At 41.1% G+C, this 471,999-nt stretch overlaps 2 protein-coding genes, 3 non-coding genes and 3 pseudogenes across 17 annotated transcripts; 3 read left to right on the top strand and 5 right to left on the bottom strand.

The window, feature by feature from the left end:
• Window positions 1-10,314: 10,314 nt before the first annotated feature.
• EIF4G3 (eukaryotic translation initiation factor 4 gamma 3) lies at window positions 10,315-331,533 on the bottom strand. 12 transcript variants are annotated; one of them, XM_045548492.1, is made up of 36 exons: window positions 330,937-331,533; window positions 330,420-330,582; window positions 247,503-247,578; window positions 215,485-215,613; window positions 184,253-184,348; window positions 182,734-182,847; window positions 179,265-179,297; window positions 165,863-166,042; window positions 165,194-165,308; window positions 155,626-155,723; window positions 151,887-152,009; window positions 133,487-133,595; window positions 126,775-127,614; window positions 91,491-91,579; window positions 87,267-87,513; window positions 83,410-83,543; window positions 81,669-81,788; window positions 72,460-72,630; window positions 71,177-71,374; window positions 57,795-57,941; window positions 57,122-57,358; window positions 56,017-56,121; window positions 54,384-54,516; window positions 51,353-51,447; window positions 46,155-46,248; window positions 45,052-45,169; window positions 43,361-43,581; window positions 39,950-40,068; window positions 35,595-35,767; window positions 26,838-26,963; window positions 25,574-25,655; window positions 23,651-23,749; window positions 16,501-16,647; window positions 15,770-15,851; window positions 13,814-13,960; window positions 10,315-11,349 (listed from the first exon to the last, which is right to left on the bottom strand). In XM_045548492.1, the coding sequence occupies exons 5-36, from the start codon at window positions 184,280-184,282 to the stop codon at window positions 11,168-11,170; spliced, it is 4,908 nt and encodes a 1,635-aa protein (XP_045404448.1). In that variant the 5' UTR covers window positions 184,283-184,348; window positions 215,485-215,613; window positions 247,503-247,578; window positions 330,420-330,582; window positions 330,937-331,533; the 3' UTR covers window positions 10,315-11,167. The 12 variants fall into 12 exon arrangements, with proteins under 12 accessions (XP_045404448.1, XP_045404453.1, XP_045404456.1 ...); XM_045548497.1 differs by having other exon boundaries at window positions 16,501-16,644; XM_045548500.1 differs by having other exon boundaries at window positions 45,052-45,112.
• Window positions 14,754-14,864, bottom strand: LOC123636212. Its single transcript, XR_006734411.1, has one exon. It is a non-coding gene; the product is annotated as a U6 spliceosomal RNA (small nuclear RNA).
• LOC123636223 lies at window positions 18,033-18,094 on the bottom strand. Its single transcript, XR_006734419.1, has one exon. It is a non-coding gene; the product is annotated as a U7 small nuclear RNA (small nuclear RNA).
• LOC123635884 lies at window positions 48,926-49,629 on the bottom strand (annotated as a pseudogene).
• LOC123634154 lies at window positions 103,591-105,122 on the top strand (annotated as a pseudogene).
• On the top strand, window positions 284,668-284,774 carry LOC123636133. The gene has a single exon (XR_006734344.1). It is a non-coding gene; the product is annotated as a U6 spliceosomal RNA (small nuclear RNA).
• On the top strand, window positions 289,076-289,135 carry LOC123636217 (annotated as a pseudogene).
• Window positions 331,534-357,218: 25,685 nt separating the features above from the next.
• On the bottom strand, window positions 357,219-459,963 carry ECE1 (endothelin converting enzyme 1). 2 transcript variants are annotated; one of them, XM_045548491.1, is made up of 19 exons: window positions 459,792-459,963; window positions 413,418-413,504; window positions 404,581-404,722; window positions 399,504-399,716; window positions 388,582-388,703; window positions 387,221-387,367; window positions 386,105-386,170; window positions 384,864-385,055; window positions 379,022-379,164; window positions 377,692-377,806; window positions 372,287-372,397; window positions 370,919-371,017; window positions 370,339-370,416; window positions 368,406-368,509; window positions 364,918-365,028; window positions 364,147-364,214; window positions 363,144-363,334; window positions 360,347-360,442; window positions 357,219-359,735 (listed from the first exon to the last, which is right to left on the bottom strand). In XM_045548491.1, exons 1-19 carry the CDS (start codon window positions 459,792-459,794, stop codon window positions 359,559-359,561), a joined length of 2,265 nt encoding a protein of 754 aa, XP_045404447.1. In that variant the 5' UTR covers window positions 459,795-459,963; the 3' UTR covers window positions 357,219-359,558. The 2 variants fall into 2 exon arrangements, with proteins under 2 accessions (XP_045404447.1, XP_045404446.1); XM_045548490.1 differs by lacking the exon at window positions 459,792-459,963 and having other exon boundaries at window positions 413,418-413,546.
• Window positions 459,964-471,999: the final 12,036 nt, after the last annotated feature.

The following is a 471,999-nucleotide window of genomic DNA, read 5'->3' as shown; positions in this document are numbered from 1 at the left end:
GGAAGCTTCATCTGTATTGTATTTACAGCTGCTCCCCATTGCTCCTATCGCTGCCTGAGCTCCGCCCCACCCTACCCCCATCCATGGAAAAATTGTCTTCCGGTGTTCTATTAAATGGGTCCCTGGTGCCAAAAAAGGTTAGAGACCGCTGTTCTAGACAGACTGAAGAGACCCCATTTGCCAGGTTCATTAAAAGCAGAATATACCCATTTTGTTTTGACTGGGTAAAATGAAGCAAAAGTGCCAACAGCACTGTTCTCTTTCCATTCCTACTTTGTGGCTTTACAGGCAAATCTTTGCAGGAAGATGCCTGCAGGGCAACCAGGTCTGTGATGATGGCCACAGATGAAAGTGCAGGTCAGCTTAGTGACAACCAAGTGACCACCTGTCCCAGTTTATCCACTGTGGGGAAGTTGGGGGGTTAGTGGGAGGTGGGACTTTCAGTTTTCAAACCAGTTAAGTCCCAGCAAACTGAGCTGGTCACCCTAAGAGACCTTTTCTTTGTAGATATGGGGAAGTTTGAGAAAGTTTAAGTGTAAAAGGGAAGACTTTTTTTCAATAAAACCCAGTTGGCCAGGCGCGGTGGCTCACGCCTGTAATCCTGGCACTCTGGGAGGTCAAGGTGGGAGGACTGCTTGAGGCCACGAGTTTGAGACCAGCCTGAGCAAGAGCGAGACCCCATCTCTACCAAAAAATAGAAAAATTAGCCAGGTGTGGTGGCAGTGCTTGTAGCCCCAGCTACTCGGGAGGCTGAGGCACGATGATGCCTTGAGCCCAGGAGTTTGAGGTTGCAGTGAGCTAAGATGAGGCCACTGTACTCTAGCCTGGGTAGCAGAGTGAGAATCTGTCTCAAAAAATAAAAACAAACAAAACCCCCAGTAATTTAAGGGAAAACATGAGTCAAAATCTGTGATTGGAAACAAGACAGAATTTTAAAAATCAGAATCATGAAATTGGATCCATTTATTTAAAAAGTAAAAGAAAGGAGAAAAAGTTCCAAAAAGAAGGTGATGGAAAGGATCCTTTCCTTTTATAAAACAAAGTGAAACTGCATTAGTAATGAGAAAATGGAATCTTTTTGAAAACCAGAAACATTGGTTCTGAGTGGTCTTAAAACATTTGCACAAGGCTGTAAAAGTTTCAACCATCCAAACTTTGCAAAGAGTAGCATAATTCTTGAGAACCATGTATGTCAAGACCCAAGATGGTTAGTTCAACTTTTAAAATTCACATTAGTGACATTGCTGCTCTTCCCAATAGATAAAACATTTTGACCCTACATGATGATGTCCAAATTTAACCTACTTTTTAATTTTTTTTGTCTCTGCTTTGTATTTCGCTGGTTCAGTCTGTGACACTTAGGAAAAAACCGGAGGTTAGTCTAACCAGCTAGCAAGTTGGTTTGGTATAGCTGTCTCTTTACTATTTTAGTTGGCGTCACCTACATTAGGAACAAGGCCAGAGCTGGATGTGACAGAACATGCATTTTTAAGTACTTGGTATTTTTAGGAGTTTATCATGGTTTTGTAGCAAAAACTAGTTGTTTTCTTTCTTTCTAGGTAAGGCAATGTGTAACTTGAAAAGGACACTAAGCACTAGTCCTTGTGCCCAAAAAAAAAAAAGAAAAGAAAAAAAAAAAAGGATTCTGCAATGTTTTATGGAATTCCAGAAAAAGTAAAAGGTAAAAGCCTCTGTTCCCCAGGTCTGTTATCAGCCAGAATAGAAGCCTGAGACTTCATCGTATGTGCTAGGGAAAATCAATTTAAAAAATTTGGACAATATGAAGAATATGAAGAAATGTGGGTAGGCAAACCATGATCTACAGTTCTGAAGATAGTGTAGTCTAATTGTATGTGGCTAAATATGACTGAGGTAGTGGAGTGTGGTAGAAAAAGAACACTGGACACAGGCAGGAAGTGCCCCAGGTATTCCAGGCAGAATCCCGGGCACTTTATCTGATCTCCCTTTAATTCCTCATGACAATCCTACGACATAGATGGTGTTATCCTTATGTTATAGATGATGAAGCTGAAGCTTAAACAACCCAGGCAGGGCTATACTAATGCCACAATTTTTCCAATTCCAGTGCTCCAAATGGTATATCTAAATGGTATATCCACTATACCATTTTCCCTAAAGTGTGGTGGTAAGAGAGAATATTTTTTGGAAAACACTGCCTCCCAGGAAACCAAGTCCAAGTCTTGGCTCTGACACTTGCTAGGTGCGTGACTTCTGTGGCACTCACTTCCCTACTTGCTAAAAGCAGTAACAACTTAAAATGTCACAAGCTTGGTATGAAAACCAAATGAGATGCCACCTGCATTGCTTAGCAAATTACAAAGTGTTTTAACATATATTATTCCATTGATACTGTGCTGTAGGAAGGGTTTATTGGTTCTGTACTATAGATAAGAAAACAAAAGCTTAAAGGTTCTAAAACCAGTACTTATTTTAGTTAGCTTTTTAAAGAGCATTATAAACTGTGGCAGGGATGTGTAATACTTCTAGGCAGTTGTTCTTAAACTTCAGCATGCCTAAGAATCATCTGAAGAGCTTGTTGAAAGTGATTTCTTGAGCTCCTTCCATCTCTCCAGATTCCGTTTTAGTAGGCTGGGGTCTGTGCAGTTGCATTCTAATGATCTCACAGGTGCTGCTGGTCCAAGACCTACTCTGGATAACCCTGATGTTAGATATAAATATAACTGGTCACTCCAAAGAGCCTGCAGTTATTCCAATACACAGTGTGGCTAAATTTGTGATTTGGAAATGATTAAAAGCACTGTCATTCCTTTTGCTGAGTGAGAACTTATTTAAAAAAAAAGACCAACTAAGTTTGGTCTCTAGTGAATTCTACTAAATGAGAAGTATAAGGGAACTTTCAAAAAGTTCTGTCCCATTTGTCCAGAAAAAGTTTGTCTGGATTAATTTGTCACTGGCCATGTTCAAATTCAACTTCTGCATTTGACAATGAACACTCACCATACTCTGCCATTTCTTCATTCTTCAAATACACCATGCATCCCCCTACCCCCCGCAGAGATTTTGCACACTTGATCTCCTCTACTTGAACCTACCTTCTTAACTACTCAATTCTTCAGATTTCTGTTTAAAATTCTCCTTCTAAGGGCAGCATTCTCTAATCTTCCAGTTTACGTAGGGTCCCCATTAGATGCTCTCTTAGCACTGTTTTCAAAATCAGTGCCATTTGTAATTCCTTATTTGTCCAACACCTTGCAGTTAAAGTATATTTCTGAATTACCTGAAAATACTATTCTCTCAACTGTTACTGTCACCACTCCAAAGTGGTCTCAACCCTGGGTTATATTAGGATCACCTAAGCAACTTTAAAAAAAAAAAAAAAGTGATGCCCAGGTGTCACCCCAGAGACTGTGAAATAATTAGTCTGGGGTGGGGTCCCAGAATTTTTTTTCTTTTCTATTTTCCTGGTGTCCTGGTGCTGGTGAATATGGATTTGTATTTTTAAAAGCTCTCCAGGTGATTCTCAAGTGCAGCAAATGCTGAATACCTTTTAATCTATGTTCTAGAAGTAGTTAAGGTAGGAAGGACGGCTATTTGAACTTCAGCAAAGATAGTCCTAGGACTTCAGGTCAGAGGACATATATTTATGAAGTAAATATGTTAGAAGGATCAGAAAGGGAATAGTGGTAGTATTACTACAAGTTCAACTGATGGTGGTTTGTTTTGAAATTTTCAGAAATTCATGATATTCTTATTTCTTCGAAAAGTTTAATATCCTATTATTACCCAAACCGTATTTCTTTGTTAAGCTTGGTCAACAGTATTTAAAGTGATCCTGGACATGCTCATATGGTTAGCAAGAGTGACCCCTTTCTACAGAAGGCAGGGAGGCCCATGCAAGTGGTGTTCAAATAGCCAGTGAACAGCAGATTTGTGCATGACAGCACTCATCTCCCGATTCTAGATCTCTTTCCACTATACCACACAGCTTCTTCCTGTATGAACTCTTGGTATCTACCTGGATAACATTTTCCCCCCAGTTGGTTCCCCTGATGGCCTAATTCATTTATTTTAAATCTTTTGTTTTCTAAATAAAGTCACTTAAGACTTTACATTTAACTAAAAGTACTACTTTCACTGAATCTCAAATTTTGACCTGCAGTACTTTCATTGTCAATTAACTTCTAGTTATTTCATGGTTCTATTATTTTACTGAGTTTGTCACCCAGGTAACTTTTTTTTTTTTTTTTTTTTTGAGGCAGGGTCTAGTTCTGTCACCCAGTCTAGAGTGCAGTGGCCTCATCATAGTTCACCTCAAACTCCTGGGCTCAAGACATACTCCTGCCTCAGTCTCCCAAATAGCTGGGACTACAGGTGCGCACCACCATGCCCAGATAATTTTTCTGTTTTTTGTGGAGATGGTGGTCTCACTCTTGCTCAGGCTAGCCTCGAACTCCTGGGTTCAAGCAATCCTTCCGCCTCGACCTCTCAAAAGTGCTAGGATTACAGGCATGAGTGCCCAGGCCTGGCCCCAGGTAACATTTTAACATTGCTCTGTATGGTACCTTAGTAGGCTCTGAATATTAATAGCTAAGAGAATGTTTAAAGAAATCATCATAATGGGGAAAAACAGAGGGAACAGTTCTCATCTTTCTCTCTTGTTATGTAAGATGAGCAAATACATGACTGGACTAACTATAGGCTTGAGTATAGTTGGGTACTGTAGAATCTAAAAGTCAGAGTATTCCATGTGACAGTGGCTTACTCACCTGGCAAGATCTTACCTTCAGTAAAAAATGGAGTTTAAAATGTTGGCAGACCAAGAAGCTGAGATACCCCAGTAGCAACAAGCTAACCCAATACCCAGATCTTGGTTTCTAAATATCATTCTTTAGAAACCAGGGCTCCTTGTAGAAATAGCTGATTTTAGGACTGGGGCAGGGAAACACCAGATATGTCTGTCGCATCTTGTAATGTCAGAAAGTAAGTGCTCTAAAAACAAAAGGATGCGGGATGTCAAGGGACACATCAGCCAACTTGAAAGAGCTCCCAAAAAAGCTGGAGCAATTTGAACAATAAAATAATGTAGCATTAGGCTATAATTCTAAGTATAAAATAAATATACATGATTACATACTTATATATGTGTACACACACACACACACACACACACACACGACTGAATAAAGAAACAAATGGAAAGAAGAGATAAATCTTCCTTTCAGGAGAATTCCAAATAATCTCAGTGGATATTTTTCACTCTAGGAAGGAAGTAGAGCTTAATTCTCTCTTACTCCCATCTCCATTGTGGGCTGGACTTAGGGAATGGCTTTCAAGTAGACCAGAGTAAGAAAGAGGGAAAAGAAAAGTAACCCAAGAATGGAGAAAACTGGCAAACACCATCTTAAGCAAGCAGTCAAGGTTTACATCACCAGTGATGTCATGTGGGTATCATGTACCTGCTGATATATGAGAAGGGCATTTCATTTACATGGTTTTCTTTTTACCCCAAATCCATAACCCCAGTTTAATCATGAGAAAAACACCAGACAAACCCAAATTTAGGGACATTCTACAAAATACCTCACCATTACTCCTCAAAATTGTCAAGGTCATGAAAAACAAGACCAAAAAACTGTCAAAGGCCAGAGGACACTGAGGAGACATGATGACTAAATGCAATGTGGCATCCTGGACTACATCCAGGACCAGAAAAAAGACTGGTGAAAATCCAAATAGTCTGGAGTTTTGATAACAGCAACATACCAATGCTGGTTTCTTCATTTTGACAAATGTCCTATGGTAATACGAGATGTTGGGGGATCTGGGTGAGGGATATATGGAACTCTGTGAAATCTGCAACTTTTCTGTAAGTCAAAAATTATTTCAAAATATTAAAACACATTTGGCACATGATTCTCTATGACTTATTTTTTTTAAATGCTTACTGGTTTATTATAAAGGATACTCCAAGGATAGAGATGAAGAGATGCATAGGGTGAGGTATGGGGGAAGGGGTGCAGAGCTTCCATGCCCTCCCCAGGTGCACCACCCTCCGGGAACCTCCACATGTTCAGCTATCCAGATATAGCTTATTTCTTTGATATGTAAATCATTTAATGACTCGTTGATAAGTAGTGATTTGTTTTTGTCCCCAAACTGACAGATTATCATTTCTCCCTTTGAGGGACATACGTGATATTTGATACCAGTGGGCATGTGGTGTTCTCTCTCCCTAAACCACTGAAGGATATGGAGACCTATAGCTTAAGTTTACTGAATAGAAAAGGCCATCTTATATAAATCCAATAAACTGGGACCAACCAGTGGTACAGGCTGTTTTAAGGCATTGTTATCCCTTCCTTATGGAACAATTTTTCTCTCATGACAAGCAAGCAGCCTCAAACTGTTGAATAAATAGACATTATGTCCAAATGTGCCTCAATGAAGAGGACAAATAAAATTTCAGACTCCCAGTGAAGCTACATGTTAACTTTTCTTTTCTAGGGTACATTGTAGTAGCCTCTAGTTCATACAGGAATTTCAATCCCAAGGAGAACCACTCAAGTAGCAAGAAATGAGAGGTCAAATGACCACACCCTAGTTGCCAGTGCTAGGATGTCAGGCATCCCAGGTCATATACATCAAGTTCACAGAATGACAAAAAGACATTCTCAGAAACTTGTTCAGAAGTAGCTAATGGTTGTAAAAATACTGCCACGTTATATCAAAAGAAATTACACTTAAAAAATAAAAACTTAAATCAAAGAGAAAAATCAGGGCCTAATCTCTGTCAGGTCTCTGAGGTTGCAAACACTGTGAAGTTGATCATTTGCCAAATGATGACTGGAGGTCAAAGCAAAAAGCAACACATGATTTCATTTATATGAAATATCTAGAATAGGCAAATCCATAGAAACAAAAAGTAGATTAGTGGTTCTCCAGGGCTGAGAAGAGTGGAAAGGAAGAGTGACTGCTAACAGGTATGGGATTGCATTTTGGGGTGATGAAAATGACATGAAATTAGACCGTGGTGATGTTTGCACAGTTGTGGATATACTAAAAACTATTGAATTGTACACTCTAAAAGGGTGAATTTTAGTGTGGAATTATATGTCAATAGGGACAAAATGCAAACTTAATGCAAAATGTTACTCTCTACAAAATGGAGAATATGGAAGTAAGCGCCAATGGCATGGTCACAATTGAAAAACTGGATCCTAGGCCGGGCGCGGTGGCTCACGCCTGTAATCCTAGCACTCTGGAGGCCCAGGCGGGAGGATTGCTTGAGCTCAGGAGTTCAAGACCAGCCTGAGCAAGAGTGAGACCCTATCTCTACTAAAAGTAGTAAAAATTAGCTGGGCATGGTGATGTGTGCCTGTAGTCCCAGCTACTCAGGAGGCTGAGGCAGGAGCATCTCTTGAGGCCAGGAGTTTGAGGTTGCTGTGAGCTAGGCTGATGTCATGGCACTCTAGCCCGGGCAATAGAGTGGATCCTTTTTTTTTAATTTTTAGAATGAAACTTGAGAAATGAAAACACAGAATTAGATACTAGTAGCCTAAGATCTTTTTTCCCCTCTAGATTAGAATCCTTTTGACTTGAATGATAAGTTGTTTGGAGAGTGGTTCTAAAGCTGTGGTTGAATTTAATTGTTCCAAATAGCCTAGAATACATTTTAAAACATAAAGGCAAAAATCAAATCAAAGATCTGCCAGACTAATGAGGGGCAGCACGTTATCTTCTGGCTTTTCGTTTTCTTTTTTTTTTTTTGAGACAGAGTCTCACTCTGTTGCCCAGGCTACAGTGCCGTGGCATCAGCCTAGCTCACAGCAACCTCAAACTCCTGGGCTCAAGCAATCCTTCTGCCTCAGCCTCCTGAGTAGCTGGGACTACAGGCATGCGCCACCATGCCCAGCTAATCTTTTTTTAATATATATATATTTTTAGTTGTTTGGCTAATTTCTTTCTATTTTTAGTAGAGACAGGGTCTCACTCTTGCTCAGGCTGGTCTCGAACTCCTGAGCTCAAGCAATCCTCCTGCCTCGGCCTCCCAGAGTGCTAGGATTACAGGCGTGAGCCACCGCACCCAGCCTGGCTTTTCATTTTAATGAAGAATACAAGCTTGGTCACTGCTATCCTCTCCTCATTTAGTGCACCGTAAATTTTCAGTTTCGGTGGGGGTGTGGAACCTGCAGCCTTCTGATTTCAAGACTGGTCTTTTTTAAGCACCAAAGGATGCAAGAAGAGCTTTACCTTTCTCAGCTGAACTCTTTAGTAAAAGGATTTGTTATGTAAAACTCAAATTCAGTCAAAAGGCCACACTTAAGGACCTAGAAGGCCTCATGTGGCCTTAAGGCCGCAGATTCCCTACCCCTGGAAGAATATGAGTTCATTTTGAAAATTGACTTCATGTTCCTTTACTAGACAAGACAAAATGTTCATTTAAATTACTGAATAGTCCTAAGTTAGAATACAGGCATAACCACCTTAATTAATGAACCAAAAGAGGCACTGGACCTGCTCTCAAATTTGAAATGGGTGAAAGAGCTTTTGCTACAGCTTGAAGGAATGCATACATACCAATGCTGGCAATGTTGCTTATTAGTTTAAAACAAAAATCACCAAACCCTGCTTTCCAGTAAGAAGACTGTGAAGAGGATAATAATCATGACAGTGTTTTGCAGCTGATATTAGTAGGATCGATTATCTCACTTTGCTCATATTTTTCCATTAACCAACTCTTCTAATGTTATCGAACATTCCATGTACACAGCAACAAGATACCCAAAGGTTATTGTGAAGTCTCTCATCAAACTTCATGTTATAGGTGAGATTTCAAACAGTATTTCTATTATCATACTACAGATGTTTTTATCTTAAGATTTTTTTTAACCCTGGTATTTTTCTTTTTTAATACTTCTCTCTCTCTTCTGTTCCTTATACTTGTCCCTATCTAAAGTATTGATGAACAGGTCATCTCTACTATCTGAAACTCTTTCTGGTTAGATCCCTGCAAAAAACAGTCACTGATTCCAAAGAGGCAGTCATCACCTGGCCTTCCCCAAACTCCCCATCCCTCACCCTCGTGAATGCTGCCAACACCTTCTAAAAACCTCTATCACTCAGAGATTCCTGGATCAGCATCCTCTGCACTTTGATTCTGGGGGCTGTTAAAACTCAGTTTATCACAGAACCAGGGTGCGTCTTCCAACTGAGGGTGCCCAGGCAAAGCCTGCAGCCAGACCCCAAAACAGCTTTTTAGGACCCATCTTTTATGACAGATGCTGTCACATGCCTGTCAAAAGACTTTCAGGACTTTGTTCTTCAAGAACAGCTTTCTACCGCTGAGAATGGAATCTGTGAGCTCATGTAGTGGGATTCCGTATTGTGTTCAACTACACTTGAGAAAAACTTTATTGCTATGGAAAATTTTGTTCTCGTGCTTCAAAAGTCTTGCCAAGTCTCTTAAAGTGGATATTTCTCCAGAGATGGAAGCCAGCAGAAATCTTTGGTTATCCAGATACAAAACACAAAGACTGTTTATTTGGGAGCAGCCTGGGTTTCTTCATAAATACATTCTGCAGGGTGACAGCCCACAAACAGTTGAAATGGAAAACCATCTGTAGAGACTGCAACTTCGTCAAACAGAAAAATAAAAAATAAAAAGCCCAGCACTCCAGTATCTATAGGAGAAACAAAGGACCAACAGAAGCCCACAGTTGGCTTTATACACACCAGAATGTCTTGAATGAAGCTGGAGTTGGGGAACAATGTGATTTTCACACATGGTATTGGTTTGGTTTTAAATCCCACCCGTACTTTTAAAAAAGCATAATATAGCTCTGCTTTTGTTCATTCTTTAGAAGACATCTTTGGGTTTCTTAAGCATTGTAGGCAATTGATGGAAGATTTTAAAACCAGTGGCAGTGGTAGTCTCAAAGCAGATTAGTGCCCTGAGTCCTGATACATACGTGGAACACTAAGTTATTTTAAAAAACTGCCCCTTAGGTTTGCTTTCACCTGAATGCATTTCTAGTTTGTGTTGGAAACAAGTTTCTTCTCCACTCCCAGAGGGACATTCCCACCCAAGCACAGTGCTCTCCTTACCTACAAAGTAGCTTGCCTCTTCCGACAGTAGAGACACAGACACACAAATGTGCATGCTCGCACACGCGCATGCACACACACATGCGTGCGCACACACCCCCCCCCACACACACACCCACACACACCCCTCCTCAGAAGGGATTTGGATTAGACAACAGATAGCCAGATAGCCTCCCAGGAATGGGCACACATACAGCAGCTATCAAAAGGAGAAGTCGCTTTACTTTCTTTTAAACTTGCAATGTTTGTCTTTATTTTGTTCTTTATATTTTGAATGTGAAAAGAAATAGTATCGAGTCAATTTCTTTTTCTTTTTGTTTTTTTTTAAATATTTGTTCTATGTATTTACAAGCCTTAAAGTTGCTCTAAAGATTTCAAAAGTATTAAGAGTACTTTTCCCAGGGTAGCACTTTTTTTTTTAAACAATTCTTGGAGTTCTCTGGTCCACAGCATTTCCTTCTGTTCCAAGGTTATGTATGTTTTGATTACTATTGTGATTTTTTAATTTTCTGAAGCAAGCTGAGAGGCAGGCAGAAAGATTTGATGCCCAAAAAAAAAATATATATATCTTTCTTACCTTGTTCACCCCAAACCTTCTCAAATCTGGACTAACTACTATGCCTTAAAACAAACGTGAGGTGCATCTGAAGGGGAGGGAAATTTATTTCTCTGCTTTTCTATTATACAAGTTGTTTACAGAAACTGCAAATTAAAAAATTACACTGGCATTTGCAGTCCTTAAAATAAATTAAAAGTTCTCAACTTTTTTTTGCTAAACATGTTTTTTTTTTAAAGTATGAGTCCTTGTTTAAAAAGAAAAGATTAAAACAGAAAATATTTTCTATAAATAATATATGTATTTTGGTTTTAGTGCTCCCGCCCTCAGGTTTGAAGTTTACTTTTTTCCAGTACCTTTTTCCTCCATGATCACCTTTTTTTCTCTTTCCCCTCTCCCACTCGTGCACACGTGGGGGTTTCTGCGAGAATTGGCCTTGCTGCACTGTGATTGGCGAAGACGTGAAACTTTTTAAAAAAATACTTATATTGTTTTTCTTTTGTTTCGTTTTGTGTATTTGAAGTTTTAGTTATCCTCAGACTCCTCTTCTGCTTCCCGCAGCCACGTGAAGAATGCTGTGACAGATTTCAGGGCCACCCCCTTCCCATTCTGCTCTGCAGGGTCCTTGCTGCTCTCCCACTTGTAGAAAGCATCCTCGGAGATCACCTCCTCATCATATAGGCAATCAAAAAACATCCGTAGCAAATCTGCAAAGGGGTGAAAGTAGACCATAAGTTTTAGGGCACGGTGGTTGTGAGGAAAACTATGTATTTCTAAGTAAGTAAGTAATCAATGAATACACATTAATTCTCCCAGAAAAAAGCAATAATGACAATTTATCATATTTGCTCTTGATAATAGTACAACTGTTTAAATAAGAGGAAAAGATTTAAGCAGTCTAAGTTATTTCTTACTCCTATTATTTTGTTAAATTTGAACTATTTTCTTATATTGGTGAAGCTGTTTCACATTATGTAGTTCTCAACCTAAACACTTCAAAAATTAAATACAGTAATTTTTTATTTTCTTCTTTATATATTTCTGTATTGCTTGAAAGTTTACAGTATTATTTTTACAAATTTTTTGAGTAAAGGCAGGATATGCTTTTCCTCCCTTCTAATGTTGTATTTTAAAAATGAAAAGAGTAATCATTCACATGGAAAACACGGGCAAAGCTATCTCATTTGCATTTTATCCAGTGAAACTGCAGTTGTTATTTATTGTTTTAAATGTCCAAGTTATCTGAGTAGTTTTAATTCTCTGCTTTACTCTCAACAATGGAAACCTTGCTTATATTCTTCAAAAAAGAGAGAAAATTTGTAGAGCTATTAAGTCTCAATAGATGGTTTTATTTATATATAAATATATCTTATATAAATAAATAATTCCTTCATTATAGGCTCTTAAATTCCTTTTTAGTCAGTTCTCTGCTCATTCATATTAAGGGAGGAAGGTAATAGAATAAACAATAGATGCTAATAAATACTAAGTTTAGAATGAGTCATACAATAACTTTTCTTTAGATTTATCTTTGTAATTATATTAGTCAAGCTAATATTGAAATCACTTTTCATTCTCTAAACCCCAGTTGGTCTATGGGGAAACAGAAGCAAGTGGCCAGGATTCTGCTGGTGGTAAATCTAGAAATGAATATTTCTCCAGTAATTACCGAAGCTGATCATTATGGGAGATACTTTAATCTGACTGGCTGAGCACACAACATTTCATCCGACCACTTAACCAGCTAATTAAAAAAGTTATGTGTCCTCTTCCTATACGAATAGAAAAAGGAAGCCATAATGTTAAATGACCTTTCAAAGATCTTGAGAGGAAGAAAACAAAATCAGATAAAATTCTCTGATTTAGACTTAGATTCTTCGGTTACACTCTGAGGAAAATCTGTTTCAATCTTTTTATTTTTTTTTTGGAGATAGAGTCTTGCTCTGTTGCCCAGGCTAGAGTGCCATGACATCAGCATAGCTCACAGCAACCTCAAACTCCTGGGCTCAAGAGATGCTCCTGCCTCAGCCTCCTGAGTAGCTGGGACTACAGGCACTCACCACCATGCCCAGCTAATTTTTACTATTTTTAGTAGAGAAGGGGTCTCACTCTTGCTCAGGCTGGTCTCGAACTCCTGAGCTCAAGGAATCTTCCCACCTCAGCCTCCCAGAGTGCTAGGATTACAGATGTGAGCCACCTTGCCTGGCCACAATCTTTTCCTTTATTCCCCAGAGGGATTCACCAGCAGTAGGAAAGAAGGAAAAGTTTGCAAAAGCCAAAACCTAAAGTAAGTATCAAAGAACTACTTTTAGTGCTAGCTCTAAAATAGCCATGTACTGTCCACTTTCACAAATTTCAACTGAATTTTCAAAATATAAGAGAATTCATTAATTAATAAGTATCACTAAGACTTGAGTGTACAGGTTACCTTATTTGTATGGTTAGCAAAGAATTAATCATAACCCTTAACTAAAAACTATTCCAAATTGCCTTAGTAAATAAATACACCATGATAAACACTATACGTAAGGTCTTTGATAGGTGTCTAAAGATCTTGAAGAGTATCATCCTCAAGACCACTTAACCATTTTCATGGCCTAGACCTGCACGGTACAATATGGCTACTTAAATTTAAATAAAATAAAATGAAAAAATTCAGTTCCTCAGTCACAATAGCCACATTTAAGTGCACAACTTGCTACACAGTTACCATACGGGACAGTATAGATATATTTCTGTCATTGCAGAAAGTTTTATTAGGCCTGCCCTAGATTGAGAATTAAATTTCTAATATAAACCAGTTTTCTTATTGTCATTTTTTCATACAACTATATACCAAATTCAGGGGTTTTTTTTTGTTTTTTTTTTGAGACATGGTCTCGCTTTATAGCCTGGGCATGAGGGCAGTGGCATTATCATAGCTTGCTGCAACCTCCAACTCTTGGGCTCAAGTGATCCTCCTGCTTCAGCCTCCCAAGTAGCTGGGACTACAGCCATGCCTCACCATGCCTGGCTAACAAATTCAGATTTATTAAAATTGTTGGTTATCTGAGTTTTTGTTACTAGTGATTCTTCCATTGTCCAATCTTCAAAGCCCAAACCATCTCTGAAGTCTTGGCTAGATAAATCTCACCCAGTGGGTAGGTTAACTGTAACATGAGATAAACTTACTGGCAGGTTGATCCAGTTTTACTATTGATGCTTGTAGTGCATAAAGTGCTTGCAGTTCCTTCTCTGTATCTGAGTCTAGGTACTTGAGTAAGATCGGCACTCTCTGCTTGATAACAGTAGTGTCCACTCTGAAGGTAGAACAGTCAGCTGGAGGCGAGCAAAAAATCAGGCATTACATTTAAAGAGTTAACACACAGTACCATTTTCAATTTTCTGAGCGCGTAAGACCCATTTGACTATGCAAGGGAAGAGGTGGCATGGGAGGCCAAGGCAAAGATTTTGAAATCCAAAATGCTCAGAAATTTTTAATGGCACATTCTCTCAGAAAGAATAAAATCATGCAGAGAGGATGCATTCTGAGTGCTGGTTTCTCTCAAGAGTAGTACACCCAATTATTTACTTTTAATTATAATGAAACAGTGACAGTGGTTTTATGACAAACTATAAGAACAACATTAATGAAATGTCACACCATAAAAAATGGGTGAGTGAGGTGGTGGCTATGTTAATTAGCTTGATTTAATCATTCCACATTGTATACATATATCAAAACATCACATTGTGTCCCCTAAATGCATACAATTATGATTGGTCATTCAAAAATAAGATAAATTGAAAAATAAAGCAGGAATTCGAGTACTTAAAAAAGCAACATTATAAAAGGAAATTAAAGTGATAGTTAATACAAATCTTTTCAGGAGGGTAAAAGAATTAGAACCATTTTATTTTTACTAGGAGGATAAGGACTAATTGTCACAGTGGCAAATAACATAACTAATCTTGGCCTTCTGAAGGAAAGGTATGATAAAAAGGGGCCAAAAGTATCCCCAGTGCCAAGAAGCATAAGGTTTTATATTCTAAGTTATCACTGGGACACATTTTGTTTTTAAAAGCAGCTTTAGTACTTTTCAGCTTTCATTTTATTATTTATGTATTTATTTAAAATACAAAATTCTTCACGAATTTGTCTGTCATCTCTGTGGCACGGGGGCCACACTCATCTTCTCTGTGTAGTTTCGATTCTCAGTATATGTGCTGCCGAAGCGAACACTCAACTTTGATTTTAGAACACCCAAGTCTTATGGTTCTACAGACACTGGAAATGATTTTTAAATTGTATGAGAACTTTTTACTTAGCTTGTTATTTACCTCATTAAGGACCTAACATTGAAAAAAAAATTCATTGAAAATCTTAAATTACAATTCTGAAGCCAAATTAAGTGGCAGGAAGCTATCTTCTAAAATGATAAAGGCAGACCTGAAATTCTGCAACAACTTTTGAGCTGATTTTTTTGCCCCTCATGTCAATAAGAGAAATGTGGATTTCTAACAGAGGGTAAGTAGATGTTCTCATTAGGTACTGTTAAATACTGTATGCTGCTTGGAATATTTAGGGTAGTTCTACTAATCCTATTCCTATCCACCTATGTACTTCATAAAAACATTCAATAAAATTGTCTTATCATATAAAATAAAGTCAAAAAAGTGAAAGAGAAAACTGTTCGTATTTTTTTCCTTCATAGTTTTATTTATATAAAATGACTTTTTATGAGACTGGCCCTCCACTGATATTAGTTTAAGAATATCAACTCATTCATTATAACTCATGAATGGAAGAAGGAGAAGGCCATGAATGCTGGAAGTGAAAAGGTAAAGAAAAAGCTACATGAAACATATTAAAAAACAACCCAAGGAGCATGCAATAACTTTCTGTCAAATAGAAGAACACAAGGCATGCAGCAGCTGCTCAGATCTGGGTTCTTTGCAGGCAGAGCACCTATTTGTCCCCATGCTTGAGACAGCTAGGCACCACAGGCAGAAATGGTACCCATTTACACAGAAAACTGAGCTATACAGGGCAAGTTCTGAAGACAATATAAATTCAGACCATATAATCAGTAGTTGACGTAATGGGGATTTCAGATGTTAACAGCTGCTTTCAGAAATGTCACTTACCTATAATAGCTGCTTTACAAACAGCTGTCATTAAAGCTCTAAGGAATGTAGGTGAACTCATCTGGCTTTCATCTAGATTAGCCTGAAGTAAAAAAGAAATGGAATAAAGATACCTTTGCATATCAGAGAAATTATTTCCCCCAAACCAGGGCTGACATGGCACTAAGGACAGATGGAGTTGGAGTTATATTTTTGCATATTCTTGCAAAAGTTCAACATCTGATTCACTGAAAAATAGCTTGACTACTGCCAGTTCTGTATGAAAATGTTCTAAGTAGCAGTATTTAGTTTTCAGGGAGCTTACCACTGCCTATCTTCTGCTCATTCGAAAGTGCTACCACTTAAAAACATATCTTTATTCCTCAATAAATAATCTATATTAAGATGATCTATCCAAGATGATAAATTTAAAAGAACTACAGCACAACTGCAATTTAAATACTATTTCCTCAGTAGTGTGCAAATGTTCTTACATATGCCAACACTGCTTTTTAATCTTAATTTTAATGAGAATTAGAGGTGAATCTCAAGCATTGCCTCAAATAAACCCTTCAGGTACTGAGAAAATTGTAACTCTTTTCTAAGGATGACAAGAAAAATGCATTTAAGAACTAACTTTGTTAAGGTTAAAAACTCACAAAGTGCAAGGACAGGTATGTGAATTAAAGAGGCTGCCATAAGAATCTTTCTTGTAGAGATAGATATCAGGGAAGGTGATATAGTCTTTATACCTCTACCCAGTCAAAGATCTGTTCATCATTCGCTTTGTCCTCAATAATGAGTTTCTCGAGTTGCTTATATAGCTCTTCAGCAGAGAGTTCTTTCTTTGAAAGTGCTTCGGAGGAACAGGAACTGTCAGACTCAATGAAGTCCAACTGCTGAAACATAAAATGTGAAACATGTTAGTATTATTCAGTATTATTTTTCCCTGAAGGAAAATAAAGTCATGGGTTATATTTTCTATTTTATATGGAATCAAAGTGATTAGCAGAAGCTATTTTAGGTTTATAGTTTTGAAAGGCTGTCACTCTATCATCCTTCTGAATATTTTTGGTTGGTTGTTTTCGTTCTTTTTTTTGGTTGAAACAGGGTCTCGCTCTGTTGCCCAGGTTAGAGTGCAAAGGTGTGAACATAGCTCACTGTAGCTTTAAACTCCTGGCCTCAAGCCATTCTCCTGCCTTAGCCTCCCAAGTAGCTGGGACTACAGGCATGCACCAGCACACCTAGCTAATTTTTTTTTTTTTTTGAGGAGAGACAAGGTCTTGCTAGGTTGCCTAGGCTAGTCTTGAACTCCTGGCCTCCAGTGATCCTCCTGCCTCAGCCTCCAGGGTTGCTGGGATTACAGGCTTGAGCCACTGCACCCAGCCTATCCTTCTAAATATTTTTCCAGCTTCTCAAACTGTATATCTTGCAAAACAAACAAACAAACAAACAAACCTCCTATGATTATCTCTCTGTTTATACTTACCCTCCAAATCATTTTGAGCTTCAATCTTGCTCTTAGCACTAACAAAACTCTTTTAGGTGGGGTAGGAGCCCTAGACAGGGTACAACTTAACTACCTTTCTGTAATATATGGTTTAATATTAGTATCAACACAGCAACTGTCAAAACTCTATAGTTTTGCCTTTGTTAAGTCCATCAAATACCTCCTGACCATTCTGAATGTAAGTGTAAGAAATGATGCTATAATTCTTAAAATTTAGGTAGTTTAAAAAATCTATAATCAAACTATTGGTAATTTATGCCTTGCTTTATGCAGTTCACCCTACAAACACCATAAAGACCATAATATTAAAGATTATTCATATAAGGTTTTTTTCAAAGACTCTGGTATAATCCTATACCCTACCCCCAATCTACAAAGTAAAAGCCACTATCTTGAATTCTGTGTTTTTCCTCTGATTGTTTAGTTTCTACCACTTATGCAGCATCTCTAAATATTTCCCCATAAGGTTTTAGAAACATGGTTTAATACTGCAAACAATTTTTCTGATTCAGTGTTGATAAATTATATATCCTTGATGCTCCAATATGCACAAAAAAGCACATGATGGCCATAAACTCTTTTAAGAATAAGCAATCAATTTTTCATAACCTTGAAACATTTTCCAAATTAATTCTAATATCCCAAAGTGTTAGAATACCTACATAGAATATTTGTTTAACCTATCCTAAACCTACAAAAATAATTTAAGGTCTGAAAGCAATTCACAATAATAACAAAATGAAGTGTGCTATTCATTTTATTTTTGGGGGGTGGGGGGGTCTTCCGGTGAGGACTGGAAAACCTGCTAGACAAATTCTAAAAGAGCTATAACACTGCTATTCATTAATAAAATAGAATATGACATAAAAATTTGAAAATGAAAGGCTCTACCACTGCCAAAGGAGTCAGTGGTGAGTTGTAAAGTTTACAATGATCAGTGGAGAGAAATATTTGTTTCCAAGAACGCCTATATTTCTGTACAAGTTTTATCTGATCTTCCTGGTACCCAGAAGGTTGGGCTTTGAATTTATGGACGAGTTCACTACTACCTCTGGCAGAATGCTCCAGTGTTCACAGAAAAAGGACATGAAAACAAATATTTTAGAAGAAAGTTGCAAGTCAGGATATAGAAGGCCAAGTGTTTTGGAACTTAATTTTTCCAACTGCCATTTCAACATTTTTATCAATAACAACATCTTTATTTATGGAGTACCTCTCTGAGCTCAGTACTTACTAAACATTATCTCATTTAACCCCAACAAAAATTCTACATGGTAGGTATCATTAGCATTTTATAGGTGAGGAATCTGAAGCTTAGAGAAGTTATTTGCTTAAAGTCACATATTAAGTAGCAGAAAACTGAAATCTGAATCCAGATTTATTTGACTTCAAACCAGGATGCCAGTTTTCATTTCTCTTGGATATATACCTAGAAGTGGAATTGCAAAGTCACAGTAATTATGTGAGGAACCACCTTTATACAGTTACTTTCATAAATAACATCTTTATACATTATTCAGCCTATTAATATAGATTTATAATTATTTTATGAATTTGTCTTTTAAATCATACAGGAAACAAAAAGAAAAGATACAAACAAGAACCATAATACCACTAGCTTTTATATGTACCCATGTACTTACCTTTACCAGAGATACTTGTGTGTATTGCTTCAAGCTACTGTCTAGTGTCCTTTCAATTCAGTCTGAAGGATTCCCTTTAGTATTTTTTGTAAGGTAGGTCTACTACTGGCAACAAACTCACTTAGCTTTTCTAAAATATGGGAATATCTTAATTTCTCCTTCCTTTCTGAAAGAAATTTAGCCAGCTACAGAATTATCGTTTGACAGTTACTTTCTTTCAGCACTTTAAATATATCATCCCATTGCCTTGTTACCTTCATAGTTTCTGATGAGAAGAGGCTGTAAATATTACTGAGAATCCCTTGTGCGGTGTCACTTTTCTCTTGCTGCTTTCAGGATTTTTTCTTTGTCTTTTGACAATTTCATTGTATGTGCCTCAGTGTGGATCTCTTTGAGTTTATTGAGATCCCCAGATTCATGTCTTTCATCAAATTTGGGAAGTTTTCAGCCATTATTTCTTCAAACATTTTTTTATGCCCCATTTTCTCTCTGAGATTTCATAATGTGCACATTGGTATGCTTGATGGTATCCCATAGGTTCTGTTCATTTTCTTTTCTTTTTTCTTGAGACAGGGTCTAACTTGGTTGCCCTGGCTAGAGTGTAGTGATGTCATCATAGCTCACTGCAACCTCAAACTCCTGGGCTCAAGCAATCCTCTTGCCTCAGCCTCCTCAGTAGCTGGGAATATAAGGCATGTGCCACCATGCCTGGCTAATTTTTCTATTTTTTTTTTTTTTTTTTAGAGATGGGGTCTTGTTCTTGCTCAGGTTGATCTTTAACTCCTCACCTCAAGCGATCTTGCCTCAGCCTTTGAAAATACTAGGATTATTGATGTGAGCCAAACACTTGGCCTTGATCCTTTTTTCTTTATGCTCCTCAAACTGAGCAATTTCAACTGCCCTACACTTACTTCTGCTGATCAGATCTGTTATCAAACCCCTCTAGTTTTTTATTTCACCTATTATAACTAGCTCCAGAATTTCTATTTTGTTCCTTTTTATAATTCTTATTTCTTTATGGGTATTTCCTATTTGTTCATACATCATTCTCCTGATTTCCTTTAGTTTTTTTTCCATGGTTTCCTTGAGCAATCTGAGCATATTTAGGACAGATAAAATCTTTTGTCTAGTGTGTCCAATGTTTGGGCTTGCTCAGGGACGTTTTCTGTTAGTTTCCCTTTTTTCCTGTAAATGAGCCATACTTTTCTGTTTCTTTGTATGCTTTATGATTTTCTGCTGAGAACTGGATATTTTGTAATGTGATAATTCTGGGACATCAGATTCTCTCCTTGCCCTAGGGATTGCTGATGTTGCTTATTAAAGGGTGCAGTCATTTGTTTGTTTAGTGTCTTTTCCAAACTATATTTCAAGAACTACAATCCTTGTCATATGTAATCTCTGGAGTCTATGTTCTATTATTTAATATTTCCATGGTCAGCCAGTGAACTGACTGAGATTTCATTGAATGCTTGGGTTCAATAAGAGAGACAGAAAGAGAGATACTAGGAGAGGGAGGGAAAGAGAAAGAAGAGGGGGACAAAGAAGAAGGAAAGGTGTGAGGAAGCAGGGACAAGGGAATAGAGGGAGAAGGGCGAGGGAAGGGGGAGGAGCAGAGGGAAGGAGAGAGAGAGGTATCTATTTCTCTGAATGTTTAGCTGGGGAAGCCATTTTAGCCTGAAGGGGGTGAAACAGCCAGCCTCTGCACTGGATTCGCAGTCAACTTCCAGGCAGATCAAAAGATACAACTCTAATTCTTGGAGGACAAGGTCCTTATGGCTCACTATGGTATGAGAAAGCTACACCAGAAACAGTGTTCTGCCATAGGGCTGGGGGCTGGTAGGTTCTATAATAATTGCCAAAATTTACTGATATTTTACCAGACTCTATTCATCAAGCATCCCCCTGGTGTTGACAGTGCATATGTTTGACTAGACTCCACAATTCCAAAATCATTGATTCTAAAAGATCTTGCTAGTTCAATAGATGTTTTAGTGGAGGGACCGATTCCTGGATCTTCCTATTCTACCATATGCCCATAGCACATATAAATTTTTAAATTTGAAAAATTTTTTAGTTTTTTTTTTTTTTTTTAAGACAGAGTCTTACTTTCCCTTTCATGCCAGAGTGCAGTGGTGTGATCATAGTTCAATGCACCCTTGAACTCCTGGGGCTGAAGTGATCCTCCTGCCTCAGACTCCGGAGTAGCTAGGGCTACAGGCATATGCCACCACGTCTAGCTAATTTAAAAAAAATTTTTTTTGTAGAGATGAAGTCTCACTATGTTGCCCAGGCTGGTCAATTTTAAAATATTAAACCAACTTTACATTCCTGGAATAAATTCTACTTTGTTATATTATCCTTTTTATATATTGTTGGATTTGATTTTCTAATATTTTGTTGAGAAATTTTTCTCTATGTTAATGAAGAATGTTGGTCCATAGTTTTTTTTGAAATTTGTCTGGTTTTGGTATCAGATTCATGCTGACTTCATAAACGAGGTAGGAAGCCTCTCTCCAGTTTTCTGGAAGAATTGTTGTAGCAGTCTTATTATTTCTCCTTTAAACATTTGGTAGAATTCACCAGTAAAACCACTGGGGCCTGGAAAGTTTTCCTTGTAGGAACATTTTTAACTACAAATTCAATTTCTTTAATAAGATATTCAGGTTATCTATCTCAATTCTTGAGTCAGCTGTAGTAGTTTGTATCTTTCAAGAAATTTGTTCCTGTCAACTAGGTTGATGTATTTACTGCCATAAAGATTATTTATAAAATTTCCTTATCCATTTTTATGTATAGAATCTATAGTGATGTCACCTCTTTCATTCCTGATAAAAGTAATATGTGCCTTTTCTTTTTAATTTTTTTCCAAATCAGTCTGGTAAGACGCTCATCAATTTTTTTTTTTTTTTTTAATTTTTCTTCTGGGACTCCAAGTAGACATACATAGGCTTCCTCATTCTTTCCTCAGAATTCTATCTAGTTTTTTTTTTTTTTTTTTATCTCTCCAGTCATTTTGACTAGTCTCTTATTTTTCCATTTTTGTGATTCCCTCTACCTCCCCACTTTGTTTTGAGACACGGTCCTGCTCTGTTGCCTGGGCTAGAGTGTAGTGGCATCATCATAACTCACTGCAGCTTCCAAGGCCTGGGCTCAAGTGATCCTTCTACCTCAGTCTCCCATGTAGCTGGGACTACAGACACATGCCACCACGGCTAGCTAATTTTTAAAAATTTTTGTAGAGATGAGGGTCTTGTTGTGTTGCTCAGGCTGGTCTTGAACTCCTGGCCTCAAGTGATTCCCCCCCCTCTGGCTTCTCAAAGTGATAGGATTAGTTGTTGAGTCACTGTACCCAGCCACCCTCTTTTTTTATATAGTGTAATTTTGTATTCTGAATGACCATCCCATTACCTCAAGTCCTTGGGGTATAAACCTACAACTTACTGTATGTTTACTCTTACTCATGTTCACTTTTTTCACTGAATGTTAAACGAACTCTTAAGTGTTAGCTTATATATATTTAGATAATGTATATTTGTAGAAAATAAGGGGACTTAAGCTGAGGATATTTTCTTCAAAGAGAATTTTAGTTTGCTGCTTCTGGGAGCCAGGGTAATACTGAACTGGGACCAATTCAACAACTTCCATGATATCTGGCAGCACCTGTAACACCATTTGCCCACTGGGCAACATGTCCTTCAGGCAATATGCCTTTCATGTATGCTTAACGCTCAGAGTTCAGGTTTCATCTCTGGCTTCCTTCCTCCTCTTAATTCTTTCTGTCCGTTGTAAGTGAATTTACTTCACACCCTGTGAGTCCCGCAATGCATCAGAAACTGTGCTTTATGTAGGTACTTACTGTAGTGGCAGGAGTGCTCTCCAGTGTCTCTAGACTACAGCCCAAAAGAAAGCCACTAGAGGCCACAGCAACCTAATACAATGTCTTTATCCAGAACAATATACTTACTTTAAAGTCATTTTCAGATGGCTTTCTTATTTTATTTTACCTATAGTGATTTTTTTTTCTCTTTACTGCTGATTTTGTTGGTTGTCTTAGCTTTACTTTTCCTCATGTGTTTTAGGATTTTGAATTGCAGGATTGTTTCGTGGGAGAGGTTTTATTTTCTGTCTTTGACAATTTTTTTTTTTTATTCTAATAGTTTTATGACTGCCTCTACCTGAACCTCCACAGTTCCTTGTTTAGGACCAGATTATATCAACCATGGGGTGTTCTGCTTTGTGCATTTCTGGATCCAGTTACAAACTTAGTAGGCTGGGTAGCTAAGGTTCTGGTTTTAAGACTGTATCTACTTCCTTACACTTACTTACCTGTGAAGTTTCAAGCTGTAAGCTTATCTCCAATCCTGTACCTTGTATGGGGCACTGTAGTCCCCATTACCCTATAGAATAACTGCTGGTTGCTTCTGTCTGCTTTTAGACTTAGCGATTAGAAGACTTGCAGCTTTAGCCCTATTACTCCAGCCTTATTTATTAATTTCATTTCTGCTTCATAGAGATATGTAGCTTGGTTTTATAAGGGTGGCTAAGTTTTTAAATTTTTGTTTTCTTTTTTATCAATCATCTAATGATTGCACCGTTGGAGTGGCCTTACATGGACTTAAAATGACATCTTGACCAAGATTCCTATTTTGGTCTAATTTTAATCACTGGAATACTAATGAAATTACCTTCATTTTCTCTATAAAATAGACCAACTATTGTCAAACAGTAAAATGTAAGTTGTGTTCTTACCTGCTCCAAGAGAAAATTATGTACATCTTCTCCTTCTGGTAAAATATCCTTCCAGCTGAGGTCAGCCTCCCTCCATAAGGACCCCACTTTCTTATGGCTCTAAAATAGAGATAAGTCTAATTCATTTACTTTCACGTTGGAAGAAGGAAAAAAATAAAGGCCTGAAGTCAAGAGTACAGAACTCTGGAAACTGTAAAATCAAAATTTTCCCTTGGTGCATGAAGTTAATCACTTAGGACTCTTGACTTTCAAACTGAGATGTCTGAATGTATATAAATGTAGTGGTGAATAACTGAAGTACAGCTGCTTAAGGTCAAATAATTTATTTACCAGGTGACTAATCTGGGGAACTACAAACTGATTTTTGGGATTTATGAATACAAACACTAAAAAAAGTACAATACATATAACATTTGTAAATTCAACACTGTTTCTTTTCCTAGACAGCTCTGTGTGTATCTGCTATTAAGGCCAGTCAATGAGCCTCACTAGAATCCCTCTTCACAGTAGATCACAATTATGCAGCCTGATATAAGAACTAAGGCAATTGTTGCTTCTGAAACAGAAATGAGAAGTGTTTCAAGGGCAAGAAATACAAGGTTGAGCCAAAGAGAAACAACAAGAAAGAGCTGTTGTCAGCTGTAAAAACAAGAGGAGGTGCAAGTCACTGAGTGAAGAAAGTCACAGTGATAAAGAAAAATACTAGGCTTTGAGGTTACAGCTACCTTCCAAGAGGCGTGTATTAATTATTTCACAGAGTAACTTGTCTAAAGCGTAGCTGATAACTTGGTATAACCAGAATCTGAACTTGGGCATATGGCTCCAGAGGTTATGCTCTATGAAAATTTGGTTTTATTCATAAGTGGGAATTTGCTTTCTGTTTCTAGAAATAAAAGTTATTAAGAAGTTGAGTTTTAAATAAGGACTAAGGCAAGTAGGTAGGCATGGAGAGAATTTTGGACATAAAAACTAGGGGTTCAGTAAAAATTTTAGTGCCATTAAGCAAAGAGTATTCAAATAATAATCAATGAGAACTAGAAACCAGGATATTTAGTGCATCTATCTATGAATAACTATTACATTACACAAATGGAATGCAGAAGGATTTCTGGAGGTTCAGAGGGATAATGTCTATAAAGCATGGAAATCTATCACCCCAGTATCTTTTGCTCAGGTTTAAGTCAGAAATCACTCCAAAATCTTCATTTTTGAGTTTTGTTTAGACATCACTCATCCTAGACATTTCATTTCCTTTGAGATGCCACAATATGTGCCCAAACCTCTTAGATGTCTAATAGAGCACTTCTATATTCTTTTGATATTATTGGGTTACATTTATCTGTCTCCCTTTCTAGTCTATAAATTCACTAAAGGATTAGTTATTTTTGTAGACTAAGAGCCTAGCATAGCTTTACTGAGAATGATTGTGCAGTAAATATTTATTAAGCTAAAATAAATTTAACTTCAGAAATTTACCATCCTGCACAATCGTTTTACCATCTACTTTTAATCAGATTACCAGCCCATAATCTAAAAATAACAAAATCAATCATTTTATGGATCTTATCTTTCTCTGAAAGCAAAGTAGTTTTCATTGAATCTATTAAAAAGTATAAATAATATAGCCATTTTGTTTCAAGAGAAAACAAAATTATCAACCACAAATAAAACATATCTTGAGATTCTTTAGAATAATGCCAAACTAGTATAGATTAGACAATTATTTCCCAAGATTAGTATACAGAAGGACAAATACACCTCAGAAAGAAACTAGTCTGAAGCAGAGACCACTCTTTTTTCAAAGAATAAAATAAAACAGAATTACTTGAACACTGAGACCTAAGCTATTCACAGATAACCCAAGGTCAAGATCACTCCCCTTCCTAATATGTTGCTGAGTCTGACGTTCAGTTTAACACTCACCATTTGTTTGCATAGAAGGTGCAATATTTCAGAAAGCAAGACCCCAGCTCTTCCAACAGGAAGCAAAGGTTTGCTAAATTCTCTGTAAAAGACAGGAGCAGTGATTAAGTATCTCTGAACAAATTCTCCCTTCTAGAACCACAGGCAAACAATGTGTGCCAAAAAAGATACCGTGAAACCTAAATAATACTGGCCAAGCAAAGCTCCAGGCCATGCTCTAAGTCATTTTCAGCAGTTCAGAGACTGTAGGTTCACCTTATGCTTCATGGAGAAGCTGAAAAAGGACTTTAGAAGTCCTGGTTTTTGCCTTTTTCTTTAACTACTTCGGTGATAGAAGCAATACAAAGATCAGTCTCGTTAGTAATCTGTTTATTTACATAAGCTCCACTGAAAGTCAAAAGAAGAGAAGCACCTTAGGTGATGGAGATGTGAAGCTTACCTGCAAAGTATTTTTAAGAAAGAAAGTTTTTCTTTAGAATATGGATGAAACAGAGAAGGGGCCAAGTTTTTCATAGTCTAAAAATCAGTATTTTCCAAACTGTGTTCCACAGGATATTAATAATATCAATAATTCCTCAAAAAGGATTCTATGGTCAATTAAGTGAGGCAATGTTGAATTAAACAAAGCTAGTTTTAACATTATTGTTTTGTTTTACTAGAGGATTTGCATAATCTTTAATGTGCTATAATATGCTTTGTGAATCTCAAAAAAGGGGACTTCATAATATGCGGAGTTTGAAGAGATAAATAATTTTGAGGAAATACTAGTGTTTTGAAGAATAGAGTTTGGGAACTACTGGTCTATACAATGTAGCATCAATTCCCCACTCACATCCAAATCTAGGAATGCTTGAGATTTCAGTTCCTTTTACTATAAACGTAAGCATATATTATGCAGGTACCACACTCTGACAGGCTACAATGGGAACATGTAACTTCTTATAGCATTGTAGCAATGATAGATACAAAAGGCAGATTAATATTAAGCTCCTAGAAGCAATCATCTTCCAGTTACATGATTCTGGAGCCATATCTACAATCACTGCTACACTCAACAGATCACAAGGGCTATCATATCCCCAACATGTCTCCAGTGCAGATCTAGTATAATGTAACATTTTTACACTAAGATTAGAGTGTTCAAGAGTCATAGCATCCAAGAGTCTTCAAAGGCAAAACAGGACAGCACTATGCCAGAGAGCCAGCTGATGAGTGCTGTGTCAGTTTATCTTGACACACCTCAAAAGAAACAGGCCTTACTTACATGGTAAGTTCTCTCATGGTGAGTCCACCTTCTTTTAACATGGGGGTTACCAGTTCAGCAAGGTACAACCAAATATGGGGAATATCGATGGCCATGTCATCTGCCAATTCCAAAGTTTCTGAAAAACTGAAAAAGAATAGGAAAAAAATTCACATGCAAATGTAATTGAAAAGGTAAGATTAAATAGAGAGACCAAAAATCAGTCAGTCAACAAAAACATATTAATCACCTGTCATGTCAGGCACTAGTCTAGGCATAAAGTGACTGGTAAACAAGTTACCATTCTCAAAGAGCTTATATTAGCGTCGGGGGAGGGCGGGCGGAATAGAATAGAACACACAAAAACATACGTGCAGACAAGGCTAATACTTTGAAGAACATGAACTATAGTACCAGAGGGAGGTCAGAAAATATCTCAGTATGGAAGTGACATTTGAAAGAACTGAATGATGAAAAGGAGACAGTCTGTAAAGTTCCGGGAGGATAGCTATCCCATTTAATCCCACACTATGGAGTCCACCACAGTTGAATAGTTGAATATCATATCCTCTGAGTCCATCAGAAGTACTCAACACAGACCAGACATAAATAGAAGAAAAGACAAAAATCCTTGGTCTCAAGGACCTTACAATGGGGAAAAAAACTGGAGGGATGTAGAAGAGTATGACAACATTATTAATACTATAATTATTACATGTTATAAACTGTTGAACCTCTAAAGAAAAGCTAATGGTTTCAGGCTTTTGTGCTATGAAATATAAATATTTCTTAATGTAAAGTAAAATAAATGGGAATTAAATATAAAACTTAGGAAAATCGAATATAAACTACCAGCAGAGTCATATTTGGGCTGCAAATCTTGGCTATTCTTAGAAGTATAAACAAACAATTCAAGACTTTGTTAATTATTCCATATATATTAAAAATTACAAAAATAGAAGTGAATTTAACTATAGCAGACACACACATAATTGTAAGACATAAGGAACTGTAAGTTGTAAGGAATAAATGAAGGGGCCAAGAGCAGGAGGTATCTGTATTCATGTCCTTTCAGATCTCTGCATCTATAAAATGTGTGCTTTTCCACTGTAGTTCTAGGTGCTAGCCAGAGTATGCCATTCTTTCTACCCACCTCAGAGGCCTACATGTCATTGAAATTTTCACTTAAAAAAAGCTGCTACTACAAGGCAGGGTAACCTTTCTGAAGCTGCCATTTCAAAACAGTTTACAGCCCAGCCACATTTTCTAACTCTGCGTTTCATAAATCCTTAATGCCAACTAACCTCACAGCTTGTAATTATTTGATATCTATTTGCAGATGTAACGGACACTTGACTGTTCTCTCATTATGTGCATACTTTCAGCTTAGTTAATGTGCCACTTATGGAACATAATCTGGCTGGACTCCAAGATTTCTGGGCTAATCACTCGATCCTGCCAATACATGTTCTGTGGGCTAGCTAAGCTGTTAATGAGCCCAAGGGACAATTGCAACCATGCTGGTGTTTCAGTAGCATATCTGCTGTTATTTTCATTTCATATTATAACTAAAATATACTGATATTCTTGCCCTGGTTTTTCACTTCTTGATCAGTCAGTTCATTGTAGCTAATATCATACTTAACGGTGGAGAGCTGAAGACTTTTCCTTTAAGATCAGGTAGAAGAAAAGAATGTCCACTCTGATCACTTCTTTTTAACAAAGTACTGGTAGTCCTATCCAGAATAATTAGGCAAGAGAAATAAATAAAAGGCATCCTAAATGGAAAGGAAGACATAGAATTGTCTCTATTTGGTGATCAAATGATCTCTTATGTAGAAAACCCTGAAGAGTCCACCAAAAAGTTGTTAAAACTGATAAATTAGTTCAGTAAAGTTGTAGGATACAAGAATCAACATACAAAAATCAGTAGCATTTCTAAATACTAATATTGAACTATTTGAAAAGGAAATTAAGAAAACCCCTCATTTGCAAGAACATGGATAAACCTGGAGGGCATTGTGCTAAGTGAAATAAGCCAGGCACAGAAAGTCATATATCTCATGATCTCATTTACAACAGCAACAAAAAATAAAATACTTAGGCATAAATTTAACCAAGGTGGTAAAAGATCTGCACACTGAAAACTATAAAACACTGATGAAAGAGACTGAAGAAAACACAAATAAATTGAAAGACACTCTGTGTTCACAAACTATTAAAATCTTCAAGGCCAGGCGCGGTGGTTCACGTCTATAATCCTAGCACTCTGGGAGGCCGAGGCGGGTGGATTGCTCGAGGTCAGGAGTTCGAGACCAGCCTGAGCAAGACCCCGTCTCTACTAAAAATAGAAAGAAATTATCTGGCCAACTAAAATATATACACAGAAAAAAATTAGCCGGGCATGGTGGCACATGCCTGTAGTCCCAGCTACTGGGGAGGCTGAGGCAGGAGGATTGCTTAAGCTCAGGAGTTTGGGGTTGCTGTGAGCTAGGCTGATGCCACGGCACTCACTCTAGCCCGGGCAACAGAGTGAGACTCTGTCTCAAAAAAAAAAAAAAAAAAAAAATCTTCATACTACTCAGTGATCTATAAGTTCAATGCAATCTTTATCAAAATTCCAACATCATTTTTCACAGAAATAGAAAAAACAACTCTTAAATTCACATGGAACCACAAAAAATCCTGAATGGCCAAAACAATATTGGCAAAAAGAACAAAGCTGGAAACATTTACAATCTCTGATTTCAAAATACATTATAAAGCAACTGTAATCAAAACAACATGGTACTGAGACAGCCTCACTTCTGACCAAGGGAGCAAACATGGGGCACCATGATCCAGCCTAATTAACTGCAAAAGAGCAAAAACCAAATGACCTAACAGCTGCTATTCAGCTCATACCCATATAAAGAAGGGGCCAAATTGTCTGTCTCCTGAGTAACACCTTCCATAACCACTGAAGTAAGAAGTTGACACCAACCTGGCTGCAAAGAAACCAGACCTATCCGGATCTAACCACCTCAAGCCAGAAAGAGACTCACACTGACTATATCCTGACTTTTCCCTCATCATCATCTCATTTTAATGCTAAAAATCACACCCAGGGGAGGAGATTTAAAATGCTAATGATATATGTAATGCTTAAAGAAGCGTGACCGCCAAGTGCACAGCTGCCAACAGAACTCTGCCTCTACATGTGATGACTTCAAAACTGACATGTACCTTCCTCTTTACAACCCCATAAAAGTTCCCCAGCCCTTTGTTTGGAGAGCCAGTCTGGTTGCCCCCTTAACTAGCACTGTCTCCCTTTTTGTTAGAACGAAAAGTCCTAGTAAAAGCCTTGCTTGCCTCAATCTAGTACCAATTTCTACTGACTTGGGGACCAATAACCCGAAGTCCAGTATCAGTACTGTAATGAAAACTGACACATCAACCCTTGGAACATGATAGAAAGCCCAGAAATAAATCCATGCATTTACAGTCAATTGATTTTCAACAAAAGTGCCAAGAACACACAATGGGGAAAGGACAGTCTCTTTAACAAATGGCGTTGGAAAAACTGGTTATCCACATGCATAAGAATGAAACTGGATCCTTATCTCATACCATATATAAAAATCAACTCAAAATGGATTAAAGTCCTAATTATAAGACCTGAAACTGTAAAACTACTAGAAGAAAACATAGGAAAAAGCTCTATGACTTTGGTTTGGGAAACAATTTTTTGGATGTGACTCCAAAAGCACAGACAATAAAAGCAAAAATAGACAAAATGGGATTACATTGCAAAGGAAACAACTAACAACATGAAAAGACAACCCCCAGAGTGGGAGAAAATATCTGCAAATCATACTTCTTTTTTTTTGAGACAGAGTCTCACTCTGTTGCCCGGGCTAGAGTGCCGTGGCATCAGCCTAGCTCACAGCAACCTCAAACTCCTGGGCTCAAGCGATCCTCCTGCCTCAGCCTCCCAAGTAGCTGGGACTACAGGCACACGCCACCATGCCCGGCTAATTTTTTCTATATATTTTTAGTTGTCCAGCTAATTTCTTTCTATTTTTAGTAGAGACGCGGTCTCGCTCTGGCTCAGGCTGGTCTCGAACTCCTGAGCTCAAACGATCCTCCCGCCTCAGCCTCCCAGAGTGCTAGGATTACAGGCATGAGCCACTGCGCCGGCCCAAATCATCCTTCTGATAAGGGGTTAATATCCAAAATACATAAGAAACTCAAACAACTCAATAGCAAGAAAACAACCTAATTAAAAAATGGGAAAAGGACCTGAACAGACATTTCTCAAAAGAAGACATACCAATGGCAAACAGGTACATGAAAAAAGTGCTCAGAATTACCAATAGGGAAATACACATTAAAACCACAATGAGATATCACCTCATACCTGTTAGAATGACTTTTATTATTAATAAAAAGATAAAAGATAACAAGCATTGGTGAGGAAGCAGTGAAAACAGAACTCTTGTACATTGTTGGTTGGAATGTAAATTAGTACAGCCATTATGAAAAATGGTATAGGTGTTCCTCACAAAACTAAAAATAGAACTATCATATGATCCAGCAATCCCACTTCTAGTTACATATCCAAAGGAATTGAAACCAATATGCAAAAGGTATATCTGCACTCCCATCATCATTGCAGCAATAGTCAAGATATAAAATGAATCTAAGCGTCCACCAGCAGATGACTGGAAAAAGAAAATGTGGTATATACACACAATGAAATATTACCTATTAAGCCTTCAAAAAGAAGAAAATTGTCTCATCTGCAACAACACAGATAAACCTGGAGGGCATTAAGTGAAATAAGCCAGGCACAGAAAGTCAAAATCATGATCTTACTTATATGTAGAATCTAAAAAGGCTGAACTCATAAAAATAGAGACTAGAATGACAGTTATCAGAGTTGGGTCTGGGTGGGCAAGGGGGAACTGGGGAGTTGCTCGTCAAACAGTACAAATTTTCAGATAGGAGGAATACGTTTTGAGATTTATTGCACAGCAGGGTGACTACAGTCAATAATAATGTGTATTTCAAAATAAATAAAAGTAAATGTCAAATGTCTCACTACAAAAAATAAGCAAGGTGATTATTTATAATAATCACATGGTGATCAGCCTGATTTAATCATTCCATATTGTATACATGTATCAAAACATCGTGCTATACCCCATAAATGTATACAATTATGATTTCTCAATTAAAATGTTAAAAAAAGAAAATGGTATTGTCAACAGCATCTTTTTAAATTTTCATTATGATTACTTAATAAAAATGTAAATCTTGCTATACATAAACAAGGAAGAGATGGTAAAGACATCAAAAAATCAGACTGGTCAAGTATTATGATGACTGATATAAGATAATCTAACTACAGGTTATAAAAAGAGATACATAAAATGTTGAAAAGCCTTCTTATACTCCAGTATCATCTTCACAGGGTTATCACAAAAAAGAATAAACTAGATCTTACCTGTGGGAACAAATAGAGAATTCAATGTTAATTAGTATTGTATTTCTGCAATTTTGCGTCTGAATCTAGTACATATGTCTTTCAACAAGGTAGAATTGCCATAAGAGGCAATACAAGTTACAGGAAAGTAGTCAAGGAGGAGATACGAATTTCCTCTCCAACAATTATCTCTCAGAGTGAAATACTATTGTACCTAGCTTCCTGTAGAGCTCATATTTTGTGTCTACTGTCAACTTCAATTTTTCAGTTGTTTATTACACTTTCAAAAGTATTCCAGTTCTGTGGCTGTTAACGAACTTCACTCATCATCTACTAGACAGTTTTTAAAAGAAGTTTCCGAAATCATGACATAAAATGACTGTATCAAAACTGCTTGAAATGCATGCACCTATACAATAATGCTTCTAACCTACCTACCTAATTTGTGTCATAAAATACTTAGATTCAAGTCCTGGAAATTCCAAGAGGATTGCTTGACGTTGTCTTTGTGGAGCTATGTTTCACATACAGCAAGTATTATGCTCACAGCTGATAAAACATTTGTAGGAAAAAATTTTAAAGGACCTAAGCTTTATTTATAAAGCCTATTTGAAACCTGCCTACTTTACTACTTGGTAGCAGTGTATATCCTGAAGGGAACTGCAAGGAGAAATGGCTGGCTTACCAGGGGCCACTACACCTGGAGGCCTTCTGCTTTCTATGCTTTCCAGAGCCATCGCGGGCTTGGGGAGCCAGGCAGAAACTGCTTCCCTGACTGCTTGCTCAGAAGTTGTATCTAAGCAGCAGCATCACCCAAGGAAGCTGATCTCAGATGCTCCTCCACAATATCATGGAAGGACAGAGATCTTTGGGGCTTAAGCATAAAAAAAAAAACCCAAAAGATTTAGGGCATTTCCATGGCTCCAATGAAATTGCCTCTCTGGAGAGTATGAACCATTTATAAGTAAGGCTTTAGAAGGGACTGTGAAATTCTGACCTACTTGCAAGAAGGCGCTTGGTGGATGACAACCTGGGGCTACCTCTATGCTTCCATCTTAGAAAAAGCCAGGCACTAAACTGTCAGTCCTCTCCATTTAGAAAGGAATAGCACAACTTCTACAGGTCTTGGTCTAAGGATGGTTTATGTGTAACTAAATATCAAAATCCAGTCCTGGAGCCACTGCATTGTGTCTAGCTATAGAAGGAAGCAGGGATGGAGAAAGATGAAGTAATTGCTGAGATGCAGAAGTATTAATCTCATTTTCTGTCTAAATAAGGGTCACAGTGTGGTAGTTACTGACAGTAACAGCAATACCACTACCACCAACCAAAGTGTAGCCACCATGTTTGGATATGACACTTTTTCTTCAAGGGATCCTATAAAAGGAAATGCAAGTGTCTGAGATATCCTAGAAACCAAGCTAGTATGTCACAAGTTCAATTACAGCCAAAAAAGGTAAACCACACTTCCTGGGAGATTTCTACATATGAATCAACTTTTAAAAAAAACATTTTTTTTTTTTGAGACAGTGTCTTACTCTGCTGCCTGGGCTAGAGTCATCACAGCTCACTATAACCTCAAACTCCTGGGCTCAAGTGATCCTCCTGCCTCAGCCTCCCGAGTAGCTGGGACTACAGGTGTGTGCCACCATATCTGGCTAATTTTTTTAATTTTTTGTAGAGATGGGGTCTCGCTCTTGCTCAGGGTGGTCTTGAATTCCTGGGCTCAAGTGATCCTCCTGCCTCAGCCTCCTAAAGTGTTGAGATTACAGGCGTGAGCTACTGCACCCGACCTGAATCAATTTCTGAATATAGTCTGAAGAGACAGAAAATGGTAAATAATTCAGAATTATCATTTCCAGAATTCTCTAGGGGAATATATCATATTAATAATAATGTCTGGGTAGTAAATAAATATTTATAAATTGATATAATAATCACCCTAACTGTAGTTTCTAGGGGCTTGAAACTGTAGTTTCAACTTGGCTAGGGGCAGACTTCAGTTTGTGAGAGTATATGTACCTTCCTTTCCTCTTACTATAGGCACTGGCTGATTACTTGAGTGAACCACAGATTTCTCTTTAAAACTGGGAAATTATCCTGGCTACTTAAAGGCAAAAAACCACAGCAACTTTTGCCAAAATTTCTTACTAAGTTAATTGGTTCAAAATGCCTTAATCTAAGCAGTCATTGAATTCAGAGAAATACAGCTTATTACTGAAATACAACTTTTTAATGATCCTATGGGCAAGTATAAATTTTCTAGGACCTGGAGGAAAATGTCATATTCCTCGAAAAATCAAATGAATAGTTGTTCCTAAGTACACTCAACTGTGGCATTTAATGGTTACATTAGTTTAAGAGATTTGCCACATGTGAAATGACTACAGAAAGATATACAGTGGCATTTCATTGTATGTGCATTTAGTTTATAATATGAGCTTGGCAAAAAAGATTTACAGAGAGCAAAAGAACGAGCAGTATAGAATTCTTACTGCCATCTGACTTTAACATATGCCAGGTGAGTATGAGATGACAAATGTGAATCCCATGTTGAGACCTGGACTATATTCCCTTAGACAGTGGGAATCTGTCAGTGTGGGGTGTGAGTCTATGTTTACATTTGATACAACATGGCTCCTAAAACAAAATTTTTTGCCATGTGCAATTTTCATCTTAAACACTGGTTATACAACATATACCTTGGTAAGATTCTGTGACTACACCACAAGGAATCTGATCTATGCACTTTTAATGATGGTGTATCACAAATATACCAGAACCCGATCAAATGAGGATATACCACCAATGATAGGCAGAACTCATCCAACCAGCCATTGACAAGATAAAATGAAACCAACCTGGAATAGATTAAAGCATTAAGAATGTGGAGTAAAATATCCTTCTATTGGGCTAGAGTGGACAGACAAGCATTTCCTGACCAAAAGAACCATGGTTTATTGAGAGTATAGGCTTTTATGCTTAAGTTAATTTTCCAATATTTTTCTCCCAAAAAAAGCTGTTTTCCTCAAAGAATATGCAGGGATTTAAATGTAAATGGGCTGGTGAAGGAGGCCTCAGAGTTTCCCTGAAGCTAAGGAGTCTCTGCTACCTTAGTTACATCATGATATGGGTCTAACAATAATATTTAGAAAATGAAAAGATAGCCATTATGCCCCAGCACAATCTACAAAATGCCATCATATCAGTACTCAATATATTATGAATATATTATTATATCGGCATATTATTGTGTACATGGAAAAAGCTAAATACTTTAACTTAATATGACTCTTGGGGATGATACCAACCCTTTGAAAAAGTCCTGTTTGCTCAGTTTTTCTGACTGTACCAGCTGATACAGTAGTTGGCCCATGTGATCCCTGGTGATCTGGCTCCTTTCCAGGGTGGACTCCACTCCCACTCTCACAAAAATGTGTAGCAGGCTCTGGGCATTCAGCTCTTCCACACACTGCATGGCTTCCTGTTCAAACAGCAAATAAAGGCTTACTCCAAAATTTGGATAGTGTTACCAGAGTGTTAAAACTTTTTACTTATAACAAAGTCAATAGAAAACTCCATGAATAAGACAGTTTTTATATTTGTTTAACATAATATATAGCTCAGTAAAAAAAAAAATGATGTGTTGTTATAAAGCTAACATGTTTAATAATTTTTTTGGAGACAGTCTTGCTCTGTTGCCCTGAGTAGAGTGCAGTGCTGTCATGGTAGCTCACTGCAACCTCAGACTCCTGGGCTCAAGTGATCCTCCTGCCCCAGCCTCTTGAGTAGCAGGAACTACAGGAGCACACCACCACGCCCAGCTAATTTTTCTATTTTTAGTAGAGAGAGGGTCTTGCTCTTGGTCAGCCTGGTCTCGAACACCTGAGCTCAAGTCATCCTTTTGCCTCGGCTTCCCAGGGGCATGGGCCACTGTGACCAGCCAAGTTAACAATTTTATTAAAGATCAAAGGACCAGACTCAAATGTCTTTTTCTACACAATGTTTATCTATTTAATGATCATTTAAAAAATGGAAAATGGTATATATTATAAAATAGAAATTCAATGTCATGATTCAAAGGCCTTAATGTGGCAACAGAAGTTACTCTGTCTGGGTATGTTAGTATTTGTACAACCTTCAATGAAAAAGGGTCTCCCCTTCATAGAAAAGCTAAATTTAAGTGATACAGTTAGGTTAAACATTAAAATTCTTTTGGAAGTTATGTGGTGTGGGGCTTGTCAAGTGGTCCTTTGTAGAGCGATCCAGCTAGGTCTTTGGTCTGGAGGGTAAAAGCCTGGCAGCCAGGGTCACTGAATCACCAGTAAAGCAGTATACTTCCCTGCTCTCAACTATTGCTCTGGAATCCAAAATCTTTTGGTTCAATCTCTGAAGGAAGTAGCTCTTCCAAGTGGGAAGATGCAAGTGAGAAGGGCAGTCACCCGACTGCAGAAGGGAGGAAGGCTCATCTAGGAGTCTCACTGCTGCTGCTGTTTCTCCTCCCCACTATTGTATCTAATGCCTCCCTCACATTAACTTTTTATCTAAAGGTATTTCAAATCTACAGAGAAACTAAAAAGTAGTACAATTTGAGCTTCAAGACACGGTAAAAAAAAAAAGTAGTATAATGTACAACTATATATCTTCACTTTTAGATTCAGTTTTCTTTCTCTGAATGTCCAAATTGAATATTTATACAATAATGTCAATAAAAATATTGTTTGATATATAGTACATATTCAAATTTCCACAATTGTCCCTAAATGTCCAATATAGTGTTTATTGTTGTTGAGTTCAATTGAGAACCTGACTTTACATGTCCTGATGTAATTTAAACTCCTTTAATCTAAAATAGTCCTGTTTCTCTTTTTTGTCTTTTCATAACATTGCCATTTTAAAAACAGGTTGGGGGGGTAAAAAAATAAAACTAAAAACAGGTCAGTTGTCATGTAAAACTATTTCTTATATATATTTTTAATCAACCAATTCCTTTCTATTTATTTCTAGCCACATCTGCATGTCACACACAGTCTTAGTATGCTAAATAAATTACCACTCCTCTTTCTAACTTCCAACTTCCAGAATGTTGCTGCTGTCTATTTTCTGGGCCCTTTATCCTTGTGAGATTTTACCTCTTTTTAAGGGCCATTAATATCATTATAATGCCTTTTCAGTAGGGAGTGTAAATGAATATGCAGGTATTCAATCCTCAACATTTAACTTGAAGTGAGTGTCTTCTAATAGGAATTCATTCACTGCGTCTGCAGAGGGGTCAACATCCCATCTTATGGTACTTCTGTCATAGCAGTTCATAACCTTGCACTTGCCCTTGATTTCCTTATGGTTTGCTTCTTCTTGTCTTTAAGCTCTCAGTTAAAGGACACCTCTTGTTGTCTTCTCTGACTTCCTATTATATCAATTAATTTTACTTTTCTACACTAAAACATTATTTTGCTTTTGGTAGTTGTTGTTTGTTACCTATTTTAAGGGCCAGGCTCGTCTGTATCTCTCCACTAGAATGTAAGCTCCATAAAACCAGACTATGTTGTTCACCACATATATTACGGTATACCGAGGCAGTAACCTCTCAAATATGGCAGGCATATTTCAGGTATTCAATAAATATATTGTACAGAGGCTAAAAACATACACGGTGGAGGTAGACAGAGATATGTTTGAATCCTGGCTCTGCCATTCACTACTGTATGAGTTTAGGAGTGTAACAATCTCTCAGGTGTCACTTCCCATCATAGGGTTTGCTGTGAGGAATATATATAAAAAAATATATAAAAGCAGTTGGCACACTGCCAAGCACAAAGAGTTCAATAAATATTAATTTGTATTACAGTTAGTAAAAATACCACCTACTAAGATGATGTTAGGGAAAAACTCTTCCTTACAATGAGCTCTGTAAGTCTTTAGCTTGACACACTAATACCTAAAGGTAATGAGATAAAGCAGTTTCTGCGCTGAAGCTAGAAGCCTGAATCCTGAATCTGATAACTCATTAGCAGTACGATCCTGAGCAAGGTACTTTACATCTTTGTACCTCAGTTTCCTTACCTGTAAAAATGGGTATTATAATCATATCAACTTCAGGAAGGTTACGTGTAAATAAATGTCCAACATTATCACCTGGTTCTTTTCATCACTCTGCAGGCACAGCTGCCTTGTCCATTGCACACTGAAATTCTAAAGTCTTAATGACCCTGCCCTTTCCACACTGCAGGCCTGGCCTATGGTTCATGATTGTCTAGAGTCTTCCTGCTGCACTTAGGTGTGATTAAAGTCTTTTTTTCCCTACACTTTCAGTTTATTACAGGGTCATATTTTCCCCTTTCAAACTGTTTGTCACTCACTGACTTTGTACATCCTTCAAATTATGTCTGCAGCCAATATTCACTTCTTTCCTCCTTACTATCTCTGCTTTTCACCTTTCTTAGCCTTTTAATTTTCATGTAATTCTTTTGCATCTCCCTACTTCCTTGCAAAAAAAATGCTACGCTGCCAGTTAACAAGAATACTCCTCATTTTCCAGGAAGTTGACTAATGAATCACAGTACATTAGGTATCTTCATTGGCTCTTTCCAGTTAATGTTCATTTATTTTGCTACGTTTCCAAGGGTTTCTGGAAAGCACTCCTCTCTACTTCAATCATGATCAAAAACTTCCCTGGCACTTTTTTTTCCTTTTGAGACAGAGTCTCGCTCTGTTGCCCGGGCTAGAGTGCTGTGGCATCGGCCTAGCTCACAGCAACCTTAAACTCTTGGCATCAAGTGATCCTCCTTCCTTGGCTTCCCAAAGTGCTGGGATTATAGGTGTGAGTCACTGAGCCCAGACTGAAAGAACTTTTAATAATATAATCCCAAAGCAAAAGTAGTAAATATATCTGACAAATATTTTGATAAGACAGTTCTAACAAATAAACCTTTCTTAACCTCAGATTACTTAACTAGATACTGTTATATGATCTTTCCCAATACCCTATAGGTGTACTAGCATTTATTGTAACTACAATTTAAGTAACTGTGGCGTTATTTGTTTACTGTCTCGTTCTGCCATTTGACTGTAGGGCTCATGAAGTCAGGTAGCATGCTATCCTACTTACTACCATGTTAAAATGAAGATAAAGGAGAATGGAAGGCTTAAGAAGGGCAAACTCAAAGCCATGTCTTAAAATGTTTGACTTAGGCTGTCTGACCTTGGCACATTGCTTATCACTTAGTGTCTCCATTTTCCACAGATGAAATAAAGAAAAAGTAATGCTGGGCATACATCAAGGATATGACAATAAAAATGACTGTAAAGAACCCTGACAGGTATATAGAGAGTGCCAGGAATGCCTCATGATGATAATGTATTGTTTTCGTTCATTAATATCAAAGTCAATTTGGTTTTCCCCTAGTGGGGATGGACTGGTACCCATTCTCTCTTCCCACCACTTGATCTTGTGAACTACAGTATCAATTTAAAGAGAGTACTAGGCAGAAATGCATCAGAGTTAAGCAAACAGAGTTGTGTAGGACTTGGATTACTCAATCTAAGTCTGACCAGTTCACCATGACACCTGATTTAGATCAGAACCAAGTAATTACATCTATCTGTCACAGGGTTTTCTGTGTTGTTGTTGCTTTCTTTCCTCCTTGTTTTTTAAAATCTCATTTACCTTAAAATCATTAATGTGTAGAAATTCATCAATGATAGATTTGGACTTTTTCTCCATCTCCTCTTCTGATAATGCAGGCTTGTCAGGGGCTGACACAGCTGAAATTTCTGGTTTCACTACTAGTGAGATGAAAAACAAAAGTGAAAAAGTAAAAATGATAAAAATTACTGTTAAAATGGTGGGATGACTGACAATATTTATGTGCTTTTACATTGTTTTTTCAGAAAAGGCATTTAATAGATATAAGTTTGACAAAATAAGATACCTCAAAGGAGAAAACAGAAAACTTTTAGTTTAGAATAGCTATGCACTAAGTAACTTCATAATCTACAACACTGAAGATTTAGGGACATGATACACTTTTCTAATTAGAGCTTTTTTGTCCCTTTCTGTACTTTGACTGCTCCCCATTGCTTAGACAATCAAGAACACAGGAGCCTTCATCGTCCTACACAGGTCAGGGCCTGGCTTACCACTGTGCTGAGCCACACTGGCTTTGGGCAGCTGCTTGAACATATTAGGTTATTAAGTACGGAATGTCAGATTTTCCTTAAGTACTAAGTTTGACAACTGATATCTCTGATATTTCACTTTGACACTTCTTTTTTATGTTTATTGTGAAGGTACATCCTCAGTTTTTCAAATGCACATCTTGGCTTGTGACTATCTTGCAAAATTTTTTTTTACAGCAATTTTTGTGAAACCAAAATTTTTGATAAAAATTCGTGTTATTTTTGAATGTGAGTTCTGTCATGGAACCAACGCAGTGCAGACAGCTTGAAATATCAATGAAGTGTGTGAGAAAGATGTGGCTAACAAACGCACAGTACACTGATGGTTTGAGAAGTTCCGTTCTGGTGATTTTAATCTTGAAAATGAGCCAATAGGCAACCTGACACCAAGGTGGATAATGATGAGCTGAAAGCTGTAGTGGAAGAGAATCCATCTCAACCTACGCGTGAAATAGCAACAAGGTTTGACGTTACTATTCCAATAATATTGGACCATTTGAAACAAACTGGCAAGGTAAAGAAGCTGGATAGATGGGTACTGCATGAATTAAATGAGCGTCAGATGAGAAATCGTCTTGAAGCTTGCCTTTCTTTGCTGTCATAACATAAAGGTGAACCATTTCTATACCATATTGTTACATGTGATGAAAAATTAATTCTTTTTGACAACTGCAAGCGTTCAGCAAAATGGCTGGACAAAGATGGAGTGTTGAAACATAGCCCAAAATCAAATCTTCATCAAAAAAAGCCAATGGTGTCTGTTTGGTGGTCCAGCACTGGTATTATCCATTACACCTTCATGAAACCTGGTCAGTTGATGACAGCAGATGTCTACTGCAACCAATTAGACGAAATGATGAGGATGCTTACAATTAAGCAGCCGAGACTGGGCAATAGAGACAGGCCAATCATCCTGCAAGACAAAGTTTGACCACATGTCGCACAAATAATGCTGCTCAAACTACAGAAGCTGTACTTGGAACCTCTCTGCGATCCACAGTATTCATCAGACCTTGCACCAACTGACCACCACATCTTCCAGGCTTCAGACCACTTCTTCCAAGGAAAAATATTCAATTCTCAACAAGCTGTAGAAAATGCCTTTCACAATTTCATCACCACTTGCACTCCAGGCTTCTTCGCTGGGGTATAAACATGCTGCAGTTAAGATGGCAAGACTGTGTAGATAGTTTAGGTGTATACTTTAATTGCGCTGTTTCTTTCTGAGATTTAATAAACTACACTTTTGACTCGAAATTGGACATTTCATATTTAATTATCTAATACCATGGCTCCTCCTCGTACAACTTTGCTTAGAGTACACCTACTGTCTGGAACGCACTTTCCCTCTGCTCCACACCCCACCCTCCCTGCAAACCCCTTTCATTCCTGCTGGTCCTTCAGATGAGTGAAGTTGCCCCTCTCACCCCCCTGCCTCAATTCTAGATAGTTCCTTTGTTAACTACATTCTTAGAACCAAATTCCTTTCCTTCATAGTGTTTTTCTCAGTTTGCATCTTTTATGGAATTACTTGATAAAGGTCTTTCTGATCCAGCAGACTGAAGGCCAAAAACAGGGATAAAGTGCTTCACATTCACTGTGCATTTGATGAATGAACAAATGACCCAGACAATAAACACACATAGGACAGCTGTGCTACATTATTCACTACACATCAGATATTTTCATGTCCTATCCTGTTATGTTCCAAAAATACTTAGCACTTATAAGAAAGCCACATATCTCTAAAGCTGTATTATCTGAAATCCATACCAATTGTGAGAAGACATTTCAATTTGCTTCTGAGATCCATTTAGAGACTTTAGTTATGAGAAACAATTTAAACGGTGAAACAAATTTGAAAGCTATATAAATGCTATGAGCAACTAGTATTTCTTCATGATTAAGGTTAAAAGACGCTGAAAATTATCTTTAATTAAAATTATTTTCCATCACTATCATTATCAACATGACATCTAAATACCTTTTTTTGTTTTTGAGACAGGGTCTCACTGTTACCCAGGCTGGAGTGCAGTGGCGTGAACATAACTCACTGTAGTCTCCAACTCCTGGGTCCGAGTGATTCTACTGCCTCTGTCTCCTGAGTAGCTAGGAGTATGGGCACACGCACCACCATACCCAGCTGTTTTTTCTGGTTTTTTTTTGGTAGAGATGAGGTCTTGCTATGTTACCCAGGGTCTTGGCCTCAGCTGATCCTCCTGCCTAGGCCTCACATCTAATACCTTTTGAAAACTTTGTATTTATCCAGTAATGTTCTAAGTATTTACATGCATTAACTTAATTTTCATAATAACCCTATAAGGTAGGTACAACTTATCTCCATTTAACAGATGAGGACACAAACATAGATAGGTTAAATACATGAGGCAATTTTTAGAGCATTATCTGAGCAGGTCCTCTAAGCATATACATGCTAAGTACATACCAAAAAATACAGGTTGCTAGGATAAAGGCAACAGAAGACAATCTACTATCTTCTCTTCGGTTTGTCTTGCAGTGGTTCAATAGTGTTAGAATTTTCCCACATTTGAGGGGCTCTATGCAGCATGTGCACTCTAACAGCGACGTACAGTGTGGGATGCTAATAGGACGTGTAAGAAATTCAGATTGCTTAATATACATGAAGAGGACCTCATCACCATAACATTTAATAAAGAAAAAAGAAAATTTACAAACTGCTGAGGAAAGGCATATATAGGGAATGAGAACTATGTTACAAATTTGAGGCTGCCCTTTAACTTCTGAGGTGCTGAGTGTATGTGTTGCTATCTTGCATTGATTCTGACATCTACCCATATACAAAGTCTCCTTTGTATTTTTCCTTCCACATTTAAGATCCCAAATCTTTGTTTCTATCTGCTCATCAAGAGCCTCTCACCCGACTCCCTTGTTTTGTTTCGCTCAGCCTCTGCGCTGTCCCGCTCCATGTCCACGCCTCCTGTGAGCTGTTTCACGGTCTCCAGCATCTCCCTCCGCTGTTCTTCTTGAGATTGATTGTCCAACAGGTCTTTACTGCTGCTGCCCCGCATGAAAGTGTTCGGACGAGCTGCTGCAGATGGAAGGGGCTTGTCATTCTTCTCCCTGCCCATGCTTCCACGACTTAAAAAACAAAACAACACTTTTCAAAAGAAAGACAACTCTATACCTCCTACATATTCAAATTATAAATAACATGAAGACTTTCTAAAAGTATACAGAATAACCTTTTACAGATAACATTAGATATGTGAGGCACCAATTATATTTCAAAGTGCAGTTAGTTATTCATATAAACAAGTAAAATCATCATAATATTTATTAAGATGCTTTAACTTTTTTCTCTAATATAAAAAGGATACTACTTAAAATTTGTAAATGTTAGTGGTAATTTCTTATTTTAGTTTTAAAAAATCTTTTAAGAAAAAAGAAGACAGTGATAAAGTATGAGCTAAATGAATGGAAGTATAACAAATACCATGAGAACGTGGTATTATTATCTTGGAAATTAAACAATGATACTTTATTTATTCAGAAACTCAAATGTATGGAAAATATTTGAGGATCAAGTAGAAGCAGTCTTTGACTAGACAAATTCATATACTTTACTCATTTTTAAGAGAGACTCTACATATCTCCCAATTTAGTCTTCTTTTAGACAATTCTAACCATTTGGGCAAATAGCTCCTTGGCACATGGCAGTTCAAAGCAACAAATTAAAAGAGAAAGAACAGAAAGACTCCAAGGCAGGACAATGGTCTAACCACTGTGAAAGAATACACACAAGTACTTAAAAAGTACAGCCATCAGGGAAATTTATGGCAGGGCAAAGAGCCACAAATATCTCCATTAGACAAATGTCAATCCAAGTCTTCATGAAAAGCTGACTTGTGCTAAGTATATTTTGATTCAGAAGCCAAGGGAATAAGTAACATAGTTTGAAAGTCTACCAGATCAAATTTATTGTGGTAATAAAAAAATAAAAGTTGGAAAGCTTAATGAAACTTCAGTTCTGAAAGTGCTTATATCAAAAATCTTATTCTCTGTCACTACAGATCCTCATTGATTCTATATAAACAAGCCAACAGAATACTTCACTGTATCAATCCTACAAAAGTGGAAGTAGGATGATGGTAGAATGTGGAGATTAGTGAAAACTGAAGAACCACCTCAAATATAACTTGAAGAACAGTGTGACAAAGAAATGTATGGATGCGTTATCATATTCTTTAATTCACACATTTGAGAGTGCTAGGTTATTCTAGAGCATCCTGGGGCATTAGCTTGGAGAGACCGAGACGTGACTCCAGTGCTGTTTTGGTAGGCCTGGCTTTCTTAAGGAGTCCCTCCCTTCCATCCTATCCCAAATCCACCAACAAGTTATGTTTCTATCTTAGAAATTATAGCATGTGAAGATTAAAGAAGGAAATCAATTTTAGGGAAGAAGGCAATGCATCTACGAAGACTATCATCATAACCCTTGTGGCTGTATATGGGGGGAGGGAGAGAGAGAGAGAGAGAGAGAGAGAGAGAGAGACATTCATACTGGCAAACAGGACGGCCTTGAGTAAACATAAAAAGCAGGCTTCTCACCTAGTTAAGGTCCTTCGGGAATCAAACTCTACCGGAGTGGATGACGGAGACCCTGAAGATGCTGGAGGTTGCAGAGCAGAGAATCTGTTTAAACTGGAAGCACTTGACCGTAAGGCATCTACAGGTGTTGAGATTTAGAAAAAATACAAATCACATGACTTAAATGCAGACAATTAGTCACCCACTTCCCTGGGTGGGGCCTGAGACCAGGCATTTTTTAATCAGCTTAGGTGATGCCAATCTCTTGGTTCATCTACCAACTTCTGAGAAGCAAAGTGTTAAATAGGAAATTTGTATGTAAAGGAAGGTTTAGAAATCTTTGTTCATTACAACCATTTGCTCCTTTAAAAACATAATTATCTTGGTCAGGGCGCAGGGGTAGGAGTGATAAACAGGAGGTAAGGGAGGAAAGCAAAAACAGAGAACACTGCACTTTAACAAAGCTAACCAGCGTAAATGCTACGACTTCATGCATGTGAAAATATGCATGTGGGTTTAAATGACTAATGAAATTTTTAAAAATTTAAGAAAAAAAAGGCTGAAATTACTTAGTAGAAGGGACATGTGGGAAGAAGGTTTTTTAATGCTGAAATTTTTCTTCTTTCCATGGGGCTTCTTCAGTCATTAAGATGTGTTCCTGATGTTCCAAACATTTTCAGTCCTAAGGTCAAACCTCTCAAAATCTGATTTTTTAATGAAGATTTTGAAAATGTTTCAATCCAGTTCTTTATTCTTTTACAACTCCTTGTGATTAAATATTTCTACATATTAAGATTCTATCAGCATAATTAGTTTTCCTTTTAATTTGGGGTCCAGTAATTTCTCTAACTATGCTGAATTTGTGAACAATAACAAGGGAACCTAAAAAATCAAGGTGTTAATTAAATAGCCTCACTGAACTAAAAGATTTTTTTAAATATTTAAAATTATCTAAAGATACTTACAGAGGAGGAAACTCTTGATGTACATTAGAAGGAGAGGGCCACCAATAAAAGTTTGGAAGATGTTTTCTTAAAATCATTGTTCGATGACTGTGGGAATGTGCTGTAAGGTAAACACTAGCAGACCACATCTAGGTTTGAGGAGGGACACTCAGTACTTACCAGTCTCACTTGCCTTTGCTCCACCACTGCTGCCTTTTCCCCAGCTGCCTAGCTGTGCTTTAGGTACCAGCTGAATTTTCTCATCAATTGTGGGCTATAACATAAGTGACCACAAGTCAATTATAGGAAATATTCTAGTAGAGTAGTTTTTCTTGTATTCTTCTTCAGTGCATTAGAACTAATTTTAGCAACAAAATTTTGTTTGGAATGCCAATTTAAGAAATATAAACTGGAGCCAGGCATGGTGGCTCACACCTATAATTCCGGCACTTTCGGAGGCCAAAGTGGGAGGATTGCTTGAGCCCAGGAATTCAAGACCAGCCTGGGCAACATAGTGAGACACTGTCTCTACGAAAAATAAAAAAATTAGCTGAGTGTGGTGGTGTGTGCCTGCAGTCCCAGCTACTTGGGAGGTTGTGGTAGGAGGACCCCTTGAGCCCAGAAGTGTGAGGCTGCAGTGAGCTATGATGACACCACTGCACTCCAGCCTGGGCAACAGAATGAGACCCTGTCTCAAAAATCAAAAACATCCATAAATTGGAGCTGTTTTCAGGACTAGGATCCCTGTGGTCCCTGATGCACTTCCTTGGATGCCAGTTTCCACAAAATAACAGTTTTGAAGGCACTGGTCTGAGAATGCATTCAGGACCTCCTATTTAAGATGGTTTATTAATTTGCTAAATATAATAAACAGTTTCTAACGATTCTTTTTATACAATAATGCCAAGTAATTAAAAAAAAAAAGGAATCCACAAATACTATAAAATCAACACATTAATCTCCTTACATGATTGTCAGAAAACAGGTCAACAGATACCCAAAAATTTCATGTTCGGGCTGGGGATGGGGAGGTGAAATGTGATTCAGTAAAGGAGAAGAAAAAAGAGAATGGACATTAGGCCGGGAGTTCAGGTGGCTGATATCTATCTCATTTAACCCGGCAAGCACTTGAGTAGAAGTGAAATGAATTACATTGTAATGCATATTAAAAAACACATGTATTAATAACATAAAAGCTGTAATGCAGCTCTTTGTAACAAAGGTATTTCTATGTTCTGACAGCTCATAATATGCTGCCTTTCTATTTAACATGCTGTCACACAAATCTCTCTCAGTTAACAATAAGTATGTTTAGTCTGTTTTGAACTTTTTCTAGGATACTCATGTAGAGTACCTACAGTCTAATTTTCTCAATACACAAAGGTTGACACTTTATATATTTTTCAAAATATTAAGGTAGTAATACTGAAGTAATATTAGATACCAGCATCATTCTTTTTTATAGTGTCCATGAATAGAAACTATAATATTTAAAAACACAAATGTTATTAAATATTGACATAATTTTCAAAGATGTTGGGGCTGATGTTGGAGGAATTCTTTTATGTGTATGTGTTTGATTAGTAATTTATTAAATCCACCTGTCAAGTGATCCATAAGCACTGAAAACAGATGGTTCTGTAAAACCTACAAGTAATTATACGCTTCTTAAACTCACAACATACATTATTTCAACATTTAAACAAAAGCCCATTTTCATAAAAAATAATTTTCTACTGCCTTCTCATAAAAATATAAAAAAAGACTTAACATTTATAGTTTTAAAAACTTACATATAACTCAAATTAAGATTTTTCTACCTCTTTCCAAAAAGTTTAAAAGACATCACAGAATAATGTGATGTTAAACCAATCTCACCACAATAAAAATATTTTATTTTTAAGAAATATTGTGCAGTCTTTCCTTTTAACCTTTCATTCTATATTTCAACTGAGTATATGCTATAATAAACAAATCTAATTAATCACCATCATTCACATTTATGCAGTAACTGTCATACATGACCAGTTATCATATCAACTGTAATACCAGAATTGCAAAAATGGCAAAAGTCAATCTTTATGAAAGCTTAATAAAAGGTGACAAATACCGCCCTAATTTTCTATAAAAATTACCTCTCTTCCTCCTACCTCTTTGAATAGTACCTTTTATAGCATGTTAATACACAAGATATTTATAGCAATTTTCCTTAAGTTAGCCTTATACATGTTGCTTTGTTTTCTAATACACAAATTTATCAGAAGGTACTGAGATTGGACTCCCAAGTAGTTTCAGATTTTTTGTCCCTTTTTAGGTTCCTCTAGAATGATTTTCCTCAGAAAAGGATAAAAGAATAACTTAAAAGAACTTAAGGAACCAGAAGAAAATGAATGATAAAACATAGCAACTTGAAACTTCTAGCATTTGAAAGGTATAAATAAATCAACAGGTTCTTAGAACTTACCATTTAGGACAAACAGAATAACATTCTGAATATAAACATAAAAGTGGACCACATTTATTAACAGTAGGAAAACTCTCAAGCTTACAGTAACAATGTATTAAATCTTATATAGCAACACACAGCCAAAAGTATTAGAAATTCATTGCCAGACATTCTGATATACTATCCTGAAAACAAGGGTGATACAAACCATTAACATGTAACAGAGTATGGCATTTATTTCAGAAGGAGAAAAGACAAGCTCCATCACAAAAACAGATTTACAGATTTCAGCTTTGAATACGTTCTAGAGATATATTTTAAAGATAAAAAAGAAAAACAAGACTTACCTTCAAAATAAAAGTATATATATATAAAAAGTATATATAATTCATTATAAATACTCTTTATGCTTTTACAATGTAAAACATTTAGAAACTTTTGAATTCTAGATATTTTTACCAGTTAACCTATTTGGCCATAACATATCCTAAATTCCCTTTTGAGAATGACATTAATGTTTTCAGTCCATCAGTACAATACAGATGGAGCAATTCTACTTCTTTTTCTTCTTCTTTTGTGGTTCTCTTCCCTAGAGGTGCTATCTGTTCTGGTGCTGCTGTTACTGGAAGAGCTGGAAGGGGAGTCTGAACCAGAGGAGGAGGAAGAAAGAGGTTGTGGAGGAGGCCAAAGATAATGAACTAGAGGAGTTTACATCAGTGTCACTGTCTTCTGAGGAGGGTGAGGTAGACATTTTTTCACTCTCTGATTAAGAATCACTGGCTGAACCATCACTGCTATTGCTACTGGAACTGGTTACACTCTTAGACCTTTTTTTCTTGGTCTTTCTACATTAGTTTCTCTAATGCTTTGTTGTAATAATTATCTTTTTTTTTTCTTTTAAAGTTTTTTTTAGTTCTGCTGTTCGTAAAGGCCTATGCAGATATTTTCTTTTTCCTATGCATCTATGCATTCATAAGCCCAATGTTCAAATTCCAAGCATTTCTGACATCTTACATGTTGCTTATTTGCTTCAACTTGTCTCTGGGCTATGAGCTGATACATGGGAGTCACCATCTTAGTGCAGCTGAGGCCTGCTGAGCTGGGTTCTGGGAAACTCCTTAGATGGAGCGGGGACTTCAAACACCCTGGAAGAATTCTTTAAACATAAGGTTTTGGTTAAAACTGTCTCTAGCTGGAAATGGAGATGGATGGGAATCAAGCTGTCTTCAGCAATGGAACTCCTGTTCTGAGACATAAGTAACTAAAAGAATGTGTAAGAATCTTGGAGACTAGGATCCTAGCTAATTACAACATTGAGAGATCCAGAGGAGAACAGAGGAGAAATGTTCTTTTATTTATTTATTTATTTTTGTGAGACAGGGTCTCGCTCTGTTGCCCGGGCTAGAGTGCAGTGGCATCATCACAGCTCACTGCAACCTCAAGCTTCTGGCTCAAGCAATCCTCCTGCCTCAGCTTCCCTAGTAGCCAGGGCTACAGGAGCATGCCACCACACCTGGCTAAGTTTTAAATTTTTTGTAGAGAAGGGGTTTCAGTATGTTGCTCAGGCTGGTCTTGAATTCCTGGCCTCAAGTGATCCTCCCGCCTTAGCCTCCCAAAGTGCTAGGATTATAAGCATGTGCCACAGTGGCTGGCCTGCAAAGCGGAATGTTCTAACATGAAGCAAAATTGTTTTTTTTTTTTTGTTTTTTTTTTTTTGAGACAGAGTCTCACTCTGTTGCCCAGGCTAGAGTGTCGTGGCATCAGCCTAGCTCACAGCAACCTCAAACTCCTGGGCTCAAGCAGTAATCCTTCTGGCTCAGCCTCCTGAGTAGCTGGGACTACAGGCATGTGCCACCATGCCCGGGTAATTTTTTCTATATATTTGTAGTTGTCCGGCTAATTTCTTTCTATTTTTAGTAGAGACGGGGTCTCGCTCTTGCTCAAGCTGGTCTCGAACTCCTGACTTCGAGCGATCCTCCTGCCTCGGCCTCCCAGAGTGCTAGGATTACAGGTGTGAACCACCGTGCCCGGCCCATGAAGCAAAGTTTTGAGAAAACTATGAAGATACAAGCAACAGCCCATTTTATTCTAATTTTCTCAAAGACTTTTACTTTTGGTCAGTTATCGTCTTTCATTTAATGTTTTCACATTAGCTTTAGACTGTCGTTAGTATTCTACTGGCAGGCTGCCAATTTTCAGAACTATGGTACATATACTACAAGTAAGGATCAAACTAGACTTGCAAACAGTTTGAAAAACCCATGGGACTGTAGAAGTTTCTACTTTCACCAAATTTAATTCCACTTTCTCCACATTCTCCAAAGTTCTTCATCCTACTTTTAGTGATTAATTTCTACTACTGAAAACATCTGCTAGGAGAAACTTCTTTCCTCTTATTGTTCATAGACTCTCAAGAGACAGGGAAGTAGAGTATATTAAATTTTTATTACAGAGTGATTTCTAATAGGTCCTCTGTGATTTCTTTAGGCCTTGGATATGGCAAACCATTAATTCCTTTCATGGTTAGATTTAAACAGGTACCTGCCTCTTCCCCAGAGGTAAGGATACACTGTATTAAAAAAAGCTTGCAGTTGACTAAGGCTTAGGAAGTATTTTTGTTGTCATCTCTCTTATATTAAGCATCTCATAACTCTAAGCATTAACCTAGTCATTTCCTCTTTAGGAAAACCTCATAGAAATAAGAAGACTAATGCCAAGACAAGTATGTAGAATACAGTGATCAATACTGACTTGTAGAAAAGTATCTGCATTAAAAAACAACCACCACACAAAATATGCAATATTGCAATTTTATAGGAGCAAGAAGTACTTTTGAGACTCAAGTTTTGGAACTGTTGTAAATTGTATTAAAATTTTTTGTATCAAAGGCATCAAAAGAGAATGTTGACTGTGTTTTAAACGACCCACTCACCTTAGTGATTTTCAGGAATTTTGAGGGGTCCAGTACCCGACTATTCTTGGCTCCTTGTACAGTGTTCCACCCACCTTCGTCCACTCTCTGGACGCCTACAGGGAGAATAAGAACAGAGTAAGCCAATCTTTCACTTGTTTCATGTCAGTTTGACAGGGAAAGAGTGAGCAGCATTTTCAACTCATTCACTTCAATCAAAACCAAGGAAAAAGACTAAAGAAGCTGTTAAAGCATTGCTGACAGATTCTTTAATACCCACAGCATGAAAATATAAGCAGAAGTGCTCTGCTTATATTGGATCTCCCATGAAACATTACTAACCCAGAAAAAAACCAGTTGACACAAATGAATATTCCTAGGCAGGGCCAAATCTAATGTTTATAGAGTTAATGACTAGAACACTTTGGGAGAAGTGAGATGGAAATTATTCTAAGGTTTATTGCACTTAATGGTATCAACTGACACATGTATGCTTTGATCTTCCCCCATCTGCTTCTCCAACATTTCAGCTGCTCAGGCAGAAAAGCTTGACTCCTCTTTCTCTCACACTTCACATTCAATTTGTCAGCAAATATTGTCAGTTCAACCTTTACAGTATGTTCAGAATCTAGTCCCTTCTAACGACTACCAACATTAGCAGTTTTGTTTAAGCCACCAACATCTCTTTCCTGGATTACTTTACAAACCTCCCCTTTGGCCTCCCTGCTTCCACCCTTAGCTGTTTTCATCATAGTAGACAGCATATTCCCAATAAAGTATAAGCCAGATTCTGTTACTTTTCTGTTCAAAACACTTCTAATGCCTTTCTATATCACTCAGAGAAAAAGACAAGATTCCATACAAATGGCCTTCTAAGCTCTAAATGATCTGGCCCCTATTGGCTCTCAGTCCCAATCTTCTACCCCACTTCCCCTTAATGCCCTTAGCTTCGACCACACTGGACTCCTTGCTGTTCCTTGAAAATACTGCTTCGGGGCCTTTATACTTACTATTCCCTTTGTCTAAAATTCTCTCTCCCCAGATAGCCATAATTTAACTCCCTCACCTGCTTCAGGTCTTTGCTCAAATAATACCAACCTTAATAGATTCTCCAACCTCCTGATTTAAAATTGCAACCCTAGTCACCAAGCCCTCCACTCCTCACTCCCTCTCCCTTCTTTTTCTATGGAACAAATTTATTTGACAAATTACATACATTATATCATATATATAAAATGTTTATTGACAAATTATATTTTTAAGTATTTGTTTATTGTCTTTCCCACCCCAGTAAGGTATAAACTGGATGACGGAAGGGATTTTGTGTCTCTCACTAAGTGACAGGCACTCAATAAATATTCGTTGAATGAATGAATGAAAAATCACCAAACTGTCTAACCAAGAGCTTTCCTGATTCTAACAGACTTCTTGATTTTCTATGAGCTTCCTGATCCTAATATACTTCCTGGTTTTCTATGAGCTACCTGGTTATTACTGATCTTAAAAAGACTTGCTTCTTCCTTGTTTCTGTGACTCATACATCCTAGTTCTTTCCTTCCACGTGCTCTTTATATGTCACTTTTCCAAAAGTTCTTTTCCTCCTTTAGTCATCTGTGGAGATCCTCCAAGAATTAGGTTTTGATATCTTCTCCTTTCCTCTCTCAATCTAGTTCAATAATAAATAAGTCATTACTTGAGATGTACTGTGATAGGTACTAAGTGTGTGGAAGGTGGGTCAGGTGTGGCATCTCATGAAACTTAAAAGTAATCTTTCTTCTCTGGAGAATTCATCTGTCCTAACAACTTTACTATGAACTCTACTCTGTGATAATAGCTAGCTGTTACTGAGTATTTACTATGAGCCAGATGTTACAATGAATACATATTACCTTATTTCATTCTCACAGAAATCCTAGGTACTACTATTAGTTCCATTTTACAGATAAAGTGATTTGTGGAAGGTCATACAGCTAGGAAGTAGGAGAGCTGAAATTCAAAGCCAGACAGGTAGGCTCCAGAGTCTATGCTTTCAACCATTATACTATATGACCCAGTTACTACCCTGATCACTTAGCTGCACAGTAGATTAATGAGTGTTCCCATTTGGTTGTCCTATGATCATCTCAAAATAAAGAGGCTCAAAAGAAAAATTATCATTTCCCTCTGAAAAAGTTTTCCTTTTCCAATGTTCCTAAACTTAGTCAATGGACTGTTTTCTCAGGTGTAAAATGCTTTCTATTTCATCTATTGTATTTTTTTTGCCTGTTTCTTCTTTTCTGTTCTTATTGTTACAAAGTCTCACCTCCTTACAAGCAGGATTTCAGCAACAGTAATGTTGCTGATTCAGAGTAGCCCCTGGATTCATTGTGCAAAGAATAGAGTGATTCTTATTAGATACCTCTAGCATGACATTACTCTTTGTTGAATGGCTCTTTAATGTCTACCAAATCAAGTCAAAAGTTCTCAATCTGGCCCCATTCTTCCAAACATTTTTCCATTCCTTCTGAATACTTAAATTTTGCTCCAGTCTTGTTGATTTCTTTTTACAACATGTTTATTTAAATTACATGACTAAAATTGTTCTCTTCCAAATATCAATAATCCTTCGAGATCTAGGTTCAAGTGCTCCTTCCTCAAATAAAGATTTCTGCCAGCTTTCTACCTCTCTTCTCTAAATTTTAACAACCTTAATGGAGTATACTTTTCATAATTGATAATACCTTCCATTTGCTTGACAAATGTTCCCTGTATTAGTTTTACCTTACCAGATAAATTGCAAGCTTTTAGAGAGAAGGAACTATATTTCCCACTTCTATCTCTGACCACTACTGAGTATACAGAAGATGCCTAATAAAGTCTTGTTGATTAATGGCTTTTAAGTCGTCAAAGAAATCATGTTCATGCAATCTCTGCTTTTACTCAATAACCAGTCTCCAGGTGCAACCGCTTCATTTTTCTTTCTGATCTCATATCACATCTAAAGACAGAATTCTTAATTATGTGTCCCCCAAACTTTCAAGTTCTCTAAAGTCAGGTAGACTCCATCCCTTACCTGGTCTTCTCTTCTCCTTGGTCATGAGCTGCTGGACCTTCCTTTGTTCTTCTTGTTCTTCTATTTTAGCCTCTTTGTGAATCTGTTCAATAGTTTTAGGCCCTTGATCTGCTCTTCGAGATACCCAATTACACTATAAAAGTAGAAAATAAGGTTATCAACCAGATAGCCAAAAATAAAAATAAAAAAATTTTCAAAAATCTTTATTTTTCACTCTGGAAAAGTATAAAATACCTACATAATCTGCTATTATGGCAGTTTCTCATCTGTCTCATAGATGGCACTATGAATAGTTTGAGAATTAAAGCTAACGAATTAAATTCTTCTCAATCAACCCTGGCCAACTGTATGTTGAACATTCCAATAGCCGATGGATAAAAAGAACAGAGTTAAAAACTGGCCCAAATATATGTATATATTTTTAGCATGGCATATCTTTCTCCATGGCCCAAATGTATTGTATCATTATTTTGTACAATTGAAAGGCAAAAAGAGAAGATGAATCAAAAAGGATGAGATTCCTTGGCCTTGCCTTACTTTAGGGTATCACTACACAGATCATATCACATTCCATAGGAGTTCTAAATTAAGCATGACTAACATTTTTCTTCCTCCAACATCATAGTTCTGTTCTGGTATCCTAAACAAAATGCCACACCACTTTGGCCTTTGGTTATCTCCTCTACTAAAGACAAAAACAAGTTGTCTCTTTATAATTATACTTCTCTTTTCCTTCCTAGCTATGGTCCTAACATCTGATATAAGTACAAGTGGTTGAAAGCTTGGGTGGAGAAGTTTTTTATATTTATTTATATTAGCTAGAGGCAAGGATGGCAAACAGGTTTAAACCAGCATGCAAATTCTGATCAACTGGTAGTGGCTTTGGTAATAAGAAGGATCCTAAGATCACATCTGGACTTAGCAGGATAAAGCCAATGTTATTTGGCTTGGGTGCAGGACAGGGGAGAGGAGGGGCCTTGTATTCACTTTCTCTAGTTTAGGGCAGGCTGCAGCATATTCCCTGTAGGAGTTAAACTAAGAAAAGAGAACAGAGGTGGTAGTGGTAAGAACTGTACCTGCTATGAGAAATGAGGAGGAAAAAAGGAGCAGAACAGGGGAGTCTACAGGAAAAACAATAGGGAAGAAACCACTAATATCTGTAAGCTGGGCAACTTACAAAATTATCTCATTAAATCTTTACAACAAATCTTCAAGGTAGGCAATATCCCCATTCTAGAAATTAAAAACATAAAGCTCAGGGAAGTTACATGTATTCATTGTGAATATGAGACTTTCTGATTTATTAAGCTTACAAAGACTAAATTTAATTGGTCACAGTTTGAATTCAAAACAGCCAATTTCAAAATTGCAATGTGGTTTGATAATCAGAGTAAGGAGAAGAAAACAAGTAACAGGCAACAGGCCTTCTGTCCTTTTGCGTAACTCTCACTGCAAGTTTGCCAATTCAAGTTCTGAGAGTCCTGAGGCTTTTGCTTTAGGCATTAAGTTCAGGCATAAAGCATTAAGCATTAAGCTTTTACACATGTAAAGTATAGGCCATCCTTCCCCAATCCAATTCTTTAAAAGAGACTGGACCATTAGGCTTATTCATTTATTTATTTTTCCTACTCACCAGCCTTAGGTCTATCACATCCTGAAGCATGAATCGAATCCTAGATGAGGTTTTTCTTTCTTTCACAATTTTCTCCATCTGATTAAAGTACTGGTCCATACGTGGCTGTAAGAGACAAAATCATCAGTATTCCTAGCTGTGGAATTCAAATGTAATTTTACCATGTAGAATTTTTAAATAGTCTAGGAATATCAATTTATAGCCAAAAGGTAATGTGGCAGAATTTTTAGTTGTGCATATGACAACTCAAAATAAAGACTACACTTTCCAGGTTCCCTGGCAGCTAGCTTTGGTCATGTGATTAATTACAGGCCAGAATATAAATGGAAATGTTATACTGCAGCTCCCTGGAATATTCCTTGAGGGAGCAGGGGCCATGTCCTTTGCCTCTTATCCTACCTTCTCTGGTGAGAACGATTAGGACATCGGTTACACCCGAGGAGTAGAACAACCTTAAGCTGGAAGGACTGACCTCTGAACATTGTTTACATTAAGTGAGAAAGAAACCTCAATCTTGTATAAACCACTGGGTTTTCTGTCACAGCCAAACATAATCCTAGCTGATTCTGATGTTATGGAGTATTTCTGACATTATTTCTTTGAAGCATTTCGAATTTCCACAACCCTTATTTGGACAGCACTATGTTATGTTTGAATTATAGTATTTTTAATGATTTCTTATATATGGTTAGATAGCTGAGTCATTAATTAGAGCATAAACTCAAGAAGGCTACTGTGTCTTCATTTCAGCATCACCCTTAGGTATCGCTCATAGTAACTTTTCTCTCCTTATTTTTCTTCACAATTTGCTATACATACAAATGACTTGTGAAATGGTTATAGAGGAAGAAAAAGAACAAGAGCCAAATAATCCGAACAATCTACAAGTTGGCTTTTATGTAATTTGGGACCCTCCTCACCTCTGACTAATGGAAATATGCTAAAAAGCATGATGGTCAAACACTGACAATGAGATAAGTACAAGAAGAAAAATGAGCAACCTAGACTTGTTGAGGCAAGATGGAACTCTTTTGTTGACAGTCTAAGTTCTTTTACAACTGACAAAGAGCCCGTCCTGAAGGTTTCTAAGTTACTGAAGTTTTACCTTTGCTTTCTCGAAGTCCAGGTCTTTGCCAATGGTGGTGAGCAGGCGACATAGGCACTCTAGGGATTCTTCGTCATGGTTCTTCAGCAGCTTCACCACACAGTCATGCATGATGGCTTCAGTCAGCATTTTGAGTTTAAAGAGTTCTCCAATAAACTTGATGTTGCCAATGGATCTCCGCCGGGCTTTGTCCTTGGCTTCTTCTAGTTCATCATGAAGTCTTGTCCTCTCCTCTGGCTGTTGTGTAAGGAGGAATAATAGCATCTTCATGATGAAAGTTGTATTGCACTATAGACACTAAGATTCACAGCCCTTACCCTTTCTGGGGATCAGGTTCCCTTTGAGAACCTGACAGCTAACTATGGACTTACTCCTCAGAAAACTGAACTATACCCCAAATTTTGCATCCATTTCAGGTTTCTGGAACAAAGCAACCTCTCGGAAGTCTAGGATTAGACTGAATCCCTGGCTTGGAGAGTTGAGCTGCTCTAACATTAGGCACTAAAGAAAAGGAATAAAGCATTCCCCAAAATATCAATATGGTATCTCTACATGAAAAAATGGCTACAGGCCCCTCTCAAGATAGTAGGGAGATGCTATATATGGCTTCATGCAAATTCTACTTGACAGCACTCAAAGTAGATAAGTGCTATCTTTCTGTGAAACAACTTACAGCACTGGCAGCCTCAAGTTCTTTTTGCTTCTTCTCAAAGACGTCATCATCTGCTTTATCTTTTTCAAATTCCTTCTGGCAACGGTTCAGTAGTAGCTTCCGGAAATTCACTGTGTTACCAGGCTTGTCTGCCATGGGTACTTTCAGCTGCATCCAGACAGGAAAATGCAAAAGAAGCAAGATTAAAGACATTAAAAATATCTATTTTCTTTATTGTGTAAAATAATGCTGACTGAACCACAGGTAAGCATTCTACAAGTGGTATACAATTTAGCTTCAAGCATTTCATGATTCAACAATAAGACATCTTGAATTTTATATAGAAAGACATGAATTCCTCACATAAAAATGTACTGTATCTTTTATAGCCATGCCTCTAGCTGACATGGAAATCCTTGTCATATCATTAAAACTATAACCCTGCACTTGTTTATTTTTTTTTTTAATTCTGTAGGGTTACTACTTTTTTTTTTAAACTACCATTGTAATATGTATGTTGGTTTAAAGGAACAAACACAAATGACATGAGGCAGGAAAAAATTTCATGGCCATAGGAAAACTGCTGTACTAGATAAGATCTTTTTTTTTTTTTTTAAATTAAGAGATGAGGACTTGCTCTGTCACCCAGGCTGGAGTGCAACAGCACAATCCTCCCACCTCAGCCTCCCAAGTCACTGGGATTATAGGCATGACCCACCGTACCCGGCTAGATGAGATCCTTATTCTAGAATAGAGGATGGAACATTTGAGAATTTTTGAAATATCTGTTCATTAGGGGAATGTCATAATATGGTAATGCTAGTACTTTGACTATCAATATAGCACATTTACTACTATTTCTGACATGCCAGAAGAATATACTAGTTTTCTACAAGTTTGGAGTCAAGATGCTTACAAGATTTCCATCTGAATCCAGTAATAATTATTTTCTAATAACTGCAACAGCTCAAGGTTACTTGAAACCAAACACAGAGATGTTCTTATTAAGGTGTTTAGAATATAAGAACAGCATACTGCAGCGATTCTAAAATATTCTATTTTACAGATGAAATCCCCTTGAACATCATTTTGAACAGCTATTTTATAACATGGCAAAACAGTTTTTCTGGAATCACAAAGTGGCTCCCAAAGTTCTCAAATGTATGCATGGTCTTTGCCCTAGGAGTCATGGGAGATCTTGGTGATAACAGGATACATTGTGTTTATGCTCACAAAATAGTTAATGATATTAACCAGAATGGACTCAGCTCCTGATCAAGACTGAACAGCTAGAGAAACTTCTTGAGAACTGAGGATGATACTGCTGTAGTATATTTGTGCTAGAATTGACAGCACATTCCTCAACATATTCCCTATGATGTATGAAAAATTATTTAAGAAGTCTAGTTTTAATTAACCAAGGGACCAAGTATTTCACTACACTTTTCTTTTCAGCAGAAAACATTAACTTAGAAATAGGGGAATATTATTAATATCAAGTAATTTTTTAGACAACCAGAGAAAAGCTAATGTATCCTTACTCCAAATTCAAGCCATACAAACCCAAGTGTCTTAAAATCAGTTCATAGTCAGGCCTATTCTAAAGTCAAACAAGAGGGTTTAGGAATTCATCAGCCTTCAAGAAAAGAAATGCTACATGAAAGCAAAGGTCTTCCAAAGAAAATCTAAAAATATACTCTCTCTCCTACCATAAAGGACTCAGAACACACAATATGCACTGATTTTATTAAGAAATACAAAAGAGAACCAATATCCGTGAGCAGGCTGGTATATAATAGAGCATCAACATGAAGTCAGGTTCTAGAACAAACAAGGTTCTAAAAAATGAGCAGTTATATCCAATTTGCTGCTTTATAGGAACATAAGTTAAACCAGCCAAAAAGTCCTATCCAGCTTCTTGGCATATTCACCTGAATCACCTATATTATCATTAAGTATATAACTGACTTGTAAGACAAAAATGGTCTAGGCCACAATCTATTATCTCTAAAGAGATGTTTCCTGCGTTACAGTATTAACTGCACACAAAATGGGAGAAATGTGGGCAACAATATGAAACTCCAAGCCACTGCCATATGGTGCGAGGTACTAGAGTTAAATTAAGCCCCATCCCCAAGTCAGAAAGATGAAATAAATACAGTTTGTGATGGTTTAGTTGACAAAAACATATAGAATGACCTAAGTAGGGGAAAAGGTATACAAGCTATTACTTTTATACCTGTAGTACAGGGAAGGCTGTGTTCAAAGAGGTGGGTTAGGGATCACTTGCTATAAACAAAAGCAATTCTTTTAACTCAAGTTTTAGTTTCATCATCTAAAACAAGTGAGGCATAGTACCTGGGTCCAACTGGGAGGCCAGCTTTTAGCATCCAGTGTGGAAGCACTTTAATAAGTCACAGATAAGTAAGCTGTAACTGAAATTGAAAGAGTGCTAGAATCTGAGTCACAAAATCACAATTTGAATCCCAACTCTCTAACTAATCAACTATGCGAATTTGAGCAAGTTAACTCATGGAGCCCCAGTCTCTTCATCTAAAAGACATCTCGATGATTATAGATTGAGGGACATTATAAAACAGCTGTTGAAAAAGAGATCTTTGAAAATAGCCATAATCCCAGCTCTGCCATGTGACTTTGGCCAAATTACTTAGCTTCAGCAAACCTGATTCTTTCAAAAGTGGGGATAACATGTATTTTTTTTTAATTTTTTCTTTTTTTCCCACCCATATCCTGGTGATGAGAGGGGATAATATGTATCTCTTAGGACTGTTGCGAGGATTAAATGAAATAGTCCAGGAAAAGCAAAAAATAGCAGTTGGCAAATAGTAAGAGCCCAATAAACAACTAATACAGCCATATTTAAACACTTGGAGCTCTATTTGCAATGCTTATGATTAAAAATTAAGGGTAACCTATATTGTAATAACATAGCTCTCAAAGAAAGTATATAAGCAAAGTTAGCTCACTAAGCAGCAGTAAGGAGAGAATCACAAAAAGCAAGAGAAATTAATACCTGCTATCCCAAAATGGTGGTCAAAGTAAATTTCACATGTACAGGAAATGAAGAATATGTGATCGCACATAAGGTTTTAGATATATTCACACAGATTAAAACCAAATAACCAGCAGAATGGCCACCAATTTGCAAGAACATATCTCTGAATGAAAGAATACCTAGCTGTAGAGCTCCCTAAAGACCTGTTTGGAACAAGGTCTTAATGCCCTCTGGGAATGGTTGACAAAGTTATGGAAATATGGGAATGGGCCAGTGAGAACATATCCTATGAAAATAGTGATGCATGGTAATTTTTTTTGTTCTTAAGAGACAATAAATTTTATAGGATTATTACATTAGTAAGTGAGCATTTGTTATCTGCTGGATACTGGCTGGGGAGGAGATCCACTGAAATTGGTTAGTTGGAGCAGAACATGAAGAGTGGATATCTTAATCTGGTTCGACTGCTATAACAAAATACCACAGACTGGGTGGCTTAAACAACAGACATTTATTTCTCACAGTTCTGGAGGCTGAGAAATCCAAAATCAAGGTGCTGGCAGATTTGGTCCTTGTGAGGACCCTCTTCCCAGATCGCAGACAGCCAACTTCTTGCTGTGTGTCCTTACACGGCAAGAAGCAGCTCTTGTGTCTCTTCGTCTTCTTATCAGGACACTAATTCCATTGTGGGGGCTCCACCTTCATGACTTATCTAAAACTAATTGCCTTCCATAGTCTCTCACCTCCTAATACAATCACATTGTGAGTCAGGGCTTCAACCTATGAATTTTTTGGGACACACACATTCAGTTCATAACAGTGGACAAGGTAGATGCTTGCATATGTTATCATGGATAATAGAAAGAATAAAAAGTTCTGTATGACAGTGAGAAAAGGAGCTATTTAGACAACTAAAATTTTCACTTAATAGTCCATGATCAAAATTAAGATGTATGTGTTTTAAAAGGGCTATTTGAGAGATGCTTTCTTTTCCTCAGGGAGCAAGGGAATCAGTTGGAATGTTTTAGTAATGCTGCATGGTAAGCTAGATTCACTGCAAAGCACCTGCCTTTTCATTTTTACACAGTAGTAAACTAACTGTTTACTGCGTGGTGAGACCTGTCCATATACAGGACACTCAGCAATCTTAGATACAAATATTGTCAGCATCGGGCAGTAATTTCCTTCAAGCAACAGGACCTGTACTGCTGGCACATTTATAAGTATTGAGGATAGATACTTCTTATCCCCAAAAGGATCAAATTCCAGAGAATCAACAAGGGCTGTCAGATGTATGGTAATCACCGTAGTCAAACAGGATAGAAAAGGAGATGATAAGCCCTGGCTTTGCTTAGCTCAGGATTTTCAATACTGTCTCAGAATAATGAGATACTAGTGGTAACCCATGGTCCAGTAGTCATTCTGCCCCAAAAGCATGTGCTGGTCTGAGGTAAAGTATTTGGAATGACTAGTATAATGTAGGAAAGTGGTACCTATGTGCTACCCCTAAAACTCTGGTTTCTTTTGTCTTTGTTTTTTTTTTGAGACACAGTCTCACTCTGTTGCCTGAGCTAGAGTGCCGTGGTGTCAGCCTAGCTCACAGCAACCTCAAACTCCTGGGCTCAAGCGATCCTACTGCCTCAGCCTCCCAAGTAGCTGGGACTACAGGTATGCACCACCATGCCTGGCTTTTTTCTATATATTTTTAGTTGTCCGGTTAATTTCTTTCTATTTTTTAGTAGAGACGGGGTCTCGCTCTTGTTCAGGCTAGTCTTGAACTCCTGACCTTGTGCAATCCTCCCGCCTCGGCCTCCCAAAGTGCTAGGATTACAGGCGTGAGCTACCGCGCCCGGCATAAAACTCTGGTTTCTTGAGGATATTTTACTTCTAAATGTGAAGTAAACAGTAATAAAACAAGTGTTCTTTAATCGTTTAATAAAGCAATATATTAATAATTCACAGGTCCATGGTAACATAACTATCTTTTATCAGTAGTTATGTCCTGACCTTAGTAAACCACTTGCTAAACCTGTACATAACATACTATGAACACATCTATCAACATTAATCTCTATTAAATATACCTGAAGAGGGGTGTAGTGTTGAGGGATGCCCACAAGATTTCAAACGGGGTGATCGGTTATGAAAGTGTAAGTTATTTCTGATCATTCTTTTCTTCAATGCATTTTTTTTGTCTTCCATCAGGAGAGCTGCACAACGCTCCTCCTCCAGTTGACTCCAGCCACTTGCTATTCCCCAAGGCTGACTTTTCCTGTCTGTAATTCTAGGCTTTATTTTTGATGAGATTTAACTGTTTCCCTTGCTCTCTCAGTGTCTCTTCCTATTCTCAGTCCTGTCATTCTTCTTCATGTTTTGCTTTTAAGTATTTAAAGTAGTAACACTACAAGTTCTGGATCTGGTAAACAGGACACAGAATGCTTAAAAATCTGCCTTTAGTGCCATTCTTTGTAGCTCAAGTATGCATGCCTGCCACAGCAGACATAAAAAGTAACAAAAGTATAGTCTCAGGGCATAAAACTCTTGCAAGTTGGTTATTCATTCATTCAGGCATTTACCCACTCACTCATAACATGCAGGTCTGAGGGTCTATTATGGGTCAGCAACTATTCTAGGCACTGGGAATTGAACAGTGAACAAAACAGAAAAAGTCCTCCCTTTAAGAGTTTATTTTCTAGAGGGGTTCTGACGGGGATTTTCATCTCAGTTATGATTAGAACAAAAGCACAGAAATTCAAAGTTCCCGTAATCCAATCTAAAATTATATTTAAGCACAGGTTCAGATACAGGACAAGATTTCTCCTATCTCTTCTTATCCATTTGCCATTCAATTCATATGTCCTCCTCCTAAAAGAAGTGCTAAATTCTAGTTTTAAATGCTTTGCTGTTTGTAAAGGGAGCCTGTGAGGGTGTTCTCACAGGCCTCTCTGGTCATTCCTAGTGGAACCAATAGAAGCAACAACATACTCCAGAGGCAGGGTTTACTATCTCTTATGACTGACCCTTAAAAGCCTTATGTGGTTTGTCCTGGTAGAGCTTTGTGGTGTCTATGGATATGTATGAATGTATGTGCATATATTCAGCACTGCAGAACAACTTGGGAAAGCCAAATCTATGACATCAATTTCCTCTGTAAATCTAACAAATCTTTCTTAAAAGTCTACCCTTTATGACCTCATGAAAAAACATACAAAATAATTTTATTCTCTAGGATGCCCCTAGATAATCACTGCTAAGAAACAAGTTTTATTTATTTTTTTGAGACAGAGACTCACTCTGTCACCCAGACTGGAGTGTAGTGATGTGATGATAGCTTACTGCAACCTCCAACTCTCAGGCTCAAGTGATCCTCCTGCCTCAGCCTCCTGAGTACCTAGGATTATAGGCGCATACCAGATGTCCAGCATATTAAAAAATTTTTTTTGTAGAGATGAGGTCTGGCTATTGTTGCCCAGGCTCATCTCAAACTCATGGCCTCAAAGCGATCCTCCCGCCTTGGCCTCTCAATGTGCAGGGATTACAGGACCTGCCAGAAGAGGTTTTAAATGGAGGTGTGTAATCCATGGAATGTCATGAGGGCAGAAAAGTGGTTTAACAACTGCTCTCAACAACCAAAATAAGTATTCTTCCACATCTTAAAATCTCAACAATCTAAGGCCAGGGTTTCTCAACTACAACAGTACTGGTATTTTGGGTTCTATAATTCTTTGTTATCGGGGGCTATTCTGTGCACTGTAGAATGCTTAGCAGCATCCCCAACGTATAGCTACTAAAATACTAGTAGCAATAACTAAAAATGTCTCCAGACACTGCCAAATGTCCCCTGAGGGGGCAAAAATCCACCTGGTTGAGATTTCTAATCTAGTTCATTGCTTGAGCTAAGGTTTTATCTTTTAACAAAGAATAACCATCAAAAAGCATATTTGAAACTTGTATTGTGTAAATACAAAATCTCTGTTTAGGCAATTTTCTAGTTTTCAGAGAAAGTTGTAAAATAGGGATGACAGAATGGTTGTGAGGATTAAATGAGCTAGACGTAACCAGTTTAGCACATATATAAAAAAAAAATTGCTCTGATTCCCAGTACTCCTTAGGACCATATTATATGACATACATGGTTAAGCAGAACTAGATTCCCTTATTTCAAATAACCAACACTGATAATCCATGAAAATTGGCACAGGCCTACACACTTTTAAGACTATAAATCAGGCCAAAGAACTTACAATTTAACCTGTGGCTGGCTCAAGTAAAATATACTGATAATAAATTTACTTGAATAAATTAATGAGTACAATAAATAAGAAAAGAGTACTTTCCCCAGTTTTAATTTTTTATTTACTGTCTTCAGTTTCTCATTCTGTCAGGAAGTATCATTTCTCAAACTAATAATTACCTCAAGGAAAATTTTAAAAGCACCCATGGTCTAATAGGTTTGGAAAATGTTGTACACAGTAGATCCTTCCTGTTTGATTTCACAAGAAACATTAGCATAGTAAATAGAAGCTTGAAGTAAAGAAATCTGCTTAAGCTGACATTAGTGAAATGTATAACAACATCTCAGTTTTGGGCAACACTGGTCTATGTACATGCCATCTTGAAAAAGTAATTGGCTAGATTTCTTTTCTAACAGAGTACAAAATAATATAGCACATAATTATGTATTCATCACCCATATTTGTCAAATCCTAACATTTAAACATTTTTGATTTAGATCTTTTTAAAATAAACTAAACATTAAAGCTTAAAAGCCCATAGTGCTTTTTAAACTCTTCACTCTATTGTTTAGTTTTTGTTTTTAAAAACTTTTTAACGTTCAGCTGAATGAATTATGACAAAGAAAACTCCCATAAACATCACCAAGTATAGCACCACGTCAAGATACAGAACACTGGAAACCTCTTAGAAGACCCACTTGAATTCTTCCAAAACATAACCACCACTCTGCCTCCAAAGTTACGAAAGCCTTCTAGACCGTTTAATCACTTCCTTGAAAATATGCAACCCCTAACACCATAGATGTGCATCCCCAAACATCAAAGTTTATTTTTGTTTCATTTTTGAACATTAAAATAAAAAATCACATAGTATCTTTCGGGATTGGCTTCTTTTGCTCATGTATTTTTTGTGAGATTCACCCATGTGCATGTAGTTGTAGTTTAGGTTAGTTGCTCTTGTATAAATATATAACAATTTATCTGTCTATACTACTGCTGGAAATTGTTTCATTTTTTTTTCCAGTACGAAAATACTACAAACATTTTTGTATGTTTCCTAGCATATAAGAAACGTATGTTTATTGGTTGGGTTTATACCGAGGAATGGAAATGCTGATTATAGCAGAAAAATAACTTCAGCTTTAGTATATAATACTAAACTCTTTTCCAAAGTGGTTGTTGCAATTGACATTCCCACCAGCAGTATGTGAGAGTCCTTGTTGCTTCAACTATTTGTAAATACCTAGGAAATTTAGAAATCTGGTGTTACTGCATGGTTTTGTTTTCCACCTAGTTTATTAATCTTTTCACATTTGTCAGTCATTTGGATATTTTGTGAAATGTCTGTGCAAAGCTCTTGTCCATTTAAAAAACTTTCTTCTTACTGATTTGTAGGGTTTTTAAAAATTATCTGACATAAATCCTTTATTGGATTTTTGTGTTACAATTATATTCTCCTACTACGAGGCTTGTATTTTTACTCTCTTTAACATCCTTTGATGAAAAAAATGTTCATAATTTTAACGTAGTTCAATTTACCAATCTTTTCCTTTCTATACAGTGATTTTTGCGTTCTGATTAAGAAACATTCAGGCAGATTATTGTTCATTTTAATATTATCTTTCCTTCCCCTGGCTATTTTTTACCTTTTATTGTTAGTAGCTTTACTATGACTAGCTTAAGAGTTTTCTTTCATTTTCATTTTTTTTTAAATTTGTGAGGTTTGTAAAAAAATCTTTTTAATCTGTAGCTTCCTTCCTTCCTTCCTTCCTTCCTTCCTTCCTTCCTTCCTTCCTTCCTTCCTTCTTTCTTTCTTTCTTTATTTATTTATTTCTTTTTAAGACAAGAGTCTCAATCTGTTGCCTGGGTTAGAGTGCCATGGGGTCAGCCTAGCTCACAGCAACCTCAAACTCCTGGGCTCAAGCAATCCTTCTGCCTCAGCCTCCCCAGTAGCTGGGACTACAGGCATGAGCCACCATGCCCAGCTCATTTTTTCTATTTATAATTTTAGTTGTCCAGCTAATTTCTTTCTATTTTTAGTAGAGACGAGGTCTTGCTCTTGCTCAGGCTGGTCTCGAACTCCTGAGCTCAAGCAATCCTCCCGCCTCAGCCTCCCAGAGTGCTAGGATTACAGGCGTGAGCCACCGCGCCTAGCCTGTAGCTTTAATACGTCAGAAATTGTGAAAAATTTCTCAGCCATTCTCTTTAGTTATTACTTTTTAAAATTCTATCATCTCTCTTCCTAAGACTCCAACTAGAACAAAGTTAGATCTCCTTACAGAATCCTCCCCACCGCTTACCGTCCTTTTGGTATTTTTCATCTCTTGATTTCTCTGTGCTTCATTCTGGACATTTTCTATGGACCTATCTTGTAGTTTATAATTGTTGTCTTTAGCTATGTCAGATATCCTGTTAAACCCATCCATCAAATTGTTAATTTTATTATAAAATTCAGTTCTAGAATTTCTACTTGGTTCTTTGATATACTTTCTAGTTCATTGCTGAAGTTTATAATCTCATCTTTATTACCTTGAACAAAATAAGTATAGTCATTTAAAAATCTATGCCTGATAAAGTATCTGGAGCCCTTGTGGGACACTGGTTTGTTTGTTGCTGGTTCTCATTCATGTCTTTTTTCCTTGTGTGCCTAATATTATTTCCAGTTGTGTGCTGAACATTTTATTAGAAAAACTGTTTACAGAAATGCTAAATAATTTAAAGACTATTATGTGAGTCTTTAAATTTTTGCTTGCTTCTTGCAGGCATCTATGGGGGCACTAACAATTTCAAATAAATATGATCCAAACTCAAGGACTGAGATGATTTGATGTAATGCTATAGTCCCTGTGACAGCAGGTCAATTTCTGGCTCACCTTTATTCTAAGGTGAGCATTCTAAGCATTCAGTCCTTTGGGATCTCAACCTAAAATATAGGAGGATATACTACAGCTGCTTCTGTCACTCCTTTAGGCAGGCCTTGGTCCCAAATTTTAACCTCCCTGGGCCAGCAAGTCTATGAAAAATGAGTTGTTCAAGACTATGAAAATGAGTTGTTCAAGACCTAAACATTGAAACAGGGATGTTCCATCTAATGTCTCACCCTCTTTGAATTTCTACTTTTTCTAGGATTTTAGACTTAGTAATTAATTCTTCAGTATTGTTTAGCTCTCTGATACCTTCAAGATTTCCCACCATCCCCTAAACCAAAAACCAGCTTAAGACACTGAAATTATAGGAAACATGCATAAAAGGCCAGTGGGTGGGGCTAAACGCAGCATTATGTGGCCCTTAAAGTATGCAGGTTGCCTGGTAGGCCACGCCTATGGAGACTGAGGGGAAGGAGAGAGATGCTGAGGGCTGGAGATAGGGGGAGACTGGAGCCCTTCTGCCTTTCCTGGGGCTGGGGTAGTTTATAGTGATGGGCTTACTGATTCTCTCCTCGCCTCTGGATAGATGCCTTCAAGATTTTAAAAAATGTTGTGACCAGTTTTCCTAACTGTTCTCCATGGAAGGGTGGCCTGAATTATCTAACTTGTCATTACCAGAAACCCTAATACTTACCCTTGTATACTTATGCTTAATTTCACTTCCTTCTCTTCCTTATGTTGAATTTGATGTTTATTATTTCCAATTGGTGTAATTTTATTATATATGTATTTAGTTAATAATAATTTTATCTCGCATATTTGAGGTTGACTCATGCCAATATAATTAGCACTACTTCATTAATTTTTTTTCCTTTGTTTAAAGAGACAGGGTCTTGCTCTGTTTTCCAGGCTGGAGTGCAGTGGTACAACCATAGCTCACTGCAGTCTTGAACTCCTGAGATCAAGCAATCCTCCTGCTTCAGCCTCCTGAGTGGCTAGGACTACAGGTGTGCGCTACCACACCTGGCTAATTTCTTTTTTTCTTTCTTTTAGAGATGGGGTCTCACTATGCTGCCCAGGCTGGTCTTGACTTCCTAGCCCCAACTGATCCTCCTGCCTCAGCTTCCCAACTAGCTTGGTTTACAGGTGTGAGCCACCACACCTCACTCCTACTCATTAATTTTAATTGTTGCTATACATTATTATTATTCAAATCCATTAATCAAAAAAGTATAGTATACTCTTATTGCCCTATTTAGGCAGCCTATTTGAATTGTTTGCTATTATTCACTATTAAAACCAATATAAAAATAAACATTCTTATATATGATTCCTTGTGCAAATCTGGGAATTTCTCTGAGGTATGAACCAAGATGTGAAATTGCTAGGGAATAGTATATAAGAATCTTCAACACTATCACCCATTTACTCTCCAAAGTAGTTGTATTCATATTTGCGAACATTTAAAATGGTTTTTTTTTTCAATCTGGAGTGAATTGTATAGGATTGTGATTGATCTTTTCTTGGTTTATCACTTTCTTAATAATGAATAAGGATGAATATCTTAAGTTTATTGGCCAATGGATTTTCACTCCTATGAACTGCCTATTTTTTAATTGGGCTAGTTTTCCCTATTATTGATTTGCTTCTTTTTCCTCAATTCTGGATTCTATTATAATATTTTATCAGTTATATGCACTCCAAACAGATTCTCCCAACATGTGGTTTCATCTTTATATTGATTTATTTATGGGTATCTTTTGCTGAACCAAAAATTGTAAATTTTAACAGTCAAATTTAATACTTTTTCCTTTATCTTTTGAATCTTGCTAAAGAAATCTTTCCCCATTCAGAAAGACAGTCTCCTCAATTTTCTTCTATAAGTTTAGCTCTTCATACTTAGAAGCATAATACTCCTACAACTGATGTTTGTATTTGGTTTGTATTAGGAACCTATGATTCTATTCTCACTGCTGCCATTTTATTTCAAGCTCTCAATATCTCAAAAGTAAATCAGCTATGGTATTAGAAGTCAGGAAAGTGGTTACCTTTAAGGAACAGTAAAGAGTACTGACCAGGGTATAAGGTGTGTTCACTCTGCTGATACACACTGAGCTGTAGATTAACAATTTCTACATTTTTCTGTAAGCATGCTGCAGTGGTGGGCTGAAGCTGGTTCATACTGGTTTGTGAGACTTGAACATACCTGGAAAATGTTTTTTCTTCTCTATGCTTGTACTCCCCATCATCCCAGGTCTAACTCAAACTCTACTTGCTTCATAAACGTTTTGTCATTCCCCCACCAACATAGTGATTGCTTTTTCTTCCAACATATTTTTTGGTCTAAACCATCCATTCAGGCATCACCATACTGCTACACCACAAAATACCTTATAAGTGATTTTTTTCTTAAAATGCTTTTTCAAGACGGATTTTGAGCTCCTTAAAGACAGAAGAACTTTTCCAAGCCCCCAAAGACTTACCTACCTTTGAAAGAGGTACTCAAAAATATAGGTAGAATGACAGAATTTTGCATTTTCATGGCTTGTTTCTAAAAAGTGAGGCACGATGACAATGAATTGTCATAATTAAGAAGAAACTCAAATGTTAAAGGGACACACATTTCTGACACAAGTACCTTGGTAACAGTAATAGGAAGAGAAAACACAGATGGTACATGGCAGTTTTATGATTGCAGAATAGAGCAGGACAATGAACACTAATCAGAAGTTCTTTGGTCTCCCACTCTGTCTTGCCCTAGATTTGACAGGCTGTGGAGATTAAATGGCTGCAGACAATGTAAAGAGAGAGAAATCTCATAGTTTCTATAGATGAAATTATTAGTTTTGAAACCTTTTGGACCACATGACAACTATCCTTTCATTTTCACAAAGGTTAGAATCATAACCAACACATTTTTTAATTTCACATTTAATTAAATGTGAAAATAAGCATTTGCTTTATTTCTATAGCATGACATCTTAGGAAAAATTGGTTGCCCACAATAATTTCAAATTACTAATTTAAACCTTACTCATTCTTCCTCTCGTTGGATGAGACTATTTCATGCCCATTTCAGTATAGTCTCCATATCCCCTTCCAGTGGTGAGTATATACTTTAATAAAACAAGATTCTCTTTATACAATGAGGATATTATATCAGTAAGTGCTAAAAATATATTCTCCCCTTTACGTTGCCCCAATAACAATTCTGGGAAGAATGTGTAGTGAGGGGAGAATATACCTCTTGAAGATTTCTGGTTTTACTCCTTCCTCTCTTCTTACCGTTACTAGACATCGACACATGTTTGCGTAAGCCACAGAGAAACTGGGTTCATCAATAGCCTTCTCAAAGACCAGGTCAATGACTCCTTTCAGCCTCTCCTCTGTGTCAACAGTAAGTCCTGACACTTGCTTCATCAGTTGGTTGAACATCTGTGGTGTCAATTTATTTAAGATACTTCGAACTTTTCTAAAAAGTTCCTAGAAGGGCCACAAAAAACAAAAGAGCATTGAAATAGCTGTGACAATATAGTGCTTTCTGTAAGAATTAATTTTTTTTTGTAATTTATAAGTTTAACTTTTCAAATTATTAACAAAAGCTGTGAACTAGTCAGAAATAATTAAACTCATCTATTTTAATAAACAGTCAAAAATTACAATACTTTCTTTTCACTACTGATGGAAATTCTAGGAACTAAGTATATTCACACTACTGGTGGGAATATCATCTGTACATTTCTCAGGACAATTTGACAATGTGTCTCAAAAGCTTCAAAACTGTGGATATGCTCTCTAAACCAGTAATTATTTACTTCTAGAAATTTATTTAGGGATAAGTAAAAAGGTTTTACCTATGATAAGTTCCATCGTAACACCTCATAGTAAATAACTTCAATGCAAAAAAATAGGAATTTGCCTGAATTATGGCATAATGTAAATTATGGTACGGAATACTAAGCAGAAGTCTTTTAAAATAGTGTTGTAAAAACACTGAACAAATTAGGAATAGAAAGGACCTTTCCCAATTAGAAAAAGGGCATCTACAACCTTACTTAATGGTGAAAGGCTAAATGCTTTCCTCTAAGATTCAGAACAAAGCAAAAACATTTATTCTCACTATTTCTATTTATCCCAAAAGATTCCAAAACAAAACGGATTTCTAAATTCTAGCTTATTAGAAATGAAGGCCCGACAAAGAGATATAAAGCAATGTATTTACTAATTAGATTAGCACAGGAGAAAGACTCAATCACTGAGGATCTAAAAATGCATTTTAAAGAAATAAAATATTAATTTGAGCCTGAATGATAAGTCTATGACATATGAACCCTCAAAACATGTGACTATTCTGAAAAGGCACACAGATGGCAATTTCAAGAGAATATGGTAGTAGGCTGTCTGGCAATTGTGATGGCTTTTGGAACACTGCTTTTAATAAGAAAAAATACATAAAAAGCCTTAAATTGATACCTTTACATATATTAATAAGGCAAAACAAGTTAAACCAAATTTTTAAAATATCACTATAATTCCAAAACAATGTTAGGATATCCTTCTGTTTTCACCTGGGTTTTAATGTTTTCAGGATCTTCAGCTTGGCTGTCTCGTTTTTGGCTAGGTTTCCAGGCATTCTCTGCCTTTTTCAGGTGTACATCTTCTTTTACAGAAACTGTGATGATCTTTCTGGGTTCTCTTCTTTGGCCAGGTTGAGATCTCCGTGGTCCAACATTCAACATCTAGGACAAGAACATTATATCTATTCAGAGTACTTACAATTTGTCTCTGCTGTGCTGTGCAAGTCAAGCTTGATGATCACACCAAACACTTCTAGATGCAAAGACTGGGTATTAGGCATTCAAGTTAAATGTGATCTTTTGGGGGTAGGTGGGATTAAGAAAAATAACCACAGAATACCATCAAGATAATATTCTCCACCACTACAATTTTTGATCCTGAGGTCCTAAATGAGACAGAAAATCACTTTGTTTGATAAAGCTGTTATTCCTAACAAGAAAGACTACACCTAACTGAAGTTCTACATTTTACTAGTTGTATGACTATGGACTGGTCACCTGAATAATTACAAAAATTCACAGAGAGTAATCATCAAAGTTACAAATCTGCTTCAAAATTGGATTTCTATACTTCCAGGATAAAAATGCAAATATAATCTCATCACTAAAATTCTTGGTAGCATCAACTGAATTCAGCCGGACTGCCTATCATAAAGAATCCCTCTCAAATTTCTGGGTCAGAAATACTAAAATAAGCCTATCAATATCATGAATTAGAGTCAAACTAAAATTACTCTCTGAAAAAATGTCTTCTTCTACTTGTCAGCTCTCTGTTCCTGCTGGATTCTAACTATACTCTTCAGTTAAAACCAATAAATGTTGGCATGTCATAGTGGCCACCAAATTAAGTATTGTTACTGCAAGAGATAATGGGGTAAGTTAAACGTTGCTTTTGTTTATCAAAATCCTCATAATACTTGTTACCTTAAATGCTTGGAAATCATTTTCTAAGATTAAACATCTGGGTTGATACTAAGTTCTGCTATCTCCTAGACCTGTTGCATGTTGACTACCATTACTTTTTCTGATACATCATTCTTTAAATGCTAAGCAAATCCTGGCCATTAGATTTTTCTTCCCCCCCCCCTCAGTTGTACTGAAGGACTAGCCATTAGATTCCAAGAGAGAAGAAAAAAAATCACACAATGCATACAGATGAGAATCACCTCTCACTTAATGCCTCAACAATGCCCTTCTGAATTCATATAAAGCTTCAGAGAAAGAAGTATAGACTCAAATGTCATGCATTATATAAAAAGACAGCTTCTAGGAGAGACATGGTCTGAGGCACAAGCTGATAAGCTTAAAAGCCTTTACACATCAATCATTGCAGAATTATTCCCTTAGCTTTAGCATTTGCCCCAATTAGAAATGGTAGTATCAAGAACACATCAGGAACAAAAGTCAGAATTTCTGGAAAACTCATACCAATCTTGTCAAATGTATCCAGCTAATGATACAGTAATGATAGTATGATCTCTGACTATTTGGAAAACATGGAAAAAAAGGTCAGATAAACCTAGAGGTATCAGGCATGGTATAACTGAAAGAAACTAAAGATCATCATCAGACCAGAAAAATACCACTAGGGAATAGCTGCTAAACCAGATAGTACTACTATAAGAACATTTATTTATAAGTGAAACTTTGATAAGGTAGCCCAGAAGAAACAATTCTGTTAAGAAAATGTGGTAAGTAAGGTCTGGTTTTTATAACTCAGGTTTTATTCTAGTGTAAACTTGTGTGGCTTAATAATAACTTTTTCAATGCTTGGATTAAGCTCAAGTAAACAATTATATCATAAAACATTTAATTTGATCCATGCATTGCACATAAAAGAACAAATATTTCTGGGTGTAATAAAAGGAAATTATATCAAAATCATGTAAGAGCCATAGTATGCATATTTGGAGATAAAGTCAGAAAAGGTTCATTTCTAAAAACTACTGCAAACAACAAGAATTATGCCTTGAGATCTGAATGTGGAATGTGGCAGATAAGATTTATGCTGTATTCCTCTACCTGTCCCAAAGCAACTATATGTGAATTTCAAATCAGTGATACAGAGATTTGAGAAATATTACTAAATAAATAACCACAATGCTTCAAAGCAAAAAAAAAAAATTTTTTTTTTTTTTCTTTTTTTGAGACAGAGTCTCACTTTATTGCCCGGGCTAGAGTGAGAGCCTAGCTCACAGCATCCTCAAATTCCTGGGCTTAAGCAATCCTTCTGCCTCAGTCTCCCAAGTAGCTGGGACTACAGGCATGCGCCACCATGCCCGGCTTATTTTTTCTATATATATATTTTTAGTTGTCCAGATAATTTATTTCTATTTTTAGTAGAGGGGGTCTCACTCTTGCTGATCTCGAACTCCTGACCTTGAGCAATCCACCCACCTCGGCCTCCCAGAGGGCTAGGATTACAGGCGTGAGTCACCACGCCCGGCCCAAAAAAATCTTTTGAAAGGCTAACAAATTGTTAGTCCAGGACAAAATAGTTAAAATAATAACCCATGTGTAAAGCTCCAAAGACAAATTTAAAAATTATATTTGTATATCTCTGGATATAACTAGGATGAACACTTTTCACAAACATTTGAGTATTTTGAGTCCTTAATAGATTTACTATACTTATAAATCCTTAACACGCTTAATTAATCAGTCTCTAACGTTCTCATATTTACATTCTGGGAATGAATTCATTCTCTGGAACAACAATGCCTGCCTGGACAGTGGTGCAGGTGCAATTAGTGAAGAAAAAAGGCATAGTAGAAGACAAAAGCAATGGACTCTAGAGTCCAAATCTGTTACTTACGAGTGAAGTTACTGTAAACCTTTTAACTTTGATGAGTTTAAGCTTTCTCATATTTCCATACCTGAAAAAGTTACTGAGAGGATCACAGGATACAAGCCATGTAATAGGACCTTAACAAATAGGTAAGGTATCATCAATACCAATAAACCAAAAAAACAACTTTAAAAAAAATTATATGAAGATTTAAACACATTTTGTTTCTTTTTGTATGTAAAAAAATTAATACAAATCATCAAATTCATAGTATCCTTCAAAAGGAGCACCATATGATGAATGGCTTATTTACTAAACACAAAATCTAGGAGCCTGTGCCAAGAGTAAAGGGGCATACAAGAAATGATGTCTGTTTTCTTTGCCTGAAAGACAGATGATCCTGATTAATGGCTAGAGGAGGAACTTTAAGATATACTGTGCTCAAAGTCCACAATGTCAGAAGTAAAATGAAGTGTCAAAGTTTGGGGTTGATTAGGGAATCATAGTTTTTTTTAGGTGAACCTGAAGTTTAAATATTTTACCTAAGCTAATTTTTCATAAATGTGTTAAATAAGAAATTATAGCCATCTCTGTTTTACAATTTAATATATATTGCTCCTTTCTCAATTTCCTGGTGTTTTGTTTTGTTTTGAGACAGAGCTTTACTCCGTTGCCGTGGGTAGAGTGCAGTGGCATCATCGTAGCTCACTGCAGCTTCAAACTTCTGGGCTCAAGTGATCCTCCTGCCTCAGCCTCCCGAGTAGGTGGGACTACAGGAGCATGCCACGATGCATAGCTAAATTTTTCTATTTTTAGTAGAGATGGTGGTCTCACTTTTGCTAAGGCTGGTCTTAAACTCCTCAGTTCAAGTGATCTGCCCGCCTCGGCCTACCAGAGGGTTAGGATTACAGGCATGAGCCACTGCGCCCGCCCACATTGCTCCTTTCTCATTCAGAGACTATAATTGCAAATTCTTCTGCTTACCTGGATAATCAAACAAAACGGAACCAATGTTCACTAGCAATTTTTAAAGACTAAAGACAACCAAGTGTTGCTGTGAAGAGAAAAGGGAGAAGCTCAGGTGGGAGGATTGCTTGAGGACAGGTGTTTGAGGCCAGCCTGGGCAACATAGCAAGATCCTGTCTCTAAAAAAAATTTAAAGATTAGCCTATAGTCCTAGCTACTCATAAGGCTGAGGCAGAAGGACTGAATGAGCCCAGGAGTTGGAGGTTACAGTGAGCTATGATATTACCACTTTACTCCAGCCTGAGTGAGAGAGCAAGATGCTGTCTCTTAAAAAGAGAGAGAGAGAGAGAGAGAAGGGAGAAATGGTACGAACTCATGAAACTTTTTTGCTCTTAGGATTTTTATAATAAATCAGCTAATCCTAAGAGTTAGTTAAAAAGAATATGAATAACAATTTACAAGTCCAGGTCCACAACCCCTCTTAAGATATATCTTTTGGAGTACTTTTTGTGATGTCTGCAAATAGATCACTATTAGAATATCACCACATAAAGATACTCCATGTTCATGGAGTGGAAGCATCAACATTGTTAAAATGTCCATATTACCCCAAAATATGTACAGATTCAATGCAATCCCCATCAAAATACCAATGACATTCTTCACAGAAATAGAAAAAATAATACTAAAATTTATATAGAACCACGAAAGACCCAGAATAGTCAAATCCATCCTGAGCAAAAAGAACAAAACTGGAGGAATCACATTACCTGACTTCAAACTATACTACAGAGCTTCAAACCAAAACAGCATGGTACTGGCATAAAAACAGACACGTAGAACAATGGAGAATAGAGAACCCAGAAATAAATCCACACATCTATAGTGAACTTATCTCCGACAAAGGTGCCAAGAACATACAGTGGGGAAAGGACGGTCTCTTCAATAAATGGTGCTGGGAAAACCGGATATCCATATGCAGAAGAATGAAACTAGACTCTGATCTCTCACCATACAAAAAACCAAATCAAAATGGATTAAAGACTTAAATCTAAGACCCAAAACTACAAAACTACTAAAAAGAAACACTGAGGAAATGCTTCAGGACACTGGTCTGGGCAAGGACTTCTTGAGCAATGGCCCCAAAGCACAGGCAACCAAAGCAAAATTGGACAAATGGGATCACATCGAGCTAAAAAGCACGGGAAAGGAAATGATCAACAAGGTGAAAAGACAGCCCACAGAATAGGAGAAAATATTTGCAAACTACCCATCTGACAAGGGATTAATAACTAGAATATATGAGAGGCTTCCAAAACTCAACAGGAAAAAAAATCAAATAATCTGATTTAAAAATGGGTAAAAAGGACCTGAATAGACATTTCTCAAAAGAAGACATACGAATGGTCAACAGGTATATGAAAAAATGCTCATTATTAGTCACCAGAGAAATACAAATTCAAACTGCAATGAGATATCTCGCCCTAGTTAAAATGGCTTTTTATCAAAAAGATAGGCAATAATGAATCCTGGTGAGGTTGTGGAGAAAGGGGAACCCCTCATGTGCTATTGGTGGGAATGCAAATTAGTGCAACCAGTGTGGAGAACAGTATGGAGGTTCCTTGAAAAACTAAAAAGACAACTACCACATGACCTAACAATCCTAGTGCTGGATATATACCAAAAGGAGGAAAAATCAGTATATCAAAAAGATATCTGTACTCCCATGTTTATTGCAGCATTATTCACAATAGCCAAGATTTAAGAAATTGTGGTACATACATACAATAGAATATCAGATAGCCACAAAAAAAATGAAATCTTGACATTTGCAACAACATCGATGGAACTGGAGAATATTATGTAAAATGAAATCAACGAAGCCCAGAAAGACAAATCTTACATGCTCTCACTCATATGTGGGAGCTAAATATGAAAAATAATTGATCACGTGGAGACAGACTGGCATGATGGTTACCAGAGGCTGGGATAGGTAGTGGGGAGGGAGGGATAAAGTGGGGATGGTTAATAGGTACAAAAATATAGTTAAATAGTTAGAATGAACAATATTGGATAGTACAACAAATCAACAATAAGTTGACTATAATCAATAATATGTTAGGGTATACTTTAAAATAATTAGAAGACTGTAACTGGAATGTTCTTAACACAAAGAAATGATAAACGCCTGTAGTGACAGATATCCCATTTACCCTGATTTGATTAATTCCTACTGTATGCCTGTATCAAAATATCATAGGTACCCTATCAAGATATACAACTATTATCTACCCATAATAATTAAAAATAAATAAATAAATAAAAATCACCAAAAAATTTAAATATCACCACACTTGCCATGTAATTTGATTTTTTTTGGAGACAGTCTCGCTCTTTTGCCTGGCTAGAGTGCCATGGTGTCAACCTAGTTCACAGCAACCTCAAACTCCTGGGCTCAAGCATATCTTCTGCCTCAGCCTCTCGAGTAGCTGGGACTACAGGCATGCGTGACTATGCCTGGCTAATTTTTTTCTATATATTTTTAGTTGTCCAGCTAATTTCTTTCTTTCTTTCTTTTTTTTTTTTTTTTTTTTTAGTAGAGACAGGGTCTCACTCTTGCTCAGGCTAGTCTCAAAATCCCGAGCTCAAACAATCAACCCGCCTCAGCTTCCCCGAGTGCTAGGATTACAGGCATGAGCCACCATGCCAGGCTGATTTTTTAAAATAACTAGAAAGATGTTATTTCCTGGGCATTTCCAATAGATATGTACTTTACCATCCACTGAAGGACATTTATATTTGAAAACTATATATATCTTCATGACAATTTAAAACAATAAGTATACATTAATAATATGTTGTAACAAGTCTACTGCAGAAAAGTTTATACCAGAAGTCATGGCTACTTGAGCCATACTATGGAGTATATCTCATAGATTTTCATATCATTAGGTGGTAATTAATTATAAGCCAATTTGGACAACTGGCAAAAGTGACTAGAATTATGGAACTAGAAACAAGGACGAGTAGGGCTGCTGCCTTTTTCCAAACAATATTAAGTTTTGTTCCCCTATATATGTTAGATATTTGTGTCTTATGACATTCCCATCTGTATCAACATCAATATGCCAAGGTAAACTGGGCAAATTAAGTGAAGAACGTTATCTAGGGGAGAGGCTAGAAGAGTAACTATTTGCATTAAAGGCTTAACATATCAATGTTACCCTGAGATATCACAATTTCAGTAGCTTTGGACACAAGACAAAGCCACGTAAAAAATGAAAATTAAATAATTAACCCTAACCTTCACAGAGACACTACAAAATCTAGATGATGTCTCATTTCCAGTCACTAGTTTAAATGTACCAGAATAATTCACTGACCAGATCAATATATGTAAGCATATAAATGAATGGACAAACACATATTGTGATAGTTACTTTTAAAATTCATTTTCTATTTTCAATATTTTAAAAGAGATATAAGCTTATTCCCAACTCACAATATTTCCTTTTTGTCATAATTGTTAGCAAACGAATAGCAAGCTGGAGGGAAAGTGACAACATATACTGGAAGAAGTTTCATACCTTCTGTGAGTGACATATAAACAGAATTTAGCAATATGATAATAACCACAGATGCTGTTATCCAGAGAATGATAAAAATGGCATCATTATTTCAAATGTTTGACAAAACAAAGATATAAACCAAAATGAATATAATTTATATGTTTATACAAATATGAATTTAAACCATCAAAAAGGGAGATAGTGCTAGGAAAAAAGTATAAAATGGTTTCTAGAAAACTGCTTTCTAAGACTTTCTGGTGAGGTAACTCAAGCTTTAGAAAAATTTTAATGTAGTATTTAGAGAAAATAGGTAAGTGTTAAATTTCAAACCTGTGTGAGAACAGAGTATGTCACACAAAGGTCTCTAAGATGGATGCTCAATAAACAATATGCTTCAAAAATTAAAGAGGTTTTCTGTTAGCTTTTTCAAAGCCTCCAATGCACCGTAGGCATTCAAATATTTTCAATCAGCATTTGACTGCACACAAATAATCAAATATTTAAATATCTACAAAGTGATACTTGTTTTCAGACAGTATAGTCTTATTTCAAAGCAGGTTTCACAAGTTGCCATTCCAGAAATAAAAAGCTGATGGAGAAATAAAAAGTGTCACCTTACATAAAAATATTTTTACAAGCATAAAATAGTCTTAACAGGGTGATTTGCAAATGTACATCAAACCCCAAGCTCCTCCAGAACTTTAAAGTGCTCTCTATGCCATTCTAACTTGGAGAAAAGAGGCATTCACATCACTGGCAACTTTCCCCCATGCTTTCTGTGAGTCTACAAAGCATGGAGTAGGCAGAGCCTGCCGAATCCTGCACAGTGCAGTGCCCCAACATAACTCCATTGGTGATGCCACTTCCACCGCTGAAGAGCCTGCCACTGGGGGTGTAATGGCAATTTGCAGTTTACCAATACTGCACTCTTTTGTACATGTCATTTTGACTTCACAACCTAGAGTAAATAAGAAGAGCAAAACAGAAAATATTATACACCGAAGACTACTGTTAAAAAAAAGGGTTCAGCGCACCCCTAGAGGCAGGCTCTTCAGGGGTGGGTGTGACATCGCCAGTGGAGTGCAAGGTGGGGCTTTGCTCTGATCCAGAATTGGCAATCTATGCTTGCTCTGCACTTTGCAAATCTGTAGGAACAAAGACAAAGACATGACCATTAGCTGACCGTCACTGGACACCTCCAGTATATCAGGACACCTCAAAACAAAACAGGAATCTTATCAAGGTTGGCTCTCTTTTTAAACCTATTTGCAAGTCACTGAAACGGAAAAAAAAAATATATGTATTTTTTTTGAGACAGAGTCTCACTTTGTTGCCTGGGCTTGAGTGAGTGCCGTGGCGTCAGCCTAGCTCACAGCAACCTCAAACTCCTGGGCTTAAGCGATCCTACTGCCTCAGCCTCCCCAGTAGCTGGGACCACAGGCATGCGCCACCATGCCCAGCTAATTTTTTCTATATATATTTTTAGTTGTCCAGATAATTTTTTTATTTCTATTTTTAGTAGAGACGGGGTCTCGCTCAGGCTGGTCTTGAACTCCTGACCTCGAGCGATCCACCCGCCTCAGCCTCCCAGAGGGCTAGGATTACAGGCGTGAGCCACCGTGCCCAGCCCGGAAAAAATATTTTAAAAAAAATGAGGACCAAATTAATGCAGATCAGCTTCTTTCAAGAAAAAAAAACAACTCAAGTGTATTCATTATTTGCTTTAATATTAGTGTAGAAAGGATAGTTTTCGCCTCTTCTGCTGCTTCTTGATTAGAGGAATCAACAAATAAAAGCTGCTCTGTTGCTAATAGACAAGATGTCATGGAGTCTATGACAGTTTCTAACTAATTGGGTTGTAGAGAACTTGCACTTACAGGTACACCTCTTCCACCAGGTGTCTGCCTTCCAAAATCTGCAAAGGCTGGAGTAAAGTCTGGTCCTCTAGGCAAAATCCGAGGATCCAGTGTTCTCATTGGTAATTTGGGTTGGTTGATCTGCATGGAAAAGCAAAGGAAGGCTTAACACCCATTCCAGAACATTCAGTGCTGCAAAGATAACAAAAACTTTGACTGAAAAGTTCTGTCAGCTGAAAGTAGGTATGTACTGGCTTCTGACCCAGTAGAGGTCCAATCTGATCCACGGGAGTTTCTCCTGGGCTACCCTTAGAAGCCATTAGGACAACAATCGTTTTCTAGTACCCTGGGACTGAATTCCCAAGGAGAGGCTATACACAATGAGTAGATTGGCTCAACAGATATTTAGGACCAGACCAATGGTAGGTACAAGACAAGCAATTTTGAGATACTCTGAACTAGAGCCAAATTTTAGGATTTTTAAAAAGTATATTCACCAGGATATTAGAGTACCTATTTACAGAAATCCTGCTACTGTTCATTTTAGTTTTGATTCTGTAGACTTACTTAGTAAAAGCATGTATTTTGAGTAGACAGTAAGTCTCAAAGGAGGTATGTTTCATATGTGATGACTCATTTAAATTTCACTTTGTCTGCCTTGTTAATCTGAGATTTCTGACTTTGTATAAACATATCAGCAAAATAAGTAGCTTGACAAAAAATCAACTAATGAATGGCCAGAGCCAGAAACACATAAGGTAGGCAAGATAGGCAGAATATTTTCTAAGAAGATAATCTAATTCAGTCGATATAACACTTGCCCCCTGAAGTACTGAAGTATCCTCAAATTGGCACCAGTAATTAATTATACAACTGTCCTCACATAAGTACCTAAGAGAGAAGACTTGGATATATCAATGGAAACAGAAATACCTATTGCTAGAAGAAAGTAAAATAATACAAATAAGTTCTGGGTAAGTAGATGCCAACCATTTCCATAAGAGGTGGACATGAATCTAAAAGATAGTTAATCTCCACATTTTTATTAGGTATAGTTCCTCTTTAAAACAAAAATTCTTCAACAAGCTTAGTCATCAGCACTGGTTCATCTTTGATTGACACAAAATTACTTCAGCAGATACACATCTGACTTTATTCCTTCTAATTTAATAAACAGACACACATTGACTATACTAATTTTCTGTGTGCATCACTAAGGTCAGATGCAAAGAGGAAGAATGCCTATCTATTTGTACAAGATTGGGGAATTTAATCACTGGAATTATCTATTAGGGAAATTTTGAGATATATATTATTTGAATTATGTTGACTCTCACATATTTGATCTGCCAAATACCTTCCTAGGTTTTTGACCTGCCCTCAATGCCACTAGAATAGCATAATGAAATTTTAGAATGGGAAAAGAGCTCCATATCAGTTTAGCCATGTTGCCCCCAACAAATACAGAATTTTGACATCACTAGGAAACAGCAATAAAAAACAAACTAATTAATAAACTTTAAAAAAAATCGCCACTCAAATATGAGTCAAAACCAAACATTACTGCAACCTGTAATATAACTTTTCAAAACCCAACAATGTTTAGAAAAACTCTAATTCTGAAATATTATATATTTTTTATTCAAATATCATTTGGTCTAACAATTCCTAAAAATTGTTCATATGTCACATATTTGCACTGATAGTTAAAATCAGTTCCTACTAAAAAAAACCCCTAGCTTTCTCTAAGCATGCCACTTACCTTGTCAAGAACCACGTCACTGATAGGAGGCAGGCCCTCTGGTTTCTGTATACATGCTGGCATGAACTGGAAGTCCAGCAGAAATTCCCTGTCATATTGCTTCTTACCTTCAGTATCAGCAGGCTTCCAGGATTCTAGAAAAAAAGGGACAGAGGCAGACAACTGTTTGTAGAGTACATATATACAGTCATGTGTTGCATAACAGTGTTTTGGTCAACAAACTGCATATGTGACAATGGTCCCATAAGGTTATATGGAGCTAAAAAAAAATTTCCATTGCCTAGTGATGTTGGAGCAAACCTAATTTTGTAGTGTACCACATAACTCACATGTTTGTGGTGATGCTGGTGTAAACAAACCTATTGTGCTGCCAGTTGTTTAAAAGGACAGCACAATTATATACAATACATAATACTTGATAATGATAAACAACTATGTTACTGGTTTATGTATTTACTATACTATATTTTTTATCACTATTTTAGAGTGTACTCCCTTTTCTCATTAAAAAAAAGTTAACTGTAAAACAGCCTCAGGCAAGCCCTTCAGTAGGTATTCCAGAAAAAGGCATTGTCATCATAGGAGATGACAGCTCCTTGCATGCCACTGCCCCGAAGATCTTCCAGTGGGACAAGATCTGGAGATGGAAGACAGTGATATCAATGATTCTGACCTTGTGTAGGCCTTAGTTAATGTACGTGTTTGTATCTTTGTCTCACAAAAAAGTTTAAAAAGTAAAAAAATAGAAAACTTTTAAAATAGAAAAAAATTTATACAGTAAGAATATAAAGAAGGAAAATATTTTAGTACAGTTTTACAGTGTGTTTTAAGTGTTATTATAAGAGCCCATAGTCAAACATTTTTCTAAAAATTAAAAAGTTTATAAATTAAAAAAGTTACAGTAAGCTAAAGTGAATTTATTAAGAAAATAAATTTTAAAAAATAAATTTAGTGTAGTTTATGTAGACAGTGCTACAAGGTAGACAGCAGTGTGCAGTAACGCAGGCCTTCACATTCAACTCACCACTCAGTCAGTCACTGACTCACTCAGAATAAGCTCCAGTTCTGCAGGCTTCACTTACGGTAAGTGTCCTATACAAGTGTACCATATTTTTTTAAATTAAAAAAGAATTATTTTTAGAGATGAGGTCTCACTCTGTTGCCCAGGCTGAAGTGCAGTGGCGCAATCAGCTCACTGCAGCCTTGAACTTCTGGTGAACTCAAGCAATCTGCTAGCCTCAGCCTCTCAAGTAGGTGAGCCATATTTTGTCTTTTATACCTTATTTTTACCATACACTTTCTGTGTTTAGATATATTTAGATACACAAATACTTACCATTGTGTTGCAATTGCTTATAGTGTCAGTACAGTAACATCCCAAATAGGTTTGTAGCCAAGGCGTAACAGGCTATACCATATGGCGTAGGTGTGTAATAGGCCATACCATCTAGGTTTGTGTTAAGTACACTCTATGATGTATGTGTAATGACAAAATCACCTAACAACACATTTCTTAAAACATATCACCATTAGTAAGTGACACATGACTGTACATCCATCCCCTAAGAGTACAAACCAGATTCCAGTATTTACTTTATCTCCTCATGAACAAACAAAGGAAACACTAAACTACAGCCAGAAAATATAATGTTATGATTTTAAATCATAATTTGTTCTTTCACCCCTTCTGGAGACCTTTGGATAGTAAAATAATCTGCAGCAAGTAGGAATCACTTCATATACATACTAAACAACCTTTGGTCAGGGACGTATAACACTCCTCATTACATAAACCACCAAACCTTTAACTAGCTCAGAAATAAGTAATTTGACAATATTTTTGGCTTCATGGAAAAGAAAGATACTTTGGCTGTTCATTCGGAAATGTGATTTTAGAGAAAAGAAAAAGGTAAAAGGATACAAAACATAAAAACAATTAACTTACTGAGGATAACAAAAAGTCTAAGCAGTTAGATACTGAATTTTCTTTCCTACCTACAGCTTAATCTAAAGAAAATAAGGTACTTGTTTGCTGAGTCAACTGAACTGGGAGTGCATGTATCTTTCTCTGGATATCCTTACTCTAATTGTACTCTAATATTTTAATATAAATATAAAAGTAGTTTTTTGCCATACCACTAACTTTGCTACTGTTATTATTGCTATAGCTATCATTACTCAATTCCACTCTCATTATATAAAGTTGGAGAATTTCTATATAAAATTTTATTGGATAATAAAAGCAAATCACAATTTTTTTCTTTTAATTGAAACAAAATTCTCATCAAAATTAGGCTCCACATTACTTCATGATAGCAGAATGGATTCTCCTTACATTAGAGGTGCTTGATGTGTGGGTTACAGATCCACTGATGGTCTTTGAGAATTTTGCAGACGTTTTCCACCAAAGCTTTATTACCTCATTATATTTATTAAAAAGTAAACAGCTTATTGGGATCTAAATTTTAAACTGCCTTTTTTCCAATTATTGCTGTTGAATATTACAGGAGCAAAAGACAGTTGGTCAATTACAGTTGGGGCCTATAATTGTGCACTTTATTCTTCCAAAACTGAAGGATAAAAATGTAATTTACACAGTTCTAAAAATAACAATAATATTTCAATTTCCTGAAGAAAGATCAGTGGTAGCTACAAGTACTTGGTGATCTGGGATAAACCTAGATTTTTTTTTTTTTTTTTTAACAGAGCAGACAAGTCTAGTTCTAAAAAAGCAATGTCAGTACATTGAGTCCTAAGGTTAATAAAAAAAGTTTCACAATAGCATAATGTTACAATTTCATAAAGTCCATCAACAGGAGTATACAGGTAGTGCAAACATCAGTATATTAAAGTGGTAAGTATTAGTCAGTGGTTTTCAAATATTTCTGACTACAACTCACAGTAAGAAATATAACTTCATGATCCAGGACAAATATAACCATATACATAACTAAAATAAAAGTTTCTCCAAATGTTGTAATGTACTGACTTTTTTTTTTTTTTACTATATTCTCCTTTTTAAAAAATGTTGGTTGTGAACCATTATATTAATTTCACAACCTATTCAATCTGTTAAAACCTAAAGTTTAAAAACACTGGTCTAGACTATTTCTGAGGTTTGGTATTTTATACTCAAACCCTACCTCATGTAAAATTTACTTTAGATTTTACAGACTTTCTTAAGAAAAACTTTTTACCTACCCCAAACTTATCATCAAAGGAACCACCTTTCCCCACATGTCCACAACAAATCTTTCCATAAATCTCAAAGTCAATCATGGTTTATACAGTATTAGGACAGAAGTTTAATGCATTTACTGGTATCTTAAAAGAAAAGACCCTCCAGGATTTATCATACATATCATAGGGCACCTCCCATACTGCACATACTCAATAACTCAGCCATACTGTTTGTTTCTGAGTTATTTGCATCAGAGTTCAGTTCTACAGAGTGATTTCTGTTAATAAACCGAGTTCATGGATTGTCAAATGATAAGCAACACGATCTCAAGGCACATGGTCATATCTGTAATACTCCCGTCAATTAAAATGAATAAAATTAAATTTCTCTTAATAAATTCCACCAGCCTGGCACTGACTGATTTCTTTGCCAGCTGCTCTTCCAATGCCAGTAAAAGGGGAATACAAGCATCAGATATCATTTCTGCCAACACAGAGCTCTCTGGATTTGCTACCCACTAACTTAGGCCTGATGATCTATTCTGTAAATACTACATTGTGATGAACCTCTTCCTTCCATCCAGTATCTCTGTATGAGGAGGCAACATTTCTCTAAGGGTGCAGCACAGTGAAAGGGAGAAGGAAAGAGGCACACAGGAAGGCAGGGACAAACTTACCTGGTTTAAATGGGAATGTGACCCCATCACCAGAACTATCGGTAGAGCCTGAATTAGCATCTATTCCTTCACCCTCAGAAACACTCTCAGCACCATTACGTATAGGCTCAGCTTCTTCTCCATTTTCTTCCACAGTTTTCACTTTATTTACATCAGAGGGGTCTCTTTCAGGATGAAGCCCTTGGCTCATTTTATCTTGCTCAGATTCGAGTACTCTGTCAACTGAAAGGTCCTCTTCAACTTTAGGCTAAATAATAAGTGAACAAAGAGGTTACTTTGTTTCACATGTGTAAATATACATAAAGATCTGCCCCTTCAAAAAGGATAGAAAAACATGTCATTCAAGATAGGAATGTCTGTGTTCAGCATATGGTACTAGAATGGTAGTTTTTTAAAAAATACTTTTCTCATTTCAGCACCCGGGATAAGACAGACAATTCAAATAGGTACTGAAGTACTTTAACATGAGACTAATAATATCCAAATACACCAAAGGTTACAATGGAAAGAACTGTTAATCCTTGGAACTTGATGGACACGAAAGAGTCCTAGTCAGAAATCTAAAACAAGCACTCCTACTGTTGCCACTAAAGCTCAGCAAATATAAAAAGAAACATCAGAGGGTTTTTTTTGTACTGTCCTCCGGCTGTGAAATGGAGAGTTCAGAGAATACCTTAAAGCATGTGTAAGACTTAAAAAGCTGATCATATCTCATTTTACAAGAAGGCCACTTATTAGTTAATATCTATTTTGTTTATTGGTTCTTAGACTTCTCTGAGGCTGTGACCTTACATATATAGAAAAATCTTATCATATACAAAAAAATGCTCAGAACATATCTCCCAAGGGAGAAATCTGGGTTTTGGGGTATCATGCCTATTTTTAAAAGGCAGAAAAGAATTGAACCTATTCCCCAGATTATTTTGGACCATCTCGGTATCAGATACCAAACAAAATGGCTTTCTAAGGGCCTAGTGAATCATCAAAAATCCTTGAGGCAAAGTTTTCCATGAACTCAGTCTTTTTCATTTTCACAAAGTGTAAGCACTCTGAAAACAATCCTCTGGAACAAGCACTCATAGGAAAGAGGCATTCCAATTGATAAATTCACACTATAAGAAGAACTAAAAATTGAGGCTGGTTCAACAAAGGATTCTGTAAAACAGTGCTGCATGTATCAGAAAGTGATTCACCCCAACTGACATATGCAATTATGTTTTAAAGAAAATTTGAGTGACAAATGCTACTTTGTTACTTAACAGAAGTATTATAACAGATATAATACTAGTAAATTTTCTTTTACCATACATTAGATCATGGAGAAAAGACATTAGATTTTAAAATGTTATCATAAAATGTTATCAATGGAAACAGATGGTTTTTAGGCCGTTTCTATAATGGAAATAAAGTTTTTGCAAATATATACACACACACACCCCCTGCCAGAGGGAAGAGACTATAGGGAAACCATAAAAAGAAAGACTGATGTAAAATTCCAAGAAAATAAGTCTGGAAATGATTTCTTTTTATAAAACATGGCAGAAAGTAGATATCTTTCAAACTTCGAGAAAAACAGATCTACCTCATATGAATCATCAATCAGCAGCCTCACTTTTTAAAATTTCATCTCTACTATAGTCTAAATTAATTCATAATGAACTTATAATACCATCACATAATTAAGTAAGGTCATCAAGAAGATCTTTAATAATTTAGAATGTATGTAAATGGTACTTAAACTTATTAAAGAGCAAGTACATTGTACAATGATATAGAATTCTTATTTCAGATCTTGTAAACTATGAAAAAAAATGCTATTAGAAGAAAATACATTGCATCTTCTCTGTACCTAAAACCAACAACTATCTATCATATATAAACAGAGGCTACATTACTTGGAAATTCAATTTCTAACTGGGAAAAAGAAATAAACTTGTTTCATGAAAAACAAACCATAATTCAAAGAACACAGAATGACTGAAGTATCTGAGGCACATTTTTATGCGGGATATTTCAAAGAAATCAACAAAAATAGCTGCATTAAATGTTAACCCTATTCAACTAGTCTGTAAGTACCTAACGGTCGCTAAATTGTTTACTTAGAAAATGAGATTGATGAAGGAAAGCACCCCACCTTTGCTGGACAGTCAAAGGTAAACCTTTTATAGGAAGCTGTTAAGAATTTATTGATAACACTCTGCTTAACACAATGAGTTTTTAAAAGGTGCTAGAAAATCAGACTGACAACTATATATGTAATAATTGAGGAAACATCCTGAAATTTAACAATTTTAAGATGTCTTGACCAATAATTTTAAGATGAAAACCATCCTTCACCCTTGATATTCTAGATTATAATTTAAAGCACTTGATAAAATATCTGTAATGATTTAACAACCCAGTATATAACCCCAAATAGGCTGATTCCTGAACAATTATTTCAAAGGCTGAGAAAATAATCAAGGAAAGGGAGAGCTTGATCAGTGGAAATGAAGAAAATGGCACCTAACATTTACTACTCTAAGAAATGCTCAATTTTAGGAAAGGCAGGGAGTAGGATTTTTAAAAGAAGTCCATGGGTAAATGACCAAATACTTTTTAATTTTAAACTACAGCGTTAAGGAAAAAGTGACTGGTTTGAAAGGATTCAAAACAGTTCTCATGTTTGAAGGAATAAGCTAAAGCAGGTTTATACCAAATTATGGCCCACAGGCCAATTCTGGCTCAACACCTGCTTTTCTATCGTATTTAAGGTAAGGATGATTTTTACATTTGTAAAGGCTGAAAAAAATTAAAAGTACATTTCACGTGAATTCAAATTACAGTGTCAATCAATAAAGTTTTACAGGAATATAGCCATACTTTATTCATTCACACTTGTTGATGGCTGCTTTTGGGCTACAATGGCAGATTTGAGGAATTGTGACATGGATCATACAGTCCACAAGGCTTAGAATATTTACTACGTGGACCTTTACAAAAGAGGTTTGCTTGTCCCCAAGCTAAAGAACAGGATAAATATTTGAAAGCATGGGAGTGGTAGCCTCTCTTATATCTAATAATGCTTAGAAATCTAGCCACAGGGCAAAAGAACATGAAGTATAACAAAAGAAAACTAATAGAAAACCAGTTGAATCTAAAAAGAAACCAGTTTTTGAAGCTTTTACAGCCATACCAGGAATGTATGTGATTCCCCTGCCTTTGGAAGGTATTTTACTTGTTGTAGGAGCAACATTTTCTTCTTCAGCACCAAGAAGAGTGCAGCAACTATTTGCATCTCAATAACTTACTGCCAAATTTTACCCCTACATAACCACAACGAAATCACACCCATGCAACATTTTAGTGGTTGCTATGGGACTAACTGTGACATCAACACAGCATCATGTAAGAGCAATGATAGGACGGGGAAGCAACAAAGGGGGACTGTTGGCTGCTTGAAGAGGGTAAGAATTATAACTAGCTAGAAAAGCCTTGAGGTAAATACATTTAAAGTTACCTTAAAATAATTTCTATATTTTAATATATCATTTTAAACTTTACTTCAATATAAATTATTTTAATAAAGTAGATATAAGAATAGTTAAAGAAAAAAGCCACATAAAGACTGTTTACTACTCTTCATTTATAAACTACAGCACACAACACTAAGGATGCTAAGACTACAGATTAAGAAATTGTTAGAGCAATTCTTAGGACTAAATTTCTTGTTTCTTCCTCACATCATCTCTTAGACTTGGTATGTTTTAAAGTACAGCAAAATCTGGCGTGGCTTATTTTAAGAAAGACAAACCATATGTTACGGGGATGCAGTTAACAGACAACAGATTCAAAATGAATTTCCCTAAAATGTACTAGATGATGTCTACCACCATTGCTAATGGGTGTTTTTTAAAAACTCTCCATTTTTGTTTACCAGTTTAGTCCTTCTATCAAGTTAATACAAAGAAAAATTCAATTACAAGGAGGGGGAGGATTAACCAAAAGTCTGCCATTTTAGAAGATGTAGTCTGAAAGAAAAACAAGAATTCAATGAAATTAAATATCCTATTAAAAATCTTTTAAAAATTCTAATGTAAATGGACTTGAAAATATTAGTCTCTGAATTTAATATATCAAGTTTTGCTTGAAAAACAGTATTTCAAGAAAGAGATATAAACCCACACCTATCTATGAAACAGTACCACTACTCTGAAGATGAGCCAGAGATCTGATGCCTCTTACCTCTGATTCTGCCTCTAACACCTCTTCAGTGGTTCGGGTCCGATCTTTGGGTTTCTTCCATGTCTTTGGTGCAGTTATAGATGTTTGAGCTGAAATAAAAGATGAGGCCCATTACTTGCCGCTGCAAAGTCATGCTAGGAAATAAACATTACGTATAGGTGATACTCATATTCAAATTCAAGGCCAGGCACAGTTGCTCACACCTGTAATCCCAGCACTTTGGGAAGCCAAGGCAGGAGGATTGCTTGTTGAGGCCAGGAGTTTGAGATCAGCCTGAGCACAAGTGAGACCCTTGTCTTTACAAAAAATAAAAAAATTTAGACAGGCATGGTGGCACGCACCTGTAGTCCCAGCTACTTGGGAGGCTGAGGCAGGAGGATTGCTTGAGCCCAGGAGTTTGAGGTTGCAGTGAGCTAAGATGATGCCACTGCACTCTAGCCAGGGTGACAGAGCAAGACTCTATCCCCCCTCAAAAAAAACACCTGGGAGGCTGAGGCAGGAGGATTGCTTGAACCCCAGGATTTTGAGACTGCAATGAGCTATAATCGTGCCACTATGCTCCAGCCTGAGCAAAGCAAAACCCCTGTTTCTAAAAAAAAAAAAAAAAAAAAAAAACAAACAAAAAAAACAAATCAAAACAAAAAAACTTTAGTAGAAAAGATGGCTTCACCTATACCAAGGAGATAACTGGCTAACCAAGTAAACAATTGTGTTGTTAAAGCTCAGAGACGGCAATGGTAAATGTCTTAGGCACAAATTCATAGCCTTCCAACCAGTAGCCCAGGTTCCTAGGTTCCTCTTCTCTCATGGTTAGGACATACCAAGGCATGTAATTCAGGATATGGTGAGTATTTACATAAGAAAACTGGCTTGTTAGCCACCTCTAGACTTGGGTCTACTTTTAACCAACTGTGTGGTCTTAAGCAAGTCAACACTTCTCAGGCCCCTATATTATATTCAACTATAAAGTGTAAGAATTAAACTAGATATCTAAGGTTCCTTTACGCTATAAAAAATAATACATTCAGAATTCAGCTTTTTTAAGGTTTTCTAGACAAGAAAAGGACACTTTGATTAGGGTTTCATTAGGCAGGCAGCACTTCTATAACATTCAGTTTTCATCTTAGATAAATACTGTTGTCCTAGCTTTTCATACTGCTGATGTGAAAAGGAAAAAAAGATAATTTTTACTGAATTATTCCATTGTACTAAAAATTCTAGATAGAGGAGTTAAGCTTACAAAGGACCTTTAAAAATTTATCTGGCTTGACCAGACATGGTGGCTCACCATGTAATTCTAGCACTCTGGGAGGCCGAGGCAGGTGGATTGCTTGAACTCAGGAGTTCAAGACCAGTCTGAGAAGAGTGAGACCTTGTCTCTACTAAAAAAAGAAAAATTAGCCAGTTGTCATGGCGTGCGCCTGTAGTCCTAGCTACTTGAGAGGCTGAGGCAGGAGGTTCGCTTGCGCCCAAGAGTTTCAGGTTGCAGTGAGCTATGATGACACCACTGCACTCTAACCAGGGTGACAGAATGAGACTATGTCTCAATTAAAAAGAAAAAATTCATTTGGCTTATAAATTCTGCAGAATCATTCAAAACCTAGATGTGCAAGTGAAATATAATTTACCCATCAGATAGTAAAGAGATAATATTAAAAGGATCCTGCAGAAGGCAATTTACGAGTCAACAGATAGGAGTAAGGTGCTACAGATGGATGGGTAGGGAGAAGAGTCAAAGAAAGGCCACTTAATAGAGACATTACCAACGACGAATAAACACGAAACGGAAGGGTTTCATCTAATCTGATTACCTATAGAAAGATAAGGATATAAGATCATTCATTGAGACTCTGAGATAGCCTCAAATCTCTTTTTGGTAGAACAGCAGAATGTGAACACAAACTGTTTCTGGGAACAGGAAAAGGAGACATTTAACAATTTTCTTCTCAAAATTACTGCACCATCATGAAATATACTCTGCAAATCTTTCTTACACACACCTCAAACCAATTATTCTTACTCTTCTTCTCAGGAACCATAATGAACAAGAAAACATTATTAGACCAGTTGTTATTCTTCCTTTGTGGCCTACTCAATCAAAGTACAGAAACGTGGGTGGGTTTAAATTTGCTCTTGCCGCAGAGCCTTCTACTGAATATGTATATTCTGTAGTTGTCTCTTCTTATTTTTTAATAGATCCTCTAATTTGAGATATATATATATATATTTTAAAAAGTCTGTTTTATATCTATTCTTCAAAACACTTGTGATTTTAATTCTGCTTTCATAGCATAATCTAACTTTTAGGAGTTACGGAGTTTGAGGAACCTAAACATTTTAAATTTTACTTTATTTCCCATTTGTATGAATTTAGCTCTAAATTCCATTCATAGAAAAGATGAAGAACACTTTCTGGGGGCTTCTTTGGGATGAATTATAAGCTCATGAGGAGTTTCCTCTAATCAACAAAAACCATAGTAAGATATAGATAAACTTTTCTTCCCATAAATGGAACTAACCCAAAAACATTAAACAAAACATTTCTTTCATTTAACTTTTTTTTAACAGCTACTTACCCAGAAAGAATTGTTACTCACCTTGTTCAAGTGGCTAATTAATGTCTTGATTTAAGTAGTAATTCAGAAAAAGAGGGACAGAAAGAGCATACACCTCTTTAGTAGATACTCAGTCCTTTTAAAAACTGAACACTGATATACACATACCTACTGCTTAGTGAGACTGTGAGATACATCCCCTCTACCACCATAACTGAAGGAGAAGTGCAGTAAAATTCAGGTGTGCAGGGTATAGGGAAGGGTCAGCAAAGGAGATGAAGAGGGAACCAGAGAGGAAGGGAAGGAGTGGGGGGGCGGGGAGAGTGAGAGAGAGATTCCTTGATTGACAGGACAATTAACACTGGAATTAGCTAGAATAGGGGAATTAAATTTAAGATATTGTCTCAGATTTGTTCTTTTCTCTCTAGTCCATTGCACAGAGTGGGCACTCAAATTTGTTGACTGAACTGAACAAATAATAGCTCCTCTATGCGAAAGTGGTATTACCGACATCCCCAAGGCAGACATAGATTGTTTCTCCCTTGTCTTGCATTAAAGCACCACAGGGCAAGTAATAATCTTTGAATGGGATTCATGATTACCTGGACTACCCCTCATGAGAACAAAATTCTTATAGGCATATTTAATATCTGCTACTTTGAAATATAAAATGATAATACAAACAAAAAAGTAACAGTGACTTCAAGATTTTTGCAAATTTTTACATTTTAGAAGAAAGACCGTTTGTTTTTCTTAATAACTCTTTTAATAAGTTATTAATGTAGAAATTCAAAAAATTATTACAAACAGACAAGTTTAATCATTTGGTTTTAGGAGGATTCTTTGTCTTCTCGCTGTAAAAGTTTTAGAATTTATATCAAGGATTGTTGCAAGTTAGGAATATTCGCATTTTCAACTCTCACTCCATGTATGGAATACAGACCCCAGAAAATGAAGCCATATTAAAACTGTTTTAACTGGTGATTACTTCCTCCTAAGATTTTAAAAAAGAAAGTAAAGTGAAGTTATATTTTTCTGATATCTGTAAGATGTCTGACAAGCAGTCTCCACAAGTGGAAGAGTCCCTTGCTTTTCATTTGCTTCTTATATGGGCTCTATTAGAGACAAATTGCTACTCCTACAAATTAAGAGCTAACAACTGTCTCTGTGCAACCGAAGAGATAACCACTGGACTTGGAGAAAAAGAGGGGGCTAGAGCTAAAACAGAAGATTCATAAATGTACTGGTTTTTATTAAACCCATGTGCATTTTTATAAATAGTTTTCCCTGAAGCCTGAGGTAGTTAGAATACTGAGAAAAACTGACAGGGATAGAGGAGTCGAGAGTAGTTAAGAGACATATAATGCATCCTGAGGAACCACTTTGTGTAAAAACATGATCTAGAACATATACTCTTTTTCATAGCAGGGATATCAGCTCTTGGAGAAACTCCAATAGTTAAGTCATGCTTTTTAGTCTAAAGTCCTGACTCTCAGAAATGTTGCATAGTAAATACAAGAATGACAAACATCACTGTTATCACTGGCATAATCTCCCATTATCTACATTATTATTTTCTTCTAATCATAAAAAGATATATCCATTGAAGAACACTTATAAAATATAGATGGATATAAAATTGAAAAAAACTATTTATCTCTGAGATACTATGAACATTTTGGTCTATTTTCTTTCGGGCATTTAAAAAAGCACAATTACATGCATATTACATAATCTTTTTTTTTTTTCACTGAACTTCAAACAAGAATCTAAACCTTTATAGTTTTGATCTTTCATTACAATTATTCTAACAAGTCAACTCTGTCAAAATCCCTATATATTCAATCTATTAAATTTTTACTAAGCTGCTAGAAGTTCATAATTAGTATTTTGCAAAAAGATAATTTATAATCAAACCAATCATAGGGAGATAATTAAAGTTAAAAAGATGTAACAATGGACAAATATAAAAGAACTAAAAATGTAAAATTTTAAAAATTAAGTTATTTTAATTAAGAGCAAACAAAAGACACTTCTGGACTAGTCTTTAGAAAGTCCACATTAAGAGGAGTTAAACTGGTTAAGTTTCACATCTACTAGCAAGGACCAAATCACAGTATAGATTTTTATGAACCACTTCTAGTAGCATAGATTCGGACTCAGGCTAACGAGATTCAATTAGGATGAGGTTACAGTTAAAAAATGGAAAAGGGCAAAAAGTGCAAAATTATACCTATATTACATTTATAACCATGTAAAACATTTATGTAAAGACTGGAAGGAAACAAGGAAAAGTTTAATGCTAATACTCAGTCTACATATTTGAACAAATGGGATTTTTCTCTGCCCTTCAATGTTCATAACAATTTAAAGATGGGACAAATAAAAAAGTAAAACTTTTAAATTTGATGTTCATTCAGTTTCAGATCCTGTTTTATCTTGTATGACTAAAGTAGAGGCCTTTCATTCTAGATTTTAGGACAGAAAATACTATTGGAATACCTTCTTAACTATATTAATTTTACTCAGAACACTATAATTTTACATATTATTTTAATCTCCAGAGGATCTGGATAACTCATGGAACCCTTAAAGAGTATTAGTTCTGTTTTACTCTATAAAAATTTTTAAATAGCACTCTTATCATCAAAATTCTTAAATTTTATTTTTACTTATTTTTATTGAAAGTATTAGTTTTGTATTAAAGAAAAAGAAACACCATCATTCCACAAAGATTAAAATAATTTAAAAGAGGTGATTACATAAGACAGGTAACCTTTTAATCTCAAGGTATCCAACTAGCTATACAATATAAATCTAAGGGCAACTTTTAATAAAGATACCATGTTGGTAAATTTAATATTGTTTCTCTTTACTAGGCCATTTCTTCTTTATTTCTTTACTAATCAGGTAGGTGCCCAACTAAGTTGTAAGAGTTTAAATTTTTTTTTCCAATTTTCCCTAGCGCCATAAAGGAAAAAGACTTTTCCTCTCCCCCTTTTCTTACATTTTTGGCTTGAAAAGACTTCTAATTGTAAATCTTACCTCTATCCCTCTGATATATAAGCAAATCTTTCTAAAGGCTAAAAAAGCTTCATGTCAGCATTATAACTCAGAAATGTTTTAAGTACCCGGGAGCCATCTCTTTGAAATGTAAGCAACAAGGAACATAAAGCCATGTCTTCCTGTCACTATGGAAGTTTCACCTGGGTACCTGGCTAACTACCTAATTGTCATAAGATAGGAGAAGTTTTATTTTTCATTTGGATAAAGGCAATTATGTAACATAGATGGGCACCTATATTACCAGAAGAATTTAGGATGAACTAGGTATAGCAAATGGTACTGTAAAGTCCTGTAACATGAGGACAAGTTATTGTTATATGAGAACACAAATGTACAGTAATGGATTATACATGCCTGGCCATATAAAAGAGTTAAGATTTCCTTCAGTCTGTAATCTCATTGGTGGGTTGTCTGTGATGCTCACTGTGCAGTTCTATTAATATTTATTCAATAATAAAGCTGTTTTCTTTCTTTTCTACATTTTTGGAGAGAATTTTCAGGGTTAGTAGAAGATTTTAATTTTTTTACACAACAATCTGATAAAAAGAATGGGATGGCCTGGAAGTACTTAAACTGAGCAGACTGGCTGAAGATCTTGTGGCCTCCTAATAGCCAGGTAAGAGACTCTGAATTATAAAAACTCCCCCTTCTAGTTCTCCCTTCTTAAGGAATACAACATAAATTCCCTAGCTCCTACACTTGAAATTAATGTGTCAAGAGTTTGGGTCTATAGATTGAAGTGACACAAAATTAAGATGAGGCTATGAGGACTTAAGTATAGATACTTCTCTACTAGTTAGGGAAGGGCCCAAGTGCATTGCCACAGGGTTATATACAGAAACAGTAGAATATTCCAATAATGGAACTTTCAGTTTTAATCACTTTTCATTTATTCCTGATATTTTTTCACATTTTAATAACTTATATTTTTTCCAGGTTTTGAGATCCTACAAGTTGGCACTAAAACATTCTCATTACATCATACTTAAAACTCTGTCCCTCTAATGAATAGTTTATTACGTAAGATTGCATTAGCTATTCAAGGTCTTTTCTGGTTCCACAGGAAGTGTAGAACCATTTTTTCAAGGTCTGAAAAAAAATAATGTTGGCATTTTAATAGGGATTGCATTGAATCTGTAAATCACTTTGGGTAGTGTAGACATTTTAACAATGTTGGTTCTGCTGATCCATGAGCATGATAATGTTTTTCCATCCGTTTACATCCCCTGCAATTTCTTTCCTTAGTGTTTCGTAGTTCTCCCTATAAAGGTCTTTCACCTCCTTAGTTAAATATATCCATAAGTTTTTTATTTTCTTTGTTGCTATCACGAAAGGTATTGTGTCTCTGATTCTCAGCTTGACCGATATTGGCATACATGAAAGCTACTAATTTGTATGCACTGATTTTGTAGCCTGAGATGTGCTGAATTCATTTATTAGTTCCAGGAGTCTCTTGGGTGAATCTTTGGGGTTTTCTAGATGTAAGATCATATTGTCAGCAAAGAGTGATAGTTTGACCTCTTCTTTCCCCATTTGGATACCCTTGATTTCCTTCTCTTGTCTGACTGCTCTGGCTAGGACTTCCAGTACTGTGTTGAATAGAAGTGGTGATAGTGAGCAATCTTGTCTGGTTCCAGTTCTAAGTGGGAACACTTTCAAAATTTTCCCCCTTCAGTATGATGTTGGCTGTGGGTTTGTTGTATATGGCTTTAATAATTTTGAGGTATGTCCCATCTATGCCTATTTTGTTAAAAGTTCTTAGCACAAAACGGTGCTGAATTTTCCCAAATGCTTTTTCTGTGTCTATTGAGAGGATATGGTCTTTGTTTTTGCTCCTACTTTTATGGTGAATTGCATTTATAGATTTGCGTATGTTGAATCAACCTTGCATCTCTGGGATCAAGCCCACTTGGTCACGGTGAATTATTTTTTTGATGTGCAGCTGAATTTGGTTTGCTAGGATTTTATTAAGAATTTTTGCAGAACAAATCAGGAGGAATTACTTTACCAAACTTCAAGCTATACTACAAGGTTACAGTAACCAAAACAGCATGGTACTGGCACAAAAACAGAGACGTACATCTATGGATCAGAACAGAGAACACAGATATGAATCCATCCTCACATTGCCATCTGATCTTTGGCAAAGCAGACAAAAACATACACTGGGGTAAAGAATCCCTATTTAATAAACGGTGCTGGGAAAATTGGATAGCCACATGTAGAAGGTTGAAACAGGATCTGCACCTTTCACCTCTCACAAAAATTAATTCATGATGGATAAGAGACTTATACCTAAGGCATGAAACTATAAGAATTCTAGAAGAAAATGTTGGAAAAACTCCTATAGATATTGGCCTAGGCAAAGAATTTATGAAGAAGACCCCAAAAGCAATCAAAACAACAGCAAAAATAAATAAATGAGACCCGATCAAATTAAAAAGCTTCTGCACAGCCAAGGATACAATCAATAAAGGAAACAGACAACTTACAGAATGGGAGAAAATATTTGGATGCTACACATCTGACAAAAGACGGATAACCAGAATCTACAAAGAACTTAAACAAATCAGCAAGAAAAAAATCAACCCCATTAAAACGTGGGCCAAAGACATGGACAGAAACTTTTCAAAAGACAGACTGACTAATGGCCAACAAACACATGAAAAAATGCTCAATGTCTCTAATCATCAAGGAAATGCAAATCAAAACCACAATGAGGTATCACCTAACTCCAGTGAGAATGGCCTCTGTCAAAAAGTCCCAAACCAACAGATGCTGGCAAGGATGTGGAGAGAAAGGTACACTTATACAATGTTGGTAGGACTGCAAACTAGTGCCACCTCTATGGAAAGTAGTATGGAGATACCACAAAGAACTAAAAGTAGACCTACCATTTGATCCAGTAATCACACTACTAAGTATTTACCCAAAGGAAAAAAAGACATTTTATAAAAAAGACACTTACAATCAAATGTTTATAGCAGCACAATTCACAATTGCAAAGATGTGGAATCAACCCAAATGCCCATAAATACATGACCCGATTAATAAAATGCGATACATATACACAACGGAGCACTACTCAGCCATAAAAAAAATGGTGATCTAGTATCTTTTGTAACAACCTGGATGGAACTGGAGGCCATTCTCAGTAAAGTATCACAACAATAGAAAAACAAACACCTCATGTACTCAATACTACATTGAAACTAATCAATCAACACTTATGTGCACATACGGAAGCAAAACTCAAGGGAAATCAAGTACGTGGAGGGAGGGGAGTGAGGATGGGTAAATTCACACCTAACAGGTACAATGCATATTAACTGGGTGAAGGGCACACTTATAACTTTGACTCAAACTGTACAAAAGCAAATTATGTAACCAAAATGTGTGTACCCCTCTAAAATTTTGGGGAGAAAAAAAGACTTTCTTCTATAGGGAGTGGATCCTATTCTGTCCCTCTCCCCTCTTTTCTTCCTTTCACAGATCCTCATGGGAATCTAGGAATATATGATTTATCTAAGAAACTGGGAAGGCACAAAGAAGAAACCCAGGTGAGAGAAAGATAAGTTTTATAATGAAGTTGTAAATGACCTGAAAAAGAATAATGATGGTGATAAAATATGTCAGACTCTTAGATCACTGAGAGATGTCAACCAAAAGAAACACCAGAGACTAAGTCTATCAGTGTTTTTCCAGCATCTTCTCAGGAGTTGCTATTTGAAATATATATTGGATTGTTATAATGCTTCCCATCATATGTTAAATCTTTTCCACTCTATTCTAGCTTCACAAGGAGCTTGAACAGTATGAGGGCCAACATAAAAGCATAAAAAAATGAGTATAGACTTAAACTCTATCAAAAACAAATATCTAGAACATAATTTTTTTTTACCTTTAGCTTTAGCATTAAGTATCAACAAATTAAGAATCAAATCTGTTTTTTTTAAAGTTACCTTTTATTGATACATATATTTTATATATTTGTGGGGTACATGTATTTGTTATATGCTTAGAATGTGTAATGATCAAGTCAGGGTATTTGAGGCATCCATAATCTCAAGTATTTACCATTTCTATGTGTTGTGAACATTTCAAGTACTCTTTTATAGCTACTTTGAAATATATAATACATCGTTGCTAACTACAATCACCCTACTCTATTGAACAACGGAACTTATTTCTTCTAATTGTATGTTTACAGCCATTTATCGATCTCTCTTCATTTTCCTCTTCTACCCACATACCCTTTCCAGCCTCTAGTATCTATCATTCTATTATCTCCATGAGATCAACTTTTTTAGCTACCACATATGAGTGAGAACATGCAATATCTGTCTTTCTGTGCCTGGTGATTTCACTTGACATAATGGCCTCCAGTTCCATCCATATTGCAGCAAGTGACATGATTTCATTCTTTTATATGGCCTCGTAGTATTCCATTGTGTATATATCCCACATTATCTTACTCAGTTCTTCCACTGATGGATGTTTAGGTTGATCCTATATTTTTGCAACTGTGTATAGTGCCGGGATAAATGTGAGTGCAGGATATCCCTTTGATATATTGATTTCTATTCCTTTGGATAAATACCTAGTAGTGGGATTGCTGGATTGTATACTAGTTCTATTTTTAGTTTTCTGAGAAATCTCCATACTGTTTTCCACAGTAGTTACAGTAATTTACATTCCTACCAACAGTATTCCCTCTTACGCATACTTGCCAGCATCAGTTATTTTTTATCTTTTAAAAAACAGCCATTTTAACTAGGTAAGATGCTATCTCATTGTGGTTTTGATTTGCATATCCCCGATGATTAGTGATGTTGAGCATTTTTTCATACACCTGTTGGCCATTTGTATGTCTTTTTTGTTTTTTGAGAAATGTCTATTCATGTCTTCTGCCTACTTTTTAATGGGATTTTTTTTGTTGAGTACATTTCAACAGATTGTTTCCTTCACTGTGCAGAAGCTTTAGTCCCATTTGTCTATTTTTGTTTTTGTTATCTGTGCTTTTGAGCTCTGAGCCATAAAATCTTTGCCTAAACCCTAGCCCAATATCCTGAAGTGTTTTCCCTAAGTTTTCTTCTAGCAATTTTACAGTTTTGGGTCTTATCTGTAAGTCTTTAATCCATCTTGAGTTTAGTTTTGCATATGGTCAGAGATAGGGGATCCAGTTTCATTCTTCTGCGTATCAATATTTCCAGCACCATTTATTGAAGAGACTGTCTTTCCCCCAATTTATGTTATTGATGCCTTCGTTGAAAATCAGTTGGCTGTAAATAAATGGATTTATTTCTACATTCTCTATTCTGTTCCATTGGTCTATGTGTCTGTATTTGTACACATACCAGGCTGTTTTGATTGCTATAGCCGTGTAATATATTTTGAAGTCAGATAGTGTGATGCCTCCAGCTTTGTTTTTTGCTCACGACTACTTTGGCTATTTGGTCTCTTATTTTGGTTCCGTACTAATTTTAGGATTGTATTTTCTAATTCTCTGAAAAGTGATGTTGGTATTTTGACAAGGATTGCATTGAATATGTAGAATGCTTTGGGGCAGTATGGTCATTTTAATGATATTCTTGTAGTTCATGAGCATGGGATCCATTTGTCTGTGTACTTTTCAATTTCTTTTATCAGCACTTTTCAGTTTTCCCAGTAGCGATCTTTCACATCCTTGTTTAAATTTATTCCTAGGTTTTTCTTTTTCTTTTTTGTAGCTGTTGTCAGTGAAATCGCCTTCTTGATTTCTTAGCTAGTTCATTACAGATATACAGAAATGCTGATGTTTGTATGCTGACTTTGTATACTACAACTTCACTGAATTTATCAGATCTAAGAGTTTTTAGGTGGAGTCTTTAGATTTTTCTACCTATAAGATTCTATTACCAGCACGAGGAACAATTTGACTTCCTCTTTTCCAACTTAAATGCCTTTTATTTCTTGTACTTGCCTGATTGTGACTGCTCTGGCGAGGATTTCTGGTACTACACTGGATACGAGTTGTTAGAGTGAGCATACTTGTCTTGTTCCAGTTCTTAGCAGGAAGGCTCACAGTGTTTCCCCATTCAGTACGATGTCAACTGTGGATTTTTCACATGGCCTTTATAATGTTGAGGTACATTCCTTCCATGCCTAATTTCTTGAAGTTTTTACCATGAAGGGATATTGAATTTTACCAAATTCAATTTCTGTGTCTATTGAGACGATCATATGGATTTCGTTCTTCATTCTGCTGATGTGATGTATCATGTTTATTGATTCGTCTATGTTGAACCATACTTGCATCCCCAGGATAAATCCCACTCGATCATGGTGTATTATTTTTTTGATGTGCTATTGGATTTGGTTTGCTGCTGTTTTGTTGAGGATTTTTGTATCTATATTCATCAGAGATACTGGTCTATGATTTTCTTTTTTTGTTGCATCTGTCTCTGGTTTTGGTACCAAGGTAATGCTGGCCTTGTAGAATGAGTGAGGGCAAGTTCCCTCCTCTTCAATTTTAGTGTTAGTTCTTTGAAAATTTGGTAGAATTCAGCAGCAAAGTCATCCAGTCCTGGACTTTTCTTTGTTGGTAGACTTTTTACTACTAATTCAATCTCATTACTTGCTATTGGTCTGTTTAGGCTTTCTATTTCTTCCTGATTCTATCTTGGAAGATTTTATGTATTCAGAAATGTATTCACTTCTTCTAGGTTTTCCAGTTTGTTGGTGTATAGTTGCTCATATTTTCTGATGATCTTTTGTATTTCTGTGATATCAGTTGTAATGTCTCCTTTTTCATTTCTGACTTTATTGGGGTCTCTTCTATTTTTTTCTTGGTCAGTCTGGAAAATAGTTTATTAATTTTGCATATCTTTTCAAAAAGCCAACTTTTCATTTTATTGATCCCTTTTTTTTTAAGTTTTTAGTCTCTATTTACTTTCGTTCTGCTCTGATTTTTATTACTTCTTTCTTTCTACCAGTTTTGGGTTTGGTTTGTCCTTGTTTTTCTAGTTCCTTAAAGTGCATCATTAAGATTGTTTATTTGAAATCTTTCTATGTTTTTGATTATAGGTGTTTGCTGCTATAAAAGTTTATTAATTTTATTGATATTCTCAGTAACCACTGATTAGTTTTATAGATTTTTCCCCTTTTCTGTTTCTGTATTCCATTTTATTTACTTCATATCTTATCTTTATTATTTCCTTTCTTCTGTTTCCTTTGGGTTTAATTTGCTCTTATTTTAATAGTTTCTTTAGGTGGAAGCTGAGGTTAATAATTTGAGATATTTCTTTCTTTCCTAATATATGCAGTTAGTAGTATAAATTTCCATCAAAGTATTGCTTTAGTGGAGTGGTAGGGAAAATAATGGACCATCAAAGATGTCTTAATGCCTGGACCCTGTGTGTGAATACGTAACTTTACATAGCAAAACTGACTTTGCAAAAGTGACAAAATGAAGGATCTCAAGGTGAAGTTGAGGATTGGTGTGGAGGGAGAAAACTGTGGGAAACAGCTCTGTGTCCAGTGCGAGCTAAGAGCAGATCACGGAGAAGGAAGAGAGCAGTCTCGCAGGAAGTTACAGGACACCCTGGGAAGAGCAGGATTCAGAAGTAACTGGCACACATCAGTTTACATCCTCCACCTAAACTGCAGTGCTGGTCCCAAAGGCGATAACATCTATGAATGGAGATCAACCATACTAGAGCCTCCAGGATCTGTGTATGAAGGTGGTGTATTCTTTTCTTTGATAATACTTTTACACCCGAATATCCCTTCAAGTCTCCAAAGGTTATATCTTGGACAAGACTCTATCATTGTAATATTAACAGTCAAGGTGTTATTTGCTTGGACATATTGAAAGATAACCATTTCTAAAGTCCTCCTTTCTATTTGCTCACTTCTTAGAGACTGTAATCCTGCTGACACCTTGTTGGGATGTATTGTCACTCAGCATATGACCAACAGAGCAGAACATGACAGGATGGCCAGACAGTGGACCACGACATATGCTATATAAATTGGGTTTTCACAATTCTTAGATTGTCTGTCACAGAAGACAGCTGTGATTCTGAAAGGGTGGGGGAGAGTGGGAGTTGGTAAAGAGTAAGGTATTTCTGTAACAGACATTATTCAGTCTTATTTCCTAAGATTTTGTTGTAACTTAAAGTATCTTGCTACAGTAGACAGAATTGGTAATAGTAACTTTTAAAAATGTCATTAGTGGCCAGGCGAGGTGGCTCACGCCTGTAATCCTAGTACTCTGGGAGGCCGAGGCAGGCAGATTGTTTGAGCTCAGGAGTTTGTGACTTGCCTGAGCAAGAGCGAGATCCTGTCTCTACTAAAAATAGAAAGAAATTATATGGACAGCTAAAAATGTATATAGAAAAATTAGCCAGCCGTGGTGGTGGTGCATGCCTGTAGTCCCAGCTACTCAGGAGGCTGAGGCAGGAGGATTGCTTGAGCCAAGGAGTCTGAGGTTGCTGTGAGCTAGGCTGACGCTACGGCACTCTAGCCGGGGCAACAGAGTGAGACTGTCTCAAAAAAAAAAAAAAAAAAAATTTCATTAGTTCTGCAATATTAGCTGAAATATAGTATAGAAAACAATGTACATTTAGACATTTGGGTTCAGTTGCTTGTAGTCTGTGAATTGGAAATAGTTTAATTTTGTACAGGTTACACACATGGCCATTTATATAAAGTCCCTCTAAGTCTACATACTTTCTTATTTAAAAAGAAAAGGAATTTGTTTTCCTTTCTTGAAAGGGAACATTGATATTTAACAGAATTTTTAGAGACTGTCATCTCATATATATGAAATGGACAAGTGGCTATAAGATACCATATAGAAAATGAGTAGTTAATGTATTGTATTATATATGGCAATCTACTTTATTGTTAAAAGACTAAAGGTTTGAATCAGGAGTTGTGGAAACCTGTAGTGAAATTCCTTAAGCTGGTAACTGTGAGGCATACAATAAGAGTTGTTCAGTGGGTTGGTTATATGTTGTGGACAACTTAAGTCTGCATATGTTACCGTGCTAACAAAAAATATTAAAAACAAAAATTAAGGATCTTGAGATGGGGAAACAATGAACTGGGATTAACCCAGTGGATCCAATATAATCAAAAGGTACTTACAAGTGAAAGAGGGAGGCAAGAGAACCAGAGAGAGATTTGAAGATATTATGCTGTTGGCACTGAACATGAAGGGGACCCGGACAAAGAATGCAGGTAGCCTTTAACAGATGGAAAAGACAAGGGAACAGATTCTCCCACCGAGTCTCCAGAAGAAACACAGACCTGTGGAAACCCATTTTAGACTGAGATCTCCAAAACTGTAAGAGAGTAAATTTGTATTAAGTCACTATGTTTGTGGTGATTTGTTACAATAGCAATAGAAAAGGAACATGAGAAATATCTCACAAAATTTGAAATGTTGGTTGGGTTTTCATTTTCATTCAGTTCGAAATACTTTATCATTTAGCTTTTGATTTCTTTTTTGATCTCTGAGGTATTTAGAGTGTGCTATTTAGTTTCCAAATACTTTGGGGATTTTCCAGAGATATTTTTCTCATTGACTTCCAATATAATTGCACTGTGGTCAGAAAACATTTCTGCTTTGACTCGAATCCTTTAAAATGTATAAACACTTGTTTTATGAACCATAATATGGTTTATCTTGGTAAATCTGCCATTTGTACTTTGAAAGAATGTATATCTATTGTTTGCATGTTTAATTGTCAATTAGGTCAAGTTGGTTGACTGTGCTGCTCAAGTCTTCTATATCCTTCCCAGTTTTATTTACTAGGTTCCATTAATTCTGTGTTTTCCGGTTATGTCAGTTCCTTGTCTCTACTTTTTGAATACATGAAATAGTTACAGTAACTGTACCTAATAAATAATGATTTTGTATGCTAATTATAACAACTGTGTCAGTTATGAATCAGTTTCTTTCTTTCTTTTTTTTTTTTTGGAGACAAGAGTCTCGCTCTGTTGCCTGGGCTAGAGTGCCATGGCATCAGCCTAGCTCACAGCAACCTCAACTCCTGGGCTCAAGCAATCCTTCTGCTTCAGCCTCCCAAGTAGTGTGCCCCTATAGTCATGTGCCACCATGCCTGGCTAATTTTTTTCTATATATTTTTAGCTGTCCATATAATTTCTTTCTATTTTTAGTAGAGATAGGGTCTTGCTCTTGCTCAGGCTGGTCTCGAACTCCTGACCTCGAGTGATCCTCCTGCCTCAGCCTCCCAGAGTGCTAGGATTTCAGGTGTGAGCCATCACGCCCAGCCATGAATCAGTTTCAATTGACTTATTTTCTCCTCATAGTATTTTTTTCAAGGCTTCACTGGTGAATTTTAACAAACATTTAAGGAAAAAACAGTATCAATGCTATACAAACTTTTCCAAAATACTGAAGAAAGGAATACTTACTAAATCATTCTGTGAAGTCCGAATTACCCAGATACACAAACATGACAACTACCAGAAAACTGTAAGCTATCATCCATTACAAATTTAAGTGCAAAAAAAAAAAAAAAAAACCTAAATAAAATTTTAGTAAGTAAAATCCAGTAAGATACAAAAAGAAATATATACCATAACTAAGTTTTACCCCAGGAAAGTAAAGTTGGTTTAATATTCAAATATCAAATAATATAAAAAATTAATAAAAAAGAAAACCACATCATTGTCTTAATATATGCAGGAAATTCTTAATAAGATCCAATATATATTTATGACTAAAAGAATCCCTTAGCAAACTAGGAATAAAAAGAAATTCCTCAGATAACATCATACTTAATGGTGAAAAACTGAATCCTTTCTCCCTCAAATCAGGAAAAAGACAAAAATGTTCACTTTCACCACTTTTATTCAACATTGTATTATAGGTTCTAACTGACATACAATAAGTCAAGAAAAAGAAATAAAGGATGCATTCAGTTAGAAATGAATGCATTTCTAAGTAATCATGTCTTTGTTCAGAGACATGATTACTTATGTAGAAAATCCAAAAGAATCTCTACAAAAATTCTAAAAAAGTAGTAATTAAATTTACCAAGGTTGGAGGATGAGACCAATATACAAAAATCTGTTATATATTGTATTTTCATATATAATGACAAGCATTGGAATTAAAAAATATCATTTACAGGAGCATCAAAAGATATAACTTTGACAAAAGATACAACAGACCTGTATACTAGAAAATTCGAAACATTTTTGAGAGAATTAAAGAACACAAATAGTGAAATACACAATGTTTATGGGCCAGAAGACTCAATCTTGCAAGTTGTAAATTCTGTCTATAGATTTAATACAAACCAAATCAAATTCCAGCGGCTTTTTTGTAGAAAAAACTGATTCTAAAATTAATCTAGAAAAGCAAAGGACCTAAAATATCCAGAGCAACTTCTTAAAAGAAGAATAAAGTTGGAGGATTTAATACTATCTGATTTCAAGACTTTGTGCAAAGCCTCACTATGACAGTGGGGTACTAGCATCAAGAAAGAAAACTAGATCAAAGAAAAAAAAAAAACCTAGAAATAGACACTCTTATGTATGCATAACATATTTATAGAAAAGGTGCAAAGGAAATTCACCAGAAAAAGGATAGCCTGAAATTCTCATGCATTGCTGGTGGGAATATAAAACGGCACAAGTACTTTGGGAAATCACTTGCAGTTTATTCCTATAAAATTAAATATATACCTACATATAACCCACCCATTCCACTCATATTTATTTACCCAAGAGAAATGATAGCCCATGTCCAAAGATTTATACGTGGATGTTCACAGCAACTTTATCTGTAATAGCCCTGAACTGGAAATAACCCAAATATCCATTAATACATGAACAAATAAATTGTGGTAAATCCATTCAGCAATTTTTTAAAATGAGCTACTAACATACCCAATAACATGGATGAACCTGCTGAATGAAAGAAGTCAGACAAAACAGTTTACATTTTACCCATATGTAAATGGATATATTTATATAACACTCTAAAATAATGCAAGCTAACCTATAGTGAAAGAAAACAGATCAGTGCTTGCCTGGGGTTGGTGATGAGGGTAGTACAGGAGGGGGGATTTATAAACAGTAATGAGGAAACTTTTGGAGTGATAAACATGTTCATTACTGTGATGGTTTATACAGAGTATATACATGTCAAAATTAATATAATACTTTAATATGTGTATGTTAACCTCACGTCTATCACATTTCACTAAAGGTGTTGAAGAGGTCTAGGTCGTTTCTAAAATAATTAAAACATAAGCATATCCATGTATCTATTATGTACCTACCAAGAATTCATAATGTATGTTTACTGACATAGAAGTATTTTTATGAAATACTGAGTGCTTTTAAGTCTTTAAAATGGCATATATAGTATTTTTCCATTTATGAAAATAAATATATATCTGTACATCCAGGTAGTTGGATTCCAAGGGCATTTTTTCTTCTGAATTTTTGCTGCTTTTTTTCTTTTAATTTTCTTCTTCTTGTTTTAAATGACAAAAGTATCAACTGAAACAAACAAAGGCAATATCCTTCTCTCCCAACTAGCCAATTCTACTTGCCTGAGGTGAACCTTGCCTCAGCAGGTTAACAGTCTTTGGTATATAATTTTCCATAGGGTCTTGTTTTCATTAACCTGTAAGCCTTGGTCTACAGCTGAAGACTCAAAGATAGAATAAGTATTTAGACTTTTTGGACTTTTAGCTCATTTTGGTCGCTCCCTGAAAAAACTGCTTTAGAATGAACAGTGGCCCAGGTTTACTGATAATAAATCCATGAATTATCCATTTATAGAAAAAAACTAAAGTTCTAACAGTCTGCCTCTTTCTTGTTCCTCCAAACATAATATCTGACCGATTTTAATAGGTATAATTATTTTATGTAGTAGATGTGTATAAAAAAATTTATATATAACTCATATTTGGCTATATCTGAAAATGTTAAGAACGAATTATGTGATCTAAACATTTATAGGAAAATTGGTAATGCCTATGAACCCCTAAATGTAACAAATATTTATTAATACACATAAAATAATTTCCTAATTTTTCCCTTGATCAAGTGCCTATTTGTGTATAGCACAAACTGTATGTTATTTTTTATAAGTGGAAATGCAAAGGCCAAGAAAAGCCAATATAATTTTGATGCAGAATAAAAAGTTAGTGGACTTGTAATATTGAGATATTATAAAACTACAGTAACCTAAGGTAATTACGCTATTGGTACAAGGTTAGATAAAGAGAATAGCAGTAGTTGAATGGAAACCATTAATCTCAATGGAAACCATTAAAGGTACAGTTTTTTTATTTTTTTGCACAGTAGAACTGGAAGCTAGGTACAGCGTTTAAGTCGTGTATCAGTTCAACAGTGTGCTTCATTACATAAGCTGACCTCAGTCCCTAATCGTGCCAGAAGAACAGCTGCTGGGCTTCAAATCACCACCCTAAGGTCAAGGATGATGCAACAGGATTGCCATGTCAGCCATCTGCAACTCACACGGGATACCAGTGTTCAAATTATACCAGGATATGAGCTGGTGATCCCGCAGCCATACATGCTTAGCTAGAAGAATACAGCTGGATTCAAATTTTTGTCATTATAGTCCAGCTTCTGTTATTGCGAGGTGAGGAGATAATGCTTCCTTAAGTATAAAGCCTAAAAGCCCCAACTTTGGCTAGATGTTTAGGCTCTGCTCCAGAACGGGATGGGTAATAGAAGAAAAGGTACACCTGCTTATGCTCCTCTCTCCATGCTTCAGCGGGCCTGTTGTGTATTTTGTCTGGCCGTTTGCCTGTGTTTTTGTTCCATTTCCTCTAGATATCCCCAGGATATCACCGTGCCATGGGCATTCTTGTAATTTTACCTTATTGATGTCACTTTCTTTCTCTAAATCTGTGGTGCTTGGATCTGTTCAGGTGACAAAATTTCTCTCAGACTAGCAAATGATAACTTTATCACAACTTCAATGGCCTTCTTATTCACCATCATACTCAATTTTTTGGTAGCATTTGGTATTGCCTGATACAAACTCTTCTTAAGCCTTCTCTTAACCCACATTAGTCACCAAGTCCTGCTGTTCCTGTTTCCAGATCCGATAAATATCTTCTTTCAGAAACTCAAGACTTCTATCCTGTTTCCAATATCAATTTCTCTTAACTGAACCCTATTTTTTGATAATATCTCAAATACTTATCAAAGTGCTACTTTGAAAGTCAAAGATTTTAAAGGGAATTCACTTGTATGAAAGTTAAAACACTACTAGTCCCACCTTCTACATCTTTAAGACCATGTGTTTCTCTGGTCTATGGGGCATATCAAAGCTAGGAATTTAGCTTCCACCTTTTGGTCAACATCAGGCCCACCTCCTGCTCTACAATGCTAACAATTTTACCACCAACCCACTTAATGTACACTTTCTTTTCTTTTCTTTTTTGTTTTTTGAGACAGACTCTCGCTCTGTTGCCCAACTAGAGTGAGTGCTGTGGCGTCAGCCTAGCTCACAGCAACCTCAAACTCCTGGGCTTAAGCGATCCTACTGCCTCAGCCTCCTGAGTAGCTGGGACTACAGGCATGTGCCACCATGCCCGGCTAATTTTTTCTATATATATTTTTAGTTGGCCAGATAATTTCTTTCTATTTTTAGTAGAGACGGGGTCTTGCTCTTGCTCAGGCTGGTCTCGAACTCCTGACCTCGAGCAATCCACCAGCCTCGGCCTCCCAGAGCGCTAGGGTTACAGGCATGAGCCACCGTGCCCGGCCTAATGTACACTTTCTACTCCACACAATCAAAGGCATGGATGCAAGCTGAGAATACATTATTAGAGCTTGAGCCCTTTCAGGATAAGGATTGTATCTTAGGAGTTTCCTCCATCTATCCAGCAACTAATTCAGAGAACCTGGCCCATAATGGATGCTCACTGAAGATCTATGAATGCATAAATGACCTGCAATCAAAATTAAGTCTAAGGCCATTCGTATTTCTTGGTTTTCCATGATAGTTCCCAACTTGAATATTCTTTGCCTGAAGAGGCAATCAAAAGATTCTAATTCATAATTCATGTAAAAATAAATACAATCTTAGAGAAAACCTAGAGTCTGTTATTGAAATCTGAAGAAGAAATGTCAGCATCTACTTATTACAACTTTATTTGCTCAAATGTTTGTTCAACTGAACAGTACTAAATCTTAAATCCAAAAAAGTAGAATTTCTCTGCATTCTTAATTTGATGAAAACATGATACAAATGGTATTGGAACTTTACCCCAAAAATAAATTTCTGAAGAATACTTGCATTCTTCCTATTCATATTACTAAAGAATGATAACTGATGTTAATAATAAAATGAGGCATTGGTCTTGAAGAATATTAGGAATCATTCAAAATAGACTGGTAGGTACATTTTGAAATTTGACAATCTATGTTTAATATATATAATTTATCATGAGGAAATTATTATTTAAATTAGATCCGATAAACTTAACTGCAAGATATGCAATTAAACTTGCTTCAGGTTATAATTATGACAAATATAATTCATACTTATGGACAAAAATATTTCACAACAAGGAAAAACTGAAAAAAATCTTCTCTTTCCCATTTTGTTCCTAGGTTTCTCTCCCCAGAGGAAATAACTATTAAGTATTTCTTACTTGTCTTCAGAAAATACTGGTGTGTATGCTATGTATGAACGTGCATACAGCTTTTTCCTTTTTTTGATATTATACACACTGCTTTATACCTTGGCATGACTTTATAATTAGAGTAGAATTCATTAGTAAGATGTATAGGAAACCATGTCATAGAGGTGATAACATGATTTGCAATGCAATTTATACAATTTATGGAACATCTATGTGCACTATCACATTTCGAAGGGAGTTTCATCCTGTATATTCAGATATACTGATTTGTATATCTCAAATGCCACTCAAACCTTAACTCTATAAAAAAATTAATAATTAAAATTATGACAATCTGGGACTCAATAAGTACCTGTTGAGTGAATGACAACTATTAATGATGGTATTATGTTACAAAAGCCATAATAGTTTTCAGATGTTATTGAGTATCTCATCAAATGCTGAATGTTGTCACACAAATAATGAGACTTTTATTTTTATTTTTTCAATGGTGCATTAGGTACAGAGGCGACGTGTAGGTTATATGCATGGATTCTCAAATCAGTAGAAACTTGAGGAGAGCTATTAACTAATGGACTGGAGATAATCGGTGATTTTTGCTGTACCTGTTAAGTTAATCAGGGTAAGTACATTTAACTTGCACACTGTCATCATCTACCTGTTTATCCAACTGTTATTAATACTTTTATTTAAATATTATATTCATCTCTAATATAAAAAGAATATCTTACTTTAGTAAGAATTATTTTAAATTTTGATTGCAGAAGTCTAAAATTTGTTTACAGGACATATAGTTTAATTTGAGGGACAATACAGATATGTGGTTATGAGCACAGCCTGCAGAGCTTAGTTTTAATTCTGGTTCTGCCACTTAATAACTATATAAACTTTAGCAAGTATCATCTCCTCTGTGCCTCAGTCTCCTCTTCTGCAAAAGCAGTTGTTATAAAGGTTAAATAAGTTAATATCACAGTGGCTGGTAAATAGCAAGCATTTCATCAATGATAGCTATTACTATTAAAACCAACAAATTTTTCCTACCAAGGCAATGATTTTTAAATATACTTGATTTATTACTACCAGATACCCTACAAAACAAAAAACCCTATGAAAACATCAACACAAAGCTACTCGTTTGCTTAAATGAGTAAATAAACATTTAATAAAAGCTCATTGGGGTTAATAAAAATAAAAGCTTTACTAACCTTGAAGAAGATATAAAAGATTTGGAGAGGTAAGATGCATACATATCAATATTCATAAAGTACTGTAAGTATTTTAAATTGACATAATTGTATTTAGGTGTTTAAGAGTCAAGGAATTATCAGAATGGAAAATCTTGTGAAGATACTCATATTGACAAAATTAAATTTTGAGCAAGATTTTTAATGTAGTCTAGGTTGAGAAGAGAGCATCGAGGCGAGAATGTAGGAATTAACACCTATAAATGGAAGGTTAGCAAAGTAATAATAATAAAGCTAAACTAGGATGAGATAATGACAGAGTTTTCAAGGCTAACCTGAGAGCCTGGATCTTGTACCCTTGAAAGAACTGTTTCTATAGGCCTGGGACAGATATCTGGCATCCAGAAACAATCTTTTCTCTGAAAGAGTTTTCTGGAAAATGTGCAATGAAAATGCTTTTTCAAGGGAAGTCTGAAAGCAGAGTTGTAGTAGCTGAGGTGTAAGGTAACAAGAGTCTGTGAAATGCACTAGAAAGGAAGGGGGACTGAACAGATGGATGGATAAAGGAATGAATGAATGGACAGCTGGAAAGACAAGAAAGACCCAGAATGGTCCTAGGTAGAAGGTGAAGGAGGACTTAGAATGGCTTAACTGAGGCAAAAACGTATAAAGACCAAGTTAGGCAAGAAGGCAATGCAGAATCATTACTTCTAAAACAAAGACCCCTTATGTGGTTTGACCACAAAGAACCACTCTGATTTCTGGCCCAGCTGGGCATTCCATATATTTGTGACATCAAACAATGCCTCTCTTCTAGAGGGTTCCATGGGTGGTACATTCAATACCAAGCTGAGAACACCCTCTTAATCTCAGGTAAGACATAATTACTAGTAAAATAAAAAGGGACAGGCCGGGCGCAGTGGCTCACGCCTGTAATCCTAGCACTCTGGGAGGCCGAGGCAGGTGGATTGCTCGAGGTCAGGAGTTCGAGACCAGCCTCAGCAAGAGCGAGATCCCGTCTCTACTAAAAATAGAAAGAAAATATCTGGCCAGCTAAAATATATATATAGAAAAAAAATTAGCCGGGCATGGTGGCACATGCCTGTAGTCCCAGCTACCCGGGAGGCTGAGGCAGTAGGATCGCTTAAGCCCAGGAGTTTGAGGTTGCTGTGAGCTAGGCTGACGCCACGGCACTCACTCCAGCCCCGGCAACACAGCGAGACTCTGTCTCAAAAAAAAAAAAAAAAAAAAAAAAGGGACAATAAAAACAGTACATAGTTCAGGCATAAAACTGATTTTGGCTGCATCCCAAAAATCTTGTACCTCTGGTACTGTTAATTATGGTGTTTCTATTGAAACTTCCTGAATTTCTAAGCTATAACTTCCCTAACCAGATCCTTATATAGATTCTGGTGGCATAATCATATCATTGGTTGCATGTATGTGTATATATACGTGTGTGTCTGTGTGTGTGTATATATACATATATAAAATATATATATATATCAGCTTTATTGAGACATAATTCATATACCATAAAATGCACCTTTAAAACTATACAATTCAGTGGCTCGTGGTATATACACTGAGTTGTTGTGCAACCATTACCAGTCTCATTTCAGAACATTTCATAGCCCCAGAAAGAAAGAAACCCTGTGACCATTACTACACCCTCCCCTCTTCACCTCTCCTCTCAATCTCTGGCAAACATTAATTTACGTTCTAACTCTATGAAATGTGCTTATTCTAGACATTTCTCATCAATGGAATTATATAATACGTGGTCTTTTGTGACTTAGCATAATTCTTTCAAGGTTTATCCATGTAGCATGGATCAGAACTTCATTCCTTTTCATGCCTGAAATATTCTCTGGTATGTATACACCACATTTTGTTTAACCATTAATCAGCTGATAAATGTTTAGACAGTTTCCACTTTTTAGCTGCCTTATCTATATTTTCTCCATTCTTTTACATTTTCTTTTTTTCCCAATTTTCCACTCCCGACATAATCCCCCTTCTTTTTTAGTCTATTTCATAGACTCTTGTTACCTTATACCTCAGCTACTACAACTCTGCTTTCAGACTTCCCTTGAAAAAGCATTTTCATTGAACATTTTCCAGAAAACTCTTTCAGAGGAAGACACTGTTTCTGGATGCCAGATATCTGTCCCAGGCCTACAGAAACAGTTCTTTCAAGGGTACAAGATCCAGGCTCTCAGGTTAGCCTTGAAAACTCTGTCATGATCACATCCTAGCTGAGCTTTGTTATCATTATTTTGCTAACCTTCCATTTATAGGTGTTAATTCCTACATTCTCGCCTCAATACTTTTCTTCTCAACCTAGACCACATTAAAAATCTTGCTCAAAATTTAATTTTGTCAATATGAGTACCTTCACCAGATTTTCTATTCTGATAATTAATTGACTCTTAAACACCTAAATAAGATGATATTTCTAGCTATTACTTTAATGGATGCCCTAAAGCTTTCAATTGCGGATTCTCCTTAAGATTCACTGTTCTAAGCAGACCTTCTCCCCACTTCCCAATCATTGCAGGTCACCTTGAGAAGCGTCTATTGTGAAGATTAAATGACATAATGGGTTCAAAAACCTTTAAGCGAAGTTATACATGTGTAAGGGCTATCTTAAGGGATTTGTGACCATCACATATCAAGGATATTATTAAGAATTTTTCAGAATGCGCCAGGCACGGTGTCTCATGCTTACAATCCTAGCACTCTGGAAGGCCAAGGCAGGAGAATTGCTTGAGCTCAGGAGTTTGAGACTAGCCTGAACAAGAGCGAGACTCCGTCTCTACTAACAGTAGAAAAAATTAGTCAGTGTGGTGGCACACATCTGTAGTCTCAGCTACTTGGGAGACTGAGGCAGGAGGATCACTGGAGCCCAGGAGTTTGAGAGTTTGAGGTTGCAGTGAGCTGTGATGATGCCACTGCACTCTATTCTGGGCGACAGAATGGGACTACGTCTGAAATATATACATACATACATACATATATATATATATATATTCCCCCCCCCCCGAAAGTATCAAACTCTTGAGCTTCTCTTCTTTGGAAGATAAATTCCTAATGACAGAGATCATAATATCTGTTCATTCTGTATAATATTAGTATAGCTCAAAGACAACATCTGGGTTCTTAATACTAGCCAAAAACAGAAGTATTAATATTACTTATTATGTGCCAGACATTGTGTTAAGTGCTTTCCATATATCACATTTTATCTTCACTACAATTTTATGAGGTAAATATTATTATCTTCATTTTCTGGATAAGAATCAAAGAAGTTAGGAAGTTCACCCAAGGTCACAGAGATAGACAAGAAGAAAGGCTAACATGGAGTGTCAAACTCTTGCTTTGATCTTGCCATTATACTTCACTGCTAGTGTTCACAGTAATCGAACACATAAAAAGTTACTTTCAGATCCTATGCATAAATACGAATACCTCTGAGATATTCTAGGTTTGGTTCCAGACCACTGCAATAAAGTGAATATCACAAGAAGGCAAGTCACACAAATTTTTTGGTTTTCCAGTGCATATAAAAGTAATGTTTCCACTATACTATAGTCTATTAAGTCTGCAATAACTTTAAGTCTATAAAAACAATGTATATACCTTAATTTAAAAATACTTTATAGCTAAAAAGTGCTAATGGTCATCTGAACCTTCTGCAAGTTGTAATCTTTTTGCTGGTGGAGGGTCTTGCCTTGATGTTGATGGCTGCTAACTAATCAGGGTGGTGACTGCTGAAGGTTGGGGTAGCTGCGGCAGTTTCTTAAAATAAGACAATAGTGAAGTTTGCCAAATCAATTGATTCTTACTTTCGCGAAAGATTTCTGTGCAGCATATACTGCTGTTTCATAAAATTTTAACCACAGAACTTCTTTCAAAATTGGAGTCAGTTACCTCAAATCCTGCCACTGCTTATCAACTAACTTTATATGCTATTCTAAATCCTGTGTTGTCATTTCACTGTTAACTGCATTTTCACAAGGAGTAGATTCTATCTCAAGAAACCCCTTTCTTTACTCATCCATAAGAAGCATATCCTCTTAATATGAGACTGCAGCAATTCATTCACATCTTCAGGCTCCACTTCTAATTCTCTTGCTATTTCTATGACATCTGCAGTTATTTCCTCCACTGAAGTCTTGAACCCTTCAAAGTTACCTGTGAGGGCTAGAAAGAACTTCTTCCAAATGCCTGTTAATGTTGATATTTTGACCTCCTCTCATGAATCAAGAATGTTCTTAATGGCATCTAGAATGGTGAATCCTTTCCAAACAGTTTTCAATTTATACTGACCAGATCCATCAAAGAAATCACTATCTATGGCATCTATAGACTTACAAAATATATATCTTAGATAATAAGACTTGAAAGTCATAATTACTCCTTGATCCACGTAGACTACAGAACAGATGTTTGGTTAGCAGGCATGAAAACAACATTAATCTCTTTGTACATATCCAGCAAAGCTTTTGGGTGACTAGGTGCATTGTCACGAGCAGTAATTTTTAAAAGAAGTTTTTTTATATGAGCAGTAGGTCTCAACAGTGGGCTTAAACTATTTTGTAAACCATGCTGTAAACAGATGTGATGTCGTCCAGGCATTTATAAAGCATAGGCAGAGTAGGTTTAGCATTAATTCTTACGGGCCCTAGGATTTTCAGAATGATAAAGGAACACTGGCTTCAACATAAAGTCACTAGCTGCGTTAGCCTATAACAGGAAAAGTCAGCCTGTCCTTTAGAAATTAATGCCAGGCATTAACTTCTCCTCTCTAGCTGTGAAAGTCCTAGATGGCATCTTCTTCCAACAGAAGGCTGTTTTTTCTACACTGAAAATCTGTTGTGTAGTGTAGCCATCTTCATCAGCTATCTTAGGTAGATCTTCTGTGTAAGTTACAGCTTCTACATCAGTACTTGCTGCTTTACCTTATACTTTTACATTACAGAGACACTTTCTTTCCTTTTTCTATCCCCTTGCCCCCCCCCCCCCAGACAGGGTCTCACTCTGTTCTTGGGCTAGAGTACAGCAGCATCATCACAGCTCACTTCAACTTCATACTCTTGGGCTCAAGCGATTCTCCTGCCTCAGCCTCTTGAGTAGCTGAGACTATAGGCATGTGCTATTGTGTCAGCTAATTTTTGTATTTTTTGTAGGGAAGGGATCTTGCTATGTTGCTCAGGCTGATCTCAAACTTCTGGACTCAAGCTACCCTCCTACCTTGGCCTCCCAAAGTGTTATGATTACAGGCATGAGTTATTGTGCCCAGTCTCACTGCAGGGTTGTTAATTGGTCTAATTTTGATACTGTTGTGTCACAGGGAAGAGGAAGGCCCAAGGAGAGGGAGAGAGAAGGGACAATGGCTAGTTGGTAGAGAGGTCAGAATAGACACAACATTTCTCAGTTAAGTCTGCTGTGGTTCATGGCACCCTCGAAACACTTAACAATAATATCAAAGATCACTGATCAAAGTCACTAAAATGATACAGTAACAATGAAAAAGTTTGAAATGTTATGAGAATTAACAAAATGTGACACAGAGACACAAAGTGAGCACATGCTGTTGAAAAAATGGCGCCAACAGACTTGCTGAACACAGGGTTGCTAAAAACCTTCAATTTGTAAAAAATGCATTTTCTGCAAAGCACAATGAAATGAAGCATAATAAAATGAGGTATGCCTATGTGCTCAGAAGATTGCTACTAGAACTAAATATGGGGTCTTTTAAATGATCTCCAGCCTTGTAGAACACTGATAAATTTCTGAAGATGACACTAGAAACGTATAAGAGGACTGGGATGCCAGATACTTTTACAGTAAAATTTGAGAAACTAAGAGTTTATCTTGGAGGAGAACGTCCCATACTCCCCCACTCGGCACCCTAAAGGGCTTAAGCAGAGACACGAAAAAGGAGTGACAAAGCCAAATCTGTATTTTAAAAAGACAACTTTGGCTGCTTGATGATGAACAATTTGAAGGAGGGCAAAACTGGAGTCAGGGAAATGAGAAGCATCCACACTTAAGGGCTAAAAAGGGGGTAGAAAGAAATGAAGAGGAGTGGACAAGTGCTACAAACATATCAGATAAAACCAGGGCACTTTGTAAAATGTGAATTTCCATATGAGGAAAAGGGACTCAAGGGGGAAGTCCATCAAAATAGCTTTGGGATTTTAGCTTCATTAAAGCCAGTGCTACCACCTGAGATAAAAGAAAAGGTTTAGAGAAATAAGTGATTACTTTGATATTGGATATATTGAATTTGAGGTGATTCTGAGATTTCCAAGTGGACATATTTGTCACCATTGGAAATATGATAGAAGTTTAGAGGAAAAGTCAAGATGGAGATAAAACCTGGAGATCATTAGTATATAACATTTGGAGCCATCTACTCTTAGAGTAGGTGAAATCATCTACGAAGAATATGTAGAATAACAATAATCAGACATGGCTCAGATATAAGGGAATTTATTGGAGAGATGGAACTGTTCTATATTTTGATCGTGGTGGTGATTACAAGACTTTATATGTGTTTGTCAAAATTCACAAAAATGATTGCTAACAATGAATTTTACTATATATAAATTATACTCAATAAACCTAAGTAAAAAAATAAAAAAAAGGAGAAAGTCACCAATAGCATTAAATGAAATAAAAAGACCGGTAAGATAAACTTATACCTATTGGTGACCCTGCTGAGGAAAGTTCAACTAGCATGTTAGGAGCATAGATCAGATTATTTTAGTTGAATAGTGAACAGAATAAGAGAAGAAATGGTACAATATTCTTGAGTACTTTGCATCACAAGAAAAAGATTAAATATCAGCTAAATGGATATGTGGAACTCAGGGAGTGTCTCTGGAATGAGAGGTATTTCAGCAGTTTATAGACAGTAAGTTTGTGGAGAGTCAATGACTATATATAAGACTGCAAAGGACAACTAAAAGACCTTGATGAAGGTTTTGACACAGACAGGTTTAACTAGGGATAGAAGGTTGAAAAACGCATACTCGTTATCTTCAAGGTTCTAAACAAAGAGACATGGTCATATGCTACATGTGAGGAGGGTTGGACAGTACACAGGGTTTTATAATAGGTAAGTCATAAATGAAATGACTGCAGGTAGACAGTGTGAATTGGCAGTGGTATTCACACCACTTATATTAGTGTGATTTTTCTCTAGTAGAGGAAGAGAGGCAGGGTATAGCACTGATTCAAGATAACAGTTTTGCTAGAAAGGTTTCTCAAAAGGGAAAAGAAAATCACAGATTTTGTAAAGAAGGTAGCCCAGATAATCATCCTCTTCCTCTTGGCTCAAATTTCACCTCTTACTGAATGCTGCCCTTCTAGCATTCCTTACCCTGCTTATTTTTATAGCACTTAAAACTTACTAGTACATCACTAGGGCACAGATCTTTGCATTGTTCATTGATGAATTTCAAGTGCACAGAAAAGTAACTGACATATAGTGGACCCTCAGTAACTGTGGTTCAAACAGGTAGGCTTTTACATTTCCCTTTGAATGTGGTCACAAGCATAAATGTATAATTGGCAAATCCTGAACATACTAAGGGAACTTTGTATCAACGTGGAAACCACGTCTGAAAGAATAATAGAAATGTGAAGTAAAGGAAGAGGTTGTAATTCTCCTGTGACCCTGAGAATGCTGATTTACCACTCCGTGGCTTATTTTTGTCATTAGTAAAATAGGAATAATTACATCCAAGGAACAATTGCTTAAATCACAAGAATGATGCTTGAGATGCCTGGGAAAGGGTTTTGTAAACAGAAAAACATAAGATGACTTTGTTATGATTGTAACTAAATGACCAAGTACTTTAATACAGCAATAAAAATGGAGAAAAGACATAACAAAAGAAATGCATTTTTGGCATGTTTTTACAACAGTAAGGAAAATTATCTTTTCAAAGGCATTGGCAACAGTTCTTAAGGCTACTGTGTGCAAGGTGAAGACAGATATTGGAGAAAGGGAAAGCTTTTAATAAGACTAGGTTTTCCTGAAGAAGGCTTTCTTCAGACTAAGAGGAGCATTCCCTTAGGCTGACTGAATTACCCTGTCTGGAAGCAGGTAAGTACAATAGTTCCTTGTGGTGGAAGAAGGTTAAAAACTGTGTCTGGGGAAAAGTGGGCTAAATTCTGAACAAGGAATCTATGTCCATTCATGGAGATGTATATCTAAGTTAATATCCAATGAATGAAACTTCACAGTTGATTTTGCAAAGACATGAACTACTGCAAATAATGGGGAGATGAATCCCATATGAAGAGGAAGGGAGGAGCTACACAAGGGGCTTACAAGGAGACCCAGCAAGCACCGAAGCCTGTCTGTTGGCTCCACCAACAGGTGTCTGGGCTCAGTCTGGGCTCAGTCTGTAGCATATAAAGGACAGAATTTGACCTAGCAACAATATCTTCCAGCGATTGTCTAAGATTTCACTGTAGAGGACAACAAGAAAGTAGAAATAGTATGGCAGGAATGTATTTTTCAGGTAGCTTTGTTAGAAATAGCTTACAAACAAGGTAGAGAAAATCTTTACTTATCCCTAAGGATCACTCAGACTCAAGCCTATGAAAAAGGTAGCCAGGCATCCTTCCTTTAAGGATTGTTCTGCTGGTTTTGGTAGCTGAGATGAAACCAAGAACGTATAAGCAGTCTTGTTCCCAAGTTTCTGGAATATATTTCTCTAGAGAAATATAGGAAGTTAAATTATATGGGTGCACAATAATGTAGGAATTAGGCTTGCAAGACACTCAAATCATTGGTGGTCTACTTTTGACCCCAGCAACTAAATCTTCAAGGGATATTTCAAACACCTCTTAGAATGTGTAAGTTGAGAAAAGGTAAGAATACGTTTCATGGTGCAAAAATTGAGACTTTTTCAGGTTAATCTACCCAAACTGATAGACTTTTATTTATCTGGTTTTATCCTTACTTTGTTTTATTTCCTTAAAAGTATTTTCAATACTAGCCCAGTTGAGAATAATGTAAGATTTATTAAAATGTTTTTCCTGGGGCCGGGCATGGTGGCTCACACCTGTAACCCCAGCACTTTGGGACACCAAGGCAGGAGGATCACTTGAGCCCGTAAGTTCTAAGCAACAGTGAGCTAAGATCGCATCACTGAGCTCCAGCCTGGGCAACAGAGTGAGACCCTGTCTCTTAAAAAAACAAATTCCTGCATTAAAGGATGTTCCCTTTATACTTAAGTAAGTCTAAACCAAGAGAGAGAGAGCAGCAACTTGATCAGTATTTTTTTAACATCTCCTAAAACACAGTCGTATCTCCATGTGAAAGAGAAATTTCCCACCTATAACCTATAGAATCTGGATACCCTCAGCTGAGCTTTCAAGTCCTAGAAGCCACATAAACAAGGTCAGTTACTGCTGTTGTCCCTACAATTCAGGGGGAGTGGGATGGTATTCCAGTCTCTATAACCAAGGAGCTTATATTTTAACATTCATTTGGGAGGAAATGAGACCTTGGGTAACTGCAGAGTAGGGACTTGGAACAGAGACTCTCACATAAACCCCTTGGAATCCTAAAAGAGTGACAGGTTCAGTGAAAAAATAGCTAACAAAACCAAAAGACAACAAAATAAACTAGTGAACCAACACAGTGATGACAAGATTTTTTGTTTCAGCTAGGTGGAGAAGGGATTGTTGTTGTCCTCAAAATTACTATCCATACCACAGGGTAACATGGATGCCCTCACACTTTGGGATGTAAATGTAGGTTTAGGACATTGAAACCAGATTTAGTTCTAACAAATGCTTTCCCCAAGACATGTGGCAGATAAAGTAAATACAAGACTGCTCTAGAAGTACTTACCCTCAGACTACATACAGGAAAATTAGATGAGTTCATAAAACAAAGTTATAAAATACACAAAGAAGCAATGACTATGAGCAAGAGCCAAAAGACAAAATAAATAGAAAAATTAAAAACCACCCTCTGCCTAAAAGAATTTCAAGTAATGGTTTCATATCAGATAGAGATAACAAAAAATAAAAAACAAGTCACTAATATTTTTAAAAGTAGAAAAGTTTATGATTTTCTACAACCTTGAAACCCTCTTTTCTTCCCCACCAGATATACAGAAACCATAATAAAGATTCTCAAGATTTCAAGAAATCACCCAATTAATACATAGTTTTGCAGATTTAATTACTGAAGTGACCATGTGGAACAAGTAATCAAAAGTCTGGCCAATCTTTGAGGCTTTTTCAGAGTACACTGAAGATACGTGTGTGTGTGTGTGTGTGTGTGTGTGTATACACACACACACACAAAATTCTTATTTTACAGTGTTTGTTCTTTAACTCCTAGGCATCCAGAATTAGAGCACTTTGATCCATTCAACAATAAAATCTAAAATAGGTGCAAGAAAATGTTTTCCAGCAGAAGTAAGAGACTATATCCCTTATGTGTGACTTTACTACTTTAACCAAGTATCTCTATATCAACCACTGGATATAAATATTATTTATGCATCAGGTTTCTGAAGCCAGCTTTGATGTGTTTCATTCTCAGGCATAAACACTAAGAACTATTCTCAAAAGTCAACACCAAAAGACTGATAACCAAACCAAACTGTTGTTATTATTTATTAAATTCTCAAGGTAAATAATGTATAATAAGTGAGAAAGTGCAAATAAAAATGTAGTTATTAGGCATATGACCACTTCAAGTGAATATATTTAAAGATCAGAGGTAATATTAATTTTCATTAACTTTTGTGGCAAAAACATTAAAAATTATTTTTGTAGAAATGAAAGGGTCAGAAATATTTCTGAAGCTTTATAATTTAAAAAATAGTAGAGTTGAGGGAGTTCTTGAGGTTCCTTTACTGTTGGATTTTGAAGACTGTAACATGTAAAAAGAAATTATAAAAATTCTAGTTCCTTTAAATATGTTTATATATATATATAAAAAAAAAATCAAGGGACTAGAAAACTGCCAAGACACTTTACCTCCTGACATCGATCAACCTCTACCTTCACCCCAGTGAAGATAAAGACAGTTCTTCCTTTTCTGGGTACTTTCTGGATTACTGCTGCAGAATCCATAACCTTTGAGTAAGGTGCTACTGACTTAAGTTATTAATCCAAGAGTATCTGCATTTCAAACAAATGCACCACGATAAGAAGATTAACTCAAAATTCTGTTTCTTTGTCCATCTATACCTGGGTACAGTCTTGCAATATCATGCCATCTAAGTGACAAATTACTTTAAAAAAGAATGAATGTCAGGGATGAGTGAAATTATGATCTTTGGTGCAGAGTCTTGCTTTACACTTATTCCAGTTGAGGTATAGTTTATATCTTTTACTTGTATTTCCTATGATTGTACTATTTTCCTATGATTGTACTATTTTTCTTTCTGTTATTTGTTTTTATGTTTTTAAATCATTTTTCTTCATTAGCTTCTCTTCTTTTGGAGTTGCTGAATGACAACTCACAGGTGGGTCAATGATAAGAGACAATGAAGGGTCAAACAATTTACTATTCTCCAACAGACAGGTGTTCTTTGAATGGCATTCACCTGCAGCCACACCTCAACGGTTCCTAAAACAGTGTTGGCACTATTAATACTGATGCCAATGGAGGCTAGTCTGTTGAGGAAACAACTTGTAAAGATTTATGATAAATAACTTGCAAAGATTTATGATAAGTGTCTCCCTGTTCCAATCGCCTTGCACACTTTGCTTTTCTGCTTTGTTTCACTGCGTTGAACTAGATGTCCTACAGTTCTGAGGGACCAGATACCCCCCATAGACGTTGATAAGGCAACTGCCTCAAGAACTGGGATGGGTAGGAAAGCCACACCTCAAAATTAGGGATCAGGTTTTTGGTTTGTCAAGTTTTTCTATCTATTATACAGCTCAGACAGACAATAATACTGGGGGGGGGCAGTCATTTTTCAAAGAGCACAATTTATATAAGCATTAATCTGGCAGGTATACAAAGCACAAATTATATAGCATAGGGCAATGTTGCAGAGGACAGGCTATGCTGACTTGTCAAAAATGAAAACTTCAATATTCTTATGGGTTACTGACTCTGTAATAGCTGATAAGCCTCACATAACTTTTGATTAATGGTCAGTTTGTAAGATGCTACATTAAAAAGAAATAATTTGAACTGGGAAGAACACTTGGAGAATATTAATAATCAAACAGAAACTTACAGAAACAATAACCCTGTTTTAAAAGAAAAAGTGGGAGATCCTTAAACTTTGCAAATTAATCTAAGGGGGGACACTTTTATTTTCAAAAGTAGGTATAAACCTTTGACGTTCTGATGGGTATTTTCCTAAATCCAAGATTAAAAAAAAGGTCTTGCACAGAAAAGTTCCTTAAAGTTTAGGATTGATGGACATGGCTTCAAAATTCTGAGAAGACAGAATTAGGAACTATAGATCATGCTGGTTTTGAATGTTTTCAAGCCCCAAAGCAACAAAATTAACCACTGAAAAACTGATTCATATGAATGAGGCAACAACAACAAAAACCAACATGTACAGTGACATATACCTTGAAGGCATTTTGTATATTTGGACATTCTCGTTTGCATTTTTAGACAATGGAGTAACTCTTTTGCAGGCTGTACTAAAACACAAACACATCATTAAAGAAACCAGACTAGGAATTTCAGCATTAATTCGATGTTTCTGGAAGTCAAGGAAAGTAGCCAATTAAAAAATAACTCAGACACTGTCTCTTCTTCATGTTCAGCAAGCATAAGATTATTAATGACAGAACAGCTTACCTGGGATAGGGCTTTTTCTTGAATTTAAGTTTTGAGAATCCACAATCTCTTCTGTTTGCCCATCTGCTTCTACCTCTATTTTGTTTTGAATCTCTTTTGCATCTTCACTAAGGCAAGTTCTTATGCTTTCGTCCTCCTCTAACACTCTCTGGACTGCAGTGGGAGCACTCGGAGAACTAACAATAGTGGTGGCAGCAGGAACAATGACTGGAGTGGGAGGAGGAGAAGCTGGAGGAGTTGGAGGAGTCGGAGTAAAGGAAGTAACTGTGGAAGGGGTGATGGGAGCTGGGATACACTCGACTTTCATTTCTTCTGGGGGATTTTCCAGAATCTCCAATTCAAGAGTCAATGGCAACACTTCCTGTTTTACTATTTCCACAATGCTCTCTGTGGCTGGTAATTTTTCACTAACTCCATTCATTTCATTAATTAGGTTAGTACTAGCAATCAGTGGAATATCATTAGGTGCTACACTACAGGATTTCTTGCATATATCATCATCAATTTCATCTGTTGGTGAAGGGTCTGATGTTTCTGTGCAAGACGAGGGGCTGGGTATAGGAATTGTATCTTCTTTTGAGGAAGAGAGTTCACATTTGTCATCTATAGGAGTGGTGAATATCGGTTGGCTAGTAAGAACAGCAGAGGTGGGGGAAGCAATTGTACTTCGAGCAATTGAAGAAATAGTGGTAGGTGATAAAGGCAGAGGAAGCTCTGGTATGGATTCTATTGTAGTAGTCTCAGATGTCTGGCCTGCTTGTTCTTTCTTCTCCCCACTAAGGACTAGCCTAAGGACTGGGGAAGGAGACTTTAACACTGGATCTGGTTTTGGCTTCTCTTCTGGGGAAGAAAAAAATAAAAGAGTTTTAAGAATAATTCTTGGATCAGAGACTATGTTGTATTGTCTTGGGCCAATTCTTTTAATCTCTTATCCTAAAACACTGGCAGCAGAATAGAGACCAATATATTATTCTGGTACTCCATAAAAACTGTAGTTTTTTTCTAGTTATACATACTATTACTTAATCTAAATACATACAAACTCTATTTTGGAGTGAGAGAATAATTATGTCAAGAATACAACTGAAAAGGTCATCAAAACCGAAGCTAAACCATTCTTGGGTTGGGAGCAGGGCTTTTCTTTAAAGGTAGGAAAACCTTCATTTCTACCAGATCTTGTTCACTGTGGAAAACATTTCTGTCAAGGATATACTACAGTGATGGGATAGTACAAAGACAAACAACTGGAAATTAGATTATTATAAAGAGACTTATGATGCTTTTTATTCTATATACTTCTGCATTTGGGGAATTTTTATTAAAAAGTATGTATTACTTATATTAAAAACTGTTTTAAGAGAAACTATCATATTGTTATTTGTGGTTAATGAAATTTATTATCAGTGAAATCAAGATCATGAACATAAAAATCAGTTTAGAAATTAATTTAAATTTTTCAAAAGAGGTAATATAACCAGGAGTATTGTAAGGTATAAAAATGGAAATTTATCTTGTGTCTTCATATGTAAAAGAATTCTTTAAGGAGAAACCAAAGTTAATAAACAAATCCAATAAAAAAAGATTAGCACATATATATATGAAATAGTTTGGAATAATATATAAAATATGCATCTATGTACAGAAAGAAAGAATGAGATCAAGAGAGAAAAGAGTAATTGATAATCATAATAAGGGTCCCAGAAAAATACAAAAAACCTAATTAACAAAAATGTCCAAATTTTTAAATTCCAGGTAAACTGATATATGATTCATCCCTGGAGGGATGAACCCAAAGCAGCTTCAGACTGGTTTCCAGCCTTGTACTTCTTTAGTATATCGAAAACCATATACTCATGAATATGCTTATCAAATGAGCCAACAAAAATTTTAAGCACTACTAAAAGACAATCTAAACTGAAAGAGATTTTATTTTCTCCTCTAAAATTCTCTATGCATCAGTGAAAGTTGAGTCTTTACAATAAACTGTAGTTAAGTCTATGAAAAAGAATATGCTATGTTAATCAGATAAATAGATGGTAAATGTAACCAGCAAGGTATTATTATTAATAATTCATTCACTGCATGAAATTAAGTCTACACTTACTAGCCTTAAAATTTACTTTTGTTATGGACATAGAAGCTGGTGCTTCTAAAATTGGACTTTGCCTATTTACTGTGGTGGTGAAATAAGATCAATAGGCTCTCACTGCCAAATCCTTCAGACTCACTTGCCAAGGCAAGAGACAAAAATATTTCAGAAAAATGTCTTTATCATAAATGTGCTGTCCATGTAAAATATATATATATATAACACAAATACGTATTTATCAAAATATCTCTCATGAAAATAATTTCTAACTCACTGGAGTAAGTACTAAATAAGTCAGTCAGATTACATGATATCACTGTGAAAGCATATCAGAATAACATCCTTATGACCACTGACTGAAACCTAGATGTAGTAAAAATAGATGAAAAAATGACTCTCACATTAGCAATCTGAGTACATCAATTCAAGGATATACTCATACATCCTTGGAGGACTATTTGGTACACAAAATTTCTGATAGTAAAAAATCAAACCAAACAGATCTAAAACTGATAATCTTCTATATACTCTTAAGAAAAATCTATTAAAAATTATTTTGACAGCTCCTCCATCCTGAAATAAAAGTCCTTTAACCCACTAATTAAAGCTTTAATATAGAAAGCTAAAAAGTACAACAGAGTAGGTTTAAATAAAGAACATTTATTTTTATCCCTCCAAAGACTTTATTTGGCCATCTTTATTTTTGTAGGAATTCCATCTTTAAAACTTTTTTCTAAGAAAATATCATGTAATAATATGTAAGAGTTAATAATAATCAAGTAAAAGTTAGCAAAGAAAGATGTCTAGACTATTAAGGCAACATTATTTATAACAGAAAAAAAGAAATAAACTCAATGTCCAACAGTAAGGAATTAATTAAATGATGGCCTGGGTATATAACGGCATATTATGCAATATTTAAAATAGGCTTCTATTAGGGTATTTAATGATATGGAAAGTTGTTTATAATAAAAGAAATGCTTTTTTTTAAAAGTAGGGCACAAAACTATATATAGAATGTAAACTCAATTTTGGTAACTTAAAAAATATAGATAATACTAACATATGCACATGCAGGAAAGTCAGTTTATTAACAATGGCTCTGAGTAATCAGGTAAGTATTTTTTCATTTTGCTCATCTGCAGTTTCTACAACGAATGAGTCATATTTACAAGAAGGATAAAACTGCTCCTTTTTATTCTCTCATGGTAGTGAAATCAATAGCATAGATGGGTGCCCTTTGGTTGTCACAGTATAACAATGACTGAGAAAGTGCTACTGTCATTTAACAGGAAGAGACAAGAATGCTAAGCATCTTGCAACTTGAGGGACAGTCTCACTTGACAAAGAATAGATCTGTCCTAAATGCCAATGGAGCCCCAGCTGAGCAACATGCTATTAATGGTTGAATTACAACAGACTACTCTACACCAGGTGTTTTCAACAAGCAAGAAGATTAATACTAAGATACCAACTAAGTCTTGTTTATGTTTAATTATCCATACCAAATCCTAAAGACATTAAATTGAATGCACTTTCCCACTTACGAAACAGCAATCATTTCAGCTGTTCTGTACACCATCAACATGAAGCAAAGATTTTAATTCATTCGACAATTGTTCTCTCTGCAAATCAATATGAAGCATTCCCTATGACTTAAGTACCAAAGAAATGTGAAATGGTACATTTGTCTGAAACCTTGGGTCTTTATGTAACCATTACAGCTGTTCATGTCAAAAACTCTGAGAAACCAGCAACTTACTACTGGTAGCCAGCAATTTATTAAGCACTTATTATGTGCCAGGAACTAGATAAAATATCATACATATATTGTCCCTTTTAATTCTCACAACCACCATTGGGGTAGAAACTACTACTTGCCTATTTTATATATGAGGAAACTGAGGGTTTCAGAGATTAGTTATTGGTCCTAGGTCATATAAATAGCAAGTGCTGAAGCCTGAGAATGATTTCGATGCCCACATTCTTCCAATTCAGGGAGTGAAAAGGCTTATAAAAATAGAAGTATTTAGGTGAATCAAGCAGGAGGGAGAGTTTGGGAGCTAACATGAGATTCTGTTACCTAATACATAGCCTCAGTAATGACACTTCCATTGAGAGAGTAAAACCAATCTGACGGCAGAATGCAGAGACTATTGTTTCTGGGGGTATATAGCAGTATTTGAAAACAGTCTATATTTTTATATACTCTTTAATTTCAAAAAGAATCTATAGTTAAGAAAGAAATTTAAAAACTTCTTAAGTGTAAAGAAAAAAACATTCTGTAAATAATGGCAAGCCCTTTGTAATGTTATTTGAAATGCACAAATTTGGTTTTTAAAAAAAAACTACTCTGAAAACTATTTTATATATCAGCAGGATATGAGGGGAATTAGAAAATAGCTACTCTGTTTGACTAGCCAGAAAAGAGATAGAGAAAGAGAAAGAAAGGAGGGAAGGAAGGAAAGGAGGGAGGGAGGGACGGAGGAAAGAAGAGAGGAAGGAAAAAGAAAAGAGAAGAAAAGAAAGAAAGGAAAAGAAAAAAGAAAAGAAAACAATTACTGAGTTTTCTACTGAATAAAGTTGGTAATAAAAAGAAGACAACAGTAGTCCCAAAGAGTTACTTATAAGCTTTATGAAATGCACTTATTAATAAAATACTACATGTTTTTCTTTTCATCAAGGTAATCTGAAACGTTTTCCAGTTCACCCTTATCTGTATCATTGTATCAATTTGAAATGCTGATTTTGTTTTCAAATTTCCACTAAGCTTAAAAAAAAACAAAAACAAAAACGAAAACAAAGACTGAGAGGAAACAAAGAATTCTACATTCCCTCTCTGGATATCTAGGCCTAAATAGGACAAAATGCAGGGATCTCATAATCTAAAAATCTTAGCATTCTGTTTCACAAAATAACTGTAAAAGTGATAATACAGTCTTCAAGAAGGACAGAACTATCATCATCACGGTATGTAATTAATTTTTTATATCTTGGCACAGCTACAAAGAAAGTACAACGAGGATATATTTTAAGACCTCTTTGCAAGGGAATTATTCAATATGCTTAGCATAATTCTAACCAGCAAAAAGATTACACTTTTATAAAAGTAATGATTAAAGGAAATACCCTGAAAATTATTCTCTATCAGATTAAAAATATTCTCAATTTTGACTCAAAACTGCGTTGTTACTGGGGCTAGTGAAAAGTCCTCCACAATACCTATGAACTGTACTCTTTCGAAGTGAATGGCTTTAAGATTTAAAAATTTAGCTTGAAGCATGCATGAGTCCTCATTTAATTGTGAACATTGCTGAAAGTATTTCACAGTGCAACTTTTAGAAGCATGCCAGGTTAGGGATTGCTACTTCATTTTTAGCTTAAAGTATCTCATATAGAAATCAATATAGGACTTGTCTCTGTTCAAGCTTACTTTACTAGGATTTTCAATACTCAGGGAACAAACCAAACTTTCTACATTAAAAACACCATATTATCTTTGTATGAAGTAAACAAGACTGAAATCATATAATAAACTATATCTTCCAAAAGGTTTATAAGTGTGATTAACTTGTACTATAGCTAAAACCTTTTAATATGAAATACTACTTTATGGGGCATTTAAAAATATTTTTTAAAGAATAATTTTTAGAAAATACATATACTAATAGTAAAGCCATAGAATAATAAGGGGTTTGGAGGAATGAATAATTCAAGAAAGCAGATAACATACATAAGACTTACATTCATTCTTAGAAGTTAGAAACATTATAAAGCAGGCTGAAAGTTACTTGCTTTCTCTTGTGCCTAATGACAACTGTCTCTCAATTTTAGCTATGGTCAAGCTAAAATCCAATTAGATGGGAAAAAAACAGACGATGATATCCTACTTTCCGGCATGAGATTTCCCTTAAAGTTTTCTGTTTCTACTGCAATAGGCACTGTGTGCATTTTTTAACAAACACTTCGCACTTCTTGTTCAAGGTCAATGGGAGTAGGCACCTTAGTATCCTACATCAAAATTAATGACTATAATTTACTGAGCACTTTTCATGTGTTAGGCATGTCCCCACAACAACCTTGTGAGGTAGGTCTTCATCCCATCCTTTAAGTGAATAAATTGAAATACACAGGGCAAGTGACTCAATTAAGACCAAATAGCTAGTGCATGATGGAGCCAGAATTTAAACTCAGTGCTATCTCCAATTGTGGCTACAGAAGGCCAGTTTTGTAAGAAGAAACATTTTATCTTTTAGAAAAATAGCAAGATACCCAGGGACATGTTGAATAAATAAATTAAACTGTTTATAGGTAATATATGATTTGATTTATTCCCCCTCCACACCTTGTTTAAAAGAAAAAACCAGTTTAAGGCAGCTAAACTTTTACCTATAAAGCAGTAATGACAGTGAGGGATTAATAAAACACAGGAAAAAATTTTAGCCATCATCCCTACTTTAGTTTCCTAGAGGCAGATACTTTGATTTTTACCTCAAAACCTGTTTCAAAGTGGGTGTCTAAATAATCCTCACATGTTTTACTCTTACTCTTGAATGCTGAAGGCAATGTAATCAATTAAAAAGAGACTAAAGATAAGAGGGAGGAAAACAGTCATACACAAACCTTGCTTCTGGTCGCTAGCTGCGGTGACAGGGGTGCTGGCAGCAAGATGAGCGCTCTCCACAGTCCCATAAACCACAGGGCTGTGCTCGGGGACCTGGCTGGGCAGCTGCTGGGATTTGAAGTACAAAAAAGGGTGATAATGAGCGTGCGAACATAAAAACTAGCAACATGGAACCCAAGCAAGTGAAGACAGAGTGGGGCGGGAGGTCACAAAATTAAAAGAAAGAAAAGCAAGGAAAAAATACATAAGCCAATTTAATAAATTCAAAAAGTACATGGGAAGACAGGGAAGATAAGGAAAGAGGCAGCAGGAAAGGGGGAAGGAAAAGAGATGATTACTGTTAACCACAGAAAGAGAAGACAGCACAACAGTCATTAGTACAATTCATTCTCCAGTATTCCTTCTAAGGACAAGCTGACTTTCCAACCTAACAACACATGCCACATATGAGAGGGAATTTAACATCCTCCCGGTCAAAGACTAAAACAATATGGACAACTTCACTTATAAACTACCTGGCAAGTAGTTCATCTGTCAAAAGCAGAGGAGAAACAGAAAATGTGATAGGTTTGCAAACCAGTTATTGATTTGAGAAAAATACTGAAAGGTGATTCTTGTCATTGTCCACATAATCATACAGGTGAAATGCAACTTGGAAAGTATCTAAATGCACTTTCACCTTAAAATGTCTTTAGGTTCTGGGTCCAAGATGGTATTTTCAGAATCAGAAATCTGAGTAAAACATTTGGCTTTTCAGAGCTATGAGGAAACTCATTTTCACACTCAGACATTGTATTGGAATGAAAAATATCCATTAAAATCTGAGCAGGGTAGGTTGAGAAAACTGCAGCTATTTTTCAACTTAGAGGGAACAGAATTACACAAGAACACTCATTCAACATCACATTCCAGGCAGGTATTTGTTCTGGATTTGAGGGTTACACAAAAGCTACATAACAAAGCAGTGTCTCTCCTCAGACATCTAAGGTCAGTTTTTTGGTAGCTATAATCTCCTATGTTAAATTCTATCACTGCTATCAGAGCAGAGCTCCCTGCACAATTCTGTTTTTCTTTTTTTCTTTTTTTTTTTTTTTTTTTGAGACAGAGTCTCACTTTGTTACCCGGGCTAGAGTGAGTGCCGTGGCATCAGCCTAGCTCACAGCAACCTCAGACTCCTGGGCTTAAGCGATCCTACTGCCTCAGCCTCCCTAGTAGCTGGGACTACAGGCATGAGCCACCATGCCCGGCTAATTTTTTTGTATATATATTTTTTAGTTGGCCAGATAATTTCTTTCTATTTTTAGTAGAGACGGGGTCTCACTCTTGCTCAGGCTGGTCTCGAACTCCTGACCTCGAGCGATCCACCCGCCTCGGCCTCCCAGAGCTAGGATTACAGGCGTGAGCCACCGCGCCCGGCCATGTTTTTCTTTTATTTGTTTTCTTCTGGGGAGTAGGGATGGGGAAAGTAAAATGTGGCTGAGTACGAGTGGACAGAGCCACTTAAAAGTGAGGGTTAATAAAAAAAGATTTTCAAGAAAGTCTCACTGCAAGTGGGAATATAAAATGAAATGGACACATATAATTAATTTATGATAATAGATACCATTTAAGTAACAATGCTTTTCAGAATGTGTAACATGAAATTTATATTTAACTATGTAAGGACTGTACAGAATAGATAGGAATGGGGAAAATGCCATCATTTCACCTATTTATTAGAAGATGAAGGTGCTCATATTCCACAATTACTTCTAAATTAAGACTACTAAAATTACATTTCCATATAAAAAAAATTAAGAGTTACTGTTTTCACTTTGAATAAGGAACAAATATTAATAAATACTTATGCCATAATTGCCCTATTCTGAATTCTTAGTTTTGGTGGGGAAAAAACTGCACAACTAAAATTCAATAGAAAGCTTCACAGCTACAAGAAAAAAAAATTACAGACTGTTCAATTCTACTGGCTGAAAAGAGATCTAGGACAAAGGAAACACTTCATGTTATTTTGCATTTATTAAACACTTATCCACATTTCCCAGGAAATATTTGTAAATTGTCATTTACCTGAAAGGAAAAAAGTATTAACTACTCCAATTGCCTGGGAAATTAATAACCAGAAAAAGGGGGGGGAGTAGGTAATGGCTAAAAGCAGGTCACCAAAATGACATCCATAGGTAAGATGAGATATTTAAGACAGTATAAGGCTATCGATAACCTATAAATTTCTAGAGCTGTGAGGAGTTTTCAATCTAAAACGCCTTCAATCATATAAAAGAGAAAACTACACAGACATTTTTAAATTAACAAAGCCCAAGGGAGAATTTATGTCTAAAGAGTTATAAAAAAGGAGTGAGATAGCATGTGGTTAAGTTACAGTTCCAAGTATCCAGTGTAGAGTTACAGATCCACAAAAAATGCTGGGGAAGTACTTCTCAGTTTCCACAACTATAAAATGAAAAGGAACTAAAGATTCCACAGTCCTGTTCAGCTTTAACATTCTATAAGCCTCTGCTAGTGCTCAGAAAATAATAACATACAATTCAATACTTTAATCTTGTTCTGCATTAATTTTAATTCAGGATAATCTTCTCAAATTATAGCTTAACCTCTAATGTCATCTTTTTTATCCTAATGAAGTAACTCAACTATAAACAGTCCATTACAAAGCAGTCCCTTATATTTCAAAACCATAAGTAATCATGAACTATTTTATCTAACTGGTAAGTCAGAAAATTGAAGAAACACACTGAATATTGTGAAACAAAACATCACATCTAATGCTGTATGCATTTTGATCCACATAAAGAAATTAAGCTACATTGTTAAGAATAAATTTGAGGAATTTCAAAGCCACTGACTTAAGTCATATTCACTATTGGTAGGAATGAAAATTTATAAAATCATTCTGGAAGGGCAAGCACTATCAAAATATAAAACAACTCAATAAAGAAACTAAGGAAGTCAGAGTTAAGAGATCAGGGCTGGCTGGGTGCAGTGGCTCACACCTGTAATCCTAGCACTTTGGGTGGCCAAGAACCCAGCCTTGAGCAAGAGCAAGACCCTGTCTCTACAAAAAATATAAAAACTAGCTGGGTATGGTGGCTGAGGCAGGAGGAATGCTTAAGCCAAGGAGTTTGAGGTTGCAGTGAGCTATGATGATGCACTCTAGCCTGGGAGACAGAGCAAGACCCTGTCTCAAAAAATAAAATAAAATAAAAAGGATCAGGGTTTTTTACCAACTCTTCCCACATAGTTGCAACTGTTAATAATTTACATCAATGCTAAACTCTACCTACTCCCAAATTTTTCAAGATCAGGGTTCTGATTTGTAGGAGAAAGAAAATAAACACCCGTTTCCCAAATTTCAACTAAAGTAATACAGGAGTTAAAGAAGGGCAATATATTAGATTCTTTTTTTTTTTTTGAGACAGAATCTCACTCTGTTGCCCTGGGTAGAGTGCAGTAGTGTCATCATACCTCATTGCAACCTCCAACTCCTGGGCTCAAGCGGTCCTCCTGCCTCAGCCTCCCAAGCAGCTGGGACTATAGGCGTGAAACGACACCTGGTTAATTTTTTCTATTTTTAGTAGAGATGGGTCTCACTCTTGCTCAGGTTGGTCCGGAACTCCTGGTCTCAAGCAATCCCCCCATCTCGGCCTCCCAGAGTGCTAGGATTATAAGTGGGAACCACTGCGCCTGGCCTAGATTCTTGATAGTATCCAAGAAATACATTTTCCTTATAAACTCTCTATTAGAATCTACTCTGTTGATGATTTATACATTAAATTTAAAGTACTGGCTTCAAGGGATAATGGTAGGCTTGGCCCAAATACTGGAGGAATTCATTCATTTTTTGAAAACAGTATTTTACCTATTAGGTAAAACAGGAAACAAAAACTAAAAATGCCCTTAAATACTGCTTTGCATAATTTAAAATTCATTTTTCTTTACACAGCCCACATTCTTGCTGCCCAGAAAGGAGTCATCTTCCTTTGGCATCTATTAGAACCATGTACATGACAGGATACCTAGGTACAGAGGTAATTATAGACAGGGGTCAACAACTATGGCCCAGGGGCCACATACCTGTTTTTGTACTGCCCACAAGAAAAGCTTTTACGTTTTTAAATGATTGAAAAATATTTCTTGACACATTAAAATCATACAAAAATCCAATTTCAGTGTCCATAAATAATATTTCATTAGAACAGACACATGCATCTATCTACATACAGTCTATGGCTACTTCTGTGCTACAATGGCAAAGTTGAATAGTGTTGAAAGAGACGATATGGCTACAAAGCCCAAAATATTTACTATCTGGCCCATTATACAAAATATTCTCTGACCTCTATTATAATTCATTGAGAGAAAGAAAAGTCTTCAAAAGTTATATAAATAAAAGCAAGAAATTGATGTAATTTACTGTCATCATAAGAGACTACTTCAATGCTTCATGTTTTATCATTTCAGGTACAATTGATTTTTCAAAGTACTATTCAATAACTTTAAAATAATCCTTGTATAAAATATCTCATGTACTTAAAGTATATAAATCCTGGAATAAACAAATATAGCCTCCACTGAGAAACATGAAGATCAAAGAAGCAAAATAATAATATAATATACTTAATGATGCCAGGAAAAAGGGACCAAAACAGGCTTCTGTTACAAGCAGAATCTTCTAAATTCACTCATTAGAAAGGGATGTGTATGTATGTGTTTTCTCTTGATATTTACCATGTACAAAACAGTGAGAATCCAGTGATGACTAAGACAAAGTTCTTAGATTCAAAGGAAACAGATACTAAGGAATTAACCACAAAATTAATTTTTTAATTACAATAGCTATAAATGCTATACTGTACTACTAATAGTACAGAAATGACATATAGTCAAGGGGTTCTGACTTTGTGTGTGAGGATTTTTTTTGAGGAAGCAACATTTAGGCTGAATTTCAAAGAATCAATGTGAATGCAGGGATGTGGGAGGAAGTGTAGGAAGAAGCACTGCAGGCAGAAGGAACAGCATGTATGAAGGCTCTAAAAGGAAGAGTATTATGTGATCAACCAGCTTGTGTGAGAGGGTAAGAGGAATGTAAAAATAGCTGGGGAATTTGATGTGAAATGAGGCAGGCAGGGGTAAGACCAGACAGAACCTTACAGGCCACACCAAAGGTTTTGGTCTTTATCCCCAGAGCAATGGGAAGCCAGGGACAGGTTTTAAGCAGTATTGTGAAATAATCAGATTTTATTTTTATTTTAAAAAGATAATTCTGAATACTGCAAGGAAAATGAACCAGAGTGAAGGAAGAGTAGTTACAAGGAAATGATTTATATGGTTATTGCAGTAGTCCAAGGGAAATCATTTTGGTGGTAATAACGGGGGGAGGGTGAGACTGAATTTTACCTAAATGTAGGAGGTACTATGACAGGACTTGGTAAGTGACTAGAGATGGTAGGGAGGGGATTAATGAGGAGGAGAGGAGTAAAAAGAAAGACATTAGGTTTCTGAGATGTGTGCCAGTCACTAAGACAGGGAACATTAAGGAGACAACAGGTTTTGAGGGTCAAGTGGTATGGGAAAGGAAGACCATGAACTCAAGTTTTGAGTGTGAAGTGCTTATGAGACACTTAAGTGTAGAGATCAAGGAGAAAGCTGAATGTAATCTGAAGCTCCAAAGAGTTGTTACTTATAACAATATATGGAATGACATAATGAATACCTCCTTTAATACAAGGGTAATAATGCACAATAAATAATGACCACAGGAATAATTTAATAGTAACAATAAATAACACATCAAATTCTAATGCCAGAATCATAGGATGTAAGAATTGTAGGCCGGGCGCAGTGGCTCACGCCTGTAATCCTAGCACTCTGGGAGGCCGAGGCGGGTGGATCGCTCGAGGTCAGGAGACCAAGACCAGCCTGAGCAAGAGCGAGATCCCATCTCTACTAAAAATAGAAACAAATTATCTGGCCAACTAAAAATATATAGAAAAAAATTAGCCGGGCATGGTGGCGCATGCCTCTAGTCCCAGCTACTCGGGAGGCTGAGGCAGGAGGATCGCTTGAGCCCAGGAGTTTGAGGTTGCTGTGAGCTAGGCTGACGCCACGGCACTCACTCTAGCCCGGGCAACAGAGCGAGACTCTGTCTCAAAAAAAAAAAAAAAGAATTGTAATAGGCATCAACCACATAGATCAGTTCTTTAATTCTTTCTATACTTTTCCAAGGAAGCTACTACTTCTAGTCAAAAATCTTAGGTGACATGAAGTCACTGTTTTCAATGGTGGAGCCCACTTCAGGTTTAGACAGATCTAATCATTATTAAGTTTAAGTGTTTTCATCCATTGATCTTAGTTCTTGGTGGCTCTGAAACAAAAATCTCATTCCTTCCACACAAGAGCCTAGCACACACTTTAAACTAATGATAAGTATTTGCTGACTATCTTACTAAGCACAATACATTAAACTATGTTCTGGGAGTACAGTGCTGAATAAGACGTGGTGCTCCTTGTATCCATGGAACTGATATTCTAGAGGTAAAGACAGACAATAAACCAGAAAATAACATGTTATGTGAGGCAGAGGTTAATACTATGAATAAAATATGAATAAAATTAAACAAGGGTGACTGCCAAGAGAGTAAGGAGCATAGAAGTATTACTACAGAGTGGTCAGACGTTGCTTTCCTAAGAAAGTGCTATAGAGGCAGACTTGGAATGTGGAAGAACATCTGAGACAGAAGGAAGAGTAAACAGAGTAAAAGCCCGAGGGTAGAAGCAAGCTTGGAAAGGAGATCAGCAGCAATGCAGTGTAGTAAAGAAGTAGAAGGGACGACTCATGTACCCAGAAATGAAATGATACATGACTTCATGTGGACCTCCAAAATTCTATGAATATGGACTTTTGTACATTTTAGTCACCAGTAGAGAGACACTGGATAATTCTTACTGGGGATGGGATGTGATCTGATATATGTTTTAAAAATATACTCGGCTCACTGTGGCTGTTGCGTAAAAAAACAGAGAGAGGAGAGGCAAGACAGAACTAGTGAGATGAGGGAGGAAGTTACTATTGTCTAGGAGAGAGATCAAAGTGGCTTAGACTACAATAGCAGTGAAGGTGGTGAGAATAGGTCAAAAAGGACTTGCTGATATAATATTTGTGGAGACTGATGTAAAGAAGGTTTAAAGATGACTCCTATGTTTAGCACATATGCAACTAGGGTAGACTGCAGTATAATTTACAAAAGGGAATCAAGGGGAGCACACCAAACACCTGAAGAAATAGTTTATAACATAGGGTTCACACACTCAATCCCTTCAGAAACCAATAGGTGACCTAAATATATAAGCAAAAGAGTAAAACAATAATAGAAAAAGGTAACAAACGAGAGAATTTACATGTGGGCTAACGGCATTCAGATAGATGAATTTTTTTTCTTTGAATGCTAATCTGACAAAATATACAACTGCAATAGACAGAACATCCTCCTTCAAAACAAGGGAAGTATGCCAAGGTGTCAGGAATGATGAAGGGAAACCCAGACACTCTAGATAAAAGCTTTAAAGTAAAGTAGAGGACTTAGGAAAATGATTTTAAAGTTCTTCTGGAGAAGGGAAGAAATGAAAAAACGTGGAAAATTCAAACACAAGAATAAGGTGGATGGAATTCTCTCTAAAATGTACTATAAGTTATAATATTTAAGAAGGTATAATAATCATATTAAAATAGATCAACGGAAGAGTCATAAACAAACCCAGGTATATATAATAATTTAGTAAATGATTAAAAGATCTCAAAACAAGAAAGCAATGACAAACTATTTCATAAACAACAGTGAAACCAGACAAATCATTTGGCACAATCCAAACCTCACTATATCAAAATAAAGTCCACAGAAATCAAACATAAAAGCAAAATAACCAAACCATGTAAGTGCTAGAAGAAAATATATGTGAACAGTTTTATTATCTTGGATGAAAAAGGCTTTCAAAGTCCCAAATCATAAATTATTTAGGAAAAGACCGAAATTTGTAAATAAAAAAATTCTAAAACTTCTATGTAACAGAAGGCACAATCAATAAAGTTAAAACACAATCATCAAACAAGAAAAAAACGTTAAGATGCTAAAGAGATTCCTTTAACATGTAAAGAACTCTTATAAATCTGTTGGACAGGCTGTGTGCGGTGGCTCATGCCTATAATCCTAACACTTTGGGAGGCTGAGGTGGGAAGATCACTTGAGCTTAAGTTTGAGACCAGCCTGAGCAAGAGCAAGACCCCATCTCTACTAAAAAAAATAGAAAAATTATCTAGGCATTGTGGCACACGCCTGTAGTCCCACCTACTCAAGAGGCTGAGGCAGGAGGATTGCTTGAGCCTAGGAGTTTGAGGTTGCAGTTAGCTATGATAATGCCACTGCACTCTACGTGGGGTGACTGAGTGAGACTGTCTCAAAAAAAAATTAATAAAAATAAAAAAAAAAAATCTGTTGGACAAAAACCATTACCCCCAAAGATATGTGTACAAAAGAAATAAGTAGATAATTCATACACACACACACAACCAGTGAACATAAAAAAATTCTTAACTTCACAGATCAATACATAAAAATTAAATAAGATTTTTTAATCTGTCAGATAAGCAGTGATATAAGGAAAAGGATATTCTCTTATACTGCTGGTAACAAATTAACAGGTATATTTCTGGAGGATAGAAAATGACAACACAGTAACCTAAAAATAAGTACCCAAAGTAGTTCATCACAGCATTGTTAATATAGTGACAAACAGAAGACAATATGAATATCCATCAACTAAAAACTAGTACATCAAAACAAAGTGCCATGTAGCCACTTTAATATACCTAAAGTCAAATATGAACATTTCTGAATGATCACTGAAAAAATGCTAGTTACAAAATGGCTTGTGTAAACCCAAATATATTAACTTATATGTATGGGGATGTGTATATGTATACATACACTAAAAGATGTCTGAAAAAGATATTTACCCAAAAGTTAACAATGGTTAACACTTGGTAACAAGATTTAGGGTTACAATGTCTTTGTTTACTACTCTTTTCCAATGAAAATTTATCATTTGTACACAAATAAAAATAGTTACTTTAATTTTAAAAATATATTTTAACTAACAGATAAAAGATTAAACCTGATGGTTTCTTGTGATCTCTTACAATACTCCCGGTGATCCCTTACAACCATAAACACCATAGTTGCCAGATGATTACAAGTTTCAATACCATTGCTCAATGTCTGACTAGAAGTAGACTGCAGGGATAGAAGTGTTACACAAAAAGTCCGAGTCACACTTTCTTTAAAATTGGGGTTCTGATTCAGAACATCTAAGGTAAAATTATGCCACTATAAAAAGCAAAGGTTTTCATATAATTTGATGAAGAATTATGAAAATAAATTGTTCAAGTAAGAAGAAAGACACAAAATTTAACTTTACTAATGTATCTCATAAATGGATTTTTTTTTCTTTTGGAGACAGAATCTTGTTCCATTGCCCAGACTGGAGTGCAGTGGTACAATCATACTTCACTGTAACCTCAAACTCCTGGGCTCAGGTGGATTTTTATTGGGAAACCCAAACAACTTAAAACATACTTGTTCCACTGGCTTCCAAAAGAAGTTAAGGTATCTAAAAAGTGGCCTTAAATCAAATTTTCTTTTCTTGCTTGCTTTAGGAAATTCCTACAGGCACTGAAGCTAAAGAATCTCAGATGTATTAAAAAATTAGGACTTTTTTTTAGAAAATTCTATTGGAGACACATCTGATGAAATAAATAACCCTGCTCTACAACCCAAAGTAGAAATCTCTCATTGTCAGTGTACAAATTCTTTTTTTGTTTGTTTGTTTTTTGAGGCAGAGTCTCACTCTGTCACCTGGGCTAGGGTGCAGTGGCATCATCACAGCTCACTGCAACCTCAAACTCTTGGGCTTAAGCGATCCTCCTGCCTCAGCTCCCTGAGTAGCTGGGACTATAGGTGTGTGCCACCATGCCCGGCTAATTTTTTTATTTTTTGTAGAGACAAGAGTCTTGCTCTCGCTCAGGCTGGTCTTGAACTCCTGGCCTCAAGCAATCTTCCCACCTCAGCCTCCCAAAGTGCTAGGATTATGGTGTGAGCCACCGTACCCAGCCACAAATTCATTTTTTAAAAAAAGTACTGATGCATAATAGATATACATACTTTTGGGGTACATGTGAAAATTTAATACATTCATATAATTTATAAAGATCAAATCAGTGTACGTGAGATATCCATCACCATAAATATCTGTCTTTATGTTAGAAGCATTCGAATTCTTCTCTTCTAGCTATTTTGGAATGCACAAGAGATTACTATAAACTATAGTCACCTTAGTGATCTATCAAACACTACGTCTTATTTCTTCTATCAAACCATATATTCAAATTCATTTTAAATTATGGAACAGCTTAATAAGCAAGGGTCTCTGTTCATCATGACAACTCATTTAAAAACTCTTGAGTGGGCCAGGCACAGGGGCTCATACTTCTCCACAAAAAATTTAAGAAACTTATCCAATTGTGGTGGCATGTGCCTGTTGTTCCAGCTACTCGGGAGGCTGAAGCAAGAGGATCGCTTGAACCCAGGAGATCAAAAGTTGCAGCGAGCTATGATCACAATACTGCACACTCCAGAGTCTGGGTGACAGAGTGAGACCTTGTCTCAAAACAAACAAACAAACAAACAAATCACTACACTCTGCAAGAATACACTCCAGCTTACATACCTATTTAAAGTCTACAAGGCTTTCCATACATTATTGAAAAGTACCATTTTTAAGTCAAAGGAAATTGACTAATAATGATAAATTATTTTATTAAAGATAAAGATCAATGTGATTTAATTTGATAACCACTATCTTTACTGCAAACACCAATAAAACAAAACCTTACCAATCGGATTCAAAGTAAAGAATATTAATTTATTGGTGCCTAAGACTGAGATGACAAAATGAAATTTTTTTTTTTTTTTTGAGACAGAGTCTCACTCTGTTGCCCGGGCTAGAGTGAGTGCCATGGCGTCAGCCTAGCTCACAGCAACCTCAGACTCCTGGGCTTAAGCGATCCTACTGCCTCAGCCTCCTGAGTAGCTGGGACTACAGGCATGTGCCACCATGCCTGGCTAATTTTTTGTATATATATATTTTTAGTTGGCCAGATAATTTCTTTCTATTTTTAGTAGAGACGGGGTCTCACTCTTGCTCAGGCTGGTCTCGAACTCCTGACCTTGAGCGATCCACCCGCCTTGGCCTCCCAGAGTGCTAGGATTACAGGCGTGAGCCACCGCGCCCGGCCGACAAAATGAAATTTTAAAAGATTAGATTTGTTTACATTACACTGTTATCTGCCTCAAATTATTTATGTAGGAACTAAACTACTTACTATGTCTACTTATAATATGAATAATATTACCTAATGTTTAGACTTAACTTTAGGAAACTATTAGTGCTAAACCATAAAATGAATTACAGTTGACCCTTGAACAACATTGGGGTTAGCGACGGTGATGTCCACACAGTCAAAAATCTGTATATAACTGCTGACTCCCCCAAAACTACTGATAGTATACTGTTGACTGGAAGCCTCACTGATAACATAAACTGTCAATTAACACATATTTTATATGTTATATGTATTATATATTGTATTCTTACAATAAAGTAAGCTAGAAGAAAGAAAATGTTACCGAGAAAATCACAAGGAAAATACATTTATCATACTCAACTGTATTTATCAATATCGTAAGATTAAGTTGTCTATTCACAAGATGAATCATCTGTCTAAAACGGCAGGCAACCAACTAGCTGCAGTCCTCAATCTCCGGCACCTATCATGCAATTCAACTTTTTCTCATAATGTCATGACTTTTCTCTGCTTCTTGGGAGCACTGCCAGAATCACTGGTAGCACTTCGTATGGGTCCCATGTTGTATTCAAGTTTTACAGTCATGTACTAAACACGATGAAAAATATACAAGAATCACGAGAAATCAGTTTTCACTGTGATGCACAATTTATTGGAGCAATGAACTGTTCATGTGGAGATGATCAGCATCACAGTGTTTTAAGCAGATATTCGCAACACTAGAGCTCACTGAAATAGCAACAGGAGGTGGCTACAAAGTAGTACAGTATGTACTATAATTAATTTTAGGCAGTTATGATTTAATACTGCATCTTTATTTTAACTGCAAATGGTACTATGTATGCTTTGTAAGTGTGTGTCCAAGTTTTAATAAATTTTAACTTTTTGTAATGGACTTGTGTGTATTTTATGATAAAATAGACTAGTATCTACATTTATTTTATGCACTCATGACATACCTAATATTTTCCTAATTGCTTTGATATTTCTATGCTACATGGTTCGTCTGTAAGTTTTTTCAAATTGTGAAACTGTTGCTATCCCTCCAAAATTTTCCTATATATATTTATTGAAAAAAATCCTCATATAAATAGACATGCATAGTTAAAACCCATGTTGTTCAAGGGTCAACTGTAATTAACAAATGGTCACAGATTTTAAGGTTTCCAGGTATCAATTTTATAAGCAGCTCTACAAAAGACAAAATAACCTTGCTGATTTTGATAATTTTCCCAAATGACAGGAGAGGCTATAACTTTCCCAAAATATGCCATCAATCAATCATTTCCAACTCTTTATCTAGCTGCCCCTATGCCCTGTGGCTTAGGACTCTCTCCCCAAGTTATAACTGTTTCACTATAGGATTAATTCTAAAAAGAGAGAGAGAGAAAAAAAAAGAGGGTTGGGAGAAAAACAAAGGTATATAGTTCACTTTTTAAAAAATTAAATAATTTTTATACACCACCCATCCCTCTGGAAGTAGACAATTTGGAAGTCTTGCCTGCACAGGATCGTGTGTTTGTTTTTACCCTATATAGGGTCCCCATGAAGACTAGTGGGCAGCTAGCACATTTCTTAATACAAGACTGTTTCTTGTGCCTTATTGTCATCATCAACAGCTGAGAGATTTTATGCTGCAGGAAAGCAACCATATTTCCCCTTCTTTCCCACTTTAATATTTAAGAACTGAGGAGAAAAAAATAGGGATTTTAAGAGCTTAATGTTTTGATCCGAGGTCGTTAATCCAAGTGACAAGAGCAGAAACCAGCAGCAAGTTTTCCAGGGCTGACGTCCACCTGTGCACCCACATCTAATGCACTGTGCTAGTCCATATGGGCACATGGATATACACACGCATATTTTCTAAACATGTGAGGTATAAACTCTTCAAGAGTTATCCCAGAGATAATTTTAAAACTTAGGAAGAAGGATGGTTTCAAATTCCATCTACTACTTCTCTTGAGGGCAAAAACAACAGCAGCAAAAACCTGGTTTTCCTCTCCATTCTCCTCACATAAAACCAATGCACTTTCCCTCGATTAACTTTTAGCTTGTGTCATAAATCTCTTTAATACAGTTGCTTCCTCACCATTCAGTTTTTAGGTCTGACGTAAGTTATGTGATACCCAATTGTACCCTTTTACCTTTGGCCTAGATAAAACATCCCCTCTGTGTGGCGGCTTATGAGAGAGATCACTTGTTCCTCATCTCAAAATCAACACATCCCACAGCTGCTGACCCAGATAAGACCTGATTGTTCATACCAAAGTCATGTAAATAAGCTCCCCCTTCAAAGTGTTTTCTTCAAACTAGCCAATACACAATGCTTGTGGGAAAGCCTAAGGGATGAGGACCTTAAGAAAAACAGTCCCACAGGTTCTCTCTCTCCCCACACCATCCCCACTCTGGTAAGGTCCACCCTGCCTCCCTTTGGCACCCCTGACACCTCTGGGATCTGTAAGTGTAAATGTTTTCTGTTTCATGCATTTTGGCTTCACTTCCTCCTCGTGTTTTAGCTGACCAACACACCCAAACCTAAATTTTCCCTGGTCAAGGCTTTCCTAGAGAGTGGTTATCTTGGTTTATGTCCACTCTTGACAGAGAAATCTCAGGACCAAATTAGAAAAAAATCGCAAGAGCTTGATTGCTTGTCAAAATCAAACTGATTATATCGCTCCCTTAAACCTTCCCCATGGATACTCTATGTTATGTTTTACTATGTGTACAGGTACTTAAACTTAAAGAGTCACCCTTGACTCTCCCCTCTCTGTTACGTCAGGGGAAGCTTACATTCTGTTTACCTGGACAGTACTGGTTTATGCCTGCTATATCAGTGTAACGATTAATGGCATCACCAGTCATTCCCCAAACTGCCTCAATTTAGATGATAAATTATATGGTCATCCTTTTGGTTAGTAACTAATGGCTGAAAATCTCTCCAAGTAGCTTCCTCTCATTCAACTGACTTACTAATCTTATCACTTGAAATATGACAATAGCCTCCCTTCATCTAATTTCCCATTTTTGCACATGCTGTTCCTCTGCCTTCTCCCTCTTTCCATTTTGTGAACACTGATCTGGGAACTCAGATCACATAGCATCTCTACTGTGAATCCTTCCCAGATTTTTCTAGTCATTCTCTGTGCCTCCTAAAATAGTACTTACTACTACTACCAGGTAACATTTATTGAATGCTAATTATGCATCAGACCCTAAGCTTAAATAATTTTAAGTATTTTATCTCATTTCCCCATAACTCCCTATGATAGGTTTTGCTCTTTATTAAGAAATGTAGATGCTAAGGCTCTGCAAGAAAGTAATCTGGCAAAAGTTACAAAACAAAGTAGTAGAACTGAGACTTGAAACCTGGTATGTCTGATTCCAAGCCAAAGTTAAGCCAAAGTTTTAAACCTCTCCCCTGTTCTACCTCATCTATACCACCATTAATGGGTCTCTGTGATCTGACACTTTGGAGTCTGTGCTGCAATTCCGCTCTATTTGGTCACCTCTGTGCTTTTGTGACTCTCTGAATACACTGTACAGGAGAACCAGTCAGGTCTAAGTAACAAGTCCTCTATGTTAAAGAGACTGGGATTACTTCGGTGATAGGGAAAGGCTTTGCCAGCCACAGCACACGCAATTGAGTCCAGCTCAAAGCAGGTAACCTGTAAGCCAAAAAGTATTAATACTACAGTATTTACTCTTTAATCTTAAATTCTGAAGTAGAGAGCTATCTCGTCTGCAGTATTCTAACCAGAACATGGTCTAGGATTTATCTGAAATTATGCCGAAACTGCAAACTAGTAGCCCTTAGGTTAAAGCTAAGGAGTTTTCTTTGGCTGGCATAGTGCTATCTGCTAATAGAATTACAGTTGCCAATATTTGAAACTTACAGTCTTTTTTTTAAACATAACTAAAGACTTCACCATCTTCTGAAACATTAGGTCAACATTTCTACACAATATAACAATCAGGCAGCAACGATCATCTTCCCTTAACCAGGAACATGTTCTTCCATTCTCTATGTGCACCATTTTCTATGATTTTCCTGTAAATGAGGTCAAATGTCAGTTGCCATCAACATGCTTGTGCTATTTTCTTAAGAGAAAAATGAAATATTTCTAGTATGTATATCTATGTTAAAGAGCTTTTTCTTCATTCCCTGAAATTGATGCATTTGAATTTAAATGCAAACCATCTAATAAAATAAACTTATGTTTCACAGACAGTATTACACTTCACAAAAAGAACTACCAACATTACAACTATTGACTAATGGCCTTAATCAGCTGAAAGTGTACATTCAGTGTGCTTCATAATTACGGAGACATGTATACTTATATTCAGGCCTATAGTCCCTGGGGAAACATAGAGAGCAAAAGGATTTCTGTGGCTAAGGACAGAGGGATACCAGAAGAGGGCTGCGATCAAGCTTAGAAGTTTAAAGAAAAACAAATACACCCCACAGGAAACTGAAATGCAAAGACATATATATGTTGAAGCTGAGAATTTAAACACAAACCAACAAAGGGTTGTCAACTATCTGGCTTGACAGTAATAACACTTTAATTAATGTTTGAAAATACAGACTAAAATTTGACTGCCCTGATCAACTAATCCCAAATTTTTGCTATAGAATACGCTGACTGTTAACCATATATGTAGACTGTTTCAGTCTGGAAATTTTGCTTGTCTGATGATTACTTCCAGGGAGGACACCAAATATAAGGCCTTCTTAATCAACCTAAACCTGGAATGTCCCTGAGGGAATAAAGGGGAATGGTGAAGAATTCTATACCAATCATTAATACGACCTTACAACTCACTTATATCTAGATAGGCACATACACTCATCTGGCTAACAAAAGACTGAGATAAAAGTCACCTAGAGACCACCATTTCCTTGTGAAAACACATACAACAAAGGACCAAAGTGTAGGCTTTCTCAAATTCACAGAGTTAAGAGGCTCTAAATTCACCCCAAGGTTTAGGAAACTTTTTTTTTCTTTTAAAGAAATGGGTCTTGCTCTGTCACCCAGTATTGTGCAGATCCATGATCATAGCTCACTACAACCTCAAACGTTCAGGTGATCCTTCTACCTCAGCCTCCTCAGTCGCTGGGGCTATTTAGTGCATGCCACCATACTTGGCTTCTTTTTAAAAAATATTTTGTACCTAGCACTCTGGGAGGCCAAGGCGGAAGAACTGCTTGAGGTCAGGAGTTCAGGACCAGCCTGAGCAAAAGTGAGACCCTGTCTCTACTAAAAATAGAAAAATTAGCCAGGTGTGGTGGCACATGCCTGTAGTTCTAGCTACCTGGAAGGCTGAGGTAGGAGGCTTACCTGAGCCCAGGAGTTTGAGGTTGCTGTGAGCTTGGCTGACGCCATGGCACTCTAGCCCAAGTGACAGAGTGAGACTCTGTCTCAAAATAAATAAATAAATAATATTTTGTAGAGACGGGGTTTCGCTGTGTCAACAGGCTGGTCTTGAACTCCGGGCCTCAAGCAATCCTCCCACCTTAGCCTCCCAAAGTACTTGCATTACATGAGAGAGCTACCAGAACATTTTTAAGAACTTTTTTTTACCCCATACTATTAAAATCAAATCAACAGTCTATCATTCTGAAATACCTTATATTTGATCATCTATATGACTTGTTGTTTGTAAACTGGGCTCTGAGGAATACCTCACCATCATAAAAGAAGAAAGCAAGAAGCCCCCTACTCTTTGGTAACCTTGCTTTTATCTGTTTTTACATGCTAGACTCTCAATTTAGAAAATTTTTTTGTTTGCCCAAGCTTGGCTCAAGTGATCCTCCTATCTCAGCCTCCTGAGCAGCTAGGACTACAGGCTCATGCCACCATGCCTGGCTTCACAAGATCTGAAAATCACTTGTCTCCGAATCATTTATCAAAATTTAAAGTGACCTAGTTATGAAATAAAAATTCTGTCAAATTTGTGGAATTCCGATGTCTACTATAGTTCACTAAACTCCAGCTCCTCCTAGAATGTCTTCAATTCTAAAAGAAAGTAAAATCTTAGGAGACTATGATAACCACATTCTTCACTAGGAACAAAAACATGCATAACTGACAGAATTTACTAATAACCCTTGTAAATATTAAAGGCCTTTCATATCCATGGGTTCCATGTCCACAGATTCAACCAAGGTCAGATCAAAAATATTTGAGAAAAAAAAAATAACAATACAACAATAACTTACACATAAGAAATCAATACAGTATAACAGCTATGTACATTGTGTTCAGTATTACAAGTAATCTAGAGATGATTTAAAGTATATGGAAGGAAGTATATAAATTATATGCAAATACTGTGCCATTTTATAGACGAGACTTGAGTATCCTTGGATTTTGGTATTCATGGGAGTAGGGGAGGGTATCTTTGAACCAATCCCCTATGGATACCAAGAGATAACTGTAATTAAAGAAGATGCTCTTCACTGAAGAAGCTCATTTATACAGTTCTAAAAGGTGATAAGTATATCCTAATATGCTCTCAATAACACAGGCAACAGGCAATCATCTCAAGCAACAGTGCTTGGTAAAAATGTTTAAACTTTCATCCTTAATGTTGAAACTAACAAAGAGGTCAGCATTTATTCTCAAGGTACCATGGTGAAAACATAAAATACTCATTTAATGATGAAGTTTCCATAGGAATGCAGCTCCTTTTGATATCATGCAATAGTTCATTAGGAAGAATGGCAGCAGCTGTGCTCTGAATGTGAAGACAATACACAGAAATATAACAAATAAAAATTTCGAGTTATAATAATTTGCAAAGAGAAACAACATGTCTGTTTAAATACCATTTAGATATTCGAGGCTATGAGACAACTGATGAAAACGGAAAGTACAGAAATTGGCTATTAGGAAAAAGAAGAGTTCAGCAGAAGTTAGTGAACAAATAAACACCATCATCCATCGTAGCTCACTCTGGCTTACCTGAGGAGGAGTAGGTGTGGATGTGGGCCTCCCTATGGGTGGAGTAGGATTTCTGCTGCCACCTCCAGACATAATCTCCTCTGTTATGTCTTTACCTCCCTGGTTTGGATCCCGAATTCTTATCTACAAGGTTAAATAAAATACCATACGTACAGATGGGTGTTTAGGAGGCAGATTTATAGATACATGATGAGAGTTAAAGGTGTGAAATGGGAAACCTGTCAAATACCAAGGGTGATAATCACCACATTTGACTTTATTTTAATCATAGATCCATATGGAGTCATTCAAATAAATTTAGGCCATTAGCTTTGACATGAACTCATCAGAATAAGAAGCTAAAATGAATCCTGGATGGCTGGATTTCTAGGTCAAAAAGGCAAACTATTTATGTTTGTTTTATATGAATTATCAGATTGATTTTATTTATAATGCTTAACATAAGTTTCATAAAATAGTTTTAGGCCGGGAGCGGTGGCTCACGCCTGTAATCCTAGCACTCTGGGAGGCTGAGGCGGGCGGATCACTCGAGGTCAGGAGTTCGAGACCAGCCTGAGCAAGAGCGAGACCCCATCTCTACTAAAAATAGAAACAAATTATCTGGCCAACTAAAAATATATATAGAAAAAAATTAGCTGGGCATGGTGGCGCATGCTTGTAGTCCCAGCTACTCGGGAGGCTGAGGCAGTAGGATTGCTTGAGCCCAGGAGTTTGAGGTTGCTGTGAGCTAGGCTGACGCCACGACACTCACTCTAGCCCGGGCAACAGAGCAAGACTCTGTCTCAAAAAATAGTTTTAAGATATGGAAGTTACCGTGTAGAACAAAGTTTTAAATGCCCTAAATGGTTCTTTGAAGTTCTCTAACAAAATGAAAAATATACATATCCTATGACATAGGAACTGGAATTTATCCTGCAAACAACCTTATATACGTAGCAGAAACATCCTAGAAGCCAATCAGTAATAGAATAGTTCAAAAATTATCTTACATATTTACAATTAAATACCAAACAGCCGGTAAAAAAAATGAGGCAGACCTACATGTACTGATACAGAATGATCATCAAGATATACTGGTAGGTGAAAAAATGTAATTTGCAGAACAGTGTGTTGGACTTAGTTTAATTTTTTTAAAGGCTACCTATCCTTACAGATATCAGTGGGGATGGTGCTATAATGGAGATGGAGTACCCAGGTCTAGGCATGCCACGCTGAGACAGGGCTGAGACATGAAGGGCCCCCTGTTGTTTATTACCACCATATGATAATCAAGGAATTCACTAATAAAACCACCTAGATCTGGAAACTTTTAGGGGAGATCATAAGATTTCTAATTATCAGCTATTCTTTCAGGTATGGATATATTTCTAAAACATTAAGTATAGCTTTGCTTCATTTATTCAACTTTCTTCTTCAGTAATGTCTATTACTATAATATTATCTTCCATTTTCATTATCTCATTTATTAATTTTTCTACATTCTGAGAGTGTTGTTCTCCAACTTCTACCATGATGATTCAACATTTCCAAAGCATAGTACCTTGATTGTAGTGTCATGACACACTGACATGCCCTGTTTTTTATGACATGTACATAAGTAACTTGTTTCTCATAATAAAGTACTAGTTTTGGACCTCATTAATTTTAATTAAATTAGACTACTTTAAGAATATTGCTATCAAGTCACTCCCACCTATCTTATCTGTGTGACTGGAAGTGTGCAAGAGTCTCCCTTGATTATAAACACCACCCTTTCAGTGTGTTTTGATGGATAAGAGATCACAAGCCACTCTTCTATAAAATGATCTCCAATTTAAATTTTATATTACTACACTGTTAATTCTCTTGGACTTGCCTTATTAGACAAAGACAAAGCCTCTGTAACTTATTAAAAACAATTAGAATACATTTTCTAAATTCTACTTTGTTTTCTAAAATAAATCTACAAGGTCTATCCGGAAAGTATCCAGCCATTGTTAACATAACGAGAACGGTTTGTGTGACATCGATGTAACCTGGCAGCCAAGGAGAGTGGACTGTAATGCACATGAGTGAACAATGATAACTTCACTGTACTAGTCAGTGGGGTGCTAGACGCTGTTCAGTGAGCATCTGCACTATGCAGCCGTCGCATTCAACATGACTGAGTGAGTAACGAATCTGTATCAAATTTTGCATTAAGGTTGAACATTCCTCCACGGAAACTATTCGGATGATTCAGAAGGCTTTCAGGGATGATACAAAGAGTATAGCATAAATAAAAGTGTGGCACAAATGCTTCAAAGATGGATGAGAATCTGCTGAAAGTGATCCATGTTCTGGAAGGCCTGCAACAAGCAGAACATCTCAGAATGTTGAACGTGTACGGGTTGCAATCAACAAAGATCAGCGACTGATGGTGCAAGAACTAGAAGCTCATCTGGGGATTCCAAAAACTACTGTGTCCGAGGTTTTGACTCAGGTTCTTGGTATGAAATGCGTCATGGCAAAATGTGTTTCACAGCTTCTGCTACCAGAGCAAAAGGAACATCATGCTGCATTTGCTAATGACTTGTTCCAAACTGCTACTAATGAACCAGATTTCCTCAAGAAGGTCATAACCGGAGATGAATCGTGGGTCTATGGCTATGATCTGGAAACAAAGGCCCAGTCATCCCAAAGGAAGTTGCCTGGTTCTCCACACCAAGAGAAGGCGCACCAAAGTTGCAGCAAGATCAAGACCATGTTAACTGTCTTTTCTGATGGGGAAGGTGTTGTCCATCACAAGTACGCTCCTCCAGGCCAAACAATTAATAAAGAGTAGTACCTCAATATTCTTCATTGGTTGAGAGATGCAATGTGACGAAAATGGCCACAGCTATGGACAACTGGTGATTGGCAGCTTAATCACAACACGCCTGCCCATGTATCACCTCTCGTGCAGAGTTTTTTGGCGAAACATCAAATCACCCAGGTGTCTCAGGCCCCCTACAGCCCAGATTTGTCGCCCTGTGTCTTCTGGCTTTTCCCAAAACTAAAATCACCTTTGAAAAGAGAAGAGATTTCAGACTGTTGATGAGATTCAGGAAAATACAGGCAGCTGATGGCGATTCCAACACAGGATTCTGCAGAGTGTTTTGAACAGTGGAAGAGACACTGGAAGAACTGTGTGAGGTCCTAAGGTAGATACTTTGAAGGGGACTGAGGCATCATTGTCCTATGTACAATATTTCTTGCTATCTTCTTCAGTAAATGTCTCCATTTTTCATATTACATGGTTAGATACTTTGTGTACAGACCTTGTATTTCAAAGGAAGCATTTTTCTTCCTGTCCTTAATACTTTAGCCCTTTTCCTCTTTTGCTATTACTTTCTTTTGTCAGCCAGCTTGTAGTTAAATGGAAAGCTGATTAGGACTGGTGTTAAAGAAGAGTCAGTATATGAGAACTGAGCTCAAATTCCTCCCACTGAGTGAGAACTTGGTACATTAGACTCTCCCAGTTCTAAAGCTTTAGTGCATGTCGTCATGTAGCACACCTAGCTCAGTGAACGGTAGAGTCTGATATTGTGCAAATGGTATGTATAACTTCTAGTTATATACTCATACCAATCCTCCGGGTCTTGTGGTAGGAACATAAGGGAAGAAGAAAGAAATGGCAAAGTCATTCATTAACTGAGATAAATAATGATTCGGTAAACTTATTTGATAAGTAAACAGACTTTCAAATTTAAAATAAGAAAAACTAATAAACATCTCTTACAGTTTTTTTCTCTCTCTTGGCTGGAGGGGGCTGTTGCTGCGTAGGCACTATGATAGGTGCTGACTGATATACTGGCTGACTTGGGTAAAAAGGCGTTCCTAAAGAATTAGAAAACAACAGAAAGAGGCACTCAGTTATTTTGTCAAACACTATAGGACTATCAATGGTACTGTGTCTCTGGACAATCCCTTAAAAAAGATTAAAAACAAAAACACTAAATATTCTTCTTAATTATCTCTTCCTACTAGCTATCCTCCAGTTACTAAAGTGGTCAAGAAATTATTCCCAAAATATTTGATGCCTTCAAATATTCACAAACATCCAAAATGAAAACAACTAGATACCTAACTCCTACAGATTTATACCAGCTATCTTTGAAACACAACTCAAACTGGGCATGGTGGTGCATACCTGTAGTCCCAGCTACTCAAGAGGCTGAGGCAGGAAGATTGCTTCAGCCCAAAAGTTTAAGACTACAGTAAGCTATGATCATGTCACTGTACTCCAGCCAGGGGGACAGAAGAAGACACCATCTCAAACAAAACAAAACAAAACAAAACAACGCAACCCACAACACAGTAAGCCAGATGTGGTGGCATGCGCCTTTAGTCCCAGCTATTCAGGAGGGTAAGGCAGGAGGATCGCTTGGGTCCAGGACACACACACACACACACACACACACACACACACACACACACAAACACACACCCACACACCCATGCTATAGCACTGCTTTTAAAAAATATTCTGGGGCCCAGTACCTGCAACAGTGACTCTCACACAAGGGTCTGTGTATGTATTTGGGTTTGATCAGGGAAAGGAGGGAATATATCTGATCATCTTGGGAACTGGGGGGTAGTCTAATTCTTTTCCTTACTTACAGAGGACCATTGCCATAGGGAGCTACTATTAAGGATTAGCAATGTCCTAACCTTGGCTGGAAAAAGGCTGAGAACAAGTAGCCTAAAAGATAAATCCAGATACTAAGAATCCAGGCTCCAAATTACATTTTCTACCATTTTTGAATCCCACACCTTTGCTCTAGCTATAACTTACTCCTAACTCCTATTCCCTGACTGCATCAAACTCTTCAACTTTGTTGATGCCTTTGACTATACTGCCCATCTGCCTGAAATTATCTTCTTCTTCCCACTCCTTATACTCCCAATTAACTATTTTTAACTTTCAAAACTTAGGCTATTGCTACAATTCCTGTCAAATCAGAGTGCGTAGAGTACAGGCAGTGAGAAAGGGTCAGATCTATAGGCTCTACCTTAAAAATATCCAGTATTTGATCCCTTCTCCTGATGTTTTGAAGATAGAACCTATAGGTATGCTGATGAACTGGATGTTGGTGTGAGAGAAAGATGACTCAAAAGTATGAAGGTTTTTTGCCTGAGGAAGTGGAAGAATAGAGGCACTATTTACTAAGATGAGGAAAACTGGAGGAATAGAATTACAAGCAAAAAATCCAGAGTTCAATTTTAGACATGTAAAGTCTAAGATGGTTATTAGACCTTCAAATAGAGATATCAAGCAGATTAAAAAAAAAAAAAAAGATACAAATCTGGAGTCAGAGGATAGGTATGAGCTAGAGTTATGCATTTTATGCATTTTCAAATTAGTGAAATAGGAACAATATTTAACCCAAAAGACTGGATTACTCAGGAAATAAGTACACATAGAAAAGCAGTCCAATGATTAAATCCTGGGGCATTCGATCTTTGTTAGTGATAACAGATATGAGGAAAAACCCAGCAAAGGAAATGAAAAGGAAAACCAAGGCATTGATTAAACTGAAGAAAATTGTTAACGAGTCTGCTATGTCAAATGGTGCTGAGAGGTCAACTAAGATTTGTCAAAGTAAAAATCACTGGTGACTCTGGCAAAAGCCATTTGGGCAGAGAGATGGATGCTATGCACCGTGATTTGAAGTGGGTTCAATAGTGAAAGAGAAGAAAGAAAATGAAGACAGTCAGTATAAATAACTAGTGTTTTTTTTTTTTTTTTTTAAGTTTTCCTGTAAAAGGGAAGCAGAAAAATAGGGCTATAGCTGGATAAGAATGTGGAGGCAGAAAAAACCTTTTTTAAAAACATGGGAATGAAATAGTATGCTGTATGCTGATGGCACTAATCCAGCAGAAGAAGGAAAAAAAGGGGGGGTGGGCAAGACAGAAGAGAACTGCCAGAGTAATGGCCTCAAATGGGTACAGGATGGTATAGAGTACACACATGAAGGACTAGCCTTCCATAGGGGCATGGATAATTGATTCATAGTAACAAGAAGGAAAGAAATATGTATGAAGGTTGTTAATAAAGGTAAAATCCTTGGTACTAAGTAAACAGTCAAATAATATTGGCTCTATTGTAATCGTCATCAACAGCCCTACCATTACCATAATGATTTTCACATACAAATACATTAGAAACAGTATGTTTTGCAGTACCAGAATTCTGCAGGTATCAATCAGGCATCTGGTGAATCAGATTTGGAAAAGACCTAAGCAGAGGTCATAACTAAGATTTCAGTAAGTTCAATGTAAAGAGATCAAAAAATCTCAGTCATCCTCTAGCAGTGAGTGAACTATTGTCAAAGCAGAGCTCAAATTAGGGATTCTGTGGTATCCTATTATGTCATTAGCTAAGAAATTAACTCAGAAAACAAACCCTGAAAATTGGTTTCAAATGCTGCTTGATAAGCAACATAATCTTGCTCACCTTGTGATTTTTTTCAAGGTAAGGGAAATAAGATCCAAAAGGTGAACCATCTCCTTTAAAAAAAAGTAAAAAAGATTCTTCTCATGAAACATTTTTGAGTCAACAAGAATGAGGAAGCTGGCATATCACATACATCCAATAAACAGCTGCTGAATAAACCTGGCAGAATAGGATAATCTCAATATAGCAGGATTAAACACAAATAATAAAATATTAAGTCGTCTTCTTAACTGTGGGCCCCAGCAGAGTGAAAATCTGTGCTACCAAACAATGGTTTTCTTTTACACACGAATTTGACATCATATATAGTCAGGGACATTTTAAGAAACATTTTTTTAATTATATTAAAAATGTGGGCCAGGTGGGGTGGCTCACACCTGTAATCCTAGCATTTTAGAAGGCCGAGGTGGACAGGTTGCTTGATTGACCCCAGGAGTTTGAGACCAGCCTAAGCAACACAGCTAGATCTTGTTTCTAAAAAAAAATACAAAAATTAGCAGGGCATGGTGGCATGCACCTGTTAGTCCCAACTACTCAGGAGGATTGCTTGAGACCAGGAGTTCAAGGTCACAGTGAGCTATGGCCACTGCACTTTAGCCTGGGTGACAAAGTTCAGACCCTGTCTCTATTTAAAAAAAATAAAAGTGAACAACTTTTACATACCATTTATCAATTAAGCAAGGTAGTTACTTAATGTCTCTGACCTTGGGTTTCTTATGCATGGAATGAAGTAGGTCTATCTAATCAGGGGTCTGTCAATTACAGTCTAAGAGCCAACTCAGCCTACCATCATTTATTTTTTAAATAAAATTTTATTGGAAGACACCCATGTACAATAGTTATCTACTGTCTATGGCTGCTTTTACACTACAATGGCAGAGTTGAATAGTTGCAACAGAGACCACAGGACCTGCAAAGCTTAAGCTATTTACCATCTGGCCCTTCTCTTTTATAGAAAAAGTTTGCTGATCCCAGTTAATAGATTGGTGGTTCCGAAGCCCCAGTCTATATAAAAAGCATCAATGACGTATGGCGAAATTTGGACAATAATAACCATGGAATAAATATACACATATAAAGGTTTACCAGTTTGAAATTTTTATAGAGGACTGTTCCTATTTTGAAATTATTCTGGTACTACTCTTTGGTTAAAATATCCTTTCTATATGAAATGATACTGACAATAAATGGCAGTTTTCTTTAAAGGTCTTATTGGCAAAATTAAAAATGTAACAGTCGTGTGTGTTTCCTCCTTCCTTTTACTTTAATTTTTATTCATTTTATTTGCCTATGATATTGAAAGATCTGGGAACCACTAGTATAGCTGTTTATTTAGATAACTTCTCATTGGTAGGCCGGGCACGGTGGCTCACACCTGTAATCCTAGCACTCTGGGAGGCTGAGGCAGGAGGATCACTTGAGCCTCAGGAGTTCGAGACCAGCTTGAGCAACAGCGAGACCCCATCTCTACTAAAAATAGAAAGAAATTAGCCAAACAACTAAAAATAGAAAAAATTAGCCAGGCATGGTGGCGCCTGCCTGTAGTCCCAGCTACCAGGGAGGCTGAGGCAAGAGGATCACTTGAGCCCAGGAGTTTGAGGTTGCTGTGAGCTAGGCTGATACCACAGCACTCTAGCCCAGGCAAGAGAGTGAGATCCCACCTCAAAACAAACAAACAAACAAAAAACTTCTCATTGGTAAAACCCAAGCACGAATATTAAACAAATGTATTATAAGATCCTGAAAGGCAAGAAGAATATCTTACATCTGTATTCCACAAAATACCTGACATAATGTCTTATACATTGTACATCTTCTAAAAAAAAACATTCAAAACCTTGAATTGTCCATAGAAACAATGATAAACACACTGGCTAAATATTCAGGTCAGCACAGAAAAATCAATTTATCCCATAGTATACCCAGGACAATAATAATGTCAGCATATAACCACATCACCAAATACAATAATGCCTCTCCACATAACACCACGGAACAAGGACTCCCTGAGCTCTTATGAGCTGAATGATATATCCAGTAACCAAAGAGACTCAGGAAAAGAGTGAAAAGAAGATAATGGGGTGGGGGAAGTGATATGGTAGAGTAAGAAAAAAGGGAAGTATACTGGTTTGAGGCAAGGGTGAATGGAACCTTTTACCACTGTAAATTCTCAATCATTTTCTTTTCTTTACCAACATTACCACCACCACTAAGCAAAACCTAAATTTTCTCTCTTGAGCCATAACTCCCCAAGGTTTGCCTGGAAAACAATTTCAGTCTCCTTCAGGCATCTTTCTAATGTTTAATAACAAGCACCAAAATGTTTAAGAAACACTGATGGGGAAAAACACTGAAAACTTTACATTGAGCAAACACTATTATTAGTTATTTTTCCTCAAAACTGTAGAAACACTGCAAGAATTATTATACTTTACCAGAATTCCATGATATTGGTTACAGAACTTAAGTGAAGATAAAAATATTCTTTGACAATCATTATTCAACAGTTAAACTGAGTACAGGAATAAAATGGTAGTATGCTGGAGTGAACCATAAAGGTAAGAATGCAGAGCTAGGAACTCTGGAGAAAAGAACACTCAACTCACAAACTCAAGCAGTAGGGCAAGAAGGAACAAATCCCAGGATTCATTCCATGCCAGTTCTGCCAGATGATGGTCCTCTGCCCTAGAACAGAGGATTTCTACATCAGAACACATAATTATGATCCTATTCCCCACACCCACCTCTAACCTGAACCAAGATTAGGACAGGAGAGGTGGTAAAGGAAAGAGGAGGCATCTAGTTCAGATGGAAATGAAGAATTGGGAGTGGAAAGGTAGAGGAGAGATTCCAAAAAGAAGGACTAGGACTGGAAATGTTCATTTATGGCTTCTAGACCACAGACCAGGACAGCTGCCCTAAGACAGTATAGCTGAAGGACCTATAATGGAGGAGAACTATTGGACCAGAACTTTAATTTTGATAAAAGGCTATTAACTAGTAACAAACTTTAAAGCTAAAATATCTGTCCAAATGACGAAAATAATCTAAACTTCCATCAATAGAGAACTGGATAAATAAATTATGATTCATTTCAAAAATGGAATAGTACATAGCTTTTAAAAGAAATGAGAGAAATTCTATAGATATGAAAGATGTCCATGAACATACTGTGAGATGAACAACAAAAAAAAAACCCCAGAAGTTTTAGAACATTTTAAATAGTATATGCCCATTTGAGTTAAAAATTGTTTAAATATAAATAAAATAGATATCAAACTATTAAATGTTATTTCTTTAAAGGGTGGGAAGGGAGAGAAACTATTTCAACTTTATGTACTTTATATTATTTGAATTTTTATGATTAACTTGGTTACTTTCATAATAAAATATCTTTTTTTTTTGAGTATTTTTTTTTTTTTGGTCTTTTTTGTGATTTTTTGTTTACGGAGACGGGGTCTCACTGCGCTCGGGCTGGTGTCCAACCGCCGAGCTACAGCTATCCGCCCGCCGCCTCAGCCTCCCAAGAAGCTGGGACTACAGGCGTGAGCCACCGCACCCATAAAATATCTTAAGATCATTTTTCTAATATTAAGGAAACTAGGGAAATGCTGTTTTAATATAGATGATAATCTGCCCACTCCACGGCTAATGGAGCTGCAAAATTTACTGGGGAAAGCCAGGTGCAATGGCTCATGCCTACAATCCCAACTGCTCAGAAGGCTGAGAAGGATGATCACTTGAGGCCAGGAGGTTAAGACCAGTCTGGACAACATAGAGAGATCCTGTCTCTTAAAAAATTTTTTAATTAAAAAATAAAATAAAATAATTTACTGGAGAAGAAAGAATATCTATCAAAGCAAATAGACATCAATAATACCTGAGGTACAACTACACCTCAACATACTGCATTTTTTACAAAAATGAACAAAAATGATATATATCTAACGAAATAAAGCCCAAATGCTATATAATATTGTATATTTGAATCCACAAATTATTTTCCTTCTAATAAACTCATTTACATTGTTTCTATACATACTGCAGCAGTAGTATTAAGAGCAATAAGGAGAGCTGCCAGACTTAAGAATTTTAATGATGACATTTTCTGAGTCAAAATGTGATTTGCGTAATTTCTAAGTAAACAGCAGCCTAGAATTCAGTGAGACACCTTTAAAAAAGAATTTGTAAATTAGAAGACACAATTGCATTCCAATATGGAACTGAAAGAGAAATACTGTTAATTTTAGCATGTATACTCTGAAAATCTCAGAATCTCATCTTACAGTTTTTCTATTCAAAAAAATTCTAGATAAGAACAGCCAATGTTACACTTCAAGATAATTTTATTTGAATTTAAGTTTTCATAACAAGGACCAATACGAAGGCACTAGAATTGCATGAACTGTGACTTAAAGCTAAGTTCAAGTGGGTACATAAGAAACACTTCCACAGCACTAGCAATAGTCTATGTCAAAAACTGAGTGAAGCCAGGCACAAGTGGCTCACACAAGTAATCACAACACTTGGGGTGGTTGAGGCAGAGGATCACTTGAGGTCAGAAGTTTGAGACCAGCCTGGGAACACAGCAAGACCCAGTCTCTACAAAATAAATTTCAAAATTAGCCAGGTATGGTGGCATGCACCCGTAGTCCTAGCTACTCCAGAGACAGGAGAATCATTTGAGCCCAGGAGTTCAAGGCTGCAGTGAGTTATAAACACATCACTGCACTTCAGCCTAGAGCAACAAAGCAAGACTCTGTCTCAAAAAAACCTCACACAAACAAACAAAAAAACTCCAAAAATATGTGATAGGTATTTATCATTTAACTTCAAAACTAACATATATGTAATATGTTGCTTTCAAAATATTTCATAGTAATAATACAGCTTAGTAAAAGTGAGTTAAATAAACATGTATATTTGAGACATTTAATGAGGTTGTAAAATATAGTACACCCCCATGCACGGTTATGCTTTCCATGGTTTCAGCTCCCTGCAGTCAACCGCGGTCCACCGTGGTCCAAAAATATTACATAAAAAAATTCCAGAAATAAATAATTCATAAATTTTAAATGGCAAGCCATTCTGAGTAGCATGACTAAATCTTGCACCCAGAGCATGAATCATCTCTTTGTCTAGTGTATCCACGTTGTATATGCTACTTACCCATTAGTCACTTAGTAGCCCTGTTGGTTATCAGATCAAAAAACATAGTACATACAGGGTTCATCCCTATCCATGATTTTAGGTATCCACTGTGGGTCCTAAAATGTATTCTCCAAGGATAAGGGGAAACTAGTATGTATCATTTTGAAACGGCAGTTACAAAAGGCAATACTGACCAAGGTAACAGAAAGTTATTTCTGTTCTCTAAGTAAAGCCAGATAATGTTTGGTTGCTTTGCCTATTTACCTCACAAGTTCACAAGCAAAGAAAAACTTTCTTGGGCCTTTTTTTTTTTTTTTTGCAATAGGGTCCTGCTCTATTGCCTGGTCCAGAGTACAATGGCATCATCATACCTCACTGCAACCTCAAACTACTGGGCTTAAGTGATCCTCCGGCCTCAGCCTTCCAAGTAGCTGGGACTACAGACACACGATACCACACCCAGCTAATTTTCTTAATTTTACGCACAGACAAGGTCTTGCTATGTTGCTCAAGCTGGTCTAGAACTCCTGGCCTCAAATAATCTTCCTACGTCAGCCTCCTAAGGAGCTAGGATTATAGGCATGAGCCACCATGCCCAGCCTCTTGGGCTATATTAATACAAATCAGTTCTGCTGTAAAGGTTCTTAACTGAGCTACTAAATCCCAATGTTAGCAAATTGGATAATGGATAGATTACCATCTTAAACCAGTTAAAATTATTTAATGTCTTTGCTTTGCTGGCAGTGGAAGAGATCAATACTTACTGAATCTTAAAGCTTAATTTTTCCAGTATCTAATGACTTTATCCCTTATAATTCACTTTCTAAGGAATAAACAAAGTGTAGTATGCAGTAGAAATCTGTTGAATAAAATAAGTAATTTTCATTACTTCTCAGTTCAGCATCAGCTCACATGCCAACATATAAGCTTGGTGGTTTTTTCTCAAAATTAAAAACACTTAAATTTTCAAGCTATTTCCATTTGAACTGATCCTTAAAACCTCTCCCTGGCATGGGTCTTACCATAATTTGCAGATAAGGAACCACAGGTTCACTGAGTTATATTCAGTTATCCCACGTATATTCTCCAAGTGCCTGCAAGTCACTATCTAGTCTTGAGGATACAGCAGTGAAAAAAACCCAAAAATCCCCACCCTCTGTGGATACTACATTCTAGTGGGAAAGAGAGACACTAACAAAATCTCTAAGATGTAAAGTAAATGCTTGGAGAAAAAGAAATCATTGGAGGAAGATAAGGTATATTTATGCTATCAGTAAAACTCTAGGTAATAACAAGTTGGCAGCAGATATCAGAACTCTGACACATAGGCTGAAAGAGCAGAATTACCAGATCCTTCAGAATCTGTCATTAACTAAATATTACACATTTCTATAATACTTTATCTATGTAAACCACTCTCTAAAAAGTAACTTTCAAAGCTGGACATGGTTACGTGTACTCAGGAGGCTGAGGTGGGAGGACTGCTTGAGCCCAGGAGTTCGAGGCCAGCCTGGGTAATATAGGGAGATCTCATCTCTTTAAAAAAAAAAAAAAAAAGTAGCTTTAAAGACGGTGCCATAGCAACATTTTATTTACAAATCCTTTCTACCGCTAAATCTCATTGTGTAAACTGACCCACCAAACAACAAAATTAAATAATCACAATAAACTAACAAAAATTGCTTTTTTTCCTACTTACCATAAGCATTGGGGAAGTCCCCAGGTCCTGGTCCGGGATAAAAAGGACCTGGCCCCGGTGGTTGAACTGGATACTGTTGTGGGGGCCCAACATAAGGAGGGCCACTATGACGGTACTAGAAAAAAGAAAGTATAGACATTTATAAGTATTATAAAGGTAGCTTACTACCAAAAATAAAGTTCTCTGGGTAAGAGAACGTTTAAATAAGGAAAAGCCACTGTATTAAACACGTCTAAAATGCTGCTTGCTATCAAGATGCAATGAAGATAAAGAAAAAGGTTCATCTTGGGTAAAGCCATACAGCGAATCAGTGCACAGGCAGACATCAGCTCACTGTAAAATGATATCAGGCCAGTAGTTTTCAATTACATTAAATGGTATCACAGGAACAGGATAATTACTGAATCCGGTTTATAGAAGCTGGTTGTGGGGAAAGGATGGGGGAAAGCTAGGAAATGAAAACAACTTCTCTGTCATCTTAGAAAATTTTAAATAAAGAGATATAGAAATATCTCCATACATTATGGAAAATGACAAAATGGCTAGACTTAAAACCAACAAAACAGTTCACACATCACCAAGGACCCACTCTCCCCCCAGCTCCTTCTGATGAGAATCTGGGCTAATTCCGACTCTATTGCTAAGCCACCCAGGCCAAGGGTTACTTACCTGTGGTATACAGTACTGAGGACCCTGGGGTACTGGGTACGGCATGGGCAGATGGTTAACCATCATGATGTGCTGATTGGCCTGATACACTGCAGTGGGTGTCTGTGCACCAGGACGAATGGAAGGACTGCTGTTTGGGATGGTAGCTCTAGGAGGCTGTATCTGAGGCCTCTGGAAAAACTGGGAAGGGCAGAAAGAAATTTTTTTTTTTTTTTACAAAGGGGAATATATAAATTGTACTATCTTGAGCTTTCTCCTTTTTTCCCACTAACAAAAGCCTGATCAACTTGAATTATAAATATAATATTCATGAAAAGAGAATAAATTACCTATGGCTGGCTTCCCAAAAAATACATCATTCTAGGTCAAGTTCTGATCAATGTCATCACACATTTGAAAATAGTAGGGAAATCTCAACTAAGTCTCACCTATTTTAAAATCCTGTACCATAAATATTTAATAATAATTTTAAAATGTATAATGAAATAGAACAAAAGGGATAGCTAGTGTCTTTCTAAAAGTTTTTCTGTTGTATAAAAGTATTGGCTCTTTCATAAAAAGTAGGTGGCTCATTATCAACTCATTAAAAATTAAAAATAGTCCCCTAAAAAACTACCACAAGTAATTTATTAAATACTTAGAAGAGCAAGAAATCTCTCTGAACATAAAATTTTTCATCCAAGGCATCAAGGTCAAGTTAAACGAAAACCATCTGCAGGGTTGTCACATGCTGAACTAAGCCTTATTTTTCAAAAAGTTGGCACAATTCCATACTAAACTGAACCCAATTTTGCTTTCTAGAACAGTTTGCAATAAAAGTAGAGAACTGAGACAGGCCTAAGAATGGTCTAGAATGAGCAGGGATCAAATCTCCCAAATAGCAACCCCTTTCTGTAGTTATTTATGTTCTCACTGCCGGTTTGAAAAAAAAAAAAAAAGCTTTGAAACAATATACCAATAGTAAGTTTCTAGTGTGAATGTACCAATTCATCAGCAATCAATCTCCTTGTAATAATAATAAGGAAAGAGTAATAAAGAGGCCATGCAGAACCAGTAGTTTGTTACCTGGATGGGTCTGAATCCTCCCTTCAATTATGAAGCAAGAAAGCAGCAGGAAACAGAAAGAAAGCCAATGGAAAAGCTTACAGATCAGTTGGAAGGGGTAGATATAGCATGCAGCTCAACAAAAATATCTTTCTATTGAGTAGTAAATAGGAGAAGAAAGACAACTAGAAAATCAGAATGACAAGTCTCCACTTGAGAATTCAAGCACACATAGAATCAAAGAATTACATTTAATTGAAAATAAATAAATCCCATGGCAAAAAAAATCTTCTAACAGTAGCCACAAGTTATAGCAGTGTGAAATGAGATGTCTGCTTGGTGGTAAAAGTACAGTTGGGACTACAGATTCTTATTCTTGCCTCTCATGAAGACCCCATTATATGATTCGGCATTATTTAGCATCTTTATGATCTATTCTCCATCTTGAATGGAGATAAGACTTACTAATAACAGTGTCATTTGTTATTCTAAAGTTTGCAAAAGTCCTGAGAGATAACTAATCTTTTCAATACATATCATACTCTTCATGACAGAAACTTGGTCTTTTCAGCTAATCAGGCATGTAAGAGGCCACTTATAGCTCTAAAACAGAGAATCTTAAAATATGGTCTAGCTCCAAAATATCCTGAATTGTCTCACAATTCCAGACGTGAGTGTTGCTACCAGTCCAAATAAAGGCAAGCTTTGACCTTTGGGCCCATTCAGGTCTTATCCTATCCTACTCTTAAGCATCAAGCTACCCACATAGATGGTGTAAGTAACCTCTCATCTTCTGCTCAAGTGGGAAAATTGGGATCTATGCCCAAGGCTCATCTCCATTCAGCCTTCATACCCCAGGGCAAAGAAAGCCCTAAAGAGATTAAGTCACAGAAAAGCAACAGACAGGTATAGCAGGAGAATGGAGTGAATGGGGGAATCCAATGCGGGAGTCCACAAAGAGTAGTTGATAGACAAGAAAAGAAAGCACTAGATGCAAAGTTGATAACATAGGAACCTGAGCTGGGGCTACAACTACAGCAACAGTCTTGTAGTAGTTATCTCCACTATACCAGTTTTGGTGACACAACAATTTTTGTTAGCTGCAAACAGAACACTGAAGCAGTAAACCTCCCATTACTAGACTTACTTCGCTTAATTACATAATAGACAGAATCTATTGTACATCAATGTATGTGAACTGTAAACACATTTCAGGGATAAAAAAACATTTTTATAACCTGGTTAATATATAAGGATCCACAAAAATGTTACACGCCTAAAGGACAGGAGAATCATTCATCTGCTCAACTTATTGAGCATTAACTAGATGTTAGATGCAGTGGCTACAAAGACTAGTACTGTAAGATCCTTCTCCATCAACTCTAGAGGGCAGCCAAGACAAGGAGAGTATCAAATGGACACAGGTGATAATCTACTGTGGCTATATTACCATCAAATTATGTCAAAGCACTCAGATATTGTCTGAAGAGACATACTGTCATATGGTGGTGAAGGGAGAAGAGAGAAAACTAACCCAGTAACTTATGTAAAGTAAGAAAAATAGATACAGGCAAAGTTTTCCCACAATTTTAAATAGTCTATATGTGAAGACTTTTCTTTCCTACCACTATTTTCCAACTGTTCTGGTGGGATTTTTAAGCAGCCTGTCCAGAGTTAACTGAGGTTACCTCTCATTCAAGGAGGTTTCTGAATAGTATAAAACTTTTCTTCAGTGATTTTTGAAACAGAAACAGTGTTTCTAATGATACTCCTAATATTAACATACAGCTGAGCCAGTAAAACACAAAATTTGTTGTTACACTGACATACAGTAATTTTCATATACTAAGATTTCAACTTTGAAGCTAGGGAGAAATGTATTTACACAGGCACATTAAATAACAACAGTAAAGCTTTATACAACACTTACTAGCTACCAGGCATCCACCCTAAACAGTTTACATATATATTAACTCATTCTCACAACCAACCTCTAAGGCAAGTGATTAACATGCCATCAGACATATGTAGAAACTAAGGAAAAAGGAGATTAAATTATTTGCTGCAGGTCCCCCATCTGTAATTTAAACACAAGTTCTAGGCATGTACTTTTTTTTTTTTTTTTAGACAGAGTCTTGCTCTTTTGCCCTGGCTAGAGTGCCGTGGCGTCAGTCTAGCTCACAGCAACCTCAAACTCCTGGGCTCAAGCAATCCTTCTGCCTCAGCCTCCCCAGTAGCTGGGAGTACAGGCATGTGTCACCATGCCCGGCTAATTTTTTCTATATACTTTTAGTGGTCCAGATAATTTCTTTCTATTTTTTAGTAGAGATGGGGTCTCGCTCTTGCTCAGGCTGGTCTCGAACTCCTGACCTCGAGCGATCCTCCTGCCTCAGCCTCCCAGAGTGCTAGGATTACAGGCGTGAGCCACCGCGCTCGGCCCTAGGCATGTACTTTTAACTGTTTACATATACTACCTCGTATGAAATGGAATATCACCGTATTTTCAAACAAGTATGGTCAGTCAAAAGAAATCTTTTCTTTAGAAAGGCTGAAGGGAATGTGGTGGAATCTTTAACCAACTATACTAATGGGTAGCACATCCCTCAACTATAACTGATTCCTGGTAAGAAAAATGCTCCACCAGTTACTTCGCGAAACTCATGTTAATCATTTAAGAACATAAGTTTGTTCCACTCACATGACTCTAAATCTTTATCTCCCTTAAAGTAATTAAAACTTGTTCATATGCTTTTACATCCTTGACACACCATTTTACAGACCTATTTTTACTCAACTTCACTTCATTAATAATTTTACAAAGACAAACAAGCTATCTGGAAATTGTTTTATCCTCTTGAAAGTACAGCATCACACACACAAACGCACACACATATACCAGCAGAGACTCTAATATCTGCAGGTTTAGAAAACCTGTAATGGCTAGAAATGCAAAGAACTAAAAACAGATGAATTCTCTTTTGTAGTCCTTCCTAACCACTCAATTGAAAATTGCATAATTAGATTTAATGGTAGTACAAGAAATTCAGATTCTCAGATGGGCAGGTATGGCAGTAAACCACACAGTATTAAAGGGAATGTATGACTGAGCTTTCCCAAACTGCTTGCAATCCTTCTGAATGAATTCCTATTCTTCTCAGCTGAGTGGTGAAGAATCATTACCAAACTCCTGGACTGAAGGACAGTACAAGCCATTTCGTCTATCCAACAGCCTAAAGTTTAAATGCCTTTTACAATATGGCCTTGGAGATATGAAAGTTAGCAACTCAAGGCACAAATCCTTTTCATAGTTAAATAGAGTTCTGATACTGCAAAAGTCTTCCTTCTCCTGGTCCCAAACTTTTCTCTCTATATCACCAACCACTTGCCCAATGTCTATCCCTAAAACGACAATGAAGTCAAATTGTTCTCCATAAGTGATAGACCTCTAAATTATCTGAAGACTGCCATCACTGCCAACTTTCAGACCACTGTCAATCTGATCCCATTGCTCAGTCTCACTAAACAGAGAATCAAACACGTATAACCAGGTGAGGTCTGCTCAGAATATACTTGGCACTCACTCAATAAACATTTGTTGCTGAATGAAAGGGCAAGATAACCTCTCTTAGTCTTGCCAACTATGATTCCATAATGAAATTAAGAATCACAGGAGCTCTTTCATCAGCCATATTTTTACTGCTTCTTGGTACTGAGTTATACTCATTTAAAACTTTCCAATCTTCTTCATACCTAACCGGCTAAATAAGCCACATTATTCACTTCTGTGTCTTAACTCTTACAGTTGTGCTCTGAAGCTCAGATAGGGGATTTTGTACTTTGTTCTTTTGCAAATTTATCTGGCTAAATTCAATCCATCATTTTGGATTGCACAGATTTTTTTTTTTTATTTTGACCATATCATGCAATGTCAAACTACATGACTATCAGAAAATTCGACAGAGATGTCATGTATACAAATCACAGATCAGGCCGGGCGCGGTAGCTCACGCCTGTAATCCTAGCTCTGGGAAGCCGAGGCGGGTGGATCGCTCGAGGTCAGGAGTTCGAGACCAGCCTGAGCAAGAGTGAGACCCTGTCTCTACTAAAAATAGAAATTATCTGGCCAACTAAAAATATATATACAAAAAAAAAAAAAAATTAGCCGGGCATGGTGGCTCATGCCTGTAGTCCCAGCTACTCGGGAGGCTGAGGCAGTAGGATCGCTTAAGCCCAGGAGTCTGAGGTTGCTGTGACCTAGGCTGATGCCACGGCACTCACTCTAGCCCGGGCAAGAAAGTGAGACTCTGTCTCAAAAAAAAAAAAAAAAAAAACAAATCACAGATCAAAATCCTGAAAAGGGGTAGACAGAAAAGAGAGAACCATGCATAAGGTAAGAATCATCTCCTAAACTTCATTTCAATTTGTTTTATGTCTTTTGTCTTTCAATAGTTTACTGGTATGCCAGGAGAATGGCAAGGGAAGATGATAGCTCTCATTTAAGGTAGTATTTTGGGCAGATGCAAAGAGGTAGGATACATTTAAAACAGAGGCTGAAGTTAGGGTACTCATGATTGCTTACTTTCCCAGGAATACTCAAGAAGCTAGAAGAAAAGCCTCTTGGAAAATCCTCCTACTAAAGATGCAGTAATTTGTACCATTACCCAAAGCTTCCTGGTCAAAAACACTGGTAATAAATGGTACTTAAAGACGCTGGTAATTATATCATTTTTCATGACTTTGCTCACTGAAAACATCGAAACACAGACATCTCTAACAAACTACATAATCAGAAATTCTCTGAAAACGACCTGTTCATTTTCAGCAAGTAGAAAAATCCCATTCAATCATATCTGCTTTTCCCATGTGGGGAAAAAACTCTCAGTACAGGCATAACTCATTTTATTGCACTTCGCTTCTTTATTGTGCTTCACAGATACTGTTTTTTACAAATTGAAGGTTTGTGGAAACCCTGCATCAAGAAAGTCTATGAGCACCATTTTTACAACAGCTTGTGCTCACAAAGGATTTATAATAGTACATAAACTTAGCTGACAGAGCAGTGGCAGGGTTAGAGACAACTGACTCCAACTTTAAAAAAGTTCTAATGTGAGTAAAATGCTATCAAAAAGTACCGCATGCTAATGAGAAACCTTTCGTGAAAGGAAGAGTCAATTGATGTGGCAAAACTTCACTGCCTTATTTTAAGACATTGCCATAGCCACCCCAACCTCCAGCAACCACCACCCTGATCAGTTAGCAGCCAACAACATCAAGGCAAGACCCTCTATCAGCAAAACAATTACAATTCACTGAAGGCTCAGATGATTGTTAGCATTTTTTAGAAATAAAGTATTTTTTATTTAAAGTACATACCTTTTTTAGACATAACGCTATTGTACACTTAACAGACTACAGTATAGAGGAAACACAAATTTTATATGTACTGGGAAACCAAAATATTTGTGGCTCACATTATTGAGATATTTACTTTATTGCAATAGCCTGGAGCTGAACCTGCAGTATCTCCAAGGTATGCCTGTACTTATTAATTTGTAAAGTAATAAAAAACATATCAAAAACATGCTTCTGAAATCCCTAGCTTTATGCAATATATTTAAGCCTACTATAAAGATAAACAGCAAAATTTGCATTAGGAATTTCTTTTTTTTTTTTTTTGGTGAATATCTTTTAAAAGTCTCAAGTACTCTTGAATGGTACTACTACGATTCTCTAAGTTACAAAGGGCCAAGATGTAAGGAATCCATATAATGGGATACCATTCAGGCAATCTGACAGTCTGCTAATTCACAAAAAAATTATAATGAAGGTTATTCCAGTCTAATTTTTTCTGTATTTCCCTGCATGTGTCAATATTATATAATTTAGGTTTCACTAAGAATCAGGAGATATAAGGCCTAGAGCTGAGTTGTCCTATACAGTAGCCACTATCCATATTTCAGTAATTACATTAAAAATTCCGTTCTTCAGCTGTATTAGCCATATTTCAAGTGCTCAAAAGCCACATGTGACTAGCAGAGCTACAGAATTAAACAGTGCAGGTACATAACATTTCCATCATCACAGGAAGTTCTACTACACAGTGCTACCCTAGAAGGTTACGTCAGGAAAAAGAGGTATTCTTCTGTTGGTTCATAAAGAGAGTCTGGGAAACAATCATCCCTGTAGACTACACTTCATTCATAGCTAGAAAATACTTGGGAAAAGGGGAAAGCCAGGCTATCTTACTGCTAAAGGAAACTGACACTTATCAAGGTCTTTACTACGTGCCAGACACTATGATAGGCCGGTACTTTATCCTTATAACACCTATAGGAAATAGGTGTTGTTATTATAACACCTCAATGTTATACTATGAGCATATTTTACCCATTGTACTGATAAGAAAGCTGAGGCCCAAGGATAATTTCTAGTGAAGCTGAAACTGAATGCTAGTTTTGTTGGCTCCCAACATATATTTTATTCATTACCTATGCTGCCACTTCTCGACTATTTGTGAACAAGATACCAGATAAAATTGCCCATCACTGACTTGCATAAACCTCCAAAAAATGTATGAGTTCTGGTCATAAGGCTCTATAGATGCTTGATCTGGTTTTTCCTGTTCATGTCCACTCAACTCTGATTTGCCAGGTCAGGCCCAAGAGGCAAGCCCCAAGCCTTAATTTATTATAATTTCCAAATCTAAGAAACTGCCCAAAGCAATATAAATATATCTCAATCAGGAATGTAAGAGAACAGCACAACTTTCAGTAGAGAAAACTTTAGGGGTCTCAATGAAAAAAATAACATCAACATAAAACAGCTGTTCTTTTTTTAAATTTTTTTTTGTTTTTTTTTTGCAAAAAGAACCAAACTACAACAGGAAAACATGCACAGTTTCAATGCTTGCCACCAGGTATTCCTTGATGATATATACTCTTCCTCCTCCTACTACTACTTCCGCTACCATCACTATCACCCCACATATTAGTTTTATGAAGCTCATTATTTGTCTATGGTAAATGCAATTGCTTTGAATACAGCACATTATTAAGCATTTGTGAAAACTATGTGAACCAGAATCATATATCAACAAATTACAAAATGTCTTTAGCCTATGAATACTTTTAAATATCAATTCCCTCGTATTTCTCATACTGAAAAGACTACTCAGTCATAGCATATAACCAGCACTTGATCTCTACTGTGAAACCGAAAAGTAAAATAAGGGCAGGAACAGAAGTAATTTAGTAAAAACTATACAAATTTAAATGACCAAACACATGAAATAAACACTATAAGCCAGAATCTAAATTATACCAAGTGGCTTGTTTTAATTCTGAGTGTACTTTCTGTTCTTTGAGTTTCTAGTTACCTTGGGATGTTCAAACATCAATGCAAAAATAGTTGACATACTTCTAAAGCCAAGAGTGTTTTACATATAAAATGACTTAGCATTTCTTGTTTTACGTTTGAAGAAAACTGTAATTCTTTTTTTTTTTTTTTTGGAGACAGAGTCTCCCTCTTTTGCCCATACTCGTGGCGAGTGCCTTAGCATCAGCCTAGCTCACAGAAACCTCAAACTCCTGGGTTCAAGCAATCCTACTGCCTCAGCCTCCCAAGTAGCTGGGACTACAGGCATGGGCCACCGTGCCCGGCTAATTTTTTCTATATAGTTTTAGTTGTTTGGCTAATCTCTTTCTATTTTTAGTAGAGACGAGGTCTCACTCTTACTCAGGCTGGTCTCCAACTCCTGAGCTCAAATGATCTACCCACATCGGCCTCCCAGAGTGCTAGGATTACAGGCATGAGCCACCACGCCCGGCTGAAAACTGTTAATTCTAAGAGCTCTTCAGATTATAAAATACAAAAAGAATAGAACATCCTTATTAATCTAGGGAATCCCTGTAAAAGACAAAAACTAATAGTAAGGAAGATGTGGCTGACATAGTCTTAATTGGAGCATAGTATTCCTGATTCGCAGGGACTGAAAAAAACTGCTTGCTCACCAAACAAAGTTAAAGATCGCCTAAATAAAAGTAGTTACAAGAAACATATCCTCTATAGCAGTTTCTTGGTTCTATTAAGAACAAAGAAAACGTTTGCCATTTAAAATCTTGTTATTTTTGCTTCACTTTAATTCAGATAGCCTCATTTTACATAGAAAAAATATATAGGTTCTAGATTACTAAACCGAATGATGATGTTTTCCTTTCATAAGCGATTACCTTCAAATAGCCTACCTGAATAACAGATATTCTCTGCAATGTTCACAGAACATACTTTGCATATTTTACTTAGCATCTACAAAAAGTTATATACTTGATATTGAACTTTAGAAACAACAATCATAGCAAACACCATCCAACATAAAATTATTTTTTAAAAAATAAGATCAAAGCATGAAAGCATATAAGTGATCAGAATGATGAGAAATCTGTACACTAGTCTCAAAGCTAATTTTAACCCTTGATTTATTAATAATTCTATCTGGCCAACGTATGCAATCATACATGAAAAAAACCATCTGTCCCTTCAATTCAACTTTACATCTTAACCACAACAAACCAAAAATATCCCAGGATGTAGATGCTTGCCCTTTGAAAGTATATTCTCTGTATATCACTCAATGTTTGTTATTCACTGTATGGCTTTCATTATACAACTCTCTATGTCCGGTTTTATAATATGAGCATCTCTTTCTCCATAGATTAGATCCGAAGAGAAGATCCTCTGAAATATAGATTCATCAGTGATTCCCAAATGGGAAATAGTATCACCTCCAGGGAGGGTATCTGGAAATGTACACTTGAGTTGTTTTAGTCTCTGTCACTGGGGGAATTCTACCGGCATTTACAGCCCAAGGGTTACTAAATGAACTGCAATTTACAAGGCAGTTTTTCATAGCCGGTTATCCCACCCAAAATGCTAATTAGTACCTATTCCATAATGAAACAAACCAAACTGGCCCCACATGGATGTAGAACAGCAACCCCTTCCTAATAATTTACCCTATACCACACACAATGCCAGTTGAGTTACCTCCTGAAACTGCAGAGCCAATTCAACCCCATGTCTCTCTCTTCCTGTATTTCTCCAAGATAACTACTGTTGCTACCTCAGTCAAGGATATAAACACCTTTACGTACTTAATTGTCTGTGGTATGATGAAAAGAATTTAACCGGTGTTTAAAAATGAAGGATACCAGAGAAAAAGGTGTCAGTGACCTTAATTTTCTGTATTCAAAATCGTTGCCCTGGATTTATGCTGCATCTCAAGAATTCATTTTCAAGAACTATTGTCAGAAAGCAATTATTTTTCTTACTAATGAATAAATAATAACTATAATACACATCTATGCTTCTGTTTTTTAAATAATTAAAACAAGCCATAATTTCACTAGCATCATCCTACAGCTAAAAGAAAGACCAATCTGCCAACACTGTATAGAAGCATATTACATGTGAAAAGTGGGGACTGAAATCATTGTCTTTTCTCACAAAGATTTCTTGAAGTTTTCCTTGCTTATTGGAATTATGGAGAGACAAAATGTATCATGTCTTCAAGGCTCATAAAAAAGTTTTTCTTAGAAAACAGAATTTCCTAAAGCTGACTATAAATACTTACATACAATATGCTAATTTGAGTACCATTGCTATTGAACAGAAGTGGTGTTCAGGCAACATTATTAGCAACTTAACATTTATCACTAACAGTCATTAAGAGATTGGCTACTTGTAATAAGAAGTAGGGCCTACGGCTGGGCGCGGTGGCTCACACCTGTAATCCTAGCACTCTGGGAGGCTGAGGTGGGAGGATTGTTTGAGCTTAGGAGTTCGAGACCAGCCTGAGGGAGAGCGAGACCCCGTCTCTACTAAAAATAGAAAAAAATTAGCCAGACAACTAAAACTATATAGAAAAAATTAGCCGGCATGGTGGTTCATGCCTGTAGTCCCAGCTACTCGGGAGGCTGAGGCAGGAAGATTGCTTGAGCCCAGGAGTTTGAGGTTGCTATGAGAGAGGCTGCCACGGCACTGTAGCCTGGGCAACACAGCGAGACTCTTGTCTCATAAATAAATAAATACATAAACAAATAAATAAGAAGTAGGGCCTGGGCTATATAGTAATACGGTTCTTGTTTCAAATTTCACCCATCATTCCAACAGTCTACACTGCAGACAATTTGTCAAAATAATTGTTACCAAAGATAATGTTAATTCCTTCTACTAACAGTCTGCCTTAAACCGTTGGAAATTATTTATGAAAAAAACAAAGTTTAAAAAACAAAAGCATGTGAACAAAGAAATTAAAGGGAGCCTTACATCACGGAGCTCAGAAAACATTTTTCCCCCTGATTCCTTCTCTGCACTTACTTCACAAATAAATAGTTTCTTTTCACTCTGCTTCTTTTCAATTATTTATTTATTTATTTTGTCAGAGTCTGGCTCTGTTGCTTGGGCTGGAGTGCAGTGGCACATCATGGCTCACTTTAACTTCAAATTCCCTGGCTCAAGTGATACTCCTGCCTCAGCCTCCCAAGTTGCTAGGACTACAGGTGCATACCACCACACCCGGCTAATTTTTTTAAAAAAATCTGTAGAAGCAGGGTCTTGATATGTTGCCCAGGCTGGTCTCAAACTCCCGGCCTCAAGCAATCCTCCTGCATCAGCCTCCCAAAGTGCTGGGATTACACACATGATCCACTGTGCCCAGCCTGGTTCTGTTTCTCGAGACTCCTCCAGGTTTCTCTCTTAGGAATATTTGGCTTGACCCTGGATTAAAATTTAAGCCTTGCCTCTATGGCCCTAAACTAATTTTTTTAAATTATAATCACTCTTTAAGGGACTACTATCTTTATTATCAGTAGCAGTAGTCATATATCCTGGATTCTTACTGAGCACCAAACACTCTACTAATCATTTTATCTGTATTATCTCATTTACTCTTCATCAGTTTTGATAGTATTACTGTCCCATCTCATTTCACAGATGACAAAACTGAGACTAAGAGCAATAAATAACTTATTCAAGTTAATAACAAAGAATCAAGCCTAGGTCTAGCTGATGCCAAAGTATAAGTTCCTAAAGCACTTTACAATACTATCTCTCAACACTAAAAACTACCCCTGAGTTTTATTTCTTTATGAAATCCAAAGAATAGCCATGTAACTCATATAACCAGCTGTTAGTTACCTTGCAAAGTACTTTTAGCAACTCACAATTTGCTCTGGCTTTACATCCTCCAAATTGGAAGGACTACATTTTGAGAATCAGAATCTTGCACATTAAATCACTCAAGATAAAAATGAAAGCCTTCAACTAAACAACATCCGTTTACTAAGAAATAAGAATTCTAGTTATGATACCACAGGTAAATACTGTGTTGTGCAACAATAACATTAAAAACAGCTACCATTTATGGACTACTTAGTTTGTGTCAGATACTTTATATACATTATCATTAGTTAAGTGGGTCATTTCCCCCCATTTTACATATGAAGAAACTGAGGCTCAGAAAAAGAATTGTTTAATGCAGCTGCTTACAAGGTAGAGCTGGTGATAGGAACACATATCTGTCAGACATTAAAGCTAGGCTCTTTCTATTGTAGCAGGAGAAAATGTTCCATAACACTTCATAAAAAAGTATTAGGGGTGGGGAGGCCCTGCAAGTCTTTCTGTTTCTCCCATTCTGCCACCTTTAGTAGATTCTTGCTGAATAGTGTACTGTTGGCATATATATTTTAAAAATTTTAATTTATACAATTACTTCATTTTAAAAAACCAATAGGCTAAAAGTATTAAAATATAATAAGATACCTATTTTCTATGTATCCTAAGAATAAAGACAATTCTATTCATCATATGAATATACATTATTGTTAATCAATTCATTGTTAGGTCTAAGTTAGTAACTGAGATTAAGTGGTTTTAGAAATACTAATGCTACTATATATACATCAATACAAGTTAAGTCATAATGTTAACAGAAAACCCTTAGAATGTTGCCTGCTCCATTCAGTTAAAATTAAACTTAATATAGATATCCACAAAATCTGTAAGGACTTAATATATCTAAGCTTTTTAAGGTTGTAAAATTATAAAGCAATCTCTTTTTGGAAAGAACAAAACTGTAGTATTTTTAAATTGTGCCATAAACATAAGCAAACGGGTTTGTTAAGAACAAAATGCAGTGAAATTAGTGAAGGACAAAAGGAATTGAATTATATCAGACAGAAGCTACTCTTGAAAAGAGTAACTTGAGTGGTTCCATGGGATGGCAGCATTCTAAGAGTCAGCAGCTACTAAAGCCCCCACCTAATTAGTTAAGGGTGATAGTGAAGGGGCAAGGGTACAGTACCTGATGATGGGCAGGTCGAGGCCCCGCTGCAAACTGAGAAAAGGAGGGAAAACAAACACAAAAGGAAAGGCACAAAGAGTCAGAAACACCACAACAAAAACCAAAATGTCACACAATATGCCAAAAGAAAAAAACCCACAAGGGGGAAAAAAAAAACACAAAACAGTCAAAGCTTTGCTGCAGGACAGTGACAGACAGGTACTAAGATTCAACAGGTTAACACCACTACCAGGATAGTTTGTCATTTATCAGCTGGGAGAAAAACAGCTAAGCTGTTAGGGCACTTTATGATGGGAATATTTTAAGAAAAAAAAAAAAAAAACCCTAAAATAAGGCAAAAACAAGTTTGAAACACTAAGTGGTTATATTAATATAAACATATGAAAATCAAATATGTTATATGTAACTGATATAACTGGAGGAAATAAGAAATGTTTTTACATTACAAGAAATAGCCAGGAGATAACTGTAAAGCCCAGCAGGAAATAACAAATGTAATAGGACTAATTGCAAATTTTCTTAGGTTAAATGGAACATCTTACACATGAAATGGAAGTTTCAATATCTTCCTTTACTTCTTAGAATCAAAGAATAAAATTTTACGATTATATATACATATATATATTTGAGTTTAAATGCATAACTTGTAAACTTTAATACCGGCATGTCAAGGCAAACAGCTAGTAAAGAACATGAGTCTTTAACATGATTAATCAAAGTGGTACTATTATATGCTCAGGAAGAAAAGAAGAGTCAATAAGTCATATCTCTCAGTTACTATTTGTAGACAACAGCAAAACACCGTACACAAGTACCTATTGCTCTCTGAGAATAAAAGCAAAACAAAACGTAACTCAAAGAGTACTTTAAAGTGGATAATATAAATCCTAATTCTTCCCCTAACTCAGAATGGAAGAAAAAGCTTTTTCACCCATGAAATTTTCATTGCTAAACCTCTAAGATCAAATATATATGTTCATCAGAGCAAAATTTAGCTCCCAATACATTTTAACTAAAGAAGACAGAGAAAAATATTGAGGTATGTAGATCCATAAACTGGCCACTAATACATTAACTACTATAATGTAAACCACCCTCTTGAATAGTGAAAAAAAAATATTGAGAAAGCAGTTTTGAATGTAAACCATACAGGGTTTTTATTTAATATACTTATGGAACTAAAATATATATCCTTCAGTTGTTTTATTTCCTCCATATAGCCTTCCTTTTGTCAGCTTATCACTACAGGTGAATTAGACTAAAGATTAACTAAGAAATAATCCCTCATGCTCAGATTTAAATTATGTACAACAGTGATTTGCAAGAGATTTGGAATTATTTCCCCAATTGCCATTATTTCATATTTTAAAATTTCAACAAATTGCAGCAGATCACATGGCCACAATGTAGGAGACAGCTGAAGAGTGCTATCAAGAATTCACTGTGGAAGCTAAAATGTCACCTACTGTTCAAGTAATGAAAAGTGTTTTAATGACTTACATGCCTAGGGTATGTTAGGTCAGTCATCATATTTGGCTAATCAGTGTAATACAGTTTTTCAGAATGATGATAATTAGTGGCTATGGTTTTTGCAGAAAGTTTTCTCTTCAAAGAAACAGGTCTTGTATTTTCAGTTTTCCAATTAGGATAAGAAAACAGATCATACCTCTACTACAGACATCAAGTTTCAAGAATAGGCAATACCACTTATGTGCTATGAAAGTAGGGGGTGTGAGATGTTTCTTTGTGATACTTTTGAAGAAAATAGGAGAGAAGGGCCAAAAAAATTAACCTGAGTACAGCAGTACCTGTCTTATCACTGTTCCACAGAAAGGTCCCATTTCTAAGGCTCTAAAATAAAAGATGAAACTTTATACATTTAGAATGTTCCAGTCAAAAGAGAACTTTCTATGAACAAGAGGAGTACCTTATAAAATTATACATATACAAAAATAAAAACAAAAAAAAAATCACAACTTAAGTTAGTGGGAAAGTGCCCTGGGAAAGTACCCTAGTCTATTTTGCACTAGTCACCATTGGCTATTGAGTTTTTCATTTGAAATGAGAATAGTCTTAATCCTATGGGTAGCTGTAAGCAACAGAACAAACTGTAGTCGCTGCTGGCTCATATCAACAATAGAAACTTTTGTTTCTTTCATCTTTTTTTTTTAGAGGGATCTTTAAGATGGTGAGGACTGTAGATATAAAGGAAAGCAGCCTTCTGTGAACTTGGATCCAGTGTTAATGCCACCCACCCACTCACTCACTCACCCTTTCTGTGCACAGTTGTTAACTGAGCATGGCCAACATAACATTCATGTAATTTTGGCACTCAGCACCACAAAATATGAAAATAACCAAAGGTTATAGTTACTGCAAAAGCCAAACTATCCCCCCTCCCAATTAAGCATTCAACGGCTTCACTATTTAAGACAAGCTATTTAAAAATAAACTGTTTAAAAAGTTCCACTACAACAAGAAAATGGAATAGACAGGAAGCTTATTAGTATTTTTTTTATTTTTTAACAAGATTTTCTTTCCACATTATGAATTTAACTAAGATACTAAATATCAAATAGAAAAACAGGCACAGAGATAACCTGAAGCAGGGAAGGGGGCCATTGAAGCCAGTTGGATTGCAAAGGCAGCTGTCCAGGGAAGAACAGAAAAGCCTAAATTGTGCAATTGCCAATGGCCTATTAATGCAGAAATAGAATGGAGTAAGCATTAGCTGCTCTACAAAGCCACAGGAAGAGGCCTTTCCTTAGTGTAACACCTTACCTCTCCTCACCAGTTGGGACAGCTGTGAGATGGATGAAACTAGACTATGACAACTTGGGATGTAAACAGAAAATGCAATCCTGCCAAATTTCATACCCCAACTTCACCCTCCCAGCACCAACACAAACAAAATAAAGAAAATTGAACCCAAAACAACAAGCAAGAGTAGTCTGGGGTCTGCTAGTCTTGCACTTGTTTTGGGGTATGTAATGGAATGTTATGTGTGTGGTTTTTAGTAATGGGGGTGGTAATGGTCACTAACAGAGCAGATGGCAAAACTGCATAGAGGACAGTATCTGAAGAGTTTATGACCACAGAAAAATGGCTGACAACTACAGACAATTTCCCCTTTGATATTCAATTATAAAATTGAAAGGGGTAAAAAGAAGCCTTGAAATTTATCTTTTGAATTCAAATTTATCTGAAAGGGATAACTCACTTCAAGTTTAAAATAAAGAAAAGTCTACATCCCAAATTATTCCTATCTAATTCCCAATAGAGAAGACCCACCCAATTTGTTATTCTTTTTCCCACTATGCATGGCAGAAACTGCCATGCTAGGTTAGACTTTCTGAGAGGAAGCAATCAACACATTTCTGTTCATCAGCCAATAGATGGATGTGGTCAAAAATAATGAGTGCCAGAGGCACCACTGCCTGCAAGAAGTACAGTTTGTTATATTGCTTACAATGCAGTATTTTATCCAGCCTCTTCCAGCCAAGGACCTGTAAACGGGAGTCTGTTCCAAAACCTTCCTCCTCTTCCAGTTGTCTGTGCAATGTATTGGCACTGTTCTGCTGGGCTGTCAAAAAAACTGGTTTAGAGATGCAGCTCTTCAGTCAGGTTTTGAGCCAGTTCTAACCATGTAAATTTAATTCTTTCTTTTTTTCAATAATTAGAAAAGGGGTTGTGGGGTGGGGAAGAGGGCCAAAGAATTCTTTCCAATAAGAGCTTACCATAATATTCCATGTTCAATGATTAGAACCGGGGCCTATCTAAATTGATCTGTGAGATCTCAGGCCCACTCGAAGCACTCAAGTGTCCACATACCCAAACCACTCTCAGAACAAAACTTGCATCAGACATCTTGTTGACCATTTCAGCAAAAAAAAAGACACAAGCAAACAGGCAACTAGGACCAAAGTCCCACCTCCTAAAATGGTTCCTCCACCCACTGGGGAGAACCAGGATCTAAGAACAAGTATTGGAGAACAGGGTGACAGGGAAAAGGAAGATAGGAAAAGGGTAAGAAAGAGTACATTTTGGTGCAGCCTATGTTCTCCTAGTTCTTTGAGTAAGTCTTATGGTGCATTTCAACAATTCTAAGTTCATGCACAAAACCAAATAAACAGGAGGAGCTAATGCAATGAAGTATTCCTGCACTCCAGGCAAAAAAGCAGGGGTAGGGAACAAAAAAGAAGATTCCCGTATTCTGAAGAATACACAGAGCTAGGGTACAAAGAGGGATGTGAGATACACAATGTGAGATGTTACAGAAGCACCTTCTAGCCAAAGGTAATCATGCAGGGCAGGAAACGACGTTCTAAGGAATGGACACCTGAAGCCACTGTACACTTGTGAAAACAGAAGGATGAACCTTAAGTAAATCTGCAGCCTTTGTAGTACTTATTGCAATCCATATAAAGGATGAACAAAGAGGATGACAGCATTTATACTTATGTGACAATTTATTTACCACTTGAAGAAATGAATACACCCACTGGTATATGTCATGCATATATCCACACTGTCAAATTGTTAGAACTGATCTAGTGACACTGATTCAGAAGTCTTACTTCCCAAACCACTGGAATTTGAAAGTCTAATTAGTAAAATTCAATTTACTTATATAATCATTGTACTTTACCCTTCTTCTGAATTAATAGTACAACTAACAAATTAAGAGCTAAAGTGAAGTAAACTTGAATGCTAATAAACTTTAAAAAGAAAATCAAGCCACAGAAAAGTAAAAAAAGATTACAAGCTCCACCTCGCTTTTTCTTAATTAATTTAAATTAAATTATTCCTATAGGTATGGTCTGGAAATGCAAAGCTAACTAATAATAGTAGTATTAATAATAATAAAAAAATCATCTTTGAAACAAACTTCCAAAATCCAGTAAAAGTATCTGCCAAAGGAACCCAAGCCACTACACACACAAACATAGGTAGAGAAGAGTATCTAGAACAAGCTTTTGCTTACTTACCGGAGAACGGGTTTGAGGTTGTGAATTCATTGTCTGAGGGGCTTGAGGGTACACCAATGTGGTTGGACCTGCATTCTGTCCAGAGGGATAAGGGGTCTGTCAAAGAATGGCAAGAACAATATCATATTTTGAAAAACTGAGAACTCAAAGATGTTTTTTAAAAGTTTATAGAATGATTATTAATGTATATTACAGATCTTTTAAAAAAATTTTAACTTTATCACAATATTCACGAACTCAGAATTAGTGAAGCATTTTTTCAAAGTTATTGTAAACCTCCTGATAAAATGACATCAGCAAACCAAAGTCTAGGTGCAATTATTATTTTATTGGTTTCTTTCTTGGTCCTTTGAGGCATTTTATTTGTAAATACATATTACGTGCCTAGGAAAATAATCCCAGGATTTTCCCCCCTACATATTTTCATCTTGCCTCTTTGTGGTCCATAATGCCAGCTAAGGTTGCAAGTACAATGAAACCAAACTGACGGATGGGAGCAGATTATTCTGTCATTTTTCTAGTCTTTGAGTTGCACATCAAATCTGGAGCTGATCACTCCACATTTGTTTAACCTGCCTTGAGGTTCACAACCATTTTCCCAGCTCTGTGAAATTATTTCCGAGCAATAATTTCAAAATCGCCAATATAATCATGCTTCATCATCACAGTTAGAAACTAGATGATGACTTTGCAGCATAGCCTAATAAGAACATGGCCTCTGCCTCTCTTTTGGGCATTGCTGATGCTCTTTGAGACCATTAGGCAGGGCAGGGCAGGACATTCACATGCACCATTTTGGTGGCATAGAAAGATGATAGAAAGAGTAGATGCAACTACTTGAAATCGTAAGTGCAAAGAGGACCTACAGTCAAACCATTTCTGAAATGGACAGCCCAAACCACAAACAAAATCAAACAAGGCTGAGAGAACTTATTACTGCTGCAGTGTGCTCTCCTTAAGGAAGACATCTCAAAGACACAATTAGCATTCCACATAGTCAACTGTTCTATTACTGCTATAATCTTACCAAAGCTTATACCTTAAACCTTTTGCATGATCCCATAAAAATCAACAATCAGGAAGAACTTTATATAAAAGCCTAGAATAAGTGATAATATAATACATATACTAACTTACCGTAGGTTTTCTGCAAATAAAAATGTAAGCTTTTCATTATGAATCCAGGTTAAATGTTACAGACTAATAACTGGTTACTAGTGAATTTAAAAAAAATACATACTTATGTTTAAAATGAACTACTACCAAGGGCAATGGATACAGAACCACAGGACTTGGATTCAAACCCTAACCACTGCTACTTTACTACTGTTGTTAGTTTGGGCAACTGATTTACCTTTCCTATGAATGTAAAAAAAAATCTTCACAAAGGAGTTTGTGAAGATTAAATGAGATAAAAGAAAATTACTAAGCAATCACTTCTATTTACAACTATCCCAGTTCTGCAAATGTGCAAATCAAGGGCCAGAAAATTTAGGTGTCTTACCTAAGATAACTAGGTAAATGATATATCTAGAAAGAATTATAACTTTGCTTTAAGAAAAAAGGATTTATACAACTTTTGGGATCTGCTGACCATTTAATTAATGTTCAGCTGGGATCACAAATTTTAAAGTAAATGTTCAAAAAGATTCATCATAGCTTTCAAATAATGAAAACAAAATTAACAGATTCATATTAGACACAGAGGACATCTGACAAACTTTCAACATAGTAACCTATACACTCATCTCTACCACTGACATTAAGGTTCAACATCAGGTTGATTTCCTTTCTTACTCTAGTTCTACTAATTCTGGCCCACAAATTGAAAAATAATGACAGGAAGTATCTCATGTCTAGCAAATAGTTGATAATTGGATCAAACAGGATCCAAAAATTATTAAAAAGGTTTCTCACCAAAGACGATTTTCAGCACTGTTTCAGACACTAAGTTTACATGTATATATCACACTCAAATACTGAAAGAATGGCTAGAAGTTTGACTATTTCAACTTAAGAAAAAATGGTGAATGAATTTATCAATTCTGGCAGCATTCAAATCGGGAATATATTTCTTCAAGTCCTATTACAGCATTTGAACATAGTCTTAAAATATAGCATCAATTTCATTCTTCATTAAAGAAAATCATTACTCAGTAATGAGGCTCCTTGAACTTAGATATATCTTGGTGTTTATTCTCAACATTTAAGGTGGTGCTATTTTCAAGCATTAAGCTTCTAGCTGTCAGGATATTAATACTAAATATAACATTGAAATATACCACTTAATAAAACATGAAGAAATGTTATCTCTTTCTATACGTCAAAGAATTAGGTGAGCACTTTGCTCTTTCATAGTGGCCGTATTGCACAATACGGAAAAGTAAGCCACTGTTTTTCATAGAACATGCTAAAAATATACATGACAGCCATATTTGACCTCTCTCAAAATTTTAACAGTATTTTCAACAATGGCGGCAAAGAAGGCAACACGCAACCAACTGAAAAAGCAGCACCTGATTTAGTGTTCAGAGACAAAGTTCTTTTATTCAGTGACAACACTCCTTCTGACCACACAAATAGCTGGGGCTCTCAATACTGTTCCCAATGTGCCTTTTCCAGTCTATGTCACTGCTCCCCAAATTATTATTAATAAAACAAATAATTTATTCTCTCATAGCTTAGGTCTTCTATTCTAAACAGACTAAAAAAGAAAAAATCAAGCATTTTTTGTTTGTATATTTACATTATATATATGCCAAGAGCTAATTCATACTCCATACACAAACAGTTTCATCTAAATGCAAAGCATGATTGATATCCGATGTAGCCACACATCCAAGTAATTGTTCTGCCACAATGTATGCCACTGTGAGATCAACAATATGGAATGTCTAACAGTGGCACTTGATGAAGAAATTTTTTCAATATGTCACTCAGCTTTCTCTCAGAGAAATCTACTTATATTGTTGTGGAAAGATGCCTATAATATTAAGTGACAAATATAAATTGTAGAATTTTTAAGTATAAAAGAATCCTGTGTTAATTTTTTTTAAAAAATATATGCACATAATATACACATCACATATAAAGATAAAATGTCTTAGAGAGATATACAGCAAACTTAACATTGGCTATTTCAGAGGAATGGGGGTTGGAAGGAGGGTAAAGGATGAAACTTGTAGGTTTTACTACTAAACAAATATTTTTATACACTTCCGTATTATGTGTTTTTCCTTCCCAAGGATCAACAGGATTATTTTTTATAATAAAAATATGATGGGTCAGGCACGGGGGCCCATGCTGGCAATTCTATCACTTTGGGATATTGAAGCAAGAGAATCACTTGAGGCCAGCAGATAGAGACAAACCTGGGCAACATAGTGAGACTCTGTCTCTATAAAAAATTTTTTAAAAATTAGTCAAATGTGGTGGCGCACACCTGTAGTCCTAGCTACTTGGAAAAGCTGAGACAGGAAGATGGCTAGAGCTCAGGAGCTCGATGTTGCACTGAGCTATGATTGTGCTACTGCACTCCAGCATGCTGACAGAGTGAGACCACTGAAACCTTGTCTCTTTAAAAAGAAAGAAAAAAATAACAAAGACAACCTCTATCTTTCAGTTCCTCCCTACATGGAATTAAAAAATGCAAAGCAAACCAGAAAATCCAGTAGGAGGCCTGCTATTTTACAAAGTTCTAAATAATTTTTAAACACAATTAAAATCTCATAAATCAGAATAAAAGTTGACTCAACAATATTTATTGAAATCTAGCAAAATGAAGATAGTAGGCTATGGGCTATGTGCATAACTGAGGCCTAAGATTATTTTTTTATTTATGTTAATCTTTAAGAAGTTTACTATTAAATCAATAAAGAGACAGATGTAGATGTAAGCAGCATTACTCAGCCAGTGTATAACCCTCTGTAGTAATTTCTAAAATACAGAATATTTAATGATATGAAATTAATGATACTGGAAGAGAATGCTGAAATAAACCCACAAATATCCAGAATGTACTAGTGGCATTTCAAATCAGTAGTAAAATACCAAAATTAATAAATTACGTTGGAAAGACTAAATAATCATTTAGGGGGAAAGGTGGTTAAACCCCTCAACTCATACCAAAAAAAAAATTGCAGATTGATTAAAATATTGAAATGTGAAATTTGAAATTATATAGGGGCTAGATGCAAATACATTTCTATCATCTCAGGAAATGACTTTCAAATCCAATTAAGAAGACTGCACAGCTATACCAATAACTTTAAAAAACAGGCTATTGGCCAGGTGCCGTGGCTCACACCTATAATCCTAGCACTCTGGGAGGCCAAGGTGGGAGGACTGCTTGAGGTCAGGAGTTCGAGACCAGCCTCAGCAAGAGCGAGACCCCTGTCTCTACTAAAAATATAAAAAATCAGCCCAGCACGGTGGTGCACGCTAATAGTCTCAGCTACTCGGGGGGCTGAGACAAGAGGATGGCTTGAGCCCAGGAATTTGAGATTGATGTGAGCTAGGCTGATGTCATGACACTCTAGCCAGGCAACAGAGTGAGACTCTGTCTCAAAAAAAAAACAAACAAACAAACAAAAAAGGCTATTACTTTTAATTGGTAGGAGTTAATTTTGCCTTAACAAAGACAGTACCTTAAAGGCTACACCAGGCACCTTCAATCTCATGAGAACTGTCTTCTTCAGTGATATACAACCAATGCAAATAGAACTTTCTGCCATGATTATAAATGTTCTCTACACTGTCTAAAATGGTAGCTATTTTATATATTTATATACATATTTATATATTATATATATTTTAAAACATGTGGCTATTAAACACTGGAAATGTGCCTAATGCAACTGAGAAAATAAATTTTTAATTTTGTTTCAATGAACTTTAATTAAAATTGTTTTATTGTGGTAGAAAACCTTTTTAACCATTTTCAAGTGTACAACACAGTGTTAACTACAATATATGCACAAAGTGTAACACATCGCTAGGACTTCACCTTGCAAAACTGAAACTCTATAACAATTGATTCAATTTAAATTGTATTTATATACATTTTAATAACTCAGAATTTAAATTTAAATAGCCACATATGGTCAGTGGCTATCATACTGCATAGTACAGCACAGGTGTAGAAAGCTGTCCATTTCCAAGTTTTACTCTTCTGATGTCTACATTTGATATCCTTACAAACTTCTGTAACTCTACTTTTACAGAAACACAGTTATATCCAACAATATTCAAGCTGAATTTAATGAACAAAGAACTTCAGTTTTGCAAGATGAAAAGAGTTACGGAGATAGACAGTGGTGATGGTTGTATAGCAATGTAAATGTACTTGATACCACTAAAATGAAGACTTAAAAACTGTTAAGACGGTGCTATGATGTAGATATCTGACCCCTTCAAATCTCATGTTGAAATCTGATCCCCAATGTTGGCAGTGGGGCCTACCGGGAGAGGTATCTGGGTCATGAGGATGGATCCCCTCATGGCTTGGTGCCATTCTCTTGGGAGTGAGTTCATGCTCTATTATCTCCCATGAGAATTCTTTGTTGAAAAGACCCTGGCACATCCCTCTGCTCTCTCTTGCTTCCACAGTCTCTCCCTTGGCTTTATGTCATGAGCGGAAGTTTCCTGAGGCCCTCATCAGAAGGAGATGTTGGCACTATGCTTCTTGTAGAGCCAGCAGAACAGTGAGTCAAACACACCTCTTTTCTTTATAAATTACCCAGCCCCGAGTATTCCTTTATAGGAACACAGGTTGAGACAAATGGTAAATTTTATGTTGTGTATATTTTACCAAAATGAAAAATATACTTAAAGTACCTATCACAATAACAGTACTCTCGCACTAAAAGCCTATTATCAAAGAAATTTGTTTCAAAGGCATTTATTCAATTTTGCTAATTGGTTGTGAGAAATGTATACATATACACTTACTTGTATTTTGTTGAATTTTATTTATTTATTCTTTTAGAGACAGGGTCTTGCCCTGTCGCCAAAGCTGGAGTATGGTGGCATGATAACAGCTCACTGCATCCTCCTGCCTCAGCCTCCCAAGCAGCTAGGACTACAGGTGTGCACCCCCACACCTGGTTAATGTTTCTTAGTTTTTGTAGAAACGGGGTCTTGCCATATACATTGTTCAGACTGGTCTCAAACTCCTGGCTTTAAGCGATCATCCTGCCTCTGCCTCCCAAAGTGCTGGGATTACAGGCGTGAGCCTCCAGGCCAGGCTGAATTTTAAACAACACTTGACAAAGTAGAGTTGTCTAAACACTGACAATTTGATATGGTACTACATTCTATGTGAAACTCATAAATGCTAGAGAGCTATACAAAACCATCCAATAGAGACCTTAAAATCAACATTTAGCAATCTGCACAAAACATGATGCAGTGAAGGCAAAAAATGATGTATCAACGAAGGCAAAAAACCAAGTTTATATTTTATTTCCAAGGAAGAAAAGTAAGAAACACCCAGGCAGAACTTTCATTTTCCCATCTTGCAAAAAAAAAAAGAGTTGTTATTGAAAAACAAAATGCCCCCTGGACATAATCAAGGAACACTACTGATGATTAAAGCAAATAGGGAAGTAATTCCTTCATCACTGAGAAAAACATTTTCTTCTCTGCATGTCAATCAAGGGTCAGTGAAATACCTCTCAAAACTGCCAATCTGACAGGAACTAAGAAACCACTTTCATTTTTTCCAAATCTGAATTTCTCCCATGTGGAATAGTTGAGCCCACTTAAAACCATTTTCTTACTTGTTCTTCGGAATATGCCAAACGCTATGTTGAACTTAGGTTTTCAGGCACAGATAATGTTAATAAAAATGACCAATTTTTTATTTATCTGTTGTGATAAGGACAGGTAGTTGATCACATATACCCAGTAAGATTGTTAGAATTTCTTTCAAATGGTGTCCAATCAGAAGATATGCATTTTACTATTCCATTCTAAGTTAACACAAAATTCCTAATAACTATCAACCAAAAAGTATTAAAATAAAAATCCCTTCAAATATTCTACCAACAGTGGAATATCGAAAATAAAAACTTAAATCCTCTGATGTTTAACATTTTTTGAAACATGGAATAAATTAATACAGTATAAATTTAATGCATGAGTTTTTTAATCAACCATAAAAAAGTATGTATTTCCTACTTTATAGAGGGCATGAAGCATTGTAAGTAATGTAATTCTATAGATTGTAACACTGGTAAAATCTTCCCACTTAGATAAGCATTATTGTAACCAGAATGCAGGCATTTATTTCTTCTTAATGAATCCAGTTTCCCTTTCCCTCTTGAAATAATCTCAGACTAAAGTTTATATGCTGTATATGCTATACCTCAAAGAGAAAGAACACTCAAATGCCAAAAAGAATAAATCATAATGACTCACTGCTTCCCAGACAAATGAGCAGATTATGATTATTATGCATGCTCAGGCTTCCAAGTGCTCTCTCCTTCAGAGCCAAGCATATAAATAGGTACACAGCATAATAATAATCAAATTTTGACACACTTAAGACTCAATTACAGTACATGGCGGGCAAAACCTTCAGTACAACATGAGTGAATCAAGAAAATCAAAGTAAAACTATTACTACTATAATTTAATATTAACATAAAATCCAGCAAATAAACAGCACTAATATTTCCATTTCAAAAAAGCATTTGCTATAACCTCACAAAAAGGAAAAGTTCCTATATAAAAATTTCAGCACATAAATACTTCTCTTGATAGCCCTGAAGCACACAAAATGCGTATCTGTTCAGAATATAAGGAAAAATGAAATGGTGCAGAATTCTTTTCTGGATAATTTTAAGGTTATCGTCTTTTCCTACCTTTTATTTAGATACCAAAGCTTTCATCTTTACTTTGAAAGAAGTGAATAGTACCGGCTGACTATATATTCAAAGTTACTTATAAGGGAAAGCACTCAATGATGGGTGTCCATTGTGATTTTTCTATCTTATGATGTTAAATGTACTATGAAAACAGACAAAAAAACCCACAAGTTATTTTTAGATCAACACTGAGCTGGTCAAGTAAACATTATGCCTGCTGTGTAATGTGACTCCCATAGTACTTACTCTGCTGAGAATAAACAGACAGCATGCACATTCAATCACATGAGACAGGTTCAGAAAACAGCTGAGTCACTCACCAATAGCCGTTTACTTCCTGTTCCCAATAATTCAGTGGAAATTTGTACCTCACCGCAACATCAGGCTTCTCCTTCCATTCCCACCAATAAGTTACACTTTCCTGAAAACCTTCCCCCAGTAACACCAACCAGTTTATGTTAAAGCTCAACTAAGGCATCAGATGGTTCTACCATTACCCCAACCAACACAAGTTACTGACAATACAAAAACAAAGACAAGCAAAAACAGGAGGCTAATTAGGCCAACAAACTTCACCTCAATTAGGCCAAGTCTATTTGAAAATAACAAGTCTCTCTAGCTGACCTGTAGGTGATGTAGTATCATACACTGTCCGTGTAGCTTATACTTTTTTTGGACATGACCAATATATCTCCTTGATTTTCTTTCTAAAGCATCCCTAAATGACATGGTCAATGTTCTTTTACTATGAATAATAAGCCTCAAAACAAAACTGCTTTAGGTTGCCTTTCCTTTGAGAATGCTAATTAACAGTACTATCAGTAAAAAACATAAGGTACACAAAAACTTCTGCTCAAATTGGAATGAAATGAACTTCTTAAACTACACTTGACTTAAGATACAGCAATCCAACAAGTTTGTAGGTTTTTAGTTTTTGTTTGTTTGCAGCATCAACTGTAAGTCATCAACAACAACATGAATCCTGTGCACGGGAATTTACAACTTCCCTAACATATGTAAAAACAACATAGAAAGTGGTATAAGGCCGGGCACGGTGGCTCACGCCTATAATCCTAGCACTCTGGGAGGCCGAGGTGGGTGGATGGCTAGAGGTCAGGAGTTTGAGACCAGCCTGAGCAAGAGCGAGACCCCGTCTCCATTAAAAATAGAAAGAAATTATCTGGCCAACTAAAAATATATATAGAAAAAATTAGCCAGGCACGGTGGCGCATGCCTGTAGTCCCAGCTACTCGGGAGGCTGAGGCAGTAGGATCGCTTAAGCCCAGGAGTTTGAGGTTGCTGTGAGCTAGGCTGACGCCACGGCACTCACTCTAGCCCAGGCAACAGAGCGCGACTCTATCTCAAAAAAAAAAAAAAAAGGTGGTATAAGAAGTGTGAATAATATGTCAAGAAGTACAAGGGAAAAGTAATTAATTCTTCCTGGGAGGAGGAGATTTCTAGGGAGCCTGTACAAGTGACAGTTCAACAGTGATAGATGGTGAGCTTGTACTCAGCCATAAAAAAGAGAGGGGGTAGCATGTATAGGCAAAACAAAGAGTATAAACAGAAGCACAAAGATTTGAAAAAGTAGGGCATGTCTGCTGAACCATGAACAGGTCAGTAATGCCAGAGCATAGACGTGGATGAGGCAATCAAAGAAGGTGAGGTCAGAGTGTCAAGTTAACTAATGACTTTACCATGAAGGTAATTCTAGGAGATGTTGAACAGGGCAGCAATATAATACAAATTATTTAATAAAGAGAACTATTACAACAATATGGAATCCTAGAGAAGAGACTGGTATCAGGATAGGGAGCTACTGCAACAGCCCAAGTACATGAAGACAAGGGCCTGACCTACCACAGTGAATATGGACAAAGGAGGCAGCTTTGGGAGTTAACCAGTATAATGGTAGATATAAGGGGTAGAAAGCTGATGTCCCAGGGTTTGAAGTTTAGATGGCTAAGAATGCTAACAGAGCCCAAATGACTGGGCTCCAGGCCATCTTCTGACCTCACTTCATATGCCATTACTTTCTGGCCACATTGGCCTCATTTATTTCCCTCAAACATACCAACTTTATTTTCTCTTAAGGACTTTGCAACAGTTGTTTACTCTGCTTTGAATAAAAAAGTGATAAATTCATTAGTACTATATTGAATTTTAACTGTCAAAGAGACACCCAGATACAAAAGTCTAAAGAGTAATTAGGCAGAGAGCAGAGTTAACCACAGAGAGTTAACTAGGAATCAGCACATAAAATAGAAAGATGGAGAGTTTCAAAGGGGAGCACATAAACTCCTTTACTCAGGTGATTTGTGCCACGCATATATCTACTTTAATTATATAAAACCTCTATGAAGTAAAGGAGAGATAGAAGGAAACTACCTCAATATAATAAATACCATATATGAAAAACCTACAGCAAACATCAAAGTCAATGGTGAAAGATTGAAAGCTTTTCCTAAAGAACAGAAACAAGACAACAATGTCCTATTTTGCCATTTCTACTCAACAAAATAGTGGAAATTCCAGCCAGAGAAAGTAGGCAAGAAAAAAATAAAAGGCATCTAAATAGAAAAGGATGAAGTAGAATTATCTCTGTTCACCAATGATATGAATTTATGTGTAAAAAACCCTAAAGATTCCACACAAAAAAACTATTAGAATAAATGATTTCAAGAAAATAGCAGGATACAGTCAACACACAAAAATCCATTGCATTTCCCTATACTAACGATGAACAATCTGAAAAAGAAAATACAAAATCAATGCCATTTACAATAGCCATCAAAAAGAACGCTTAGAAAGTAACTAAAGCAAGGAGGTGAAAGACTTGTATAACGAAAAGTACAAAACACTGCTGAAAGAAATTGAAGAGGGCACAAATAAATAGAAAGACATCCCCTGTTCATGAATTGGAAGACTTAATATTGTTAAGATGCTGATAAAACCCAAAGTGATCTAGAAATTCAGTGCAATCCCTATCAAAATCCCAATGCTGTGTTCTACAGAAATAAAAAATCCCATCCTAATATTGATATGGAATCTCAAGGGACCCCAAATAGTAACATCTTCTTCTATTTTTTTTCTTTTAATTGAGTCAGGGTCTCACTCTGTCACCTGGGCTGGAGTGCAAGTGGCCTCATCATAGCTCATTGCAACCTCAAACTCCTGGGCTCAAGCAACCCTTTTGTCTCAGCCTCCCGAGTAGCTAAAAGTATGGGTACACGCCACCACACCCCACTGATTTTTGTATTTTTTATAGAGACAGGGTCTTGCTCTTGCTCAGGCTGGTCTCAAACTCCTGGCCTCAAGCAATCCTCCCACCTCAGCCTCCCAAAGTGGAGGATTATAGGCGTGAGCCACTGCACCCAGCCAAAACAATCTTTAAAAAAATTAGACATCTCATACTTCCTAATTCCAAAAGTTAATACAGATCTACAAAAATCAAAAGAGCAGTACTGGCATAAAAGCAGAATAAATTGCCAGGAAATAAACCTACACATATATATGGTCAAATGATTTTTAGAAAGGGTGTCAAGACCACTCAATGGGAAAAGGACGATGTTTTCAACAAACGGTTCTGAGGAAAACGGGATATCCATGTGCAAAAGAATGAAGTTAGATCCTTACCTAACACCAAATAAGGTAAAAAAAAAAAAAATTAACTCAAAATGGATCAAAGACCAAAATGTAAAAACTGAAAGCACAGAAACTTTAGAAGAAAGCACAGAGCAAATGCTTCACAACATGATTTGGTAATGATTTATCAAATAGGATACCAAAGGCACAGGCAAAATAAAGAAAACACTAGGCAAACCGGACATCTAGAAAATTAAAAAACTTTGTGCACCAAAAGACACTATCAAGAGTAAAAAAGCAACCCACAGAATGGGGAAAATATTTGTAAATCATATAATATCTGATAAAAAGTGAATATCCTGAATATATAGAGATCTCTTAAAACTCAATAACAAAAAAGTAAACAATCTGATTCAGAAATGGACAAAGGACTGGAATAGACATTTGTACAAAAAATATATACAAATGGCCAACAAGCCCATGAAAAGATGCTCAACATCACTAATCATTAATGAAGTACAAATCAACACTACATTGAGATATCCCCTAACACCCATAAGGATGGCTAATATATGAGAAAATTTAAAATTCTGAAAAAAAAAAAAAAAAAAACTGTTGGAGAAGATATGAAGAAACTGGTGTACACTATTGGTGGGAATGTAAAATGGTACAGCCACCATGGAAAACAGTATGGTGCTTCCTCAAGAAATTAAGAATAGAACTACCATGTGATCCAGCAATTCCACTTAGGGTATACACCCTTAATAATTGAAAATGGGGTCTCAAAGAGATTTGTACATCTATGTTCATATTAGGATTATTCACAATTGCCAAAACATGGAAACAATCAGTGGATGAATGAATGGATAAGCAAAATATGGTATATACATACACTAAAATATTATTCAGCCATAAAAGGAAGGAAATTCTGACATATCCTACAAAACGGATGAACCTTAAGGACATTATGCTAAGTGAAATAAGCCAGTCACAAAATAACAACTACTGTGGTAACATTTATATGACGTACTTAGAGTAGTCAAAATCACAGATAGTCTATGGTGATTGCCAGGGGGTAAGGGGAGGGGGAAAAGGGATGTTATTGTTTAAAGGGTATAGATTTTCAGTTTTACAAGATGAAAAGAGTCATGAAGATGGATGGTGGTGATCATTGTACAACATTATGAACATACTTAATACCACTGAACTGTATACTTTTAGATGGTTGAGATTGTAATCTTGCCCAATGTCACACAGCTAATTCAAAATGTAAACATCAATATGCTGACACCAATGGAAGTATAAGGAAGCAAACACAAGTGGTGAGACAAAATACCTGTTCACACAAAACGCAAGATAATTGTTACCACTAGGGAGAAAGAAGGGGGACTGGAATAGAGGAGTATATAGTGGCTTCAAAGATATTGGTAATCGGTTTATTAATGTGAGTGGTAGTTGGTTGTGCTATTATTTTTTTTAAACTCAACATGTCATAATATACTTTTATAAGCTTATGTATTTCACAATAAATTTTAAAACAATAGACACTTCAGAAAAGAGTAAGCAGCAGGATTGGAAAAGGTGAAGCAGGGCTACTCATGATGCATTAACTTCAGGAGCTATACAATGCATGGCCGGTCAGGCTGTTGGTGGCCAACCTGGTGCTGCTGTAAGGACAGTGCAGGATATGACTGAAAGTCAGTTAGCAATTACTAAAAGGATTATCAATCAACTATGTTATGGCTAGGTTACAGCTTAATAGAGTTTAGTCTAGATGTACTAATAAATCATAAATTTTTAATAAAGTCCATCAACACAGGTATTTGAATTCCTGAAGCAGAACCATTCATCCTGGGAGCCAGGATAGAGGAAAACACCTGATAGGTTAGACTCACTCAGGGATCTGAATTGGGAAGATACAGAAATTAACGAAAGAAAGGGAACTAAAAGTTTTGTAAAAATAAAAGTTAATAGTGATTAGTGATAGGATCAAGGGTAAATCAAAGGAAAATGAAGACAGAAAGGGGCTGCCATATTGAGAATAGAAAGGGATTAAAGAATTAAAGGGTTGTAGGCTGTGGAACAGTGTTGTACAATAGGACTGAACATGGGAAAGGAAGAAGGACAAGAGTCTGTGGTCAGAGAAATTTTAGACTTCAAAAATTCAAAGGCAGAAAAGTTCTAGGTCAGACCAGGTCCAGGCCAGTGTTCTTCAAAAGAAATATAAAAAATACAATACAGGCCACAGAAATAATTCAAAATTTCCTGGTAGCCAGATTAGAAACAGTAAAAACATATGAAATTAATCTTAGTAATACAGTATTTAACCCAGTATATTCAAATTCAACATGTGGTCAATATAAAAATTGAGAAATTTTATATTCTTTTTTATTGTAGTAAGTCTTCGACATCTGCTATATTTAACACTCATGGTAAATCTCAATTTTCATTAGCTATGTCTCAAGTTCTCAAAAGCCACAAGTGACTCTAGTGGCTACCACAATGGATTGTGCAGATCTAGACTGTGTCCATGAGTTGCTAGGTATGTACCTGTATATAGCTTATCTGGGGAGGTGAAGAAGGAGAGGAAGAGATGGTGGATCCAGAAGCTAACAGGCAATGGTTGGATGAGGCAACACTGAATGCTAGAAGTCCTCCTGGTAGACGGCAGAAGTAAAACAAAGAAACAACTTCTGAACCAATGCTAAAATTCTTAAAAAATGAGGAAATCTGCCCATGAAAATTAGGAATTAGTAGCAAAAAGGAGAGGTGTATATGCATTTGCTGCACAAGGGTTACAAGGCAAGGACCTACAGAAAGTAATGAAGAGCCAGGACAATAATGCTGAGCCTGCCTTCTAAGATATAAAGAAAGTAAGAAAACTAATAATGTTCACTTGGAAGGATTTCTAGGAAAGTAGTGCTATCTAAATTTCCAGAGTAAGGAGACAGAGGGAGAAAGAGCGTTCAAAGAAAGGGTGCTAAGGAAGAAATCTGACAACAAAATGGGCTTCCCAGAAGTAACAGGATATAGCAGAGAGAGATTCTACAATCTAACCACTATGGAGTAAAAGTATATGTAGATAAAAATAAACAGCAGAAGGCAAGTTTCCTGATTCTAAGACTAAGCTTCCTTAACTTAATCTTCTCAGAGAAATAAATAGCTTAAATACAGTTGGCAGTTTATAAGGAAAATAACTACCCTGCTTAAACTCTGTGGAGTGGCCTTTCCCAAATAAACCCATTTGTGCCTAGTATAAAATCTACAAATATCTGGCACCCAAATATCTATGTGAAGAATGGCCTTCTAGGCCGGGCGCGGTGGCTCACGCCTGTAATCCTAGCACTCTGGGAGGCCGAGGCGGGTGGATCGCTCGAGGTCAGGACTTCGAGACCAGCCTGAGCAAGAGCAAGACCCCCATCTCTACTAAAAATAGGAAGAAATTATCTGGCCAACTAAAATATATATAGAAAAAATTAGCCGGGCATGGTGGCGCATGCCTGTAGTCCCAGCTACTCGGGAGGCTGAGGCAGGAGGATCTCTTGAGCCCAGGAGTTTGAGGTTGCTGTGAGCTAGGCTGACGCCATGGCACTCACTCTAGCCAGGGCAACAAAGCGACACTCTGTCTCAAAAAAAAAAAAAAAAAAGCATGGCCTTCTAAAAGAATCTTGCTATTTATTGTCTTAAAAGTAAAATCTGATAAGGAGGAAGGAAGTATAGTCAACAAAATAGCTTTAAAAACAGGTTTGAAGAGAAATCAAAACACATAAATCCTTTCTGCCACAAGAAGTCTGTGTGAACTTCTTTATCATTTTAAGTCACTTCCAACTTTTTCTACTATATCCAATAATACTGAAAATATAGTACAGATGTTTCTTTCCCCACATAGTAATTTCTTATAATTTTTTTATTCTCATAAAACTTCAACAAAATGACTGGCATGAAAGATGGAAAATAATAATTTCTCTCATTTGTCTTATTCCTAGTTAATCCTTGTCAGAACTGTTTATTCCTGATGACAAGGCTCATCTAATAAATTAAAAATATGTACATGACAAATCAAAGTCTATCTAATTCTAAACATGGCTCTAATGGATGACTTGGGATAAATCTGAATTCAGCTTCAGCGGAAACAAAATACAATTAATCTACCCAAATACTCCACCTTCTCTCCCATTCCTATCTTGAAAAAGAAAAAAAATTCTTGTTTTATTTGATTAAGTTAGGAAAAATGTTTCAGCTATTTTAAAAAAAAAGGTATAATACTGAATTACAGTAAGACTGGACAAAAATAAACTTTACAGAAAAGAAAATCATTTCAGGCATGATTTTCAAACATTTTCATCTTGAATTGTATTAAGAGTTACTAATAAAATGCAACCCCAATGGAACAGATGTCACCTATAATTTCTTTTGCCCACAATTCTAATGAACAAATGGTAAAAAGAGGAGTGAAAATATGGTAAGAAGAATCAGCAAGAAGCCATAATCCACCTCACAAAATGAAAGCTGGCATACATAAATCATAAACCTGTTTTAGTACTTAGACTTTTTTCCAAAGCCATCATAACACAATGACGAACTACTTCCCAAAGAAGCAAGTAACAGATGTACCTACTAATCAGAATTTTTCCTTTTCATGTTCTTTAATGTTTGCTTGATAGTTATTAATAATACTGCTGAATGATTTCTGGAAAAGTTTACAGATTAACCTCACTGTGTTTCTAGATGACATCAAGATCACTGCCATGACTTTCTGAGTGGTTACCCTGGGATTTCTAAACCACTCTCTATATATCAGCTTTGTCTGACACAACTTAAAAAAGAAAATTATAAGAAAAATAAATCACACATAATAAGTCCAGTGAGAGTCAAACTAATAAAATCTTTTAACAATATTAGGAAATAATATTTCATGATATGCTTATTAGTAAGGTCAGGTTTTCAGTAATGATGACTAAAGTATCATGAACTGATACTAAAGAGTTCAGAAAAAGTCTCAAAAACATGATATTGAAACCTAATGGCAGGGGAGACAAAGAATTCATTCCCTAGAATTATTTCTCAATTTTAAAAAAATGTTAAATACTCCAAAGCTACTATAACAAAGGAAATGCAATGAACATTTATTGAGCATTCAGCCACTTGCCAGGGTTTCTGCATCTATTATTTGATTTAATTTTCACAGCATCCTGTGATGTAGGTATTATTATTTCCATTTAACAAATGGCAAAATTTCCACTTGGAGAGAGGTTTAACTTATCCAAGGTCTCACAATTAGCAAGTGGTAGAACTGGAATTGAGAGTTCTACAATTGCTAAGTGGCAGAACTAGGATTCTCTATTTTTAAAAAGAAACTTCACTTTCTATAATGCAGCCTTTACACTGTAAGCAAACTGAGAATTCTTTTCCACAGTTTATAGTTTGGATGTAGGGGTGGAGCACTATGCCTCAGATACACTCTGACTATATGATCATTCTTTCTTTCAGTTAGATCAACAGAAAGAAAATCTGTCTTTCTGGGACTTTATCGCAGTTCAACTGTTAGGCTGTACTTGAGGCCTCTTCAAGAAGTGCTCCAGTAGAGAGGGCATTCATTTCTGAATCTCTTTTCAACACAAGGGACATTACTACTAGAAAATTAAAGGGGCTGTATTTTAAATGTTATCTACCACAAACACTGGTCTTAATTGTGGCTCTTGAAAATTTTTAAATGAATGTTTTAAGCAATTCAATCATTAAGTCACAATATGTTTTTTTTGGCATTACGACCATCTAATTACTTTTGGTTACTTCAAAAACAGATATTTAATGAGCACTACCCTACACAAATTAAAGTACACTTTAATGTTATTCATAACCTTTCTCAACAGCTGGATTTGTCATGTCACTCTATCAACTAAACTTTAAAACTATTTATCGTTATAAAACAGAATTACAGGATGAAACAATTTTGAAAAATAAACCAATTCTGCATCATACTGTGTGAACTGAAATACTTAGTACCCCCCAAAAAATAGGAACCTTAATCTCTCATGTCACATTTGAATACCTTAACAGGTAAAATCAATTACAGAGAGACAGTATTTCTTTGTACCTACCTAACTACCAACCATATCACTATATAAATGCTTATTTGTAGATTATATTCTGGGAATGTTTACAGTAGAAAATGAGATCACCTGCTTAGAAAAAGTAATAAATTCTCTATTGAATATAGTATTGAATTAGTTTAAAAGACCTAAATCCCTTTCATGGAATCCTAACAAAAGATGTTTTCCAGCTTAGGAACTCAATCTTAATTTTACTTGACTCATGATGACAAACAGCTGGAATACTGGGAAGAGATTCCCAGACTTTTCCTCAGAATAAGCTCTCTAAGGGTGTAAAATACAATATCTGGCTCTCTTTTAGTTAAGCTTGTACCAGTAAAATAAACTTTTACTGAATTGTACAAAAATGTTAATACCAGTCAAAAAAATTTCTCTTTTTAGGCAAATAAAGTATTCATACTACAAACAGCCAAAAAGTGATACTTCTGAAAAATTTCATTTAGAGCTAGTTTTCATTCATCAAAGAGTTATGGACTTACTATGGGTCACAGGCACTGCTACTTATATGGGGAGAAAGAGTTTTGCTGCTTTAAAAAGTTTGAAAACCAATGTACTACAGCCTTAAATCCAGGAAGACCTGATTGTATGGAAGCAAAAAAGTACCTTCAACCAATAAGCCTTACTCTGCTTGAATCAGAAGAGTTAATTACATAGCATGTGTCAGGACATAATAGTTCTACCATCAAAATAAATTGGTATATATTATCAATACTGTAAAATCTATTGGCGTACAGACTATGATGTAAAGTATATTATCTGCAAAAAGTTGTAACAGTCTCTTTTAGCTACTAGACAGAAGTGGATTCTCAATCACCAAAGCTACTTTCCCTAAATTCAGAAATAGCCCAATTCATTATATTTGTATGTGGTCTGAAATTGTGAGCACTTTCTGCTTCCACTGAAAACTACTCCCAGCAAACTGGGCCTAGGAAGTCTCACTTAGGCAGCAGGTATCAAAGGTACTATTCTACAACTTTGTTCTCAACCCTGAGTGCACAATAGAATTACTTAGGCCCCATCCCAAGCAATTAAATGAGAATCTTTGGAGAAGAGGGGACCACGATATCAGATGATTCTAATGGGAGGCAGAATTGAGAATCACTGATATTACTCCTCCTCATTTCTCAGCAGTCCCATGATATTTAGCAGGGAAACATGATGAACTTACCACTATTTCTGTCCTCTTTAAAATTAGTTCAACATTTAAATGCTATGGCTATTTGCCTTTCACTAGAGAATATACCTGGATCTGTCAAGCTACTTGTGTTCCCTCAGTAACAACTATACTATTCAAAGCTTAGCTTTTACCTATACAGCATAACAAACCGGTTCCTTCTCAAATCACAGGACCAGTTCCCTGAAACTGTGGGGTAAAAACAATGGTGTGCCAATAAAGAGACGCTACTGGTTCACTGAATTCCCAGGCAGCAAAAACATTCTATAATGTCTGCACTGCTGGCTCTGCTTCCAATGTCAGCGGCTACTATTCATAACTTCCTGGACCCTCTCCTGGTAGCCAGCACTATCATCTCTACTACTTTTCTCCCTCCATTTCTCTCATCTTTATGGAGTCTCTCATTTCTCATCAGTTTCTCCTCCTATTTCTCATCTAAAACATCCCCAGTCAGATTTCTCTTGCCTTTCATTTGTCACACTAGACATAACCTTCACTCTAGGTCCTGCTGCATCCCTGCTAAGATCACCACCTCCTCCACTAATTTCTTGAATTCCAGACTTAGATGCGTGGCTCTACATTTAAAAACGAGGAGTTTGAATACTGTGTGGATTAATTTTTACAAATCCCCATTCTGCACATTTATATTCCCAAAAGTTGTTTCAGGTTGATTGTTTAAAAATTTAAACATACTATTTCAAAAAGCCACGTGGTAAGTGGTGGATGTATTCTCAGAATGATTTATGAAAGCATAGTTTGTCTAAAATAAACCTGAAATAAAATACTATGGTGCATTATGAGAAAGCAAGGGATATAGTCAAAAGTTGGCAAGTAAGGATCTAGACTTGGTCCCATACAACCTAAAGTGCCTGGAATAAATCATTTCACCTTTCACAATCAACCTTCCCAATCTACAAAATGGGAATAATCATATCCATCGTATATGGTTACTGTAATGACAAATTAAGTACAGGGAAGTAATTGAGAAATGCTTTGAAAACTCTAGCCTATAAAGTAATCTGCCATCAAGATATTATCCTCTGTATCTGTAACAGAATGGTAGGGGAAGAAAGATATTATCCTCAAATATGATAATCTGATAAGAGTGCACAATAAACACTAGTTCATACTGTTGTAATTCACGTTATACTGGGAAGAATAGCTTCTAGTTAAAATTATTTCCAAACATTTCCAGAGTCAGATTCTCCTACCACTGTTTTTTTAATCTGCTTAAGAGTTAATATTTTTTTGAGTAACCTGTCCATCTAACTCCTAAAGCACAAGATCTTTTTTTAGAGACTGTTACAGCAACAGTTTCTAGTGTGAGACTGTCTTTTTCAAAGACCCTGGAGGAATGGCCACTGTTCAAGAAATCTGTATTCCTTAAACCTTTTGGAGTAAGTCAAACTGGGCAGAAGAGAAAGAGTTAGTTGATGAACGGTGCCATTTGCATACAAACCAGCTTTTGGATAACTTTCATCTTTTCTATAAGTTATACAAAGTTTTACAGTCTATTACTCCAGCAGTGTCTTTTTCCTCTTCTGGTTTTATACTTCTAGTTTTATTGATGCTGAAGTTAAGAGACAATCACTCTCAAAACCAAAGAGGAAATAGCAGAGTAATACCTTCTAGGTCCTTCATACTTATTATCTTTGCTTGTTGGCCAGCCTCCAGTGCTTTTGCTACTTCCCTCCCTTCTTAAATGTTGCCAAATGGTTATGTAAATAAGCCAGCTGGCTTCTGAGTCATCATTTCTGTATCCAAATTCTCTAAGTCCCAATGTGAACTTTTAAATACTCTACGAACCCTTAACAGCCTTTGGAATTTTTCAGTGACTTTCTGGACAAGTCAGCTTATCTTTTCGGTGATTTTTCTCACTCCAATGGAGTTGCTATCAGCAGCTTTTGCTCACATACTGATTTCTGTCACCTGTCCTCTTAGTAGCTCAAAACATTTTTTCTCTAAACCTTCTAAGGTTTTCTAAAAGAAGAAAATCTCCATGTGTATAAAATGCAAAAAACTAAGAAAACAACAGTCTACACCATGTTCAGGCAAAGAACACTGAATTGCTTTAAGCAATCACATTCCCTAACCCGACTCCTTAAGAACAGAATCAGAACCCAGTACTCTGAAAACACACAAGCCTAGGAACCTGGGACACGTAGACCCCATGGCATGAGACAAATCAAGCTAGAGTACCTCTACAACTACTAGAAGAACATCAAGGAAAATAAAAAATATATTTTGTAATTTTATAAAGCAGATAGCTAGTCCATATTTAAGGAACAACCTAGAATGAGATTCGAATTCTTCTGACACCTGAATTTGCAAATAAAAGGTCACCTACTTCTTATGTAGGGCATTTAGGAGATTTTAGACATTAGCACTGAAGTTCACCTCTAATCTTGGTATACAAGATTTTTATTTCAATTAAAAATGACTTTTAAGGTAAACTTATCAAAGCTCAACAAATGACACATTTTAAAATCCCTCTTCCAAGATGCCTGCTTTCAAATATCAGCCAAAACAAAGGGACAAATATTATGTATTTTTTCTCTTAGATCTAAGACTTCAAATTACATTTTTAAGTACCTATTAAGTAAGCAAACTGAACATTCTCAGTTCTTATGGGTATCTATATAAAAGTTCTTGATATTCACCTTAATTCCACTCTCAAGCAATGATGCTTTCTACATTTATGTAGAAAAAGAATGTTGTGCTCTGTATGACACACGTATACCTTTTAAATATATGCAAAGAATCCTATCAAAATCCCAACAACAAATTTTGCAAAAATAACAAAACCAGGCTGGGTGTGGTGGCTCACACCTGTAATCCTAGCACTCTGGGAGGCTGAGGCAGGAGGATTGCTTGAGCCCAGGAGTTTGAGGTTGCTGTGAGCTAGGCCAATGCCATGGCAGTCTAGCCAGGCAACAGAGCGAGACTCTGTCTCAAAAAAAAACAAAAAAAAACAGTGAAACCAATGCTACAATTCATTTGGAACCTCAAGGGACCCAAAACAACCAAAACAATCTCAAAAACAGAGGACAAAGTTGAAAGTTTCACCCTTTGATTTCAAAACTCACTAAAAAACTACAGCAATGAAATCAGTGCAGTACTAGCACAAAGACAGACAATTAGACCAACAGGAAAGAACAGAGCCCAGAAATAAACCTTCACATATGTGGTCAAATGATTTTTAACAAAGGTGCCAAGACTACTCAATGGCAAAAGGACAATCTTTTCAACAAATGGTGCTGGGAAAACTAGATATCTACATGCCAAAAAATGAAGCTCGGCCCTTACCTTAAACCATAGACAAAAATTAAATCAAATACATCACAGAGCTAAACCTAAGAGCTAAATGTATAACTCTTAGAAGGGAACACAGCAGATAATTTTCAGAACATTAAATTTTGCAATGGTTTCTTGTATATGACACCAAAAGCACAGGCAACAAAAGAAAAAAATAGATAAATTATACTTCATCAAAACTGAAAACTTTTCTGCAAACACTATCAACAGTGAAAAGGCAACTGGTGAGATGGGAGAAAGTACTTATGTATCATTTATCTGATAAGGAATTGATATCTAGAATATATAAAGAACTCCTACAAGTCAACAACAAAAAATACATAATCTAATCAAAATGGCAAAAGTCCATGAACAGACATTTTTCAAAAAAAGATATACAAAAGGTCAATAAACACCTGAAAAGATGTGCACTTTACCAATCATCGGTGACATGTGAATGTTTTACACACACACACACACACACACACACACACACACATGAATTTTCTCATACCACCATCAATTTGGCTATCATCAAAGAGCACATTCTGAATGAGAGTGGACACGAGTTGGCAAGTTCAAAGCTGGAAGTATTATTAGGGAAGTTAGTTACTATATAAAAGCCCTTGATTCCTTGTATTAAAACATATAAAGCACTGTGGCATTTACAGTTAATGTTTACAATCAATACCATCAGAACAAGAAGTACACCAAATATGTGTATGACTTAAAACCTACAATCCTTAAATTACAAAATGACAGCCCTCAATTGGAAATCACTGGTTTATTTATTTCCAACTTTCCATATCTGCTAATATATGCTTTTAAGAATACACATTTTCCTCTGAGTAACACCTTATTCACCTCCCACAATTTCAGATACAAAGTGCCATCATTCATTTCTAAAGATTACTACATATTTTCAGTTTTGATTTTATCAAATTTCTAAATAAATAGATTTTGTTACTCTTTTGCTGTTAAGCTCTAATTCTGTAGAAGTGTATTCAAAAAAGAATATAAATGGGTTGGGCGCGGGGGCTCATGCCTATAATCCTAGCACTTTGGGACGCTGAGGCAGGAGGATCACTTGAGGCCAGGAGTTCAAGACCAGCCTCTGAGCAACATAGAGAACCCCATCTCTACAAAAAACAGAAAAATTAGCTGGGCATGGGGGCATGCGCCTGCAGTCCTAGCTACTTGGGAGGCTGAGACAGGAGGATCGCTTAAGCCCAGGAGTTCAAGGCTGCAGTGAGCTATGATGACTCTGTACTCTAGCCAGGACACCAGTGCAGGACTATGTCTCCAAAAAAAAAACCAGAGAGAATATAACTATGATTAGAAATGCAGCCTAATATATGATCAAATTTTGTTAATGTTCCACGAATATTTGGGGGGGAAAAGCAGTCTTAGTTGAATGACAAAAGTTATTAAAACATTTATTAACTGTCATTCAAATCATAGATCCTTTTTTTATCTCTCAGTTGGTGAGTAAAATGTTCTCCATATATTTTTAAAGTTTGTTAATCATGATGTTCTAAACCTCTATTTTTTTAATGTTGGTTGAATGTATACAAAATTTCTATTTCTATATATATACTGTCCTTGTGCTAATATATACATTACAACCAATATATTATTTATGTCACTTATCCATACCAGGAGGTGGCAAACAAATGGCCCTCAGCATGTATTTTTGTAAGACTAGTTGAGAAGGTGTTTACATATGTAAAGGTTGTTCAAAAAAAAAAGAAGAATATGCAAAGGACCATCTGGCCCACAAAGCTTCAAATACTTACAGTACTATTTGGCCCTTTACAGTTAAAGTTAGCTGGTCTACATCAAGGGTTGGCATATTTTTTTCTGTAAAGGTTCAGACAATAAATATTTTGAGCACTAAAGTGAGTTTCCCCTCCAAATCCATGGGAAATAAGTGAAGTGTGATATTTCAAAGAGGTAAGCGTGCAAGGGAAATGCTGACAGAGGTTGTTTAAGCCCTGTTAAACTAGATGAGAGATGGCCAGAGAAATCAAGAAGAGTCTCCCAGGATGTATCCAAAAAAACAGCTCTTTAAAGGTAAAAGAGACAAAATCCTAAACCTTTTCCCTGACAGAATTTAGATAAAAATGAACATCATCAACAAAAAACTGAGCCTACACCAAACCAATTAAAGGAATGCTTACAAAAACCACCATCAGTTTGGTTCTTGCAATATCCTTTAGCTTTCTGAAACTGTTGAATTAATTTAAAAATATAGGTTCTAGCCTTGTGAATTCACCAAACAGAACCTAACACCTGGAGTCTAAGGTGAGTATTCTGAAAAATAATTGCACTTAACTATTGTTCTTGCCAGCAACACTTAAAAACCACAGAAAAAAATTTTTTAATCACTGGAATATTATGTTACCTACATGCAATACAAAGAAAAATATAATCAAATAAACATTAAAAAGTTGCTTTAGGCACATTTCAAGGTAAATTACAAATCTGCATCAAAGATGAAACACCTAATAGAAACATACTTGGTGAAGTTCTACTTTATAAATAGGGTGGCAACTGTTTTTGTCAACAAAAACAAAAACTGACAAAAGAGCTAAAATTCTCTAATGTAATATCAACAAATTAAAATAAATCTCAACGACTAGGAGAGCTTAACTACAGTTCTTCAGCATATCACAAATATAAATGGTCTGAATATTATTTATAGGCTTTTATAATCTACTTTTATATCAATGACATTTGCAAAGAAAGGCATGTTATTTGTTAAATGTTATTTGTTGAAGAAATTTTCAACAAGAAGTAAATTTTTAAGAGCTTATATATATTATCAATGAAAAAAGACCCAACCAAACAGAGGATTTGATACTAACAGGGACAACTTAATACAGTCAAGTACTGCAAGATGTCCAAGCCCATACCAAATCCCCTGTGCCGTGGATACAGCTTCCAAACACCACTCATTATAAAGATTGTGGCCTACTTAGATGTCCACAACATGGGTCAAGGTGGGAGGATGGAGAGTGTCAAAACCATAAATTTTGCTTTTTTTTTTTTTTAAGAAAATACAATGCTCATATATTACAACAATGAAATGTGATTTTTTTTTAAAGGATACTTTCAAAGCATCCATTACTTTATCCTGGTTAGGCAGGTTGCTTTTCAGAGTTATCACACTCAGAATTTATTTTCTTCACAAAAGGCATAAAAATGTGCATGAAGTAAGTAAAATCACTATTTCTCCTCATCTTAATAAAGAAAAAGCAACGTACAAAGTCTGGAATGGTCCATGAACAATTTATAAGGCAACATAGAGAATTTTTCATTAGTAAAACAAGACCACTGAAATGAAGTTTGGAAGTTAGGAAAGCAAAAAAAGATTGTTGGAACCATGAGTCATTTGAAGCTCATCCTTTACTAATGATGAAAACTGTAGTGTTAAAATAAATATCAGGATCAATCACTAATCCTCAGTGAAGAAGTCCTCTGCTTAGTATTTCCAGAGACGACAAAGAATCTAACCAGTGGATCATATACCTTCATCATCTCAGTTCACTATATAATAGGACTGAATATAATGCGATCTATGTAATATAGGATCTACATAAAAGGATCTTTCAGAAAAAAAAACAGAGGAACCAGGAAGCAGAAAACAAATATCAACCTACTTCTATGGCATTATTCTGAGAATATTTTCTCACTGATTACTGTGAATATAGCTCCTAAAGTCTAGGCAGTGACATCAAGATGAAAAACAAAAAAAACCTAGTTGAACCTGGTAACCAGTGGCAGCTTAGTCTCTTTTGTAATTGCTAATTTTGTGAAAATCAACTAAGTTAAGGTAAATATGCATTACCTATTAAGCAATAAGTAGAAGTCATTTTGGTTTTTACTTAAATTGACAAGTAGTTTAAAATAATTCAAATAATTTTTTTAAAAAGGATACAGAGACTTGGGTGGAGCAAAGGCAACATATGTAACCTAAATATTTATACTCCCATAATATGCTGAAATAAAAAAAAACATTAGGGGAAGTTGTGTGAAGGTTATAAAACTCTGTACTATTTTTTTGCAACTTCTCTGTAAATTTATAATATTTCAAAATAAATTATTTACAAAACAAAACAAAACAAAAGGATACAGAATAAAACAGTGCAGAATGTGGGTAAAGCTAGTCTCAAAAACACATGGAGATCTTAAAGGGAATTCAGATCTCATCTAACACAAACCTTTCATTTACAAAAAAGAAAACTGGGTATTAATGGGAACTTCTACAAGGTTGAATTTTAAAACACTATTGGGAGGGCTGGGACTCTAAATCTCCTCTATGGGAAAGATTTACTTTGAAATCTTTCCCCCAAAAGATACTTTTAAATTCCAAATTATTAACCATTCCCAGAGTACGAACATTGTGGGGTTTAGAGATTGTTCAAGTTCAAGTGCTGCCATTTCATGGCAACTGAAAAGAATCCATACCTAAACTGACTGTGTCTCACCAATTTATCATAGTTTTAAAATGTCATAGTCTAATGTCTTTGACTTTGATTAAACAAAATCTCCAGGAAGCTAGAAAGAATTACAATTCATGTAACAAAGAAAAATGCACATAAGCCTTAAAACTTGGCACATGCACACGTGTGGGCAAGCACATCTATGTGTAAAATCTATGTGAAAGAGAAAGAAGCAGATGATAAGGTTGTCACCAATAACGTAAAGAGGTTGGAAACAATTTTCTACATTTTCCCTCTTTCACGTTTTAAAACTATGAAATTCATTTTTCCTCAGCTTAGCTTCTTTCACTTAGACCCTAATAGGATGAGTTCATGTCAAACATTGAGTCACAGCAAGACACAGATAGCTACTTTAGACAAAATTATTTAATTCACAGAAGGGGAGACTATCACATAAAAAGGACATTTGGCTAAAAAATAGTTTCTTTGATCTTATCCTCAGCTGATTTGAATCTGTTAGTTTTGTACACAAAAATAAAACATTACTGCTAACAAAATAATCAAACCTGAACTCCACTTTTCCCCTAATATTAGGATAGACAAAGGCATAGAAGATACCTCAAATGCTTGGGGATAGCTTCTGAGTTTCACAATAATACAAGACAGGTAGCCAAAATAGAAGAATAAGCAGGCAAGGATATATGAACATGCACATATACATAAATCTTGAGAAGAACCAAGTCTGACAAGCATGAAAATTATAATGCCACCTATTAAATTTAGCATATTCTGTTTAGAGACAAGAATTTACAAAATCATCATAACAACCTTCTTAAAGGGTAGCAAAATTCTAATTTTCCCCTATATAACAGATGAAGAAACCAAGTTCTAGAAATATTAAATAATTTACCCAATGTCATATAACCAAAAAGTGACAAACCCAGCCCTAAAACCTAAGCCTGTTTGCACGCCTGTAATCCTTTTCCTTTATATTGAAGGCTCTGCTTTCCATTATGATCCATGAACTTGCTGGGATGCAGAGATATGACTAAGGAAATTTCTTTCCAAAAGAAATGCAATTGTCTTAAGACTCCCTCCCTAGGAATCTCATCAAACAACCAGTTTTATTTAACCACAGAGAAGACACTAAAGCAATCACCACTTCCAGACAGACTTTTCATTTTTCCTCTGTGAGCAACTCTAAGAGATTACCCTAGGAGACTTTATGTGCATAATAAGACAACCTTTGTTCAGAGTGACCTTCTCAATTCCTCAATGGAGCTCAGAGGAACTTTGTCTCAGGCCATTGTAATTTGGGCTCACTCATTTCACCTAAAAATCATTTGCTACCTCTCTAAAATTCTCTACAAGCCCCTACTTCCCACTCCTCTACGAAGAGGTTATTTAAGGCTCAACTATCTGCCCCTTCTTTGAATGTCACATTTGCAGGACTCTAAAGTCCATGCATGTTAATAAATTTGTATGCCTTTTCCTCCTATTAATCTGTCTATTCTCAGTCATTTCAGTGACCCTTCAGAGAGGACCTTCCCTCTGCCCCTAGAAACTGTTTGAACTGTTAAACCTAAGACAGTTTCCCACAAAACTCTCCACTTTTCTATGTATGCCAATTTAGAAAAACTTGCTCACCTCATCAGCAAGTGTTAAGATACTGTTAGGTGATAGATGGATCTATATAAGCCTACCTCTGTCTGAAAAGGAGGAGGAAAAAAAGGGAGGGCAGTGCCCCAAGTGTAACTTACTGGGTTCATTCATAAGAGTAGGCAATACAACAGCAAAAGAGACCACAAAAGGACGCAAGATGATATTTGGTGGCCCTTCACCCAAGTATTAATGTACCCTGATTTTTAAAGGCAACTGATAAAATGGCTTACATAACTGCTCTTGCGGGCTCAACAAGTGAGACCACTAGGAGACCATCCTTCCTTAAATACAAACTATGCATTTGCAAGCAGCCCTGTCTTTCAGAAAACAAGTGCTCTGAGTCAACTGTTTGGGTCAAGTCATAACTTAAAATGATAAGAATTTCAAATGTAAAACTAAGCTCTTTCCCTTAAGTGCCAATCATCAATAGCTTGTCTTCAGGTCAAAATTCACCCTGTTTGCCTGTAATATGAAAATGGATCTGGGCTCTATAATATTTTAACATTTCAGCAGGCACAATGTTAAACTTTATCAGTAGAGGGCACTGTAGAGATATTGTAGGAGGAAGAAGTTTTGCTTCCCAGTTCCTACGCAGTTCCTGCAGCCCAGATAGCTTCTCTAAATTTTGGCTTTTCCAGTGACCAGCTCCTCCAGTGGGCAGTCTCTTCAATGACAAGTTTCACAGCAGGCAGCAGTACCCAGCAGCCAACAGCTACCTCTGGTACTCTCTCAAGAAGTTTTGCTGCATAGTAAAGAAACCTTCCTAAGAACAGCTATCCCTCAGCACCCTACAATGCAGAATTCTCACCAGTTCCAGAGAATGGATTTTCAGTAAGTTCCACTGACATGGCACATTGCTGTTTGGAAAGACACACCATCCCCTCTGTAACAAGGTCTAGAGATCTTAGTCCAGGGTGAGGGAAGCAGTCTCTTACCTAACACCGATATCAAGAAAAAAGAGGGGCTGGGCGTGGTGGCTCACACCTGTAATCCTAGCACTCTGGGAGGCCCAGGCGGGCTGATCATTTCAGCTCAGGAGTTCGAGACCAGCCTGAGCACGAGCGAGACCCCGTCTCTACTAAAAATAGAAAGAAATTACACCGACAGCTAAAAATATATATAGAAAAAATTAGCCGGGCATGGTGGCGCATGCCTGTAGTCCCAGCTACTTGGGAGGCTGAGGCAGGAGAATCGCTTGAGCCCAGGAGTTTGAGGTTGCTGTGAGTTAGGCTGACGCCACGGCACTCACTCTAGCCCGGGCAACAGAGTGAGACACTGTCTCAAAAAAAAAAAAGAAAGAAAGAAAGAAAGAAAAGAAAAAAGAGGAACAAGGTTTGGTAGCCTTTTTTGGATTTTGGAGGCAATGTATACTACATTTGGGTGTGCTACCTTAACTGACCTACAGAGTAACCTGGGAAGTTTCCAATTTTGAGTGAGAAGCAGAATGAAAGAAGATTCTGTAGCAAGTTGAGGTTGCGGGCCAAGCTGCTCTATCACTTGGGATTTATGATCCAGCAGATCCAATGTTACTTGCATTGTCTGTGGTAAACAGAGATGCTGTAAGGAGCCTTTAGCCAGTGTGCCCTGTAGCAGCTCTTGGCTACAGGAGACTGGTCCTGGAGAAGCAAGCTTTCCCCAAGACTCTACAGTGCAAGTTTCCAGTAAGTTCTAGAGGAAGGATTTTCAGCAAGTCCTACTGGTGCAGTACCACAGTGACTCTTCTACCACTAGGTAAGCCACAGCCTTGGGGTCAGCCTTAGAGAGAAAGGCTGTTCCACGGGTGTTCTATCTCAGCCCTAGGAGAAAAAGGTGTTTCTTATACCTGCTATTCTTATATTCTTAAGAGTTCTCTTTTTTATTCCCAATCCCTCATTATTCCAATCCCCTGTTAACTTAGGAACCCTTTCTATTAAATTCCCCTATTCAAATTAGTGCACAGTTTTTCTCTTCTGATTAAACTCAGACTAATACACATCTTAATTATAAGTTGGATGGTTAGTGCTAAAAAAACCAACACAAGAACTTCATTCAAACAATTAGAAGTTTGTTTTGTCATGTTTTCAATATTTAAAACTCAAAATTATATAGGAATGATTTAGACAAAGTTTAGGCACAGCACTATGTCCATGACAAATTAATTTATATATTCCTTAATAGGGCTATTTCAGGCATGGTTTGGCAAATTGTACATTCTTTCTCCAAACATTCTATATAGTCTAAACTATCATTAATCAGCCCCTAACTTATAATCATCACCTTTAGCATGATTTTTAGTAATTCCTTATCTCGCCTATTATTCGAGCTCTAAAAGACCTAAAATATGGAGGCCAAAATTGAAAATAATGTTATGGAAATAATTTTCATTATCAAAAAAGAGTAGCTCTTACATGTAAATACTGACAAAACAGTTGGGTCAAGGTTATTGGTTTGACTTACTCCACATTCCAACAACAAGGGACTTTGTAACTCTAGCCAGCACTTAACCACAAGGAAATCCAAACAAGTTTGCGACAGTGGGGTGGTACGCTCTAAATGGTATCTTGGGAAACAGTTTAAAATGCAAGGAAATCATAGAAACATCTTTTTGAAACAGTGTCTGAATGTCTGTTATGCCTATTAAATAGAAATACATTAAGAGGTTCACAATTCTTTAACAGTTTAACAAAAACTTAAGCCTACCAAATTCTGGTAACCTACTTACAAAATAAAAAACCAAACCAACAACAAAAAATCCCACTAAAGTTACTCAATGGGAGAAGACACCCACCATTAACAAAAGAAAATAACCATCAACACTTTACCAAAACTTGATGGGAGACTACAGCAGATTAAGCACTAAAAAGCAAATCAGTAGTTTGCAGTATTTCTTTTAATGAATTTCAGAATTATAGTTTAATTTCTTAAAACAATAAAAAGGAAAACTAAGTATTGCTGACAGTTAATTTTTAATTACTCCAAAGGACACAAAAGACAAAATAGAAATTATTGTTCAAGTAGTATTTTGTAATACTGCTTAAAAGTCTACTTTAGAAAAACAGAAATGCTGGTTTTATATGAAAATTTGTTTAAAAAATATACATATTTTTCTTACTTGAGAGAGTCCAGGGGACGATGCATGTCCCGGGGGCGTTGCCGCAAGATTTGGATGCCCCTTGTTTATTTCATGCGCTGAATAAGGGGAAGGGGTCGGGGGTCCCGGCTGTCTTGCTACTTGTGTTACCTGTTAAGAAATCAATATTTAGTAACTCATATTATATTAGTAACTCGATCGTAATAAATATCGCTGAACTAATTTTTTAAAACTGGGTTTTCTGCCTCATAATAAGACTGAATAAAGGCTTGAATTCTCAAAACTGAAAAAGTAAAATACTTTGAAAAAATACACATGAATATTCTCATCAGTTTGAGAAAAAATTCTTGAAGCATAATCTCAAAACCAAAATCCACAAAGGAAAAAATACATTAGGTGAAAAGAGCCAGACTTGAAACTACATAATGTATGATGCCATTTTGTTTAAAAAACAAAAAAAAAAACACTGAAGAAAGAAATGGTTGCAAGAAGAAGGAGATGACTACAGGGAGATTTTGGGGGGTGATTTAACTTCTCTGTATCTTGATTATGGTGAGAATTACATGACTTTGTGTTTGTCAAGACTCATAGAAGTATACACTTAAAGGCCAGGCACGGTAGCTCACACCTGTAATTCTAGCACTCTGGGAGGCCAAGGCAGGAGGATCATTTCAGCTCAGAAGTTAGAGACCAGCCTGAGCAAGAGCGAGACGCCCGTGTCTCTACTAAAAAAAAAAAGAAATAAATTAGCTGGACAACTAAAAATACATAGAAAAAAATCAGCCAGGCATGGTGGCGCATGCTTGTAGTCCCAGCTACTGGGGAGGCTGAGACAGTAGGATCGCTTAAGCCCAGGAGTTTGAGGCTGCTGTGAGCTAGGCTGACGCCATGGCACTCTAGCCTGGGCAACAAAGTGAGACTCTGTCTCTAAGAAAAAAAAAACTCATATACACTTAAAAGGATCAATTTTTTTTTTTTTTTTTTTTTTTAAGACAGAGTCTCACTTTGTTGCCCGGGCTAGAGTGAGTGCCATGGCATCAGCCTAGCTCACGGCAACCTCAAACTCCTGGGCTTAAGCGATCCTACTGCCTCAGCCTCCCGAGTAGCTGGGACTACAGGCATGCGCCACCATGACCGGCTAATTTTTCTCTATATATTTTTAGCTGTCCATATAATTTCTTCTTATTTTTAGTAGAGACGGGGTCTCGCTCTTGATCAGGCTGGTCTCGAACTCCTGAGCTCAAACAATCTGCCCGCCTCGGCCTTCCAGAGTGCTAGGATTACAGGCATGAGCCACCGCGCCCAGCCTAAAAGGATCAATTTTACTTTATGTCAATTATACCTCAAAACCAAGCCAAAAAAAAAAAGGCAACTTACTTACAGAACATAATTTCATTTTTGTCTTTAATAAAGTACATCTAAATATACATTTATTTACACATGTGTAGATATATTTCTATATACATGTTTACCTACATGTGTATGCATATATCACACACATATATACACATACACACATATACAAACATATTCTTGTAATACTAAAAAGATCTGTAAGGAAATACACCAAAATCTTAACAGAAACCATTACAGGTATTTCTTCTCTCATTTATATATTCTAATATAATACAATGGTCATGAACTTGTACAACAGGAAAATAATTAGCATTTGTATTTATGTAACCAAAAATTGTATTTTCTTCATTTTCTACAAGCAATAAATTGCTCATCAGCCCATGAAGGATATGAAACAACTTCACTCATCTTCTTTCTAGTGTCCACCAGTCAATCCTAGCCGACTTTTCCCTCTCGTAGTTTAACCCAGATTACCACTGACAGTTTAGCAAACCTCCATGAATGGTGAACAACTCTGTACTCCATTCTTCTCAGAGCAAGACTCAATGAAAGAAGCCATTCTTCTCAGAGCGTGACTCAAATTTGGGGAAACCATGAATCCTTCGGAAATCCAGCAGAAAATACAAACTGCTTCTTAAAATCATGTTTTTAAAAGTATAAAATAAAGTGTACAGGAATATGACAAAAACTGATTATATTGAAATAGTTATAAAAATGTTAAAATGTGTAATCCCAGCACTATGGGAGGCTGAGGCGAGAGGATCCTTTGAGGCCAAGAGTTCGAGACCACCTTGGGCAACAAAGCAAGATCCCATTTCTAAAAACAATTAAAAAACCCAAAAAACCAGCCAGGTGTGGTGGCGCAGGCCAGTAGTCCCAGCTACTCAGGAGGCTGAAGCAGGAGGATTGCTTGAGTCCAGGAGTCAGAGGCTACAGTGAGCTATACGATCAGGCCACCGTACTCCAGCCTGGACAACAGAGCATGATCCCATCTTTCAAATAAACAAAAAAATTAAAACAAATTCATGATATAGTAATATGTGTTCTTCATTAATGCATTAAAATTAAGAACTAATGGCAACTGTCGCCTGTATTCATAATTCAAACAAATACTAAAATTCACTATTAGCCATTTTCTCCATCTCAGTTATTAGATCTTCTGTGTTCTATTTTAAAAAAAAATGCCCAGGGAGAAAGAAAAATGGCCTCCAAATGACATTAGATTTTACTGCAATTCACTCAGTCAGAAGCTCTGAAGAAAATCGAGTCCCTGGTAATCTGATCCTAGAATCCCTTACATCTTTTTTAAACAGACAAGCATCTTTAGGCTCAGCTACCTGACCCATGTTGAAATAAAATGGACTCAGAGAACTAACTAGAACCAAAAGTTTACAGGTTAAAAGAGACACAGAGAATGCAACAATGTGATCAAAGATTAACACATGAAATAATTGTATCTAGTTTCTTGCTTTAAAATAACTTTGATTATGATTTTCTTGGAAAACTTTGTTTCCAATTTTGAATGAACACTACATTTATAATCCATAAGGTTTATCATGAAGTATTACAGCATATATGAATCTTACCAGGGGAATTTTTCAAAGGAGAAAAATTGGACTGTTATTTAGACATATACTTTAGAAGATAACCAGTAATAGAGTTCTTATTATCAAATTTCTCACCAAAAAGGCTTATAAACTTATATTATTTCCCATGTTTAGAATAAATTACTTTGATATTCCACTAAAGTAAAACATCAACATATATATACGTATTTTTAATACTAAATAAAACTCTGAACAACATAAAGTGAAAATAAAAGGAGAACAAAGAAGTTAACAGTATAAATCCATGTTAGATCAATTCCGCAAATTATCCTGACAAAACAAGTATCAACTTTGCCAATTACAATAAATCACAGCATATAAAAATGTTTTTAAATGCTATTGATAAAAAATAAATATTAAAATACATTACTACATGCATATTAATTAAACTAAAAAAAGCAAAATTAAAAAAATCTTCACCCCATAATTGGCAGAGATCTAAGGAAACAGGACATAGATACTGAAAAATGGGTTTACTGTGTCCCCAGAATTATAGAGCAATGTGTCACAACTGACTCAAAACCATACCCCAAAATCATTCCACATTGGGGTATATACCATAAGGAAATAATCTCACCTCAAAAATTAGAAACTTAAAGATATAACAAGCAATGGGAAATAAAGCAACATAAGTGAACTAAAGACATGAAAAATATAAATAGACTAGTATCAATAGAAATGAATATGTGAAATAATCAGGAATACAAAAAGAAAAACATACCCTAAACTGTAACGAGGTACTTCTATATAATGACAAAGCCTGAAAAAACTATGTAAATCATTACACATAAAGATTAACATTCACAGGTTTATTTTTCTGAAAATTACTTGAAAGGACTGTTTTTAAATATCGTATTGCCCCATAAAGTACAAATGTTTGGCCGGGCGTGGTGACTCACACCTGTAATCCCAGTACTTTGGGAGGCTGAGGCGAGAAGATCACTTGAGCCCAGGAGTTTGAGGTTGCAGTGAGCAGTGACGACACTACTGCACCTCTAGCCCAAGAAACAGTGAGATCCTGTCTCCAAGAAAATAAAGTTTGAGAAAAGGCAATTTGCCAAAGCCAAAATTGCTCTGCTCTTGCTATATTAAAAAACTCCTTAGAAGAAACACCAACGAAAAACAACCTTCATAGGCATATACCTAAGGTGTGCATTCTTTGCTACTCCTAAATGGTTATGCCAAACTGTAGAAATCATTTAGTACTGGATATTCTAGTAGGATACTTCCTGCCAAATTTGGGGATTTCTACTAATAAAAGCAGGCCAAAGAACATAAATCTGTATCAAAATAATAGAAAAACTAGAATTACTAAGAAATTTTTCCTAGAAACAAGCTGTTACGTACAATAAAAATCTCTGAGCTTCACAGTGCTCTATTCAATTCAAAGAGAGCCCCTAAACCAGACACAGTGGCACACACCTATAAATCTATCTACTAAGGAGGCTAAGGTGGGATAATCAATTGAACCCAGGAATTCAAGACCAGCCTGGGCAAGAAGAATCTGACTCAGGAAGAAAAAACAACAACAAAAGAGCACCTATTACAAGTGTCACACTGTATTAGGTATTACATATTTATTTTTAGTGTATTACAGAGCTTAATGTCTTTGCCAGGGAAAAAGGTATACCATCTTTAATTAGAAATTATACCAAATAGAAATAGTTAACACAATCTTAAATAATACTAAAGAAATGGCACAAGGGCTAATAAAATTATTGTGGATAAAAATAAAATTCACACTAAAACTTGAATACTACTTTCAAAATATTCACAAATCAATGATAAGTGAATCCTCTACTCTCTGGCTAAGCTGTTCCATTTCAGGTCATACTGTCAAAACCCATCTCCTTCAAAGGTAGTGGCAAGAAGTTTTCGTACAAAGAAAACAACCTATGTTTTTTTGTTATCTGAAAGATATTATTAACACTACTATCTCAATTATGGAGGCAGGCAGCAGAGTTGTAGAATAGCTGATTACGGCAACTATTTAACCAATTCCAAAGCTAAAAATATTTTTTATCTTTTATATAATATTAATCCTAAGCAAAATCAACCATGGGTTTCTGTGTATTATATATTTAAATTTAAAAGAAAATATGCTCAAGAAACTTTACTTCTTAAAGATACCATATTTTTGCATTGGTAATAGTGTAGAGCTTCCAGAATTCTCAATTTCTTGCTGGTGGAAATACAAATTGGTACAACCACTTTGGGAAACAATTTGGCATTAGCCAGTTAGTAAGCCAGCTAGGGCATTAAAATAGGCATGTCCTATGACCCAGCTATCCCACACCTAGGGATATATCTAGAGAAACTAATGAAAATGGGTATCAGGGTACACGTAAAGAAATATTCATAGCTGTATTATCTTAATAACCAAAAACTGGAAACAATCCAACTGTTTATTAATAGAATGGATCAATAATTAAATTTTCATATACAGAAAATTTTCCTACACAGAAATAAAAAACTAAAGCAATACAAGCTGGATGACTCGTATAAATGACACTGAATGAAAGATAACAGAAGACATACAGTTTGATTCCATTTATAAAAAGCTCCAAAGCAGACAAAACTTGATCACAGGTAGTCACTGGGTTGCAGACGAGGTACATCCCTGAAAACATCTTTAGGTCGGATTTGTGTGCAACTCCAATTCCTGATGAACAGTGCATATACAGTAGTAATAATAATAATAATAATAATATAATGGCTCATATGTGGTAATAATAATACAGTATAATACTATAATAATAGTAATACTCCTGTACTATAATAGTATGTTACAGAAACTATTATGTTCTTTATTTTAATTCAAACGAACAGAACAAAAAAAACAAACTCATGCAAAAAGTTTAGATAGGAGATAGGAGAAATTTCAAAAAAGAATATTAAAGGTTAACACTCACCTAATGTTGCATAAATGTCAGGCTAACAGGAATGTTATACTGATTTTGATCTTCTAACCAAATCAATAATAACCTTTCCATTTCAATAATTAATCCACTATGCTACTTAGTAATAATTGATGCTTTCACTGGAGCACTGCCTTTTATGTGTTCCATTATTCTCACTTTATCCTTTATAATTGTTCCAATAGTTCAGCAACCGAAGCCTAATGCTTTCCCAATGAATTATGGCATCTGGCCTTTTTCTGAAGGCTTAATTATTTCTACTTTCATTTCCATTGTAATCAGTTTTCTCTTCACTGCAGGCTCACCTGGTCTTGCAGTGGACTTTCACTTTGGAGGCATGGTCACAAGGGTAAACACAAACCAACAAAACCGAATAAAAAAGTTGAGACGAAAGTGATGCTTTGCCTAAGTGACCATATAAACAACAAGACTGGCCACTACTGTAAAAATGCTGTGCCAATGAACCACTTATGCCATGAGGTTTGGTTACATGCACGGAAGAAACTAGGAGCCAAATTATGAATTTAATTATTTAATTGCAAATTATCCTTATGGGGCACTTTGGGTGCCTGTTCTTAAGTACAGAATGCCAGGGTCATCAGTAACCTGGGGATTGCCTATATATTAGTCTAGAGAAGTAGACATGGATGGCAAAACTGTAAAAGAGAAACAGGGAAATGTTTTCAAAGGGTAGATAGTACCACCACTGGGGAAAGAGGAAAGGCCATGAAATGTTTTACCTTTTAGAACTGAAAGGTGACACACAGTTTTTGTTTTAAAATTATTTGTTGAGCTCTACTTTTAAGTTTTATGTACTTTTACACATGTACGTTTTAAATCCTTCCACCCCACCCACCTCCAAAAAATTTAAAGACAAAAACAAGCAACTATTCAGGAACTGGGGTTAAAATATTCATTGCCTTGGTACTGGTTACATTCTTATTCTACAGAGTAGAAAGAACATAAAATAAAATACTACTGCAAAAGAAAGAAAACCTCTAAAAATTTTGACAATGAAAAATCCAGCTAACTAGTGAATTTTCATTTAAGATTTCTACCTAAAAATAATCTACTATAAAATCAATGATATTTGGTACGTGCTGGCCAATATAACTTGAAGGATCTCTTGAAAATTTTAAGGTAAACCCATATGATTAAGCAAACTAAGATTAATCATTAGGTATCAAGTTTATTTATCTAGCAATAACTTAAATGACTTGTTCAACTATTCTGGCTATTTAAGAACTATCATACATAAAACCACAATTTGCAAATAATAAAAATATAGAAAACAGTTTCCTTAACATGATCATTCTTTCACAATTCCAGAGTAATGGAAATACCATTCAGGATACATACTGGAAGAAATTAGCCAGCTGTATAGAGACAACTGGAAAGAATGGCCACCCCCCAGAGGACAGCAGAAAATGAGACACTCAGCTGCAGTTAAGTGCTACCATGCAGGAATTCCAGATAAGTAATGCTACATCTTCCAATTTTTCAAGAGCAACCAAAAATAAAGCTTTTTGCGTGAAATTTTCCTGACTTCCAAAACACTATACAAGCCAAATAAAGTGTACATCTGTATATTAAATATACAAGCAGCCAGTGTGTGAACCCAGCTGTAGGAGCATCTCATGAACGCCACCAAATATAAACTATCCATAAGAACTCATATACAGACTTGTGACCGGATGTTAGACAAACAGGCACCGACTGAATACACAAAGTACTGTGTTTTTATTGCATATATACCATATGTATAATAGAAACATGGTGCTCAAAAAAGCAGAGCAATTAAATCTGTATTAAAAGAGTAATAATGGAAAACTCTATGATTCCTATCAAGTAGATTAATTCTTTCAGCAACAAATGACTCATATAAAGATAAAAGGCATACGATTTATGTCTGAGACATCCCTTACTTTTTTATCCCAAGATAAAGTTTATTTAGTGAAGTCATCTAAAAACATTCCAAAACCTGCAAATCCCACATGAAAATGACTAAATTCAATTTGGGGTAGACTGGAAAGATCCCAAAACTTTTCTTACTTGGGTAATTTCAATACTCTACACTCCTCAAGCAGCAGAATGGATAAGTAAAAATTTTCCCCTCATTAATTTTTCATAATCATCCTAGTTCTTCCTTCAGATCATTTATTTCTCAAAATCTACAGATATTGGGAAATAAATAAAAGCTGGTCTACTCAACTAAAAGGAGCACTACAGTGGACACTAGAAACTTTACTTATGACATTTTTAAAATTCTCTCTGATATTATCATTTACAATACCCACCCACCACCAAGAAAGAAAAAGAAAATGGCTTGCGCCTCCTTGCTCTACTGTTAGCTATATTTAATAGGTTGAACTATATGAAATTATAGATATTCAAGTATTTTTTTTACCTTAATAAAAAAGAGGTAACTTCAAATGATTCTAGTAACACTTAAATAAACAAATAGATGCCACATGTGTTATATTATGGAAGCTGTCAGCACTGGGTTCAAGACTGAGTTATTTTTCTTTTCTTATTTAGTAACTGGCCAATAGAAACCAGAAAATCATAAGCTGTTTTTATCAGTTTTAACACTGGAATGCCTACCACAGATTAATAAAGATGCTAATAACATAAAAAAAAACATAAAGGAATAACACCAAAAACCATTTGCCCTCCAAAAATGTCCAGGCATAAAAAGTAACAAAAAGTAAACCATATGTGCATCCTTGGGGGCCAGAGAGTGAATTGTTGTAAGCAGAATTCTAAGATGGCTTTCAATATTCCTGTCCTTAGTGTATACACCCTGTACAATTCTCTTCCCTGAGATGGATGGAATGAGTGAATATGATGGGCTATCATTCCTGTGACTAGGTAATTAATCAGTTCACTATGAATTAATCAAAAGAGAGATTATCTGGGACAGGCCTGAATTTAACCAGGAGAGGCCTTTAACAGACAGTGATTCATCAGAGATGCTCTCCTGCTGGCCTCAAAGACTAAAGAAGCCTGTCATGTTAGAAGAGGGCTACATGTCAAGGACCTGAGGGTAGCCTCTAGAAATTTCCCCTCTAGAGTAACCCCTAGCCAACAGCCAGCAAGAAAATAGGGACCCCAGTCCTATAATCGTAAGGAACTGAATTCTTCCAACAATCTAAATAAGCATCATGGAAGTGAACCCCAAGATTTACGAGATTATAGCCCTTGCCAACACACCTTAATTTCAGCCAAGTGAGACCAAGAGCAGAAGACTCTGCTAACCAGTGCCTAGACCCACAGAAACTGTGAGATAATAAATGGATGTTGTTTTAAGCTGTTAAGTTTGCAGTAATTTGTTATACAGCAACAGAAAACTACTATACCAGCAGGAAAGAATTTACGTGGCAGAGAAAACAGGTACAAGACCCTGAGGTCTTGATAAGGTCAAGGAGCTGAAGGCCATGTGACTAAAGTGTTACAAGAGAAGAGGAGGCTAGTAAGTAAATCATGAGGCTAAAAAGAAATGGTTGGCAGCAGAGGCTATTATTACTTACAGTCTTGTAGGCACGGTAAGGACTTTGGATTTTATTCTAAGTGGACTGTGACCAGATCTGATGTTTTCCAAAGATCATTTTGGTTGCTCTGTGAGAAAAAGAACTAAAGAGTCCAAGAATGGAAACAGGCAAATTAGTTTGAAAGCTATTGCGCCAGGCACAGTGGTGAGGGCCAGTAGTCCCAGCTGCTTGGGAGGCTGAGACAGGAGGACTGCTGGAGCCCAGGAGTTCAGGGCTATAGTGCACTATGACCATGCCTGTGAGTAGCCACTGCACTCCAGCATGGGTAACACAGCAAGACCCCCCCTTTCTCAAAATAAAAATAAAAAAACCTATCACAATAATCTTGGCCACAATTGATAGTGGCTTACAACACAATAATAACAATTAAGATGACAATAATTGGGCCAGTTTGGGTTTTATCTTAGAGGCAGTGCCAACAGAACTTGCTATTGATTTGACTGAAGGGGTGGGACAGAAATAACTGATTCATTAATTTAACATATATTTATGGAGAACTTTATGCCAGGCATTGCTCTAGGTGCGTGGAATATCAGTGAATAAGACAGACTAAAATCTCTGCCTTCATGTAGTTTACTTTTGGTTACCCTTTTTCCTAAATCTATTCTGCCTCTAATCCTTTCTAGCACACAGTAATACAGGCTGAGCATCCCAAATCCAAAAATCTAAAATGCTCCAAAATCCAAAATATTTTGAGCACTTACATGACACTAAAAGGAAATGCTCATTTGGAACATTTTAAGTTTTGGATATTTGGATTAGCAATGCTGAACGTATAAGACAAACATTCCAAAATCTGGAAAAATATCTGAAACCCAAAACACTTCCGGTCCCAAACATTTTCGATAAGGGATACTCAACCTGTACTTCCACCTACCTAATATTTCAAGCCATAAACTTCAACGCCATCCCTGATTTTCACCATTTTCATATGCACTATATAATTTAATTGTTATATCTACTATTATTTCTTTCAGTTACAATGTAAAGTTTTAGATGTCTATTAGATATCCAAATGGAAGCAGTAAGTAGCCTGTTGAACATATATGCGTGTAAGCTCAAGAGAGGGGTCAGGGCGAGAGAATAGAGAATCCACAGGTAGGTTCATTATCCACATTCCAGGTAACATCTCAGCTAATTATCAAAACTAGGAAATGAAAAGATGAAAAAGTTTGAAATTTATGAACACAAGAGAGAACACAAAACCCAAAGCCAAAATTTATTTCTGGATCAATGTGGTCAATGTTAAATTGCTGAATACTCAAGACTATGCTCACTCTATGTAATCAATATGGTTTATTTTGCTACTTATAATTGTAAAAGAAAAAAACAAGATGATCAGAGAATAAATCAGTAATGTCCTAAACTAAAATTAAATCAAAGTCAGAATCTCAGAATTTCAAAATATAGGCAAAAAGCTAACTAAAGGACAATCAAACCAATTTCAGCAGTCCCAGGATCAATACAGACCTAGTCACAGCGCAGATATAAAGAACAAGAATTTATTTTATTTTTTAAAGTAATGGGGGCCGGGAGTGGTGGCTCACATCTGTAATCCTTGCACTCTGGGAGGCCGAGGCAGGAGGATCACTTGAGCTCAGGAGTTCAAGACCAGCCTGAGCAAGAGCGAGACCCCATCTCTACCAAAAATAGAAAAAAATAGCCAGTCACTGTGGAGCACACCTATAGTCATGGCTACTTGGGAGGTTGAGGCAGGAGGATCACTTGAGCCCAGGAGTTTAAGGCTGCGGTGAGCTGTGATGATGCCAGTGCACACTTTACCCAGGGCGACAGACTAAGACTCTGTCTCAAAACAAACAAACAACCAACCAAAAATAAAAATAGCAATGGGTCTGTTAATGTTAGGACAGAATCAATTAGATATGAAACCTAATTTCACTATGTCATCATAAACAAATTATGTGATAAATGCTATAGGATATGTACTTAAGGTATTACTGAAAACCAGAAGAAACTAGAGAATTATGTGATAAATGCTACAGGACATGTATTTAAGGTATTACTGAAAACCAGAAGTAACTCTGAGAATCAAGAAAGGCTTGGTGACATCTGAGTTATACCTTGAGAACTAACATGGTTCAGTTCAGACTGAGAATTAGAGACAGTATTTTTAAAAGAAAATTAATGAGTGCCAAGAAGCTGTGAGTCAGCTGTTTGAACACTGTATTTATAAAAAAATAACCCATTTGGGCACAAAAAACTACATCCTTAAAATGTATTTTATCTATAAGAACATTTCTTAAATGAGAAGTTGCTTATGTTATAATTTTATGTAAACAAAGCAGGATGGGAATTTGTGATACACTGATACCAACTGTATTTTTTTAAGTACACAGCAAAACAACTATAAGGAACATGTCAAAATGGGTGGTATAAACCTTTCTTTAGCAGGATCATGGGTCATGGTGTTCCTGTCATATTTTTCTCTGAGTTTCAACTTTTCTAACAGGTACATATCAATTTTATAGTGAACAAAATCTGTTATATAGAACTTGGTAGAGTGCTTTCCAGATTGGCCTATAAATTTGTACTTGAGCCAGCCAAGGAGGTTCAGGCTATCCTCTGTGCCTCTGCAGCCACTCAGAGCAACCATCACTGATGCTCATTACTGTTTGCCTCCTCACAGTCCTTATATAGACAGGAACAGGACTTAATGAGTACTTATAACAGTGATGCAGACAAGTGGCCACTCAGATATTAATACAAATATTACACTGTGTTACTAATTCAACCAAATTTCACTATGTCTTATATGGCTATTTGGGAGTAAATTTTATTTAGAATATCATCTCATGAACACCTCAAGGTGGCCAGGACTGCCTTACAGCCTCAAGGGAGGAGGCCAAGACAGTAAAAGGATTTTTATTTCTTTCATTGCTAAGAATAGCCTGGAGAACTGTATTAAGATTCCAAGGTCCTTTTCTGGTTCAGCAGCAAAACCTTGATCCATTAGGGATGATTGTCTTGAGGAAATGAACAGGGAGTGGTAAGGATTATCTATTCTACTAAATCCAGTCATTAAGTAAAACAACACATAAAAAATAACGCTCTACATTAGCATGAGAAATGACCTCATTACTTTTTGAATAAATAAATAAACTGTAAGCCAATTGCTGTCCCTGTGGTCAGAAGAGGAACATTTGACAACTGACCTGAGGCTCCTAACAGAGATACTCACATTCTCTTTTTTATGTTCAAAGCCCACTGCCAGAGGTTTGTTTCATGACAAGGTTGTATGTGAGTTGGGAGATTACTGGTGTATGCATATACATAATTTTTCTTGGTGCCATGACTTGGATATTGGTATATATTTAATGACTGTAATGATATTAGTTATTTCTCAACTTGCAACCAAATTTTTTTTAAACTAACAATTTACTTTTTTTCTTCTGATCTTCATTCAGTTGCTGATGAATCACTTATATAATTAATCCAAGGTAAGTAAACTCTTTTTAATTCTAAGGTATCAGTAAAACTCTGAACTAGTATCAATTATAAATAAGACTAAATTCATTTATTATTATATTATCAAAATCACAGTATTAAGTTGCTCTGACATAGATCCAAGTCACATGAGACATGTGATACATATGCCCCCATTCTGAGGCTTAGTCGTTTTCCAGACAAAAATCATTTTCTGCACAAAAACTTGAAACAAGGAACATAAGCAGACGGTGAACAGATTCAAGGTATCATTTAAGTAGGCTGAATGGCCTCAATAAAAGAGCATAAGTTTTGGAGACAAAGACAACTGGGTTTGAATTTTGGCTCTACTTCACAGAAACTAAATAAGCAAATTATTTAAATTTATTTTCCTCTTCTGTATAAATGAAAAATAAGGACTATCATGGCTGGACAAAGTCATTCACACCTGTAATCCCAGCACTTTGAGAGGCCGAGCCTGGAGGATTGCTTGAGCCTAAGAGTTTAAGATGAACCTGGGCAACACAGCAAGACCGCATCTCTACAGGGTATGGCAGGCGTGATGGCAGGAGGCTAAGGCAGGAGAATCTCAGCCCTGTCTTTTTTTTTTTACCATCTCAAAAAAAGAAAAAAAAGAACTATGAGGCCAGGCAAGGTGGCTCATGCTTGTAATCCTAGCACTCTGGAAGGCCAAGGCAGGAGGATTGCTTGAGATCAAGAGTTCAAGACCAGCCTGAGCAAGAGCCAGACCCCGTCTCTACTAAAAATAGAAAAATTAGCTGAGTGTGGTGGTACATGTCTGTAATGCCAGCTACTCGGGAGGCTGAGGCAGGAGGATCGCTTGACCCCAGGAAGTTTAAGGTTGCTGTAAGCTAGGCTGACGCCATGGCACTCTAGGCCAGACAACAGAACGAGACCCTGTCTCAAAAAAAAAAAAAAAAAGACTATGGTGCAGATTCACTGAACACATTAAATAAGGTAATACAAATCAAAGTGCCTGGTACATAAAACATGTTCAAAAATGGTAGCTATTATCTTTAATTATTTACAAATATTTAAACTGCTGGTTTAAAAATCCTAGTATTAGACATTTAAGTGTAGGACTTATACAGAGAGTTTAGGGTTGAAATGATTTCTACTTTATTTTCATTTGTACAAATGGGGCTAGGGAGGATTGCTCTTTATAAACCTAAAGCAGTCGTTTGCAAAGTGTGGTGCCTATACTAGCAGCATCAGCATCACCTGGGAACTTGTTGAAAATGCAAATTTACAGGCCTCATTGAGACCTACTGATTCAGTAAGTCCAGGGTTGGGCCCAAGCATTGTGGGGTTAACAAGTACACCAAGTGATTCTGCTGCAGCTGAAGTTTATCAACCACTGACCTAAACACAATCACAAGTTTTCAGTAACATTCATAGAATCTGCATGATGGGCCTGCTTTTTTTAGTCCACTGAGTAAGTAGCAGAAGACAGACTACTGGACTATAGCTATGTTCTATTATTGCTGGTATGATGGTACAAAGGACTACTGTCATTTATAAAAATCTTCATATCTAAAACATGCCTTCTTCCCAATACACTTTCTTGACTTAAATGACTCATTCTGTTCTCTCCTTTACCCTGCATTCCCATTGTAACTAATAAACATCTTAAACTAGGTTAGGATAAACCTCAATTTCTTGGAATTCCTGGGGAATAACTCATTCTACACTACTAGAATTTCTAGATAGCTAGGAATTAATTTATTTAAATAAACAAAATATATTTTCCTCATGTAACAACTTTTGGAAATCTTTAGCACTCATACACATAGAATGTATAATAATTCAGACTTTTTCTTGGTCACACAAACTCATCAATACAAACAACTTTTATGAAAAAACATACTTAAGATGAATGGCATGTCAATAAAGATCTCAACCACTCTATACACTTTTCTGCCACTACATTTGCTATCATGCAGCTGGCTACGCTACCAGGTACTACCAGCATTCCAATCTGAAGCTGTAATTTTACTTCTTTGTAATTCACTCTTTGTAATAATTTAGGTGAGCTTCAAAACTCAATAACCAATATTCTGATACTTTTTTTTAGTTCCCCAGTATTCCTGCAATCTCAAAAATACATTACATATATCTTTTTCACCCACATACCTTCTACTCAACCCAAATCTCATCTTTCATAATATTAATTTCTCAACATGTTATCTCCCTGACTGGGGTTCACACTGCTGCTCCACACTTGCAAGAAGTATAAGACACTCTTGCCTACACTCTATAGGCATTTATTTATTACACTGCACTTAAACTACAGTTTACTTTCAGCTTTCCCATTTGGTTATTAGCAGCTTGAGAGCATGAAGAACTGTATCCTTTGTGCTGTGCACAATGCTTTACAAGCAGATACTCTTTTTTTTTTTTAAGTCTTTTTTTTTTGAGACACAGTCTCGCTCTGTTGCCTGGGCTAGAGTGAGTGCCGTGGTGCCAGCCTAGCTCACAGCAACCTCAAACTCCTGGGCTTAAGCGATCCTTCTGCCTCAGCCTCCCGAGCAGCTGGGACTACAGGCATGAGCCACCATGCCCGGCTAATTTCTTCTATATATATTTTTTTTTAGTTGGCCAGATAATTTCTTTCTATTTTTAGTAGAGACGAGGTCTCACTCTTGCTCAGGCTGGTCTCGAACTCCTGACCTCGAGTGATCCTCCCGCCTCAGCCTCCCAGAGTGCTAGGATTACAGGCATGAGCCACCACGCCCGGCCTACAAGCAGATACTCTTAAAAAAGAGGAATGAACAGGCTATGGTTTGAGAAAAAAAACTCTTACTAGGAAAGCACATGAACTTTGGTCCACTGATAAACTGTCTGCTTTGTCTAAGACAGAGGAGTTTGCTTTTCTTTAGTGTTACTACTTGGTTTTGACTTTCTTCACTTCTTTTCTCTAAGAAACTTCTTAGAGAAAAGCAACTTCTTTTCTCTAACTCTTTTAGCTACTTACGAATTTTTTAGTATGTTTTGTCTTTCCAACCAAAATATAAGCATACAGAGTAAGAGAACTCTCTTTTCCACTACTTTTCTCCTACAGAACCCAGCCCAACAAAAAAAAAAAAAGAGGAAAGAAATCTGCCTGTAAACCTGGCCTGAATCAAAATTCATTTTGATGAAATTTATTAGCTTCTAAAAAATAATTAGCATTCCTGATAAAATGCTTGACCAATTTTCAGACTTTAAGGAATTTTCTTCTAGAAAGCCTCCCACTGAACCTAGCTATCAAATAATCAATCTTTAGTCATACATTTCAATATTATTATAGTCATGTGTCAGTTAAAGACAGGAATATGTCTGAGAAATGTATCTTTAGGTGACTGCATCCTTGTGTGAACATCACAGAGTATACTTACATAAATCTAGATGTTATCACCTACTACACATCTGGGTTATATGGTAAAGCCTACTGTTTCTAGACTACAGACCTGTATAGCATGTTACTGTACAGAATACTGTAGGCAACTGTAATATGATGGTATCTGTGTAATTAAACACAGAAAAGATACAGTAAAAATACAACAAAAAACTCATGGAACCACCCATCATATACATGGTCCAACACTGACCTAAACGTCGTTATGCAGCAGTGCATGACTGTACCTCTTTTCTTTTCCATTTTTTTATAGACAGGGTCTTGCTATATTACCCAGCTAGCCTCAAATTCTTGAGCTCAAGGGATTATCCCACCTCAGTCTCCCAAATAGCTGGGACAACAGGCATGTGAGACCATACCCAGCTCTTTCCTTTTCTTTCCTATAAATGTCTTTATCAAGAGAAAAATCTCTAAATTGGCCTTTCAAAGTTTCTTCCTTTGAGCAAGCATGAAATAAATACTTGACACATATCCCTAATTAATTTTAAAGTTACTAAACAAATGCTTATTGAACAAATAAAGACTAAAAATATACAGTTGATTTTACAAATCTAAAAATTAACAACACAGTCAAAGGTTCTTTGGGATTTTTAACAGCTAAAGAAACTAAATACCTTTCTATTGAACATTCTGCATTCTATATGGCAATTAAATAACCACACAATGACAGCTTAAATGCAAAATGGACAAAGTTTCTAATCCTTCACAATCTCTTCCCCATAGGTTTCCCTTGGCAGCCAAAGGTGCTTTTAGAAAATAAAAAGGGAATTGTATGAAGCAGAAATTAAATGCTCTAGTGTCTATTAAAGCTTACAGTAAAAACTGATTTCTCTATTCAAGCCACTAACTCCATGGCAATAATAAATCCATGCCTTGAAATAATAACAGTCTTTGTTTCTTTTTCCTTAAAATAATTAAAACTCCATTTACAACACCATTACTTGTGACAGTCCAATTTCCTAGGACTCATTTTAGTTACAACTGGCCCATATCAGTTGTGGTTTGTTTTTGGTTTTTTTTAACAAATATAATACTTTGCAAAATGGCCCAGAAGGGAATATCCCAAAGTTCAAAGGAACACATTTTCAAAGTTAGCCAACATTAAAGGACTTGATTATTATTTCTACTGTTTTCTTTTCTGAGAAATTCAAAAGCCATTTATAACTGGCATTTAATAACAGAGTACCCCTTTTATATCACTAAGGTTAATCTTTCTTTTGAAGGAGAAAAATCAAGTAAATACATATTAAATAATATTTTAATTAGGTATCTGATTTAATATTTAATGAGCAAATCCACATTAAATATTAACAACAAAGAATCCTAACTTTCATAAATGTCATTAATCAGGAGATAATCCGAGATGGGGGAAAAAAAACAGATCCAGAATTTTTAGTAACCAGGATATTATTGAGCACCATATATAAAAAATACTTCAAGATGGAAGGATAGGTAAAACCTTAATAAGGAACCTGTCCATTTAATACACTGTAAAGTCACAACTGAACAATTTCCACATACTGGGAATCAGGGCCAGGCAACACAAGCACTCCTGCAAGGGGAAACCTGGTCTAGACTAGAACAAGGCATCTTATCACTGAGAGTCCTTGAACTCTTTTAAAACTCCAATTAAAAAAAAAAACTGTATGTTTATATGTTCATTGTTCTGCAAAGTAGATCCATATTTTTAATCAGATTTTCAAAGGGGTCCTAATCCCAACAAAGTTAAGTATGGCTTTTTACCTTATTTGTGAGAGTTTTAAACAAATAAGAAAGCAGTTTCCCACACAGTAAAATGTAATACTTCATAGGATTTGTAAAGTCAGAAAGACCTGTACTCAAATTACATACAGTCTCCAAGCCCCATTTTCGTCATTTGTAAATAAAGGTTTTCATATGAACTAAACAATATCATGAATATAAAGCATTTAGCACAATGCCTAGGTCATGGTAATCATTCAATGAATGTTAAAAATCCACCGGAGTTCAAATCAAACCTCTACCACGTACCAGCTCGATGACTTTGGGCAAGATACTTTACTCTGTGTGTTTGTTTACCCAACTAATAAAGGGGAATATAATTATACCTAACTCATACAGTTGTTGTAAGGATTTAATATGTTAATACATGTAAAAAATCCTTAGAAAAGTACCTGTTAGATAGTGTTACTGATGATAATGAAGAAAATGTTCTACAGGTTGAGGGTCCCTTGTATGAAATGCCTAGGACCATTTCATAAAATATTTCACACTTCAATTATTTTATTTTAAAATATTTGCATTACTCTTACCAGTTCAGCATCCCTTACCCAAAAATCGAAAACCTGAAATGCTTCCAATGAGCATTTTCTTTGAAGAGTCATGTTGGTACTCAAAACTTTCAGATTTTGGAGTGTTCTGAATTTCAGATTTTTGGATTAGGGATGCTCAACCCATAATAAACGATTCTGTCAGTTTCCCCACAGTCAATTCCTTTGCCTAGGTTTAGTCAATTTCTTTATTTTATTTAATTAATTAATTTATTTATTTATTTAATGACTCATTACACTATGGAGCAGTGTTCTCATCCTCCAACTCAAAGGATTTAACTGGAGTATGTTTACTTATTCCAACATCAGGTAAGATGCAGTACCAACTTTATGCACATCTGCATTTTACAACTTGCTAGAGGAGTTCATCTACACATCATCTTTCTCTGAACAGTTGCAACCATGCTCCACTCCTCCAAGTACTTCTGCCTAATGAAAATTCATAACAACAATACCAATAAATGTTACATACTATTTACTTATATATTTTTGTTCCAATTTATATAAGTATTAATGTCTCCTCAATTTCCTACATGTATTTAAAACAATGTATCACCATCTGAACTGGTAAAATCAAAATTCTTAAGGACAAAGGATCACCACTGTTTTCTCATGTTATCTTGCGCAGAATCTTGCATACAGCTATCATTCATTAAATGTTTTCTGAATCAAATCTACTTCAATATCCTTAATAACTCTGCCAAATCTCCAACAGCAAGTTCCAAAAGGCCAGAGGCTTTTTCAGTTGTTTTGTATTTACAATGACACAGAAAAGTAATGTCCAACACTTTTTAGGCTGTCACAACAGATAAAGCAGTACTCTATTTGGAAAGAAAGACAGTATCAAAAAAACATTGGGTCTAAGTAACAGAAATTTTTACCAGAAAAATAAAAAAGTAGCAGCAGCATCTGGACTTCATAAATATTTGATGATGTTGTGAGGTTTGTCTAAAGAGAAGAGAATGTTAGTGATGTGTAAAAGTGGGCTTTTTAAAAAAAGTTAAACTTTCTGAAGATGTAAAAGATGAGCCCAGGAAGAATAAGGAATTGAGGAAATATACTTAATTTTCGACATCTTATATATACATTTGTGTACAATTCAATCCAATATGATCTTTAAAAGTAATACATAGCTTGGATTCAGCTGACTACTCTATATTAAAAATTTGGTAAAATGAATATAGGACCAAAGGGAAAAGTACAAGCCACAATTTATTACTGCTAATCCAATATTATTTTTTTATCTTCCAGGAAATTTTAAGGCCACAGTGAAATATCATTTGCATGTAGGATAGAATTACTACCAATTTACATTATCAGACCATAGCCACTATGACTATGAGAAAAAAATAAAGACTTTGAGGCTTAATATCTATTTTTGATTGCTAAAATAACATACAAACATGTTTCTTGGTTTTGTTGTAAGTAAAAGAAATAGTACCCACTTCAGCCCTCAAATCCCACTCCATTCCCTAGTGGTAAAACCATTGGTAGTCTAAAATATAATCTTCCAAACCTTTCTGTATATTTATAAATGTTTATTTTATAAATAAATGCAACAATACAATAATTATTCTATGACATTTTCCTCCTCATTTATCAACACATACAAGATCTAAGTCAATACACATACCTACTTAATTCTTCTAAATGATTAAATAGTAGTTCATGGTGTAGGTGTAAGTACAACCTTTTTAACCATTAATTTTTAAAAAGTTAACTTCTTAATGAAAAGAACTTTATTACCTACTATTTTGAGAGCCAAATATGTATGTACAAACATAAAATAAAAAACAAATAGAACAACTCAAAAAGTGGAGAGAGGGCAGTTATACAACATCAAAAGTAAACTGACATCAATAAAGATTCTTGACAGTACAATAATTCATAAATAACTAGTGATAAGTAATATATAGACTGAACCTTTATTACAAGTGTCAAAAGAAATTTCCAAAGAATTTTAAAGTGAGTTAGTTGATATTTATCATTTGTCTAATAAAGTCATTTTGCTCTATTACGTTGTATTTCTTGACAATAGGCATACTTCAGCAATCACTACCACCCCATATTACCTTGCACGCAGTAAGTTCAACTGATTGATTTTCAAAACTAGTTAATTAAATTCATATGAGACATAAAGAATAAATTGAAAATTCACTTTAGCTTGATTCACGTAGCCAAAATAAATGACTGATCTAATATAAGAAACATGTTAACCCATATAATCCGATGCAGTCCTCACATTCCACAGACAGTTCCAAAGAGAAAAACTGTATCCACTGCTACCATCTGCAAAACTTAGCATTTAAAAAGCACTAGAGTTATCTCCCAAACGCTACTTCCTCCTATAAACCAAAGAGAATTTCTAAAAATAATTTGACAGTAATCTATAACTGCAATAACACTGGAGCAACCCTGTTAAAATTATACATTTCTACATAAATATTTTATATGAAATTATTAAAAATAAAGCAGTGTGTCTAACTATATGGCTATGGCTAAAGTAAAAAGAGGACATATAAATAAATATTAACAGTATTTAACACATGGGTAATTATATCACAAGTCTTTTATCCTGTAATTTTAGAAGTTTTATATGATGTATTTTTGTTAGTTTATTAAAAGACTTTACTTTTCTATTATAATTAAATTAGACATTGCAAAGATGACACTGCATAAGTATTTATGATCAATACTAACATTTTAAAAGCAACACTATCAAAATGAAAAACATAAGCACTTTATCTAACAACACATTAAGCTTGTTCAGATAGAGTTTCAAATGAACAGTAAGAGTAGTTAGTTTCCTCATCCAACTTGTAAAAGTAGAGCAGTGATGGTAGTGGCAGCTGTTGCTAAATATCTGAGTCATGATTACACACCAGGCTCTAGCAGTTTTAAATGGATTTGTCTCATCTGACTTTCATAATGACCTTTAAAGATGAGTAGTATTATCTTCACTTTACTAATGAGGAAGGAAACTGAGGTGCAAGGAATCTAAGAAATCTGCCCAATGACACACAGCTGCTATGTAGAAGCACCAGTATCTGAATCCATTTGGTCTGATTCCAGAGGCACTTAGCCACTGTTAAGACTCTGCTCCACAAGTAACCTGTAAACTCCAATCATCTGGTAACATAACAAACATCAAAGTATTTACATAATTTAAATCTTAGGTCATTTCCATACCAGAAACCCTCCAACAGTTCCTTCTATACATCAAATAAAATCCAAATGTCTTATCAGACCCTTACAAAATTATCATGACCGAGACACTGTGTTAGCCTCTAGAACTGCTCTACAGCCATATGCAGCTATTTACATTTCAATTAATGAAAATTAAATAAAATTTAAAATGTAGTTTCTCAGATGTGCTGGCCACATTTCAAGTACTCAACAGCCATGTTTCTACTGGACAGCATGATTCTGAGCCTCCAATTACCAGGAGAGCATCTCCCACCTGAAAGTGCTGGCACAACTGCAACGTGTACTTGGAAGACTCATATTCTTCATCCTCATCCATGAAGAGAGCTGATACCTCTTCATGGTTCAGGTATCACCTAAAATGCCACCTTCTCAGGCTTTATTCTCAGATCTAAATAGAAATTACTATTATCAATTTTAAACCCTGTTTCTGTCCTCTAAGCACTTACTATTTTTTACATTCACATAAATGTTTTTCTACCAGCACCTAGTATAGTACACCATAGAGAATATTTAACAAATACTATCTAGACAAATAAATGTTAACAATATTAACTAGTCTTAATAGTTTTACCTAACACTAAATAAAAATCTAGGTCAGACATTCCCAACAGTGTCACTACTGACATTTTGGGCCAGATAATTCTTTGTGTAAGACTGTTCTGTGTACTTGGATATTTAGCAACACACCTGGCCTCTACCTACTAAATGTCAGTAGCACTCATATGTCTCCACTCACTCCATACCTGGACACCCCAGCCACCAGCCAACTGTGGCAGTCAAAAACATCTCCAGACATTACAAAATGTCCCCTGCGGGGCAAAATCATCTCTAGTTGAAAAACACAGACTTAGATAATTTCAAATGGTTGGAGAATTCTAAGGTAAACATTATAGCAATGTCCAAGATTAAGAAAATATTTAAATGCTATTTTCATCTTTTATTTAAATTTTTGTCACATACAAGAATCTGGATTTCTAACTATGGTAAAGGATCATTCATAAATGCTACTGGAGAAATGACAATAATAATTTATACACATACAGTCTTCTTACAACCAAATCTGTTTTGTTATAACAAGCAAGAAAACTTCATAACTTTTCCATACCAAATAATTAAAAAATATTAAACAGGAAAAGGCCGGGTGCGGTGACTCATGCGTGTAATCCTAGCACCCCGGGAGGCCGAGGTGGGTGGATTGTTTGCGCTCAGGAGTTCGAGACCAGCCTGAGCAAGAGCGAGACCCCCGTATCTACTAAAAATAGAAAGAAAGTAACCGGACAACTAAAAATATATATAGAAAAAATTAGCCAGGCATGATGGCGTATGCCTGTAGTCCCAGCTACTCAGGAGGCTGAAGCAGGAGGATCGCTTGAGCCCAGGAGTTTGAGGTTGTTGTGAGCTAGGCTGACGCCACGGCACTCTAGCCTGGGCAACAGAGTGATACTCTGTCTCAAAAAAAATATATTAAACAGGAAAAAGATAAAAAAGACTAAAAAAAGTCCCTTAAAAATTTCTAGTTACTATATTCTTACAAAACTGAGAAATGAGTAATTGAACCTTTGCTAATTTTCTAAACAAAATATATCATAATTTTATCAATGTTAAACATACCTCCACATTCATATACCTAATTTCCTCTGTTGTAAACTGTAAAATATCACTTTTGACCTATAAAACTAACCATGTTTGAATATGCGAAAATCTGAAGCTGTCAAAACAATGAAAAGGACACACTCCTATACTGCTCACAGTACTGCAGGCTGCCATAACTGAACAATATGTCAAAATATGAAGCATTTTAATGTGTATATATTAATATATACACATATTCTGTGTATATATTCTCACTAATTCTGTTTATGGGAATTGTACTCTATGGAAATAATACTAAATAGAGGAAAAAATACACACATATATATGTATGAATATGTATTACATATACATACACACATATCCATATGTATATATACCACAATTATTTAAAATAGAAAATAAAAAAGATGAAAAATTTAAACCAAACACTAGCTTATAAATTTACCAGTTATGTAAATTATGATTCACTTCCTTGCAAAGCCACTTAAGCTGTTCAAGTTATTATCATAAATGCTGTGTAGTAACATGAAAAATCATTTGTGATACAACATTGTACAAAGAATGAAAACTAACAAACTGTATAATCACTGTAATGTAAATTATGTTTACCGAAAACCAAACATTAATGTTAGGGGAAAAAATAGTATATAGAACATGTATTTAAAATAGCCCTAAGGGTTATTTAACATTTTCTTCTAGGAACAAACTACTGATACACACAATATAGATAAATGGCAAAATAATTATGCTGAGTAAAAAAAAAAAGTGCATACTGTATGATTCCATTTATATAAAAATCTAAAAAATATAAATGAATCCATACTGACAGAAAGCAGATCAATGGTGGGAAAAGGTGAGGGATTAGAAAGAGGCACAAGGAAATTTTTTAAACTGATTGATATGGAAATTTCCTTGATTGCAGCGAAGTATTGTAGTGGGTATATACATGTGTCACACCTTACCAAACTGTACACTTTAAAATACTATATATCAAATATACCTCAATAAAACTGTTTAAAAAAGAAAGTGCTGAAAGCAAAAAGACAATAATCACCACCATGAAAACACAGAAAAGTATAAAACTCACTAGTAAAGCAGATACATTAAAGAGAAAGAGAAAAACATAAAATAAAGCCTTACCACTACAGAAAACCACCAAACTACAATGATAAACAATAAGACAAGAAGGACCAAAGGATATACAAAACAACCAGAAAACAACAAAGTAAATGGAGTAAGTACAAATCAATAATAACTTTCAATGCAAACAGATTAAATTCCCTACTTAAAAAAACATAGACTGGCTGAATAAATTTTTAAAATATTGACCCAACTACATGCTACCTACAAGAAACTCACTTCACCCGTAAAGGCACACTTAGACTAAAAGTGAAGAGATGAAAAAATATATCCCAAGCAAACAAAAACCAAAACTAACCATGAGCAGTTATATATACATCACATAAAACAGACTGTAAGTCAAAAACTAAAAAGAAACAAAGGTCATTATATAAAGACATTAATTCAACAAGAGGAAATAACATTGTAAATATATATGCACCCAACAATGGAGAACCCAGAGATATAATGCAAAAATTATTTGATCTAAAAGGAGATATAAATTACAATAAAATAATAGCGGGGACTTCAATATCCGACTCTCAGCATTAGACAGATTATCCAGAGAGAAAATCAACACAGAAACATTGGTTTTAAACTGTATTTTAAACCGCCTAACAGACATATACAAAACATTTCATCCAACAGCTGTAGCACGTACATTCTTTTCATCAGCACAGGGAACATTGTCCAGGACAGACCACATGTTAGGCCACAGAACAAGTCTCAATAAATTTAAAAGAACTGAAATCATACTATCTTTTCAGACCACATAAAACCAGGAATCAATAACAAGAGGAACTTTGTAAACTATACAAATACATGGAAATTAAACAACATGCCCCTGAACAACCAATGGGTCAATGAAGAAGTAGGAAATTTAAAAATTTCTTGAAACAAATGACACTAGAAATACAACATACTAAAAACTATGGGGGCCAGGCACGGTGGCTCACGCCTGTAATCCTAGCACTCTGGGAGGCCAAGGCGGGCAGATCACTTGAGCTAAGAAGTTCAAGACCAGCCTGAGCAAGAGCGAGACCCCGTGTCTACTAAAAAAAAGTAGAAAGAAATTAGCTGGACATCTAAAAATATATATAGAAAAAATTAGCCAGGCATGGGTGATGCATGCCTGTAGTCCCAGCTACTCAGTAGGCTGAGGCAGAAGGATTGCTTGAGCCCAGGAGTTTGAGGTTCTTGTGAGCTATGTTGATGCCACAGGACTCTAGCCCAGGCAACAGAGTTGAGACTCTGTCTCAAAAAAAAAAAAAAAACAACTATGGGATACAAGAAAAACAGTATGAAGAGAAAAGTTTTATACCAACACACCCTTACATCTTAAAAGTAGAACGATTTTAAATAAACAACCAAACGATGTATCTCAGGGAACTAGAAAAGAAAAAATCAAACCAAAAATTTGTAGAAATAAATAACAAATATCAGAGCAAAAATAAATGAGATTGAAATTTAAAAAATAATACAAATGATCAATAAAAAGAAAACTCGGTTTTTTGAAAAGATAAACGAAATCGTCAAGAAGAAAAAGGAACAAAATAAATAAAATCAGAAACAAAAAAGGACACATTACAACTGATACCACAGAAATACAAAGGATCATTAGAGACTTACAATTATACACCAATAAATTGGAAAACCTAACAAAAATGGATAAATTCCTGGGCATATACAACCTATCAAGACTGAACTAGGAAGAAACGGAAAACCTCAACAGACCAATTATGAATAATAAGATTGAATCAGTAATAAAAAGTCTTCTACCAAAGAAAAGACCATAACCTGATGACATCACTGCTAAATTCCAACAAACATTTAAAGAAGAATAAATATCAATTCTTCTCAAAATCTTCCAGACGACAGAAGAGGAAGAAATTTTTCCAAACTCATTCTACAAATCCATCATTACCCTAATCCAAATGTTAGACAAGGACAAGGACACTGGGAAAAAAAACAAACTATAGGCCACTATCACTGAAGAACATAATTGTAAAAGTCCTCAACAAAATGCTAGCAAACAAAATCCAGTAGAATATTTTAAAAAATCACTCGTCATGATCAGGTAAGATTTATCACAGGGATGCAAGGATGGTTCAACATAGGCAAATCAATAAACATGATATATCACATCAACAGAATGAAGGACAAAAACCACATGATCATTTCAATACATGAGATTGCATTCCTTCACATTTAAAAAAAAAAAACTCTTAAGAAACTAGGTACAGAAGGAGCATACCTCAACACAATAAAGGCCATTATATGACAAACTCACAACTAATATTATATTGAATGGGAAAAAGTAGATAGCTTTTCCTCTAGAACTGGAACAAGACAATGATGACAACTCTCAACACTCTTACTCAACACTGTACTGGAGGTCTTGGCCAGATCAATTAGGCAAGAGAAAGAAATAAAGAGCATATTCTCTTCTGGAAGCCATGCCATTAAAAGCATTAAAAAAAAACTTAAAAAATAAAAGAAATAAAGGGCATAGAAATTGAAAAACACAAAGTCAAATTATCCCTCTTGGTATACAATATGATCTTATAAATAGAAAACCCTAAAAAGCTCCACCAAAAAACTCTTAGATTTCATAAATTCAGTAAAGTTGCAGGATATAAAATTAACATACAAAAAGCAATAGAGTTTCTATACACCAACATCAAACTAGAGAAAAAGAATATTTAAAAAAGCAATCCCATTTACAATAGCTACAAAAAAATAACATACCGGCCGGGCGCGGTGGCTCACGCCTGTAATCCTAGCACTCTGGGAGGCCAAGGCGGGTGGATCGTTTGAGCTCAGGAGTTCGAGACCAGCCTGAGCAAGAGCGAGAACCCGTCTCTACTAAAAAGTAGAAAGAAATTATCTGGCCAACTAAAATATATATATAGAAAAAATTAGCCGGGCATGGTGGCACGTCCCTGTAGTCCCAGCTACTCGGGAGGCTGAGGCAGTAGGATCGCTTAAGCTCAGGAGTTTGAGGTTGCTGTGAGCTAGGCTGACGCCACGGCACTCACTCTAGCCTGGGCAACAAAGCGAGACTCTGTCTCAAAAAAAAAAACAAAACAGGGCTGGACATGGTGGCTCAAGCCTGTAATCGTAGCACTCTGGGAAGCAGAGGCAGGAGGATTGCTTGAGGTCAGGAGTTCAAGACCAGCCTCAGCAAGAGTGGGACCCTGTCTCTACTAAAAAAAATAGAAAAAAATTAGCCAGGCAACTAAAAATAGAAAAAATTAGCTGGGCACGGTGGTGCATGCCTGTAATCTCAGCTATTCAGGAGGCTGAGGCAGGAGAATTGCTTGATCCCAGGAGTTCAAGGTTGCAGTGAGCTATGATGAGTCCACAGCACTCCAGCCTGGGTGATACAGTGAGACCATGTCTCAAAAGGAAAAAAAAAAAAAAAAAGATGCTAGCAAGGATGCAGAGAAAGGACAACACAACTACACTCCTGGTGGAAATGTCAATTACTACATTATGGAGGTTCCAGAAAAAACTAAATCAATCTAACATATGATCCAGAAATCCCACTGATGGATAGATAGGCAAAAGAAAGGAAATCAGTATATCAAAGAGACAGCTGCACGTCCATGTTTATTGCAGCACTATTCAAATAGCCAAGATATGAAATCAACTTAAGTATCCATAACTAATGAATGAATAATAAAAATGTGGTATATAAACACAATGAAATACTATTCAACTGTAAAAAAAAAAGAATGAAATCCTGCCCTTTGCAGTAACATGGATGGAAATGGAGGTCACTGTATTAAGTGAATTAAACTAGGCTAGGTATAGAAAGTCCAATATTTCTATTCTCATTCATAAGTGGGAGCTAAAAAAGGATCACATGGAAGTGGAGAGTAGAATGACGGTTACCAGAGTCTGGGAGGGTGAGAGGTGCAGATATATGAGAGGCTGGCTAATAGGTGCAAAAATACGGTTAGAAGGAATAAATTCTAGGGTTCAATAGCAAAGTAGGGTGACTATAACTAACAATAATTTATTGTATATTTCACAATAGCTAGAAGATTTGAAATGTTCCCAACACAAAGAAATGATAAATGTTTGAGGTGATAAATATCCTAATTACCCTAATTTGATCATCACACATTGTATGCACGTATCAAAATAACAAATTACCAATAAATATGAACAATTATTATGTACCAATTTTTAAAAGCTGAGAAGTAAAAATAAATAAAATGGTCCTAAAAAAAGTATAAGTAAACAAATTAATTCAATCAATGTATTTATCATTGTAAAAAACAATGGAATATTATTCTGTGCTAGATGATAGGATAATTAGGTAGATTTACAACTAGCTTGACAATATAGCCTAAGGAGTATTGATCAACCCAGGATAAGTTTTCTCTCTGGAGAAGTGTCTCCACTGATACTCAATACTTACCAGTGACTTCGAAAAAGACCTAAAAGTATGATTTTCTAATTAGATCACATAAACCTATCGGGTAACAGAATCAAAACTTTCCAAATAAAATATAAATTGGCTAAAAGGATCATTAAATTTAATAGTATTAAAGAGCAATTTATTTATTAGGGAGTCATTTAAATAATTTATTAATAGGAATTTTTCATAAGCAGTTAATAAGACAACCCTTCCAATCTCCTAAAATATAGACTGCTGCTTCTTGTAGTAATGTCATCATTCCATTAGTTCATCTCTGCAAATATATTAAAAATACTAGCCTGATAGTTATAAAATCTAATTTCTCTTTTAAAAAAGTATATAAGACAAAACTACATAACATAGTAAAATTCCACAGCATATATTACAGAAGCATGCCAATATAAGAAAGTTATCAATTAATATATTTCAAATTAGTTTATTCCTCTTTAGTTCTGCCATTTCCCCTATACCTTATAATATATATATATACTGCTCTAGAGTTTAAAATATATTTCCTTGTTTCTTTTTTTGTTCATATGATCAATCACTCAATTAGGGATAATGAAGAATAATGACATGAGCTTCCCTTTCATCCCTGATAAATATTCCAAGGACAAACTTCTACAAACCAGGTTAAAATAAAGAAATACAAAATAACCAGGCTAAAACATTTACCATGAATACATTCCAAAAGCTGAGCTGATCTGCTGATGCTTCTCTTTGATTATCAGCAGAAAACCTATCTAAAAAGGCTGACAACAGGGCATAAAGCCTGTGTACCAGATATAAAAAAGTAAAAACTCTGTATAATTTTTAAAGACTAGCCAGGAGTCTTAACTGCCTTTCAAGGAATTTAACCAACTCAATGAAAGTGACATATGAGCACCATATGCTGAGGCAGTAGGTGGTGAATTGAGGGTTAGCCTTTATTTTATGATACAGAAGTGATGCTAATGAACCTAGATGGCTAGAGGAATAATGACCAATACATAATCCTGGGACTGAGAAAAGGGAAGACCATGGACTTCAAAGCAACTGGTCAACCACTTTCCTATTCATTCAGTTAATGATGTGTACAACAACACCGTAAAAGTGAAAGAGACTTAAATTACTAAGAATGAAAACAATTTATAAAAAAGTGGACACCATCATACTTTAAATTGTTCTGCCTCATCCTTCCACAGTAGGCACAATGTATAATACACACACACACACTTTTGTAACTCATCAAAGGACTACATATATGGCAGTAGCTTTAAACAGTAAAAGTCAAATTAGATCAAACTCCAAAAACAAATTCAAAAATGTAGATTCAAACATTTCACGTAAACTATAGCAGGCACTGTGCTATCACTAACAGCATTTTGATGATCTCCTCTGCAAAGTAGTTAAGTTTACAGAATCACACATCCTCATTTACAAGGAATCTTAATAACATGCCTCTTCCATAACAAAGTAATTGCATTTCTAGGAAATTATTCTATTAAAAAATCCAAAACACAGAAAAGGCTTTAAATTCAATGAAGTAATTTATACCAGCAAAAAATGGAAACAACCTAATGCTTAACTCCAACCAAAATATTCACATATATTAAGTTGATTTTTCTCAACAAAAACTCTGCTCCTTACCCAGTGTTATCTCTACAAATATGACCACATTAACTCGGTTTTTCAAGCCAGGATCCATGACATCATCCTTTACTCTTTTCTCTCAATTACATCTCACATCTAAGGCATAATCATATCCCACTGACTTTCCTTTAAAAATATATACCCAATCTGACTAGTCATCTCCTTTACTGCTACCACTTCAAAGCAAGCCACAATCATCTTTTATCTATACTATACTAACCTCTTAACTGATCTGATCTCCTTGCTTCCACTTCACCACCACCACCACCTGCCTTTGTCACAGTCTACTCTCCACATAGTAGCTACAGTGACCTTTTAAAAGGAAACTCAGATCTGCACTTCACACTTCATTGGCTTTCCATTACATCTACATTAAAAAGCATTATCTTTACCATGGTCTATAAAACCCCACATGATCTGATGCCCAAAATTCAACCTCTCTCCACTCCAGCCACACTGTCTCCCTTGTATTTCCAAGCCCGCTGCAATCTCAGGGCTTCTGCACTGTTGTTCCTTGTACCAGAAAAGCTTTTTCCCTAGAAATCTTCTTAGGTTTTTCAGAGAGACCTCCTGTGAGAGCCTTAAGATAAATGTAGGATAACTAGTCTTTCTCTATCCTTTTTATCCTGCACATTTTCATCAAGGCACTTATAATTACCCAATAGTATACTATGAATGTATTTGCTTAGTTTGTTTTGCTCATTACTATATCCCAAACACCTTGAACACTGCCTGACACACATTAAAAGCTTAAGAAGTATATGTCCCATGTTAAGTGATTCAATTCTTATCATAAAACAACATACAGGCCAGGCATGGTGGCTCATGCCTGTAATCCTAGCACTCTGGGAGGCCGAGGCAGGAAGATAGCTTGACGTCAGGAGTTTGAGACCAGCCTCAACAAGAGACCCCCCCCGCCGCCCCGTCTCTACCAAAAACAAAAAATTAGCCTCTACCCAAAACGGAAAACATTAGCCAGGTGTGGTGGGAGGTTGAGGCAGGAGGATCACTTAAGCCCAGGAGTTGGAGGTTGCAGTAAGCTGTGATCACACCATTGCACTCCAGCCTCAACAACAGAGTGAAACCCCACCTCTAAAACAAAACAAAAAGTAAAACAAAAATTTTTAAGAAAGAAATATCCAAAAAGAAAATAAAACTCAATGTCCAAAATGAATCACAATACAAGGTCAGAGATTAATATTTACAGAAAGAGAAAAAAAGGACAGGTATACAAATCTTAATGTAATGTTTGTTACACCTCCACTAGTTAGATCAAGATAATGGGGAAAGGGCCTATTCGCCTTATTATATCATATACATCTATTTATATTCAGGACTTTGTTGAACCTTTCACCAAAACTTATCATGTGTCGATCAAACAAACATTGCCTATAATGCCAAGAGCTCATGTGCAAAAACAGACACACAATATAACAAACAACTTTGAGATACCGACCGTGCTGTAGACCGCTGAGACAGTGGGAGTAAAGATTCGATCCTCCAGAGGCTGCTGCACAGGTCCTCTAGGAATTCTAGAAGAGTGAGTTAAGGATAAGAGAATTCAAAAATGGACTGCTTTAGCAGTACGAGAAAATTACCACCACATACCTCTGCCAATGAACCAAGCTTTTTCACCCAATTATTGAGTTATATACTTACTTCTCCTCTGAAACTAAAAAATGTACTATTTCAAATTTCCTAATGTGATTAAACAATCTTGCCAAAAGTAATCCCCATGATGAACATTCCATGGAAACTCAAAACAAACAAAATTATACAACAAGTCTCCAAACTTTAGGCCCATGATGAGAATATGCCACCTTTACTCTCTGTAGAATAAAACAAGGAAGTATAAGCAGAATATTCAGGAAGATAAGGCTAATCCATCAAGTGGAAATTGCTGACAAAGGCCCAGCGTGTTCTGCTAACTAAATAGAAATGGACAATTGTTTCCTTCTTTTTCTATTTTATCTGCTATTTTTCGCACATGCACCCACCATCTCCCCATTTTTTTTAAAACAGGCTATCCAGCATAATTTAGATTAAAATATTTTAGAATGCTGGTAGGAAATTCTGTTAAAAGACAAAATACTATCACTTCACTCAGCTTCAGAAAAGAAAGATTTAAGCTCTTCTACCTGATAACGTAAACATGTGGAATAGAAAATTCTTGTGTACTCAAGACCACTTTAAGAATGACAACCAAAAGACTGGCACCAAAAGATGAATAGCAGTTACCTGTGGATGGTGGGTTTACATAACTACAACTGTATGTACATAGTATGTATATAGTATGTAATATAGTATGTAACCTTATTATGTGTTTTTTCTACAGTAGATATAAATTATCTGTGTGATTTAAATGTATTTCTTGGGTCAGGTATGGTGGCTCATCCCTGTAATGGTAGCACTTTGGGAGGCTTAGACAGCGGTATTGCTTGAGGCCAGGAGTTCAGCCTGCACAAGAGCAAGACCCCATCTCTACAAAAAAATACAAAAATTAGCCGGGTGTGGTGCCATGTGCCTATAATCCCAGCTACTTCAGAGGCTGAGGCAGGAGGATCGCCCAGGGGTTTGAAGTTGCAGTGAGCTATAATGATGCCACTGTACTCTAGTCTGGAAAAGAGTGATATCTTGTCTCAAAAAAAAAAAAAAAAGTATTTTTTAAATGACTCTAAATGTAGTAAATGCAAAATGAGATATTCTTTCCTTCGACCTAACAAATATTTAATACGTCCCATATCATGTTCCTTTCTAATTCAATGTGATAGTTTGGAAGAAAAAGTAAGAGCTACAAATAATTTTTTAAGAATTACCATGAGTTGCCAAAGTCTGAAAGAATCATCAGAAGTAAAATTCTTTATATCCAAGTAGCCATAATTTACACACAGGTAGAACAGGGAAAACAAAGCAAAAAAACCTGTGCTATAGTTATTAAAATTAATAACACTGTACCAATCTCTAGGCAGTTTTTTGAACCTCAAATAGTTAAATGTGTTGCCATCATTCCCTACAAACAAAAAACTGATTTAAAATGTTGTATTGAGAAAAGACAAAGTTAAAACATTTGATAAAGTAATTTCATTCAAACTCACATTCTCTCTCCACACACACACACACACACACACACACACACACACACACACGTGCAATGTAAAAAACGTAAGCCTAACAAGTTTCGGAACTAAAGTCCTAAATATTGTCTTGTCAATTCTTTAAGAATGAAGATTATCCCTTAGCTGAGATAAAATTTTCTTTGCATTAGAGTTCAGCAGTATGGTCACATGACTGGTTGAAAATATGAGGCTGCTCTCTCTTCTGCAGTGCCAAATGAAGTTCTCAACTGGGTTATCAGTACTACACCCAAAAAGCTTAGTCACTCAACTTAACCTTACAAGGTTAGAATGCCTGATTTTTATTAGTAATTTTATTAGATAACAAGATTAATATAATTACAAGATTGCTAAAGACACATCATATATTTGGCTAACAGTCCTGTAACAAACATCTTTCTCCTTGGCCACAAATAAGGATGTTGATTTCATTTATTTCAATCCCAGTAAAATACCAACAGAATATTGTGGGTTGATACATTAGCTGTGCTTAATTATTTAGGTATAAAAAAATTATTTCCAAACAAAAAAAAAAGAAAGAAAAGAAACTACTAAAAAGAGAAGACAGGAGATCTGAATCTCAAGTATGGCTGTAAGCCTAACCAACCACGTTGTCTTCACTGAACCACTTAGTAGTATCTCCTGTGAACTGAGGCTCAGCAAGACGAGGTAATTTCCCCAAGTTAAGGCTAAGTAGCCAGGCCAGGTCTCTCCACACTTTAAATGTGATCTTCCTATTACATCGACCTGTCCACAAGGGCACAACACTCTATACTATAAGAAAAATATCACAACCTGGTAAAATATGTTAGCCCTATCAACAGGAAGAACTAAATTATTATTTCAAGTCCTAAGAGTCAATAGAGCCCGGTGCCATGGTTCACACCTGTAATGCCAGTACTTTGGGAGGCCGAGATGGGAGGATCACTTGAGGCCAGGAGTTGGCAACAAGGCTGGGCAACATGGCCAGACCCTGTCTCAACAAAATATAATAAGCTGGGTGTGCTGGCACACTTGTGGCCCTAGCTATTTGGGAAGCTGATGCAGGAGGATCACTTGAACCCAGGAGTTAGAGTTTGCAGTGACCTATAATAGCACCACTGTACTTCAGCCTGGGCAACAGAGCAAGACCCTGTCTCAAAAAAAAATCAAAAAAACAAAAGTCAATGGGGTATCACTCCAAAACTTCAATTATATGCCCAATGGCAAATGAATATTCACTACTGTAGACTGGTCATACAATGTATGAAACCAAAGGAACTTACTTTATATGGAGCCATTCTCTTCTTTAATTCATAGTGGTGGTGATGGTTGCACAACTTGGTAAATATGGTTTTAAAAACTGAACTTTACATTTTGAAAGTGTGAACTTTATGGTAAGTGAACTATATCTCAATAAAAAAGCTAATTTGATATTTTTATAATTTTCAACTAGGCTCTTGAACCTACCTCTCCACCAAAAAAAGGATGGATTACTGAGTATGAGATAAGTACAACTAGGTATTTTCTCCAGAAACAGGTTAATGGAAAGAAATGACATATCCGAAGCTATGACACTGCAGCATAATTCCTCCTAATTCTGCCTGCTGTTAAGCTTATTACCAGCTCTCATACCTAGCTCTGTATCTCCAGCATAAGTCATTGGTTACTTGTTTTACTTTGCGCTCAAGATAACAAGCAAATATGTTTTCACAGTAATACTTAAAATTCTAATTCAATCAATGGGTAGTGTAACATATATGTAAAATGATCCAGAACTTGTTAGCTTTCATTATTTAAAACCCTGTGATTGAAATACAGTAGCATATACCCTTGATATTTCTGTATTTAAATTGCTATAATTTACACTGTGTCATTAGGAAATACAAGCAAAACTATTTGTAACATTGTACAGATGGTATGTAACACTGAAATAAAACTCAAAGTAGAAATATACATGTAAAAAACTTAGAATTCTCCACTTTCTCTTTCTAATAAAAAATTAACAAAAGATAAATTTCAGAAATAAATAAAATATGAAGGTTAAAGTGCATTAAATAAAGCACAAGATTCCAAAGCACCTTTTGGAAGGAAAAAAAGAAAAAGAAGATTATTAAAGCACATGAGACTCTGAACTGATTTATTAAAGTACTCACTACATATTCCATACATTAAATGCCAACTAGGAAAATAAAAAAATTAGAGACCACATTTCATCAGAGTAATCCAAAAATCCATGAAGAAATTACACAATCATATGAATGTTTCCTACTTCTGCCATGAAGAAAAGAGAGGACCAATACTTTTTTCAGATAAGATGTTTACTGAAACTTCATGAATGATGAACTCTCTCCAAGATGAACCTTCTTAATATATGGCAGTCATATCTGGCACTGGGCTTGACTTATACTCAGTACCTCCCTAAAAGGTGGATTTTCACAAATTAGAAAATAAGAAGTGAAAGTCAAAAGAAATCTTCCTTCAGTTTGCTGTACCAACAATGTTCCATTTACAAGTCCCAGCTGAATGTTCCTAAACCTTGCCCCACTCCAGTACAAGAAAAGGTATTATCCTAATGCTCAAGCAATATTCTTAAAGTGATAGACACAAGTTATCATTTATTTCCTCGCTGAAAGGGACGGCAAGAGTACAAATGCCATAATACAAATACTACTTATAAACAGGCATCTTATGTCAGAAAACGAAAACAAAGAATGTAAAGTTCTTTTTCTGTATTATTGCTTATTTAGGCTTTAGGTCAATATGGTAATGTCAGTGAATTTATGCCTTCCCCACTTTCTTCTTGTTTCTACATAGTTTTGACAATGAAAAAGGAAGTTAACTTGTATAATACGTAAGAATAATGGCAGATTTTCTAAACTATACCCTATTTCACAAAGATACTATACATGATTTCTCAAAAGAAGCACTCTTTAAAATACAGTTGCTTTGGAAATAGCTTTAGTCCTTTAACATTACTTCTGATCCATAGGGGTACGTCTTTCAAAAATTTAAAAAACTCAGGCCAGGCAAGGAGGCTCATACCTCTAATCCTAGCACTCTGGGAGACCAAGGCAAGAGGATTGCTTGAGCTCAGCAGTTCGAGAGCAGCCTCAGCAAGTGCGAGACTCCGTCTCTACTAAAAATAGAAAAATTAGCAGGACGTAGTGGCACACGCCTATAGTCTCAGCTACTCAGGAGGCTGCGACAGGAAGATCACTCGAGCCCAGGAGTTTGAGGTTGTGGTGAGCTATGATGATGCTATTGTACCCTAGCTGGGGCACCAGAGAGAGATTCTGTCTCAAAAAAAAAAAAAAAAAAAAACACAGTAGTAATAGTAGTGCACCACCACACCCGGCCTAGGAAGAGATTCTTCTCTATCCATAGCCAACAAACCCAAGCTAAAGCACGCTTACACTGAACGAGTGGGGATCAAGATTGTCAATATACCAAAGGAGAGATTTAGTTATGGTGTCTAGAAATAAGTCAAAGTATTTTCTGATAGCGAAGACACCAAAGTTTAACAGAAGAAATAACTTCACAAAGTGAAGAACCATGGTTAATTCATCAACAAACCAAATCATAGTTGAAAGGTGCCCATAGTTCTAGTCAACCTAACATGAAATGCAGGGATTCCATATACCTAGTATACTCTACTCCACAGGAAAACCATTCAAATATCTGAGAGCTGCTAACAAGTCTCCTTTTAGTCTCCTCCAGCTGAAACATTCACCCTTCCTTTGACCACTCATCAAGAGACAAGATGTGGTTGATCACACAGTAAAGTGGAACAGACACACTTTTCTATAATCAATGCAACCTTAGATTATGTAATTTTTCTTTACTTAACTCTTCTTGCTAATTTATGTTGTCTGTAATAAACTATCTTCCATGTGTTTTCTTTCATCTACAATTGCCATGAGGTCAAATCTTACTCATTCTGTACATAATTAATCATGTAACCCTAAGACTTTATATTTGTACCTACTTCATTTTATCATGCTGATTCTGATCCATTTCATTATGACATCTATCTTATACTTAATTTTTTCAACTAAGTTTCCCAGTAGTCTTTGCAAGGCTAAGAATTTCATAATTTAAAGCATTGGGAGAAAAATACTGAATAGGTCAGGGCTAAAGAAAGCACTGTGACACTCCAGCAAACATTCCTCCAATTTTACATCCACATAATATCACTTTGAGTGATCAAACAGCTGCAAACATCACCTTTATTATATCATTGTCCAAAAAGGTATCATAAGTACCTTGAGGAAATCAAATAATTTGTAGTCTGTACACACGGAGCCACAGTAGAGTATATACAGACCTTCAGTGTATAACTGGTTAAGAAAAAATTTTTTCATTGGACTTGAGAGACTGGCCATCTGCTGAAGTTATAATTTGTAAATGAAGAACTTACAAATGAAGTCATAAATTACAAATTAAAAAATGGAATAAGCTTGAGAAAATTTAGGAAATAAGCAACCAAGCCCAATGAAGATAATAACTGTGAATTCTCAGGCCTAGAATGCAACAAAATATAAATGCTAGCTTTATATATATTAAGCTATCTGAAGAAAGAAGGTAAACACCAAAAAGGAAATCGGTTTGAGAATGGAGGCATTCTATCTAGCCAAGATGGAATAGGCCCACTACAGCCTTTCACTGATTACAACTAAAAACTCAAGATACAAAAAGCAATATACCTGAAGACTCACTCTGAAAAGTAAACAAAAATAGGCAGATTGTAGAAAGAAGTGAATAGTTGGTAAATGTCCTCCATGGGAGGAGAGGGGTTGGTTGTTGCTGATCCATTCATTTTAGACGCTTTTCTCCACAGGCTTTGCCTTGAGGATAGGCCCCAGTCATGGAACTATACAATAGAGTAGCAATGCAAGAGGCTAAAATTCCAATAAACGCCCCCTTCTTTCTGGACAGAGGAATGTAAGAAAGAGCTACTACACGCTAAAGAGTACTAGAGGGAGGGAATTCCAAAGAAGAAAATTGGAAAAGAAGGACCCCCAAACTTTTTATATGAACCCACAAAAATCCTATGCTCATCCCATAGTTGTGTATAAAAGACACAGATCCAAAACAGTATAACAAAAGGGTTGAAAATGAACTAAGATTAAAACTGCCCATCCCCCACAGAAGCAGAGATAAAACTTGAGCTCAAAAACTAATCATGCTGATTTTATGCTCAAAATTAAAAAATATCTATACCATTCTCTGTAGGATTATACCAGGACCCAGAATTTATAAAATAAAATTTTAAATGTCCAGAATACAATGTAAAATTATTTGACATGCAAAATTAGGACAATATAACCAATTTTCAAGAATTTGCAGTCAGGGCTAGACATGGTGGCTCACACCTGTAATCCTAGCACTTTGGGAGGGAGAGGTGGGAGGAGAAAAGGAGGACAAAGAAAAGAAAGAAAAACAATTTTTTTAAATGACAAGGCAATAAGGAAGCAAAGATGGAAAATTATGTAATATGAAAGTTTACTGTATTAAATTACAAGTTGTTAATTTGTTCCATTGGTCAGCAAACTTTTTCTTATGAGGTCAGGTAGTAAATATCTGTGCATACGTGAGCCTTGTATAACTGAGTCTATATGGTATCTGTCACAAATGCTCTACTATGCTGCTGTAATGTAAAAGCAGCTATAGACAATACATTAAATGAATTGTGTTCCAATAAAACTCTACTTATAAAAACAGGCAGCCAACGACTGGAACACAGATTGCCAACCCTGAGTTTTACCTAATAAGAGAGTTTTCCCAATACCCTGTATAAGACTGCCAGCTTCAGATAAATGCTATGATTATAAAATACATCAAGAAACACAAACTTTAAGTTTCCAAACATTAATTAAATTCATCCATGATACAGACGGAAGAAGAGTTATAGTGCTATGTTTATACACAATGATAGAGAGATTCTTAAAATCATTAATAAAAATTTGACGGTATTATTTGAAACATGTACATATGGCTTAAACTCAAACTAGGCTTTTAGTAATTTTAAAAATGACTGATATGCCAATAACCACATCAAAACGTTAATTCAGTAATGATGACAGTGAATGCTTAAGTAATTTTACACCATAACCTCAAGTAACTTAAAAATTAAAACAAAAGAAATGGGGCTGGGCACTGTGGCTCACGTCTGTAATCCTAGCACTCTGGGAGGCCAAGGCAGGTGGACTGCTTGAGTTCAGGAGTTCAAGACCAGCCTCAGCAAGAGCAAGACCCTGTCTTTACTAAAAATAGAAAAAAATTAGCCAGGCACCTAAAAATATAGAAAAAAATTAGCCAGGGGTGGTGGCTCATGCCTGTAGTCCCAGCTACTAGGGAGGCTGAGGCAGGAGGATTGCTTGAGCCCAGGAGTTTGACATGGTTGTGAGCTAGGCTGATGCCACGGCACTCTAGCCTGGGCAACAGAGTGAGACTCTATCTCAAAAAAAAGAAGAAAAAAATTAACATATCCATCCATATAGTAAAAGAAACATATATTTCATTTCAATTCTCTTTCCTATTAAACCACCTTCACCAATACTAAAAATTTATATTGAAACCAACTATCTCAGATTATGCTTTTTATTTTGACAAATTTACAAAATTTGTAAATTACAAATTTATAAAAAATATTTCAATGTATTTCTTGAAATCGGTAATATTTATAAAAATACACTTATCTCCCCATAGTACCATGTTTCATTAATGCTCCTTAATGCTTTTAAGAGAAGCATAGTTGTAGTTTGTTTAACATTTTATAATAATAAATTAAAAAACAGCAATGCAGTGGCACAGTCCATATGGTCTACATTACTCCTTTAATGCTTTCTATTCACCTTTCCTGTCCCCTTCCACACTCTTGACTACTACCAGGTACCCAGTCCCTTGCACCAGCAGTCCCCAACCTTTTTGGCACCAGGGACTATTTTCATTTTTCCACAGACCAGGGTGGGGGATGGGGTGGGATGGTTTTGGAATCATTCAAGTGCATTACATTTACTGTGCATTTTATTTCTATTATTATTATATATAATGAAATAATGATACAACTCACCATAGGTTGGGGACCCCTGCCCTATAACAATGTTCACTATTTAAAAGGCAAGCAGACAACCAAAAAGGAATGTTAAATCTTCCCTACTCCCTATCTACCACTCAACTTGTATAAATCCTATTTTAAGTGGACTGTAGAATATTCACAAGGAATTCCCAAAAGAATAGTAAAGGTGATACATTTCATCTAAGGAAGGATGGATAAATGATGACTGTAAGAATAGGCTCAAAGCCGTGGAAGGAATAGAAAGAAGAGGTACAAGAATGAAGAAACAAGATCCATTTCCCCTTGTTCAAAATGATCAAAATCCTACTTTCCTATGAACAGCATCTACACAGAATCCCCTACCACTTTTTGGTGCAGGGGCTTTGGAGTCAGATAATCTTGGGTTCCATTTCTAGTTTTAGGCCTTAGTAAACTGTGTAGTCATAGTTAACCTCTAAGCACCAGCTTCCTCAATTATAAAATGGGGATAGTGAAAACATCCATAAATTGCTCTGAGGATTAACTAAATCACTACATGAAATACTCTGCACAATGCCTAGTATCTGACATTCAATCCCTGTTAATTCCCCCTTCTACCCCCAAACTAGAAGTAATATGATACAACCATGGCCAGGAAAGTGGTACTAGAAAGACAAATGCTTAATGAAGCCTGATTAAAAGCAGCTAGCAACCTCCTTCTTCATCCATTCTGAACAAATATATTATACGTAGCTACAAAGTACTAAACCAGATAGATAACATTACCACGCCAATGTCTATGGTATTTAGATTCTACTGCGAGTAGACAGACCAAAAGTCAATAAACAAACGAGATGATTACAATAGTGAAAAACATATGAAGAAAACAATAAAAAATGGCATGAGAGGAAGGTAAGAGTATTCTAGATAAAGTAGAAGTAACATCTGAATTGAGATCTGAATGATGAAAATAAGCCCATCCTATGAAGAGCAAGAGAAAGAGCATTCCAGGAAAGGGAGCATCAAATGGAAAGGGTTTAGGTGGGAAAGGGCTGTGTTCAAGCATAATGGGAAACTACAGTGAAGGCAGCTATGTAGAAAGTAGCAATCACAGAGTTTGAAACTTTAAGCAGGAGCTATTAATACATCACTCAGAGGCTTATAGGGGCAGGTAAGCAGTAGGAATTCTTCTGTGACTGACAAGCAACAATGGCAGGGTTTGAACAGAAGAGGCCTACAGTATTAATTTAATATTATTTTTAAAGACTATTCTGAAGAATGAACTGGAGAAAGGAAGGAGAGGAACAAAGAAAACTAGTTGGGAGGCTATAGCAGTTGTACAGGTAAAAGATGACAGTAGCCTAGAAGAGACAGCAGAAATGAATGGAGAGAAAAGTCCAAGTTTAAATAATAAAACCAACAAGATTTGCTACTGCATAAGAGAAGAGACATAAAGAAAAGGAATAATCAAGAATGGTTTATAGGCCAGGTGAGCTGGCTCACACCTGTAATCCTAGTATTCTAGGAGGCTGAGGCAGGAGGATCGCTTGAGATCAGGAGTTTGAGACCAGTCTCAGCAAGAGCGAGACTCCATCTCTACTAAAAACGGAAAATATTAGCCAGGTGTGGTGGCATGCGCCTGTAGTCCCAACTACTCCGGAGGCTGAGCTGAGGAGTTTGAGGTTGCTGTGAGCTAGGCTAACACCACGGCACTCTAGCCTGGGCAACACAGTGAGATTCTGTCTCCAATCAATCAATAAAAATAACATTTTTTAAAAAAGAATAGTTTATAGTTGTGTCCTGAGCAGCTAAGTAGGCAGTGCTACTATTTGCCAAAACTGGTAAGGAACAGGTTGAAGCAGGAATACAAACGAAATCGTAAGTTCTATTTTAGACATAGAAATTCTGAAATGCCTATTAGAAATCCAAGAAGGGATACAAATACACAAATTAGATATATGAATATGCAATTTAGGCCAAAACTCTGATGCAAAGATACAAATTTGAAAGTCATGAACATAAAAATAGTATTTAATACCAAAAAAAAAAAAAAAACAAAGGCAAAAGATCTAACAATAAGACAAAGGATGAATTATTAAAGTACCCTGTAGACAAGCAGCCACTGAGGTAGGAAGGAAGAAAACCAACAGATGATGTGTTGTCTGGGTAGCCAAGGACCACATCACTATTCAGAAAGGTCAATATTGTGTCCATAATGTTCCCTTTCCACTCTACTGCTGACACATGAAGACAAGGGCAACTAACCTGCCAGCTCTCCAGAAGGCCAGAGAATCAAGTTTCAGATCATACTAGCTACTCTACTCTATCCAGTGTATTGCTAAAATCTCTTTGGCATTTAAAAAAAAAAAAAAATGTATGAAAAAATATAAACTCTCTCCTGGAATGAAATAATACAATTTAAGCATCTAATAGTGCCTGATACATAGCAAACCTCAATAAATATTAGTTATCATAGTGGTTACTTTTAAAACTATCCACTTTTTAAAATGGCTTAGCATTTACAGTCACGAGTTTTGTTGGCTAAAAGATAATATGAGTTCTGAGGCTCCCAAGCAAGAGACTCTACAAGATAGCTATACTCTTAATAGGTTTGTCAAATTTATAAAGTTTTACTAAGGAATCAAGTGAAGTCTGGGCAACAAAGCCAGACCCCATCTTGGAAAAAAAAATTTAGCTGGGTGTGGTGGCACACACCTGTAAACCTAGCTACTGAGGAAGTTGAGGGGGAAGGATCACGTGAGCCCAGGAGTTGTGGGCTTCAGTGAGCTATGACGATGCCAGTGCACCTTAGCCTGGGCAAGAGAGTGAGACACTGTCTCAAAACAAAACAAAACATACCATTAGTATAAGCATTACAGCGATTCATACAAGTCATAACAATTTTTTTTCTTTTTTGAGGCAGGGTCTCACTCTGTCACCCAAGAGGGAGTGCAGTGGCACAATCATAGCTCAGTGAAGCTTTGAACTCCTGGCCTCAAGCGATCCTCCTGCCTCAGCTTCCCAAAGAGCTGAGATTACAGATGTGAGAGCCACTGTGCTTGGCCAGTTATAACCGTTTTCTTAAAGAAAGGAAGACTAAGCTGTAATTTCTTACTACAGTGAGAGAAAAATTGGACAAGAATGGAGTCATGCTCGATTTTATTCTGATATATACATCTTTAGTAAGTTATTTGTGTTCCTCAGGCTTAGGTCTGAGAAACAGACCTGTCTGTCAAGGCTCACTGTCACTCCTGAAATAGGTAATTAAGTAGAGAAAAGGTTAACACAATCCTTAAAGGTGGATAAAAAGGGCAAATGAATGATGTATATCAATCTCACTACCCAGGGCAATCACCAAATCCCAAGAGTGTAAAACTTCTAACTAAAAAAAACATCAGAAAACATAACAATTTTACTCCTCCCTATAATCATAAAAATATGGTTCAGATCTTTCTATTATGTAATCATACACAGATTTTGTAAAAAGATGCAATTTTAGACTAAACAAAGGAAATCTGACCACTTGCTATTTAAGAAACCATCTCTTAAGTAATAGCCATGAGGAAGGTCAAGACTAACCCTGTGCATATAGAATAGATATACAATCAACTGTATGATTCAGAAATCAATAATCTATGTTACATATATAAACACATATAACTACTTCTGTTATCTATTTCACTGGTCATAAGTAAGATTACTACAGAGTGCAGGAAGGAGTGGAAGGATGACACAATTTTATACAAAATGTATACAATTTGGTTGTCAATTTTATTACTCCTTTACAACCTTCCAGTGCAGGACGCTATTAAGTTTTAGTAAGGTATTTCATTTTATCACTCATTTTTTTTTTTTTTTGAGACAGAGTCTCGCTTTGTTGCCCGGGCTAGAGTGAGTGCCATGGCATCAGCCTAGCTCACAACAACCTCAAACTCCTGGGGTTAAGGGATCCTACTGCCTCAGCCTCCCGGGTAGCTGGGACTACAGGCACACGCCACCATGCCCAGCTAATTTTTTATATATATATATTTTAGTTGGCCAGATCATGTCTTTCTATTTTTAGTAGAGACGGGGTCTCACTCATGCTCAGGCTGGTCTTGAACTCCCGACCTTGAGCGATCCACCCGCCTCGGCCTCCCAGAGTGCTAGGATTACAGGCATGAACTGCCGCGTCTGGCCATCATTTTATCATTAATTCTTGAAAATGAAGGCTTAATATAAGTACTAATATAAATACAAAAATATGTTTCAAAAAACCAAATTTTGGGGGCCGGGCGCAGTGGCTCACACCTGTAATCCTAGCACTCTGGGAGGCCAAGGTGGGTGGATTATTTGCGCTCAGGAGTTCCAGACCAGCCTCAGCAACAGTGAGACCCTGTCTCTACTATAAATAGAAAGATATTAGCCAAAAAACTAAAAATAGAAAAAATTAGCCAAGCATGGTGGCACATGCCTGTAGTCCCAGCTACCCGGGAGGCTGAGGCAGGAGGATCGCTTGAGCCCAGGAGTTTGAGGTTGCTGTGAGCTAGGCTGACGCCACGGCACTCACTCTAGCCCGGGCAACCAAGTGAGACTCTGTCTCAAAAAAAAAAAAAAAATTTTTTTATCTTTTTTTAACTACGAGGTTTTTGTTCCCTTATTTTGTTTCAGTCCTGTTTATGGCAGAGTTTGTTTTTATATTATTTTACTTTATTTAGGTCTTGCTTTATTTCACAATGGATTTAAGGTAACTTACAAAAATATATACATACAATGGAATATTTAAATGTAAATAAATAAGTAGGACAAAGACTAGCAGACTATAAGGTCCCAAAATATTGCAAAAATTTGGCCATTAATTTGGCTTTGAGCTTCCTAGTAGACAGATAAAAAGAGAAATCATTTACATCATTCCGAGTACTTAATTTAAACAGCAGAGGGGTCATTTATATGTAATATTAATAGTTTTGGGGGGATTAATATTAAAGGATTAATATAACATTGAAATGAAAAGTGTATAGTCCATTTCAACAGATGCTATCACAAATTTTAAAATAGAAACTTTTTAAAATATAAAGGTACACAAGCATAATAATAAACTACATCTTTTTCTTAAAATGATAATTTGATGAAGAAGCAGGTCAATTTGTATTCAAATCTAACGAATTCTCTGCAGGGAGCTCTTATTTCAACATCCAAATGCTGTAAATTCAGCAAAGGTTTTCAAAATACTCTATTATTCAACTACTATATCTAGTACACTGCTGTTTCTTTCTTACCGTATGCATCTAACCTATGCCAAAGGACTTGACTTCCTTAAACTACGAATATAAAAAACAAATACAGTGGCTTACCTAAGACTAGTACTTTGAATCAATCTTAGAGAGTTACCTTTCTGGAGAAAAGGTTCATGGCAAGAACTTTCAGGCTCCTATTAAATCAAGTAATGAAAATTTAATTTCATGGGCAATAATCTTCTTAATCTGTCAGTGAATGTAAACACAAGATGTATTTTAGGACAGAATGAACTATTTTGGTTACTTTTCACTGTGTTGCACGTTCCTAAGTACCGACAAACAAGTGGGACTCTAGAAGAGCATGGACTTTGAAGTTAGAAAACACCAAAATTTGGATCCCAGATTCATCATTTGCTAGGTAGATCATCTTGGGAAAATGATGTGATCTCCCCAACCCTCGATTTCCTCATCAATACTCTGTGGGACTGCCGGGAACATTTAACAAAATAAGGCCTGTGATGGGTTTAGTAGGCAATATTTAATTTTTATAAGTAGCTCTTCCATAATCATCATGATTTTTCTTTCTCTGGACTATCCAGATGACAAAGCTTTAGGACATCTCTCCCAGATTCCTACTAACTCCCTAACAGCACCAAGGGTTCTCTCTAACTTCATTCTTTAGAGCTTAGAAAAACTAGAATAAAAGGTAACAGTGAGGGAAAAGTAAGTCTTTGGGAGCATCTGACATATATATATACACCATGACACACAAAAAGAGAAGCTAAAAAGAATGCAACCTGCTCAATATCTGACAAAATTCTGGAAGATACTGATTAATCTTTGCCACTCTGGATGGTGAACTTTTACAGGTATTATTCGCTCTTGAAAGAATTTCTCTCTGCTATGAAATTTGTTAATTCTGATTTAACTAGCTCATCCTAAGCTGAGCAGCTTATCAGATGAAGAGTAATGATAACAATCCTCAGCTTAAAGTAGTTTACACAAAAGAGGCACTGGAGAAAACTGCTTTGCTTATTTACATCTAAATAATTAGTGTCATTAGCCAAATTAATTCATCCAATTGTCACATGCCAAAAGACCTAGATTACTGAATATACTTATTCCTACCTTACCAGCTATAAAGGAGAATTATGGGGAAAATGATTAACCCTTCTATTAGCAAAACTTTTCTCCAAAGCCCCCAACCACTTAAAAATTTTGATTACATCTAATTCTCCCCCTTAAAGACAAATGATCTGATGAATATCAATGCCAACATATAATACCAACCAGCACCACTCAGGAAATTAATTCTCTTCCTTCCTTCTGTAGTCATCATTCTTAATGATACCAAAGTATACTGGAAACATTTTTCCTCACTCCATCTACTTGCAAATTCACATCCAATCCCAGTTGAAAACCATTCTGCAAGTCCATCTCACCCCACTTAGAGAAACCCAAGAGAGCAGATTGTCTAGTGATTGGCAATAAATAAATACAACAGAAGTCAATATTTGATCACAAAGCAAAAAAGTGGATTAGGTTATCTTTAGCTTTTGGTTAAAATAAAATCGAGAAGGAGAATACAAACTTTTACATCATTTAAAATTTACTTGCAATATTTAATTAAAATTCCCTTACTGAGAAAAAAATCCTACAAGCCATCAAAACTCTAAAAACATTTCTTAGGATAGATGCCCATGTGAAGTCAATGTTATTTTATTTGGTTTTTCTAGGATATGAAAATCATACTGGCAATGTTTTCATTTCTCACTCTAGATACACCCAATTCCCACAAAGATGTTTTCTTTCTTACAACATTCAGCAGCATTTCTTTTCAACATAAAACTCTGAGAGGAAAGCATATTATGATAAAAACATTATCAAATAGAAAGTTTTCCAGCAGATTTTGTGTTCTTATGTAGGATGGGCATACTCAAGATGACTTTCTTCCATAAATTCCAGTGCAATGTAATCACTATGTATGTATCCAGTGTCTCATGTTCAAATTTAAGAGTCTACCAAAAACTTTTTTAAATAATCAAATGTCACTTTTCAATGATGGCTAGATTATAAAGTGATTTTAAAATAAACATGAGTGGTAAAACCAGAAAAGTACAAATATTTTGAAAGCTGAAAAAAACAAAAGGGGCATAGAAGAGAACTATTTGAAATATAATATAAAACATACCAATAATTTTCTGCTATCTTTCTAATGAAAATATTCCCAAATGAAAGGAAGTCCTTTGTTATCCAACATGTACTCAACAATGAGTATTAAATTCAAGAATATCTAAATACTGACTCCTATCACATAACAGATTAACTTTTCTTCATCCACATCAATTTAACAGCACACCTTAGCATAAAAGATAAACTGATACTTTAATAAAAAGAAATTTATAGTTGACTCTAATATATTTTGTTATGTATAATATTCAAAGGATAGGCACATAAAAATCCTAAAATTGTATAATAGTTCAAATCAAACAATGCCACTGGATTATGAACATTTAATCATGAAAGGTACTCCTATTCTGCCCATTGATCCTTCTCTCTCTCAATATCCCATGCTGTTTACATGAAAGTTCTGGACCAATTTATCTCCAAGTTAAGCTAAGGTAGAGCTTGCCACCTTCTAAACTTAATGATTCAGTCAATTAAGGATGCTGGATACTTTCTAGCTCTACAAATTACACACAAACAAAAATCTTATGAAAATGTTTAAGGAGGCAATCTAGATAGATACTTGAGATCTACTGCCTGTTAACTATTTAGCTAAAAAGGCTATATATGGTTTTTCTATCTATTAAAAAAAAGTTGCATACAATTCTAAATACATGATAAGCCTTGAAAAATGTTAATTATATAAAGGAAAAAGTTGAAATTCAACTTGCCCTAGGTTACACAGCTTAGAAAGTGTAAAACCAAGGTTAAAATCTGTAACCTCACATTAAATTTTACTACTCTTCCATTTTTTAAGCACTATGAACAATTTCTATGATTGTTTGGTACCTAGAAATATTTAATGAATTTGATGCCTTTGTAAATATTTGTAAAGTTTTACTGTATGCATAAATATACACAAAACATCTCTGAAAGAGATCATAAGAAACTGACAACAGTGGCTGCCTCTGAGAAAGACAACTAGGGAACTGAAAATGAGAAGATTTATTTCTCACTGCATATGCCCTTTTTTCCTATTTAATTTTATCATCACCAGCAAATATAATATTTTTAACATACAATTAAAACTTGCTAAGTTAAAAGATGCTTATCACAAGACTGGTGAAGATAAATGTTAACAAAGTATCTAAATCGATATTGGGAAATATGCTTTGCCCCAAACTACCATTTCAGCATAATAGCTATGTACTGTTCAACCTAATTGGAAGGAGGAAAAAGTAGGCTCAAGATAGTGAGAATATGCAAAAGAAAATTTTTAACTAAAATTTAAGTAATTCCTGTTTATATAACATTTAAAGAAACTTTCCTTTTAGAATTGATACCATGGAAATCAGTAGTGTTTTCTATTTTTTTAAATTTTTGATCAGCTTTCTCGGGTTGAACTGTTATCTACTTTCTAATCATCATATATAAAAATAAAATACAATGTGTGTGGAGGCGGTATATATAGATATATAGTCTCATCATTCTTGCACTTAACTTACACAAATTCAACCACATCATGGGGAAAGCAAAGGGGAAGAGAAAGAAAAATGTGAAGAGTGCTAACATTTGTCATTCCACTCAAGGAACATACATGCTCCAGAGTCATCATAAAAGACTTAGAAGCAAACGAATTTCTTTGGTTCTCAAGATCCTAAGTGTGACTCTAATGTCAAGCACATAATTTCTTATACAGTCTGGCCCCTAAATAACAGAATTGCCCTGTGCTCAGACAGGGAAGAAACATAACCCGGAAGAAAAACTAACTGTGCTGGACTTAGTGAGACACAGTAAGGTAATATCTGACATGACACCTTTAAAAAGGTTTTCAAAAGTACTTTTGGCTCTAGGCAGCTTTGGGATCAGCCATCCTCCACACCAGTACACAATTACACAACGGTGTATAAAATAACCCAACCGCTTTCTCCCATTACTCCATTTCCAACTTTGCTCTAGGAACAAACCAGTTACCTCAGTTACTTTTTTTTTTTTTTTTGGAGACAAGGTCTCACACTGTTGCCCCAGCTAGAGTGTAGTGGCATCATCATAGCTCACTGAAACCTCAAATTCTTGAGCTCAAGCAATCCTCCTGTCTCAGCCTCCTAGTAGGTGGGACTACAGACGTGTACACCATGCCCAGCTAGTTTTTTCTGTAGAGACGGGGTCTCGCTATATTGTTCAGGCTGATCTCAAACTCCTGGGTTCAAGTGATCCTCCCACTCCACCTCCCAAAGTGCTAGGATTGTAAGTGTGAGCCACAGCCTGGCCCAAACCAGCTACATTCTTACCAATAATCTCCGCAAAGGTGAATATAATGATTCTATCCAAAAACCAACATGTTGTATACCATTATAATAAGCTATATTGCATTATTTGAATTCAAGAAAAAAATCCTGTTGGTTAAAAGTTGGTCAATTTATGCTACCTCTACCCTAACAGAACAGTCCAATTATTAACTAATATGCAAGTTAATTACTGGTATACAATTTTAGCCACAAATTAATTTAATTACTTCTCTATATCAATTTTATAAATTTTCTAGAAGCCATCCTCACCTTCCCTTTCCCAAGACAATGGCCACCACACAAATTCAGATCTTTATTTCTTCTCTTGTGGCCTCTATTTGCAGTAGCTGCTTGGATTTTCCTGACTAGAGTCTCCTCTTTGATTTATACAGTACAATATTTTCAGACAAATCAATCCTTATGGGTCAAGGGCGGTAGCTCATGCCTGTACTCCTAGCACTCCGGGAGGCCGAGGCGGGAATATTGCTTGAGCTCAAGAGTTTGACACCAGCCTCAGCAAGAGCAAGACACTGTCTCTACTAAAAATAGAAAAATTAGTTGGGCATCGTGGCATGTGCCTGTAGTCCCAGCTACTCGGGAGGCTGAGGCAGGAGGATCGCTAGGAGTTTGAAGGTTGTTGTGAGCTATGATGAGGCCATGGCACTCTACTCAGGGCAACAGAGTGAGACTCTGTCTCAAAAAAAAAAAAAAAAAAGAACTCAATCTTCATGAACATAATGATCACCAACAAACAACAAACGACGTTCCAAATGTTTTTTACCTCTATGTCCAAACAATACAATTCAATTACCACCAGTATCTGGGACCCCTACTTAACCTTTATTTCTACTCCCTAACACCCTCTTCTAAATAAAAAATACCAGGCTCTTTACTGACCGTTGTTTGATCCTGCAACTCCCAATACCTGGAATGTCTTCCCTCCTTCCCCCTGCTAATCTAAATTCTTTCAACTCCCAACTACTTCTCGAATTAGATTCCTGGTTTCCCTACTTTGTAATAAAAGATCACATGTTGCTTCCTTTCCCTTAGCCTCAGTTATTCCATATATTGTTTCCAAAAGGAGATATGAAAAAAATACCTCAAAGAACTGTTGTAAGGATTAAATGAAACAAATAGTCCTTATGGAGAACTTAGTACATTGTAGATGTTCAAGAAATGGTTTCTTACATGAGAGAACACTGTTTGGACACTGTTTTCTTGCTGTTTCTTATGTTAACATCCTTTCCCCAGCTAGACGATAGACTTTTTTGAAGAATCCCTGGCTAAAGAATTCACAAAAGAAAATTAGTTCCAAAGCTAATCAGAACCGAAAGCTGCTTGCTGCTCTTTTTGTGTTGGTCAAAGATTTCAGGGTGGGGATTAATAATAATAAGCCCTGACCTGAATGACCAAAAGGATCACATTCTCATGTGAAGACTGGGAAAAAGCACTTCGTGGCATCAAAGCCAAACCAAGCATCTCCCCAAAACAGTACAAACACTGCCTCCTCATCAAAGTTCTTAATCAAAATCCTGCCTCTCTCTTCTTGACAGCCTGCCCAACTACAGTCACCACAGATTGATAGCCACAGATTGATAGCATCAACCCAGACGACCCAGGTTTAGAGAGACCTATAACTATGCAGATAAAAGGGAAGAGAAAAAAACAACTAGGTGGAGAAATAAGTTCTGACTTCTCAATTTTTGCTAACCTACTCATGGTGCTTGGGAGGAAGCAGACAGAATACTTCCTAACTTGGGAAAGTCACTTCACCTCTCCAAACCTCCATTTCCTCATAAATGGTAACAGCTGTCTCACAGAATTCTTATGAAGATTAAGTAGGATGTATACTTCCTAGAATATGGCAGACAATCAACTGATCTTGTTTCTGTCAATTATGTCTTTAACATCTATGCTATACTTAGAAAAGAAAAAGTAGAAGAGGAAGAAAATCTTTATGCAAAGAAGAGGAAAGACATAAAAGAATACATATGAGAAGATGTAAGTAAATGTCATCTGATATACAATTGTTAAATTAACTGACATTCAATCTTAGAAAAAAAGCAGGCCATTTTGGCAAACATTTTGTGTGAGTGTAAACTCTAATATCAAAGTTCCTAATTCCATATCCTGGCTGTACCACTTACTACTTGTATAATCTTAGGCAAGTTATTTTGTGAGCATCAATTTTCTTATCATAAATGGTTATAGTAATAGTCCTAATACTTCTTAGGGTTGTAGTGAAAATTTAAAAATACATGTGACAGGCCAGGCATGTGGCTCATGTCTGTAATCCTAGCACTCTGGGAGGCCGAGGCGGGAGGATTGCTTGAGCTCAGGAGTTCAAGACCAGCCTCAACAACAGCAAGACCCCCATCTCTACTAAAAACAGAAATTAGCCAAACAACTAAAAATAGAAAAAATTAGCTGAGCATCATGGTGCGTGCCTGTAGTCCCTGCTACTTCAAAAGCTGAGGCAGGAGGCTGAGGCAGTAGGATCGCTTAAGCCCAGGAGTTTGAGGTTGCTGTGAGCTAGGCTGACACCACGACACTCCAGCTCAGCCAACAGAGCGAGCTAGAGACTTTGTCTCAAAAAAAAAATAAATAAATAAAATAATAATAATAATACATGTGACATGCTTGATATAATCACTAACAATTATAGCAGCTAAATTATTAATAAATTACCACAGAAAAGGTTTGCTTCTCTTTTTAAAAAAAATTGCCTCATTAAAATAACAAGGCCTAAGAAACAATAGCTTTAAGTGCTGAGGTGGCCTAATTCAGTGTTTCTAAACTTTATGGTCTTCGGAATTCCTTTACATCTAAAAATTATTGAGGAACATAAACAGCTTTTGCTTAAACAGGTTCCCTCCATCAATATTTATCACATTAGATATTGAAACTAAGAAAAAAATTTAAATCTCTATTAACTTATTCCAAGATAAAAATAAACCAACTATATGTTAACACAAGTAACATTTTTCATTTTTAAAAACAGCCATATAATTTCTTTAAATTTAGGGATAAGAATGGCATTGTTTTACATTTTTTGCAAATCTCTTTAATGTCTGGTTTAATAAAAGACCAGCTGAATTCTTAAATGTGCTTCTCCATTTAATCTGTTGCAACATGTTATTTTGAAATCTGAAAAAAACACAGCCTCACACAGATGTGTAGCTGGAAAAGGGAGGAGAACTTTAACAGTCTTTCCTAATAATTGTGCATATTCTCTTTTGATTTTACACCAAAATTCAACAGGTGATAGTATTCAAAGGTTAGGTGCAATATGGAATCTGAAATCGTAAAAATGAACTTTTCATACACTGTGACAATAAAATGGATTGGTGTATACTGCATTTTCAATACATCTTTCAGCCAGGCGCAGTGGCTCATGCCTGTAATCCTAGCATTCTGGGAGGCTAAGGCAGGAAGACCAGCCTGAGCAAGAGCAAGACCCAGTCTCTACTAAAAATGAAAAACTCAGCCAGGTGTCATGGCACCCGTAGTCCCAGCTACTCGTGAGGCTGAGACAGAAGTTGCTTGAGGCCAGGAGTTTGAGGTTGCAGTGAGCTATGATGACACCACTGCACTATACCCAGGGTGACGAGCAAGACTCTGTCTCAATCAATCATCAATACTTCTTTCAGTTATCCATGATGTCATAACATTATGGATTGATTATCTGGAAAAGAGTGGTGCATTAACTTATATAGATCTTCCTTGACCCATTTTGTATTTACAATATCAAAAATATTATTTATTAATACCACCACTAATCTCACCAGAAAAAAGTCTGTTAAGTGCTAGAAAGCTGTCAAGTTCATAGTGGTGGATACAAGTTTCTAAGACTCTCATTTTCGCATGAAAACTATTGTATCATTGACAACAGTTTCCTTGAAGCAACAGGTATGATCATTTATTTTTAATAATATATCTACAAAATACTGAAGCATCAATAACCAGTTTATCATTCTTTCAAGTAAAAATGGTGATGCATGAAAAAAGCCACTAGGTGAGCTTGAAACTCACTCACTCAAGTGTTTTTCATTAAGAACGTTTTGGACAACTATGCAATGGAAGTGCTTTGTGAGTACTTCCCATTTTATCAGAAAGAATATTAAAAAGATAATGTGTACTCAAGCAAAAAAAAATAGTTTTGCTGTTTCATCAAAGATATTAAGTGAGACTGAGGCAGGAGGATCACTTGAGCCCAGGAGTTTGAGGTTGCAGTGAGCTATGATGACACCACTGCACTCCAGGCTGGGTGACAGAGCAAGAACTCATCTCCCAAAAAAAAAATAAAAATAAAGTGAGGAAAGCAAAAATATTTTACTATAATTAATAAAATAGTTCTGACCTCTGTCCCGAACAATGTGGATATGCTGCCCTAAGAAATCCATATTCTCTCCCAGGGCCCCCAGATGCCAGAAGCAGAATTTTCAACATTCCTAATATTCAGAATAAAGTACCTACAAAAACTTTAAATCCAGGTGAGTATACCAGAAGCACATTGCTCCAAGCAAATAAGGGCACCAGAAACCCACATCAATGTAGCTATGCCACCTTAATACAACAATGGTCGGCGAAAGAGGTCACAATACAAAATCCAAAGGGCTTTTCATTCACACTGACAGAGAACTGCTGTGCATTTGAAAAAATAAATATGATTACTCATTAATACTTTTTCTGAAAAAAACAACAAACTGAAATGTATGCTAGAGTGCATAGCTCATGTTTAGTAAAATTCTTTTAAAAAGGTAGCAATGGCAGCTTTCTCTGCTATTTCCCCACTGCAGTCACTCCACCTGGGCCCCAGATCACAGTCACGTAATTCATCTTCTTCACTTCACCCCTGGGTTCTTACACCTTTCCCAGGGTCCCTCCCCATGTGTCCCTCAGGTATCAGTGGGATTCAAATCACTAGAAAAACAAAGATCTCTTCCTCTTCATTTCTACTGTCCCTCTTTGCCTTTTCTCCAGCATTAGTCTTAAATAGCTGAGTACCCACTTCATGAGATTTCTGTATAGATGGATCTCAATCTATACAGAGACAGAGAAACTGAGCCAGCAGCACCAACTCAGTCCAAGAGCTCTGGGTTCAATCACTCAACATCCCACACTAACCCTTTAATCTAAAAACTAAAACCAATAATCCCACCAATACCAAGGTTTCAAACAACTTGAATATACTTCAACTTGAAGCCCTGAATTTAACTGAAACAAATTCAATTTCAGACTGTACCAAGAGGTTTATTACAAGACTTCTAATAATACTGAGCCCAGGAGGCAGTTTATTTCCATCAGTTATCTAGAATACAAATTTGATTTTAGCATTCCAGTTCCTCTGCTTACTACCTATATGATTTCCAGGACAAGTTTATTTAACATCTACAGGAATACCTAGGAGATAGTGCAAACTCAGTTCCAGACCACCAGAAGAAAGCAAATATGACAAGTGAGTCACAAAATTTTTGATTTCCCAGTGCACATAAAAGTTATGTTTCCACTATTCTGTTGTCTATTAAGTGCAATAGCATGTTTAAAAAATGTACATATCTTAATTTAAAAATACTTTATTGCTAAAAAATGTTAACAATCATCTGAGCCTTCAGTGAGCTGTAATCTTTTTACAATGAAGGTCTTGCCTCAATGCTGATCAGGATGGTGGTTGCTAAAGGTTGGAATAGCTATGGCAATTTCTTAAAATAAGACAATGAAGTTTGCCACATTGACTGACTCCTCCTTTCATGAAAGATTTCTCTGCAGCATGTGATGCTGTTTAATAGTCTTTTACCCACAGTAGAACTTCTTTCAAACTTGGAGTCAATCATCTCAAACCCTGCCACTACTTTATCAACTAAGTTTATGTAATATGCTAAATCCTTTATTGTCATTTCAACAATGTTCATAGCATATTCACCAAAGAGTAGATTCTATCTCAAAAAAACACTTTTGTTGCTCATCCATAAGAAACAACTGCTCAAGTCTTACCATGAGATTGTAGCAATTCAATCATATCCTTAGGCTCCATTTCTAATTCTAGTTTTCTTGCTATTTTACACACATCTGCAGTTACTTACTCCACTGAAGTCTTTAACCCCTCAAAGTTATCCATGAGGGCTGGAAGCAACTTCTCCCAAACTACTGTGAATGTTGATATTTTGACCTCCTCCCATGAAACATGAATGTTCTTAATGGCATCTAGAATGGTGAATCCCTTCCAGAAGGTCTTTAATTTATGTTGCCCAGATCCATCAGAATAAGCACTATGTATGGCAGTTATAGCCTTACAAAATGTATATCTTAAATAATAAGACTTGAAAGTCACAATTTCTCCTTGATCCATGGCCTGCAGAATGGATATTATGCTATTAGACATGAAAACAATATTAATCTCCTTGTACAGCTCCAACAGAGCTCTTGGGTGACTAGGTACACTGTCAATAAGCTGTAATATTTTGAAAGGAATCTTATTTCCTAAGCACTAGATCTCAACTATGGGCTAGAAAAATTCAGTAAACCATGCTATAAACAGATGTGCTGCCATCCAGGCTTTGTTGTTCCATTTACTGGTTGTTTGGCATTAAGAGGCCTGGCTTTCAGCCTATCTCAGCTTTAGACATGCCTTCCTCACTAAGCTTAATCATTTCTAGCTTTCAATTTCAAGTGAGACACATATGGCTCTTCCTTTCACTTGAACACTTAGAAGCTATAATATTAATAGGAGTATTAATTGGCTTAATTTCAATATTGTTGTGTCTCAGAGAATGAGGCCCAAGGAGAAGAGAGACTGGAAAACAGCCAGTTGGTGGAGTAGTCAAAATACATACAATGTTTCTCAATTATTAATAAGTTGGCTGTCTTATATGAGGGCACCCCAAAACAATTACAATAGTACACCAAGCATCAGTGATCATATATCACCATAACAGATCAATGAAAAGGTTTGAAATATTACAAAAATTACCAAAATGTGACAAAGAAACACAAAGTGAGCACATGCTCTTGGAAAAATGGCACCCAAAGACTTGCTCGATTCAGGGTTGCTATTAGTTTTTTAAAAAAAAAAAGTGCAATTCTGTGAAGTCCAATAAATGAAGCCGAATCAAACAAGGTATTCCTATAAAAAGCATATGGTTCTTCACCTGGAAAATCAGGACAATAATAGTACTTCCTTCAGAGAGTTAATGTAAAGTTAAATGAGATGATTTATTTAAAGCATTTAACCTAGTACCTGGTATATGGTAGGCACACAATATGCCACTGCCACTGTTAAGACTTCTAAGAGCAATTCCTTTTTCCAACATAAAGGTCAAAACAAGGTACAACACTTAGACCAGCTTACTGAAGTGGGGAAAAGGAAGGAAGGAAAGAAGAGAAAGGGAAAGAGAAAAAGAGAGGAGGGGGAAGGAAGGGAAAGAGGGAAGACAATAATTCAACAGTAGCTAAACCAACGACAATAAAACAAATATTTTCCCTCAGATTTCAACTACATATTCATATAACAAATCTGAATAAATTTTCACCATGTGTAATATATTATATTCCCTTCTTAGAACATGTAACAACCAAGGTTTAGTACCTAAACTTTAACTTGCTTAATACTGAGATTATTATACAGAACTTTAAAAGGTCACAAATACTTTCCAGCAGACACTGTATAGTATTAAGGTAGCTAAGGGCACTCACTAGGTTTACCTTAACAATTGACTTATCTAGGGGGAAAATTTGTGACAGACGAGGAAATAAAATAATCATAAACAAGACAGACTAAGATATTAGAGTTCAACAAAATTATTCAAAAATCTCTCTTGAAAATGCAAATACAACAAAGCTGGGTGGTAGGTATACAAGTGTTTGTTACATTATTTTCTAATCTTTCTCATGCATTAAATATTTCACTAAAAGATGAATCACTTGTGTAAAAAAAATTGACAGAACTCCTGGGTAGTACAAATTGGAAGTAAAATTATAAAATATAGCCTGGTTCTATCTGATAAAGTTTACATACCCAAATGTAAAATGTATTTTAAAAATAACTCTTGTTTATTTAATATTGATATAATTCCATAGAGAGAGAGAATTCTTCTATATATAACAAGAAAAGTGTAGGACAAAAGCAACACTATTAACATCAATCTTAAGGAGAAAAGTCAATTTGAAATGAGGCAAAAAGCATTTTTAAATTGTCCACATAACTGTGCCTAAATTCACCACTTCATCTTATCAATAAAACATAAAAACATTAAGTAATTTAAAAACCACTTGACACTGGTTAAAGATCCTTGTTTTTCATGAATGAATATCAAGCACCAACAATGAAGGTAGACCAGATATAGCCATACAAAAAAGAAATAATGTTTATTTTGACTGTACTTTTTAAATGACAGAGAATAATTTCAATAAGACCAAGTCTTGCACTGTGGCACTTAGCTAGAACAGGGCACTTTCTTTATCCAAATAAACACATCAGAAAAAGCTTTGCAATGTTCATTACAAGAAACTGGATTTTTCATTTGCAACTGTTTATTTTAAAATAAGGAAGTAAAATTCTCAAAATGATACAGTTGCTGCTGCAAAGTATGAACAATGAGACTGGGGGTGGTGAGAGAGAAAGGGCTAGTGCAAAGCCTAACAAAAGCCCTGCACACCGGCTATGGCTAAACCCAGAGAATGAAAGCACTCTTTGTCTTTCTGGTCAATGGAAGGCCTTTCAGTATCCCAGTATATAGTAAAAAAATAAATTAAAAAGCAGGAGAAGTGGGAGGATGGGGAGTCCTGCCTCTTTAGGGGATATCTCCTCAGCTGCCTGGCTACAATAAGGATGAAGATCCCATGGACAGAGAAAAGCTTTCCAAGCATGCAGTTACTGGGTCTTTGTGTATTAACACAGACCAGCAAAAAAGGACCCGTACCCTGCTTACACTACATCTCACTTTACTATTCAACAAAATTCCAGGAATCGCATTTCTATTTCGCACTGACCTTTACAATTTAATTCACTAAGGAAACTACAGAGGAAATAAAGTCTTTTGGCTTCCAATTTGGACTCCAGCAATGATAATCCCATCCTTTTGGTGAGGAGACATCAGCAAAGTTAAAATTCAGAAAGACATCTCATTTTTTGTTCAGATGTTTTTTCAAAGGCCATGTAACCAAAAGGGATTCTATAATGAAGTTAATGGTTCAATGTTTCATTAAGCACTTCATATATGAAAAGATAACACAAGTTCATAATCGCAGACCTCACATGTCAGTACACTTTTAAAATAGTAAATGCTCAGGGTGTGGATCCTAACTATTTTCCTCACTGCCATAACTTAACAAACTAAAGTAAACTTAGCAAAAGAAGCTGTAGAGAAGCTGTCATAGTTTAACTAAATTTGATTGATAATCCATTGTGCAATTATCTATGAAGACACAGTTAGCATAAGATACCACTTCCTTTGAGGTTCTAAACAAAGAAAAGGCTCATTCTCCAGTATTAAGATTAGAAACAGAAATGTTGAGAGCCAGGCACAGTGGCCTGCCTGTAGTCCCAGCTACTCAGGAGGCTGAGGCGGGAGGATCATTTAAGACCAGGAGTAAGAGGCTATAGTGTGCTATGACAGCACCTGTGAATAGCCACTGCACTCCAGCCTAGGCAACACAGTGAGACCTCAGCTTCAAGAAAAAATAAAAATAAAAAAATAGAAATGTTGAACTGCTTTAAAAAATACATATACAAAGTTAATATGTCTTCAATTCTAGAACTTTTCTTTTCAAAATCTAACTCTAAGATTTTCTGCATGTGTACAGCTGCCTTTATGCAGAGCTACATTAGAATTCGGTTATAAGACAAATTAGACTGCAAATGCATTTTAATAATTAAAGTTTATTCTGAAGGTTATCTATATTTTCATTAACTAGAAGTTTTGCTTATAACACTACTGTAAGAATTATTAAATTCCATCTTTTCAGTTGAAATGGATATGAAATTATAGAATCAGAGATTTTTAAGAGTCCTGGGAGATAATCTTATAAAATAAATGTCTGACTACATGAAACGGGGGAAAAAAAAGATTCCGAGAAATTAAGTAACCTGCTGAAGGTCACACAGCTAAGTTTCCTTTATAATGACAGTAGAGAATAAAAAGCCAAACTCATTTGCAGTTTGCAACCTCATTTTTACTGGGTCATGGTTTGCAAATGAATAAATCTTTTACTAGTCCCAAAAGGCCACTAAATTTTATGGAGATCACACTGACTTGTGAAATAAAATGGTATTTCAGTGAAAACAAAAGCATATAATAAACATAAAGAATGTCAGTTAACTTTATTTGGCAAATAAAAGAAGTAAATGTTATGCACTTTCTTGAAAACAGGACAAAGAAAACTATACATATAACCATAGCCTATAGATCTACAGATGTCCTGTGCTATTACTGGTTTGTTTTTTTTTTTTAAGTATCACTAGGTCATTGTCAAAGAAACAAATTCATATAGTAGAAAGGATATATATTTTTTATAAAATATAAAGTATCAGCACAGGATATAAGATAGAAAGTACTTTCCATCATCTAATCTTTTTCTCCCAAAAGTAACCAATATCAAATTTCTTATCCATCTTTCCAGAAATGTTCTAAACATATACATATTTTAACAACTTTTTAACATTTTAACAACTCTTAAAAAAAATTGCTTCTAAAATTAACTATCATGATTGTTTTAAAATTACCTAAAATGTCAAATCAGTATAGGTTTAAGAAAGGAAAATAAAATTTCTAAAATTTATGGGTCATTCACAATTATGAAAGCATCATGATGAAGATTGTTGGATACAAGTTATAAAACAGAGAAAATAAATGTACCAAAGTGTTAATAATTCCATCTGCAGAGATCATTTTTAGCATTTATTTTCATACAATGATGCCAATTAATATATACATATTAGAAATGGTGATGTCACTTCTGATAAATTAATCTATAAATTTACAACTGTTTCTCAACCTACTCCATCTGCATTCCCCACATTTCCTTTCAATTACATATTAAGTTTGTTCCAATTCCATAATCACTCCTTTATAAGTAAAATTAGGTCAAATCATACACTGACAATAACATTCCAAGACTTGATGAAAAAAATTAAACAAAAATTTAACACACTACACATACGATCTTCAGTAAATATGTCCTAACAGATCTAAATCCAAAATACCAGTTTTAAATATGCATACACCAACTTACTAAAGGTGTTAAAAAAGACTATGGCACTGAATATGAATCTCAACAACTCACAGTACTTGAGATGCATCTCAGTATGAGAGCAAAAGTATGAACTTTAAAATCAGACTTGAGCTAGAATCCCAGGTCTACCACCAAGCTTACTTCCCTAACATGTAAAATGGTATTCTTAACAAGCCTAGCATTTAGTAGACATTCAACAAAGGGTAACAATTATTATTATTATTATTATTATTATTATTATTTTAAAAGGGAGCTTTCAGGCTTTAAGAAATATAAGTACTTCCTATATTGTAATACTTCATACTTAAAATTACCTACAAAGTAGAGTTTGTAGTATAACTGAAAAATGTTTAAGTATATATATATATGCTGTTGCCTCAATTTACAAATGTATACACATGCAATGATACAGTCAAATTTTCAGAAATATAAAAACACAGCACTGGACCTAATATATGACCTTAATTAAAATATCAAAAATATCACCTGAGAACACTTCTTCACTTTACCATTTGGCCTTGTGAAACAACTCACACCTTAACCCACAAAGACAGGAGGGCAAACCTTCAGGTTCTCTTACAATGGATCCTAAATACAACATATGTGTGTATATTGGCCATTATAGACCATTTAATTGCCTTCCAACGCTTAAGCTGTCATTATTAAGAACAGTGATGCACAAGGTTCTATTGAAAAGAACAATCTGTGAGAAGCAGTTCCTTCCCTCACTGCTTACCTAGCAAAATTCATTGATTTTAAATGCAGTTAACATTTACCATGCTTTAAGTGCCATCCTTACAATTACAACTCACAAACCTCTAAGTACAACCCAGATTGTTCTTCTAAGTGACCAAACGTCTTACTGTCTACTAATCTTGTCCTCCTGAATGTGCCACACTCAAATATAACCATAATCTATGACATTCCCCTAAAGCACTTCCCTCCTGCTGCTCACTGTTAGTATAATGGCATCATCATCTGTCCAGAAGCCCAATGAAGCGTAGCACTCAACCTTAACTTCTCCTATTCCCCCCTCCACCATACATCTATCATCTATGTTTCATAAATATAACTATATAGATAATAGGAAAAGGCTACTACAGCAGCCTAAACAGTTATATTAATTAAGTTTCTCGAATTGGTTGTTAACTTTGTCAACTAAACCACTGCCTCAAAATATGCTACCTAAGTCCTATTTCAATACCCCAGCTAAGAGTTAGGTGAGTAGCATAAAAAAGAGGGGACAGTTGCACAATCTAAAATCTAAAGCCCAATTAGAACATGCACCTATGCTACAAAAACTAAAGGCTGGGGGGAGGAGGGGCTCACGCCTGTAATCCTAGCACTTCAGGAGGCTGAGGTGGGCAGATTGTTTGAGCTCAGGAGTTCGAGACCAGCCTGAGCAACAGCGAGATCCCGTCTCTACTAAAAATAGAAAGAAATTATATGGACAGCTAAAAATATATATATAGAAAAAATTAGCTGGGCATGGTGGCACATGCCTGTAGTCCCAGTCCCAGCTACTCGGGAGGTTGAAGCAGGAGGATTGCTCGAGCCCAGGAGTTTGAGGTTGCTGTGAGCTAGGGTGATGCCATGGCACTCTAGCCAGGGCAACAGAATGAGACTCTGTCTCAAAAAAAAAAACAAAAAAAAACCACACACACTAAAGGCTAATTGCTCCATCTCAATCTGCTCCAGGGAGGAAGGGGGATGCTGGAGAAAAGGAGAAAGGGAGATGCTCCCCTGGAGAAAAGAGCCTCTAGGCACTGGCATGGCACTGGGGGAAGAATGATAAAAGTAAACACCGCAGTAATTGCAGCCATCTACTGAGCACTCCCTGCAGGCTAGTCTCCATGCTCAGCATGCACATCCACTTGACATTTAAGACTCAAAACAACTGTCAGGTAGGTGCTATTATTAAACCCATTTTACAAATTAGGAAGCTAAGCAACAGATAGGTTAGGTGGTTTTCCCAAGGTCACACAGCTAGCAAGAGTGAGAGCAGAGAACTCAACCCAGGATGCCCAAGCTCCAGTCTCAATGAAGCCTACTGACACCTCTATAGAGAAAATAGAGATACTCTATTGTCTCCCAGGAATGAATTCATGTATTTATAAACAATAAACTTTAGGACTAGAGAGAAGCTTAAACAATGCTATATTTCAACTTGAAAGGATAAAGAATTTAGATGAACTCTCAATACAGTACACTACATTACATTCATACCACACTAACCCTCAGATGGACATTTTCCAAGATACGGAAATTCTTTTACACCAAAAGAATAAATTGTAATTACTAAACAAAAACAAAATCATGTAAACACAAGCAAGAAGCCCAATAATTTCTATCCTCTCATATACTGGGAAACCAAAAAACTAAATAAATAATTCAAACCATATAACTTATTTTTCTATTGAGTTACCATGAGTTATAAGTAGAAGGTGAGAGAAAAGGAGAATGGCAATTTTTTTGCATGTCATAAGTTAATTGGAAAATTAGTTGTAAATTTAAACTTGGTGCTTATTAAATATTTTATTTAATATGCCTTCATACAGTTAATATTTTAATACTTTGGAGAGTTAGCACATAGACACAGAACAAATTTCCTGCTAGTTCAAATAATAGATTTTTTTCACTTTGGGCTAATTCAGGTTCAGCTGTGATTCAATTACTATAGTCCAGGCCAATAATATTGAGCACTTTCATGTAAGAAAATAACACAATTTAAACGTGTGAAAAACTTCTTTCCAAAACATTTAACACATCAGCTGGGGGCTTAGTCTGCCAGTTTGCATTACACATGTGGATGATGTGTAATTGCACTTATACTAGTGGCAACGCTAAGTTTCAAACAACAACAGATTTAGATAAGGCCAGAATCATATCAACTGTAGAAGCTATTAGGTTGGTGGAAAAGTAATTGCAGTTTTAGCATTGTTGAAATTTGCTGTTTGCTACCGGAATACATTTTTAAATAACTGTGGTTATGTTATACATCATTTTAATGCACATTTCTCGATTTGTTTATTTTAGACTATGGAAATGATGTCAGACAAAAATCAAATTCAAAGGATTTTCTTTTTTCTTCGAAACAGAGTCTCGCTCTGTTGCCCGGGCTAGAATGCTGTGGCATCAGCCTAGCTCACAGCAACCTCACACTCCTGGGCTCAAGCAATCCTCCAGCCTCAGCCTCCACCTCCCCAGTAGCTAGGACTACAGGCACTTGCCACCATGCCTAGCTAATTTTTTTTCTATTTTTAGTTGCCCGGCTAATTTCTTTCTATTTTTAGTACAGACGGGGTCTTGCTCTTGCTGAGGCTGGTCTTCAACCCCTGACTTCAAGCAATCTTCCTGCCTCGGCCTCCCAGAGTGCTAGGATTACAGGCTAGAGTCAGCCACCACGCCCAGCCTCGAGTGATTTTCTTAATCAAGTTCAAAATGGGTTGTAAAGCAGAGGAGACAACTCACATGCATTTGGCCCAGGAACCACTAATGAATGTGCACGGTGCAGGCGTGGTTCAAGAAGTTTTGCAGAGGAGATGAGAGCCTTGAAGATGAGGGGAACAGTGGCTGGCCATCGGAAACTGACAACGACCAACTGAAAGCAATCATAGAAGCTGATCCTCTCACAACTACATGAGAAGTTGCCAAAGAACTCAATGTGGACCATTCTATGGTCGTTTGGCATTTGAAGCAAATTGGAAAGGTGAAAAAGTGGATGCCTCATGAGCTGACTGAAAATCAAAAAAATCATCATTCTGAAGTGTCATCTTCTCTTCTTGTACACAACAATGAACCATTTCTTGATCAGATTGTGATGTGCAACAAAAGTGGATTTTATACGACAGCCAGCAATGACCAGCTCAGTGGTTGGATCGAGAAACTCCAAAGCACTTCCCAGGGCCAAACTTGCACCAAAAAAAGCTCATGGTCACTGTTTGGTGGTCTGATCCACTATCGCTTTCTGAATCCCAGAAAAACCATTACATTTGAGAAGTATGCTCAGCAAATCAATCAGATACACCAACAACTGCAACAACTGCAGCCGCCATTGGTCAACAGAAAGGGCCCAATTCTTCTCCATTACAATGCCTGACTGCAAGTCACACAACCAATGCTTCAAAAGTTGAACGAATTGGGCTATGAAGTTTTGCCTCAGCCGCCATACTCACCTGACCTCTCGACAACCCACTACCATTTCAAGCATCTCGACAACTTTTTGCAAGAAAAATGCTTCCACAACCAGCAGGATGCAGAAAATGCTTTCCAAGAATTCGTCCAATCCTGAAGAATGGATTTTTACACTGCAGGAATAAACACACTTATTTCTCCTTGGAAACAATGTGTTGATTGTAATGGTTCCTATTTTGATTAATAAAGACGTGTCTGAACCTAGTTATAATGATTTAAAACTCACGGTCCAAAACTGCAATTACTTTTGCACCAACCCAAATAGAGACTTACAAGTCAAACTGCACAGTTAGAAAATGAATGCAAATGTAAGTAATATGATCTAATCCTAATTAAAAACAAAAGCCTCTGGAAACTGCTGTTCTATTTGATGGCCAGGATTTCCTCTTATGTCTTCATTACCCTCGACATTCTCTCTTAATGGTAAATTATCAAAATAGTTAAAGGTTCTAAGACATCTACCTAGTCTCTAAAGATCTGTAATTTTTTTTCATCTGCCCTAGTCCACAATGACTCTGGGACAGTGGTAGTCTTAAATAATACAAAATAAGACAGTGGGTGGATGGAAGAAAGAATCAATCAAAAAGGAAGGAATTAATACCTTGGGCACCTAAAGTAGATCACAGAATTTAGGACAAAAATTTGAATTAAAATTTACTGGCATTAAGGTTTAAAAAAAAAAAGGAAATGGGAGAAAACTTAAACTGCACTGGACAATGTTCTACTTTAAACAGCAGAAAAACTTATCTGCAGAAAAAGTTCTTCCTAGATTATACTCAAGCAAAATTCTGTCCCATAGGTCCTAGGAAAACCACAGCAACACTATTCAATGGTATTAATTCCAGTGATGATAAAGACCATGTGTTAAATGGAAGGAATTTCTATGATACAGAATTGCTATGGTACACATAGCTTTTCTGATGGTCTAGGGATCAATTTAGGGATTGGAAATACATTATATTGTCTTCCTCAGATACCTCAAGTATTATATACCTCTTCCTCAAATTCAAGGTGTATTTACAAAGCTTTCAACAAATGTGTTTCATTTGGCGCACACATTCAAACTGCTGTCCAAGAACCTGTAGTAAAGATGTACTATTGCTTATTACTTGGGCACAACTGGCTTCCACACCAGGGAGCCAGCAAAGCCAATACTCTCTTATGAAAATTTAAAGGGTAGGCTTTATTTTGATTCTATAGAAGGCCAACTCACTGAGGCACGAACAGAGTGGGCAGCCACACTGCCTTCTTGGGATAGTCAGAAAGAAGCCTTCAGGGAACTGTAAGAAGCCTGGAGGAAGTGAGAATTCTTCAGAATTTTGAAATCTTTTCAAACTGTCCCACCCAAGATGGTTGATCTCTCAGTGTGTTGGCTTTTAAATTTTTCTGTGCAGTCTTTCTTAAAGGAAGCATAAAAGTGGCATTTATGTTGGCCTGCCAACAAAGTATATTCCTAGATAGTTAAATAGTATAATTTTTTAATAAGATTAAGAATAACCATTTTAAACTGGTCAAACTAAAGGCCTTTATTTTTGTGAAAACAAACAAACAAAAAAGCTCTTTTTCTCACTTATTAACCAAAAAAGTGGGGAGGTTAATATTTCAATCATGATTTTCTGTTACTACAGTGTTTTCTGATTGTCCTTCTTTAATACCAGGTAGATCTAAAATCACCTCCAGATCAATAAACTGTTTCAACATATCCAGGGTAAAAATTAAGTTTCACAAGTCCTCGTCCAAAGTGACCCTACTCTCCACATTACCAAAAAATGTATATAGGCAATATCAGCTCCTACAATGGTATGAACTGGGAGGCAAGAAATTTATTTTAAATTATATATCCACTAAAAACCGTTGATTTCTCAATAACTCAATAACTTTGTACCCATTACAATGCTAATGTGTAAAAAAGATCAAATCTGGCTTATTCATATGGAGCATATGAGACATAAAGCACAGCTTTTAGAAGAGACAGAGAATATAATAATACAGTCACCTTAGGATAAAGAATGAGATAACATAACAGCTCTTCATACCTACAGAAGTGAGATCTTGGTCAATAAAAATTTCTGTAACTAACTTAGTTGGAGTTTATTTAATAGTATCAAAGCTCTAAAATTAATATATAATAGCTCATCACCACACCTTAACACAGCTAAGCAATTTTCAAAAGTTAGACTTGATCTTTTTTACACATTGGCATTATAATGAATACAAAGTAACTCAGTAATCAGTGGCTTTAAGTGGATATATAATTAAAATAAATTTCTGGATTTGCTGAAAGAGACTTCCTAGTGACCTCATCTCAAACTACACTGGCCTTAAACTACCTCAAATATGTGTATATTGGACCACTTCAGCAACTTTCCACTTACTCTTTCCTCTGCCTGAAACACCCTACCCCTAGATTCTCAGATATTCCTATAACTTAAATCCGCACTGCCTTCATCTCTCTGCTCAAATTTCCCCTTAAAAGACCAGCCTTCATTGACCACTCTACATAAAAGTAACAACTCTTCCCAACTTTCAGTCACTCTCTGTATCCTGACACCCTGCATTATTTTTCCACATAGCACTTACCACCATCTAACATCGTATGTTTGGGTACTATCTTTCTACCCCAATACAAGATAAGTTTTGTGGAAAAATGGCTTGTTTTTATTTACTGCTATATCCTCTGCTCTTAATACAATGTCTGATACAAAGCAGGCATTAAATAAATGACTGTTAAATAAATGAAAAGATGAGTTAATTCCTTAACCCCACCTATGCATAAGGCCACCTGGCTTCTTAGTAATAATATGGTAATAGTTGTTTTGAATACTCTGGGTTTCAAACAGCAAGTCTCATAAACAATTTGCCATAGAGGTAGCATCATACATTGTACTACCAGGCACCAGTATTCAAGAAATTATCCCAGCTCCTCCAGAACAGAATGTGAGAAAAGTACATATAATACAATTAAAAAAGAAGTAATATGTGTGAAGAAAGACATCATCTATGTTAAATATGAATGTCTTGTATAATTCATTCTACTAGATCTACCAGTATAGGAAAAAAAATATTTCTTCCTACATTTAAAATGTACTCATGAAAATAAATTTTTATTAAAAGCTTGAACATTGTCAATCATATAATTTTGCTTTGGTCATTAAAAAGCTCAGATCCAAAACTGCAACCCACATCAGCAACCATCCAGGTTTTTTGGCATTCATTTCTATTATATACAATACTCATGCTCTACCTGGCTGGTTGGTTATTTTTTAATCCCTATCCTTATTTTCCCTTTGCCTTGATTTCCTAATCTAATTTTTTCACCAAGTATTTCAAGTATTTTTATAATCCTTCTTGGAATGATTATAATTTAGAATGTTTCTTGGAATGAAATTTGACACATGTGCTTGCTTCAGCAGCACGTATATTAAAATTGGAATGATACAGAGAAGATTAGCATGGCCCCTGCACAAGGATGACACACAAATTCGTGAAGCATTCTGTACTTTTCACCACTGCATTCTACCCAAGGCGACAGAGCGAGACTCTGTATCAAAAAAAAGAAAAGAAAAGAAAAAGAAATTTGACACAGATCAATTAATTCTAAAGGTTACTGCTAGAATTCTGTTTCTGCTTAGGATAAAGAAAGCTGCAAAGATCATCACATTCATTCTAAAAGGAGGAAAGGCCAGATAATCTAAAACATCATAAATTTTCTTTAGCTAATCAGAAAGCTGAACTTGCAAAGAAACCAAATGCACTAAATTCCAAAGAGGGACAAGATTCTCCAATGAAGGACAAAATACACATGGCAAATGAAGAGAGAAAGAGATGGTTGTAATACAGAGAAGTAACAAGAAAATCTGCTAAAAGTTTAATAAGTTCCTAAAAGCAAAGCACGGGCTGGCATAACAGTCTCAAATGGGTGCCCTAGACACATCATTCTTACATCATGCTCACTTGCAAACTCTTTATTATAGGTCTCCACATAAACAAAACCTTTACCACCTCTCTCACAGGTGCTCATGAGAAAGCCTGGATTCACAGCAGAAGACTGGACAGAGTCTCACGTGATGGAACAGGAGCGCAGGAGGTGGAGCACCACAGCTGGGAACAGAACAAAGCACACCTGATTCCCCAGGTCCTTTCTCCTATGAAGCAAAGGACTTAGGCCACTAGAGAAAGGGAAGCAACCCTTTTCTCCCCCAGGACACTAGCAAAAATCTATTGCTGCCAAGATAAGGAAATAACAAACCTCTCAACCCCTGTGAGAAAAAGTAGAAAACCATCCTGGGCCTAAGATCCCTCACTGATACACCAAGCAGAGGTCTGCTACCACTGGACAAGGGGTAGGAAACTCCCACCTGAGAACAACCACAAATATGAGACAAACTGACTGCCTCATGGAAGAGAGGAGGAAACACTAGAAAAGCCACATCTCTGAGGCCCAGGTGCGCAGGATCTGTATAAAACTGATCAGGGTAACTCCCCCAACCATAATCCTAGCACCTAGTAACAAACAATAGGATTCTACCACTGGAGGTAAATTAGCCACCACTACAGGACTTTGAAGCCTATGGAACACTAGAAGTGATAACAACAAAATCCCAAACTATCTCAATACCCCACACTATAGCCCAAAATAAGAAGTATGCCCATTTCCAAGTATAAATACTATTTACCTCAGTCTCTACTGTTATTCTACACAATGTTCAACACAATCAAAACTTAGGAGACACACACAAAAGAAGAAAACCTGTAGTGAAGAGAAAAAGCAATTAATAAAACTAGACGCAGCGGTCGGGCGCAGTGGCTCACGCCTGTAATCCTAGCACTCTGGGAGGCCGAGGCCGGTGGATCGCTCGAGGTCAGGAGTTCGAGACCAGCCTGAACAAGAGCGAGACCCCGTCTCTACTAAAGATAGAAAGAAGTTATATGGACATCTAAAAATATATATAGAAAAAAATTAGCCAGGCATGGTGGCACATGCCTGTAGTCCCAGCTACTCGGAGGCTGAGGCAGAAGGATTGCTTGAGCCCAGGAGTTTGAGGTTGCTGTGAGCTAGGCTGACGCCACGGCACTCTGGCCAGGGTGACAGAGCAAGACTCTGTCTCAAAAAAAAACCAAAAAAAAAAAAAAAAAAACTAGCCACAGCAATGACCCAGATGCTAGAACTATCAAGACAGGGAATTTTTTTTTAATTATTATGATTGATATATTAAAGGACTTAGTGGAAAAAAGATGGACAACAAACATGAACAGATGGGTAATTTCAGCAAGCAGACAGTAATTTTTAAAGTTAAATACAAATGCTAGAAATAAAAAATACACTGTCAGTTGACGGGCCGCAGCTGATAAAAGAAACAATGAATCTGAAGATACATGGAGAATACATCAATAGAAATTATCCAACTGAAACATGGGGGGGGGGGAAGCATTCACTGATGTGGAAAAGTTTCAAGTGGTCTAACATACATACAACTGGAGTTGCAGAAGGAGGAAAAACAGAACAACTATGACAAAAGAAATACTTGAAGAGATAATAGCCTAGAATTTTCCAGAAATAATGAAAGATATCAAACCACAGATCCTGGCAGTTTAGAGAAATCCCAAGCAGGGTAAATATAAAACCAACCAAAAACACACATCCCCAGACACATCAAACAGCTTAAAGACAGCCAGAGGGGAAAAAAAGAAATATTATATACATACTCAAGTACAAAGATAAGAATTACAACATTACAACAGACCTTGTCAGAAGCTACACAAGCCGGAAGAAAATGACTTTTTTAACTACTTCAATATAGTGAAAAGAACGAAAAAAAAAATCTGTCAACCTAGAATTTTATATGCAGAAAAAATATTTTTAAAAAATGAAGGCCATATAAAGGTCACTATCATCAATATAAATAATGTTCACACCAAACTAAAGACAAATATATTTAGATATTTTTACTTAAAACTCAATAAGCACAGTAAAAAGTGATTTTGCGCTTAAATGAGGTTAAAAAACTGAAAGGCTCAGATATTCTCCTTAACATTCAAAAGAAAGTTTATCATCTTATCTTCCTCAGCCTCTCAAAGTGCTAAGAATACAGGCATGAGCCACCATGTCCAGGCCCTCCTTTCTTAATGGTGCCTATGATACTGGTTTGGAGTATTACTGCCACTTATAGAAGAGTAAAGATGAGGGAAATATAATCTTAATCTTCTGCCTTTGTCCTACCTTTCAGAGTGTTGAAAATCTAAAAAGAGCAGCTTCTAGCTTACACATTCCACTTATCACCAGTACCTCCAACAACTGAAAACAGAGGCTAATAATAATAGACCAGGCTTTCAGGCAACTATTTAAATCCAAAGGCCCCAACTACTAAGGTTTGAAAACTATCTGATAATGCTGATCAGAGAGCACCCAGGATGATTGAAGGCACTTTATGTATGGTAGTGCTCCCAATTATCCTAATAACATAAGCACTATTCTCATTCATTTATTTATATATATATTAAAAAGATCAATGTCATCACATACAGACCTTAAAATGTATAGAGAGATTTCCACTGTGAATTTCTTTTTTTTTTTTTTTTGAGACAGAGTCTTGCTTTGTTGCCCGGGCTAGAGTGCGTGCCGTGGCATCAGCCTAGCTCACAGCAACCTCAAACTCCTGGGCTTAAGCAATCCTCCTGCCTCAGCCTCCCGGGTAGCTGGGACTACAGGCATGCGCCACCATGCCCGGCTAATTTTTTCTATATATATTTTAGTTGGCCAGATTATTTCTTTCTATTTTTAGTAGAGACGGGGTCTCGCTCTTGGTCAGGCTGGTCTCGAACTCCTGACCTTGAGCAATCCACCGGCCTCGGCCTCCCAGAGTGCTAGGATTACAGGCGTGAGCCACCGCGCCCGGCCTCCACTGTGAATTTCAATCTCTATGCCTTACGCCTACTAACGGTAAACAGCCCATATTTAATATAATCTCACATAAAGATTTTATTTCACTAGCAAAATAATTTTAAGTTATCTGGTCCCTGCCCTTTATAAGATTAAAACCTTAAGAGTTCAAAATATTGGCCAGTAACACTCAGATTAGCTCTTTCAAACCACACATTGCTATTTCTCAGTCATGACTTAATAACTCTATCCACAAATAGTATAGGTTAAGTATGAAATGTCCAATTTCCTTAAGTACTAAGTTTGACAGCTGATATCTCCAACATTTCACTTTGACACTTCTTTTTTATGTTTATTGTGAAGGTACATCTTCAGTCTTTCAAATACACTGTTTGGTTTGTGATTACCTTTCAAAAATTTTTTTAGAGCAATTTTCGTGAAACTATGGATAAGTTAAAAATTTGAGTTATTTTCAAATACAAGTTCTGTCATGGAACCAATGCAGCATAGACAGCTCAAAAAATCAATGAAATGTTTGCGAAGGATGTGGCTAATGAACGCACAGTACACGGATGGGTTGAGAAGTTCTGATCTGGTGATCTTAACCTTGAAAATGAGCCACTGTGGGCAACCTGACACCAAGGTGGTGGATGAGTTGAAAGCTGTAGTGGAAACAAACCCATCGCAACCTATGAGTGAACTGGCATCAAGGTTTGACATCATTATTCCAACAATACTGGACCATTTGAAACAAATTGGCAAGGTAAAGAAGCTGGATAGACGGGTACCACATGAATTAAATGAGCATCAAAAGAGAAATTGTCTCAAAGTTTGCCTTTCTTTGCTATCACGACATAAGGCGAACCAAGTCTACACCATATTGTTACGTGTGATGAAAAATGGATTCTTTCTGACAAGCACAAGTGTGCAACACGACAGCATATACATTAAAATTGGAACGATACAGAGAAGATTAGCATGGCCCAAAAAAAAATTTAAAAAAATAAAAATAAAAGAAACACAGTCCAGGCCGGGCGCGGTGGCTCACGCCTGTAATCCTAGCACTCTGGGAGGCTGAGGCGGGTGGATCGCCCGAGGTCAGGAGTTCAATATCAGCCTGAGCAAGAGTGAGACCCCATGACTACTAAAAATAGAAAGAAATGATTTGGACAGCTAAAAATATATATACAAAAAAATTAGCTGGGCATGGTGGCACATGCCTGTAGTCCCAGCTACTTGGGAGGCTGACGCAGAAGGATTGCTTAAGCCCAGGAGTTTGAGGTTGCTGTGAGCTAGGCTGATGCCATGGCACTCTAGCCAGGGCAAAATAGCGAGACTCTGTCTCAAAAAGAAAAAAAAAAAAAAAGAAAAAATGAGCCGGGCATGGTGGTGCATGCCTGTAGTCCCAGCTACTTGGGAGGCTGAGGCAGGATTGCTTGAGCCCAGGAGTTTGAGGTTGCTGTGAGCTAGGCTGACGCCATGGCACTCTAACGGGGCAACAGAGCAAGACTCTGTCTAAAAAAATAAAATTAAATTAAAAAGCCACAACAACAACAACAAAAAAAACCATAGTTCTTGCCTTAAGAAGAGAGTTTAATTTTTTTAAAAAAATAGATAAATAAAATCACAATACAGTGCCCAAATGTCTGAACAAATTTAGCCACAGCTATAAGTAGAATAACTAACCCAGGTGGGAGGAGGTAGAAAGCATCATCATACTGATAGGTATTCTCTACCATCTATCTAGCTCTGCTTCTTCATCCTTTCCCTTGTCTTCAATTCTGCTAATTCTTGCCCTCTCTGAAAGCAAATAGGAAAGCAGTATTTAATATACTACAGAACGACACTGTTGAATAGGTAGACTATAGTCAAATGGGGCTACTGAACACTTGAAATTCTGCTAGTGCAAGCTAAGATGTGCTTTAAGTGTAACATACACACTGGAATGTGAAGACAGTACAAAGAAAGAATGTAAAACACAGCATCTCATTAATAATTTTTATACAATCGTATCTTAAAATATTTTGGATATATTAGGTTAAATAAATATGATTAAAATTTTATTTCTCCTGTTTCTTTTTACTTTTTAAAGTAGCTACTAGAAAATCTAAAATTACATGAGTGGTTCACACTGTATTTCTATTAGACTCCATCAATTATGAAAAATTAAAACTGGGCCAGGGCATGGTGGCTCCTGCCTGTAAGACCAGCACTTTGGGGGGTCAAGGCAGGTGGATCACTTGAAGCCAGGAGTTTGATACCCTGTCTACAAAAAAAAAATTTTTTTTTTAATTAGCCAGGAGTGGTGGCACATGCCTGTAGTCCCAGCTACTTGGGAGGCTGAAGTTAGAGACCAGGAGTTTGATGCTGCAGTGAGCTAGGATTGTGCAACTGCACTTCAGCCTAGGTGACAGTGCAAAACCCTGTCTAAAAAATAAAAAAATATTAAAACTGTATACATTATACACCTCAGAAATATTCAATAACTTTAGTCGAATGTGAATTCTAGATTCAAACTTCAAAAATAAATATATAACTAAATCCAAATTTAATTTTTTTTAAAAGCAAACATTAAAGACCTATGTTGTCAGAATTCTAATAACCTGGGGCACATGTTTATGGTTTGACAATGACGTTCATTAACCCAACAAATTAAAACCACAAAACTCTACTTTCCTGGATTAATTAATATGCAGTAAAATTGTTCATCCTTCTATTATACTGAATTACACTAGAAATAGCCCAGTGTACCACAGTTTATCATAATCAGACCACAACATCAAAGCCTAAGCTTTTTCTAAGAATTCCAGAGGAACAAACTTTAAAACATCCTGAAAACAACATGTTTACTGATTAGTGCAATCCATTTAAATTACCTGTGTTTCTTTAAAGAATCTGTCCCCTGGGGCTAAAAGTCTAAAACAGAACCTCTTACTCTTCAATGTCTAGAGAGAAGCCATGAAAGTTAACTCAGAAGGTACACAAATCACACTGACCTAAGTACTTCAAGAGTGACCTGAAGGAAACTGAGGACCAGAGTAAGAACAAAAAATGCACAAGTTCACGCTAACCAAAAAACAGAGAATTCCTAAAGTCTTTCTTCTCCAAACCAAGGAGTTTTACAAAGCTGAAAGCTTCTGAACAGATGAACCAAAGAGACTATGAATTGACCTTAACATCAAGGCCCGGAAGAACTAAGTATTCCCTCATCACTTTAAGAACCTAGATAAAGGTCAGGCCTAAAGATGCTATGGAGAACTTTTACTCATCTACTGAATATTCATATATATATAAAAGTCTCAAAGCCTTGGAAACTGGACCCAAAAAAATCTCTGTAGTCTATTATCAACAAGTAACAAAACCAAAGTAGTCTCCTTGCCAGTACTTTTTAACACAAAATTTTATTTCAGGGCTAGATGTGCCCTTAGGAAAAAAACAGAAAATTCCAGTGTTGACCTCAAACACTTATAAATAACAGTTGCTATAGCTTGAATGTCCTCTCCTACACTCATGTTAAAATTCAATTGCCAGCCAGGTGCTGTGGCTCACGCCTGAAATCCTAGTACTTTGGGAAGCCGAGGCAGGAGAATCACTTGAGGCCAGGGAGTTTAAAACCAGCCTGAGCAACATAATGAGACCCCCATCTCTACAAAAACTTGTTTAAAAACTAGCCAGGGGTGTAATGGTGCACGCCTGTAGACCTAGCCTGTAGTCCTAGCTACTCAGGAGGCTGAGGCAGGAGGAACCCTTGAACCTAGGAGTTTGAGGCTGAAGTGAGCGATGATCACACCACTGTACTCCAGCCTGGGCAACAGAGCAAGATCCTGTCTCTCTAGAAAAATAAATAAATGAATAAAATTAAAAAACATACATATATGTTAAAAATATAGATAGACAGATAGACAATGCTGGTCTGGAATGTCCCCTGATTCTAGAGGTACCTGAATGGCCTAAATGCATACTTTTTCCCTAACAGGATGATTTTTCTGAGAGGAAAGGTGGGGAAAAAAGTATTTAAAATATGCTCCAATTACAATAATAAGCAATTCAATTAAAGCAAAACAGCTCATCTGTATGACTGCCTCTAATATCAATTATATTTAAATTTTTTCTGATAATTCTTTTTTGCTAAGATTTGTTTGGTTACCAACTCCCTTCCCCCACGTATTTCCCTACTGTCCCAAAATAAACTCCTTAGTAACAAAAAGGGCCACTGCTCATTTCTAGAAAGATGGAAAACGGGATATGGGATTATTTCTGCCCTAATCATAAAGGTCAAAAAGGAGCTTGGAGTTAATTTACTCTCTTTAATCAATTTTACAGAGGAAGAGACTGAGCACAAAGAAGTAAAATAACCCCATAGAGAAAAACAGATGTTAAAAGCAGACCAAGCAAGTGAGGGAAAAGAAAAGGAAGGATGCACAAAAAGCCATCACAGTTTACTGTTTTTGAAAGGACTATGAAATCTTACCCAAAATATCAAAATAGTATACATGTAAAAGAGAATGATAAGCATCAGTGAAAGGTCAAGAAACTAGTCTAAGCTAGATACTAAAGTTCTTTCTTGTATAAAAGTCCTTAAATTTTTCCTGAAAAATCCTATTTTTACATCTTTTTTTCCAGTTTATTTTTTCTCTCCATAATATAATCACATAATTATTTATTCCCAGTAGTCAGGATCTACGTATTCCCATTAGTCAAAATAGATTTCAAAAGGCCACAAATACAAGTGACTTAAAACTGCAAGCAGAAATATTTACTATTTTCAGTGGAAAGAGAATTTCAATGGCAAGGTCAGAATATAAACACTCAAAGTGGAATGAAGGGGAGAGAAATAATTTGCCTCTCTAATGTGAACAAAAACACTTCTGTCATCCTGACATTATTAGAATAAAAATTAAAGTAGAAGTGTTAAGAGATTAATTATGAATTTATAGAATGTGCAAAATAATTTTTTTATTTCAGCTTATTACAGGGGTACAAAAGTTTAGGTTATGTATATTGCCCATGCCCCTCCACCCAAAATAATTTTAAGTTCTCTTATTATGACTTCCCTATGGGTAAAGGCAAATTCAATATAATAAATCCTAAGATTTTTCAAAACAGAAAAGACAAACAGGCATTATTTTGACATATTAGTTCATATAGCTTGAAGTACTCTCAGCCTCAAATTCTGAGGCAAATATTGAGTTTTGTTTTTCTTTTCGTTTTTTGTGACAGGGTCTTGCTATTGCCCAGGCTGATCTCCAACTCCTGGCCTCAAGCGACTCTCTCACCCTAGCCTCCCAAAGTGCTGGGATTATAGGCATGAGCCAGTGCTTGGTCCATATACCTGATTTCTTATATCAAAAGCTTTTAAATTTGATCCATTATGAAAGCAAAACATACCAAAACTAAAGCTGAATCTTCTTTCAATTAAATATGCCAAATGAAATGAGAAATTTTTTGAAAATACAAAAGGGAAACAAATTAATGGTCTACACCATAAAAATTATTAAAAATTTCATTTTCCTACATATATTTTTATCTTCCATCATGTTAATTTTTAGAATTCATTTCAATATTTATATCTAGTTAAAGACATGTTAAATAATGGAAAATTGTATTTCAGAAATACGAGCTTTGGCCAGGCGTGGTGGCTCACACCTGTAATCCTAGCACTCTGGGAGGCCAACCGGGGAGGATTGCATGAGCTCATGAGTTCAAGACCAGCGTGAGCAACAGAGAGATCCTGTCTCTAATAAATTGGAAAAATTAGCCAGGTGTTGCGGTGTGTGCCTGTAGTCCCAGCTACTCTGTAGTCCCAGCTACTGAGGGGTGAGGGGGTGCTAAGGAAAGAGGATCGCTTAAGCCCAGGAGTTTGAGGTTGCTGTGAGCTACGATGAGGCCACGGCACTCTACTCAGGGCAACAGAGTGAGACTCTGTCTCAAAAAAAAAAAAAAAGTGGCTTAATTTTACAGTAATAAACTTGGGGTAGGGAAAGCAAACAGCTGAAAAATCTCTTGTGAAAATTTATCCTACATTTATTTCAATTATTTATTGAATTCATCACTAGAGATTTTAACTTTCTTCAACACATATCTAATAAAGACTTTACTGATAAATTAACAAGTATCATAAAGTTAAATAAAATATACTATTAAAATATAATTCTGTTACTTGGTTTATGACTCAATTATACTATTTAAAGTTCTTTTACATGTGGGTGTGTAGGCTGGTATAAGAAGCACATAGCCCAGCTAGACTGTATCTCAAGCAAGCTACTTCATTCACAATTTTCCTTCTCAACAGCTACCAAATATACAACAGGTTTGTTTTAATGAATTCATGTTTAACTGCTTCATGAAAGTATCTGCCCAAAAAGATAAAAGCTAATTCAAAAAGAACCTGTATATTTGCCTTAAAGCTCCAGAGTATATATAGTGGAGCGAAGAACTATGCAAACAGTAGATACTCAAACAACTTAATTTTAAAACATAAATTGCCATTGATTAAGCACCCACTATATGCCCATCATTCTGCTGGGCACATCCTTATTTAATACTAAACCCTATATGCTAAAGGCTGCTAATTGCCTCCCAATTTCTGCTTCTACCCTCTTTCCTTGATAAAAGTAAAAGCAGTATACCAATATTCTGGCAAGTGCTCTTTAGGGGAGAAGGCATCTTTTTGTCCTCGTCCTCCTCATTCCTGCTAACTAAAATGCAAACTTATTAGCTAGAAGTGAAGCAGCCCTCTTGGGGTACGCTCAAAGGACAAAAGCTAGAATCCCTGACACCTCTAAGTGCCACAATGGCTCGAGTAACATGCTAGTTAGTGGAAGATATCAGATGAAAATCAAAGGGTCTCTCCATTATACACAAAAGAATGTGTTAATACATTCAATTCTGTAACACTGAAGTTTTTAAAATATTAGGCAGGACTACAGTATTTCTAATAATCCTTAGTAACAACATACTTTTTAGAAGCCAGGACTATGTCTTACTCATTTGCACAAAGTCCTACAAACAATAAACTTTGCTGAATTAAGAAAGTTCAAATCAAACCAGGCACAGTGGCAAAAGCCTGTAATCACAGCTACATAGGAGGCTGAGGCAGGCAGATCCTTTGAGCCCAGGTGTTCAAGGCCAGCCTGGACAACATAGTGAGACCCTATCTCAAAAAAAAAAAAAAAAAAAAAAACAAGAAAGAAAGAAAACAGCTGGGCTCAGTGGCTCAAGCCTGTAATCCTAGCACTTTGGGAGGCCAAGACAGAAGGACTGCTTGAGGCCAGGAGTTTGAGATCAGCTTGAACAAGAGTGAGACCCTATCTCTACAAAAAACAGAGAAAATTGGTGGGACGTGGTGGCACATGCCTGTAGTCCTAGCTACTTGAGAGGCTGAGGCAGGAGGATCACTTGAGCCCAGGGGTTTGAGGTTGCAGTGAGCTATGATGATGCCACTGCACTCTAGCCTGGGCAACACAAGACTCTGTCTCAGAAAAAAAAAAAGAAAGAAAATAAGTTCCTGTTATAATGGGAAAGAAAATAGCTAAAAGCTGTCAGTGCTTGTTGATTTGTTAATTGGACTAGATAACAAGTAATAAAATATTCCAAGTTTTAATTAGTACCATGCAAAGCTTAAAGATATTTCCCCTACTTTGTTATAAAAAGGATTTAAAGTAGCTAATTAGAATACATTAAATAAAGCAAAATAATATAAAGTAAAATTAAGTAGGAAAAAAGAAAAGCAATAAAAATCTCAGTGGAACCAGGAAACAAACCATTTAAAACTTCTAATACCTAATACTTGATGTCCACAACCTTTGTCTTATTTCATCTTTTAATATACTTCTCTTCCTTTTGATCTACTTATATAATTTATCCCCAGAAACACCTATTCAAATATAAAAAGGATTTGAATAAAAATGTTTAGTGCAGCATGGTTCATAATAGAAGACACCAGAAATAACCCAAATAGATTAGAATAAATTGATTTAAAGTAACTTAAGGAGCATTCATCATAAGGAATTCTAGTCATTTCAAAAACATGGCATAGATCTGTATTACTGACAGAAAATTGTCACTAAGAAAATTATATTGCCGGGTGCGGTGGCTCACACCTGTAATCCCAGCACTATGGGAGGCCGAGGCAGGCGGATCGTTTGAGCTCAGGAGTTCGAGACCAGCCTGAGCAACAGCGAGATCCCGTCTCTACTAAAAATAGAAAGAAATGATTTGGACAGCTAAAAATATATATAGAAAAAATAAGCCAGGCATGGTGGCTCATGCTGTGGTCCCAGCTACTCAGGAGGCTGAGGCAGGAGGATCACTTGAGCCCAGGAGTTTGAGGTTGCTGTGAGCTAGGCTGACGCCACGGCACTCACTCTAGCCTGGGCAACAGAGTGAGACTCTGTCTCAAAAAAAAAAAAAAAAAAAAAAAATTATATTAAGAAGAAAAAACACTATAATACAGACCATAAAATGTAATTTATTTTAGTTAAAATTAAAAATATTTTCTATTAGAAATAGAAAATAGCCTGGAGAGAGACATCAGTTAACTGAGGAGTGAAACTACAAAGAATTCCACTTACTAACGCATTTCTGTAATGCACAGTAAGATACACACTTTTTTTTTTTTTTTTTTTTTTTTGAGACAGAGTCTCACTTTGTTGCCCGGGCTAGAGTGAGTGCCATGGCATCAGCCTAGCTCACAGCAACCTCAAACTCCTGGGCTTAAGGGATCCTACTGCCTCAGCCTCCCAGGTAGCTGGGACTACAGGCATGTGCCACCATGCCCGGCTAATTTCTTCTATATGTATTTTAGTTGGCCAGATAATTTCTTTCTATTTTTAGTAGAGACGGGGTCTCGCTCTTGCTCAGGCTGGTCTTGAACTGAGCTCAAACGATCCGCCTGCCTCGGCCTCCCAGAGTACTAGGATTACAGGCGTGAGCCACTGCGCCCGGCCTACATACATACATTTTTTAACCACAAAATATATAAGTCATTATAACATTTATTAAACACACAACATTGGCTGGGCATGGTAACTCACACCTGTAATCCTAGCACTTTGGGGAGGCTGAGACAAGAGGATCACTTGAGCTCAGGAGTTCAAGACAGCCTGAGCAAGAGCAAGATCCCATCTCTACTAAAAATATAAAAAAAATTAGCCAGGCGTGGTGGTGCACGCCTGTGGTTCCAACTACTTGGGAGGCTAAGGCAGGAGGATCACTTGAGCCCAGGAGTTTGAGGTTGCAATGAGCTATGATGATGACACTGCACTCCAGCCTAGGAGACAGAGCAGAACCCTGTCTCAAAGAAAGAAAGAAAAAAAACCCATACAACATTGTTGTATGGGTTTTGTTGTTGTTGTTGTTGTTGTTTTTTGACACACAGTCTTGCTCTGTCGCCCAGCATAGAGTGCAGTGGCATCATCACAGCTCACTGCAACCTCAAACTCCTGGGTTTAAGCGATCCTCCTGCCTCAGCCTCCCAAGTAGCTGGGACTACATGCCCTCAATATCATGCCCAGCTAATTTTTCTATTTTTTGTAGAGATGAGCGTCTCACTATACTGCTCAGGTTGGTCTCCAGCTCCTGGCCTCAGCCTCCCAAAGTGCTGCAATTATAGGTGTGAGCCACCACACCTAGCCACAGCACCTATTTGTAAGATGACGAGTTCAAAATCATAACTAAAATATATTTGAAAAATATTCAGCATACGAATCTCCACAAAACATAAATGGCATACAGACACAAAAAACTGACTGTCATGCAAACTTAACATAAATTATCTTAACAGAATTATTTCTGCTTTTATTAAAAATACTTTCACCGGGCGAGGTGGCTCACACCTGTAATCCTAGCACTCTGGGAGGCCAAGGCAGGTGGATCGCTTGAGCTCAGGAGTTCAAGACCAGCCTGAGCAAGAGCGAGACCTTATCTCTACTAAAAATAGAAAGAAATTATATGGACAACTAAAAATATATATAGAAAAAATTAGCTGGGCATGGTGGCACATGCCTATAGTCCCAGCTACTTGGGAGGCCGAGGCAGGAGGATTGCTTGAGCCCAGATGTTTGAGGTTGCTGGGAGCTAGGCTGATGTCACAGCACTCTAGCCTAGGCAACAGAGTAAGACTCTGTCTCAAAAAAAAAAAAAAAAAAATACTTTCATTTAAAAAATTATTCAAAGGCTTCATCCTTCATTCATAAATATGAATGAAAACCACTGATCACCAGACATTAAGAAAGTAAAAGCCAGGGCGCCATGGCTCATGCCTGTAATCCTAGCACTCTGGGAGGCCAAGGCAGGAGGATCGCTCGAGGTCAGGAGTTCAATACCAGCCTGAGCAAGAGTGAGACCCTGTCTCTACTAAAAAGAGAAAGAAATGATTTACACAGCTAAAAATATATATAGAAAAAAATCAGCTGGGCATGGTGGCACATGCCTGCAGTCCCAGCTACTCGGGAGGCTGAGACAGAAGGATTGCTTAAGCCCAGGAGTTTGAGGTTGCTGTGCACTATGCTGACACCACGGCACTCTAGCCTGGGCAACAGAGGGAGACTCTCTCTCATAAAAAAAAAAAAAAAAAGAAAGAAAGTAAAGAACCAAGATGAAAAAGCAGAACCAACCCTGAAGAAAAGATGGTGCACAGAATTGTAAAAGGTTTTTTAAAATTTCTAATTAATATCTTTGAAAATATTCAAGATTAGTAGTCATAAAATAAGGTGCAACTGCTACCCCAAAAAAGCAGCAAAAACCAAAATTCTTAGAATTAAAAAATTATCCAGTGGTTTTTTACTTAAACAACTTTCAATTCAACTATTCTATTCTATTCTGTTTATTTATTTTTAAGAGACAGGGTCTCGCTCTGTCACCCAGGCTGGAGTGCAGTGGCACAATCATAGCTCACTGTAACCTCGATTCTCCTGCCTCAGCTTCCCCAGTATCTGGGACTACATGCTCATGCCACCACACCCAGCTAATTTTTTTTTTTTTATTTTTGTGGAGACAGGGTCTCACTATGATGCCCAGGCTAATCTCCAACTCCTGGGCTCAAGGGATTCTCCTGCCTCAGCCTCCCAAGTAGCTAGGACTATAGCCACATGCCACCACACATAGCTCTGTATTATAGGTTTTAATACCAAAACATCCCTAAAAAACTACATAAATATTGATCAATAGGAAAAAAGTTAAGTAAATAATGGTACAACTAGACTACAGAACAGTCTGTATTGACACAGAAAGGATTTACATGATACACGAATAAGCAGTCATTAAGCATGTGCAGTATAATCTTACTTATATTCTCTTAAATGATATAATAACAATAATAGTAATAACTATTACTACCGCTATATTCCTAAATAACACTAAGTGCCAGGGATTATTTTAAGCATTTTAAATGTATTAACTCATTTAATCCTCATAACAACCCAAGACACTAGAGTCTATAATGACTCCCTTGCTACATATGAGGACACTGTGACACAAAAAAGTTAAAAAGCTTTTCCAAGGCACAGAGCACTAAACCAAGAGAGCCGGGACGATGGCCTATGGTACTCTAAGTCCACCACAGTCACATGTCACATTTCCACAAGTTAGGATACAAACTACAGTCCAGCTCTAGAGTCCATCCTCTAAAAACCTCTGCTTTTCTCTCTCTCCTCCCTCTCATAATTTCTAAACGCATACAAAAAGGTCTATAAAAATAGACACACCAAAATGTCAACTGTGACAACTTTTATGATGGGAATGTAAGTGAAAAGGGTTTTCCACATTTTAAAATATATAATATGGAGGTTTTAATCTATATAATTTACATTCTTTGCAATATACATGCATTATTTTGCTAAGTTTTGAATCTAAACCAAGATCTCAAAAAATACATAAGCCTACGATATGAACCCTTCAAGAAAATTTATCAAAATGGGTTGTAGAGATAGGAGTAAATTTTTTTCTTTTTTTTTTTTTCCTTATTCTGTATTTTCTACAACGATCACATAGGGCTTTTCTGGGGAAGGGGTGCTTCATTTTTTCTTTTTTAAGCAGAAAAGTGTTTTTATCACACTGAAAGAGAAAAGAAAATAGTGTGCTACTGCCCATTGGGATATACTGTATCTTACTGGTTGCTAAGCAGCAGATCCTGGGGTTCCTACACCATGCCTATCCTCTAGTCGAAGGAAAAAAGGATAGGCACTCAGGCACAAACACGCCTTATCCAAATGACACCATATTCACTCTGGGGAGTAGCCTCAAGAGCACACACAGCTACTTCAATTCTCTACTCAAACTACACCCCATCTCTCATCTTAACAACTGTAGGCTCACTTCTGACATGGCACGGTATTCCTCACACAAGCTGCAAACAAGAGAAGACCTTTTCAACCCCCTGCTACATGCCACCCTCTCTAACCCTGAGAGATAATCTGCATTTAAGTAAATTCACCCACCATGCCAGAAATCACTCTGGACATTTCTCTATCAACTGACACAGACAGGTAAGCCTTGCTGCTTTCTGAAAACGGCCAATCCTGCTCCATGAATGACAGTAAATGCTAAGATTTCTTACTGCTGCAGAGAATGGGTGGTTCCCCTGGTAAAGCTATAAATCCCAATGTTCAATGGCATTCCCTCCTAACAGCAGCATCTGCAATACAGAAACTCTTCCACAAGAAAAGCCCAATTCTTGTGGCAACAACTGTTAAGAGAATCCTGACCCAGGGCATTCTCCCCAAGCTTCTCCTCCTGCTTTGTCACCAGAATCACAGCAGCCAAGTCCTATACCATGCCCGCCACTGCTGCAGCAGCAGCCATTTTTGGCTCAGCCCTGCTGCAGCCCCAGATGAAAGCCAAGACAGCAAGACAAGATAGCAAAGGACTTTAAAAAGGAAATCGTAACAACAACGAATTGGGCATCATAAAAAATGTTGTAGTAATCTGCCATGGCATTAAAAACAAAGCTTTTTAAAAATGATGCCTATAATAAAGTACTTTAAACCATTTCTTATGGTGTCATGAAAACAAATTTGGGGAAATCTACTTCATCACAACGTGAGATTGGCACTGGTATTGATTCTGTGGTAAAACCAAGATAAATCAGAATGCTTGGGCAACACAATGTTTAATTAGCTCAGTTTCTACTTAACAGTTAACAACAACAAAAAGCAGTTTTCTCTCTCCCTTGATTCCTGTTAAAAATCTATAAATGCATTTTAAATCTTCATTACTCTGTTAAAATTAAAAATAAACATAATTTATCTCTTTGCTGAATGAGGAACTGCCAGGGAGCAAAACTTTAACTTGGTTTCATTTTTCAAAATAGAAGTAGCTTTGTTTTTTGACTATAAGTGACATGTGATTTAAGTAAACAAAACTTCACTTATTATAGAAAGAAAATGAATCACCTATTCTCATTAACAACCAGAGATAACCATATGAATGCTGTTGTATAACCAAGTGCTTTTTCTATACATGTTTTTAAAATAAAATTCAAACATACATGCTATTTTTAAATGGCTTCCATAAAGCAAACATGGACTTTTTTGTCAATAAATGTTTCTATAACATTTTTAATAGTTAGATAGTATTTCAACACATATACAGCCCATAATTTGCTTGAAGTCTTATTACTAGGCCATTAGCATGTTTCAAAAGGTTTACTATTATCAACAATGACATAACAGCAATAAGAATCTTATCTGAACATCGACTTTTCAAAGTACAATTCTCTAAAAGCGGATAGCATAAAAAGCAGGGCTGGTTTCAAGGTAATCCTTCAAACAATCCATTAGAATATTAACAAAATTTAATAACAACAAGTCTAGTTTCTGTTACATCATGTAGGGTCACAAAAAGCAAAATCCTAAATCAAACTGCCTCACCCACCCCACTTGGGAAAAGAGATTCATTTTAGCCTGTTTCACTCTAGATACTGGTTTAGCAAAACAGACTAAGTTCAAACAAAAGAAGACAGTAGTAGAGCCTCAGGAAAAACTGAAATCAATTCTATAAAGTAAAACTAATTCAGGACTCTAACTGGACATTTCTAGGTCCATCCTCACACTGGAGGATGGAGGAATTAAAAGGCTCAGAAGAGTTAGGTGCAGTGGCTCACACCTGGAATCCTAGCACTCTGGGAGGCTGAGGAAGGAAGATAGCTTAAGTCAGGAGTTCAAGACCAACCTCAGCAAGAGCAAGACCCCTGTCTCTACCAAAAATAAAAAACATTAGCCGGGCATGGTGGCACACATCTGTAGTCCCAGCTACGCGGGAGGCTGAGGCAGGAGGATCTCTTAAGCCCAAGAGTTTGAGGTTGCTGTGAGCTAGGCTGATGCCACAGCACTCTAGCCCGGGCAACAGAGCAAGACTCTGTCTCAAAAAAATAAAAAAATAAAAAAAAAATTATTTATGTTAACATAATGTGGGGTTGTTTGTTAAGTGAATATTTTTAAATTTGTCTTAATTCCTAATACCGTAAATATCAACAGATATGTCCCACATAACAAAAGCTCTTTGAGGTCCTCATAATTTTTAATAGTGTAAAGGAGTTTTGATATTTACAAAATCAGAGAACTGCTGATTTAAGTCAGTGGTTTCACTGTATTGTGTGCAAAACATTTACATCCATTTCCTGAATTATTTGCTAAAATGCAAATTCCTGGACCTCACCCCAATCTACAGAATTAAAATCTAACGGAAGTTTTAATTTTTGCAAGGGACTTCTTTTTGCATCAAAAACGTAAACCAGGGACTGGGCGCGGTGGCTCACGCCTATAATCCTAGCAGTCTGGGAGGCCGAGGCGGGTGGTTTGTTTGAGCTCAGGAGTTCGAGACCAGCCTGAGCAAGAGCGAGACCCTGTCTCTACCAAAAATAGAAAGAAATTATATAGACAACTAAAAATACATATAGAAAAAATTAGCCGGGCATGGTGGCGTATGCCTGTAGTCCCAGGTATTCGGGAGGCTGAGGCAGGAGGATCGCTTGAGCCCAGGAGTTTGAGGTTGCTGTGACCTAGGCTGACACCACAGCACTCTAGCCAGGGCAACAGAGTGAGACTCTGTCTCAAAAAAAATAAATAAATAAACCACTGCTCTAAGAACTAACATAAATTTAGATAAACTTTCATCACAATGTATCAGCTGAATCAGCTTACACATTTGTTAATGAATTGTTAATGAGTAGCCAGGTATGCCTAATAGTATCAGCTACTCAAGAGGCTGAGGTGGGAGGATCTCTTGAGCCCAAGGGCCTGCAGTATCCAACAATCACACCTGGGAAAAGCCACTGCAATCCAGCCTGGCCAACATACAGACTTAATCTCAAAAAAAATTTTCTTTTTTTTTTTATTCAGGGTCTCAGTGTGTCACCCAGGCTGGAGTGCAGTGGCACAATCATAGCTCACTGTAACCTCAAACTCCTCAGCTAAAGCAATCCTCCCACCTCAGCCTCCCAGTAGTTGTAACTACATGTATGTGCCACCACCCCTGGCTAATATTTTTATTTTTTGTAGAGACCAGGTCTTGCTATGTTTCCCAGGCTGGTCTAGAACTCCTGGCCTCATGCCATCCTCCTGCCTCGGCCTCCCCACAGCACTGGGAGCATGAGCCACCACACCTGCCCCAAAAAAATTTTCAAATAATAATGATAGAAAGCTGATTCCTAAATGTTCCAATATTCCCTATTCCTTTCTCAAATCTATTTTCTAATTAGATTGGAAAATTTTCAGAGACAGTGGCCACTCTTTACTTTTTCCCACAGTCCTCCTGAAGTATACATATAGCAGGCATTAAATGTGCACTGTTCCTATACCAGTCACTTTCAGCCACTTTCAGAAAAATGTGTTCTTTTTGAAGGGAAGCTAAAAAGTAGTACATCTCAAGGATTCCTAAACAGAAAAAAGTCCTTGCTCATTCAGAAGATTCTAATGGCACTCTGAATAGTAGCATCATTAATTCCTATAACTATCAACTATGGCATCTGCCACAGTAACATTTCTTTTTGATAGGTGAGTACGTATGAGATGGGGCTGATCCATTCCAACCCTCACATTCTAAGACTCTGGTTCTTTTTATCCTCAGTCCTAGCATTAAATAATGCTGGATACTATGGTGGTTTAGCAGCTGGAAGATGAGTCAGCAGGTGAAGCCATTTGGGAGAAGCAGTTTCATTACACTTCAAACAACAGAGAAGCAAGCAAAAGACAGCTGCCATTGTTTACACTGCTGAACATGCTGTCCGGTTTCACAAGCCTGTAAAACCACCTATTGTCAGAAAGCTCCATTTTTCTTAGTTAAGGGTTAAGAAGCATCAGACTTAGCCAGCAGCTCCTAAAGCACAGTGAACAATCTCCTTTCTCAAAGCAGAAGCATAATAAGTGCTTATGCATCAAAATTAGGGTCACTGTTTTAGTGGGATTTGTTCATTTCTGAAGATGTCTGAACTGGAAAGTGGGTAACTGAACACGCAAAAACCATTCTTGCAACTAGGAATGTGCCTCCAGTTGCAATAACCTGGGTCTCTACATAGACCACTAATGTTATACATGGTCAGACACAGGAAAAAGTGCTTCCAATATGAAAAAAAGTCAAGGGCATAATTTTTTTAAAAAAAATCACACCATGCGGCCGGGCACAGTGGCTCACGCCTGTAATCCTAACACTCTGGGAGGCCGAGGCAGGTGGATCGCTTGAGCTCAGGAGTTCGAGGCCAGCCTGAGCAAGAAGCGAGACCTCCGTCTCTACTAAAAATAGAAAGAAATTGTATGGACGACTAAAAATATATATAGAAAAAATTAGCTGGGCATGGTGGCGCATGCCTGTAGTCCCAGCTGCTCGGGAGGCTGAGGCAGAAGGATTGCTTGAGCCCAGGAGTTTGAGGTTGCTGTGAGTTAGGCTGACGCCACGGCACTCTAACCTGGGCAACAGAGTGAGACTCTGTATCAAAAAAAAAAAAAAAAATCACACAATTTAAAGCACAGCAAAAGGAATTGAAAATGTGGATAAAATATGAATCACTAATCTTTTTTTGTGAAAGCCAGAAAAGCAAAGCAACCATCGAATTACCTGTTGTTCTGGTTTTGAGTATTTTCAACTCAGTTCACTTTTCAGAGTCCATTGCAGTTCATCTTTAAGAATCACTCTGTCATAAAAAGCTTCCTCTCCAAATATATTTTTCAAAGTTTTGATTTCCAATGAAGGATTGGACAGAAAAACACCTCCTAACTGCTTTCTGGTTTCACATCCAATGATTTAATCTAGGCATTACATCCTGAACATATCTAGACAATTTTTTCATTCAAAGGTAGCCAAATTATCCTAATATTTCAAATTCCTAACTGAACAAAGAAATATTGATATATCTATATACCCATACCTCTATATATATGAAACATTCTCCCTTAGTACTATGACAAAAGATGCTCTAACTTTTGAAAACCAGATATTTTCACTATTAAGTGTGCCATTATTTGAGTATCAAGACAATATGCCTCAATTTTACTCACTAATAAACTATTTACTATGAACCTACTACTAACCATGTACTAACTGCAAACAAAGGCTGAAACTCAAACCAAAACTATACAAGTGAAAATTAAATGCAGGTTGGATAACAACCATGGAAATTTACCTAGGTACAAGTTTTCTTGTAGCTAGGAACAAAAGTATCTAAACATACTTCATAAATTTGGAAAACTGCAGATAAAAGGGTAAACTGAAAAGTTATCCTTACGAAAATCATATACAACCTATTTAAAAGTCCCAGGTAGACCAGTCTGATCAAGACCAAGACCCATCTCTACTAAAAATATAAAAAACAAGCCAGGCATGGTGGTGCACGCCTATGGTCCCACCTACACTGGAGACTGAGGCAGGAGGATCACTTGAGCCCAGGAGTTTGAGGTTGCAGTGAACTATGATAATGCCACTGCACTCTAGCCAGGGCAACAGAGTGAGACCCTGTCTAAAAAAAAAAAGTCCCAAGTAAAAATTCTAATTCACACATCTTGGATTTCAATTACTCACTACAAATATATAATCCAACCCTCCCACCTAATGAGCTTCCGTAAAGGTCCTTCTAAAACACAAACTGGCCATATCATTCCTCAGCCCACAGCTCTGATGGCTCCCCACTGTCATATGGGTGACCTCCAACCTCCTCAGTATGGTTTATATGGCCCTTCCTGTGGCCTCTGATTATCTGCCCACTTCCCTTCAAAACCTTACTCTAGCAATAATGAACAAGTCATTTTTCACTGTCCTGAGTCTATGTGCTGATTCTTAGCTGGAATACTCTGCTATACCACTGCTATCTTTCATATGTCTCCTTCCTCCCTCCAGATTCAGTTTAGAGGTGTCGGGTGCCCTTCTCCAAGAAGCCTCTGAAGTCGCTCACTCCTCCCAATCCTTTCCCACACACCCCTTCAAGTGATCCTCCTGAGAGCTCCCACAGGCCCTGTGCTTAATTCCTGTTTACTTACATTTTTACTTATCTGTCTTCTGAAACAGGACTATAAGTTTCTTGAGGGTGAAGACTATGTCTTATTTCTAAATCCTCAATGCTTTACCCGACACCATTGTCAGTGCTCAATAAACATCCTGAATGATTAAGGCAGAATACATACACAAGAATGCAGATTCCCCTTTAGAACCTATGGAGAAAGTATCCCAACTCTGCTTTCTTCTACATTCCATATGCAACAGCTTGCCAAATCACCAGCTCCCGGTTGGAACAAATACTGGACTAACAAAGCAGTTCGCAATTTGTAAGCCACACTCCTTAGGCCCATGAATACAACATACACATGCTATTTTCACTATTTCAAAAAGTCTAAGAAATTTTATGTCAATCCACAATAATGAGGCAAAAACCAGCTAACTAAAACAGTTCCTGTTCTTCCAAGTACAATTTATCAATTAAGGATGAAAAACTGAGTTTATCACGCTATGCTTAATTCCTAATTAACATGTAAAGATCTTTTATTGAAAAATGTAAGTTCAGGCCTGGTGCTGTGGCTTACACCTGTAATCCTAGCACTCTGGGAGGCTGAGGTGAGGATTCCTTGAGGTCAGGAGTTCAAGACCAGCCTCAGCAAGAGCAAAACCCCATCCTCTACAAAAAATAGAAAAATTAGCTGGGCACAGTGGCATGCACCTGCAGTCCCAGCTACTTGGGAGGCTGAGGCAAGAAGATTACTACAGCTTAGGAGTGTGAGGGTACAGTGAGCTATGATCATGCCACTGCACTCTATCGCAGGCGAGAGAGTGAGACCCTGACTCAAAAAAAAGAAAAAGAAAAAGAAAAATGTGAATTTGAATTAATGATTTCATAATAACTACTGCCTAGAACCCCAAGAGCAACCTATGAGTAACCAAGGAAGACAGTAACTTAAATATTTTTAAAGCTTTTTTAATTATAAAATATGTAATTACAGAAAATAAGCAAAACTATAGACTTAAACATAATTAGCCAAACCAAAGCCTTTTAAGGACTAATTTTAGACTTGTAAAGAAACACAAGAAAGAATTCCTTTATAGTCCCCAGTCTTCCTTAAATGTAGCAACAAATACTTGGGAAGAACACAGAGTTTTAAGTCAAAAACTCCTTGTCAAGTATTAAATGTCACTTTCTCCAACTACATAAACAAAGCTCGGTGGGAACCTATTCTGGAAAGCTTAAAGATTTCTTAGTCCTCCAATTTCCTCTCAGCAGCTTCTTCCTCTTTTCTGTAGCTTCCTCACCCTCCTCAAACAACCAGACACTGCACAGACTACTAAGAATGGTTGTTTTCCTCTTTACTCTCTCCGTTATGCTTATATGATCACAGATTTGCTTTTCCAACCCTTTCTGTTCACCTGACTTCTGTCTCCCTATCTCCAAACATCTTCAGTTACCTCCATTTGTTTATCAAATGAATGAGATGTCCCATTTATTTCAAATCCAACATGTCCTAAACTGAATTTGTCTGCCCAGTATCTCAAAAGAATGTATATAAAATTAATATATACCTCTTTCTTATTCCATCAGTGACAGCATCATTTTCCAGTCTTAAAACGGTGGAGTCAGTTTTAACTCTTTTCTTTCATCAAAGATATTCAGATCCCTATCTTACTTCCTTTATGATACCTTTCATGATAGTATCATCCTTTTCCTGTCACTTCCCTTTAGACTGGATGTGCATCAGCAAAACCTTGGAAAACCTTCAATGGCCTAGCATATAGGCTCCATGCTTTCTGTCTATCTGAATCCATCAAGCGCATCTTCATCTTTCTCTAATGACTAAATATGTCAGTAGGTCTTAGGTCTTCAAAAACCACCACTTGCTACAGGATAAAAGCACAGATTATACAGCTAAATATCCGAAAGTTCTCCAAAATTGTTACATGTACCACATTCACTGCTTTCCATTTCAACCAAGTGGGTCTTCTGACTACTCCAAACACCCAATGCACCATTTCCTAACTGCTGAGCACAATTTTGCTCATACCATATTTCCCTCAACTGTAGATGTCCTTCCACTTAACTTCAAGTCTGCCCTAATCCTACTTCCTATTCCTCTAGTCCTCACTCCCAAGGCTATGATCTTCTACCTTCATTTAGGAAGAACCTTAAATTCTTTAACTGTCTAACTGGAGACAGAGACCACATCTAAGGTTTCTTTTGTATCTCTTTCAACAGCTAGCACATACATACAACGTCACTGAATAAACATTTGTTCCATTAATTATTAAATTATTACTGTGTGTCTACCAAGCATCAGGCACTGTGGTTAGCTTAATCTGTGGCATCAAAACAATGACCAGTATTTCCCTTTTTTTATTTCTCTTACTGTTTCTCAAGATTCTACTAGTTCTTTCCTTCTCCCTTGAGCATCCTAATTTACCATTACCAGCTGTCCTTTTCCATTCAGTTGAGCATTCAGTTGAATAGCAGCTAAGCAACTTCATAAATATTATTCTGGAATACAAAGGAATAATGACTTTACTCTCCAAATAGTCTCAGAAAAATCAGAAACAATAACCAGCAGTATGTTTCTGAAGGCTATCTGGCCAAATGGAGGCTTCTCACAATTGTCCTGATCACTGACAAAAATTTTCACACTGGTGCCCTTCTAAACAGACTAAAGCCTTCGATTTCATGAAAAGCATGGGAAAACTTCCTTTCTGTACCTAAACTCTGTATTTGATAAACATATAGTTAAGTGGAAAAAAGGAGTTATTTTTAAAGTACTTATGAACTATAACTTATGATAACCAACTATTTATTTCAATTTAGCTCCTTCAAGTAAAACAATTCACCTGATCTGGCACTCAAGATTTAACACCAATAAAACACAATATAAGCCAGGCACAGTGGCACATGCCTGCAGTCCCAGCTATTCAGGAGGCTGAGGCAGGAGAATCACTTGGGCCCAGGAGCTCGAGTCCAGCCTGGGCAATACAGTGAGACCCTATCTCTCAAAAAAAAAAAAAAAAAAAACCCAACACACACATACAATATAGGTGGTTCATCCATGGGTTCCACAAGGATAACTAGAGTACATTTTGTGCCTTTAATCCCATCTACAGAATTTACTCTTAAGCAAACTCAAAGAATGAGAAATAGCTACATTTTCTCACTAACCCAAATTGTTAGATATGAAAAGTAAAGACATTGGATCTGCAGGTCCCAATACAATCCAAACATAAAAGGCCCTTCAAATTCCAGTCTCTAGGCACAAGAAAAGGCAAAAAACAAAGACAAAACAAAAAACTCTACACATTTCCTTATCTACTCTATTCCTATCAGAATCCTTTTTAAACCTAACCAATGTTAATATGAATTAAGAACATGATTCCTAAGAAACACAGAGGCTGCCAAGCTCAAAAATAAAAAAATAATTACACAGGATACCCTGTGATTTCCCAAAATCCTACTGGAAACTGGTAAAAATAATAAAAATGAAAAATCACAACCAAACAAACAAAAAAAAACGTTTTTTAATTCTCAAATTGTTTTCATCATGAATTTTGATAAACAGTAACAAATGCTTTTTGTGGTATATTTACAATGTCAAATAAGTCAAGTACATTTCCCTGGGCAAAGATGAGTAAGCCTACCTTAGAAACATTATACATAATACTTTAAAGTTTGGAAAAGTTTTCTCTTTCATTATCCCACCTAATCATTATTACAACTGTTTGAAAAAGTGGGACACACTATTTACCCCAATTTAGAGATCTCAAGGAGGTTAAGGGATTTTCCCATAATCACATAAGCTTTCCTGAGTCAAGATTCATACCCCAAGTTTCAGACTCTGTCTTTCCATTATCCCAGAGCCATAAGTAAACTGAAATATTTTTAAAGTGTATAATGGGCCAAAACTACTAATATTAGTTACTTACTTGAATTTTTTGACTATACAAACGAGTAAAAAAGTTAATAAGGAAATGGAAGTTATCTAATTGTTAAGAGAAGAGTTAAGTAAGTTAATATGTATCCAGTTAATGAAATAGTTTATGGCTATTTTAAAAAGCAGGATGTACACTGAAACAAGAAAACATAGGCCTAGTGCAGAAAAAGGCAAAAAAATAAAAACTTTATGCACAGTATTGATTACATGTAGCATATGCATAAAGCAAATAAACATAGTATTACTATGTTAGAGGGACAGAAACATGAGCTATTTTTTCTTATCCAAGTTTCCATAATAATAGATCTTTTTATTTTAAAAAGAAACTATATAGTTAAATAAGAGTTCAATTCCACCCTTTAGCATTCCACCTCTGAAGTGTACTTTAAAGAATTAAGATACAAACAATGCCTGCATGCAATAAAAGGCAGTCCAGATAGTTCCTAAGCTATCTTTAAAATCCTGAAATTCTATGATACTAAAAACTAAAGGGCAACCCAGAATTCAGTGTAAAAACTAAAGTAATAGCTGAGCGCAATGGCTCACGCTTGGAATCAATCCTAGCACTCTAGGAGGCCCAGGAGGGAGAATTGCTTCAGGTCAGGAGCTGGAGACCAGCCTGAGCAAGAGAAAGAACAAGACCCCATCTCTACTAAAAAGAGAAAAATGAACCAGGCATCCTGGAGCACACCTGTGGTCCCAGCTACTTGGGAGGCTAAGGAAGGAGGATCACTTGAGCCTAGGTGTTGGAGGTTGCAGAGAGCTATGATGACACCAGTGCACTCTAGCCTGGGCAACAGAGCAAGACTCTCTCAAAAAAAAAAAAAAGATTTACTTAAAACAAAGAAAAAAACCTTTAAGGTTTTTTCCCTTATGAGGAAATAAGGGAAGAACTCCCCTTCTATCCTTTTAAGTGTGAAAATGTTTTATATTTTGCTTTGTCCCTTCACATCTCCCAAATAAATTTTTTTTTTAATCTTTGCTTCTAAATGTATTTCTTTCTCTCTCCTTACTGGGTCTCTAATTGCTTTATAACCCATATTAAGTAGTTCGAGATATTTGGCACACTTTACCTTTTTGGTATCATTTTTAAGTTCCTGAATCAGGATAGTAAGCGTAACTCGGGTAATTAATTTCCCAACTATAACTTTCTGCTTCAGAGGTTCTACTGGATGAAAATCATCTAGTTAGGGAAATGAACCAGGCCGATTCACTTTAAAACACACTACAGAGGCCGGGCGCGGTGGCTCACGCTTGTAATCCTAGCACTCTGGGACGCCAAGGCGGGTGGATCGCTCAAGGTCAGGAGTTCGAGACCAGCCTGAGCGAGACCCCCGTCTCTACTAAAAATAGAAATAAAAATTATCTGGACAACTAAAAATATGTACAGAAAAAATTAGCCGGGCATGGTGGCGCATGCTTGTAGTCCCAGCTACTCGGGAGGCTGAGGCAGTAGGATCGCTTAAGCCCAGGAGTTTGAGGTTGCTGTGAGCTAGGCTGATGCCACGGCACTCACTCTAGCCCGGACAACAAAGTGAGACTCTGTCTCAAAAAAAATAAAAATAAAAAATAAAAAAATAAATAAAACACACTACAGAGTTCTTTCCCAAAGTGATAATTAGTAAGTTGGTAGTGTTATAAATTAGTGTCGTATTTCTGCCAAACAGTAAGAACTCATGACAATATCATGCTTTTGAATTTACTTTTGAAAATGCAACCCAAAGGAAAGACTCAAAAGAACAAGGCAAGCTTTTTCACACACATTCAGAATTTTAAAGATAAAAAGAGCTCAATTAGTTCAACATTAAATTTAATGGCCAAATCTTGACAAGATGCTTACAGCAAAGTAATAAAAACAATTCAAATATTCAATAAGTGGGAAATTAAGCAAAGTGTATCAAGATAAACTATTAAGCACTTCTTTATGACAATTATACAGACTAAATTAATGGAAAGGTATTTAAAAGACAAAGTTGGCCGGGCACGGTGGCTAACGCCTATAATCCTAGCACTCTGGAAGGCCAAGGTGGGAGGATCGCTTGAGGTCACAACTTCAAGACCAGCCTCAGCAAGAGCGAGACCCGCTCTCTGCTAAAAATAGCAAAATTAGCCAGGCGACTAAAATAGAAAAAATTAGCCAGGCCCTGCAGTCCCAGCTAATCGGGAGGCAGGAGGACTCTTTGAGCTCAGGACTTTGAGGTTGCTGTGAGCTAGGCTAACACCATGGCATTCTAGCCTGGGCAAGAGAGCAAGGCTCTGTATCAAAAAACAAACAAGCAAATAAATAAATAAATAATTAAAAATAAAAAACAAAGTTAAGCGAAAACAAGACAAAAATGGTGCACTTAATTAAATATGTAAAAAATTATGTAATGTATCAGAAAATATTAAGAAGTTATATATATTTAAGAAGCTATTCTGAAGAAAAATCTCCAATAATACAAAATACACAGGCAAAAGATTATTCACTGCAACATCTCTGTAATTGCAAAATATCAGAAACAACCTAAATATCAATACAGGAGTCGGCCGGGTGTGATGGTTCATGCCTGTAATCCTAGCACTCTGGGAGGCCAAGGCAGGAGGATCACTTGAGCCCAGGAGTTCGAGACCAGCCTGAGCAAGAGTGAGACCCCTGTTTCTACTGAAAATAGAAAGAAATTATCTGGACAACTAAAAATATATATAGAAAAAAAATTAGCTGGGCATGGTGGCGCATGCCTGTAGTCCCAGCTACTTGGGAGGCCGAGGCAGAAGAATTGACTGAGCCCAGGAACTTGAGGTTCCTGTGAGCTAGGCTGATGCCATGGCACTCTAGCCTGGGCAACAGAGCAAGACTCTGTCTCAAAAAACAAACAAAAAAATACATGAGTGGATGAATAAACTATGGTGTAGCCACACAATGAAATACTCTGCAGCTACAAAAAAGAATGGGGAAGATCTCTATAAACTCAGATTGATTTCCAAGGTGTCCTTTTTTTTTTAATTGGGCAACATTTTATTCTTTAAAATAGAATAAGCATTCACTAGGGTGTAGTTTTAGTTTAAAAAAAGGAAAGTCCAAAAAGTGATCTATAGTGTGCTACCTTCAAGAAAGGAGATATCAGAAAATACACAGGTAGCTATCTACTTATTTTTTGGGGGGGTGGGGAGGGGGAACTACAGGAAAGACAAACCAGAAGTTAAAGAGACTAGTTACCTACAGGTGTACAGGTAGGAAAGGAGGAATAGGAAATGTGTAGCAGGGACAGGAGTAACATTTCTCCATGTATATCTTTTTTGTATAGCTCTGACTCTGGAAACCCCACTAATGTTTCACATATTCATAAAAGAAAACTAAAAGTAAAGGGATAGAGTTAGAAATTCTGAAACTACTTTATATGTATATTAGAATTAAATAAATAGATTATATATAATGAGAACCAGGTTTCTCACTGTTCAAGAAAGAAGTTAACAAATATAGAAAAAGATGGCCGGGCGCGGTGGCTCACGCCTGTAATCCTAGCCCTCTGGGAGGCCGAGGCAGGTGGATCGCTCAAGGTCAGGAGTTCAAGACCAGCCTGAGCGAGACCCCGTCTCTACTAAAAATAGAAATAAAAATTATCTGGACAACTAAAAATATATATAGAAAAAATTAGCTGGGCCTGGTGGCGCATGCCTGTAGTCCCAGCTGCTCGGGAGGCTGAGGCAGTAGGATCGCTTAAGCCCAGAGTTTGAGGTTGCTGTGAGCTAGGCTGACGCCATGGCACTCACTCTAGCCCGGGCAACAAAGTGAGACTCTGTCTCAAAAAAAAAAAAATAAATATAGAAAAAGGGAAAGTTAAACAAACCAGAACATATTGCATTAGAATTGGAGCTATTAGTAAAAAACTCCTGGGTTTTAATGCATATATGGATACAGAAATACAGATATGTGTATCTATGTGAGTTAACATGCATACATATATTCCTTAGCTCTGTCTGCTGAGAGGGCCTAGAAGCAATGACACTTCAGTAACAATACACACACCTAGGGCCCAAATCTTGGTCTCTAACCCCATCCTCCAATAAAATGAACCAGGCTTTCTTGGAGAAGTGGTTGATCCGAAGACTGGGACAGGGAAAATATAAGATAAGCCTGGAATATCTTGTGGTGTCAGAAAACAGAAATACTTAAAGAAAAAAAAAGATGGCAGCTTGTGGAAAGAACACAGGAGTCAACCCGCTGAAGGAACTCCTGATGGTCAAGGCCAGAACAATCTGAGTAATAAAACAATGTTAGTACTGGATTTTATCCCATAAAACTTAAAATACAAACCCATGATGATATGAATAATCCAAACAAACAAATGGAGGAGAGAAAGCTTTTCCTCATAGAATTACAATTAATATAGAAAAAAAGAGAGAAATATAAAGTCACAATTAGGCAACCACAAATGTAATAAAGTTGCAGACAAGATCAACCAATTGCTAAAACTGAGAACCAAAGTTTGAAAAGAACTGTTATTTGTAAACTCTTGAAATACCTTCACAAGATACTTACCAACTACAAAGGGAAAGATAGTAACTCTACAGTAGAACACCAGCAAGACACCAACTTAACCAAGTAATCAAGATAACCAACACCACACTGACATCATGAATCTCTTGATATGGTACACTGGGAAAGAATGCATAAGCTCACTCTATTCATGAGAAAACATCAAACAAATCCAAACTGAGAGACATCTTATAAAATAACAGATCAGTGATCTTCAAAAGTGTCAAAGTCATGAAAGATAAGGAAAGAATAGTTACAGACTAGAGGAGACTAAAGAGAAATAACTAAATGTAATTAGGATCTTGAAATAGAAAACTGGTAAAATTCTAATAAGGTCTGCAGTTTAGTTGATAATATTGTGCCAATGTTAATTTTCTGTTCTTGATACTGTACTATGGCTATGAAAGATGTTAACATTAAAGAAAGGAGGTCAGGGATACAAGGGAACTCTTCCTACTGTCTTGGCAACTTTTCTGTAGGTCTAAAATTAGTTCAAATACAGTTTTTCTTTTTTTAAAAAGGAGGGCTTATTAGTTTACATGCTAATGACAACGACCTTCACAACTACAAGATTAAACACAAATTTTGGACAAAAGGATATAAAATGCTACCTCACAAAGCATTTCAGTAACACATCTAGAAAACAGCAGCACAAAGACTCCTAATTTTTTTCTAAGCTATGTAATGGTTACTAAGTAGAGTGACCATATGATGTACCAACCAAACCAGGACCACTATAGGAGAAAAGGAACCTATTAGTCAATGGTCAGTGGTCAACGCTATTAAAGATCTCAAATAACTTTTGAGTTGGATAAACCTGATGCTTTGGCAAATCACCCTTACCTCCATCAGCCTCTGAAACAAAAGCAGGGGGAGGTGGCAGAAAGTTGGACCAGAAAATCCCCAAACTCCCTTCTAGCTTAGGAAAATCAATGGTTCATGGTAGCATCCTTCAAACACATTTCTTGTAAAATTTACTAAGTGTCTAACATGTATAAAGGAAATATAAGCTAATGCATACTTATGTGTAAATCCTTTACTTATGATTTTTTTAAAGAAGGTCACTGACTTTCCAGAGCAGCATTCAGCTTTCACTGCCTTACCTAAAATGTACCAAATTCAAGTACACCCACCTAGTGACAAAATGTGAAACATAATAAGCTAAGGTCAAGTACTTTGCTGTCTGCTTTTGAAACAGCAGTTACTTCAGGAAATTGGATGAATTCCAAATCCTGATATTTCTGAAAAAGACAAACATTGTAATATTGAGAGTATCAATTGACTACATTAGACTCAAAGACTCAAAATATTAATCAGGTATTTGATGTCATTAAAATTCTACATAGGTTATTAAAACCCACTTCCTTTGCATATTTAGTAAGAGCTAAGCTAGAGATCTGCAAAATAATAAAACTTAAAAAGCAAACATAATCTTATAAAATCAGCAACCCCATTCCCACACTGTAATATTTTAATTTTGTCAATGAAAGGATTATTTTTGTGGAAAATCTTCATCTAAAACAAATAAACCCTGTGTTTATTAGACCTTAAAAGTTATGACTCTTCTTTAATGTAGTCTTTTCCTAAATAGCAAAAAGAATCCTGTTAGACAGAGACAAGTAATATTTTCTGATTTTTTATCTTTGTAATAATGTATACATCAGAATAGCCTGAGGATACGACCTCATAAATCAAAAATCAAATTTAACTTGAAAATTATAAATACGTCAGGATAGAAGTAACATTCTATGTGAAATCCAATACCCCAAGAATCTGTAATTTCACCCAGAATTTCAATTATTCACAGGACAACAAAATAGTCAAATGTCATACTTTATTTTTCACAAAGCTACTTCTGCCTAATAGAAATTTATCTTATTAATAAAAGCAGGCAAAATCTATTTTGAATAGTTCTGTTTTCTGGGCATTACAAAAAGGGTAGAAATGGTCAAAGTTCATTTATTCAATGGGCCATATTTTATAAATAGCACATCTCACTAAATCTCAAGCACTTAATGCTGCAGTCCCCAACCCTCAGGCCTCAGACCTCTACAGGTCTGTGGCCTGTTAGGAACCAGGCTGCCCAGCAAGAGATGAGCAGCCAGGTAAGCAAGCAAAGTTTTATCTATATTTACAGTTACAGCCACTGCTCATTGCTTAAATCAACCACCTGAGCTCCCGCATCCTGCCAGGTTAGGTGGCATTAGATTCTGCATTATGATGAGTTGTATAACTATTTCATTATATATTACAATGTAATAATAGATATAAAATGCACAATAAATGTAATGCACTTGAATCATCCTGAAATCATCCACCCTCCCCCATCCGTGGAAATATTGTCTTCCGTGAAACCAGTCCCTGGTGCCAAAACGGTTGGGGACAGCTGACTTAATGATTATTATAAAGCCTTACATGTAGTTCTATGATTTCATTTCTTCTAATCTTTCCTACTCCTTATTTCAACTTACACTCCTCAACCAAACACATCTCTAAAGATACTCTTTTCATCATGTCAGTTTACCAATAAATAAAAAACAAAAAAGAAATGCAATTGATTTTTGACAAGGTGCCAAGACAATGCAAAGGCCAAAGAATAAATAGTCTTTTCAACAAATAGTACTGAGACAACTAGATAGCCACATGCAAAAGGATAAAGCTGGACCCCTACTTCTTGCCACAAGCAAAAAGTAACTTTAAAGGCATCAAAGACCTAAATGTAAGAGCTAAAATTATAAAACTCTTAGAAGAAAACACAGAAATAAATCTTACTGACCTTGAATTAAGCAAAGCCCTCTGAGACTTAACTACAAAAGCAAAGTGACAGAAGAAAAACAGATAAATTAGACTTCATCAAAAGGAAAATGTCTGTATGTCAAAGGACACTGTCAAAAAAGTAAAAAGGGCCGGGTGCGGCAGCTCATGCCTGTAATCCTAGCACTCTGGGAAGCCGAGGTGGGCAGATTGTTTGAGCTCAGGAGTTTGAGACCAGTCTGAGCAAGAGCGAGACCCCGTCTCTACTAAAAATAGAAAGAAATTAGCTGGACATCTAAAAATATATATATAGAAAAATTAGCCGGGCATGGTGGCGCATGCCTGTAGTCCCAGCTACTCGGGAGGCTGAGGCAGGAGGATTGCTTGAGCCCAGGAGTTTGAGGTTGCTGTGAGCTAGACTGACACCAAGGCACTCTAGCCTGGGCAACAGAGTGAGACTCTGTCTCAAAAAAAAAAAAAAAAAAGAAAGAAAGAAAGTGAAAAGATAACCCACTGAATGGGAGAAAATATTTGCACATCTGTATCCGATAAAGAATTTATAAAGAACTCTTACAACTCAACAATGAAAAGACAAATAACCCAATTTAAAACTGGGCAAAAGATTTGAATAGGTAATTCTTCATAAATAACAAGTGGCCAATACGCACCCAAAAAGATGCTTAACATCCTTAGCCATCAGGGAAATGCAAATCAAAACCACAATGAGATACCACTTCACACCCACTAGTATGGCTTATAATTACAAAGACAGATAGTGACAAGTACTGACAAGGAGGTAGAGAAACTGGAACCCTCATACACTGTTGGTAGGAACATACAGTGGTGCAGTCACTTTGGAAAACAGTTTGACAGTTGCTCAAAATGTTAAACATGGAGTTGTCTCACATAACCCAGCAACTGTACTCCTAGGTATATACACTCAAGAGAAATTAAAACATATGTCCACACAAAAATGTTCATGAATGTTCACAGGAACATTGTTGAGAGCAAAAAATCTTGTTCAACTTTTTGACTATTTATTATCCAATAGCCAAAAAGTTGAAACAACCCAAATGTCCGTGATGAATGGATAAAGAAAATGTGGGACATGGAATATTATTCAACAATAAAAAATGAAGTACTGGCCGGGTGCGCTGGCTCACGCCTGTAATCCTAGCACTCTGGGAGGCCGAGGCAGGCGGATTGTTTGAGCTCAGGAGTTCGAGACCAGCCTGAGCAAGAGCGAGACCTCGTCTCTACTAAAAATAGAAAGAAATTATATGGACAGCTAAAAACATATATATAGAGAAAAAATTAGCCGGGCATGGTGATACATGCCTGTATTCCCAGCTACTCGGGAGGCTGAGGCAGGAAGATTGCTCGAGCCCAGGAGTTTGAGGTCGCTGTGAGCTAGGCTGACGCCATGGCAGTCTAGCCCAGGCAACAGAGTGAGACTCTGTCTCAAAAAAAAAAAAAAAGAAAAAAAAATGAAGTACTGATACATGTTATAACATAGGTGAACTTTGAAAACATTATGCTAAGTGAAAGAAACCAATCACAATAAAAAAAATCATACTTTGTATTACTCCATTTATATGAAATATACAGAATAGGCAAATATTCAGAGGCAGAAAGTAAATGAGTCCTTGCCTAGAGCAGTGAAAACTGGAGGAGGAATGGGGAATCAAATGGGTTTCTTTTGGGAGTGATGAAAATGTTCTAAAATTTGTGGTGTTAGCTGTACAATTTTCAACTGGTTTTAAGTATACTCAAAATCACTGAACTGTACATTCTAAATGGGTGATACATATAGTATGTGAATCATATCTCAATAAACCTGTTTGAAAAAAAGTAATAGCTTCACATGGGTGAAGTCTAACTTCCTCTTCCTTCATTCATTCAAAACCCTCTAGAATCTGAATCCATTATCTTGAATATTCTACCACAGAATCCTCCCTCCAAGCACAAAGATCCAGATCCTTAGAACCCAGCATATACTATGCTTGTTTCAAGCCCAAATCTTTATTTATGTTGGTCCACAGTCCACTCCCCTTTGTCCATACAAACCCTAACTATAGGCTGGGTGCAGTGGCTCACGCCTGTAATCCTAGCACTCTGGGAGGCTGAAGCAGGAGGATCGCTCAAGGTCAGGAGTTCGAGACCAGCCTGAGCAAGAGCGAGACCCCTGTCTCTACTAAAAAATAGAAATAAATTAGCTGGACAACTAAAAATATACAGAAAAAATCAGCCAGGCATGGTGGCGCATGCCTGTAGTCCCAGCTGCTCGGGAGGCTGAGGCAAAAGGACTGCTTGAGCCCAGGACTTTGAGGTTGCTGTGAGCTAGGCTGATGCCACAGCACTCTAGCCCAGGCAACAGAGCAAGACTCTGTCTCAAAAAAAAAAAAAAAAATATATATATATATATATATACATATATACATATATATGTCTATCAAATCCTAACTATAGCCTTAACCTCTTTTTTTTTTTTTTTTAATTCATCCTTCAACTTCTGTTTTGTGTTGTTTGGTTTGGCTGGGGGGGAGGGGTGTTCTTTTTTTTTTTTTTTTTTTGAGACAGAGTCTCACTCTGTTGCCTGGGCTAGAGTGCTGTACGTGGTGTCAGCCTAGCTCACAGCAACATCAAGCTCCTGGGCTCAAGTGATCCTCTTGTCTCAGACTTCCAAACAGCTGGGACTGCAGGCAGGTACCACCTCGTCTGGCTAATTTTTTCTATTTTTAGTTGCCTGGCTAATTTTTTTTTCTACTTTTAGTAGAGACAGGGTCTCGAACTCCTGAGCTCAAACAATCCTCCTGCCTCAGCCTCCCAGAGTGCTGGGATTACAAGTGTGACCCAACACGCCTGGCCAAGTTCTGTTTCTTATGTACTATTTTCTAGGGCCTAGAAAAAAGGTCAGGAGTCATCTCATATACCCCTGCTTACATTCCTCCAGTCTATATTCAAGGTTTAGTCCTTTCCATTTTTCTATGTAAAAATATAAAATTCTGGTTCAAAACTGGCTATACTCGTGTTTTTTTTGGTTTTTTTTTTTGAGACAGAGTCTCGCTCTGTTGCACGGGCTAAAGTCCCATGGCATCAGCCTAGCTCACAGCAACCTCAAACTCTTGGACTTAAGCAATCCTTCTGCCTCAACCTCCTGAGTAGCTAGGACTACAGGCATGTGCCACCATGCCTGGCTAATTTTTTTCTATATATATTTTTAGCTGTCCAGATCATTTCTTTCTCTTTTTAGTAGAGACGAGGTCTCGCTCTTGCTCAGGCTGTTCTCGAACTCCTGACCTCGAGCGATCCTCCCACCTTGGCCTCCCAGAGTGCTAGGATTACAGGCATCAACCACCATGCCCGGCCTCACTTTCTATTTCCACCTAGTTTTCTCCCCTTGTCATCCCAAAATTGTTTGTTCCTGTATTTCAACCCTATTTCCCTAACCCTACATGAATCCCTTATGATCTTTTCCTCCTTCCTTCAATCACTCCTTATATATTAACACTTCCTGAAAACAAATGAAAGAAATCAAGGAGATACAACATATGTACAGGATTCCTAACTAACAAATACCACACTGACAATCAGCTTTGTAAGTTTTATTTAGTATACTTGAACATATGAATGAAAGTGAATTCAAAGGGATAATAAAGAAATGTAAATAACTGTAGGAGGTGGGGAAAACTGTGATTTTACAGTGAGTTTTAATCTTGTAAATAATGTAAAATATTATATGCATAATAACTCAAAAATGTTTGCCTTATTATTAAAGGTTTGAGCTCTCCTCTACCTCATGTGCAATCATAACTTCTGAGCCATAAGCCTAAGGGGAAAGAATATCCTCAAGAAAACCTTTCCAAAAAAGCAAAAAATTCATTTATACTCCAAATTGATATAGAATAAAACTATTCAAAAAGCACTTTGCATTGCTTCTCAGCCTTTTGGCTCAGATCAAATGTAAAAAGCACTTTCCTGGCAGATAATTAAGTAACAAAGTAAGATATAAAACTGTATACATAATCTGACCTTAAGTTCTGTTACAAAAGGACAGAATTTAAATCCATTAAAATTAAAACCCATAGAAAAAAGATCAGGAAAGGCTAGATATGGTGGTTCACGCCTGTAATCCTAGCACTCTGGGAGACCAAGGCAGGAGAATTACTTCAGGTCAGGAGTTCGAGACTAGCCTCAGCAAGAGTGAGACCCTGTCTCTACAAAAAATAGAGGAAAAAAAAAATTAGCCAGATGCAGTGGCACACATCTGTAGTCCCAGTATTCAAGAGGCTGAGGCAGTAGGATCACCTAAGCCCAGGAGTTTGAGACTGCAATAAGCTATGATGATGCCACTGCACTCTGGCCATGGTGACGGAGTGAGTCTCTGTGTAAAAAAGAAAAGATCAGGAAAGAAATGTTAACAGTGGTTATCTCTATGTAAAAAAAATGATTATGAGTTATTTTCACTTCCTTCTTTCCTATATTTTTTCAAATTCCTGATTATTTGTTGCTCTTATAATCATAAGACAGTTTTTTCCCCAATCATACTGATATTTTATTAAAAACATAATAATAACCAGTGTTGGGAAACATGAGGAAATAGGTATTGTCATACAGTGTTGGTAAATGAAATTGGTAAATCCATTTTGAAGGGTAATTTAGCAATAGGCATCAAAATTTCAAATATGTTATTCTTTTAACTGCTTCATTTTGAAACTAGATCCTACAGGAAAACATTAGTTGTATAAACCTACACACACATTAAGGACATATATTATCTATTATATATAACATGCAACAGGCCTATATATATAAAACATAGTTAACGATATATAACACATGTATGGTTAATGATGTTTATAGAAATATGTTACCTATATATGTACATATGTTAAGGATATTACAGCACTGTCATATCAAAAAGTTGGAGACAGTCTACATACCCATCAATAAGTAAGGAGGTCAATTCCAAAGACAAGTTTTTTAATAGTAATATTTGACTACAGATATTCCTTTTCAGCCTTTATTCCAACCCTAATCCTTAATATCTATATGTACTTCAAATACAACTTAGTCACTTTAGATAGCTTTCTAAACTGGGTCAATGCTATTCCACCTCAAAGAAAATTATAGAATTATTTTCAATTCAATTACATATCAGTGCAAAACAATTTTAGGGCAGCCATGAATGCTAAAAGTAAATTGTGATGCCATCTGTCTTAGCCCCAAAACTAATCTTAAAATTGATTCCCAGACTCCAATTTACTTAACCAACATTTCACTTAATAAATATTTACAGACTTCCTACTATCTGTCAAGCACTATTCTAGGTGCTGGCCTATTTCACAGTGAACAAAACAGACAAAAACCTCTGCCTTCATGGAGTTTATGTTCCACTGACAAAATTCTCGAAAGAATCAGGCAGCACACACTGGGCTCAAAAAAGTACAAAACAACAACTAGTTAGTTAATAAAGGTCATAAAAACTGACAAATTTCAAATGTACTTAAAATAGTTTAAACTATCTCAAATTTCAGCTGAGCTGCAGGAGATTGAAAAACTCCTTTGGGTTGGCAGCAAGCCAAAGAACTAGAAGCCATTTGAGAATTCAGAAGTAGCTTGGGATCCTGCAATATTTCATCCATGTAAATCTCAGCTGCAGTTTATATACTGCTTAAAGTCATAGGCCTGGCTAATAATCAGGAAATAGCTAGTTTCCTATTATATTAGCTCAAAGTATTATTCCTGAAGTAAAAATAGATTGTGCCTCATCACAGGAGTTTACTCCAGAACTTACTTTCCCTCATATCTCATAATGAACTACCTGCATCATAAGCCAGAGCAAGCCAGCAACTGACCATGCCAAACCATTGAACAAGTGCCTACAGCAGTCTTTACTGCTGAAGTTATGGAGGCATTTCAGTCTCTGGCTAAATCTAACATTAATAAGCCAAAACCCAGAGGCTTGTTATATAAGCAAATTGTCCTGCCTCTGCTCCATGTTAGCATCTTCTAATATCAATAGTCCACCACAGAAAACACGTCACCATCAGACAAAGAAATCATTAATTGGTCTCTATAAATCCTTCCCCTCTACTTGTAAGAACAAAACAAACCTCAAAGCACAATCTTGAGAATCAGAAGCCATTATATAATTCAAGAAAGTCACTGAATAAGTGAGTCTAGTAGTCCTTACATTCTAGAGACGGGAAAACTGATACCCAGACCAATTACACGACTAGTCTAAGGTAAGACAGCTATTAAAATGGAAAAGCCAAACTCAAATCCTGAGTTTTTGATTCCAAATCAGATGCACTTCTCAATACACCAAGGTAAATCTACTTATATTTTAAGGCTAGCCGGTACTGTTTGCAAGCCAAAGTCTAATATCAAAAGGACAGGGGCATTATGAGATGAAGTAGGAAGGATACCAGGAACAGACTAACCACAGATCAGACCAGGTATGTATCTCCTCCTTATACCCTAATTCCTCAGATTATGATGCAGAAGACACTATGAATCTGTAGCAATTGTGTGGTTTTTTTGGGTTTTTTTTATTTTTTTTGTTTTTTGAGTCAGAGTCTCACTTTGTCACCCTGGCTAGAGTGCCGTGGCATCAGCCTAGCTCACAGCAACCTCCAACTCCTGGGCTCAAGCAATTCTCCTGCCTCAGCCTCCCAAGTAGCTAGGACTACAGGCATGCGCCACCATGCCCGGCTAATTTTTTTTATATATATTTTTAGCTGTCCATATAATTTACTTCTATTTTTAGTAGAGACAGGGTCTCGCTCTTGCTCAGGCTGGTCTCAAACTGCTGAGCTCGAACAATCCACCCGCCTTGGCCTCCCAGAGTGCTAGAACTACAGGCGTGAGCTACCGTGCCCGGCCGCAATTGTGTTTTTTTTTTTTTTTTGAGACAGAGTCTCACTCTGTTGCCCGGGCTAGAGTGAGTGCCGTGGCGTCAGCCTAGCTCACAGCAACCTCAAACTCCTGGGCTTAAGCAATCCTACTGCCTCAGCCTCCCGAGTAGCTGGGACTACAGGCATGTACCACCATGCCCGGCTAATTTTTTCTATATATATTTTTAGTTGTCCAGATAATTTATTTCTATTTTTAGTAGAGACAGGGTCTCACTCAGGCTGGTCTCGAACTCCTGACCTTGAGCGATCCACCCGCCCTCCCAGAGGGCTAGGATTACAGCCGTGAGCCACTGCGCCCAGCCCGCAATTGTGTTTTGACTGTCACTTTCTCTGGTACCTCCCCTAGCTTCTCTGCTCCAACAAAAAAACCTGAAATATCACCAAAATCCATTTATTAAAATTCTATGCAGCATCTGGATTCAGGACTAGGTTAAAAAAAAAAATATTCTATTTTGCAGCAACAGCAATGGAATTGGGAAAAGTAGGCTAGCAGAGGAGAAAGCTAAGACCTGTGTTAATTCTTACTCATCCTTCTACTTTAGCTCAGATGTCAACTTCTAGGAAGCCCGAATTCTTCCCTTCCCAGACTACTCTTAAAGCAAAGTTGCCATTGCATTTGCCTCATGGTATCCTGTCTGTTTACCTGTCTAGACCACATTCTTTGAAGGCAAAGATTCTATCCTAGCTTTTCAACCTTAGACTTAGCACTGAGTCTGGCACACAACACAGTAGGTGCTGAATAAACAAATTCATAAATTTGCCACTTTAAGTGGCACTGAAGTCCCAAAATGAATGGCTAAAATGTGGCAATCTTCTCCATTATGGTTGGTTTTTGTTTGTTTGTTGTTTGTTTAAAGACAGGGTGGCATTCTGTTGCCCGGGCTAGAATGCAATGGCATCATCATAGCTCACTGCAGTCTCCAACTCCTGCAATCCTCCTGCCTCAGCCTACCAAGTAGCTGGGACTGTAGGTGCACACCGCCATGACAGCTCATTTATTTTTTGTAGACACAAGGTCTAAGCTGCCCAGGCTGGTCTTGAGCTCCTGGCTTCAAGCAATCCTCCCATCTCAGCCTCACAAATTGCTAGGATTACAGGCAGGACCCATCACATCTGGCCTCCAATATGTTTTAAAATGTGGTTTTCAAACATTTTTTGTAGACTTTTTTTAAAAAATCTTATTGGAAACCCCAACTTGGAAAAGCAACACATCAGCTCTCAGGTGGTTCAAACTCCCATGGTTTGACAGAAAATACCTTATACTTTGATCGCTTCTTAGTCTTTTGGCTAAGATCAAGTATAGAAAATACCTTACTTTGAAACCCATGAATCTAGGATAGGGAGTAGCAGCAGCTGAGCTGTAACTAGGCATCTGAGTAACTTTCTTCCTTCTTTATGTCCATCTTGTATGTCTCTCCCTCTATTCCCACAGGAGGATCTGGATTCAATATCTGACACTTTCAGACTGGGCACAGTGGGGCTTAAAACTGTATAATCCTCACTACTTGGGAGGGTGAGGCAGGAGGATCACTTCAGCCCAGGAGTTCGAGGCTGCAGTGAGCTATGACCATTCCATTTCACTCCAGTCTGAGAGTAAGACCCTGTCTCTAAAAAAAATAAAATAATAAAATTTAAAAAAAAATTGACAGTTTCTTGATTGTGGGACTTAGGAGCAAAGACTACTGGCCACTTCATGAACTACAGAATTCTAGCTGCTAATTATAATGGTATTTTGCTGGAGGCCTTGCTAACTTCTAAACAAGCAGGAACATGAACTGAATCAAATGTGGCAATGAGGTAAAGATAACCTACTTGTCCAGCACTGTGTGGCTATGAACTAATTAAAACAAGCTACAGTATTACTGTGTTCTAGATTACTCCACAGAACTTCTTTTCTATATTGAGATCTTCCCCTGGCTTTCAAATATAGAATAGTATTCTTCCTCCCGTTCCCACATGCAGGCTAGGTGAGAAATAGCCTGGCACAGTAAAAAGGGCATTCATGGGCTTTGGTGTCAGTCACATCAGTCTGAATCACAGACCACCATTTACTAGAAGGATAACCTTGGAAATATTACTTAACTTCCCTGCACTTCAGTTTCCTCATCTGTAAAATAGGGACAATACGTACCTTAGTAGAGTACTTACAAGCATTAAATAAAATCATGCATATATGGCCTCAGAACAGTAGGAATTCAACAGATACTACTATTAATATTATGCAGATTTAGCTTTGGTAGAGAGGCAGAAAAAACAGAAAACATTATTGACTTTAGCCTACAAAGCCAACACACACAAAAAGGAAAATTATAATACCAAAAAAAGCAACAAGAATATTGGTTTTTAACGTACATATCATGTATCTATGACAAAATAGCTGAGGACACAGGTCATTTTCTGGTTGACACAGGTCTTTATCAAATTTAGTTGCTGCAAAGAACCCAATGCCTGATTTCTTAACTTGATTTCTGTCTGCCCCAAAACAGTAACTAGACTCCCCAGAAGTGTCAGCAGCCCTGAGAGAAATTACACACTCAAGTCTTTCCATATAAAGAGAACATTGTGTATTCATAACAGATTGCAAAATTGTTCTGTTTAAGTCAGAACTATTTGGATACCTGAATTCTAACTCACTCATCTTGAATTATCTGAAGGGTAAGCAATTTCAATCTAAAGGATAGGCTTTTAATGGGGGCCCAAGAACCCCCTGAAAACGTAAACAAGATGTTCTTTGTATGCAATTTGATGTGGAAAGGATCTATATAGCTTTCATCAAAATGTCAAAAGTCAGAAAAGAATCTTCAGTGATTCCTAACAGAGCCCCTCAGAACCTCATACTGGGAACCTGAGGTGAGCATATCTCAAGGCAAATATTTTAAAGTGCCAATTTCATAAGCTATAAGCTTCTTGCTGGGTTATGTTATGAAAATTCTAAGCATATTTTCCCATTCCTTTAGCATTTTTCATATCAAGGTTTTTCTTCTTTCAGCCTCCACCATCCCAGCCTGCCCTTCACCAGGCCCCAGCCTCTTCCTCTTTATAGCAAAAGCCTCTACTTGAAATGGCCTTACGGGCCCTGTCATGCAATACTGATACCTGCTTAAGCAGGTGCCAGTTTACATTCAAATCTATTATTGCTAATATTTCCCCTCATTTCTGATTTGTCACCTGAACAGTAAGTACAATTGAAGGACACCATGCCATGCAAATCTTTCTAGTATTTTTACAAACTTAAAATACTGTCTGAACTTACTAACTCAATGCAAACACAACTGTATCCGCATGTATATTCTGAGGAACTGGAGAGATCTATTCAAGCTATGGAAAGAGCAACTCCAGCTCTGCACTCCTACCTCTCCATGCTTCAATGTTATCAACTTACCCAACAATGACCACTTGCATCAATTGCAAATTTCTGTTTCAATCCATTTTTAACCAATTCCCCATTACCAGTTGATAACATTTCACTATTGGTGTATTCTGATGAAATTGGTAACCTATACTTCATTTACTATTTATATAATAAGCTTTTATATTTTAGCAACTGTAACCTTTCAGCAAAGAGAAGATAACAAGAGCTGTGAAATACATCAAGAGGAAAATTAATTTTAGCTTTAATGGCATGAGGCAAGAAACTTAAAGCCACAAAAAACTAAGTACCCTACATTACAATAGGTTTAAAAATGGTCTCCATCGGAAATCACATCTTAAATTTATCCCCTTTAACAACTGCTGCTTTTATTCAAAAGAAAATGAAGTTGCAGCATTACTAACTACTTTTATGTTGCAACCAACTCAGAGCTTTTTATAAGTCCTTTCTCTGTGAAATACACTGAGAAAAGGCACACTTGAAACACTTAAGTCACTGCTCTTTGTGTCCAAATAAGCCACCAAATTCACTAAGCACTGTCATATTCAGCACTGCAGTCATTATTACTTTGTACATCAAGAACACCTAGGCTTCCTTTCATTTCTGTTTAATTGCCAAAACAGCTAAAAGATGCAGGTAATAAATAATTTACTTGGTGGCACAATACAGAAACTTAAAGTCCTAACCAAGTATGAGTGATCAAGGAAAAAAACACTGAAATTAGACAGGAATTTAAACTCACAAAGTAATAAGTGAAGATATGTTTAAGAGATCCAGCCCTGAACTCTGCCTTGAAGTAGGCAAACCAGCCCACCTTTTCCCCTAAAGCAACTAACTACAGATACAAATCAAAACTAACCAGGTTTTCCATGAGCAACACTAAGTTATCACTAAACATTCTCATCAGTGAACAATTCTTAATTGAACAGAATCAGGCAGGATAAAAACATTATGAAATCAGTACACACATCACACTGGAATGGAATCTATCTTTACTCTGCGCCACACTGCCTGGAATGAAAAATGTGGACTAACAATACTTAAAGAGCAGAGAAAATGACACTTGACAGAAACCAAACAATGACCTGAAATGACTCTAGAAGGGAGATGCCTTTCCCTTCTCAAAGTAATGTATACAGACAAGAATCAAACTATGGACTGTGAAATAACCTGGAGACCTCACAGCAGTTAGCTTCTCATTTGCTCAAACACCCTACAATCTCTAAAAGTCCAACACACCATGACACAAATACAAAAACACAACACATCTAACATCCAGTGATTATTGACTGACAGAAATAACAACGGATGTTGGGGGGGGTGCATGATGTAATGTTATTCTCAGGCAGGTAATACCTTTGTAAATCTCCATGGAATTCATGAATTCAACGTTTTACCTTCACTGCCTACTTTTGACTAAAATACCTCCTCACCAAGTCTTTTCAGTCAAAGCTGTCCAAAATTCTACAACCAAGCAAATAACATGAAATTAGAAACATGCAATACTAGACTTTCCTCCAGGAGCCCTGATACTCTCTAGATATCAGACCTATAAAGAATAAATTAAAGCCTTTTAAAAATATTAAGCATAACACAAGCCTTCCAAGAAGTGAGCCTTTTGGGAGTGAGGGATAATGTCAGTTAACTTCCTCTTCCTTTAAAAAGGTCAAAGACAGGGATATAACATTTCCTCCTTAGATCGCGTTCTACCCACAAACCACATCACAGTTCCCCCAATCGCCAAAAAACATTAGCCAGAGGGGGTGTTTTCTCTACATTCTCATGGTAGATTGAAAATCCAACTTACCTCGGAAACGAGCTGATTAGTTTCAAACAGGAAATTTGCCAATACAGTTTATTGCGTATTAATAATAATTAGGGAAGCCCTCCATGCCCTGCTGCAGGGAGGAGTCGAGGGGAAATGAGGAGTAGGAGGGTGTAATCCTCACAACAATCAGAGAAAATCCTACCCTGCAGGGCTGGTTCCAGGCACCAGCAAATTCTGCCTAATGTGGGGGGGGGGGGTTGTTTAGGGGAGGAGAAGGCGAGAAGGGTCCCCCAGCTCTAAAAGGGAAGGGCTGCAGAAGCATGGCTGAGCGGAGCTAGTTTTCACAGTACTGCAGAGTGTCCCGGGGTCCCCCGCAGTGCTGCTTCCGTGGCACCCCAAAAGCTCTGGCCAAGCCTGGTGCGGAGGCTTGAACAGTAACCCCTTTCCTAGCTGGGAGGTGGCAACCGACAGGAGGGTCCCCGGAGTGTCCCCCTGGGCTACGTGGTCTCCCCAGGCTGCGGCTGCGAGAGCTGAAGGGCCGGCAGGAAGGTGAAAAGGATACTGTTGGGGCGCCTGGGTCTGGAGGGCCCTGATGTTCGGGTGAGGAGGGGCCGCCGCCGCCGCCGCTGCCGCCGCTGCCGCCGCCGGGTGAGGAGGCGGTACCGCTGCTGCCGCCGCCGCCGCCGCTCCGGTGCCGGGTCCGGTTCCTGCTGCAGCCGCTGAGCCTGATTTCAGAGCCGGTTTCTGCGGTAAACTCATGGCAAAGCGAAGCCACCAACCCCCCCAGAGCGGGACCGGGCGCGTCGGGGTGCAGGGGCCGGGGGCAGCGAGGGGGCGGGATAGGGGCAGACCCGGGGAGGCGGCGGGAGCGGGGGGCCGGGGGGAGGCTGGGAGGAGGAAGAGGAGGGGGCCGGGGCCGGTCACACACGCCCGCCGCCGCCGCCGCCGCCGCCGCCGCCGCCGCCGCCGGCAGCAGCAGCCGCCCCGCGGGCCAGCACCACCGGCTGCCGGTCTCCGTGACAACGCGACCCCAGGGGGGGGGCCGGACCCGGCGGGGGCAGGAGGCGGAGAAACCGGACCTTTCACGGCAATATCCTCATGGGCCGGCGGCGGGGGGTCTTTATCCCCCTCCCCGGGGGAAGCGGCGCCCTTCTCGGTAGCGGGGCTCAGGCGATGCGGGCGGATTTTCTTCACTCAACGAGCAGAGCATCCAACATGGCGCTGCGGCCGCCTCCAGCAGTCCGGCAGGACGGCCGCTCGGAAAACTTCGGACCTTTTCGGAAAGGCTCGGAAGGCCGAGGGTGGGAAGCCCCTTCGGCTCTTTCCGGAGACTGCGAGCAGTCGGGATTCTTCGGAGATGCTCGGGTGCGTCTTCGGCCGCCGTTCGGGATCGTGCGGGGGTAACTCGCTTTCTCGGGAAAGATCGGCGAAGGGGCTTCTCCGGCTCGCCGCGGCGGGGGTGCGGGGCGGAGGGAGAGACCAAAGGCGAAGTCTGGCCTGCGAGAGCCCTCCCCCGCGGCCCGGCCTCGAAGAACAATGGTAACGGCTCCGGAACCTGAGGTCCTCCGAGCCCTGCCCCCAGGGGCGGAGAGGCGGCGGCGACAAGGCGAGAAACCTCGGTAGTGGAAGGAACCGCTTAACCAGAGCGAAACCCGCAGGATAGGAACGCGCCGAGGGGACTTATTAGCATGACAGATAGCACTCGCTGGTCCGTAACCACGCATTTCACATCCATTATGTCGACATGTCGTCCTCAGACGCTCTGAGAGGTAAATAAAATGAGGAGCCCCATTTCCGGGGGACACAGAGGAAAACTGACTGGCCCAAGGTCATGCTGCCAGGAAAGGACAGAGCCAAGCCTGGATCTAAATTCCACCTTCATGTGGATGAACCTAGCCGCCTCCCAAGTTGGCCGGGGACAGGATCTGACCCGCCTTATCTCGTCAGCGGCCTTAACTGAGGCCGCTGTGGGTGGATTCCTCCCAAAGCCTACCCAGGACTGGAGCGTGCTTTGGCCAGCAGCCAGTGGTCAGCTCCCCGATGTCTTATGCTGGGCTGACATTTGTTGATAAGGTCCTTTTCCTCCCAACTGGACCTACCAAGATCGCTTCCACCCCCACCCCGCACCCCCCACCCCCATTGGCGGCCTCGTCCTAAGCACAGTAGCATTGAGTGGAAAGGAATCCATCATGGAGCCATCCGGGTAGCAGTGGTTACCAGGCATAGCGCTGAGCACTTCACATTCACTATCTCTTGCAGTCCTGTGAAATAAGTAGTACCCATTCTACAAATGAATAAACTGATACTAGGGAGGCTCAACACCATCATATAAGAGAGAAACTGAGAAAATTGAGGTTCAAAGCAGACAGGAGACTTTCCCAAGATCACATGTTCAATGTAGTTGGCAGAGGCAAGATAAAAGTCCAATTCTGACTCCTTCTACCCTGCTTCACACTGCCTTCCTTTTTTTCTTTTAAATTCATGTAAACCTCTACACATAGGGGATGCTTAATTCTTGACAGTCCCTGGGAGCCCCAAATGCTCCTGCTGGGATAAAAGAGCATCTGGAAGACAGTGATACCACAACTCCCCCATGGCATCTTTCTGGCTAGGGTTCCACAGTTCCTGGCTTTGAAAAGAAAGCCTCATTCCCCATCTCCAGACTGGAAGACAACAGCTATTCCAACGGAATCCTAAACCATTTGGATTTGTAACACCTTGTTATTTAGGATTGGACTGTCTACTCCTCTCCAGGCATGACTGGCTCCAGGAAGAATTCCCAAGTGGTCCTTCAGTTTCCCAGATTCTCCCCTCATGTTCTGAGATCTCAGGCTTCCTTATCCCAATCAAAACCTGTTCCCAGGAAAGGATTCTGACTTCTCATTTACACTAGGGTGATAACAGACTGATAATTGCTTGTTATTCTTTTCTGAGCTAGTTTCATTTTCTAACTTAATAATAGCTACAAGCATCAGGCAATTACTGTGTGCCCCATCTTTGCTAAGCACTTTATGAACCTTATCTCTTTTAAAAACGGTAGCCCTTGGGCAAAATAATGTAAAAGTCCCAGATAAGATCTGGCCTCAGGCAATCACTGGGGTAAGCTTAGAGGGAGCAAAGTCAAAAAGGTAAAGCTCTCTCTTTTCATCCTAAAGCTTGGATGGCCCTGCTCAACACCTCCCCACTCACCCAGAGCAGCTAATATTTCTTGAGGCACCTACTATGTGCCACGGCACTACTCTGCTAAACAATTTACTTAGATTAACTCATTTCCCCCAACAACTCTCTAAGGTATTATCAGATCTCATTTATAAATTAAAAAAACTGAGATTCAAATATGTGAAGAAGCAACTTATGCAACTTTTAAGTGGACCTGACAGAACTCAAATGCAAGGCATTGAGTCTAGGTCTAATTTGCCACATTGCCTTCAACATAGCAACCTACCCAGTATGGCCAGAGGCGCTGTCAACAAGAAAAGCTGATTTTGTTAACTTGCCTGTTAAGAGCCGGCCTCGGCTCCCCCATTGCCTTCAGGATCCAGTTTAAATCTGAGATCCTTCAGTGACTTGGCTCTGTGTCCAATCTGCCGCACTCCACCTCAATTCCAGAGCTGCAGCCACCTTGATCTACTGGTCTATTGGAAACAAAATCATTCTTCTCACCCTGGAGCCTGTATTCAGGCTGCTCCCAAACCATCCTTTCTCCCCTTAGCCAGTTGGCTAATTCTTTCTTCAAGGCTTGGCTCGAGCATCACCTCCTCCTGGCAGCCTTTCTTTACTCCCCAAGCTGAATGAGGCACCCCTTCTTCAGGCCCCCTGAGCAGGCATGCTTAACTCTCAGGGCACTCTCGGTGTTGAGCAATTAAGACTACAGCCATGGGAATCAAATGACCTGAGTTTGATTCTCAGCCCTGCCATCTTTTATTAGCTGTATGCCCTTGGAGAGAGCACTTAACTTCTCCAAGCCTCAGTCTTCTCATCTGTAAAATAAAGAGATTCTACCTCCTAGAGTTATCATAAGAAATAAAACAAATCCAAAGCACTTTGCCCAATCCCTGGCTCATAGTAATTCTTATATGTATATTAACTATTTTTATTCATGTAGGGACTATACTTAGTCATTCAAAATATCACTGCTATCTAGGACTCAAAAATTGGATGTGAAATTTGCTGAATGAATGAATAATCATAAATTGCCACAAGATTTGGGGTTAACCTGGAGAAGTCCTGGGTGACATGGAGCCCAGGCTGGGCCTCACTGCTTAGGGAGAAAGACCAGAGTATCCTACAGCAGGCAGTGCTGCCCCAGGAGAGGAGTGTTGTGTCTTTGACCAGCCATTCACTGTTCCCAGAGCCCAAACCGCACCCTCTGGCAAAGACCTACCTCCTCAAAAAGCCAGAACAAGTGAGATGAAAACTCGGCTTATGTTATACATCTCCTCATGGCTGAGTGATGGTGCATGGCTTATTTGTTAGCATGTGGGGTCACTGTTGTGTTTCTCTGAGTAAGAGAGGGATTGGGTTCGGGGGGACATCTAAATTTCTTTTTTTTTTTTTTTTTTTTTGAGACAGAGTCTCGCTTTTTTGCCCAGGCTAGAATGAGTGCCATGGCATCAGCCTAGCTCACAGCAACCTCAGACTCCTTGGCTTAAGCGATCCTACTGCCTCAGCTTCCCAAGTAGCTGGGACTACAGGCATGCGCCACTATGCCTGGCTAATTTTTTTTTTTTATATATAGGTTTTTAGTTGGCCATATAATTTCTTTCTATTTTTAGTAGAGACAGGGTCTCGCTCTTGCTCAGGCTGGTCTTGAACTCCTGACCTCGAGCAATCCACCCGCCTCGGCCTCCCAGAGTGCTAGGATTACAGGCGTGAGCCACCGCGCCCGGCCTTAATTTCTTAATTGAAGTCCATGAGGCTTAGTTTGCAGCATCCTCGTGACATAGTCTTTATGAACCAAGTGAACTGATAATATCAATTTTCAAATCCCTAAGGTTAAAGTTCACCCAAAAAAAAAAAAAAAAAACCTTTCAAATATTGTGGCAAGCTTAAGTTCTCTGACCCCTTCATTTTTCCTTCTAGAGGGATTGAACTTTAAGCATAAAAACAAGCCATGTTATATCAAGAGAACCCATTTGTATTAACCACAGAGAAGGTTAGGTGCTCCACTCTGAGGCATGCAAACATCCACCAACACCTGCTGAGGGTAGAGCTAGGTGTGGACCCTGGTGGCCCAAGATCTAGACCCTGGGCAATTAAGACAGGATGGAACACGAAAGGAGTTTTAAAAGGGAGGCAGGGGGAGGAAGAGAGACTGCAGGGCTCCCACCTAAAGTGGAAGTGGTTGGAAGGAGAGAACCCCAATGGGAAAAGTAATGTTTGCTCCATTCACTGTACTGCTGTACTGCAAGCATTTTCATGATGGGCCCATAAACGCTCACTCCAGCTGAGCCCTTCCAAATATCTCAGGGCCCAGAGATAGAGAGGCGTGTGACAGTGGTGGTTCCTTTCAAGACTTAGAGCCAGATCTGGATTCTACCTTTACAGACTAGCTGTACGACCTTAAGAAAGTTTCCTAATTTCCCTGGGCCATTTGCAAAATGAAGACAAGAGGTCTGCCTCTGACAAATTCAAGCAAGAATTAGAGGAACTTCTCTGTAGAGACTATCAACAGGGCCTAGGGCATGGTAGGCACCTCAGAAACCACTCCTTCCTTCTCTATTTCCTCCAGGACAAAGTTGCAACTTCTCTGATTTAATGTCACTCTCACTTCTGGGGCCAAGCTGTCCTACTCCTTTGCCCATGGTATATGTAATGGTTTCCAGTTCTATGCCTGGAGGTGACCACAGCCCTTGTCAACCACTGTGGCCACAGATAGTTCACAGATGCAATAAGGAGTAAAAGGTATTATAATAGAATGGAAAAGATGGTAAATTTTGTTATGTGTATTTTACCACTATTTTTAAAATCTATGGTAGCGTCCAGTTTGGGCTGAAAAACTCCATTAGGGACTACCTTTCGCAGGTTCTTGGTTTGAGGGATAGAGCACAGAGATGGGAAAGGATTTTTTCAGAGTCATGCAGGAACTAAGCAGCAGAGCCAAGACTGAGAGGCCTATCTTCACTCCGGACTAAGGTGTCTCTCACAATCTGATCTTATCCTCCCATTAAGAAGTAGGATGCTTGCTCCCCTGGGCATTGCCCACTTCAAGCATTAGCCATTCCTCCCCTCCATGCTTCTGGGGTCACAGCCAATCATCAGAATTTATCTAACAAGCACTTATTGAGTGAAACCTATTTGCCAGGCACTGTGCTGGGCTCCTAGAGAGGCATACGAGGCCACATCTGGTGGGGAAGAGAAATATATAACCAGATAACTACCCTATGACCTGCAAATTAAGCAACGTTCCTATAATTACTTACATTAAAAAGTCAACATCATGTCACTCCTCTGCTCAGAGCCCTCCACTGTTTCTTTTCCTAGAAAGGGGAAAATGGATCCAGAGGCTCTGGGAACAGACAAACCTAGGTCCTGACCCCAGCTCTACAATTTTTTTGTGTGTGTGGTAACATGTAAATAACATAAAATTTACTACTGTATTTTTAAGTGTACAGTTCAGCAGTGTTAAGTACATTCATATTGCCATGTAACCATCACCACTATCTATCCATCTCCAGAACTTTTTTTTTTTTAGAGATGGGATCTCACTATGTTGGTCAGGCTGGCCTCAAACACCTGGGCTCAAGCAATCCTCCTGCCTCAGCCTCTGAACATCTGGGATTACAGGTGTGCACTAGCACACCCAGCTATCTCCGGAACTTTTTCATCATCCGAAACTGAAGCTCTGTGCCCATTAAACAACTCCCCATTGCGTCCGTCCCCTGACCCCTGAAAGCTGCCACTCTACTTTATGTCTCTATGAATTTGACTATTCTAGGCACCTCATGTAAGTGGAATCATACATTATTTGTCCTTTTGTGATTGGCTTATTTCACTTAGCATAATGTTTTCAAGGTTTATCTATGTTGTGGCATGTATCAGAATTTCATTTGATTTTAGGGCTAAATAATATTCCATGGTGTGGATATACGACATTTTGTTTAGCCACTCATACATCAGTGGAGACTTGAGTTGTTTCCACCTTTTGGTTATTGTGAAGAATGCTGCTATGAATATGGGTGTACACATATCTGCTCAGTTTCCTGCTTTCAATTCTTTGGGGTATATACCTAGAAGTGAACTGCTAGATCATACAGTCATTCTATATTTAATTTTTTGAGGAATTGTCATATATATTTTCCACAATGGCTGTACCATTTTATATCATCTCCATCAGAAATGCACAAAGGTTCCAATTTCTCCACATCCTCATCAACACTTGTTATTTTCTGTTGGAGGAGGGGCTCTTTTTTATTACTATTATTATAAGAGCCATGGAAGTGGTATCTCATTGTGGTTTTGATTTGCATTTCTCTAATCCTTCGTGATGTTGAACATCTTTTCCTGTGCTTATTGACCATTTGTTTACCTTCAGAGAAATGTCTATTCAAGTCTTTTACCCATTTTTTCATTGGGTGGTTTATTTTTGTTATAGAAGTGCTTTCCAGCCCTGCCACTTTTAACTGTGCGTCCCTGAGCCACTGTGCCTCACTTTCCTCAACCGTAAAAAAATAACTTTTTAGGCCCAGCACAGTGGTTCACACCTGTACGCCCAGCGCTGTGGGAGGCCAAGATGGAGAATCACTTGAGGCCAGGAGTTTGAGACCAGTCTGGGCAACAGAGTGAGATCCTGTTTCTACGGACAATTTAAAAATTAGCCAAGTGTGGTGGCATGAGACTGTAGTCCCAGCTACTCAGGAGGCTGAGGCAGTAGGATCGCTTCAGCCCAGGAGTCTGAGGCTGCAGTGAGCTAGGATCATGCGACCTTACTCCAGCCTGGGTGATAGAGTGAGACCCTGTCTCAAAAAATAAAAATAAAAACAATTTTTTGAGAAGAAACTATTAATTTCTATTTCCTAGAGCTGTTGTGAGGATTAAAAAAGCAAGCAAGCAGAAACCAACCATTAGGGTGTCTGGCTAATGAAAAAAATAACTAGCATTTAGTGAGTACTCATTATATGCCAGGCATTAGGCAAAGCTCTTGACATGTATTAACTCATTTAATCAGGCTCTGCGTACTAATAGTGATGGCATGTAGGAGGTGAACCATGGCAGGGGCTTTGCTTTTCCCTTGTCTGGCTAATCACCCAGTGTGCCCAAGAGGAGGCTGCTGGACTTGCTGGGGACAAAGCAGCCTTTGACCTTGCTGATGCCAGGTTTTATTACCAGAACCCTCACGCACACCAAATCCACTGAGCTACCCTGCACCTCCACTGGGCCTGGCATAGTGAAAGGTCTCTAATACCTGCCTAATGTGCCTCCAGCACTCTCTAAGCCAAAGGACTTCACACAATCATGCATACAGCCCATCTTGAATCTGGAAACCACATCCTTGTACCCTGGGTAGTCCAGCCTTCCCCTGGCCCTGGGTGAGCCTGATGCCATTTAAATGTCCTGCCAAGCTTGCTGCCTTGAGAAAATCCTGGATTCTGATTTACTGCCTATCTGATGACTGGAAGAGGAAGCTGGATTTCCAGATGCCCACAGCTGGTGCCAAGCACCAGGCTGGCTGCAATGATCACCGTGGGAGCCAGCCAGCCAGCCAGCCTGGCCTGCCATGCCCACACACCAGACACCTGGAAAGAGGCTGAAGCGTTGCTATGTTCTGCCTTTTTCCACCAGCATGAGAATGAAAATAGCAGTGATTTAGAATTAATTCTGCAGATGAACATTTTTCAGTTTCCCAAATTTGGCAATCTTTCTCTCTTTTTTTTTTCCGCCCTCATTGCACGCCTTTTCTTCCACTTAAATAGAGAGGTTGAAGAAGATACTTAGTTCTCACCTTTTATGCAGGGTAAGTGGGTATTGGGTAGAGTCCAAGTTTCTCAGCCAGGCACCTGCCACCCCATCACATCTGGCTCTTGCCAATCTCTATAGCCTTAGTTCCCGCCACTTTCCCATCAACACGCCACCTGAACAGCCATGTCCTTTCATGTCTCTGAGTCTTTCCACACACCGCTCCCTCCCACCTGGAGTGTTTCCTGCTCCTGGATTGCCTAGAAGCTCCTATTTATCCTCAAAACCCAGTTCAGGTTTTTGGGGGGTTTTTTTGTTTTGTTTTTTGTTTTTTGAGGCAGGGTCTGGCTCTGTTGCCCAGGCTAGGGTGCAGCGGCGTCATCATAGCTCACTGCAGCCTCAAACTCCTGGGCTCAAGCAATCCTCCTGCCTCAGACTCCTGACTATAGGCATGCACCACCACGCCCAGCTAATTTTTTTTTTTTGTTTGTTTTTTTGTAGAGACAGGGGCCTTGCTATGTTGCTCAGGTTAGCTGAGACCTTTGTTAAATCCCTTCACCCTCTGAGCTTTGATCTCTCAAGGGGATTACAGTAGTTCCAATGTTCCAGCAAAAGAGCTAGCACAGTACTGGGCACATAAGAAATCATCAATGAATGAGGCTCCTCTTCCCTGTCACTTCAAGTTTTCCTTATCTTTCCTACAGCCGAAGCCCTCTGGGAGGGGAAATTCTACATGGCTCGGTGGTAGAACTGTACGCAGCTCGAACTCATGGGCCGGAAAGGCACAGTGATTAAGAGCACAGGCTCTGGAGCCAGGTTTCTTAGGTTCAAATCTCAGCTCACTAGCTGCTGTGTGACCTTGGGCAAGACATTTAATTTCTACCTCAGTCTCTTTATCTGTATTATAGTCATGCTAATAATAATAGCATCGATATCATAAGACTTTATAATGAGTAAGTGAAAGAGTGCTTGATAGTGCTTGGTAGTAAGCCCACACCGAACCAAAACATGAGCCAACTCTTCTATTCAACGTGAATTTAATACCTTGCACAGACTCAGTTTGGTCACCATCATAGCTGCTCGTGACTGGATCTGCCACCATGACTTGGGTCTGTGGGGACTAGAATCCCTGCACTGCCATTCCTTGCTGCCCTCACCCCACTCCTGGCCTAGAAGTATGGGGAACCTGGCTGCGGAGAGCTGTCCTGGGCACTGTGAGGGGGCAGAGCCCAGGCTCTGGAGTCAAGCCCAGCTGGGGTTTGAATCAGCTTTGCCACTTCCTAGCTGGGCTACGTTTCCTCTCCAGACCCCAGTTTCCTGCTAAGAACAACAATGTCTATCTTACAGAGCTGATTTGAGCATTAGAGGAGATAACATGAAAAGCACGTGGAATGCGGCCAGGCCCAGAGTAGGTGCTCAGTGAATAGCGACTCCCCCCTCACCTTCTTGCTGGCATTCTGCCCCCCCCGCTCTGGCACTGCCCACCAAGTTCAGAAGTGGCTGCTGCAGCTGTCATTTCTGAAAATACATTCCCCTGGCTGCTTTTGTCTTTTCATCCACGTCTTCCCCAAGCCCCTGAACATTCCCAAATCAAGGGTTTCAAAAGACAAAGAGCCCGTGCTGACCTATCCTTGCCACTGTGTTGGCAAATGTCCCAGAGGATCTTGCTCCTCCAGTCACTGAGCTTGACATTCAGTTCCCTCAGTCAAATTCACTCATATCTGACAAGACTAATGAGAAAAATAGGCAGAGATGATCAAAAGGGCTGACAAAGACTCTTGGGGCAACTCTCCCAGCAGGATTTCATGCCACACAAAAGTGCATGCAGGGGGTGTTCCATAAAAGCTCCTCCACTCACAGGCATCCCTCATGCCCAGAGATACCAAAAATGGTTCCCATGACAACACTGCTGCAAATGTTATATATAAATGTGTGCGTGTGCTCCTGTGTGTATACAGCCACACACAGATGCACAGAAATAAACTCTTGGCACAATTTTTTCCCGTTCCAAACATGAAATAACCTGCAAGATTGATTGCTGGAGAGGAGGACAAAGAAGGTTTTGAACAAATATGCTTCCAACAGACTGGCTCTGGGTGATGTACACCTGTTTATATGTGGGTCTGTTTTGCTTCCTGCGCCTGGAAATAGTAGATATTCAATAAATAATTGCTGAAGGAATGAATAAGTGATGAATAAGTGGAAGACAGGGAAGGAGGGAGGGAGGAAGAGAGGCAGCCTGGAATGTCAGAGTGGGAAGGGCTCCAGCTGAGTATCCAATCTAATCTAACCCTCCTATTCTTGTGTTGGAGAAACTGAGGCTCAGAGAAGGAAAGGAATCTTGCTGAAAGCCACAAAAGGACTTACTAGCAGAGCCCCAATCCTGGAAATTCATTAAGTAAGCACTTAATGAATGAGTTAAATTTCTATCTGAATAATAAACATATATTGAGCAATTATTATGTGCCAGCCACTAGGTATGTACAGACATTATTTCACATAAAATTTGCAAATGTGCAAGGGATGCGTTAGGATTCCCATTTAACAGAGCTGGAAACTACAGCTCTGAACGGTGAAGTCACTTGACCAAGGTGTAGAGCTAGGTGCTGGTTGGAGTAGGGTTTATTTATTTATTTATTTATTTATTTATTTATTTATTTTTTGAGACAGAGTCTCACTGTGCTGCCCTAAGTAGAGTGCCATGGCATCAGCCTAGCTCACAGCAACCTCGAACTCTTGGGGACAAGGGATCCTCCTGCCTCAGCCTCCCAAGAAGCTGGGACTACAGGCGCGCACCAAGATGCCCAGCTAATTTTTCTATGTTTAGTAGAGATGGGGTCTCGCTCTTGCTCAGGCTGGTCTTGAACTCCTGACCTCAAGTGATCCTCCCACCTCCGCCTCCCAGAGTGCTAGGATTACAGGCGTGAGCCACCGCGCCCGGCCTGGAGTAGAGTTTAAACCCAGGTCGCTCAAACACCAGGTTCTGAGCCAGTGCATTACACGGCCTCTCTGTGAACTGAGGGCCTAGGGCCTGGGCCTGGGCTCTGTTCTTACAGATACTGGGGGCTTAGAGAAGTGAAATAACTTGCCCAAGTCAGGAAGCTGAGGGGCAAGGATTACACATTTTCAGGCACCCAGTCCAGGATTCCCTCAGTTTCCTCTCTGCCTAAGGAGGACCAACACCTAAGGCATGGGAGGCTGCCTCCTGTCAGCCCCGGAATTAGCCGTCTCACTGGGCAAGGGGAGGGGACCCCTCTGGCTGTCTTTGCGTCCCAGGACTCAGTCTTCAGGAGCACCCAAGGCTGCTTCCAGGCATCTCTTTGGGTTTTTCCGCCCTCTGGTGGTCATATCTTAAAACTAGCAAGAAACAGCTCACCTGAAGTCGGTAGCACACTCCTAGAACCAGGTTTTTGCCCTAAGTGCTCTGGAAAGAAACAGAGATGGTACATAGGGTTGAGGTGCAGGCTCCCTGCTGCCCTGCATGTGCCGTGCTCCCCTTTTTTCTCTGCTTCCTGATTGGTCTCCCCACCTCCACTCTAGCTCTTCTCCAATCCGCTCTCCGCACAGCCTGCAGAACAGCTTTTAAAGACCCAAAGGTAATTAGTCAGGTGTGGTGGGGGACGCCTGCAGTCCCAGCTACTGCAGAGGCTCAGGTGGGAGGATCTCTTGAGCCTGGAAGTTTGTGGATGCAGTGAGCTATGATTGTGCCACTGCGCTCCAGCCTCAGGGACAGAGTGAGACCGTATCATTAAAAAAAAAAAAGACCCAAAGCTGATTATGTTACTCATTCCTTTCTTATACTCTCCAATAGCTTCCTATTGCTCTCAGGATAAAGCCCAGTCCTCGCATGGCCTGCAGGATACTGCCAATGGCCGCTGCTTCTCTCTCTCCCTCCATCCTCCTTCTGTCCCTCATCTCCAGCCACGCTGGCCTTCTTCCAGTTGCTTGCGTATGCCCAGGCTTCCTCCTCATTCAGCCTTTACACATGCTTTTCCCTTTGCCTGGCATGCTAGCAAATTCCTGCTAGTTCCTGAGTCTCAGTTCAAAGGTTACTTCCTCAGAGAGACACTGTTACATTCCCTTGCACTTCCACTTTTAGAGTGCTCTTTGGACTAGCAATTACTTGTCCAGTGACTGCCTTTCTTGATAGCTAACAACCAGAACCCTCTCTTGTTCCATGCTAAATTCCCAACACTTAGCATAATTTCTAGCACAATGGTTCTCAATGTTTGTTGAATGAATAAGTGACTGAAGGAATTAACAAAACAAATAAAACCTCCTAATAGTTATTAAGCACTATATGCCAAGAAGTAATTTAAATTCTTTTTTGTTGTTGCCTGGGCTAGAGTGCTGTGGTGTCAGCCTAGCTCACAGCAACCTCAAACTCCTGGGCTCAAGCGATCCTCCTGCCTCAGCCTCCCAAGTAGCTGGGATTATAGGTATGTGCCACAATGCCCAGCTAATTTTTCTATTTTTAGTAGAGATGGGGTCTTGCTCTTTTGACTTCAAGTGATCCTTTTGCCCCAGCCTCCCAAGTAGCTGAACTAGAGGCATGTGCCACCACACCCAGCCTAAATTCTTTATATGTATTAATTAATTGAATTCTCACAAACCTCAAAACCCATTTGACAGACGAGGAAACTGAGCCTCAAAGTGGTTACCCAACTTGCACACAGTAACAGAGGGAGTCACCATGGGAGCCAGGACTTAAACCCAGACAGTCAGAGCTGGGTTTGAAGCCTCTGTTCCCACCACTGTCCCCACCCCTCCACCCATACCGTCCTTGCCCTCCATCCTGGCCTCATAGCATTTCTCAGCCTTCTGTGCCTCTGAGCCTTTGCACAGCTAAGGAAACAGAGATCCAGGGATCAATGATCCTGTATGTATGTCTGTTTGCTGCTCTTCATTTAGAAGTCCTTTTTAACCATTATCTCCTGTGAGCTCTGTGTGAGGTGGGCATCATTAGCCCCATCTTACAGGTACAGAAACAGACTCAGAAAAGTTAAATGATTTCCTCCAAATACAGAGCAAGTACATATTGTGCATCTACTATGTGCCAAACATAGTATGGAATTCAAGCAAAATTTATGACAAATGCTACAGGCCATGTGGGCTAGCATGAAATGACAGGCCTTCCAGAGTCACAGAAACAACGGGAGTCTGCACTACTTACAGGATTTTCTCCAGAGACCTCCATCAGGTGCAAGTTTGAAGAAGCAGGGGGGCTGCTGCAGCGGGAATGGTGGGACTCAGCCTCATGAAGGCCCTTCCCCCACATAGAACGAAAGTATTAGCCTGCTGGGGAAGGCAGCAAAGCTTTGCCTTCAGAGCACCTGTGAAGGCCCATTGCAGCTGGGGAAGGGGGAGGGGTATAAAACCATCCTGGATCCTATACCAATACCATACAAGGATCCTGCCATTGGGGAAGAGGCAGGAAACTCTCCCACATAACATCCACCAAAGTTTTGCTGCCATAGTGGAGGGGCAGAGAACAGAGTAGCAAGATGACAGAGAGAGCCCCACTCTCAAGACCCAGGAATATGGAGTTTGACTAAGACTGAGGCTGAACCAGGACCAAAGACACCCCCTCCCCACCAGGCTAGCAAGCACCAAGTAACAAGCAACAGCAATCTAACTAAGGTGGAAAGCTGATGAGCAGTGCAGGAACATTGAGAAAATCCCACCAGCAACCCAGTCCTCATCCTAAACTTGAGATGATGCTAAAATATCTGAAAGCCAGTAGTACAATGAAGGTAACCATAGCAACAACAAAATCCAAACCCAGCTCAACCCCTGACTAGACTGACTTAAGCTCCTATACTAATTGTTTACATGCCCATTTCCAGGAATGAATGCGATAAATTAAGTCTCTACTGTCCTACCCACAATGTTAGGCATTTAGAAAAAAATTATAAACACTAACAAGAAAAAAAGATCAACTTTCAAGATACAAAGCAATCTACCAAGCCAGATTCAGAAATGATGCAGTTGTTTCAAATATTAGACATGGGATATTAAGTAGTCATGATTTCTATGTTAAAGGTGCTAGTAGAATAGATGGACCACAGACATAAACAGATGGATGGGTAATGTCAGCAGAGATGGGAACTATCAGAATCAAATGGAAACTCTAGAAATAAAACAAAAAAGTGTGGTAACAGATATGAGGAATGCCTTCTATGGGTTTATCAGTAGATTCAACAAAACTGAGGAAAGAATCAGTAAACTTGAAACTATGTTGATTGAAATTACCCAAACTAAAGCACAAAGAGAAAAATAAGTGAAACAAACAAACAAACAAAAAAAACAGAACAGAGCATCTAACAGCCGTGGGAAAATATAAAATACCACTATACATGTAATACAAATCACAGAAGGAAGAGCAAGCGGGCAGAAGAAATATTTGAAGAGATAATGGCTGAGAATTTTTCAAAATAGTGAAAGGCATCAAAGCATAAATCCAAAAAATCATAGAGAACATCAAACAGGATAAATCCACCATCCCTAACAAAAACAAAAAACCACACATAGATACATCAGAGTCAAACTGCTGAAAACCAAAGACAAAGAGTTCTGAAGGCAACCTGTATTAGTCAGGGTTCTCCAGAGAAACAGCCTGTAGGATGTGGGCAGATAGATAGAAATTTATTATAAGGAATTGGCTCACGCAGTGACGGAGGTTTGTAAGTCCTAAGATCTGAGGGTGAGTCAGCAAGCTGGAGACCCAGGAGAGTCAATGGTCTAGTTTCAGGCTGAGTCCAGAGGCCTGAGAACCAAGAGAGCCAGTGGTGTAGTTTCTGTCCCAAGGCCAGCAAGTTTGAGACCCAGGAAGAGATAATGTTTCAGTTCTAGTCTGAGGCAGGAGGAAAAAAGCTGATGCCCCAGTCTGAAGGCAATCAGGTAGGAAGATTTTGCTCTACTTGGGCTTTCCATTGATTGGACAAGGCCCACCCACGTTAGGGAGGCCAATCTGCTTTACTCATGCTACTGAAAGTTGATCTCATCCAAAACACCCTCACAGAAACATTGAGGATAATGATTGACAAAATATCTAACCACCTCATGGCTCTGTCAAGTTGACAGATAAAATTAATCACCACACAGGCAAAGGGGAAGAAAGGACACGTTATTACATACAGAGGAACAATGATAAGAATTACAGCTGACTGATCAGAATCTATCTATGCAAGCAGAAGAAAATGAACCGACATCTTTAAAGTGCCAAGAAATTGTCAACCCAGAATTCTATATGCAGGAAAAATACCTTTCAAAAATGAAGGTGCTGGCTGGGCGTGGTGGCTCACTGCACACAATTTCACTGTATGAAAATTAAAAAAATAAAAAATAATGAGGTAAGATAAAGACTTCTTCAGATTAACAAAAGCTGATAGAATTCATTACCAGCAGACCTGTTGTATAAGAAATCTTTAAGGAAGTTCTTCGTGTGGAAGAATACGATATGAGACAGGCACTTGGAAATACCAAAGAAATGAAGATCTCCAGAAATGGTTGAAATGAAAGTAAACATAAAAGACATGTTTAAATTATTTTTAATCACCCTGAAAGATTATTGACTGTCTAAAGCAAAAACAATAGCAATGTATTGTAGATTTATAGGTATGTAAAAATAAAATGTATGATGGGGTGGAGGGATTGGGGAGATGTTGGTCAAAGGACACAAAATTTCAGGAGGAATAAGTTCAAGAGATCTATTGTACATCATGATTACATTGTAGGCCAGGCGCCGTGGCTCATGCCTGTAATCCTAGCACTCTGGGATGCTGAGGCAGGAGGATCACTCCAGATTAGGAGTTCGAGACCAGCCTGAGCAAGAGCAAGACCCCATCTCTACTAAAAAAACAAAGAAATTAGCATGACAACTAAAAATATCTATAGAAAAAATTAGCCAGGCACAGTGGCACATGCCTGTAATCCCAGCTACTCGGGAGGCTGAGACAGAAGGATTGCTTAAGCCCAGGAGTGTGAGGTTGCTGTGAGCTAGGCTGACGCCACGGCACTCTAGCCTGGGCAACAGAGTGAGACTCTGTCTCAAAAAAAAAAAAAAAAAGAATATATTGTATACTTGAAAATTGCTAAGAGAGCAGATTTTAAATGTTCTTACCACAAAAAAATGGTATGTAAGGCAATGCACATGTTAATTAGCTTGATTTAGCCATTCCACAATATATGTATGTATTGAAACATCATGTTGTATACCATAAATATATGTGATTTTTATTTTTCAATTAAAAATAAATAAAATATATGACAATAATACACGAAAGATGGGAGGGAGGAATTGTGAGTATTCTGTCATAAGATTCACTATATGTGAAGCAGCATAATATTATTTGAAATCAGACTGAGATTAATTAAAGATACATACTGTAAACCCTAAGGCAAGGATTGGCAAACTATGCCTGTGCATCAGATCCACCCCACTGCTGTTTTTGTACAACATCAAGCTAAGCATTTTTTAAAAACATTTTTACATGGCTGAAAGAAAATTAAAAGATGAGTCATATTTCGGGACACATGAAAATTATATAAAATTCAAATTTCAGTGCCCATAAAGAAAATTGTATTGGCACATGCTCTTTCATTTGTGTATTGTCTATGGCTGCTTTTGTGCTACAACAGCAGAATCAAGTAGTTGTGACAGAGACAGAATAGTCTGCAAAGCCTAAAATATTTATTGTCTGGCCATCTACAGAAAACGTTTGTCAGCCTCTGCTCTATGGGTCTACTAAGCAGAGATTCTGGAATTGATGTTTTAGCTCAAGGGGTTAAAAAGGCTCTGACAGTTTGTTTGATTGGTTGCATAAACCACTAAATGAAGTTGAAATGCCAGAACTGCCTGGCTATATTGCAGAGGGAGGGGCCCAAAGGCTTAGGGAGATTGGAACGTCAGAATGGATTTGTCATGGAAGACAGATTTACCCGCCCTGGGAGGGTCCAGAGGGCACACCTTTCACCACTGTGGTGAATACATTTTTGACAGGAGCTGCAGCTTCATTGAAGAGCTCTGTGGTCTCTTTTCTCTTTAGGTCAGAAATTACAGTGGGAATTATTATAATTTCCCATTGAACTGGGATCCCTAAATACAATGGGGATAATGGGATCCTGGGATAGCAGGGGCCAAGTGGCAGCACTTACTTGCCAGAGACAAGGTGCACACAGTTACTGTACTGAACAGAAGAGCCAAAGCTGTAGTCAGAATGGCCTGATGTACGGAGACCTGTGCATTGGCTAGTCCCTCATAGCATTCCTAGAAAAAGATGAACAATCTACTAAATTCTAACTTGATCTGTATAAGCAGAAGAGTTCTAGAGAGTGAACAGAAGTCTAATTTAAGTCACCAAAACAGAGAATCATGGCCTCTCAATCAGTTTCTAGACTTGAGCAGTTTACAGACTTGGAGACCCAGAACTCCTTGGATGAAGGGGATGGGGGACAGATCTCCCTGAGGAAGGGCCCTGCTACTTTGCCAAAATGTATACTGTTGATCTTCCTCACAATCTTCCTACGAGGGACCTGTGGCTATTTCCCTATGGGAAAAGGAAATAATCAGACTATCCAGGGATTACTGGACACTGGTTCTGAACTTACACTAATTTTTGGAGACCCAATGTCACTGTGGTCTATCATCAGAGTAAGGGCTTTTGGAGGTCAGGTGATCAATGGAGTTTTAGCTCAGTCCTACTCATGGTGGGCCCAGTGGATGCTCGAATCAATCCTGTGGCTATTTGCCCAGTTCTGGAATGTGGAATTGGAATAGATCTACTCAGCAGCTGGCAGAATCCCCACATTGGTTCCCTGACCTGTGGTGTGACGGCTATTATGGTAGGAAAGGCCAAATGGAAGCCACTAGAACCGCCTCTACCTACAAAATTAGTAAACCAAAAGCACACTTCATTTCCAGAGGGATTACAGAGATTTGTGCCCCACCAAGGGCTTGAAAGGTGCCGGGGTGGCGAGTCCTACCCTGTCCCCATTCAACTTGCCTATGTTTTTTGCCTGTACAAAAAACAAACAAGTCTTAGGGAGTTACAGTGGATCATCATAAACTTAATCAGATAGCGACTCCAGTGCAGCTGCTGTTTCAGATACAGTTTCATTGCTTGAGCAAAATGGCACATCCCCTGGCACCTGGTTTGCAGCTACTGATCTGAAAAATGCCTTTTTCTCCCTACCTGTCCATAAGAGCCACCAGAAGCAGTTTTCTTTCATTGGGCGAAGCTGGCTATCCACCTTCACTGTCGTCCTCCAGGGTATGTCACCTCTCTACCCTTATGTCATAATTTAGTTGCTGGGGATCTTGATCACCCTTCCCTTCCACGTGACATCACACTGCCCTGTGACATCGATGGCATTATGCTGAATGGACCTAGTAAGCAAGAAGTAGCAACTACTCTAGACTTATTGGTGATAAATTTGTGTGTCGGAATGTGGGAAATAAATCCAACTAACATTCAGGAGCTTCTAGCTCAGCAACATTTCTAGGGGTCTAGTGGTACATGTTAAGATATTTCTCTAAGATGAAGAATAGTTTGCGCATCTGGCCCCTCCTACAACCAAGAAAGTGACATAGTGCCTGGTGGGCCCGTTGGATTTTGGAGGCAATATATTCCTCACTTGGGTGTTTTACTCTGGCCCATCTACTGAGTGATCTGAAAAGCTGCTAGTTTTGAGTGGGACCCAGAACAACAGAAGGGTCTGGAACAGGTCCAGGCTGCTGTGCAAGCTGCTCGACCACTTGGGCCATAGGATCCAGCAGATCCAAGGGTACTTGGAGTGTCACTGGCAGACAGAGATGTTTGGAGCCTTCGGCAGGCCCCTCTGGGTGAACCACAACACAGACCTTTAGAATTTTGGAGCAAAGCTCCACCATTATATGGGGATAACTATTCCACTTTTGAGAAACAGCTTTCAGCTTACTATAGGACACTTGACCACGGGCCACCAAGTTACCATGCAACTTGAGCTCTCATCATGAAATGGGTGTTATCTGACCCACCAAGCCATAAAGTTAGGTATTTACAATAGCACTCATCAAATAGAAGTGGCATATTTGGGATTGAAGGTAAAAGTTAATTGCATGTGGAGGTGGCCCAGATGTCCATGGCCCTTGCTCCTGCTACATTTCCTTCTCTCTTCAAGCCCACACTGTGGCCTCCTGGAGAGTTCCTGTAACCAGTTGATTGAAGAAGAGAAAATGAGGCCTGTTTTACAGATAGTTCTGCACAAATCGGACATCTACAGCATAACAGCCTCTTTCTGGGACATCCCTGAAGGACAGCAGCAAAGAGAAGTCCTGTGATGGACAGAACTTCAAGCAGTGCACCTGATTGTTTATCATGCCTGGAAGGTGAAATGGCCAGAGGCCTGAGCCTACACAGATGCATGGCTGTGCCCAGTGGTTGGCTGTACGGTAAAGCACTCGGAAAGAACATGACTGGGAAGTTGGTGACAAGGAAGTACAGAGAAAAAGTTTGGGGATAGACATCTCTGAGTGGGCAAAGAACGTGAAGATCTTTGTATCCTATGTGAATGCTCAATGAAAGATGGCCTCAGCAGAGGAGGATTTAAAATTAGGTGGATAGGATGACCCATTCTGTGGATTCCGATCAATGTCTTTCCCTAGCCACTCTTGTCATCACCTAATGGGCTCATGAACCAAGAGGCTGCGGTGGCAGAGATAGAGGTTATGCCTGGACTCAGCAATATGCTTTTCCACCCATCAAGGTCTCTCTGGCTAAGGCACGGCTGAGTGCCCAATCTGCCAGCAATAAAGACCAACACTAAGTCCCAATGTGGCACCATTCCCTGGGGTGATCAGCTAGCTACCTGGGGGCCGGTTGATTACATTGGACCACTTTGATCATGGAAGGAGCAGTATTACTTTGTTGTTATTGGAATAGACACTTACTGTGGATATGATATGGATTTGCACATAATATTTCTGCCAAAATTACCATCCATGGACTTACAATGTTGCCTCTGATCAAGCAGCTCACATGGCAGCAAATGAAATGTGGAAATGGGCCCAGCCTCATGGAATTCACTGGTCTTACCACATTCCTCATTATCCTGAAGGTGCTGGCTTCAGGATGGTGAATTGGCTTTTGAAGACTCAATTACAGTACCTCACAGGGCTGGGGCAACATTATCCTGGATGCTGTATATCTTCTAAGTCAGCAGCCAACATATGGTGCTATTTCCTTGTACAGCTAGGATTCAAGAAGCCAGGAATCCAAGGGTGGAAATAGGAGTGGCTTCACCCACTATTTTTTATTTATTTTATTTATTTATTTTAGAGACAGGGTCTTGCTTTGTCACCCAGGTTGGAGTGCAATGGCACAATCATAACTCACTGCAGCCTTGAACTCCTGGGCTCAAGTGATTCTCCTGCCTCAGCCTCCCGAGTAGCTGGGACTACAGGCATGTGCTACCATACTCAGCTAATTTTTAAAATATTTTTGTAGAGACAGGGTCTCACTATGTTACCCACGCTGGTCATGAACTCTTGGCCTCCCAAAGTGCTGAGATTGGAGGCATGAGCCACCATGCCTGGCCTTCCCTCACTGTTATCCTTAGTGATTCACTAGCAAAATTTCTGCTTCCAGTTCCTGATAGTCTAGAGTTCTTGGTTCCAGATGGAGGAATGCTCCCACTAGGCAACATAACAATGATGACATTGAACTGGAAGTTGAGACTGCCACCCAGCCACTTTGGGTTCCTCATGCACAAAATTAACAGACAAAGGAGGTCACTGTACTGGTTAGGGTGACTGAGCCTGATACCAGTGTGACTGCTACTACACAATGGAGGTAAGGAAGAGTGTGTCTGGAACATAGGCACTCCCTTCGGCATCTCTCAGGAGAGACAGAATTATGATTTTTCGTCTTTATTGATGATGCGAAAGCAATATGCATTCAGTAGAAATTGTACTTTTTTTTTTTTTGGAGACACTCTGTTTCCCAGGCTGGAGTGCAGTGCCACAATCATAGCTCACTGTAACCTTGAATTCCTGGGATTAAGTGATTCTCCTGCCTGTAGTCCTAAGTAGCAGGAATTACAGGCACACACCACCATGCCCAGCTAATTTTTTAAATTTTTTATAGAGATCAGGTCTCACTATGTTGCCCAGGCTGGTTTCAAACTGCTGGCCTCAAGTGATCCTCCCGCCTCAGCCTCTCAAAGTACTTACTAGGATTAGAGGCGTGAGCCACCACGCCTGGCTGGAAACTGTACTTTGAATTTTGACCTTTTCCTGGGCTAACACTATGAGGTAGGTATACTGTCTCAGGAGGCTGGGCAGCAGCGGCGAACGGCAGCTCCCAGTCAGCCACGTGACCCGGAGGGTAGACGACCGATACTGTACTCTGCCGTGTGCTTTATTCAGTAAATTACATAAGCTCTTCAATATTTTATTATAAAACAGGCCTTATGTTAGATGATTTTGCTCAACTGTAGGCCAATGGAAGTGTTCTGAGCATGTTTAAGGTAGGCTAGGCTAAGCTGTGATGTGTGATAGATTAGATGTATTAAATGCATTTTGATTTAGGAATTTTTCAATTTAGGATGGGTTTATCAGGATGTCCTCCCATTGTACGTTATTAGTTGAGGAGCATCTATACTGCCATGTCCCATGACAAAAGGCAATGAAAACCTGCAACAGCCCCATTCAGGCAGGACTGTTAATGGCCCAGATCGTTCAGGAAGGAAGGTTTGGGTCATCCCAGCAGGGAAAGAACCCTGACCAGATGAGGTGCTTGCTGAGGGCAGGGAAATGCAGAGTGGGTCGTGAGAGGGAGTTCCAAAGACCAGCTCTGACCACACGGCCAATGGCAGAAACGAGGGCTGTAATAATTATGAATATTTTTGCCTTATTTTATTATGAATATGTTTGCATATATATTAACCAAATATTTTTTCTTACCTCTCTTATTCCCTTATCATCTAACACAAGATGTATTATAATAGTTAACTTTATATTACAATATTTAAGTAACAGGATATCAAAAGAGAAGAGTGAACCAAGGACTGTGTATCTTCCTCCCGGGGAAGCGCTGGTGCGTTTTGGGTTGTAGCAGGTTAGTTGCATTATACATACTGGGTAGAAGTATGACTTTGTTATTGTGTATATTTGGAAATTAAGTGTGGTTTAAGGAGATCCACAGGGAAAATTAAAATTCTTCCATGACCTTTACAACTTTTTGTCAAAACAGTAAATGCTCTCTTTAGTCTTCCTTACTAGGTAAGATTTATTAAGATAACAATCATAGAATTACAGCATCCAGCTCAGAGCAAAACCCCATTTTTATCAAATCCTTCCCAAGATATACTAACACAAGCCCAAATTCTGGAAGTACTTTCCAACACCCTGTGAGACACCCTGTGTTTCCCCGTGGTGTGTGTTCTCCCTGGCTGCAACAAGCTATAACCCAACCTGTTCAACTACACGTGTTCCTGGTGGTCTTTGGCCAAAGGGCATTGACTCTTAAGTTCATTCTGGGCTGGGCGAGGTGGCTCACGCCTGTAATCCTACCACTCTGGGAGGTCGAGGCAGGAGGATCACGTGAGGTCAGGAGTTCGAGACCAGCCTGAGCAAGAGTGAGACCCCATCTCTGCTAAAAACAGAAAAATTAGCCAGGCATGGTGGCGCACACCTGTAGTTCCAGCTACTTGGGAGACTGAGGCAGGAGGATTGCTTGAGCCCAGGAGTTTGAGGTTGCTGTGAGCTAGGCTGATGCCACGGCACTCTAGCCCGGGCAACAGAGTGAGACCCTGTCTCAAAAAAAAAAAAAAAACCTGACCTAGGCATGGTGGACCACACCTGTAATCCTGGCTACTTGGGAGGCTGAGGCAGGAGGATGGCTTGAGGCCAGGTTTTCGAGACCAGCCTGGGCAACATAGCAAGACTCTGTCTCCAATTTAAAAAATTTAAAATTTTAATATTGCCAAATGTATTGGTTTTTTCCTCTATTTTTTCATTTGTGTCTTTTTATTTTATTTTATTTTTTATTTTTATTTATTTATTTTTTTGAGACAGAGTCTCATTCTCTTGTCTGGGCCAGAGTGCCGTGGCATCAGCCTAGCTCACAGCAACCTCACACTCCTGGGCTCAAGCCATCCTCCTGCCTCAGCCTCCTGAGTAGCTGGGACTACAGGCATGTGCCACCATGCCCGGCTAATTTTTTTCTATTTTTAGTTGTTTTGCTAATTTCTTTCTATTTTTAGTAGAGACGGGGTCTTGCTCTTGCTCAGGCTGGTCTCGAACTGCTGAGCTCAAATGATCCACCTGCCTCAGCCTCCCAGAGTGCTAGGATTACAGGCGTGAGCTACCGCACCCGGCCCATTTGTGTATTTTTAAGGATGACTTTGCCAACCGCAGGTGATAACACATTGTTACATTTTATCTAATATTAATACTTTCATAGTTTTTATATATTTATGTCTCTAATCCATACAGAACTTATTGTTGTAAACAGTGTGACTCTAAATTCATTTTTTCCCAACATAATTTATTAAATGGTTCATCACTTCTCCACTCATTTCAAGCGCTTCCTGTATTGTACACCAATTCCCACATAGACACAGAAGTGTTTCTGGCTCTTGAATCTATTCCAATTGTTCAGTATCTCTATTCCTACACCAGCACTGTATCTATTATTTACTGTAGCTTTGTAGCACATTTTGATAGGGTTAGCTCCTTCATTGTTCTGTTTTGTCAAAATTGTCTTGGCTATTGTTGTGCATTTTCTCTTCTATGTCAATCAGCTTATCAAGTTCCCTGAAAGATCATTTTAGGATTTGGGCTGAGAGTACACTGAAATTATAAATTAATTTGGGGGAGAACTGGCATCATGCATTATATGGAACCTTTCCATCCACGATCGGGGTGTTTATCTACTCTTATTCAGGTCGTCTTTTACATTCCTCAGTAAAGTCACACGGTTTTCTTTGTAAAGGTCTTGCCCGTTTCTTGTTGGGTTTATTCTTGGGCTAGATTCTGTGAAGTTTAGCGGCTACTCTAATCCCTCCCTTCTGCAGTTCCTCCACTCTTACAGAGAACCTCTGCTGGGCCCTTTTGCTTACACAATTAATTACTAGTTTCCAGTTGTTCCCACAGTGCTTCTTGCATGCAATGTTTCCATCTGCTCAGCTAAGGGGTAAACCCCTAAAGGGCCACGCTGGGGTTTTCATTCCTGCTTTTGGGGAGGGCATGGTGGAATTGGGTGGTGGGAGGGTTTCCTGCTAACAAAGAAGGGAGGAGCGGGAGGGGAGGAGCAGGGGGCCCCAGGGCTAGATCAGGGAAGGGGAAGGAGCCTGTTCACTTGGTGGCTGGGAAGGGGGGCATGCAGGAAACAGCTGTCCCGGGCCCAGGGGTGGAGGTGGGGTGGAAGTCTGGCAGAAAAAAGTCTGTCTTGGGAAAGGGGTGGGCAGCAGCCAACACCTTCATCCTGTGTGCGTGAGTGGGTATGGATATGCCTGTGTGGTGTCCCTGGGGTTCTCACTGTTCCTGGGAGCTTCTCAAATTTTCCTAAGTGGCTCCTTGGTAGCTGCTTGGGTTTGGAACCCAGCTCTGCCACTTCCTCCCCTGCAGTTCAGTGGCTCTGAATGACTCCTCATCTGTAAATGAGGGCTGATTAAGTACCGATCTCAGAGCCCCGCTATGAGCATTCAGGGAGGGGCCGTGGGTGCAGCACAGAACACATAGCAAACTCACACAGGCCCTGCAACACGTGGTGTGTGTGTGTACGTGTGTGCATGTGCATGGGAGAACATTCCAGTCTAAAGGACTGGCAGGATACACAGCCTAAGCAGGAAAGGGCTGGTCCTGTTTAAGGCGCAGAAAGAGGCTCAAGGTGGGGAGAGACCTTGGGGGGCAGGGAGGGCCTAAGTGGGTGCTGGGGAGGTGGAGTGAGGGCCCAGGTGGGAGATGTGGGGCCCTGGGCTCTCGCACACCTGTGGTCAAGCACTCACCTGGTTTGAACTTCTGAGCTCAAAGCTTGTCACTGTCTCAAGCAGCCTCATGATCTCCTCGATATTTGCGGGTCATAGCAGGGAGAAGAGAGAGCTAACCGACCATTTTATAGCTAGAGAAAATGCATCTAAGAGAAAGGACCTACTGCTTTTGAAGCAAGGAGGGAGCAGGGTCACGATGAGTTCTGTCCCTTGAACGGGGGCTTGTGCAGCCATCACCCATCCACCATGGGATGTGGATCCCAATCCTCCCTCTTTGTCCGAGGCTCATCTGGCATCTCTCCCTCCCACTGGGCTCATTCTCCCGCTGCCACTGGGGAATTCTGGGGTGGTCCCCTCAGTCACACAATACTTTTGGCTCTCTGAGCATCCAGCATCCTTCCACCCACCCACCCACCTATCCAAGAATCACTGGGCCCTTCTGGAGATGGTGCCGGCACCTCCACACCCTAGAGAACTGGGACTTCTGTGCTGTGGGTTGAATTGTGTCCTCTTTCCCCCAGTTCATGCACTGAAGTCCTAACCCCCAGCACCTCAGGATGTGACCTTATTTGAAAACAGGCTCATTGTAGACACAGTTAAGATGAGGTCATTAGGGTGGGCCCTAATCCAATCCAACTGTGTCCTTATAAAATGGGGGAATTTGGACACAGCGGCAGACACACACACAGGGGGGACACTACGTGAAATCAAGGCAGAGATCCAGGCAACGCTTCCACGAGCCAAGAGCACCTCAGCCTGCCAGCAACACAGAAGCTAGGAGAGGGGCCTGGAGTGGGTTCTTCCTCACAGCCCTCTGAAGGAACCAAAGCTGCCAACACCTTGATCTGGGACTTCCAGCTTCCAGAACTGTGAGACAATACGTTTCTGTTGTGTAAGGCAAGTCTGTCGTACCTTGTTACAGCAGCTCTGGCAAACTGGCACACTCTGACAGGAGAAGGAAGCCCTGTGAGCGTCCTGATCCTGACTGGGAGGCTAGGAAGGGCTTCCTAGAAGAGGTGATGCTGAGCTGGGCTTTCAAGGATGTGTAGGAGTTTATCAGGCAAAGAAGCCAGGGAAGAACATTCCAGGCGGAGGGAAGAACATATGCAAAACCCAGGGCGAGGCCTAAGTGTATGTCAGAGACTCTTTCTTAAATTTCTTTGAGCTTCCCTCCTGCCTGCCCTGCCGGAGCATCTGAGACCTGGGAAGTCCCTTGCTCCAAGATAATGGCGGGAAGCCCCTTGGGCCCAGGGGTGATGCCATTACTCTCACCTGCAGGGGTGCTCACACGATCACATGGATGAAGAGAGAGTGCTTAGGTGGGCACAGGGACTGAGGAACCTTCTGGCATTTGTCACAGTCTGAGGCCTCTGCTCTGGGGGGAGGTGTAGCCAGTCCTGGTGAGGCCAGGGTGGGCAGCTCAGTGCTGGCCAGGGTCCTCCCACGGCCCTTTAGGACACAACACCCTGGGATGACAGATACCCGGACACATGGCCCTAGGTACAAGTACTTTATTCCAATTACAATAGTGCCACACCCAAACTACAGTAGCACGAAACAAAATAATACGAAAAATAGATTCCCAGCTTTCAACCCCATGTCTGCATACCCACAGAGACGCCAGCCCCGTGGCTCCCGGGCCTAAGGGAGAAGCTCTGGAGGGGGCAGTGGCAGTGAGGACGGTTCCTTTGCTTTCACCCCTGCCAGGCCTGGGCCCTCTGCTCCCCTCCCCCCTGCCAACCCCAGCACCTCTGAGCAGTGAGAGCCGCCTGCATTCCCTGGGCTGTACCCCAGCCGCAGACACTTGCTCCCCACTGGGAGGTCTCCCAGACAGCCCCCCTCCAAGGGGAAGGCAGGAGGTGGGGGCGAGGGGGCCCAGAGCGCAAGCCAGGGCTGGAAAGGCCCATCCCTACGTGACAAGGTGCCTGTGGCCGGCTCCTGGCTCTGGCTTTCTCTGGTCCCTGTCCCATCTTTCCTCTGAAGAGCTACCAGGACTGCCACGTGTGGGGACCAGGGCCCTCATCTGGAATCCACCTCCAACACCCCTGTGCAGCCCTGAGGCTCATCCGAAGGTGGAGGACGCTCACGGGGCTGTCCGCTCCTCTCCGGCAAGGAGGCGTCTGGCTTCCGGGGTGAGCGGAGTGCACTGTGGGGACAGGGCCTGGCCAGAGGCCGGCTGCCAGGTGGGAGAGCTGTGGCTGTGGTGGTCTCTGTCTGCCTCGGTGACAGGTCCTGCTTCCCCACAGAACAGCGCTGGACGCTACAGGTGGTCCGCCTGGTGGAGCTCACGAACCTAACGCTGGAGAAGCTGTGGTCTCAGGGAGGGGGACGCCAGTCCCGGTTTGCAGGCCAGACTGGGCTGGAGAACCTTCCTCGGCTAAGAGCATCCCCAAAGGAGAGGAGTCTGTCTAGCGGTGAGCACTGCCTTAATTCAACCCAAGGGGCCAACCGGGGCGGGAGCCCAGGGCAAGTTCAGCTGTTCCTTGGACTCCTGACATCTGGGGCCACCAACCTGCAGGCCAGAGCTCCTGGGCTGCCATGATGGTGGCCCTGTGGGCACTGGGAGCGGGACTATGGCCTGTGTTCCAGTCAGGACACTTAGGGGCTACACTGAGGAGGCCAAGGGGTCTCTGGGGGCAAGGGCTGTCTCCTGGGCCGCGGCCTCAGGTAAGGCACTTGAGAACTGGTCCTGGGAGCCAGGCCGGGCCGGCGGGGACGGAGCTCAGGGGCAGGGTGTGGGCCCTGCAGGAGATGCACTGTTTTCTCTTTTCTCCTTCCCCTGGGGAAGAGGGTCAGCCAGGCCCCGAAGTGGCTGGGATGGGGGGATTGCTACAGAGAGGCAACAGGCCCCTGGGACAGCTATGGGGTGGCCGAAAGAGGAGGGAAGGAAAGAAGACATCTGTGACGCAGCGTGTACATCTCATGGGGGAGTCTCAGCCCCACAGGGCTCCTGTGGGCGGGATCCAGGGTGCTCAGTGCCCCCAGATGGGGTTGAAGGACCCTGACCTGGCCTGAGTCTGCCACAGCCATAGTCCCCTGCTGTGACTCTGGGGATCAGACTTCCTTGCTGGAGTTCCCACTGTCGGACTCTGGGGACAGGGGCAGGCAAGCTGAGAGGGGCAGGGAGGGCCCACACCTGGTGCCCTGGCCCGCCCTGAGCTGGCTCCCCCCTCTGCCTGGCCACCACGCCTCTCCTGTCCCCACCAGGTGACAGGGGCTGATACAGCACACCCCAAGGGCTGCGGCAGCCCTCTGACTTGGGGACCTGCTCAGTGATCCCCGCCTCAGCCCAGCCTCATTTCGCAGTGAGCGTGGAAGAGAGGGAGTTAATCACCGGGCTTCCCTTGTCCACAGGTCGTTTAGAAAAACGAAACATAATAAATATACCAATCCTTTCCTTAAAAGAAAAAAGTGTTTTAAATGCATTTTTTTCCCTGAAGATTTCCAGTGTATTCCACAATGTTTAAAAAATAGTTTCCCCAAAAATATATATTGAAAGCATTTGACACAGTGGTATCTGTGGTGTATCTGGCCCTTGTCGGCGTGGGGCCCCGGCAAGGTGAGCCGCCAGCCTGACACCAAATGCCCGCTGGAGTGGATGCCTGTGTGCCTGGGCTGTCAGGGTCTTCAGAGGGGACAAATCTCAGGTTACGCTGAGAGCCTGCAGCATGGGCTCCGTTCCAGGTGGAAACCCTCCGGCGCAGGGAACGGGCCCTGGGTGCCAAGCAGGCTGGGCGGAGCCCGGGAGGCTGGGTGGGGGGCACACTTGTCCCCCCACCCAGGGCTTTGTCCTCAGCCCCTCCCCTCCTCTGTCGCGGCTCTCTGTGCTTCGCCCCTACCAGACTTCACATTTGTGACGCGGGTTCATGGGGGAGCCGAGCGGGCAGCGGAAGTGTTCGGAGAACGGCCTGGAGTTGGAGAGGGAGCCGATGACCCGGAAGCGGGAAGGGCTGTGCGGGTCGGTGATGAGGCCTTCGTGGGAGCTCTCTGGCGTGCGCACAGAGCACCAGACCTTTGGGAGCGCAAAAGGGAGAGGCCGGCGTCACTGCAGGGCCCTGAGGCCACCAGATTGCCCCCATCATGACAGCAGAGGGACCAGTCCCCAACCCGGTGTCTCCACACTGTGTTCCTTCAGCCAGAGCAGCACCTGGGGCTGTTGGAGGCCTCTGTGCTAGATTTCACCCGGACAAGGGATCGTGTCCAAACGCCAGTTTGAAAACCCTGGATTTAGTCCAGATCTCTTACTTTCTGGGCAGGGCCTGGTAGCTCAGGCTGCCAACAGAAGGCTATCGACTGAATGTCACCTGAGCTGATGGCCTTGCAGTATCCTGATTTCATGAAACTTCTAGAACCCAAGAACCGGAAGGGACCTTAGTAATTGCCTTGTCCTCTGATCTACTGGATACAGGAGTCCTTTTATTAGCATTCTTGGCCCGTTCTTGAAACTGTATAGTTACAGGAAGCTCACCTCATGACAGGGAAGATGTCTTGCAGATAGTCCCATGAGTTGGGAAGTTCTCAATTTGAGGGGAACTTGTCTTTTGGCTCTCAGAGCTCCCAGAACATCAAGATGGCAGAATACACCTGAGTTTGGCATTTTTTCCTCACCTGTGATGAACTCACCTGTGCAAACCCCAGGAAGAAGAGCTGGTCATTGGTGAGACCCAGGGTCGGCAACGTCTGCTCATCCCCGTTCTTCTTCACCCAGTTCTGGTAAGCCTGGGAGAGGGAAGACCACAGCTCTCAGGGACTCCCCGACAGGCGTCCCTGATTTGTATAATCAATTGCCCTGGCTGGACATCCAAGATGCATCACAAATGTACCATGGCACAGATAGAACACACACATATGGCCGGGCGCGGTGGCTCACGCCTGTAATCCTAGCCCTCTGGGAGGCCGAGGCGGCTGGATCGCTCGAGGTCAGGAGTTCGAGACCAGCCTGAGCGAGACCCCGTCTCTACTAAAAATAGAAATAAATTATCTGGACAACTAAAAAAATATATAGAAAAAATTAGCCAGGCATGGTGGCGCATGCCTGTAGTCCCAGCTACCCGGGAGGCTGAGGCAGTAGGATCGCTTAAGCCCAGGAGTTTGAGGTTGCTGTGAGCTAGGCTGACGCCACAGCACTCACTCTAGCCAGGGCAACAAAGTGAGACTCTGTCTCAAAAAAAAAAAAAAAGAACACACACGTATACATAAACACACACACACTGGTTATACACATACATATAAACACACACATAGGTTACACATGCACATATACATAAATACACACAGGTTACACACACACATTTACATAAACACACATAGGTTACACACATATGTATACATTAACGCACACAGGTTATACACATACATATATATAAAAACACACACACATAGGTTACACACGTACGTGTACATACATACACACATACACACACACACACACACGCTTTCCCCATGATAGGCAAGGGCCCACCACCCACCTACTCAGGTTCAAAACCTAGAACTATTCTTTAATTCTTCTTTCTCTCAAATCTAACACCCAAAATCTAACCACTTCTTCCTCTTCCCGTTGCTCTATCCCCCTCTTGCCTGGACAACCTCATAATGGCTTTCTAACTAGTCTCCTTGACTCAAACTGATCCAATTGCACTCCCCTCCCGCACCGCAGCTTAAGCGTGCCTTACGAAGCAGGCGTTGGCAGACTGTGTGTGAGAGCTGCTACGTTCAGCTTTGGGGGCTAACGGTCCCTGTTCCAACAATTCTACCCTCTGTCCTAGCACGACAGCAGCCACAGACAACATGTAAACAAATGGGCGTGGCTGCATCTCCAAAAAACTTTACTTACAAAAACAGGCTCAGGGCTAGATTTGGCCCACAGGCTGTAGGTTTTAAAGGGTAAATTAGAAGTTCAAGACCAGCCTGAGCAAGAGCAGGATCCCGTCTCTACAAAAATTAGAAAAATTAGCCAGGCATGGTGGCACATGCCTGTCGTCCCAGCTACTCGGGAGGCTGAGACAGGAGGATCCCTTGAGCCCAGGAGTTGGAGGTTGCTGTGAGCTACAATGAAGTCACTGCACTCTAGCCTGGGTGGCAGAGCCAGACCCTGTCTCAAAAAAAAAAAAAAAAAAAAAAAGAAAGAAAGAAACAGGATAAATTAGATCATGTCATTCCTTCGTATAAAGCCCTGCAGCTCTCCACTGTAACCAGAACAGAACCCCAGGCTCCCTCCTCAGCTGACAGAGGCCCGGAGTGGCCTTTCTTCCTGTGAACGTGCCAGGCTTGGGTCTGTCTTGTGGCCTCTGCACTTGCTCTTCCCTTTGCTGAGACTGTTTTTCCCCAGCCCCTCCCTCATCACTGAGGTTTCAGGTCAAATGCCACCCCTCCCCTTATATTCATTACTCCGCCCTGGTTTATATCCTCTACCTTGTCAATACTGACATGATTTCTTAGGTATTTATTTGCCTTTCTCCCTGCCCCCCCGCCCCTGCCCCCGGCCTCTACTGGCATTGTGAGCTTTTTGAGAGCAAGGTCCCTGCCTGTCTTGCTGCAGACTCTGCAGTGCCTAAAACACAGCGTGTGTGTGTGTGCGTGTGTGTGTGTGTGTGTGTGTGTGTGTGTGTGTGTGAAGGGAGCATTAGAAGATTCTCAATACATTGTCCTGGACTCATAGACGTTTGGCAACTTATCGAATGTTTCTGGGCTCAGTTTGTGCATCTGCACAATGGGGATTATAGGCCTAATTGAAAAGTCGCTGGGGAGCGTGCCCTGCCTGGCACATAGTAAGGCCTCAATAAATGGCCCCTCTTAGGATTTCTGCTCTTGCTGTCACAGTTAGGAGGGACCTCTGTGTTGCTCTCCGTGACAGACACCTCCTGCTTTGCTCTTGTGGCCCCTGTTAGCATTCTCATCGGATCCTGCTGACATCTCCGAGTGCCTCCCTGCGCCAGGCCCTACGTCCAAGTCACCCTGTTCCATCTTCCCAATAACCCGACAATGCAGGTATTAGCTGTTCGCCGCCAAGCACACAGGCTCAAGGTTACACGATTTACTCCAGGACCAGGACGTGAACCCAGAACTGGCTCCATGACCAATGTCCCCTTCCCCGCTCCTCCTTCCACCTGGCCCACGGGAGCCTCCCAGGCCACTGCTGACTGATTTGGTGGTGGCTTCCCCTGCAAAGGGGAGAGCAGGCAGGTTCCTCAGGTGGGACCAGCGCACGCCCTGTCCAGGCAGGCGGGACTCAGGGCGGGAAGCCCTCTGGCGCCAGGCTCTGCACTGGCACTTCCGCGGCAGCCTCTCGGTCAGTCCCCGGGACCACCCGTTTCCACAGGGGGATGTGAGCTCCCAGGGCTGCCGCGGCCTGCCCGGGTGTCTGTGATGACCTCCACTGACGAGGCACTGGACAGGCCGGCGTGGGCAGCGGGACTCTCACCCGGTAGGCAGCCTTGAGGCCCCCGTTGTCGGCGATGTTCTCCCCGAGGGTGTGCCGCCCGTTCACCGGCTCCCCGTTCACGCTGTAGTTGCTGTACTGCTCCACCATGCACTCCGTCTGGCGCTTGAACGCCTCCACGGACGAGTTCTTCCACCACGGCCGGAGGTTCCCGTCCTTGTCGTACTCCCGCCCTGTGGGTCAGAGGGAGGCGCGGGGTGGAGGGGAGGTGTGGCACAGCGGGGGCCAGTTGCTCCCGATGGTTCCTCCTCATCCCTCTACCCTGTCCTCCAGCCAACACAGGAGATGGGCCCATCTGGGTGCCGAAGGAGGTGGATGGGTTGGCTGTTCAGAGGTGGGAGGGGACGGAGGAAAGTGGCCCAGGCAAAGCCCCAGCGTGGCCAAAGGCTCAGGGGAGCTGGGTTTATTTTCAAGACTGGCTCAGGGACCGTGGCCCTAAGTAACGGATGCCTAGGAAGGGGCAGATGGAGCCAGCAGCACCTAGGACCACAAGACAGGCCCCAGCTGCCAAGGTCCCTGCCTCTTCTGTCTTGGCTGTGGGGTCCCCAAGGCAGGAGGCACTGAGGAAGAATCTGGACTTTAGCTGGTGAGGAGGGACTGACTTCAACTCCTCCGACTGTGGTCGGACCAGAGAAGTCTCTGGAGTGGTGGAGAAATGTACGCTCCCTGCGGACTGCTACTCCCCACTGTGAGGACTGAACACTTTTCACGAGCAGGGTGTTCGTCATGTTTCCCACGATCCTCCTGAACACCGCACGAGGTTGAAATCATCATTCCCATTGTACAGACAAGGAGGTGGAAGCTTGGAGAAAGGACGGGACTTGTTAAAGTTCATACAATCAGCAGGTTGGTAGAACCAGGATTTGAACCTAGATCCTTCTGTCTCCAAAGCTAAGGCCTTTAGAAGTGAAGGGAGTGGGAGGCAGAAGCAGCGGGGCCTGGAAGCTGATGGGCCCATCTGAAGGGGACCCAAGGGAACCCGTACCTTGATCGTCAAAAGCATGCGTCAGCTCATGGCCCACGACGACACCGATGCCACCAAAGTTTAAGGCCCTGGAGGGGGAACACAAAGGCGAGGGCAATGCCTCCAGGGAAGGGGCTTTCGCTCTTGCCCAGTTATGTGACCCTCCCTTCCTGGGCCTGGAGACATAGCAGAGTCCTGCAGGGCTCTGTGGGGGTGGGGCCATGGCCTAAGCCTGCAGCCAGACCCCTGAAGCCTGTTGGAGCTGGCGGAGTCTACTGTGGTCAGCTGTGCCCACTGGGTACCACACGATGTGCTAGATGCTCTACAGAACCGCGCTGTCCTCTTCAGTCATTGCGGAAAAGTTAGGTGTTACTAACCGGCTCTGTGAATAAGCCCACTGAGGCTGGGAATGGGCCCATCACTCTGCCCAGGGGCCGCACACTCATCAAACAGCAGACCTGGGATTCAAACCCAGGATCGTGCAGTTTCATTTCTGAGATGTGCCCTCACCCCTTCCCACTCCCCAGCTCTGACTGTTTTAAAACATTGTCAGGGGGGCGTTTCTCCTACACGGGGGATTCTGGATCCAAGAGACCCCTGGAGAGAAGGAAAGGGAGTGAGGATATTTCCTCTGCAACTTTTCTGACAGTCCCAAGCCATGTGGGCCACTAAGGCAGAGATCACCCGCGGGCCTGGCTTGGTGGTGTGGTCAGCTCTGGGCCATGGTGCTGGGCTGGGGGTCCGAGGAGGGGTGGTGGAGGGAGTGGGATGGGAGCACCGGAGGCAGCCTACTTGGGTGAGGAGCGGGTGTAGAATGGTGCCTGCAGGATCCCGGCCGGAAACACGATCTCATTCTTGGTGGGCGAGTAGTAGGCGTTCACCATGGGCGGCGTCATGCTCCACCTGCAAGCAACGCGCACGCTTGAGATCTCAGGCACAGCTGGTGGGAGGGCAGGTGGGGACAGCCCACCTGGAGGGCAGCTTGGAGACTGGTATCAAGAGCCTTAAAAATAGGGATTCCCCTTGACCCCAGGCCCAAGTGCACACACATACAAGCAGCACTGTTTTTGAGGGGAAAACTAGAAAACACCTGCCCATAAATAAGGAATCGGTTAAATATATGATATCATGTCACATAGTGTGGTGTACCAAGGCTCTTACAAACAGCAAGATGGACCCTTAGATATTGAAAAGTCATCACTGTCTAGGCTTGAAACCTATCCATTAGCAATTCTCAAAGTGTGGTCTGTGGACACCTGGAAGGGGAGCCCCCAAGACTCTTTCAGGGGGTCCGTGAAGTCAGACCACATAGTAATATTAAGATGTCATTTGCCTTTTCTGCTGTGTTAACATTTGCATGCATGATGCAAAAGCAACGTGGGGTACAACCGCTGGAGCCTGAGCATGAGTCAAGGCAAGTTCTAGAGGTCACATAGCAAATGAGCTGTTTTCACTTAGAACATATTTAATGAAGTAGCATAATTATTAATTTCATTAAATGTAACCCCCTGAATACAAGACTTTTATTTTTTTAGAGATAGGGTCTCGCTCTGTTGCCCAAACTGCAATGTAGTCACACAATCATAGCTCACTGTAACCTTGAACTCCTGAGCTCAAGCAATCCTTCCATCTCACCCTCCTGAATACCTTGGACTATGGGTGCATGCCACCACACCTAGCTAATTATTTTTATTTATTTTTTATAGAGATGTGGTCTCATTATGTTGCCCAGGGTGGTCTTGAACTCCTGGCCTCAAGTGATCCTGCAACTTCAGCCTCCCAAAGTGCTGGGATTGCAGGTGTGAGCCACCATGCCAAGCCAAGATGTTTTAACGTTCCACATGACCAAGGGAGAAATCCACAGAAAGCATTCTGCTTTTGTCATGGAACGCCACTGGTACTTTTAGGACTGACAAACTATGGAATTTCAGACTTGGGTATTTGGCAAACATTTTCTTAAAAATGAATAAAGTAAGCTTATCACCTCAAGGAAAACAACTCACATCATTTGTTGCCAATGATAAAAATAGTTTTCAAAAAATTTTCCAAAAGAAATTTCAAAGTTTCAAGCAAAAATTAAAAATTTTCAAATCTTCTCTTGGCTACCACAAATTTGACAGCTTTTCTGTAACACTTATAGGCCTTTCTCACAAGGTCAGCAGTGATATCAACAAATTAAGGGATACCCCAAATGTGGATTTTAATACTGTATAATGAAAGTGTCACTGTTTAGAAAATCTGTAAAATTCAGTGAACCACTATTTTCCAAATGCCTAATGCATGATGTTACAAAATCACACTTGGGTAAAAGATCCATTCAAAGCACAAGATACACCAGTGGATTTTAGTGTAACAGAGTATGAAAAGTTTATGGCTATGGTTTCAGATTCCACATTGCAATCAACCTTCAAGAAATTACTACTTGTTGGCCAGGCTCATGCCTGTAATCCTCCCTGTAATTTGGCACTTTGGGAGGCCAAGGAGGGAGGATTGCTTAAGGCCAGGAGTTCGAGACCAGCCTGAGCAAGAGCAAGAACTTGTCTCTACAAAAAATAGGAAAATTATCCAGGTGTGGTGGTGCGCAACTGTAGTCCCAGCTACTCGGAAGGCTGAGGCAGGAGGATCACTTGAGCCCAGGAGTTTGATGTTGCAGTGAGCTATGACAATGCCACCACCCTCTAGCCAAGGCAACAGAGCGAGATTCTGTCTCAAAAAAAAAAAAAAAAGAAATGACCACTTGTTGAGTGTTTTGGTGTAGTATCAGAAGAATATACACAAATATCAGAAAAGACTACTAAAATATCCTCCCCTTTTCCAACAATATCTGTGTGTGGTTAGATTTTCTTTATATATTTCAAAATAACATATTGCAACAGATTGAATGCAGAAGCACATATAAGAATCAACTGTCTTCTTTTAAGCCAGATATTGAAGAACTTTGCAAAAAGTAAAACAATACCTTTCTTCTCAATAATTTTTGAAAACTTTCAAAAATTTTATGAAAATTTTCATAAAAATCAATATAACCCACATAAATAGAAAAGCTTTTGGGGACGCAACAATTTTTTAAGAGTACAGAAGGGTCCCGAGACGAAAACGTTTAAAAGTAATGGCAGATAGTAACGAAGTACTTGGCATTTTGGTGACTTTTCTGGCCTGGAGGGGAGGGGCGGGTGAGGAATAGAGTGAGGTGCAAACGACATTTTGTCCAAGAGCATAAACAGTCACTCTGCTTCCTCAGGGTGAGCCACAGAGAGAGATGTGGTAAGGGAAGCCCCAGGCCAAGGGAAGACATTGAGAAATTTAAAATATTGTATTTGTATTAAAATAATCACAGATGCATTAATGGGTAGGAGACAAATTTAAACGAAAAACTGTAAGCTGAATTAAGAGATTTCGGATCGATTGGCAACAGTGCCTGAGCCATACTCCGAGGCAAAAGCCCACCTTGTGCATTTAGCGGGTGCCCTGGTTGAAGATGAGAAACTTGGAGGAAACAGAGCTGTCTGAACCCTGGTTGTCCACGAGGGGGCACCGCAACCAAAGAGAAGCTGCTTTCACCTTCAGCAAGATTAACCCGGCAGAATGTTTTAGGAAGGGAGGGACCTTGGTCTGGGACTAGAACTGGGCTGACAACATCTGACTTTTCTAAGGAAACAGTTTAAAAAAGGACGGATACCAAGTCTCACTCCAGATTGTTCTGATGTAAGAAGGTCAGGAGGCCTTATTTTGGAAAATGTTCCCCAGAGAACCCTGATGTGCCGTGAGGTTTGGGAACCAAAGCTGCTGGGGCCCATCTAGAACCTTCCCCAGGCCTCTGCGGGGGGCCTGTCCTGAGAAACCACCACTCCTGTCAGTGAGGAACTACCAGAAACTGGCCCTTGCCGGAGTCCTCACATTTGACTGTCACAGTGACCAAGGACCAGCTCCTCCCATCCTATCTTGCAGGTAACAGAACGAAGCTGCCCCGAATGCGGCTCAGCGCCAGAGGCCGGGCTCACGCTGCCAACAGGCTTGGCGCCCGGACTCGAGCCCATGCCAGCTCCTAGCTGGGCCACGCCTCTGCGGCCCTGGGTGTCTTCACCTGAAAAGTGGGATAACAATGGTGTCCGCTCCTCAGGGGCTCTCATGGCAGTCGTATCTGGTGCGTGGCAGGTGTGCACGGAGGGCAGGTGCGTGGCAGGTGGGCACGGAGGGCAGGTGCGTGGCAGGTGGGCACGGAGGGCACCCTCACGTGGCACGGGAGCCTGCGCCTTCCCAGCAGGGCCCGGGGGACTTACTGATCTCTGTTGGGGGCTTTCCTGAGCTGGTCGGCCGTGACCCTCCACGAGAAGTTGAAAAACCGCATGGCATTCTCGAAGTAGAGGTCTGGCACTGCAGTGTACTGGAAAAGAGGAAACAGAGTCACAGGAGCAGCGCGTGCGCAGGCCGGGGGGCGAATCCTAAGGCCGAGGAAGCCGAGAGCTGTGGAGGTGAAGGGCGACTCAGGGCTGCAGGCGTGGGCTCTGCCCTTGGCCTTCAGCCTGCAGGGGTCTGACACTAACGCCCCCCTTCAAGGACACTCTAAGAGCGTCACCCAGGGGTGTCAGACGGTGTCACAGTGCTGCAGGGTGGTCCTGCGGCAGTGCCTGGGTCTGAAACAAAATTATCTCCTGTGCTGTCCGGCGGAAGGTTCCGTGGTGACGGACGTGTTCTGTGCCTGCCGTCCATATGCCAGACACCAGCCACAGGTGGCTACTGAGCATTGCCAATGTGGTGAGTGTGGGTTTTAAATCTAATTTTAATTAATTTAAGTTTTAATTCATTAAATAGCCACCTATGGCTTGTAGCTACCACACCTAACAGCTGAGAGCTAGTGAATGAAGCTGGAACCCATCTCGGACACGTCACGGGACAAGTATTATTGCACAGTGGCCCCCCGCTACTGCTCAGCCTTTCAGCTCCTGACAGCTGCAAATTCTCCCCTAGATCCACGCCAGAGCCTCCTGGCTTCACATCAGGGCTCTGGCACAATGGCAGATCCTCAGGCAGGACACCAGTGCTGTGGGCTCTGCCTGCTGCCTCCAGGGTCCCAGATCTTGCATCGTGACACTCTGCAGCATCTTCCATGACTCTCAAGGAAGAAGGCTGCAGAGTGAGGCTTGTACTCTCAGAAGTAATTTTAATATTCTTAGGTTTTAAATAGAACCATGATGAGAGATTATTATAATTTTTAAAATGTCTACATTCACAAATTTTAATCACGAGAAGATACAAAACTTTATTATCCAAGGCAGAAGCACAATCCACTTAACAGAGTGACCTGCCCAAAGTTGTAACCAGCAGCGATATATCAGCTAACCTTGCTGCCTAAATTAAGCTGAAAAATGCATTTGAGATTTATGCTTCCTCTTTCCCATTAGCATTTCGAGGTCAAAAATCAGAGGTCCTGGCCGGGCGTGGTGGCTCAAGCCTGTAATCCTAGCATTCTGGGAGGCTGAGGCACGAGGATTGCTTGAGCTCAGGATTTCGAGACCAGCCCGAGCAAGAGCAAGACCCCATCTCTAATGAAAATAGAAAAATTAGCTGGGCATGGTGGCGCATGCCTGTAGTCCCAGCTACTCGGGAGGCTGACGCAGGAAGATTCCTTGAGCCCAGGAGTTTGAGGTTGCTATGAGCTAGGCTGACGCCACTGCACTCTAGCCCGGGCAACAGAGTGAGACTCTGTCTCAAAAAACAAAACAAGAGAAAACAAACCAAAATAAAACACACAAAAAAATCCAAACCACCAGAGGTCCAAGCCTCTCTGAGGAGGAGGGGGAGGACCCTGGGGACCTGAGTTAACTCTGGAAGCAGGACCAGGGAGGGTGGACACGGTTTGAGGGGCTCCATGTTATGCTCCACCCCGTGATGTCTTAGGGCCACCGATTCTCTCTGGCCCCTCTAGGATGTGTTTCCCCGTTATATCCCACTAAGTGGGGCTGACCACTCCCAGCAGGGCATGCGGCTGTGTTCTGGTACTGACTGCTGGGCACTGCCTGCTGGTAGCTCCAGGGAGGCAGGGTCTCCAGCTGACCCAGAAGCAGGCAACGGCCCCAGCCCCATCCCACGCCCCATAATCTCTTGATGTCCTGACCGCCACACTTCCCCAGCACCCCATCTGGACCCAGCCTCGCCTTGGCCCCTTCCCAAGGGAGCATTTGGGAATGCAAGGTGCAGGGTGGCAGCACTCACGTCATTGAACACCTTGTCGAGCTCCTTGGGGTCCATGATGAAGTTGGGGTAGCCTATCATGTTGTAGATGGCGTCCGCCTGAATGGGAGAGACAGAGGAAGTGAGCAGCCCTGGCCAGGCCGGCCCCAGCCCTGTGGGTGCCAGGCGCAGGGTCTGGGCCAAGCGGAAACAGGGCCAGGCTGCTCCTGCCTACGGGCTTCCACATCCCTTTCTGGAAACACTCCCCCCTTGCCAAACTTTGGTTCTCTGCTTAAATGTCCCCCCGCCCACGCCCAGGAAAGCCTTCTCCAACCGCACCCCACTGGATGGTGCGGATCCCTCACTCCTGTGGACGTGACATATGTTCTTCCACTTTTCCTGTACACCCAGCGAGGTTTGTTTTTTACGGTCACTCATGGAATCGTGTGCTCAGGTTGTCCTTTCGCCCCACTAGGCTGTTCCTGCCCTGAAGGCAGGACGGCATCCAGGTGGTGCTCACTGGATCTCACTAGCCTCTCCTTCACCCACCCTCCTCCATCTGTGGCCGCAGCCTCTGTGCTGAAGCCTCGGCCACCCCCACCAGGCGCCTGGCCAGCCTCACCTTCTCCTTGGCCGACTTCCGGGTCTCTTCGTCCATCCACTTCAGGGTGCTCAGGCTTTCCTCAAATGCCTTCTTGATCTCTAGGATTATCTCAGTGGCCTGAGGAGACAGACGTCGCCCCAGTAAGGTCTGGACACTGGCCTCGCCTAAATGCAAGGGGGGCCCCAGGCAGAGGATGATGCCGGGCCAGAAGCTAACCTCAGTTTTGGCTCACAGCTCAGGCCAGGGTAAGAGAGGGAGACACAGCTGCGTTTCCCAAACCAGGTCCTAACACTGACCTCCAGTAACACCCTTCCATTAACAGGGCTCCAGGGTCAAATAAACTTAGGATAAGGTTCGGGAACACTGGTAAAGTCTTTTTGCTGCAGGACTTTTCAGAGCCTTTAATGTGGTAATATTTACTGTGACTCTTTCAGAGAGGGCTAGAATACGTAGCCTCGCTCAGACTTACTGGACCACAGAATTCCTTTCTGATGGAATGGGTTTTAAAATCTAGAGAACTTGAGTTCTGAGGAGCAGTTTCAGAAATGCTGTGCGCAGGCTGGAGATAAAAAGCTGTTGTGGAGGGTGACAATGTCATGGGCAGACCTGGAGGCCGAAGACAGGAAGCTGAGGATTCTAGTTAAGGCAGAGGCAGAGCCACGTGGCAGCAAGGGCAGGGCGCTGACAGCTGCGACTCGAGACTCTGCCTGGGCTGCTCGCAGGCCGGCCAGCGACCAGATCTGAGTCTCCGCTGGCTAATCTCTGACTACAGATAACTTCTGCATTAACACAAATTAGCACTACTTGTAATCAAAACTGGAACAATATATAATATGTAATGGCACCCATTCGCTGCACGCTTATCTCGTGCCAGGTCTCCTTACGTGCGGCATTTCATTTCACCTCCCTCTGTGGGAGGAACGCCCTACCCTCCACCTTCCAGATGAAGTCAGAGCGCTGTCCCCAGTCACCCAGCCAAAGGGCGGTGAAGCCAGGATCCAAGCTTAGGTCTGGCTGTCTCCACAGTGCTCAGCCATGATGTCCCCCTTCCTGTCTAGAACAAACCCATTACCCACAGAATAAGAAAAATCTCACTCTCTGGGCCAGAGCTGCTCTGTTGGGTCCTTCTCACCCTTGCGGGTGGGGACGGCAGTCACAGCCCTGCAGGTTGCTGGGAGGATCAGACGAGAGAGTGCAGAGGAAGGGCCTGGCACCCAGTAGCAGGAGCTATTACGAGGGACTCATCGCACTCAGGGTGTGAGAAGGGGACCTCTGAGTTCAGGCTGGAGCAGGAAAGGCCCCGAGCCGGCCAGAGCGCGGGCTGCTAAGTCCATGAGGGCCGAGGCAGGCTGACATCACGGCCTGTGTGCATGGGGAGGGACTTACTATGTTCTTGCTGTCCTCGGCGAAGGTTGCTTTGACGAACATGGGGCCCAGGGCAAAGCCCAGGTTGTTTTCTGTGTCACTCACACAAAACTTCCAGCGAGGAAGACAGGTCTGGAAAACACAAGTGGGATGGCTCGCTTGACCCCGGCCCCCCTTTCCTGGCCTCGCTGTCGGGGAGGTGGCACCATCTGGGCCCCTGCTTCCTTCCAGGACCGCAGGGAGACCTCCCTGACCTGGTGAAGTTATTTTAGGTCCTGAACCAAGAGGCTGCAGATACTCCTCACTGCCATCCCTGAGTGCCAGGCCCTGTGCTCGGGACTTCACAAACAGTATCCCCTTGAGCTGTCAAAATGACCATGGGAAGCGCGGCTCATGAGCCATGTGACAGAAGAGAACGCAGAGAGTCAGCAAGGGGCAGTCGCTGGTCCAGGGTTCCCCAGCAAGGGAGGGGTGTTGCTTGGACGGTGGCTCACACCCTGTGCTCCTACTCTGTCCTGCCTCCCAGGGGAGACCAGGCATCTGGTGGCAAAGAGCCAGGGAAAGTCACCTGTCTACCCTGAGCAGCGGGGAAAGCTCCCCAGAAGGCCGGGGCCCCAACGCCACTGAAAGCCTCCTTGAAAACTAACAGCTCCAGTAGCGCTGCAGGATTTCCATGTGCCGGTTCTTCCTTGGTGTTTCCCACTAGTCCACAGGACACCCCTATGTGAACCGGAAACAGGCGTCCGCGGGCTGCAGCCTCCTGGGGCGTGGCCTGGGGAAGAGCGCCAGGGCCCAGGGTCCCCCTGCCCAGGCATCCCTCTGTGGACAGTGAGCATGACCAGGCGTGGTGGCCCTGCTCATGTAAATCCTTCATGCTGCAGAGGCAGCGGATGTCTTCTTAATCCTGAAGAACAGGTGGTGGCGACCACCCGCGCTCCGGGCAGCCTGATTCATGACGGCCCTACCCTGCAAACCACCCAAATGCCCATCAACAGACAGATGGATAAACACAATGTAGTATTTTTATACAGCAACGTACGCCTTGGCAACAAAAAGGAATGAACTACTGATACATACGACAACATAGACGCATTCCACAGATGCAGGCTGAGCAAAGGAGCCAGGCTCGTGGTGCGTGATGCCATCTGCACCCGCCGCTGCGGTGGGGGAGCTTGCTGCTCAGAGGACGCTGGGTACATGGGGGACGGGAATGTTCTCTATCTTGACCGGGTGGTGGTTACCTGGGTGACTTCATTTGTCAAAACTCAATTGTATACTGTATATTTTATTGTAGGCAAATTATGTCTTGGTTAAAAAAAAAAATTCTTCCAGGCAAGGAGGAGGAAGAGGGAGGGAGAAAGGGGCACTCTAGTCTTCTGTAAGTTCAGTCACCCAAGTTCTTTTTAGTCTCCCCAACTTCATGGCCCTTTGGACACCTGCCTTCTGCCCTGCCTCGGCGGTGGAGCCCACGGTGGGACACACAGTCTGTGTCTGGCCGAGGCCAACCACACAAGGGGTCAGGACTCGAACTTCGAGGTTCCATGGAGGTTCCAGGCTGTGATGGTTGGATCACAGTCACAGACACATTCTTACACAGGGTCTTCTCAGGAGGCTCTTTGGATAAACCCATTCATTCATGCAGGCATTCATTCATTCACGCAGGCATTCATTCATTCACACATCTAGTGTTCTCTGAGCAGTACCTCCGCGGCCTGACTGTGCTAGGTCTTTGGAATCTACAGATGAGTCAACAGTGAGCCCGCACTTAAGGGACTCAACTGAAATGCCCGGAACGTCCAGTGGGAGACGCAGACCGGCAGTGACAGCACCCACAGCAGTAAGCGCAGCAGTGAAGACCAGTGAGTGTTCGCGCTGTGCCCGGCCCCATCCCTTGTGATGCTCTCGGTAACTGTACGAGGCAGGTCTCCCTTTGTTCCTTTTTGCAGATAAAGAAACTGAGGCACAGAGAGGTTAAATCACTTGCTTGAAGGGATCTCCCGCGGAGTAAGTGGTTGAGGTGGGATCTGAACCCAGAAAGTCTGGCTGCAATGTCGCCCCTCAAAGAGGCCACACTCACCACCTCCAAGTCATGAAGTCCCTGGCAGTGCTACAGGATGATGTGAAAATCTTCATATGGAGCAAGGGTCAGGTGGCCCTCATGCGGTCAGGAACGTTCATCCGGGAGGGACCTACGAGCCAAGTCTGGGGAGATGAGGAGCAGCCAGCCAGCCTTCTTCACCCCAGCTGGCAGTACTTTTTTAAACCTCCCTCTTGTTCACGGCAACACAGCAGCACTAAGCCAGGGGGAGGGAGGGGTTTACCAGCTGGGCTTCCTTCCTCGCTGCTGGGAGTCGCAAATCCCGGATAGTAACTGGTGATAAGGGAGCTTTAGCCTGTGGAACAGACTTTGCAGGGATCCCCTCACGTAATCCTAGACAACCCTTGGATAAGCAGGGCAGAGATTAGTTACCCGTTTTATAGACGGCGGAGCCCCGCCCCAGTTAACCCAAGGTTGTACGGTCAGAAGAAGCATTTCAAACTCAGCTCTTCTGACCCCACATTCCGTGCTGGTCCCTTACGCCAGGCTCCCTCCCCACAGGGACGAACAACTGCACGCTCCACGCTGCTTTGCACATTCTAAGTGTTCTCCCAAGTGGATGCCATTCACAGGAGTCCTGCAAGATGAGGTCAGGAATGATCCCAATGTGCAGATGAGAAAACTGAGGCTCAGAGAGGTACAAGGACTACCCACGGTCACTCAGTTGGGATGTGGCTTTGAGTTGTGCTGAACACAAGCAGGATAGACTTGGCCTGGGCCACGAAGCGACCACAGTGGGGGAGTGTGGAAGGGGCAAGTATCCTCCACTCCTCAGCCCTGGGGCATCCAGAGACCCCTGGCTCACACACAGCCTCCTGCCTTGGGGTCTCCCACCTGCCCCTGCCTCTGCTGAGGCCTCTCTGCACCCCATCTGCTCCAGTTGCCACATTAGAGCAGCACCTTGTCCTTTGAACCTGGTCCAGGGAAGCTCATTCCATTAATTAATTAATTAATTATTTTTAATTGTGGTAAAATACACAGGACATAAAAGTTATTATCCTAACCATTTTTTTTTTTGAGTCAGAGTCTCACTCTGTTGCCCAGGCTAGAGTGCTGTGGTGTCAGCCTAGCTCACAGCAACCTCAAACTCCTGGGCTCAAGCAATCCTCCTGCCTCAGCCTCCCAAGTAGCTGGGATTACAGGCATGCGCCACCATGCCCAGCTAATTTTTTCTATATATTTTTAGTTGTCCAGCTAATTTATTTCTATTTTTTAGTAGAGACTGGGTCTGACTCTTGCTCAGGCTGGTCTCAAACTCCTGAGCTCAAATGATCCGCCCGCCTCGGCCTCCCAGAGTGCTAAGATTACAGGCATGAGCCACTGTGCCTGGCCCATCCTAACAATTTTTAAGGGTATAGTCCAGTAGTGATAAGTATATTCTCACTGTTGTGCAATCAATTTCCAGAACTACTTCATCTTGCAAATCTGAAACTCTATACTCATTAAACAATAATCTACCTCCCACCCTCGCCCCCCACCCCCGACCCAGCCCCTGGGAAGCTCGCTTTTAATTTTCGGTTCCTGCAGAGCCGAAGCTGAGTGGTGCAGAGCCGGCTGTGGAATCAGATGTGCTGGGTTTGCACAAGTCCCTTCCCCTCACTAAGTCTCAGTTTCCTCATCTGTAAAATGGGAGATGATAATTCCTAATACACAAAGCTGTTATAGAAACTGGGTGAGATAATGCCTATAAAAGGTAAATATCCAATAACGGTATCTTCAGTTATTATTATCATCATTATTAGTGAGTAGCTGAAAGTGCCTCAAAGTTGTAGACTTCAAGACCAGGCTTCGAATTCAGGCTTGAATTCATTGCCAGGTGACTTGAGAAAGTCCCTCCACCTCCCCAAGTCTCAGCTTCCTCATCCAACCCCAGAGGGTGAAAGACGGTGCAGGTGAGACTCCCCACGCAGCGCTGCCTCCGTAGCCATCACCCCGGGCCTGGTCAGACCCTTCCTGTACAAAGTCCCCTGGGAGGCCAAGTGCTGCAGAGAATGGAATTCTGGTTCTGGTCACATCTATAACCCAGGGCCAGTCCAAGGTAGGTGCAGGTAGAGCAGGAAACCGGGTGGGCCGGGCAGGGCAGCCAACCCACCGCTTGTCCTTGTCCTTCTGCACAGGGCACAGTGGCTTTCGTGGCCAAGGCCTGATGGTGCCCTCGGAAGCTCCTCTGGTCAGAAGCAGGGCTTGCTCCCAGCCACCCTCTCTCTCGGTCCCCTCCTGCCAAAGGGGGCTGCACATGGGGACGGGAGAGAAAAGAACTTTTTCCAGGATGAACTCCAGGGCCGGAGGCAGGAGCCCACATCCTGCCATTCTCTGCCAATCCTTATCGGGCCCCACCCACTCCACTGACTCTGGGGGCACCTAGGAGGGAGTCCAGCTGGAGTGTGCCCTGCCTGCCTGGGGAGGGCCTGCTGGGGGCCTGCTAGCTGCTGTCCTGGGTGGGGGCAGGGTGTGCCAGGCGAGCTTGGCACCCCAGTCTCTACTGCTCTGCAGATGGGGTACCTCTCATCCACCCCCTGGAGCCCCATCTCGGTATCCCACCCTGGGCTCAGAGCCTGGCACACAGTGGCAGGAATTCAGGGCATAACCATCCAGCTGCACAAAGGCGAGGGTGACCAGCCACTTCCTCTGGGAGAAGGGAGAAGTGGCTACAGAACCTTCTACTGGGGCGGGTTCCCCTGGGGGAGGGCAGGGAAGGGCCCTGAAGCCTCTGGAAGATTGGACCCTCAGGGGTCACGTGGAGCAGAGCCCACCAAGTCTGGGGCCTGCGACTCCTGCTACTCCAGAAGCCCCGGGGCCTAGCTCTGGCCTGGCTTTCCCAGACTACAGAGGATAACAGGGACAGTGGACACTCACGTAGTACCTGCCATGAACCAGGTGCTGTTCTACGAGCTTCATGTTTCTGGGGAGGAGGAGTATTACTGCAGTTGCCTTGCGCAAAGCAGGGATAATAACAGTACCCGCCTCACAGGGCTTGTGAGGACCACGTGAGTTATTCAGGGAGAGCATTTATCATCACCACCAAGAAGGAGTTGGAAGGGAAAGGACAAAAGCCACCTTTTGCTGCAATTAGCTAAGTTGCTAAGACTCCTCTTTACCCTTGACTTGGCATAACCACCTCCTTCCAGAAGCTTCTGCCCACCCCCAGCTGGCTTAGGTCCCTTTCTGGGCTCCCACAGACACCTGGGCAGGCCCCTTCAAGGGCTGTCTTCATTCTCTTCCTGTTGTCTACCTCCCTCATGCGCTCCATGGCTCTGAGCAGGTACCACCGGCCTAGCACACAGTAGGTGCTCAGCATGTGTACAGGAATGCACAGTAACAGGCTCACCTTCTTGGTCCCATACATGACTTCCATGAACTTCTCATCGGCATCCTGAAAGCGCTGATCGAGGAAGGAACTTGTTTTCCGCACCAGGTTCCAGATCATGTAGTTGTTCAGCAGGCTGGGGCAAGAGGAGACCAGACTGGTCAGAGATGCCCCAGGCTGGAAGCATCGCAGCACTTCTCCCGCTGACCCCTAGGGGGCTCTCAAACTCGGCGCCTGATTGACCAGGTTACTACTCTCTAAGTACATGGAATACAAACCCCTTGGTGCCTAGTGCAAGCAATCGCTTGTATACCACAAGTGCTCAATAAATCCTTGTTGCCTAGCTGCTTTGTGTCTGGCCTCTGTGAAGTCCCTGCGTGGAGACTTACCCTGGATGGTGTCTGCTACAGGGAGAGGGTGGGGAAGAGGCTGCCATGTCTACAGCTTGGAGATGTCCCCGCAGGAAGGCCAGAGAAGGGGAAGGGGAAGAGCAGAAAAGTAGCTCTGGCCAAGGTTTCCATGATGACACAGGGGACCAGGGGCACAGGGGACCTATCTGTGGCTGTCGCCACTGTTGCAAAGAAGTCACCTTAGCACAAAGATGTTCACTACAGCGAACTTCTAGCCTCTAATCGGAAATCGACCCAAATGTCTGACAACAAGAGAAGTGGTAAATAAATAATTGCATTTATATATGATGGAATACTATGAAACCATGAAAAATGATGTCTGCAGACAGTTTAGGATGACTCGGGGAAAATGCTCATGGTAAAGGGCGAGGGAGAAGCAGCCTATAGATCTAGGTACAAATGATGCGGACAAAAGAACCATGTATTAGAAACTCCCTCTCTCTCATGCTGCCTCCTCCATGTGCACATGCACATCCCAGAAGATCAACAGTAGTGTTTCAGGAAATTTAATTTTTTTCCTGTTTTTTCTATAGTTTCAAGATTTCTACCAGTCTTTAAAATTTAAAAATAAATCATAAATCTTAACCAAAAATAATAGCTACCATTTACTGAGTCCCATTTTGCATTAGGCAATGTGTTAAAACACCTCACATTGATTATTTCACTTGATTCTCACAGCCCCCCTACATGCTGGGTGCTATTAGTATGCCCATTTTGTAGATAAGAAAAATGAACCTAAGAAAGGATAAGAAATTTGCCCAAGGCTACAAAGCCGGTAGGGAAAGGAGCTAGGATTTGAACCTGTGCCTATAACCAGGATGTCCTGCTGCCTCTCACAGAAGCCCACCCCAGGGCTCATTTTCCTGAGTCAGTTTGTCACCTCCCACTCCTGCCCATCATGCCTGAGCAGGGCACGGCCCAGGCTGCCAGGGTCCCCTTACCATTTGTCAGTGCTGTTGATGAGAGTGGACACCTGCTCGAGGTATTCTTTGTCGTAGACCACGATAGGCTCGGATTCATTGATCTCCACAGGGTAGAAGATGGTATTGAGAAAGGGCAACCAGTTGATGGCGGGTGCCAAGGTCTGCAAGGGAAGAAGACAGTGTGATGCAGCTGGGCTGCGTCTCCTCATGGCCCAGGTCTCCAGGGCTATCTTCTGCAGGAGGCGTCATTGCACCTGCCGCCGTTTGGCAAAGGACAGAGCTTGGCGCTGTCTGATGGTCTGAGCGGACAGTCAGAGGCTGGCTGACTTTTGTCAAACATGCTACAGGCAGAATTCTAAGGAGCCTGACACAAAAATTCAACTTGAAATGGAACTAGGATGGTATAAAAGGAGATGCAGTGGCAGCTACCATTCACCAGCCCCCTCCGTGTGCCGGGAGCCGTCACAAATTATCCCACTTGGTCCTCATGAAAGCCCAAGTGGTAGGTACTATTCTTCCCACTTACCAAGGAAGAGACTGAGCTTCAGACAGGCCTGAAACAGATAAGTGTGTAGAATCTGGAGCCAAACTGCCTGGGCTCTTATTCTAGGTCTCTTACTTACTAGCTGCATAACCTTGAGGAAGTTAACAAACCCCTCTGTGCCTCAGTATCTCATCTGAAAACTGAGGATCACCATAGTAACAAAACCTGCCCCATCAGGTTACTGTGAGGATCTAATGAGCTAACGCTGTCTATTCTGTTCAACATGGGCTTCCATAACGTCAGTTAGCTTCTTTATGTTTGGTAAGTTTGGGAATAAGAGCAGTATAAGGTGTAAACTGCATCGGTCTATAAATGATGTTTCCCAGGCATGGGATCTGGAAAGGCGAGAGTAGAAGGCTAACCTTCAGCAAGGGAGGGAGACCTTCAGCAAGGGAGGGAGACCTTCGGCAAGGGAGGGAGACCTTCAGCAAGGGAGGGAGACCTTCAGCAAGGGAGGGAGACCTTCGGCAAGGGAGGGAGGGCCTCAGCTCAGCTGACGCACAACCAGGAGGCTGGTCAGCTCTATTTAGGTTGGTTGAAAATGGGCACCTGCAGCAGGGCTCACTCCCTCCAGCTCTGCATAACTCTCAGCTTCCAGCAGGTTGCATTCCTTGGCCTGTGGCTCAGGCTCCCTGTCTACCTGCAGCACCTTAGTGTCCACGGCCAGCACTTCCCCCGAGGGAGCCTCTAGCCATGCTGAGCTACCTCTCAAGGCTCCAGTTACTATTTTGTTAGGGTTCTGACTACAATATTGCACAACTTTTTTAAAAAAATTGTGGTAAAACACATATAAGATAAAATTTACCATCTTAACCAATTTACAGTTCAAGGGCATAAAGTTCATTCACATTGTTGTGCCACCATCACCATCATCCATCCACAGATTTGCAAAACTGAAACTCTGTTCCGTTAAACAATAAACTCCCATGGCCTCCCACCCTGCCCCTGGAAACCACTTCTACTTTCTGTTTCTATGAATTTGACTATTCCAGGTACCTCATGTGAGTGGAATCATTCAGTATTTGTCCTTTTGTGCCTGGCTTATTTCACTTAGCATAATGTTCTCAAGCAAGTTGCATAACTTCTGAATGGTTTGCTCCTGTCCTAGTTTTCTCAGCTGTCCTGTTATTTTTAGTGTGCAATTTTACAGAATGCAAGGTTTTCCAGGACTACATATTCTGTGCTATAGCAACAGTTCCTGTGCGTGTCAATCACTTAGATGGGTGTATCTGGCAGTTAGCAAGCAATCCATCAATGCTGGCTGCTGCCACCATTGCTCAAGGTCTCCCAAGAGTGGCCCTGGGCTTGTTCAATTCCAAATTCTGTTCTCTGTTCCACTGAAAAAGGGCAAAATGCAAGACAGATGAAGGAAGTGAGAGATGCCTTATAAATCGCTTTCATATGGGAAAATCAATCAATAATGTAAAATCAATCTGTAATGTAAGATCAATCTATAACCTGTTGGTAAATACTATGATGTCCTTAGGGAGAGAGACAGCCATAAAGCTCTCCCTTTAACACAATGAATTTGCACATGAGGTAAGGTGGCTTTTCTGAGGTCACACAATTAACTAGTGACTGTGTAGGTCTAAAACTCAGGTTCACTCATCTCTCTGGGTTTACAAGGGCAGCTCAGCTGCTGGGGAACAAGGGACCTTACAGGACATGAGAGGCTGTGAGGAAGGCAGGCCCCGAAGGCAGTGGTGTGCTGGTACACAGTTAACAACCAACTCCCAGTTGACGGGTAAATACTTTCACCAGGACGACTGCCAACTACCCGCAGAGTTGGGAAATGGCGGACCCTTACACATCCCTTCCTGCCCAGATGAGCTGGGCAGAGCCCTGGGCTGGGAGTGAGCAGACCTGGATCAAAGTCCCCAGCAGGAACGAGGTTTGGGACCTCGAGCCATTTTGTATAGTTTCTCTAAACGGGGGACAACAATCTGCCCTCCCAGAGTTGACTGCTCTGCGCCCCTCGGACCTGCTGCTCAATGGCCCCGAGCTTCCTTTCTCCCTCACTTGTCCTCTCTGCCCTCTCCGCCCTCTCCCGGCAGGAGGCCCTCACATAGGTACTCTGGGGCTAATCTCTAACAAATATGGCTACAAAAGTTGGAGGTGTGCTCATGAGATCTTCAAATAGGGCTCCACAATTCGAGCCACCTGATTTGCATAACCTGCTAGCAAAGACCCCGGGAATAGCAACAAGTTTACAAAATGTCATTGTTTACAGGATGAACAAGAGCTTCATACACTGCAGGCGATTGGTACAGACATTGGATGGTGAGAGAACCCTGTGTACTCAACACAAACCTGTCCCTTAGGGAGAGCAGGTGTTCTGTGCAAGGAAATTCTCACAACTCCGAGATGAGCAGATGTGTGTCGAACACCAGGATTTTTATATTTTCAATCTCTCTCGCTTTAGCAAAAGCCTAACTTTTAAACACATGTGCCTAGATCCAGCTCCATGGAGACGGCTGTTTTAACGGACTAGGACATTCCACTTGTGACTCAAACCCTCTGGGGCACACGGATGAGCTCCATTTTCCACGCCCAAAGCCAGGAAGCACTGCTGGTCACAAACCAACCAACACAAGTAGGCTTGAAAGAGGCACAGAAGGGAAGGATGCTTCTGGACTTTGTCTCAGCTGAAGAAATGAGGGTAGAGCCTGGGGCTCAGTCCCAGACAGCTTTTGGTGGGGGTCCCAGAAAGGAACAGGAAGGCCCCCAGAGAAGCAACAGAAGGATGTCTGATTCATGGCTCTGCATTCAGGCTCTGCTGGAACCATTCTGTACGCCGGCAGGGCTAGCCTGGAACCACACCGGGAAGCCTGGAGCACCTGTCCCTGAGTCACTTGGAGTATGGGAAAAAAAAACCCAAATTTCCAGATCCCAGGGAACAAGGCATTCTCTGTCCCAGGGTGGAATGAATCAAATTGGTTTAGTTCTGGGGGCCTGGGCGTGATCGCCAATAACAAAGGAATAATAACAATATGTTACACTTGCATTATGCATGTCAGCTTACAGAATGAAACCTCATCCTTTACCTCAAGTTGCCCTTCTTCAACCCAATGGGTAAGCCAGGCAGAGATTCTTATCCAGGGCATCAGGCTTCAGTGGGTCTGAGACTTTTTTAAATGTTAAGACATAATTTTTTTTGTTAATATATATACATATGCCCGTTTCTTCTGGGAGACAGTCCACAGTTTTCAACCTGTTCTCAAAGGAATCTGTGGCTTAAAGAAGTACTGCCCCTTATGAGGGCAGGGGCTGCATCTCATTTGTCCCTGAGTTCTGCCACACAGCAAGTGTGAGTGAACGAGCAAAGACCATTTTACAAAAAGGAAACCAAGGCTCCCGGGGTGGGTTATGTAACGTGCCCACGGCCTCACAGCTCCTGGTGAGCTGGCTGGGGCTGCCTTCTGACTCTAAGCCCGGGGCCCACACAGCTCCAGGCTCCTGCTCCTGCCGGACTCTTCCCGCCTTGGCAGCTGTGCGGCTGGGAGGGAGGAAAGGCCTCCCCTTCCTTGCTGGAAGAAGAGAACAAAAGCAATGTGATAAGATGTGTGGGGCAGAACTCAGCAGCCACGCTGGGCTCATGTGCTCAGGGTTCCTGTGCCTTCTCTGCCACTCTTGACATAGACAGTTGGCACTGTGGCCACTGTGGGGGGCCGAGGCACTGCGGGGGCCCCTCTCAGGCTGAGAACTGGGCAGCTGGAGCAAACAAAACAATGCTATATAAACAGCATTTCCCTCAACCTCCCAGCCTCGGAGCAGAAAAACAGTGCCAGCCGGTGCCGAATGCCTCTGCTCACCTCTTGCCCTGGCACCAGCTTCTCTGTGACCTAATGGGCGGCCGGCACCAGCTGAAGCCGAGGCTCTCTTGCCCTTACCTGCGGCCCTTACACGGGCCACACCTCTGCCCAGGACACCTATCGGCCTGGCTGGTGCTCACCCGTCGTTAGACTTGCCTTGTACTTCTCCCAGGCCCAAAGCTCTTAGCAGTGAGACTGGGGTTATTTCCTAGCTGGTGTCCCCCACTGGCCTGGAAGCACATCAAGAATGAGGCCCCAGGGTGGTCCCCATACACACCTCTCAGATGGAGGAATGAGGAAGAAAGAAGGGTAGGCAACTAGTGTTTTTCCTGAAAGAAGGACAGGACAGGCGTGGTGGCTCATGCCTGTAATCCCAACACTCTGGGAGGCCAAGGTGGGAGGATCACTTGAGTCCAGAAGTTTGAGACCAGCCTAAGCAAGAGCAAGACCCTGTCTCTACTAAAAATAGAAAAATTATCTGGGCGTGGCGGCACACGCCTGTAATCCCAGCTACTTGGGAGGCTGAGGCAGGAGGATCGCTCAAGCCCAGGAGTTGGAGATTGCAGTGAACTATGATGACACCACTGTACTCTACCTGGGGCCACAGAGTGAGACTCTGCCTCAAAGAAAAAAAAAAAAAAGGAGTGGACGAGCAGACTCAGCGAGTCTGAAGGTAGGGAAGGAGAAGACGCCTTGGTGAGCCCTGGCACACAAGCGGCACCCGCCCCGCGGGAGGAGCAAGGCCTAGCCAAGCACTTCTGAGTGATGGCAAGAAACAGAAAGCTAGGCTGAGGCCCCTCTGTGGATGCTCCCGTGACCCCTGGCACCTGGGACAAGGCTGGACAGCACCAGGAAGGAACCGGCAGGCAATCGGCTCAAGGCTACCCTATGGCAGAGGCTGACCCACAGAGGGGACATCCGACTTCTCCGATGGGTCATCCCAGTTCCAGAGACCATAGCAGGTGTGACTCCCTATTATACCTCAGCCAGGATGTCACCAGGGGATGTGGCCAAGAGCAGAGCTCCAGTGAGCCGAGCCTGAGGCCCAAGGCCAGCTCCTCTGCCACCCAGGAGCTCCAGGCCTTGAATGCGTCACTTAACCTCCTGGCTCAGCAAAGGGGGAAGTGAAGCAGAACCCACACCTGACATCTATTAAGTGCTTACTGTAATTGGGCTCGATGGCTGGAGAGACCGACACGTCCTATCGACGTGAGCAGCTGCTGTCATGACCACGGGGCTTCAGGGAAACGCCGTTACGGAGAGCCATCCCGGCGCAGGGCAAGAGCCTACTGTGGACTCACTTACTAGTGTGTGGCCTTCAGCAGGTAACTTGACCTCTCTGAGCCTCAGTTCTTCCCTCTGTGAACTGGGGACAGCAACCATCCTCCTGCACAGGGTTGTTCCAAGGACTGGAGGAAGGGTGTGGGCACAAGCAACCCCCAGCTCGGCGCCCTGTCCGAAGCCCGGCAGCAGCCCGGCCTCCGCAGCGGCAGCGCCAGGTTACCTGCAGCTCGGCGGCCGTCACTTTGTGGTAGATGAGCTCCTCGTCCCGGCGCTTCTCCTGGGGGATGGTGATGTTGGCCAGCGCCGTCTCGAAGTCCAGGATCTGCTGCATCTGGGGCCGGATGGCGTCCTCGTCGCCCCCACCCAGCAGCTTCCCTAGCTGCACCATGTAGTTCAGGTAGCCAGTCAGCACCTGTGGGGCCCAGCACCCCCAAGACGGTCAGTGGCTGCCACCCGCTGCCCACTGGACAAGGGCAGGGGCGGTGCCGGCTGAGTCCAACGCAGGGAGCCGTGGGAAACAGCGAGAATGACTTTAACCCTGCGTCTCTTCGCGGCTTCCCCACAGCCCTCAGGAGAAAGCCCGAAGGCTTCTCTCGGTCCCCAGGTCCCCAGGTGTCTTTCTGTTCTTGGAACTCACCTTTCTAAACTGCCTTCTGCCCCCGTGTTCCTTGATCTGAATTAGGTCCCCATGGTAGCCTTTCTCAGCTCCCCCTTCCCTTACCACAATTTGTCATTATGCATCTAGCTGGGTGGTTCGTTAAGTAATGTCTGCCTCCCCTACTAGGCCTTAAGGCCCATGGGACAGGGACCTAATGGTTCCCCACCATCCCCCCAGCACCAGGCACTCAGTGGGCGCTTGCTCAGAACAAGCAGTGGAGGAAGGAGCGGGCAGATGACGCACCCCTGGCAAGCACTCCCGGGGGACATGGTAGAGGCAGGCAGGGGAGGGAAAGGCTTGGGCTTTGCAGCACGTGGACGTGGATGAGAATCTCAGCCTCACCACTTCCTGGCTATGTGACCTTGAGCAGGTCACGCAGCGTCTCTGAGCCTTACTCCCTGCTCTGTAAAAGGCAGGGTAAAATTAGCGCCCATCTGACAGATGACGTGAAGGGAAGTTCAGAATCTGCAGGGTGACAGGGAGGGTTAGAGGTGATGTATATAAAAGGCCTCGCACCCACAAATGGTGGTAGCTGTTACTGCGGCCTCTCTCTAGAATGGGGACAAATGATACTTGTCCCCTGCCCCTGGTGTCCATGATGCCTGAATGTGATGCAGCCAGCTTAGGGGCATCCCTTCCCTGCTAGGGACTGCTTGTCACCCAGCAGGTAAGTGACAAGCCCTCTGGGCTCCTCTGGCTTTAAAGACCTGCACAGGAACGGTGGGGGTGGACACCAAGGGGACACACACATCTCGGGGGGTGGGCTGGGCACAGGAGCCATATTTTTGAAGGGGCACACTCACCTTCTCGTTTTCAGTTTTGTTCAGGTAATAGTCTCTTGAGGGTAAGCCCAGGCCAGACTGGTCCACCTGGAGAGAGAGGCGGGAGAGAGAGGGAAGTGCCTGTGGCACGTGCGTGTGCCCCTGAACAGCCTCCACCGGCCCCGGTGACGGCTGGCACGTGGCATCAGAGGACCAGCAGGAGCATGAGCTGAAGTCCCTGATGGACCCCCCCAGGGAAGGGAGGATGCATTCCTGCCCATTTGGAAAGGGCTGGGCACAGCCACCTCCTCTTTTAAACACCTCCTGGTCTCGGCAAAGCACCTCTGCTTCAGCAAACATGTCCCAAGTGGTTACGAGCCACTCACAAGCTGTGTGCCTTGGTCAAGTTACTCAGTCTTTCTGATCCTCAGGGTTCTCATCAGGAAAGTAAGGGAAAGGACACCGACCCTTCAGAGCTGGGAGGATTCAAGAATATAGTGCTGGCGGGGCCTGCTGAGTGCCGGGCAGGGGAGGGCGCTCCTGATCACTGCCACTGGAGCCTATGGCCACACCGCAACACGCCTATGGTAGGTGTTATTTTAGTTCATTTGATCGATAAGGAAACTGCAGCTCAGAGAGGTTGAGGCACTTGTTCAAGGTCACGCAGTGAGTGGATGGCAGAGATGGGCCAGGAGCTCAGCCTCTATGGCCCCAGGCTGGGTTTCTCACGTCTGCACCTGAGGCTGGCGCACACCAGCACTGGGGCTCCCCCGGGCGTGCTGATCCTCAGTGTGGGGCAGGCTCCGACAGGGAGCGATGACTCAACACCATTCCAAGCACAGACGCTGAGGTGGGGGAACTGGAGGTGCTTTAGTTGTGCCCAGGAGTTGACATCACTCTTGGGGCCCACAGTGACCAATCAGCACACGAAGATTCACCTGTGCTGAGGTGTCTACCTGCCCACGGATGGCAGCCTACCCTTCCTTAGTCTCTTGCCTACAAAGACGTCACTTCAGTGGGGGCCTCCAGGAGTAACCCAGGCTCAGAAACCAGAAGCTGCCGCCCACATGGGCAAGTCTCCCCAACCCCTGTGCTTGCTAAAATCAAAACAGGAAGAGGTCATGCCCTTTCCTCCTCCTCCGTTTCCGGCCAGCTCACCTGGATCACATTGCTGTTGGAGTTCTTGGAGTCAGCACTGACGTAGACAGAGAAGAAGGGCGAGGTGCGGTAGTGGGCGGTGACCACCTGCAGGGTGTCCTGGAAGTTGTCCTTGGCCCAGGGACCTGTGATGTTCCAGCCCCCGAGCTGTAGGGAGGGAGAGTGGCGGGGAGGTGACGAGGTTGCAGGGAGACCGGGATGCGGGTTCTGGTTCTGCAGCTGACTTGCCTGTGACCTGGAGCCTTGTCTGACCTCTCTGAGCCTCACGAGCAAACGAAAGAGTTGGCATTCATGGAGGTTCCGACCCAGGGCTGGAGACCCACAGGTGGAGCAAAGACTTATCTGAGACAAGTGAGACAAGGACCATGTGGCGGCTGCTCCCTGGGTGGCTGCGGGGGAATGGGAAGGAGGCTTTCCCAGAATACCTCTTACTTTTTGGATGTTGAATCATGTGAATGTGATCCCTACAAAACACAAATTCAGTTGTGCTTATGGGGGAAAAAGGCTCCATGTGTTTAAAAAGGTTGATAAGCTACAGTCTGCTTTCATCTCTCTCAACGTTGGGATTTTTTCTTTTTTAACCTCCTTGGTCTTCCCTGGCTTGGCACATGCTGGTACACGGGGCCTGTCCAGAGAGGAGGGACTGGTGCAGTCCCCAGTGCCCGCAGCCACCAACCCTGCTGCGATACTTTCCCGGAGCCGGGCTAGGAGCAGGCCCTCAAGGGACCACAGGGCAGCCAGGAACCATCCACAGCCACCTTCCGCCTGCACCAGGTGGCCCGGCCAGTGCCCTCGGAGTTTGCTCAGGGCCAAGTGGGAGGGGCCCAGGATGAAAGACTCCCTCCCTACCCAGAAGTAAGGGGGTGGCCCAGGTCAACAGGCCTGTCCTCACAGGGACGGCTCTGGCTCTGGTCCAAGACTCTGTTGGTCTTTCCGGAACACATACACCGCCCCTTCCACACACACGAGCATACCCTCTGAGGAAGAAGCAGCGGCAATATAGAGGAACATTTTCCCTGTAAACACGGCCCCTGTCCCACACACAGATGCACAGAGACACACAATCAGATGGCAGACATCCACAACAGATGCTGACACACGCCCTCACGCAAATACACGCACAGACAGTCCCACCCACAGAAATACGCAACACACACACACACACACACACTCTCACACACACACACTCAGGCAGCCCCAACACACAGACACCACTGTCCGGCTGGGCGTGGTGTGAGTACGAGGCTGGAGGTGTGAGGTAGCCGGGCCCCGCTGGTACCTGAGAGCTGGGGCTGAAGCCAGAGGGGCAGGCAGGTGGCAGGGGCAGGAGGAGGCCGGCAATGTCTGCCCCAGGGACCCACCTTCTCAATCAGCTCCATCAGGGGCTTGGCCCTGAGCTCCTCGATCCTGGTCTCGTTCATGCACGCCCGGTAGTACACTTGCGCCTTCCGCTCTGCCTCGCTCACACTGGCTGTGGCGTTTTCTGGAACGACAGACAGCAGAGTTTGCGATGTGCCCCCACTTGCCCACCGGGGGTCCCTGGGCGAGTCCTTCTTCCCGGAGCCTCGGTGTTCTCAGCCGTAAAACAGAGCTCTGACACCAGTCAGGGCGGCAGCAGCGAGGACCTCGGTCTCTGTGGGGACGTGAGTGCCCTGGGCAGAGCTGGCAAACTGCAGGTGCTCCTGGACTTGTGCCCACTGCAAGTGAAGGTCGACCAGGTTTCTGCCCCTCTGCTGGCGGGGTTCACAGACCCCAGCTGCAGTCTGCTGCCCCGCTGGCCGGCACGTGGCACGGACACCCCTGCCTGGTGCGTGGGACAGGGCCTGTCTTGGTTTTCAGATTCCAGGTGACCTTTCTTGGGCTAAAGAAGAAACTGGAGTTGGCTAGAAGCTTGAAAGGCCTTATTGATCATGAATTTACTTTCCAATTCCTGCATGGAGAGGCTGGGCACGCTCGCTAGACTCACGGTCTACGCAAAGCGCCGTCTTCCGTTGCCACTGCCAGCCCCAGTGAGCGGTGTCTCCACCCGCTGTGGCTTCTCAAACCTGACCCCGGACACCAGGAGACTCCGTTCCCCTTCTGCCTCACCTCAGTGCCCAGGTCCAGGTGCCACCTGCAGAAGGCAGTGCCTCTGGGGCTACACCAGCATGGGAGGCTCCCATCTGTACCTGGTAACGTGCCAGGCTCCTGTGCCCGCGTCTTCCTCTCACAGCCCCACTCCACACCTTGCTGGAGTCCTCGACCCCCTCAACTCCATTCGTCCTGCCTGTTCCCTCCCTGGGGAATCCCTCACTGCTCTGGCCACTTTTCCGTATTCATATTCATTTCTCTCTGACCCTGAGGCCCCTTCCTGTGCTTCCTTCAAAGCTTCCCCCAAACCCCACCTCCTCCACGAAGACTTTTCTAGCAGAACTTGAACCATTCACCCACTGAACAGATACTAGATGCTTATTCTGTCCCAGACACTGTGCAAGTTCCAGGACACAGAAGAAAACATCCCTGTCCCCAGGGAGCTTCTGCATGGGACCCTGTTAAAACCCTACTCAACCTTCAAGGACTCTCTGAGGCCATCTTTTCTACAAACATCCTAAGATGTTCATTGCTGAGGCCTCGACACTCTGAGCACCTGCTGGGTGCCAAGCGTGGTGCGTGGCATTAGGTTTTACAGACATAAATACGACCCGCTCCCTGCCCCTAGGGAGCTCACAGTCGAAAATGGTGGACACAGATGTGCAAAGAAATGACCACAAGACATGAAAGTGCCCTGAACATCACAAATAGCCACGGAACGCAGAGAAAAGCAACTCCCCTTGGGGGGTGGGGACAGGAAGAGGACCCCTACAGGATGCTCCTTCCACACAAGCTGATTCTCAAACATGAAAAGTGGCTCACCAGGTAGAGATGAGAGAGGGCGTTGGGTCGAGGGGAGCAGGACAGTGTGGGGACAAGCAAGGACACGTAGGGCATGCTGTCTGGAGACCAGAGGCCCGCCTGGCAGTCACTTGGTGCAGAGGGCACGAGTCTCTTCCTGACCAGTCTTCTATCAGCTTTCCCTGCCCTCGCCCCAGAGGGCTCCCTGTCCCCCGATTCTTCCTAAAATTAGCACCCTGGTTTTCTCTGGTTGGAGAGCACCAAGCCCCGCTTTTCCTGAAGTCAGGGTGACAGCCCTGAGAGGGGGATGGGACCAGCCTGGAGCTAGTTTGAAGGCAGCTGTAGAGACAAGAGAACCCTTGGAGTGAGAGCCAGGGTCATGGGTCCTGAACGAGCGGGGCCGCAGAGGGTGCAAGAGCCCTCGAGACCACGGGCTAACATTGCGCTGCAAGTGTTAGAAACACCTGTGTGTCCCCCAGGCCCCAGGAGAGCCGAGAGCAGAGGAGGGGAGGGCAGAACGGGGAGAGCTGGGCTGGTTGCGGCTCCTCAGATGCAGGAAGCAGAGTATCAGGGACAGTGAAGGGGAAGTCCCAGGGGCCTCATCTCTATGGCAACGCTTCCAGCAGCTCGGCTCTCAGAAAGGAAAGCAAGAGAGTCGTCATTGCTCCCAGGCCCCGGAAACAGCGTCTCACTGTCCATATCTGGCTCTGGCCACAACCCTGAAATGCCAGGGCCATGTCGGAGGAGGTGCTCTGCACACTCTGGTCCCGGAGCTGGCCTGGTGACTCCCTGCCCCAGCGACCCAAGGCCATCAAGATAAAAGGCCCAAAGAAAGGCTCCCGGGAACAGACTGGCTGTGTTAATTACGGCCAGTTCGGAGGTCCAGGGCTGCCTGGCCCCTCTTTCCTGACACCTGTCCCCAGCTCTGAATTATCACCAGGGTAAGGGAGAGCCTCCTTCCATCACAGCTCCCTCTCTCCTCCCCTGAGAGGCCGCCCCACCAAGCTCACACAATCTGGGTGCCACGCTCACCAGTTCTCCCACAACTGTTTATTGGGGGCCTCTTGCCTGGCAGCAGCCGGGCTGGGTGCAGAGGACATGGCTGGCAACACAGATGCGGCCTGTCTGCACGGGGCCAGCAGCCTGGCGGGCGAGAGAGACAGCAACCAAACACTCCCGAAAGCACCGATCACACGCTGGGGTGAACGCTGTGAGGCCTTGAGAGGGTGGCGGGAGAAGGCCCGGGAAGCTGAGGAAGCCCCAAGGATGCCATGTTTGAGCTGCAGGGTGAAGGGTGAGCTCAACATGGAGTGGAGGTGGGGGCTGTGCGTGGGCCGCTTCCCCCCATTCCACGTCTTAATTGTCCCTGTATCTCCAGAACCAGCCCTGGACAGACACATAGTAGGCCCTCAGCGACATGTGCTGAAAGAACAGGGCCCAGGGTCCAGTTTTGATGAGGAAGGACACCACATCTGGGGTTGAGAGGGAGACGAGGCCTGTGCCTGACTGAGATGCGCTTGGAGAGGCAATGTGGCAGGCGGGGCAGGAAGGGACAGGACGGACAAGTGGCCCTCTCTCCGTACACCCCGAGCTGCCTGGATTCCCATTGCTGAGGCTCCTGGGCAGGAGCCCTGGCAGAAGGTGAGGCTCCTCTTCCTCCCTCTGGTTCCCAGAGCCCGTGGGACAGTCCCCAGCACAGCCTCCCACCTCCTCCGTTTCTTCCTCACTCCGGGGTAGCCACTGCCTTGCGGGCTCCAGGGGGCCAAGAGCCACAGCCAGACAGCAGGCGGGAGGCCGCTCCACAAACCAGGTGAGCACAGGCGGGGCTAGGCCAGGGTGGCAGCAGAGAAGGGGTCAAGAAGTGCATGGAATGTGCGAGAAAGGGGAACGGAGGATGGGGCCTGAGTCAGAGGTTGCTGTGACCGGGGTGTAGAAGCCTGGGGACGAGGGTGGCTTTAGGAAGCAGAGCAAGTGCAGACAGCTACCGTCCAAAGTTCCGTTTCAGACATTTGAAGTTTGAGATCTCTGTTAGACATCCAAGAGATCCCTGGCCTGGGGAGTTTATAGAGATGTTGTCTTGAACTGCTTTTAGTCCAAACAGGTGCCGGAGTGTACAAGTTCCTCCAAACTGCTGGTAGGGCCTGCGTCACACATTCTCACCAGGGGCAAAACCGCACCCAGGAATTTGTTCTGGGGGGGGGCGGTGTAAAACACACTACTCTTTTCACTGTGTACACAGGGGAAGTGCACCAACAGACAGACAGGGAGGGTACCTGTGGTGTTAAAATTCCGTGGAGGGGTGACAGTGAACACAGCATGCGAAACACTGACTGGGCCTGTCCCCTCCTGACGGTCCCCAGCCCCCGCCCCAGGGCCACAGCGCTCACTGCTCCTCCTGCCGGGACACTCTTCCCCCCATAGCCAGGTGGTCTGCTCTCTCCTTAATTCAAGTGTCTGCTCAGACATCCCTCCTCAGAGCCCCTTCCTGACTCAGCTATCGCTGTAACGGGCTCTTTCCCTCTCTGGCTCCACATCCTACTGGATTTTTCCAGAGCCCTTATTCTTCACAATCATATCAGTTATTGACTCATTGATTTGTTTATTGTCTGTCTTCCCTGCTGGAATGTCGGTTATGCAGGAAGAGAAGGTCTTGCTCCATACACCATCCCAGCGCCGGGCGACGCCTGGCACAGGGTCAGTGCACGAGCTGCGACTGCTGAGTGGGGACTGAGCGAGTGAAGGGTTCTGGGAGCTTCCGCAGAGAAAGATGCCGCTTTGGCCTGAGGGGGATGCTTGGTTTCGGAGTGAGATCAGGCACAGACCTTTCCCTGGATAGAGGAAGCTGGGTCTCCTCTGAGACACCCCTGCCGCGTTCACTTCCCTGCAGATAATGTCGTGGAGGCAAAGAGTGAGGCCACAGCTAACATGGCTCCTGGGACTGAGCTGGGGACGTGTTTTGGAGATGGTGGCACTTCCAGGGCCTCGGTGGTATGGAAATGGTTTGGCAGCCTAGGGCCGGACAACAGGGCTCCAAAATGCCTGGGTATTTCCTTCCATAGACCCCAAATTCCAGAAACTTCCTTAGTCACTTCCCCAACGTCCCGGAGAGGAAAGCCAGCACACCATTGAATCGGCCCGCTTCTTCCTCTGGGAGTTTTGATGGAAACACCCTCGCCCACATCACTCTTTGGGGAGGGGAGAGACGCCCAGGCAGGCAGAGCCATGACTGCGGTGGGCTTCGGGGCTGGGGGGTCTGGGAATTGTGCGGCAGCGGGACCACCTGGCCAGGAGCATGTGGGGCCCTGACTCCTCATCAGGGCAGGGCCAGTGTTTGTTTTAGATAAAACCAGACTCAGTTCAGAGAGTCACAGGCCTCGGGAGCCCCATTCTGTAGGGCGGAAAGGGGAAAGCTGATAAAGACGGCGCCTTGTTCTGAAGAACAGAAATAACGACACCATCGCCACTCTCTGGTGCTGCTGCATGCCAGGCCGGGCCCTGTGCCGTGATCTCAACGTCACACGGATCCCCTGGATGGATGTTATCACCCCATTCAGAGAGAAGGAAAATGAGCCCCCCCGCCCCAGGGAGGGGAAGGAACCGGCCTATAAAGGCAGAGCTGATATGCACCTTGCTGGAGTTTGAACCTGGGCACTCTCAGGCCTCCCTGAGAAAGTGAACTGCTTCCTCTGCACGTGGGCGTGGCCGTGTGTGAGCCTCTTGTCATAACAGCTTCCACAGTGGCTATTATTAGTATCACACCCAATTTATAGGCAAGAGGTTGGGTAACCATCCAAGGTCACATAAGTCAGTGGCGAAGGCCAGGACTGGAGCCTAAGCTCTTTCTGCTCTCCTGTCCTTTCTGGCAGGTTGGCTCAGAAAACTAGAAGCGGATCTGGAGCAGTCCAGCTGACCCTAAGCAGCCCTGGACACCCCCTTCCATCCTCACATCAGTGAATCAATGCTATGATTTGAATGTTTATGTCCCCTCCAAAATTCATGTTGAAACTTAATCCTCAGTGCAACAGTATTAAGAGGTGGGACCTGTAGGAAGTGATTAGAATATGAGAGTCAGGAATGGATTCGTGCCTTATGAAAGGACTTGAGGGAGCAAGTTCACCCCTGCCTTGCCTTCCGCCATGTGAGGACACAGCACTCGTCCCCTCTGGATGATGCAGCAACCAGGCAGCATCTTAGAACCAGAGAGCAGCCCTCACCAGACATCAAACCTGCTGGCACCTTGATCTTGGACTTCCCAGCCTCTAGAACAGCGAGAAATAAATTTCTATTGTTTATAAATTATCTAGTCTGTGGTATAAATTATCTAGTTTGTTACAGCAGCACAAACAAAGGAAATCAATCAATCCATTGAACCATTCTCCAGACGTGCAAGCAGTGCCCACTTCTGCAGACAGACTGGACAGGAAGGTTTGCAATGCAGATCCTGTCCGCAGACGGCTCCCTTCCAATATGCACGGGAAGATGCAGCTAAATTAGACAGTAAATATTGAATAAACATAGCAAAATAAATATGTGAGAGATGGCACAGGCGACATGATTAACTGCCAAATCACTGACATGGACACATTTAATGCCATTGGAATATTCTGTATTTCTCAGGGAGGCCGGTGTTGAGGGTAGAAGGAAGGCAGACTGCTAACTCTTCCTTTATGAAACCTGTATTGCTTGAATTGTTACACCAAGCATGCAATAATTTTTTGTCACCCACTATTTTTTTGTCACCCATACTATTTTATGGTATAAAATATAGTAAACACAATAGGTGCACACAATGTAATTGTCGCACAAGGCCCAAGACGCCCTCTGGTAGCCATGGAACACATAATGGAGGACGCAGGTTTGAGAGGAGTCTTGAAGGGTTTGCAGGGGTGGCGTAGGCACTCTGGCTGGTGGAATCATCTGAGCTAAAAGCACAGCTGTTAGGCAAGGCCAAGTCTAAGGGATGAGGGGCCTGGCTGTTTCCTTCCCCTGATGAAGTGAGGCCACACTGTTGTCTCCCCAAAGCCTACAAGGACAGCCCGTGCAGAGCGTGGTGGAAGACGTCTGTGTCTCTGGCAGCTAAGGCTACTCCCCCACTCAGCCAGTGGGCTGCAAGGGCATGTCACGGTGGCACCTGGCCTAGTTCAGCCTGCCTGCTACAGATTTGCCTGGTTTCCTCTGAGGAGGTAGGCGAGGGTGGATTCGCCTGTCACACAAATGCGTGGCTTGCCCAAGGTCACCTGCAAGTGGATGGTAATAGCCGTCCTGCTGGGCGAGCTGACACAATCCTCACTGGCACTCTGAATGTCCCCTCTCTGCCTAGAGGGAAGCCCACCCCCTGGCTAGGCTGGAGTGGCCTGGTGGGCTAGAGGGAAGCCCACCCCTGCTTTTCTGCTGCCCGTCACCCTATCTCCCTCTCAGGACTGCTAACTGACCCCTCTGTCTTGGGGAGGCTGAAACCAGCCTGGCCTGAAGCCCAGGAATGCACTGGCCCACACTCCTGCATTTCTTTTTGTCACCCACTCACCTGCTGCCTGCCCCTTCCGGGGTTTCCAGGTATCAAAATCGCAGGTGCCAAGGCTCACAGGTGAGGGGCCATTTCCAGACTAGTTCCCAGGGGTGAGCCTGGGGTTAGGGGGCCCCAGGACATCCCTTCTGAGGAAGCTCCTGTCAGTATGACATGCGGGTGTCCCCAGCTGCTGTGCTCATCAGGCCTGGGCCCGGGCTTGGCTCTCCTGGCCTGGAAAGCACAGCCAAGCAGTCCCCAGGGAAAGGCCGGTGACCCACACTTCCCGGGCTCCCTCTCCTCCTCAGTGCCGCCCCAGAGCCTCTCCACGGCGGACCTGACTCAGGGGCGTCAGCAGAGAAAGAGCACAGGTTCTGAGGCCCCACAGCTCTGGCTCTGACTCCCAGCTCCACCACTTCCTGGGAGATACATTTCCCTTGTATTTGTGAGTCCCGTGTAAAATGGGCACATACCACCTACTGCATGGGTTTAACAGGAGAATTAAATAATAATACAAGTAAAAATCTCAGCGTGTCATAGCTATGTGCTGTATCTCCTTCCTAACAACCAGCGCTTCTATAAAAAAGAAAAATCAGGCCAGGTGCCGTGGCTCACGCCTGTAATCCCAGCACTCTGGGAGGCCGAGGCGGGAGGATCGCTCGAGGTCAGGAGTTCGAGACCAGCTTGAGCAAGAGCGAGACCTTGTCTCTACTAAAAATAGAAAGAATTGATTTGTAAAGCTAAAAATATATACAGAAAAAAATTAGCTTGGCATGGTGGCGCACGCCTGTGGTCCCAGCTACTCGGGAGGCTGAGGCAGGAGATTGCCTGAGCCCAGGAGTTTGAGGTTGCTGTGAGCTAGGCTGACGCCACGGCACTTTAGCCAGGGCAAAAGAGCGAGACTCTGTCTCAAAAAAAAAAAAAAAAAAAAAGAAAGAAAGAAAAATCAGCAATAATGACTCTTTTCTTCAGCCACTCCATTAACCCTTAGAGCATCCCTACTAATCTGAGTTAGTTCCCACTTCACAGGTGACGAGCTGAGGCCCTGAGAGTCCGGGTGCTCTCTGCAACTTGTCTGCGAGAAGTCTGGGCTGGAGCTCCCTGACACCACCGAGAAGGGCAGCTGTGCTTTGCTGAGCACTCGTGAGATGCCAGGCTCAGTGCCATGCCATGCGAGTCAAGGCTCCCGCTGGCCTTGTGTGTTAGGAGGCATCGTTACCGCCATTTTACAGATAATGAAACTAAGCGGAGGAGAAGCCAGCTCGCTTGTCCAAGGCCACACAGGTGACAAGTGGCTGAGCTAGCAAGCCAGTATGGCTTGACTTCAAAACTATGCAGTCCGGCCTCCAGATACCACCAGACCCTGGCCTGGGGTCAGGGGCCCAAACACAAGGTTCTGGCTGTTCCGTGCCCGGCTCAGTGCCACTCCCCACCCACAACTTGACCCTCAGGGACAGGGTGGACGTCAAGTCAGAGCCTGGGACTGGAGGCCACTCTGCATGAGCCCTGCCCTCCTTGGGGGTGGGGTGGGGGGATGGAACCAGTCTTGGCACAGACCCCAGGGTCCTCTGGATGAGAAGCAGCGCCGGAACCAGTGGGATCACGGGGCACACGGGACAGTTTTGGGCCTAACTGGGAAGTTGGAGGGCTTGTCTGCCATTCCTCCCCAGCCCCCTAGAGTGTGAGCCCTCTCAGCTTTGGACTAGCGGTATGTCCTTGGCAAAGTCACTTAACTTCCGTGAGCCTCAGTTTCCTCATCTATAAAATGGGAACAATTGTGAAGTGCCGGAGCTGTAGTGAGGATCGATGAGGCCGTGGCTATGAGCCTGGCACAGTGCACGGCACAGGTGGACACACAACAAACATCTCTGTCCCTCCCTTTCTCTCAGGCCCTCAGGCCACTCTACTCCGGCAGGCTCTCTCCAACAGGTGGGAAGGGAGCTGGATCTGTCCTTGTCCTGAAGGAAGTGGTGTGAGACAGGGGAAAGAGCACACAACCAGGAATCAGGCAAGTCCCAGCCCTGCCACCCACTACCCTACCTTGAGGACCTCTCTGGACCTCAGTTTCCTCATCAATGAAACAGGGTGGACAATACCTTCCCAGCTTCCACCCCACAGGGTCAAATGAGATAGCATTACAAAAGAACTCTGTAGCCCATAAGTTGCTATGCAGAGGTCAAGGGTGAATAGTAACAGTAACATAAAAACAGAAGCCGCCACAACATGCCAGGCCTGGGCACAGCATGGAAATGTATTTTCCCACTTAATTTTCATAAGCCAGAGGAGACCTGGCTCCCGTCACACTGACGAGAAACCAAGCCCAGAAGGGTGAAGATCTCACAGTAAGTGGCAGAGTCAGGGTTTCAACTCAGGTCCTGGTGACTCTAAAGCAGAAGAGCCGGCTCATCTTGCCATACTAGTGCACTATCCCCCTGCCAGGCTGACAGTCCCTGCCCAGCCTCTGGCTGTGTCTTTAGGCACTGGGGAAGGGACATCCCTGAGGTCCAGTTGTGCAACCACAGACATATTTGCCTTTTAAGTTTCTAGTTCGGAAATGAGAGGCTGCATCCCCTTTCTTTTTCTTTCTTTTTTTTTTTGCCTGGAGCCACGCCCAAGAAGCCTTGAGCAAGTGGACTCTGCATCCCCTTTCAAAAGCACCTTTGGTCGCACAAGGCCAGGAGCACCACCCTGTTCTGATCCTCAAAGAGACAGAGGGGGAGGCTGCTGCTCCAGGTGCTGCCAAGGGGTCCTGCCGGGAGCCGCTGGAGGCCAAGGCGAAAGGCAGGCGGGTGTGCTTTCCCTAGCAGCAGCCGGGCCCCCTGGGGCTGGGTGGGAAAGAAATGAAGGGACTCCTTAACCTGATTTATTTTTACTTTCATCCAAAAGACACAGTTGCCTTAAATTCATAATTTGTTAAAATAGAATCATTTTCTATCGCATAAGATTTCTGCCCCTTTGAGATTTGTTCCCTTTGGGGCATCTTCTGTTTTACCTACTTTTGAATATCTTGAGGGTTTTGAAAAACTTCAGTATTTGTCGAATCTAAGTTCTGTCACTGGTGGATAAATTGACTGGCTTTTCATGTCTCTCTCCCAGTATCTGGGGTCCCAGGAGGGGGTGGGGGGCAGGAGGAGAGGGAGATGGCCAAGGTCATGGTTCAGGGCAGGAGCTCTGGGGTACGGCACGGGTGTTGTGCTTTCACTGGGAGGAGGAACCCAATGGACAAACAGGAATTCAGCAAACATTAACCAGAGATACAGCTGTAAACAAGACAGATGTGGGATTCTAATCTAGGTATAAAGCCGTCAATGTCGAGGTCAACTAGAGGTGCCGAAGGCCTAACAAGGTACAAAGAACAGAACTTTGGCCAGACAGCTCATCGTGCAAGGCTGATCACCATGAGGTCAAGGAAGATTCCAACCTATGCTGAATAACTAACTCTGATAAGTTGTTGTAACTTTCATTGGGTCACAACCTTAAAATCACATCTAGTGTGTTCAGCTTCCGCCCCTTTTGCTCACAACTTTCAGAACTCACAGTCAATACTAGTCAAAAACTAAGCCAAGCTTGAACCCACAAGAGTAAGGACCACAGCTATCAGCTCTTGTGCACCTACTGTGTGCCACATACACCACACTAATGCTTTACACGCGTGCTCTTTAGTTCTCAAAACTCTGCAGTTTGGTTCATACTAGTCCCATTTTACAGATGAAGAAACTGAGGCTTAGAGATAAGTGACTTACTCAGGATTACACAATGAGCGAAGGGGCAGACATTCTAACCCAGCTCCACCTCCTCCAAAGTCCAGGTCTTCCCTGCTGCCAAGCTCCTCCTTTAACTGGGCTGGGATGGTCCAGCTGACAGCTCCACGCTTGGGCCTACTCATTGCCCTCCCCAGCCGGTGCTTACCCAGGAGGTGCTTAATGATGGCTTGGTTGTGTTCCCAGAGGTTGCTGAAGGTGCCCCAGCGTGAGTGGCCGTCAGGCACAGGGTTGGCCTTGATCCAGCCGCCACAGGCATAGCTGAAGAAGTCCTGGCAGGGGTCCACTGTGGGGTCCATGGAGCTCAGGATGGAGCTGGTCACTGAGACGCAGGCCTCGCTCAGGCACACCGAGGGGGTTCCTGGCGGGATCAAGGACAGAAAGACGGTGAAGTGCAGGCAGTGCAGGTGGCCTGGGGCCCAGGGCTAACATGTCCCACCCCAGGCCCGACCAAGCAGATTTGGGACTGGACTGTCATTAGGCCCTTCTAGAGAAATGATTTCAGTAGATTTACAACCTCCAGGTTTATAAATAAGGCTTCTGTTTAGCTGTCTAATATCCTTTCTAAGGCTTAAAAAGTACCGAGAACCAAGGTGTTTCTCTTAATCAACCTTTCCTTCTGCAAATATTCACTGCCTTTTTGTTATTCCTTGATGCTCAACAAATTTATTCACTCATTCAAGGATTCATTTATTCAGCAAAATAATTACTGAGTATCTTTCGGGTTCTTCGCTGAGCACAGCCTGTGTGTGTCTGGGGCGGGGCGTAGGGCATATAAAGGCACAGTCCTTTCCTTCAAGAGCTAATGACTCAGTTGGGGATACATACATAACGTAAGAAAGCTCACAAGACAACAGTAGGAAAAATACCTGTCATTCATTCTGCAAACATAGACTAAACATTCACTATGTGCTAAACGGGCGACAGTACGGTGCCAGGACTCAGGAAGGAGGAATGGGCGGGGGAACTGCGAACGACTCTTCATCCGGAGTACCAGGCAGGAGAGTTGGTTCCCTCACTGAATCCTCCAAAAACCAAAAACTCAACAACCCCAAGAGACTGGTTTGCCAGAGGCAGGAGAAGGGGGTCAGACCCCGCCTCAAGGCTGCTGGGTGACTCTAGCAGGGAACCGAACCGTGGGCAGCCTCCCCGGTGGCTCAGCCCAAGGCGGCAAAACGAGGCTGGCGGAGGAGCACAGGCTGAGCCCAATCTTCTGTTGACATAAGGTGTGCTGGTGACAATCAGGAATGTTTGCTGAACATGGCTGCACACACGTTCATGATCTCATTTAATACTCACTTACAGGCAATATGTGCACATGTGATGTCACTGTTTAAAGATGAGGAGCGCGAGAGGAACAGGCCTGCACGGTAGCTGGGGGGTGGGGGGTGGGGTGACAGCTGAGCCAGGCCCGTCCTGGTCCAGCACCACCGAGGCTGCGCTTCCTGCCTTCCCTCCCCGCCTCTTTGCCGGGGGCTCACAGGGAGGCAGCTTTGGAGGCAGATGGACCTGGGTTTAAATCCCAGCTTTCTGCTCTTGCCTGTGGGGGTTTGTGCAAGTGACTTCATCCAAACCTTGGTTTCTCTATCTAGAAATTAGGAAGAACAGGAGGACCAATTTCACAGAGCAGGTGACACGCTCTCACAACTGGGCGCGGGGGCTCAGCTTCCCTGATGCTCCAGGCCGGTCTTTAGAGAGCAGGAAAGGACCCTCGGGCCAGCAGGGGGTCTCCACCTCGGTCACAACCAACAAGGCCAGCAGGGCCGGGTGGTCCTGAGAGGTTCACTTGTGGGCTGATTAACATCTGATGACAGAGTCCTTCAGGCTGAAGAAGGGCTCAGAGGAGCCTCACAACAGCAGGACAATTAGGGTGACTGTGTTGAGATAATTATACAACAATTAAAAATTAAGGAGTCATTATGCATGAAAATAAAGGAAATGATGGATGTGATGGTGCTGTTTTAAATATCTCTAAATCAGATCATCTTAATCAGAGCTGTGCACCCCACTCCCCAACTCAGGGGCTGTTCCAGAGTCTTTATGGGGGGGGTGAGGAAGGGAATTTTTGTATAGGTTTAAAAAAGCCTGTTCACTATTATGATATAACTGCATACTCGGGAAAGGAAAAGAATACCTATTGTTTTTATACACCAAACCACAGGAAGTAAGACTTAACAAAATGTTGGCTTGTAGAAACACTCAGAAGACAGACTGTGGGAGAGTGATGTGAAGGGAGTGAGACACATCAGAATGTGTGTGTGTGTGTCTGTGGGTGTGTGTGAGAGAGAAAGAGAGAGAGAGACAGAGAGAGAGAGAGAGATGAACTAAGGTTTTTGTAGTTATCATAAGGGGACTTCGGTTTCAAAACAAAATAAGAAACCAGTGCCCGGAGGTCAGTCTTAGAGGTTTGAGTTCCTCACTAATTATTTAACTATTTAATAGTTTGTAGAAACTTTACCAAATGTTCCTGGCCCATAGGTGTTTAGTGCATTTTTATTAATTAATTAATTCATTAGTGGTTTCCAGGCCCTGCTCATCTAAGTTTCCGGCTCCTTAGGGAAATCTCCCCGACCCTCTTCCCTCTCTGGGCCCCTCGGTGGCCTGGGTGCCTGCTGTCCCAGCACAGGTTGTGCCGTGTCCTGCTGTCTCCCTCTCTGCCTCCCCCGCTAGGATGTGAACTTGAAGGCAGGGCCAGTATCTTTCGCGTTTTTATCTGTCCTTTGCCTAGCATTGTACTTGGCAACAAGCAGCTGTTCAATACCCATTTTTTGAATGAATGAATGATTGAAGGGATGAATGAAATAGCTTTGCCCAGCACTTGGTCATCACCTGCAGAGGCAGCAAATGTCTCTTCCCTTTAGGACATGCATGATCAGATGGGAAGGCAGGAACAGGTCCCAGATCTAATTCACAGACACTCTCTGGACAGTGCCTGCCCTCAACACCGTGTGAAACACTTCAAAATATTTCCTGGGAAAATTTATTATTTGTTTTGCTGCTGCTGTTTGCAAAGTACCTGTGTATTTCTGGAAAAGAAGGTAGACAAAAATACCAGTGTCCAGATACCTGGAGGTGGGTCTTTCAGAATCATCAGAAGATTTGCTCTGATTGGCCTGATGTTCGCTCAGATGTGGCCAGCACCTGCTGCTGAGCAGTGAGGTTACCGTCAATATCTGGGGTGGCCACTGCTTTCCCAGGTGGCTCAGGGGTCACCTGCTCCTCAACTAGCTCCATCCCAGGGAAAGGACAATGTTCCTCCCTGGGTCCTGGTGGGGGGAAACCCTTCTGAGACCCTGAGAGGCTGGGCCAGAGGCAGAAGCAGGATTCCTCCCTGTGGGCCCCACGTGGCAATAACAGCAGAAATGTTGAGGGTCCCATCATTGGGAGCTGTCCCTTGGGTGTTCCTTTTTAGTTTCTGGTGAACAAACATCCTGGGAACTTCTAGGGACAGTCTCAGGGCACCACTGGCTGCTGGAGTCTGGTCTGCTCCCCCTGCCCTGGGCCAAGAGCTGGGCAGCCGGGGCTGGTCAGGGTCCACGCTGACCGGCAGGCTATTCTGAACTGGAGCTGATTTGGGATGAGGGAAGATGGCAGTGACAGGATGAGGCCAATCAGCTTGTGCCCCACTGGTAGAGTGGGCACACGCACAACATACAAACACATACCTGCACCATCACACACTTAACATGCACTCAGTAGAGAAAACCTGTTTCCCGTTGGACCCTCCTTCTTACTCCTTTGTTCATCCACTTATTCATTTATTCATTTTGCTATCTGTGCACTATGGCATGGACGTACTCTGCTAAGCACATCTGGTTAAGGGTCTGGAAACTAGTAATTAATTAATCAAATGGGTATTAAGTACTGCTGGGCCAGGCACATTTGGTAAAACACCTACAAACCAATTATTTCTTAAGCACCTCCTATGTTTCTGGAATGAATGAATGCCCACATGATGAAGTTCCTGCTTTCTCTTTAGGCCCCCGTGTCCCCTCCCCACGCAGTGCAGCATGGCCACCCTCACAGGCCAGCAACTTCACAGCAGAGAAGGCTCAACACAACCTGGAGTGGATGTTCCCAGATCCCATGACAGTTCACCATCTCTCTGATGCCTAAGTGACCAAGTCGGTGGGTGGGAGCCTGAGCAAAGGCCCCAGAGGCTGCTCAACCAGGTGGATCACCTGCCATCAGAAAGCCAGATACTGGGGCACAGGGGAGTGACAGGCGCTGGGACTGGCTGGACTCCCCTTCCCTGTTTCTAACCTGGACCCGCCCTTTCCCGTTCAGTACTTGCTCCGGAACCCAGCCGACGCTGCACGTGGCACTCGGCACTTGGCTAGACCCAGAGAACAGCCTCAGACCTGACAGCAGGGTCAGAGGGGCCCAATCACATTGCCACACAAGGGGGGACAGAGAAACGCACTTACACAGGTACACAAAGGGTACCGGGACCACAGAAGGGCAGCTTTTCCAGGGACACTGATACATTCTGGAGTGTACCGTGACTGCAAAGGGAGGCAGAGCCTGGGCTTGGAGCGCGGCAGCCTGTGGGAGAATCCCAGCTCCCCCACCCAACCCCCTGCTCGATAGCCCCCTAGCCACACAAACAGTCTCAGTTTCCTAATATGGAAAAGGGAACAAAAGTAACCGCCCTTCCTAGGGCTGCGTGCGGAGGACATGAGATCACATCTGTAAAGGAGACGTGTGGTATTGGTCCATGGCAAGTATTCAGTTGACAGAGGCCACTGTTGCTAGTCTATTGGAACTAGGGATGGCAGATGGTGTCAGCCTGCGTGTCTAACCAGCCCATGTCCTGGCAACAACAGTGCCCAGAGATAAAGCTGAAGAAGTCCTCTGAGGCACCAGGTATGTGACATACATAATCTCTAACCCTCACAGCCACCTCTAGATCGGGCACTACTTTTCCCATTTCAAGTTGAGAAGACGCAGGCGCTGGGCGAGTAAGTGACTTGTCCAAGGCCCAGCTGGAAAGTTGCTGGGCCAGGATGTGGACTCCAGTCCTCTGACTCCAAGACCTTCATACCATGTCCAGCACTCGCTTCCCATGCCTTGGTCTGTCTCAGCACCCTGAGCCCTCAAGGCCTAGCTCCCTCCCCGTCTTGGAGGTCTGTCCCGACTTGGACAGGGAAGCCCGCCCTTGCCCAACTGCACAAAGCCCAGGGCAGGAGTGAGTCAAACCCACCACATGATACAGAGGCACCTACTTGTCCGGTACTGGATGCCCAGCGCTGCCAAGCAGGCCACCAGTGCTGCCGCCAGAAGTGCCACCAGCACGACCAGCCGCTTCTCCACTTGGGTCCGCGAGGCCCAGCACCTCTGGCTGCTCCGGGGGCTGTGAAAGTTCACCTGCAGGGAAGGAGGCAGGAGGGGCGGGGAAGACGTGAGCCCAGGGCTCCCCCGCCCCAGGAGGAAGGGGCTCCGCTGCAGGCCCAGGCCCTGGGGTGGCATCAGGGCTGCGCTCCTGTCTCAGGGGTGGTCCGGTTCCCACAGAATCAGCTCTACTCCAGGAAAGAACCACCACCCTGCTTAGCAGCTCGGACTTGCTCCCAAACATCAGAGAGTCAAGCAGCTTAACCCAGACAAATTTGTGTTTTTTGTGTCACTCGATATGGGAGGAAGGAAAAAACTACAGCTTTTCCCTGTTTCTCCAGTAAGGAGTTCAAAAAAGAACAGGATGTTTGGATTCGCAGGCATCCAGCAAGCACGTGGCCGGGCTCTCCTCAGAGCCCCCACGTCAACATGGCCCGGACACGGGTGACACAACCACGGCAACACTTCCCAGAAGCACGGACATCCTTATCTCGTTAAACCCTCACAATCCCACGAGAGGTGCCCTATCAGTTCTTTTTACAAATGAGGAAACTGAGGCCAGAGGAGACCCTGGCCTTTCGTCCACCCTGAATGGGTGGGGCTGGGACTGGAACGCTGCCGATGTGAGAGCCCACCAGTGGGTCAGAGTTGGGTTTTGGGAGATGTCGGGGGAGACACGAGGAGAAATACCTCCATTCAGGCAGGTCCTCTAAGGGAGGAAAAATGTCCCCAGCCTAGCAGTCTCGCTAACAGGAAGGGAGGCACAATAAGAGGAAGTGGAGGGTGTGGCAGGGCCCTCCCGGCTCGAGGAGGGACACACCAGCCAACAGCACTCAGAGCCCTCTGTCCAGACCCCTCACACCCAAGGCCAGCTTGGGGTCCCCCCTGTTCCAAGAGGTGCTTCCTGCAAAAGCCAGGGCCACAGGACAGGAAGGGTCTCCTGAGGGTGGGGCTCGGCTCTGTGACATTGCTGCTGCGTACAGTTGAGCACCAACTCAGAGCCAGGTATGAGAAACACAGCCCAGCAGGGAGGTGGATAAAGAAACTGACTGGGGTGGGTAGGGGTTCAGTCAAGGAAGGCTTGCTGGAGGCGGTGACATCTGGCCTGGGTCTTGAAGTATAAGTAGGAGCCAGCCAGATGACTGGGGAAGGGAAGAGGTGAGGTGGGCAAGGCCTAGATCCTCAGGAACACTGTCAGCAAGGTTAAAGAACTTGGACTTCCTCCTGAGGGCTGGAGTGACATGATTAGATCCACCCTTTGGGAAGGACGAGCTAGAGGGAGCAGGCTGGGCAGGGGCTGGGCTTGGAAGCGGAGACTCCGAAAGGGGCCCACACAGTTTGCCAGGGTGAGGGGGAGCCGCTGGGGGAGATGAGGAGACCCAGGCTCTGACCTGCAAGGGCCCCACCAACAGCTGAGGGGTGGCTGCCTCCAGAGCCAGCTCAGAGCCTGAAGCGAGTCCCACACACTGGCACTTGGGGAGCCAAAGTGGGTCACCTTAGGGAAGGGCCCCAGAGGCTGCGTGGCCGTCGCTAGGCATTTTCTGGGCAGAAAATGACTTGGGAATTGCTGCACTAGAGAAAGGGGAACATGAGAATTTTTTGTGGAAGAAAAATTGGGTTCTAAAACTGAGAAAAGGAGCCAGGCGTGGTGGCATACACCTGTAGTCCCAGCTACCTGGGAAGCCAAGGCAGGAGGATCACTTGAGGCCAAGAGTTCAAGCCCATCGTGGGCAACACAGTAAGACCCTGTCTCTAATAAATAAATAAGTAAATAAATAAAATGAATGAATAAATAAATAATTTAAAATAAGATAAGGAACTTGAGGCTCGGTGACACTTCCGTGATGGTCTAGGAGGGCCAGACACTGAAGCAGCTGGGTCAGGCAGAGGGACAGATGCCACCTGTTGAAACCCCTGAAGGACCTCTTTTAGAACTGTGAGAAACAAAGATTTCTGACCATGATACTCTCATTAGTCAAAACTTCTGGCCATGAGGGCCTAGGGCAGGGACAGACAGCTTGGGACAATGCTACCATGTACACACAACACTCGAAAGTCCATAAAGTGTTTTTCAGAGATGTCAGTATCTCACGTACTTTACCTTGGGCACTGGTTGGTATTTAGGGGAGCCCCAAGGACTTGAAGCAGGCACTGCCCCTCCTGGGGACACTGATACACATGCTCCCTCTGCCCTGCTGTCCTTCTGCCACTGGACTTGTCTCACCCTTCCTTCTCCTCCTGTAGGCCTCTCGTGTCCCCCATCATGGCTCAGCTCACAGGGCACAAAGACCTAGGTTTAAGAGGTACCCCTCTGCCTGGTGCCAGCTCTAGGAAGCCAAAGGACACAGCAACCAGGCTTGGAAAACAAGAAAACCTCACCTTATCCAGACAGAGAAATGTCATGGTGTGGGGAACACAGAGACAGCAAGGAGCAAGGGTATTTAAGGAGTGGAAAGGATGAAAGGAAGAAACAGTAGGAAGGGAGAAGATGAAAGGAACCGGGGCGGAGGAGGGGAAAGGGTAAAAAAGGTAATGATGGCAACTAATAAATATTTGGGTGCTTACCATGTGCCTGGCACCGTGTTAATTCTATTTTGCTGCTAGATGGTGCAATGCCATCTTCACAACAGCCTTAAGAGTAGATACTGGCATTAGCTCCAGAAGGAACACAGGAGGTGGCGTGGGGGGTGGCGGGGAGAGAACAGCAAGACAACCCATCTCTCCAGAGCTGGCAGCCGCGGCCCAGTTGGGCTCTGCTACCCTCCAGGAGGAGCCACAAGTCAAGCTGACCCTCATGCAAAGTGCTAAACCTAAACAGATGGTGTTCATGGTAAAATTAAACTAGAATTAAGCCAGAATTGAAGTAAAATCCCATACGTCCAGGCAAGAATGGCAAAAAGAATTAGGAAATATGATTTTTAACCTCTGTCACTGTCTTTGCTGGCAGTTGTACCGCCAGACTAAGTGTCTCTTGGTTTATGGACAAGCCTTGTCTCTGCGGGCAGAATGAATCCAGAGAGAAGTCACCTGGGAGCACTGGGCTGGGATCAAGATGCCTCTCTAGGAGAGGCTGGCCAATTCCTAGGCACAAGGGCTGGGGCACCGATCTGCTTCCTGTGGCTGTCTGGTGTTGGCCAAGCCCCTTGTTTCTGCACCCCCAGCATACCTGCCCTGCTCCTTCTCTGGGGAGCAGAGGGGATCCCATGAGATGGGGTCATAGCAAGGGAAAATGTGAGTGGTTTCTCACTTTCCTTTTGGAAACAAGGGCATGTCAATCATGGGGGACTGGGCTGCAGCGACTTGGAGGGATCCTAGGATCCGTGGCGAGCAGCCCAATCCACCTCAGGACGGGCAATTGCAAAGTGGCCAAGGAGCAGCTGAGAAGCAGAGCTGACCCTGGAAGACGGACTGAGAATCACCTAGTGGGCTGCTTTCCTACCTGTATTCGTGTGAGGCAGCGAGGAGGAGAGAGAAAGGGGTGCCTTCAAAAAAGAGAGGTGGCAAGCGAGACTGAGAAGCAGAGAGGGAGAGAGAGAAAGTTGAGCTGTCCCACCCAGGAGTTCCCAGGGTTTCCACAGCCGAGGGAACAAAGCCCTAATTGGGGATAAATATTCAGTTACAGAAGTGAGTGTTTGGCTCACCTAGGCTTACAGCAAGAACAAGTTCTGCAGGTGAGGACGGGGCACCACCGCCCCCGGGCCCAGGAGAGCAGCCAGCAGCAGAAGGGGTGGGGAGCCAGCGGGAGGGAAGGCAGAGGCTCCCGGGCGACCCAGGCAGCATGGAGCAGCAAACAGGGAGTCATTGGCCCAGGGCTTGGCAGGGATCCCACCCCCTGCAGCCCAGAAGCCCGGCCACCCACGAGGGCAGGCCGGAGGGCCAGGCTGGCAGGAGTCAGCCTTTCAGAGCAGGCAGACCATGACAGCTCTGCCCAGCGAGGTGCCCTGCCTCCGTGAGGGTGTCAGTTTGGGGAAGTTTCTGCCAGTAAAGTTTCCATAAGGAGGACTTCCGGCTGAGGGCACTGGGGTCAGCCCAGAGCAACACTCTTACATCCTCTTGTCCTCCCATCTCTGGCTGAGCCCTGCCTGTCCCCCTGCCCCACACCTGACTTTCCTCAAGTGACTGGTAACAGATTAAAGTATTACCTGTGGCAGGGGATGGGATTCTTCACGTCTTAACAGGAATAAAAAAGTCTGATATTTAGAAGAAGTGCTTTCTAGCTCTCTTTGCTTCCCAGAAGGAACACCCAGCTCCCCACAGTATGGGAGAAAGATGGTAAACCTCAGAAGCCAAAGGTCAGCTGAGATCCCACTGTATGTCGCTGGGCAGCCTCTGGGCCTCGGTCTCCCATCTCTAAAATGAGGAAGCTGGGTAAGGTCCCAGGTGTGACCATCCCAGACGCCAGAACCTTAAGGCCAAGAGTATAATGCTCCAACAGGTGGATAGAGGTTATATGATACCTCCAGGTCAGGAGAATTTTAATTAATTTATTTATTTTTAGAGACAGAGTCTCGCTCTGTTGCCCAGGCTGGAGTGCCATGGTATGTTCATAGCTCATTGGAGCCTAGAACTCGTGGGCTCAAGCAATCTTCTGCCTCAGCCTCTCGAGTAGCTGGGACTACAGGTGGCCAGCTATAGCAGAGCTCAGGCTTTAGAGGGAAAGCTAGTATATTTAGGACACCAGCATGCCCCTGGCTAATTGAAGAAATTTTTTTTTTTTTTTAGAGATAGGGTCTTGCTATGCTGCCCAGACTGGTCTTGAACTCCCAGTTTCAAGTGATCCTCCCACCTTGGCTTCCCAAAGTGCTGGGATTATAGCTGCCAGCCACTGCACCTTGCCAAAAGTCTTTTTAAAGCATTGAGTGGGCTTGTCCCCAAAATCACCCTCAAAAGACAGCCCTGTGCATGGTGGAAAAAAATAAGAAGACCACGACTAAGAATTTAAATATCTCAGCTGTCTTTTTTCTTAAAATAAAATAAATTTTTAGAAGTAGCTGGATGAGTTTCAAAGGTTTTGGTAGACAGTTGAGGCCATCTGCTCCCCAGTTCAGGCTGCAGGTGTGACTTTGGCTATTTCCCTTCACGCAACTGAAATAATGGGTGCGGGGAGCTCAGACTTTGGAGGGAAAGCTATTTTTTTTTTCTTTTTGAGACAGAGGATTGCTCTGTTGCCCGGGCTAGAGTGCTATGGCATCAGCCTAGCTCACAGCAATCTCAAACTCCTGGGCTCAAGCAATCCTCCTGCCTCAGCCTCCTGAGTAGCTGGGACTACAGGCCTGCACCATTATGCCTGGCTAATTTTTTCTATTTTTAGTTGTCTGGCTAATTTCTTTCTATTTTTAGTAGAGACAGAGTCTCAATCTGGCTGAGGCTGGTCTCAAACTCCCGACCTCAAGCGATCCTCCTGCCTCGGCCTCCCAGAGTGCTAGGATTACAGGCATGAGCCACCGTGCCTGGCTGGGAAAGCTATTAGATTTAGAGCATCACTGAGCTATCACCTATGGTGAGTTTCTATAACAATCCTGATAATAACCAATCCATTTTCTGAGCACTATTAAAACTGTTTTCACCTATATTATCTCATTTGAACCACTGTGACACCTCTGAGAGGTGGGTTAATAACATTAACCCCATATTACAAAAACAAAACAAAACAAAACAAAACAAAACAAAAAAACCAACAACCGCCACTAAAATGTGGAAGTGAGTTGCTTTCAGGTTTCACAGCCCAGGAGAGACAGAGCTGGGGCTCCAACTTAGGGCTATCTGGCTTTCAATTCTGCACTTGGTCCAGAGAGACTCATTTTAGCGGATTGCAAGTAATCTGTGCCTAAAATATGAGCTAAAGGAAAAGAAAAACCCTTTCAGGTAAGGTACACATAAGTTCAACATTTTGTCAGCACATCCAGTAATAAATGTCACAGGTCTGGCTAAAAAATGTGAGTTTTCACTTATTAGTTATTGATGTTGATAACTTTGGACTTCCTAGAACTAATGGGCTCCAAAATCTTGAGGAATCCAATAGCTTATTTTTATAGCTGCCCATCAAGAGAGGGAGTTGGGTGCAGGGTCCATCTTTAAAAGTCGAAATTGAGGGAACACCTGTGTTTCTAGCAACCAGCCCATAAGAAATAATCTGAAAAGCTAAAAGATGGTTACCCACAGTGTGACAGAAATTGGGTCTAATTGCCCAACTATATAGTCTCACTCTGTAGCCCCGGGTAGAGTGCAGTGGTGGCATCATAGCTCACTGCAACTTCCAACTCCTGGCCTCAAGTGATCCTCCCACCTCGGCCTTCCAGAATGCTAGGATCACAGGCATGAGCCACCACACATGGCCAAATGTATTTTTATATATTGGTATCATAAGGTGTTATGATTTTTAATGGCAGCAAATTTCAGTTTTTAACAACATAGAAGATGCTTATGAAGTGGCATTGAATGCAAAAAGCAGAATATAACATTGTGTATTCAGATGAGCTCAACTGATGTTTAAAAACATATACATACATACAAGTGTGAAAAACTAGAAGCTGTTATCTCCGGCAGTGGGATTACTTTTTCCTTAATCGTTTTTTATATTTGACTATTTTTTTCTACAAATGAGCATATAAAGCTTTTATATTGAAAAAAACTCAATAATTGAAAACATCAAATTTATAGAAAAGTCTGCCTCATAAATTGAGGTGGGTGAGTTCTTGACTCTTAGCAAAACAAGCATTAGGCAGCTCACATTTGCTTTGGGGGAGTTGTGGAGGCTCCAAGCCAGCCCCGCTGGGCACCCACAGAAATATCCCACATCTTTGGGCAAACTTTTTGTCTTTTCCTGTATGGAAAATGTACCTAGTTGGGCAGCTTGGTGTAGGCACACTGAGAGTGAACCCCAACCCACACAACAGTAAGGTAACCACAGGAATGTCCCTAACCTGTCTCTGCATCTCTCTTTCATCATCTGTAACGTGGCCACGCCAGCCCTTACCTCATAGGTCATAAAACCAATCATCCTAGCAGGCCCTGTGATATACACGACATCCACTTTCTCTGACCTCTATTCTACAGATGCGGGAATTATGACTGACAGAGACAAAGCTGCTCCTCCAAGGTCATGAGTGGAGTCAGAATTCAAACCCGGGTCCCTGGCTTCAGAGATGGGGCTTCCCCTGCTCTGCCAGGGGCCCTTACCCGGATGAACCTATCATCTGATCCGAAAAAGGCTATACCTGAGTGGGCTGCTGTGGTAACAACACCACGGCATATTATTTCGTTATGAATTCTGAACTGCTTTTGTGCTGATATATTTAGAACCTTCTGTGGAAGGCGAGACTGAAAAAGATTGCTGATTAGATTCTGTTTTGATTTGTAAAGGGAAAAGTGCCTGCCCCAGAAATCTAATTTCCTGCTGGCTTTAGCTCTTAAGCAGGGTCCGCGGGAAAGAGGTTCCAGACAGACTGGGTTTGATGTGTCACTCCCAGATTTCTAGCTCTGTGACCCAAGGCCAATTGTTTCTCCTTTCAGAGCCTCAGTTTCCTCATCTGTAATTAGGGAAAACAATCTCTACAGTTAGGGGTGGTCTCGAATGTTCAGTGGGATGATATAGGTCAGGGTGTCATTTCCCAGTGGGTACAGCACTCGGCATCATGAACTCAGATCTCCCTGGGCCTATTTGACTTTCCTGTGGGAGAAAATCCATGCTGTTTCCCTTTACCTGTATTATTTCCTGTGGGAGAAAATCCATGCTGTTTCCCTTTACCGGTATTACCACTCCTGCATCTAAGGGCGTGCCTGGGTAGAGGTGGGCCTGGCAGCCTGAGCTTCCACACACCCCAAGCTTGCCCTGGGGATGAGCTGTGATCTGGTGCCAGTTCGCCAGGCAGCCACAAGACTCCCCAGTACCTCCCTTGGTCTGCCTGGCAGAAGTTCTCCTGGACTGAGGTGTCCGATCCTCTCTCTACGCTGGTTTCTCGGGAGCCAGATCACAGGGCCACCTTGGGCAGTCCCCAACATTTTCAACTCCTTTCCACCTGCCTCCCTGGGTCCAAATCCCACCAGGGCGGAGGTCCTGGCCAGAAATGTCCCAGTGCAGTGCCCCAGGGAGAGGACAGCAGAAAGCAGCCTCCACCTCTGCTCTGCCACAAGACACTGGGAGTGGGCACATGAAATTCCCCTAGGGGCAGGCTGGGGGAAGGGGGTGGGAACTGGGCTTCCTGAGTAGGCAGAAAAGGGGCAGAGACAGGGGAGAAAAGGACTGCCCCCCCACCCCGGAAAATTCAGGTACCAGGGGGAAAGAGGAAGAGAGGGTAACGCCTTCCGGAGAGGGTGACGGACTGGGACTGAGAGGCAGGTTCCAGGGATGCCGGCTTTTCCATGCTAAAACTGAAACGGTTTTTAGACTCCACTAGGAATGGGCTGTGAGAGCCTGGGCGAGACCTGGGCATTCACAGACTGGCTCTTCTGTGTGAAGAGGGAACTGGACCAGTTCAGGTCTTGGGAACTTCAACTCTGCCACCTGGGCTTAGCCCCAGAAGCAGGTGGCCGGGAGGATCCGGGGATGGGCAGGGTGCTCGGGCGAGCCCAGAGCCTCAGGGCCACTCCAGCTCGGGAAGGGTTATCCGCGGAGCCCAGCGCTGCGGGGTGGCCGGCCCCTCCCGTGCGGACAGGATGGGGGCGGGGCGGCGCCAGTGCGCATGCCCGGACCGGGGCCGGCGCGGAGCCCGGGCGGCCGGGAGGGTCCTACCTGCAGGCCGTTGGGGTACACATCGCCTTCGGACAGCGAGTCCACCAGCTCCTCCTCGTCCAGCGTGGCCCGCTTGTAGGTCGACATCTGCAAGGCCAAATGCAGCACGGACTCCCTCAGCGCCTCCATGGCTCTCGCGCCCGAATGGGGAAGCGGCCCCAGCCCTGGCGCAGCTGCCACTGCGCCCCGCCCCGGCCGGGACACCCGAGACCGGCCCACGCACCGGCCCAAGGCGGGGAGGGGTGTAGGGTTGGAGGGGTGTCCCGCCCCCGCCCCCTCCCCTCACCCCAAGCGCTGACAGCACGGACAGCACCGTGGTCACCAGGGGCGGCGGCCGCAGGCTCGGCATGCTGCGTCCCGAGACCCCCAGGTCCCGCCGCTGCCGCCGCTGCTGCCGCCGCGCATCCTGGTGGCCAGGGCGGGCAGGGCTTGGGGTCTGGGCCGGGCTTCGCGCCACCTTAGCGGGCGGGCCCTGATCGGGTTCGCCAGGAGACCCCGGTGGCCCGAGAGTCTCGGGGGAGATGGGGCCCCTCCCTTCCCCGGAGGTCTGGAGAGGGGCCCCCCCAACTCAAGCCCTTAGCAGGCAGGAAAGGGCCTCACAGCGACCCCTCCTAGGAAACCTTAAGTTCCCCCTTCAGTAATGGGGTCCCCAATGGCAGATACCAAGAGTATCAGGAAGGTGCCTCCACCATTGGCCCTTAGGCGAGTCAAGGCTGGGGTGGGGGGGTCTCCCCATCATCACTAGAAAGACTAGACAAAAAAGGTGGACTGAAAAAGGCAGGTGTCCTGCCTTGCCCCATGCTCAAAGGTGTGGCCCTCCCCAACACATTAAGAAGCATTGCTTTGGGGCAAGCCAGAAACCAGGGAGGTGACCCTTCTCTTCCACCTTCCCTCCCAGGAGTCAGAGCCTCAAGCAGTTCCTTTCCCCAGCCCCTGAGGCCTCTCCTGTGACCCTGGGTGGGAAAAGTGGGCTCTCTCAGATGTCAGGACTTGGCCTCAGTGCTCTCCTATCCACCTTGGAACCCCAGAGAAGTCTAACCCAGCAGTTTCCCCAAGGACCGTCCACTTCTAGTAAGGCAAGGATCCCTGCATTGGGATGTTTTTAGCTTTCCAAAGTGTGTTTCTGTTCATTCCCAATTTGGCTCTAACAATCACACAGTGTGTGACTGTCACACGTAGGCTCAGAGAGGTGAGGTGACTGTCCCAGGTCACAGAGACAGGGAGAGTGGTGACTCCTGAAGGTCTCCTGGCTTCCACTCCTGCCTTCTTGCAGCCCCCTGGGCTAGGGCCAGCCGTCAAAAATGGAATTCTGATCTTACCACTCCCTGGCTTAAAACCTCCCTGCTGTCCCTGGAATAAAATCCAAACCCTTCACCAGGCCCCCACGGCCCCTGCCCACTCCTGACTCCTACGTCACTCACCCACGCACCAACTTCTTTGACCTTACTCAGTTCCTCAGTTTCTCCAAGTTTCCCCTCCCTCCAAGACCTTCGTACTTGTTCTTCCCTCGGTCTGGAACATTCTTTCCTTATCTCTTCTCCCATGGCCAGCTCAGCCTTCAGGTCTCAGTTTAAGTGCCACTTCCTCAAATGTCCCAACCACCATAAGTAGCCCCCCAAATTCTCTATTACAGCACCCTATTACATTTTTTGTTGTTTTTACATCTTTATTGTCTATTGCCCTCCCCCTCCCCCAAATCCTCAGCTTAGTCAGGACTGGGACCTTGTCTGCCCTGTTCAACAGAGAATCCCCATCACTGGCATATAGGAGGTGCTCAACAAACAGTTGTTGTACTGTCTAAGGACAAACGGAACACATCTAAGGAGCATAGGCCCTGGGGAGGCAGGGTGCTTGGATTAATTTTAATTCTGGAGTCTTCTTTCTCACTCCCACCAGATGGAGGAGGAGTTCCCATTACCCACCCCAGAGAGAGAAAGGACTTCTCCAATGCTTATCACTGGGTTACAGCTGGACTTTTTCTCAAATAGGACATCGATTATACTAAGCAACAGGTGTCAATCGACAGAGGAAAAGACCCTTGAAAAAGAAGTGCAATTCACCAAACATCTCCCAAAGGCACTTAGGTGGTGCGAGGTATCTGTCAGTTCCTTCACACCCACCTTCTCCTTTCACCCTCTCACCCTTCCCTTGGAAGCAGGTGTTATTGGCCCCTTTGACAGAGAATGAAACTGAGGCTCAAGGAAGTCACTTGCCCAGGTGCGGTTAAACTGCCTCTTGTTCCTTCCGTCTCATTTCAGAGATCTCCCCTTCTGGGAATCTCTCCGGACCACTTTCCCCAGACTGCATTTGGTCCCTTGCCTGTGTCCCCACACAGCCCCCCACCCCATGCTGCCTTCTGCTGAAGCACTCAGCACTCCAGACGGGAGAACCCTGCCGGCGGGGGCTGGCACCCCTGCAGGTATCTGAGCGCAAGTGGGAGGCAAGGGAGGGAGGCAGGAAGCTCAGCCCCGGCGCCCTGACGTCCACCCACTGCAGCCTGTGGACGGATGATGCAGCAAGCTCACGTACCTCCCAGGTAGAAATCGGCAGAGATGGAGCGCTGTTTATTTTTCAGCACACAGAGATGAGGGCCCCTTCCTGAAACGCTTGCCTCGAGCCCTGTAGTGAAACCGAATCCATCTCGGATGTGGGGGAGGCTTAGCCAGCTCTGCATGGTGGGGCGACCACAGGCCACAGTCCGTGAGTGACGTTCCAACCGTGGCAGCCCTATCTTTGTACCTGCCCAGAGCCCTCCACCCAGGGCCTTCCGTTCACTGTCGTGATGGGTCTCCCCACCCATCCACAGCCTCAGCAGGTATCACTTCCATTTTATACGGGGGGAGGGGCCGGACACACCAAACACCTACTGTGCGCCACCTGACAAAATGTATCTCTCCTAACTCCACTGCCTCTCCCCAAACGACATGACTGAGGGGCAGGGAGGCAGGACTTGGCCCCCTGTCTCCCACCGTCCCAGCACCTGTCCAGAGAGTTAGGGAGTCAAGAAGTGAATCTTCCTCTGCCAGACTCCAAACCCCACATGCCCTGACTCCATTATGGGGTCTCCAGAGAGCCCAAGCCACACGGTTAGTTAGTGAGTGGCAGAGCTCGGCCTAGAACCTGGATCCTGGACTCTTGGTCCTGTGCTCTTTGTGGAAGGTGGAACTGCTTCTTCAGGTGGGGGCCCCCCAGAGTCTGGACGCCCTGGGCAGACTAAGGCCCTGGGCTGGCAGGACGGCCAGCACTCGTTCTCCCTAATTGCCTCATTTGTGGTCGTGGGTGCCGTACCCAGCCCTGTGAGCTTCAGGGAAAAGGGAAGAACCACCACCGCTTTGTGGGGGGAGTTTCTGCCTCATTCTGCTCAGTTCCCTTCCCGGCCCCCGTGGAGTCGTGGAGGAGAAATCTGCACTGAATCTGGGCCTGCTGTTCATGAGAAGGGCTTGGTGGAGACCCGAATGGAGGGGTGCGAACCACAGTTTCCTGTGGACGGCCCATCCCCAGAGCCCCAGCTGCACAAAGAAAGTGATGAAAGCCAGATGAAGGTGCGGCGGTGCCCAGCTCTGGAAACCCCACCCTTGGAAATCAAAGGCCTAGTGTGAACAGAAACAAGAAATGTAAATGCTCACATGTTTCTGATGACAAAAGCCTCATGGCCCGGTGGCACCCGGGCACGATCCCATTTGCTCACAGTGCATTAGTCACTCAGATGGCTCTTGTGTTTGGATGGCCAAAGGCGGGGGATCTTCAAGGAATCTTGGAGCGTGTCAGAGGCAGGAAAGAGCAGCCCCATGAGTGGAATTCTGAGGCCTGGGACTCGGCTGCCACACCCTCCGAGCTGCCTGCACATTCTGTTTTCAAGCCTCGGCTCCTTATCGATGCTGCCCTTTGTGGCCAAAGTCGCCATCCATTGCTGCTTCCGTTGTTGATAATTGGCTGGGATCTATTAAATCCTTCTATGTCATCTAAAACACACTTGTTATCTGTTAGCTAAGTATTTATATTTAACAGACATGACAATATCATGGATAAAAGCATGGGATCCAAACCTCAGTTCAGATCCCTGCTCTGCCACTTCCTGGCTGTGTGACCTTGGGCAAGTGACTCAGCCTCTCTGTGCCTCAGTTATCTCATCTATAAAATGGGGATGATAATAATAGTACCTCCCTCATAGGACTGTTGTGATACTTAAGTGAGTTAATATAGATAAAGTGCTTAGAACAGTGCTAAGCATACAGCAAGTGCCTACTAAGTGTTAGCTGTTATTATTTGTATTGTCATAACTTATACAATTCAAGGCTCAAAAGACTTCAACTGATCCCCAGCACCTAAAGAACAAAATCCAAACTCCTTAGCATGGCATTCGAGGACTCCTCATCTGGCCAAAACCTACCTCTCCAAGTTCATCTTGCATATAACCCCTGAGGTGAGTGGCCATCGCCCTGACCCTGTCTTATCCCTGCAGGTGTGGACCACTCAACAGGAGGTTACCTAGTCCTTGATGCTTATCAGGCCCTGGGAAGCCCTGAGTAGGCCATGGTCCCCACCCTTGAGGGTTCTGTGGCTAATATCCCCTCTACCAAGACAGTCCTCTCTACCCCAAATATTCCTCTCCATCTTGGGCCTGCCCCCTCCTGCCTGAAGCCCTCCCCTCCTCCCCAGTCAGAAGGAATTACGCCTTCGTCTCTGGTGTGCCCTGGCAAAGCACCTGCAATACATTCAGGCCTTTGCCTAGGTGTCTTTATCCCTGGGATGGAGAGCAATCATCTTGTTACCCTTCACCCCCCGGTGCCCAGCACAGAACCCGGTACACAGATAACTGGTTACTTTAGATCCCAGATTTTTACTAGGGCATAGGTATCTGTGAAGAAATAGTAGAGTTGAGTTGCTTGATAACAATCAAGTAAAATTCAAATAGGACAACTTTGAGCAAGGGACAAGACAGTAGAACTATGGCCATGACTCCTAAAAGATCTGCCACTTGACATTTATTACTATTACATTATCCAATATATTTCTCAGTGTCTTTCACATGAGAAATTTCCATGTTTTTAATTTCTTTTTAAATTTACCACAAAGTTCCTGAAGGATTAAACTGCCTCTTGATGTTTTGATAACAAGAATCAGCCTGTTATCTCTTTTTTCCTTGACTACCAGGAAGCTCATAGCCAAATCAGATACTACCTGTGGGTACTTTCCTGGCCTTTATGTTCAGCTTTTTCCTTGTCCACATTTTCTATTCTGTTTTCCCTGATCCTCATTTTCCATTTCTATTGCGTATTATTTTACTGAATGTCCTTTAGTCATCGTAAATCCTTTATGGAATAAAGCGAGTTAGAAACAACCTGTATCAGGAACACACCTTCCCTAACCCACTCTCCTGGGAATGCAGCTTCAAAATATTTATTCAACAGTGGAAAGACTGAGATAGTAAAGATAGACCCAGGCCCAGTCCCAGGTTCCCTGAGCTCATGTGACCTTGGGCATGTCGTTTTCACTTTTCAGGTCTCAGTTTCCTCATCTGTAAAAAAGGTCATTGTAAAGATTGAATGACCTAGAATGTGAACTACCTGGCATATAGCAGCCCATCCCCAAGCGAACTGACACCTGAGGGACATACTATATCACCCACCTGTTAATGCCTGCTTCTCTTTTTTAAAATTTTAATTTAATTTTTTTTAGAGACAGGATCTCACTCTGTTGTCCAAGCTGGAGTACAGTGGTACAATCATAGCTTACTGCAACCTCGAACTCCTGGGCTTAAAGGATCCTCCTGCCTCAACCTCCCAAGTAGTTGGCACTACAGGCACGTGCCATCACACCCCACTGATTTTTTTTTTTTTTTTTTTTTAGAGACAGGGTCTCACTATGTTGCCCAGGGTGTTCTCAAACTCCTGGCCTCAAGCGATCCTCCCACCTCCACCTACCAAAACACTAGCATTACAGGCATGAACCACCGCCTCTACTATCTTAGCAATAATGCTATCAGTCTAAAACTGTTCTAAAATAAAGTTCATTTAAAAAAATAACTGGTTGTCCACTCAAACAGAACACAGAGTCAATGACCGTGACGTTGCCCAGTTCCCAAGGCTCTTTTATATCCTTATCTTATTCATGTTATCAGCTTGTGGAGCAACTCCTAGGATGCCCATATTACAGATGCAGAGACTGAGGCTCAGGAAGAGGAGGAGGCTTGCCAGTCAGCAGCAGAGCGGGGACTCAAACCCAGGCCTTCCTGGTTCTCTTGGGGCCTGGCTCTCTAGGTCACCTCCCTTGGAGGCTATAAGCTCCCCTCCCGCGATGTGGGAAAGAGGGAGGGATATAACGGGGTGAGGGGGATGGGAGAGTCTGCTTTGTACCACCAAAGGGTCAAATGGACCTGCAGGCCTGAGCACGGGAAGCAGGCGGGTGGGCAGGAGTTGGGGGGAGGGGAGACCTCAAGGTGAGGCTCAGGGAGACACTTGAAGGCCAAGGGTACAGGGCATAGGTGGGAGGTCAAAGCTGTCAGCCGCCTCCTCAGAGAAGGCAACAGTCCTGCCAGCCTGTGAGTCAACCACCCTGGTCCGGACCCGCGTCCCAGGGCTGGGCTCCTGCAAACATGCTGGCGGCGGGAGACTCGCCTACACATGCAGGGAGCCGGGAGACACTTGCCCACTTGGCCTGCTGTTGACTCACCCGCCTGGGGGCCTGGCAGGCACTGAGTCTTACCCAGTGTTGCCGACCCACTGCTGCGGTGCCCGCTGGAGGCCGCCCCATGCCCAGGCCCCAAACCTGGCTGCAACCTCCCATTACAAGTTGACACAGGCCGCTGGCTGACCCACCCACCCCTCCACGTGCCTGACAGCCCCGGCAGTCACCTCTGCCCCTTGAGAAGCCTTCCCTGGGTAGCCCCTGGCCCTCTTGATCTCCCATTGTGGACCCTTTCAGCCCTTGTCTCCTGGCTGGCTCCAGGCAGGACATCCTAAACTACCTGTCAGCTTCACGTGTGACTCCCTGGAGCAGGCAGGATGAAGACCACGGGCCTCGTCCAGCTTCTCCCTGCTTCTCCCAGGACCTGGCTCCTGGCCCCTCCAGCCTCATCTCTCACCACTCCTCCCTCACCTGCTCCAACCACAGCACAGCGCCCACAGTTAGTTCCCCCAACACACCGCGCTTCCTGCTTGCAGGCCTTTGCATACCCACTGCCCTCTGCTTTCTTTCCCTAGGTAACTCCTCAGCCTAGATGCATATTCCTCCAGGGAGCCCTCCCAGACTTCACTGTGACCCCTCCCTGGTGCCCCCCCAGGGGCATGTTTCCCATCTCATCCCAGCAGGGTGACTGGCAGTCAAGTGTGACTGTAACTTGACAAAGTCATTTCTCTTCCACCCGTGCTTTGGCTTCTGCGTCTGTGTAATGGAGTTGATGACGGTACCTACCCAACAGGGTCTTCACTTCTTGAACTAAGTAAGATCTGGAAAGTCTGCAGGGCATTGCCTAGCAGAGAAGCAGCATGGGGGGCAGGGAAGACCATGGAGAGGAAGAGAAGACCTACGGCATGCCAGGCACCTGGCCCAGGACCTGACAGCACATGTTAGTGCCCTGACATGTGCCCTGAGTCTTCCCCGCTGCTCAGCGTAAACACAGCTGGAGTGCAGCGAAGGTCAGTAATTTCCCAAGGTCACACATCTGGTAAATAACACAGCCCGGATTTGAACCAGGTGCTTCTATCCCCAAAGCTGTGGTTTTGTCATTACAGCAGATCAGATGGCAGCCAGCACCTCGCTCCCTCCTTACCACTTTAGGTGTCACCTCCCAGCCAGGTTAAAGTTGTCCACTCTGATCTTCTCTAAGCACCAAGTTCAAGGCAGACCAGAGAGCTGCAGATGGCCCTGACTCTGGGGCCACCCACCAATGCCCCTGCACCTTCTTGTGCTCCAGCACCCCTTGTGTGACAACCCGGGCTGTGCAGGATGACCGGGCTGGGTGAGTCCCAAGCTGGGGAGACCATGTGTGCCTGAACAATTTGCTGATCACACACAACCTAGGATAAAGTTAATCTGTTTTACTAAGTGATATGTATAATGGTGATGGCTGAGCTGCCCAGTAATTAGGCTCAACCAGGAAGCAGCTCATGGAATTGGCTGTAATTAGTATTTGTGTTACACAGGTGGGCAGGTGGGGCTGGGAAGAGGGAGCTGGAAGTGGGTGGGGCAGGAAGTTGGGGGCTCCTTGGATCCACGAACCCCACGCTAACCAACTCATGTGGATGATGCTAACACCATTCTTATCAGGTGTCCTTAGGACAAAAGTGAATCACACGCACATGAAAAGGCTTTGCACCTGAAAGACTGCCCCAAATTAATATTTGTGTTTATTTCTGGTAGATTATTTTCCCTTGTTAAGAGCACAGACTCTGGAGCCAGAGATGTAGGTTCAGGCCCTGACCCACCACGCACTCAGAGCCCGGGATGCGGGTACTGAGCCTGTTTCCCCTATGTAAGAGGGCGGCACAAGGGGCTCAATGCAGTGCCCGGTGCACAGTATGTGCTCAGTAAGTGTTTGCTGCTCTTGGGTTTAGGGGGGACAATACTAATGGCAAACTCACTCCCTAGTGCCTTGGCCAGTGTAGACATAGGGAAAGAGGGTGAGTGTCTCCTTCTGACCCTCTAAAGGCTTGCAGTTCAAAGCAGCAGTGAGGATGTTTGGGTTCTGAGCTCATGAATGGCTCAAGCTTTCCTGGGCTAGGTTTGGGACGTGTCTGTCCTTAAAAGGCCAATTCAACAGCCATTTCCTGGAGATTGTGTGACACCTGTTTACTGAGGGCCTATTATATGCCAGGTCCTCACCACAACCCAGCAGGATAGGTAGCACTGTCCCAATTTGACACATGAGGAAGCCGAGGTTCAGACAGGTGACATGCCGACCCCAAGGCCACACACAGGATCTGGAGCCAGGCCCTCCCGTGGTGTGGAGCTGCCAGAAGGCACGTGGGGCCAGGGTACCAGCCCACATCACATGTGTGTGGCAGGCAGTGCATCCTCAGAGCAGGGAGACCCAGCTGGCATTAGGTCTTACTCAGGAAATAACCTTGTCCCCAGGGGAACCAGCAGCCTGACAGACTGAGCTCCCCAAACCCAGCTCCACACCACCTCCTCCAGGAGGCCCTCTTTGGCCAGTCCTGCCACCTATCCCTGCTATGGCCCAGGCCCCATTCCAAGCCCCTTGCTGTGCACCAGGCTGGTGCTAAACGCTCTCTGTAGGTCACTCTTTTAATCCTGCCAATCACTTTCTGCTCAGTGACCAGGGCAATTTCCTCTCTGAATCTCGGCTTTCTCCTTGGTGAAATGGGTGACGGTGGCAGTGCATATCTCAAAAGTGGGTGTGAGCATCAAATTGGGAAAAACCAATAATAATGCCAAATGCTTACTTAGCACTTACTGCATTCTACGCCCTGGCTCAGGGACTTGCAGATGTTGGTAGTGGGGGGCTGGGTCCTGGGTGTGTCTGCTGGCCCCTCCCCACCACCCCTTCTCAGGCTCCAGAAACGACCACAGACCTGAAATCTTTCCCCCAATTCCTGGCCCTGAGAATGTAGCCAGATGGAGCCCAAAGAGCACCAGCACGGGAGTCCAGAGTCCCCTTGTGAGTGCTAGCTGTGTGCTCCTGGCCCACGTAGTCCCCTTCGGAGGTGGGAGGTGATGATGGAAGTACAGCAACGTTTTGCCTGGTGATCCTTATCTTCCGGTTCCCAGCCTTTCCCAAGTGATAGGCTTGTCTGGACCAATTACTGGGGGGCGGGGATGCTCCTGACACTGGCTCCCCAGGCAGTAGCAGCAGCCTGTCCTGGCCCTGGGCCCAGGCTGGCAGATTCTTCTATCCCCATTGCCCCGCTCTCTGTCACCTCCCTGGCCTGGCTCTCCCCTGCAGGCTCTTGCTATTTCTGCCCCCACTTGCCTGGTGCTTCCTAACGCCTCTGCTGGCTCCTCATCAACCAGATTTCTACCCTCCCAGCCCAACCACTGGCTGCTCTCCCAGCACTTCCTCAAACTGGGCTCCACTACCTGACAGCTAAGGTGCCCAGGCTTGAAAACTGCCAGAGCCAGGGCAGTCCTAGCAGGACGGGGCCAACGGGCTCTCTCACTTGTTCAGGGAGGTGGCACCCTTGGTGGCTGGCAAAGCTGTCCCCCAAGTGGCATAACCATCCCAGCAGCTATACCCTCCACCCCCAGCCCCTAAGGGGAGTATGTGTAGTGGTTAGGAACATGGTTTCTAGAACCAGACAGTCGGGGTTCAGAACCCGGCTCTGCCAAGTACTCACTGTATAACCTTGGGCAAGTCACTTAATCCTGCTCAATGGCTCAGCTCACTCATCTACAAAATAGATCTATTAATAAATTGTTATGAGGATTAGATGGCTTAATAACAGCGAGCACTTAGAACAGGACCTGAAACAAAGAAAGCACTCAACAAATACCAGCTATGATTATTACTAACATTCTGATTTGCCCAAGGCAGAACTCACAAACTGGCCATTCGCAGGTCAAATCTGGCCCACAGATGTGAATTATTTGGCCTGCGGTGTTACAAATGTTTTCGAAATGCCAACATTTTGGAGATTTTACATGAAAATCAATATTTTCAACTTTCCTTTAAAAGAAAACAGAGAAGACTTGGCAATGCCAGGCCCACATTCTCATGAGGCAGCTGGGGCTGAGGAGTGGCCACCCCCTTTGGACAGGCCACACGTGCCCAGGGCTCCACATATGGCCACTCCTGGCCGGCTCCTCACGGTGGCCCAGGGTCACTGCCACTTCTCACCATGCTGGTGCAGTTTCTTTAAAAAAAAAAGAGAAAACTATTTCTTGAATCCTTCTTTCACTTAAAAGTGGGAAAATGATTTACGTGAAGCTTCCAAACAGGCAAAACTAACCTATGGCGACAGACATTAGAACAGTGGTTGCCTCTAAGAATGGGACTTACTGGAAAGGGGCCTGAGGGAGTTTTCTGGGGGAATGAGAACGTTCTGGAAATGCCATCTTGATTCCACTGTGGTTACATGTGTAGTTACATAAGTGTCAAAATTTATCACACCATTCGCTTCTGCCTTGTGCATTTTACTCTATGTCATGTCCACCTCGATAAGGAAAAAAAAGTGGAAAACAAAAAGATGGGTCAGGAGGATGTCATGTTTCAAGGAAAACAGGGACCGAGTCCTTTGTGGTGTTCAACGCACTGCCAATTGTGGAGAAGATCGCTGAAGATGCTGCCGGGCAGTCAGCCGGGTCCCCTGCTCACACTTGAGTTTGAGACCTGCAGACTAAGGCTGTGCGCTGACTGATCTCCAAACACCCGTACAGATCCACAGAAGCTGTTAGTCACAGCAGCTATTTAGATTCAAATTAAGTAAAAGGAAACAGTCAAGCCTCCTTTGCACTAGCCACATTTCAAGTGTGCAGTAGCCACACGTGGTTAATGGACAGCACAGACATAGGACATTTCCATTATCACAGAAAGTTCCACTGGACAATGCTGGAGTACACACCGTTTACGAAGCTAGACTAACTTCTGATCTGATTAACATCTGGATCCCCGGACAGTCACCATGATCACTGCTGTGCGGTGCCTGACACACAGTAGGTCCTCAGTAAATACGAGTCGAATGAATGAATGAATGAAGGCAGAAGAAACAAACGGCGAGACCTGATTTGAATCCCAGTTCTGGTCCTCACCAGCTGTGGGGGCCTCCGGCAAACCTCCCTGCTGAGTCTTAGTGTCCTCTGGACGGAAGATGGCATAACAATCTGTCCATCACTCTCAGGACTGGACACATAAACCCATGTCCTCGGGGTGCTCAGAGCACCAGGGGCCAAGAAAAGGCCTGCAGGAAAACTGATGTGTCAGCAGCCCCCACCCTGAACTTCTAGAACAGGAGGAAGGTATGGGAGCAGTGTGAGGGGCATGGGGGCGTTTCTATTTGTGACAGGAACCTTTGGAAATGGGGGGGGGTGACAAAGACAGAGCAGTTTGGGCACCACTCTGCGGGCTTTGGAGGGAGGGCTGCTGAGCACAGGGAAAAATCCACGTGAGCCCCCATGCCTGGCAGCTGGAATTTGAGCTGGGGCAGCATCAGACACACACAAACACTCCTGCGGTCAGGGTGGCGGGACAGAGAGCCACCTCGATCCCCAGACAGACCCCCCTGCCCTGAGAGGCATGGACCCCCATCAAGGCAGGCCAGGACATGGCCACCACAGGGGCAGCTGGGAACAGATAGGGCGGGCCCAGGTCTGTCTGCCCAGCATCCATCCTTCTCCATACCTAGCCTTCCAGAGCCTCTTAGGACCAGGATGTCAGTGCCTGTCCATTCATTTGTTCATTCATTCACTGAAGGAATATTTGTTATGTACCTACTATGTGCCAGGCAATGAGCTCCATGGCATGAATACATCATTGAACAAGACAGAGTCCTTGCTGTCAGGGGCTTGAATTGTAGTAAGGGAGAGAGACAATAAACAATGTTGCTAAGAGTAATAATAATACTAGCATCTAATATTCACTGAGTGCTTACTTTGGGCCAAATACTGTACGCTAAGTGCTTTTTAATGCATTTCTCATTTAATCCTTATAAAAATAATATGTATTATTACTGATCCTATTTTGTAGGCGAGGAAACTGAGGCACAGAGAGGTTATAGCTAAGATCATCCAGCTCTAAGTGGTAGAATTTGGGATTTGAACCCAGGCAATTTGACTCCCTGACCCTAACCAGTACACTGATGGCATCCAGCGGAGTGATTACCGTCACAAAGAAAGGGCAGCAGGGGGGTGTAGCAGAGAGCCTCTGGGGAGGAGTCAAGGGAGATCTCTGAGAGCAGGCGAGCTGTAAACTGAAACTAGAATGACCGAGTCAGGGCACTTTGCAAGACCAAAGCCCCAGAGGCAGGACCCAGAGCAGTGTTGAAGGAGCAGAAGGGCAGTGTGGTTGCAAGGGGGTGAGCTCTGTCTGAGCCCTGCCCTGGCCCCACACCATTCTACAGATGAACTGAGGCCCAGAAGGAGGAAGCCCCCCTGAGTAAGCTGAGTCAGGGGCACAGCCAGAACTAGAAGCCAGGCCTCTGGACTCCCTGCCCAGTGCTCCTTCCAAAGCCCTGCACACCATGCCTTGAATGCTAAGGGCTTGGCAGCGGGAAATGAGCCACCTCTGGGGCTCAGGATGACCAAGGTCAGCCAAGCAGTCCCTTGTCTGCCGGCACACAGACTCTCCCCTTCTGCTGGGTCCAGTGGGTCTCAGCTCCCAGCTCCCTCCCTGCTCATAACTCTTGTCCGCATCACCTGAGCCTGGACCGTGTAACACCGACCAACCGGGGTTAACATTTCACTGCAGGCTCACTCCCTTCCATTCGCCTTTGCTCTTCCCAGCAACTCGGAGGGGTCGGAGGTGGCATCTCCACAGCATGGATGGAAGACAGATTTTGGAGTTGGACACATTTGGCTTAGTCGCTCGGCAGCTGTGTGATGCTGAGTGCATCCTGTCACCTCTTGGAGCCTCAGTTTCCTCCCTCTACAACTCCTCCCTCCCCTGCTTCCTTGCAGGGGTATTGTAAGTGTCAAATGAGGCACCATGTGTAAAGCGCCAAGCAAGGTGGCTAGTGCATAAGTGTTTCATAAAAGGGAGGTATTAACGTTATCACTACTGTCATTGATGTGAAGACGTCAGCAGCATGGGGGCACCCAGGAGATGTTTCTTCGCACTCCACAAGCCATTCTGGTCACCTGTCCCCACCAGGTCTGGGTCTGGGGGTTCTTTGTACCTCTAAGGGAAACAAGAGAGGGCTGGAAGTGGAAGTGTTGCCTGGCCAGCCAACGCCAGACCTGCCGTGATGGCCCCGCCATGCCTGCCGCTCCTGGGCGCTGGGCTCCAGACAGGAAATGGGAAGAGACAGATAAGCCGCTGTGGACGGCAGCCAGGCATGGGGGAGGACTAGAAGGCCTGGCCTTGAGCATCCTAGTGGGGCAGAGATCTGGGCAGGACGGAAGAGAGGAGAAGCCTGGTTTGCTGTTTTCCTGCTTCCCCACTAGGCCACATACCTTCTGGATGCCCCCAGAAGGTCTAGAACGGGGTCACCTCTCGAAACCTGCCTGCCTTGCTCTTGGCCTGGAACCACAACCAAGCTGCTCCCACCCACGTGGGAACCGCCTGCCCTTGCCCTAGAGACATCACCTATTTCTCTACCTCCAGACCTCTGCTTCCCCTACCTGGAAAACCACGTGCCCTGCTCTGCTCTCGGAAGAGGGCTAACCTTCTGAGGCTCAGCCTACGTGGCATTTCCTTTGCCCCCAGCAGAAGTGGCTCCTTTCTCGGAGCTTCAGTTTAACAAGCATTTATCAAGGTTCTTGAGACTGGCTGACCTCCTCTTTCATGTGCCCTGCCAGGGCCTGGCCACTGGGGGATGATTGGAGGCCTTAGTCCCCAGCCCTGGCCCCAGAGACCACCTCTATAGGACTCCCAGGGGCTGCCAGGACCCTCCCACACACAGAAAAGCACTCTCTCATTGGGGAAAAGTCCCTTCTCTGCAATTGGGGGTAAGAGAAGGAAGGATGCCCTGTGGGAGGGGGGCAAGGAGGCCTGAGGGAGCTCTGGCGTGTGTTCCAGGAACCCTTCAGATCAGACAAGGCCAAAGATGCAGGGTTCATGAGGCCATCGAGATCCCTGGACATGAATGCAGGAAAACTGGCTGTGTGACCTCGGGAAAGTCACTTGCCTTTGCTGAGCCCAACCTCCTCTCCTGTAAGACAGGGCTGGTACTCCCAATCTCTGTGAACAAGAAGGCGAAAGGTCTTGCCACACAGGGGGCGGTGGAGCCTGGGCTGGTGCCAAGACCCCCGGGGCTCCATCTCAAAGCCACAGTTCAGAGCACTCTCCCCTTCCTGCTGGCCCAGGGCTGCCCCTGCTGGAAGCAGTTATAACTCCCCAGCACTTGGCTCTAAGCCAGAGCTTCTTAAAGTTACCGACCGACCACCGCCTGCTGAGGGCTTAGCTGGACTGGCCAGAGACCATCATTCACTGTTTTTGGAGATTATCACAGCTTGCAGAAACAGCAGGGGACCTAGCGGGAACCTGGCACTAGCTTAGGCTGGAGCTTGGGCTGGACCGCGACCAGGACAGCACCCCATGTCCTCTGAGGGAATCCACAGGGCCCTCTCCCTTTCCCATCACTCTGGCACACAGGGATGCCAGGGTTCTGGGGCCACATCCCAGGCACGGGCACCGCAGTCTCATCCCCACTGGGCCATGAGACACGGGAAGAACTCTGGGCTAGAGCTGGGGGATGGGCATGCCCCCTCTGCAGTTAAGAACATGAACCCTGGAGCCAGACCTCTTGCGTTCAAATCCTGGCTCTGTCATTTACCAGAGTGAGTTAACATTTCTGTGCCTCTGTTTTCTCACTGTAAAATGGTGAAATACTAGTATCTACCCACTGGGTTGTTCGGAGGCTATAGCTAGCTCTTCAGAAAGTGTTTGGAATAGTGGCTGGTACACAGTAAGTGCTGGGTTGGTTGGGCAAATGAATGGGTGAATGAATGGGCGAATGAATGAATGAGTCAATGCATCTGAGTGCTGCTCCATGGCACATAAGGCCCTTCCGGACCTGCCCAGCCATCACCACCTGCCATTCCACCTTGTAGGTCATGGTCATGTCCTTCCCACAAGCTCCCTTTGCCTGGTATAACCTTGCCAATGCTGTTTGTCCCAAGAACTCCTTCAACACATGGTTCAAAATGCCACTTCCTCTGTGAAGCCTCTTCAATCAGGACCTTCATGGTTGTAAGTGATAGAAACCAAATCCAACTGGATTTTGTGACAAAGCAAACATCTTGGCTTGCCTGAAAGAGAGGCAGGATGAGGCACCAGGCAGGAGCTGACCCAGGAGCTCAGGTGATGCTGTTGGATTCCTCTTCCCTACCTGGATGATCCCATGCCTGCCTGCCCTTTGCATGCTACCTTCACTCTCATCTGAGATCAGACATCCTTCATGCCCAGAGAGCTAGGCCAGGTTTACTTTATGGCAGCTGAGAGCCCTAGAGAAAAGAAAGCTTCTCTCTCCCTGGGTTGAATTATAAAGTCCCAGAGAAGAACTCTGATTGGCCAGTTTGGGTTCACGTGTCCTCCCCTGTGACATGGTAGAGGTGGGGCCAGATACTGTGATTGGCAGCCCAACTAATACCACAAGTAGATGGGGAGGAAGTTCCCAAAGGAAGGGGGCTGCTGTTAGCTGTAGCTTGACAACCTGTGCCCACAACACCTCCTGACACCCCTAGCCCTGCAAGCTCTCCTTCCTCTGTGATCCCACCGCACTCTGCACACCCCTTCGGCAAACCCCACGGAGGTTCTGGGTATGGCTCAGGCACTTGGGTACGGGTGGCTGTCCCTGCCATTGGACCATGGAGCCTTAAAGGACCAAAACTCTGGTCATCTTGGGTCCCCCAGCACTCAGCTCTGCCCCAATCACAAACTGCTTTTGACAACTGAAGAGAAAGAGGCACCACCCAAGGGGCCAACCAGGATGGAGCTCGCAGTCTAGGCTCTCCCAACCCTACCCTGTGGCCTCCTTCCTTTACGCACAATCATCGAGTCACCCGAAAAATATACTAGTCACCCACCCTCAGGAGGCATGAGATGGGACCCCCGCCGGTGCCCCTATGGGGAAAGCTGGACCTATGTTCCAACCAGCTTCTTTCAGAGACAAACTCTACAGTCTCAGGCAACCAGGCTGGTCGTGAGGATGAAATGAGAGAAGGCAGACGACGTGTGTGGCACACAATAGGGACCTGATGGCTGGGGCGGTTGTTTTCAGAGTTGGGCTTCCCGGCCCTCTCAGGGCGACGGCTGGGTCTGGCCGGCTGCCCACCCCGCAGGGCCTGGACGGTCACGACCCCAGCGCCTGCGCTCACCCAGCCTGCTGGAATGTTCACAACGTCCGTCCACTCCTCCGCCCACCCGTCTGTAAACTCAGCAGGCCCATCCCACACACCACCGAGCGCAGGCTTCCGGGGGGAGTGAGAAAAGGAGCGAGCAGAACCCCGGCTGGAACTGTGCTGGTCTCACGTGTCGTCCTCACGCTGCTGACAGGCAGGACAATTCAGCAGGCAGGAGTGTGGCAGACCCGGGACCCAGGCCACCTGCACTCAAATCCCAGCTCTGCCTCCTGCTACCTGTCTGACTTGGGCAAGGGATGCGGCCTCTGTGCCTCAGTTTCTTTATCAGCACAATGGAGATAATATTAATAATAGCACCACTTTTGTGCAGAACTATGAGAATTAAAATAGCTCAAATATGGAAAGTATTGTATTTTGAACGTCGGCACTGCTATTTATCTGATTCTCTCCTGCATCGTTAAGGTAAGTACTGTCATTGTCTCTCGTTTTGTAAACGATAAAACTGCAACTCAGAGAGGGGTAGTGACTCACTCGGATAACACAGCCAGGAAGTGACAGAGTAGGACTGGACACTTGGTCTCTCTGACTCCAAACTACCTGTTGTTTTCACTCTGCCCCTTTGCTTACCATTGTTCCCTCCTGGACTCTGAGATCCTGCTGGGACTGTCCCCACCTGCCACGACGCCACAGCCTCATAGGAGGCCTACTCCTCAGGTCCAGCCCCAGCCAGTCGGGGTGGACCTTCAGCCAAACCAGATGCTACTGGGCTGGTGTTGCCTCAGTGACCAGGAATGTCTGCCTAAGGAAGCCCACCCCAGGCTCAGCTTCCCATATGGTCCCCATTACGCACACACCTCCCCCCACTACACATGTGTCATGCTTGCCTAGGGGGATGGAGGGAGCCCAGGAGGAAACGCCTGGCTGGGGAGGGGAGGACCAATTCCTGCTGACCGTAGGGAGTGATGACTGCATTGGCTCAGGAGGACATGAGCTGCCCTATCTGCAGTCTTGGCTGAGAGTGGTCCTCAGGCGCAGAGCAGAGCTGGGGGCGGCGAATGGGGAGAAGCAGGGACAGGAGGATATGATGGGGATGGGGTAGGGGTGGGGGCTGAGCACCAGGCTGAGATCCATGGAACAAGCTGTTCCCCAAGTCTTGGAGTGAGAAGAGCAAAGGTTTTGGAGCAGACAGACCTTGCTAGAATCCCTGTCATTTACTGCTGTGTGACCCTGGGCAAGTTGCCTTACCTACCTCTCTGAGCATGTGTCCTCATCTATGAAAGGGGACATGTGAACCTACTTCACTGGGCTAGGGTGGGAGTTCAGGAGATAATGCATGAAAAAGCCGGGGGAATTCAAGTTCTGCATCCTAAGAGAGGGACTACCAAGGTACCCACTGTGACACTGGATGCTTGAGTGGCAGCACAGGGATGTCCCGGCTCATGGAGAGAGAGCATGGGCAGCTGGAATGACCCTGGGGTTCAACCTGAGCCATGATGTGGCCCAGGTCATGGATGTAGTGGCAATGATGACAATGTTGCGGCTGATAAAACAGTAACAATAGCAGCAGCAGCAAGAACAACTTCTGGAGCAATGACTTCATTCCAGGCTCTGTGCTAAGAACTTTACGTTTGTTTTCTGATTTAACCACCACAGCAACCCCATGTGAGAGATGTGGAAGTGGAGGTACAGAGAGGTTAAGTAACCAGTCCAAGGCTGCACAGCTGGTGAGAGAATGAGATCAAATTTGAACCCAGGTCTATCTGACTTTTAGGCACTAGGGGACCCTGCAGAATGGAGTGGGAGTTCTGGGCAGGGGGCCCAGGCTAGGCCAGGGTGGCATCCCTGCCTGGGATACACACACACAGACATTCCCAAACCCCTTCCTGGGCCCCCAAACTCCGGGCTCTGCAGTCATCAGCCGAAGCTCCTCCTCCACCTCTGGGGCTTGGCCCAGTCCAACCCAGCTCAGGAGCCAATTTGCAATTGCACAATTAACAATTAGGAACAACTTTTCTTCTCTTCCAAGGGAGGGTTCAGCCCAAGTCCTGGTGACAGAGAAACAGCAGGGCTTCGGACAGAACCCACAAAGTCTGTCCCCCGTCCCCTGCCCAGCCTGGCGACCCCTTTCCTGCCCCAGGCCCAGCCAGGAAATCAGGGGTCAGGCAGCCACTCTCCCTCTCATCTTCCTTTCCCATCTAAATCCCACCCCTCCTTCCCCAGGAAGACTTCCTGGCTGTCCTGGCCCACAGCTTTCACGTGGTCCTCTGACCCCAACACCACTGCTTCTTTGTCCATTCAGCCAGCACCTGGGCCTGCGCCACCTCCATGGGATCATGGATCTCTGTCTATTGTAGGTAACTTGCCTTTGTTTGTTGTTGTCATTGTTTTTGTAAGCAACACTGTGCTCAGCCCTCTAACTACCAAGTTTAGGCCAGGACACACAGTTTGACTTCCCTGGTTTAGAGAACTCCTATTTACCCTTCAAAACCCAGATCAAATGTCATCTCCTCTATCAAGTCCTCCTCTGTGTCCTACACTGGGGATCTGTGTGTGCCTGTAGTGATCTGTATGTATCTCTAGTAGATACCCTACCCCTGTGCTATAATTAATAACTGCTATCCAGGAACTGTGCTAAGATTGCTATACTTATCAGTTCTAAATCTGCCAATAGCTCTACAAGAGAGTCAGTATCCCCATTTAACAGATGGGAATGACAAGGCTCAGAGAGGTTAAGAGACTTGCCTAAAGTCACACTGCTAGTAAGTGGCAGGCCTATGACTTGAACCCAGGTCTGCTCATGTCCCAAGCAAATAATTCTTTGTTTGGGTCCGACTGCCTCCCCCATCTGACTGTGTCTGAATCCTAAGCCTGGTATGGTCTCAACCTTTGCAGTTCCCCCATGGGTCTGTTCTGGAGGTGAGATGTTACTCACCCCAATCCCTGGTAGCATCGCAGGCCAAAGGTAACCAACCCGCTGGCGCCACCTCACTCTCACAGCCTCCAAGGACAACCTCTAAGTCCTTATATCTAGGCAACCAGGCATCAGAAGCCGCTCATGCTGCCCCCATGTTCCAGGGCTCGGTGAATCTACTCGCCCTGTCTACACGGCAGCTTCAGGAATGAGCACAGGTTCTGCAGTCAGCCATCTTGGGTGCTGGCCGTGGGACCCTGGGAACTTCACTTGTCCGATGCCTTAGCCGGCTTACCTGTGAAATGGGAAGAACCCCTCTCGCAGTGGATTGAGTGAGGCCATGAAAACCGAGTACCTTCCGCAGTGGCCAGCATATGCCTGCTCATTTATGGCCAGATATTTATTGCACACCTACTATGTGCCAGACACTGTTCTTGGCTCTGTTCACAGCAGCAGATAGAACAGAGGAACATTCCTGTCCTTACGGGGTTTTCACTCTCAGACGGGAACCCCAACTTTGTTGGCCAATTCTCAGTGACGAGTCCTGTGATGCCACAGGCTTACCTGATTCTACTCAACACATACGACACACATACTTCCTGGAAACCCTCCCGTGGTCACCAGGGGACATGAACAAGGAAGCCCCACAGCGTGGGTTATAGGCGAGAAGGAGAAACCACCCGAATGCCCCTCTACAGCAGCCGGGAAGAGCCTGCAGCACCACCAGCTCTGAAAACAGAGCGGGTGCGACTCGGACACAACAGGCAGAGAGACAGGCCTGCGTGGAAGTAAACACGGAGCCTCCAACCATTACTTAAAGTTTAAAAACCGTGAGCGACACTATGTATCATTTAGGGAGGCAGAAAGATCTAGTAACAGTATCAAGAAGGTCACTGAAGAAAGCGGTTTTCCCTGGGAGAGGGAGTGGCAGGAATGGACCAGGGAGGGCCGTGAGGGGCTCAGCTGCATTTGGAGTGTTTTTTCTTACGCTGATGGTTTGCAGGCTTAGTGTTTGTTTTTACTGAGCTTTTTATATGTCTGAGATATTTTGCTGCCCACCAAAAAAGGCCCGGGCTACGGAGTCAGGCCAACCTGGGTTTAAAGCCAGCCCTGCGCTTTGCTGCTGTGGGATCTGTCTTCTCCTCTGTGAAGTGGGGACCCTGAGAGCCACTGTTAGCTCCCAGCACTCTGCTGAGAATTAACCACGGTCACTTTTGCCGAGGGCCTGGCACCCAGCAGGGGCCATCGCTCTTGCTGTGGTCGGGGGAGTGTCCCGAAACGCATGCACAGAGGGCGAGGGCAGCCCAAAGGCCTCAGATGGGAAAAGGGTTTGCTCATCACAAGGCCAGGCTGGCCGGCGGCGATTCTCGGCTGGTGACGCATCTAGGGCTCTGGGGGTTGGGCAATCTTGGTCCCTTGACCAGGATATAAAAAGTTATGGGCCTGGGCTGGCTGGACTCTCTCCATTGCCCCCCACCCGCTTCTCAGACTTTCTGTTCCTGGCCTCCTCGGGACCCCTCCAGGCCAGCAGCCGCACCCTGCTCTCCATGAGGTGGGCAGAAAAGCAGGCTCAGTCCCTGCCCAGTTCTCCTTGGCCTCTCCTGAGACCCTGCTCCCCACTCTCAAGGTAGAGTCTTAATCCCCTTGTCTCCAAGTAAATCCTCTGGAGTGACTTTTGCAGGTGTGGCCAAGGGTGTGGGGTCCAGGAGTCTGTCTCCTGGTTCACATCCAGGCTCAGGGTGGGACCCCAATGTTCTCAAAGTTAAACCAGAGCCACCGCCGCCTCCCTCTCCAAGCGGAGGTGTATATGCGCAGCAGGGTCCGTGCCTGCAAGGAGCACCTGGAAGGCCGCAGGGGGCAGGCACAACCACGAAGCTCTGCTGCACCCAGAGATGAACATGAGTGATAGGAAACGTGCGGCCAGAGCAGGACAAGACCTGGGCTGGGAAGTGGGGAGCAGGAGGCCCTTGTACAGGCTCTTGGCCACCCGAACCCAGTGAAGCAGCTGCTGGCACGTGTACACGACCTCATCAGCATTCCTGAGAGCCCAAGGGCATCTCCAAGGCACAGCTCCAGGAGGGCAGCAGAGTGGGAGCGGCTGTGAAAGTGGGTTTCAGGTCATGACGCATCTGGGGGAACATATTTAGTTCATGCTGCCCTGTCCTAACCCTGTGCCACCCCCACTTGCAAAGGTCAGCCTGGCCTGGGCCATCCTCCCTGGAGACCTCACCTCCAGTTCTGCCTCAGCCACTCACTGTGACTCTTTGGGGCCAACATTTCCCCTCTCTGGGCTTCAGTTTCTCCATCTGTAAAATGGGTAGGATAATATTTAAGGCCTTAGCAATTTCCAAAATCCCATTTGGAGGGCCTAGAACCAGTAAGCCGCCTGAGGCTCACGCCACAAGCCTATGGAAGCAGAGCCAGCAAAATCCTCCTCCCTGCCTGAGAAAGAGGCAGAACCCCCGAGCTGTGTCAGACAGGCCTTCCAAGGAGCCCAACCAGATGTGACGGTCACCTCAGCCTGGCCAGCTCACACATAGCCATGTGCAAAAAGTGGACCGGGGAGGGAAGATGCTCCCTGAGATGCTACCAGGTGGATGTGTCTCAGCAGGGGAAAGCTGGATCAGCGTCAGAACGAAGTCTGCACAGGAAATGTGGTATCGGCAGAGGCGGATGCAAGGGAATATTGTCCAGGGAACGCTTTCCCAGGCTCCCCTTCCCGGGAAACCACGTTTTCTGAGCTTTCAATGCAGCTGGGTCTGTACAATCTCCAGAGCTCAGTTTCCTCATCAGCTAAGTAAAAATAACAATCTAGACCAAGCAGGGCTGTTGTAAAGATGTGATAAGACCTTGCGAATAAATGGCCTGGCACATACTTGAAGCTTAACAAATGCTGGCTCGGAGCCACCTCCCCCTCTGTGCACCGGGGCACCCCCAGCACCGAGCTTGGCACTGGGAGGCACTGGTTGCTGGTTCCTCAGTTTGTCTCGGTCCCCCACCAGGCCAACAAGCAGCGCGGATGTTTACACTGGCAGGTCAGGGCCCTCTGCCTGCTGGGGACAGTCTGGACAAACACACGTGGTCACACGGTCCTGCCACCAGCTCCCACACACCGCTCAGCCTCCAGGTGGTGTCTGGTCCATGGTGCCCCCCACTCCAGATCATCTGTTCATGGATTCTGTGTGCGGTTTGCTGCATCCAGCTGATGCCTTCGAGATACTCTACCCCGTCCACCCACGACCGTCTCCAGACAAGGCGCACAGTGGGAGGGCCAGGCTCGGCAGGCCGTCAGCGCAGGCTTCGACAGGTCACCTGACCTCTCAGAGGCTCGGTTCCTCATTGATAAAATGGGGGTGCTGACAGGCCAACCCGACAGAGAACTGGGACGATTAAGTGGGGTCAGGTGATGAAGGCATTCAGCACAGTGCCTGGCTCATGGAAGGTGCTGGAGAAATAAGCTTTAAAAAAAATTTTTATTACTGTTTTATGGGTACTTGAGGAGTTTGGCCAAGAAGTTAGTGAACCCTGAGAGTCCATCCTAAAAATAAATAGAAAATTCCTGGCCAGGCCATGCCAAGCACTTTCCAGGTGTTAACGACTCCTCACATCAACCCCAAGAGACAGGGTGCGTCAGTACCTCCCATTTTCACAGATAGGGAACTGACGCTCAGCGAGGTCAAGTCGCTTATATGTCACCCTGTCCCCCTACTAGGTGAGGAAGCACATGCCAGCCCCAGAGTCTGTGCCTAACCCCTGCACTCACACAGGGTGCTGTAGGGGACTCACCTCTGTGTCTTCCCTCGCAGCCCTCCTTCATTCTGGGGAGGCCTCCTGAGGTCCCCAGCGTCCCCTGAGCCATGTGGGGCCTGGGAGCTGCCAGCAGCCGGGAGCCCGGCTGTGTGGCCACCCCTGCCTCCTGCCTGGGTGGTGCATTGATGGCGTGTGGGGCTCTTCCCTGGCCCTGGCTCTGAGCCTGCCGGATCCCGCTGCTGGGCCTCCAGGCTTGGGAAAGCGAAGGAGCTGGCTTTGACTCTGCACTGACCCCGTGCCAGCCACCGCACAGATATCTTCCCACAAAACCTTACAGAAGAGGAAACTGAGGTTCTGAGAGGCCAAGTCACTTGCCCAGGGGTCCCAGAGCCGGCAAGAGGCAGAGCTGGGGACTGAAGCTACAATCTTGGCGCTCACCAGGCTGCCCCGTCTCCCGGGAAAGATAAGACAGGACACAAACAACCTGAACACAAACCAGAGCACCCTGCAGGCCTCAGGAAGGCCAGATACCGGCCGGCCAGCGCCAGCGACATATACAAAGAAGGGCTCAGCCCTCCCCCCTGGGGAAGTCTGCCTGCGAATAACACAGGAGAAATTCCCCACTGGGAGGGGCCAGGGCACCCAGCAGCCATGCCCGGAAGGGGGTCTTTTGGGGTCTGGGATGAGGCCTGACCACAGGAACTATGACTCCCTGTGTAGCTGTGGGCGGTCAGTGCCTTCGTAGGTAGCAACACTTAAGGGACACCTACTGTGTGCTGGGCCAGGCACCAGGCTTGCCAAGCCATGTATTTAGTATCTTGTTCCACTTTCCCAGATGTCCTGTCTCAGGGGAATTATTTTCAGTTTACAGAGGGGGAAACTGAGGCTCAGAGAGGGAAGGGTGCTTTCGTAAGATCCTACCGCTTGGAAGGGGCAGACTGGGCTGATTCTCAGGCCCTAGTGACAGAGCTGTGGCCCTGGCCACCCCTCGTCGGTCTGGTCCTGCCTTCCCCCTCTCCGCAAGCTCACTGACTGCTACCCACACCTGGCTCACGAGGGTAGCCGGGACAGCTCCTGAGGTCAGCATTACATCCCTATTTTACAGATGAGGAAACAGAGGCTCAGAGAGAAGTCAGAGCATAGTTTCCCAGTAAGATGGATGGGGGATGGGGGATGGGGGTATGTGTATGAATGAAACCAGGAGACCCTACACCCCACCTGAGCCCAGAGTGCTGGTCCCCCACTAACAGCTGGGGACAGGTATGTGCCACTCATCTCTGACCTCCTAACAGATGCTTCCCTTCCCACTACTGTGGGCACCCTGTGGAAGGTTTGGTGGCCTTTAGCCCAGCAGAAGCCAAGACATCCTGGCTGTGCAGTTGCCATGGAAACACAAGAGGCTGCTCTGAGGGTAAGAGACCAGTCAGCCTTTCTCACCTGGCCAGTGCAAAGGGCAGACCAGGGACACAAGTCAGGGCTTCGTCAGCACCCCCCACGCACCCCACCCTGGGGCCTCAGGCCATGTGACAAAAATGGCAGTGCCACTGCTGGCATAGGAGATGGGGGCACCAGGGAGGTGGCGCTGTTTGGGCCAGAGGTGTCAGAAGTTGGCGTACAGAGCTAGGCGGGGAGAAGGACAGAAAAACCCAGAGAGGAGAGAAGCGTCAGAGGAAAAGGGACCGCAGAGGGACGGTCAGAGGAGGGAGCTGGAAGGACAAGGGGTTCCGACTGAGCTTGGACGACAGGCCTGGCTTCAAGGCAGCACTTTCCCCACAGGGATCCCCCAAACTCCCCTGCTCCCCGGAACATAAGGATGACTCCTAAGACTGAGGAGAGAAGCCGAGGCTGGGGGTGCAGTGATGGAGGGAGAGAAACGAGTCAGGGAAGAGGATGCAGATAAACACGACAAGGTGCTGGGGTGGAGGGGCGGAGGGTGAACCCAAGGTTGCCATGTAGCCAGGGCCCCCAGGCTGTGGGGGCAGAAATCCTCCCTCGACCACAGCCAGCGGCTCCTCTGGCCAGATGCCAGCCAATGGGGCTTGTCCTGTTCTAAGCATCATGTGAGTGGAACAACGCACTGCACTGCGTGCGAATGCTGAGTTTAAGTCTCATCCCTGATGCTCACTTGCTGTGTGACCTTGGAAAAAACACCTGCCCTCTCCTGGCTTCACCTTTAAGACAAAAGCAGGAGTTCAAAGTCTGGGTCTACCATTAACTAGCTGTGTGATCTTGGGTCCCTCAACCTCTCTGACCCTCAATCTCCTCATCTGAGAAATGGGTCTATTCACAGTATCTATATCTGATAAGATTGGAAGTATGTAAGTAGGTTGGGTGAGTGGATCACACCTGTAGTCTCAGCACTTTGGGAGGCCGAGGTGGAGGATCACTTGAGGCCAGGAGTTCGAGACCAGCCTGGGCAACATAGTGAGACTTTGTTTCTACAAAAAATAAGAAAAATTAGCCAGGTGTGGTGGCATGTACCTGTAGTCCTAGCTACTCGGGAGGCTGAGTTGGGAGGATCACTTGAGCCCGGGAGTTTGAGACTGCAGTGAGCTATGATCAGCAGCCTGGGCAACAGAGCGAGGCCCTATCTCTAAAAAAAAAGAAAAAAAAGGGAAGGGAAGTGGGCCCAGGCCCAGATGAGGCCTGTGCACCCTGGAGAAATTGTGCTCATCTGTTCAAAATCCCTGACTGGGGCTTTGGAGCCAGGTCAGATCTTAGGGCTCCCAGGTTGGGGTCATTTCCAAAAACAAGGTTCCAAAGCACCCTGAGGGCAGAGAGGAGTGAACCTGCACCCTAGCAGGTTTGAGGACACAGCTAGAAGCCTTTGCTGAAGTCTCTCTCTCTCTTTTTTTTTTTTTTTTGAGACAGGGTCTCATTCCACTGACTCGGCTACAGTGCAGTAGGATTATCACAGCTCACTGCAACCTTAAACTCCTGGGCTCAAGCGATCCTCCTGCCTCAGACTCTAGTAGCTGGGACTACAGGCACGCACCACCACGCCTGGCTAATTTTTCTGTGTTTGGTAAAGATGGGGTCTCACCCTTGCTCAGGCTGGCCTTGAACTCCTGGCCTCGAGCAACTGTCCCGCCTCAGCCTCCCAAAGTGCTAGGATTATAAGCGTGAGCCACGTGCCCTTGGTCTCTTTTTTTTTTTTTTTTTTTTTTTTGAGACAGAGTCTCACTTTGTTGCCCAGGCTAGAGTACCATGGCATCAGCCTAGCTCACAGCAACCTCAAACTCCTGGGCTTAAATGATCCTACTGCCTCAGCCTCCCGAGTAGCTGAGACTACAGGCATGCGCCACCATGCCCGGCTCATTTTTTCTGTATATATTTTTAGTTGTCCAGATAATTTACTTCTAATTTTAGTAGAGACGGGGTCTCGCTCAGGCTGGTCTCGAACTCCTGACCTTGAGCGATCCGTCTGCCTCGGCCTCCCAGAGGGCTAGGATTACAGGCGTGAGCCACTGCGCCCGGCCAATTCTGCATTCTATTCCAAAATAGTCCTTTTTAAATTTTATGATGAAAGTACCCCACTTGATTCCCCAGGGCAACCTCGTACACTGGTATGAAAAGCCCAAATATAAAAATGAAGCATGAAACCTCAAGAGTGGATAAGCTGACCTTGAGAGAGTGGGTGGAGAAAGGCCCGAGCCTTCCAGAACAACAGCTGGAGAGAAGGGGGTGTGGGGGAACCAAATATACACAGCCCCAGTAACGGGCTGGACAGGCTACCCACTGTTCCCATTCATTCATTAGTTTGTTCACTTAGTCTTTTTACAGATATTTGTGTGCCCACGACATGCCAGCACTGTTCTGGGCAGATGCAGCAGGACACAAAGCAGACAAAATCCTTGCTCTCACGGAACTTTTTCTGCTAGTAAGAGGAGACAGAGTAAATAAGTAAAACACGGAGCACGTTAGGCTGTGGTAAGTGCTGAGGGGAACCATTCCATAGCGAAGGGGACAGAAAATGGGAGGTGGGGGCAATTTTCAACAGGTGGCCAGGGAAGGCCTCTCTGAGAAAGGACATTTGAGTAAAGACTCAAAGGACATGAGGCTGCTCTGCACACGTTTTCTCATTTGGTTTTCACAACTGTGGGTGGTGATGATGTCTCTTGTTTACAGATGAGAGAAGTGAGTCTCAAAGAGGTAAAATGATCTACTTAAGGCCACCTAGAAAATACCTGGGAGATTAGGACAGGGCACGAGACGGAACCCAGGCCCAGCAGCTCCCACCCAGGGAGGGACGTTAGGAGTGGCCCTGCCCACCCCTCCCCTGGCCCCGGCAGACGTCACCAATTGATCTAACCCAACATACCTCTCTCCCTCTACAAAGCCAGGTTTCCAAATCCTCGGAACAATCACTACCAATCAACAGTGGCTGGCACAAGCTCCCTGCAGGCGGTGGGAAGGCCCACGGGGGGCTTAGGAGATGAGGACAGAGGGAGGGACCTTCCAGGGCATGAGGAGGACTTTGCCACCTCTCTACTATACACCTCCTTAACCCCGTCAGGTTTAAGGGCAGTAAGGGGTAGAATGAATCTGCAGCCCCCTGCCCCAGGAGGGTGCTGGGTGGGAAGAGGAAGGGGACGGGGGTCTGTCCCCAAGGGCGAGACCATCCATCAGTGCTGCACTGACACTCCGCCGCTCAGCCCGGGGTGACCCTAATGGCAGTCAGACTGCGGTTTACTGACTTAACCAGGTCGGGCTGCCTCACCGTGGGTAGCCCTTGGCTCGCTCTGTCCGTGGCTACAGAGCTTCTCAGAGCCGAGAAACAAGAGTGGGGAGGACCAAGAGGGACTCTCCCCACCCTCACCCCTTTCTTCCCTTCTTCCCACATAAAGAGAAACATTTCAGCGCTGAAGAAATGACTCATTTTCCCCGGAGAGAGCCTGGGCTGGGCTGAGTCAGGCTGGAGGAGCCCATGGGTCACTAAACCCACCCCCTGCTCTGGCTGAGATGGGTCTGGGCCCCAGGAAGGCAGGGGACAAACGGAGGCGGAGGTGGCAGAGACAAGTGGCTAAGGGAGTGAGCGGCCTTTCCTTCTCCAACCTCGAGCGTCACTGGGTGTCACCCGGCACTGCTCAAATGGAACCTGACGGAGAAGAAAAATTCCTCTGGACTTTCCTGGCGAGTTTTATGGCTGACTCACTGCCACCTGGGGACAGCAAGAAAACTCACAAATCACCCAAGAAGGAAAAAACGGTTCTCATTAAGCAATCTCTTCAATGGAGGGATCAGAGATCACCAGGAGAAACGCTCACATACCTTTTGTTCCAGGTTTTGTTCTCTAAGGAAACACCTGACACAGTAGATGGGGTTGGAATTGGTTGCAAAGTGCAATTTTTTGTGCTGAATTCATTTTCTTCATTAGCTGACACTAAACACTTAGAGATGTGTCCCTGCTGACCACAGGAACAATAAGCCGGCTCCAGGACCACCACCCCGGCCCAGGAAGGTTTATTTGTCTGTTTCCCACCCCTTCCCTAGCTCAGCAATTCGAGGGGCCCCTCCCTCCTCCACGTACCTTTCCCTGAGCATTGCTGAGGGCAGGTACCCGAGGCAGCCTGGGTCTCTGCCCTCAAGGGCTCCCCCGCCAGTGCAGAGAAGCAACAGTCACAGTTGAAGGGCGTGAGTGCCCGGAGGACAGAACAGTGCCAGCTCCTCATCTAGCTCAGAACTAGCTTCCAGTTGCCAGAAGGGGTACCACCTGCTGCCTGTGTCCCCCCCAGAGAGGGTACCACCTGCTGCCTGCGTCTCTCCCGGAAAGGGGTACCACCTGCTGCCTGTGTCCCCCCCAGAGAGGGTACCACCTGCTGCCTGTGTCCCCCCACCCCAGAGAGGGTACCACCTGCTGCCTGTGTCCCCCCCAGAGAAGGTACCACCTGCTGCTGCCTGTGTCCCTCCCACCCCAGAGAGGGTACCACCTGCTGCTGCCTGTGTCCCCCTGAAAGGGTTCCACCTGCTCCCTTCCAGAGTGGCCCCCATAACCTCCCCTCTTTGCTGCATGTGGCCTTTCTGAGCCACAAGGAAAACATCTTCATCTTGAAGCTGGATGGTCCTCAGGGGCCTGCAGAAACGGACAGTGAAGTCAGCCAGAATCTTGGCTCCACAACTTCTCAGCTCCGTGGCTTTGGCCGAGGCATGAAGACTCCCCTAGCCTCAGCTTTCTCATCTGTTAAATGGGGAAATAATAGGACCCATGTCTTTAGAGTTGACTTGGGTATGAAATGCCATCAATGCATTCGTTGCTTAGCACAGGGCTGGGCTCAAAGTTAGTGCTCAATAAACTGTGGCTCCCACCTCCTGCTCCACGGAACAGACACGTAACAGGTAAGAGAAGAATGAGAACGGGTGGCACATAACATAAGGGGCCCAGGTTACTGTCCCAATGTCAGCCAGAGCTCAAGAGGACCCTGGCTTCTCCACGAGGCCAGCAGTGGCTTTTCCACCCACCTCGTGTCGGAACTTGCTGCCGGATTTCCCTAGTGCAGTGATTGCCATAACTGAGCTCCCTACGGTGGGGAGGGCGCTTCTCTGACTTGTCCTAAACTCGCCTCACCCTGACCCAACGGGGTGTGGGCACCAGGAGGCTGGGCCTGTACTTTCCATCGTGTTTCCTGCCCCTTCTCAGCCCCCCTTGTTCTGCCACCCCATGTTCTCAGCTGACAATAGCTGCTTCCCAGGCTCAGCTGCCACAGAGCACAGGCTCCCTGAGCAAAAATCCCCCAAGGGAGAGGCAGGGGAGGCACAGGGGAGGGCTGGGGAGCAGGGCAAGTGCCTTGCTTAAGCGCTTACTATGATTCCCAAGGAGAAGAAGGGGCCTGAGGAGTGAGTAGGTCCTAGAACCTGACGAGAAAAAGGGAGGGCCTGAACCCCCAAGAGAGACCCAAATCCTAAGGAAAAAGGGGGCTTAGATGCAGGGCAATGAGATATGTAATAGGAGAGTTATGGCTGTCTTGGATCCCAGGAGAGGGATATGCTGGTCTAGGGTAGGGAGATGGATCTGCAGAGCTAAGAATTCGTTTAACTGGGCCGGGCGTGGTGGCTCACGCCTGTAATCCTAGCACTCTGGGAGGCCAAGGCGGGCGGATCACTCGAGGTCAGGAGTTCGAGACCAGCCTGAGCAAGAGTGAGACCCCGTCTCTACTAAAAATAGAAACAAATTATCCGGCCAACTAAAAATATATATACAAAAAAATTAGCCGGGCATGGTGGCGCATGCCTGTAGTCCCAGCTACTCGGGAGGCTGAGGCAGTGGGATTGCTTAAGCCCAGGAGTTTGAGGTTGCTGTGAGCTAGGCTGATGCCATGGCACTCACTTTATCCCGGGCAACAGAGCGAGATTCTGCCTCAAAAAAAAAAAAAAAAAGAATTCGTTTAACTGAACACCTCAGAGGTCTTATTTGCCAAACAGACGTAACTAGGGGAAGAAAAAGGCAATCTGAACATGGCAGCCAACAGTCTCCAGTTCAAGAGTTTGGAGGAGACTGGTACAGTGGCTCATACCTGTAATCCCAACACTTTGGGGGGGCCAACGTGGAAGGATCACTTGAGGACAGGAGTTCAAGACCAGCCTGGGCAACACAGCAAGACCCCATCTCTAAACAAATTTTAAAAATAAAACAATTAGCTGGGTGCAGTGACACATGCCTGCAGTCCCAGCTACTTGGGAGGCTGAGGCAGGAGGATCACTTGTGCCCAGGAGTTCAAGATTGTAGTGAGCTGTGATTGCACCATTGTACTCTAGCCTGAGTGACAGAGTGAGTGAGACCCTGTCTTAAAAAAAAAAAAAAAAAGTTTGGAAGAGGAAACAGAGGTCAGAAATCAGGCCCCAGCAGAGGCCCAGGCTTTGGCCCTGCATCCCCCCTCTCTCTGCATGGCAGAGGCATCTCCCCACACTTGGAAGCCCACCCTTCCCCACCTCCCAGTGAGGGCTGTTTGTGCACAGTGGCTCCGGCCCCGACCCCCACTTCTGTGGAACTCTGTCAAAGCCTGGGAGAGGGCAGGGTCCTGAGGGCCCTGGTCTCTCCAGGATCGCAGAGGTCACAGGGAAAGAATTTTGAGGTCAGAGCACTGCCCTCCCAGTTAGGTGCTTCAAAGCATCCCACTCTCTTGAAGCGGCTACACTCAGCAGGGGGAAGGGGCGACAACTGGGAGGAGGTGCAGCCACCGGAGGCCTGGAGGAGGGACTCTGCAAAAGCAGCTGCCAGTAATCTGGCCCCCACAGTCACAGTTTTGCTAGAAGGTTCTGGGACGTATCTGGGCTCTAATGCTTGGGCTGTGTGACACCTTCCCGGGCCCTATGCACTCATTTGTCAAACAATGGGCTGGATCCCCTACCCCACCCCAATCAATCACAAGCCCTGTCAACTTCACTCAATATCTCTGTCTGCCTCTCCCTCAACACCACCACCAACCAACACTACTACCACCAACCAGCCTGGGCTGCACTGAGCCACCGCTGTCCTCTGACTCCATTCCTGCCCCTCCCCCGAGACCATCGCCACTCAGCAGCCCCAAGTGCATTTAATAAAAGGCAAGTCGGATCCTGTTACCTCTCTGCTGACACCCCTACCAGAGCCAGGTGAACCCTCCACCCTGCATGTTATACATTTTTGCCTTTTCTTCCTTTGAGGGCTTAAATGGGGCCTTTTGGTACAGAAGAAAATAAAACCTAAAGTTTCTATTGAAAACATACAAACAGCCCCTTGTGGCTTCCCATTGCTCAGCTTCACCCCTGCTCTCCACTCCAGCTACACAGAACATGCTATAGGTCGTGCACCTCAGGGCCTTTGCACATGCTGGTCCCCCGGCCCTAGGATCTTTTTCTCTCCATCTCTTTACTTAGTTAAGGCTTAACATGTCCTTCAGATCTCTTCTCCAATGTGTCTTCCTCAGGGATGTCTCCCCTGTCCCTGCTCTCTGCCTGGGACGGCTCCTCTGATACAAGCTCACACAGTACCTTGCTCATATTTGGAGCTCTGTACAATTATCCAAGACCATGTCTGTCTGTGCACCATTCTATACCTTGTGCCTGGCACAGAGTGGGTGTTCAATAAATGATAGTTACTGCCACCATTAATCATCCCACATTTACCTACAGCAGTGGTTGGTAGATGTCTCCAAGAATCTCTGTGTGGGAGCGTGCAGAAGAGGCAGCATGGGACCCTCGGAAGAACACTGTCCTCAGAGGTAGAGGAATCTAAGCGTTAACCCCGGCTCTGCCACCATATGCTGTTTGGGCACATTGCCTAACCTCCCTGAACCTCAGTTTCCTTGTTCTATTGATCTGAAGATTAAATCAATGCTTTAGACACACTTTTTACAATGTCTTCATCACTACTCATGGAAATCTCTTTCAAGACTCTCCACTTCCCTCCACATTGACTTCACCCACCAGGCAAAGTTCTGATGACTGAAATGGCAAAATAAAATGCCCAGGAGAGTGCTGGGCCCAGGGCAGACGTGTAATAAATCAGGATTTCCAAAGCATGTTCTGTGGCTCACCAGCGTCAGAATCAGGGAGTCTGCTGGAAATGTGGGTTCCTGGTCCCCACTCCCAACTTGCTGAGTGACAATTTCTAGGATGAGGGCAATGAAATCTGCATTTGTAACCAGCATCCCTGGTGATTCTCACGCACACTCCAGGTGAGAAGCGCTACAATCTATGCAATCTTACGTTTGTTACCACTAACTTGCAGTTCCTGGGTGTCCTGATTACAAGCACAGAGGTTTTCCTGGAACAGGGTGAAAGCACCTGTCACCAGAAAGGCAAATGGCCCATCATAACCTATTCTTCCTAGTGGCTTAAAAACATGAGCACCAGCCTTGGAGTCAGACTGATCAAGGTGAAATTCCAGTCCCTTGACTTACTTGCTTAGCCGTGTGACCTTAGACACGTGGCTCAACCTCTGTGAGTCACCTTCCTCATGTTTAAAATGGCAATATATGACCTCTACCTGCCAGGGTTGTTGGAATGATCTGAGTAGGTGCCTTACACAAAGCACAGCTCATGTGCTCAAGGAAAACGGTTGAGAAACAAAACAAGACATGCTTCACCGTCTCCCTGTGCCTCCTCGCTGCCACAGGCACTGGGGGAGGAATGTGTGTGTCCTCAGAACACCACAAGTCCTGGCCATTTAAGAGAGACAGAGACCCTCCTTGCAAGGCTGGTCACCTACCACCCTCCCCCACCACCAAAAAAGGCGGGGGGGAGCAGGGAGTGCAGAGAGTGGAGTTTGTAAGGAACAGAAGCAGGAGTTGGATGGGAAAATGGCTGGACCGTTGTCCAGGGCTTGCACTGAGTAACCCAGATCCCAGAGTGTCACATATCCCAAGGTCAGGCCTTGTAAGGCAGCAGAGCCGAGTGTGCCATTGTGGGTGAGAACACAGACTCTGGACCTAGACTGTTCAGGTTTAAATCCTGGCTCTGCCACTACTGGCTCTGCCTGGCTGGCAAACTCCTACTCAACCTTCAAGACCCAACTCAAACATCATCTCCCTGGGCCAAGTTAGTCATCCATTCCTCTGGGCCTTCATACTCACCAAACACTATTCAGCAAGTTACCCGCTGGCTTGTCTATCTCTCCCACAGGCCTGGGAGTTCCTGGAGGGCACGACACCCCCATGACTGGCATGGAAGATGCATTCAGCAAATGTTGGTTCAATCTGAATCCTAACCTTTCAGCCTCCTGACTTCCCCCCTCTCCCCATTAAATGCTCCCTGATCTTTGTTCCTCTTCCTGATTCAGGCCCTTTATTTTCTAGGGCTTGAACTTCCAGATGCCATTTCTCAGAGGTCTTTACCTACTCATTCCAGAGCTGATGCTGCCAGGAGGCTATACAGAAAGTCCTAATGTTAATTTCTTCACCTTTACTGGCTCCAAAGGACTCCACGGAGGAGAAGCCCTCCGAGTCCAGGGGACTGCCTGGTGGCGAGCACCGTGGGGAGAAGTCGGTTACAGAGGAAGCACCGCAGCCTTGTGGTTAAGAACTTGGACTCCAGAGACAAACTGCCCAGGTTCAGATTTGGCTTTGCCACTTACTGACTGAGAGATATTTCCTCTCTGTGCCTCAGTTTTCCCATCTATAAAATAGGAAGAATGATGATAAATACCTCTTGAGTAGAATTGAGGATTAAGTGAATTTACGACATACAACATGTAACACCGTGTATGCCCAGCACATAGCAAACGCCCAATAAACACCATTGTTATGGCATTACCGCTAAGACTGGTAAAACTATAGGCAGGAGAGAACAAAAGCGTTACTGAAAAAAACCCTAATGTAGCCACAAGTTAGTAATACATAATTTCCCCCCAAGGAATCATCAAGTGTCATCAATGCCAGCAAGTCTTCCCTGAAGCAACCTGCTGGCCCTGGGCTGGTCATCTCCTAATAGTACCAGGGCCCTCCTGCCTCCCTTTCCTCCAGGGACTGAGAGCTTGCTAAGGGTGGTGGTGCACAGCAGGGCTGTGGGATGAGTCTGCCAAATAGATACCCGGGCTCACAATGTGACCCTCGTCCTTTATCAAGGCCCTGAGAAGTCTTTCCGGGAAGGCCCGTGTCACTGGGAAACCAACTCTCCAATGCCCGTGGCCCAAATCCCTCCTTGCCAGGTGTTGAAAAGGCAGGGGCTCTGCTCCTGCAGAACTGTGTCTATTAATAAATCAGTTAACATTTATTAGGCACTTGCTGTATGACAGGCACTGATCCTAGAGCTTTACAAGACTCCCATTCTTATTTAAGCCACTCCGTGTAAGTTTGGTGCTGTCATTATTCCCATTTTAATTACACAGAAACAGAGCTAAGGATTAAGAAATTTGCCTGAGGCTGCTCAAGCAACTGGCAGAGCTGGGAGGCAAACCCAGGCAGGCTGGGCCAGAGCTTGAGCTTTTGATCCGTGTTAGTGCAGGGATCGAGCAGAGAGAGAGGGAGATGGATTGGCTGACTGATTTCAGTCCAGAGCAGTCTGGAACACACAACGGGGGTGGTGGCTCACCACGGGGGATGGTCAGGGAAGATTCTGGGAACAGCTATGGAAAGAGGGATAGGCCAACGGGTTGGGACACGTGTCAATATTGTTATTAGTGCCCTCCACTTCTTTGAGTAGGGCAACAAATATGCACCACGCATGGTCTGAATGTATCTTCTCTCATTTAATAATTTGTAATCACCATGGGAGGCAGTTGTTATCCCCACTTCACAGATGGGAAAACTCGAGGCTCAGAGAGGAAAACTCACCTACTAAAAGGTCCTTTAGGCCGGGCGCGGTGGCTCACGCCTGTAATCCTAGCACTCTGGGAGGCCGAGGCAGGTGGATCGCTTGAGGTGAGGAGTTCGAGACCAGCCTCAGCAAGAGCAAGACCCCGTCTCTACTAAAAATAGAAAGAAATTATATGGCCAACTAAACATCTATATAGAAAAAATTAGCCAGGCATGGTGGCACATGCCTGTAGTCCCAGCTACTCGGGAGGCTGAGGCAGTAGGATCGCTTAAGCCGAGGAGTCTGAGGTTGCTGTGAGCTAGGCTGACGCCACGGCACTCATTCTAGCCTGGGCAACAAAGCGAGACTCTGTCTCAAAATAAATAAATAAATAAATAAAAAGGTCCTTTACACCAAATAAGTGGTGGATCCAGGGTTCAAGCTCAAATTGATCCCATGGCTCCTGGTCTTACCCACTAGGTCACATTGCACAAATAGGCATTGGTGGGTGCACGGCAGGGAGCCAATGCAGATGGTGGGGACCCCCCAGTTTTCCACCCTGGGCCTGTCTGCCCCCCACTCCATTTGGGCTGAAGGCAGATAGTACAGCTCCAGCCCACCTGAGCCGAGTGTGTGTGTGTGTGTGTGTGTGTGTGTGTGTGTGTGTGTGTGTGTGTGTGTGTGTGTGTGTGTGTGTGTGTGTGTGTGCTGGGGTGGTGCTGGCAATGAAAGTCCTGGCTAAAGGGTCTCCCAACTTTAACAGGGCAATAAAATGCACAAGTAGCAGAGAGATAGGCCAAGGACAGGAACTTCCTCCCCTCCCTAACTGTGTTCATCAGAAAGCAGCTGTGAGAGTGAGCACACAGTCATTCTTTCCAGCACTTCACAAGGCTTCGAATGACAGATCCACAGAGCAACAGCAGCTCCCACCTCCTAAGTGCCTACTATGTGCACCGTCCTAGGAGCATTACAACCTGACATAAATTACTCACCACTTTGAGGAAGGTGTTGCCATTATCCCATTTCACGGAGGAGAAAACTGAGGCTCAGAGATGGTCACTCACCGAAGGTCACCCAGCTGGGACTAAGTGACAGAGCTGGGACTAGAAGCCACGTCTGTCTGCCTCCAAAGCCTACATCCCAACCAGAAAGTGTGCTGGAATAGGAGTTCAGAGATCAGGGTCTAAGTCCTGCCCTCTAACTCACTGTGTGGTCTCAGGCAAGTCTCTTTCCCTTTCTGAGCCTTTGTGCCCTGTGAGGAAGTTGGTCTGGTTGACATCTAAGTCCCACCTTCTGCGACTCTGTGAACTCTCCTTCCTTCCCCCTCCCGCCCACCACCCCGGAAGCCCAGCAGGATGTCGAGTAACCACCCACTGCACACTCAGGGCAAAGGAAGATGAAGTACGGCCTTCCCTTTCTGTCTTTTGTCCCATACCACCCTGGGACACCCGGGAACCACAAAGCCACAGGATTCCCTCCAGCCCGGCCGTGGGAGCAGTGGCCCAGAGGGCAGAGGGCTGGGCACCCCTTGCGGCCATCACTTCCTCCGCCCTCACTTCTCCGCAGGGTGTGCGGAAGTGGGAGAGGCAGGCTTCAGCTCTGTGCCCTCTGGCCCCTTTTCCCTGGGTCCCCAGGGGCTGGGATGGTGGGAATGGGTCACTTTGGGAGAATCCCAAGCTCACCCTGGAAGGCTGAGGTCAAGTGGAGGCTTAAGACAAGTCTGGTTTGGCTCCAAAAGCAACCTGTGCCTACTATGTCCTGCTGCCAGGAATGTCTCGAAGCACCTGGAATGTCTGTCTATTTCTCTCCTCTCCCTGAAGTAGCTGCTAAAATCCCAGATCCTGGTGAAACCTAAGCCTCCTCTCCCGCAGGACAGGTGAACGCACAGGCCCACTCACCTCTCACCTGCACGGCCTCCGTACTACGGCCCACACGCTGCACAGCAGCCAGGGCCTGTCCTGACATAAACCAAACCACGTCAGCCCCCTCTGTGGGCCCTCCGCGGGCTTCCCATCACTCTTAGAACAAAATACCAACCCCGACACAGAAGGCCCCATGTGACCTGCCCCTCCAGCCCTTTCCCCCGGCTGCCTCTGCCCAGCCATGCCAGCTTCTTGCCACTCATAACATGCCAAGCTCCTGGTCCCTGTCCCAGGCCCTTTGCATATGCTGTTCCTTCTGCTCAGAACTCTCTTTTATTACTTGTTTGCCCAGCTGCCCCTCCTCAACCCTCAGGTCTCAGCTCGGATGTCACCTGCTCCCTGGCCACCACTCTAGCACAGCCTCTGCCCCCCTCTACCACATCTGCCTATTTTCTCCTTTCTTCTCCCTGAAGAGATCTTTCTGGTTGGTGGGTTTGCCTGTTTGGTCTCCGGCTTCCTCCCCTAGAATACAGCTCTTTAAGGGCAGGGATATGGCTGCCCCCTTCACTTCTGTCCCCACAATGAGGTGGGACCTCATTTGGTCCTCACAACCCTACAGATGAGGATGCTGGTGCTCAGAGAGGTGGAGTGAGTTGCCCAAAGTCACAGAGCCAGGGAGTAGTAGGATTTAGACCCTCTGCCAGCCTCTCACCCAGGGAGGACTGGCTCACAATGAGGCGCTTAGGGAGGGTACTCATGTTCCTAAATGGTCCTTCTGCAGAGAAACGGGCCAGCTGGGGCTCCTGAGTGTGGCAGCTGCAGGCACAGATCAGCAGGAGCACGTGGCTCCCAAAGGAGGACGACCACCAGAAACTGGCGAGCTGCAGAAGCTTCAATCCACCCAGTGGTTTGCAGAAGGGGAAAGTGAGGACCAGGGAGAGGAAGGGACTTGCCTAAGGTCACACAGCCCATCAGCAGTAGACCCCTGTGGACTGGGGTCTCCAGAGCTGGGACCTCTTCCCTACCCTGAAGAACACCTGATGAAGCCCAAAGCCCAGAGTCTGGGCAGAAGGCCAGCCCAGAGCTGCCAGGCCCTGAGGGAAGGGGAGGCAACAGAGTGGATCCAAGGCATCAAGACAAAGAAAGGACTCAAATTCCTTCCTTCTTTCAAATAACATTCAAGGCCCAGTACAGTGGCTCACGCCTGTAATCCTAGCACTTTGGGAGGCTGAGCTGGGAGGACTGCTTGAGCCCAGGATTTTGAGACCAGCCTGGGCAACAGTGAAACCTCATCTCTACAAAAAATAAAAAATGAGCTGGGCATGGTGACGCTCGTGCCTATTGTCCCAGCTACTCAGGAGGCTGAGGTAGAAGGATTCCTTGAGCCCAGGAGTTTGAGGTTGCAGTGAGCTAGGCTGATGCCATGGGACTCTAGCCTGGGTGACAGAGCAAGACCCTGTCTCAAACAAACAAACAAACAAACAATAACAACAAAAAGACATTCACTGAGAGCCCCCTCTAGGCCAGGCCTTGGGCCCGTTGGCAAAGAAGTAGATGATACCTCTGAAGATGGAATGCTCAACTTGGAGGACTTGTGTGGCAGTTTCTATGAAAGTTAAACATGCGGCCGGGCGCAGTGGCTCACTCCTGTAATCCTAGCATTCTGGCTTGCGACTGCCACACTCAGGCGAAGGCAGGACGATCGCTTAAGGTCAGGAGTTCAAAACCAGCCTGAGTAAGAGCGAGATCTCATCTTACTAGAAATAGAAAAAAAATTAGCTGGGCAACTAAAAATAGGAAAAAAAATTAGCCAGACATGGTGGCACATGCCTGTAGTCCCATCTAGTTGGGAGGCTGAGGCAGGAGAATCGCTTGAGCCCAGGAGTTTGAGGTTGCTGTGAGCTAGGCTGACGCCACGGCACTCTAGCCCGGATGACACAGCGAGACTCTGTCTCGGAAAAAAAAAAAGAAAGAAAGAAAGAACGTTATACACACATGCACCCTCTCACCCAGCAGGTGCATCCTAGGTACGTGCCCAAGAGGAACAAGTGCTTAGGTCTGCAAGGAGGAAACTCACACAAGATGTCACAGCAGCCTCAAACTGGAATCAACCCAGATGTTGTCCACAGACATTCACACGGGACATTTACACGTACATCCACCCAGTGCAACACGACTCGGCCTAGAAAGGAGCAGATGCTGGTATAGGTACCGTGAACGAACCTCAGAAACACTCAGCGTTGGCTGAAGCTGAAGGAACCAGGCACGGGAGTACACTTGCAGGAATCCACACAGATAAAGTTCAAAACCAGGAGAAATAGAGGGACAACAGAAAGCACCTCAGTGCCCGCCTGCTGCAGGGGGTTGAAGGAGGGGGCACATGGGAACTGTGGAAATGTTTTATGTTTTGATCCAGGTGATACATAGGTGTGTCCATTTGTAAACAGTCAGCTGTACAAGATGTGTACGTGATTTTCAAAACTGTACAATCTCTGCCCTCAGGAAGTCCACAGACTGGCACCCAGCGTCTTCATCACAGCAATCGTGACAGTAACAGCAGCTGATATCGATGACACCCCCTGTGTGTGCTAGCATGAGTTGGGATCACTTGAAACAGAATCTCATTCAAGTCTTCCAATACTATACAGAACAGGCCCCAGTAGCTCCATATCAGAGACCAGGAAAATAAAGCTCAGAGAGGTGACATACTGTCCAAAGTGACACAGACGAAAGGGATGGATCCAAGTTTGAACCTGGGCCCATGGGTCTCCAAGGCCCACCCGCTGCACAGGCAGCCCCCACTTCCCCACACTGCCTGTTCACACTTGGCACCTCGAGGGGGCCAGCCCCACCCCGCATGCCCTCCTCTCCAGGGCTGGAACAGCTCATCTGTGTACTGGACTCGGAGCGTCTGGAAAAGGCTGCTGAGGAAATGAGTCCTTCCTCCCATTCCCGCCCCTTCACCCTCCCTCATCCCTCTCACGGTCACATATCTCTGAGGTCATTTCAGCGCTGGCCCTCCGCCCGGCAAGAAGGAACGCCACAGGCCCGGCAGCTATCGTGTGTGCACGGTGTTGACCAAGGGGCTTTCTCAACCCCCGAACTCCCACCGCCCGGCCTGTGACCCCAGAGTATCAGGAGGGCTTGAGGTTACAGTCCCCTCCCTTGGCTACAGTTTCCAAGTGACACAACCCAGTGTCTGGATTCAGAGAATGATAAAACGCTTATTAGGAAAAACAACCACCACCACGGTCGTTTATTCAGGTCTTGTTTTGTGCCAAGAGCCATGCTGAGTGAGCGGCGAGTGCTAGCTCCTTACTGCTCAGCAAGCAGCCTCCACGGCAGGTACCACGAGGGTCTCACTTCACAGATGAAGAAACCAAAGCTCAAAGGGGCTAAGGGACTTGCCCAAGTCTCACAGTGAGGAAGTGGTGGGGTGAGGATTCAAACCCAGGTTTGCACAACTTCGAGTCTGTGCTCTGAACAGAGCATCATGCTTGTCATCCTACATGTCACTGCTGAAAACGGCCCTGGAGTGGATCTGTTTCAGCTGTGTCATTATACAGATGGGAAGACTGAAGCCCAGGAGGGGAGAGTATCTTGTTCAGGGCCACACAAAGGGTTAGTGGCAGAGCTTGGGCTGGAAGCCACGTCTTCACCCTGGGCCTTGCTTTCAACGAGTAGACCAGAGCCTCGCGGAGCAGGCCATGTGCACCTGGATGGGCAGCTCTGGGAGGCAGGCAGGGAGGTGAGAGACTCTGGTTCCAGCAGAAGTAAATATTGACATGACTGTGTTTACACTGTAACCCTACCCTGCCTGGCTGTCTCCACAGGCCCGCCCTCCTGCCTCCCAGCCAAGCAGGCAAAGCAGTGTGCGGGGAAGAGGATGACAAGAGGAGGCTCCGGGGCCAGGGGCTGCTCTCCCTGCTCGCAGGGCCATGTGGCCCAGAAAGCCTGGGACATCTTCAGTCATGGGGCCACTGGAGCCCTAGGCTGGGGGCCTGGGCAGTGCCAGGCAGGGAGCGGCTGTTGTCTGAGCTGGGGAGATGGGGGTCTGGGCTGGGAGTCACAAGGCCTGGATTCAAGTTCTCGTTCTGCCACTAATTGTCAGTGAGATCCAAGAACAGCCAGTGTATGGGGAGGAAAAGGCCTTACTGACTGTCAAGTGCTTGCACAGGTGAAAGATAATCAGCATTTCAGCCTCCTTGTGTCCTGCCCCAATCAGCTCCCAATGCCTCTAGCTACTGGCTCCACTCTATCCCTGTCCTGGGGGGCTTTTCCGGGAAGGCCAAGTGTCTGCTAAATTGAGTGGCAGCTTGGAACTGAAGCCAGAACCTTGCAGAATCAGGAGGTTGATGCCTAGTTCCAGTCCCTTGTTCCCCAAGTGACCTCAGCTTTTACTGCTCTAAAATAGGGGCATCCACACTCCCTGGGGTTGCGTGAAGAGCAGAGACAACATTCATGTGTAGGCACACAGTAGATGCTCATTTTGCCCCTCAGTCTTCCCACCTATAACCGAGGGGCTTTGAATTAGATAGTTCTTAATCCCCTTCTAACACAAGCACTCTGTAGTTTCAAGAAGGTGCGGCAGCCAGGCCCAGCTCCTTTCCTGGGCCCCAGATCCTTAACGTGACCACTACTGAGCGCCCCTGCCCCTGGCCACCACCTAAGCATCGCCCACTGTGCCCCACGTGAGCTCACTCCTGCAGGCAGCGTGCTTTGTGCGTCTCGCACATGCTGCCCCTCTACCCAGACTCTCTTTCCGGTACCACTCATCCTGCAGGCCACATCTTTAATGTCATGTCCTCAGGGAGCCTTTTCTGATCCCCGGGCCATGTTCCCCTATCTACTCCCACAGCACCCCGTGTGTCTCCTTGGCAACAGTAATTGTGCTTGTAATTTCCTGCTCTGCCCACCATCCATGAGAGTGCGGAGGAGAGACTGGCCGGTCCCATCAGCACTGACCACAGCCCCAGTGCCTCACAGACTTGTTTGGTGAATGAATGAATGAATGAATGAAGCACACTGACTATGGCAGGGAGAAAAAAAGAGAGAGAAAAAAATTGAGCAGAAGCACAAAAAGTTGTAAACATTTGCTCATGGCTCCTCCCTCGCCGCAGATGTCAAAGTGTGGACTTTGGCCAAACTGGTTATGTCTCAGCTAATGCCCCGAATGCTCTGCTGAGCCCACCTCTGTGGTTCTCTCACTCCTCAAATCCTGTTTCTCCCCTGGCAGGGCCTGGTCTCTCCAGTTCTGTCTGGGAAACTGTATTTATTCTTTAACAAAAGGTAACAACATCCTTGTGTACCAAAAAAAACGTAGCAATGCAAAGGAGCAGCCCAGTTACCAGCACAGGTGCTGGCTCTCCAGGGAAAGGTTCCCACTGTGCTCTGGGAACTCCATCCTGCCTGGCTGGGAGGCTCCGGAGTGGCCTGGGGCATGTGGCTAGCCTCCTATCTTCAAACAATAACACTTTCCCTCACATTCTTAATAGTTTCCGCAGGGTTTCTACATCCATTGTAGCAACATCCTGAGAAGCAGAGCAAATCTGTCCCACTTGGTAGCCAAGGGGGCACAGAGAGGGAGAATGGCTGACCCTAGGTCACAAAGCAAGTTGGTGGTACCTCCAGGATTCAAGCCCAGGCCCTGGACCCTGTCTTCAACTCAACCACTCTGCAGTAAAGAGGATTCCCAGCCCTTAGCCGTGGCCCAAACTCAGCCCCCAGCTTGGAATGTGAAGGAACATTCTCAAGGCGCCACACAGCAGACTGGGAATGCTGGGTTGGGCCTCCTTTCCCCAACCTGTCTGCCTGGTTAACCCTCCAAACATCCAGGAGGTCTGTGCCTGTTCTGGCACTATCTCGCTCTGTGACCCTGGGCAACCTCCTTCACCTCTCTGTGCTTCCTGCTGGGTGGTTTAAGGACAAGTGGAGGCAGGAGATATAAAAAGGCTCCTCACAACCCTTACCCTACAGCCTGCGGGGCGAGGGTCCACTTGAGGCCTTTAAGAACAGTGCTGACTCCCTGCCAAGGGGTTAGAGACCTGGGTGGGGAGCTGGGGACCAAACGGATTCAGGAGGACAACAGGAAACAAACAACATGCTCTCCAAAGAGCCCATTAGGAACCCAGAGCCAGGGGAAACTCGGCCACACTGGGAGGAACGCTGCATTTGTTTAAAACCCACAGAGCAGGAGATCCAGGGAATAAACACCTTATCAGTCCTGAATCACCACCCCCTCAGGAATGACAGCACACGAACCAGCTTTTAGGGGAAACCAAAATGACAGGCGCCGAGGAGGCCTGACGTCAGCCTCTACCCCACTCATGCGCCGTGGGTCCCCGACCACAGCGCCTTCCTCCGCCTGCCTTAAGCCTTTACTCTCTGGCCCCGGCAACTTCCTTGCCCACTTTCTCTCCTCTTTCCTTGCTCCCATACCCAGGTACCAGGCCAGCCCCATTCTGGGCTTCTGAGCATTTCCTGTGCTCTCACAGCTCTGGTCCACTGTCACACAGGTCCCCCTACCTGGGACATTCTTTCCAGTTCAGTGCCACCTGTTCAATGCAGCTTTCTCTCACGTCTCCAGCCAGAAGGGAGCCCTTGCCTGGCACGATATCTCTACCTCTCCTAAAGGCATGCCACCTGGCCTGAGGACCACTGCAGACACTAATGGGCTCGTGGAAGCTCCCTTAACACAGTGTTTATGTTTATTGTGTTTCCTCCCTTGCACAAGGTTTGGCATATAGTAAGTGTTCGATAAATTTTTATTGAATGACAAACAAATGATTCTCTAAGTATCACTGTCCCCTTCTTCTCCCCATGATAATATAAACTTTAATCCTTCTTCCAGACTAGGTTAGCTGTTAGGTACAGCTGCTTTACTGGAGCTCAAGGTTGTAAAAGAAAGGAAACTGAGCTGTATTCAAGTAAAGCACTCTCACTTGGTTATCTCGCTCCTGGGAGATAAGACCTATCATCTCATCTCACAGATGAGGAAACTCAAACTCAGGGCTGATGCTGCAACCCGACCAAAGTCCCTGTGGGGAAGTGGAGGAGCTGGGCTTTGAACCCAAATCTATCTGATGCCAAAGCCTGGGGTCTCCCTGATGGGCCAGGAGGCTGCTCAGGTTGTAAGGCTCCATATAGTGTCACCAAGGCAGCGTGGGGACTCCTCTTTTTGGTGGTTTTTAAAGAGGAAACAGTTTTCTTTCTGAGTAACTTAGGTCAAGTGGGGCTGAGAGGCAGGGTGGATGATACAACCTTCAATTCTCATCTCCTTTTGTTGCCCATATACTGAGACTTTAAATCAAGTGCTGGTCCACAGGTGGTGTCCTCCCTGCCACTGCAACTGTCCAGGTAGGGTGTTCCAGGGGAGATTCCTAACCAAGGAGGTGGGCTGAGTCCAAGGTGGTCTCTAGGCACCTTCGGGTGTAGAAGTACATCATAACTTCACTGCTACTGACTCCAGAGAGGCAAGAGGTGGGGCATCAGGGAGGAGAAGAGAGGGGACGTGGAGGGGACAGGACGAGAGGTTGTAAGAAGATTCCAGCTCTGTCCAGAGCAGGGTTTGGTCCTGGGGAGTCGCCGGGGGACCCTTCAGCTTATAGGCGGTCTGTCCTGCTCCCACTGGTCCCCCCAGACTTGGCAGTGGCATCACAGAGAAGTGGAGGTGGCTGCGTTCCTGGGACTGGCCACCACAGTCACGGCACATTGCCCTCCTCAGGACCAACAAGGGGACTTGCACCCACTTCACAAGGCGCAGAACAGGACTGGGGGCAGACTGGGCAGTGGGGAGGGAGTTGACCATGGGGAAAGAAGCCAAAGAGAAGTAGGTGGCCTTCATCTTGTGATGAGGAGGCAATCACCAGCCCCCGGAGAGGGAAATGATGGGCCTTGGCTCTTGGGCTCCAGAGACAACACGTCCCTCTGGACAGCCCTCAAGAAGCCCAGCCTGGATCAAATGGATTTCTCTTTGGGGGCTTCAGAGACCCTCATGAAATCCTCCTCCCCTTCTCCCCTTCTCTCTGGTGCCATCCCAGTCAGCACTCGGGCCTCAACAAACCCCTCCTCTGAGGAGCCATTACTAGGAGATGCTGGAGAGACAGGATCACTGGACTCAGGGCCCCCAAGTGTCCCCTGGTCTCTGACAGTCTTGGACCTGGCTGCTCAGCCACCACCTCCACCCCTTAGGCCACAGGGCATCAGCAGTCCCAGAGAGCCCCTACAGCGCCCTCGGAATGCGCTGGTCGCAGCCACCCACGATTCCCCAGGTGGAGCCCCAGACCGACCTCGGCGACCTCGGCGTCCCGGGACACGCAGGTCCAGCTGGATCAAGACCCATCAGGATCACCGCCACCTGCGAACCCGACCTAGCCCGGCTGCCCAGGCTCTCCAAGTCAAGCTGAGTCCAGGGACTTCTGGACACCCCAAATGTCCCCAAACCGAACTGGCCACACTGAGCCCCTCACATCCAGCCCCGGCCAGTTGCCCACAGCCAAGCTCCGCGCGGTCGGGCCGCCCCCGACGGAACCGGGCGCAGCGCCACCCGGAGAGCCGAGCCCTGCCCAGGCGCCCCCAGACTCCGCGCCTTGCGAGAGCCGGGCGGGGGCCGCCGCTGCAGCCAGCGCCCAGCCCCCCGCGAGCTGGGCCGACCCGGGGACACCCGCGGCGCCACCGCCCGGGACCGTCGAGGCTGGACTGGACCGCCGGGCCGGGCGCGGCACTCACCATAGCTCGCGTGCTCCGCTCCGGCCCCGCGTTGCTCCCCGCGCCCCGCGCCCGGCAGGCGGCTCCCGGCTCGGGCTAGGGCTCCGCTCCGCGCTGCTCGGACGGCGCGGCTGGCTGGCCCCGGCGGCGCGCTCGGCTCCCCGCGGGCGAGCGCGCGGCTCCAGCGCCCAGTCCCGGGGGGGCGGGCCCACCGCAGGGCCAATGGCAGGGCGCGGAGGCCCGGGCCGGGCGGCGCAGCCAATCGCGTCTGGAGGCCCGACTGCCCCCGCCCCCGCGGGCTCCTTAACCCTTGGCGCGCCGGGCGCTGGAGGCCCGGGCTTCGTGGGGTCCCCGGAGGGCTGGCGCGGTCTGAGCCTTCCGCTTGGGGTGCGCGCTCCAGACCTCGCCGGGACCGGCTTCGCGGGCAGGTGGAGCCGGAGTGGCTCAGCTGTGTCCAGTGCGGGGTGCTGGGAGCCTCGGCGACCTTTGTCTCCTGTCTGGCGCCTGCACTGGAGTGTGACCCAGGGCGCTGCAGCTGCGTGCGTGTTTGTGTGTGTGTGTGTGTGTGTGTGTGTGTGTGTGTGTGTGTGTGTGTGAGAGAGAGAGAGAGAGAGAGAGAGAGAGAGAGAGAGAGAGGAGGGAGGAGAGAGACATAAACGGGGGGGGGGAGGGGTGAATTCCGCATGCCTGTGTGTTTATGTGTGAAAGAAAAACAGACTGACTATATTTGAGGTTTGTTACTGCGTGTGTGTGTGTGTGTGTGTGTGTGTGAGAGAGAGAGAGAGAGAGAGACAGAGACAGAGAGAGAGAGAGAGAGAGGAGGGAGGAGAGAGACATAAACGGGGGGGGGAGGGGTGAATTCCGCATGCCTGTGTGTTTATGTGTGAAAGAAAAACAGACTGACTATATTTGAGGTTTGTTACTGCGTGTGTGTGTGTGTGTGTGTGTGTGTGTGAGAGAGAGAGAGAGAGAGAGAGATGCGAGGCGAGGGAAGGAGATGGGAGGGAAGCACAAGGAGCCATGGCTCTCCCTGCATGTGCCTTTGCATGTCCAGGAGAGAAACTTGCTACATGTATGTTGCATAAGTGCGAGTAAAGGAGGAAGGAACAGAAAATGGTGTATGTCAGTATATTTGTATGATGTGTGGGCTGTACATTTGGGTCCTGTCGTGCATGTGCGTGCATGTTGGTGTGGTAGAAAGAGACTCTGTGTTCCTGTTGTAAACAAGTAGAGAACAAATCTCTGTGGCTTTGTGGTGTAGTTTGTACCTGTGTATGCATGCACACAAGAGAGGGACGCAACTATGATTTGGTACAACTTTGTATGTCGCCCAATTTTCTTTTTTTATTATTTGTATGAAGGGGGGGGGGAGTTGTGAGGAGGGGTGCTCAGTTTCCTTGTTTGTTTTTGTTGAGACAGAGTCTGACTCTGCTGCCCTGGGTAGAGTACCATGGGGTCATTGTAGCTCACTGCAACCTCCAACTCCTGGGCTCTAGGCGATCCTTCTGCCTCCGCCTCCCAGGTAGCTGGGACTAGAGGCGCAAGCAGCAACACCCAGCTGGGTTTTTTAAATTTCTTTTTGGTAGAGACTAGGTCTCACTCTTGTTCAGGCTGGTCTCCAACTCCTGAGATCCAGTGATCTGCCTTGGCCTCCCAGAGTGCTAGCATTACAGGAGTGAGCCACCGTGCTGGGCCTGTAGCCCAATTTTCAAGAAAGAGTGATAAAAGCATTGTGTGTGGTAAAATTGTATATGTTTGTGTGACATTGTTGTGTGACTTTTGTGATCATCTGTATTTGTATTATGCTGAGAAAGAGAAACTAATGTTTAGGGAACGTATATATTCAGGAGAGAGAAAGATATCCCAGAAGAGTTGGGATTTGGGCTTTGAAGGATGTCTAAGGGTTCATGAGGCCAAAAGGAAAGACCTAGGGAATCTTGCCTGCTAGCCATGTGGGGAGAGAGGGTTGAATTGGTTGGGTGCCAAGGAGACCTCAGGGAAGGAGAGAGAGAGAGAGAACCTACTACCAGTAGACAAGAGGAGGAGCAGCTGGCAGCCACCCCTGCCCAGGAGCTGGCCCAGAGTGAGCCTGGGCATGTGGGGGAGAGAAGGTCTAGGCACACAGAGTCATGTTCCAAAGGGGACCATCTGTTCCTGGGCAGAGTGTCTGGGAATCCGCAGGGCTCTGTGGAAACAGCTATCTGCGCTGCCCTCTCATTTGGCAGCATGCTGAATTCTTCAATGTGGAAGGAAGGACATAGGGGCCAGGCCCGTGAACATGTTGAGTGTAGCAGTTGGGAAACATGTTCAAGAGGGGAGGGTCAGGCCATGTCCTGAAAGTGACCAGACCCGAAGGCCCAGACCCTCTCTTCTTCCTGGGTAACTTATACTGGTAGCTGCCCCTGGCTTGGTTTCAGGTTCCTGACCATTCCTTAGTGTCTTCCTGGGAATCATAGCCTGGTACCTGGAGAGACATCTGGAGTTCCAGGGAGACACAAAAATGGAATCTAGTTATCCTGGGTGTTCGTAAGAGCTAAGGTACTGGGGAGGGGAAAGGTGTTTGTGAAAAATCATCAAGCAGTCTCCTTAAGATCTGTGTGTTTTCTCGGTTACACTCCAATGATAAAGTCCAAAAAGTAAAAGAAAGGTTGGATATTATGAACACACTTTATTCACTCATACAATGAGCATTCTGGAATGCTCTATTAGTGAGGCAGGAACTGGGCTGAGTACTGAGGATATGGCAATGAACAAGGTGTGGTCCTGGCTCCATGAAGAAAACAGATGAGAAGGGTTGTGGCTTTGTTGCTTCTGAAATGGGTGCATTGGTGGGGGGTGGGGGTAGCTTACTCACGGGGCTGGCAGCAGAACTGGGACTAGAACCAGGGCCTCCCAATGTGACGTCTGGGTCCCTCCCATTCCACCAGGCTGCTCTGGAAGAGGCAGCCCCTGGTCTTATGCTGCTCAAGGGAAAGTAAGTGACAAGGCTTGCTGCCAACTCTGACCGTTACTTCCAACTCCTTAGGAATCCTCCGGGATCCCTCCTCCAAACAGCTTTCTGGGAACAGCCAGCCATAATAAATGTTGAGCATTTATCATGTGCCAGACACTGTGATAGGTGCTATGTGGTATTTAATATTATCTTAGTGATTCTGACAATACTATATGGTAGATGCTATGATTTCCACACTATTCTCGTATTGCCGGTGGGAAAACTCAATGTTCAGAGAGGGAAAGTGATGTGTCCAAGGCGGCACAGCTAGTTTGAGGAGATTTGCCCTTTTGCTGGCATGCTGCTGCTTCTGTTGGCATTTATGGGCTCACTGTGCGCTCTGACAGAGACATGGGCAGCTGTGTTGCAGGAGAGCATGTTTCCTTTGTTAGATTTCTGGAGATTGGACGAGATTTGGAGGGGTGCTTCCCTTAAATACTCAAATCTCTGGGCACAACGTTTCCTCAGTCTGAGCATCAGGGCACAAACTGGCAGAAAATCCTGCTTAAACTGGCCAGAACAAAACAGAAGGAACATTTTTGTCTATGTAACTACAAAGTACAGGGGGAGAGCTAGCTGTAGGCAGGGCTCCATGAGGAGCTTGGATGAAGTCATAAGGATTCAGTCTCCTTCACTCCATCTCTTGACTCTTCCCTCTCTGCTGGCCTCGTTTTTTTTGGCAGGCTCTCTCATGATGACAAGCTACCTGCCGGCAGCAGCAGGCTCACATGCTACTCTCTCAGCAACTCACACAGAAGCAGGGACTGGCTTTTCCCTACGGTTCCAACAACATTCCCCAGACTGAGTCTCATTGGCTCTCACTGAAACGTGTATCAATTCCTCGGCCAATCACTGTGGCCGAAGGTTCTGATTGGCTAGACCAGAGGGAGCCCCTCAGAGGTACCTGGCATTCTAGTTTAGCTGTGGGTTACTAAGCCATCCAGCCTTAGGACTCGCCAGGATCCAAAAGGAATCTCCCAGAATTTTTGGAAGGGCTTACTTTTCAGAGGCTTTCAATATATGGCAACCACTATTATTGGTATTATCCTTCCTCCGCTTTGCCTCTGTCATCATCTTGCACAGAGTGGATATTTGGTTATGTCCAGTGCACAGAAGGTGCCCGAAGAATCATTTTTGGTTGGCTGATTTCTTTCTTTGTTTTGAACTAGTGCCACATGCCAAGTCAGATGGACGTTGGACAAACTGGGCAGCCCACAGGCATGCAGAAAGAATGAGACGCATTATAAGAGCTTTTTAATTTTTAATTTTGTTTTGTCTTGATAACTGAACTGAAATTACAACCTAGGACTCCTGGGGAAATCACCAGGCTCTCCAGGAACAGACACCAGCCTGTCCAAGAAGATATAGTCACAAGGACATCAGAGAGAGCCCAGGAAGAGACTGGCAGGGGAGGGGGCACCACACTCAAACCCTGCAGGGAGAGCCGGGTTGCAAGCAGGCAGAGCTTGTCAAAACCAATGAGGCCATTCCTGACTCATCCTACCCTGCAGAGAAGTAGCCAGGATCTGCTGCGCCCCCCAACTCTGGGCCTGATGTGAAACAGGGGACCAGGATGTTGTGCCTGACCCCCCTCTAGCTCCTTGAGCCACCAACTACTCTGACTGAATTGGGCAGTTGAGTTTCAGTGAAGGACTGAAGCCCATTAAGTCCAACCATAGCTGCCATTTATCAAATCTGTGTTGGGCTCCACAGCTAGAACTTTACATGACTTAAATATGAGACCAGTGGAATATATTTAGGATATTCATTTTATTATTGCTTTTGCCTTTTTATGCTGTTAATATTTCCTCTCTCTGCCCTGATTTCCTAATTTAATTTTGAAACAACTAAGAGAAATCTCTATTTTTTCCAATTTCAAATGTCATACATGCTTGCTGTAAAATAAACAATACAGTAATGAGTACAATGGGAAAGAACAGTCCTATAATTTCACTCAGATATTAACCATTGCAAGCTCCTTGTGATTCTCCATTTAGCTGGACTGACATATGCATGTCTGTGAGAGGAAAAACATTATTAACCCATTCGTACCCTCCCTGCTTTGCTGCCTTCTTTGAGGAAGCAAACTTGGCAGTTCAGGCAGCTGCAGCCTGGGCTTTAGCCTGTGGATCTGAGCAATGGGTAGATGGAAGGGAAAGAACAAGTTGGGAGAGAAAGGCCAGAGGTAGCCAGGGTGGTAAAAAAGTGGGGAGAGGCCAGGATAGGGGCTGAAGGAGGTGAAGGCCAGCACAAACTGAGCTTTAAGAGAGCATTTGGGGGAACCAGAATGCAGATTTGGGGCCTGCTGTGCTGGAAGATATTGAAAAAGAGAGTGAGGGAACAGAAGATGAGATGGCAGGGAGGAAACTTGAGCAAGTTTTATTGAGATTATGGATGAAATCACTTTCACATCTTCAAAAGAATTGGATAAATATTTAAATTGTTTTTCAATTTTTTTTTAAGACAAGGATCTCACTCTGTTGCCCAGGCTGGAGTGACCCAATCATAGCTCACTGCAGCCTCGAACTACTGGGCTCAAGTGATCCTCCTACCTTAGCGTCCCGAGTAACTGAGTTTTTCAGTTTTTTTTTTTCCGGAGAAGGAACTAGTGTTTCTGATTCAACAGAGGGCTAAGACTGGCCTGAAGATGGCTCAGCTTTACCCAGATTACTTTTTATAAACAAAAAATGAGATTACAACAATAATGTTATTATAAATAATAATAACTGCTAAAATGTCTTGTCTATGTACTATAAGCCAGGCACTATGCTAACTACTCTTCTGTGCTAATTTATTTCAATCTACAATCGAATTAAATGGGAGTGGGTACAACTATTATCCCATTTTACAGATGAGGAAACTGAGGGTCAGAGAGGTGAAGCAACTTTCTTAAGGTCACACAGCCAGCAAGTGGGAGAGCTGGAATGAGAAAACTTGCTTATTATTCTAACCTGGTAAATGCAGTTGTTTTGCTTTTGTAAGCTGCTTCAAATCCCTTTCTGTTCATGATAGGGGAGGGATGTACACAAATAAATGTTAGGCATGAACTGTCATGAACCCACCTACAACTCCTTTTGGTAAGTATTTCCACTGTTCTCTGAATTAAGAAGCTGAAGCTGAGTGGGACATGGTCACTAATCCACGGGAGGCAACTTTTAAGTTGTGCGCTTTGAACTCAACTGCATTTTTTTCTGAAGGATCGTACAGGACTTGGAGCTGCAGTGGGGAGAAGGGTTGTGTTCCAGTTACACAGGCACAGATTCACGGACACCAAAGCTGAACCTGGACGAGATGTGCAAAGTTATCTATTCCAGTCCCTATTTGAGTTTCCGAATCTCCTCTGCTGTTTCCCCGACAGGGGCCACCTGGCCCAAGTTTGAACACCTCCACTGATGGAAGACTCACTTCTTTTGCTGAGAGTCCAGAACCAGGGGGACATATCTGAGAAAGTGGGCCAGGCTGGAGCAATGAAGTGCAAGAAATGCCTGAGAATTAGCTGGGATGAGCACAGGGAGACCACAGAGGGGACAGGAGTGCAGGGAGAGTGGAAAACCATTCCCTCAAATGCCTGTGCTGCCAATAGCAGCTCTTTTCTATACAGCCCCTCCCAGTTGAGGGAGTAAGGATGTGTTGATTTCAAGGAACCAAGTCCCTCCAGAACCAGACTACTATACCCCAGTATATTTCTCCTTTTGCCTTGGCTGCTAGGAAGCTCTTAGGTAAGTTATATATTCAGCCTCAGTAACAAACTGAGTCCAGGCACCTGATGGATTTCTCCCTATCTCTTTCTAATAGCTTTCAATCTCTCTTTTTAGGCCAATGCTTTATTATGTTTGCTTAACACTGAGCAGTTACCTCATTGTATTTTTGTAAATTTTGATTATGAGAAAAAAACATTTCATAATGTGGATTTGTAGGTTGCTAGCTTGGACCAAGGTCAGGGAAGGTGGGACAGATAAGAGGGAGAAGATGTTAAGACCAACTTGGCAACCATGATTGGTCACATGAGGGAGAGGTGCTTGAAGTGAGAGATATTCAATGTGGAAGGGAGGTCAGGGGAGCTAAAGAGCATGAAGAATAGAGTGGCCCAGGCTAAGAGAGAAGAGAAGAGTGCTCCAGGCAGTGCAAAGACCCAGACATGGAAGGGAACAAGGAGAGATGGGAAGACAGTTCCAAAGGCTGCAGTGCCTAGAGTGTGAGGACTGTGGGTAAGCTGAGGCTGGAGGGTTGGTAGAGCCTGGCCAGGCCTTGCCACTCAGGGAAGAGCCTGACTTTTCTCCTAAGCCTGAATATTCGTGTTCTTAGGAGTTTTCCCAGGGATCTGGCCTCAAGGGCAAAGCTAAGCCTGGCAATCCCAGGACAGATGCTGTGTGCCCCTCCTGGGAGTCTTCAACTGATGTATCTACAACCTTCAGGATGGGGGCAGTGCAGGGTGAGGGCAGGAGAAAGGCATCGAGTCAGGTGCCCTTGAAGCAGAACCAGGCTGTTCAGCTCCACTGACTCCAGGTTATGGAAACTCCACAGGGGCTGCCCGGCCAGCCAGAGCCAAGGGTGAAAACTCAGGGCTTCCACCAGGCTGGTGGGTGGGCCAGACCCACAAAAACACCCATGTGACTAGGGCTGGGGACCAGGACATGAAATAGCAAGACCAGATGATGAGCTTCCACTCTGGAGTCCTTGATTTGATTCTGACCTCAGCCGAGTGAGGCTGGGCAAGTCTCTTTACTTCTCTGAACTCCGTCTCTAAAATGGGAGTGATGTTGCCCACTCTGAAGGGTAGTTTTGAAGATTAGATGTGTTTGCAAATGCAAAAGATTTAGCATAATGTAGTTACTCCATAAATATTCATTCCCCAAATCTAGGGTAGTAGGAACGAGGCCCTCATTGCAGCCACTCCTGCCCCTGCGCTCCCGGCCACATCTCAAGCCTGCAGGTTAAGCTGCAGAATGTGAGATGGGCCAAGCATCTGTCTCTGGCCTCAGAGCGTTTGCTCAAGCTGTTCCCTCCCCCCGAAAGCCCTTCCCTCACCTTTTCACCTACCTAACTCCTAACTCACTTGTTAGTACTCAGTCCAGAACATCACCTCCTCCAGGGAGCCTTCCTCATCTCCCAGGTCTGACTCTGGCCTCCCCACCTGTGCTCCCACAGCCCCCTGCCTTACTGCTAACCCAGCACCTGCCACTCTGCCTTGCCCAGTCTGCTTGCTCGGCTCACTCTGTTGTCTCCCCTGCCTGAGCCCAATTTTTCAGCCCTGCCCCCAGTAACAGGGACCGGCACGTGGTTGGTGCTTTGTAAATGTCTATCAAACTCTCCAGAAGGTCTTTTCTAGGGAATGGAGCCTGTTTAATGAGCACCTCTGCTCTGCATACACTATCCCATTTAGACCTCATATGACCCCTATTTAATAGACGAAGATTCTGAGGGTCAGAGGGGTGAAGTGATATACCCCAGGTCACACAGACTCTAAGTGGCAAGGCAGGATTTGAAGCCACCTCTGTCTGATTTTAAAGCTCCTACTCTTCCCTGTGGCTTTATACATCATCACAGCAGTTCTTTCATGTGGAGGGGAGAGTTCAAAGACTCCAGCTGCAGCTGCATATGAGTGGGGGCCTTGGGTATGGAGAAAGTCACGCAGAATCTCTGGGCCTCAGTCTCATTTGTAAAATGAAGGGGCTGGATCAGCAATTCTCAACCCTAGCTATTCATTTGTGTCGTCTGGGGAGCTTTTAAAAGGTACTAAGCCCTGACTGAGTGCAGTGGCCCATGCCTGCAGTCCCAGCAAGTCAGGAGGCTGGGACAGGAGGATCCTTTGAGCTCAGGAGTTTGAGGCCAACCGGGGCAACATAATGAGACCCCATCTCTAATAAATAAATAAAAAATTTTAAATGGCACTGTTGCCTGGATCCCATCTTAGGTCAATTAAACCCAATCTCTGGAGGGTGGGCCTCAGAGTTTATAAAACTACCAGGTGACCTGGATGCATGGATAGAGCTGAGAACACAGAACTAGCCCCTTAGTGAGGCCTGTTGCAAGGAGCCCCTCGATGGCATGATGGAAAGGGCAAGGCAGTGGAGCCAAGCAGACTCAGGTTCTGATCCCAGATCTGCTCTTCCCCATACATCAACATCCGTGTTCAGCAGATGAGGAGAGCGAGGCTGGGTGAAGTCTGAGGTCATGCATCGAGGAAGCAGCATGGCAGGGGTTTGAATCTAGGCCCTCCAGAACCGCAGGCCATGAGGAGGAGGGCAGGGTCTTCGACAGGGAGAGGAGGTGTGGGTGGGCAGATCCGCTTGGAGCCTGTGGCTCTCCTGACAAGCTGGGCAAGGCCCGTCTTGGAGGTCCTGCAGCCGTCCCTGCCCCATGACTCACACGATTTGTGCAGCAGGTGTTGGGGCAGCGTGAAGTCACCCACACCTCCCACACCTTGCCTGCCTCCCTGCCTAACGCACGCCCAGACACCTCCACCGTCCACTGTGCCCCAAGCCCTGTGCAGGGGCAGGCCAGTGTGGGCACGCCGGCCAGCTTGTGTATGATGGGGATGTTGGCATTGGCTCCAAGAGCACACTGGCAGGGGGGCTGAGGCCAACTCAAGGCACAAGCGACCTTTTTACAAACACCTGTCCCAAATGTCACTCTCCAGAAAGGCCTTCCTTGGCCACCTTCTTTGGGAGGTCCCCTTCTCTTCTCTGTTGCTGCGCCCACCCCACTTCCTTCATTGTGCTTATGAGAATTTCCAATTCTACACTTGGTTGCTAGACTACTTGTCTATTGCCCATCTTCCCAGTTAGATTAGAAAGCCTACAAACGTAGGAATCATGTCTTTTTTGTTTTGTCATGTCTCTTTATTGAGGTATAACTCGCATGCCAATATGTGTACCTCTTTTAAGTGTATAATTCAAGGATTTTTAGTAAATGCACAGAGTTGTGCAACCGTCACTACAATCCAGTTTTAGAACAACGTCGTCAGCCCTAAAAGATCCCTTGTACCCATTTGCAGTTAATCCCTGCTTTCACTCTCATCCCCAGGCAATCACCCATCTGCTTTCTGTCTCTCTAGTTTTGCCTTTTCTAGAAATTTTGCATAAACAGAATCATACATTATGTGGTCTCCTGCATCTGGCTTCTTTCACTGAGCAGAAAGTCTTTGAGCTTCATCCATGTACCAGGAACTGGTTTCTTTATATTGCTGAGGAGTAGTTCACTGCATGGATGGACCACATTTGGTTTATTCAGTTACCTTTTGGATTTTTTTTTAAGAGATGGGGTCTCACTCTCACCCAGGCTGGAGTGCAGTGGCACAATCAAAGCTCACTGCAGCCTCTGACTCCTGGGCCCAACGGATCCTCCTGCCTCAGTCTCCCAAGTAGCTGGGACTACAGGCACGTGCTACCACATCTGGCTAATTTTTTAATTTATTTTTATTTTTTATTTGCTTCCAGTTTTTGTCTATGGGAGTATGCTGCTGTCAATATTTGCATACAAGTCTCTCTGTGGACACACATTTTCATTCCGTTGGGGTAGATACTGGTCTATTCATTACACAGAATCGTGAAGGGCAATATAAATGAACAAACTAGGGTGGCGTGGATCAATGAGAACACCTCTCCAGAACATAATGTCAAATCCAAAAATCAAGTTGCAGGAGGATCTGTGCAAGACCATACTATTCAATCTCCAATGCATGGATGGGAACAGTAACCCCCAAACCTGTGAGAGAGATTGACTCTGTGGAGGGGGACAGGGGAGACACAGCGAAGGGACATCCAGGGGGCTTAAGCCATATCTGATAGTTTTTATTGTTTTAAAAAGGCAGCTGAAGCGAATATGGTCAATATGTTAGGATTTGTCAAAACTTGGTTGTGAGCCTGAGCATATGTTACAGCATTCTCTACATTTGTGTTTGCTTACAGTGCTTCAGTTGGAAAACAGCATTTATTACATCTTGTTAAGATAAGCATATGCACGGGGAAAACTGTAATTTAAAGAGAATATGGCACGTCATCAGTTAATCATGATTATCTCTGTGTGATGAGATTGCTGACTAATTTTGTTTTCCTATAGTGAACATGTATGACCCGTGCAATGTTTTAACACTTAAAAAAAAAAATCTAAAAGACCGAAGGGAGGACATTCCAGGCGGAGACAACAGCAGGGGCCAGAGCCTGGCTGAGGAGCAGCTGCCAGCACATTGGGTACCAGACAGGGCAGGGATGGGCAGAGAAACCGCTGGCGAGGGACGCTATCCCCACAATGTGCTGACTCAAGAATCAGGCCAAGGAGCTGCAACTTGACCTTGAAGGCTACTGGGCCTCAAACTGAGGTCCATGGTCTCTGGGGAGCCTCAGACATGTTCCCAAGAATCTGGCTCCACTAGGATTTTTATAATTTGGGGCATTTATTTTAGTGATCCTCTAAAAATGGGTATAAGCACAGTCTGACTTCTCTGAGTGACCCAACCTCATAACCCAGAGCTGCCAACCCTATTTCATCACCCAAGCTGGTTTGTGCTTGGGGTCGGATTGGTGCCAGCTGCCCCCTCTAATTATCTGGGGCTGGTGAGGAAAGAAAGAAGCAGGTCTTGGCTTGGCGGATTCATTCTCCATCCTTGTGAGCTCAGCCCTTGGGCCTGGGACAATTCCAAGGCCCTGAAAGATGTCTCAGCCCTGAAAAAAGAATTTCAATGACTCTAAAGTAACAACAATCACCACCAAAATAACACATGCACACACCACACCCACACCCACCTTGTTAATTGAAATAATTTCAATTGCAAAATTATAAAAATAAATTCCACTCTAGCTCGGGCAACAGAGTGAGACTCTGTCTCAAAAAAAAAATTCCTTTTTATAGCAAAAAATTTATATTTGATGTGCATTGTTTGGTAAAGGGAGAAATGGAATTCCCAACGGTAGAAAGGGGACTAGGAAGGTCCTTACGACAGTCCCAGGCTTAAAAGAGAGGAGTGGATATGTACGTCCACAGCCAGGGAGGCCAGATGCAGAGCTGCTGTGCTCCCCTCTGAGAGGTTTCCCCTCACTGCATGGGAAAAGAAGTGGCCAACTGAGTCGGCACACACAGCAGTGCAGGAACTCCGAGGGAAAAACAAAAGCCAAGCTCACAACAGCACGCTGGCACAGCCTGGAAAATGCACATAATTCAAAGGGGCTGATTTTGAGTCTGCAAAATGACATCATCCACCACATTAAATGAATGCTGTTCATCTACATGTCATTGGAT

Source organism: Lemur catta, chromosome 3, assembly GCF_020740605.2.
Source record: "Lemur catta isolate mLemCat1 chromosome 3, mLemCat1.pri, whole genome shotgun sequence".
In the NCBI taxonomy this organism is placed as follows: Eukaryota; Metazoa; Chordata; class Mammalia; order Primates; family Lemuridae; genus Lemur; species Lemur catta.
This window is presented reverse-complemented; position numbering and strand designations above follow the sequence as displayed.

What these genes read in the sequence shown, in the direction of transcription:
- EIF4G3 (XM_045548492.1), bottom strand. Translation starts at nt 184,282, where the DNA reads ATGAATTCACAACCTCAAACCCGTTCTCCG. An exon ending in CACATTCCCATTTAAACCAG is followed by an intron (nt 83,544 to 87,266) that starts GTAAGTTTGTCC and finishes CTTTTTTTCTAG; the next exon opens with AATCCTGGAAGCCTGCTGAT. An exon ending in CAAGGAGAAGAGAAGACCAG is followed by an intron (nt 51,448 to 54,383) that starts GTAAGGGATGGA and finishes TTCTCCCTGTAG; the next exon opens with GCGTCCAGAGAGTGGACGAA.
- ECE1 (XM_045548490.1), bottom strand. Translation starts at nt 413,546, where the DNA reads ATGGAGGCGCTGAGGGAGTCCGTGCTGCATTTGGCCTTGCAGATGTCG. An exon ending in CCAACAGCAATGTGATCCAG is followed by an intron (nt 386,171 to 387,220) that starts GTGAGCTGGCCG and finishes CTCTCTCTCCAG; the next exon opens with GTGGACCAGTCTGGCCTGGG. An exon ending in ACAAAACTGAAAACGAGAAG is followed by an intron (nt 385,056 to 386,104) that starts GTGAGTGTGCCC and finishes TGGGCCCCACAG; the next exon opens with GTGCTGACTGGCTACCTGAA.